Genomic DNA, 568459 nt, shown 5'->3' with positions numbered 1-568459 from the left:
CACCGGCACAAGAAGCCCCAGAGCCCCGGATTACAAAGCCGTTAGCCATCATTGTGCTTAGAGATTTAAAATAAAAGGATTTAAATCCTGAATGAAAAATTCCCACTTTTTTTTTTTTATTCGCCCAATTGCTCTGTTTTTGCCAGAGTCAGGCCGTTGCAGTGGTCGGAGCTGGCTGCACTTTTGCACCATCTATGCAGAGGGAAAAAGCGATGTCTGCCAAGGAGGAGCAGGGAAGAAGAGCGATTCTGACCTCCTGTGATGCCCATGAATTGTCGGATGTTCTGAACCTTCTCTGATGCTTGCACAGGGCACTGGGGCCCCTCGTTCGGCACCCAGGTCACGGGAGGGCACTGGTTTTGTGATGGGAGTTTCATCACATGGGATGGAGCCTCTGCAGCCCCAGCTGGGCTGGGAACAGGCAGCCCAGGCTGGGCAGGGACGGCCGGGGGCTTCTCCTTCCCCATTATCCAAAATCCAGCCTTGCCCTTCTGCTGGTCCCCAGGGCTTAACTATCTTTGCAGCTCTCCTGACGGAGACATGATACTTTGGAGAACCCAGACAAATGGGGCTGTGGGACCAGCCTGCAGGAGATCTCTGAGACAACCAGTGTAACAGGATATTCTGAAGAACCGGATCATTTTATGACCATTAATAACATTTGCAGCTACTGAATGTTATCCCATTTTACAGGAATAGCAATAGACCTGATGCTGCAGGGCTGAGGTTGGCTGGAGCAGTTGAGGGGGGACCCTCTTGCTCCCCATGTTGTAACAGTGGGTATGTAGCCAGGTACAGCCTGGCTGACCTCCTCCTTGGACGCGGGAGTCGCTGGGGACACAACACACACTATGTGAACCAAAGGATGCTGCCAGAAAACCGGGCTTGCGCAGAGCAGGGCTCTGCTGCGCAGTGAGAAAGGCTGCTAAGCCTCCAGGTCTTCTCCTTACATGTTAAAGGGGAGGGGGTGTAATGGTGTGCAGTCAAATTCACTTGCTGCTAGCGGAATTAAAGATATGCTCCCTCGGCTAGTTCTGTCAAACCCTCTTGTCTGTCCGTATATATATATCTCCAGCTCTATACACATACACACCGTTCATCACACCAGAATCCAAGTGACCTGGAGTAGCACAGTACAAACACTGTAGATCCTATGTAAACAGAGGTTATATATATTTTCCTCATTTATTTCTTGCCGACAGAAAAGCGGCCTCTTTCACAAGGAAAAATAAACCAACACAATGGCAATCCTGAGTTCAGCAAGTGTTTCCTAGCAGATTTTAACCATGTTAAGTTAGGTGGTTGTAAACAGACTGACAGCACGCCTCCCAACCTTTGAAATTCCTCGCAGTCAGTTTCCTGTCTCAAATTCACACCATCGCTTTTCCACCAGGGCCTTAAATTAATGCCCGGCTGGGGTGCATAATTACCAGCTCCCTAATGGTCCAAAACATCCTGAAGGGCTGAAGTTTTCTTTTTGATTTGTGGCTCCGAGTCGGAGTTGTAATTACCAAATTGATTTTAAATGCAGGCTCCGTTGACAGACTATTGGCAAACGACATCTCGGAGTCTTCAGCCATTCATAAAAAAAGAAGAGGAAGCCCTTGATGAATATACCTTGATCTGCAGCTGCTGTTTATTTAATACAATTTATGGGCAATGGTATTAGGTTTTATCAGGGAGCTGCAGCTTTGGAAACACTGCTTTGGCAGGAGCGGTTGAGCTGAAAAGTTGGGTCATAGCTGTGAGCTGCCGGAATCGCTTTTTCACATGAAGACCCCTCTCCTCTGCTCGGCTTGGCGTGGCTCAGCTCGGCTCTCCCCCCTCGCCGGCTCTGCTCCGCAGCTTGGACATCATGGCTCGCTCCGGGCAGCGGGAGGGGGCTCTTGGGCTGCCCGACCACAAACAGGTAGATGAGCGGCTTCCAAAAAACTGAATAAATACAGAGGCAGCACATTTTCCGGGTGCTGATGCAATGCTGGCAGGTGGCCTAAACGTCAGTCACCGTCGGCTCCCACCACGCTAAGACCCCGGGACCTGCTGAGCGATCCCACCTCCGCGCCTGGCACCCACCGCTTCCCTCTGCGGAGCCAGCGGGGCAGCGCCGGGCGAGGGGTTAACCCCTGCCTCCACCAGCACCCCGTCTGCACCGCCGCTCCCCTTGGCCAGGTGGGACAGGGCAGCGCTGGTCCTTTCCTCCCAGTCCCTCTTCTGCTGCCCAGTTGACCGGTTCTCCTGGGTGCAGGTTATCGGGTTCTCCCTGGATTTTTCAATACGCAGCACAGTGGGGCCCTGGCCTCCTAAGGAGGTTTCCTGGGGTGATCTTCTCCCTCTGATGAGGGTTTGCTGCTGTAGTGCCCTCTTCTCTGTGGTCTGCAAGAAAGGTGATGAACCACGGACAGGAGGAACTGGAGTCTTCGGGGTTTGGGAGGAAAACTACAGAGCTGGGATGGGAGGGGAAGGGAAAGGTGTCATGGTCTGTTTGGATCTCTCAAATTTACAGGACAACATACTCTGTGATTTAAACTTTATTTCATGAGCTCGTTAAGAAATACAGTAAACAAACACGACAAACAGGGGCTCAATCCCCTATTGCCCAGACTAGTCTATCATGTGAATTCACCTATTCAACATTCAAGTCATAAGGTTTCATAACGTGTAACCCGTAACTCTTAGTACTGTGTACCTATGAGCAAAAGGAAAGAATTAGTTACCCAGCCGAGGGTGAGGGGGCTCCTCCTTCCTCCTCCCCTGTGTCACACTGGGAAGCATAAAAGCCTGAGCAGTCCGGCTGCTGTTGGGTCTGCTTCAAAAGCTTTTTGGGTGAGCTGATGTTTTACACCCTCCAGCTTGGAGGTTTGGTCTATACCATTTCCATAAGTTAGTGGATTCTGAGGAAAGTGCCAGACAAAAGATAATGGCTGCCGGAGACACGGCAGTGATCACGGCTGCGTCGTGGCCCTTTAGCTCTTCCTGGCCACCTGTCCTGCCTACGCGGTGCTCTCGCTTTGACCTAGTGATGCTGGTCCCAGCATACCTCAGGCCTTAGCAGGAGCTGGGTTAGCCAAAGTCTAAGCAGGAGCCGAGCGAACAGTCACAAAGGGTCAGCAAACCCAGTAGGGAAGAGACCCAGCTGCCCTGCGTGAGAAGGTAAGAGTGACAGAAGCCTCTGGAGCATCGCTGTCATCTGCTCTGCTGCCCAAGAGAGGTGGCAGGCAGAGAGCGGGAGCTGTGAGGTTGCATGGGAGAACCGTGGGGCACAGTCCCAAAGTCGTGTCAGGAGAGCAAGAGCTGTCCAGTTAATGCTATATAAACATAGTGCTTGCACAGCCCTCCCCTCCTTTCCAACACGAAGACTGCAACCATCCTGCCATGAACGTACCGAGCTCTGCAGAGGCTGCGAGTTCCCCAGCGCTTAGGACCAGCTCTTTAGCACTGGGGTCATTCAGATGCTGAGTGCATGTTCAGGCGGAGCTGAGCCAGAAGCGTTTGCTCCCTCCGTTTAGCAGCGCTGTTCAAGGAAATGGTATTTCCTGGGATCCAGACAACTTTCTACAGTGGCTCCATTTTTTATTTCAGAGAATCTCGTTTTGGTTGCCCACCTGCAGAAGGGTTGACAGAGTTTATCTCGCCTTCAGTCAGCACTGGAAGCTGCTGATTAAAGCAGAAAATATGAAGGGTCTTAAAACTTAAGGTGCATCCCAGCTATCAGCTGCTCCCTTCCCTCTCTTGAGTTGGGAGGATGGATGACTCTGACGGCATCCCCCCAGCCTGAGATATTGGGTATCTCCCAGGGTCATTCGCGGGGCAGAGCCAAACAACTCGAACCCAGAGCGGGGTGAACTTAAGTCGGGGATGAGTTGCCCCGAGAACCGAGGCACCGCAGTGGGTAGGAGCGAAGGGTTAACAGGACAGCGATGGCTCTTTGGGAGCAGAGGCTGAGGATGAGTGTGTCTGTGGGAGGGGGATGTCAGCTGTGTGCAATCGCTCCCCGGGACGGGATGATCTCAGGGAAAGGGAATCCGGGAATCCACAAGCAGCCCCAGGAGGGAGATGCAGCGAAGGCAGGGAGAGGGCAAAATGAGGTGGCACCCAGGTGAGATCTGGGAAGTTTGGGTCCTGTTCTGATTTTTTTCCATGCCAGTGTCCCCAGGAGGGGCAGGCAGCGGGTCCGCCTGCCTGCAGTGCTGGGCAGCCGGGGAGGCAGAGGTGTTTGCAGACAAGTGGGTGTCCCTGGGGTCAGAAAGGCCCAGAGAAAGGTGTGGGAGAGGCTGGCTGATAGGAAAGCAAATAGTTTGGCTGCCTCCACTGAAGAGTACCTGGTCTGTTTTGTTTCTTAGATTCGTGATGAAGGATAAGGATTTAGGAGAAAGGGAGGGAGAGCTGCAGTTAATCCACTGATTAACCCGAGGAGAGATACGCAGGCTCTAAGTCAAAGCAGAAGGGCAAGAGAGAAGAGTCAGTACCACCAACCCAAACAACACCAGAGCACGGGGGTGGCTCAGCTCCAGCAAGGTTTAAAAGCAGAGATGAAGGCTGTAGGGCAACCACAGGGCAAGGTTAGAAACACCACGGAAAGCCAGAGCAGCTGGGGGCAACATGAGAGAGCAGAGACAAAAAGGGGAGCAGGGTGCGAGTTCCCGGAGGGAAATACCAGGGATATGCTGGCATTTTGTCCACTGCAGGGGGGTGGTTGGCTGAGAAGTTGTGGCTGAGGACCCTGACCAGAGGGATGCTAAACCCTTCTGTGAAGATGCTGGGCTGGATGGCAATGACATCTGCGGGACTCCCGATCTCATAGCAATAGGGGTAGAGCAAATCCCCAACTCTGCAAATACAAATGATTTGGGATGGATTTGGAACCAGATCTGAACTTTGGGGATTGGACCCGACGCACAGAGGGATGAGAGGCTGTGGGAGATAACGGCGTATCCAGTTTCACGGGATCTGGCACAGCTCAGGCTGTGTAAAGCCACAGAGTGTGATTTGGGATCGGCATTGCTGTGAGCAAAGTTCTCTCCTTCCTTTTAGAGCTCAGGTCTGGCAATCCCGTAAACGCCGTGGGAGCAGCCTAACGCTACAGCTGGGCGGCGGAACGGGTCCCCTGCAGAGATGGCTTTTCGCATGCCACGGCTATGAGTATATGGGCTGAGAACATGGGGCAGGATCGAGCAGTGGGACAGATCCGGCACCAAGGCATGGCGCAGGGGTGTCTCCACGCAGGCAGGCTGCTGTGCACCCTGGGGCTGGGCTTCCCGAGCTGCCGCTGGTCCTCGGTGGGCAGCCCTCCGGTTGTCACTGCGTGGCCACCAGCTCGCTGAGTGTCCTGGGTGCATCCTGCCAAAATCCACCTGCTCCGTAGCCGCGTGGGACAGATCTGCTGGCATTCCCCAAAGCGATTGGTGGCAGCAGTGTCCCTGCAGTCCCTCCAGAGCCTAGCTCAGATGTTGACGCTCATGTCATTAAATATGTGTCTGGACAGAGAAAAAAGAACATGCAAAGAAACCCACCCTAAATCAACTCGTCCTCTCTGTGGCTAAAGCTCTTCTCCTGCTATTGTGTTGCTCGATTTAATTGCTAGCACATTGCTGTCCAGTATGCAGAGACGTGTGCGAGATGCGTGCCTGCGTGCTGCGGTCAGCGCTGTGCGGCATCGCCAGGGCTGCACGGGGCTGTAGGTATTTGCAGGGTTCACGCGTTGCCTTCGCGTGTGCCTCCGTGCACCGTGTGTGTGCTGTTGTGTGTATTTCGTGTGCGCGCACACACATGTTTCTGCTTTGGTCGCTATCATTACAATGTATTTACCACTGTGCATTTCACGAATATGCTATTTATACTCCAATAGAGTGTGTCATGCTTTGCATTAGTCCGGCCAAATTACAACTTCAAAGTTCTCAAATTCGGCGGGGGCTCCGTGTCTCTCCCCGGCAGAGGGGCAGGCACAGGTCTGAAAGGTTTCTTATTTATTTTGTTCGGTATGAAGTTGAGGAACCACTTTCCATCTGGAACCATGTGGAATTTTTGCATTTGAGATATTTAACCTGACTTTAATTTGAGTCGAAACGTCTGATATTTCTGATAGTAATACCATGCCGGGGGTGCGGAGGGGGTGGAGGGGGAGGACCGAAGACAGCCCCCCTTCCCTCCACAGAGGCACTCCAGCCGGTCCCTGTTAAGCGATTCCTGGCATGCGAGCACGCGGCAGACAGTAATGGAGAGCCTAATCAGATCTGGGGAGCTCCGAAATCGCTGGAGCGGTGGCAGAGTAAGTGGGTGTCCATGAGAAACCCAATAGTTCTCAATTCATTTTCCTCCTGGCCACCATCCATCCCAGGGCTGTGGTTGCCTTCCCCGGCCGGCCGGCCGGCCGCCCCCCCCCGCAGCGCTGCCCTCGCCCCCCACACGTGCTGCTCTGAGTGGGGTGGGCTCTGCTGGGTGACTGCCACTGGCAGAGGCTGACAAAGGCTGACAAGTCCTTTTTTTACCCCCTTTTTCTTTTTTTTTTTTTTTTTTCTGAAAAGCCAGTGAAGTGCCTCTCCAATACATTATTTAAATCAGGAGAAAATGAGGCATTTGCCATTTATACCTCATTGGGTTCATTAAAAGGCGACTGCATTTATGCCGTGCCCATGATTTACCTCACTGCTCCTTTAAAAATACTGGGCAGAGGGGGACCCAGATCTGAGATGCTGGGAAAGGCTGCGCAGGCCTTCCCAGGTGGGCTTTCTCTAATCAAACATCAGGGCAGAAAGAAGAGAGAGATGCAAAGCTTACGTTTGGAGGCCACCCCCAGCAAGGGCAAGCCCGTGCCGATGCCAGCCCTGCGATGGGGACTGCAAAGGTCCAGCAGCCGCGTGGAGTTGGGTTTCAGCCTCACAAGGGTTAACCAGCAGTAGTCAGGAAAATAATTGCAAAATCTAAAATTAAAGCTCCCCTGCACCCTGGCCCCTTCTTTAAACTTCGATAATGTCTTTTAAGAAAATGTTACTTAAAGGAACATTATATTATTGCAAATCAGATTTCCTGACTCTGGTGCAGATGTGGCGAACGACTCAGTAATTTCACTGCAGATCCTGAGATAAGGTCTGACCTTTAACCCGCCGCTCCGCAGCAGGGTTTGGATGTCACAGGTATTAAGGAACTTTCCCTCCTGCCACAGATGGACCCCGACTGACTGGCGATGGGGAGGGAGGCTCGGCCATCCCAGAGCACAGGATACAGATGGAGAGGGGCCAGAACTGACATAGCAAACCGGAGGGACATTGCGTGGGTGATGGAGGAGGTGGGGGCAGCAGGTCGGGACCAGACACAGACCAAAGGCTGGGATGGAGCTCCAGCGGTGGGGAAGAGCCTCCAGCCTGCAAAGCAGGAGTTCATAGAGCTGCTTCCTGGCTCAGGCATTAAAAACTAGCTGGGTTGCTATAATCTGTATTAGATTTAAACTGTGCAATAAATGTTTCAGTTTATTGATGCCAGACTGCAGCCAATTACAGCTGAAGTCACCAATGGATTAGTGCATGATGAGAGACCAAATGGCTTGGGGAGGGAGCCTGGGGGGTGGTGGGGAGCTGGTCAGGGCACACACCAGCATCCCAACTCCCGGGTCGTCAAGCCTTTCCTAAATAGAAAACTGGCCCTGAAAAATAAAGCTGGTGATGGTGTTTCAGTCCCCCCCACACACTGCAAAGCCCTCAGGCCCTTCTGCTGAGTGTGTCTGCTCCAGAGGTGCTGGACAGACGAAGCATGGGGTGCGCAGGGCTGTGTCCGCCCCAGAAGGGTGGCTGTGTCCCAGGAGAAGGGTGGCCAGCTGTGTCCCTCTCCCTTGGCCCTACCCTGAGGGTGCCAGTGGGGTAGGAGCGGGGCAGGAGAGGCGTGCTGGAGGCATCTGCCTGGGCTCTGCGTCTCCATCAGCCAGTTACTTCATCCGTTGCGTGGTACCCCTCGGCAATTTGGCTTCGCAAGCATGAAATCCAGAGCGCCGGGGTTTCTGCCCTTTTCCTGTCTCATCTTTCCCTTTTTCAGTCGTGCTCTGTTCTGTCCCATCCCTCCTTCGCCATTGTTTTCGGCTGCTTTCCCCTCCGCCCGGATGGCACCGTCCCTTTGCAGCGCCGCCGGGACCCGGGCTCCTCTGGCCAGCAGATGTTCCGGGCAGGTAGGAGGTCTGGGGCTGGTTTGCTGACAAGCCGGGACCACACATCAGGGCTGACTCCTCGCTGCTTCCGTGCGGGAAGGGCAGCCTCTCTGCCATGTGTTGCCTCTGCACTTGCCAAGGACAGCCTGCCTTGGCCGGGGGCCTGACGAGCCACCGCAGGATTGCGGCCACCCTAAACCCCAGCGAGTTCAGCACTCAGATGTATTGCCGGTGCAAAAAACCAATAAAAAAAAACCCCACCCAAATCCTGTCTCTCTGCAAAACAAAGATGCAAGAGAAGATGAAAGGCCCCCTCGCTGGAGGCAGATCCAAAGCCTCGCTCCCTGGAGCAGCAGGGTCCCTGCCGGGTGATGTCCTGGTGGGATGCTCAGAGGTCAAAAGTCCAGAGTCCAAAGCAGGGAGCAGCACCACAGGCAAACCCTTACCCCTTCCCAGCTCCATAAAAGTCGGAAGCGGTCTGCTGGTCGCTGTGCAGCAGTGAGTGGTAGGCAGAAGCCCAGAAGATACAGCCCGTGGGGCAAACTCCTCTCTGGCTGGGATGAGTGCCAGGCTCGTCGCATCCCAGGGGAGTTTTCTTTGCTCCCCATTGTGCCGCGCTGGACCTCGAATGCCCGCGCACGCTGCTGAGCCTGGCAAGATGTCGGCTGGAATAGGAAGTTAGTGTCGAAGCCAGAAGGATGCAAAAAAAAAAGTGCATTTCCAGGGCCCCTGCCATGGGAGGATTAGAGTAAAACCCACGGATTTCTCAATATTTTCCTGACCCAAAGTGCTGAGTTTGTTTTGCTGTGATTTATGGGATCCTGTTACTCGCTCTTTGTGAATAGCGAGACAGTCACTGGGGATTTATTAAAACATTCACAAGTCCCAAAACTCTGTCAGATTTTTGCATGAGTAATAATTTGCCTGAAAATTTGGAGGTGAAGGCAAGTTACTTGCTACTCCTCGTTCATTACCCTGGCCGCTGGGAACACTCCCAGCATCCAGGCAGGGAGCCGGCAGGAGGGCACGTGCCTTGGCCAGCCAGCCCTGCGCGAGGAGCAGCAGAAAGCCAGAGCCAACACTTTGCAAGCAACCCGGAGGCTGAGCGTTTCTCCTCCCAGCTATTCGGTGTATGGGACTATCGGGTCCACTAGAAGGAAATCAAGTTCAGGCAACAAACATTTCACGTCTCCTGAATGGCACCTCTCTCGCTATTAACAGCGTGCATCTTCCACGGATGCCCAGCTCCATCTAGCATCAGAGTTGACCCACAGCTTATTTTCCACCACCTTAAGCTCCAAATAAACACCGAACAGACCTACATTAAAATAACATTAAGAAACAATCCAAACCATCAGGGGAAGGAAATTCCTTTTTTTTCTTTTTTAATTCAGATGGAGCTTTTTTTGGTCTGAGTCCTGGCAAACAAACAGCTGAGATCAGTTCCCAATTAGGTGCTTTTGGCCTCTCCAAGCGATGAGAAATGACCTAGCTGATTTCAGTCATTTCCCTGAGCCCCTTACAGAAAAGCTCTTGCAAACTCGGAGGCTGGGGCTGAGAGCTGACGTGCTGAATTTCTCTTTGCTGCCACTGCCGCCCGCCTGGCAATGACAAGCCTGAGCCCCCCCCCTTGTCCCACACCCCAGCAGGCCCTTCCAAAACCCTGCCAGCAACCCGAGGCTGGGCTCCCCGATCCCCAACCAGCTGGGATCAATGGGGCTTTGGGGCTGAGTGGGACCAGTCTGAGCATCAGAGACCTCCAAGGAGGGTCCACCAGCTGCGGGGAGTCGCTGGCAGCCGCTTTCCCCCTCCATCGGCAGCATACCAGGCTCCTTGTGCAGAGATGTTAATATCAAATAGTCACTTATTGGTTTTAAAGAGACTCTTACGGTTTTTCTTCCTCCAGGAAAAAGACACTTAGCATTGTCCTCATTAAATCTTACCTGGGGTAAAGATAGCATCCACCAGAGAAGCCCCCGTCTCTTGTGTTCTTACTCCCATTCTGCTCCACGTTACTAAACGCAGTTGCTTTTAAATATCTGCCACAGAAGTGACTGCCTTCTTGTGATGGCTAGATCGACCCCCACGAAAAGCAATTTGGAAAGCAACTGGAGGAAAGGTGCTTGAGAAACGAGGATGCGACAGCTTTCGCGCATGCTGACTCACTAACAGTGTGTAAGCACTCTTCAAAGGGCTGAAAAGGCTGCCCACAGCAGACAGTCCCCACCGGCGAGCTGTGCCAGGGAATTCTGTAAGCGTATCACAAATTCCTATTGGAAAAACAGGCCAAAGAAAGGCAACAAAATAAATAATCGCTCTCGCCCGAACGGCAGCAGAAGAGGCAGTAAAACGAAATGAAAGCACTGAGCAAAGCTGTTGTGTCTAACAGGAATCCTGACCCCTGATCTCAGCTCCCCTCTTTTATGTTTTTCTGACTTCAGCACTATTGTGGGCAGATGCCTTTGAATATGATTTATTTGTTTGTCTTGGCATCCAAACAAGGAGTCCTGAGACCAGAAAAGACGATCAAGAGCCCACTTCCGAGTTCTCCTTCCCTTTCAGCCCGCGCACACACACTGCCCTGTGTGCTCTCGCAGAGGCTTTGTTACGCCAGTCAGCGGGGAAAGAAGCATGCAACAGTCGATCGTCTTAAAACAATACACTTCGCTGGCCCGTGGCCCGAAGGGTTGGACTCTATTACTCCAGCTGTCAGGGAAATGGGGCCGGATTCAGGCGAGGAAAGCACCTCCGTCCAAACCCATCGATACATGCATCACAACAAGGGCATCGAGGGGCTGCTTGCTAAATTCCTCTCTTGAGACCCCAGATCGTGCTGTCCATGCATGCAGGGGCAAAGTCCGCTGCTCTCCAGGGAGCCAGGCTGAAATCAAATCCTCACCCCTAGCAAGCGGGGCGAGGAGGGATGCAGGGTTTGGCCCAACGATGCTATCAGAAACGACTCCAGCAGCTTTTTGGTGCGGTTCCAAAAGTCTTTGTTTTTCCCAGCTTTTTGCTGTTGGATTGCAGAGGATGATATAAAGCCAGAGCCAACTATCTACCAGAATGAAACAGTTTCACAAATTGTAAGGCCAAAGGGACCATTAGATTACGCAGTCCAACCTTCTGTACGAGACAGGCCAGCTCTACTCTGTCTCATTAGTGCCTTAATGCTTGCTATTGCTGCAACTGCTTCCTTCTGCTGATAGCTTCTTTCTCTCTCCAGCCCTCTTCCAGACACCGCAGTTCTCACTGTCAGCTGGGTCCAAGACTGAGGAGAAATAAAGTCACCTCAGGCAAAAAGAAGCTTTCAGCTCCGAGGCTTTACAGCATAACAGCTTCAGGTTCACAGCGCTCTGCTGTGTGTCTTTCTTCCACCCTCCATGTGTTTCTCATGGTCAACACGGGGTCCAGGGTTGATAACTGGAGTGGAGACGGGCTCTGCGGGAGATGTCCCTTGGGAATATGTGGGCCTGATGTGCTGAATACCGGCAGGAGGTTTATGTCCATTTAACCCTTGATTGCAAGGCAGGCTCATCTTCAACTTCATCTCATCCTTCATCTGCATAACAATCTACGCTGGACCAGCTCTCAGATGCCATTCCCATTCGGAAAGCGTGGGTCCTTGTGTGTCTGAGGTCCAGAGGGGACAGAGTAGTGTCCTGCTGTTCTTGGTGAGTCTGCTGCCCTGTAGAAACAGCTCCAAGCACAGCACAGAGGTCACCAAATATTCCCCCATCTTCTGGCTCCCAGGAGACAAAGGATGAAAGCCCATGGAGGCTCTCCTGCAGGGACAGCTAGTGTCCCTGCCCTGAAACCCTGCCCACAAGCTGTGATGGGAACACGCTCACCCGAGTCCTGAGCACACCCTTGCTACCTGCCTGGCTCCCCGCTCTTTGGGCTGCAAACCCCGTCCCAAAGCACGGCGGCTGTAAGTGCAAACCTCACCACCACCAGCTGATGCTTTCTGGAAGCTGTGTCACGTAGTTGGGAAATGTATATTTATTTCTCTTCCTCCCTCCATAGTGTCCCCTCTCAGCTCAGGAACGTGACGCTGAATTTTCTGCCTAGAATATGCTGCTCTGTTTGAACAGGTTTTTCTATTCCCCAATCACTCACCATCTCTACTGCACGAGATTTATTGACTTTTATTTATTTATTTTGACTTAGTCATTTTTCATTTGGGACAGAGCAATGTGCCGAGTGAAGACAGCCTGGGAAGCCCTCTGCGTGAGTCACGGCCTTAAGCCTTTGAGCTGCTTTGTTTCCTTTGGTTTAATCTCTTGACTGCAGTAAACACACTGGACAAAGCTCTGCTTGTTCGGGGATGGCCAGGGCTGGTGCTTCAGGAGGTCAGATGACAGGGTCCGGCCGTGGGTGGGAAGAAGGAGAGCAGAGCGTTTCTGCGTCGGTGGCTCAGGCTCCTCTTCCACCGTCTCCAGAGATCATCATACCCTGGTGACGCTGAGACCCTGCTCCTTTTGCGGCTCTTCTGGCACTGTTGGACAAGTTGAGGCTTGGGACATCAGGAATTCATGCTCCCAAGCCGTATACCAGGGCGCTCATTCACAGCCCATATGGGAAACATGAATTTTGGCTCCTTGAGTCGCAGTAGCTCTCCCAGTCTGTTCCTCCAGCTCCAAGTCATGCGTTTCCTTTCACGCTTGAGTACCACCGGCAGAGACTGCTGCTGAAGAGGGCTGCTGAGTGGCTCATGGGGAGGCTGCGGGGCTCGCCGGGGGCCAGGACACTTCCCTGTCATTTCTCTTCACTGGGGGGCAGCCGGCTGGTGCACGATGATGCGGTCGGAGCTGAACCCGCAGCTCCTGGGTGCTGGGTGTGCAGGGGCTGTTGTACACCATTGCTCCAGCTCGCGGCGAGTGTGCCAGCCCCTTGCAAATGCCTCCAGCCAGCGCTTTCCCTCTCCCTTCTGTCAGCGCAGCTGGCGGTGGGGCTCTTCCAAAATGGTTGGCTGCTGGTAAGGAAGTCGGGCTGGAAGAGCCTGCTCCAGATGTGCACAGCTGTGTGCACGTTACCGCCGCTCCTTCGGCAGCGCCGGCCTCGCCGTATGCCAGGCTGCGCCGGGAAGCGGGGGGAGCCGGCGGAGGGGACGGAGTCCGCATCTGTCAGGCCGTGGTGTCACCTCGTTACACGTGGCGGGGCCGTCGGGACAGGAGCTACCGTCGGTCGGCAGTGCCTGCCAAAGCAGGCACGTCCCCAGCGCGTCCCCCTGGGCTTTCGCCCTGCCTAGTTCTGACTAAGTCCAGCGAGTGGGACTTCCAGTATTTCCTTTGGCAGAGGAGCCTCCAGCCTAATTATCTCACTCTTACGTCATTTTTGTTTGTCTAAGCTAAGATTTCCCTGACTCGTTCTCACCCTAATGCTTCTGGTTTTGCTCTGCATCTTTGTGTGTGACCGTTCTCCCTCTGTCAGACACCTGTAGGTACCAGGAACCCTCCTGTTGCCTCCCCTCTGCCCCGGTGTGTTCACAAGAATTAAGGGGTTTGTGCACTTACCGGATCCCTGACCCTGCAAGGATTATGCTGCCATACGTGTTTCAAGTCTAATGCTCCAAGCAAGCTTAGCTATTAATTCCCACACAAACCAGGATTACACTGGGAAGCAGCACCCTTGCTGGGGACCAGGAGCATTAACACAACGTGCCTGTTGCAGACAGCTCCTCTGGAGCAGCCGTCCTGGTATGCTCCTGTGGAGCATCTCTGAGGGCCGGATTCTGCAGGGTGGGGAGTCATCTGGATGCGCTTTATTGCCCCAGCAAACGCAGCACTCATCTGCAGGTCCCTCCAGACCCCTGCTCTCTCTGCAACATCTCCCGTAGCAGCTTTCCAGCGCGCTGGGGAAGGAGCCCATGCCCGGGACACGCTCCCCCTGCCACACACAGGAATGCAGGTTAGATACCTGTATCAGAGGAACAAATGACAGTGATGTTTTTCTCTCCTTGCTTCAAATTGCTCCCAACAGAAGGGTCCCACTAATAAAGCGTGGAAGACGTTGCCCGTATCTTCTCCTGAAAATTGGCTTAACGAGAGCAAAGCTGGGAAAGCTAAACCAGGAAAGCAAAGCCGGGGGACCCCCCAGTGCGGATGCGGTGCATGGGGCTGGGCACGAGTGGGCGCGGAGGAAGGACACAGTCATCCTCCCCTCATGGAAAACAACCCTGGGAGTAACTTCTGGTCTTCAGCCTGTGCCGAAGCATGGGGCGGAGGAGCGATGGACCAGGGCAGTCCAAGCCGCTTCCTGTGGCTTTTCCTTGGCCGCAGCTTTGATCTATTTTTAACGAAAACTGCTGAAACGCAGGGAATCGGGTCGCTGGCCGTGCGCGGCGCTTGGCAGCGGCCAGGTGATGGGAGGCCAAGGGGGACCAGGGCTTGGCCAGGCTCCTCCAGCCACCAAAGGCAGTGGCAGGCAGGGATGCGACCCCCCCCCCATCCCCTCCTGCAAGCCCTCCTGCTCCTGCCAAGGAGGGAGGGGACCAGGTGGGGAAGGGGAAGAAGCAGCGAAGAGCTCTAAGTCATCCCCTTGGCCAGCCGGAGACCATTGCTTCAATGTTTTTTTTGTTTGTTTGTTTTAATCGCATTAGGGAAGGATGCGTTTGTTTTTTCATCTCCGGTTGTTATGTCCCTCGGGGCCCCCTCGCTACAGCTCCTTTGTTTGTGAGCAGAAAATACTTCCACAGCCGAAGCCTGGCCGAGAAATCCTGGAACAGGTTGTAAATCTCCGAGGCCGGCCGATTGACACACACCTGCTGGCTGCTGGTATGCAGCTGGGGAGAGCGGGAAAGGGGAAACTTGTTGGTTTTTTCTTCTTTTTAATAAAACTAGCATGATTCTCATTCAGATTTTCAAAAGAAATTGTGTTATTGAAAACTGGGAGGTAGTGGCAACCATCGGCGATGGTTTTCCCACCTCTTCAAAGACCAGAAGCCTGGGCTGTGTCCCGTTTTACCCTGTGGGTAGACAGCAAAAACTGGATGAAATAACAGAGGTTAGGGATGATGTTCCTCATGGGAATTGGGGCTGTGGGACCAGGAGGGGCTGTCCGAGTGGTGGGATCCCCATCCCAGGACGTGAGTAGGAGGAAGCCCAGGGGATGCTGTGGGGAGGGATCAGCCCAGTGTGAGCAGCGGGTTGTTGGATAAGTGGGAGCAGGTGAAGACTAATGGGACCACAGCAGAGGAAAATAAACTTCACAGCAGTGGCCTGTCTGTGGGATAGGACTTTGGGGCGGGTTTTAGTTGAGTGGTTGTTTGTGACCATCCCAAACAAAAGGAAAATGGTGTTTGTTCTTTTTTTTTTAATTGTGTGGGGAGAAAACCCTAATACAGCAATAGCAATGGGTTTCAAACAAAAGATTTTTATTTAATTGGCATCTTTCTGCCACAGGAAAGGAAAAGAAATCTGTGCCGAATTGCAGACTCTAATAAAAGCCTCGTTTTTGGGAGTGATTCATTAACTTTACTGGGAGCGCGTTTAAAAAATAATTTAAGAAAGAAAAGAAAAAAGGACTAAGATTTCCTGTGCCTGCCTGTAATATTAAACCTGCTTAAGCTACAAGGAGAGGCCTGTGGATGTAATTGCACGTTTCCAAAAGCCTGCGTCCGCACAGCCGGCTCCAAATGGCCTCTGAAGCTGCAGCGGTTTCCCCAGCTGCAGAAGGGGCAGGAAAGGGGGGAAAAAAAATCTGATGGGCAGGCATTTCTGTCCCTTTTTATTTTCCCAGTGTGTGTAAGACGCAGAGTCATTCCTTTGCCCGCCTCCCTCTTTCCTGGATTCAGATTAAAACAAGCAAATGGCCACAACCCCATATGGTCAGTGGTCCCGGCACATAAGCTGCTTATTCAAGCTGAAGTTGCTTTTCCTCAAGCACTGCAAACCAGGGCTTCTGCGGTTCAGGGGTTTGCTAGGCATCCCCAGCAAATATTAGTGAGGGTAAAACAATTAGGCAATCTCTGATGTGATGGTGTTAGGTCTCCGGTCCCTGAAATGTGGGGCATGGGAAGGGCAGGCGCCAGCCCAGCCCTGCCATTGCCCGGCCGTCGTGGAGGTTTCTGCCCGGGCAGGGCACGCCGTGGAGCTGGGCGATCTCCTTTCAATGGAGGAGGAATTTTTCAACAAAGCGGGGCTTTTTTTTGTTGTTGTTGAAAAACGCTGATGCGTGGAAATCAAAACCTTTTGTGGAAACATAATAATTTCAGCGAAAATTTAGTTAGTGCGGATTTCCTCGAGTTCAGGACGGAATTTCTCGTCTAAAAGGAGTGAGAGTGGCTCCAAAGCCCTGCTCTGCCCAATTCTCAGCGTCTCCAGCTGACGCTGTCACGGTCGTCCCCGCCGTGGCCCAGTGCGGAGGGACGAGCCACGTGGCAGTGTGTCCGTGCAGGAGGCTCAGAGCCAAGTCTGTGCTCATCAGCCTCAAAGCGGGGGGCTCCGGAGCCGGGGGAGGCGAAACGGGAGCCAGGCAAAGGCAACGGCTCCTCTCCAAGGCAGGAGTGTGGGCAGGGCTGCGGGAGGGGACGGGCTCAGCACCCCTCTGTGCTGTGTCTACATTTTCCTACTTCCACTTGAATGAACAATTGCACTCGGCTGAATCACGGGAGGGGAAAAAAGAAGCCGCTGACACCCTGTAGTTAGCAATGAGAAAGCTAAATATAGCTCTTACTATGGGTTGTGTGATAGAGAAAGGAAAAAAAATGAGTAGGCATGATGCTCAGTCACTTCTGTTAATCTGATTACGCCCAAAAAGATTAAAGGAACATTATCCATTTCCCCGTGCTCTCCCTCCTCCTGGGACGCTTTGCAGGGGTCTGCACCAATCCTGTCAGTACCCCAGCATCCAGGTCAGGTCCTCGCTTTGGGGTGTCCCGCCTGCCTGGGTTCTGCTCCAAGAGCCTTCACCTCCCACAGTGTTTCCCCCATGGCGTCCCAGTCTCAGATCCTCCTCCCGCTGCTCTCACCCCTAAAATACAATAGGTTCCTCCTATGATGCCGCCAGTCCTGGGTTCATTCTTCCCTACTATCCCCTCTCCACTCTGTGTCCCCACCTGGTCCTGCCCGTCCCCAAATCCAGCTCCTGTCCCCTCCTGCAGCCAGCGCCATCCTAAGAGGTGGGAAAGGATGGAGTGGGCTCCATGGGAAGGGAGATACCCTTGGCTGAGCCGTAAACTGTGATTATTTTTTTTTCAGAGGCACTTCAAGTCAATCAAATTTGGGGCAGATTTCCACAGAAAAAGCAAAAGGCATATCTCTGCAACCAGAGCTGCTTCTTGGAAAATGCTGAGCATCTGTTCCATGTCATGGGAGAGCAAGAACTTCTCAATAAGATAAAATAAATATAATTGGAAATTGAGTTGGTTTCTTTTTTTTTTTTTACTAGCAATACATGGTGTTTTTCTGTACCCATGTTCTCAGAAATGGCTGTGCCGTGTGGAGTGGATTGTTTCCTCAGCTTCTGCCTCAGGCAGATACCAAACATGGGAAATTTCAGCCCAATTGATTCAAGTCTGGCAAAGCTCTGCACGAGTGACTGCAGAGCCTCCTGATGGGAAGTGTCAGGCAAACTTAATCATGAGCGGTGGTACCACAGAAAAGATTGTGCTCTAAACCCTGGAAAGTTGGCACAGCAGCACAGCGTGCTCACTCTCTCTTTCACATTTAGATATTGCAGAATTTGTGTTTTTTCGCTGCATTGTTCCACTCCTTTTTTTTTTTCTTTTTCTTTCTTTTTTCCCCCCAGTTTCTGGCTCTTGCGGCTGCTTGGCTGGAGTGAAGCATGCCAAGGTTTGGATGACAAATCGTCTTGTAGCATCTGCTAGGAACTGATAAGACAGGAGCCTGATAAGCCTAATGTGCTGCTCCTGCTGGACAGTGGAAAGATGCCTATGTCTGGGGATGGGGGACTCTTTCCCCCCACTGAATCCAGAAGCCGTCGCATCCCAGGGATCGAGGCTGGGCTCCAGCCAAGCGCCCCAAATTGGAAAATCAGGCCGAGGGTTTGGGAGCCTTGGGCAGCCTCTGCCTTTGAGTGTGGTGTTTTCTTTCCAGGCTGTTGACTATTTCACGAGGTTAAACACATATGTAAAAGCAAACCACAACCCCAACTAGTCATTCTGCCTTGAATAAGTGTCTGCAGTTTTTTGGAAGAGATAACAATGCTGTCTTTGTTTCCTCCTTGCTTCCCTCCCTCCCTACCTCGCTTTTTTTCATTCCCTCTCTCCTAGCATGTAAACCATGATAGCAACAATATTTCATTCCACAAATAGTCTGGGAAATGGGGCCGAGCACGTGGGTAGGGTGATGGGAAGACAAATACCAGTTTGAACCAGAGAGACAGGAAAGTCTGCTGAGCACAAGATGCCATCACTCCCCCGTCCGTCTCCAAAGCATGACACGAGCTGGTGTGGTCTCTGTGTGTGAAGGCATAAGGACAGCCACTAAATAGCGTATTTTACTCTCCGAGGTCTTGTTTTACAGGGAATGTCACCACACTGTCTGCCTAGCTTTTGTCTCTCCCTATTTTCAACTGAAAGATCGATCTGGCATAAAATAATGGCAGTCTGGTAGAGCAACTCCCTCTGAATTCTGTGGGCAAAGCTCTCCTCTGAGCCCAGCTGTTGCCCATAATAATAATTGTTTCTTAGAAAGGGCTCTGCATTGCTTGAACGGGGTCCAGTGTTTTCCCTTGATGATAAAACTCAGTGGGCTGCATTGTCTGCGGTGCCTCGGGGTCGGCGTGGGAGCGGGGAGGGGGCTGACCAGCCATCGCCAGCCCAAGAAATTGCGGTTGTGCAACAAGGATTGGGAGCACATAAAAAATGATGTCCAACTGGAAACCTCAGACGCATATGAGCCTTCCCAAAGAGCTATTGCTCTTGGGAACTAATACAGTATTGCATTCCTCTGTATGAGCAATTGCGTACCAGCCAGTTGCATAGACATGGTAGTCTGGAAGTCTGGACCAGCTCCGACACGGGGTACATGACCTGTTCGGGCTCTCCTAACTAATGTGGAGGTGATGCTCCGATTGTTACCCACAGGCAGAGAGGAGGACATGAGCTGGACCACACCTACGCTTGGTTATGACCACGCTGATGCTCACCGAACCCTTCCGCCAGACCACCTTCTGCACAGGGTGAAGACCCGCTGTGCAGTGTTAAAAACAACCTGGCACCCTTCAGCATCTTCAGTGACTCTGGCTAGTTCAAACCTGGGCTTTGGGCACGCAGGGTGGCCCTCTCACCGTAGCACCTCCAAAATTACACTTTGGCTCTCCAATGCAGACATCTAGCTAGCATATATTTTAAGAATAGATGATACTTGTACTAACATATACTACTGGATAAAATATCAACTAGTTTAGCAAGGAACAGGATTGTAGAGTGAGCACAGTACGGAAACACTTCATGTTGCTACAAGGGGTCCCTCACCATCCCTAGAGCCATGCTGGGAAGAGTCAGTCTAGAATTCACCAAGTTTATACTTAATCCAGAGCTGAACTAACCCAGAGCCAGGGGTTTCAAAGGCTGTGTCTTGGTTCACATTTAAATCTCTTTTATATAAAAGTGGGACACTTGTCTTTGCTCTGTAGGGTAACAGTGTCATGGGGACCTAGCAAGGGCATGAAAGGAAATGTGAAAGGCTGGATGCTGTGACTGGAGGCACACAGATAGATTTTGGTCTATACCCTGATCCAAAAGGAAGATCGAACCCTGATGGAGAAGTATCCTGGACAAAAGATCTGTTATCATCAAACGAAAATTTCAGTAAACTGAGAGCTGTGACTTTGGTCTGAAATAAATCAATCAATTCCTGAAATTAACACCGATATTTCAATATGTCTCATTTAATGCAATTTTTGAAATGTATCATGCCCCTTCCTTTGGAGGTCAGGCTTAATCATTAACCACTCACTTTAAATATGTTGCTGTGCGCTCAGCCTTGAAGCTTACCGTTTGCTAAATGCATGTTGGCCGTGCCAATAAAGTCTCCCATGGAGCCCATCGACGGGACTGCCCGGTCCTCAGCTGCTGTCGGGGGTCTAGATTCCTCTGGTATCAGACCTCAGGCTGAAGGGAAAATGCTCTGGCCGAAGCCATGGGAGATGAGGTGTTGACAGAGGAACGTTACGAGAGGCGTGGGGGACCTCAACACCCTCTGGCAGAGTGTGAACAAAATTGGGCCAGAGATTTTTCAAACAAACAGTCCACCACGCAAGCCGTACCCTGCCGCAGCATCCACCCTCTCCTCCGGCCAGCGCAGCTGATCCCGCTGGATCCTGGAGCTGCACCGGAGCAGCTCGCTCCTTGCCACACATTTGTCCTCCTTGGCATCCCCCTGGTCTGCAGTGTGAATTATGCTGAAGTTGTTTTCTTGGTTCACGCTCTCAATTTTATGTGACAGAAAAATAGTTAATTTTTTATATATATTTTGTGTACTTGTTTTATTGGTACTTATTAACATGCTCTGGTATCACCGAAATTAAGCTTTTGCCTGTAGCTAGACCAAAGTATTTTCCCTTTTTAAAATGAACTTTTAGTTCAAGATGAAAGAATTTTGTAGGAATTTTTATTTCACTGGAAATTTTAGCTTTTTATGGAAATCCAGAATAAATATTGGTATTGCCTGCAGACTGAAAGATCTACTTTCTGGTCAGATCTAGCATATCTGTTCCCATACAGAATAATATTCCCATGCTACTGACCAGCAGCATCGTGGTCAGATCTAATGCATAAATACATTAAAATAGCTACAGAATGAACCAAAATGACCTGAGTTTATGTGGCAAATATACAGCACAAAAATAAATAGATCCGCCATACATTTTAACTACAGGAAAGCAATCTGAGCACGACCATACTGGTTTAATTTCTCTCATGTATTTAAAAGCTAGCCTGCTTCGGAGGGTCCCTTTGGTGTGACATAGAGGCAGGCTGAGGCATTGGGGCATACACACGATGTCAGGGATGCTCTGGAGTGGCTGGAGCGGGGACTGCTGTACCACCACCTGGGGGGGGGTCGCTGGGACCCCCAGAAGAGGCAGGGCGCCCGACGAGGGGTCGAGGAAGAGGAAGATGCTCAGGGAGCTTGGGGAGGAGAAGGGGGAGCAAAGGGGCATCACGAACACAGAGGCGGAAAGCGGACTAGGTCCAGACTAGCAGCTAGTGCGAGGGTCTGTGCTCGCTGGCGGTGCCTGCAAAGGGGCAGGGGCGTTAATCCGACACCCAGAGATGTGTCTGATATTTTATTTATTAGAAAAGAACCTTTTTCCATTCCCCGCTTCCCTGAAAAAATAAAGCAAGAGAAAAAAAAAAAAAAAACCAAACCTCTTAGGCTCATTAAAGGCAAATGTTCCCAGTTAGGAAAAACTGAGGTTTTTTCACCCGCTGCTTATAAGAAACAGCAGACAGCTGGGTTCTCTGCATCCCCATCCCCTCCTCCCCTCCCGGCACCCCGTCGGCATGCCGCACACCCACCACCCCGCAGCTCCGTCAAGCACGATGGCAAGAGGATGCACACCAGTTTGGCTGTTTCGACGTGTTCAGGCTGTGGTACCTACGAAGGTCCTGGCAGAGGAGGATGCTGAGGCCTCTCAGCATCCTCTTTGTCTTGCGATGCTCTGAGTTACTGAGTAACAGGGGGACGGAGGGGCTGCCCCATCGCGCACATCTCCCACGGACCCTTGGCCGACACAGGGCAGAGCTGGGAAGTAGCAGCGGTTGCTCTGCAGAACGGCCGTGTCCCACCGCAGGGAAGGGCAGGATGATGCAGGGACCCAAGTATTTGGCCGGCTGTCCTCACATTTCAAAACATCGACCCCTGCGGAAAGCCTGGCCCTCTCGGGGGCTGAACTGATTTGCAACATCTCAAGCTGAAAAAATGTCAGTGCTCTCTTTGGGACATAGGAGGAAAAGCAGAATGAAATAGTGACTTAAAAGCTTCCCGGCCTGGAGGAGCCCAGCCGGGCTCCCCTTCTCCAGGCGGCAGGATGGGAACGGGATGCTGAGCTAACCTGCAGCTCAGGGGTGAGCCCGTGAGGGTTTGGTGGGACAGCAGCATCCTTTGTGCAGCCTCCAGCCACCTCCCAAAGTCCCCAAGAACTGAAACTGTGCAGTGAATAGAAATGGGAGCTCGCAGGGAGCAAGACCAGTACTGGGAGAGAGAAATTACGAGATCCCAGTTGGCAAAGGACAAAAGTGGTCACAGATGAGATCTGAGCTGAGAAAGGGGTTGAGGGGGAAAGAAGCCTTTTGGAAAGGTCCCCCACGAGCAGTCGGGGGGAGCAGGACACAGCCAGGGAGAGGGGCGAGCCGGGGAGGCGGATGGGCGGGTGGAAAGGAAAAGCTCTGGGGCCATTTAAAAGAAATCTACCTCCATGGGACATGAAAATAAGCTTTGTTTTAAAAAGCAAACAAGCAAACACATGTTCAGCCCAGCTAAATACAAACTCTCAAGTTATTATTTATTATTTCTACTAAGGCAACATTCAGGGACTTCTTTAAAATTGAAAGCGTTCCCTGTGTTCAGCTTTGTAGCAATATGGAGCAAGAGACAGCCCTTTAGCAGGAGATCAGACACAACAAATAAGAGTAATGAGAAAGAATGAAGGGTGGGAAGACAAAGGAAACAATAATAAGGCTGTGTATTTGCTCTTGCCAGCTATGTACACATCAAGAAGGGCTTGAACGCTCAATGGTTTAGCAGCTTTTAAACTTTTCTGTAAACCCAGCTTTGAGCAAGAATAAAGTGGAAATAAATAAAAACACTTCAATTAATAGAGCTGTACCACTCCCCTCCTTAATGTTTCTATCCAAGTGCTCTTTGCAAGCAAGAACATTTCTGCTGTGTGCTTCATACTTGCATACTAATGCAGCAGTGCTGTGAAATCAAGAGCTCACACCACCTCCGATTTAACATTAAAGTGTGATTACGGTCAGGAAAGTGATTCTGCAAGGGGAAAAGACATACTATCATCGCTGTAACAGCTCCTGGTTCCACATTGCTTCCTCCTCAGCGGCTGGTGGGTGAAAATGTGCTCTGCTTACAACTTGGAAGACGATTTCCCTGTCTGCTGCCTGTCCCCGGCTCAGGTTGATGACTGAGAATCAAGGTGGTTCCTTGCTCCCCTTCCTACGCCATCCCACCGCCAAGGGGACAAAGATTTGGGGGGGACAACCCAAGCTGGCCACAGGCGATGCAGGAACCGATTGCCTCCGTGCCGGCTACTCCGCATCCCCCTCGAGCCCAGGGGGAGACAACAGGGAGCCACAATGCCAAGGGGGGGTCCGTGCAGTTGCTTTTCTGGCCATGAAGACACTCTGTGCAATCCCATTATCACCTGGACACACAAGCCACGGGCTTTTGATGAACTATCAGTAATTAACAGCGAATTGTTCTGCTGTCCCAGGTTACAGGGTGAGAGTCAGAGCAAAGGGGGGGGATGCAAGGGGAGCCGAGGTGGTGTTGTCTTGCCTTTCCACCAGCACAGCAAAACCTCCTGCTTTTAGCACTCTTCTAGTTTTCTCTGCACCTATAGCAAAGCTCCCAATGAAGCCAAGCAGACATTTCTTTTCAAAGAAAAAAAAAAAATCCCTGTGATATTATTATTTGTTATTTACCTTGCGCTTCAGGGTTGATGAGTGCTGTACAAAACTCAGGGGAAGAAATATTTCTTCCAGGTAAACATCCGACCCTGCTGAAGTCAAAACAGTTTTTACTACCGACTTCAGAGGAGCTAGGTTCTCACTCAGTGTCTTCTCAGTCTGCTTCACACCAAGCAAGAATCTTCAGGCACTTTGAAGGGGTCAGGCTCCTGCTGGGACAGGTATTTTTCTCACTGGGAAGCAACCTGAACTGCTGTCTCTCGCTCACAGTTTTGCCTATGGTTGTTTTTCAGGAAAGAAGAAAGGAGAGAGCTTCCATGCATGGTGGGTGGCACAAGGAAAAGGTTTAAGGGGAAGGAGAGCAGTAACGAGAGAGGAGCACGGGGCAGAGCGGGATGGGGAGTGTGCGGAGGTGAAGGCAGGCCGGAGAAGTACAGACGGTGAGGACCAGGCTGGAGACCTGAGCACGATGGGGAAAGTGAGAGGAAATCAGACATTCAGCACATGGCCCGTGAAGACCTGCGTATGTTCTCAGTAGACTGAAATTTTGCCTATGGTACTGGCTTTTCCTTCTTATCAGTGACCTACCCGTCCATAAAGGCACTTTTTGCCTTTCTTCTCCCAGAAGCAGGAGGTATGCACTACCTCAGCCTTTTTTCCAGAGCTCACCCACATTACCTGGGCATCGTCTCTGACTCAGACCCTGGTTCAGGTCTGTGCATCCAGCATACCTTTGCGTCTCACTTCATAACTCCAAGGTATGACCTTGCCTGTCCATCCGCAGCTGAGGCTTCCAGGCTGTTATCTTTTCATGACTTGTTTCTTGACACATCCTTTTCTCAAGCCTTAACAAATGGGAGGGTAGTCTGCTAATATCCATCCAGAAGGCTGTTACCAAGATAATTTTTCTGGCCCTTCACTGGGACTGCAGCCAACCATAGCTTTCCTTTTCCTCACTGGATCACTTTTCCTTTTCCAACTCCCCCCCCCTGCACCCCCATCACTCTCTCAGACAGAAGTGCAGGGTCAGCTCTGCCTCTTCCAACCTGTGATAACCAGCTTTTATCATTCACTACCTACATTTGCAAACGACCCTGTATTTCTTCATCTTCCCTCAGATGGAGAAGGTTCCCAGAGATTATCAGATAGTGCTTCTTCAAGTCCCTCCTCTGCTGCACCAGCTATACAAAACATGGGTGCAGATATCCCTGACTGCTGCCTGGCCCAGAGATCAATGCTCTCTCCTTGCTTCTTTTCTTTCTATCCAACTATGCCCTCCTGCCTCGTATTTAGAGTGGAATAATCTGGAGGTATCAGCCATCTTTTGCTTTGGGCAGCCCCCGGGTCAATGTCGTCCCGGTGCGTGATGTAGCTGCGTGCTATGATAAAGCAGATGATAACAACAATAATAACTGATATGACATTTTGGGCAACTGCAGGGAAATTACAGTGCTTTGGATAAATGTGAGGGTTTGGTTTTTGGATAATGTCCTCTTAGACAGCAGAACAGGCAGTCAGAAATGTCACCCACACTGTACAGCGAGAGCAGGCTGTTAAGCAGTCACAACTTTGGTGATATTTATTTGGTAAACGTGACCGTGTGAGTTCTGTTGCCCAGTTCAGCATCTCCGCGGTGGCTTAGTTTTACACCTCGTAGTGCTGCGTGACAGTGACCGGCCCATGTCAGAGCTCCGTGCAAACGCCGGGTGACAGTCTCATGCGGGAGGGCCACAGCATTGAAGCAGAAAGCAGAGCCTTTCCCCGCGGTCGCCGTGCCTGGGAGCAGCTCCTGTGTGCCCACAGCTCTGCACGGTGTGGAGGAGAGGTACCGGTTCTCCATCGGCATCTCCAGGCAAAGGCAATTAAACAGCAGAGCAGAGCACATCTGGCAGGTGCAGGCACAGCAGGACGGTGTTTTGCCGAGGAGATTGTTTATGCTGATTTGGGAACCTGCGCGAGCCCGTCAGGGCTGACAGGACAGTTTGCTGGAAATGCGGCTTTACACCCATGTAGTGTAGCTTTCTCCCATGCCTTTCCTCAGGCTTTATCCCAAACGTAGTGTTTCAAAGGGCAGCAGGGACAGTGCAGATATCCCCTGGAGGGTATCCTGCTGCTCTATAGTTTCTGAAGTTTTCTTGTATCTAAATTTTTTTCTGTTATCAAATTATTTCCCTTAAAGTGGTTTGGCATCTGTCTGCTCCTGCTGCGACCAGTGTTTCCACATGCTCACAGAAGGACCGGCTGCCCTTTGACTCTGCTGACACCCCACGCTTGTCCTCATTAATCAAAGGAAGACTTGATTAAACAGGATTAGCGATAGCACTGAAAAATTGAGAATAGGAAGCCTGATGTGTAAATGGAGCCATAAAAACTCAGCACACACAAACATGCATACAGAGAGCAGCCTCACCCCGAGATCCTCAGGCTGGAGAAATGCTCATGTAAATCAATAGGAAAGCTGTGGGAATTAGCACAATAAACTGCAGGGCAGAGCCTGCTGCTCTCCCTCAGCTTGCGTAGCACCTTGTTCTTTGAGCCACCCCATTGATTTCACTGGGGCTCTCCATGGAGCAAGTCATTGCTAAGTATGAATAATTGGTCTGGCACGCAGCCCTCAGGGCATGGGTGATGGATGAACTTTAACTTTCACAAGTAAGATGAGACCCAGACTGGCTGAAATGAGAAAGGTGCTGACTTTCCTCCCTCACCTGGAATTGAAATGGAAATGAAACTATTTTCAAGATAATACAGCCAACTTCATTCTCATTTTTGCTACACATTCTGCGTCTGCACAGTGCATGCACTCTGCACACATTTCAGGCATCTGCCTCATGGGAAACATTCCCAATTATCTGCTCTCTCTGCCTGCCCCATTCCTCACAATATGACTCATTCAGACATTTGCAAAAGCTGTTCCCAGAGGAAGTCAGAGCATTTTCAGTGGGATGCTTTTCTCCCACCCCCCCCCCCCCCCCAGTTGTAGGACTGGGTAGAGCTCCTGGGTCTTTAGATCTACTGCCTTGGCAGCATGCAACCCTGCAACATGTGTTAAATTAGAGGGGTCTGCAGAGCATCTACTTCACCCACCACCACCACCAGCTGAAGGTGCCTTTCCATGTCCCTGGAGGAAACAAAACCTCTGTGTAAAAGTTCAAAAGTAAAGGATCAAACCCAAGGAGAAGTCAGAAAGCACTGGGGGTATCGGCAGCGTTCACGGGCCTCTGTGACACCCCATGGGAGCACGCCAGGTCCCTCAGCCAGAGCATCATGTTCTGGCTTTGTCATTGAGCAACAAGATCATTGAATGTCTTATAATATGCTGGAGTTTATTACATGGTAAAGCTGAGCGAAACACTTTAGCCTCATTGAAGCAAAATATTTAGAGAAGGCTTTTCAGTGTTTATAGCAGGAGTTTGGAATTTTTATTTCATTGGAAATTTGGAGCTGCTAACACTGTTGCTCAAATATGGGATGAAAGAAAACTCTGAAACAGTGATATTTTTGGCTGAATGGGAATTCTGTATTGCAGCCAGCTCTAATAGTCTTGTCTTATTTTCCTCCAAACAGAAGATAAATGAGAAATCTTTTAACTTTCCCAAAGAAAGCTAGAACAAAATTTCTAGCCTAAGTTTTCAGAGCCTGAGGTTGTGGAAAGAGAAGTCTCTCTTCAGTTGACTTCCAAAAATTTGCAGTGATTGAAGTGATGCTGCAGGTGATCTGTCGCTCACCCGTTACTGCTCCGGGTGATACTTTCAGAGCATATCCCAGCCTTAATGAGAGAAAGAAGCAGGTCTGAGGGCAGCTCTGCAGGAGTTTGCATGCGCATGTATGTGAATGTACTCAATGAAGTAAATGATGACATGTAGCCATTAGGGCTGGTTACAAAGTGCACGGGTTTCTCCTTCCTTCCCCCTGCTCCCGCCTTGAAAAGAAAGATGTACTGGGAAAAGCTTACTCATGGCAATAGTTTAATTTAGAAATGCAGCCCATGGGAGCTGCAGTCTGAACACGCCAGCCATCCCATTCAGCGTAGGAGCTGAGGTGTCTCGTACAGCTGCTTTGCCGTGACAAAGTCTCCCTTTCTGACAGGTGGGGACGGGGTTGCTCTGTGGGACTCCTGGCTCCAAGGTCACTGCTGGACAACCTGGAAATGTCAATGTTTTCCATGCTAGGCTGCTGCTTCTGAGGAAATGATCTATCAGACACTGTTTTAGAAGCATTATGAGGTTCGCCTGATTAAGAATAACTTTACTTGTAGGAATATACCCATTGGCTCGAGCCCTTGCACGTGCTTGTATTTTTTTTTTTTTTTTTTTTTTAGCCTTAGAAGACTTCATTTATTTTCAAATTTCCCTTACCACATCTCTTCTCTGCTGGTTTCTAGCAATTGCCTGGACTTAATAATTTCAAGAGTTTTATTGAAACGATGTGGAAAACTCTACTGAGCTGCAAAGGCAGCAGGAGAGATGGGTGCTCCCTCCGGGTGGGTCTGGCACAGGGGCCAGCGCCGGGTGCAGGGCTGCTGCCAGGTCTAAGCTGTCCTGCAGCTGCTCCTCCAGATGTGACCCAGCCCTCTGGGTGTCAGGGACCGGGCAACTGCGAAAGATGTCAGCAAGAAAGAACATTTCCCTTCCCCTCAGCTGCGGCACTGCTACGAGTGCTGTTAGATGCTGGAAATGCATGTGAACGCAGGTGGAAGGACGGAGGCAAAGCCGTGAACTGCAGTTAGAGGTTCTGTCTTATTCCAGGTGTGGCAGGAAGATGGAAGGGTTCCTCTTCTCCCTCCAAGGAAATAATGATCCCAACGAGCTCATGTGTGTCCTCGTTTTGGAAAGTTCCTACCGCGATGCACGTCGCCGTAAATAGCAAAGGCCCGAGCTCAGCTCCTTCGTCTCAGTAGGCTGTTGAATCAATACTCCATTCCCCAAGTTAATGCAGTCAGCAGCTCAATTAAGGGAAAACCCCGTGGGAATGGGAATAAGTATGGGGTTTGGTGGAGTGAACAGCAGGTCCCTAGTAACCTGGCTCACAGAGCAATCAAACACAGGTCGTTGTGCCTGGAAAGCGCTCACGGAGGCAGGTGTCTTCATGGGACCCATCAGCACCCCAGCTCCCGAGGAAATTGGTTCTGGGAATGGCCGGGTGAGCACTGCAGCAGGTTCCCAAGCTTGGGGAAGGCTCTGGGTGTTGCAGCGATGAAAGGGGTGGGGAGGGACGTGGGAGCCCCTCCACTTTGGAATAATGTAGCTCTGAAAAATCTCCAGCTAAAACATGGACAATTTTGTTGGTGTTGTGCATGTTGTCCACAGAGCATTTTGTGTTTCCATGTTCCTGCTGGATGGGTTGACAGAATAAAAATGAAGCAGATTAATACAATCAAAGTAAAGAGGAAGATTTCTGTCTCTGGACTAGGACCATGAAAAGGGGTGGGAGGAGGACAGAGAGATGATTTACAATAAGCAGGATCCCCCCCATTCCTTTCTCTAATGAGCTTTCACAATTAGCTTGAGGTGATTTTGTAAAATTCATGTTGATTGTGCATGTCTCAGTTTCTTCATCCTTCTGTAAGGACACGAGGAAAGGACAACACTGGAGAGATCCGTATCTCATGCTGTAACCTGGAGTCAAATGGCCAGTCTGAATTCAGCAGTGATTTGTCTGAGAGACATACAACAAACAGAAGTAAATAAAGTGTGCAAGGGAAACAAACTCTTCTTCATGACATGGAAAGAGAGGAATGTGATAAGTTATTCTGTTCTTTGATAATGCCTTGGCTAAGCTGGCAGTTAGAATCAAGAACACCATTTCTCTAATCCAGATGGCTAATAAACGTGGATTGCTTTTCTAAAACCACTTGACAAAATACAATTACTGGTGGTTGCAGAGCTTCCTATGAGAGAAGCCAGTCTGGGTGCAGACTCTGTTCTTGCTGAAAATGCCATAGGGCTGAGTGGAGATGCTGTGATTCCTGGGTCCAACCCCAGGGAAGGAGCCAAGGGGTTTTCCTACACTAATCTTTTGTTGGGCACTTGAGGAGGTCTTCTCCTGCATGGTTCCTGCACTTGCATCCTGCTGCTTAGCGTGAAATGCTGCTGATGATCCAGGTCACTAGTCTCAGCATCCGATGGCCACCACTCCCCAAGCTGGGATTTTTTTTTCTGGTGTTCCTTGGACATGAGAGCAGTCGGGTGCCTCCCAGCAGTGAGGCTCAGCCCAGCTCAGCTGCAGTGGGAAACCCTCCAGCACCAGCTGGGAAGGGCAAGTGGTGGGTGCATGGGGTGGACTGCAGAGCTAGATCCCACTTTGAGGTTTCGTTCCAGTCTTACACAGTAAACAGTTTTGAGGTTAAAAAGCGTACTTTTGCTTACTTCTCCATTTTGGCACATCTGCTACTCACTAAAGCTTTTTTTTTTTTTTTTTGGCTCCAAAAGTGGTAGTTTTAGAGATATTTAAGCAGGTCAGCAATGGGGTTTTTTTCTGAAAAAAAATTAAACCGTGGGTGAGACAAATTAAAAAAGGCTGAGAGAAGTGACGGGGCTTGAGGACACCCCTTCTATCACCAGATGAGGGTGTCCAGGTGCAGGATGGATCAGAATTCACATTTGAGGCTCTCCCCTTTTCAGGACGGCTCACCCCATCCTTACACTTGCCCTGCGACATTTGTAAGTGTGATCCTATAGAATCCAATGTCCTCCAATAGGGGAAATTATGACGGGTGAATTTTCCTTGACTTACCCTGGTGGAAAGTAAAACGGAGGTGAGTCCATAGTCAGGAGCACTTTCCAATTTGTGCTCAAGGTAGAGACAAAGTTCTCTATGCTCACACTTTAAAGCCTGAGTTCCATCTCCAGGCTCGTCTCTCAAAGCCTCCGCCAGCCAAAGGAATGCTCTCTGGTAGCTTTCTAGGTCGAACAGTTATTTTGTTAGAGGAAACACTTAAAACTAAAACTTTGCAGAATTTCCCCTGAGGTTATGGTGTTTGTTTAGGCTTCTCCAACCAAAGAATCTCAATCACTAGAAACTGCAAACCTCCCACACACATTCATCCCTCTCACGTCGCAGGCACAGGCCGTTTTAAAAGTTTATATAGCAAACAACAACACAAGAGGAGCTGCTCCCTCCATAGATCATAACCTCCAAGGGAAAGCAGAGGAAGACGATGCCGTCCAGCCTGATGTGCTGGCTCTGGGAGCCAGAGCGGAGGCGAGGAAGAGGAGCAGGGTCTGAGCTACCCAGCGTGGAGAGCCCCGTGCCGGGAAGGGGCAGGGGAGCGGGCAGAGGGGGGACCTCGGAGCTGCTGCCCAGCCCCTCGGCAAGCGAAGCATCTCCGGGAGGAGGGCGAGCTGCCTGGGGGAGGCATCTGTGGGAGGGGGTTACCGGTGGGTCAGGAGGATTATGAGGGGCAGGGGATGAGTGAGAGTGCAGGAGGGCAGCGCGGGCCGTGTCTTCCTCCCGTTGACAAATGCAAAACATTAACTCTGACCTCATACTTTTTCCATCTAAAAATAACACATTATCAGTGCAATGATGACTACAGTGAACCACAATTTATCACGCCAAAGGCAAAGTTGAGGATGTGCATTTGAAGGTGACAAGGGTCAACTTTGGACCATGCTCAGTGATTGTCTGTAAGTTATAAAAGAGCTTTTTGGGGACAGAGAGCTCTGAGGATGGTGTCTGAACCTGGATATTGGCCGAGAGAAGGTTGCCTCGATTTTGAACCCACTAGATGTGTAATGGTTGTGCCAATGCATTTTGCTCTTGGGTGTCCTTAATGCCAATCAAACCTTGTGCCAGGTTCTCCACCGGCATCTGCTGGAGGTGTTCCTTCAAAATCAGGAGAAAGCACCAGTCTACACCAGCTGAACAGTGACCCCACATTTCTACAGAAGTTTTTGCATTTCAGTAACTGTTGGCCTGCTTGACCTGCTGACCTCTTCAGGGATGCCACTTCTCAGGCTTATACTCTTGGAGCACTTATCTTGCTGTTGATCTGCTTGCCCTTGCAGAGCTGCGTCTTTGCTGTTGGGATACCAGAGTTCTGGGTAGGAAGGACTGGAGGCAAGTCAGAGCTAGGAAAGCAATCAATTGTTAGTTAATGGAGTTACGGTAAAGATGTTATCCAAAACCACCGTGGCTGCCTAATTATTCATAACATCCCTCTGGAGATTCTCCTTTTGGCAAACTGTGAATCTGCTGCTTTGTTGCCATAATAATAGCAGTTTCAGGGCTTTAAATGAGAGGGTACAAATTACCATGCAGCCACTGACAATATGGCAACTACCGAGCATTGGATTACATGGTAATTTCCATGCAATATCCAGGTTATTACATAGTAAGTGCCATGTCATTACAGGCTAAATGAATGATTATCACCACTGCTTGACAAATTCACCTGACAAATTTTGCTTCCTTTTCAGTCTATGGGATGTCTGCAGGCAGAATGCTGTTTCCATGAAAGCATGGTACAGGCATGTTTGGAATGGTCTCTTCTGTCCCTGGATTTCCCCAGGTCCCACCTGGGCTGCGTCCATTAACAGCGTTGGATTGGATGGGACAAACATATAAGGCTGTGAACCCTGGCTCTGTGTGTGCATGTGTGGGTATATATGTGTGTCTTTCAGACACAAAACGTTGGTAGGAGACCTTAGGATTTTTTTAATATCCATGCCAGTGAAAGCAGCTTGAAAGTTCCCCAAAAGGGAGCTGAAATGCTCAAGTAGAGCTGGAGGAACTATTTAAAACTTTTGAGCTAATACTAGCAGAAAATTATTTACAGTCTTCTCTCAGCTTTATCATTTGTGTCTTGAATATTACAAAGAAAGTACGCCCCAGCTCTTCTGTACATGAACTGTGAAATAACTCAAACTGGTGAATGACAGTTGCTTACTTTATATAACCTAAGGCCACTTAAAACTGCCACAGATCTGATCCACAGTTTTCTGACATCTTTAAATTGACTTGCATTAGGCTTGATGGGGCCTTATGGATTTAAGGAAAGGTTACACACTCGTGCAGAACAAGAATTTGGCCATTCAAATACCTCAGGTCTTCTGAATGCCCTCGATCTTTCTACAGAAGGATCTACAGAAATCTGTATCTGATCTATAGATCTTTCTATAGAATGATCAGGACCAGACTTATGATGTTTGATGGATGTTAGATACACCCGGCATGAATATCACAGGGAGGGATGTTCAGCCGTAGGCAATCAGCATCACTTCCCAAATTCAGAGTTTTACACTGGAGAATAAACAACCAAACAACAAATGAAAAGATTCAGGGGAGGGCTATGACACAAGTGAAAAATGTTTTTCATCCTTTCCCCAGTAAAATAACTGAAATGGTCTTAGAAGCAGCCCAAACAGTGACAATTTCAGCCCAGAAGAGACATGCTGCAGAACACTGCGCGAGTGAACGGCTGCGAGGCAGGAGGTTAAACCAGCAACCGCTCCAGCCCCGCGGCAGTGCCACCAGCAGACCCCCGCATTGCGTCCCCACCACTGGTGGTGGCCTCCGCTCCCTGCTGCATGGCCGCTGCAAGGAGATCTTCAAGCTTAACTTTATAATAACACCTAGCTAGTTTAAATACTTCTTAATCACCCTCTCTGGCAGCTAAGTACTCACCATTTTTTCAGCCTTTCCTTGGACTCTGCTGAGCCCGGTGCTCGGTGTTGGCCCTTTCCCGGTGCAACTACCTCGCTCTTCCACTGTGCTGACCAGAAATGAGCACTTACAGTGTGAGCACAGTCCCGTCAAGTCCTTTAAGCCATAACACTTCTCTGGGCTTCGGACGTTAGAGCCTCCATATTGCTGTATTTTTTGCATTTGAAATGCACTGGTGTCCTCCTGGACACTCAAATGCCAGATGGGTCCGAAGCTCCACGTCTCCTCCTGTGCCCTCTTAATGTGTTTCCTTCCTCTGTTGTGCTCGTGCTAAGAATTGACAATCTAGATTAAATGGTGCAAATATTTGTCTAATATCTCTTCCTCAGGCAGACCTGAGAGATGAAAAGGGATCTCTCTTTGATATTTCAAAATTTCCCATGTGCATATAGCACTGCATTTCACACATGGATCACAGGCCTAACAGGTTTCTTAGCAGGACACTTGTATTTCCATTATGACCACTGTTCAGCCACTTACATGGAAAACTGCTTTGTTTTGGTCCTGCAAAACACAGCTCCAGAGGCTTTGGAAACCTCTTTCTGTCCTGCACAACAAGAGATATGAATGTTCAACACTGTATAGTTATTCCTGGGTAATTAGCTCTGTGTTTTTCCTCTCCACCACTAGCGAGGATGGTATCATAAGATTATCATCAGCCTCTTGACATGATGATAATTATCCTTCAGTAACTTTAAAGATAATCATAATCCATGAGGACAAGTAATTTTCCTGAGTCTTTCACTGGTATTTGCAAAGCTCGTAGCTGGCTGGAAGTGGACAAGGTGGCTGACTCGCACGGAGGGGCTGTGCACCAAGCGCCCAGCCCGAGCCCTGGCGGTGATGGGCACACCAGGCTGGTCGGGAGAAAACACAACACGCGAGGGCTAGGAGCTGCTGAGCTGGTGAAAGGGCAAAGGATGGTCATCACTCCTCCCCTTGCCCGCAAAGTAAGGAGTCCCCAGTCCCTCTCCAAAGCAATGAGTAATGCCCATCCTGAGAGTCTTTCTAATAATTGCAATGAACAGAATTGCTGCCCGGGGTGGGCCATCGGCTCTGGAAGCATCCCAGGGCAGGCTCTGACGCCGTCAGCTCCCCCGGCCGCCAGAAGCCACGGGCTCTTTCTCATTTAGAGCCCTGTTAGTGAAGATGCTGCTGCAGCTGCTCAGAGGGAGAATTAGGCTTCATCAGGCAGCGCTGACATTTAGCATCAAATCCCCCCTCCCATTCTTCTGTGTGAATTTCCTTGATCGCCTTTCAAAGCGAGAAATAAATGGTACATTAGAGAGAAGGAGAGAGAGATGAGCTTTATTAGCTGTTTATGGAAGAAATTAAAATTGTTCATTAGTAACCACGGCACCAACAGTGCCCCTCCTCCCGACTCCGTCCTCGGGGCCCAGCCAGCGTTGCTGGCAGAGCCCCGATGGTTCCCTGGGGACCACTCGCCTCGTATTTATTTGGGCTGGCACCTGCCTGACGCCTCCCTGCCCTTCTGCAGATGGGCACCTGGGGGACTACGGGCAAAATGTCACCGCCTCACTCCTAACGGGAAGCATCTTTTTCCTTCCCACAGCCTGAATCACTCAGCCTGCTGGCAGGCAGCTTGGCATTACCGCCGGCAGGTCCGGGGTGGTTTGCCGTGCTGCAGAGCATCTGGGGCCTGAGATGCTTTGCTGAAGAGGATTTGAGAGCCAAGCAAGCGGGTGGCGGGACGGAGATGACCCGGTGGCCGTGCACGCCAGCCGTGCCGTTACGGGGTGTCCCACGCCAGCCGAAACAGTCTTTGGGCTCGGGCAGTGTGTCAGCATGGCAGAGGGCTGGCTCTTCTCCTCTAACTGCTGTCACCTTCTGGGCAGTCAGTTGTTTCCATGCTACGATTTTATGCTGAAAATTGTTCTAACAGAAGGGCTTGCTAAGAGATTTTTGGGGCTGCATGGAGCAGGCTAAGCAGGCTCTGCCCATGCCAGCCAGCCAGTGCATGGCATTGTGGCCAGCCTGGCATCCTCCTCCTCCTCCTCCTCCTCTTCCTCCTCCTCCTCCTGCTTCTCCTGCTCCTCCGTGCATCACTCCGTGCCCTTCCCACCGGCTCGGCCGTGCTCTAGCCACAGATCTGTCTCTCCTGGCTGGGACGTGACCCCACCGTACCGGGGCCGGGGGGAAGGGGGGAGCCCCGCTGCGCCGAGCCGGTGGCACGGGGGGCAGGCGGGAGGAAGCGAGGCCGGGAGGACTTCAAAGGCTCTGTATCTCTTCACACAGCTGCCATAAAAAACAATCCAGGTTTCCGCTCCCGAGTCCCAAGTTGCCCTCGCAAGGGACATCTCTCAGGGCAAACGGATAAATCTTTCATCTCCTCAGTCTGGGTTTTATTAAATGCCTCGCACATATATGTAAAATACAGAATGCTGATAAATACCGGCTCGTTACAGGGAGAGGCAGATAGAGATTAACTCACTGTACTAACTGAAAGCCTATTCCTTCCATTAAGCTCGAGAGCTCTGAGATGTGCAGAGATACCAAAAGGCTCGTCCAGATGGCACAGCCTGGGAGACCGCCGAGTCTGCCTTCAAGGTGGCATTGGGAAGGGTGCCGCCTCCTCTCGCACCCTCGTGGGCTCCAGGATTGGTGCAGCAGAAGCTTTGCAAAGCTCAGGATGATGAAAAGGCCATTTCACCTTGCTGCGGGGAGCAGGGGAGTCCTGCTCGAAAGCAAACACCTGTGGGCAGCATCCACAGTTTGGGTAAGTGAAGGTAGAAGGGCTCTGCATCACCTCACCCACGGCATCTGCGCAACGGGGGGCTTCATTAACAGCCCGGCTTCCCATCACCCCCAGTAAAGCTGTATTGATATTACTGGAGGATCCCTGGGAATATAGCGAGGATTTGGGTGAAAATCATGTCTCCTCACACAAAAACCAGGCACAACTATTTTGACCGTCAAGCCTGTGAAAGAGGAACTGGGTATGTGGGGAACATGAGACTTGCCGATCAGAGGGAAGGTGCCTGATGTTTAATTTCACCCAAGCTGTAGGACTTGCAGTCACTCGCTGGGGAAATTCAAGTCCCACTGAAAAGGCTAAATGAACTCTCTTGTTTAATCAACAGCAGCACAGGCTGGGGACAAACAGGCTCGACAGAGTCTTCAGATCTATAAAACTGGGCAGCAAGAATACAGAAGTAGCCTTTTCTCCATATCTGTGATGGAGGAAGACAAGAAGTCATGGGCTGAAGCTGTAGCAAAGGAGATTTGGGCTCACAACGAGCAAAACTTTCTCCAGACTGGGAAGGTGACTCCACACCAGGGCAGTGGTGGAGGCTCCATCCCGACAGTCTCCAGGAGCAGTTTGGACAGACATTGAGGGCTGAGATGGGGACAGCCCATCCTGCTGCATGCCTGAGGCTGGACCCAGCAAATTTAGAAAAGAGTTGCCCCAAGACATGAGATAAAATAAAAATAGGAACAAGAAGCCCAAGAATGAACTTAAAATGCCCTTTGGGGTAGCCAAGTGCTCAGGGCTTTTCTAATCAGTAACCTATCCATTCCCCTAACCTCTGCAGTTGCAACAAACACTTCTAAACAGACAGATTTTCCATTAAGCCTGGAAGAAATGGCAAGCTGCCTTAATGAATGTCAAAGTTAATACCACGTTTGTTATAGACTGAGACTGCAATGTGATGGTTTTATAAACCCATTCCTTCATTACTGTTATCAATATTATTCTTAGTTGATTCCCGTCTGCAAGCCAGATTCATATCCAGGCAGATAGCCTTTGTCTGTGGCTACTTTGCATGGGAGCTGGCTGCCTGAGGATCTGTAAGCCATCCTGTACCAGTGCATTTTAAAAACAGTAAAAAAGGGAATAAAATAAAATAAATAAGGCAGGTTGAGCACATAAAGCGTATGTCTGAGTGAGTGCTTAGTGCGAAGCATCAATGAAACGGCTGGGACTCTGATTGAAACCAGACTCAGGAAAGAAGGGCTGTAAACGTTTTTTCACTGCCTGTCCTAAGAAATTTATGTCTCACCCACTCCATCATATCCTTCAGGGCTGCCTTTTTCGCAGCTGTCTTCAGAGACCATCCGCTGAGCCCCCTTATGAAGTCCACTCCATGATGTCACCCAGAACAATAACTCACTCACCTCCCAGCATTGTGCTCTGCAGAGAGGTACCCTATAAATAACGGGCCAAGGATGGGGGGATGCCTGCAAGCAGCCCTTCTCAAGGAAAACTTTCCTGACATCGGAAGGGAAGAGAGAGAAAGTATGCACGTGTGGCAGGGTGGGGGGACCCGAAGTGGGCTTTGTTAGTAAATGAATGCAAAACCACAACTGCACAAAGCAAATGGGGCAGAAAAATCACTGACATTATTTCTAGCAGAACCTGCTCAGGAGAGTCGGAGTTAAGCCCCAGCTGCCTGGATATCCATTATACCTACCAGGGCTCGCTGCGTCCTCTGAAGAAATCAGAACCGTCTGCAAGAGCGCGCACGGGCTCTCTGCTCCCCCAGCCCAGAAGGTCATTAGCTGCGTGTGATTAAAATGACTCAGCAACTGGGATGAGTTCTTCCTTCAGTAGCACCCAATTGGTCATGACTAAAATTTGCTCTGACTTACGGGGTTTTCTTGGGGCCCACATCCTGGTCAAGTTGCTGCTCACCCATCAAATTTCTAGAGAGCAGGTGTCCACATCAGAGAGCGCAAGGCCCCATCGAAGGCACATATCCCCATAGTTGTGAAGCTGAGCATAATTGTTTCATTCTGTCTGATAACATGTGGTTTTGTGATATTTATAATACAGCGCTATTAAAAGGGGAAAAAAGAGATCAACTCAAAATCCCTCCACCGCAGTTGGCTCTAATTGTCCCTGTCCCACCACTTCCCCCTTTCCCAGTCCTGCTTGCGGGCTGTTTTGGCAACAAAGCAAAAGCCTGAATGAGCTGTTGAGATGAAGTTTATCCTTCAGTGAGATGGCCCCTCGTGGGACGACTAAGTGCTCTCGGATTTGCCTGGGAAGCTTGGACTGCTGTTACCTGGGACTGCATCTGCTTAGGAGCAGAGACAGAGGAGTGCCACCTCCCTGGCACACCGTCACTGCTGTCGGTGGAGCCACACCAAAGGTAAATAATGACCCTTCCCTTGCATCCCGCAGCGATTTCATCAATTAATGCCACTAGTAGACTGAAGTCAACTGGGATCGTTCTGGCATCTGGAAAACGTACAAACTGAGAAGAAAGGACTGTTCTCACATCTCTTGCATTTCTTCTGTTCCACTCGTGGATTTGCAGGGTTTGGATTTGTGGTCCCAGGACACTTGTTGAACCACAGAAGTCCCCTCCCCACGATGACTGTTGCCAGGAAAGCAAACAAACAAAAAGAAACCAACAGCATCTGGGGGACAGCCACGATACTGAACTGCACATGGTCAGAATAAAAACAGCTCTGGAGGGCAAGAGCAGATACTCTGTGCTCTGCAATGTGGGCCATGGGTCCCAGTGCCTGGAGCAGTGCCACACGTAGGGTTTGTGACATCGAAATATCCTCGGGGACTAGAAATGCTGGTCAGCCATTTCCCAATGGCTGGGCATCTGGCAGAGTATGGGATTTCATGGTGCATGTCTGGGGAGTTGGTACTGAGCTAGAATTTACTGCCCCATCTCTCCTCTCCTCTCCTCTCCTCTCCTCTCCTCTCCTCTCCTCTCCTCTCCTCTCCTCTCCTCTCCTCTCCAGATACAGAAGTGGGGTGATGGTACCTTTTGTCCTTTCTTTCCTCCCGAACTGAAATTAAAAACAACAAAAAAAGCCCACCATGACAGGAATATCTGAAAGCCGAAGCATGCAGGGTGGCAGGACACGTCCTTGGTAAGTTCAAGGCACCTGATGGACAGACCTTTCTCCCACACCAAAGAACACCTGTGAAAAGGGCTTTTCTGCCTGTCCCCAAACTCCCCCAGCCTTTTCAGGCAGTTAACCCTCTTCCTCCTCTTTTTAAATTCTAAGTCGCATTCAAAGCCCTCAAAACCACTCCAGCAAACAGCTTCTCCGCACAGAAATTATCTGTGTGATGGAGAGGAGGTCCGTTGCCATGGCACCGCAGCAGCCCCGCTCCTTCGCCAGGCGGCTCCCGGGGGACTTCACCCCTCGGTACCCGGGCAGGGGCACAGGACCCCCCGCCGGGGAGGGACCCCCCCCCGGGGTCCCTGGGGGCTGCACCACCAAGGGATGCCAGCAGCCTCTCCCTCCGGGTAAATGCCCACGGTTCCTCACCAGCCCTGCTGCCGCTTACAATAACAAGGCACCGGCAGCATTTGTGCCTGGAAAGAAGCGCTTCTTCCTCTCCCGTGGAGCGTGAGGGGTCCCTGTCGAGGAGCACGGGGCAGAGATGTGGGCCCACCTCCGGCTGTTATCTCCCAGCCTTCGCACTCTCCCTTTCACCCCCTCCCTCGCTCGCCGCATCCCTCCCATGCGTACCGGCTCCTCTCGCGGTGGCTGCCTCCCATACTGGGATAATGACTTAAACATTGCCATGGCATTTCGTATTTCTGTCTGCAGCACTTCTGGGGTTTCTTGTTCTCGTCGCGTCCTCGCGCCGCTGGGAGGGCTTCTCAGCACAAATCTGCATTATTTCGCCCCTCTGTGACACAATGGAGACAATGTTATTAAAAAAAATGATAATAAAAGGAAGGGAAGTGGCTCGTGTTTAACCTTTTGCAGGCAGCAGGGTGAGACTGGGCTCGCCGTTGTCAGGGGGACAGGAGCAGAGCTGCCTGCATGCCCGCGCCGGCTGCCCGCGCCGGGCTGCCCGCCGGAGCTGTCAGCTCCCATTATGGCCCTGAATGGAGGCGGTCGTCCTCCTGCACAAGGCGGCTTTATTCCTTTGGATGGGAACCAGAAGAAGTGGGAGAATGAGACACTGCGTGCGGTCAAATCCCCCGGCTGTGATGTTTCGGTGTATAGTTTTACAGGCAACCAACTCTCGGTGAAGGGGGTAGGGACCCTCTCTTCGGGAACCGCTCTTCCTTCGTCACGGGCACTTCTTGGGGTAGGAGCGACAGACATTTTGTCACCTGGTCACTGCTGTTGCATGACTCAGTACGCAGGAATTAGAGCATGTAGTGGTCCGGTTTCCACCCAGCCATTCTTGGATCTGAGTGTTGGTGATGGATCCGGCCCCTCCATTGTACCCTGTTGGATAGCACAACGTGATACCTGCCGGACTGTGTTACTGGGGGCTGCAGAGCATGCTGCAATGTGCTTTTGGCATGTCTCTGAGTATGTCTCATTTTATAGGGCTTGTGGTATCGGTTGTCGAGGAGTTCGTGCCTAACATCAGGAAAACGCTTCCTGGCAGCTGTGCCGCAGTTTGGAGTTTGCAACCTGAACGGGGGGGGAACCATCGCGGGGCCACAGGGACTGTCCCCGTGTCGGGGATGGGCAGGAGAAGAGCTGCCTGCGGATACTACCTACAGGAACAAGCAGGGGAGCAACGTGCGAGTGCAAAGCCCTGCAAGTAGCAGAGTATTGTCAGATCAAAATACCATCAGGTGATCTACGGCTGACCAAGGAGTGATGGAAAACTCTTCCCAAACTATGCTTTAATTTTTCTTTTTCTGGAGAATTTTGGAAACATCTGTGCCTGACTCTCATATTACTCTTATTTTGGTATCATCTTTGACTGCAGTTCCACAGGAGTTATTGTGATTCCTTTCCCTTCACCCCAGAATATATTGTGTATCCATGTCATTACCTTCCCAGTAGTTCACACTTTATTTCTTTCTGAACTCTTGGATAAATACCATCCAGTCTTGGTGATTTACTACACTTTCTCCAGTTGCTCCCTGATTTCCTCCTTAGAGACTTCCCTCACAGTTAAGGTCACATTCTGATTTCCTATACACAATGCCTTTGAAATGGAAATGTTTCCCCTCATTGTCTTCTACAGCAAAGATCAAAACGAAAAATGCGCTTCTCCCAGCTTTTCCACCCTCCATAATTGTCCTCCTCTCCCCAGAGACCAAATACATGCCACAATCACACAAGCAGCTTCTTGCAAGTCCTGAAACACATTTCCAGGCCTGTTCTGGCATGTCTCGGTCTGTTCTGTTATACCATTGCTTCCACCGGTGGCTTTCCAATCCATTAAGAACTTGCTTTCTGATCCATTAAGAAGTTTTCCATCTTCTTTTACAGGGGGATTTTGTGTAATGCTAGCTAGCACAGACTCTATTCCCATGTCCAGAATGGATTCCTCTTCTTTTTTCCTTTATGCCTGACTCACCTACATGCACAAGCCAGGTGGGTCCCATCCACATGTCCAACTGACATGCCCAGATTTGGAGGGCAGATGCTCATGTTCAGCCCACTAGACCAGAATTGTCTCCAGGAGGTTGTCAAGTCTCTCCGTTGCTCACAGAGGACATGTTGGGAGAGGAGGCTCTTCTCTGAGATGCTCGGCACCCCCAGCATTGCTGGGTTGGCTGCGGGCTGGGTGCCTCAGCCTCGAACCCTTCATCTGCAGCTCGGTTCTCGTCTCGTGCCAGGTCTGTGCCAGCAGAGCGCCACTGAATGTAATTTCCTGATGTTCTGCTCATTAACAGTTGCCCACAAAGACTGAAAAGTCTCAGATGTGTGTCCAATCTGTTGGTTTGGGTAGGGTGATCAGAAGGGACCAAAAGGACTTGTGACTATCTTGAAACGTTTTTAGAAGTTTGCCCAGTTCACCAATATTTTGGAACAATAACCTTCCTTAAGACTTCAAGCCATGCCTCCACAAATTGGGTTTAAAAAAAAACCCCAAAACTGTGATGGATAGCATTTGCTCTGTGCTGGGGGGGATAGGATTTCTGCTGGAGCTTAGCTAACAGAGGGTGTGGTATATGTACTGGGTTATTTTAGCTGTAGCGTGTTTTTCTCTGTGCCCTTTTTCACAGTCTCTCCTGCAACAGGGACTCTGTAGCCTTTGATCCTTTAGACAAACTTTCAAATCCATAATGTTCAAGTGGGTTTGAAATTAGGCGGAAAGAGTTTGTTCATCCCAAGGAATCACTGAAATGGATTAATAAGAGCTCCTTGTGTTACACTGGGAATCCTAAGAAACAACCAAGAAACAACCATATCCAAAAGAAAATGAGAATTATTAGATAAAATAATGCACTTTGACATACCTCACTTTTGCATGTCATCACAGGGCAGCGTCTGTCAAAGGGCAGTCTCTGTTTCTCATTAAATTTGTCGCTGGCATTGCTCGTCACTGGTATCACCCATCAGGAGACCATTACAAAGACCCAGTGCCTCTTACTTTTTTATTAGTAACGGACAGGGAGAAAATTGGTGGCACAGAATTGACACAAATCATTAAGAGTGTCTGATAATTCTTCAGGTCAGAAAGCCCAGCTGTGGCTCAGCAGGTTTCCCAGATCTATTTCCCTGTTTTACAGTTGTCATTGTCCTGTGAAACCTCAACTTCTGCAACGCTGCTCAGCCTAAAACCTCACAGCCGCCTCTCTTCTTTCTGCGGGCAGCCACGCTGGGAGGTTTCGCCCTGTAGCCACAGGGAGCCTCAGATCAACCCTACCTCTGCCTTCCCACCTAGTGAAGTCTTCAGGGTCCACTGGTGGGAACGGGGAAGAGACCGTGGGTGGCTTTCTCTGGTGACCCCGATGCTCTCACTGCTGGGAAAGAAAGGGAGCAGCCCCTCGTCTGCTTGGCTGTGGTCAAAGGCCGCACTTGATAGTCACTGGAAAAGATCTCTGCTCGCGCTCTTCAACGGTGTTTTAGTGGAAAATAAGGAAAATCTAGGCAGGACAAGCGTTCATGCGTTGGGTGGCTTCCAGCTCCTTCTCGAGACAGATGAAGCCATGACAAACACAGAGCTATGGAGGCACCTGAACCCCTGACTCTTACTGAGGGATGGTTGGTTCATTTGCATTTTCCCTTTTCCCAGATAATGGGGGTCATTCATCTATGGAGGAGGCGGAGCACACTCAGCTCTCTGCAATGGTTCTTGGAGGAGCTTCTTCCTCCCCAGGCTCCACAGCGAGAGTTTTAATTGAGAGGTGAGCTGGTGGGGAGCAATCCTCACCTCTGGATGGCAGCGTCAGGTCACAGCATGGACAAGGTACAGACATGTCCATGCAACAGAAATGCCACCATGCAATCAGCCACCTACCCCTTCCCACCCTGCGGCATGACTGCTGTGTACACTTACTTTCTGCAAGTGTTCCACATCTATTTTCTGGATTTATTTGCCAGTCAGCATAAAAGAAGGATGCTTGGCAGGTCCTCTCCATTCGGTATAGCCTTCCATATAAAACAGGAAGGAACAACCAGCAGCACTAAGGGCATATATATTGTTCATTAAGATATCTGAGCCTGAACACAGTTTGCAAGCCGTGAGCTCAGCCAGCTGTGGGGGACTGTTTGGCAGAACAGTGGGAGCCAAGAAAACACCTCTACGGCAAGCTCCTGGAGTACAGCTTGCCAAAATAATATCACTTGATGGACCTTAGAGGTCACTCCAGTACTTCTGCCCCGTAATGACATCGATATGCTTTGCAGTTTGCGAAGCACCTTCTCAGGGTTAAGTGGTGGATATTCCCAATGCCGCTCCTTCCTGTCACAGCCAGGCAAGGATGCTCTTTCAGCCACAAGCTGGGGAGGTTGTACCTCATCAGCGACTCCCCGTGCTTGAAGCAGTAGCTTGCCAGGAAGGAAAGACGATGGTAAACCACGGAGGTGCTGACTCTGGAAGTCCCTGCCAGAGGCCAGTCCTGCTGCCTTGTAGCCCCACAGCTGCAGTGCTTTATGGCAGAAGGGGAAGATTTTCAAGCCTTTCCTCAAAACACCCCTACACAAATTTAGACGAATGTAATTTAAAAATGAAAATAATTTCATATTGAAAAGTCGGAGGCTTTCTGTTGGAGAAAATATTAAAATTAAATGTCTCTAGTTCTGTTCAATTGTTTTTCCTTTAGGGGCAAGGCAGTTTGAAATAAAGAAAAAAATTACACAAATAAATAGTTTTTTTCAAATCTGGATTTTGCACCTCTCATAAACTGCTGGTGGATATATTTTGGCCAACTGATTTCTACAATATCCGTTAATAAGTTGTGGCCCATGCCTCTAAAACAGTATTTACCTGCTGCATGCAATTAATACTAAGGAAGCAGCAACCATGATGCTTCTGGCCATTGGGTGTTGGGGAAAACAAGAAAAAAGTATGGAAATGCAGAGTTTATAACCCACCTAACCTACCCATTGGTTGCCCTTTCAGCATCCAGCATGGCTTTTGTGTTCTCAGTGTTTTCTCTGTTTAAATACATTCCTCAGCTCCCACTCTGGTCTGCTGATGTACTTTGTCTGGTTGATATTTCTCTGGGGTTGCTTTTCCATTGTTATTTATTCAGGGCCAAGAGGCAGAATGCATTAAAGCCACCAGGGTGCCAGTGATATTTTAGTCTCTTGGAGTAATTCTTCTCCAAATTGTTACACATTCACTCCCTCTTCATTCATTTCGGCCACTTCTGTGGATTTTCCCGGGGGTGGGAGGGGAAGGCAGAGGGTCTGGTTTGACTTTCTAGCTGGTGGGGTTCACGTGCCATGAGCGTTGCCTTTGCACGTACGGGAGAGCGGGTCGGATGGGGAATAGGTGTGCAATGGTGCTCACACATAGGGCTGTACAGGGAAGTGGGAAAAGCCGGCTCTGCGGAGGGCTGCCGGGGGGGTGGTCTTGCTCACCATCAACCACCCTCAGATCCAGGCAGCATCCACTGTCCTGCTAGCCCTCGGGACCGCCTGCTCCCGCAGCAGGGTCCCTGCGGGCAGCGGGGCAGCCCCCGCACACCGAGTCCCGGTGGCTCGGTGCTCCCTCCCCTCACCAGTGCTTCGGGGCTCCGCGCTGGCACGCCTGCCAAAGCACAGCTCCGATCTAAAATAAGCATCGACAAGCCAGGCCCTGCCCTTGTGGTGGGGGAGATTTTCATTCCCATTTGTTCTGCTTTCAGTATACTCTGCAGATGCTCAGCTTTAATGAGGGAGAGTTGGGGTTTTTTCCTTCCCCCCCCCCCCCCCCCCAATAAAGTGCTAAATTTAGATGCCTGGCATTTTCCACTGAAAATAATCTCAGGGGCCTGGCTGTTACGCAGCTCCCTGGTGCCCGGGGCTCAGACGATGGGAGCTCTCCATCAGCCCATGGCTGCATGGGCAGCACCGGCTGCTGACCCCCCCCCGCCCCGAGACCTCCGCCGCAGGCAGCTCTGCCATGGCATCTCACCTTGAAGCTCTTCCCCAGGTTTAAATCCCACAGGTCAGGACAAAAGCCCTGGCCACAACCACACTCGCTGCAGCTACCCTATCCCAGTAAAGGGATGAAATCCCAAATCTAGCTTAAGCCTAAATATTTGCCGGGGGTTGACAGTCCAAGCACCATTCCTGGAGCCCGTGCTCCTCCTGGCTGGACAGACGGATGCACGCTCATTAGATCGGCTCCTGGCTGAGGTTACGGCCACGAGCTGACAGCTCATGCATCTGCCTGGTGCTGGTTTTCTGGCGGGTTGGAAATGCCCAAGTAATCCAGCTGGGGTCACTGTGTCCTCTTACCCTGTCATCTGAACAGTGGTAACCCCAAGACACCATCAAAAGTCTCCCCCAGACCCCAGTGCCAGCGGTCCATATCACAGCGCTTAGTGCCAGCCTTCTGCACGATGGGAGGTAGGTTTTCTCGATGGCAGATGGGTGCAGCCACGTTGACAGGGTCTTCTGCAGGCTCTCCATCCTGAGATCACCCTTTTTTTTGCTGCTGCTGTCGATGCCTCTGCCTTTCTTGCCCTTTGGAGGCTCCCTCGCATGAGGGTCCCCGCCACCCACCTTGGTCCAGTTCCAGCTGCGGCATCAGGGGAAAAAATAATTGCTGATGTGAACCATAAGGCAGGGAGACATCTGAGCAAAGGCAGTGGGAAACCACACCATGGGCCTCCCCCTCTGCCCTGGGATCCTTCTCAGTGTCCAGCAGAGCTGCTCTCCTGGCGCTCTCTTTCCCCAGAGAGCATGGTTTCTCCTCTCCGCTGAGAGCTGCTTTCATCTTTGCTTTTAGAGCACAAATACCTCGTCCCCATTAAGGCTTTATTGCGTGCATGCTGGTGATGCAGCAAGCAGCGCCTGTGAACTTGGGTGAACCCCATGCGGGGTCCAAAGTGGGACACGGGGACACTTGTGCCAGCCAGGTTGCAGAGCCGAGAGCTCTCCCCAGCAGCCCAAGCACAGGCAGGTTTAAAAAAGACATTTTCAACAAGAAATGAAGTCCACAGAGCTCATGCAATGCAACATGTTCCTGACTGGAGTAATTTAGCATCACAGACGCTTCCCAGCCAGCCATAGTTTGTACCAGCACACACGACGACTGCGTGTGGGTTGCAGCATACTCTTCAGGTGACATCTTGGTGTGATTACAGGCGGCACTGGCCATGCCTGGAGGCTCCAGAAAGGGGAACGGGGTTGCTGCAGTCACCAAAGGATGAGGGACTTGCTTAGGGGCAAGAGAAGGGTCCACCAGACCCCAAAGCAGCGCGGTCCTCTCCTCCTCGCCTGCCCCAGCTCTCCAGCATGAAGTTAATAACAGCGGCCGCCTCTACTATTGTGTTCCTACCAAAAACGTCAGGGTCTCGGGGCAACTTAATATTTATTCCTGGCTTTTGCCCCTCTGCTTTCCCCGGAGCTGGTGATATATGAACAGTCCCGCGTTTCCATTCCTTGAAGCTGCTCTGTCAGTCTGGTTCACGCCCCCCGTACTCAGGGCTCGCTGGCTACCCTGGGACTTTCTCAGGGTCACAGGGCTACCTTTGGATTTCCTGGATTGTCTGAATTCCTCTTGCAAAGTTGCTACATTTCTTAAATTCTATTTTTGGATTAATGAACATTTGGTAACAATACGAAGCCTGTTTGTAGCCAGTGGGGTGACCCTCCTAATGTATTCCCCATGCCTTCTCTTCCCTGCGGGCCAAATTCCTCCCCAGGAAAGCCCTGGAGCCTTTCCCGAGTTTACCCCAGGAATGAAATCAGCTCCACGTCTGCCATAGCAAATTTTCTCTCGGTCCACAGGCACTTTCTGTTCTCCCCACCTGCCCGAGAGGGAGAAAGGAAGGAGGGAAAGCAGATAGAGGCAGAGCTGCAGACGTGAAGTGTGAGAAAGGCAACAGGGAAGAGGAAACATGAGCACCGCATCAGGAAATTCTTCCGAGCAGACCGAGGTGTCAGACTGAGGGATTGCCTTCACGGGAACGGGGAACATGCCCGCATCTTTGGGGGAGAAAAGGGAGATTCAGGTTAGAGCAGACCAAAGCCCACCAGGTCCCGCACTGGCTGTGAGCAGCCGGACTGGGATGAGCATCCTTTTGTTCCCCTCTGTGGAGTAAAGGAGGATCCACACGTTTCAGCTCATTTTTCCATGGTGTGGAGCCAGAGCAGGACTCTGGCCATCTCCAGCTACCTGGTCCCACCATGTTTCCCAAGTCCCAGGAAGCCAGAGATCTCTTGCAGCCACCCCGACCCGTCGCGGCTTCCCAGAGAGGGTTTTCCTGCCAAAGGGGTGGGAAGTCCATAAAACATCCCAAGCTATCCGCACAGAGAGGGTGCCACGGCTGCTCCGGCGGTTCCCGAGCGGATCCCCTCTGCGTGCGTCTGTGCTGAGGCTGCATTTCCAGCCACCGCAGGGTCCCCACCAGCTGACACCGTGCAGGAGGAGTAGCTAGTGGTTTGATGCAAAACAGGGGAGAAAAAGTCCCCAGTGACTTTTTTGCCAGCTTCATCCCCAAATAATTCTGCAGAGAGAATTTTTGTGTAATTGGATTAAGTGTGGGGAATTTGTCCTTGTTGACAGATTGCACAGGCACCGAACCAAAATCATGGGGGTTTTCCACTTAATTTTCTTCCTTTCTTTTGTTGGAAAAAATATGCAAATAGTAATTCAGGTTTTCAGCCAAAACAGATTTATAAAACCCTGATCCAGAGGATGAATTGTTCCCCATTAGTCCCACAAAAGCCACTGAAAACCCTTTTTTCCTCTAGTTTCATTTTATGGGCGTGAGTAACTTCTACATGGCCTTTTTTCTGAAAGGGTAACGTTTTTTTAACAGCAACCCGTGTTTAAGGTAACCGAAGCCGCAGAAGATTCCAGTGATATATACACTCTAAAAAGGAAGGGCTATTAAAGAGATAAGATATTTGGAGAACATACTCTCTGCAGCGCTAAATAGCGGAGGAGGGAGATAACTTGGGAACTCTGGTAAAGCCACCAAACATTATGTGAATAAAACTGTTAGAAGAATCAATTTTCCTTACTGCAGAGATTGTGTTTTCCTGAGTGTGATGTTTATACATTGGCTCCTTTCCCACAACACAGACACATTAAACTCTCATGCAGGGCCCCATCCAGCGCTCACTGCAGTGGCTGGAGAGGCTCAGGGCGAGTTCGGAGCAGGAGCAGACTTGTTTAAAACTTGCCATCCTACGCCGTGCACATGGGTCTCACCGGTCCCACGAAATGCATCCCACCCAGCGGCCGCAGCACCCGCAAAGGCACTGCCAACTCATCACACAGATGAGCCAGTGCCATGGAGCCAGTGTTTGCTGCCCGAGCCGAGCCCTGCACGGCTTTCCCCTGCAAAGAGGGCTTTGCAGTGCAGTCAGGTCGTACAGCAAAGCCGGCAGCTTGCACAGCATGCCAGGACATCCAGAGCTGCCTCTGTCCCGACAACTAATAGCCTTAAGTGTGCAGAGCCAGCTTTAATGACAGTTATTTACAGAGTTATATGGGCCATATCCAGCGCTCTTGGATCAGCCCCCAATCTCATAATGAGATTACCAAGTTTATTTTAGTTGAGAAAGACACCAATAAAAAGGATTTAAAAATCCCTCGGAGTCTAGCCGTACCCCAGAGCGCCCAGTCAGTGGGAGAGCTCCTAAAACTTCTCAGTTTGTTTTCCTTTCGGAGGAGAGCCGAGGCCGCTGCCTCCTGCATTTCTGTGCATTAGCAGCGTCTTCCCAGGTTGACCCCATGTATTATGGATGCGCTAAAATCTTCATGTTCTGAATGGAAACTGCATTATTCATAGCTCTGCTTATAGTTTGTCTTTAAAAGCCCTGCAGCCTTTTAATGAAATGCTCCGATTTTAACATCAGCTAAGACCAGATATTTTTGTTTAAATTTTTTAAAAGTAATCTCTGTGGATTTTTCTCCCACGTTCTCCCCCTCTCTTTGAAGGCTCAAGGCCACTCGGAAGACAGGATGGTGTTGATGGAGGACAGAAGCAGATGAAAAGGTGTGAGGGTTTGGGGAGCGATGGGACCTGCAGCCACGTGCCGAGGCCCCCGCGCCGCTTCCAGCCCCACACGTGGCATCGGAGGTGCTAAACCCCCTCCAGCTGACCGTGGGGAGCAGGATGCTACGTGGAGCATCAGCTCATTGATGCAGCCAGCAAATGCACCGGGCGCACGCCGTTAAGCCTGTTCCAGCCTTGGGCAACCGTAGCTTCTCCCAGGACGGTTTGGTTTGAGTTGCACCAAGGTTTTCTTGCAATTTTCATATAAAAAGGGAAGGGGGGAAGATGGAAAGAGTGACACTGCTTAGGTGTTGTTGGGTAGAGTGATTAAGTACAGAAGGTGTAGGCAATAAGTGGTGGCTGAGACAGAGGGGTGTGGGGACACCACAGACGGTCACCTCCACCGAACAGCCTAAAGCACAGCCATCTCCTAAGGCTGGAATGAGACGGAGCAGAGCCGGTCTGGAGGCAGGGAGGGAGCCCCAAAGGCTCTGCCTTGGGGTGCAGGAGCACAGCACGGAGCAGATGCAGCACCCGCGTGGGCACAACCCCAGCCCTGTCCGTGGGGCTGCCTCTGCCTCCACCTGCAGTGAATTTGGCCTAATGACTTAAACACAGATCCTGTTTCCATGCAAACATCCCAAGTGTTCTGTCCCTGGTGGCGGGGAAACTCCTTAAATCAAAGCCGAGCAATCCGATAGCCGGGTCCGCAGCTATGCACTTTATTGATCACATCTGGGCTGCCGGGCTCCGCCGGGGCTGGGACGGGGCTGTGGCAAACTGCGGGCTGGATCCCCAGGGACACATTTCTTCCCTCCCCGCTGCTCCATAGCCCTGGCCCTGTACAGCCCCTAATGCTGAGTCCTGGAAGGAGAGAGAAGAAATGCAGCAAGTCTCTGACAGCGCGAGCCTTTCTGTGCATAATACCATGGATTCCTTTTGTTTCTCAAGTTCCCATGAGTTTCTAAGAACATTGAATGTGGTTATTATTGTTTTGGTATGGTTTTGTACTAATTCCTTGTTACCTCTGAGAGTTGGGTATAGAAAGGTTTGAAAAAAGCAAGAGATTTGAGGAATTTCCCTTCCTCTCCCCTCCAAATGTGATTAAACACAAATCTCCCCTCCCCTCGGTGCAGGGCTGCGACGTGCCGCGGCGGTGGCTGGCAGCGCGGCGCCGGGGTGGCCGGCCGGGCTCGCGGGTCTGCGCTGCGGCTGAGCAGCTTCCCACGATCCCGGGCTCATTCCCGAGCTGTTCCTGGTAACTCCTGGCCGTTAATGGCGTGGGATGTGCCAGCAATGGCAGGGTCCCACGCGGCTGTCCCGCCGCACCGTCTGCCGTGGTTCGGTTGCTGTCTGGGATGGAGCATCGTGAGTGGCGTTGCACCTCTCCACCTGGGTTTCAATTACTTGAGAAGAAGGTTTTCGAGGCGATTAAAGGTTCCACAGCTTATGGCCACCGGCGGCTTGCCGGCACTCACCTTGGGAGGGTGGCAGGGAAAGGCAGGACGGGGGTCTTGGGGGGGAAAAGCAGGGGACAAGCTGCAGTTCGCCTGGCCGAGCAAAGGCAGCGTGGTCCGTGCCGGCACTGATGGCTCTCCCCAAACGCCGGGGCCGCATGCGGCTACAGCGCTGGCAGGACGATGCCGCGGTGCCCTGCAGCCTGGAGGCTGCTCGGCACATCCCGGCAATGCCCCGGGATGCGGGGCAGCCCCGGCTCGGGCGCGAGTCCCCGCGGGGCTGGGCAGGACGCTTGCACCGTCGCTTCTGCTGGGACCTCTTGTGCTCCCGCGCCCTCCCTCTCCGCCTGTCAAGGGCCTCTGGTGAGAAGGCCCCTCGGGGAGGCGGCAGTCATGTCCCATTTTGGAGGCAGGTTTCTTCCCGTCACATTGTTTTGTCTGTAAGCAGGTCACCTCTTGTTTCCATAATATCACATTTCCAGGACAGCGCTGCCCGCAGACCTGCCATTCATGCTCGATTGGAGAGCCGTTGTTGCCTGCAAAGAGCGTGGATATAAGTGATGTCTTAATTCATTGCACATTCTTAAATAAAGGAGAGAGAAAGAAAAGGAGCGGCTCAAGGTCAACACTCGTTGCTGAGTGAGATTTCTTCAGCAGATTGTCTAAAATAGCCTGGAAAAAATAAATAAAAGCAAAGTGATGGACACATTATATTGAGGTAATAGGGGGGTGAAGATGAAAGGAGAAGTATCAGCTTGACTGCTAGCTTGGTGTGAGAATAAAACCCTTGCAAAAATATTCTCAATTGGTATTTTAATGGCTGACCTGAATGCTTAAAAAAAAAAATAATTGCTGACTTGATCATTGCAGATGCTGACGCCATTTGTGCATGGCTAAAGCTGGAGGAATCCTTCAAAAAAAATATTTAATGAATAAAACTCTCAAATTCTTGCTGGAGCTGACCAAATTCATTTAAAGTCAAAAGAAAGATTCTCCATGGCTTCCTTGAGCATTGGATCAGGCCCCCTGAAAGCATTTAGGAGGCTTCTATTTTGCTTTGTGTTTCACAAATTCTCCCTTGAGTACTTTGAGGGGGTTGTTAACTGGACGTTTTGGTGGAAGATGAACTTTGCAGATTGCTGGTGCGATACATTTGACCAGAAATGCTCTCCAGAACTTGTCAGTTAATCCCAAATTGCTCCCACTTCCCACTTTGTAGGAAAATACTCCCTTTGGTGGCCAAAATAATGGCATGAGACTGTGATGACCAAAGCACAAAGGGAGGCAAGTCACAGATATCACTAAAGGGACTAATTTGCAAGCTGGTTGTAATATAACAACATAAAGCAGCAGAACAATCTCAAGAAATTAAGTAATGACTGAGAATCCCCAAGAGCTTTTGTAGATGCCTCCTATGTGAAGTATAGGGCCATATTCATGAAGTCATCTACAGACTGTGCTTTCCTACTTGCAAATACAGCAACCCACGTGCTGGCAGACATTTATGCTGTTTTTAATGAGATGTAATTATTTTGTTTCTTTAAAATAAGCATTTGAACAAAAGATATACTAAAGAAATGGCAAAACATTGCTGGGATGGGATGGAGTTATTCCAGTAGAAATTGCAAATCCACAGCTGACCGCCTTTGAAAAGCTAACGGGAAGCGCGGCATTACTTGATGGAGTTCGATTACCCGTTTCCAAAGCGCTGGGTCTGTTTTTTCCAGGTGTGAGCGAAGCAGACCTGGGGGGATGCAGAAGATACCAGACATCCCTCGCAGCATCCTCAGGAGATGGCTTCCCCGGCTGGAGGAGAGGAGAGGAGGGGTGGGAGCCTCCTGCCCGTGTCCGCAGCTGGACATCTTGGAGCATGTCCCCTCGTTTGCTGCTCTGGTTCGTTGTTTCCAGTAAGACAGCGAGAGCACAGGTAACGAATGTGTGTTACATTCAGGATGTCATGTCATAAACAGTGTCAAAAACAATTCCCAGAGCGCCTGTGTGACAAACATTAAACATTAGCTGGGCGTTCGTACTCTGATGTGACACAGCAGAGAAAACGGAGTCGCCTGGAGAGAGCGAGGAACCAGACTGCTAGGAGAGACAGATAATGCAATTGCCCTATTTTTGTCCAAAACATGACTTTCTGGTCAAACAGAAAATACTGCTGAAAAAAAAGATGAGTTAAAATGTAGGCGGATGCCTCGGAGGGTATTTCATGAACACAGTGATTACAACCGTGCTGACAGCTTCCTGGCATGGAGAGCTGCCGAAATTGATAACACTTTCAGTGGCAGGGCACGAGAAATGCTGTTACGTACACAGGAGCTTCTGACCATTAAATACCACGGAAAGCAAGCGTCTAAGTGTCCTTCGACAGCAGGACGAGCCAGAGATAAGTGGGCTGGGAAGAGCGCTGAACGCATGCCATGCCTTGGCAAGGTAAATTATGGAGCACTTCTCATACATGAGCAACACCGCAGGAGAATCATTACAGTGGCAAGAACTCAAAAGTTAGGAAGACGGACTGAAGTTGTCTTTTATGTAAGATCCTCTCTTCCCCACCCTCCTTGCAGGCATACAGTAAGTCCTAAGCTGTAATAACAGGATCACACAGGTCGCGGGGGGGGTTTATGCAACGTCTCTCGTTCAGGGCAGGGCACGCACGCAGCTCCACTGACAAGCTGCTGTTTCCCACTTTGGCTTGTCAGTGCTCATGGGTGGATGTATTTACTGCATTCCAGTAAAGCAACAGCAACACCTAAACCTGCTCTGAAGCTGTGTTTAGTCACTCCTCCCTGGGCTTTCCTCTGGTGCCTGTTCCTGCCCTTCCACTGCCTTCGCTTCTGTGAAGCATGATTATTTCCACAACCGATGTGAGTGCCTGCCAGCGCTCCCACTTGCTTACCGAGAGCTGAAGCGCAGATATCACAAGATTAAAAGAATCGGCAATTTTGAGTGCCCAATTTGAGGCAGCTGATTTTTTTGATGGTACTTGGCCTTTTATATAATACTGTCTATGTTCAAAGCACAGCTCCTGACGGCTTCCTTTGGAGCCACGAATGTTTAGCGCTTCTGAAATCAGCTCCCGTGATCTCAGATTTGAATATCCAAGAAATAAGGCGCATGTGCAATGCTATGTGCACCAGTGAAAATCATGGCTGGGGAGATCAGCTGGCATAGTGGTCTGAGCTGTGGACAGGTCCCCAAAGGAGTGCTCAAGTGCCTGAATCCCAAGCCCGTCCTTCCTTTTCCTGCCTCACAACCTCCATCCTGATCAGGATACAGCATTTTAATGACAAAGACACAGCCAATTTTGATGGGTGAGGTGCAAGCTGTCATTGCTCGAGGCTCAGCATGTGGCCAAGCTCGGTGGTGTTTTCCAGGCAGGAGGACATGAAGGGCACATCCCAGGCACAAAGACGCCCTCCCACTTTTGAAGCTCCTGCTGTAAAGAGACCTGATGAAGAACAAGAGCATTGTAAAGAAACGGTTGCCAGAATTCAGCATATTTTTTCACGAGCTTCATTCTTGGGAACAGATTAACCATTTTGGCTGAAGCTCCCCAGAATGATTTAGCTTGAGGCAGACACCGGCATGGAAAATTTCATCTCAAACAATTAAAGTTTGGCAAAGCCGTGAGCAACTGAAAACATAGTCTTGTCATGTGTGGAACAGGATAAGCTCAGTAACCAGCACTGCACCCAGTGCCCCATTTACTCATCTATTTCTGTAATTATTTGCTTAATCACAGAACACTTTTAATACTGTAAGCATAATTAATGCATTATTAAGAGCCGTGCAGGCCATAAACCTCCTCGTGTCATAAGCAGAATAATTTGCATTTGCACACATTTTTTCATCCAAAGATCTTAAAGCACTTTCCTGAAGTAGACATCATTAACCCCAGGTTACAGATGGTGAAACTGAGACAGAGTGAATGTAAAGCCAATTGCCTCTTTCATTGCTAATGTCCTTGTCTGGCAGATCGCTCAGACGGGGCATCATGTACCAGAATACACAATCGGCGGGTCCTGCTGCCATGGGGGGTCTCCGGCGTGTGCTGAGCTGAACCGACACCTCTCCATGGATGTTCACCTTTCGCTCTGGCTCATAGTTATCCCCACCATGGGAGAGTGACAGTTGGTCTCGCCCTGACCAAGGCTTCGGAAGGAGAGATAAAAGGTTGGCACTGAGGTCGCAGGGCAAGAGCAGAGATGCTGTGTCCGGAGAGATGCCCACAGCCTGTGCGGCTGGATGGAGCTCTGCTGTCCCAGTGTCGTGCCCGGGGATGGGACTTGGGCAGACGGAGGGGTGGGCAGTGCTGGAGGTCTGCAGTCTCCATCCACGCAGATGGCTGAGCGTAGCACCTTAGGAGCCCCCAGGCTCACCAGTTCAGCAGGAATTTCAGAGGCGAGATTAAAATATTTTGGTTTGGATTGGAATTTACTTCCATTTACATTTCTTTTGGGACTGTTTGTGAGAGCAAAGCCATTAGGCACTGGCTGTTCCTGAGTATTAGACAAAACGCGTTCCTCGCTCCGTGCGTCCTCTCAGCTTCCTGGGACTGAGCAGCTGACATGGGCTGCAGGTGAGTCTGGGTCTGGCACAAGGAAACCAGGGATCTGGAAGGACAAACAGGTTATTCTCTTTGCTCCTTTTCTGCCCCACCTCCCAAATTATAGAGCAGCTTAATGGGCCTCTTTCCTTTCCTTTCCCAGAGGGAGAGGAGCGGTGGAGGGACAGAGATGTTGTCAGTCCAGTTTGCTCCAGGAAGCCTCCAGAGGTGGGAGGTTCCCAGGACTGGAGCAGAGTGATCCTGAAACTCAAACCTGTGCAGCATCCCCCCAAGCATCCCTGGTATTCCTGTACTGAGGGAGCAGGGACAACCGGCTAACTTCCCTCCGGAACTTGGGCTACAGGCAGCTGGTGCTTGGCACTCGCCTCCGTCCTTCCCAGGCTCTGGATGCCTTGCCAATGGATAACAGAGGATGGACTCACTTCATTTCTGTTTACGCAGGTGCTAGTTTGAAGAGCAAATGTTATTGTTTATAAAATACTTTGCGATTCATTTCCTGAAAGAGCAGCAGACCAGTGCAACGTGGCAAAGCTGTCCCGGCGCTGACGCTCAGCGAAGCGCCTGCTGCCCCGTCCTCAGCACGTCACCCCTGCAAGCCCTGCTGTCCCCAAAGGGCTGTGGATGGACCCAGCTGCAGAAGGAGATGAGCAAGACTCGCCCGGGCCCTGCCTTAAAAAACCTGCTGGAGGGGAGGGCGGTTTTCCTTCTCGAGTAACATTTTAGGTCTTTCTAGCTGGAGACAGCCCAGACTGCCTGGAAACAGGAGAGCAAGAGAAATCGTCAGCTGCTCTCAGCGTGTCTGCTGTGACACCCTGGGGGGCTCAGCTTTGCCCTGCACTCCAGTTTTAGGCTATTCCCCACAGTATTTATGCAAAGGGGAAGTGGAGAGGCAGGAGGGGAGGATGTCCCCGGGCTGCAGCATCGCCGCTTGCCCCGTGCCTGCATCTCCATGCTGCGCTGCGAGCTGTCTCAGGGTCGAGTTGTCTCCCTCAATCTGTCTGGTTTTGATCAGGCTTTCCGTCCCAGAGCTGAGAGACTTCCCCCGATGACAGTTTCGTCAAAACGATTACATTTCGACACAAATCCTTGGTTTTGACAGCTCAACATTTTCTGACAAAAACCAAAACAAAACAAGGCGCTCTTGGAAATTTCTCAACCAGCTGCAGCGTAATGTTGATGAGATTGTACATATTTGGGTGAGAAAAGGAATGGGAAACAACCGTAAGCTTTCCTAGTTTGGTTCCCGAGGATTGTATTTCAAAGCGTGCGACAGACCTGACAAACCCTGGGCCCTCGCAAACAAGGCACGCTGGGTGAAATACAGCTGCCATCCGTCACGTTAACGCTGCACGGGAACCGCTTTGGACAGGAGGCAAAGAAAATTACAGTCGCAAGAATTTAGGGAGGAAAATAATCGGTTCTTTTCACTGGAGCTTGCTGAGGAGGTTTGCCGCGGAAAGAGCGACAGGGCTCCGGTTACTCGGTGCAGCCAGGAGGTACCGACCAGACCAGCGTGTTTCCATCAGCTCACCCATCACTGGTGCCAACACGCAGTTTAATAGTAATTGGCTAAGAAGTATCAGCTATTCAAACCCGTCTTGCCTTTTAATATTTTTCCTGTGTAACAGCAACCTGCTTGCCTGAAATTTTAAGGTCCTTCAAGGCTGAGCTGTGTCGACTCCACTTTTCTGACAGTCAGGTCCCTCCTCTGCACTTTTCTTGCCATTTCTTCAGCTCCTCTACTCGTGCCTCCTGCACCCTTGGTCTGGAAAAACAGAGTAGACTGAAAAAAAACCCCAAACCTGTTAGTGTGTTAGGGATGGAGTTGGTTTTCTGTTTCATAAGTTGCATTGCAAAGAGAAAGAAATTTTTAAAATTAATTTTCTGTATGTTATTTTAGTTAAAAAAAAAAAAAGATAGTGTTGATAAAAACAAAACTGTCTTTGGCTTTTTTTTTTTTTTTTAAATAAGCCCCAAAATATTTATCAAGTCTGCCTGTTTACCTAGACAGCCACCAGGATGAGCAGAAGAGGCAGCGCTCCCTGGGGAAGTGCATAGGAAGCACTTTCCCAGCGGAGGAAGGCTGGGACAAGGTGCTGCCGAGGCCAGAGGCTCACAGGAGCGGTGGCTGGGGGTGCCCAGCCCCAGGGATGGATGCTTCTTCCAGGGATGCACCCTGGAGCACAGCACGGGGGGTTGGGGGGGGGGATTATGATAGGTAGAAATACTTGGGCATTGAATGCAACAGCAGAAAGAAATATGAGAATGTAGGAAAAGACAGTGGCTCCCTTTGGGGGAAGATGCCTGAGCTTTTCCATTCCCATTTCCAGCAAAAGAAGACTGGAAAAACTGGCCAGGACAAATCCATATATACAGTGTGGGGTTTTGCCCTTCTCTCCGAGAGGCCCTTTGACCGGGGAGGGCCAGAGGTGAAATCTCAGCACACTTGCTGGGTGGGACGTGAAGGGTTTGTGGTGGGGTCTGGGCTACCACATTCTCCAGCCCTTCATGAGCCCCAGGGCCAGAACAAGGTGTGGAGGAGGAAAGGCAGGCACTGCCGATGCCGGTGGGGTGGGAGCTTAAGGGGGGGCACAGCTGGCCAGGGCAGGGGTTCAGACTCAGCCCTTAACCCCACTGTTGCTTCCTTGTCCCAGGCTGATCCTCTGCAGTGGGTGCTCACGGGCTGCTCTGGGAGAAGAAGAAGATCGCTGTCCGACCTTAAAAGGAGCAATGATTTAAGAGGGAGAAGATGCTGGAAGGAAGCATTAACCCAGCCATGCTCTTGGGTGCTTGCTTTGGAGCTTGTAGGAGAGCCTAGGACCAGTTCACCCATCCCTGCGGTGGCAGAGTGAGGTTTGAGGTGTGCACGGGGCCAGCCCGGTGTCTCCATGCAGCTCTCCAGCAAAATTGCTCAGCCTGAGCAGGTCCAAGGAGCAGGTGAAAGGAAAACAGGGCTGCACACAAGGATTTCTAGCCATTCAGAAATGCCTGGATTTGCCATGCTTTCTGTGGGAGTTCGGGACAGGGAAACATGTATGGATGGGGAGGCATCCACCTGGCACTCCATCCATGCTCCCATTTCCAGTGTTTTGCTGAATCGGGACGACCACAGAGAGGAAGGGCAGACAGACAAAGCCAGCCTCGGCTGTGGAGCCACGGTACCTGCACTGGGGAAAATCTGTGCCCGGTGCTCCCCTCTGAGCCCCGCTGCTCCTCCTGCCCAGCGGTTTCTGTAAGGGCAGCACTGACAGCCCAGCTCTGCGCTCCGGTGTGACTCGGCTCCTTGGCACTGAAGAACTGGAGCAGGAGGGAGAGGCTTGATGTTAATTGAGAGTGATGTCTTTGAGATATGAGAATTTGAAAAATGAGACCTTAAACATGGCTGTGCCAGCTATTAGGGAGACTGCTAAGAGATGGAGGAGGGGGTGAAGGACTTTTCCTTTTTGAAAAAGTCTTCTTGGTTCCACTGGATAATCCAAATTTACAAAACAGCTGAGTTTTAAAATGCTGCAATAATCCACTCATTAGCCCTCACTGCGAACCAGTGCCTCTGGGTATTTTAAGTGAAAGGTGGGATGGGTGGTTTTGGAGATAATTGCTGCACACCCTTGAACCCCTTAGGAGGTGGCAGACTCTCTAATTTTGGTGAATTCCTCTGGGTGCACAGGCAGCTGCCCAGCAGGAGGGCCATGCTGTGCCATGCCATGCTGTGCCATGCCGTGCCATGCCTGCAGCATGACTCACAGCAAGGCATCTGAGCTCCATGCAGAAATTCTGCTCGGCTGTGCACCAGCCCTTCATGCCAGGCATCAATGCCTACCTGAGGAATTGCAGGGTTGGGATACGGGAGTCAACAGAGCACCTGAAGAGGCATTTCTGGCATCAGCTGTAGAAACAAAGAGAAGTCTCGGGCCTGGGAAGAGTGCAGAGCTCCTGGCTGGAAGGTAATACAGAGAAATGATGCAAGCCAGAACTGAGCTTCTTGCCATGTGTGCCAGGCTGAAATCAGCCCCTTCTGAAATAGCCAGCAGAAAGCATACCCTTGAGCAGGTCCGAGGTCCCGGAGGTGTTGAGCTCCCAGACAACCCCTCAGCCCCTTGGCTCCAGTGCCGGAGCTGTGTGCACAGGAGGGCACTGGGACACTGGCAGAGCCGTCCCTCTGGAGCCCTGAGCAGGGACATCGGTTTGCAAGGCACCAAGGCAAAAGCAAGCAGATTGTGAACTGAGGGTGGCAGTCTGCTGGCAGAAGCTTCCCCAAACCAAAATATTTTCATGAAATATTTCAGTTTCAATGAACTGGCATTTTCCTTCCAAGCACATCCCCACCCCAGCATTAGCTGGAGGAGTCCAGCACTGGGAGCAAGCCCAAAGCCCGGCAGGCCTCTGTCATGTCCCAGTTTCTCAGGGCAACGACTCAGGTTTGCCGATTCCCAGGTCAGGATTAAGGTGAAACGACACCAGGGATCCTTTAACTCACAAACTCAACTTTTATTCCCTCACAACAAGAATTGGCATGCTCACCACAAGAACTGGTAGGCTCACAACAAAAGTTGGCATGAAACTACGTCAGTAAATGTGTTGTAACGTGCTAACCGTACGTCACCAAACATGTACTACAGGCCTTGCTTATTTGGGGATCAGTTTGGGGAAGACAATAAGGAGATCCCTCCCGTTGGGTCAGGAGGTTCAGAGCAGACCCCCTCGCTTTCCAGACTCCTTCTCAGAGAGGAGCCCAGGGGTGGCTGGATCCGCTCCCAGTCCCAGACTCGGGCAGCGGTTTATGTCTAAAGGGGTGAGGTGTAGGGATTACGGAGAGAGAAGCAAGAGAGAAGAGAAGAGAAGAGAAGAGAAGAGAAGAGAAGAGAAGAGAAGAGAGGTGAGAAAGAGAAGAGAAGAGAAGACAAAGAGAAAGAAGAGAGAAAGAGAGGAGAGAAGAGAAGAGAAGAGAAGAGAAGAGAAGAGAAGAGAAGAGAAGAAGAGAAGAGAAGAGAAGAGAAGAGAAGAGAAGAGAAGAGAAGAGAAGAGAAAGAGAAAAGCTGTCACCGGCCCTGGGTCCAGCGTTGGTCCGGTCAGCCGAGGGGTCCCGTTCCGGTGGGCTTGCACCCGTGGGGCTTCAGTTCGTGTCCTTTATCACCCCGGCCCCTCCTTCGGGCGGGCACTCGAACTCATTAGGCTAACTAGGTGTCATGAGCGGCTTGTGAGCCTTTGGGAAATGGGTCCGTGGGCTTGGGGGTCGTTTGGGCAGTAACTTGCCCTTCCCTGCAGACGTGATCTTTGGCCGTAGCCGGTGAGCTGCCCTGCTCAGCACATCAGACCAGCGTTATCAGAGCAGGGAGCTGCGCACCCTCCGGCACGGGCTCCCCCGCCCGTTGCTGATGGGTGCTGATCGGCTGCTCTTCACCCGGGGTGCCTTGCTGGGCAGCGTTCCTTGTTATGCAGAGTTCGTCGTTCAGCAGAAGTTGCCCCACCACAGTGTTGGAGACATTAACTCTTGCAGTCCCTCACACCACCCCGTGCTCAAAGATTGTCTATATAATATTCTCCATCTCCCAAGCTGATGATTTAGATGTAAAGAAAGGGGAGAGAGAAAAAAGGAGAGAGATAACATATAAAACTTCACTTAATGGACAGAAGAGCTCTGGAGAGAAAGGAGGGAAGGGATGGCACGGGTAATCGTACAGTGAACAATTGCAAGGGCAAGCATTAAGAACAAAAAATCCACATAACAACATGAGTCCAATGCTAACAAGTCATTTTCCCCACCCCATGAGTCCCAAGGATGTTAGGAGGGAGGTCAGCAAGGATCCTCTATTAAACCCGTCTCTTGGTTGCATCACTTGGAAAAGTTCTCCAGTCTTGTCTGTAACTTCTCTCATCTTTTGCGCTTCTTCTAAGGAGGTAGTTGAGTTGTATATGGTGAGATAGCATTCTCCGTCCGTGAGATTTAACATCTCATATACCCCATGTTCTTTTAACAACAACATCACAAGATTCAAGGTTTCCTCCTCAGGGAAGAAGGTAAATCTTTGAATAGTCAGAGGGAGGGGTTTTGTGGGTTTGTTTTGGGGTGGTTTTTATTGGTTTTTTGTTTTTTTTTTTTCCCCATACCCCCCCCCCCCCCAAACCACCCTCACTCACACGCGGGGCTGAGCCCAGGTCCTGCAGCCCCAGCCAGCACTCAGACCTCTCGCCAGGGGCAGGAATGTGTGACCAACAGATTTTAAACTGTGCAGAAGTCAAGCTTCTGACAAAAGCGTCTGTCTGCTCCCAGAATTACCCACAAATAGTTTGATTTCCCAAGCCCTTTAAACTGTGATATTCTAATAACGTTTCCAGGGGACAATTTCATACACACAAAAGACACTGGCAGGCCCAGCTGCCCCTTACTGCTTGCAAGTAATTCCTTTACTGAAGGATTTTTTCTTTCTTTCTGAGCAGCATTTAGAGCAGTGTTCGTCCTGCGGTGCTGCAGCACCAGCCGAGCGCCGTCGCATACAATCAGCCAGAAGAAGTGAACCTGATTGCAAACTCAATGCCAAACTGACCATCGAGGCTGAAACGCATCCCCCCCCCCGCTTCCTCCCTGGATCCCCCCCCACCCCGAGCAGCAGAACAAAGAGGGAAAACACAAGAAGATTTCTTTAAAAAGCTGTTTCCATTTTCCACAGCATTGTTCAGTGGGTATGAAGCTAAGCTATTTCCCCTGGGGTTTAGCCCAGCCTAAAAACAGGCACATCATCTTTTACCATAACTGGATGTGCCTGCAGAGCCCACGGCATGGCAGCGTCCCCAGCACATGAAATCAGGGGGCTTTTCGAAAGCACGTGGATTGTCCCTTGTCCGGGATGGTCCCAAATTTGCTTTTGAGCAGTGTGCTTAACCATCGTGGCAGGAGGAAGCCCCCAGCATCGAGCTGCCGGCCAGGCTGCAGTGGAGCTGTGGGGCAGAGGGGTCTCAGGCAGGGTCCGCAGCTGACAAAGGCAGGCAAGCACAGGCTTATTTTAAGCAAAGATTTAAAGGCCATTGAAAATGTTAATGCATCCTTTCAGTTTGGTGCTGAGTGGCAGCCCCGGCTCCAGCCGGCACGCTCTCTCCTGAGTTCGCAAAGCCTTGTGCCTACATGGGTGACACTGCCTACGAGTCCTTCAAAATGTCACAGTTCTGGCGTCTTTCCTGCACTTCTGTTCTTTCCAGCTGCTCCCCAGTGAGGAGAAGGGAAAACCCATTCAGTTACCCCTGAACACATCCCTCCTTGATGTCTCCATCCTCCCATTAGCTCGGTACCCCCTGCGACGCCCAGCGCCGTCAGGAACGGTGTTGCCTTTTGCTCCCTTTCATCCGTTCTGCGACATTCACACGTTGCCATAAGGGGCAGGAAAGGATTTCCATTTTGAAGGATGCCGATGAGACCCTGGGGACTTGCCATTAAAAGGAAGATGAGGAACAAGGGGAGAAGAAAAATGATGAGCCCAGCCATCTCAGCTCTTTCTTTTCCCTTTCCCCCGCAAGTCAGAAGTCCCTAATTGGCCTGAGCTCTGTGGGTGCCTCAGGGCCCCCCCGCAGACCACCGACCCTGCACAGCCCGACGGGACCCCACCACCCGCCCCAGTGCATCGGTCGTGCTCATCTCCCTCCCTGCTCCCAACAGAGACGTTTGTTTCTGCAAAGATGTGACAGAAAAAGGTGGAATAAATAATTGTAAAGATCTGAAAAATGTTTTTGTGGTGGGAAATACGTTCAGGGGAGGGGTGAAAAAATAAATAAGAGGGAAAGGTTTTGAACTGATGAAGAAAACAGGGTCTCGTCAGAGCGTCCCGGAGAGACCCTGTTTCCCATTAATGGAGAAAGCAAATTGGAGGCTAATTGCTGGATTTGTAGAGGGTTTTTTATGTTGTATGAAACAGGATCTGTGTTATGATTCATGCGTTCTGTGCACCAAGCAAGCAACTTCAGGAGACAAGCTGCTTTAGCAATCAAGCGTCACCAGGGTTGCTAATGACAATGATTTCTGAGGCGGTGCATTGCCTGGGCACCAGAAGCGTGCTGGAGGCTGGGTGGGAAGGGGGCCGGCCAGCTCCACCTCCCCATTGCTGGAGAAGGACCTCGTCCCACGGCCACGGGTGTGAGCCCACCCAATGCTAGGCTGGAGCACCTGATAGTCCCGCAGCTTCCCTCGGTGCCTCCAGCCCCTCGCCCCGGTTCTCCCTGCACAGCTTTCTGCCCTTTTGCCCCAGCGCTTTTTTGCCACCCTGCAGGTTAGGTTTTCTGGGGGGGCAGGATACTCATGGACTTGTCACCCAAAGTTGACCGAATCTCTTCACCGCTGGAGGGGATGAGGGGGCTTGGCAGGGGGTGCCAGAGGTGAGATTGTCAGAGGTAGGATTGCCTCCTCTGCTGCTGCCTTGTGGGAGGCGTCTCCATAGGGACAGCGATGGAGAGGAGAGGGGACACGGGGCTCGGAGGAGCGGCACGGCTTGGGGAAGGGGCACGATGGCGTATTTACTGCTCCTTCTGTTTGAAGACAGAGAGAGAGAAAGAATTAAAGGAATATGAAGGGCAGAAGGGGATGAAGACAGGCGAGGTGTTTTCCACTTGCCTGATGGCTGAGCTGAATTCATTTTGAGAGGCTGCAGAACATCTCATACATAAACAGCTCATGAGAAGCGGACCCCAGTGCCTGGTGGCTCTGGGGGGCTATTGCTTCAGCATCACGATTGCAGATGGTCGTCTTCAAGTCCTGGTGGGAGTCAGACCATCATGATGGGGAAAGCATTTCAGAGCCTGCGTTTTGCACGCTTGGTGCCCCATGTTTTCCAGCTGGGAAACTGATGAGCAAATTTCAAGGTTCCTGAAAGTGAGACCCAGCTGAGCATCGGTCAGCGGGTGTCCTGCAGGCTCCCCCCGCAAGGCCACCGAGATTTCATGCCCAGGGAGTCATTCCTATCCCTCGCTCATCCTCAACCCTCCAGCCACCCGCTGCTGTCGGGTCCCAGCGGGAGCACCGGGACCGGGAAGCTCACCCCACTGCAAGAGGGCATGGTGAGGCACACACAGTGCTGGTGCTGTGGGTGCTGGAGCTGAGCACCTCCGCAGCTATTGAGGGAAAAGCAGCAGTGTCGCACTCTGAGTCTGGCATGTAGCTTTGCTACATAGTAACAGGAAAATATTTTATGCATCAAAAATAATATTTTGGCAAGATCCTTCACACGCACTTGTAAGTGCTTATCTCCATGCGGGAAGCTGGATGTTATTGGCCTTTGGACTCGGATGGTTTTTGTTCTTTGTACAAGGCCCAATCTGATGTAGGTGCTGCTGCAAAGGAAAAATAAATACTAAAACATGAATAAATACCCTGTTGTCTGCTGCACCCACCAAAGTGTTTCTGTTCTTAAAATAATTGTATATGTGTTAAATGCCGACTAATTAATGTGCACATATTTAGGGGAGGATTAACAGCAATGTAATCAATGCAGATCTATTATGGCTAATTACGTATGTGTATCTATTACATACCTCCTAATCTTCTATAAATATGGTTTTTATAATCACTTCGTTAGCAGGTATCTAAAGTAATGCAAAGAATTTGCAATACAAGTTAGATCCTGGCTCCGTTCCAGCTCAGGTAATTACACCCTGGTCTCACTCAATCCCTCTGCAGCTTCCCCTGGGAATATATTTATTTTTAACTTCCTACCTCAAAATGTCTAATAGCGTCACTGAAAACGGTGTGCCATGTTGCACCCCAAAGGGCACTGTGGCATCGCAGCAGAGGGTGGCATGAGGGATCTCTCTGGAGTGAACCTCAGAACATGCTGTGTATGTTTAGTCCATCAAAGATTGAGATTAGGTTATTATTAGTCTCCACAGAATATCAGTAACAGCTTTCTAGTCTGGGGAAAAGACGCTGTTAAGTAATGAGGAGGATCTGAGAGGCTTGTTGGATGAAATCTATCAATCTGTCTGTCTGGGCTCGTACACCACACTCATCGCGGCACTCCGCAGCCACTGCTTTCCTCCAGGGACCGATGCTCAAATCCTGCTCACGTTACAGCTCGCGCTGGGTCTGATCCACCCCGACATCACAGCCGCGCTTAGAGGCGAGGTTTTGATGCACTGGGACCCCGATGAAAGCCCAGGTCCGGGAGATGCTGGGTTGCCCAGCCATGGAGCTGCGGGAAGGCTGCGGGCAGGGGCAGCGGGAGCCCTGCAGAGCCCGGCAGGACTCACGGGTCCGGGCTGGGAGGAGGAAGACCACGGCCCGGCAGCAGGAAGGCTGGCAGCTGGGTGGGGAGCGGTTCCTGTCCACGTCTGCCCAAGCTGCCGTGCTGCCTCTGGGTTTTGCAAGCACCAATCTCCGTTGGCTTTTTTTTTTTTCCTTTTTTTTTAAGCAATGACCTTGGGAAGAGCATGCTGGGGTGAGATCTGTCACGCACGGCAAACGGTAAAGAGGTGGCAGCTGCATAAACGTCAGGCTGTCCGGAGGGCTCAGGAAGCAAAAAACAACATACATGTTTCACCACAAGTCCAATTACACTGGGGTTAAGTTTGGCACTTCAGTAGTCAAAACATCTTTCAAATGTCTCCTCAGGCTGGAAAACCCCCTCCAATAGCCACAGAAAGGAGGAAGCGTAACCCAATCTGCTGCTCCATATTATTCAGCGTTCAACCATGTAATGGAGATTAATCACTTCTTCCTGTGATGCCCAGAAATACCTTTCATGTCTGGAGCACTCTTCCCCATTCCGAGAGACTTGAACTTTGATACTTGCAGGGCAATGGAAATGGAGGAGGAGAGGGCAAGGTGGGGATCCATCAGCCAGGCAGGCACCAGCACATGCATCAAGCAAAGCAAGTGCTTGCCAAGTGTCCTGGGCTGGTCTACACGGTAAGCACTGCTTATGCAAGTGCCTGGAGGAAGCAGCTTCTCTGCCTCCATCCCATCGTGTTGTGCTTCATCATCCCAGAGGTCCATGTAGTGACAGAGACAAATTATTTACCGGCTAATTGGCAAGCCCATCTCCTGTGAGCTTTCCAGGTTCTGCAGTAGCACCAAACCAGGCATGAACCATCCCTGCATGCTCCTGCACAGGGGAGAGCACGTTCTGCTCTCTGGCTTCCACGGGGCAGCTCTGGGAAGGTGAGGAATCCTCTCAGATGCAGGAGGTAAATATCTCCTTCTATCAGTAGTGTGAGCAAAGCACTGCACTGCAGACATGTAGGTTTTCTCTTACAATTCTCTAGGATTTAGTTACATTGATGTTCAATAGCCTGAAAAGCTGCGGTGGTTTCCCAGCACCGAAGAGGTGGGAAACTCCCTTTAGTCTTCATAAGAAAAGTATGTGTGACCTTGCTTACTTTCTCCTTCGTGCTGCTATCTGTTGGGGCTGATGGTTTTGAAGCACGCCCAGCAAAAAGGGGCAGAAAAGAAAGGTGCCCAGACCCAGGCAGTCTGGGTTGGGTGTTAAGAACATACGAACCATACGGATGGTGTCACCGCAGGGACACGGTGCACATCCCAGGACATGGGACTGGTGAAAGCAACCCGGTTGGGGTGAGGAGCCGAGGTGTGATGGTGAGAGGAGCCTGGGTTCCTGTGCAAAAAAGGGTTATGGAGGTGCTGGGATGTGCAGCGGGTTGTGCTGCCGGCACAGGCATGCGTGCAAGCTTTGCTTTTCCATTTTAACCTAAAGACCCTAAAATATTGTGTTCCAGCTGACAACTAATAAAAGCTGTCGTGTCCTGTATCACAGCAAACATCTGCCAGCGGTATGGCTCCCAGTGGGATAAAAGCTCCAACAGGAGTTCAAGGTCTTTTTTGGAGCTTGCTGAAAGAGAGCAGAGGGAGAAGCAGGAGTGCGTAAGTCAGGGCTTTGCCTCCGAACAGAGGTGCTCCTCAGCTCCTCTCAGCCAACCACGTAGGAAGAGCAGCTTCGGATGAAGACGGGTCAGACCCCAGAGAGACTGTCCAAAGGTCAGCAGCATCCCAACCGTGGGAGATGTGGGACACCCGCTGCCTGGGTAACTTGAGAAGGAGTTAGCTAAGCTGTTGTAAGACACAGATTTAACGGCATTTCTTCCCCTGCATTAGGTAGGCCGCTATATGTTTATTGGTTCTGCTCTCAGGACGGGATAAGCTTGCACTTTACCGGAGCTTGCACAGAGCCTCAGAGCCCCTTCTTGGCATCGGCAGTGCTCGGCCTTTCATGTGCTTTAAAGCTGAGCATATGCATGTTTATACGAGTAGAGCCTCGGCAGACAAGCACTGTAAGTGATGGGAGTGAGGGAGCTGCTCGGAGCTGTGCCCTTGCATTTTATAAATAAACACCAGCGAAGCAAACCACCGCCCGTCGCTCCGCCTGCTCTTGCGGATGGCCATACCGGAGCGTGCGGGACAGTCGTGGGGCAGGAGCACTGGGGAAAGGCGGTTGTGAGAGGAGGGCTGGAGGTCGGGCAGCACGCTGTGCTGTGCACGCTGCGGCTGTGGTGCTCCGCACGGGTCGGGATGCTGCAGCCCACGGAGGTGGCACGCTGGCTCTGTTCTGCTCCCGGAGGACTCGCACGGGGCTGCACGACCACCGGCGCAACCCAGACGGCACAGCTCCCGATGCGGTGTTGGGCGGCAGCTGCCACGGAGAAAAATACACAGTACCAGGCGAACAAGGGAAACCCAAACAAAAGCAGTGTGTGGCAGCATGGCAACTGTGTGTGAAGGAAATGAGTAAAGACCCTACAGGACTCACTAATGGCTTCCACCGTGTGCCTCTGTCTCTTACGAGGTCTTCACTGTGCTAGTTTGGACACATCCCATATCCCACAGACCCTCATTATCCTACTTGTGTTCACCGCAGTTCGCCATAAATATTTTATGAGCATCCTCTTTGCAAGCCTTTCGTTTGGATTTGCCCAGTGAAACCGTCTGCATGGAAAGGAGAAGAGAAGAGAGGGGAAATGAATAACAAGAATGATCATGGAAAAGAGGGGGGGGGAGCGGAGGGAAAAGAAACCTCTATCTTTCCTCGATAACTAGGTTGTCTTGCTTCTGCTGTCATCTGGTAATGGGAGAGCAGCTGCGTCCCTTAACCAGGGGATCCTTGCAGAGGGCTTGTTTTCAGGAGTGCTGCTCAGCTGCCTCTCGCATTGCACAGGGGGACAGACCCCAGCCACGCCACGTCGTCCCAGAGCAGGAGAAGAGGAGAGCAAGGAGAGGACACACAGCCCCAGCATCTTCTCTGCTCCCTCACAAGAGACACATCCACCTGCTGTGCTGTACACGGCTGTGAGGTTTTCTGGCCAAGAGCTGCTTCACAGACCCCAAGTAGCCTTGGCAGATGATTTAAGCACACCTAATATTGCACACGCCAGCCTAAGCGTGAGCCCCCTGCCAAGCAGGGCTCCCTGCACACAGCATCCTCCGCAGCCCGGCCCGGGGCAGGGGTTCACCCTGGTCCTTCCCCAGGCCAGCGTGCAGGCGGGGACATCCCTCACCGGTGCAATCTGCTCCTCCGCCTGGCTCGGGCACACGTGCCGTGGCCCTGGTTTGCCTTCGGGAGCTGCCCTCCCTCCTCTCCCATCGCTGGGTGCTGCGGCCCCGGCCAAGGGCTTTCTCTGCTGCGGTTTCCGAGGCGCAGTCCGAGCCCTTTCCACCACTGCCTCCGCCAAGGGAGAGCCTCCTGCAGCATGCCTATCCTTCTACTTCACGAGCTTCAAGCCAGGGCTGGCTGGGAAGCAAGAATTCCATTTAGAGGAAAAAAAAACCCTGAGGTTTGGAAATTGGTTTTCATCATCATTTCAAAGAGAGAGCGAACCGTTGATGACTACAAGCCAGAAAGGGAGCCGCTGGCACCGCTCTCCCCAGCTGCTCGTGGCCGTGGCCGTGCACGCCGCCGTGGGGTACGAGCCCTGCGGCCGGTCCTGCGTCTCCGGCAGATGTAGGACCTGGGGCAGATCTCGAACCGTTCCTGGGCTCTCTCCAGAGTGCTTCCGTTATGGACCCCATCAATCTTCTCAGCTGAAGTGCTGTCCAACGCGATAACATTCCTGTCCTGCTGGAGAAGCTGTATTGCAAATTCCTCATCGGCTGAAGCATCTCCCAGAAAGGGGCGAGCTGGGGTTGAGAGTCGGGAGGGGGGGACGAGGGGCGATGGGGGGGCTGGACCTGCCCCATCGGACCAGACCGGTGGTTCTCTGCATCCACAGCCTCAAGCCCAAGAGGGCTTGAGGGTCACTGCGGCCCCTCTGTAACTGAAAGATGTCTCTAGTGAAGGAGGTAAATGCAATAGGTGTCTTCCAGAAAAATAATGTTATCTAGGACCCTTAGCAGAACCTGCTTCCCTCCTATGGCCATGGAACCCACACACCCTCGAAGGCTTGTAAAGAGATGTTTATTTCCTAGATTTTTCCTTTATAAGATGCTTTTTGAGGTATGTGTTTAATGAACAAGGAGTTGGACTTCCACCCTTTCCTTTGCAAAAATACAGAGCTTGCCGTTGGGGATTTTTTCCTGCTGAGGTACATTCCTAAATAAATAAATAAAGCAGTTAAATAATTTCCTGTCTAATTGGTAAGAGGATGAAATAAGTGACCTAATCAGCCTTTTCTGTCTCTAATTTCTGCCTTACTCTGACGTTACTTGCCCCAGCTTGATAGTACAGTAAGCCCAGTGTGTGTGGTGGAGTTATTCCCATTTACACCAGAGCAATTGCGGGAAGTGTCAGGCTCGTAGGCTCTAAGCTTTCCTCAGCTCATTTTAATTCTATCAAACCTTACCTGGAGCCGCAGACACCATAAAGCGTTTCTGTGCATCCCTGTTCTCCCTGTACAGTTGTCAGGAAGCAGGCCAGCCTGGATTCTTGTAAAGATGCCCGCACCAAGCTAAAAAAGTACCAGACTACCCAAAACAAAACTTGTCTCCTGTGACCCACCGCAGCCAATGCTGGCTGCCAAAGCACGTGGTCAGCGTCCGATCCCAGCTGGCACAAGGAAAACCGCTCCAAGATTTATTTGTTACTGAGACAGATGAAAAATTACTAACACCCTCCTAAGGGCTGGGTTGGGTCCCATCACCTGCCCAGTCTCAGCAAGCAGAAGCAGAACCAGAATTAGACTTCATCACTGCTAGGGAGGAATTTGGTGTTTCACAACAACCCGCTCCCTTGTGCCATCACCCCCACAACCACTGAAGGGCTGCGCCTTTACTGTACACTTTTTGTAACTTAAAACTATCTCTCCATGCCATAGAAAGATGGTCTCATCTCTTCCCATAGATGAGTTTCTCGCTCCTCTGCCTCTCTCTGTTGGATTAGTTCCCTGAAATTTATCACCTGTTTTCCTTTCCTCAATCCCATCTTCCTAATTACACATTCCTCTACCTTTCTAAATCATTCTCCTCCCTTCTGCTTGCTGACACCCTTTAAACTAGTTGAGGGTCAATGACATGACACTTCTCCCTTGCTTTTCTGCCTCCACCACCCCAACATGCATAGGTTGCAGTCTTCAGACTTTCCCCGTGGTGTGTTCTCCACTATGAAACTGATTTTTCCCTCCTGGTTTCATGGCTGATCGTCCCAGCACCCAGCTGACAGGCACGAACCAGAAAAGCCATGAGGCGAATTGCTTATTCACACAGAGCAGAGGTTTCCCAGCAAGGGGGACAGCAGTCATGCTGAGATGTCTGCAGACAATCTCCACAGGCGAGAACATCTGCCAAACCATCCAGATGGTCATCCTCTTCCTCCTCTTCCTCTCCAGCCCTCCTCATGCAATGCTCCTTGGGCTTTCTGCTTTCCCTCTACCTGTCCTCTCTCCCTCATGCTCAACAGCCAAATTCTTCTGCATCGGCTTGTTTTTTTGCAGTGTGTGACCAGGGTCCTGGTTGAACCCAGGCAGGTCTGGCTCCCAGGGGAAGGCACGCAGCGAGGGCTCTGTGCTGGGGAAGGACGTGTGCTCCACCACCGCTGCAGGCTGCGCTGCCTGGGTTGCAGCCCCCAGTGAAATTTGTCAAATTAATCTAGTCTGGACATTGCTAACTTCTGCATCCTCCCCCCACCAACGCCTTTCCCTCTTTCGGTGCCTCGTGCCATGACTCCCCCAGACGGCTGGCTTATCTACATGCCATTTATTATGCGTCTTGCATCCACAGTCTGTTTGTTGCTGCATGAGACAGGAAAATAAAGCCAGTTCTGGCCTCCAGGGACCCTGTGCTCTGAAAGGAGAGATACACAGCGGCAAGAGATGCTGGGGACTCAGGAACAGTGGTAACTCGGGACTTTTTAGCCATGGTTTACCTTACCAGCTCATTTCCTATGGATATCACAGATGGAATAAGAGTGGGAGCAACTGGCGTGAGCCAGTGGATGCAGAGGAGGGTGTCTGCGAGGGGCAGCACGGGAAAGCCGGTCCGTCAGCTGCCCTGGGCCACGCTCATGGTGCCTGCACAACCATGGACAGGTCCAAGAGGCCCTTCTCTGATCCACACCAGAGATTAAAGGCTATGCTATTTATTTTTTGCCAATGGTATAGCAAGGCTAGCACAAGAAGAAGCTGCTGTGAAAGCTCCCCCACCTCAGCCCAGGACGTGCACCTCTGTGCATGGGTCCGTGTGAGGTGCTGGGTGCTGGAGATGTGGCAGCGAGCCCTTGCTGAGCGGCTGCTGCTTGAGGGGGGTTCAGAGGGGAGGATCGGGTTTTCCCCCAGACTGGGAGCTCACTCGTCATCCAGCTGCATGACTGTGCTGTCGAGGTGCACCAACACAGCTGAGGGCTCCGGGAAAGGCTGAGCCAGGGGCACATCTCGGGGCTGACGTGCCCCGACTCCAAAAGCCGCATCCTCGAGGCACCAGTGCGAGATGCCCAGGCAGGAGCCACGCAGGATACCTCAGGCGCTGGACTTCTGGTTGGAGATCAAACTGTCCCAGTGCCTTTCCTGCAACTGCGTCTCCCACCCCTTGGCTGCGGGGGTCCGTGGGGACATGGTGACATTTGGCTGCAGAGGTAGGAGAGAGCTGCTGCTGCGGGAGAGGAGCAGCGGGGATCACTCCCCCAGCCCCACGGTCTGCACCGGCAGGAGCACAGCGAGCTCTCTGGAGAGCCCATACGTGCATTTTCTCAGCTAGACCCATCTTCCCACTGCGGCATGGGTCCCCGCGCAGCCCCACCGCTCTGCAGAAGCATCTCTCGCCCGAGGTGACGTGGTGGCACGTTCCCGCTGTGGCATTTCCCTCCGCTGCCGAGGAGGGGCTGGACGCGCTCCCTGCCGCTGCTGACTTGCTTGTGAGCTTCTGTCTCTCACGAAGATGAATTTCAGAGGAGGGACCATTCATCACGCATTATACCTATATTTATTTTGGTTTGGTCTTTAAGCATTTTTGCTTTTGACAATTTGCTTTGTGCTCGGCAGAGATGAGCGGGGGGGATGAAAGCGCGGGGCCAGGCTGAGGGACCCATCCGTCATGCCGCACGGCACCAGCGCGGCCTCGCAAGGTGCAGGGGCAGGAGGAAGGCTGGCGAGCTGGGACCAGGTTGTTCTTGCCAGGACCGAAGGTGAACAGACCTGCTGACTCCTCTTTAGCACTTCCATCCCACTTTTAGTATTTCCTCCGAGGGATAAAGGCCTAGGGCAGCTTTTAGTATTATCCTTAATAGGAGAAATTTAAGACTAAGGATGGGTGCAAACTGGAAAACAAATTCCCAAAAAATAGGGCAGGCCACAAAGACAAAACAAGCAAGTGACATTTTCTCTTCTCTGAGAAGTTCACATTTTTTCAGTGAAAACAAAATTAAAACAAACAAGTTTTGAGGCTTTTGTTTGTTCGGTTTTTGTTATGGCTTTTGTGTGCGCCTGAATGCGCGTGTGCGTATGTGCATGCGTGGAATCTCTCGCTCCAGCTTTTTTCCCAAGGGAAGCCAAAGTAGGGAAATAAAACCTAAAGTGTTTTTTTATCATTGCTGTTCAGAAACTAAACAATTTCAGCTATGCAAGGATCCTTACAGAAGAAGGTAATTGAGATCACAAAGGCTTTTTCATCACACAGGCATTTTGATGAATATTTTTTGATCCACCAGTTTTAAGTACTTTATTTTTAAATTTTTTTTTGCTATATATGGCAAAAAAGTTTCCCCCTGACCAGAGTTCTATGGTACCCGTTCCCTCCTGCCCAGCCGTTCCCCCGATGACCGGGGATGTGCTAACCCAGGTGACTTGGGTTCAGCTTGTGCCACAGCCCCGCATCAGGGAGGATGCCACCGATTAAAGTGGCATCATGTGGCTTGCGATCCGTCTGCCGGAGGAGAGAAAAAGAAAGCGAGCTTGGCCAAAAAGTGTAAATAAACAATGACATATGGTTCGCGGGACCCAGGCAGGGAAACCTCTAATCAGCTTCTATTTAACAAATTGCCTAACTAACACTATGAGCTCATGCCTCAGAGACATGGTAACCGGCCCAGCCCCTCAAGGCCGATCCAGGCACTAATAAAAGCACAAAAAAGGCCTGAGAGCCTTCGCAGATCCTGGCGGCACCGCGCTCCGGGGACCTCGTGGGTGCCCACCCCGGCACCGCTCCCTCCTGCGGGGTGCTTCTTCCAACCCCCCTGCTCTCTTTGTGGCCGTATTCAGCCCAATCCAGAAGCCAATCTGGCTGAAAATGGATGCGTGGGCGTTAATTTTCTCGCCTGTCCCGGGGCTGGCTCACCCCGCTGCCCCGAGCTATGCGGGATGGGAGCGGGGCTCCTCGGCAGCGGGAGGCAGGGGCAGAAGCAGCACCCTAATCCCTCCATGCCACCCTGCTCCCGACACTTTTTTTTATGTATCCTGCTTATCCCTGGGACCAGAGCCGCAGGCTGGCCACAGGACGCGGGGAGAGATAAGGCTCTTCTCACGTTACCCGAAGCTGCCTTTCCGCCACTTAATAGCATTAATTATGACTTATTCTAATATAAAAGAAACCCTTCAGAAAGTTTCCCCTCCTTTGCCTCTATCCCCATGTCCATTACGGGGACCCCCCCACCCCTCCCAGCTCCCCTTCCATAAGCCCACGGGACTTCCCAGTTTTCAGCAATATGAGATACAGGAGTTTCTTTGAAAATGCTGCACGCTGGCAACTTTCCCACCTAAGTTTCAAATCTCACTGGATAATATTCTCCATATTCCTTTATGGAAACCAGAAATTCTGGCTTTTCTGTGTGCTCGACATGGCGTCGCTCACCGACTTGCAGCATCCATGGGCTTAAAAGGGAGCCGGGCGAAGGCAGCTTCGTCAGCGGGCGCAGTCCTCGTTAGCAGCCATCGAATAAAGATGTGGGCTGCAACGCTGAGTGAAACTTTTCTGACAAGAAGTTTGTTTGCTAAAAAGTGCAGTTGCAGGTCAACCGAGACAATCCACTAAATGGCAATGATATTGTACCCCAAAAAAAGAAAAAAAAAATCAGATAAAATCAGCAAGGTTGAAACATTTTGTTATGATGGTTTTCCAGGGAAGCTTTCTGAATTTTTTTGTTTTGCTCTGAAACCATGTTTTCAGCAAAATTTGCCTATGTTTAATTCAGACCCACTTAAGAAGCTTAAAAAAAGGAAAGCTTGCAAAAGCAAACGGACTGTTTGTTTTACGATTGAACAAAACATTTTAGTTGACTTGAAACAGGTTTTGGAGGGGGAATTTTTTATTTTGTTTTTCATTTTGATGAGTGCAAGCTTGTTTTTTGTCAATGTCTCCAAAGTTTCCTATTACCCCTGTGGAAAGATGGGCTGCCGAGGGCTGTTAAAGCCACATGCCTCAGCGCTGGGATGGTTATTAAAATCATATAGTCCCTAGAATGGCCATGTGCCTGCAAATAATCAGACGAGTTCTCCAGCTCTCAGGAATTTCCAGCCTAAGTAATAGGGGATTATCCTGAAAGGGCACGGTGCTGGGAAGGGCTCTGTTGGGGCAGGAGGGGAACATTCTGAGGCCATCCAGTTCTGGGGTCCTTGCAGAGAGGACTTCTTGAAAAACCATAGTTGCAAACGTGATGAAAACAGGTTTTTCTCCTGGGATACCAGTATGGGAAAAACACAAATGTGATCTAACCCGGAGCTGCTGGCTGCACCCATGAGCATCTCCCCGAAGATACGGGAGCACGGCGCATCCACCCTGCGAGCAGGTGGGAGAAAGGGGCCGCTTACATTTCCATATAATTTATAAACAGGCCATGCATCCGTGCGTCCGTAGAAATAACTGGGTCTGATGCTCTCACGCATGGCGGGCAAGGGCAGGCAGGGAAGCTATCCCGGAGGGAAAGCCATTGCTCTGAGTATCACGGGAGGGGAGCAGGGCTGAGCACGGGGGCAGCAAGAGGGTAACGTGCCCCGAAATGTGAATGCAGCCCCAGGGCTGGCTCCAGCAGGGCTGGCTCCAGCAGGGCTGGATGAGGGCTGTCCCACCCCAGGGACAGGGACCAGCTGGAGGGAAGGGAAGTGCATAGCACAGAAAAGGACAATAAAGAGCCCTTAAACCCCTTCAAACCATCACAACTCGAGTCTGACTTGCGCAGAACCTGCTTTGCAGCAGCCAAAATGGCAGCTCGGACTGGAATGATCCTGCCCCAGGCCAGAAGGTGTAAAGCAGCCCTGGGGAAAGAGGGACGCAGCCCCGAGGTGGGACTGGTGCTGGGGCCGAGGTGCCCGTCAAACAGGTGCGTGCAAAGCGAATGTCAACTCAGCTAAATGGAAATGTTCCCTCCCAGCCCTCTGAAGTGTAACTGCCAGGCTTCCCGCTGCTCTTAATCTATATCACATTGAGTAGCTAAATATATTCACAGTGTAATACAGCAGGGCCTTACTAATCTGCCCTTCATCATTTGGACACACAAAAATGGCTCTCTCTGCATCTCAGCACAGGTTTAATAGCAGAGCCATCACACTGAAGGTCTCCTATTACCAAGACTTCATCGTTTTGGCAAGGGTGACTAGAGCGTGCTCAAGAGGACATTACAGAGGATGCACATTAGTAATTGAAACTAAACTGCAGTTGTCAAAATGAATGAGCGACGTGTGTTTCCTGCTGTCCTAACCTTGCCCTTTTCTGATTGCGTTTGTTTGGGAAACAAATTGCATTTGTTAATTTGCAAAACAATTCTCCCAGTCATTAGTGTGACTCAGGTCCTAATCCCGGGGGTATTTTCATTGCAGGAACTTGAATCCCCATCCCGGGCTGTGCGGGCTCTGTCCGGGTGGGATCGGGGCTGTTTGGGGAGCGGTGCCGAGAGACCTCCTTGGGCTGGGTCTTCTGAGTCACTCTGGGGACAGCGTTCCTGTCCTCCTTCGTGGGAAACCACAGGACGCCCATCAGCCCCGGAGCGATTTCGCCTGTATCCCTGCTATAAAAGAGATGCGCTGCAGGCTCTGACAGCTGTCTCTGACCCCCACACCAAAAGATAACCGACTTTAGCCAGCAAATCTGGGCGAGAAATGTTCTTTGTGGAGGCTGGCCGTAGGCTGGGAGCCCACCTTTGGCGCTTGCCTTGTGAGCAGAGCCCTGCCAGCCCTGCTACCACATTCCCGGGGGAAAAGGGGAGCCGGGGCCCCGCAGTGCCTGCGGGCTGGCTCAAGTCGGGGGGGAGTGGGTAGCCAAGTTGCTGCGTTGTGCTCGGCCACCCTTAGCCAGCCAGCCCCGTCTCCCACTCCCTGTGTCTGCATTAGCATTCCCCAAATCCTTTTCATGCAGTGAATCTGATAAGGGGTCTGCCTGTATTGGATTTTTTTTTTTTTCCCCTTTGACACATAACCCAGCTGGCTGGGTGGCAGTTCAGGGAGGAATCAAACGTTCAGGAACAAATGAGTAAATCAAGTTACCATTTTACATCTCTTTAAGTTGTTTCCCTCTAAGAGCTCCCCAGATTTTATCTCAGGTAGCTTAATTCGAACAGGATAGCGAGGGCTCCTCGGAGTTTGGCTGGCTTACCAAGGGAAGGGCAGCCCCCACCAGGTAGAAGCAAGCTTTGCTCAGCAAAGCTAGCAGAAAGGACGGGGAAAGGCAAGGATAATTTATTGCATCTTGTGGGAAGGTCCAGTAAACAGCCAGGAGTCTCCGAGTCCCGAGGCTGCGGAGGAGACAGCCCGGGAGCAGTTCCAGGCCAGCCTGCTGCGCGGAGGGGAGCCGAGACCCTGCGAGGAGGGGGCAGCCGCCTTTCGGGGGGAGCCTCGCCGCCCCGCAGCAATCGCGTGCGTGCAGGTGGCCGGTTTGCACGCTCACCATCACCGGCTTCTTCCATGCACCCCGCAGTGCCCTCCCTGCCAGCAGATTTTGCTGAAGACTTTTGTTCCCCCGTCTCCGGAGTTCAGAGAGGCCAAAGGGTAACTTCCCCAGGTTTCACCTTACTCAGCTCAATCTCAGACTTTGTTGTTCCCTGGGACCAGCTATTTCTAACCCACAAAGTCATAATGCCTGGGGATTCGTGCCTTGAAAGTAGAAGCTGCTCACCCAGGCAAGAGCTGGGCGATTGCCGCCACTAAATAAGCACCTGTGGGCATGTGGCCACTCTTGGTGTCTTGTCCCAGGCTGCTCCATGCCTGCTACGACCTCAGGTGAAGCTCACATCATTTCCCCTGGGCTGTGAATCCTGTGACTATTCCCTTCATCCCAGGACCAGGAGGTCTGCTTGCACACTCTTGTCTGAGTGTGCAGAAAGACATCCCCCTCCTGTGGGCAGACATGCCCATTCCAGACGGGCATCTCTATACTGGGAGAACTGGGCAGCTGCTGCTGTTGAGCTTTGCCATTTTCTTCTCCTGAAGTCCTTCTGTACAGAAATTCACCGAGATTTCCCTAATCTGAGAGATAATAACCTGAGGAATTTCTAGTCAGGCTTCATTGGCCATGGCATTTCACTGCTCTTTCAAAAATCCCTGATGTCTTCCTACCCCAAAACACAGCAGAAACAAAAAACAAATCAATCCACATAACAACAGCATGATCAGCTTTTCTCCAGCCTGGGAGAGGGGGAGAGAGAAAGGGAGGAGAGGAGAGGAGAGATGGGGTGATAGGGAGAGAAGGGAGAGAAAGTGCAGGGATGAGGAGGGGCAGCATTTATGGACTCATTGGAAACCATCAATCACTGTTAGTGCAATAGGCTATTTAGAGCTGGTGAGTATTAAATTCCAGCAGAATTTGATGAATAACAGGAGGAAAAACATTCCCACTGTAGAAGAATAAAAACAAGAGTTCCCTCTTCCCCCATGCCGCAACCCCAAGCCAAACATCCCCAACCTGCGAGGAAGCGCCCTGGGAAAGGCTGCGCCCGAGCAAGGGGCCACGGAGGAGCCTCGGCGAAAGTGCCAGCAGATAGTGGGGGGCAGCAGGGGGGTGCGGGGCCAGAGCAATCGTAATGGGAACCTTAAGGACCTCGTTTTCACAACCCAAACCTCAATCCGGGACGGGAAGGATGGGGGATGGCTCATTTTGCCTTAATTATCACCCAGCCCCTTGCTAATTATTAGCAGCTGGAGTGAGTCTGCTCAGATAAGATAAGGCTCCAGGGTCCTGTAAGCTGTGTATCCTTTGGGGGCTCAGAGGTGTTCCTCCTGTCTGTGGGCCTCCCGATGCTGAACCTGGCATCTCCCTGCCTGTAACATGGCTGTAAGCGCAGGTCGGGGCTGCCTGCCTGCCTGCCTCTGCTCTGAAGGTCCAGACCCCAAAAGCACAGACCTTGGTGCTTTCCACTGTGTGATGGAGACTGGCATTTGTTGCATCCCTGCCGTCGCTCACCAAAAGCAGTCAGCGACAGCATCTCTCCTTAATTAGACAGGCTGGTAATGAGAGCTGAGGGCCCTAGAGGCTCGTCTGACATCACCAGGTAGTGCTGTCAAGCAGGCACAGAAAAATGCACTGAGATTCAGCCAGCACATCCCTGGAATTAAGGAATTTGTCCTAAAAATGCATGGGCTGATGCTTTCTCTTTGGTGTCTCTCAATAATGGAGAGTGATGGGAAGGAGGAAAGAGAGGCATCTTAAACTAGGCTAATTCAGAAAACATCAAATAATTGCAATGGGGGCATTTGGTTTTATGATGAAGAATTAATTTGGCATGAGCATAAATGTGAAAGGGAAAGGCTGGTACAGCTCAGGTGACCTTTTCCTGGAGCCATGCGGGTTGTCGCAATGATGAATGGGACACCTGAGCGCTGGCACGAACAGGCATCACCTGAAGGTCACCTGGGTTTGCTAAACAAGAGGACGGCTGCCCTTCAGAGTGAGAGCCCGGATCCCCAAGCTGCCACAGGACAGGGGACTGAGGCACACCCATATCTGGGTGTAGGCTAGAACAGGCCGTTTTGGAGCTGGCCAGAACCCCTCTGGCCCCATTTATTAACTCCCTTCTCCCAGCAGACAGGCAGAGAGCAGCTACGCGCTGGTCCACTTGGGTAGACAACCCAAACTGAAGGTCTGGAGAGCGTGTCCGTGGTCATTCCCTAGTGTCGCTGAGTGCCAGGCTCTGATCCACACCCCCTCCTGCCTCCAGAGATGCAGATGCTCCTGCGGGAATGGGATGGCCAACGCAGAGGGTCTCCTTGAAGGCACCGTTCCACCAAGGCACGGCGAGCGGGCGCGGGACTCCGGCACGGCACCCGCCTCGCGGCTGGAGCGGCGGTGGCGTGGTGAGAGGCTGGAAGCGGGGGTCCCCGCGGGGTCTGGGTGCTGCGTCCCGCCGGGGCACGCAGGCGGCATGCGGAGCGTGTCCCTGCCATGTGGCAGCCGGCCCAAGGACCGCTCCGATGGGAGAATGACTCACAGGGACTCCGCTGCGGGTGTGTTTCCTATTAGGGCCGTTAAAGTCTCCACAATTAGGAATGTAACTCAACCAGAGTGTGAATCCTTAATAGGAAACATCCCCCAGATGCGCATGAGAGGGCCCCGAGGAAGATGCCAGCCCTCGGAAAGGGCTCTGGGGTTTGTGTGCGAGAGCCGCCGGGATGGCTCCCACATGAGGCGGCATCAAAGGGGGAGGCTGCAGTCCCGGGGTCTCCTTGGCCACTTCTGCCAACTTTGATCAGGGTTTGTCTTCTGACTCCAAAACATTTTTTTCACACTTGTTTCCCAAGTGTGAAGAGCCTGAAGCCATGTTGGAAACTCTGAGACAATTTCGGATTCCTTTGCAACAAAGCCAAGGCCAGGACAATAGGACTTTGATGTTATTGACATATTGGTTCAGAGTTTCCTTGTTTCCATTTCCCAGCATTAGGACAGAGCATAGGGCTGCTTCTTTGCTCTGTTTAATTAGTTAATGTTTGTACAGTGCTTGGAGAATATAAAGTGCTCAGTAAGTGGAAAGCATTATCCTTATTATTATGCCTTCCCATATTCACCGGCTGCATTTGGTGGAGCTGCAAAAGCTTTAAAAGAAAAAAAATAAGGTCAAGCGAGTTTAGTTTATTTTATTTAAATGTAAAATAAAATTTTAGTGCTGAGCAGGGTAATGGACTGGCGGACCTGGGGAGGGAAGGGCTCTGTTTACCACCAGAGCAGGGACAGCCTAGACTGTGCCAAACTGAGTCTCCTTGACGTTGTCCCACGCTGCCCCATCCCTGTGTGCCTCAAGTCTGGCCTGCACAAACCCTCCACGGAGGCAGAAGAACCCAGTTCAGCTCTTGGCCTCCCTGCTGAAAACTGCTACCAATGGAGTTAATTGGTGCCAGTCATTCAGGATGCTCATTTATCATGTGGACATCTGTCAGCTATGGATGGGACTGCTTCCATGCAGAGGCCACCATGCCACCGCCGGGCAGAGCTGGGCTGGAAACCGGTGTGCATGGTCCAAACATTTGCCACATCCACCAGCCAACTCCCTGCGGTGCTGCCGGGTCCCCAGAGCCCCACAGCTCACACCCCATGTGCCGGAGCAGCCAGCCCACGGCGCAGCATCCCTTACAGCGGCAGAGACCAGGAAAACATCCCAGTCTTGCTGTTGTTTATCTGTTTCTCATTGTTGGGTGGTAAGGTGCTGTAAGAGGTCCTCGAGGATGTTCTGAGGAGGTGGGAATGGGAAACCTCCTGTATAGCGAGCAATGCCAAGGCAGTGCCCCAGCCCCACAGCCCGCAGCAAGGCTGGGGGATGCTCCCGCCGAGGACAGGTCCACTTGTGAGCAGGGCCCCAGCAGCCCCTTTGGGGTTGTCTGGGTCTCGTTGGGGTGGTTGTTCCCTTTTTCTTTCCCTTGAGTGAGGTTTACCCTCATTGTGATTCCTCTCCTTGCTGGCGATAAAACGTTTGACGAGCTGCGCTAAAGGCCCAGACTTCAGCAGCCCACACCAACCCTCCCGCCCCAGTCTCTCCCCCGCCAAATATGTTTGTATTTTTAACATTTTAGGCAACAATCTTAAACCAAAACAGATGTGACAATGAATATTTATCTGCAGCATCTCAGTATGGGATTTTCTCTTAAACTCGATAAAATAAACTGCTCATGATACAGAACAACATTTCTCCTAATATACAATACACAAGGGGCAGGAGGGGAATTAGCAGATGAACTCGGCGTTAAAGCCATTTAAAATCAAAAGAGCAGCAACATTTACATGCGAGGAGAACAGTTGGCTGCTTTCAGTGAGATCCTGGCGTGTTTTTTTTTTAATTCCTTGAGGCATGCAAACGCTATGCAGAAAGGTTATTGCGAATGCCGAGCAGGGCAGATAAGAAGGGGTCTCTCCCTGCAGCTGGGGAGGACGCAAGAGCAGCCCCTCCGTTCCTGAGCGGAGCGGGGCACGGCTCGCTGCGGGGCGGCAGGAACAGCCAGCGAGATAAGGAGCAGGGGAAGGAGGGGAAGGGAGAAGGCAAGCATGGCTCGAGTGACAAGGAGGTTGCCATGTCTGAGTCCCAGCCTTGTGTCCTTCCCGCAGGCTGTGCCGGCATTGCTTTCCCCATTCCTCTTGGGGCAAGCCAGCTTCATCCGTGCTGACTTCATTTGGGTTTATTTCCATTCGTCAGGCAAGTGGGACCCAGGGCGGAGCGTTCCCACCCACGCCGTTTCTGCGGTTGAGGGGTGTTGGATTTTACCTTGCTGGGACTGATGCCCATGGGGTGCTCCAGGCTCCCTGGCCCGGGACCTCTGGGCTTCCAGGGGGGAACGTGCCTTTGCCCGGCTCTTCGGCAGCTCCCTCTGGACCGGAGAGTGGGATGCTGTGGGGTCCCTCAGGCCCAGGGGCTGATTGAGCTCCTGTCCCACGGGGTAGCTGGATCCCAGCACGGCACAGCAGCACAGGACCAAGTCCTCTGCTCGGTCTGGCACTGTGAGCCCCTTCTCCCCTACTCTGCTCTTCCTCAGGGTCTTATGCCAAGGCCTTGGTTTTGGGGCTCAAAGTGATGAGTGAATAAAAAGTACTCAAAGCTACGGGATGAAAGCTGGCAGCTCGTCCCGCCGCCATGCTGGACCCAGTGGACGCTGCAGGGCAGTAGAGCCATGCTGGAGGCAGCATGTTCTCCCCCAGGAGCTGGGGGGGGGCATTTCCAACCTTGACAGGTTTTGCTCAAAGAGCCAGGCACGTTTCTCCAACCTGCTGTCTCTGACGCAAATCCAGAACAATATGCGGATTAAAAATAACAACAACAACAAAAAAGCTCAACTACCAAGACAAAGCATTCCAGCGCACACGTACCTCTCCCCTGAGGACAGAGCAAGGGAGCAGGCGGCACATGGCAGACGTGAGTCCAGATGCCTGGTGCATGGGTGGGAGGCTGCGAGGGGGCAGGAGGAGGATCCTGAGGGTCGGTCCCATCCTGCGTCTAGAGCTGAGAGGCCGACAAAGCACCTTGTGCTCATTTGCTCCTCCACCACTCTGCAAAGGGAGCAATTCAGTGTGACCGGGGAGAGTTGTGCGGTGGTGGTCGCCCTTTGCAATCAGTGCCCAGGTGAACCAAGCCAGTGACCACAGCACCATGCGCTGTAACGTCTTGTTCCTCTTCGGCTTGGGACCATCTTCCCTCCCAGAAAGGGATGTGTGTCTCTGGGAGGCACCTAGCACACTCCTGAGGGACCCCTAAATAATAAGTCAAAAAGACAAGGTCTCCTTTGGTCTGCAGATACCGCAAATAGGAGCCAGAAAAACTGCTGACTGAAAGAGCTCAGCAGCTTCCCAAGGAGAGAGAGGAATGACCATAGCTGGTGTCAGAAATGGGATGTGGACTGTTTGAGCCCAGGAGGGACCACGTTTCTTGTGCTGGGAGAGCAAAGCACAGGCCAGCCTCACACAGGAGATGCTGCCGGTCACCAGCACGTGCCCTTGGGCCAGCACGGGGAACAGAGGGGCTTGCAGAGTCCCTGTGCTTTTAAAGCAAAGCATGGAGAGGGTCCCAGAGCCCTGCCTGATCCCCCTGCCCAGCTTGCTCACGGTCCTGTTGCTCCCAGCGAGCGCTGGGCTCTCAGCCCGCCCTGCCAGCTCCTACCCAGCATACACCGCTCTACCGTGCACAAATGCATTCATCCATTGCGCTTCGGACCCAGAGCTTGGCCAGGTCTGGGTTCCCCACGTGCTTTCCTGGGGTGCGGAGGAGAAAGGGTTTGATTTCCCGAGCTGTGCCAAGGCAGCGCTGCGGGGAGCAGCGTGACGTTACCAGCCCACGAGCTGTCCAGCATCCCGAGATAAGTTTGTTTCATTCCCCAAACTATATAAAAGTTGCCTGATGTTATGCTGTAGCCGCATAGCATTCCTTTGTAAGGAAATAAAGTGTCAGTGCCACAGCTGTGAAATATATGCACAGCTCGCTCTGATTCAGTAGCATGCACTGGGCAGAGAGAAGCGGTGGGTTCCTGTTTAGGTTTTCGGTTACTGTGTTTGTAAAATATTTATTTTTCTTGGTGTTTCTATCCTAGCCTTTTTAGAATCTAAATATTTGGACGATGGAGGAGCTGTGGCCGGATCCAGTGCGCTGGCCATGGCGTTGCTCTGCTCGCTGAATTGCGGCGTGTGTCAGGCATGCTGATGGTCTCCCCTGCACCCGCCTTCCAGCCAGCCCTTTGCTTTTTGCCTAAAGATCAGACAGTATTTAAATGCAGTCTCCAGGGGTGGAGAGGGTGGTATGAGGCATTGAAAGGCCTGGTAGAAGGAAAAAAAAAAAAGAAAAAAGAAAAAAAAGCAAGGCAGCAGTGTATAAATGAATAAATAATAGTAATAAAAAAGATCATTGGGAAGCAGAGACATTCTTTATGGTGCATTAATGTGTTTTCTCAGCTGCTCTCTTGACTCTCCACCAGCTCTCACAGTTCCTGTCCTCGGGACACTTTCGGCAGCGAGCGGTGGGCGCAGGAAGGTTTGTGCTCGCTGCTCTGCTCTCCCACCTCCCACTGCCCCCGGGAGCTCCCCTTTCACGCCGCTTGCACTGCGGAGGTCAGCTCTTGTGGGGAAGCCAGACCATCCACCTCACTCTTTCCCCATGGCCTTCATGCCCACCAGCGTCTTGTGGGACTTGGCTCTTTGGGAGAACCTGTCACTTGCACCAGAAAGGTCCTTCGGGTGGGAAATGCCAGCAGCAACATGGTGCATTTTGGCTCCTCAGAGTCCCTCCTGGCTCTGCCCCCTCCCTCCCTCCCGCAGGTTCCCCGAGCGGACTCTTTCTTCCTCCCCCCATCGTCGTCAGCTTCGTGGGGAATGGATTCAGCCCAGATGCGCATGGTGGGACATCAGTCGTACAAGGACCCGGTTCTTATCTGTCTGCTGACAGCACTGTCATCACGCTGTGATGAGTGACGTGGATGCGGTCCCACCGGCTCCCAGCATTGATCACGGGGCGTTGCTGCTGCTATAGAAACACCCAAGTTCTTACATTCACCTGCTTTTTTCTTTCCCTCTTTTCTTTTTCCCTTTAGACCCTCAAAACCGCTTCTGAATTCCCTTACATTTTAAACCAAGAGCCAATGGGCTCTTCACCGCAGTTATGTTCCTGCCAAGGCACAATGTCCTGTCGCTGTGATGAGGTGCGATCATACATTCCCACCTTACGGAGGGGAAACTCCTGAGAAACCTGCTTTCTGGGGGCAAGCCCTCTCCTGTTAATGATGGGGCAGCAGAATTCATCTGTGTTTGCAATGCTCTGTGAGCCTATCAGCTGCTCCAGCAAAGCAAGACAAAGCACTCCGGTGATTTTATTTTGCTGGCTGCTCATCACCCATCTGCTTATTTTCTTGAGATTTACTTCTGCTAACCCACTTTGACACCTGCAACTCCGCTGATGAATTGACTTAAAAGCTAAGCTAACTTTGCAAAACTCTTTTATGCATGACTGTGGGGAGAGCAGATGGTTCTCACTTCAGCGTGGCTGCTAGGTCCCACATCAGGAGGGCAGAATCCTTCTCATTTCTCGTTTGCAAAGCAGAGACACCCACATGGAAAACCAGTGTGTCCTCAAGTCACAGGGGCCAGACATGTCCAGCTGCATCATGATAGATGGACACTCATGGAGCATCCAGCAAATCTTTGCCAGGCTCCCTGCCCTCAGTGCGCTCAGTTGAGGTGGCTTTTTTTGTGTCTGTTGCTCTGGCCAGTCTTCCGTGAACATTCTGCGAATGAAATCAGCTCAGTGTAAGAACCAAGGAGACATTTATTAATGGGATTTGAGCTGAAATTCAACCCTTTCTCAAAAAAAAATATATATATTCCTTCAAACCAAAAAATTCTAAACAAACCTCACTTGAGAGTCATTTAATACCATGTCAGCTTCCCTTCCCACTGCTCCTGAGCTCCGAGAGCTGGTGAGATGAGCCGTGTCCCTGTATGCAGGTCTCCAGCCACCCAGCAGGTCGGGGTCCCGCACTCCTTCGCCCGCTTGGAAAGGTGCAAACAAAACCTGAAGTGCAGATGTCAGACCTGCTGACCCAGAAAGATCATTCTGAAGCCCAGCTTTGTCTCAAGCCTTGGTCGAATGCCAAAACAGGTCATTTCCCAGGTCTCCCTTCCACTGCCTCTGTTGTGATTCTCTCTTCCCACCCGGAGCAGCCCAGCAGCCACGGGATGGCTGCTGCCTCCCGCCCAGCGCGGCTGGGGTTCAGAGGCACACAAAGGAGGTCCTGGGGATGGTTGGTCTGGGCGAGCGGCACCGATGGTGATGGACATCAAAGCAGAACAGACTTTCCAGCTTTGAGACTTGTAAAAGCTAGGCTGTCTTAGCTGTCGGTGTTTCTCCTGCCCTACAGTTCATGAGTGACCGTCCAGCTGCGCCTCTTCTCTGTGTGTGCTGAGCTGGAGAGTGTCCCAAAGGGCTCCCGAGCCTCACCGATCTCTCCAGGCAATTTTGGCATGACCGCTCAGAGAGAATCGCCCTCGCACAACCTCACCGCCCTGCTCGGTGCATCGGTTTCCTCATCTCTAAAGCAGGGCTGACTTCAGTCATCTACTGATGACTCAGTCGCTATGGTTTAGGGAGCTGCTGAACGATGACACATGCAAAATGCTTCGCCTGAATGTGCTTTCTGTAGTAAATCCCCGTTCTCAGGCCTCTGCTACCACTGAGACAGCAAAGAAAAGCACCCAGCAGGATGGGTTTCCAGGAACCCCAACCATCTCCAGGTTCCTCTGCAGCTTTGCATCTCCTTTCCTGCCTGTTGCCTGTTCTTCCCACTGGTCCAGTACTGTAAATAAATGGGGGGATAAAGGGGGGAAATCTCCCCCCCCAGCCCTATGATTTCTTACACCTTCAACAAATGCATGTGGAAGGAGCCCTCTGAAACCTAAATTTTGGTCTGGGGGGAAATAATTTTCCTTCTTTCTTTCCTGACATCACTGAAGAGGGGTGGGAGACTCCTGCATGCAGGAGGAGCACTCTGGGGCACGCACTGCTCAGGCAGGTCTGGCTGGCACAAGGGGGGACACAACTCTGCACCCCCGGAGCATCGACCAGGGCTGTTCCCTGTCCCAATGGGCTTCCAGCAGCCCTGCTGTGCCAGCCCGTCCCTCTGGCTGGCTGGCAAAGGGCTCTCCAGCCAGCTCCCGTTCTCCCTGCTGCTGTCACCACCCGCTTGGGGAGCAAACCAGTCGCTTCCCCACATTGCTTGAGTTGCTTACAGCAGCTGGGGTTTGGCTTGGGCAGAAAACCCTTATGAAGAACTGAAGGGTGGAGATCTAGTCTGCATGGACTTTATCCTGACTGAAAATGAAGTACCCATAATGATGAAACACTAGGTCCATCCTTCCTCCCTTCCGCTTTGCCCGGCTTCTCTCCTGGAAAGGAGAAGGGAAGCAGAAGGGAAGGGAAGGAAAAAGGGAAGTAAGGGAGAGGAAGAAGGGAAAAGGGAAGGGGAAAGGGAAGGGCAGGAAGGGAAAGGGAAGGAAAGAGGAAGAAGGGAAAGGGAAGGAAAAGGGAAAAGGGAAGGAGGGGGGAGGGAAAGGGAGGGGCAAGAAGGAAGGGAAGGAAAAAGGGAGAAAGGAAAGGAAAGGGAAAAGGAAAGGAAAACTTGCTCCCTTTCTCGTCCCTTCCCCTCCCGCCCCCCCCCGCGGGCTCACCGCCTGCTCTCCTTAGGCGAGATCTACCCCTAGCGGCAGCGCGGCGGCAGGGCCCCCCCCAGTCCCGCCCGGACCCCCCCGGGATCGCCGGGCGCCGCGGGGGATGCGCGGCCAGCGCTTCCATCGCACGAAGCAGCAGCGGCCGAGGGGGTTACGGAGGAGAAAACCCCCGGGGAATCCCCCCAGCCTGGGGGGGGGGCATGAGCCGCCCCCCGACCCCGGCCCTGCCCGGACGCTCCGCTCCGCCCGACGTTCTCGCAGCGCACGGCGGGGGGGGGGCACCGGGGGGGAGATGTCAGGCTGCAGGAGCTGCTGGTGAATGAAACCTGAGGGGAAAGCAGCCGGCTGCTAAATTTTTTTGCTTTTCCCAAGGGCAGAGAGCCACCCCGGGGCTTTCACCCCGCGAGCGACTTCCAGCTACGAAGATGCATCTTCAAAGCACCCACCCTCGGGGACCCCCCCACCCCGGCCCTGGGAAGGCAGAGCGGGGGCTGACGGCCTCCGTGTTTCCCTGCAATGTTCGTGCGGAGCTCCCGAAGACCTTCAGCTGGAGGTGTGCGTGACACCGGGGACTGGCTCTCCAGAACGGGAGCTGGTCAGAGCTACCCGTTGCCCACAACACGGTAATTCAAGCAGCTTCTGGGGCTGGAGCTTCACCCCATCCCACTGTGTCCCCATGCTGGGACTGCTGGGGATGCCAGCAGAGACGGGACTGGAAGCCAAGGCCTCGGGCAGAGTCAGCCACAGCAAAACGAAGAGGGAATAACCACGCAGTAACACACAGCTAATATGCCAGAAATTTCCTGTTTCAGCTGCGCTGCTCAGAGTTTCACCCTGACCCCAGCCAGCGGGGAAGCCTGGCCCCAGGCTCACAGGCAGCAGCCCCCCCCGACCAGCTCCCCGGCACAGCCTGTGCTCCTGCAGCGGCCCTGGGAACGGGGTCCTGCCGGCTGCAGGGCATCCTCGCTGGAGACTGAAGGGAGAAAGGAGAGGGAGGGAAGGGGCAAGGAGAGGGAGATGGAAACAGAAAGAAGACTTAAAAAACCCTGCTTTAAATGATGGAAAATACCCCAGCGGTGTTTGCTTTCAAGCCTTATTTTGCTATGCAGGAGCTTGAAAGGCATCTAACTCCCAAGCCCTTGTAGAGCAAGCATAGATTTCACATTATAAAATATAAATAACCTGGGTTTGCTGCTTGGCTTGGCCCAAGCCATTGCAATCTCTTCAGTTTTCTCTCTGCAGTGATTTGTTACAAACAGCCTGTAATACACAACTTAATAAACCTGAACTTCAGAAGAAGTGAGGTGAGGCCCCAGGTCCCAGGTGCTCGGTCAGCAGGGAAGGAGGGGATGGGAAATAACGGGGAGCAGCTGCACACACCAATCCACCTCCCCTCCTCATTCCCGCCTGCAGAAGGGCTGCGCAGAGGCACTGCTGAGGCTTTGATGGGTGATGCCAGGGCAGCAGAGGTGCTGGGAGCAATCACCAGCACCCAGGCACGTGGCCCGGGAGGGAAACGCTCAACAGGTTTTGTAGTTTTGTGCATTTTGGGCTGAGTGATTTCTCCACCCTGAGCCCTCGCAGGAGGAAGCGCGTTATCTGTTGGTCGATGTTCATCTGTTTCATGGTGCTTCAGTTCCCCAGCGAAGGAGCAGGAGCGGTGTCACGTAACCTGTTACGCAGCACGTGCTCGTGGACGTCTGTGTTTGGGACCAGGACCGGAGCAAAGCGCAGATTGCAAGGACCAAGTTGCAGTGAGTCAGACTGGGGCCGGATTTCCCAGCCGACCCTCCTGCAATGGCTGCTGCCCAAAACACCCGGCCTTTTACCCGTTAGGTTTCCACAAACGTGCGCAGCATGTCACGCTTCAGGTCTCTACCCACAATTCGGAGACACTGTAAGAAGATGTCCGGTAAGAGAAGAAGGAAAGGTAGCTGTGATCCTGGGCTCAACCGAGAGAGCAGGGCACAGGAGATGCTCGGGGCCGCTGTGTGCAGTGTGGTCACACCACCCACACCAGTTGCTGTCCCAGACTGGGCCAGCCTGGCCTCGCAGCTCCCCACAGCCTCCTGTCTGGGACACTCTTCTGTCTCTGTTAGCAGTAAGCTGCAAGAAGTACTAAAAAGCTCTTAAAGGAAGTATTATGGGAAGCCCTTAAAGTCTGTTTTATCTTAACCCCATAGGTTAGTGGTTGGCTTATGTCCTGGAGCAGGAGGGCCGCGCACAGGAGGTGTTTATTCCTGCCTAGTGCCACTGTGGCTTTCTCATTATTTATAGAAATGTCCAGTGCTTTTCTGGGCTAAAATAGACCAGTCTGGCCTAGGCACGTTCTCTGAAACCCCAACTGCTTCTGTGCCTGCCCAGAGCCTCGGCGTAGTGTACAGAGGTTCCAAAGCAGTGATGGCTCCCGCGTGGTGCAGACCGGGCTGTCCCGAGTGGGCATTGGTGCCAGCGCTCCAGCCCACTGCGCAGGATGCGGCACAGCAGCATCTCAGCCACGGTCCTGGGTATTTCCCTGCCCGTGACTTTTCCCCGTGCCATCTCAGTGCCCAAAGCTCACGTCCCTGTGCCGGCAGGAGCCCGTGTCTCTGCCGGTGGAGAGCCGTGGCCACACGCCTCCGTGGCAGCTTTCGCCTGCCCGGCCCCTTTGTGCAGATTCCAGTGCAGGGCACCAGGCTGCATAATGCAGACCTGTCAGGATCTTGTAATAGCTGAGTGTTAGGGCCAAGCACAATGCAGAGATTTAAAAAAAAAAAAAAAAAAAAAGAAAGAAAAAGAATCCACCAGCACAAACAAAAAACCCAAAGCCCAATAGCAGAGATGCCTGTGCCCCTGGAGCAGCCCAAGGAACAGTCCGTACTGCTGAGCGGGGGTAGCGAGAGTCACCACAAAATAGGACAAGCAGAAACACAGTTACTATATTGGGAACTCAGCTGGAAGCTTTCTTTCCATTTTTTTGAGAGTCCAGGTTTCCTAAAGCATCATCTTAAAGCACCAAGAGCCCTGCAGGGCACCAGGCTGCCCGGGCCGTGCAGCGGTTCCCATCCCGCCGCATCGGCACCTCGCGGCATCGTCCCAGGAGGGCTGCAGCGCCGAAGGGAGCGCAGCAAAGCCACCGCTGCCAGCTGGTGCTCGATGGCTGGCGCTGCCTGCGCGGGAGCGTCGGCCCTCGGGATAGCAAGTGAAGAGATCCAAAAAGCTGCCTGTGCGTCCTCTGAGGTCCGGCAGCCCTGACAGAGGGAAGAGAAATGAGCTCAGAAGAAGAAAGTCTGGGCTTTCCTTTCACCACGGGGACAAAGGAAGGTAGGGATGTTGTGACAGAGCAAATACAGCCTGTTCATCGCCTGGGCTGATGCACTTGGGCACGCTGCCATGCAAAGACACCCCGTTGCTGCTGCTCCCAGAGCTCACGGGCTTTCTGCTATGGGCCTGGGGGGGGGCTGGCACAGGCATCCCCCAGCCCCTGCACACCCTTCGGCACAAAGCCGGGGTAAGGCCCCAGTCAGCGAGCCCTCCCCTGGCCCTGAGCGGTGCTGGGGGGAAGGGACGGACCTGCACAAGGAGCAGGAAGAGGATGAAGACATTAGAAGTGCTTTGGGGGAAAAGGAGGGAAGGACAAAGAGAAGCTGAGAAAAGGCTGTCCCCTGATGCATTTCAATAGAAAACAGTCTTGTCTTTTTTTTTTTTTTCTAGACCCTGTTTTCCATTTCAAATCAGCCCTGACACTTTGGTTACTTTTTTTTTTTTTTTTTTTTTTTTAGTAAGCCAGGTTTGGACTTTAAAATCCAGTCATCTGAGTGCCACAACCGATTTCAAACAAAAACAACACCTGAGGAGAAGGAAGCCCCCCCAGTGCCTCAGTGCCCATTAGGGCAGGCGGCAGGGGACCCACTGGAGGACACCCAGCCGCCTGCCTCACCCACCACCAGCATAGATGTACAAGCCCCAGGAGAGACATGCGGCTCAGGGCTCCTCTCCACAGCCTCCACCCTCTTGCTGAAGGCCTTGGGGTGGAACAAATCCCATTGGGGACCACTGCTGTAGAGCCGGGTAGGCGAAGGGTGCGGGCAAGCAGCAACAGACTTGGGGTGCCTTCAGCCTCCCTCGCTCTTCCTGGCTCCCACCTGGCCCCGGGCAGCAGAGCTGCTGGAGCAAACCCGCTCTCTGGGGTGCTGCCAGGGGATTTCCAGCTCCTCCCGCCTGACCCCAGCGCAGAGTCCCCTTGGCGATGTTGGGAGAGCTTCCCAAAATCTCGCCCGAGGAGCCCTTCCCCGCTGGCAGCCCCGCTCAGCCCGGGGCTGGCAGCAGTGCAGCCAGCCTCTGCCTGTTCTCCATCCCCAAACCCACGCTGAGCTCTCGCCCCTCCATCCCCGAGAGGCTGGGAGCGTGGGGGAAGGCAGATGGAGAGAAGATCTGGAAGAGGAGGCATCTTGAAGGAAGAAAGTAACAACCAGGAACACTGAGAAAGGGATGAGATGTGACAGAAAAGTTGGCCTGAGGGAAATAACGGGAGCTAAAAATAACCGTCCAAAGGCTGCAATGGGAGAGAGAAGGAAAAGTGCCGATCCGAAGGAGAAATGGGGTTACACTGCAGTCTTCCCCCGTGCGCGCTCCTGCTGAGCCCCCCAGCTTTGGCAGGGAGCCCCAGCGATCCCGGAGGGGAGAGGGCTGGAGGGGGCCGTGGCAGAGACCTCCCATACGCTTTCGCAGCTGGACCGTGGGCCGTGGGCCAGTCGGCTCCCCAGGGGCAGGGGCAGGCAGCATCCTGCGGGGACGGGGCTGATGCCTGCAGAGCTCCCTGCCCGCCCCAGCCGTGCGTGCCTGCGAGCCCATCGCCTTGATTACATCTCTCTGTTTCCTTCCTGACTTGAGCACAGAAAGCCTCTTTGCCATTCATTTACCCAGGGACTTCATTGGTATTTAATAAACTCGATTAAGCAAGCGCCTTAATTTGCTTTTGTAATGAAAACATAATTGTTTCTGCAGTTACAATGCAGGGACTCTCCACTGCAGGTGGTGGGTGCTAGGGAGCAGGATAATAAAACACAGAAGAGCCCAGAACTCAGGAAGTTATTTGTTCTCCCCCTTAGGAAATAAACATGTTATCACCTCGCCGGGGCACGGCTGGTACCGGGGAAGAGCAGGGAAGGAAAAGCCACTGTTGTGCCATGGAGAGGTGGGCTGGCTGCCTGATTTAGGGCAATCCTGCTCCCCTCGTCCTGGTCACTCGTGCCGTCTCGCGTTCAGTCCCTCCTCACAAAAACATGCAACGACAGAGCGTGGGTAATTTTTCAAATTCACTCACCTTGCAGCTCCATCAGGCGTCCCGTGTAGGATGCGTGCATCCCATGCTCTGTGATCCCATGTAGGGATGCAGGTGTGATAAAACAGGGGCACACCTCTGAGCCTTCTCAGGCATAAATGCACATCAATGCACACACATGCAAGCCAGGCTGTGGATAGTTTGCAATTCTGTGCATGCATGCACACATAACCCTTAGCACTCAACTGTCTCAAAAGGAGCTGTGCACATCAGCACCCAGGAACATGTCTCGCAGTAGCCTTGATGCAAATAAATGGGAAAAGAAGTTACTCTGCAAACAGTGAGTGTAAAGGCAAACCCCCAAACTGAGAAACAAATTATCATCTGCATGGTTTGTATGTCATATGACGTCTCTATAGAGACCAAACAGAAAAAAGACCTGCTCATTATATACACTTTACGTTGAGATTATTTCTCATGATTGATGATTTAGAAAATACTGCAACCACTGCAAGCAGGGGTGAGCAGTGCAGAGGTCACTGTGGCCAGGAGCTGGGGAAGACCGGAGCCTGTTTGTGCTCTCTGAGGAAGACTATGGGGAAGAAGGACCCTGCATTTGCGCTGAACAGCAGCATGACTTGTGCAGAGAGGAAAAACGGGAGCGAGGAAGAGACAGATGGTCCCATTTTGTATGAAAAGGCAGAGAGGGAAGATGTAACTTGGGAATCTCCCCAGAACAAACCATCTGCGAGGTGTAAGGCCTGTGTTGCTGCTGGTATAGCAAGGTAGCCAAAATACTGAAGCAGCAAAGGATGCTGTGCTTGGTATGAAGCAGAACTGCATTTCATTCCCTTTATTTGTGACTTGGAGGTCACAGGTAGCGTAAGCAAGAATTTAATCCTTTTTATTTTTTTCTGCAATAATAGGTTTGTGTTTTTCATTACCCCTGTCTGACACTAACCAGGATCTCTGGGAACTCTTGTGAGCCCGAGGCAATTCCCTCCCCAGATTTAAGGAACCCAAATAAATAGGTGTTGTGGACAAATGCTTTAAAATACTAGGAACTTTAAAATACTAGGAACTAGGGACTGGTCTGGAAACCTCGTGAGCCAGACTGTGTTTCGCACTGAAGCTCCAGTGATCCATTTAGGAGCTGCTGGCATCGAGTGCAAAGTCCGGCGGAGCACTCAGCCCCCAGCATCCTCCCCTTCCCGGCAGGAGCAGCTGCTGGAGGAAAGTCCTGTCCCATCCCGTCCTGTCCAAGGCTCCGGATAGCTGTCACGGTCCATTGGCCACTGTGGGAAGTGAGGTCTGGGATGAGGTAAGCTCTTGGGTTATCTTCTCTAGACAGTTCGTAACTCTGGAGATTTCATTCCCTCTGGGAAGGACGTAGCAGCTTCCATCCCTTCTGCAGTACGAGGCTGACCCAGCACCTCTCGGGGAGGGATCGCCCGTCATGGGTCTTTCCACCTCCAAGTGCATCACAGGCCAGCGATGTCCCCATGCCTGGGCACGCTGGATTGTCAGCACAGCATTCGTGCCCCAACCCCAGGCTGTCCCCGTCTCGCACGGGGAACTGCGGGTGAGAGAGGGCGAACGAGAGCGTCCGTCCTCCTGCGGCAACCTTCCTGCTGCGGGCTCCGCTGCTTCAAAGGCATCCTCCCCGCAGATGGTTTCCAACGCTGACAGATAAACAGGGGCATAAATCTGGGCAGGGTCACGGTCTAATTGAGAGCCCACCCATGCACAGGAATGCAAGATACGGCGAAGGCAGAGGGAAGGGACCAGCTGATAACACGGTGGCTGGCTTGCTGTGGGTAATGCCCAGTTATTTGATGTCACCGCTGTTTCATTAATCAAGCTGTAAATCAGACGAGCCCCGGCACTCATTCGGCTGGGTGAGATGCCCCAGTGCCGCTACACCAGACTGCTGGGGTTTGCTGAACAGTCCTCGGCTCTGTCCCTCTGTGGCAGGCTGGGGAGAACGAGCTGGCAGCTCCCTGCACCCGTGCAGACTCCAGCAGGACAAAGCTGCAAAGGCGCAATCAAGGCAGGGATCTTTTCTTTTTTTGGAGGGGGTGGACAGGAGACAGAACGAAAGAAGGCTAAAAAATAAAAGAGACCGCCCCTATAAATCACTAATATTAAAACAGCATGAAAGGGCTGGTGTCTTCAGACACAAATAAGCCCTGGGTGGGAGCGCAGGAGGCATTGCTGGCCCAGCCATTCAACTCTGCAAATATACATCAGGTCTTCCTGACACATCGTTATTAGCTTTCCTACGCTGAATTGCACAGGGATAAACTTGGGGCTGGGAGAAAAACCGCAGAGATTATTGTCAGCCCTAGCACTGCCACGCGCTGTGCTTTTTCTCCTTCCCCCCCCTCCGCCTTTTTCAACCAGGAACACAAAGGAAATTCATGGCATTTCTATGGCTAATACCGCAGGAAGCGTTGGTGGGCTTGAAAGAGGAGAAAGAATTAGAGGGCTCATCCAGACAGTGGGATGTGGGGGGCGAATGAGAGCGGGGGGGAGCAGAGAGGGAGGGCGTAAGAGGAGGCTGAGAGCAGCTGATCTCAGTAAAATGATAGTTTGATGCATTGGTCGGGGGAAAAAAAGAAACTTCAATAAAACAAATTGAATTTAAATCCTTCGGTAAAGCTGGTTCCCAGCGAGTAAGCGCGGGGAATGGACGGCTTATGTTACACTTGTACACCCATGTGGCCTCTTGCTGCAGTTTGCTAACGAGGGTGTGGGGGGGCTGGTACTGCTGCCCGAGGCTGGTGGGGTTGAGGGGCAGCGAGGGGCCGGCAGTCACCCCATTTCACATCCACGCTCGCATGCTCTGGATCAGCGCAAGTCCCCCTGCATCTTCCTCACATGTCGCAGGAATCCCAAAATGCTGCCAGGCAGTCGATCCTTCCCTCTTGCCCCTGCAGCTCCTGCCCAAACCCTCAAAACTCTGGGTCCCCCCCACCCCCGTTTCAGTTCATCCCAAGTCCAGGACCCCCTGGGCCATTTTGCAAGCAGCCCCTTGCAGAAGCCCCGCTCTCGCTCTGCCTGGCTTTGTTGGCTTCAATAGAGCAGCTCACCCTCCCAGTGCAGGAAAGATAAAAGCAAACCCTTGGGAAGGGGAACTGGGCTCGGAGGGTGCCCCCTCCGGAGCAGCCGCCCATCTCAGAGCCATCTCGGAGGAGCCGTCCTCCTTGGGATGTCTCTGTGGTCCTGCCCGGGCACCGGTGCCATCCCCGCCCCAGGCTGCCCATCAGCTCCAATTACGTGATGATCCGTGGAGGTCAATGGACTAAGAGGAGGATCCACCATGCTCGTTTTCACTTGCCATAAACAGGGTTTGATGTCAGGTCTCCGGAGAGGTGAAAGCCTCCCGCCTTAACTCCCCTGCTGCCAAGTTAACTGCCCATAACATTAAAGATACAATCAGCAATAAAGCCTAAAAATAGCCCAAAGCAATTGTCAGCAGTGTAAATAAAGATTGGTGAGTGTTGTGGAGCGGGGATAAATGCAGAAGATTCATGGTCCATCTCTCTCGCATGGGCAGATGATCGTGCCTACGGGGGGGTTATCTAGGAGCATCTGCGACTTCTGCGAGCTGTCCAGAGACCTGGGCTCTGCCTGCCCCCTGGGAAGGCATGAGGTGGCATTTCTACAGCCCTTCACAGTTTCGGTGAATAATCAGGCAATTCTTGTAAGTAATAGCTTATCTAAGAATGGCTCCAAACCGGGTCTGGGCCCATGCAAACGCTAAGTAATCTCTGGCAGGTAATCTCCCTCACCGCCTCCAAGCACTTTTTGCAGGGAGCATTTCCCTGGGCAGCAGGGTGAGAGCATGCAGCTTAAGCTCCTGGTAGGAAGGATTAAAGATCTGAGTCAAGACTACCCTTAGCGGATTGCCCCGGTGAGAGGTTGGTTTGTAGTCTGCATCCACTTGCTGCGCTTTCCTATTTAATGAGACAAATCGATCTGCTGTCACAGCACCTCCCGCCCAGGGTGGGGAAAGGGCTCTGGGACAAAGTCCCGCTGGTTGCAGCCAGTTGCACAGGATCCTGCCTAAAACAGGAGAGGGTGGGTAGGCTGGCAGCGGCGGGGGGAGACGGCTGTGCAGATGCGATGGGCAAAGAGAGCCGCGCGCGCTGCGCCTGCGAGCAGCGATGCTGAAGCACCGGGTCAGGAGCGAAGGACACAGGGCAGAGCTGGATGGGGAGCAGAAATGGGCCGGGGCAGAAAGGGAGGCTGCAGGGGCGGGGGGCAAAGCTGCACAGCACAAGGGAGCCCGACGGGGCTCTCGTGTGCCCCAGGCTGGTGGGGTGGGCAGCTCTGACCCCATTGCTATGTGAGGCTCGGGTCTCCTTCCCGGACCCACCAGGCCTCCACCACGCTGGAAGCACCCACCTTTCAGGGTGGGTGTTTATTCAAGCAGGAGGGACCCCTGTGTCCTTTGAAGCCAGCCCCCGGGAGCGAGCATGCAGCACCCCTCTCCTCTCTCTGGGGCTGCCGGAGCTGCCGGATTGTCATGGCACGGGGAGAAATCTGGAAGCTATTGCGCCGGTGCGTCTCTCCAGCGGGAACGCCGTGCCCAGTTCATTTCCTTTAAGGAAACACAACCCGAGGGGATAATTAGAGCTTCTTTGCGTACACAATCCCATATTGTTTATCCAACACAAATTAAAAAACGTGGTCCTCAGGAACACGGAGCTGGGGAGATAAAGAAGCGATCGGCTCCCAGACGGGTTTCATTACTGCCCCGACACACCGGGCCCCTGAAACCGCTTTGTGTTTCAGGACAATGGCAGGAAAGCCAGGACCTTCGGAGCAGGAGCGGGCTCCAGAGGTACACCCGGGGTGCTGTAAATAAATACACAGTGGAAAATCAGATGAATCTTTGCACCAGCATCCATCTCTCTGCCATGCTTTTGTGCCTCTTGTTTCATGCGTTTGGGTCTTGGGTACACACAAACCATGTGAAAGCCTTGTTGGAGATGAGAAATCTCTGAGGACTTTGCTGCAGCTTGGGCGGTGCTGAGGGCCAGGCTAACGGGGTGTTTTGTGCTCACCCCCCTGCTCTCCGGTGGGCAGGAGCAGAGGGTCCCCTCCAGGCGTGGTGGCTCTCCCAGCACCAGCTGTTAACGGGGAGCTTCGATGGATCCCAGAGATGTGGAGGGAGGTGAAGGCGGGGTAGGGAAAGGCCGTGGACCCCCATCCTCGGAGCCCCCAGAGCCGCAGCCACAGCTCAATTACAGCAGGTCTCGCTCCATCGTTGTGCTGCGGGCAGGCTGAATGGGGAAAAAATGCCATCTGGGGTCTCACTTGAAAGAGGTTTTACAAGCAAGGGGATTTTATTACAAGAAGTCTAGTAATGGTGTGATTTCTGCGTCAGTCTGTGGTGGAAGGGTAGGGGTTGGGAGCAGGGATGCCCTCCGAAGCCGTCGTGGCACAGAGCATATCCCTGGGGACTGCTCCTGCTGCCAGACCCCTGGGCAGAGCCACCAAACACCCCGCTGAGGGCACCGGAGAAAATCCTTTGCCCCCGCTTGAAATCTGCTCCTACAAGATCCATCCCAGAGGCGCGCGCAGGCTGGATTTGAACGCTTTGCCCTGCAGTAAAACAATGGGAATGTGAGCGACCAAAACATCTGGGGACACGTGGGAAGATGCCAGCGGCATCCCCCAGCGCCCACGGACCACTCTGTGGGGCTCAGAGGAATCTGCCCCGGGGATCTGGAAAGGGGCCATGGGCACTGCCTGATTGCAGGGCGCCGGGCCCTCGCCCCAAACCCGAGAGCACATGGCAGCGGTGGCATCCTGTTTTAATCACCCCTTCTCCCCGCTCGAAGCCGGAGCTCATTATGGGCAACGCTGTTTGTTTGTTTTGTTAATCGACACCAAGAGGCCCCGTCTGGGCTTGCGCTGCTCAGCCTTGCTCTTCCAAGCCCCATCTCCGAGCCCCGACAGCACGTAATTCGAAGCGAATTTTCCAGTGTGGTTTCTGTGGCCTGGGAATGTATTTCAGGATCCTCATTTGGAGACCTCGATCAAAACCCTGCCATCGCCCTCCTTGCTCTCCATCGCTTCTCCCCCCATGCTGCCTGCAACCGAACCGCTCTCCTTGGGCCAGCTTCACACACCGTCCCCTTGCAAGCACCCCCTGGGACCGTGTTACTGGGAGGAGGATGGAGGGCACTCGCCGGGTGACACTGAGCATCCCTGGCCACATCTGGGATGAGCACCTGCAGGAGGTGCCAACCAGAGCCAGGCTGCTGCTCACCTTCACAGCAGCCCCTGCTCTGACGAGGTGAAAAAAGGCTTCTTCAGAGTACAACGCAAAACCCACATCTCACCTACCACAGTGATTCATTTGTTAAAATTACCTGTGGATCAATGCTGAGAGCAACAGCTGGGTACCAGCAAACCTTGCAGCAGTTATCATCCAGAGATCTCCTGTAGGCATCAGTGGAGAAGCCACTTTTAAGGCTGTCCTGCTGGTCATTTTGCTGCCTTCTTTGGGGCACACTGGACCCATCTGAGCTCCGTTGATGAAGCAACACAGACAAACCAGAAAACAACGTGCTGCAGTCAAAGAGCGGCAGCCAAAGCAGAGCTCTTTGGCGGGGGCGATGCGCTGTGCAGGCAGGGACACCGGCAGGGACTCCTCTCCCCTGGGGAAGTTGTCACACTGGCAGCCGAGAGTGGATGTGACAAGAAGCCAGTGTAAAGCCACAGCTAGCATTTGCCCCGTAAGCCAGCAAAGAGAAGCTGGATTGCTCCCATCTCCATCCTCCCCTTTCTACCCCCATAACACCTCCCGCCTTTTGCTGGCACAAACGTTTTTTAGCCAAGCAATGAACAGATCTGGCTGGGAAAAGCCGCATTTTAAACAAAAGCCACCGCTGCTTCTTTTGACTGGTTTCTGCTGGCTCCAAACGTGCACCAAGTGGCAGGCTGGTCCTCCTGGCCGTGCTTCATACAGTCCTGCTCTCCTCCACATGTGGATGCTGTGGGAAGAAAAATAAAAGCCAACGAAACCTATCAGGTGACAAAACCTTTTTGGAGGATAAGAATGGAAAGAAAAGGCTTTTCTCAGCCTCCCCTCGGCCTCGCTCCACACACACGGCCAAGGGAGCATCTGTCCTGCTCCGTGTGATTTAGCAAGTGAGATGGGAAAAACAAACATGCCACATGAAGGAGGGAAAGCCGTTGGCGTGTTTAGCATTCCCTCCTTCCTAATAACCTTGGGAGGAAACAGAGACACAGGTAAAGGGGCACAGGGGTCTTGGGCTGGCCACTAACCCATCCACCAGTGACCACAGCTGGCTTGCAACAGAGAGGTGCCACAGCCCAAGGATGGTTGTGCCCTGGCCCTGAATGCAATCCTCCCTATCAGGTGAGGAAGAGGATGAAACTCGGCACAGGGCGTTCAGAGACCCCAACACGCCCTTCCATTTTCTCCTAAGGCTCCATACAGCTTGGCTCCCCCTTCCTGCTCTCTGAGCTCAGGGAACATATGTCTAGCAGATTTTTATTAGCTGTGTAGCCTTCCCTTGCTCGCTTTCCGTCTCTCTTTTTTTCTTCTCCCTGCTTGCTTGACAGAATTTAGATTAGACAAAACATGAGATCATTTCTGCTTGCAAAAAAAGGAAACAGAAGAAAAGAAGAAATTGCCTCTCTTCTGCACCCCCTTCCTACCCCACCACATCATCTCCACCTACCCCAGCCCCATCCCTCTCCCCCAGCCAGCAGCTTTTTGACTTTCCAGACGTGATGAAGACCCACAGCAGACCTGCTGCTCACCACCACCTCATCCTCAAACCATCCCTCTCCCTGCGCCCGATGGAGCTGTTTGCTCTCGCCTCCCTGCTGCGGGCCAGCCCAGATGGCTTCACGCTCCACGTTGCACGGAGCCAGCTTGGCCAGACTGCGGCATCCTCCCTGAGGTCCTGTCCTGCCAGGGCAGAGGCTTTGCGAGGGTGCCTGGCAGTTGTACCTCAGGGCTCTGGTGGTCTCAGGCAGCACTGCACCTTCCTGCCATAAGCTGAAGGTTTCCCCATCCTCGCTTCTCCCCACCCTCCTCCAGGAGTGCTGGCTTCCAGTGAAATGGGAGCAAGAGCTGAACCGGGGCATGCTGGATGGGGCTTTGATGCAGCAAAAGCCCCTTGGTGTTCATGGGGCGAAGGTGGGAGCCTGCTGCCCACCTGGAGGGTCTCCTGCTCCAGAGAGCCCCTGGCACAGCGCTGGTTGCCCCTGCCCTCTGCCAAGCTTCGCCCTTTCCCCGGGAAAAGCCGTGGGGACCGGGTTCTGCCGTGGCTTCGTGTTTCTTCCTCACTGCTGCTCCCCTCTCCACAGAGGAATCTGCAGCTAGTTTTATGGACACCCAGAGGAGCTGGAAAAATGATCTAACATTGCCCAGGGACTTGCAGAAATGGAGGGAGGTGTGAGAGAGGGGGAGGAAGGCAGCTCTGTAGCCACGAGCCATGCGGGCAGCTGGGAGGTGGGAGGATTTTCCCCTGTTCCCTGGTTTCCAGAGAAACTTGCCTCTGGGTAGAGAAGAGGAGGTCCCAGCCTCCAGTTAGCATCAGAGCCCAAATGCTTGGGAATACCGAGATCATGGTATCATGGATAGGCTGTCTCCATCCCTGTGAGCCCTCTGTGCTTTCCCCAGATGGGTCCCCCCCCATATTTCTAGACCCAGGGCACCACATCCTCTTTAAACCCTCCAGCCCTGTTCACACCTCCCAGGGCATGCACCCCATCCAATGTGAGGGCAAAGAAAGGCAAAGAAATCCAGCCTGACTTCCTTCCTTCCTTCCTTCCTTCTTTCCTTCCTCTTTCCCTCCCTCCCCACAGCTGAGCACAGCACCTCTGCCTGCCCCGCTGCCTCCAGAGTGCATGGGAAGGTGCCGTTCCCTTTAACTGAGAAAACACCTATTTCAGCCCGTAAATGCATCCAGCAGCTGAGGCTGGTACTCTGCCTGCTTCCAGCAGCTTTTGCCTGCCAGTCTCAGGAGTGGTATCCTCTTGCAACTAGCAAGGCTATAACATTTCATCTCAAGTCCCTAATAAAGACAAGACAATGGCTGCATTTTGTCTTCAGCGGCATCAGGAGCTCTTTGCAGCATTAAGCAACACGATGGGGAGCCACGGGTTGGCAGGGCTGTGCCAGTCAGATTTGGTTATTGAGAGATCCCGTTCTTGGCAAGCCGGCCGGCCGCTCAGCGTGTGCCGCTATGCCGGGGCTCAGCAGGGATGAGCCGGTGCTGAGCCCCAGCCCCTGTGCCGGGGGATGCCGAGAGGAGCCGAGGGGCGAGAGGAGCGATGTCCGGGGTATGCAAGGACATCAGCTACATGCTCCAGCCCCAAAGGGGCCAGGAGGCTCCTGTTACTGCCCTTTTCCAGTGCTGGTCATGGTCGTGACAGCACACACACATGCTCACACACACACACACACACACACACACACACACACACACACACAAATTGCATTCTCTAAGCCCGCGGGTAACCAGGAGAAGCATGCTTGCATCCCTGGGCACAGCAAAGGATGCATCTGTGTATCTCACAGGCTCTCTTTTGTTTCTCTCCCATTTCCTTTCCTCTCCCTGACCTTCCTCTTGGACAGGACACCTGTATGACTAACTGGAATTTAATGAAGACAATTGAATAAATAAACACCAGCCCAGATTGTAGCACTGACATCAGGCTATAACATGACTGTGCCTCCCAAGCACTGGACGATGTCCGGGGGTGGCTCTGAGGACCGCGTCCGAACGCCGTGCCTCCTCCGGAAGAAGGAAAAAGCGCTGCAGGATTATTAATTGAGAAGCTCACAAACTTAGCAGCCCTGAAGTTTGCTGAGAAACATCTGACTCGCTTGTGGGTCCTATTTCCAGCACAGGTGACCTCAGAAAGAGGAAACCCAACGGTTGGCCCAGCCTGCAATAACACTCCTGAGGAAGCAGGGAGGCCCGGTTTGGGTTAAAAGATTTTATTTAATAACATCACAATGACAACACAAGAGTTTAGAAGTCAAGGCTAACCTAAAAACAATTTGAAAGAAATCTTAACTTGCAACTCATGAGGTGGAACAAGGATAATGGAGTTTCTTTTCTTGCCTTTCAGGATGTTTTGGGTAAACCTTGCTCCTGTTTCTCAAGCTTTCTTTCCTTGTGGCCATGAGGATGTTTTTAAATGAAAGCCTTCATTTCAGGACCCTGCTTTGCCCAGGACCTGGAGCTTTAAGAAACAAAGCAAAACCTGTGAAGTATCTCAAGACATTACATGAACGCAGTTCTGACTGTCCTTTGGATCTCCTTCTTCTGGAGAAGAAGAGCCTAGTGGCTCCACGTACCGTTCATGAGGTGACACATCAACTCTGGGCAAGAAGAGGCTGCACTAGACCTCTAATTCCCTTCCAAAATCCCCCACATGCTGAGAAATATCCTCACCCCAAGGACGAAGCTGTCCCGAGTCCCAGCGGAGCGGGTGGGACGTGCAGCTCAGGTTGCACGTGGAGGCACAGCTCGATGAGTTATGTCCCATCATGATGTCACAGCACGGAGAAATGCCAAGAGACTGGTACATCATCTCACCAATATAGCAGCGTGAGCTGTTCACGACAAGAGCAGAACATCTTGAATCCTGAGGTTTTCAATATGTTCCAGTTCTTTGGAAGCCCAGTAAAATGTCATCTGCTCGCTTGCAATGCAGTGGGACATTGCTGAATGGAAGCCAGCCCCAGCCCTGGTGAAAGCTGGTAGATCCATCCCACAGCTGATGTTTGGGAGGATGTTGCAGCAATGGTAGGTGTTTTGTGAAAAGGCAGCATGTGTTGACATGTTGGCTTGGTGGAAAAGGAGAAGCAATCCCAACAATTTTCAAAGCACCAGATCCAGCTGGAAGAAAACTGCAGCACCCCACCAGAGGAGTGCCCCCCTTCCCACTGCCGCAGCGGGACCGTGGCCTGGCCTCCATTCTGGCCTTGGGATCTTCCTATGGAGAGGCAGCGGAGGGTGGTGAGGAGCTCCCACCAGCCCAACTCCCCAGGAGCCACAGGGAAGCACAGGCGTGTGCAGAGAACACCCCAAGCTTTTTACTGGGCTATTTTACATCCTCCTCCTTCCTGCTGGGCTCCTGTGCCTCGGCATACACTGCTGGAAGGAAAAGAAAAAAATCCTCTCCTGCCCAAAAGAGCACGACAAACTCAGCCCGTTGTGGTGTTGTGGCCCACCCCTCCTACAACCCAGAGCCCAGTTCCCCCACGTATATCTCCTGGAGGCTTTGCTCCTTTGCAGAGCCTTGAAATCTACTTATTCCTGGCTGCTCATGTCCCTTTACCCCGTGTTTGCTGGCCAGGCACCCATCCTGCCCTGTACCCACATCCACCCACATGGCCCCCACACTCCAGCCCCCGTGTTTTTGGGGCGGGGGGGCCCCCGCGCAGCCCGGCAAGCTCCGGAGGCGCTCTCAGCGGCACACAAGTCTCCTATTATAGCTTATTAGAGGGCTATTATAGACTCACTCATTTAGAGAATTACTCATTTTTTAGGCCTTTCAGGAACTTTAATGAGTTGTTTTAAACACATGCAGCAGATGTGGCCTTGGGATGAGCTCCTTTGAAACCCTCCCTCCCCCAGCCCGTCAGGCGGCAGCAAGCACACAGCCGGGACCCGTCCCTGCTCCGGCGGGAGCGGGGCTGGGGGTCCCTCTGCGGCAGTCCTTGTCCTCGCCGTGCCCCAGCATCTCCAGCCCACCTCCGCACCCACTGCTCCTGCTGCAAAACTGGACACCGCAAACCAGCCCGACGCTGGCTCTCTGCTTGCTATCTCACCGTTTTGATGGATGGAGGACTCCCAGAGGATGCAGAAGAGGGGGAAAACACAGGGAAAATAGAAAGGGAGGGGAGGAAGGGTGTGTTGGGGCTGCTTGGGGTCTGCCTATGGGACCTTCTTTTAGGAAGGGAAACAAGTGTCCATTGGCGTGTCAGGATCAACCATCAAACACTGCTCCAGAAAAGCCAGGAAGGCTCAAAAGCAGCCGGCAGTTTGGCGTGCCAGTTGGCTGATGATAGGTGCAAAAAACTCACATGGCTGCTTATTCCCACCCCTCTCCCTTCCCAACCTCACCCCTTCCCAAAGCCACCACAAAGGATTAAGTTGTAATTTGCTGAGCTGGTGGATGATGCAAGGCGCTGCCCCGTGAGAAAAGCAGCCTCCGAGAACATGCAGATACTCAGCCCTGGTCTCTGCCTCCTCCCAGAAATCTCCTCGGAGGTTTTTGTTCCTTTTTTCTCTTTTGGATATTCAACAATGTATTCGCAAAACCTGGACCAAATTATAGCCCATTACCCAATCCAGCTCGTTCCAAATCCCCTGCATTACTGCAATCAATAAAGGGGAAGCCAGCTCATATCACAGCTGAGACCATGAGCCAAGTGTGCCGTTCCCAGCCCTGCTACAGGTTCCCTCTTACACACGCAGACTCACTCCTGTTCCCTTGTGCAGTGCAGGACGGCTCATTTCTGCCAACCCACAGGCTGGAGAAATCAGGATGGAGTTTAACAAGGAAAAAAAATAAAGGAGAAGAAGGGAAAGGAGAAGGAAAAAGGAAACCAAAGGCTTTGGGCGTGGGGGAAATCTTCAGGCCGTGCTGGAATGTAGATTCTAATTAGTATTTATTTAAACACCCCCAGATTACAGGTTATACATGCAAACAGAGTGCATATGCAGGAGGTGATCCCTGAAGAGAAGGCGGCAGCAGCGGCGGGGATGGGGAAGCAGCCTCCCTCCTGCTGCACCTAACAGCGGGGGACAGGACGGAGGACGGCGGCAGAGCCCCCCTGCCCCGGCTGGGGACAGGCTCTGCCCCGCACCATCCTGCCCGGCATGACGGCTTCCCTCGCCAAGGACCACCACTGAAGCCTTGCCGGGGCCTGAAGACATCAGCCGCTTGCAAAGACAACCACATGCAACTGTTGACCGTCACTTGTTTCCTTTTTTTTTTTTTTTTTTTTTTTTTTTTTTTTTTTACCTGCCACTGTAACACTGCTAGAACTAAGGAAATGTTTAATCACGCCTACCAGCTCTGCTGCAAGAGGGAATTTCGGGAGATAAAACTTAAGGACCAAACCAGAACTGCAAAGAGTGCTGAGGTCTTTCAGGACTGCCAGGAACGAAGGTGTCAGTTTAAATTGCATTGACAAGAAGTTGCCTTCGGTGCTTCCCTGCTGAACCTGCTTTGGTTCAAATGCAAGTCAGCAAGCGTGGAAGTGGCTGATTAATAGAGTTAAGTGTTTCCATCTATCCGAGGGAGCTGGAGCTTTACCTGCAGTAGCTGCCGTGCAGTGTGGTCACTGACAGCACCAGTACGGGAACTGCAATGCCTGGGCAGACGCAGGAGTTAAATAATCCCCCAGAAGCGATCCCCTGCCGCAGACGATGGGAGGAGGTTAGCTTATGGGGCAGGGTGGAGAGGCACCGTGCAAGTGAGCCAGCTGCGGCTGAGCTGGGAAAGAAATCAATCTCTTTCTGCGATTGCAGCACACTTTGTCTTTGCACTGAGTTGCCGTGACCTGGCAAAGTATGAGAATAAAAGAGTGAGCTCGGGTGGGTGCCCGCTCGGGTGGGTGCCCGACTCCTTGCACAGGGCTCCCATGGGCAGCCAGCAGCTCTGCTGTGGGCTGGGGTGCTGCAGCCGGGGGAAAGCAAGCGGAAAGGCAAGTGTTTTGCAGCAAATCTCATTTTCTGAAGAGCTCTGCTTCACCTGGTTTTGTGGCCTTCAGGTTAAGTAACAGCAGCAGTGCAGGCTTGGCCAGTCAGCGCTAAAAATACATGCCCCATTAACCCAGTTACACACCCAGCAGTGAGAGGGAGCAGCAATTTGCCTCAATTCCCCTCAGCAGCAATGCTCCCCCGTCCCCCCCTGCTCCCCCTCCCCAGAAGCACTCGCACAGAAAATGCACAGCGCTCTGGGATGTCTGCCAGGAAAACATCATAAAATGTAAACCAAAGCTTGCTCCCTAAAAGCACAGCTTAGCCCAGTTTCTCTTACATTTCCTTTTCTGCGCTTTCACTTGTTTTTTCTCCCTACAAGCTGCAGCAAACTGCTCCTTTGGCATTTTTTAAGCTCTCGGAGTTGGAGCTGTAGAGTCTGATGGGGATTTGTCCGGCGTGCCCATCACCGGGCCTCGGGGCACGAGGGAGGAGACGGAGACCTCCGAGGCTGCAGGGCTTCGAAACGTGACCTGCGATGGAGTGGTTTCTCCCGACAGCCGGCACGTCCTGGCTGCTGCCCCAGCACTGCACATGGCGAGCCGGGAAAAGAAATGGTTTCCAGGAGGGGAACCATCTCCCTTCTCCTGCATCCCGCTTGTGCACCCACTTGTGCATTTTTTAGAGCCCCTGCTCCTTTTCAACCACCACAGCTTGTCAGACCTCATCAAGGGAGACAAAGAGGCAGTGGAGAGTTGTAAGGAGAGCCGAAGGGCACTGGGATCATGCCGGGAGGGAGCCAGCTGCGGAGGGGCACACGCATGCCCGGGCTGCACCGCCATGTCTGGAACGAAGCACTGCTAAATTTCATTCAGGTTATTTTACGTACCTTGCTCCATTGGGGATATAGAATAGATTAGAATAGAATAGAATAGAATAGAATAGAATAGAATAGAATAGAATATTTTCAGTCGGAAGGGACCTACCATGGTCATCTAGTCCAACTACCTAGGAAATATGAAATGCTCAGTTGATTAGCAGCGTTTTCCTTTGGCTCATGGGAGCCAAGTTCAAGTTCCCAACAAGCGCAAGGGAAAAAAGTCTGCGGGTATTTTTTCTTCCTTTCCCTTCTCGCGGAGCTGGCAGCTCTCCTGCCTCTCTTATCTTTCGCCGAACAGAGCCCCGAATGATTTTTTTCCAGCATAAGAGTTGCAGCTGGAGGCCTATGTGTAAATAATAAATGCATAAACAGCAAAGGAGGAAAGCGTGAGGCCATGGAAGAAGCCTCCCCATAATTGAAAAGATGCTGTTCAGCGGATGGGAGGGGAGAGCATCATTTTAAGTAGAATACAAATAGAGAGAGTAATACAAATATCTAAAGTGGCCTCATCATTTGCTTATCCTGGGGAATGAAATTCACCTCGTGAGGCTCACTGCTGAACACAGAAATCATTTGCCTTCTGCGTAAGACCATCGCACAGTTTCTGTATGCGTTGGGGGATCGCTCTGCTTGTCCCAGAAGTCTCGGGTATTGTCTACAGCCGGTACATGGGCCCTGATTTGTGACTATGGCTCCAGTTCAGAAGAGCCTTTGTTTTCTTGCTGTCGCTTCCAGGAGTTGAGGCTTTCAGTGGAAGTGGGGAGTCTTATTTTATATCAATGACTGCAAAGATATCTTCCTTTCTTAATGCAATAAACTAATAAAAGTTGACAATAGCATCTGTTCCCAGGGTTTAATCTGCATATAGATCAGCAATGTGGTGATTCCAGCAGGAAGAAACAAGATTTTGATGAAAGAAGATAAGATGGAAAAAATACCATCCGGAAAATAGAGGAAGGAAAGGTTGAGGCCATGACAGTAATGGGAGATTTAAAAAATTACATACTCTAAATCAGATTGATCTGGGATCATACCTGGGCTCTCTGCCCATCGCATGGGACACAAAGAGTTTACTCACGTGCTGTTCGGAGGGGGGGTCCCAGCACTGCACTGTGCCTGCCTCCAGTCTTCTTTAACCTTTGCTCCCCAGTTATATCCCCTGCGTGAATGCTGAGCGAGGGGGAAGACAGTCTGGTTTATACTGGCTCCAGCTTCGGATTTTTTCTCCTTCTGAGCAGCAAGTTCAGGGTGAGGTGTGATATCGGACAGCTTGTCAAGGACTTGGGACTTGACACTAAAAAATGGCTGGTTCAAGTGCTGCTGTGAAGGAAGGAGAAGCAGCGGGCAGAGGCAGGAGAGCTCTGCACCAGAAACTGAGAAAGACAGTACCTATGGGTGCTGAAAGATATGGAGCAGCTTTATATCTTAGCGTCTATATCTTAGATAGTCTCTTTGCACCAGGCAATCTTGTGAGATGTTTCTGTACTTCTGATTTCATCCCAGAATGGTTTGGATCCCTAGAAAGGCAGGGTAGAAATTTTCTCAGGAAGCATTTTCTGCAAATCATTGCTGTGGGGATGGTGCACTGCATGAATGCTTGGGGTTAGTCGAGCTTGTTGGCCTATTGTGCACACACACACACCTTGGCCTCCCAGGAGGGTTCAGTGTGATGAGACAAGTGCTGGGAATAACACGTTGCTGCAGCTGGTGGGACCTATAGGAGTATCTGGGAACAGCAGCATGCTTTAGCCAGAATCTCAGTGAAGTTGGGAAGCCTTGCAGTAAGGTAGACTGGCTGATCAAAGTAGTCCTTCCTGCCTGGTAAGACCCATGACTATCTTTCCGAAAAGCTGTCACAGATCTTTAAACCCATTTCAACAGCGTCTTCTGCCATGCAGGACTGAGCCTCCAGCAGTGCTGCCTCCCAGCCAAGAGTCTGAGACCAAGTTTTGATATGAGACCTGGACCTGTTCCTGAGTACGCAAGGCAGCAGAGGGACTGCCAGGCTCTTCAGTTTGGCAGAGCAGAAAGTGTTTGCAGTGATAAAATACCATTCTCTCGGAGAAGTCCCTCCCCATCCTTCTCTTCTCGTGCAGGGCCCTGATCTCCTTCTGCTTCTTTTGCTCCAGAGTTTCTCTGGGCAACCTGTGTCTGGATAAATGCTCTTTTTAGGACCAAGTAGTCCCAGGTGATGCTGATGCTCCTGCTGTGGTTTCTGCATCAGTTACAGCCCTCGCAGTTGTCCCCTGGGCTCGGGGGCAGGAAAGCTCCTGGGGGGCCACGGGGAGAGGGTGGGGGGTGGCTGGAGATGGGCTGGGGCGGAGTGGTCCGGGAAGGAAGGAGCTGGTGTCCATGTGCCAGCCGGCGCTGCATCCCTGCCTGTGGTCCTAGGGAGCTGCCCGGAGTCACGCTGCCCACCTTGGCTTCCCAGCCACCCTCCCCTGACATCAGAAACGTGCCCCCGAGGCCGATTACATCATCGCACAGAGGAAATGACCTCATAGGGAGGACAGCAGCAGAAACTGAGACGCCAGGTGATGGCTTCAGAAATATTGCGGTCATTTTCATGCAAATGTCCTCTGTGGTAAAGAAGGAGGGGCGAGAGGAAAGCACAGAGAAAACTGATGTGTTGGCAGAATTGTTTCTATACAGAATATTTTTCAAAGACTTCAATAAGGCAACAGCAGCATTTGAAAAAGGGAGTATGAACAAAGAAAACACAGCTGCATCTTCATTCATGAAAGGAAAGAGGTTGGGTATGTGGCTATCAATCTCGGCTGGGCGTGGGGTGAAACATCAGGGACAGATTGGGGCAGATAATGTACGTATTTTCCTGCAAATATTTGACAGTTCAGATTAGTTTGCTTTAGCTGCTTCTTCCCCCTTTTGTGTTCCCACTCCACAAACATTAGCACTATCAACTTTTACTGGCAAGAGTGCTCTCAGTGGGAGATTTCAACAGCTGATTCATTGAGGATTTGCAGGAAACAGAATTTTAAAGAGAAATTTGCATTGTAAGTGCTTTTCACGTTCAGCTAATCAAGGCGCACAAACAATACCATGAGACTTTTATGGCCCAATTACAGCATAGCTCAAATATTGGCGATGGAGCCAAGGGTTAGAAATTCTCCAGCAGACGTTCACCCGATAGATGGGAGCCACAGATGCCTTGAGCCGATGCGGCGGGGCGTGTTCCCGGGGCTGGCTGGGCTCGGAGGGCTCGGGGGGGCTGTATCAGGGATGGAGCTGGCTGACGGGGTGCACGCTGCCAAGAAGAGGAGCACAAAGAAGTCTCAAAGTGCTGTGAGTCGGAGTTCATTCCCATCCTATAAGCAGATAGCGCCGTGGCAGAGGCTGTAGAAATGCTGACAGCCAGGCTTGGAGAAATGCTGACTAGAGACAAGGCAAAAATTTTCAGAGAAGCATCCAGCAGTTCAGATGACTATCTTGAATGCTTTTGATCTTGAACTCACTCTGAAACTATTGCACAGAAGTTCTCCCATGACGTTTGCACCCCATGGTGATTTTTGTTGGATTTGCAGACCCCAAGAATTGTTCCCGGCTTTCCCAGCTCAATGTTTTCATTTCTCATTCTGGCCAAAACCTGGAGGAACAAAGAGGCCTGGGGGAAGAATATTAAACAGGATCTACAGACTTCTAAAAACGTCCTCGAGTGGAGGTTCGTGACCTAAGCAATGGCTCAAGTTAAGGCCTGGGGAGGAAGTTATGAGTCTGACTGTAACTTTCTATCCTTTTTCCTTTACTTTCTGGTTTGCATCACCATTTGGGAAAAAGCCTATAATATTTTGCATTTAGTATTTCTGGGATAACATCTTGGGTTTACACCACGTACTGCTCCGGTGCAATGGGGCACAGCCCGATATAAGCAGGACATGAACCCTGCCGTGATGAGAGCGTTGTGCGAGCCAGGTGTGCAGTTCCTGTTTGTTCTCCCAAGTCTTTCTTAAATCCTCTGTTTTTCTGCTCCTACTGCACTTTGTCTTCCTTTATTCGCCCAAAACTTTTCTTCTTTGGAGCTATTTAAGACCGAGTTCCAAGGGGTCTGTACCATTTCTTTCAATTAACCTTCATATCAAAGAGACTGCACTGTGTTCAGCAAGTGTTTTTGGAGTAAACGCTAAAAAAACCACAATCCTGATTTTTCTTTCTTTTCTGTTATGCCTGGTGGCATCAACACATGCCCGTCACAGCTCTTTCATTCCTAGAGCAGCTCCATCTCTAACACGTACTTCTTTTTTTATTTATTTATTTTAATTTTATTGTGCAGCCACTTATGTTTTTCTGCCTCCTTGTTCAGATTTCTTCAAAATATTTTCTCTTTCTAACTTCCTACCCAATGGCAGCAGGAGCCGGTTTGTGCTCAGGGGAAACTATTGAATTCTTGTCCGTTACTCTGAAAGCAGTGTGCTCTCTTTGAAGCTGCAACAGAAATTCTGGTAGAAACTATGAAATATTTTCTTCTCCAAGCGAATTTAGTGCTGTGGTTTTTAACTCCCACGCAACAACAAAAAGCCCACCCCTCAAGTCCCTCTTGGATGGGGAGGAGCCCAGGGACCTGCAATGGGAGGGATGCAGCGGTATATGAAGTCAGCATCAGAGGAGAGCGATGGAAGCGGGGAATGTCCAGGAGCAAGTCCCAGAAAACATCCATTGCTGCGAGGAACCCTCAGGTCTTTTATTTCTTTTTTTTTTTTTTTTTAAGAAAAATGGCAGAAAGAGAAGCTGCTGAGCACTTTGGGAAACCTGGCCACAGCTATGAATCTTCAATAACCAGGTTTAGTTCCTAACCATGGAAATCAAGCGCTGCGCATCCCAAACCTGACCAAAGGACCTTGGTTCCTGTGTCTTGCTTATGGAGGCCATCAAGAGGCAGCAGTGACTTTGTGATGGAGGTCCTACTGAGTTAGAAAATCGATAGAGATCATCCATACAAATCAATTCTCAGAGCTGATAAGTTGCATGCAAAATAATTTCAGATCATGTCAGAAACCCCGTATTTAGGTCGTTCTTCCTCCATCTTTCTGTAGCAGAGGAAGCCACGGCTGCAGGAGGTGGCCCAGGAGCCCCAGAAAGTGCCTGACTGACCCTCACCGGGGACCCGCAAGGGGAGGGTGTCCCCAGGGACGCGGGGCTCTGCTGCGAGGTGGCTCCCACCGCCTGTGCCCAGACCATGCCGGCTCCCGCCGCGAAAACAGGAGCCCTTTTCACTTGTGGTGCTTATTCACAGGGAGCATCCTGCGCGGGGCCAAATAGCCCTAATTATATCTCTTCAAAGGCCTGGGTCTCTGGGCAATTTACTGTGGCAAAATTTTTGGTGTCTTTAATTAAAAGTTTCAAAAAGTTGGGCCTGTTGGGTCAAAGGAATTCTCTGTTGCTCTGGCCCATCGTCTGCTTGGAAATTGTTTACCTGGGCATATTTTTCCCCCTTTTAATTAAAGCTGAATTTAAACACAGGTTATTTGAAAGTGGAGATAATGACTATAAAAACCCATTTGCATTTTCATGCTTTACGGCTGACCAATGCACCCTCTGCGGAGGGCGGGAGCCCGCTCTGTGTCGAGTCGCAGGGGCAGCTCCGGACCGACGGGGCAGGGGGACGGACACCGTGTCCCCTTCGGCTCCTGTCCCCTCCTGGTCCCACAGCAGCTGCTCACTCTGGGGATGTGGTGCTCGGAGGAGGAGGCTGGCGTTCTCGCTGCTCCTACAGAACATTTCTGTATGGGCTATAGGCAGAGCCTAATGCAGAGCGAGCCCTCCAGTACTTAAAGGCACACGACAGCATAGGCATGCATAAAGATTTCTAACTTTGCTCATCTGTTGGAGAGGCAGAGTTGATGGTCCTTCTCTTTGATAACATTTGTGCTTAGACCCAGACGGTGCCCAAGAAACTGTTGGTATCCTAGTGAAAAAAAGGAAAAGGAAAAGGAAGAGGAAAAGGAAAGGGAAAAGGAAAGGGAAAGGGAAAGGGAAAGGAAAAGGAAAAGGAAAAGGAAAGGGGAAAGGGAAAGGGAAAGGGAAAAGAAAAGGAAAAGGAAAAGGAAAAGGAAAAGGAAAAGGAAAAGAAGGAAAAGATAGAAGGTCCCTGATAAGGTACTCGGGCCCAAACAGACGTAAAAATGGCAAGCTTTGAAATAGGCTTTTGCTAGCATGTGTGGGACGGTGGCAAGAAGCCACAACGTGCCTTCCTTGCCTGCCCGGGTCTGATCCCTGGGCGGTGCTGGGTGCTGTCCCCAGCCGAGCACCACGGGCATCTCCAGCCATGGGGCTACACGGTCCTGGTGCCACGAGCAGCCGCGTGAGCCCGGGGTCTTGGTGCGGGGAAAAGGCCTCTCAGTTCTCCTTACAAACAAATACAGCTATTTGTGAATCCACCCCTGCGTTCTGCTAATGATCTGGGATCTCAGGCAGCTTTGTAAAAGTAATTACTTTATTTGGGGTAAAAGGCACATGTGAAAAAAATCCTACAAGCAGAGAAAGCGTTTCCGTTGCACTCGCGGAGCATCTCCCCGAATGCAGAACACATCGGCGGCTGCTTTTATTTGCAGTTCTGATCCTGGCGCTTGTGGGAATTAATGGCTGTAGGTTTTGAAATGCAATTATAGGCTTTGCAGTGGTAATTTTGTTTTTATTTCCCACTGCGTTTGCTGTTGCTCTGCAGAGAGGAGAGGCTTTAGTTAAAACTCATGTAACACAAGCATACCTACAATTTGTTTGCTTTTTCTAGAAACTCTTTTCTTTCCCTTTGTGGACTGCTGGTCCATGGGATGTTTTCTTCTGTCTCAACACAAATAAATGTCCGGGTCCGCGATGGTTGGGACTGGTAATAGGATACAGAAGCTTTCACCTCGAGGTCATTTGCTTAAATCCAAGGCAACTCAGTCAAGACCAAAGGCTGTTGCCGTCTGACGGCTCATCAAAATGCTTTGGGTGGCTAAGCCACGCTCACCACGGACGGGGGCTGGCTTTTCACATAACCCCCCAGCAGCTTCCCCTAGATCTGAGCGATGCTTCGGAGCACCCAGCAGCGGCGGGGGCTGAAGCCTGGCTTCGCCCGCTGCCTGCGGCTGGCCACGGAATTATCCTTCTCTAGGAAGTGGATCGAGTTGTTTGATTTTTGGACAAGATTAATCAAAACCAAAACTGTCTGGGAGAACATACTGGTTTCAGCACTTTTCCCAGTTAGTTTACTTGCTCCTTTGTACCACTTGAAAATAAACTTTTTATTTACAATTTCTCACAAACCTGTCCTGGAGAAAAACAGAAAGAGCACCAAAAATGCTAGGAAAACCCAGAATGTTATGATGAAACAGAACTAAAAGGCTGCCATTCCTGAATGGCTTAAAAATCCATTGAGATGGTTTCTTTTGAGAAATCGAAGAAACAGTTGTTTCAGGTCCAAGAAACAGTTTGGGAACTATTAGGTCCAAACTTTGTGGTTGGTTAAGATTTCTACTTTTTCATCCTGCTTAAGGATAGGAAATATCTTCAACATTTTCCTCAAAATGTGATTGCAGTTAAGTAACCCTTGCCTGCTCAGTTTGGCATCTGCTACAGTGAGAGTATTTGGTGATCAGCATCAACTGGTGCCTTCAGTGCAACTAGACCAAGACCTGCAGTCCAACAGCAACAGTCCTTGTATACGACTAACATGGCACCAGCTCAAAAGAGTCATCAGAAATAGATGTTGGAGCAGATCACAAGCTGAGAGCTGCAAGCTCAGGGGTTTTGCTTATATTCAGGCAAAGGCTTAGCGTGTCCCGTCACTCAGAGCCTGTATCGCTTTCCACCACGATGTTTCTGCAACGGTTCTCACGGTCTCACTCACTCAGCAAAAATCAGGGCTGCTGGAGAGGTGCCGCAGGAAAGCCCTGCACGCACAGGGACCCCATGTAACCCGTCCCCCCACCCCGCACACCTCTCTTCTCCGACCCGGGAGAGTGGTGGCCCCGTTCCCACACCTGGCCGGTGTTTCCCCTGCTGTCCCCCCCTTGTTAACTTGCCATGTTAACTGCTGGCCAGGCTTTCTGCAGCACCCCACCGACTGGCAGGTACTTTGTGCTGGATTAATCATGCATTACCCAAGCAGTAATTTGTGATGGTATTGAACATGTCACAGCCCGGGGAGGCATTGAGAGCACAGCAACTTCATTATGTGTCTCCCCGGGTCGAGCGACATAGGCTGAATGGGAAAACATCTCCCTCGGTGAGTGCCGCTGCTCCCCTCACCCAGGTGGAGACCCAGGAGACAGAGGGAGCACGACAAGGCTCCAACAGGATGGACTCAGCAATAAAAGTTAATGCTTGCCTTAAAAGAAGAGCCTGAGCTTTTTTTAATTAAATAATTTTTTATTTTTTTTTAAATTCAGCCATTTTTATCTTTCCTTCTTTCAAGTGCCAGGCAGCCCCTGAGGTCCCTTCAGGTTTGGAGAAAGCCAAGAAAAAAACCCACCAGGAAAAGAGGAGACTGGGAGGAGAGAGAATGAGGCAGTTCTAAGAGCCCAGTGGGGCAGACAGGGCTCTGCGGCTCCCTTCCACGCTCAGAGGATGCTCAAGTGCTGTGTGCTCTGCGAAAAGCTCCTCATCCAAAGTTCCCAGCACGTGGCTCATTAAACAGAGCCTGCCGTGTCCTCCCCTTAAGACCTACACAAAACACAGCGGTTAGGAAAAGTCTACACCTTTGCGGGAGCGGAGGAGGACGTAAGCCCAGGTACCCCCGTACCTAATTCCGAGCAGTTCAGAGGCACACAGGCGTGGAGAGGCGATGGGCTGGCTCTGCCCCAGGCTGCGGGTGGATGCGTGGCAATCCCACGTGCACCTCACACCTCTCGACGAGGGAGTGGTGCTATGCCAGCATTCAAGCTAAATGCCAGAGGAATGAATTAGGGAAAAGTGCATCCTTGGGAGACTGAGACAGGGAAAAACACAACTTCTTTGCACCTGATAAGACATTGTAGCATTCATGGGGATAACTAGAGCGGAGCCGTCTTCAGCTACTTGCAGGGAAGTGCGGACAGAGGAACATCCTCCGCACGGCTGTGGACTGACATTCCTTCTCAGCGAGGTTTCAAACTGATCACTCATTCTGTCTGATCCCAACAAGCTCTTATCTTGGCCAGTCAGTATAGAGTATTCATCATCAAGACAATACCAACAAGATGATAATATTCAGTTTTTATGCACTAGAAAACTGTAAAAACATCCATTACCTTGCACAGAACCTTGTAGTACCTTCCTGCAAGGCCTTCTCCATGCTCAGCCTGAGCTGCTGCATGTCTGCGAGCTTGGGGGTAGAGGGTGCGATCCCCACTGAGGGGTACACGGAGCATGAGTGTGAATGCATGAGGTCCCCTGCGGCACCTTTAAGCATTAGTAAAAAGAATATATATCTACGGAAAGTGGCAGCAACACATATCAAGTTGCAACATGTAACAATGGGTTACAACATGCAACAGATTTATATTTGTGTATATATATATAAAAAATATATATAAAATTAAATATGTATTTATTTTTTTATCTAATGCTTAAACACTGAGGAGATGGTGTGCCTGTGCTCTAGCCCTTGGTGGAGATTTCACAGGCTACGCCAAGGGCACAGAGACCCACACGTGGCCATTTAGGGTGGGAGTGAGAAGGTGCTGAAGAGATGGGAGCAACTTTACAAGGTCATGGCCTCTTGTGTCCCACCTCACAGCTACTAAATAGTCTTGTCTTGTTAGTACTGTCTTGATAATGAAAAGCCAATATTATCCTTGTTTTGTACACCTCTGCTCTCTTAAGCATGCCACATGGGCTGACATGTCTACTGCAAAATTCCCTCCTGGGATGCCCAGGTGAGGAGCACAGCAGCCACGGTGGCCCCGGGGGACGTCTGTGGTCCCTCGTGGGGGGACATCTGTGGTCCCTCCTGGGGGGACGGGGGCTCCGCACTGGGGTCCGTGAGGGACCTGGTTCTTAGTTAGAGGGTAGAAACAATCAATACACATTTCTGCAGCCGGTGCGTTGCCCTCAACTGGTGGGTTTTTAAGGTTCAAAGGCCCTTTCTTTTCTCCTCTGCTGCTTAAAATAACAGGGTCAATGTATACACACTCCTCATAATAATGATAATGGGGGCTGCTGGAGAAACGCAGCCTCCAGATGAACTCAAGACACAGACAATCAACTGGAACTCAGGGGTAATTTTGGTTTCTGATCAATCTAAAATCATTTTGACCCAAGGTATAATTTAGAATGTTCCTACCTCAGTTATTATAGCCCCAGGGCACTCTTGGTTGTTTTCACGCATTCGCCCGCTTGTTCTCTCTCTCTCTGCTTATAAGATCCAAGGAACGGTTTAATGAAAAATGAGTGTGTGGCTGGAGGGGTCAATGGTTAGTCATTTTGGATCCTTTAAAAAAAAATTGGTTAGGATTTGGTTGTGTTCTTTTAAACAGGGGGTTTCACACTGGACCAGACTTGCGGAAAGAGAAAAGCATTTATTCACCAGTCAGCTCTTCTGGCCGCCTTCTTTCCTTGCTGTGTTTTGCTCTCTTTTTGTCTCCCCAAAAGCATCGTGCCCTGGCACCTTAGCCAGGGCATCTCCTGGGGGTGTCCCAAGGCTGTGGTCCCCGTGGGCAAAGGAGCTGCAACCTTTTATAAGAAATAACCAAATCCCTGGGGTCTTGCCGAAGGACCAGCTGCTCCCCCTTTTCCTCTCCTACCCCAGCCAGTCCTGCCTTACTGGGGAGCCTTTCTCCAGGCGGGAAGGCACAGCGTGGTGGGAAATGGGAAGAAAAGGTAAAACAAGGATGTGGCTAACAGAAGCCAATAAAAAATGAATCAGCACAAAGCAAGCGGGCAGGCTGGCGCTGGAAGGGATGGTGGATGCTTGGTGGAGGCACAGAGGGTTTAAGGATGTCAGAGTGAGCAGTTGGCAGGATAATTATTGCAGGCGGAAAACAAAAGAGAGTGACAATTTTCCTGTGGATGGATTCAGCCCTCATGCTTCTTAATTCCCGTTGAACAAAGAGCTATAATTGTTCTCAATAGCGAGGAGGGGAAGAACCTAATTTCCAATGTGAGTCAGAGAAGCTTTCAAGCAGAGGGTGGGTGGAAACTATTTATAAAGGACCATTAGGGAAAATCAGATTTCTACGCACAGTAAACAGAACACAGAAAAAAAGCTATTTATATTTGAGTCTGGAAAGCATGTCCCATGCAGCACAATGTAACAACGGCCACAGTGCAGACCCTGAATGCTAACACTGAGGGTTTACTCCTTGGCGTCGCTGAAGGTTATGGTGTATTTCTGTCCTTTGGCGGAGCTGGCAGAACAATGCCTTCTTCCTAGGCACATGCTTCAGACAGGCAAACAAATGAAATGTGAATTTGCTCCATCCTTTCTGTTTTGCCTTTAGAGAAAAAAAAAAATAATTGAACAATTGGTTTCGTTTGGCCAAAAAAATTGTGGAAAGCAAATACCAAAATGATGTGCCAAAGTAATTGCGGGAGATGAGCTCCCAGTTTGCTCAACACTTGTTTGCACAGGTAAACTTGCATCCTTCTGCAGTCAGCATTCATGCGATATTTACAATTCTTTATTCCCAACATAGAAAAAACACTCTACAAATAAATTCTACTAATGCTGAGAATAGTTAGACCCCAGCCATTGGGTTGTGAGAGGAGAAGGTTGCAACACACGCAGAACGTTTTCCTGGTAATTGCCTGATTCCCTGGACATGCAAGTTAAAAGCATTTTACTCAAGTTGCAAGAGCCCTGTAGCAAAAGGGAATCTGCTCAAGGCAAGGCGGAGGGTCCTGGCTGTGACTCCAAGACAAGGTAAGCACTGCTTTTGCCATCAGAAGACACATGAGATGGTGCCTGCAGCCCCAGGGAGGTTCCCCAGACCTGCACGCTCAGCGGGGCACGAGCAGACTTTCCTCGGAAGAAATTCTAATTCTGGCGCAGAGCAAAGCTGTCGGGGTTGTGCTTCGGGGCAGGGCACTGCGAGTCGCAGACCTGGACCACGGCTGCAGCGGGGAGCTCTCTGCTCCTTCGGGGCCATGCTGCAGCTGATGGCCAAGCGTCAAAGTGGCAACCAGACTTTCCAGAGGCAGCAGAACAGGGCAATGGGAGTCACAGCAATACCGCAGGAGCCTTGGCTCCTCCAGATATTCCCTTCTAACACAAAAGGTGCCTTCCAGTGTGTGGGAAGTACATCAAACCCGGGATATTTATCTGTGACGTGACTCCACCAAGTCTCGCTAAGCCATGTGTGCACATTTCTGGGCTGGAAAAGGAATATATCACTGCGTAACATCTTAACTAGAAAGCAAAATGTAAGCAAGAAAAATCCTTATGTCACACATGAGCAATGTGGCCTTCCTCCTCCCCATGTCTCAAAGCAGGAATTGTCTCCCTGAGCCTAAATCCAGGCTGAGCAAGGTCTCAAGGCTTGGCTAGGATAACTAGGACATGAAATAATCTAAGTGATAATCTTCTGATTAGTGCTAGCTAAGTGTAATCTGTTAAGTATCAACTTAACAGATACCTGGCACTTTTCCTCCGTTACTTTTGGAGCACTAACCAACTGGTTTAGTGGATTTATTCCTATTCTATGGGTTAGCAAATGGAAATCAGTGAGCAAAAGTGACCACAGTTATCCCACGAGCCTGTCCCCATGCTGAGGGCTGTGTTTGCCTGCAGCCCTGTCCTTCGTTCTGCCTTTTCCTTCGTTAATGTTTATGACTAGATGATATGGACTCTGTTTGTGGAGCAAAACCCAGCTAATGGGATGTCTGCCTTCACCACGGAGCTTGTGCTCCCCAGGCTTGGACCATGAAGGAGAGCTGTTCCCTATGTGATGTACTTTATGTGCATGCAGACCTGATTTATATCTCTTCCAACAAGCTGTTCTCTGCTATCATGAGCCAACAGGACCCATAGGGTGTTACAAGACATATTACATGCAGCCAAGAGCTTTAATCCCCCTGGGGGAGTGATTACAAACAACTACACACGTCCCAGAGTTGCTTAATCACTGTTAAGAAATTTCTTTATAATCTGAGTAAATTACTTTAATTACTTGCAACTACCAATTAGCGTTTGAATGCTTCCACTGAGAAGTTTGCAGGCATTAATCTGCTCCCTTGGAATGTTAAATCACCGGCTGGAAGATGGCTTTCGTCTATGCAGCAGGCAGCAATCTGCCAGGCCAGAGTGGAGGCAGCCAGCCCTTACCCAACATGCCCCTCTGCAGCTGCCTGGCCTGGGCTTTTATTTATTTAGTAGCTTGAAAGGAGAGTTCAGTCCTTCAGTGAGTTTTAGCAGCTGGATAAAATTGCCCGATCCTGGGAAAGGGAGGTCCCTCTTTAACCCCGCAGTGGGTGCGCAGGGTCTCCCTCCCAGAGGCAGGGTCAGCCCCCCCACAGACCCAGGCAAAACATACGGTCCAAAAAACTCCCTACCTGGGAGCCTACATACGCAGATGCACCAAATAGCCTCTTCACTCGCCTACCTGTATTTGCAGACGCAGTTCATTTCCTAATCAACAGAGCTCCAGACACGTGTTTGCTCAAACATTGTGTGCTGGATGGGGCAGGGGTTTGCTAACTACCCAGTTCGAGCCGAACTTAATCTTCAGATGTGAATGCCAATGAGGTCTGGACAAGCATGGCTCCATTTCTCATTTTCCCACTAGTTCTGACTTAACAGTAACTCTCAAACCTTGAAAACTTACCACCAAGGTCTGAACTTGCTTTTCTGGCTGCTTTCTAGTCTTTGCTGGCATGGATCGGATTCAAACCACTTTTTTTCTTTGATATTTAGGCCCAGGGTGGCTGCACTCGTCTTCTTTCTCTTTGCTCATCATTAGGAGTGTGCTGGTGTGAGGAGTCTGGGCATGAAACCAAAATGCCCTCGCCTGCACTCCTGACGGTGGAGAGCCAGAGCAGCTGCCGCAGCAGCGGGAGGCAGGTTCACCAGGCAGGGATGCTGTGCAGAGCAGCGGTCCCAAGCAGAGCCCGTGCCTTTGTGTTAGCTCAACGTCGAGTCAGGATAGTCAGGACCAAGGCTTACTAGCGCCAGGATACTTTTTAGCAGTGGGGAGGAGAGGTCGAGAGAAAGGGAGGCTGCAGCACTGCCAGAATTGAGGAAGAGTATCAAGAAGAAAAGACTTCAAGTTAGGAAAGTGCTGCAAAGTCAGAGGGAAGGGCAGCAGGAGAGAAGACGGGCACAAACTCTGTTTTCCTTCACCTTCTCCTGGATCGTGCTCTCTTCTGGAAGATGTCTCTCCGATTTCCACTGAAATCGATGAGAACAGGTTCTCCTCACAGTGGAAAACCCACTAAGTCAAATATGTGTTAGCTGGGAGACCCCAAGTGCAGTGCCTGCACCTTGACCTGGGATGTGCAAATCCTGTTGCCGGCTGGGTGTAAATTTAATTTTGTATAAAGCGCCAGAGGTCCTGATAATTGCATAAATGCAATATCTGCGATACTGGTACCCACTAGCCTTGGTACTAAGACAGTGTTTTGGTTTCTCCTGTCTGCAAGCACCCGACACTGGAAGGAAACATGTAGGTCCATGGGAACCGACAAAGGCTGATTTCCTGCAGTTTGGGATTCTGTCATCCTTTTTTTTTTGAGATTGGCCAATACCTTCCAAAATTACTGGGGAAAGAAACAGGATGGGAGGCAGTAGATGATATCATGGCAGAGAGCATGATTGCCTAAGCCTTCTTTTCATGGGAACCCAGGCTAAAAACTGGAGTTCAGAGCCTAGAGTAGGGGACTGGGAATCAAAACTGTGTTTTTTCTCTTCTTCCATCTAGCATGATTCATGGTATGCTTTGAAGACAATATTCATGCTTATGCATTTCAGTTTCTCCACATATAAACTAGCATGCTGTCTCCCCACTTTATGAGCCATTTTAAGCTCTCATATTGGAACTAGCACCACCAAAGCTGCAGGCTTTGACCACTTGCGTAGCCCATCACAAGCACTCCTTTTCTGTAGAGATCAGCTTCTGTTTAGGGACACGAATTCTTTTTTTTCCTTTACAGAGACATGCATACACATATGTCCCAAATGTATGCATTTCATAGGTGATAAATAAATAAGCATCACCAGCCCCGAATAGGGAGAGTTGTTTTGCTTGTTTGGATTTAAATAAGGCTTTGCAGGAGCGATCCGTCTTGCGAGGACTTCATGAAAATCCCTTTCTGAGCCAAATCAATTGAACAGCAAGTGTCTGTTCAGCTTGCAAGGCATTTAAATGCTGGCTGGGACTACATCCCCGAACTGCCGTCAAGGCTGTGCAGGCAGGACTGGTCCTGCCTGTGGAGGGCAGCGAGCCAGCCGGTGCTGCTGAGGCCAGGGGCAGTGGGTCGCCCACCCAGCTGCACCTTCTGCCCAGCCCCACCTTTGCCTCACTGGTCCCTACTGGAGCCACTGTCATCCTCCCCCTGCAAACCCTGCTTGGGGTTTTCCCCTCCTTTGCTGCCAGAGACACGTGGAAAATGTCTTGTGGTTGACGAGGTGAAGATTTTTCTGTGCAGATTATAAGGTCAGGAAGGTTCTTTCCAGGCCCTGGAGGCCCTGAGTTGTTGCAGGAGGGTTTTTTCCTCACCTCCAAAGCGTAGTCATCCATCATCCAGCTCTGTGGGCACCTTGCTTAGCACCCCAGAGGCATTTCTCACCCAAGTGCCAATTCGGTGTTCTGGGCACAGGTGAAGACCTGAGGATGCATCCCACCGCGTCACCTACAAGTCACCGAGCACAGGGCTCCAGACGCTTCGGCACGCTTGGACGAGGCACTTACATTTGTCCCTGCTGGGCAGCAGTGCCAGCCTGTGTCTGGGGAAAACAGCTGTGTGCCGTGTTGATGAACACTTCCCTTGGCGGTGCAGGAAGGTTTAGATTGCCAGCCAATTCCAGGTCACTAAAACCAGGGAAGTTTACAATCAAATTGTAGGAAATGGAAGGCAATGACTGAAGTAATAGCACATACAAATGGAAACCTAGATTAAGTCCCTAGAGCCTTCTTTGCAACTGGGAAGAATGAATTCTTTTTTTTTTTCTTTTCTTTCTTTCTTGTTCTTTGAAGGAGACAACCAGTTATTTTGTGAAATTCAGGTGGGAGCAGTAGTGGTTAAAAGTATGTTAGTGTAAAAAGCAGTCCAACCCTGCTTCCTAACATCCTCACTAGATCACAGCTGGGACGCTGTCTGTGCCTATGGCTTCCACTCCTCCAGACCAGGCACCCCGCTACTTACCAAGTCATTATTGCTTAAATGTACAGATAAAGGTGATGGTGAGCCCCAACCCATTTCACTCATAGCCTACACTAAGGCCACCATGTTCTTCCATCCCAATCCAACAGCCCTCCTAGCTCCCTAACAGCCTGCATAGGAGAAAGGACTGTTTGTAAAATAATAAAATAAGTGGGGAACCTAATGCAGGATGTATGGATGTGCGAAAGCCAAGTAGATTATACTGGAGTGCCTAAATGAGATGTATTATAATCCCCTATTTGCAGACAAAGCTCTGCGGCCGGGAGCTCAGCAGCTGGCAGAAGTGCGAGGAAGCAGCTGCCAGGGTGGAGGAGCTGAGACGGCAGATCCAGCTCTCCTTCCCCCCCACAGCATCCCCGGCCTCCTGCTCATGGAACAGGGTGTGCAAAGCGGGTGGGAAGAGCTATTACCTGATTACACAGGTCCCCTGCCTTCACCTCCATACCCCGAGCACTGAAAAGCAAACAGGAGATAGACTCGCTCTCGCCCGTGCCGGTGGCCAGGCTGGGGATGCAGCGTCTGGATGCTGGAGGAGCGCTGTGGGAAGAGGGGTCCCTTGCTGTTCAGGGGCTCCTTATCCCATCACTGCTTCACTCCTCTGCCTGTACCCACCATCATCCTGCTGGTTAAGGGCTGGGGCAGCTACTGTGGGTCATGCAAAGGGGCAAATGTGAAGCAGCAGCATCTGAGAAATCCATTTCTTGCTCTCTGTCCAGGGGAGGGTTGAGACCGGACAGTACCGCTCCCCAAAAACAGGCAGGCAGATCCCAAAACAGACCCACAATCCTCATTTCCACTCACGAGCCTGCGCAATCCCCACAGCAGACCCGCAAGGCTAGCAGTGCGTGGCTGACGGGCATTTCAAATGCTGCATGGAAGAGGACTTTTCCATGACACGTGACAAGTCCATCCTCCCTGCCACCGCTGTATGGTGCATCTTCCCGCACTGGAGCTTCCTTTGCTTTTGGTCTGTGTGCCAGAGCCCTCTGCTCCTCTTCATGACTCTCAAATCCATATCACTTGGAAAATGATATTCTTATTTCTTCAAATATACCCCTCAGGGTAGATGTCAACTTCATATCAGCTTATGAAGCAGTGGATATAAGCATGGAGGCACACACCATCACATACTGTCTGTCTCCCTGATACATGTACATACACACACAGAGCTAAATTTACCCTTAGTGTATTCCCGGGAAAGGCTGACACATCTCAGACGCTATCAAGTATAATGCCCCTGCATGCCCAGACAGCACACGCACACACGTGCGTGTACATATAACACAGGCTTGTGCATTTCTGGATCAAAACGTGTGTGTGTGGGGGACAGAGTCAAACTGCCTGCCAGCCACTGGAAAACTTACTGCAAGTGTCAAGCATCAATCTGGAGGAGCTGGGGAAAAGGAGGTCTGTCCCCATGTCCACAGGACTGCCGGGGAGTTAGGAGGAGACCTGTCTTCCAAAGTGAAACATTAGCTTTAGGAGGTAAAAGAAGGATGGGGAGACTGTTCTCTTTCAAATGCAGCCTGGGAGCTGTCAATACTCTGCCCCTGGCCATTTGGGAGCAGCCTCGGGTACCCCAGGGATGTGCCCCCTCCTGCCCCAGCTGGGGACGGGACACCTCACACCTCATGGCCTTGGCACAGAGCGTCCCTGCAGCATCCCCAGTGGGGACATCTCAGTGAAACACAGACCCAGTGAGCATGGGCTCCCGGAGAAAAGGAATCACCAGGGAGGGGGCAGTGATGCCATGGAGCTTTGCCGTTCCCATGTCCCACCGGTGCTGCTGTCTGCACAGGCTGACCACGGTCCACATGTCCTGGGGAACCACGTTCATCCTGCAACAGCTGAACATGGCTGATGAGGTGTAAATCCAACTGCCAATGCTCCCCCTGACCTGACTGGGCCCAAATGCTGATGCTCTTGGAGCATCATTTGAAAGGACTAGTTCTCTTCCCTTCCACATCAGGCTCTACCAGGGGCATGAGGACTCTATCAGAGTTCTTACCGTACATACTGCAACAAGCACAACTCTCCATAAATGATGGAGTCACTTGCTTACACAGTTATTTCCCATGGCACTGATACTGTCTTGGTTGTTCCCAACTTTGCGGGAAGCCCTCAGCAGCTTTTCTGCCCAAGCACTTGCTTGGCTAAAGAAACTTCCCTTACATCGACGTCTGCCCCGCTGCAGCGAGGGGGACCTGAGAGGCATCAGCAGGCGAGAAGCTATTTGTGTGCTGGTGTGGTGGCTGCTTACTCACTCCAACTCAAAGTTACGGTCTCCTGGTTTTGTAAGAGGTCCTGCCACAATATGGTCCACGGCACCAGCAAGCCACGGCTTAGTTAGGCAGAGGCTGAGCTGGTCTTCCCGGCAAGGGTGAGGTGCGGCACAGGCTTCACAGCTCTCTCCCAGGTTGTGTTTATCCGTTGTGATACTTTCACATGAGAAACAAATAAAGGCTGATGATATCTCCTGGAAGAAAAAAAACAAGGTTACTCCCCTGACCTGATTAATGCAAATAAACTGAATGGAGTCCTGTCGCCCGGGGCTTGCAAATTTAATATCTGTTAAACTGATTCATTTCATGCTGTTTTAGCCTCTCGCCCTGTGACTGCAATTACCTCTGACGGTCTCACTGGGCAGTCGGTGCCTGCTTCCCCCCATGCCTCACGTGATGCAGTTTGGGTTGGTTCTGTTTGTTTGGTTGTTTTGATATTTTTCTTCTTGTGGTTTAATTTCCTTTGAGTTTATTAATTATGGCTGGGGGGCGGGGGCCAGGAATGTTTAGCTAATGCTTCCTTTTTGCATAGTGTGGCACTTCAGCCCTGTAATTCCCCCTTTATTGGATGCCCCGGGACAGGTCAGGGGGAGCGGATCCAGCCCCGGCTGCAGGGAGACCAGGGGTGGGAACCTCTTTTTTCCCTTTCCTGCCTGTGAGCCCTGCGCCCATCTCCCTGCATCGCTCCCACCGTCTTGCCCTGTGTTTCCTGCTGTCTTCACTCGCACGAAGCAACTGCTTTGCGGGAGGCTCAGGAAACGTGTCTCAAATGGTTTAATCAGAGCATCAGGTTGGTGTGCCTCGGGCTGGGTCCCTGGAGAAAGCAGGCGCAGCCGCACAGATCCCCCAAGCCTGGGTGAGCCGAGAGATGCTCTGGATCCAGCACTAGGTGCTACCAGCATGACCCTACTCAGGGCATGGAGCAGATTTTTATTCAAACCCCACCTGCAACAATTAGGACCTGCATTCATAAATCATTTGCACGGCGAAAGTCTTGTGAAAGCAACAGGTTGGGTTGTTTTGTGGAGACAGGGTTTCTTCCCCCTGTCTCCCAAGAGCCACCAAGATGAGCTCTTCAGGAGCTCTCAGCCTGCAGCTCAGCTGCCCAGGCTGCTGCAGAAAACCCCAGCCTAATGTCTTTTAGTTTCTCAGGCTGATGTGCCACAGGCTCACCCCAGCCTGGCAGCTGATGGCACAGTCCGGGGGTGCCTGGAGGGGCAGGAGCCAGAGCCATGGAGGTTAAAAGCAGAGACCTCCCAAAGGGAGAAGGCGCGAGAGCGAATGTGCTGCGAGTATAAAAGATAAATGAGGCTAAGGACGTCAGCCGGGTTTCGCTTCACTTTTGATCTAATTCAACAGTGAGAGAGCACTCAATGAAATTAAAAGGGAAGCCACTTCAGGCAGACGATGGACCTGGTATTTTAACAATACATAGGAAGTTCACCATTGCAGGATATTGTTTAATCAAAGACTTTGTTGAAACGAATAAGGACGAGCTGCTCCGATGACAAACATCGCCCGCAGTGAGATGTTTAGCCAAGGTATAAAAGTGACATGAGCTCTCGGTGCCCTTCATGTGCCTGCTCCCCGCGGGGGCACGGGACGGAGAAGGCATTGCCCATCATGTGTGGGATGGCACAGGGACCTGGAGCTGGGGACAGAGTTGCTCTGCCTGGACAGCCTTGGGGGGGGAAGGTGAGTTCAATGCTCAGGATCACTGGTGCTTTTCGGAGCTGTCTCACTCCCCAGGAGAAGAAAGATGACCAGATAGGCTCCACTTCTTTCTTTCCACCCCTAGGAAGTGTTTAGGCTGCAAACGTACAGATAAAAGCCAAAATGCCAAGTGCCCTCTCTACAGGCTGGAAAGCCATAATGCAAAGAAAAGGGATTAATTTATCTCCTTAAACAAACAATAACAACCTAATTGCCAAGCCACTGTCACAGTGGCCTCATTCAGGGTGCTGGAGATCAGCAGCACTGGATTTCCCCCAAACCTCCAGTCATTCTGTTTGCTCTTCTCTCTTGCTACAGGGCTGGGACGCTCCTCACCGCACACAGCCTCCCCGGGGACCTCGCACCTCCGCAGCGAGGATGGCCAGGGAGCGAAGCTCTGCTCTGTGTTGCAAGAGAAGGCTCTCAAGTGCAGATCTGAGCTGTGATGAGGGGAAAGAGAGTAACCTGTGGGCTTCGCTCCTTCCTCCGGTTTTTGGAGGTGCCATTTGCAGCAACACAGGAGTGTGGTGGGAGACCCTTCTTAGCCAGCATAGAGAGCAGTGGACGGCTCAAGACCTCATACGCCCCATTCATAACATGTGCCAAAGCTCCAAAGCCTGTCTTGGCCGCTGCTGCTGCCTGTGTTGGCTGGGAAAAGATCTCCCAAGCAGCTAGCTTGAGCTGCACCCTGCAACCCTGCGCTGCACCCTGCACCCCTGCGCTGCACCCTGCGACCCTGTGCTGCAACCTGTCCCCCTGGGCTGCACCCTGCAACTCTGTGCTGCAACCTGCACCCCTGCGCTGCAACCCGCACCCCTGCGCTGCAACCCTGCACCCTGCACAGGCAAGTCCAGGTCCGAGGCCCAGCCGGGTGCTGGTGCCCTCCTGGGACGCTGGTGCTGTGACAGGCCGGAGTTGCAGAGGGGAGGTTGCAACCCCTTCACCTGGGCTGTACCTGCACCGAGGATAAACAGAGGGCTTCCGTCTCCGCAGCTGTCAGCCCGCCTTTCAGCAGCGCAAAATTCATTTAAAAGAGAATAAAAGCACGGCTATGAATGGCCCTTTATAATTCATGAACAGGACCACGAACGAAGGCTTGCACTCTTTCTGTTTGCTTACATCTTACTTCAAGTTCAGAGCTGTCAGGGGAAGTGAGAAGAGAAGAGATGCTGACTTCCCGAGCATGCACACACACACGCGAGCGTGCTCACACACCCTTCAGTTTATTTTGCATTTCTTGTTTAGTTTGAGGCACTGGAGCTGCCAATCTCAGTGTGTTTTTAGTGCCTCTGTGCTAAGTCTGTCATGATGCCTTAATGGCTGTATCACCTTGTGAAGCTCTCAGACATCCTTAGCTCCTTTCATCAGCGGTGGGAAACCTGCCAGCCTCTGACAGGTTCTTCCAAACAAATCACAGTGCGACTTAAAACGGGAGATGTGACCAGCGATTTGGCAAGCCGCCACGCGCCCGCGGCGCGCGCATCTCGGCGCAATCCTTCCAGCAGTGCCCGGCTTCGGCCGGGACGGTGTTGGCCCGTGCCACAGGCTCTGCGCTCATCCCCGCGTGGGACAAAGCGTTTTTGGCCCAGGCTCCTGCCTGCCTGCCTTTGCAAGGCAGCTGTGCTCAGGGAAACCAGACCGCTGTGCTCTGCAGCACCCCGAACTGCCCATCCCGTGGGGCTGCCAGGCCAGCACCGGTACCCGGCTATCCCGGCATGGTTGTGCCGGAGCCCCCAGTCCCTGCTGCAGCACTCTGCTTCTCTGCAGTCCTGCACTACAAAGGGCTTCCGAGGTGTTTCTCCAAGCTGATTTGGGCGCTTGGGATTGCCTACCGTCAATCCCAAGAGACTGGGCTCTCCAGAGCAGGTTTTTTTTGCTTTTTCTGAGCAGCCTGCATCACCGGCTGCGTGCGCCTTGAAACCGCATCTTGGGGCTGGGGCTGGAGCGGCCGCTGCAGCTCGTGCGCTGTGCTCAAAGCAGGTCTGCATCGCTTTGGGCTCGAACCACTGGCAGCATCCTGGGCCGGTTACAGCCTCCCCGCCAACACCGATCCCGCTGCAAGAGACTGGCCTGGGGATAGGATCTGCGGCGAGCCGAATGGAGTGTTTCTGGAAACAGTAAAGGACATGGTATTTCATCATCTCGGGGCCTAGACTGTCTCTCCTGCACCAACAAGGGAACTATTTGTGTGGTTCAAAGACTTATTCATTCTGTTGTGTCTTTTTTTTTCCAAACCACCCACTTCAAGTTTTGGGTGAAGGTTCAATTTCATTTTTCTTATTCCCAGCTCATTTGCCCATCCCTAAAACAAACATATTAGAGCAAGCATGTGGGGGAGAGGGTATATTAATCAAACCAGAGGGTAGGTGAACTTAACGCAAACACAGAATGACAATGCACCGTGTATTTGCATAATCCAGTGAGAAAGCTTTCTTGCTGAAAAGCCAAAGCTACTGGCATAGAAAAGTATAGGTCTGAACAGGAACTCCGGTCCTGAACAGTTACAGACATTGGGGGTAATAAATCAGGGATCTGGGTAAAAACGTAGCGGTTCCAGCATGCTTTCCAAACTTTGCATTTCATTTGCTTTGATAGAGGGCCCTATCCTGTGTGCTTTGAAGTTAATGGCCAAGCTGCCTTTGACTGCAGCAGAAACAAGCCCAGGCCTGAAGAACAGGTGCTCAAGTCGGAGTCGCAGTGGAGACTAAACTCATCAGCAATCAACGTTGGCTTTATGCAAATGCTTCCAAATGAGGAGAATTGTCTTGCCAGCTGATACAACCAGAACAAAGCCCCAAGCACCAGTAGAGGGTAACATATGCAATTTCAGGGCTAAGAAGTCCAGGGAGAGATTTAATAGCAGTTGGCATTTTACAAAGAAAATAGCTATTTCTGCAAAGGGATGATTAGAGGTATATATTAAAGCGTGAGGTTTTTGAGGAGTGCACTGGCTGGCGTTCCCCACTTCTAGGTGACCTTGGTCAAGTTGTTTCACCTTGCTGTTGCTTGGTTTTCTGCTGAGCTGCTTCCTCAGTGGGATAATTTTCCCTGCTCCACAGATGTGATGTGGCTGCATTTGTTGATATTTCTGAATAGTTTGACATCCCCTAATGGAATATCTAGAGGAAGGGAAGGAATGTAAAGATCCAACTGGGATCCTGCCCTGGCAGGAGATGCAGAGGTGGCAAGGACCTTTAAGGGCTGAGTTGCCACCTGCACCAGTTGCCTGCTGGGGTGAGGAGGACGCAGGTAGTGTCAAGGAGGGAGCAGCGAGAGCCATTAGGAGGTCTCAGAAACATGGCCTGTGTTGAAAGATTTGAGTCTCTTTAGAGAGGATAGATTTGAGAGGAGATGAGATGGTGGTCTTCAAATACGTAAAAGGATGCTGAAGAAGAGAGGGAGTGAATCGTTCTATCCATTATGGACCTGGAAATAATGGGCTTAAATGACAGCAAGGGAAAATCAGGGTAGAAACTGGGAAAGCCAAAAAGGCTAGCAAAGCACAGAGACGCCTGCCTGGGGACGTGGAGGAGCTGCCGCTCGGGAGGGCTTCACCCCGTGCTCCTCGGGCGGGAGAGAGCAGAGCCGGCTCAGCGAGGCTTTCCAGCCCGGCTCCACCTCAAACCAAGAACAACCACGAAGCAGCAATTAGACCATGCGCTGACCACCAGCTCCACAGCCGCCGGAGCGGCTCGGCCGAGGACTGCGGGGGGCACAGAGCCGTGGGGATGGCAGGCAGTGCAGGGGGGGAGGCTCTGCCTGCGCGTTGGATGGGTGAAACCGGTGTGACCTGAGCCCCGTTCCCAGCACTTGCTGGTTTCTGCATGCGAACCAAAGGCGCTGCTCACACGAGTAAGCCCGAGCACATGCCTAAGCACTTCCAGCGCTGGAGGTATCTGTCCGGCCGGCACATGGTAAAGCACAAGTGGGTAATACCATATGTTTCCTTCCCCTGCAATTTTATGGCTGAAGGTATTTGATCAGACCAGTTATGCACTAACCATCTGTCCCTTGCACAAATACAGCTGATTCTTGTTATAACTCTCTGATGGCAAATGCCCTTCTCCGGCGCGCTCCAGGAACATGCTCAGGTTAACTGCGTTTCAGCCATTTCGGAAAATGCATCTCTTTTTAAGAGCTGGTGCTGTCAAGCATTCGCGTGAATGGCAGCCGATGTCTGCGCTGATTACAGTGGGAGGATATTTAAAGCCCATTCTGCAAATCAGTGCCTTGGATACTAATATAAGTAACTTTAAAAAAATAGAAAGAAAGGAAAGCTAGGAGATAAAAACCCCATCATTTACATTTCTAAGGAATATGAAATTGTGCTTTTGAAAAAAAGCAATTTGTAAACTTTAGATAGCAGCAAATTCCTTGTTTTTTGGATACAATACCAGCTTTGCATATGCACTGAAAGAAAGAGGGAGAGAAAATAACCCTGAAGCATCCTGCCCACTGCATTAGCTTTTAAAATAAAACCCATTTATATATAAATGTTGGCTTTTTTCCCAGTCTCTGTAGAAAAGCTTTTCTATATTAAATGCTACAATGAATTAAATTAACCATAATGATTTCTTTGTGAATGGAAACCCTTTTTCCTGTGTGACATGTTTTTGATCTTTTTTTTTCCTAGTTACAACAACCCATACTCCTATCAAGTTGAGGATTTTGTTTGTTCTGCTATTTGCACAATGCAATACAATTATTATTTGCACTTCTTGTTCTTAAGAAAAATAAAGCACAGCTATTCTGTGCGCTATCTCTCAGTGCAGAGGGGCGGGAGCCCTTTGCCAGACCCACTCTCACCTGCCGGCAGCAGGGTCGCAACAGCCCTGTTAGTTCCCGTGTTCAGATGCCAAGAACAAGCAGGAGGAAATTGCCTCCTCTTTGCTCCCCCTCTGCACCCCCAACAGCCGAGCCAACAGCCGAAATCATTCACCTGTGACTCATGGCCACTCCTTCCCCTGTATTTGCCATGAAGGGCTTCAGCATAGTTCAATTTTTTTTATTTGTTTGGGGTTTTTTTTCCTGCCCTGTTGGCTTCGGTGGCATTTGGCCGTGCTCTCCCCGGGCATCTGGGGCTGCTTTGCTGCAGGCTTGCCCATGCACACGGCTGCTGGGTGCTGCAGGGTGCAGAATCAGGCTCCTGGCAGCTGGGGGGGTCCCCAGGACCGATGGCCGGGCGGTTGCTGCTGAGCAGAGAGCTCTTGCTGGGGGGAGGCAGCCTGCACGTCGCTGGAAAGGAAAATTAGGTCACATTTCTGGTTTGAAGAGTCTGGATGGCGTCCCATTTATTTTGGATTTCTCCTAACAAGTGACTAGCTTCTATTTTCTTCCCACCTCCTTGTCTTTTTTTTTTTTAAAGCATTTCTCCCTTCACCTATCTCTTTTTCCTCAAAAACAGAAGCAGGGGGCGGCGGGGACAAACCTAAGGAAAGCTTGAAAAGCGCACTGCTTTCTGTGCTCAGCTTGGGTCGATGCAGGCAGAGCTTTTGCTTGGCTCCAGGGCTGCGACCAGCCTTGTCTGTCTCCTGGGGCTGCTCTGTTGCAATTGTGAAGAGACCTTCAAAAATCAGTTACAGCAGCAGGAAAAAAAAGGAAAAAAAAAATCCCTTACACGTCTGTCTGTCCATTCGCCCTGGTAAAAGTCATCTTGTTGCCCTCTCTAGCAAAACTGCTGTGTTACCAAAGTCAGCTAATGAGCCCTAGTCTCCCTGGTTGAAGCGTAGCTGCAGTGTTGGAAGCCTGAAATCTCAAACAGCGACGCCTTAACGACGTTGGGAGTTGGGCACGTTTGGCTGGACGCTGGGCTCCCCAGCAGCCCAGGCATCTTACGGTGTGAGAGATCTGTCCTGCTGCTGCTTCTGAGCATCCTCGGGCTGCGCCGAGCCGAGCCGAGCCGAGCCGAACTGAGCCGTGTGGGCAGGGGCAGACCCAGGGACACCCGAGCCATCCCACTCTGTTGTTGAAGAGATCTGCAGATGGCAAAGGGCGCAGGGTCTCTCGGCTTTGACCAGGGAAGCCTGAAGCCACTGTTAAATTGTTCCCTATTGTCCAAGGCAGCCTATGGCACAGTTTGTCCCTGATTCGTTTGGGAAACGATTCCAGTTCAACAAGAATCATAGGAAGGATTTTTTTAATTTTTTTTTTTTCCCTGACATTCATTCCTAATTTGCTTTTGCTGGATTTAATTTCACCAGTCCATTCCAAGCCCCTTGAGCAACCCCTCTCTTTTCTCACTTCGTGTCATCAGATGTTCTTGGGCAACTGCGAAACCCTTGTCCCTCCACCCGCCCGCAGAGGCTCTTCCCAGCCAGGAGACCTCCAGGGCAGCTACATCTCCCTGCAGCTCAGCACAGCCAATGGCTCGGTACCCAATAAATCAAACCCTGGATTACAAATTAAGCAAAAACAGTCAAAGATGGAGGTATTTAAATTTTTTTGTTGTTTGTGAACTGGCGCTTGCTGCAGAAGCCCATCTTACTGAGCAAAGACAGAAGAAATTGGTTTCAGAGGTGTTGCCACCTCCATGCATGTTACATGTGCACGATGCCCCTTTCTCTGCAGAAACGTGAGCTGGAACGTCTGATATGTCATTGCAAAATCTGTGTTTCCTAGGTAATATTTTATCTCTCATCTCAGTGATCAGCATAATGAACATTTTTGTTCCTGCATAAATAGCACCTGAAAGAAACTCCATTTAGTAGAGAATTACCAAATTGAGGGAAAATGCCTGATACTGAGAATCCCCTTAGGACTTTCCCTCAGGATGGGGATTGGCCAACATTCCTGAAAGGACAGGCTTTCCAGCTCTTGCAGGAGTAATAAGGTAATTGGGGAATGAGTAAGAAATGGTTGCATCAGTTCCTTGGGGGAGCTGTGGATTGCATAGATGGGAATATTTTCAGTTTAGGGTCAGAATTTCTGCTGCCATTCACAAAGTCTGCGTGAACGTTCAGAAGCGAGTACAGCTTGTCCCTCAGAGAGGAGGGAAATAAATACTCCTGGATTTGAAATATGTTTAAAGGAGGGTTAGGTTTGACATTACTGAAATTATTTCTCACCTCGCTGCCAGAGGAGGGATGAGTCTGGGACGCTGGAAGGAAAAGACAGTCAGAGAGGGAGGCTGCTGACTGTGGTTCCCCAGAGCAGCCTGTTCTGACGGTTGTATCTCTAGAGGACCATTGCAGAGTTCATTGTTTCACCATTTTTCTCCCCATGTGTGACCTGGTGCTCACCGGCTCATCCCCTGGTTACACGGGGGAGCTGGCTCGAAGCTGCCGGTTGGCTTGTGCTCATCTTGCAGGAGCAGCTGCACGTAAAGCAAAAGGACACAGACAGACAGACAGACATACCACCTCCCCCACCCCCGCCATAGGGTCATTTCAGTGTAGTGCAGGTTACAGCAAGGGTATTTCACCCTTCTGCAGAGTAAAGGATGTCCAAGGCACCAGGAGTAAAAAGCTCAACCTTATTGCAATCGCTAGTGGTAGGCAAATGCAGGCAGAAAAGTGAAGGATCTTGTCGTGGCTCACCAAATGAGACAAAGCCAGAAGATTCTTGCCACTCGGAATGTGACAAGGACAACGTTGAACCCAGCTCAGGCTTCTGCCAGCCTCCATTGTTAAACTGCCAGGGTACAATATCCAAGAGATTTCTGCAGCTTCCCAAATCCACTCACTTCCCAGCTAACCCAAGAGAAATGGGTCCCTGCCGAAATTTGGCATCAGGGCTGAAAAAAAACCTGTGGTATTGTGATTATTTGCTATGAGACTGTGGCACTGCACTGTCCTCAGAGCTTTAATTTAGATGATTTAGGGTTCTTTTATTTAGTTTTAGCCCATTTACAATTGTAAAGAGGCTGTGAACCAAGACGCTGGTCTCTGCACTTATTGACAGAGCTGATCAATTGCCGACTTCTGGGGGTATGATGTGGTTAGGCAGGAAAAAAACATCTTTTTTCCCTCCTAATTAGGTGCTTCATTTGGCTCTGCAGGCACACGTGTTTTTGGTGGCAGGGGTGACATTTTCAGCTCACCAGGGCGATGGCAGGGGAAGCAGAGCATGCCGAGACCTGGGGAAGGCACAGAATTGGAAAAAAAACCACATTTCCATACCACTCCAAACGTATTAATCTAAGATGCTATTTAACCGGAGCCTCGTGCTGGCAAGGAACCCTGCCGAAGCCTCCTTGCGTTAGCAGCAGCCAGTGTTTCACCTGATTTCTGGCACAGAAAGCACCAGGAGCCTGGACACTAACTAACATGGTGGTGTCGGAGAAGGCGGTGGAGGTGGTGGGAGCTGGCCGGCTGGGGCTCCTGCTCCCCTTGCTAAGGGGGAGCCAAGGGGGGAAAATCAGGAGAGGAGGCAGGTAGGGACTGGGCTGGGAAGATGAAAGCGCAGAGAAGGGGTGGAGAGCTCCAGCGTGTGCTGGGACCTGACCTGGAAACAGGCAGGGAGGAATCTGTGCATCAGCAAACAGGCAAAAATAATCCTGCACCTAAGGAACGCCTGAGCAGCAAGAACGCAATGGAAGATTAGAGGCAAAAATACCAACACAAGCAAGTCAGTTCCATTATTCTCCCCTCCAGACTATCTTACCATTGCCTGTGCGTCTTTAATTAATTCAGCTGCTTTTAAAAGTAGGAGCTAGAGATCTCCTCATCCATCAGTCTGTGCGAGCAGCGTTGCAGGCTGAAGCCGGCAGAGCCAGGCAGCCCGGCAGGTGAGCTGCGGCGCGGGCAGCTCTGGACGGCTCTTCTGCTGTGCATCTGCTTGGCTGGGCTGCTCGTCTGACCCACGGCTCTGTGCCCCAAGGGGCTGTGGGAGAGCCGGGGCGATGCTTGGCCACCACTGCTGGGGCTGAGATGGGGGTCCAGGGCCTTCGGGTACCTCTGAAACGCTGGTGTCAGCTTCTGACCCGCGGTGCACACTTGCAATAGTTTTCTTTGTGCCTTTCTCTGCTGGATTTTAAATATGAGGTGTACATCTAAGTACTGACATCCTTACCATTGCTAGTTAGAGCAACCAGAGTCTTTCTCCCATTCGGACAGACTTTAGGGATCTGTTTTAATCTGTTCTGTAATTCCACCTCCCACGCAAGCAGACCCAGAGCTCCTGGTGCTTTTACCAAGTGAGCCCACTGAGCTGGTTCTCCAGGCATGCCCTGCGCAGCGGAAAGAGGGACTCACATCCCAGTGAGAATGCACGGATTGCAGCCTGGGCAGGAGGCATGCAGAGGGAAATCCACTTCTTTGGAGTTGGGATCAGGATGTACAAGAGTCGGAATCCGTCTGCAATTCCCTGTCTAACCGAACATGGACCTAGCAATGGCTTTAGCTTTGGGAATTAGAATATCTTCAGAAAAAGTTGTAAGGCCCTCAGCCAGGACCTCAGAGGAAGATTTCAGTCCAGCAGGAGTTCGTTACAGCACGGCAGGCTCCGTGACGGAGCCCTGTCATCCAAATGCACAAAGGAATGTGTTTGTAGAGCAACCAGGTATCACGCTGCTGCCCGTGCTACATGTGGGGACACTGCTAATCCCTTCCAGCCCCAGCCCCGTGAAAACTTAGAGACCTGATTTCAACCAGGGGTGGAATAACTTGGGGCAAGGATGCTGTCCTGAGGGTATGGACATCTGAGCCTCCCAGAAGCCAACTGCTCAAGGGCTGAGCTTACAGCATGGCTTTCCAAGGTCATCCTCCTTTGGGAACTGGCTGCTTGAAGGCTGTGCTCTGTAAATGGAGGGACACGGTGGGAAGCTGGAGGCTCTGCTGTCTTCAGCCATCGCAAAGTAAGCCATCCTTGCAGGTAAAATTCAGTGTCTATGACCCACTATGGCACAGTTAGAAAAGTTAGCATTGCAAAGTGTTAGAGTCAGCAGAGCCGAAGTGTTATCTGTCTTGTGCTGAAATCTCCCTGGCGATTATTCTGGCTTTATGCAATAACAGAAGCTTTTTGCTAAGTAGTACCAAATGCACCAGAATCTCACAGCCCCACTGCAGACTGCCATCAGCCCGGGCTTCTGGCACCCGCCGGGGAAATGCATGGGGTCAAGGCAAGGGGAGCACTATCATCCCCCCAACTGCGATCCGGTGGTGAGATACGCTAAAAGGTAGCACACAAGAAGCTGCTGGTGTTGTTGTTCTTGGTTTCCTCTGTTTTTTTTCTTACCATCTTCCAGATGCTGCAGAATCCCCAGATGCAGCCACAACAAAGATCTTGCATTTTTAACTTTAAAAAACATAATTGGGTAACTGAGAATAATGACTAAACAATGCAATAAATCATGTCTACACCTGGCCTGGAAATGGGGGGAGGGCAGTTCAGGGAGAAGTGTTTCTTCCCTCATTAATGAACAGAGCTGAAACATCGACACAAAACGCTCCCAGAGTCAGCAAATCTGTTCCAGCCTCCACCAGCGAGCCCTCGCAGGTCTGTGTGCTCTGGCCCCAGGGACCCGGGGACAGGAGTCACCGTCCCCAGGGCTGGGGCTGAACCGCCGGGGCGAGAGGGGACTTGTGGTGCTAAACCCTAAAGCCTTCCCTCTGGCCTGGGCGGAATGGCAAACTTAAATAGAAATGTCACCGCTTTAATGGCTGAAGACATTTTTATGTCCCGGTAATAATTTTTGACTGCGCGGTGCCACTCACCTTTTCTGCTGTATAAACACAGTAAATAACCGTTGCTACACACAAACCGCAGTAATTATCTGGGACAGGAAACTGCGATAACTGCGCTGAAGTTGTTAATGTTCATTTTATTTGCTCATTTATACAGCTAGCAAGACCTGCAAACCTGCCCCCAGCACAGAAATCCCCCGTCAGCTAAAGGAGCGGGTGCGGAGGTGACGGACCGTGGCTCTGCCAGGACTGGAGGGCAGAGAAGCACAGGGGAATGCCAGTTTTTCCCTCTCTGTCCTTGTCGTGTTCCCACGGCTGGGCTGGGGTCTCAGCAGCCCACCCCTCACCGCGCCTCTGCCGGTGTGCAGGGCAGAAGGAAGGATTTTTTTGTTTGTTTTTTTCTTCCCAGCAGCTTTCAAAAGGAGATGGAGGGAGGGAGGGTGGCAGATGCTTCTGCCGCCAGACTTAGTGCTGCTTCTGGCTGATAAAGTCCCAGACTGAGCAGCTCCAAACAGAGAACGACACAAATGGTATCAGCACTGTAGTTTTCTTTTTCTCCTAAATATGACTTTTGGCTTTTACACACAGAGCATGTGATGGGAGAGGGGAGGGAGGTGAGAGCCAGAGGCAGGTCAGGACGGGACAAGCGAGGAGAGCTGTGACACCCTTGTCATGCTCAGAGCTTGCCCTCCATCCCATCAAGGGGAAGGGGTGGGAACGATGGTGCAGCACGAGGGAAGATGGCTTGCACGGGTCATCTGTGCAGGACACTGCGTGACAGCCCATGTGCGCTTCTCCGAAGAGACATCCGTATGGCCAGGCTCTGGACCAGGCTTGCTCAGATGCTCTGGCGATATATCCTTCCGAGCTTGTAGGTTTATCTGCTAGTTCAAAGCGAGATGCTTATCTGTTTGAGGCTCTTGAAGTTGACAGGTGCTCTTATCTCTGCTGCTCTGAGTGCTGCAAAGGCTGGGGAGTTTGTGGCATAAATGCCAGGAAAAAGTTATGGGTTTGGGAGCCTAAGCCTGAGGTGGCTTTCGAGGTCTTTATCTCTCATTCTTCCTTGTTCAACCCTGTCAGCCCAGAGCCTTTGAGGAACTCATGGCCTTTTCTGTGTTATACAGGCATGGGCCCTTTTTCCAGCAGCCTTTGCCCACCATGGAACATACTCACCCATGCCACAGCTGGGGCAGGAAGACGGTCCATGGGCACATGAAGTCCGTAAGGTGATTGGCATTGTAAGGCCAATTAGACATGACTAAAAAAACTGCAATGAAAGCTCGAAGTTTGGCTGATGCTCACTTAAAGGCCCCTTCATCCACCCTTACAATTAAATATTTTGTTCTTTGTCAGCTCTGATCTTAGCCTAAGCTCTCCAACTTCTGTGGCTTTGTCTCCTGACCTTCTCCATCCTCATGTGAACAGCAAAGGGTGCTCAAGAGGCTGAGTGCATGTGCCCACGTGCAATTCCTGAAAGCTTATAACAGCGTTGATGAGAGAGTTTTCTCCTTGGCCTGCCATTAATCGTCAGGAAATAAATACCTTTATGGCCCCTGTAATTATGGCCTAAATACAACTGAGAGAAAATTTCTATCATTAAACATATCCTCAAAGACATCATGCCTCCACCTGCTTCCCTTAAAACACCACTTTCCCAGACTTTATCCAAGCAGCAGATGCAGAAGCAACTTTCCAAGACACAAGCGTCACCTCTAACCTCAAAAAAGTTGAAATTTTCCTGGTTCCTCAGCAGAGCTTTGCCCCATTAAATCTGCCTCATACCTCTGTGTTACCCCGAAGCATCCTCCGTGTCGGGGCAGGCTGCCCTACCCATCCGCCCGGAGCGACCTGGGCACCCATGTGTCCTCCACCTTTGCAGCCGGGATTCTCGGAGCTTGGAGGAGGAAGCGTCTTAATGGCACGTCTCCAAACATCATGGTCTCGCCCAGCTTCCCAGCTGTAGGAAGAAGAGATGCCGCTTCACCGACCCGCAGAGCAGTGAGAGCCATGGCTAATTCGACATTTTCTGAAGTGGCTTGAGACCCTTCGGCAACGGCACTCTCGGAGAGCAACTTGTTGCTGTATCTATTGTATTTATAAGCTTGTTAGTTGATTAACCACACTTGAATGCTGGCAGACCGATTGTTTCGCTGAGTGGCTTCAATAAGAGTCTGGAACAATAAGATGCACACAGACAAAGGTTTTAATGGATAATTAATTGTTCCAGCGTGTAAAGTTTCTGTGCAAAGATCCTGGTGAATCAGAGTTTCCGATTTCCACCCCCTTTACAATACGACTAAACAGTAACACAGAAATCATGGACTGGATCGGAATTTTTTTTAAAAGAGAGGGCCAGAAATGGTCTGGATGCGGGGAGTGGGGTGCAAGGAAACAGGGGACAGTGGCAGCAGCAGCACAAGTCTGGGGGGGGTGGGTTGTCATTGCCAGGAGTGGAAGAACATTTTGCAACGCTTGTCTCCCCTGAATCTTTACACCCCATTAGTTCGTTCTCCCACCTCCAGCTTCCTATTTGCAGTAATACCCAGAACGGCCGAAGTGGCACTTTTCGGCTCTGAAACCTGAGTTGTGAGTACAGGATGGTGGTAACAGAGAATTTATCAGTGCCTTGGGACAGGTTGGGTGTAACGCCAGACCTTCCAGCGTTTATGGTTTTTGGAGGGCTCCTGCCAGTGTCTCCTGGACAGTCTCAGCAGCCAATTGCTTGGGAGAAGGGGGTTAATGGCTGTGGGCAGAGGAACATGGTTTGGTCTGGGTTTTTCTTGCCCTCCTCCCTGCCTTGCTATCACTCTGTGGGATGATTTGAGATTTCTCTGCACACCTCCCCAGGGATGGCCAGAGTGAAGGCAAGCCCACAAGCTCCCGGGCATGTTTGCTCTCTGCCTGGTAAGCCTGCAGATATTGTGTGGGATTTACCTCCCGGGGGTGGGATGGGGCCACTGGCTCCCACCGGCTGCAGAAGCGGGGAAGCTGTAACCAGCCATACATTGAGCTCGTGGGATGAGTTTGCCACAGAGTAATTTTCTTCATGCTCTTCAGTGATAAAAAAGGAAAGGTAGCAAAGCAGGCGAAGCAGCGCGCCTGCGGACGGCCACGCGTCCACTGCGGAGGCTCTAATCCCTGCCTGGGAACGGGCTCCTCGCAGAAGGTGGGAGCTGATATCACGGCATCTTCTGAAGTGGTTGGAGTCGGTGCTGGGAATGTGATTGACCCCATAAGCTCATTTGGTGCGGGGCATCCTGGTGCGTGCCACTGCAGCTCTGTAATCACCTCCTAATCCAAAAGCAGGCTCAGGGCATCTTGCACGCTCGGAGAAGGTGCCTCTTCAAGGAAGTTTAATAAAGCAAAATGAAAGAGAAGGGACAGCCGGGGCTGCACATCCCTGCAGAGGACGTGCTGCCAGCCGTCATAAAGCGCCAGAGGGAACGGCCACCTTTGCCGTCCCGCTGAGCTGCCCTGGCACCACAGGGCTCGTCACCGGCGCTGCCTGCGAGGACCTGGCACAGGAGCATCCCCGCACCGGCAGATCTGCAGGGATAGAAAAGAAACTGTCTTCCCCACCAGCATGGGAACTGCATGCTGCCATGAGATGGGCGGACTGAAGACACATACAAACCACACTCACGTATGCTTAATACGCCAAGATGCCTGCCTCATGTTCACGTCCACACAGCCCTGATCTTCACACTGAAATTTCTGCCTGTTTCTCTCCGTTTGCTAGGTGCATTTTGACACCTGGCAAAGGCACACCGCGAGCCCCAGTACATCCAGGCAGCACACTCGCATGCGCAGATGCGTAGCCCCCAAGTGACTGGTGCACATGCACATGCTCACACATACATTAACGGCAGACACATGCTAAGCACACACACACACACGCATATTAATCACTATTCTCTGTCTGTCTCCCCCTCTCTCTTTTCTAAGCTGTGCTTAAAGCCAGAGAGATTAGCTGATCACAGCCAAATGCATGGTACAAAGCAGACTTCAATGGAGTCCGAGTATAATGGTAGATTACATTAGAGAGAACAGACAGACGTGTCCTTGTCATCCCAGGTTAATATGACTATAGATTAATGCTGTAGCTGTTGATTGTTATGGAAATCCCCCCATTTAGCTCGTTCCTAAAGCATTGACAGTTCTAGCCTTGAATTCGGAGCAGGGGTGGAACTTGTTAATGGATTTCATTTTCCTGCAGGAAGCCAAAGCATTTAAAGGGAGAGGGAGAGCATATTTGCTGACTTTCTGGAAGTATTCCAGTGTGCATTGAGTCAGCGTGGACATTTAATCCCTTGTTCAGATGCAAAGCAATGCAAAGAGCCATGTTGGTCTTGCCTCTCTAGGAAAAAGGAGGAATTTAGGCTCTGGGAAGTAAACGTTCATGGGGTTGTTTCCTCTTAAAACCTCTCCTGACCTGGGTACCGAATGTCTCGGGCACATCCCCGCTCCCCATACGCAGACACGCATGTCACCGCACCTGCAGCAGGGATGGTTCTGCCAAGGTTGGTTGATTGATGCCAACTCGGGGACTGTAGCTGCTGCCATTCCTCTGCTTTGTTGTCAACTTGTAGTTGCCGTGTTTGTTTGCTTGCTCTCCCCTGGCTGGGTGGGAAGGCTCCACGTCCCAGCAGTGCGGCTCAGCCGTGCCGCTCTCTCCCTTTATAGCGTTCCTCCTCTTTCATTGCTTTGTCACTGTCCCCATGAGCAATAGGAAAATATCCAACTGCTCCTGAGCAAACCCAGAATCTCTCCATACATCCCTACCCTGATGAATTATTTAGGTTTCAAATGGTGACTCGTGGGGCAGCGGACACACACTCTCCAAAACGCTGAGCGAAGAAGGGCTCTGACACCAGCATGCAGAGAGCAGAGGGATTGCTGGGGCACAGCCACCTTGAATTAAGGTTTGCTTTACAGATATTTCTGTTATGTTTAATACCAGTGTCATATCCTCCTTCCCCTCCCTGCTCCCTCTCACTAGGAGGGATAATTAGTCCTTGCAAGATTGTCCAAGGAGCAGAAAGTTGCTCTTTGACACTTTCAGCATTCACTTTCAGCTTGACACTTTTTCACTTTTTACTGCCTGCTGGAGAAGTTCAGTGAAATTTCATCACCAACCAAAAGGTCGCTGTTTCCTGCAGTAAGTGATGAAATCCCACCATCTCCCCCTGCCCCATTTTGCAGCAGCAAAACAAACAAAATAGAAATGAAGCCAGAAGAAGCGCCATGGTTTTTTTCACAGTGCAGGTGGTCATTTTCAGAGCTGACACTCACATTTTAATACAGCCCTTGGGGAGGGGTCAGAGCAGCGATAGGAGGTGGCTTTGAGTCCCCAGCAGCAAAAAAAAATACGGGGGTTCTCGCCACTTACTGAAATACTCCATCTTCTAGGGGAGCCTGCTGTAAATTGGAATTTTCAGAAGCAAGGACCATGTTTTACAGCAATTTTATACATTCCCAGCATACAGGATGCCTGATCTTGACGGGAGCTTTGGGATGCTACTGTAGCACACGCGGTGCATAGTAATAGTGCTAATGAATTCCCCCTTCCCTAATTGGTCCCGGTCCCGGGGGTTACATGTACTCACTGTCCCAAGCCCCGCTCAGTGCTGTCAAACTGGCTCTTCCCTGTGAACCCTGGTTGCCTCTGCCCCACGGCCGGGGGGGGGGGGGGGGGGGGTGTTGCTGTGGAGATGCCTTGGGGGGTCCCACACTTTGGAGCCTGACTTCAGGTGGAGGAATAAGCAGCAGGAACAGCAGATGAGAGTCTGCAGAAACAAAGCTGCCCTTCTCATGCAAATGTCTCTGGTGGTGGACGGGGAATGTAAGGGAGGGAAACATAGGGGCTCCTATAGCCGATAGAGATGCGGCATTGTTTCTAATTAATTAGCATGTTTTTCAAAGCTTTCCACGAGGCATCAGCAGCTTTTTAAGGGTGCTTTGCCAAAGAGCATTTAAATGGAAATCCCCCTGAGATACAGTATATTCTTTGCAGGGTCTCACTGGAAGGTAGATTCTTCCCAGGGGAAACCAGCCCCTAGCTCCTTGTTTAATTTGTGGGTTTATTTGGATCTCGGATCTGGGGGATTATCGTGTACTCCAGCGTGGGGCCGGCGTTCCCGACTGGCAGCCGCTCTGCAGCCCCAGGTCCTCCTCCTGCGGGGATGCAGGATGGGTCGCTGCTGCTCGCTTCCACCCACCCATACCCACATGCTGCCACCCGCCGGGTGACTCCCCTGCGTGGGTGCGGACACGCAGTGACCTTCCAGTGGAGAAAAAGTGCTCCTGCCCTTGTTGCAAAATGCTCGTGCCGCAGGTTTGTCTCTCTAAAACGTGTGGTGTTGTCATCTACTGATGTCCCTCAGACCTCCTCAGTGATTCATTGGGGCTGCAATGCATCAGTGTCCTGAAAGCAAATCTGTTTGAAACTGCAAGTTATAAGAGCATCGCTCTCCCAGGCTCATCTTCTCCCCACAGTGACCCAGACAGAGCAAACACCAAGAGAGGAGATGCGGTGGCTGCGCAATTTGGCCCACGCACGCAGATTGAAGGAGCTCTTGCTCTGGGCGCTGGGTGGATGGACGCGTTTGTCACCTGCTCTCTTTAATTTGCCTCTGATCACTCTGACAGGAAAGGTGTGAAATCAGCCGAGGTGGAAAGAGAGGTCCCAGCTGAGTCTGGAGCGGCACAGCACGACCGTCACGGTGTGAGTAGCAGCAGCAGCACTGTCCCAGCAGTGGCTGAAGAGAGCCCAGGGGACAGTGCGAGGCGCCGGGTGGCTGCGGGTTAGCTGGGCGTTAGCTGGGAGTTAGCGTGCCTTTGCAATTCGGCAGGTTAGCCACGAGGACATTTCCTGAAGATTTACAGGCTGAAGCCACCCACCAGCATTTGACAGTCCAAGTTATCAAAACCAGGTCCCTAAATCAGCGTTTGGAGACACAAATAAAGTAGTCTGATGGTCAGAAGCGATGAGGACCCTGCAGCACCACCCCACCACTCCTCGATCCAAATGCAGATTCCTTCCCATACGCAGCTCAGAAAAGTGTGGACAGTGACTATAGGTCTTGGTGCTCATCTCAGAGATGGCCAGGCTGGGTGCTCTTTCACTAGATTAAGATCGTTCTGGAGTCTGACTTTGCCCTTGCCACTTTCTTTTCCAACCATGTGGCAATTCAAATGTTCCTTTCCAAAAAAGATTACAACTTTCCAAGCTGAAGGTCTCAATGACATGCCTGAAACCAAATTGCTGTATCTGACTCAAACACGCACATTTTCCTATACAAAGGAAGTTGCAATTTTGCTACTTTCACCAAGGACAAGGAATTTCATATTGGTTTATTGTGCAGGCATGCGTTTGTGAGATTTTCATGGCCCTGTGATTTATGCCGGGGCCTGAGTTATAACTCACATTTCTGTTTAAAAGCTAAACACTCTAATAGTGGTGGCTATTACTGTCATCACGTACCAGCCGCACTTCTGAGATTCAATCTAGCCAAAGCTGGCCTACGTGATATTATCTGTGTATTTGTCTGCCTGATGGAGCTGCCTTTATTTTTTCTCTTTCATATATTGCTGTCTCAAGGACTGTTTTCCAAGCAACAATTCATGTCTCCTTCAGTCATCAGTGAAAACAATCAAGCTCAATTTTATTTTTGGCAGAAATCAAATGCTAAATGAGATCTCAGAATCATAAACAAGAGTGATGTAGACAAATCAGAAGGAATTCAGAGAAGAACAGCATAGATGATTAAGGGGCAGGAGGGACTGGCTGATGGGGAAAGATTAAAATAAGTAAATACTTACAGCTAGGCTAAGAGAAGACTAATGGGGAACTTAATAGCTGTCTAGGAATATCCGAAGGGTGTAAACACTGAAGAGGAAGAAATATTGTTCAGAATGGACCAAAAGCAGTGGAGCTAAGAATAAGGGTGATGAAACTCAACAAAGAGAAATTCAGCCTCAACACTGGCATAGATTTTCTCTATCTCTGCAGCTATGCAGTGCCACGGACTTTCCCAAGGAAAGTGGGATAAACACTGTTGCTCCAGTTCTTTGAGCCTGCAGAGGAGAACATCCCTTAAATAAATAATTGGCACTGGAACATTTTCAGCTTTATGCTATCTTTCCTCGTAACTAGCCAAGATGAATGAATAATCCATGATGGATAGCTTACTCAAAGAATTTTGCCACTGACATTGCTCACAGTTTGCTGGTGAATGGATCACACCCTCCTTCAATTCATCTAATACTTCAGGTTACCCGACTCATTTTTTTTTGGTGAGCGGTTTTACTCTGCGGACTGAGTGCCCGCAGTGAGCTGCGAGTGCTCAGTGTGCAGCCCCGGGAGCCGTGCTGGACAGCGGCGGTGGGTCCTGTAAATCATCCTCCTGCTCCAAATTCGGGTGAACACAACTCCTCTGATCAGGAGGGCTGGAAGGAGGCCACCGGAGGTTTGACTCTGTTGGGAAGAGAATCGTTTAGGGAAGGAGAGTAAATGAGCAGAAACAGAGTATTTTACAAAGTGAAAGACCTTTTCCTTCTGGGTGAGCCTGACCTTACCGAGCAAGGGGCGGGGGGGAAACAAAACAACCAAAGGTACTGGCTAAACAAGCTGAATTGCTTCATTGCTCTCAGCGTTTGCAGAAAGACACATGGTTCTTGCTTTGGGGGTATGGCGATATCCTGCTCTGACTCGTGCAAATGGGCTCCGGTGAGCAGTCTGGTACTCTGTCCTCCTTTGTTCGGAGGTCACACGCCACCTACACGGTCTGCATGTGATGGCCCCTCATTTTCCAAGTCATTGGAAGCGAATAATTGGATGTCAGCACACTTTCCATCCCTAGCTCTGTAATGGGCTCTTGGGTCCTTCTCTGGCTTGCTTGCTCAGTTCTCTATGAGGACTCTGGAACCTTGGAGAAATACTGTATCTGAGCTCAATTAATCAGCATCCCATAAAAGTACTGACTGCTTTGATTGCATAGTAGAACATGCAAGGTGGATAAAAGTAATTGTAATAGCAAGAGGTGGAGAAACATGACTGGCCCACAGATGTGTTAGGGCCCAAGGCACTGCCCAGCCGCTGCCTCCAGCAGGGTTTCTTCTTTCTAAATGCTCTTTTCCTGGTGCAGAACACACCAGCAGCAACAGGAAACAAATCTGGACAGAGCAGATTATAGTTTAAATTCGGCTACAGTCCCACAGATTTTTCCTCTCAGGCTTTGGTTAGTATAGCTAATTAAACTGCAGGCACATGAGCTGGTGAACAATTAATGCATGCTATCTAAGCGCAGCCGAGAAGCAGCGCTCCCTCCGCAACACGCAGCCCTCTTTGGGGTGAGTCTGACGCTGTCGGGAACGTCTCAGCAACACCACAAAACGATTTGGGATAGGAAATGAAGAAGAACCTGTTGTCCTATGGCAGGATGGAGGATGCAACATATTGCCATGGACTCCTGTATGACCAAAGTGGTCATAAAATCAGCTTTAACTCTGAAAAATGGTGCTGTGGCTGCTCGGCAGCCTCTGCTGCCCTGGCAGGCACTGGCTCGATAGTGAGTCAGGAGATGGACAGCCACCCAGTGTCATCAGCAATACCTCTTCAGTGCTCGTGTCCCTCTGAGCACCGACCCCGCTGGCCCTGGAGCTGAGCTGGGCAGGCTGGTGGGATCAGGCAGCCTGGCTGGTGTGCAGGACACCCCACGTCTCTCTGAACTGGTACCCATGGCTGATCCCAGCTCCCTCCTCCCCACACATTCCCCTTCATCCCACTTTGCTCTTCTGCTCCTTCTCCTCTTCAGAGAAAGAGAAAAGCAGAGGGCAGGGGGAAGGCAGGGTTTTAAACACAAGCCAGCAGGAATAGCTTTGAGCTAGGCACTAAAACATCCAGGAGAAACGCTTGTCTAGGGCTTTTCACTAGACCATTTCAAAGGAAATCGTAAGTTGCTGAGCTGTGGAAAGGCACCGCTTTGGAGAGGACAGGTCGTGATCTACTCTCCCGAACGCAGCTGTAAATCTGGAGCACCATGTCTGAAGTGAATGTAGTTCATTGGGATTTACCGCAGCGTGACAGTGAGCAGGACACTGCCCTGGCGCTCGCTGAACTAAACCCGCAAGGTCAACCTGCTCTGGGCAAAACCGGAGAATTTTCAGCAAAGCTGCCAGCAGTAGAAGCACTGATATCCTCAGAAAAAGGAAAATTCCCCTGTCCTCTGCCCCTACAATGCCTCCCCCAGGACCCAGGGAAGCAGAGGGGAGGTTTATCTTTCAAAGGAAAGCTAGTCCTGGCCCCAGCTCGCATTGTGTCAGGAGCTCCTGGATTTCGGGTCTGAGTGGGGATGTTCAGTCCATTGGCAAAGTGACAGCTGTTTGGATTATTTAAGAATTTGGAAACGGGCTGGTTACCTGGCACCGCTGGTCAGCAGACAGCCAAAAACTCTTTGTCAAATAAACACCAGCCAGGATCCATCTGGAGTCCCGCTAAGATGTACAGAGACCTTCTGGACCAGTTGCTCCAGACAATAACACAGGCAGGTCCCTGGCCTGCCTCTCCTCCAAGCCCTGCCATCTGCTCCAGGCTGGGATGCCGTAAGCCTCTCCGTGGGCTTTGCAAAGAAGCTTCTTTGCCCCACTTCACACCCCTGAGCCATCCCTTCCCTTTCCTTTCTCCCACCAGCTTTACCCTTGCTGGTGCCAGGGTGGCCAGGTTTGAACTTCAGCATCTGTTGCTCTTTCCCTGCCTGCACGGGAGATCCTACACCACTGCTTTTCTGTCCTACCATGAAAGAAGAAAAAGGAGAGTTGCTCCTTCTTGTCGACTGAATCCAGTCCCCCTGTCACTCAGTTTTCTTCCCCGAGTCAGGAACCAAACTGAAGACCCAGGAACTGGAGACCACGAGCCGCCGCTGTGGGCATCGCCGATCCTGGTCCCACGCATCCTGGTGCAGGTCCCAGCCTGCCCCTAATGCCTGGGTGATCCCTCCTGACCTCCAGGCATCCGTGATGACTCGCACATTTTTCTGTGTAAACACAAGTCGGCCACAGCTGCTCGCTTCAGCCTGGGCTCTTTGCCACGTGTCGCGCCGGTGCTGCGTGGGGATGCCGCCGAGCACGGACCTCCCCCCGTGCCTATCCCAGGTGAAGGTTGTCCCGAGCAGATGCAGCTGTACGGTGTGTGCCAGGTCCCCCGAGGCCCACCACGCTCTTTCTGCTCCCCGAGTGGATGAGCTGAAACTGTTCAGGGCAAAGAATAACAAACAAAGAGTGATGAAAATTAAAACTGCCAGCCCGTGTTTTGGCCAAATAAACACTGGCGTAACGACGAATGGAACGGGTGGGAATCACGGATCTTCTCAAGGAGGAGCACGCGGTGCCTGTGGAGCTGCACCGGCAGTGCGGGAGCCGGCCCTGCGGCCCCGGCTCTGCTCCAGGGGAGGGCTGCCTCTGCCTGGGGGGTGCAGGGAGGCACATCAGCCCCACAGGCAGTGCCAAGGGGACAGCCACAGGGTCTGTCGCCTGTACCGCTGTGGGGACACCCATGTGCCCACTGCGATGCTGCTCCAGCCACGGACATGGCGCTGGGAACGCAAAGCTGTTTTCTCAATGGTACAGGGCACTGCAGAGCCGTGCCAGGGGTGCAAGAGCAGAGACTGGTGCTGCTGGTAGACCAGAAGCAGATACTGCCTTTCCTTTACCATTCAGGAACGTTTTTTTTTTTCTTTTTTTCTTTTTTCATGATAAATGGTTTTGTGCTGGAAGCAAGTTAGTTTTTATGAAGAAACAAATCACCATAAAGGTTCTCCTGTAGAGCCCCTGATTCCCTCTGACCCTATTTAAATAGGAGGATGAGAAGAGGACACCTCAGGATGGTCCTGCTCCTTTCATCTGTGCTGGTGGGGAAGGTTGCCTTTTTGCTCCTCAGTCATCTCCCTGCCCTAGCAGTGGTCCTGGAGAGACGCAGTTACCCCCCCTCTGACCCTAAAAAAAGACACAAGAAGCCCTGGGAGCCACAGGAGTGCTGAAGCACCCAACACATTGGTGAGACTTGAAATGACAGCCTTTCCTCTCCGCCTGTTATTCCCCCGGCTCCGGGTGGTGCTGCCGCTGGGAATCCAGCTCCTGCGCTTGGGATGCGGCGGCACGGGATGCTCCAAGCTGTCCCGTCCCCTGGCCTCTCTCGTGCCCACAGAGGTGACAGCCCCTCCGTCACCTTTGCTTGAGCCCCAAAGCCAGCGGGGTGTCCCGGGGTGGGAAGGAGGGCTCCAGCGCTGCAAGTCCTGCCGCAGGCTCGGCCAGGCTGCTCGGCATGGAAACCCAGAACAACACAAATAGGAACCACATTGGGGATTAGTGGGAGAGATAATAACAACAGACGGGGCCTGGCCTGGCCTTGATTACTGCAAAATCACAGCAATCGCTGCTGTTTATAATTCCGGCAGAAGCCATTCTTTTTTTATTGTATTTTCTTCTTGATTGTGTTTTGGGTTTTTACCCCCGTATTGTGGAGTAAAAGGGACCTTGACGTGTAGTTTAGGATCAAATCTAGACCTGGGAGGGAATCACCATAATCTGATTACACGGGAATGTCCCCCAGATCTGAAGCAAGTAATTGCTTTAATTACACTTGACCTGTCCTAAAACTTTATTCGTTTATTTTTATTAAGCAAACAGAAATATTTCAGTCTAATATTTCTTGGATAGTTATTAGTGAGATTAGGGCCTTAGTCCTGCTGTTGCAGCAGGAGCGTCTCATAGCAGAGGGCACTTTAGATAATCCATCCTTAGGTATGGCAGTAATTTCTCCCGGGCAGTACCCACCAGCGGACAATTTGGGCAATAAAATCAGCAGGGTGATATCTGAGCCACCGGCAGAAAACACATTTACTCTAGCTGGGTGTGAGAGCTTATGGGGTAAGTTGTGCCCAAGGATGGCTCTGCACGGCTGCAGCAGGCTCGAGTCTGGGCCACGCTGTCGTGCACAGATGCTGCGAGAAGCGGCTGCAGACACTTCCCAGCCCTCTGCCTTGTGCATCTGGCTTTCCCTCTACGCTACCTTCTGCACATCTGCATGTGCTCGTGTTTCCAGGCTCTTCTGAGGAAACACTAACCATCACTCGGGGAATCTGGTGATTTCTCAAAGGAGCTAAAAACTCTCCAAGCAATTAAGACAACTCCCGGACAAGCTGGTGCTCACTGCAGAGAGCACCTTGGGGGCAGGCGCCGGTCAAGTGGCTCCGCACGGGGCAGGCTCGGCCGTCTGCTGCGCTGCGGGATGGCGGGCACCGATGCTCGGCGATCCACTGAAGGCTCTTTTATTTGGCGAGCTGGCAGAGAGCCCGCAGCGAAGGCTGGGGATGCCAGCTGGGCTGGTAATCCCTAATGCAGCTGTGGCACTTGCGAACATACCGAAGTGTCACGAGATGGTGAGGGTAGGGGGGCGTTCCTTCATTTTAGTTGCAGGGTGGTTGTCTTCATATAAAAGTAGAAATAATGAGTGCGGTCCTTCTGGAAGAAACAGCCGTTACCTGTGCATGGGGATCAGGCTGAAAAAAAAGGTCCCTCTGCTTTCTGCGCAGGAGTTCAGCCTAAGAAACAGAACCTTTCCTCATTGCCTCTCCAACCATCCCTTTTGTCCATCTCAATCTATTTTGGTTTTCTGTTCGCTCGTCTCCACGTTCTTCCCCCCTCCCTGCCTGTCAAATTTCGCTCTCCCTCCATACCTGGAAAGACTGAATTAGAGGGTTTTGAAAACCACTTTGAAAGACAGCCATCACCCATTGTTTTTCCAATGGCATATGGTGATAATAACAGTGCAGCAGCCCCAGACCTCCTGGCTTCAATTACTTTACAGGATCAGCTAATCCCAGTTAAAATTACCTATGTAACTGAAGAATAATTGTAAACCAGGCTCTCTCCTGGACGCTGGTTTTCTGAAAAATCGTTGCTGAGTTGCTCCCTGTGCCAAGGCTGCAGAGGGATCAGTGGATGAGTAACAGGCTCTGGGAGATGCTGTCCGAGAAGATTGGTGTCTTTTTCTTTTCAAAGCAAACACCAAACAGATGGCCACTTTCTTCCCTATGGCTCTATGGAGTGGACATGATTGAAGTGACGGAGGGAAGAGGAGACGTTTCACAAGTTTGTTTGCCTGGGTAGAGCTCCAAGGATTGAACTTCTCCCAGGATTGTTCCAGCTTGACAGACCCGTCATGAGGAGGCTGATGCAGAGGTTTGCTCAGGAGAGCTCTGCCGGTGCGATCCTGCCGTAAGGAGGCTCGGAGCAGTGTCCCCAGGGCAGGCGTGCCACCCGCGCCGGTCCAACGGGACAAAACCAGAGCAGAGCCCCAAGACCAAGTAAAGACCACGTGAGGCTTCAGGTAGGATGGGGTATTGGTTTTGTCCACCATCAATTTTATCTCCCTTTGTTGTTCTCAGCCATGACAGAAACGGGGGAAGAAATTATTTGAAACTTATAAATATGTAAAGACAGCCCATTTCTGTACATGACATGACGGGGACTGGGTCCAGCACCCCCAGGAGCTCTCTTCTCTCGACCGAGTCTCCCTGGGCTTTCTACCCACTTTGCAGTCTCAGGACATCTCTCTGGTACTTCCACTGAGCAAATCTGCCCATTACCATGACAAGACATGATTCTTCTTTAGATGGCAGATAAACCTCTCCTGAACCGCAGAGCTGTGTTCCGGTTTGATTGCTTTTACCCTTATAGTAACTTCCATGACAGTTTCTGCAAATTGTTCCTTTTAAATCTAAAATTTCCTGGATTTAACCCAGCTCTCGACAAGGTCACCTCCTCACCACCCATCCCTACTGCCAGCCTTGCCCTGGCATTTGGCATCCTGCATTATTTCACCACCTGCCTCTGATGAGCAAATGTATTTTCCCTGGCAGTTTTGTGGTAGGCCGTGATGAAGGATCAGGCAGACGCTGATGGCTCAAAGACTCAATAAACTTTATTAACTCCTTGACAGGCCTAACACACTCCTTGCAAAACTCCGTTATAGCCCCAGGTTTCAGGCGTTGCTTGGTGCGTCCTGCAGAAAGCTCCGGTCCTGACATTGTTTGGCAAAACTTGTCAACAACTGCAGATCAGATCTCAAAAAAAAAAAAAAAAAAAAGAGTCAGGTATATTCCAAGAGATATCATCTGTTCAGGTACCGCCAAGAATAGCACACGTTTAATGCATTTAATCCTAAGCACCACGCATAATTCTTCCAGCCTGCTGTGGCAGATGCTCGCCACTCCTGAGCAGCAAGCTGCGGTGGGGCTGTGTCACCGCTGCGATGCAGATACCATCAAAGCAGTTCTGGCTGCCCTCCGGCCTCCCAGCCCAATGACTGCGAACATCTCGACATGCTTGAGCGTGCTTCTGTATGGATGGCTATGTTGTTAAGCCAGAAAATCAGCTCTGCCAACCAGTTCTTGTAGCAAGGGCAGGGCAGCAAAATTTGAGACTGTTCTTAAGTGCAGTGACTAGCAGCAGAGCCCCGCCAGCAGCATCCCCCCCAGGTCTGCCTTCCCTCTGGGGCTCCGTTTTGCAGTCTGGGGTCTCTGGAGCATCAGCAGTGCCACGTGTCCTTGGGGCATCACAGCACGCGTTGGTGTCCAGTCTCCTTCTCCAGGGAAGAGTTTGCACGGTGTTAAAACTGCTCTGAAATGAGTCCCGCTGCTGATGCAGGGGATGTTTTCAGGGCTGGATCCTGGGTTTGCTCAGCAAGTGGCATCCAGTCCCTTTGTCACAAATGTTGCAATGCAAGAGGAAAGCATCCCTGCCCCACTGCCCATGGACTTGCTGTGTGTATGAGATGCACACTTCTCCCTCCCAAGACAGGGGTTTGTCAGTGCAGGGGAGGGGGGAGAGGAGGACTGCCTAAGCAATTTACCTAATTAAAACAAGAGTTATCTCTAAATAGCATATGCACACTCAAAATGTAAAGAGCGGCAATACAATGTACAGCCTCTAATTGCACTGCATTTTAAATAAAGGTTTGTATTGTCTGGAGTTAGTCGAATACTTTCGCAAAGAAAGATAAAAATGGGAAAATAGTGGCATGATCAATGTTGCTATTTGGTCCTCCTCAAATTGTTTTTCTTCTGTAAGTGTAGCCCAGCATTTCTGTTACCATTATTACTCTCCCCTATTTTTCAGTCTGGTTTATGAAAGCTATTGATCTATCAGATGCTTGAAGATCCAGCTTCCCTGGCTGGGATGTCTCATCTGAGGCCATTATAGACTCTGCACACTGCAGTGGCTGAGGATCAATACAGTCCTAGGCGCACTCACACGCTAGCCGAAGTGTAACTTAATTGATATGTTGGTTAGGAGATACTCAGGGATACTCGCAGGGCGACCGGTGTATCTGAGGGAAGGGAGAGCGCGTGTCCACTGGTTTGAATTGCTTTGCAAAGTGCAATTCTGACAGCCAGCATCCGGTTCTTAGCTGCTAGACTTGCCTTAATGGTATTTGATTTGCCTCTTACCAGCAGATAAATAATTGTATAAGGCCAGGAGCTTGCTCAGAGGAAGGATGAGGGGGAAGGCAGAGTAATTTTCTGATTTCCAGGCACAAACTTGTGATGTTCTGGGAGAGGAGTGAGGCCGTGTCTGTGCTGGGGATGGTCTGCCGTCAGCCTGCCAACCTGATCTTTTTTCTCAGCACCCATCACCGAGTAACTAGGATGTGCAGGTAATTGTAGGGGGGGCAGAGGGGATTTAGAAGATTTTCATAAGTTATACGGGATGGATTTATGTGAGTTTATTTTAAACACAAACCCCGGTGTGTTTTAGCTAATTCTGGGCTGTGCTTTCAGGTCTGAACAAGCTGCAGCCAGTGCAGGCTCTCCGGAGGGAGGGAAAGATGGCTTTGAGCCATGTTTGCCTTGCAGTTAGCATGGGGGGCCTGGGGTAGGACTTAGGTTGGTCCTAATCCCACGGATCAGAATAACCCCGGGAGGATTGCTGCTGGGGTCCCTGGAGAGCTGGCCATCTCCCACCCCCAGCCACACACTCTCCCCGCGCAGGAACACCTCTTGTCTCCGAGTGAGGCCAAATCCGTAGCACTCAGAGCTTTTACAGTGTAGGGGCTGTGTCTCCACCTGGTCAGGGTCAGGTCCCCGTCTTCATGCAGAAATTATTTTGTACAGGTGGAATAATTTGTCAAGAGATGGCATACGGCTCCTCTCCAAGTCCTGGACCACTCTTGCACAGATGAGCAGCTCTTCTCTCTTCCTTGGCTGTCTTCTGGTCTTCAGGACTCTCTGAGGTTTTTACAGCCATTTCTTGTGAACATCTCTGTATTTTAAGTTGAAAAAATAAATGACTTATGCACTGTCCCTTCCTGCCATCAGCAAGGCACATGGTCTTGGCCAGGACTTTGGAACAAACAAAGCAAGACTTACCTAGAAAATACATCTCAGGTTTTCGTTTGATCTCTCTGCACTGGGACACAAGACTGTGAGGTGCTTTATTTCAGATAGAGATTGATAGCCCAATCTGAGTCCGGTGAGTAGCGAAGTGGATGGCAATCTACTTTCATTTTGGAATTAATATTAATTCCAAGCCGATGAGGCCAAGCAAGCCACACACTGCAGTTATTTGCACAGTAGATTGAAGGCTCGGTGACATGGAGACATTGCTGAGCTTTAATTCCCGCTGCTGCTGCTGCCCTGGAAGAAGACATTGCCACTGGTGGGTCAAACAGAGGCAAGATAAATCTATGGCTTTGTCACCCTTTTGGTATCTGGGAGAGCTGACTGGCACTTTGGGAAGGACAGGGAGAAAGGGATTGCTTTACCTGGAAGAGATATTAAGAGCTCAGAAAGGCAGGAACCTTCCCCCACCCCAGGATTTAGGAAGCTGGTAGCATTTCAAACATAAATGGTCTGCAGGGCCGTGTCGGTGCTCAGGGGAGCGTGGTATAAATACGAAGGCAGAGAGCTGGAATAACTTACCAAGACCTCTGTAGCTCCTCACTGGCACAGAGGAGCTAATGCGTTTTTTGCCTGTGGACTGGCAATACTCTATTCACTGTTGGGGATTTCTAATGGGGTCCCCCTCAGTTCTGCTCCCAGCCTTTCAGACTAGCGCTGTCCTTTTGTTTGCAGAAAAAGACAAGTGGCTCTGGAGAGAATGCACATTTGTAAGGATTTTTATCGTCCTATTGTGTGTGTTCAGGGAGCCAGCAGGAAAAGTTGAAGAGTTTATGGAATTGTTTTCAAGAGGATGTATGCCAAGTGGTGGCACCATATTCAGTCTCTCTGCCTGAAGGAAAGGGGAGGTGGGTCAAGGCAGGGACCTCTCTCATCCCTTCTACAGAAGTCATTTGAGATCCCAGTGGGTTTAGGGGGAGGGAGAAAAGGACAGACCTATCTTCATTGTAGATTGGCTTGGTAGCTACATCTTCGCTGGTACAGGCAAGCAGCGATATTAGCACACTCACTAGCAAACAGATAGACAAAGGAGAAGAGAGCTTGGGAAGCTCCCAGGTATATCTCCTTCAGCTCTAGGAGCTCACAGCACGTGGAGCTCTGCACGACAAGTATGCCAAATGAATTTCTTTTTCTCTCCTCCACTTGCGCACATAACACATATATTTCAGGTGTGCAGGTGACTCCAGAGGCTCCTGGGGCTGGGACACCGGGCTGTGCCCACGGGCACGGGGCACTTGGCTATGCAGGCAGCTGCAGCAGCGGGGCTGTGCTGCCAGGCTGCACAGGCACGGGCTGCCGTGATGGTGGAGTTGGCTTTGGGTTGTTTCTTTCAAATATCCTCAGTTTTGGGATGCTAAATGAGAATATTCAAAGCCAAACCAAAGGTCTAATGTATTTTTGGCTTCAGCAGAAATAATTATCCCCTGTTCAGCCCGGCTTCTGAAGTCAGTAGCTTGTAACAGCTGCTGGAGGAATTAGTTCCAAATGCGGGAAGCTGTATGGGCAGAGGATGGAGATTTTGCTCACCCAAACCACAATGCTATCCACCCGCAAAAGGAGCAAGAGGAACCTCTTTGCACAGAGAGGGTGTCCTGGCGTGGGATGGAGTTGGCAGCACCCCAGGTCAGAAGCATCTATTAGCAGGGCCTGAACCAACGTCAGGCAGGGACTGGGCTAATTCTCCTCTCTGAAACCTTGCTGGGTGCCTGCCCAAAATCCCTACCTTAGATAATCTGAAACGAATGTTAGACTTTATCCACAAATAAAAGAGCATACTTGCAGAAAGCCTAATCTGATTTCATTATAAAAAAGGGGGGGAAGTGGGGATGGACTGCCCTTGCAGGAGAGCACCATGACCCGTGCAGGTCACCACACAGAGCATCACGAAGGGTGATGCCGATGCACACGGGGGTAGGCAGACCCTGGAATGAGCCCCCCAGCCGAGGGGCAGAAGCAGTGCCCCATGGCTGGTGTGTGTGCCCAGGCAGAGCCGGCCCCTGCAGCCTGGCTGCTACAGCCAGCATTAGATATTTACACGGCTCAGGGACCGACCACAGTCCCAGATATTTTTTATTCTATGTTTTGAATTACATCACCAAAATTGAAAGCTGTTCAGAGGCAATTTTCAGTCTGAAACCAAGCAGAATTATTCTATTAAACAGGTTACTATGAATAATTCAATCATACTGCAGAGGTGAAGGTGGCATCTATTATAAATATCAGACGGGTTTTGCTAAAGGGGCGAAAGTTTGAGCTATGATGGGAGATGAGTGCCCAGAGTGCCCGACCCGGGGCCACTGCTGGTGTCGGGGGCAAAATGTTTTCCCTAAACTGCTTGTAGAGGTCAAAGTCCTATGGCACCTACAGCAGCCGATCATCCTCCATCTCTGTCCTCTTGCCCTCCCACCGCTGCCCAGGGCAGCAGAGCTGGCGAGGAGCGCATCCCCATCCACCCCTGGCAAAGCAGTCAGACTTGGCCAGCCCGAGAGAACCTTCTTTCACAAGGTGGCAATTAAAATTTTATGCTCTGAGTTTTCCCTGAATGATTTTAAAACGTCTTTTCTGATGACTTCCTAGTAGCAAGTCGAGTAAATTAGAATCTGAGTGCAATCAACATCCTTAATTCAGACACCAGCCCGGGGTCCATGGGGGAGGCTGCGTCTGAGCAAGCTCTGCCTGCCTAAGAAGGTCAAGGGCTGGGCGTCCTCAGAGGCTTTGTCCTTGGAGTATTGTCAGGGAGGAAAAGAAACACCAGAAAGTAGGACACAGTCCCCCAAGTAGCACAAAAATCCCGCCCTGCTCAGCAAACTTTACTTCTTTCCCTCATCTGTATGTTTTCTGTCACATCTTAGGAGATGTGACTTTGATGATATATGAATAAAGGAGCATCAGCCAGCAACTGTAACAAAACCAGCCCGCTCCCGGGGAGCAGGGGAGAGGAGCGATGCTCATCACCAGGCGGAGGAGCCAGGGGTGGTGTCAGGTCATTCCGGCCGGTGGTCGGCCCCGGCAGCGGTCTGGCATCGAGAGCTGGTTCCTCGAGGCTGCTCGGTCTCCTCCTCCGCCACAGCACGCCCTGACAGTGCCCGCTGCTCCGGGTGGCTCCGTGCTCCTGTGTCCACCTGCAATACCCGGTGACGTTTCTTGCGTGGGAAGGTATATATGGGGGCTATCAGTCTCCAGGTCCTCCGCACTAACCCTGTGCGCTGCAGTGAGAGACCGGGCAGGATCCAGGTCCTGGATTTTTGGGCAGAGGAGCAAATCAGTCTATTCAACCACCCATGCTTCACCTCGGTGTGAGTCTGTGCAGTGCTCAGCTGGGGCTCAGGAGACACCAAGGACCTGGAGAAGCACTCATTCCTGGGCACAGGACCAGCAGAAGACAGAAGCTGCGGCATGTGCCACGTCTCCACGTGCACACAAGGACATGCCCTGTCTGCCGGCGCTGCGGAGGCTCCATCCCGGCGTCTTTGCAAACGCGAAGCAGTTGTGAAAGTCCCCGGAGCACAGCTCCGAGGAGAAACCTTTGGACGGAGACAATCCCGTTACACGGGGAGAGGGGTGGGAGAGTTTTTCTTTCCAATTAAAAGCTCAGCAGCTCTGATACGCTGCAGCTGCAGAGAAGCGGGGTTGTTTCCCCCTTCCCTGGTGTGCGCAGGCAGGGCTGGGATGGGCCCAGCCTTTAATAAATTTCAGTGAACACAGCGCACAGAGGTCAGGCCGGTGGCTGCCAGCAGCCTGTGCTCCTCAAAATGGCTTCACACGCCTTGTTGGTAAAACTCAGCTTTGCAACCTGCACCGCTGTGCGATAACAGGGATGGGACCCCCCCATGGCAGCTGTGCTGCCCGGGAAGGTGCCAGCGACCACGGGCAGCGGCGGTGGGTGATGTCCAGGAGCTGCCTCGAGCTACCGGCCAGGCTGGGCGTTTTCCTGCAGAGGAGTGAGCCGACCCGGAGGAAGGAGTTGGATCCTGGCACAAGGGTAGCGCGGGGTTCCCCGGGGAGGAGGAGCTCGGCCATCCTAGGGTGGTGGGCAACAGGCACATGGATGGGAGAGGCAATGTGGTGGGTACCACGGCTGGGGCTGTTCCATCTCCTGCGGTCCCCTCTGCTGAATGAAAGCTGGTTTTGTTTCACCTCCCGCCCCAGAGCCGGAGGTGTGTAAACAGGAAGAGTCGCTCCCTGCGCACCAGGAGCGAGGGGAAAAAATGAGGTGTTGAAAAGATGACAACCGGCTCTGCCGAGGAGTTTACCTGGTCAGGGAGGTGGGGAGCGGGGGGAGACAGGGAGACCGGGGAGGTGAGGGATGGGGAAGGTGGAGGGGCTGCAGGAGAAGAGGAGAAGCTTGGAAAATTTTATCTTTTATTTCGGGAGCAGAAAAAATTCTCCATCACTTCCTGGCATCAAAGGTTTTTCACTTTCTTCCACCTTGAAAAAATAAAGCCAGGACCGTCTGCCTGATGAGAGATGGAGGGGCAGTGGCGGAGCCGGGGCAGGCAGGAGGATGGGCAGGATGTAGCATATGAAAAGCGCTCTATGCAGCTCAACTCTCCTGTGGGCAATAAGGGCTGTTGAAAAGCCCAGAAAGAAGCTTTATCATGGAGTGTTTATCGCTGAGGTAATTTCTGCCCTTCCCCACTTCCAGCCTCCTCTTCCCTCCTCTGCTTGCAGACCAGGCTCAGGGTTTCCTGATGAGAGAACCTGCCAAGTCCCAGGTCCTCCCGGTGTCCCCACAGCCCAGGTATCCTGTGGGTGCCTGTTTTGGGGACAGCCACACTTGAGACACCACGCCATCAGCAGAGCAGCCAGTCAAGGCAGGCACCTCTGAAGCTCTCCACTCTGCACCACTGTCGCATGGTGTTCATGCAAAGCTCTTTTTCTCCAAGGGCCATTGGAGAAAACTGACATTTGGTGGCAGGATAAGATCCCTCCATCCTTCAAAACAAGTCCCCACCATCGTCATGCAATAGTCCAAGGAGGATTTATGTTCTGCCGCTGCTCCCTGGAGATGGATGCCCCACCACATTTCTTTTCCACCCACCCGTGGCTTAAGAGCAGCTGTCCAAGACTGGGTGGCGTTAGGGGACAGCCAGCTCCTGGTGACATTGCTGAGATACACGTTGTTACCACCTGGTGGCACCAGAAAAAGTTGTCAGAGGAAGAACTAATTAATACCAGTTGCAGCCTTTGGCTTGGGAATTTCTATGCAGTTTTTAGAATCGCTGTGGTTCGATGTGTGGTTGTTAAACACCGAGTCATGTTTTATAGCTGGAGGGTTAATGTTTGTGGGCTTCAGCCTCACAGCAGGGGATGGGTTTAGGCTCAGGCTGGGTTTAGGCTCAGGCTGCACAGTAAAATAAAAGGCGGGGGGGGGGGGGTGCTCTGCCTGCAGAGCTCAACCCCCTGCACCCCCCGGCAGCTCTCCCCACCGGTGCTGGCATGGCCATGGCACCATGTCTTCCCTGGGATGCAGGGTGACTGCTCAAGAGCAGGGCTCACTGCCTGTGTGATGGCAGGCAGGTGATCCTGTGGGATCCTAAATCCTTTAGACTAATCCCAAATCTGCCATGCTTGGGCCGATTTGTCCTTCCTCGTTTGGGCAAGGCAGGAGGGAGGACCGGGGATGGCCGTTCGGACCAGCTGCATCCCGATGCTTGTCAGCAGGAGAGCTTCGGGGCAGGGATGGGGTGGTGGGTGGGAAAAAACAGCAGAAATTCTTCTCCAGCCAGGAGGGAGGCTTCAACGCCACAGCCCCCAGGGGTAGGACCTCCAGGAGAAGAGGCCGAGTCCCTGCGGGGGCTGAGCTCGCCAGTTGTTGACAGCAGCTGGCTCTCAGGGAGCCTCGAAGCGACCCTAAAACTGTCCAAACAAACCCCGATCTCACAGCTTTTCTGGCCAATGTATAATCTATCACTGGGTCTGCTTTATTGCAGGCGGGGAAGGGTTGAGCATTGCAGGAACTTCACACAGCCGTGGTGTTCCCCTTCCTCCCAGGAGCAGCGGTGGCCATGGCGATGTGGAGGGGGCTCGAGCTCCCCCCATGTCACAGCATCACACCAACACCCTCATCCGTCCCTGCAAAAGCCCTTCTTCATCCTCTGGGAACAGCACGGACAAGCACCCATGTGGGCCGAGGGGAGATGGTGGGACAGTGTCTGACAGACCCAAGTGGAGAAGACAGTGTCCTGCTCCGACCTGTGGGAGCAGGGTCTTAAAACAGACTGAGAAGCTGCACGGGAGCTGGACCCTTGTCTGTACTGTGAGCATCACCAGTATCCCCAGCCATCACCCCCTCCGCTGGTGTCTTCCCACCCTGTAAACGCCCTCTGCCTTCCAAGCAGCCTTGCTTCCCTCCTCGCTGTGCGTTGCAAGAAGATCGCCCCAGTTTGCAGGACACCTCTCCAGCTTTCTCACCAGCAGCTTTCCCCTTCCAGAGCCATAAGGTGACCCATGGGCGAGGGCTGCTGCCAAAGGTGATGGAGGCTGCAGGGATGGACCAGGGCACTGGGTCTCGGCTGGGTTGTCTCTGCGCCACGTCCCACCCAGCCCTGTGCAAGGCTGCAGGAGCCTCCCACGTCCTTCCTTTCCCTGTGATATTGCTAAGAAGGAGGTAAATTGAAGGCAGGACATCTGACGAAAGAGACTTTAATTGCTTCAGGTTTCATTCAAAAAACACAGCTTAAATAAAGGGGAGGGGGAGGTAGCAGCTCTTGATAGCTGGAGAGATTTATGTATCTCAGCTGCTCCCGATCAGCCCCAGTCACCTCCAGCTCCCCACTGCATGTTTTCCACCCTTCCAGGGTTGCCCCGTGTGTTGAAATGTTTGGGTGTCTCCAGAGGACTGAGTCTTGGCCCCCATTAATCCCCCCTCGCTAACCCGACAACAGGGAGGAAATTGGCTTCAATTAAATGTGTAAGGTCTCGTTTCCATTTGAAGTGCAGAGCAGCACAAGAGACTGCTCTGGGGAGGTCTGGAGAATAACCAGATAAAACTGGGCCCCAAAATCTTAAAACTGGGGAATTGCAAACTAGAGACTAGTCTAAGCCCATGGAGCAGCCTAGTTTCTCCTCTGTCTCCCTTAGGAAAGTGCCCACGTTTCCAAAGCAGTGCCTGAGCAATGAACAACACAGCAGGGAGGGAAAGCGATGAAAAGATGCTAGAAGGACCAATGTTTTGGCACCATCGTGAGCCCAGGGCAGGGCCACACTGTGAAGGTCCTTTGCAGAAGCGTCCATTCCCAACAGCATTAGGCTAAGCATCCCCTAATCTGCTTCAGCCACCGTCCAAGGGAAGATAAACCTCCTCTGCTTGGGGTTGGGCAAAACTTGAGTTTGGGCTCATTTCGTTCAAGGATGTGGAGATGATACCTGGGCACAGACACCTCCAGAGAGGGGGAGTGAAGCACCCAGGTCCCTCTCTGCCTCGGATGGGTCTCCCAGCCTGCGCAGCATCCTTGCAGGGTGTGTGGGTATGTGCAGAGCTGCTCTGCTGCCCCTCTCCTTTACACCTGGCAGTTGCCAAGTGCAGAGAAGGTTTCATCCAGCCTGGAGATACCCAATACGTGCTTGCTGAAATGAGATCTATAAGCACCCAGCCACATTTTCTGCATCTTCTGGCGCACTGTGGGAATAACAGATCACCAGCTACTGCCTGTCATCCATCCTGCTTATTTCCTGTGCAGGACCTGATTTATGCCTGCATCTCTTTCCTTTATGCCATCAGTGCATGCTGATAGATGGCCCCTCTCTCTGCTCTTGCTGTCCCCTTGTGCTACATCAAACCATTAATTCTTTGCCAATGTAAACCTGTCTCGCCTTCAAGACTTTAATTTTGCAAAAGCATAAACACCTTATAATCTGTCTTTATCTTGCTAGCTGGCTCCAGAGCTTTCCCTCCCCTTCCGTTGGCCATAGGTTATCTGGGGTGACAATGCAGCCACAGAGGTGCGAACAGCAGCAGCAAACACAGCCAGTGGGGCTGCCCCAGTTTCAGTGGCATGTGTCAGCTGGGAGGAAGAGTCACTCACCATCCTCATCGTTCCTCTGAAGCACAAAACAGCCTGTGCAAATTCCTGGAGAGATGTGGGAGGTTCAGCCAGGCCCAATAAGCCATTAAATCCAAGCGTCAAGTGCTTGGCAGGCCAGTAAGTGGTCTAAGCCCAGCTTCCAGGTCTCTGAATAATGCCCAGACCTTCTGTGCAGGGAGAGTTTTCATCCTGAACAAATCCTGGCATTTCTTGGGTATTTAGTCCTCATGAAAGACTGAAAATGGAGCCGTGTGATGACCTGGGAACCGGACACTTGCTCACTGCCCCATACTCCCTTTTGCTCTGCTCATAGCCTGGCTTGCACTAGAGGTGTCGAGCTCATGAACAGGTCTATGGGTGGGAGCTGGGACATCTGCGGGTAGGACTCATGCTCGCTGCTTGGAGGTACTTCAGGTTACGTGCAAGTGCCCCAAGGTTCCCTCCAGCAGTGGCAGCTTTACCTTGGCCAGAAAGAAAAAGAAAACTCCAATGACATTGCAAAAGGAAGCTGTGTACGTCCTGGGGCTGCACCAAGAGACGTGTCTGTCGCTGCCCTGCCGTATGCTGACGAATGCGTTTGTTCCAGAAGGAGGGACGTCACGAGGCAGTGTCCAGGCTGCAGCAGCCGACGTCCCTGAGCAAGCCCCAGAGCAGAGCTCAGACCTGCACAGCCCAGAGGGACCGGCAGTGCGGCGGGCAGGGCATGCTTGCCCAGCAGGCCGGCCAGGTCCATTGCTGACCACTGCCAGCACCGCCCAGCCTCTGCTGAGTCTCCAGTGAGTCCCTGCAGCGTTTTGTCCTTCCTTCCCTAACTTTCCTCTTTCCCCTTTTTGATTCTTATTTCAGTCATTTGTCCTGATCTTTGGCAATTCCTACAGCATATAAAAATATGTGCCATTTCTCCCTTTGGGGAATGACGTGAATTCAGTTCCATGGCTGTAATCCATTTAGTGCCAGGTTATTAAAATGAAGATATCTTTCAGCACTACAGACCTGTTAATCAGGGGAATGGCTTCAGAGGGCTTTTGTGGGCTCTGTTAATTTGTGCTGCATTGAGCCACGTAGAGCTGAGAGGAGCATTAGGGACGGGAGTGAAGGGAATAAATCAATAAAGTGGATTGAAGAGTGCTCGGCTGGCTTGCTATTCTGCGGCTGCTGTGTTCTGACTTAAACGTTTTACATCCATCACAGCCTGCAGATGTAACTCTGGTTTGCAGGCAACAGGTTTTGTCCTTATCAGTTCAGTGTGTGCTGTGCAGGTTTATCAGCATCTGGAGCAGCCCTGCACGGTGGCCCCTGCCTCGTCCAGCAGCCCAAGCTCCATCCCATCACCCATCCAGTCTGGTGGGGTCTTCTCCAGGGGCTTCGCTCAGCAAAGCGGACAGAAAGTGCAGCTTGAAGCAGCGGCTGCAGGGCGCTGGGAGGGGACCGAGGCACCTTCCACTCTATGGTTGCTGCCTATTTGATGTGCAAACTGAAACGTTGCTGCAGAAGGCTGACAGGTAATTTATATCGTATCGAGCCTCTTATCCCATCTAGGTCCTTATGCCGTGTCTGGGGGCTCTGAGCACTCGCCTGGTGCCCACGGGTGTCCCACTTACCCCCTCCTGCTTTCTCAGCCCTTCTCTGCCCAGCTTGCAGGATGCTCACTGCTGATCTTCCTGCCCAGAAACAGCCTTTTGCTCTGTTCTGGCAGAAACGGCTGAGACCAGGCAATGGGCGAGCATGGCACTCCATAACAGTCTGCACATGAATATGAAAATCTGTGTTTCTGCCCGCTTCATCCAAACCGGGCACCCGTGCCAGAGCTTGCTCTCCCTTCCAGCCGCTTGGAGAGCATCTCCGTAAGGAGCAGCTCCCGAGATGCTGTGAGGGACTGCAAGAGTTAATGTCTCCAACACTGTGGTGGGGCAACTTCTGCTGAACGACGAACTCTGCATAACAAGGAACGCTGCCCAGCAAGGCACCCCGGGTGAAGAGCAGCCGATCAGCACCCATCAGCAACGGGCGGGGGAGCCCGTGCCGGAGGGTGCGCAGCTCCCTGCTCTGATAACGCTGGTCTGATGTGCTGAGCAGGGCAGCTCACCGGCTACGGCCAAAGATCACGTCTGCAGGGAAGGGCAAGTTACTGCCCAAACGACCCCCAAGCCCACGGACCCATTTCCCAAAGGCTCACAAGCCGCTCATGACACCTAGTTAGCCTAATGAGTTCGAGTGCCCGCCCGAAGGAGGGGCCGGGGTGATAAAGGACACGAACTGAAGCCCCACGGGTGCAAGCCCACCGGAACGGGACCCCTCGGCTGACCGGACCAACGCTGGACCCAGGGCCGGTGACAGCTTTCTCTTCTCTTCGCTTCGCTTTGCTTCGCTTCTCTTCTCTCTCGCTTCTCTCTCCGTAATCCCTACACCTCACCCCTTTAGACATAAACCGCTGCCCGAGTCTGGGACTGGGAGCGGATCCAGCCGCCCCTGGGCTCCTCTCTGAGAAGGAGTCTGGAAAGCGAGGGGGTCTGCTCTGAACCTCCTGACCCAACGGGAGGGATCTCCTTATTGTCTTCCCCAAACTGATCCCCAAATAAGCAAGGCCTGTAGTACATGTTTGGTGACGTACGGTTAGCACGTTACACAGTTTACTGACGTAGTTTCATGCCAACTTTTGTTGTGAGCCTACCAGTTCTTGTGGTGAGCATGCCAATTCTTGTTGTGAGGGAATAAAAGTTGAGTTTGTGAGTTAAAGGATCCCTGGTGTCATTTCACCTTAATCCTGACCTGGGAATCGGCAAACCTGAGTCATTGTCCTGAGAAATTGGGACATGACAGATGGGGAGATGAGGTCTGTGAGATTTCTGCTGCTTCTGCTCAGCTGTGGAGAGTGTAAAGGGAGAACTTGGGTCCTCCCTTATTTCTGCTTGGCATGGCTCACCTGCTAGTAGAGAAAGCATTGAGTGCACGCTCTGGGGGAAGCACTATTGCCCTGAGAAAGGAGAAGACAAACTCACACCTTTTCTCTGCAGTGCCCCGTCACAGGTTGGGGTTGCCCACAGCAGGCCCGCCATGCCCACAGCCGGGCTGTTTCTCTGTGAAAGCATCCTGCAGAGAAATGTAGCCATGTGGTGCCATGTGGTACAATGCTGTCAGCCCTATGGATGTCCTGGGAAGAAAAGTCCCTGCTGCCACGTTCCTTCTGGGCAGCTGCTCCCGGCAAGCATCTGTGATGTAAGCACACGGAGGGAGCAGTAATTCAAAATAATCATTTATAATTAGCATTGCTCCCCCTCCTAGCCTGTGCCAACAGGTTGACTTTTAGAAATTTGTAACTTCTACTAATTGGGATTTTCCTTTTACAGTAATGGCATTCTGGCAAACAAAAATGCATCATGCTACCTCCGCATTGCCTGTCTCCTCGTGCTTCCAGCAGGAGAGTCTCCAGAGCTGTTGCAAATACAACGGGATTAAGTGAAAACCCTCTTTGCAGAAGTACAGTTAGTGTTCTTGCCTTTTGGCATGTCTGATCACTTGTGGTTAATTTGGAGTGCATGTCATTCTCTGTCCTCCTTTTGGCTAAGAGGGAGCTCTTGCTTCTGAAGGAAATCTTGCATTTTCATTGGATTTAATTCTTTAGGAAAAGAAATCATTCATGTCTCCTGACTTTGAAACCTGGAAGTCTTATCATCTTGCTATTAATAACGTTCTTTTTTGCTGAAATGTTACAGAACAAGCAGCTTTTAAGTCTTTGCGATGGTCAGACAATGGGAAGATGGCATCAGCTCCATGCCTGTGAGTGGCTTCAGGGGAATTTTAAGGGAGTTAGATGCTGGAAGTTAAGCACCAAAGAGATGGATTAGTATTGTTATCAACTTAATAGTGCTGCTTAGAATAAAATGTCATATAGAGTTATGACCTGCCTTGAGTAGTGGAGTTTGGGTTTTCCTACACAGAGGCGAGATGGGGAGTGAAAGCACCATGATTAGGTGCAGAAAAGCCAGGTAGTTGTTGGGACCCCAGCACAAGCACAGGTGACACGAAGTGATCAAGCAGGAGAAAAAAACTGGTTGGCTTTAGGGATTGTGTAATGCCCAGAGAACTAACCCCTAAAATTGCATGCTCCATTGATACCTGCTGGAGTTTGCAAGTCTCAAAGTTTTGCAACAGTAATCTATAATTAACAATCTCATTTTCCTAAAATGTGCTCACTGGCACTCGCTCACACTGACAACAACTGGAAAATGCATTTGCGGTGCCCAGACTGAGCTGGCTGAGCTGCAGCACTCCAAAATCGTATTATGAGGCTTTCCCCAGTGCAACAAATCTCTCAGCTTTCAGACCCAAAAATCTCCAGGTTATCTTTACCTCTTTAACCTCAAACTTTGAAGCAAAAATACCGCAGCTGGAGAACATGACTGAGAGAGTTTAGGCTGGAAAGTCAGCCTGCCAAGGAATTTGAAAGGTGCACCAGCTGGGCTTACATGGAGAAGTCAGCTCTTGCTGTTACCAGCAAGGCACCAGGACCAATCTCACAAGAAGTTAAATAAGTGAATAGCCCAGAAATCCTCCCTCTCCCCTAGCAGTTCGACATAAGGACAGATTATTTACCATATAGAATATATGGGTAGCTTGGGGAGTAACGGGCTGCTTAAGCGCCTCTTATCAAGCACAGTTTGGCCTCACACCTGCTCCTGGTATCTCACCAAACATTGCACTGGCTGCCCAGTGCCCTCGGTTGTGGACAAACAGATAGAAATGAAAAGTTTTGGTGGTCTTACTGGGAATGAGTTGACTGATGCTCGCTGTGAGTTTAGAGGGCAAGTTTTAACCTTTTGGACACAAATGACGCCACTGGCTGTTGCCTTGCCCTGGGCTGCAGCAGCGGGAATTTTGCCCATCTCTGCCAGGCTGTGAGAGCTGGCATAGCCCCTCGTGGGGCTGAAACCCAGTTGTCTCTAGGACCAAACCTTGCTGTGGGCAACCCAGGAATGTCCCCAGTGGGAGGGAACATGGGGAAGTGCTGGTTTGGGGGGGCCAGGGCTGCAGGTCGGGTCCTCCTGGGGGGTCCAGTTTTGTTCTCACTTTAAGGATGTGATGGGCGAACCTCTGAAATTTGATTTGGGGTTTTAAGCAGTGAAGAAAGCTTGTGGTGCCTTTGGAAAAGACATCAATAGCTGGCATGCCTGCAGCCCTGCCCTCTGCCTCCCTCCCCCCGGCCACAAGAGAGGGAAGGTACAAGCATGAGGAGCTGGAACTGAGGTTGTGGAAAATGCTCTTTGTCAGAGGAGGAGAAGAGATTTTCATGCATTCTGTGTACATTCCTTCTGGGCTGGCTCTTGCTTTGTATTTAAAAATCTCCTGGTGACTCTCTTTTTCTGTACTCTGCCTTTCAGCTTTGTGGGCTTTTTCCTTTTTTTTTTCTTTTTCTTTTTTTTTCCCTCCAGGTCGGTTGATCTCGCTTGGTTTTGGTCTCTCCCCTGCCCACCCCTCCACAGCTGCTCCTCGTGCTCTCTGACGTGCCGGCATTGCCGTTAGCTATTTCAGAGACAGCGGCTGGCTATGGCTTTCAGGTGCAGTGCTCCACCCTGCTCACCTAAGAAAAGGAGATGCCTTTGCCTATGAGCAATAACACACGCTCCAGACCCAACAGGAGAGTGGAGAAATCTCTTCATTCCTGTGGATGTGTTGCGAATCCTTAATGCCCATGCTCGGGCACGGAGCAGCAACCTGGGCTGGGTGGTCGAGTACCAGGAAATGTCCTGGCTGTGGATGCAGAGACAAGGTTGGATGGCATACAGGGCTGGAGTGATGCTGATGAGGCCGTGTAACAGGTCAGTGATGGAAAAGCAAACTGAACATAGTCTTTAAGCACAAGGTTAAACTACCTCCTCTGCAATGATAAATCTTCTTTGTCCCAGCTGTGGGACCCCAGGGGCTCTTCCTTGCGACTTTTTTGATGGGCAGGTGGGAATCCCATGCAGTTTGCTTCCTACCTCATTCTGAATTCAGTCTGGCAAATATTTTGAAATTAAGAGCTGTCATGGAATATTTAAAAAAAAAAAAAAAAAGAAAGAAAAAATTAAAAAAAAAAAAATCAACAACCTCCATTTTGGCCAGGTTACCAAAAAGTTTGTTTGTTTCTTCCAAAGAAAACTTGTTTCGTTCTTCCAAAGAAAACTTAAAGGGATATAATGTCTTCCTGCAGAAAGGCCTGTTTTCAGTGAAGTGGTGTTGGGAAGATGATATAAAACCTTGTTCACATACTCTATTTGAGTAAGGGGCAGGGGGGAACCACAAAAACACTAGAGACCTAAATGTTTCTGTCAGGGAATCACTAGAGACCATAAGGCAGCCTGGAGATGGTTCAGGGCTTCAGCTTCTATCATCCTTCTGACCCCAAGATGTTTCTTGCTCTTCCCCATTCCCTCTGTCCCAGCACAGTCTCAGTACTGGGTTTACTGGCAGGATTCAGACCTGTGTGATGTCCGTACCACCAGAAAAAGATGCCTTAATCTCTCCAGTACATCTTCCACTTCATTTACCACATCGCTGCAGGAGTCCCGCATTCAGGGCTCTCTTTGAGGATGTTTGCAGCATGGCTCGTGTCTCCTATGGTGTACCTCACTGAGGAACGCCATTGCTTCCCAGTCTGTGGGTAAAGAAGAAAATGTTGGGTTTCCCTTCCCCTCATAGGATTTTTTAGACTTGTCTTGTGGGCCCTTGACTCAGCTTCATCCATCCAAACCCTGCGCTTTTTTTTTTTTTTTTTAAAGCAAACTCTCTTCGTATATATGATAAATGCCACCCAAGACTTGGCCATTCTCTTCATGCCATTCACCAGACCGTAACACCAGGCTTGAGCTGCAAAATCCTCTCTGGGTGGTGGCAACCTAGAATTAGCCATGATGTATTAGAGTCTCCAAAGAGAGATACTGAAAGATAAGTTGCTCAAGAGGTTTAAAAAATGAACTGTGAGGATTCAGGGTAAAGAACAAGCCAGTGTCTGCCAGAAGGGAGGCAAAACCCGGGCTGGTTTTAAGAAAGCCCTCTTCACTCAGCCTTTTGCTTCAGCAACGTTAGTCTTAATGTCTGCACAGCGCTGAAAGGAAATTTTGATCAATTTGTGTCTCTTTTATGGCTGCACATAGTGCACTTAATTTGTAGGTCTTATGCAAATAGCAGCCACTGTTTATTTGTTTTTAAATCCTTATCAGCAGTGATGTATTGTTTGTTTTTAAACAAAGGCAGGCAAGTGTTTGAGTGATATTTCTCACTAATTGGAACTTATTGTGTGGGACAGAGCAGAAAGGGAGTTTGCCTTTTAGCGGAGACCATATGTAAGAGTGCTCTCGTTTTAATAAAACTGAATGCTGCTCACTGCCAGCTCCTAATCTGAAAAAGCAAAGTAAATATTTCAGCATTTAACAGCCTTTTTCCCATGCTTCAGAGCTTTGAGGGGGAGAATACATTTTCATAATTGTACTTCATAACAATGCATTTGAATATATTTGGGGCAAAAACAGAAAAGTGGGCTCTGGGAGAGGCACAGGGCTGACGTGCCGCGCGGGGGCTGAGGGAGCGTGCCGGGGGGTGAACGGCTCCTGCGCCGGTGCCTCCCTGCACCGCTGCTCTCCCTGCAGCTGCGGGGCTGCAGCTCCTCGCCGTCACTCCTCTCCTTCTTGCAGGCTTGTTCCTGGGACCGCGTGGGCCCGTAGGCAGCTCTGCTGCCTCCAGAGATGAACGGATAGGAGGAGCGCAGAGCAGAATGAAGATGCTCGTCCCTGCGGATGCCACTGCCGTGCACGGCTCTGTGCCGTGCAGGGCGGATCCGTCCCGGCGCCGGTTGCGCAGCCCCGTGATGCCAGGGGTGCGAGGCAGCCCCAGCTCTCCGCAGCTCCAGCACTGCTTCACTGGCACAGTGCTCGGTCCTCGTCCCCAAATCAGCGTCGCCCCGGGAGGCAGGTACGTGGGGACCCACCGGCTGGCTCCTGGGGAGCGGACCACCCGTGGGGTTTTAGTTACAGGCAGACACTCAGCCTGGGAGACAACTCGTGGTCAAAGAGGACACAGTCATCTCTTGCCAGCGCAAGCATCCAGTTCCCAACAGGCGATACGGTCTCACAGCCTGTTTACAGCCCGAGGCAGAGCGCAAATCCAAACCCTCACCCAGCTCCCTGTTTTGGGAATGCCACAGTAAAAAAAACCTAAACTAATAGGAAAGGAGGGTGGGTCAATGCATGCCTGCACCTTAGAGTGATTTGAAGAATTACTCCTTGCCAGGATGCGATGTGACGTTTTGCAAGAGGGAGGATTGCGTGTCCCCTCCTCAGGGAAAGCTTTGAGATGCTGCATGAGAAACGAATGTGCAGAAGGTGTTGCTGATGAACAGTGGGGAGGAAGGTGGAGGGGGAGTTAGCACCCGGGTGTCTGCGGGTGACCTCAGACACTGGTCTCCATCACAAATGGAGAGATTATCAAGTCAGAGTCCACCACAGCAAGATGATAATGTTTCCAGGGCATGGACTGCAAAGTCCTCGATGTGAGGACAAGTCACAGGAATGAAAAGCCCTGCAGCATGCAAGGGCAATCTGCTGTCTCTGTGTCTGGAATGGGAGGGACCTTGACAGGGCTTGAGCTGGGTAAGGTGACCTGCTTGCCTTCAGGACATTCCTGCAGCAGAAACATTACCTGAAGTCAGAAATGTTCAACCCCTCCCCTCCGCTCGGTGTCACATTTTTAGGGGCTTGCTCAGAAGCCTGATTGCTCCTGCTGTCCTAGGGAACAGCAAGAGCCCCGAGGTCATCTCTATCGGGAGTCTTGTGGTTGAGGTAGATCCCCTTTCCTGCAGGTATCATCTCGGCTGGTTCTCCCTGGGCTGCTGGGACTGTGACTATCTCTAGACCTCAAACCATTTTTTTACTGCAGAAAACTTGATTCTAAAGTTATTTTTTCCAGTCAACATAGCTGGGCCCAGTTCTATTAACTTGTAGGCCTTTTGTGAAGCTCATTAGATGTCCGGGGTCTTTCCCTTAAACTTTGAGGCCAAGGGAATAGTCTCGTTAAATAAGATGGCATAATTTCAGCAGAGAAGTTTTGCAGTTCATGCCAATTAACAAATTCAATGATGCTTTTAGCTTTTCTTTTTTGGTAGCCCAGAGACAGTGGGACAGGCATACACTGTGGAGGCTTGTATGCATTTAGAAAGGGCTGGTTAATAACTAGAATAGCTGCTTCGATATTGGAAAGATTTTGAAGACCCAGGAAAGCTCTGAATGCAGAGGAGTATGGGTATGATGGAGGACACCCTGCAGAGAAAAAGGGAGTGCTGGCCTGCAGGATATCCTGGGATGGGGAAGACTGGCTGTCTGATGGCCTCTGTTGGAAATTATCATAAAATCTTTAAAGCAAATAAAGTTCCCTTAAACTGAAAAGGTATTATTTGAATGCTCTCTGAAAGAAGAGGTTTGAACAGCATGATCTATTCTGTCTCCGAAATGTCAGGAAACATTTATACAGCTGCTCAGTTGGCATTAAAATCTAGGTCTTCTGCAGGAACATGGCAAACAGCTCCAGGTCACTGGGATAAGTCCAAGACCTCAGGCAAGAGCTGGCTGGGGATCGCTGGCATTCGGCAGCTGCAGCAGGAGTGTCAGCCCAGCTCCTCCAGAGCGGATGACCCCATGGCCACAGGCAATGCCGTGCAGCCATCGCTCCTGATACTAGCAGAAGAGCCCAGGCTGGAAACCAGTTTCCCTGCAGTATGCTAAGGACTGCTTCCTGAAATACCATGTCCAGCACAGTAAGTACTGAAAAGGATGGAGAAAAGAAACAAAAGGAGAGGGAGGTGCCGATATGGGCAGAGATATCCCCCTTTCCCTTGGCTGTGAGAGTGGGAGAGGAGCTCCCTGATGAGCACACAGCCTCTCCTGATGGTGGGAGTCGGGAAAACACCAACCAGTCATTTTCAGAGGGCTGGTTACATTGGCAGAAGAGTTGATGCTCTTTGTCTGCTGATTATCTCCTCTCTCCACTTGTCCTCTTCCTTGCAGGCTGTCTCGCCTTCCTTCTCCCTCACTGCCCCCTCCTCTCCCTCCTTCATGTCCCGAGAGGCTGAACCACGCTGCAGACAGGCGCAGACTCCTCGCTACCTCCTCTGCCTTGTGCTGTGCTCCGCCACCCAAGCAGCTCTGCTCCGATGCCCAGAGGCAGCGGCAGGCACCGCTGCCATCTCGGTAACCACCAAGAGGAGATGGGAAGGTAATGGGACATGAGATGGGAGAGTGATGGGACACGCTTATGTCTTCCGACCCCTCGGGATCTGCCCTGGGCGCTCACTAACAGCCTGCTGTCCGATGTAAGCACCAGAGTCTTCCTTCAGACTGAGTGCTAAAAGTCTGTGGCTTTGGGTGAATATACTGTCTTTGATCCTTTCTCAAGGCTGCGGTTCCCTGTTTACACAGACAACCACAGCTCTTTGTATCCGTGCTCATTAACTCTTCTGAAGCATTTTCTGATCACCAAGATAAGACTCCCAGTGTCTGAGCAGGGGCCGAGCCCACAACTCCGTGTTTCCGATCCTGCCCCGACAGATCCCTCTGAGCATCTCACCAGTGATTTGGGTATGTTGATGGTGGCAGCTGTCCCAGACAAACCCACGGGGGGATGGATCTCTCCTCCCCGGGCAAGCATGCCTTTTGTTCCCCAGAAGGCAAACGTAGGAGGAGACCCACCTCATGCAGGCTGCGCAACGGTGAGCCACAGGCGAGAGCCCCATGGGCAGCGCTCCATGGAGGACATGCCTCAGTTACTCTGCTTCTCCTTCACGTGCATTAGGGGGTTTTGGGCGTTTTGGTGTTGCTTTTTTTTTTTTTTTTTGCTTGCTTTTATCCTCCTAGCCTTTCTGGCAGGCTTTTGAACATACATAATGACTTGGAAGGTGCAGCAAAGGTTCTGGCATCCGTAGAGTACGGCGGGAGCAGAGCCAAGACGCGGGGCCGCACAGTGGTTTCATCCCATTTGCAAACTATAAGGCTGCCTTTGAGCAGAGGGGGGCAGTGCGAAAGAACATGTGCTAAACATCATGTTGGGAAGCTTAGCGCATTAAGGGGAACAGCGTGCTGGCTACGGACAAATGGAAATGGTTTGCGATTTGTTATAGGAAAAGGGGAGGCAAGGAGCAGTCTCTTTTGATTTAGGGTTTAGTGAACAGCTCTGGCAGGGCAGGTAGGATGGTCTTTTCTAGGTGTTTTAGCCAAGCAAGTGTCAGAATGGCATAAATCAGTTTTACCCATGTCTGTCAGCCCTTTGAGAGGAACTCCTTGGTATCTGAGAGCTCACGCACAAAGAGGAGTATAGACACAAGGTAAGGAGATGGAAAGAGAGTCCTCTGGAAAATAAAAACCCAGACAGCAACCTGCAGCATGTGCTTCAAGCCTGGGCTCTAAAAAACTTCCCTCAGCCACCTGGGATGGCACACAGATGAGCTGCTCCTGCTCAGCACTGCTATGTCCTTAATGATCTCACATGCAAGTGGTAGGTGTCTCCAACAGCTCCAGAGCAAATGAAAGACCAACTTGTTAGGCATTAATTTACCCATAGTGTTTGCATAGTTCCCTTCCTGCCACAACAGAGGCCATGACATTTGATGTCGTGTGGTGGACCTTGGTTGACCAGGCTGCTCTCAAAACCAAAATACCTGCAAGACTGAAAGACTTAATCCGTCATCGTGCTACTTGGGATGGTGGTACGGACGGAAGAGTGAACTTCAGAGCTGGAGTTGTGGGTGCTGACTGATGGGGTCGGTTGGGTCAGGTTCCCTGGGATTTGGGAGGAAGGTTCAAAGCTGCGGTTAAAAACTGAAATCTCCCCTTCAAAGGAATTCCTATCTGTCCCTTACTTTCTCCACCCCAAGCCTGCAGGAGACCGTTCAGTCAATGCTGGGACAGTGGGCAAGAGTCTGATGACAGCTGCAGCCAGACGAGAAACCCCAAGGTCCTGCAGAAACAGAAGTGCCTTTCCAGACCTTTTTAAACTCTGAGCATCCACAAAAATGAAATGCCCAGGTGTCAGTTTTGGGAAAGAAAAAGGATCAAAGCAGCAGAAGGAAAGCTGAGAGTCTTTCAGCAAATGGAGAAGGGATGCTTGCACTACCAGGTGGAGGGCAAGCATAAGCACAGAAAGCTGCCTCGCACAGCTCTTGCTGCGAACCGCAGCTCCTGTGCAGCCTTGCCTCGGAACATCTTCTGAGCCGGGCAGAAGGACCGGCGCTGGGACTCTGGGCTGTGGTGCGCTGGACAAACCCCTGCTGTTTCCCACCTGAGTGACAAAGAAGCTGGTATGAAAGCACCAAGCATGCATGGGCTCAAAGCCCCTTCCAGCTGCCCCAGAGCCCAACTGCACATTGGAGGATCTGGATCTAGGGCTGGACTTGGCTCCCCTTTTCCTGGCCCCGTAGATCTCCCCAGTGGTGCTCCACATCACGGTGCACAGAGGAGGGGTCTTTGATGGCATCTCAGTGGCTGAGATGTTTCTCTGCTGCCACATGCTAAAGCAGTAGCAGGCCCCACACTGATGCTGCATCACTGGGGGCTGGAGAGATGCTTTTCCTGGTGCTTGTACTCCACCCCAGCACATGAAGGAGGGGAGGTAACAACTACCTGTGAAACAAAGACTGTTGCTCCCACTATTTTTGTGGTACCCAGCACAATGGCTCGCCAACCTGCTTTGCAGCGCTACACATATAAATGTTTAATAACGAATAACACAACACTGGCTGGGTGGTGACATACATCAAACCGCAAGGCATGCACCAGACTGTTCCTGAGCAGGGAAAAGCTTCTTCCCTCTGCATCACTTACAGCTTTAATGGATATAGCAAATAAGTCACACCTGACAAGTATAAAAATGGCATTTTCCCTCTGTGATCTCACTGGGAGGCCAGAGACAGCAGTTCTGACATCACAGCTAATGAAATCAATTTTCCTTTGCAAGGAGGACCTGGTGCTGCCCCACGTGCTGGGCTGTGTAATGGGAGTCCCAGTCAAACATAGGCAGTGGGACATGGCTGAAGGTGCAGGCCAGCCTTGCTTTACCTCCTTTCCACCAGCAGCTCAAACACTCTGCTCCACCACTCCCCCCCTTCTTTTTTCCATTTGTTTGTTCATTCCTTCTTTATTCTCTGCAATTGTCCTTAATGGAAACAGCATCTCAGCAGAAGTCACCCTGCAGGAAAGCTATAGCACAGAGGGATTTTTGTAGATGGCTTTAATAAAAACATTGAAGGTCTGTTGTTGTTATAGTGCTGTGTGATCCATTAAGTCTATTAAATACAACAGAGGAAAACTGTGAAAAAAGCCAGAGGAGGCCACGATGTCACAAAAAACAAATGAGCTGGGGCTGCTTTCCTGGTCTTCTCCAGTTTGATGGTACCACCGCTCTGCCCTGTGCTTCGCTGGCCATGCCAGTGGAGCATGGACCTGCATTTTCTTGCCCTTCATTTGCCACATGTGCAGGTGTGTGTGTATTTGGGTTCCCATAAATGTGTAGTTTCTAGATATTAAATCCAGAGGATATTAAAGCTGAGGGCCCCAGGAGATCTGCTCTTCCCTGCTGTATACAGATTCCTCTACAGCACATGTGTGCTGGGTAATTGTTAGCTTGTGTGCGTGCACAGGTGTCTCTGGGTATACGTATGCTCATGGTTTTGGGTGGCCCACATCAGAAACAGGGACCGGCTGTGCTCTCTCCTCCCCATAAAACACTCATCAGCTGCAGACAGAGATGGACCTGACGATACGTGTTCCTCCTCTGCCTGCCAAAGCTCAGGTCTGACTGCAGGCTTCAACCTGGAGCCTAAATTAGGCTGAAATCTAGCCTTAAGCTCAAGGACAGACTTTCCATCCTGCTCAGTGCAAAGTGGCCATAAAGAGTTGGAAGGACAATGGGCACAGAGGGAAGTTTCCATTGCTGGGGAGTTGGCTGCACAGTGTGAAATGCCTTCTGCAGCAAGGAGAGGCGCAAAGTGCAGCCAGGAAAGGGATGGCTGAAAGCAGACGGTGGAGTCACGGTGTGGGATCTCCAGGGTGCGGCACAGAGAGCTCCTGCTCTCCCCCACCACCCCAGGCACATCGCCGCTGCAAAACACTCCTCAAATGCGAAGGCTGGACCTCCCTGAGTTCTGGAGGTTTGATGTGTCCTCCGGCAAAGCCATGGGCATCACCACCAAACCTCGCTTGACAATTGCAGTGATGAACGACTGTCTGGAAAGTGCTTGGAGATCCTCTGGTGGAAGAGTATATGGATTACATTTGTATTTAGCTCTTTATCTTTGCATGTTTTTGTGCATCCTGGCTAGATCTTGCTCTGATCTAAGCCTTTATTCATAGAGAAGGGGTTTAGCGAAGGCCAAAGATGGGAAGCAGGGAAGCAGGGAAACTGGAGGTGCGTATTGTGCTGTTCACCCACACAGCAGGTAGGAGAAGGTGCTTGCAGGTACATGAAGGACTGAAATATCCCCAATTGCTTTAGCACGTAGCCATCGTGTGTGCAGCCAGCCCACAGCCTGGGAAAATGATCTGGAGGCAGATTGCTCCACGAGCCCAAGGCAAACAGGGGGGCTGGCTGGATCCAGCCCCCCGTGGAAAACAAGCCCGGGCCCCCGGCAGCTTCGGGGAGCGCCAGCAGCGGGCAGGCATTCCAGCAATTCCCTGCGCAAACAACACGGGATAATCCATCTATTCTGTTTATTTGCACAAGATAATTTTTTTGTTGACATTCGAGAACCTTTTTCCTCTATTCCCCCTTCCCTGATGTTGCTATAAAATGTTAACCCCCTGGTCTCACAGCACCACACCAGAGCCCTCCGAGTGTCAAGCCAGGAAAGCCGATGGGACCCGGACAGGCAGCATCCAGGAGCCGCTGCAGATGCGGCCACGCTGCCTTTTGAGTCTGGGTATGGTGAGCAGGGAGACCTGCCGCTGCCGCGTCCCCAGCCGGGCACAGGTCTTGGCCACCCTCGCCCACCTGCGGCATCCCGTCCTCTCCGCAGGGATGCCCTGGCCCCATTGCTGCTCTCCTCCGGGCCACTGCCCGGCTTGCACGGTGCTCGCCCACTCCCTTCTCCCCTGCAGCTGCCTGCCCTCCCTGCAAAAGACCTTTTGTTGATAATATGGCTGTTAGACAAAAATACGGGGCCTGACCAAAGTGCATCTAGAGCAGCGTGATGTTCCCAGGCACAGCCAGATGTGGTTTCTCAAGGAAGAGCACAAGGAATAAGTCATGTATAGAGTGACTTTATCCCTTGTGTATCCTCCCACGTTCTGCCAGGCCATGGTTTATACTTCTGGAGTTGCCTAATAACCTCTCTTGGACCTGCCTTCAAAGGAGGCATCTAATCCCTTCTGGAAACCTTTTAATACCTTTGGCTACTACACTACTTCGTGGCAATGAATTACTATGTGACTGGCCAGTCCTTTCTCATTGTCAGGCTTTCTGGCCATTTACGGTCCATGATGACTTAAGAAGGGTATGCAGACTTTAAATAGAACCCCCAAAACTGTTATCCCCGTGCACCCACCGCTCCAGTCACCAGCTATTGGAACTATATTCAGTGGCTGTGGCACTCGGGAAGCTATAGACAATATTCGGGAACAAAGCAGCAGAGAATGTCTCCGTATGCAGGCTCCAGCATAGAAACAATTTGTAATTCTTCTGCTGTTATTGTCCTGGCACACAAGGGAAACATCACTTTCCCAGGAAGTTGTGCCACAATGTATTCACAAATATCAACTTGGGCTTTTCAAGTAAGGAGAAATAAAAGTAAATATTTCAAAACAATGGATGCTCAAAACCTGCAATGCAAGCTTGGAAGCCTACTAATCAGACTGTGATTTTATACCCAAACACAAGGAATTAGTCAAAGGTACCCTTCTCGTGTTTATTGGTTGTGCCTCTTGCTTGTTTTTCTCCTTAGGAGGGTGTTTTTAGCAGCCATGCTTTCGTCGGTACAGCAACAGGCCATGAGACATCGGGATGTGCGGCATGACTGGCTGGTGTTAGCGTGAGACATTCGTTGAGAATCCAAACTGATTCACTTCCTGACTTCTCAGGGCTTCAGCTCTTAATCACAGCGTTAAATAGATGTCAGTGTTTTTATTTGAACACGGCACAGAAAGCTTTCCTCTCTCTCCAGGCCTGGCTGCATGATAGCTGCAGACAGACACATCACTCACTGTATGAGTACTTCAAGGAAATGTTGGCCAGTCTATTTTTACTCAGTAAATTGAAAGGCTGGAGTGTCTAATTTTGTGCTAAATATACCCCGGAGCGGAGCCCGGGGCCGAAGGGGCAGGTTTGGGCAGCCCGCAATGCTGCAGCCGGAGCACCGGCTCTGCTCCCACGGGAGCGCAGCGTCCCCGGAGGGTCGTCAGCTCCTCCGGCCACCCCAGCCCCGCGGACTGCTCCGAGGAGCCCATGTACAACAGCAATGACCGCAAAGCAGAAAAAAACCCAACAAAAATTCCAGATCAGTCTCCAGGAATCAGCCCCACGTAGCCCCTGAAAACCCATTTTCAGTAGAAATATTGCTATTTCCTGTTCCTTTTTGAAGTTACCTGCAGAGCATGTATGGCTGCTTGGCTGGGTCTTAATCCTCAGATTAGGACCTTTTAAACTACAAGGGTTTTTTTTCTTTTCCTTAAGCTCACTGCAGTGGACAAAATGCAGGTGTCTGCACCGTTCTGACTCAAAGCTAACTCAAGCAGGAGACTTCCTTTACTGCAAAAGAGTGTTGCCAGAATTGGGTCTGGATAAAGAAGTCTGGTCTTGGAATAACAATATTCACAGCGATAGACTGCATTATATAATGTACTATAATAAAAGATATTACAGTATTACCAAGAGACAGGAATGCAGAGGGAAGGAAGGAACAGACGTGACAATGATAAATCAATCTGGAGAAGAAATACCAAATGCAATATATTCTTTGCCTCCTTTTGTTTGAGAGACTGATAGATGTTTCCAGGTTCAAATAATAGAGCTCACAGGAACACACTTCTGCTCCTACTCTCCTACTTACCCATTAAGCTGATTTTATTAAACCACTCAGTAAACAATCATTGCAATGCATCTTTCCAATTTCCCCCCAACATGTCTCTGGCAGCTGTTATACAGATGTCCACTGCTGTGGAACAGGAGTGGCTGCACTTATAGGTAAGATAATTCATCTTAAAATTGCTCCTGATGAAGATAATGCAGGACTTAAGGAAGCTGATAATAAAATTGGTTCTAAAGATAGTCAATTAGGGAGCAAATGGCAAAAGAGGCGAAAAGAGACGGCGTCTCCCTGGCGTGGGCAGCCGAGAGGCTGCAGTCTGGCTGGGCTGGAGCAGGCAGCAGGGCTGGGGTGCAAACCTCCCCCCGCAGCAGACACCCCCGAACTACAGAGCGGTGCTTTCTGCAACCGAGGAAGAGAAAACTCTGCCTGTCTTGGAGACTGTTTTACTGCCATGGTTATAAGGTAATTTAACTTTTGAGGCCTCTGTTCAGCAAGGGGCTTAATCATCCGTCTAATTTCAAACACTTAAGTAAGTCCATTGACTTCAATGATTTTCTTCAAAGGAACAACCCAGATATTTAAAGAGGCAAGCCCTGCTGAATCAGGACCTTGGCTCTCTTCCCAAGTCTTTTCAGCTGGTCTTCAAATTGACCAATCGCTTTTATGTAGGACTTTTTTTTTATATCTTTGATGCTGTTAATTTACTTTTCTTACGACTTTTAACCAGAGGGAACAAGAGGACTGCAATATTTTTTTTTAAACTGTGGAAATTAGGAGGAAAAAATGGTGACCTGTGACTTCATCAAAAGGTATTAGGTTGCCATTTCTCATAACATCTCCCGGAGTTTCACTTCATCTGTCACGCTGTTCTGGCCAGGCATTGTAACATCAGCACTAAGGAAAACGATGGGATAACTACCAGTGGTTGGAACTGCTATTTTAAGTAACATTAATCCAGCATTACTAAAGTATTCCAGGTGGATTTGGGGCTTCCTCGCACTGTTTTAGGGTGCAGCCCAACGCACGGTGCGCAGTGGGGCTGGTGGGTCCGGTGGGAGGCTGCAAGCTGCCCTGCTCCTGCCGACGGCTCGGCATGGGCAGCGCTGCCCGCTGCCTGCCTGCTGCCTGCCCGCTGCCTGCCCGTCCCTCGGCTGTCCCTCCTCCGTCATACAAATGGGCATTTCGGGGACAGCTGATGGATGGCAGCCTGGCTCAGACAATGAAGGCAAGTTAACACAGACAGCCCTCATTTCTGTGATGGTCCTTGACCCCTGAAGGCTCTGGTGAGTAATTGCGATTAACAGGCTTTGGCTTTTCTTCTTCCTTATTTATCTTTACCAAAAAAAACAACAATTCTTTCCTCCTTTTTTTTTAATGAGCCAGGGGAAAATATGAAAGATTGCTGTGGCACCTTGCAGCTGGTCCCCAGCCGTGGTCAGTTCAGCAAGACAAGGAGCCAGAGCCCAGAGAAGCAGGTCCCTGCTGCCTGCGTGGGCTGTGCTACATGGTGGTACCCGCCAGCCGAGCATCCCCCCTGCACGGCCGGGGAGGGGAGCCGCGGCAGGACAGGCAAAGAGATGGGCCAGGGACCTGTGCCTCATGGATGTCGGGTGCTTGCAGCGAGCGGGAACACTTCCCACACCTCCCCAAACACCTCGACTCACCTAGGAGGATGCTCCTCCAGCTTTTCTCCTTCTCTCACGGGAGGAGAGCAAGCCCTGCAGGGACTGGTGCCCCGGGACCCCTTCCCTCTGGCTCATGCAGTGCAGTCTCCTACCACCCTCCCTTCTCCTCTCTGCTCTTTTCTCTTTCTCTCCTTCTATTTCTGTTTCCACCATGACATCCCCTCCCTGTCACCTCTACGCATGCCCCCTCCCTCCCTTTTTTATCTCTGGATACCAAAGAAGATTAGACTTTCTTTAATTACATATCTGTTTGTTGGTGGTGTCTCCAAGCTTTGCCTAAAAGCCGTGTTGGCTCAGATGTTATTGCGTGCAGGCTTTCTGCTTGGTTACACTTGTTTATTACTCGTTCATTAGCTTTTTTACATTGCTGGAGATCTGAGCCACTCACATGGCAAAGGAGGCTCGAAGTGACAGCAGTAAAAGCCTCTGCTAGTGAGATTATAGCTGCTTGCTGGCTCGGATGGGAGAGATGGAGAGGGCAAGGGGAGAGCACTGCCTTTGTGCTCAGCTGAAAGGCCCCTGTCAGTGTGCGTCAGGCAGCCTCCTGGAAAAAAGGAACTTTCCAAAACCCCATGAGAACTGGTTAAATTAACCCTTTCCCTGGTGGCCACCCCCCAAGAGGCTGCAGGCAGAGGCAGGGGAGCTGCCTGCACCCAGTCCTGGGCCCCACGATGGGTGGTACGTGTGCCTTCATGCTTGTTCTCAGCGCAAACCCTCTCCTCCCCATGATGAATAGGCTTATTTTTTTCACATCAGGACAGAAATTTCAAAATCTTGCAATAAGTAGATGATTATCAGTCCACCATCAAAACAGCTCCGCCTTGTCCTTATGGCATTAATTCCCCAAGCTCACTGTATGTACGTGCAGGGCACCCAGCACCGCAGACCCCTCTGCACAGACCCAGTGGCCCATCTGATCCGCATCTCTGCAGCCACCCAATATGGTCCCTTCATTCTTTTCTGCCCTCGTTCCTCCAAGAGCCTGTGGGAGAGGAGCGGTGAGGGGATGCTGAGCCTTGCCCCACGCGTGGTCAGGTGCTTGCTGCAGCTCCAAACAGTGGCAGTGGACAGCAACGGAGCATGTTTCTATTAAAACCAAATTCTATTTAATTGCAGAGGAATCCTGAAATAATGGAGCAGAGGAAACTAGGTGGTGAAGAGGCCAAATGGTCCTAATCGGCTGCTCCGCAGCAGATTGTACAAGCTACCTGTGGCCAGCCCAAGGACGGCCAGCTGCTGTGCAGAGCAATAGCACCCACTGGAGAAATGCACCCCTGCCTCGGCATCCCCCAGGGTTCCCCGCTGAGCACAGCCATGGAAAGGCAATGCTCGTCTCTGAAGGTTGCACTCCTCTGACTTGCACCCGGGGCGTGCTGCAGTGGTGTAATTCGTTAGGGCGGTCGCTGTGTTTGCAGGCAGCTCCAGCGGTCCTGTAGACACAGGGAGGGAAGATCCCAGACATCCCGGGTAGCGTTGCAATCACCCAGAGCCCTGTTCCTGGGAAAGGGGCTCATTGCTACCATGGCAGGGGTGTTTACACTTAACACTGACAGATGAGGCTGGGCTGTGACTGTTTATACAGCATCTCCGAGAGGCAACCAGAAGGCCCCCGCAAGCTCCTGGCGAGCGCTCACCTCTCCGCTCCCAGCCAGACTTCTCGGCTCAGAGCTCGTGACGGGGCTGGTGGTGCCCTCCAAACGCCTCCCTGGCTCATCCCTCCCCATCAAACACCGCGGGCAGCATCACTGGGGGACTGTCAGATGTCACCGCTGCCTGCAAAGTCCTCAGTAACCATCACCTGAGGTACCTCCAAACCCCTGGGGTCCACATGGGGCAGAAAGCCCTGGCAGGTGGGGAACAACCTGGACCCTACCATCAGCTCCCCCAAAGGGCTGTCCCCGCAGAGCCGGTCAGGCATGAGCATCACCATGGGCTGGAGCAGGAGGACATTGATCCCCATGGCCAGCAGCCCTGCCAACAGCCTGGGGAGGGAGCGCAGGCGATGGCTCAGGGGACATGCCTGCAGCTGGGACTCTTGGCATGAGGGGTGATAAATCCCAGCAGAAGCAACGGGCCCTGTGCTTTGAGCAGGTCCCATGCGGTGTGGTGTGGTGTGGCGTGGCATGGTCCCACGTGGCGTGGTGTGTGACATAGGATGGCATGGCATGGTCCCACATGCTGTGGCACAGCATGGTCCCCCGAGGCATGGCATGGTGCCCCATGGAGTGGCATGGCATGGTGTGCCACGGTGCCATAACCAAGCCGCGGTGCAGGCAGGAGCAGCTCTTGGGGCGATGGGCTCCCTGCTCACTGCCAGCCCTGAGCCCCCCCGATGCAGCAGAGGCTCCTGCAAGGCTGACTGCCATGGCAGACACTACTGTCACACACATCTAGTGCCCATCCCCGTGACAAGCCCTCTGCAAAAAGCCACACGAACTGGCAGGCTTCTCCGTGCCCACCTCGGCAGCCAAGGACCTTTCCCTTCAGTAAAAGAGAAGAAAGGTGCCAGGAGCGCACGACGACAGGCCCTGACATTTTGTTTCCCGAAGAAGTGTTTTGCCCAGCGTCCTGCCCTTCCCCAGCAGCAGCAGCAGCTCTAATGAACGCACCCACTAATGGGCTGGAAGGGTTTTAATTGCTTCCCCACCACCCCCGCTGCCAGAGCCGGCGCTCCGGGGCACACGCGTGAGAAAGGTTTCCTTTCACAATTTGCATTGTTCCGAAGGAAGCACATTTTTTCCCAACTCCTAATGAATATTGCAAATTCCAAGGGCTTGAGGAGATGAATCCTGCCAGGCCGGATCGCGCTCTGCAGAAACACTTTGTCACTAGCTGTTCTCATCATGTGCTCTTTAAAAGCCTGATAAAGTCTAACTCATGATTATGGACAGCTAATGTCTTCAAAGCCCGCACCGACAGAGTCTCCGGTTTCAGGTCATGGAAATGCCACTGTCACTTCAATGTCTGAATGTCCCAAACACGTTGTCAATAGGGATGTGAAATGCCCTGAGTCAAGGGAAAAGGAGACAAAGGGAGCGGGGCGGTCAGCTGCTCCCCAGCGCGCAGCCGGCCAAGCCTTCCCTGGCTGCACTGGCGCTCACCTTCCCGGCCCCCAAACTGGGAAAGCTTAGCAGATCGCGCGGGCACCCGCTGCTCAGCCTTACCCAAAAAAAGGGAAAGAAAAACCCCTTAGCTGTGCAGCACAGGCGCGTGTGGCTCCACCAAAGGACGGGGAGACGTCCCAGCGCTGCTTCTCCCTCGACGGTATTTCTGTGTGTGCTGGTGCCTGTGCACAGGCGTGTGCACGTGGGCTGTCGGCACGCACCCGGCATGCCGCTGCAATGCTCTAGCATTTGGAAATTTTTCTGTGCTCTGGTCTGTGCAGTGACAGTCAGAAGTCAGGGTGATGGGCAGTGTCCCGGGAAGCTGTTTAATCTGCGCGGGCACGGGCACGCTAATTGCATGGGTGGGATATGAACATAAACACAGTAGTGTAGTAGTAACAACCATACATTTAGAACTGGAAGAACAACTTCTGGCCGAGTTAGCATGATTTTAAGGAAAGCCGAAATGGAGCTGGCAGTGCATTGGAGTCCTGTTAAATTAATCACTAGCTGACTTTGCTGCCTCTTTTTTAGCTGAGCTAAATAATAATATCGCTTCATTTCCAGCGGTAAGACTTTTCTCTCAAGAGAAGGGATGCGAAGGAAGAAGCCTGTTGCTCCTCACAGAAAGGTCAGGATTTACATGACCGGAGCGGGGCTGTCCCGGGGTCGCTGTCGGCCGGCAGAGCGCAAGCCCTGCTGATGAAAAGGGACCGGGGTGGCATTTTCCCCGGGAGCGGTCGCTTGTGCAGGCGTGTGTGGAAGTGGGGAAGGAAGGAGGGCTGGCTGCAAACGGAGAGCACTGGGCAGGGCAAGGCTGGGACCGGCCACGGTGGGAAGCACCACGGTCTCGGCATCCCCGCGGTGCCTGTACTGGGACAGACGCGCCCGTCTCTGCACCGGGCCATTTAGATAATGCTGGTAGCACCTGGGTAATTTTTACCGGCAGCACTAAGTTAATACTTTTCTCTTTCATAGAGTCAAGACATCACATTTTATGACAAATCATTGTAATATTTGCTGTGAGCATAACCTTTGTTGTACTAATTTAAAATACAATGTATTTGCAAATACCAACTGAGCATTAAAGTACATGGTAACACACTTCACGTGGTTGGAGGATGCTCGTATGTTGCCACTGATATTTACTAGTAATGTCTACAAATATTTAAACAAGTAAGTCAAACTTTGGCCCAGTGAACCAAAATGTTTTGCCATTGCCGAAAGAAACATGGAAGAAGACACAAACTGCTGAGGGTGAGCATCTCTGCATATGGGGGAGGGCAGGGAAGCAAATCTGAAATATTTACTGCTATTATTCACTAGGAACAATCATCTCCACCACGCTGGCAGGAGCAAGGAACCAAATCCTCCCCGAGTGTCGGTGGAAGGGCAGGCTCGGGGAACCGCCGTGGAGAGCGGCAGAAAGTCCATCTGTGTCTGCGTGCAGCTGGTTGGCTTCCGCCGGGTCCTCTCACTTTGCCCCTTCTTTTTTTAGAATTGGCACAATAATTTTCTTCTACGCCTTCCTCTGTATTTTAATCACTTTTACCATCAGGCGCTTCTTGGATAATTTGCACTTTTCAATCTCGTTGCTGTGCGCATTCCCCCAGCAGCCTTTCGGGCTCTGAAGAAAACAAACACTAAGATTAAAGCTCATTTTTAATCTCGGGTATTTTTGGTAGTGCTTTTGCACTGCCGTTTCTTATTTCTCCTATCCATTTCGTGGTAATCGCATCTCAGATAGTTTAAATGCTTTCATTTTGCAAATGCTCTCCCAGGGAAACAGGAGACAGACAAGTTGTTTGAAAACCCTCAGCATTATTCACTTCCCGGTTTTATTTAATTTTTTTTGTTTTGTTTTAAAACTGTCAGTGCAAAATCAACTGCAAAGGAAAGTAGCTATAGTGGTGAGGAGTAAATAATTCTAAAGAAAAAAAAATTCCAAATTTTTCAATACAACAGAGCAAGAGTGATCTTTTCCATTTCCAGGGCCACACTGGGCAGAGCGGGTGACGCCTGCATACCCCCAGCCTGTCAGGGGAAAATGCTGAAGCAGCAGCGTGTCTTGACACGCGTAGCGAGCAGCAAGTCTGCATTGTTTTTATACAAAAGGAAAATATTTCACGTGAAAAACAGTTCCCAGAAGGAAATTTTTAGGCAGTTTCTGTTTGCAAGGACATGCTGGGCACTGCGGCCATGGCCTTTCCAGAGAGCTGCAGGCACAGGACCCCCAGCAGCAGGGCAAAGCAGGTCCTTAACGTAGATTTATTTGACCATCTGAAAACATTTCTTTGAGGCATTCTAATTTTTGTGGGGGGAGATTCACAGCAAAATCCTTCATTTCAATTCTAAAACAATCAGGAATTACAGGAATACAACAAAAATATTGGTTTCCCGGTTTGTTTGGGGTTTTTTAATTATTAAAAGAAAAAAGTAGACAAACAGTGATAACTGTACACAGCCTCATACAATAAAAGTGCTTCAAGTCAACTCCCTTTGACTGAAATTAAACCAGAGACAGTTCGGTTTGTACAGCGGTAGGCACACAGAAAGGCAGCGCTGGAGCTGTTCGGTTGGAAAAGAGTCCACGCAGGTTCCCAGCATCAGGGGCGTCTCCGCCTGATCCCATGTTTGTCACAGGAAATAGTTTTGTATTTTTGTTCACCGCTTGTGCTTGCATTAAGTGGCCAAGAGCACAAAGGGATCCCACTTTGATCATAAAAAAGTCCTTGACATCCTTCCATTGCCTGGCAGACCACGGTGCCGCTTTCTGCGAGGCTGCAGCAGCACTGGAGCAAATATGAATAACAATAGTTGTTATTATCATTATTATTGGAAGTGGCAACTAAATGCAAAGAGCATGTATTTGTTTTGCTGTGCTCGGCATCACTATTTATAGTGGTCTGGAGACGGATGGGTGAGAAAAGCAACTTCATTTTAGCGATAGCTGACATCCACGGAGTTTCACCGTCACGGCGTGGAGATGCTGCGTTGGTGCCTTCCACAGCATCCTCGGCAGCAGAGCCTCCCACAGCCGCTCCCGAGTCCTCCGGGGGGGCACAGAGCCCCCCCGGCCCCCCCGAAGCCCCTCGCTGCACGGCGCCGGGCTGCTCCTTTAAGCAGTAAGTAGGTCAGCGGCGGGGGTCCCGGTCCCCACGCTGACATGATCGACGGCGATGAGGTCGCTTTCGCGCTGCTCCGCTCCCGCCGCGCGCTTGTCAGGAGCCATCGCTTCCGAGCCAGGGGCCACGAGCCCCGCGCCGGCCCCGTGCCCCCTGCCCATGGGGGTGCCGGGGCCCCCGGGGAGCGGGGCGATGGGCTGGGTGGATGCAGGGTGCTGTCCCCTCGCCGGCACGGAGGGTGCGTTACCAAACCCACCGCTCGCGGGGGTAAATCGAGCCCTTTGCTCGTCTCCTCGGCCGGCAGCATCGCTTCTCCGGTGGGGTGGTTGCCAACCATTCATCCGCTGCTTCATCTCATTATCGCTCCTGCTCGGCCAGGGACGTGTTCTGGGTGGGAGTATTTGGGTCAGTGGGTTTCGCAAGTGTTTCCTAGAGATGGCCAGGCACGTATTTAGCATTTGGCGTTCGGCGTGGGACTGGCCGCCCGGCCCCGCGCCCGGCTTTCTGCATCCTCCCAGCTCCGGAGGCTGCAGTGGGGTCTCAGGGAGCCCTCGTGCACCCGGGGAGCGGGTGGGGAGAGGCCTGCGGGAGACAGACAGAGCTGGGATGTTTGTAGTCTCCTCCTGTTTTCTTTTGCACAAGGCTGAATATTTTATCTGGCTGTGTGCATCGTCCCTGAACTTAAAAATAGCTGGGTTCCTTCCTGGTGGAGTGGAGCAGTTTGCTTTTCCTAGATTTATCATGCAGATTTCTCATTCCCCTCACACCCAGTAATTGCTCCTGGAGACAGAAGGGCGAGGGGAGGGTTTCGTGCGCGGATTTGCCTGTCCCTGCACACATGCACGCCGTCAAGCCCCAATGCACTCCTCCATGCCGACACCACCACATCTGCGCAAACACGCGACTGCTGACGCAGTGGGTTTTGGCATGTAAATGTTTGCCATCTTGGCTCGGTTCAGTTCGTGAAGCTGCTCCGGTCTGACGGGGTGCTCAGCGCGTGGCACTGACGGGGACGGTGGGTCTCAGTCCTGTTCTTTAATAAACGGGCACCGCCGTGAGTAACCCTGCTGTGAGTAAGTCCAATGGACTGGCACAGCCGGGTTGTTAATGGGACACACCGCTCCGCATTCATAGAGTGGAGAAAGGTGCAACACTTTGCTGTTAAAAATAAATGGAGTTTTGGAGATGTCTCCTGAAGTTTGCTTGATTCTCCTGATATATCCCATTCTCCTTGACTTGCAAATCAGGCCAGGATTTCAGGAGAATAATCCTCCAACTGACATTTCCAGGAGTCATCTGTATCGCGACCCTTCTCTGAGTGTTTCTCTTGCTGTCACCAAGAAGCAGAGGGACTGAACTCCTCCCAGCCGCAGCTGCAGCACTTCGGGTCGGGGACCTGTGCTGATTATTTAAAGCATGCTGGAGCATCTCCCTGCCCAGGAGCAGCCGGGGAGTGGTGGGCTTCTCCCCCCCCGCCCATTAGATAGCTTGCACTGCCGCGCGACACTGCCTCAGGACAGCACTCGCCCTAATTGCTCAGCCCTGGAAGGAGTTTCGGCTTTGCAGACAGATTAAGTTTGAGTCTTGGAGCTGCGGGCCAGGCTGGCTGTTTGAAGAAAGTAGGATGCAATTTCTCTGTTTTCTCTCCTCTCTTGGGGAGGTCGCTGCCATCTGCTAGAGCCATCCGTGGTGATCTCGCCCAGAGGGACAGTGAATAACAAGCCCAGACGGACTTACAGACACAAAATCTCCTTTTCCTGCTTCTGTGCAAGTGTTAGGGACAGTCACAGAATAGGGAGGAGGGGACACACCTGAGCTCAGGCGGGGGAGCAGAGCTGTCTCCAGCAGCTCCATCCTTGGATTGACTCCCCTCATCCCTCGCCTCCTGGCTCTGGACAGAGGCTGCGTTCGAGTCGGGGTGAGTGAGGAGCAGCAGCCATTAGTCCAGAGCGGATGACACTGGTACGTGCGTGCGGCTCTCTGCAGCATTTATGCTCCAGCAGCATTTATGGGACCATCTCGCCGGAAAAAGTCAGTGAAGGCAGTGGAGCAGTTTGCAGTCTGGAAGCCAGCTTTTCTGCAGCGCGTGGGGTGAAGGGGTGTTTGGTACCACACGGTCAGGTGCAACCCAGCACCATTTTCACCTGTGCGCTGTGAAAGCTGTTTCTAGAGCTGGTAATGCAGAGTGTGAGCAAACCGGCTGTGCTGTTGTGGCTGCTTTGCAGCCTGGCCCAGCCCCACCGCCTCGCAGGCAGTCGTGCCTGTGTCGCACACACTGTGCTCACTCTCCAGCGCTGCAGCTGCGGCGAGACAGAGATGGGTAAGGACGTGTTGATGGAAGCCCTCGTGAGAACCCACATGCAATGCCATCCTGGTAACTGAAAGCGGCATCTGCCAGACTCAGTAACCCTCTTGCTGGCCGCACCTCGCAGTCACTGCCAGAACTGCTCTGACATTCGTTGCCCCAGCTTCTATTCTAAAGGAGTATGTTCTTCTAGCAGTGTGAAAGCCCTCTCCTGAGCTAGAAACGATGGGAAGCCTCGTCTGTAGAGGTGCCTGCACAGGAAGACTGCCCCCTTTCCCTGGAAGCTCTGAGGTCCTGCCATGTCCCATGCACGGCTGCCCTCCGTGCCCCAGAGGGGACAGCAGGATGGAGCTGGCTGTGCTGGGAAGAGCTGTGCAACAGCAGAGCCGCTTTCCTAGCTGGTGCCAGGACATCATGTGAAGTGAAACAAGTTGTCCGTGTCCCCTTGCTAAGCCCACACCTGCACCTCCTGGGCACGTCTTCCTTGACCCAAATGCAGAATTTTTCCCTGCCTATATCGCCTCCGGAGCAGCAGCCCCAGCCTGGGAGTGGAGGGGCACAGGGTGCTTTACCTCGGCAGGGACAGCAGCGGGTCTGGCCCTGTCTTCAGAGCCTCAGAGACCTAAAACTCAAGCCCGTCCCCTCCCCTTTTCTACTCCCTGTGAAGTTTTTGCTCTCGCGCTGCTGAGTGCTAAATACACGCGAACCTGGGCCCCACTTGTTTACAGGCTGGTGTGACCGGCTTCCAGAGTGTGTTTATAGACAGATCCTTGTACGTGCTGCATGTCGGTGAACTTTTCCCTCCCCCTGACTCTCCCATCCTCCCCCCCCCCACGTCTCTCCACCATACGGACACAGCTGAGCAGCTACTAGATATTCAGAGCCGTGAAGGTTGATAAACAAAAGTGAGATAGGACATGGCACCAGAAAGACCTCAGCTAATGGAATTTTTAAGCTACTTAATTTGGGGGCTTGTCAACCTTGACAGCAACCCTTTAATAAATGATGTGTTGTAATTCCCACCGAGTTCACTAGGTGTGGGGACCGGTGCTCCGCGGAGGGGAATCCAGCCGGCTGGAGACCCCGGCACACACGGGAGCAAACTCTGCCCGGGGGACGATGCTGAGCGGGGACTCCTGGGGTGCGGCGGGGACGATGCTGAGCCGCACCTCTCCCAGTGCCCCCCCCCACTGCGAGGGGGACGGGGATGGGGGGGAACACTGCTATAGCCCGGTGTGTGGCAGGGGCGGCCTTGACGAAGCGCCCGTCTGCGCAGCCTTTGGCAACGCTTTGGGAGCGCAAAGCGGCGGCAGCGGAGAGCCCGGAGCCGCCCCGCCGCAGAGCTGGAGCCAGCGCTGCCCCCGCCGCCCCCCCCGGGAGCTGGCCCGGCCGCTGTCAGCTCCCGCCCGCCCGGAGCCCACCGGCCACGGACCCCACGGAGCCGCGTCCCCCGGCCCACGGGCTCGCTCGGGGGTGCGGGAGGGGGGGCGACGGGGGGAGGGCGGTAAATCCTCTCCCACACACCCCCCCTCCGTGCTTTCCTCCGAACCCCCCCCCCCGGTGGCAGCCCTCCGTGCCAAGGAGTGCGAGTGCCATCCAGTGTCTGCCGGCGGGCAGCGGCCCCCGCCCCGCGGCGCGGCCCCGGGCCCCGAGCGGGACACAGCCCCGGTTGGGGGGGGGTCTGTAAGCCCATCTGCCGCTCGCTGGGGCTGGGGAAAAGGCAGGAACGCGGCTCCGGGCTTCCCTTGAGTCAGGCGTGTGCACGGAGTCCTGGGCAGGGGTCCAGGCAGGGCGGAGGGGGGGGGATTCACCCACCTCTGTCTCTGGGGTGGCCCCCAGCCCCCGGAGGATGCGGGCCCGCAGTGTCCCCACAGAGCCCAGCTAAACCAAGGGGCCAGCAAGCAAGCCCCCAGCCTCTGGTGTCCCCTAAAAGGTGCTACGGCCATCACCAGGGTGTCAGGGCTGCCCCGGCAGGGAGCCAGCAGCAGGGGTGCTGGAGGAGGCTGTGGGCAGACCCCCCCCACCAACACGGGAGGATGAAGGAGCAGACCCGCACCCCGTGCGACATGGAGAGGTGTCCCCTCCCTCGGCCATGCAGCCGAGCCCGCTGCCAGCGGGAACGGGAGGGACACGGCTTGGTGGGGGGCACTGGGGTGAGACCCTGCTCCGGGGGCAGTGTCCTGGGAGGAAACGAGGCTCCGGTTTTTCTGGAGCTGGAGGCTTTGCTGCTGGCAAGATGCAGGCAGGGCACATGCTTAGCTGAACGCATTTAGCAGAGGATTTAATGGGTTCTGGCCCATTCCTCATCATCTCGTCAGGGCACATGCTTCCAGCAAGTGACTGAAAATTAGCTTCAGAGTTGCTCTAATCCACATCCTGGCTGCACCCAGCCCTGGAAGCCCTTCCCCTCTCTCATGCCTGGATCAACAGCCTGCATGCTACCTTAGCACTGCGAGGCGGACTCGGACTCACATCTGTCACGCACAAACCTGCCCAACCTCAGCGCTGCGGCCTCGCTGGACCAGGCTGGGCTGAAGGAGACAAGCGGTGGCACAGTGTGGTCATGCCGTGACACCCATCACCTCCCAACCCCGTCAGCTTCTTTAGAGGTCTTGCTCTTTTTTGGGGTCCTAAAGGCCATCTTCCCTTCTGCCCCATGGGGAATGACCCAGAACAGCTCGGTTTAACGAACATGAAGCGATAAGGAGTAAAGCTGAAAGCAGGAGGTCCTGCAAACCCGCTGGGCATTCCCCATGGGTTTCCTGGAGGGGGGGAGAGATGCTGTGGCAGCATTTTGGGCAGAAAGCAGCGATGGGGTAGAAAACAGTACTTGCCCCTTGCAAAGAGCGGCCACAAGCACCGCCTCAGACGGAATGCAGAGACGAACCTTGGACCCCTGACGATTTGGAAATGGCAGCAGAAGCCAGGGCTCCGCATGCGCTGAAGCCGCTGAGCCTGGTGGAGAAGCGAGGCGTTAGGAAGAAAGTATCCAGACTGGGAAAGAGCCAGATGGCAGCGGTGGCGGGGAAGCAGATGGGAGATGTAAAACAGCCTGTGCATCTGAGAGCACCGAGCCCCATGGTCCTCCGTCTGCGTGGAGGGACACCCTGCAGCCCCGAGAGCCGGGGACATGGAGCTGCCAAGGGCCACGGGGCCAGCAAGGAACCTGCCCTGGGGCTGGCAAGGCAGCAGCACCCAGCTCGGGCTCTGTGGGTCCCCTGCCCATAGCTCCAGGCTCCTTCTAGCACATCCACCTCCAGCAGCCATCCCGCTCTGCCATGCCCTTCTGCCGTCCTTGGAAAGCCTCTTCCCATCCCCTTCCACAGCAGCTTCGGGAGAGAGGGCAAATGCTGCTGCACAGAGCTGCAGGGACACGCAGCAAGCACAGCATCCGAAACCATCCTCCAGTGCCAGCAGCCCCGTCGCGCAGGGCCCCAGACCTGGCTGCTGGCCATGGCACTGTGCTCGCACGGGCAACGTCTGCAGGGGACAGCATTGCCACTGCTGCCCCTGGCTCCCCCTGACCCCCCCCATGCGGCGGGGTCCCATGTGTGGCCAAGCGCACAGATCGATGCCCAGAGGGCTGAGCTAAGACATTGGGGAAAGAGCCCGGCTCTTTGAGAGTCCACGTGCACAGAGGTGGTGGTAGGAGAAATACAAACAGGAGGCCTGGCAGAGGGAGGGGATAGACCCAACGAGGTGGTATAAAGCATTTAACTACTAGGACTTGCAAAGAATTGGCCCTGTCCCACCAAAACTCAGCCATCACCTTGCTGGATGGGCTGGAAAAGGGTCTTCTATATCCTTGGGAATGATACCCTATACCCTAACCCTTGGGCTGCAGGATGCAAAGCTGCCAACTTCTCGTGGGTTGTTCTGTGCCTCTAGCCCCGAAGCAAAAATGTCTCCAACTAGAAGCATTCAGCAAAATTAGCTGAAAATCCTGACTAGGTGTGAGACGGCTGAAATCACATTTTAAAGCAAATTTCTCATTTCCCAAATCTCTCTTGCCTGCCTCTAGAAACGTGTGGAGGAGGCCCCCGGTCTTGTGGGAAGAGGGGAGTTGATGAAGAGCCAGAGGACCGGGTGGGATCAGGAGCACCGGGACCCGCGCCGGGCTGGGCCCGGGGCTGTGGGGCTTGGGCTGCCGGGCCAGATGGCTCCAAACGCCGCAGGGTCACGCCGCGCTGTGGTAGATCCTGCCCGGAGCTGAAACGGCCAGCTGAGCCGAACACTGAATTGCACTCTCTGGAGCTTTATAGCCAGCAAAATTAATTTTTTAAAAGTCCCTCTATGATCTCTGGTATCTAGTGTTTGGCTGAGAAGTCAGATGGTCTCCAGCCACCCGGCCCCGCGTCCAGATGGCAGGGAAAGGCAGGGGAAACCAGAGCCTGCTCCAGCCGGGAAGGACGGGGGTGACGGGGCCACGATTACCAGTGTGTGCTGGGAAGCCGTGCGAGAACATGAGCGGAGCAGGACAAGCGATGGTGGGGATGGACCTGAAACGCTTTGAGGGCAAACAGCTTGGACAGCCCAGAGGCTGACGTGCCGCTCGGCTCCTTTGCTTTTGAGCTGTCTGGAAAGGGACAGGCTCAGATAAAAGCCCGGGCGGGCACCTGGACCAGGCAGGACAGTAAAAACCGGTGCATCAAGTCACAGCCCTCATTACCTCTGATTTCCCATGGAGCAGATAGAAGTAGGGAGCTGCAGGCCACGCTGAGCCCCAGCAAACTCATTTCATATAAACCACCGCAGGAGAGCGGGGTGCAGGTGGACCTGCTCATTGGGAAGGGGCTGCTTAACACCGCAGTGCTCCTTGTGCTGGAGGTGTGAGACCAGGCAGGGCATTGGCACCTGCCCGTTGGGAAAAGGGGGAAGGCATCGGTCCGGGCTCCCCCATCCCCTGCGCAGGGGCTGCACATCCCAGCCTGCCTGCAACGCCTTCTGAATTTAACCTGGCTCCTGCACAGCCCAACCGAGAGCGTGCTGAGCCTCCTGGTGAGCCCCCATCCCGGTCACACCGCCCTGCATGGCAGGAACAGGCAGCAAACCTGGTCGGAGCAGGAAATTTGGGATCTGGCATTTTGCTGCCCAGGCTGGGGTACTGCCTGCTGACCCAGCGGAGAGGAAGATGCTGCTGGATGAGGGATGCTGCAGCGTGCAGGGACCCCGCGGGGCCGGGAAGAGCAGCCGTGGGCGAGCTCCCACAGAAGGGAAACACTAGCACTGCGCTCTTAAAAGAAATCCAAACCCCTGGTTACCAGTCGCCTCCAGCACCCAGTTAGGCATTTGCAAATACTTGGGACCAGCGTGGCTTAATTATCATTTCTCTTATTTCTGAGGCACAGGCACCTGGACTGCACATCGCGCATCCACAGGCTCCTCTCTGGTGTTTTCTTTGGGAGCCTCAGTCCCCGGGTGTTTGCTTTGCAATCTGCAGCAGCTTTTCTCCTCTTCCTGCTGTTTGACATAAACTTTCTGGAGATGCCAGATGGACATTGCTCATCTTGCAGGAAGGAAAGTGTGCGTGTGCTTTGGTGACGTGCCGGGCTCCTCTCTTCTGCAGGGGCAACGGGGGGCTTTGCTGGCTCAGCCCGGGCACGGGTCCGTCCACGGCCTTCCCGTGGTTGCCCGGACGGATGGCAGGCTCGCTGGGAAATGCCAACCTCTGCTTTCCCAGCCACAGTGGGTCAGAGCGCCGGGGGAAGCAAAACTTCACCAGTCCAAGCAATTACTCAGGATTTTATCATTCGAAACTAAAAACAGACCCTATAAATAACCAGGATCTCTGCCTTAATAGCTGCGTTTCAGCGTATTTTTAATTATCATTTTATGAATGGGTGCATTAGAGTATATTTAAATACCAACTTAGCCATGCTGTTAATGAGGCAGGATTGTTATAGGCCAGGTCTGGCTAGATATTACGTTGGTATATACATGTGCTTCGACATCACATTTAAAAATTAGCTATTTCAAGCGTAAAATTATAATTGGTTTGTCTAATAAAAGGATAAATAAATATCTATTTAACTTCATTACTGTCAAAGGCAGGAGGCTTTTCTCCATTGTCTCCTTAGGGTTTTATGGCAGAAAAGCTAATTAGCTGTAATTGGGTGGATCCGAGGCGAATGAGGCAGGCGCAGCAGCGGTGCTGGCTGGGAATGGGGCACCGGTGCCTTTCCCGGACTGGTGCCCCCATCTCTGCGGGGACAGCCACCCCACCAGCCCCCCGGACAGGCTCTGCCCCTGCACCCAGCTCAGGGCATTTTGCTGGGCAGGTGCCCGTGCAGCGAGGCAGGACCACGCACTCGTTTGCAAGGTCACTTTGGGGTCCACGCGTGGTCTTTTGCGTTTTGATGGTCCCTCTGCCAAATATCCTTCCATTGTGCCTTGGCCTGAGATGGACACTGGGATCCCAAATGCTGGCCAGGACCTCCTGTCTCAGCCAGGGCTTGTTCACCCCCGGTTTGGGAGAAATCCTGCTCAACGGCCAGCGTGCACGTCCCACACCTTCACCTGCCGGCAGCCCTCTGACAGCCTTGTCGGAGCGGCCCTGAAGAGCCCCTCCTGGCCACAGAGCGGGAGAAGGAGACCCTGCCCAGCTCGCCCCATTGCCGCTTGCTGGAGACAGACCTGATCGGGGCAGGGATGCTTCTGGCTGCAAGGGAGGATTTCAACGCCTGCCCCGTTTCCTCTGCAGGATCTAGGGCACAAAGCCTAAAGCCTCTCTCCACGCCCATGCCCTGGCAAAAGCAGGTTTTTGCGCAGCCTGGTCTACCCCTTTGCAGCTGCAGGAGGGCCTGGGGGGGGTCTCGCTGCCCCCTGCTCCAGGCACCCCCCCGCTCTAGCCCCTCGCTCCGGCTGATGACAGCCACCCGCCCGCTGATAAAGGTGCCAGCCAAGACCCCGTCAGCCAGTAGAAGGGATTCAAATGTCCTTTTTGGGCAGCTCCTGACCCAAAGGAGGAGTTGCCATCGGCCCTAATAAAACCCCACGCAGACCAGGCTGACCTGCTGAGCCCGGCTGGGTTGCAACCCTGTCTGATCCTTTGCTGCTTCTGCTCCTGCTCCTTTGGCTTCCCCTCTCCTGCACAGCTCACAGCCCAGCAACCTCCCTCCTGGCCCTCAGGAGATGGAAGAGAGCCTTGTCGGATGGCAGAGGACTGTTGTATACAGCAATGCCTCTGTGCATGTGTATAAATTTCCTTTGCATATGTTATTTGACATGAGGAGGGAGAGAGAGAAGCAGGCCTGACACCCGTAGCAAATAACCAAGCTGCCAACAAAATCTTTCCTTTTTTTTTTTATAAGAAAGGGAGAAAGATGGAATGTTAATAATTGCACAGCCGCCCCTAATGATAAACGCCAGGCTGGGGGGACCACGCCTGTGCGGGGGGGGCATTAGCATGGAGGACGTTGTCTGGGTTTTGCTTATCAGTTCTGCTTGTTGAGCGTGTTCCAGGGATGGAAGAAACGCCAACAGACAGCGTGGAAAATTAATTTTTAATGCCTTTTATTAGTGCTTAAGCCATTCTGAGAGGATGAAATAATCCCTGTTTAGGTGGAGTGGCAAAGGTCTTGGAGGGCTGTCAGGAGGCTGAGTCATTCCACTTGCCAAAATTATCCAAATACATCTTCCCAATCCTCCGCAGAGGCTGCAAACCTTGGGAGCCCAATCCCCTGCACACCCTGAGGTCCTGCGGCAGCATGGCCATTCGAAACAGGCAGAAAGTTTTCCTCCCGTGGAAGCGAGCAAAGAGCCTCGTCTCTCTCCTTCCCACCCTCTGTCGCGGCGTGCCACCGCTGCCACCGCCCAGCATGGTGACAAGCAGTGGCATCGGGCACGCAGGAGCGGTGATGCAGACCCCGCCGGGAGCGGGTGCAATGCCCCTGAGCGATCCTTGCAGGCGGGATGAATCCGGACCCTCCTCGCAACGAGCACTGGCTCCTGCATCCTCGCTAGCACTGAAAGCTGAACAGAAGGGCCAGAGCCGTCCCCAGGACTGCAGGTCCACTCCCCTCCGGAGCGCAGACGGACAGGGCTGGGAAATTGCTGCCATATGTCCAGTCCCCAGCAGCCCCAGGGCAGGCGGTGACAGGGAGGGGACCCCGTCCCCATCCAACACTGCCAGCACCATCACTGCTGCCGGTGCGTTGGAAAAGCGGCTCTGTGTCAGGATGGTGCCAGAGAAACAAACCCTGCCAGCGTTTCTCCATTCACCAGGCACTGGTGAGAGCCTCTTAATGGGGAAGGAAAACAAATACGTCAAGGCTCAAGGAAGGGAAGGTTTTGAAGGGGAGCAGGGCGAGCCGGCAGTGGGCAGTCTGGCTGTTAAAAATAGGTTCATCTGCCTGGGGCCAGCACTCACTGGGTGATCTCGGTGATACCATCTGGCTTCACGCTCATTACAGCATCCTCATTAGCACGGCGGGTACCTGTCAGGGCCAGGATCCGGAGGGGACGGCCATGCTCAGCTCTCCCAGGCAGAGCCAGCAGCCACAGCCGGGTGTGCAGACCATCCCCTCGCAGGGGTCCCGCCAGCTCCGCAGGGTGTCCTCGTCACCGTGAGCATCCAGCCAGGGAGCAAGGCAGCTGGACCGGAGAGCAGCTCCACGCCGGAGATGAGTTCAGCTCACAAATGTACCAACCTCTCCTGCCTGAGCTGAAAGTCCCTGCGTACACTGCTTGCCTGAGGCTGAACTTCCATAGGAAAATTTCAGCCATTTCCCAGGGTGTGCGGGAAACTTTTTTTTCTTCCACGATAAAAATTATCGTATCAGTTCCCCAAGGAATTAATATGCCTCACACTTGAGAGCTGAAGACTGCCCTGGCAGAAGGCTGCTCGGGTGTCAGAGATGCGATCCTGCGGGAAGGCCAGCATGGGTTCGGGTAATTAAAACCTGTATCATGACACACGCTCACAAGAGGGCCAAGTGAGACCTGTACAAATGACCCCTTTTGTTCTTGTAATGTATTCTTTCCTGCCATCTACTTGCCTTTCACTGCATGTATTAAGCACTAGTAATATATTCTCTGCCCACTTCTAATGAATTTTATCTCTGTGCATGCATATGTATATATATATATATATCTCACACACACATGCAGGCGTATCTCTATATAACGTACATGTGTGGATATATTACATACTTGCCCCAATGCCTGAGTGATCCACCTGAAGCAGAAGAGGATCCAGCTGCGCCAGCTCGGCAGCCACCACAGGGCTGATGTCCCAGGGGCGATGCTCCACGCCTGCTCCCCGCCTGCCCATCCCCACATCTCTGGGTGCTACATTAGAGTAAGAGCAATGTGCATGCCCACCTCTGAGCTGCCCACCTTCCCCGGCACCTCCTGGGCTTGGACATTCGCCCCAGGATGCCGGAGGAGGTGGAGGTCTCTCCCCAGGAGGAAGGAAGCTCTGAAGAGCCTCTTCACATGATGAATTTTAACATTTCTTACCATATCCAGCCCAAGCGCAAATCCCTTCAAAGCACCAGCCCAGCGCAGCAGAACTAATTTGAAATGTCACCAAGGTCAAGCCCGGCTTCCCCAGCCATTAACCTGCCTCTCAAGCTACACACTTCGTATTTATTTACATAGTCACATATTTATTTAAGCCTCAGATCCCAGACATAGGAAGGGACGCGGGGTCTGCAGAGAGGAAGAAGCTCTCTGCTTGCAGGGCCCCGAGCTGGTGCTGCCGTGGGCAGCTCTTCCAAACAGCCCCACGTACAGAGGGCGATGGGGAGGATGAGGAGGGGGATCTTCAGAGAATTGGTTGTTCCACCCCAGCTTTTCTGGTTGTGCTTTTCTTCAATTTGTTCCTGTCCAGAAACAGAAAGCACAGCTTTTCCTCTCCAGGCAGATCTTTCACAGGCATAAATCAGTGTAAATTTACGATAGTCAGCAATGCTGATTTACAGGAGCTTTGAGCCCCCCTGTATTTTTCAGCCTTTGCTTCTGCTCCCAAACAGACGAGAAAGTGCGGGGACCGGGGGAATGTTCCTGCAGGTGCATTTGCTGCCCAAGTTTGGTCATTTCCCCATTTTGTGTCCCGCTTCTCAGCCACCCTGATGGACCATGGGACTTGGAGAACATCTGGACCCAGACTCCACCTGATCTCGGTTCCTGTCCCCCTCATCACTGTCCTTGGCATTACTGCAGCTTTGTGCTACCTGCAGATAAAATCAGAATTCTTTTTCCTCTGCTCACTGTTGCTCTGCCCCTCAAAGGTCTCATGCCAGCCTCTCGCATCCTCTGCTCCCCAGGGATACGGGCCCAGCTTCTCCCCTGGACCAGCCCCACTGGCGTGGGTGGAGACAGCCTGACCTGCACTGCGGGACAAAGCACAGGCACTGCCAGTACATGCACCATCGTAAGCTGTTTCATGGGAGAAGAACCTCCTGAGAGCACCAGTATCTTTCTAAATGCTTTTCCGTCGGGATATGCCAATTAGGAGATTAAAACCTCCTGCTGAGACATGCCTGGGACCAGCTGGGACTGTTTATGTGTGAGTGGGTGCAGAGTGGGTCTCTGGGAAAAGGGAGACCCAGACAGATGCTGGGGTTGCTGCACAGGAGGAAGGCTGGGGCTGGGAAGGTCTGGCTAAGCCAGCCTGGGCAAGACTAGCACATCTTTAACCCCGAGCTGCGGTGCGGGGGGATCGGCATAGTACCAAGGCTGCTTCCCCTTCACCCTGCCAAGCTCCGGCTTGTGTCCAGCAGGTGCTGTGCTGGGGAGGAGGTGGGCTTTCCACCAGTTATTCCCCCTGTCCTGTTAACCCCTGGAGCCTCAGGGGGTTGGGCAGGCTGGGGGAGTGCTTCCGTGGAGGGGACTGTCTCCCCATCTTCCTTCCTGCTGGGCAGTAGCTTGTGTCCATTGTGAAACACAGCCTGACCTTTTTTTTTTTTATTTCTGTTCTCGTTGCTCACTTGCACGTCTAATTCAAGGCTGTGGAGCTGGCTAGCCTGTGGTTTAAAAAAAAATTTTTTTTTAAAGCCCTGGCAGGGAATTAAAGGAGTTTGTAGTAACTTGAAATTAGCAGGATGATCTGAGACAGATGGTTGTGAACAAGGGAAGAGGAACTTACTTGCTGTGTCTCCTCTCTGCTGTTGTTTAGAAGATATGAATTTGATGCTTTTTTTTTCTTAAAAGCAGGCACCTCTATGTTAGAATAATGAAAACCCATTGCCCTTTTATGATATTCCAACATCTTCTTTTCTTGCTTTCTTCCTCTTCCAGTGGGCCCCACTCCTAAGCCATGGGGCCACCAGCATGGGTGGGCATGGTGCCGGCTCCCACGGGCTCAGCTCCTCTGCTGTGCCTGGCACTGTGTCCCCAGTGTTTGCTTGCTGTCCTCCCCGGGCGCTCCAGGTGACATGGTGAATTTGTGGCCAGCTCTGCTGCCAGCAAAGCTTTGGCTTTGCTTGTGGGCAGGAGGGTGCAGCTCCCACGGGAGGTTTGTTTCTTTGCTGAGTTAGTAACAGCAGCATGTGCAAGGAATGAAAGGGGAAAAAAAAGCAATGAAAAGTGGGGCAATTCTCCTATTTCCAAGCTGATCCCTCTGGTGCAGTCAGAGGGAGGATGGGTGGAAGGATCCTTATCAGGGGTGCAGACGCTCTGTCTTTGGCGGCAGCAGCAGCTTTGGGAGTTTTGTGCCCGGAGGGGTGCACCGGCTGCACAGAGCATCTTCCTCTTCGCAGGCTATGTCAGTCCGCCTTTCAAGGGTGCCCTGTAATCATAACCTGGCTTCAGAAAAGTACAGAGCTGGAGAGAGGAGGGAAGTGTGAGGCTCTTAACGAGGTTAACCCGCTGCTCCTCTTAAAGGAGGCTGTGACAGGGCAGGTGGAGAGGAGCCTGGAGCGTCCGTGACAGCGGGGAGAGGGATATCAAACCCTACCAGAAGAAAAGACATGACAAAAGGTTTTGAGGAAAAAAGCTTCTTGTCAGCAAGCTGTCAGTGGGCGAGATTAAAGAGCACCTGCCACGTTCCCCAAAGGTTGTGTTACCACTCTCGGAGGTGAGGCAGGAGGGAGCCATGCGGCAGGGCTGGAAATAGCCTCGCTCGCCGGCCACGTGCTGGGGCTGAAGCAGTGATGCTCTTCCCTGCAAACCCGGCGATGCCTTTCTGCAAACCAGGCCTGTGCTCCCTGTGTCCTGCTCTGCTTGTGCCACCTCCTCCGTGCTTTAAAGCTCCCTCTCATTTGGGTTTTGCAACCCTGAGCTCCGGCCTCACAGCATGCCAGTGCTGTGGGGTGGGCTTGAAAGGATGCACCAGCTCACAGCCAGCCAGGAGGGTCCTGTACAGAGAAACCTCCAGTTTTGGACACTATAAATTGCTGTGGGGCTCGGCCCCAGAGGTGGGAAACTGGTGTGGCAGCCGGGATCCCCTCCTCAGCACCCCTGTTCTCAGATGTGTGTTGCACCACTTGGCTGGCTTGCTCTGTAGTACGGGGTTTGTGCAAAAGGCACGGCTGCCCATGTGTGTCGGTGTCCGTGGGAGTTTTACCCATTACTTCATAACATCAGATGCTCCGGAGTGTCCAGAAAGGTCATGCCTTAGAGATCCTCCCCAGCTGTGTGCAAATTCAGCCTGACATCATCATCGGGACAGCTGCTGGGCTCAGGCTGCCTCTGCCTCGGCTTTTCCAGCTGCTCAGAGGGAAATGTTTCCTGAGGGGGGAGAGAGCATCCTCTCCCCCCGTGTTATGGCTAGCAGGGTGCGGGGGGAGGCGGATGGGAGGCACGGCACAGAGCAGATCTGCAGTGCTGCAACACCGCTCAGATATGCTCCAGGGGTTGGATGCTCCGGTGGGAGCGTGGTGCAGACGGGTCTGAGCTGCCATGCTGGTAACGCTGCATGTTATTAAGTAAACAGGGGCTGGAGCGGACCCAGGGTCACTGGCTGGAAATGTGCAGAAGATAATCCAAAAAGGCAACTGCCTGTCAGCCACTCAGGTGTTAGCAGAAGTTAATGAGAGTCTCGGTGTCTGATCTCTTGCAATCAATTCCACTTCCTATCACTCTGCGAGAGGTGAATATCCATGCTGCTGTGATGTTGTTAACTCTGGGTGACGTGCTCGCTTTCAGCTTTGATGCCAAAGGAAATTGCTGGATAACATTGCTGTGCTGCTCGAGGCAGGGCTAGGGGAGTGAGATTATTCTCCTGGATGGCCCAGCTCAAAGGGAAGGTTTCTATCTGAGGTACAATCACCTAAGAAAACGGCTCCCTCTCCTTCCACAAAATCAAATTGCCCCTTGGTTAGGAGAAAATGTGCCAAGCGATCAGGGAAGATGGATGCAGCGAGGAGCATGTGTGGTGGGGGGATGCAGTGAACTGACGGCTTGTTTACTAAAAGCAGGAGACCTGCCAGTTTTTCTTCTCCAAGTGCAGGCTTGTTTACAGAGCTCTAATGCAGGGAGAGGGATCCTTGAACCCGTGCTCTGCAGCTGCTGCCCTGGCACCATCAAGGCTGTGCAGGCTGAGTACCCAGTGCCAGGCAGGATGCTCCTGCCTGGATAAGGAGCTGCTGGGGCGGGTGGGACCTTTGCTGGGGGCACTGAAGCCTGTAGAAATCTTCCCTCGTGGAGGAAGGAGCAGGACAAGGAAAGACAAATCCCGAAGTTTGCTCTTTGATTATCTTCCATGACTAAAACTCTGGGATGGATTTTTGTTGCTCAGCATCAGTTATTCCTTCCCCAGCCTTGAAATGGGACCCGCAGGCGCTGTGATGAAGGCACTGTGTCACATTTAGTTCCTATCGCCTGCTGTCAAAGATGGACCCGGCGAGTTAAATTCCTGCAAGTTTCTGTAAAGCCACGGAGGGGTCACTTTACCTTGCTGCTCGATGGCGTAGAGCCGGGAAGCGGAGCGAGGGAAAGAGCAAGGCACCGGCACAACACGCTAAGGAACAAGCGAGCCCAGCACAACCAAACCTGCCAGGCGGGGAGGGATGGGGATGACGCTCCTCGCTGCGAGCTCTATGCAAATGTGACGAGCGGAGGAGATGTGCAACATCGCACCCGGCTGCGGGTTCCTTCTGAAATGCAAATCCCGACAAGGGGCCCGTCGGCGCTGACAGCAGCAGTGGCGTCTGCCGGTACAAGACAGCCGTTCTGTACACAAACCAGCACCGATTTGCTGCTGGTTACGGCTGCGGGTGACACTTGTCCCTTTGATCTGCGGAGGGAAGAGCAGGCTGGCAGGTCCTGGAGCCCGGCTCTGCCCGGCCCACCGCCCCGACAGGGCGGCGAGGGGCTGCCTGGGTGGCAGGGGAGGGCGGGCAGAGACCCTGAAGAGCTGGGGGGAACGTGTCTGTGGGAATCGGCCGCTCTTGGGGCCTCACTGCAACGTAAAACTCGTGCTCTGAAAGAAACGGAGGGTTGGTGTCCCATCCCCAGCCAGTCCTATTCCCCAAGTCTTTGTCTTCCGACCCCGTCAGGTTTTAGCTATGCTTTTTTGAGCAAAGTATTTTTACTTCAGCCTTTGAGATCTATCCTTCCTGGAAAACTAGTGGAAGAGAGAAGCCTCTTCTGAAGGTGGGTGACGGGGACATGTTTGTGCCAGGGGTGTTTAACCCTTCACTGGGGGGGTCTCGAGGAGCCAGCGGTGGAGGACTCCTCCCCACCTCTAAGGTGAGCAAAGGCATCTCCCCTCTTCACCCGGAGACGCCGAGCTCTGGAGGAGGGAGCACCCCAGGGCTGTCCCCGGTGCCAGGGACAGCGGTAGGCACGGCCGAGCCTGCTCCTGCCTGGGGTCGGATGGGAGAGGACCGACCGCTGGTGTCTGACACTGGCCGGGGGTCCTGCTGGGTTTGCCCCTCAGCTTTCACTGGGAGGGGGCTGCGGCGGGGAGATGCTACAGGTGGGGCTGGGCGGTGGAGGGGGGACTCCGAAAGGTGCCTTAAATCTCCTCTTGTGTTATTCACAGCTCAGATGGCATCGGAAGCAATTACCGTGGCCATGAATGCTGCTTTGTTTTTCACTTTGAAAGGTAAAATCCCTGTCTCTAGAGCCAGAGATCTCAAAGATAGCGGGAGTGTTGACTTTGCTCCCAATGGGAACAAGCTATTCTCCAAATAGCTTCGCAAACAATGATGACAGACAATCTTGACCGTTCCCAGGAGCTTAGTGCGGGTTCTCACTTACCCTTACGCATCTGGTGACAGCAGCAAAGATGTCGTACAGGCAAGAAGGGAAGAAGCGTGGCTTTGCTGCCTGCCCTGCCTTTGGGGCTCTGGGGTCCCCAGCTGCCTGGGTGGGAGGCACGCTGCATGGTGGGGGGTGAGGCTGCAGCCCAGGTCTGATGTGCTGGGACAGAGGGACTATAGCATCCGAAGCAGCCTGTGACAGTCTCCGGCTTGGACATAATGTCTGCACCTCCTTGGCCTCAGCTTCAGATGCTCACTTGGGGCCTGCTCTGGATCAGTCTGAAGACAGTGCTAATTTGCTATTGCAATTTCTTTCATGAAGAATAAATTCCCCTGAAACAGTCTTTCAGGTAATAGAGTTCTCAAGGAGGTGAGACGGTCAGAGGGAAAGGTGCCCCTCCATGAAGTGGATCACGGAGGGGGCTTGCTTCACCCCTTATCATATCACATTTGAGAGAGATTTAAAAAAAGAAAAAAAAAATTAGTTCAGGTAGAAACTAGGGCTGCAGCCTCAGGAGGCCCAGGAGGGGAGCGGGGCTGAGCCTGACCCCCGCGGGTCGGCCTCTGCCAGGGCTCTCCAGCCCAGGGGCTCACCTGCGGTCTCTACCAGAGGCACCAGGGATGCTGTCCCTGCACACGGCGGGGGGGATGCTGTCCTCTGCCAACTACTGCTGCTCTGTAACAGCCCCTCTGCATTGGCGGGTGCCTGGGTGTTGGTCAGTGCCAGGGATGGGGCAAAACCGATAGAGGTGCAAAGGTTGGACTTGCAGGATTTTCACTGACCTGTGACCAAAAAAAAGCATTTCAATTATAGTCTGCACTTCTCCCCTCCTGGCAGCCCAGCCCAGCTCAGGACCAGCCATCAGAGGTTTGGGCAGATGCTGTGGTCACAGGCCAAAGCATCTTCGTTAGGTGCCCCCAGCCAGGCTTGTCCGTGATGGCTCCAGACAGGGGCCTCGGAGGAGCTCAGAGCTCAAGTCTGGGTTTCTCCCAGTTGGGGGGGGGGGGGGGGAGCAGTCCCAGGGGATGTGGGAACTGCTGCATTTTGATGCTTTCAGAAACCTGTTCTTGCAAATCCAGCTCTGTGCAACAGGGGACACAGAGGGGGTGACCGGTGCGACTGCTGGGGCTGCGGTGGCAGAAAGCACCTGTCTGTGAAGCGGAGCAGGAGGAAGAAGCTGCTGCGCAGCCTGAGCCTTCTGCTGCTTTAAGTGATGCTTCTGATGTCCTCGCTTTCTCACTGCCTGAAACCTGTTTGTCTATTAGGCCGTTGCCCTTCCTCCCACCCTCCTGCCCGAGGAAGAACAGGTCAGGCTGCTCCGAGTCTTGCATCTCTGCTGTTTTGCTGAGAGGAGTAAAGGGGCAGGGGAATTACTGGGTTTGTGCGCAGCCTCCGCGCAGCCTAAGACTTTCTGCTTTGCTTTGCTTTGCTTTACCCTGCAGGGTCTTGTTCCTCTCATAAGTGCATGTACTTCTCGTAAGGTGCCTTGTGGCCTCAGGGCATGTGTGCTCTCATGTCTCATGTTGCTGTGGTCTCCTTGAATGAGAGCAGTGAGGTTCGGGTTTGAGATACACGGCAATGAGCTTCATCTTGCACTCGCTGCTGCAAAGGAGTCGGTCCCAGGGGTTCCTGCAGCTCCCCCCCAGCCCCGCCTTGGTTCGTGCGGTGTAAGTGGCTGCAAAATCCTCTTCTCTTTACAAGCACTTGCACACTTGCTCTGCAGAGCCCCGACTGCCTCCCAGCACCCTGCGATCAGCCCTGGATGGCCCCAAATCACTTGCTCTTGCTCGCTGAGTGGTTTAATGGAAATTCAGCCAAGATCATTTTTCTGTGGCCACAGGGTACACGGTACTACCTTAGATGGCACATTTAGTTTCTGCAGGATCCAGCGAAGCCAAACAGCCCTCTGTCAGCTTTAGGAATTTATGAGACCTTTTCATGCCTTGGGGAGCCCAGGGCCACGCTAACACAAGAGCAAGGGCCAGCGGATATAAATTACCATGAGCTCCACTGGCTCCATCTTACCAGCAGAGAAACCAGCCCCTTGGCTTTGCGCTCTTCTCACTGGCCACAAATGAGCAGCGTGCGGGTCCCTTCAGCACTGGTTCTGTTTTGGGCCCATACTGGGCTAGAAAGAAAGTCTGGGAAGTGTGCAAGTGTGGAAAAATCTCTATCTATATACGTGAGATATATAGATACATATGTGTGTGCGTGTTTATAAAAATGTTTAGCAGAAGCCAATACTTGATCCAGCACAACCTCCAAGTGTTAATCATAATAAATAGGAAAGGGAAATAATTGCTGTCAATAAGGAGGGAGGTGTTGCTGTGCCGGTGGGGTGCAAGGTGGCGAGTGGCTGAGCCCTGTGCTTGAGCCCCCTCCTCTCCGCTCCCTCCCCAGCCCAAAGCTCTCCAGGGCTGCCCCGCTGCTGCTTTTGCAGCTCTTGCAGGGACAGCAGCCCCCAGCCCACATTTGGCCCCCTGCCCCACTGCTGCCTCCCATCACCCGTGGGCTGGAGCACCGGCAGTGGGTAGTTGTGCCCGTGGGCAGGGAGCTGCCACTGCCCGCTGCCTGCCAGCCCTCCTTGTCCCCACGGCAGCCGGGGGAAGCATGACCAAGCACTGCCAGAGAGGGCTTAACCATCTCAGTAATTACACCGGCTCCCCAAAGACCACGGCCTCTTGAACTATAGCCGTTACCCGATGATTCGTAAAGACTCTTCGGGGACTCGGAGAGGACCGTTCAGCCATAATTACCCTGGCTGCCTGCCACCGCCGGCCCGCCATCGGGTGCCAGGGGACCGCACGGCATCGTTCCAATTAAGCGACGGGAAAGCGCGCGGTGTTTGCTGTGCTCCCCGCGTGAGATGGGGAGGGAAACGCAGCGCCGGCCAAGCCCCGGCTTGGCCGTGCCGTGGGGAGAGGGGGACCTGGGGGGGTGGACGCACAGTTTCGTTAGCGGGGAATAGGCACAAGGCGTTTTATGACTAGCGCCTATTCCCCGCTAACGAAACGCAAAGAGCACCTTTCACTTTTTCCCATTTTGGACCCATAAAACAGGCGCTGACAGAATTATTTGGCAGGGTGCAGGCAGCAGCCTGGGGCTGAGTAGGTGGCCCCGCGATGCCGGGCTGTCCTGCCTCGTGTCCCGCACGGCTCCCATGGCCCTGCAGCAACCCTGGTTATGGGAGCATAGAGCAGAGGAGTGGGAAGAAAGGGTGCCTTGCTCTGCGATGGAGGGATGTGTAATTTTATCACACATTACAGCATTTTGCCCTGGCAGCTTGTCACCAGCCAGGCTGTTAAAATTCCCTTGAAAAATGAGGGATCCATGGCAAATTACTGATTATAGGACAGTGTCGTGGTTTAACCCCAGTCGACAACTAAGCGCCACCCAGCCACTTGCTCTACTCCCTGCCGGTGGGATGGGGAAGAGAATTGGAAGGGTAAAAGTGAGAACATAGCCCCATACTAGCTACTATGAAAAAAATTAACTCTATGCCAGCCAAAACCAGCACAGATAAGAAAGGTAATCTGGCTATGCGTGATTGATCGCTTTGATACTCTAGAAAAGCCCGGTGAGAGATGTAGAGATAGTGCCATGTCGTATTAACCGTACAGACAGCAGCACCAGCATGCAGTGATGAGGGTATTCGGAGGCAGCAGCAAGACAGACAGAGCGAGCACAGTGCATCTGAGTGATAGCAGACGGCTGCATAGAGAGGCTACATCACCTACATGACGAGAGGACAGATGGGAGCTGGTAGTTTTTAAGGGAGCTCCGGGAGTCCTCCTTACATTTGTGTTTGGAGCGTGAATCATGCAGCAAGCTTGCCGGTTGCTGCATCCCACTCTGCCAAGCTGCTCAGGTTGTCCTCGGTCCTTCTGCTTGGGAAGGGGACAGGGACAGGGAGGCTTTGACCGCCTGTGCCACGGCTTGCGGATGCTCAAGCCCCAGCTGCCAGCAGGAGCTGTACGTTGGTCCTACCCCCTCCCCAGTGCTGCATTGTGGAGAGAGCAAGAACAGGGGATGGGAGGGCAGGAGCTGCAGGGATTGCAATGCTTTACCTGGCTGTTACATTACATCCCTCCCAACATCAAGAAAGGGCATCAACCAGACAGCCAAAGGAAACGGCATCAAAAGGAAGAGTGGGTCTCTTGGAGATGTTAAAATAAGTCAGGAATAAAAGGCACTTGTGGAAATTCAGTGTGCCGTTTCATATATTTGACCACACCAATTCTTAACAAAAGAAAACCCAGGCTCATTACATAGAAACATCAAACCAGCCAAGATAATTATCTCTAATTAGTGCTAATTTAAAAGTGAGGTCTGTTCTATAGCTGGATTGTTGCATATTTCATTAGTTCATTAGATGCTGAGCAGACAACGCAGATAAGAGAATTAGTTCATTGGGATGATATAAATTTCATCCTCCCTTCACCAGAAACAGCTTGGGGGTCCATCTTCACAACACAAATGATGTGCTGGGCAACATAGCCCAAACAAACCGACCCAGATGACTCAGTGGTTCATCCTCTGGGGAAAGTTCACTGAATACTGTATTAACTTTGCAGAAATAAAAAAAAAAAAAAAAAAGAGGGAGAGAAACAAGCATTTTGTCAGTCAATGTTATTATCTCACTGTCTCTGCAAATATCAGTCAATTAATTCCAGGTCTCTTTCCGTGCCTGGATGGGGAAGAAAAATGCCGTGCACTTCAGATTCACCCCCGTGAAAGTGAAAAGTCACCAAAGCGGGGAGCGAGCTCCAGCTGAGGATGTGCCTCGGGCTGCCGTCCATCCTCCCGCAGGCAGCGGGGAGGGGGCAGAGCTGCACCCCTTCGGCGAGCCCGGCCGTGCCCACTGGCGGTGTGGAGTGCACCTCCTGTGGGATTTTGTCTGTAGGGGCCAGCAGAGGATTTTCCCCTTCTCAGGGCATGCCGGCCACCTAACTGCCTCCACTGCCCGGCAGGCTCTGCAGAGCTCAGCTTCACTGGAGATGACTGATGCAGGGGCTGGTCCCACACTGGGGACCGTGCTGGGCAGGTACCAAGACCCTGGCCTGGCCTCGTCATGGGAAGAAGACTTTGACACACATGGGTGACCCTCCAGGTTCTGCACACCCGAGGTCTGGATGAAACGGGGTGACAAGCATCGGTCCTGTCTTGCTCCAGGTGATCCAAGTCTACCTGCTCTGGCCCTTTGGGTTTCATTCCCATGACCAGTCTTCTTCATCCCCTTTTCCACCTCTTGCCAGGCTGGTTTGCTCCAAAGGAGGTCCTTCCTCTGGCCACCACTAAACCGCAGCCTTCAGCCGTGCCTCTCACCCTGCTGGGAAGCATCCCAGTGCCAGGCAGGGTCTCTCCCCGCAGAAAGGGGATGGGCAGCCGTGAGCCCGGCTCTGCGGGTTCACTTCATCTCCAGCTCCACTCCCCGAGCCAGGGCTTGGCAGCTAATTCTGTTACTGGGGAAACAAACAGCTGGTTTGGGAAATGTTGGGTTTTCAAATGTCCGCTCAGGCTTGCTGCAGAGCTGGGTGCCGTGGCACTTGCAGGCAGCCCGGAGGGGCAATTCTGAGTGATACGTGCAATGATACCAAAAAAGGACCACGTAACAATGGAGATTTCTAACTCAATAGAGCTGTGCCTCATACAGATCAGTGGCATTGTCTTTTGTAATAAACATAAATGCCAACTATTCCCTGAAGAGCATCTGGAGGAGACGGTGCTGTGATGCTGATGTGTCGCACATCTTTCCCTAGCAGCTTCTCATGCAGAAGCCCCTGGATCAACTCTCACATTCTTGAACCATTTACCGCCTGCCACAATCCTGCCTGGCCCAGGGAAGCTGTGACTTATGAGATGAAGAGCAAAAATTGGCACTTAAGTGATGATGTGTGAGCAGGAATAAAGCATTTGACTTTCAGATCCACTTCAAGATTGCAGGAAAATAACCCTTTCCGCTTGTAAACTATACATGGGCGAGGATCCTTGCGAGACAATAAAATACCCCTTCTCTTCACACTGCAGGTTTTTAATCAGATTAACCTGACTTTATGAAGCTTTCAGCTGCAACTGCCGGTGGAGTGAGGGCCCAGCTCAATGCAAGATATTGTCAAGCAAAAGGCAGGGGAACTTTTAATCCTCAAGAAGTTACTGAGCAGGAATACAGTAATTGAAGAAAGTTACTGCAGGTGTTTGAAGCTATAATTAATCTCTGAGAAAGAGAGGAAAGCTTCAAGTTCTTTGAAGGAGCAAACTTTGGAGCTTTAAAGCATTTCAGAAGAGTAAATTGAAGGGGGATGATATATGCAAAGGAAGAAACGCTGCCACAAAGTGCAGTTACAGGTGGTAGGTTTGGGAAATCTGGAGAGAAGAGAAGCTGGGGCCGGGGGGGACAGTGGGAAATCCCTCCTGGTACCCTGGAGTGAAGGAACCCAGGAAACGAGTACAGTGATGGGAAGGCGTGGTAATGACTCCACAGGGGGCAGGAGGCTAATTGAATCATCCAAAAGTGCCATTTATCAGCATGTTCCAGGAGTCGGACCCAAATCCCAGCTTTGATTAGCTGTGAGGCTCCTGAGGCCAAAATATTGTTTATTCTCAGAAGTGCCGCTGGAGAGGCCGGACATGGCTAAATGAGTACACACAAGACAGGCAACAGGAGACAGCATGTGTGTCACTGAAAACAGCATCAGAAGAGACCAGGTACAGTACCCAGAAGAATCAATTAGTTAATGGCTGCCATTACAGACAGACAAGAATTGTGGAGATTTAATGAACAGTAATTTAACTTATTGATTAATCAGAAAGCATTCCATTCTTGCTAGTGCTTGCCTTATTAAGCAGGCATCTCCTTCCTGACTGGTCCCTGCTCTCCCTCACTGCCGACTGGTGCAAAGAGCAGGAATTTGGGGAGCAGGAGCTCAGGGAACTGGCACAGTGACAGTCATTTGCCTGAGCATCCTCTCAGTCGCATTCACACAACACTGTCCCGAGGGCTGCCTTGTTCCTTCTGCCTCTGAGTTTCCCCATCCTCCCCAACAGATTACCCAGAAAACTGCTGCCTTCTATGTAGGGGTCTCCTTTACAGCACTGCCTGCTCTCACATGGGGTCTTGCCTTCACCCTCCTGTCTAGGAGCCTTCCAGCAGCTGATAGGCAAAGCTCTGCATGTGCTCCCTCATCTTCACCCTATGAGAAGATTCACATGTACAAAAGCACTTGATTTCATATAATTTCATATAACCCTGGCCGAAGGAAGGGACACCAGGTACAAGCTGGGGAAAGAAGCTGCTCCACAACTCATTCCTCCTTCCCTCCTACCATCCTCTAACTGATGGGCTCCCACCCCCACAGGACACAGTCCTGCCCAGCGGGTCGACAACTAAGCCGGTAGCAGAGCCCAGGACTTGGGCCTCTGATGTCTGCAACCCTAATATAAAAAAGACAACCTCAAAGATCATTCGAGATATGGATCTGGTTGATGCTCTGCCCTACCCACAGCTCCATGTCTCCCCGGTCCCCATGCCACTGTTCTTCATCCAGGTGCTTCTGCTCCCCCCGGGGTATGGTATGGGCCCCCTTTCTGCCCCCCATTATCCCTCACTCTGTGTCTCCATCAGCTGTCACCAGAAGTAATGTTTAGATTTCATGCTCAATATTCTTGATGCAAGTCAAACATCAAAACCTCAGCAGGGTGCCTGGGAAAATCTAAGTGAGAATATCAGAGGAATCTGTTTCTACAAAGCAAAAGAAATCAACAAAGGCTGTGTTTGGGGATTTTTTTTTTTCATCCTGGACCATACATACAAATAATAAGTTTAGACTTGTTTTTTTTTTATTATTATCACCCTTTCTGATATCAATCTCTCCTTTTCATTATAATAAATATTGATTTGTGCTGTTAGAAAACAACTTCTCTTATCTGCTGCTTATCTTTCCGCAGGCGCGGCAGTGGGGACGTGGACAGCAGGATTCATCATCCCCAGGAACAACCGTTCTGCTCATCCCCACCACCCCTCCACCAGCACTGGAGGGCCACAGAGCCAGGTTAAGTTATATGTTGGGTTCATCTGTATGGAGCTGGGCAGCTGGATCACAGCTGTGATCCTCTGTATCTGGAGGAATGGTTAAAATAGTCCCCCGAAGTATTCCTTCTTTCCTTCACTCTCCTGCCATAAGGCAGGACAAACACCTTTACACACTGCTGATGACAGTTTTTCTTGTTGATGAACATTTTCCTACTCCAAGGCATCTTTGGGGTAATGGCTTCGTTCCTTCGGTGTGTCTGTATAGTTCCCAGCGCAGCTCTTGTGCCACGTTAATTATCTTCCACATGGAACTTGTTTTGTGCCAGCAGAAATGTACTCAGGGTAGTATAAGAAGTGAAATAAAAATGGCTCCTTTCCCCAAAAGAGCTCTCTGGTTATACAAGATGGATCAGCAAAACCCAGAGCAGAGGGAAGGATAACACCATGGGCTGGTTTGTAAAGTCAGCCCTCTGTGAGCATCCCAGCAGTAGTTCAGCTGTAACATGGGTGTAGATTTGGAAAAGGGGACAGTTGGGAGACCCCAGAGAAAAGAGCATCAGCTGGGAAAAAGCACCAAGCAGCTGGGAGGAGGAAGAGGGGGAGGAGGGGACGGAGGCAGTCAGAGCTGCGTATCCCTGAGCACTGGGCTCAATCTGCAGCCAGGAGGAACCTGTGCCCTGCTCCCGTGGGAGAGCCATGGCACTGCTGCTCGGTCATCACCGTCCCGCCATCCCCAAAGCAACGCACCCGCAGAGCTGGTTCTAACGTGGGACACTGCAGACGAGGACCCCCATCACCAGGAGGGGGGACGTGAGGGTCCACGCTTCTGCCCAGGCAAAGCCCTGCTGGGCTGGGGGTGCTGATGCAGAAAATGCAATTCCAGCCCCGCAAATCCCTGCACTGCCTTTGCTGGAGGCTGGGGAAGAGGAAGAGCAAAGAGGGGGTTTTGGCAGTCCAAAGATTTCCAGTCTTTGCTTGGCATGAGAAAAGCATTTACCCTCGTATGTCACTACTTCCAGACTTAACCATGAGTACAGCCAACATCATTTTCGTGAGATGTCAACAAGATCTACATGAATAAAGTATAACAATGTTTTCTTCAAATCCAGGGAGTCCTTTTTAAAGCCAGAGCCTCAGTTCAGAGCACCTGCCAGCCTCAGAGCAAACCACAGGCAATTTCTGCTGGGGAAAAAACCAACAACCCTACTTGTTTCCTTACCTATCTTTGCCCTTAGGAACTCTCAGGCTACACCTGAGCCGGGGGGGGGCAGGGAGGGAGGGATAACAATTGTGTTGCATTTTTAAAAAGTGATTTTTATCAAAAAGCTTTTATTTATCAGCTTTATTAAAGTGCCATCTCCCAGAGTCATGGGGTCATGAGTTAATCTCAGCTTCAATTAACTAAAACTACATGTTTCTCGGAGCTGAGAAGATAGCCGAAATGAGGAGAACCCAGCAATGTTTTCTGTTTCCCAGGCCCCTCTTTGGGGGAGGCTTGCTTTGGAGACCTTGCAGCTCATGGTACAAAGTTAGGCAATTGGCTTTAGCTCCCAAGAAAGCTTTCGGCTGCTGTTCTGGGTGCGGGTTCGTGCTTGCCCCTGCGGTACCCAGCCGAGGGCATCGCCCTGTCCCCCGGCTCAGGGCAGCGGCCGCAGGAGGAGCTCCCAGCAGCCTGGGCAGAGTGGATCAGGGTGTTAACGAAGTTAGTTGGAGAAGTTTTTTCCCCCTGAAAGGAACCCTCTGCCGATGCATCCGAACAGGCATCCCGGCAGGGAAGGCAGCCCCGTCCCGGGGCCCCCCGAGCCCAACCCCTCGCCTCCCGGGCCGGCGCGGGAGCAGGATTTGTAAGCTGTTGACACGGACATCCTGCGTAGGCGATGGAGGCTTTTCTATCGGAGAACAGACACCTCCAGCAGACGCTTTCACTAACAGATTTATTATTGCTGGTGAGGAAAACGAAACCATGTGGAGCCGGTGTGCAGAGCCCAGGAAAGAAGCTTGCCACTTGGAGGCAGACGGGAATTTCCTGAAAGGTGAATATGGCAGAGCATTAAAAGACAAATAAATAAAAAAGCCCTGCTTTATTCCTCTGTCTCAGCTGTGCTTCGACTTGCCCCAAAGCCCAGATAATAAAGGAGCCTAAGAACTGCCATAAAGGGCCAGACCAGAGCTCCACTTAGCCTAAACGCCTATTCCTCCCAACGCCCGCTACCAGATGCTGCAGGAAAGGCCCAAGACGTCCCATAAAGAACATTGATGGGGCAACCTGCACAGATGAGATATTTCTACCCAGCTCCAGGGAGTCGGAGGATGCTTTAGGAGCTGAGGCGGGAAGGTTTATCACCCCCATATTTTTCTCCTGTTTGCCTACCCGGCAGTAATACGAGTGTTCCTGGTGAATCCATAGCACAACTATTCATGAGGGCCGTTACGGTTTTTTATCTCTGAAGCGTTCTAGCCTGCAAGCCGCAGAGAGGCAGGATCTCACCTTGGCTCACCTCCCTGCAGCAAAATGGGAGCCAAAATCCCAGCGGGTCCCTGGCCAAAGAAGCCCCCATCCTGCCGAGCCCCCATCCTGCCGAACCCCCCAGGCAATGCCATCAGCCAGCCAGGGCACAGCTGCGGGCATGCCCTGTGCCCGGGTCTGAGCCTTGCAAACAGACGCTGGCTTGGCAAAGAGGAGAGCTGCCTCGTGAATTCCCCATAGTGACAGTGTTTTTCCTGTGCATATTTCTCCCTGTGATCATCTCTGCTCCCACTGCCTCTTCCCTGCCTGCCACATTGAGCCCAGATGTCTCCTTTAAAGGGGAACTGCAAAGTTTTGTTTAAAATAACACTATTTAAAAAAAAAACAACCCTTCCAAGATCCCCAGCAATTAATCAACTCTACGTGCAGGCTCCAAACTTGCAAACACATTCGAAAGCAAACTACTTGAAGTTTAGTTTCCCCCACGCTCACCTGCCAAGCCCCAGCATTACGATTTCGGGTATTCCCTGCCAGAAGCTGATTGTGCCTCACTGAAAGCAGTGAGTCAGACCCGTGTCCTAGCCCAGGCAAGGCTCCAAGTAGATGCAGAGGGAGGATTGCAAGGCGGGGGCTAGTCTGGTCCTGCATTCCTTCGGCACGGAGCTTTAGAGGCTTAATTGAGAAAACGGGGAGAGCTGAACATTGGGAGTGGCATAACCAGAGCCCTGCTTGCAAATTCCCGCTGTGCTTGACTCCAGGATGAATTTTAGGTCCAAACAATGAGAATTGGGTCTTTTTCCCCTATGCATCCCTAAGTCTGAAGAGAAGTGGCGAAGGCAGGAGGGGGATCAGCAAGCTGGTCTGCAGTCACCAGTCAGCTCATGATTCTACTCTTGTCCTACCATTACTCTGATGGCTTCCACCAAGCAGCCCCTGTCTGCCAAGGGACTGCTCTGCCTCTGCCTCTCATGTGTCCTCCCTAACACCAGCCCCGCACACACCGTGACCGTGGGAGACAGCAGAGACCTGCGGCTCCGTGGTGCCCAGGTGCTGCAGGGCTGCCCCGGCATGCCGGTAGGCAAGAGGCACTTTGCTCCTCATCCTCGTCCCCAAGGGTGAAGGCCCAGGCTCACCGGCTGCAGCCCCATCTCAGCCTAGGATGGCTTCTCAAGCCCTGAATCTCTAAACAGCTCCCCTCCTCCCCTGACCTGCTCCCCACCCCCCCGCCCTAAGTTTTAATTTATCAGGAGAATTATTAAAACAGCCATTTCTCAGCTGTCTAACGTTTCAAACCCTGCTCTCATTCATCTGATAAATATTTACAGAGCTTGACATTGTCTTCAGTTCATTCCCTTCTGCGCCAAACAATTCCAAACACTCGCTTCCCTTCTCCTGTGGCTCGAGGAGCGGGGCTGCCCGCCCCGCCATGGCCAGACCCATGTCCCCCCCCCCCATCCTTCCTCAGGGGCATGAGGATGCCTGCCCGGAATCTCCGCCCGGGAGCACGGGCTCCCTGTGTCCGTGCCGGCCCCGCGGCAGCCTGGCTGGTGAGCCCCATGGGGCAGAGACCTGCCCGTCCCGCCTGCCCTAGCACAAGGAAACCAAAATCATCCCTTCGCCTTTTAGGAGGGGATGTCGTATCCTTGCTCCGCTGCAGCCTGTCAGTCGCCTCAGCAGTGCTAGAGAAGCCAGGATAAACTGGTGGGAGTGTTTCTTGAGCAAGTCTATTTTTGTCTAAACACAGGATTTCATGAGAAGTGAGCACTCTTGTGGAGGCACATTGATTTTGATGCTATTTTCAACAGGTTAGGTCAAGGACTCTGCGGTCACCTCCTAACAGAGAGAGGGAGGCAGATGCTCACAAATCAAAATCCCAATTCTTCTGATTTGGAAATGGATGTTTCAACACCATCCCATTCTGCAAGGCCTTACAGGAGGTCAGATTTTGTTTCCAGCAGAAAAAACAATCAATTTCAAGCTCTTGAAATTGTTGAGAAGCAGAATTGCCATCCCCTGCCAGTTTGATCATAACATAATAATTTCTTTCCACGTATTTTTCGGGTTAGCGAGAAGAAGTCTCTTCTGCTGCTGCTTCTCAAAACATTTTCACAGGGCCACATCATGGGTGGGAAGTGCTGAGTGGTCGCTCAAGGAGCCTGAGGTCCCCAACAAGGGGAACATCTCTTTCAAGCTGCACAATGGATTTCTGGGGCAGGTCCAAAAGTCCTCCAAGAATCCTACCAAAGCAATCAGCTAGTTTTAAAAAATGCACTCATTGTTTAGCAAGGGGGTTTTGGTGTTTTTCTTGCAAGCCAGTTTGCTGAAATTCCACTCCTTTCATTCCTGGGACTGTGCAGTGAGGTCTCTGCAAAATTAGCAACAAATCTTTTCCGGCACTGACAAATGGCCGTGCCAGCCTGGAACTGTACCGGGGCTGGGAGCTGCCCAGCTGCCAGCGGAATACCTGCTCTGAGCAGGGGGCCAGCCCAGGCAGGAGGCAGCACCCAGGCTCCGGGCTGGGCACCTCGCAGGCATCGTCCCGTGCCCTGTGTGCGTGCGAGACCAGGGGACAGAGCACAGAAGCGGAGGAAGAGGTACTTCATCGGACACACTCTCCTCTGCAAAGGTTTACTGGGGCTAGCTGGCCAGCGCAGCCGTCCTGCTGCACGCTGAACCCATGCAGCTGTCTTCAGAAGCACGGCCATCAGCTCACCCATAGGATTCACCATCAGCTCATCCATAGGATTTCCCAACCATACACCAATGCTCTTTCCAGTGGGTTAGGGAAAAAAGGAGAAGGAGAAGGGAAAGGGAAAGGGAAAGGGAAAGAGGGAAAGGGAAAGGAAAGGGAAAGGGAAAGGGAAAGGGAAAGGGAAAGGGGGAAAGGGAAAGGAAAGGGAAAAGAAAAGGAAGAGGAAGATGAAAAGGAAAAGGAAAAGGAAAAAAGGAAAAAAAAGGAGAGACCACCTTCTTTGACCTTCTCTTTTCCCACATGCATCTACCCAAAAGTCAGTCAAGATCTGCAGCAGCAGCAAGGTTGTGACAGCTGGTGCGTGAGACAAAGTGCCTACAGAGGGGCATTTATGTGCGACTGTTTTTTAAAATGCTGGAGGGCTTCAGGAGTTTGTGTTTCACTGACCAGCCGAAAGAACTGCAGTTCAAAACTCTTGAGTGCACTGGGGGTCTTGCCTGCATTGCTCCAAGGGGGTCTCCCAGCTGAGCACAGGACAGGGCTCTTGGACTACATTTTCCAGACTTCTGAACGGGAAGTTGGGCTGGATTTTTTTCCAGGCATTCATGCATGGTGAATTGTTAGCAGCAAACCTTACATTCACTGCCTTCCCTTACAATAACTAAATAAATGCCACATGCCGGCAGTTCCCCACAGCCTGGGCATGACGTGTGTGTTCGTTACAGATTAGCTGGTACTTCTAAGTCACTGAAAGATGGGGAATGTCGAGGAAACCAATGACGTTTCACCCAGTTTCAGGAACGTGTTCTGTTAGTAGAAAAGCAAAATATTTTTCACAGGAAAGGATTTCCATTTTGGGGTCAGCCTTAGCTGTGCCCTTTTCCGGGGGAAGGCTGGTGCGGGGCACCCAGAAGCCCCCCGTGCTCCCCCAATGCGGGGCTGTTTTCAGCTCTTGTACCCCCACCTGCTCTCCCTCTCAGGGTCTGCTGCCTTTCATCCCACAGACAATTTTTCTAGCTGAATTCAAAATCCCCCCCCAATCATTCCTCCCCCTGCCACCCCCCCTGGCCCAGCCTGTCCCCCCACCCCTGCCTGCGGGACCCCAGCACCCGGCCAGCCAGGAGGAGCCCATCTACAGGGAGCGGGGGCTCATCTGGGGCCAGCAGTGGGAAAATTAAAAATTAAACATATTTGTGACCAGGAGCGGAGTTCTGACCTTATAATAAGGGGATTAGAGACATTTCCCGGCAGACACTGGGGGGCTAGGGGTGTTCAGCAGGGCAGCACTGCCCTCCTGCTGCACGGCCCCCTCCACCCAAGGGCTGCCTGCCTTGCAGGGTTGGGGTCGGGTTTATTGCTCTTAGAGAAACACAGGTTTGCTTTTAACGAGGCATTGTAGAGAGCCCCGGCACACTGCCTGGCATGGCCCCACGCCTGCTGGGGGGGGCTTCACACTGCAGTGACTCTCGGGGGGAGATTCCCTTGCCTGCTCAGAGATGCTGATGTGAGGCTGAGTGTCCACGAGCACGCAGCACCCTCCGGGTGTCCCAGCCCGGGACCCCCAGTCACCAACCGCACTGTCTGCCGCGCAGAGAACGTAAGTGTGGAGCTAATGCCCCTCCATCGCCTTGACCTGCATTCCTGCCTTGTCACCATCCCTCTCTCTCCGTCCCCAGTATCTCCAGCACACCTAGCACTCAGCTGTGATATGACACGGTGCTAAAAGGATGTCTGTTGAAATGTGGCTTGGACGAGAAAGGTAAACCCATATATCAGTGTATCATCAGCCTTTTCACCTGCCTGGCAAGGTCAAAGCTTCACCAACAGCCCATTCATTAGCATTGCTCCTCTCCGTCTGTCCGGTATTATCCTGGGGTTTGCTCTTTTTTCCCTCTCAGAGCCCATTTTCTGCAGGGCACAGGGTTTTCATACCTTCATGGGTACTTTTGCCACCCAATATCTGCTTACTTCTGCAGGTGAGGGAGAAGGCAAGAGATGCTGGAGGATTCATTCATTAGACACCATGCAGAAGCCAAAACCCACTAGGTTTATCTGGCCAGCTCCGAGGAGCAAAATGTGACTTGGCTGAGCCCAGCCAGGCCCCCGAGGAGCCCCACGGGGTCTCGGGGCTGAGTCCCCGCTTCGCAGCCCCCGGCCCCGGCCAGCTCTCTCCTGGGAGGTTTGCCCAAACCTGCCCCTTTAGCTGCCAATGTCTCCTGCAGGCTTCACTCCGTGGCATGTTGTCCAACACCAGCTCCTGTCATTCTCCCGCTGTAATTAACTTCAGATAACATACATAACCCACTCACTTACACTTACATCCCTCACACTTATATCTATCTGCTCGAAAGGCTTGCTTAGCCATGTGATTGACATCTAACAAGACAACTGTGGAAACAAAGCCATCAATTGACACATACAGTTTTTAACTGCACAAGGGTATTTGCAGCACTAAAGTGATGTCTCATTACTCTGCTGTAGTGATCTTGTTAAATGCCAATTTAAACCCTGATCACAAAAGAGTGGAGCACAAGATTCCAGCCCGAGGAGTGATATATTGTAGGAAAGAGAAATCTGCAGTCTGCCCTGTAGTCCTTCACTGCAATGCCATGGAGAGAAATGAAAAAGGCCTTTTTATCTTCTCACCTACCCTCCATGGGCCAATACAGGCCTGTGCATTAACCTCCAGGGCTTCCTCCAGTCTAAATTTAAATGGCTCAGGGTTTCCATCACTCCCTTTAGGATACTGTTCTGAAGTCTATGGAGCTGCTCTGCTCTATGAAGTTTCCCTGGGAGTCAGCCTAAATACTTAATTTCTTCCCCCTTTGTCCTAATTAGAGCTAGCAAAATAATGAGAACATTATTTACAAATTATTCAAAGCTAAGATTTGCACACAGAAATTCTGTGCAGATGGAGCATGTTTGTGGGGAGCACGTGTGTGCCATGCACAATATGTATGACAATCGCATCGATATATTATTCAGCTGGCCCTGTTCAAGTTCACTCCCCGAGGACCTTCCCAAACCCTTCGGTGCTTACACCCTTCCAACCCTTAGACAAACCCTTCAGACACGCCTGTTCAGCCCTCCGGAGGCTTGCACATCAGCTTGCGCATGGTGTCCCCACGGGGCTGATGCTCCAGGGAACCATCCCAGCCAGCCGCAGGACACACAAGCTCCTTTTCCACGCCCCAAGCACAGGTCTTGTTCGGAGCTGGTCTGTCCCGGCGTGTGTCTGGAGCGCTGTCCCCTCTGCTCCTGGTCCCCCGATGCTCATCCCGGCCGTGCTCCCCCAGAGAGGAAGGGTCCCTGCCTGCCTGGGAGCCCACCACGACACCTCACAGCAGCAGACTGCTGGTGAAGGCAGAGCTGTAACGCTGCAGAGAGCAGCGCGTCTGTCTAGAGGGTAATTTTGTCCCTGTCATGGAAACATGCCTTCGGAAGAGGACGAAGCAGGATATGAACACATTGCAATCCACCATGTGCTGCCCTTGAGTGGAGAGTGTCTATGGAGACTTTGGTTATAAGCCCCTCTTTCAAAGGGTTTTATTACATACTTAGTCATAAAACTTTGCCTGGGGCTGACTTGGCAAACGAGGCCTCGGCCCGGAAGCCAAACCCTTTTCATTTTTTAATAACATTTCATGAAAATCCATTTGGCCCTTTGTAACTCGGACAGGTGGGAAAACAATAGAGCTTTCTATTTCCAGCCCCTCTCGCCGGCCGGGCCGCTCGCCCAGCGGGCTGCAGGCTGCTCCGCGTGTGCAGGGATCCCCGGTGCAGCCACAGGCGATGATGTTACCGTGCTGGCTCCAGCGACAAGGACCGTTTTGGCACAGCCCCCCCCCCGTTATTAAGGAGTATGTGAGAGCTGAACACCGCATCCCAGTCCCCATGTCAGCCTGCTGGGAGGTTGGGGTTTTTTTATTCGACTCTAGAGCTGAGTGCATGGGGCAGGATGGCTGTTGCCAGCCCACGCTGCCCAGGCGCTTCCCACACCCCCTCGCCTCAGGACCGGAGCTCCTGGCACCTCCAGCACCCACAAAGCCCCGTGCCTCTGCACTGCCCCGTGCTCGTCCCCTGGCTGGGTACCCACATTTTCCCCCTGAGCCCTTCCCTCCAAGCCACAGTCTGGACAGTCACAGTAAACATCACCCTAGAGTCACCGTCACTAAAGCATGAGGTGCTGCCAGCACAGTCGGGAGCCTGTTCTAGGCAGAGAGGTAAAACCCGAGCCCTCACTTATGGCACCTTCCCCTCCCTTGACAGAAGTTCCCATCTGTAACAGGGTCAGCGGCTCAGAAAAGCTGTCGCAGCGGTGAGGGGCTCTCTTGGCCCAGTGAAAGCCAAGCTCTTTGCTGGAGCATCCATGCAACCAGCTTTCTGCAACCAACACTCACCCTTCCCAGAGCTTTTGTTCAGTCCTCACCCTCCCATAGCCTCCTTTCCCAGACACCCTTCTCTTCCCCCAGTCCAGCCTTCAGCCAGCTCCTGGATGTGGGCAGGGTGCCCTGGGCTGTGCTCGCCTCCACCCTGCCTCTGCTTGAAATGCATCGCAGGCTGCAAATCCCTGAATCCCTGTCCCCATCCTGACACCTCCCACCTGGGCACCGAGTCCCCCCCACTCCCCACGCCGCCGGCTGGGTCACCCGAGGATTGAGCTGCCCCAGGGAAGCAATGGAGGGAGAGACCTGCAGCTGCCGGCAGGCTGACATAAAGTTCAAAGACGTGTTAGATGGGTCTCTTGGCAACCAGCTCTATTTTTACAGCTTGTACATTAATGCTACCAAAGTTTAAACAATTGCAAGGGACCAGCAGCTTTGAAGGGAAAGAACACGTCAGGTTTAGTGCAGCCAGCGTGTGCTGAGCCCTGCACGGGGGGATTTCCCGAAAGCCTGGGCACACAAGCCCACGGCGGGACGGTGCAGTGCGGTGGGGTCCCTCGCTGTCGCAGGGAGAGCCGGCGAGGTGGGCACAGCGTGGGGACCAGGGGACAGCCAGTGTGACCAGGCAGGGCTCCAGCACGGAGAGAAGGGCAGTGCCTGCTGCCTGCACCCCGGGGAAAAGAGATGCAGCATCCGTACGTGTGTGCCTGGGGAGAGGGACCCGAGGGTCCTGGAGTGCCTGCACGCCGTGTGCCGTGGGCTCGGTGGCATGCCAAGGAGCAGCCCTGTGCTGAAGAAGGAGCCTACAGTGACCCTGGAGGGGCAGAGGGGATAAGCCCCCCATCACCAGCTGCCACGATGCTCTGCCTGTGTCTCCTTTAGTGCTTGCAAAATGCTGTCGCTCGAGCGCCGTGCTTTAGAGGGCTGTAGGGGCAGTTTAATACCAGATCTGTGTTTGAAAGGTTGGAGTTATGAGTCTGTCAGCATTTCCATTACAGGGCCTGATTAATTTGGGGGGTACGGGGGTAGGGTTAGCAGTTGTCATTCCAGATGTGAATTTTTGTTTTAATTCCTCTAAAAAAAAGGGGGGGGGGGTTTAAATCCTTTAACTTTGTGTTTTCCCTTTCAAAGGAAAGAAAATATGTGCCGTCTGGGTCTGTTTTGTTTTTGCTACAGAGCTCCAAATGCTGTTTGCCAGATTCACGGCCATAAGTGCTTTCATTTGAACCGGGTTCGCTCTCTGTCCTTCTTTATAGGATCACCCCGATTTCAGCCTGGGGATCCTAACCAGCATACCAGGGGATCTGCCTGAAAATAGCCCAGGCTCATGGGAAGGAGCTGCTCAGGCCTCCCGCTGCTGGTAGCAGCAGTGCGATGCTGCAGCAGAGCAGTGGGTACATTTTCCCAGATAATTACTTGTGACAGAAGGATGTCAGGTTTGGGGATCCCCATCAGCACCACGGCCCAGCTATGCTATGAGCAGAGAGCAGGGTCAGTCTTTTGCAGCGTTCAGTATCGGATGCCTCAGCAAGAGCACAGCAAGTTCCGCGTCAAAGGCTCTGGTCTTTGCTGAGCAGCACTTTGCCAGCATACCTGGCTCTCTGGCCCCACCAGGCAGCAGAGATGGGCTCAGGAGGCTGCGGTGGCCAAATGGTCGAGGCAAAACTAAATAAACTAAAACTCTGTGCTAGGAGAATGTTGAAATGTACCAGCTTTAGCATTTCTGAAAAGCAAATTTCCAGCACACCATATTCAAGATAAAAACAGAAGCTTAAACAATGGAGTTTTCCTCCACCACAGAAATGCAGGTTTCCCCTTCTTCATGCTCAGAGCATCTGTGCCTCTTCTCTGGTGGGCGGCGGGTGTTCCCATCGCCCCTGCAAGCCGCTAATTCCCTTGTGACTTCTGCTGTACTCCCCATCTCACTCATGCAGCAAGTTCCTCACGTTAATTCTGTCCTATATAGGCAGCATTTTCTGTTAGCATTTATGTCTCTCATCTCATCCTCCTAAATGCTCCCTGGACACCTTTCCCTTGTTTTTACATCACAAGAAAAGATAGGGATTGGTACACCTAATTTAAATATTTCTATTCTCTGAAGCACCCTCGACATGGTACATCTGTGCCACGTTCCCCCTTACTGAGCAAACCGGGGGGGGGGGGGGGGGATTGTACACATCCACCGAGGAATGGGTCTTGTCAGGTAAAACCTAAAACTCGGGAGGACAGCTCAGCTCATGCCCAAGCCCAGTGAAGGGGGACTTCAAACAGATAAACATTTTCCTGAAAACCAGAGGAAATTCCCCAGCTGCCCTGTTCTACTGGTGTGCGCTATCACCATCCGAGCAAAGCACTGGAGGCCTCATTGCGTAGTTACTCAAGCAAACTTGTCCCTTTATGGATTTTGCTGGGAATAAACCCTGTCCCAAGGAAGGGAAGGGACTGAGCGGCACCTGGCAAGGTCCGTTCCATTCCTGTTCCTCCCTCCCCAGGACGTGCCTTCCCCACGGGACGCCTCGGTTTGCCTCCATGTGCCATCTGTGAGAGCTGATAGCATCCTTCTGCTTTCCCATTAGCCTCCCCCTAAAAGATACAGGTAAAATCATATTTCTATCCTGCCCACTGTTCTTAAGCAAGTCTAATTTATTAACCGCTGTTCTGTTACTTTATTGGGAGGTCTTGTTAGTTTTCATGATTTAATCATTTCAAGGACCTTAATATTCGATGGAAGCAGTGTGAGAGAGAGGTGAGAACGTTCACTCTGACAATAAAGCAAAGGCAGAGCTTTTTGCACACCTGGGAAAAGGGGTCTAAACCCTGTGGTGGGTGGGTTTGCTCCACGCGGCTCCATTCTCTGTGGCTCTCGTGCACGTCCGATCCTGCTCCCCAGCCACGTGCTGGAGCGCGACTCGGAGAAAGGATCCCAGCTGCCGTCCCTCCCCGCTGCTGCAGCTTTGAAAGGTAATTAAGAGGTGATGGACTCAGGATACAAGAAATCGGCACAGAGCTCTGCAAAGATAAAAACAAAAGCACCAGGATCTGCTGCAGCTGCTTGGTGAGATGCGGAGGGGGCTGTGCAATGGCGAATTTCCTTTTATTGCCATCTTTTCACTTGAAAATCTGCCTGGCAGCTTTTCAGCTCTTTGCAGAGAGACCGTTGTTGTTGCTACCGCTGCTGCTGTTGTTGCTGCCAGGAAAAGACTTGCAAATAATCTTCCCATTAAAGCTCACTTGGTATCAAACTTGGTATCAGCATTTTTCAGCAAGGGCTTGTGCGGGGGCTGAAGGAGCTGGGCGTCAGGCGTCGAGTGGCTGCATCTGTGCCGCACAGACCGGCATTGTCGGCGCTGCCCGGGCTGGCAGGGATGCCGGGGAGCTGGCAGGCGAGCCCGACGCCAGCCAGCCCGCCAGCGCTCGCTTTCCTTGTTCCACTCTCCCACTGCTCAAGCCCTTCTTGAGACCTTGGCAATGTAACCTGTTCTCTCTGCGGGGAGGGAGGAGGGGTGAGGCTGGCATCCCCCACCGAGTGCCCACCGAGTGCCCCATGACTTTCCCTGGTGTGGGGCACATGGGTATCTTTTACTGGGACTCCTTCGTGAGGATCCCAGTGACAGGGATTTTCCTGTTCACTACTTAAGCAAAGGCTGCGCTCTGATTTCCAGAGCTTCTCTGTAATTGAGCTTATTTTCTTCAAGCACCAAGTCTCCAGGCTTTTCTAACCAAGCCACCCCTTGCATCCTGCCACAGGCTGAGCTTTTCTTTCGTCTCGCAGCCTTCGGCAGAGGCAATGCAGCAGACAAACTGCATCCCAGGTGAGGCTCTCAGGGCTGCACCAGACAAATATACCTCTCCGGGAGCTGTCAGGAGGGAAGCAGGGGAAGTCTCGGATCCGAGCTCTGCAAACCAGCCATGGCTCTGCCTCCTCTTTAACCTGCCTCTATGCCGGGGTGAATAGAGGAGTCCATAGGTAAGTCAGAGCTGGAAAACCCAAGGTATCCCAAGGGAGAAAAAATCAGCCAGAGATAATAGTAACCAAGACTAGAAAGGAAGAGAAAAGAGGTGAGGACGGCACATGTAGAGCTGTCTGCTGGATGATCAAGGGCTGGATGGGGAATGGCTGAGACCCTCTGAGGTGGATGGGCTGAGCAGCCAAGAGGTCTTCTCCTGCCCTGCCTCTCGCTGCCAGGGTGGGAGCAGCAGGGCTGAATCAGATAAAACAGAGTTCCTGCTGTCCTGCATAAAACTTGCCTAACAGCAATTAAAATTATTTTTTTTTAAACTTTAAAGAAAACAGCTGGAGAGGCCCAGGCATCACAGCAGCCTTCCCTGTTCTTCTGCACAGGGTGGGGAGTGAGAGTGGCTGCCAGCGGTCCCTAAAACTTTTCTATCTGTAGGGGCCTGTTTAATAAATAGCTACAAAAATACAAAAATGTAATGGCACTAATAGGTGTGCAATTATGTGGGTAGCTATCTGCATTCCTAAAAAACCCCTGCATAGTAATACCAAGTCAAGACCTATGTAGTCACATCCATCCCACAAGCAGTTTCTGTGCTCGTGGGGATCCTCCTGTATGTCCAGCAAAGCCTCCAGGCCACCAGCCCCTCACATCCCACGTGAGCTCCTGCCCTGTTCACATTTGACACAACCGATTGACTTTCTTCCCAAGAAAATTCATGCTTCCTTATTAGGAGCAATAGATTAATTGCTGACATAAAGAAAAACTGCAGGAAAAACGCAGTTAAAGAATCAAAGTATGATCAAGGGAAAGGAAACCATTTCCAAACACAGGGTATCTTTGGCAGGGATCTGACACTGCCCCTCACGTTGAAGGCTGCGCCTTTGCCTCTATTTACTGAAAGTCCCAGGAGCGGCCGGCCTCGGGGAGGCTGTTTTCCAGAAATGACTGCTGATGGATGGGGAGCTGCCGGAGGGCAGGGAGGAGGGAGAGGAAAGCTCACCCTGCCACCCAGCCCTGGGTTGGGGCACGACTGTGCTTGAGCGTGCCTGCGCCCATGCCTGCGAGCTGCTGTGCTGCTGGGGCTGTCCCCCCACCTCGCTCCGGTCCTTGGTCCTTGGTCCCAGCCCTGATCCCCGGTCCCTGGTGCAGAGCACTCATCTGAGCTGCTCACCATGCAGACGCTCAGCAGCCCGTACCCAGACGCCCCAGCTCTGCTCCCTTTCAATTGCAAAAGCAATTCGCAGGGTGGTTTTCACAGCTTTTAAAAAATAATTCCCTTAGTCTCTATTATTTTATACAATTTAGGAGCCTAACCATGGGAATGAAATGGCCCTGGTACCCATCCTCCCTGAGCACCACGCCTCCCAGCCAGTGCTGGCAGGACGTGGTTATAGCTAATGCCATGATCCATATGTGCCTGGAAGAGAGTTTTAGCGGAGAAGTGGGGATGGCTCTCAGGATTGGCCTGGGGAGCACAGGGAGGTGAGCCCTGTGAGGGCTGGGGTGAAGGATGTTTGCTCTTCGCTGGGAAAATTAATACCTGAGCTCTTTGTGGAAGAGCAGGGATGTGAGCAGGCAGCTGCCTCACTTTTGGGGCCAGCCGCAAAGAAAAGCAGGTAAAGATTTGGCTGGACACGGAGGGCTGCCAGAACTTCACTGTCCTCCATCAACCCCAGGACCAAGTCACGAGCACAGACCCACATGAGATTTTCTGATCAGGGCTTGGAAAATCCAGCTGGAAGGTGGTGCTGGGCGCAGGGACAGCCCGCTGCGCTGGTGGCTGCAGCTCTCACGGCATGGAGCAAGGCGCTGGTCCGGGCACAGGCTTAGTCAGGTTTTATGGCACTTTTTTTCCCAGGCAAATACCGCAGGGGACCGGAGCAAGAAGGGCACTCCCCGTGCGCTACCACAGCACCCAGAGTTCAGAGCAAAGGCTTGAATTTGCAAATGAGGTCATGTCGGGAGGAAGGTGCCGGGACGATGGGCAGGCAAGGAGAGGGGCAAGTCTCGGGGGCAGCTCCGGCACACTGGAGCTGTTAATCCCAGCTTTACAGAGCTGAGCTTACACACAGAGGTGACAGAGCCCTAGATAGAAAATGAAATTTCCGACACCCGCCACACATTTTTTCCACAGCTTTTGTGAATTTTCCCATCTTTCTCTCCTTTTTTTCTGCTGTTTTTCCCTGCTTTTGCTGGCCAGGCCTGGAGTGTGGGGAACAGATGTAGGTGGGAAAGGGTAAAGGGGAGGGGGCTTCTGTGTGCAGATGAAATTAGTCATGGAAACGCAGACAGCATGTGCATTCGCACGTCAGCCTGAAATAAGTGTGTGTTTTTATGTTTCCCAAATGAGGTTGGGAAGTGGACAAGTAATTGTTTCAGGATTTGGTTTTAGTTAATTAATTTTTTTTTTTTCCTGGCATATTCTCACAATGTGGGAAGCTGGAGCAGCCAGGCAGGTGAGAGGATGCTCAGCGAAGACCAGCACCCCAGCCCAGGATGGGAGAAACCCCACGCCAGGGTCTTCTGCAAGCCCATCTCTCATTCCTCCTCCATCGCTGTGGTCCCCACGGGATGGGCAGGACGGGACAGGTCCCTCTGCCATCCCCTGCTGCCCCGCTCTGCTGGCACCGCAGCGATGCCCCTGGGAGTGTGGTGTGTCCTGGTGTGAGAAGGACCATCTGTCACCCCCTCCTCCCCCCAGGGATGTAGTTGTGACTTCCCCAGAGAAGCACCATTAATTAGCGGGCAGCCCTCACTGTCATGGAGCTGCCCGCTGTGGGCAGTGCAGGGATGAGGAGGAGACATCCAGTGAGGGAGAGAAAACGGGTCATTTTTCAAAGTGATGAATGGGAGGAAAAGAAAGTGGAAAGGAGGACAAGGGGAAGAGAAGGGAGCTGATTTCCAGATAAAGTTTTCAGGACACTTAAATAAACATCTCAGCCAGCGGAGCAACGGGCGAGGGGCGGCGGGAGGGACGTGTGTGAGCTGGGCAATGCTGGAAGCATTTCAGCAGGACACTTCAAATAAACAGCATTTAAAAAAACACGCGTGCTCTCCATCCTAGAGGTTTTCCGCCGAGATTCCCCTTCTGCAATTCCCACCCTGTCTCCAGCTCGGCCCGAAGCTTGCAAGCATTTCCAGTCCCACTTTGCCCCCTCAGCAAAGGGGGGTCCCAGGACAGGGGGACCCTCGCCACGGCTGTGGGGTCCCTCCCCTCTCCCAGCCCTCCTCCCCGGTGTGGGGAAGAGCGGCTGTGGGTCCCTGGGGCCCTTCGTCCCTGGCAGAGGAGCGGAGGAGGCAGAGCCATCCCGTCCCGTCACACCCCGCTGCGTGCTGCCGCCTCTTCTTCTTCCTTTCAAGAACAAAAGAGCAAAGGGGGAGAGTTGAAATTGCCGAGCCATTAAAAACAAAAATGAAAGCCCATCAATGAATTAATACGGCATTAAATGTTAATAATTAGGGGATCGTAAACATTTATGGGAACAGATTAAAGCCAAGTTCTGCTCCATTAAATTGCTCACGTGGCCTCTGCTTTCCACCCACCTCAAGGGAGGAAGAGAGAAAACGGGAGAGGAGGTTTGCTCATGAAGGGCTCTTGCTCCCTCCAGTCACATCTCCTGCCCTCGAGGTGCTCGGTGCTCCGGGAGTCCCCGGGAACATCCCTGCGAGTGGGGACAGCAGTTCCCACACACGATGCTCTTAGGCGGGATTAGCTCCGAGGGGCAGAGCCTGTATCCACCGAGAGCCCGGCAGCTCCCGCGGCGAGCACGCCGGGATGCATCAGTCGCTCCCTGCCACGGCACTGGGGAAACTCACGTTGGAAATGGCGTGTTTTGGGCGTCCGAGCTCAATGCCAGGATTAATCGTCCACACTGAGCCCAGTGATCCTTTTTATTTATTTGGGTTATTTAGGAAGTATTTGAAGTCAGGTGACCTGAGATGATGCGGTTAAACGTGCCAAACGCAGGCAGAGCATCTCCTGGACACCTCAGCCGCATTTTCATATGTGCCCGTCTGTTGTGGCTGCCTGTTGGGGTCAATCACCTCGCCGAGAAAACCTTGTTAGAAATACACAGCGAACCGTAAAACCTTGCACCACAAGAACACAGCAATATTTATAAAATCCTCTTTTTTCATTAGTTAAGCCTATAGCGGGGTGGCTGGCGACATTTTTCCAGAGGAGACAAGTTACTTGAGGGGAAATCCTGCCCGCATTTCTCCTCTCTTGTGTTTGCAGCATCCCTGTCCCCACTTTGCAGAAGCGGGGGTCTGGCCGTGGTGCACCCTGGCCCGGCTGGCTTTGGCCCGGCAGCATGGGAAGGTTTATGGCAGCCCTGGGAGCGCAGCCCAGGCGAGCTGTTATGCTGGGCGCAAGCAACGGGTGGAGGCTGTGTTTTTTCTACCCCACAGAGAATAAATAAATGTTTTATTTTTATCATTTAAGTCATTGTTTCTTGGGAAAAAGTGTCTGGTTTTTTCAGTGAGGATATTCTTAACAAGCATTTTTTTTCTAACCAGTTTTTTTTAAATGCCAAACCTTTTCTGAAAATATGGTTTTTTCAAGCACTTTCTTTCATTTACCAAAAAAAAACCACTGAAATTTTTGCAACAACAAAAAAAAAAATCCTTTTTCAGTAGAATACCTTTTGAATAAAAAAATGTAAGTAGATCTTAGGTCTCTGCTTGGGATGCCTGGCCCTGAGCCTGCCTGCCTCAGACCTGATTTACCTACTCACTGCTGAGTGCTTCTACAAAAATAACCATTTTTTTCAAGCTTGTGTTGGGATCACAGGAGGAACGTGAGGAATCTGTCAGGCATCCCTGCGCTGCTGGGAACACTTTGCAGTGATTCTCCCTCGTCGCAGCGCTGCCAGAGCCAGCGCCTGGGAAGCAGCGAGCGCATCCGTGGCTCCGTGATGGTTCGGTGGGAGCAGGGCAGATCTGCCTGGATCCCCGGCCATGGGGAAGCAGCTGGGGAAGGAGGAAGGTTCCCCACACCGACGCAGCTGGAAACCGTCCTGTTCTGGGGCCACAGGAAGCCGCCTCCAAGCTGGGTGGGATGCAGGAGCGCCGCAGCACCGTGGCAACCCCGGCACGGGGAGCCGGCCGCTGGGCTGATGGAGATGGGTGGCTGGTGGCCCTTTCATGGGAGCCGGGTCCTGCCCTCGGCACCGCTGCCCACCCCACGGCACTGACACCCTCCTGGCAGGCAGGGGATGGGAGCGGGCGGCCGGACCAGCCTTTTGCTTTATCTCTCGGGAAAAGCCCTATCTGCAGCTTGCATCGCTCGCCGAGGGCAGCCCAGAACAATGCGGGTCTGTACAATGGTGGGCAGGCAGGCAGCAGGCAGGGAACACACATGGGCCCCACGGAGGCCCCGCAGCCCATCCCGGTGGGATCGTGTTGTTGTTGGCTGCCCCGCATGGCTCCGGCCGTGCCGCAGGCTGGGGCTGGGGGTCCGCGGTGGCGGGGGCCCTTTGCAATCGAAAGCTTCCTGCTGGGGACCCTTCAAGGGCAGCCCTTGTAGCAGATCTAATTATACAAACAATTTTGTTCTGCTTCTCCAAATAAACACAGCGAGGTCTGCGGGACACGGCACGATGGGAAATTAGAAACGAGAACGCTTGCTAATGGGCTCCTTAGCTGCAGGGGTAAACAGATTATTTGAAAAGGCCCCGGCCGCCCCTCCAACAGATCCACTCGCTCCTCTCCCCTCTTTCCTCCCCACCTCCTCTCTCTCCCCCCCCCTGCCGCACCAAATATTAACAAAGCTTGCAATTTAATCAAATCTCTGAACTGTGAAAGGAGACTTCTGTAGATTCGATTTCAAGGTTTTTCCCTGTTAAGATTTGCATTGAGAAAATTAGATTAAAATCCTGCATGTAAAAGGAAAGAGTCGGGGGCCGGGGAGGGGCAGGAACAGGCATGGAGGGGAACCAGGGGAGGGGGAGAGGGGGCGAAGAGGGGCCCCAAAGTCTGGCTGTCAGCGGGCTGAGTCGAGAGGTGCCTGGCTATAGTGTGAGACGGGGGACCCCCTTCCCTCCCCAATACCCAAAGACCAGGGCTGGGCTGGGACCCCCCCTGCTGCATGTCCCCCCCCCATCTGAGAGCTGCTCCAGATCAGGACCCGGGGGCGAGGAGCCTGCTTCCTCCACACACACACACCCCCCGCCTCTTGCAGACAAGTGGCTTATTTCAGGCTGGGAATGGGTGACACCAGGATGTCTCCACTGGTATCAGACTGGTGCTTTGGGCGTGAGGAAACACGTGTAGCATCAGCCAGCAAGCCCTGGGGACACCCGAAACTCAGAGGATGAGGAAGGTGTGGGAGCTGGAGCAGGGCTCGTCGGCCGGTGAAAGGGGAGAATCGTGTCCCGGCGCAGCGGGATGCTCTCCCCCGGCGGCAGCTGCTGCTGGTGTTTGAGTCGAGTTCTCCGGCGCAAATGCGCGCCTTGGGACTTGCCAGCGCTACTGGATCCTCGTGCCCGGGATGTTGTGGCTGAGCTGGGGAGAGCCCGGTGCAATCCCGCAGCGGTCCCGGCTCGCGCAGGTTGTCCGCAGCCCTCCCGTCGTGTACACACACAAATGGGGTCTATCAACACCCCGTCACCAGAGGAAATCGAATTCGAGCCAGAGTCCCTCGATGGCGGCTTGGCAGGAACACGCTGTTGGCCGGGACTTTGTTTTCATTACTACTCCATGTAATTTATAATTGTATCAAAACGGAAGAACTAATTGCAGTTGCCGTCCTGCTCTGTGCCTGCCTGCTGCCCGTCCCGGTCCCTGGCAGTGGTGGGATGCAGGAGGGCTCCTCCCGTGCCAGGGTGTGGGATGGAGCATCGTGGCCAGGGCAGGGCCGGGGGGTCTCCAGGCTCTCCTGCCCGCCGGGGTCAGACACGCTCCGGGATCTGGGGGTCACACAGCACTTGAGCTGCTAATGAAACCTCTGGGATGGGAAATTATTCTGTTGGAGTACAAGTTTTTCTCAGCCAACTACACCAGTTCTGCCCTTTCTGCATTTGTTTTTGTCACACTGAGATCTTGAAACTACATTTTCTTTTTTCCAGATTAAGAACCTCCCTTTGACATTTCAACAATGAAATGTGTCAATTTTTCTTTCCAAAATCCCTCGCTTTTGAAACACCCTTCAATCCTACTTTTTAAAAACTAATGCTCCAGAACAAAACAAATATTTCCCTGCAAGTGAAATGTAACATTTCATTAAACCTGGATCAATTCCTGTTTCACTTTTTGATTCCCTAAGACCGAGTCTTTTCCAGCGGCAGCTCTCACTGAGGCCCTCCCTGAAACATCCCAGTGTGGGGAAGCTCCAGGGAGCAAAAGATATTTGGCATCTCAGCGACCGTTGGCTTCCTATGCAAGAGCCTGGATGCACACTGGGAAGCCAAACCCTGAGCATCTAGGTTTGCTGTTGAAAGATGAAGTTGCGCACTAAAATCGCAGATCTGTGCTCGTGCGATTGAAGTGGGACCCCAGCTCGGGGTTCCTGATGCACCATCTGCGACGACAGCATCTCAGCGGGGTGCCCACCTCCCGCGCTCATCTGGGCAGACCAGCGGGCAGGTTTGGCTGTGCAACGGGACTCACTGAAATGCAGAGCAAACACTGAGCTCTGCTCCCTGTCTCCAGGTGAGACGAGCATCGGCACACGGCCAGCGCCAGGGGAGGCACGGCAGTGGCTCAGCGCTGGGACAATGATGCAGGCGCAGATTTGGTAGGAGCTGGGACCCGCTGGCCTGCCTCCCGCTCACCGTGTTTAAAGTTTTAAACCTCTTGTCACATTAATTCTTTTTTTTTGCCTCGCTTCTTGGCCTTTATTGCAGCTAGCGCATCTTCTCTCATCAATTTTGCAGAGCCTGGGATTACACCGGCAATGCCTTTCGGCTGCCACACCGATGTCACACCCGAGCTGGTCAGCAGCGACTCTCACTGATGGTGGCACCTTCCAACCCGCAGCTTCCCCAGTGAGAGCTGAGCCAAAGGAGGTGCTCCCTGGGGAAAGAGGAGCCAAGGGAACAATGCTCCCCAAAAACTGCAGGGCAGCATCTTTGATTAGGGGACCAGCCTTTCTCCTCCACCACCCAGGGCACCAAATCCACCGTTTCCAGCTTGCAGACCCCCTCACTCCTGTGTCTGTCTGCAGTCACCCCCCCCAGGTCTGCCCCCATCACCTCTCCATGCAGGAGATGCTGCCGGTCCCAGGGCTGTTACACCTCCTGGCTGGAGATGCGGGTCCCTCTGTGACAGCCCACGGAGGGAGAGCTCCCAGTTGCTCTCCCCTCATGTCCTGGCAGGGCAGGGGACAGCCCCGCAGCTCTAGCTACCCAGTCGGTGCCAGGGTCCCTTGTCGCGTCCCCCAGGCCCAGGTGCTGGCTGGAGGGAAGCGGAGATTGGGTACCACCACCCTGGCACCTTCCCTCCTCCCTGCATCGCCCGGGGTCATTCTCGCTGCCCAGAAGGATGGTTTCTGGTCTCATCTGCTGTCCCACAGCAAACCACTGCCTGAAAGCAGCTGGGGGAGGCGCGGGGCTTTCCGGATGCACGTGCGAGCAAAATTCAGTGTGAAAAAAAAAAAAAAAAAGGGCTGAGAGAGGGAAAGAGGAGCTGTTAAAGGAAACCCAATCTGCCGACCACACCAGGGCGGGCGGCTGGACCCGTCTGCATCTGGGGCTATTGAATCACGGAGCTAAGTGGTTTCCTCTCCACCTCACCGGGGAGCAGCTTTTATGTTCCACTGAAAAGGTATCCTGCTCAAACAAGCAGGGACATAATGGGGAGAGCATCCATTAAACAGAAGGAAACGAGGGCATGTTAAACATGAAATATTCATGGGGGCTCTTGCCAGCTTGTTAATGCATTTGTGTTTGCAAAATACCTCTGGCTCGGGAGCAGGGGAGGGAGGGCTGCGCGGCAGGTCGGAGGGACCCTGGGCATGGTGTGGGCAGGAGGAATCTGCGGAGAGGGAGGTTGGAGAGAGGACAAAGGCAATTTGTGCCTGGTAGGAGAATGGTTTGTTCATGAAAGACCTGCTCAGTGTTGCAGAGGTAAATAAGGGCAGCTAGCAGCCTCTGCTTGGCGCATCCCAGCCCCATCGCTGGCACCTCTGGTGTTGGGCTGCCCTGTGCCCAGAACGAGCACCAGGCTCTGAGGGGCTCGGGCACTGCCTCCGCTTCCACGGCGTTTCGTGGACAGCAGTGTCCCAGGCTCCGCTGGTCTATGCTTCCCTAAGTCCCTGCTGGGAGAACAGCCTGCCACAAAGGCTTTCGAGCATTTCTCCAGCTTCATATTACAGAGACCTCATTGCTTCTACAAAACTCACTTCCATATATTTACTGGGACATTATGAGATAGCATCAATAATTAAAAATAAACTACAATTGTCAAAATGGGCGAACAAAGTGCATCTGGTGATGAATTACCCTGGCTATGCAAAACAGTATTTGCTCCGTTGGTTGCTAAGCCATAGATTTCATTAACTCACAACGGGTCTCCCAGTCATTTAGTGCAAATTAAGGAAGCTCTATTGTATTATTCCTATTATTATTATTATTATCATTATTATTATTATTACTACTACTACTATTATTATTATTTTGTAACACAGTCTCCTGGGTGAGTGTCTCTAGCAAGAGCTGCATTCATTCATCTCAAATGATGAGCTGGTCAAAGGCAGCAGGGTGCCGTCAGGAGCTGGGAAGGGTCCCAGCAGTGCCAGCTCTGGGATGTCTCTGAGCACTGAGGGAGACACTGGGTTGTGAATCTGCCTCTTCCCAGCTTGGGCAGAGTTTCCAGGGCACAGGCGACAGCTGTACATCCTTTCATTGCTCCTTCCATTGCCATCCCTCCAACCCATCTTTCGAGGAAGGGTTTTACTCTCCAGCCAAGAATAGATAGATCATGTCGCAGCACTAAGGGCACACATTTTCAGTATTAAACTGGGACCAGAACGGCCGGTGCTGGCACTCAGCAAAGCTGATCTCAGCTCTCCCGGAGGGCTCTGTCTGCTGGGCATGTCCCTGTCATGCCAGGCTGCCCACCCCTCTTTTCACCCGATTTTGGTGACAGTGTTTGGGGCCAAGCAAGTCCCCAGTGTCTCTGCTGTGGGGAGAGGAGCTGGTGGGGGGGTACATGGGAGGAGGGACCTGAAGGGGCAATTCATGCAGAACAGAGTAATCGGATGGAGTGCCAACAGACGAGAAGGACAGAAGAAAGAGAGCACGTTTTAATGAAGAACAGTTTTTAATGATTGCTATTTTTCACTCTTAATTAATGAAATCAGGCTTGGGACAGACAAGCAGGAGCGAGGCAGAAAGAAAGATTAAAGCGGCTTTGTTGCAGGCGTTACTGGAATTGGCTAGTGTCTCGCAGCCCAGCGGTGAAGGGGAAGCAATATCCGATGGACCTGGGCCTAGAGGAGCATTTTGCAGCGGAAAAAATCAGCATGTAATAGAGCTGTAAAAGTGTTGTTTGTGCCTTTGTAAAAATCTCTCACTTGGAGGAAGAGGCCAGGGAGGGAGAGGGTCTCACTGAGGAGCAGGGAGGCTGGAGGCTCCCCTGGCTAAAGCCAAGGACTGGCAGACAAAGAGGTGGAGATATTGCCTAGCACGGTGACAAATTCTTCATAAGTATGAACTTTTCAAACCTCAAGTCCCGGGGAAATGGGACCAAAGTGCAAAGGGGAAAATGTTGATACGGATCAGGTTTATGCTGTGCAAATACATTCTTACATCGGTGTTTGGGAAATGCAATCACAGACTTGGCCAAGGAGGAATTAACAGCAGGTTCAAAGGCAGCTCGGGCTGAATATTTTATCAGAATTTGTCTACTTCTGTAATGCCTGCCTGACTTATCCTGTGGCTTTTGCCTTCTAGCCCTCTGCTAGTGAGCAGTCCATCAGAGCTCAATGCCACGCACGAGAAGCATTTCCCAGGCTTGTACTGCTGTTCATTCTGCCAAAACCTAACTGGAAAAAAACCCAGAGTGATGGAAATGGCCTGTGGGCTCCCAAGGGGCCGAGACCGTTCCCTCTCCCGGCAGGGGATGCTGGGTGGTCCAGCCATGCTACAGTCCCAGCTGGCTGCGGTGCTTGCAGGGACCCAAAATCCAGCCCTGGGCATCTCCAGGAGAGCTGAGGGCTCTTTGGGAAACCAAGCCTCAATCGCTTCTTGTGAGCTTGCCATTTCTTCAAACATAGCCGCATGCTTGGCTCAACACATAGTTCTAGGCTATTAATCCGTCTCCCCGTTGCAAACCTCCCAGGACTTTGTTTTCTAAAGGGGAAGCTAGTTGATTATTTCAAATTGATGTTCAGGGTCATCAGCCAAGCTCCTTCCCGCAGACAGTAACTCCAGCCAGCTCCCTGCTCGCTCCGTGATCTCAAACCCCATCAGCAGGATGGGCTCACGTTTAGAGCTTTGACATCACCAGCATGGTTTATCCCTACCCTCCACGATCTGTGTAGCTCCCCACAGTAAAAATGAAGTTTGCTGGAACATTTATTTAGAATTTCTCTTCCTTTTTGATTCCCATTTTCAGTTCAATGAACTCTAAGTAAATGGGCCACAGGCGCCCGGCAGCCCCTGACCTGCAGCGCTGGCAAGCGCAGCCCCTGCACCCTGCTCTGCTCTGCTGCAGCTCACCTCTTCTTGCACAAGTTCATCCCAAGGAAAAAGTAAGTTCAGCAATTTCAACATGTTTGTGGGATTTGCTTTGGCTTTTCCTTATTCTTCATGGGAAAGAGAGGGAGATGAAACACTCTTTCCCCATGTTTTTAAGAGAATCAATTCATTTTTTTCCAGTTGAAATGGTCATGTGGTTTGCTCTCCCCTCTATTTTATTTTATCCTTCAAATTATAACAATAATAATAAAATTCAGAAGGAACTTCTTGCTTGCTGTGGGAACAATGTTCCAGCTGTGCCCAAAAAACACACGACACAAACACCTCCTTAGCCGCTGCCCCCGTCATCAGCCGTTTGGAGAAGACCCAGGCTGAAAGGCATTCATTGCAGCAGGGAAGCGGGCAGCCGAGCTGCAGCAGCAGCAGGCATAGCAGGAAGGGATGGCTCTCCATGCACCCCGAAACCAGGGCAGCCCTGGCCAGGAGAGAGCTGCTCACAGGTCCCTGTGTTTCAGCAGTGCCGGGGACTTGCCTGCCCTGCCAAAAGCAGGGACAAGCTGTCCCCGATATTAAGGGTCTTAGTGGAAGCGAAAAAATCTTCCCTTCAAACGCTTTGCCAGCTCCAGAGGGAAGCACCTGGGCTGGGACCTGCCGTCGCAGGGGCTGTTCGAGCAGGAGGTAACCACACACTGCGGCCAGATGTGAATCTGCTCTAATTATCTCCGGCTCATTAACACCAGGGCAAAGGCAGGGAGGCTTCTCTGGCAAACAGTGCTGCATCGGGACCTCACTGCAAGGCTTTGCCTCTCTGGATGTCCCTTGTCCTTCCTGAGTTGTGCCTCTCTGGGCACCTCCAGCCCTGGGGCTCTCCTCTGCCACAGCAGCTCGTTTGCTGCAGGCAGAGGTGAGGACCAGGACCGGGAGGGACGGAGGAGCGGGACATCCTCCGTGTCCAAGAGGAATGATGATGCTGCAGCAGGACAAGCCTCCGGGCCATCCCCCACACTCGAGCCCCTGCGTGATCCTCGTGTGCACTCTCATGGGCTGGAGACCTCCTAGCAATCCAATGTCCCCATCCAGCCCTGAGACATGTCCCAGGCCCTCCCCTGCGAGAGGCACCATCCTGAAACCTGGGGTGTCCAGACCCCCATGGCAGGACCTCAGATGGGGGTTCACCAGGGAGAGCAGGTCCAGATGTGCCCTCACAGCTCACCCCAGTCCCACCCAGGTCCAGCTATTTACTGCAGGGTTTATACTTTCTTCTTTTCCTTCTTTTTCTTTTCTTCCACTGGTATTAAAAGCCTAAAAATAGCCGTGCTTCCCATCTCAGCTGGTAATGTAAAACCAGGTTAACATAGCTGCGCCGGGGAACAGCAGCCATCTCGTTTGCTCTGAAATCAAATTTATTAAGGCATTAGTCTCTTTCTCTCTTTTTCCCCCCTCTCTCCCCTCCCCACAGTAAGCACAGGTTTTCACGCAGCCATGGCTGCCACATTGCTCTGAGCGGAGAGCAGAGGAGGGGAATGTCAGGGTGACGGGGCTGCAGTTGGAGCAAGGGGCAGCCACTGCTGGGGGCTCGGCACCGTCCCCCCACGGGGACCCTCGGCCACGGGAGAACCCAGCCTCTTCCCTGGCACCCACACGATGCCCGATCAGCACAGCCTGTGCTGTTTGTCTGCCCGGGATGGAGAGCTCTGTGCCCAGCCTACCCCCGAATAACTAACTGCCCCAGCCCTGCCCTGGTGGGATCGCATGTGGGGGCAGCTCAGCTCTCAGGAAAAGCAACGCAACTCGTCTGCTGAGGGCTAACAGCCACCGGGAATTTGCCGAGAGGATGCCCTGCATGTAGGCGCAGCTTCAGATAAATTAACGCGAGCGTCAGGCAGCTGGCTGAAGCCAGCACAAGGGGCTCAAAGGCAGGAGGGAGCAGGAGTGGGCATGGGGAAGGGGGGGACGGGTGATGTCTTTGTGGCAGGACCACTAATGGCAGCACAGCACAGCACAGCCTCCTTGCTGGTAGCTGGGGCCAGCCCGGCGGAGCCTGCAGCTCTGGCAGAGCCTGTCCCTTGGCTGCCGGGACCAACCTGTGGGCAAGGGGATGGATGGAAACGGGTGGGCTCCCTCGGGCGGCAGCGGGGAAGGGGCGAGCGGCGGTGCCTGGCCGGAGCAGCCGTGCTGCCGGCAGCTTGGCCCCTCGGCAGAGCCATGGGGTCCTGCCAGCCTCGTCTCCGGGTGCGAGGGAGGAGGAAACGGCTTAAAATCAAGCTACCCTCAGGCTGGGCAGAGGCAGAAGGCAGCTGGACCTTCCAACAGATGGAAGAGGCCGCAAACAAAACTTGCTGAGCGCTCCGACCGCAGGTCATTACAGACCAGTGGGATCCTTTATAAATAATGAACCAATATTGATTGCCTTTGCCAGTAAACACAGAGTGACCTTTATTAAAAATACACGAAAAACGCACTTAGGGAAACTCGCCGACTTCTTGCTACAGACAGATTTACACAAAAAGCTGATTTGTCCCACAACAGCCGGAAATGTGGTAAATGAGGCAGGCAAGGGGAGCAAGCCGCCGGCACAGCGGGCGCTGCATCCCGCTGCCCGCTGCCCGCTCCTGCCCTGCAGCTGCAGACCGGGGCTGACCACACCATCGCTCAGCAGAGCTGCCTGCCTGGGGACGCACCGCCATCCCGTCTGGCACCCCAGGGGAGAGAGTGTAGGTCTCTGCCCCGCAGAAAGCCACAGGACATGAGATATTGGGCCCTGATGCAGTTATTGGGGATGGGAGAGAGCTCGGCAGAGGAGGAGGCAAGATGAGACTTTAAACTCCACCTCAGGGCACATCTCCCTATAACCCACTCAGGCACTTTTGATGTAGTGGTTTGGAGCTGGCCCTTGGACTCTGTAATTTGCTTTAAATTGCCCACTCAGCACCCAGCACCACGCTTGCTGAACGCCGAGAGCTGGACACGGCTCCCTCGGCCGGGGGCGGTGGAAGTGGCTCAAGGCACTGTGTAAATCTGGGAATTTGCCTCGGAGCTGCCCTCTGTTTGTCTGATCTCTTGGGGCTTTTGCAACAATTAATTATCTGCTATACAATAGAAAGATCATTCCTCCTGGCCAAGGTTAAATATCCCAGTGCTGCAAAATAGCATTCATGTTAGCTCGAAATAAATCTCGCTTATTCCCTAGGCAATGCTGCTGCTTCTGATTCTTTGTCCATAGATTAAAGAAATGGGCAACAGCACAGCTCCAGACACTGGAAGGGAGATTAAGAGCTCCTCACCCCTCAGCCACCACTTGAGCTGTGAATTACCGCTTGGACCCCTCCTGTTGGCAAATTGCTCATGACCCCACGGTGGTTTTTGCCTGCGTGTGATTCGGTCTGCAGCCGTTCAGAAACCTCAGGGCTGGCAAGCTTTGCGGCCGGTGGCCTTCGAGCGCTGGGTGTTGGGGCTGTGTGGCTGGGGATGCAGATGCAGATGCTGGGAAGACCCCGGCACGGAGGAGAAGGGGCTGATGGAGCCCCGAATGGCTCGGGCTGTCTTTTGTCAGCAGGGGAACGATCCTGACACCGAGATGAAATAAGCCTCTGAGGTCTAGAGGCTGCACAAAGAAAAACAAGTAGAAATGGCAGTAGATACTCAGATCCCCAGCCTTAAAAGCATCTGGTTCTCTTCCCAAAGGAGAGGAGGAATCAGACATGTTCGCTGTCTACTAGATGCTACATCCCGTTTGCTCTCTCACACGGTAATTGCCTGCAAATACAAAGCAACTGGGAGATATTTCTCTCTTTGATAGTCATTTACACACAGCACTTTTCCACATGGGAATGTGCCCGCGTGTGCACAAGTACAGGCATTGCCACCAATAAAAGCATTTCGAGCAAAACGTCTGCTTGAAGAAGCACATGTGGGACCCTGCGCAGCGGCAGGAAAAGCACATCCCAGTCCGGACGCAGGGATCTTGCTGCAGGACTGGCCCAGCTCTGGTTATGGGGGTCTCACCAGCCAGAGCAGGGACACAAACCAGCCTCCACCGGTCCTTCCCACGCTGTTACATGAGGGACCGCAGCCCCCCCACCCGAGGGGAGAGCCATGGGGACCGCGCTGCCCATGCTGAGCACCCGGCTCAGGCTTTCACGGGACTGGTATGCAGGCTGCTGCCCCACACTGCTTATGCCTTCCCACCACGAAAGCCAACACTCTGGGTTCTGTCCCTGTGCTGGAGGAGCCAGTTCCATTAACCCCCTCTGGACTTGGCCCGGCACTCTTTTTGGGTGGTCTTCCACTCGGGCATCTCCTGGGCCCCCCCTGTCCGGACATGTGGGCTCCCCTGGAGCCAAGCAAGAGCAAGAGAAAGTCTCTCTCCTTCCCCTCTGATCTCAGGGAGGACCTGCAAAGTGTGCAGGGTGCTCTGGCAGAGGTTGCTGGGGAGCGGTCTGGGCTGCTCCAGGGTATGTATGATGCTAAAAAGCCAGCGTGGACCAGGGCCAAGCGAACAAAGGTTTTGTTAATTGGAGTGCATGTGGGTAAGTAGCATTGATCACTCAAGTTACTTATGGCTTTTGAACAAAATGCTCCTGGAGCAAATGTGTCTGGCTGCTTAATTGATTTGGGATTTTACTTTATTTTTTCCCTCCACGGTTTTTAGAGAGGCACAGCTAGGTGCTGAGCTTCAAGCATCTGCACTGTGTGCCTTACAGGTTTTTCATATCAGAGCATCCCATTTCTCGTTCTCATTTCCACCTCTCTTATCACCCCCTAGCTCCAAGGAAGAGATGTGCAAGCAAAAGCCAGTCTGGTAGCATGTTTTGTCCCCAGATAAACTGTCTGACTCACCTGGAAGGGTAGCAGATCCTCAACACCCCCTACCTCAGTCACATATTCCAGCTGAGCTGAGGCACAGAGCAGAGCAGCCTTCCTCAGCATCACCCTTTGACCACCGCTATTTTATAATTAATGTTGGCACTAACCAAACAACATGGCAACACAAGAGCTACGTGCTGGAGCGTGCTCCGGGGCCAGGCTGTGCTGAGTCCTGGTGTCCAGCCAGGACCCGGTAGTTGACTGCATTTTCCCTGGGAGGCTGGAGTGGAGGAGGTTTTCCCCAAGCTCTCAGCGGTCCATCAGCCTGACAAGCATCGCAGCATCCTCCATTACCGCTGCACACGAGGGGCCACTCCAGACCATGCTCGTAACCCAGCCCCGCAGTCCTGTCGGCAGCAAAACCCATTGCACGGCCAATAAATATTTCATGCCAGCAAACCGGCTCTGCTCGCTGCCACAGCCTGGGGTACCAGGAGAGCCCCAGAAGGGCAGAAGCACCCTCATGGATGGGACAGAGCTCCTCCGGCTGCCTCGCCACCCTGCCCTGCTGCCCATCCCTGCCAGCACTGTCAGCTTCGTGCTCGCTCACGCTTGCTCATCCCTGCGTGACCCTCCCTGCGAGGGCAGCTCTGCCTGGAGCCAGAGCAGCGGCCAGCGAGCTGTCTGCTCCCCGCAGGAGGCTCGTGCTGTTACCCTGGAGAAGCCGCTTAGCCCTCTGGATGAGGATGTTATTGCACCAAATCAAAAAGGTCAGGGTCTGCAGCAGCTTGTCTCGCAGTCTGCTGTAGCGAGGCACTGCCTAATCCAGGCTGCCCTAAGGACAGCCCTGTGCTCAGCGAGATGCTGAAAACACGGGTTTGGAGAGGGGCCATGCTTCTTGTCTCATGCTCCAGGTAACCTTCAAGTAGCTCTTTCTTTTAATCCGATCACCAAAAAGATGCATTAGCTAAAGGCCAGGGTTGACTCCAGGTCTGAACAGGGCTTTTTTCTTTATATGCACTCCTGTATTGCTGATGATGGTAAGAAGCCAGATGTTTCTAACCAGCCAGTATCTTGGGACATCTTCCCCGGAGAGGCAGGGAGTCCACAAAATCCTCAAGTGGATATGAAATTTAATTAATTTATAAGTGGAAACACATGGCACCACCACCTGAGGGAGCAGAGGTCTGCAGCTGATCCAGGAGTCCCAGGCCACCGCTCCTGCCCCAGGGCATCCTCGGGAGGTCCCAGCATCCCGGCTCGGGAGCGGGACTGGAGAGCGGGGACCCATCCCACAAACAGACCTGCAAGTTTCCCTCGCTTTTTTTTTAATTCTTTTTTGTAGACATCAGAGGGAAGATGGTTTTAAGGGTTTGTGGAGTTCTTCATATACAAAAATACAAACCAAAAGGTAAATAGGCACGTGGTTTTAATGATCAATCACTCATTCAATTTGCACATGTTTTTCTACCCAACAGGGTAAGGAGAGCTGATCTTAATAAATATGTAACAAAATGATCAGTCTGTTCCCAAAACAGCTCAGGCCCTCAGGTACGTGGGGCCGTGTTTGACTCTTCACCTCCATGACCTGCACTGTATTGGGATTTAAAATTGGGATGACGGAGGGATGATATTTGCATTTTGAGAAAATTTCCCAACTTCACAAGTTGATTGTCCTCAACTTCCTGCAGAACTCTCTTGACAGAGTGGCACTGATGGAAGAAAAAAAAAACCCTTTTTCTCTAGAACCCTCAAAATGTTCCATTTTGGAGCAGTCAAAGCAGATTATGAAAGAAAACAGACTCTCCAATCACAGCCCAGGCAGGAAGGCTGGAAACAAGCGGATGCGAGCATGAAATGTGATGTGCAGCGGGATGAGATAAACTCCCTATCTTGTTTTGGCCCATTATAGCATATTATTCATCAAAACACTTTGTTGAAATCAGCTAGCTCCGGGTTTTGTTAATTTTCTCTGTTTCAAAAAAATCAGACTTTGGGGAAAAAAGTGCCAAAAATAGATTTTTAACTAGCTGCAGCCAAATGGTCCTTGAGTTTAGCCTGTCATCCTGGGTTATTACTGCACTTATATCCCTGTGATAATTTGGGAACGGTTTCTCTGAGCTGAGAGGGGAGGGCTGTGGCGGGGCGGGTAACACGCTGCCTTGTTAAAACATTCAGGATATTTCCCTGGATGGCAAGAAGCAGCCAGGATTAAGTCCTTATCCCGAATATGCCTGGGTGAATTCTTTGCACGGACAGAGATGACCTGTGTCCCCCGCAGGAGAGGGGTCCCTCGCCCCGGCCTGAAGCTGCCGGAGAGAAATGAATAAACAAACATTAGCGAGCAAACCTCGGGTGGCTGTGCATTCTGAGTTTTCTTCCTTCAGCAAAGTGGAGATGCCTTCCTGGTGAAACCTGCCCGTGGTGAGGGAGGGCAGGGAGCGGGCTGGGGTCCCGGCCCCGGCAGCCCCCAGCCCCGTGGGTCCCCCCCTGCACCCCCGCAGCCTCTCCCAACCATTTCAATGTGCAATCAGGGGGCAGAGGAACGAGAGCGCGATGCTTGAAGGCACCGTTGATTTTCAAGTATCAGTCGCAGGCTTGTTTTGTTTGGGTAAGTTGGATGCTCGCTCGAGTTTCTTAGCAACCCTAATGGGCTGATGCTTTCCATTCCCGGGAATTGCACATGGCAAATTAAGCCTCGGCGTTTCCATCAGACCGTCCTTCGCACACCCGCCTGGGCAGGCAAGCGGCACGGCTCCTGCTTTGCCACGGTGGGGTGCATGGGGTGGGTACCCCGGGAATGGCGTGGGACGCTCCGCCTGTCCCGGTGCTGGGGCCAGAAACACCGACGGTCCTCAGCAGTGACTTGTAGGGTCCCCCTGCCATCCCCCCAGTCCGTATGTCCTACTCCTTCTGCTACGTCCAAGCTTGGCCTCCCTGGAGCAAGGACAACCGGGCACTGATGTGCTTTATTTCTCACATTTATTTATTTAAGTTTTATAAATCAAAGCCACTTTTGCTGCTGTTCATATTTCTTTGGAGGAGCCTCAGAGCAAGGAAGGGCAGCTTAGCAGCACCCTAAAGCAGCTTAGTTTTTTTTACACCACAGTGGAGCAGGAAAAGACGGTCAGTGAAGGATTGTAAATTGAGCCAACTAAAGGAATCATTGAGATTATAAAGGACAGGCCATGCTCATCTTGGTGCAGCTCTGAACTTCAGAGGGTTTATACAAAATCACATATTGCCTTTGTATAATTTAACACCCTTTAAGTAATATTACGAAACACAAGCACCACCCTTCAAGGAATATTAAGAAATAAAAGCATGTATGTTCTGCCATCTCCGATGGTTGGGGTTTCACTCTTCTCCCCTTTAGGACAGTGACTCCAGGCCAGCTGGTTTCACGTTTCATTTTTTATTATTTTTGTTGTCCATTTCTCCTCTCTACTAAGGTCAGTCAAATCTCTGCAAAACAAGCACCAAGAGATGATCTTTAAAGCGTGGGGAGACTCACTCTCCACCAAAGACTGCTCTGTGCCCTGCGCAGGGCATTAAAGGGGATTCTGTCATGGCTGGAAAGTTTTATCCAGTTGCCCACCTCCCTCCATCCCCGGGGGAAAAGGAGCCACCTCAGGGACCCCAGCAAAGCCCTCTGGACACCCTGAGCCCTGACCAAGCTCCTCAAGGCTCAGTCCCAAGGCCAGATTTGTGAAACTCAAGAACAAATCATGTCTTTTCCGTTAAGACTTTCCAGCACCACCACCAAGTGTGCTGCAACATATGCGATCTGGTGAAAGTCATTAAGCCTCCGTGATGAACCGCTAATGTCCCTCGTTAGCTCACTAGCGCTTAGTCACTCCACTGATTTCAAAGGGCCCAAAATCTCCCGGCTTTGCGGCATCACCGACAGAAATCCATTTCTGCCTTTTTGTGCTCTCTCAGCCCAGGGATGCTCTGATGCCAACCGTGTCCCTAGGTGCCACCACAATGGAGATAAGTATTTCCAGGCTTAATACAGCGGGTTTGGTTACTTTTACTCATGAACTCATTGCAGACCCGTTTCAGTTGTGACCTTCGGGATAAGGGCTTCCATGGAGGATGTGGGCTGCGGCTGCCCTGTGACGGTGACGATTTTGGCTGATTTGCTGTGACCCTCAGCCATTCCCAATTACAGGAACCACAGCTGCCAGCCAAGCCTGGACTTGGGGCAGATCAGGACTTTCAGGCTGAAGCCTTTCCTGCCCGGTGGGTCAAGGGGAGCTGGACTAGTGCCTGCCAGCTTGTGGGCATCAGGCTGAGGCTGAGCCCTGGGCACGCTGGCATTTCCCTGCACCCGCACCACCAAGGAAAGGAGATGCCAGCCCCAACCTCAACAAATAAGGCATCTGGAGAGGTGTAAGAGGAAAGGACCAACTGGAACATTAGAGGGAAAAGGGCAAGCTAACGGGTAAAAGTGTGGTGGGCAGGACTTCATGGGAGCCTTGCGGGCTCTAAGCCAGCCCCTCCAGATCTTGGCAATGCCTTGATCCACCTTTTTTGGAAACATATGTGTACGTGTTGTGAGCGTGGGCAAGGCTGTGGCGAGGGAACGCGGCCAGCCTGCATCTTTTCTGTCATCTTCTCCTGCTCCCCTCACAGCGTCGGGCAGCTCCCGAGGGCCGCTGGACGTGACGAACCGGCTGAAGCAGCGACTGCGGGATGAAGCCGGCGATCTGGTTTCAATAAAATCAGCAGATTGTTTCATGGCTGGATGGGAAAGTTGTGAGGCTCCAGGATTTGCTCCTCTGGCAGCTGGATCCTGTTTGTCCATTGCCGTCTCCCTGGACTGCAGCTCCCACCCCACCACTCTGGAACAGACTTCCTGGAGAGGTGGTCGATGCCCCAAGCTTGTCAGTGTTTAAAAGGCATTTGGACAATGCCCTTATAACATGCTTCAACTTTTGGTCAGCCCTGAAGTGATCAGGCAGCTGGACTAGATGAGCATTGTAGGTCACTTCCAAATATTCTATTCTATTCTATTCTATTCTATTCTATTCTATTCTATTCTATTCTATTCTATTCTCTGGTGGTTGTGCTGGTCAGAGCACGGTGCCTGCTGTGGGACCCAGTGCACCAACCTCCTGTGGGGATGCAAGACAAGAGTGTAAAGCAGAAAATAATAGTCTGGTCTGAGAGATGAATGCTTCTGCTGATTAACACCTTTCTCACTCTTTGGAAAGACAGGAAGGTTGGGTGGATGAGAGGGTTTCCAGGGAGAACTGGGCTTCTTGGGCTGCAGAGTGCCTCTGGCTTGTGGTGCATCACCCTCTTAGGGCATCCAGCTGACCCAGCGAGAGCACTGGCAAGTCCTCTGCCCCTGCCTGCTTCTGAGGAGGGCACCTCCTGTGCAGCACTGCAGTGATAAGTGATGGAGAGGGCTGGACTTCGGGATGAACTCTACTGTCATCTCCAAAAGCGTAGCTGCCCCCGAGCTTGGGGTGTCTGTGGAGTGCAGGAAGCAGAGATACAGGAGCATCTCCTGGCTGCGACTCAGCAAAGCACTTCAGTGTGCAGCTTTGATGGGGACATTAAGCATATGGTTAAAGCTGAGCCTGCGCTCCAAGGCGCTGCTCAGCCGGGGACCCAGAGTTAGTTCAGACAGAGGCAGCTGAACGCTTTGAAATATTGGGCAGTTTTCTAGGTTACATTTAGCCTTTCTCTGTACCTTTAAATTCCAACAGCAATGTGCCTTCTAAGGAAAAAAACAAGCCTTTAAAGCAGTAAACAGCTGTTTTCCCTCTTTCTATATAAGAGCAATCTTAAAAAACACTAAAAAATTTAACAACCTTATTTTTTTTCAAAGGTTTTTTTTTGGTGAAGCAAGGCCATTTCAGGGGTCTGTCAAGCATACTCGGTAACAGCGTGACATATCCAGTAACGGCATCACCAATAACCAGCTTGGCCTTCCTCCCTAGCTTGGCTTTATTACAGTCCCTAAACTGGCCCAATAGGAATTTCTGCTCTGTATTTAAATGAACTTGCAGGCAGTAAAGGAGCATGTATAAAGAAAGGGGTGAGTATTATGTCAGTTTTGTGTATTGTAACCCCTTTACTTACAGCCCCTATATCTTCTAAATTCTGGCAGGGGCAGAAGCACTAACTTACTCACTCCCACTGTCTCCATCCCCAAAGTGTGCAGTTAATCCCAAATCCAAGGCTGCAATATCAGCTTTCTGTTCTAGCCAGGACAGAAAAAAAAACAGAGCAGGACAGACCAGCTGCATTTAGCGCCCTATCAGCTAAATTTCAATGAAATCATTTTGATGAATTGTTTAGGAAGGGAAAAAAGCCCCATTAACTGTACATTTGCTGTTAATTAATAGTCTGCTTTTTTTTCTCCTCTTCGGCACAGCACTTCCGAGCTGTTTCGCACTCCGCTGTGAGCACAGCATCTTTGATAGGCACAGCAGCAGTGGGTGCCGGGCGGATGGGTGATCCGGACAGGCATGAGCTGCAACAAGGGAGCAAGCTGCATCAGTATGACACCAGGGAGGATGAATTCTCCGAGCTCCATGCCCTGCTCCAGAGAGACAATGCCGAAGCCATGCCAATGCATGAGAAGTGGTAAAAGCTAATGGCCCCATTCTGCTCCCAGAGCTGCTCCTGCTCTGGACCGCTGTGGGTCCATGGGCAGCACCCGTGGGCGGCTGTGCAGTGTCAGCAGGGCAGGAGAGGCGTTCCTCAGCTCCTTGGTTTTATTATTTTTAATAAATTCTCTTTTCGTGTATTTATTTTCTGTACATATCTTGTAAATATCTCTGGAATGTTATTGGAGAGGAATGTTGGCCAATATCCCCTGCAAAACAGATGCCTGATCTGCTGTGGGGGACTCTGATGGGATCAGGGCAGCCCTGCACGCCTCGGGGGTGGTGGGTGCCCACAGGTCCTGGCCAAGGCTTAAAACCAGTAGCAAACACACACAGTAGGCAACTGCAACAAAGGAAAAGTCTTGGTAAATAATTTTCATTCATAGTCACTATGTCAATGTGCCCACAGGACATTTCAGGAGCCACCACACAGGAGAGGAGGGAGCAGTTGCATGGCAGAGCATCCGCCTGGCTCCCACCCGGCCCCTCTTGCAGCAAGGCACGACATCCCCCCGTCCTCGGCGCTTGTCAGCGCAGGCAGCCCGTGAGCAAAGAGCTTCATCGTCTGTTTTAGACCGGCTCCTGTGCTCTCTGGGCTGTAGGCTGTATTTCACAGCTTCTGTAGGAAGCCCTTACAGTTTTGAAGCCCAGAAGCTGAGGGCCCTCTGATGGAGAAGCTCTTACCTGATATGATTCCTTGGGCTGCCCAGCTTTATTTGAGTTAAGATGTCCTTCCCGCATTGAGACCTTCCAGGCTAAGTCACCCTGGGAAGAAAACGTAAAATACCTGGATGGTGCTGAGGCTGGGTAGTCAGTCCTGACCAGCCTTGCAGCTCTGTTCAAAACTCTTCCTGTGATTCTCCGAGTTTTCCGTATTTAATTTTCTGGGTGGGTTTTTTTTCCTGTATTTAATCCAGAAACTTTCATTCAAACTCAATTTTAATTTAGGAGGAACCAAAGGCTGTAAACATGGTTTCTTCCAACCCAATTGCATCACCTGGACTCAGCCCTGCTAAGAAGAGGAGAGAAAACCTCAGGAACAGGGATTGTGTTTTACTAATTGCTTTACCTGCTTGTGGGAGAGTGCAACGCCAGCTCCAGCACCGCCAGAGCAGGGCACCTGGCGACAGAAAGGAACAGATACCTAACGGTAGAAGTAAGTGCTTGTGAGCCTACAAGTTTCTCTTCTTCTTTGCCAGCTGTGCTGACTCTTCCAACAAGTGAGATCAGCCACGGACCTTGTCTCACGCCTGTCCTCTGCTGCAACACGGGCTCTGAAATTTGCTGCTTGACACGGCAGCCCCACCACGGGTGGATTTAGGCTGTTTGTCCCCTCTGACAGGCAGCTGCCCAACCCTGTGGGAGAGCAGCCCCGCAGAGCTCGCTGCCTGTAACCCTTCAGCTCCAGGTACGGGGGCCAAGGAACCTTCACCCCCCCTCCTGCACTACATGCTATTCCCTTGGCCACTGAACTCCCCCGGCACAGCACCTGCACCCCGTTCAGTGGCACCCGCTGTCTGAGAGGGTCTGACTCTTGGTGGACCATTTCTTCTCAGACGTGTCCACCCATCACCCTGGCCCAGGACCAGGGGGGCCACGGGATGCAGGATGCTCGGAGCCATCCGTCTCCGCAGGCGCTGCCGGGTCCGGCACAGCAAAACCAGAGCGAAGCAGGGAAAGAGCAAAAGCCGAGCTGGGGCCAGGGGCTGTGCTCTGCTCCGGGGAGAGGTACAAAGGCGATGGGTGCTCCCCGGGTCCCATCCTCCAAGGCTTTAGCAAAACAGAGAGCGGGAGGGAGTGGTGCGCAGGCACGGGCGGGTTGGAGGCAGATCGCTCACCTTCAGCGGTGACTTTCCATTCTTTCAAGTGTTTGGGTTTCCTGCAAATAAGCTCTGGATTTCCTGGGGCTTTTTTATTCTTCTCAAACTACTGTGGCCTCCAGCTTGTGCTGGCAGATCCCTGTGCCTGCACAAAATACCACTGCTGTCAGCCAGATCTCCAAGCCTGTGCAGGAATCATTACAGGTTTGGGTCTAAAAGCTTCCTTGGGGGATTTCTTGCCCTTAATTTTTGACGTGCACACTCAGCGTAGGCTTTACCTTGGGGAAGCATCTTCTCTGGGTACCCCATAGCAGCAGTGAGCCCTGGTCCTGGCAGGCAAGAGGGGGTGCACCCCCCCGCTTTCGGTCTCTGGACCGGGAGGCATCAGTGCAATGAGCTGCTACAAAACCCGGGCTCTGCGTCCGTCCCTCTGAGTCACCACCTCAGCCCAGAGGAAGAAGCTAATCTGAGTCTTTGTACTAAGACCGAGTCATTCACTGCAGTGCTACATGCTTAATTATCCTGACTAGAAAGAAGAGCCCTAGTAACATTTGGTCCAAATTAATGATGGTTTGTTTTGAAATGCAAATAGTTTTTAATCAGAGGGGGAAAGGTGGAAATAGACACTACTTAGTTTCTACATTTGAATTTTTTTAATGAAGCCATGCATCTGTGTTTTTTTTAAAATATATATTTCTTTTAATATGGAGAATAACTTTTGTGTGGGCTGAATTAGCTCTAAATGAAAGCAAACAAGGCATAATTAGAAACCGGTTCACTTTTTTTCTTCTGTTCCTTTTCCTCTGTAACGGCAGCATTATAAGAAGGTGTGCATCTGGGAGGGGAGGGAAAGCACCCCAGCCGAGAGCGTGCCCATCTGTGGGGGGGCCTGGCTGTGAGGCTGGCGCAGAGCAGGACAGAGAGGTGCTGCAAAGCACAGTTTGAAGCGGGAGCTGGGCAAACGCCGGGACTCATCCCAGCTGCTTTGGGGATCCCGGAAGAGCAGGATACGGCCCCTCTCCCTACTGCCAGCCCTGCCAGCGGCTGTGTCACTGCGTGCCCCGGTCCCCGCACCCAGTCACCCCTGACCGCTGGAAGCTGCTTCTGCCAAGTGGAAGGAGAGGGGCTGGTTTCCAAAGGCAGCTCCATGTGCGAATCTGGGAAGCTCCCATTTGGGAAGTGCATGAGTTTCTCATTTAATATGGTACCATGCTGCATTCTTTCTCTATAAAGAGACCTCATTTAACTTTAGGCGTGTTTATACATCTAATTAAAAATTGGTCATATTTAATTGATTGCATATATCATTACTGCTGCCTCATTGCATCCACGAGCATGGTCTAGCAGCAGTCACAGAGCTGCTTCCCCACGCTGCGGCGCAGGCACAGAAACACTGCTAGGTCCCAGCCAGTTTCTCTCTGCTTTATCCCCATTTTGTTAGCAGTGTCCAAAAGCTGTCCGGCATTCCCTGCTTCTCGGAGCTCCCACCGCCCGGCTGCTGTGACGGCCGTGCCGCTGCAGCCGCTGTCTGGGGAGCGTCTGGGCAGAGCGGGAAGGGAAGCGCTTTGCCAGGCGCTCTGTGGCTTCCCTCCAGCACGATAGTGCACACACAAAATACCACTCTGGGCTGGTGGTTTCCAAATCCCTTGGGGCTCGGGAGGAAAAAGCCGTTTTCAAGGTAAGGCAGAAGGTGGAGAGCCCTCTCCCGTGTTCCCACCACCACTGCACCTCGCCCCACGCTGAGCAGGGTGCTGGGGTGGGTCAGGACTGTGGCTCTCTGCCTGTTCTCCCCATCACCCTGTGCTTGATGCCCCGCACGGTCCCCTCCTCCTCCAAGCCCCATGGCAAGGGACACATGGGCTCCTTGGGGTGGGGGTCTGTTCTGCCGCAGGAACAAGGGGGAGCACGTGTGGACAGCAGAGAGCATCGCTGGGGGACAGCCACCTCGCCGGCCATCAGCAGAGAGCCCAAGCCTTGCGTGGCACATGCACAGCCGTCTCTGCCCGCCCCGCCGTCCTCATACCCCCGGCACCGAGCACCGCGGCTGCCCCGGCTTGCTGCCTTGGTGGAGGGCGGCTGCTGCGGCAGCGATGGGGCACTGCTCGTCCTCCTGCCTGTCACACCTCTCCCGGGTAATTGAATCAAATTGTCAGCAAAGAGGGGATGATGATTCAGCTCCCACCAAAGGCTAGACTATTACCTAGCAGCTTAATAATGAAAACTGTCATCATTCCTGCAATAAGGAAAGATAAATAAGTTATTAAATGCAAGAGCCTGCCACCCTCCCCGGGCAGGGCACCACGCCAGACGAATATTAACTTCTGGCCACAGCCTATCTGTTCGGGGAACGGAGAGGAATACCCTGAGCACTCAGAGAAAGAGCTCTTTCTCCTCCAGCTGGCTTTGAAAGGGCTTCTGCTTGCTTTGTGCTGCTGCTGTGTGCTTGGGAAACCAAGAGCCACCGCTCCCTGCTCCTCCTCAAAGGCTGAAAGATAAATACAGTCCCAGAAAGGGAGACAAGCGAGGAAGACTGAGTCTGAGGAGGGGCCAGAGTGGGATCTGAAGAGGCACATTATTCACACAGGTGTGATGAGCCCTGATCTGGAGCAAGGAGTGCATTAACCTGAGCTTTACTGAGCAGCTTTGGTGGGACCTTCTGCTGCAAGACAACCAAGGAGTGACCAATACAGCCTCACCTGTGGGCAACTGCCGCGGGTGGTGCCGCGCAGTGGAGGGGCTGGTTCGGCATCCACCCATGCTGGAGCCAGCTCAGCTCAGCAGCCAAAACTGCTTTCCTCTCCCTGATGGCCCCTGCCGAGCTCACCTGATTGTGGCTCAACTTTAGTGCCTGTCTATATGTTACAAAATGAAAGGCATGTCTGATGTGGAGAGAAAAAGGTCAGAAACAGGAAAGAAAGGAGGAAAGGAGAAGTGGCCTTTCTTGCCCAGCTGTACTTTACTGGGAGAAAGTCCATGAGCCGTTACATGACCCGCCAGGAATTGGAGGGAGCGAGCCCTGGTACCGCTCTGGCTGCAGCTATGCGCTGTGGAGACCCGTAGGTGCTGTTCTGCAGAGCTAGCCATAACAAATGACCTTCATAACACCTTCCCTCTAAAATTCTCCAACTTTCCCACTAATAAACAATGTGGTTGTCTAGGCAGTCCTATCGTTTTATCTAAAAATTGCTCCTTCCTTCCCTGCTGAACAGTCAAAGCATCTTCCACTGAGCCTACAGCGATACATTCTCCTCTCCTGCCTTCTTCTGGGGGTGAGGTCCTTTCCCGGCCTTCACCCCCTCCCACTTCCTGAGCTGTGACCCCTTCCCCATTGCTGTTAGCTCCTAGGGGATTAAAAAGAAAAAAATTTGCTGATGTGGCACCTCTCTCTCTCTCTCTGGGCTACCTCGGTGCCATTTTTAGCCTCAGCACAGCCCCTGGAACCATTTTTTTTAATCACTGTGTTTACATGCACCTTCTGGAGGCTGCTAAAGTGTCCTGACAAGCCTCTGAAATCAAAGGCTTGGAGCTGCTCCAGGGGCAGGGACCAAAAAGAAACCATCACCTGGGCTCCCGCCGGGATTGCCCGGGAAGGGCTGCAGGAACACGCCTGGCGCAGGCGGGTGGGCTCTGGTCCATGCAACCCGCAGCTCCCGCCCGCCTTCCCACCCAACCACCCACGGTGGCACAGGTCCTGACACGCCACGCTCCATTCCCACCCCGGCAGCCTGAGCCCACAGACGCCATCAGAGACCACAGGCAAATTTCCACGCTTGGCCAAAAAAGAATCCATAAAGTTAGCGAACATCTTAAGAATTAAGCATCTAATGAGCCCCATCCTGAAGCCAAGGGCTTGGTTCCAGTTTGGCACTGGCTCCGTACCGTGCCCTTCCCATAACGGCAGACGGCTCTGCTTGGCTTGTCCGCTGAATCCCATAACACCCTCTCGGTGCCTTCTCTGAGGGAGATGGGCTGGGAAGACAGAGGAGGTCCTGGGACGCTGCTACCGGTTAGATGGCAAATGAAGGCACGAGGACACTGGGGAGGAGTGGGGAAGACATGACCTGAGTCCTCACGCTCTGTATTATCTCAGCAGACCCCCTTGCTCTTCAACTCCCCAAACCATTTTGCTCCCTGGATATCCGTTTTCAGGTCTTGTGCAATCGATGGCTTATGTTCCCTCACCCCATCACTTGCGAGAAGGGGTAGCTCTCTGGGGACGGTAATTCACCTGCACCCTCAGGCTAAAGCTAAGGGCTTGTCCATGTTGCAAACACCTTTGTGGCGTGCATCCTCGCTGCTGCAGGGCCAGGCCAGCCCCTTTCACAAACGCAGCAGCAGTGAAACCTGCAGGCAGCTCGGAGGGGACCCGACAGCCAGGCTGAAGGCCATTTGTCGGAAAGCTTCATACCTCCACACTTTTCATGCTATTAACAATGCAGCATCCAGCAAGTGGATGAAAAAGACCTCGGATATACTTGGTCTTGCAGCAGGAGGGGACAACCTCTTCCCAACCCGCAGCGTGGGGATTTCCCTCGCGCGTCCGCCCTGAGCAAAGCTAACCAGGGCGGTACCTCTGCTTCAGCCGCCCCTCCTTCCCCCATCAGCCTGCTTTTGGTGTACTGCACCCTGACTCATCCCTCTTGCAGATGTCTAGGCGCTTCACCCCACCGCTCACCCGCTCCGCGCTGGGCCAGACCCCAGTCCCAGGGTACCTGCCCGCCTTGGGCTGCTCCTCTGGAGACTCCTTTCCTACAGCCTTCCTTCTGCTGGCCAGCCTTCCGCCGTTCCCTGCCCTCTACTGCTCTCCTGCCGGCCATAAAAATATATAGAATATAGAACATTATTTTATGACGTACTATAAAAAAAAAAATAATCCTGGAACTACAAGGCACGTGCCAAACCTCAGCAGCACATGCAGGAATGCCTTTGTTCCAGCTGTTGCTGGATTGCCTGAGCTCTTCCCAGCATAGTTTGAAGGCTTTTCAGGACAGGAACCTTGTTTTCTTATTTTTTTTTCTGGCATCAGGCAGCAGCAGCAGTCATGGCTATACGTAGTCAGTGATACCATCCGTCCTATACACACAGCCTGTTTGTGTCCTGTCTCCTGAATCGCTGCCCAGGACTCCCCAGATCAGAGGCACACGTGGAGTTTGAAGTGTGGGTATGGGCTGACCCTGAAAGTGTGAGGAGTGCCATGGGGCAGAGACCTCCCATTTCTCACAGAGGATGCTGCCTACATTTATTGCTCCTTAGATCTTGTCCCTTCCTCCTGTAAGAGCCCTCTCCCTCCTTCCCCGGGGCTGAGCCTCCCTGCACCCACCGAGAGCCGGCGGCACGGAGCCCCTGGGTGCAACGCAACCCTCGGCTCTTTCTAGGGTTTCACTGAGGCGCTGGCTCCTGCGCGGCCACTTTGGGGAACCGGTGAGCAGAGAACCATCTGTGTTTCTTCTCAGGGCTCATGCCAGACCCATAAATCACCGGGGGATGCCGTCGCGCACCGGCACCCGTGCCCCAAGGTGCCAGCCCTCGCCCCGAGGTGCCAGCCCCTGGTCCTCCTTTCCCTTCCCCTCCTGGGCTGGTGAAACTTTCTTGTAAAACCTGCAAACCAAGCTCCATAAAACTCCCGATTCATTCTGCAGATATTTCCTGCGCTGGGGCTTTCAGCAGCATCTGCTGGTTTGAAGTACACTTTTTATTCGTCCTGGGGGCACCATTACTTTCTGCTTTAGCAGTTTTGCCTGCTCTGTAGTCTCTGCCAGGCTCCATCCACGGAAGAGAAAATTGGTGAAAGAATAATAATTATGATTGTTATAAATATATATTTCATTGCGGTGGCCCTTTGTGCATGTGTTCATCACTGATGAGGAGACCAGAGGGGAGAGCGGGTGACGCTCAGCTCCGAACAGGCTCCTGATGGCAGATGCTGTGTCCACCGGTGGGCAGGTGGGCAGCTTCCTTCCTCCTCCTCCTCCTCCTCCTCCCGCAGCACCCACCAGGACACCCCCCCCCTCCTCCTCTGGTGGGTCAGAGGGGCCAGAAGAGCTGGACATGGCCAGAGGCGTGTGCCTGGGGGGGGATGCCCTGGGGCAGGCTGGAGCCGCTTCCAAGCTCGTCCATCCGTTGGGATGGTGGGTGAGGAGAGAGCAGCTGAGTTGAGAACACTGGGGAAAAAAACTTGCAAAGTAGGGCATGGGGAAAAAGTGCATAGTCATGTCTTCTGGACTCTGCCTCAGTTTCTCGATAGATGTCTGCTCTCTTCCAACTGAGTGGAGATACAAAGGACCAATAATTTCATCTGTAAATGATTCGCATCAGCAACCAGCAACCAATTTCTCCTCTCGTCAGGGAATTATCTGAACAGGGATTTTTTGAGAGAGCATAGGGGATCTTTCCCCTGCTCTTAGAAGGAAGTCTTTTTCCCTTCTTTCACCAGCCGGGGATGATCACCTTCTCTCCATGTCCTCAACTACACAGCCCCTGCAGACTGAGGATGCTCCCCGGGTCAGTGTCCTGGCCCCTCGCTGCCACTCAACCTTCTCCCCTTTCATTTCCTGCTGCAGAAAGTTTCAGGTATTTCCTGTAGCCACTTTAAATTTCCTTGAGGGTTTCTTCATTTCACCCTCAGTGGGATGGCCTGAAAGCAAGGCAGTAGGAGTCGTGCAGAATGTGGTACATGGGAAGAGTTTGTACTAATCAGCATTTCTTGGCTAATTTTTCCACTGGCCTTTCCACTCTGAGCAGCCCTCCCCTCCTCGCAGATCAGACTAGATAATTATATATGGTCCCTCCTGGTTTTGAAAATCGGTGAATGCAATTCCATCTGCAAGTGAGTCTAATATTACCGCTGTCAGATCATCCCCGCTCCTAGACTGCAGCTCCTGCCAGAGACTGTCCGTACCACGGCAGCTGCCACTGGGGCTTCATCGGAACATACAGAGAGAATGAGCCCGTGGTGAATACTTTTAACTATAGATGGAAATTCATCTCTGAGGTACTTACTCTTCCGCAAACTCATTTGCCATAACTCCTCCAGAGGACCTGGAGCAGGTTGCTGTGGTTTGCCTTTGCAGCAAAACAGGGAAGAGGTGGGAGAAAACCCACACACGTGCATTTTACCCTAATCCGCTCCTACCCCACAGGAGCACACAAACTGCTCTCTGCTCCCACAGGGGCCCCACGCCACAGCTGTAGGGAAGCCCGGCCGCAGAGCACCCTAACCCGGCCAGCAGCATCCCCTGAAGGCCCGGCAGTGCAGGCTGGGCAGCTGCCAGGCACCCTTTCTGGCAGGCACTGGTGGTGAGGAGGGGAAGGGATGATGCCAGAGTGAAACGAGGTGTCTGACAGATGCCAAAGCCAGTTTTGGAGACTGGAGCTGCCACAGCTGGGATACGAAGGCAGAGGAGCCTGAGTCTAGCTGGGATCTGCTGTAAAACACATGCCCTTTGGTTTCAGTGCCTTGAGGAGCAGCCATGGGCTTGGATCCTTGGGCATTAACAAAACTTTTGAGATGTATTTAAACTCCTGTGTTGGGAGATCGTCCGGAGCTGATGACAGCCCGTCACGCAACGCCCACGTCTCTTGCACGAGCCCCACACACAGTGCCTTGGGGAGATGCCAGCAAGCTGCTCCTCCTCCGGTGCAGGAGCAGGCTCCCCTGGAGCTGCCGCTGCCCTGGGCCCCGGCGTGCTCCCCGCCGGGCACTTGCTAACACAGGCTGTCCCCTTCAGAGCTGGCTGCTGCTCCCTCCTGTGCCTGACCCCATCTCAGGGACTCACACCGGGGTTAGAGGCTCACGCTCGGTCAGCTCATGCTGAGTGGGTTCGGCAGCTCCCCTGAGCCACCTCTGAAGCCAGGCCAGATGCTCCTGCGAGCTGGGCAATGAGTCATCGAGCAGCAGCAGAGCGGAGTCTCTTTCTGTCTCTCCAGCCCTACATATTGCAGCCCAGGAAGGCAGGAAAAAAAAGATAAAAATACATCAACAACCAGAGCTTGTGCAAACATAGCACTAGCTGCAAAATCTAGGATTTGTTTTTCCTTATCTGCTGTAAGATCGGTCATAATCTCTGCTGGGAGCCTCCTCCCAGTTTGGTCAGAGGAGGCAGACCTTTCCTGACCCACCGTGGGGTCACTGGCTCCCTCCCCGCCTCCCATGCTGCTCTGGTGCATGTATCCCAGAGAGGGGAGCCAGCTCGCTGCAAAGCCAGAGCATCCTGCTGTGGCCATCTCTGCACCATGCTTGCCAAAAGAGCCTTCCCAAACACCCTGATATCTGTCTCCAAATGTAAACAGACATTTCCATGGAAAACCCACAGCTCAGCTCAAACAGCAGGTCAGGGATGTTTGCCGAAAGCCTGTTTTCTGAGCCCAGAGAGAACCCATGCAGCCCAAGGGGTCTCAGTTTCCCTTGTTTGCACACAAGGAAGCTGTTTCTTATGGTAATTTGTGCTTCAATAAACGTGAAATAAAATTCATTCTGCCCTTTCCCAGCTGGCGTCATCACCATTTCCCTCTGTTTATCACATCATAACCATTGCCCCGGCAACCACAGCGCGTCCCAGGCGGGGATACTGGCTGCAGGTGGGGTGAGCGCCGGTCCTGCACCCTGAAACAAAGATCCCACTTTCACACAAGTGTCTCCAGTGGCACAGATGGGAGGGAGGGAGGCTGGGGAACAAATACGAGATGGGAGAAAACGGCTTCGGAAGAGGATGCTCTCAGCAGCAGCAGCCGCCGACCCCAGGCAGCACCTACGAGCTTGAGCTCTGGAGGTGTCTGCCCTGGCGAACCTGCAGACTTGGGCATCCCCACAGCCTAGCTCCAGCTCCGGGAAGGAGCCAAACAGAAAAACCAGCTCAGGAGGGAGGAAGTTTGGGAGCAGTTTGGTGATCTGGTCCTGGTGCGAGCTCAATTCTGCATCCAATCCTGTTTGCCCACCTCGCTGGGGCCGAACCTCACTCTGTGCCTCCCCCCTGCCCCATCAAGTACTGAGTTCATCCCTTCGAAACCACAGTCAGGAGTCCATCTTCAGCGGGTTTCTTTTCCCCTTTAACCCCGTATCGATTTGATTTCAGCACTCGCTTTACAAATGAGGTCATTACTCTCTGGTGAGCCCCCAAAACCCTCCTGCGGAGCGGCGCGGCACAGCCCGCAGATCTCCCTCTTCTCCATCCTCTCCTGCTGAGTTGCAGAAGAGCCTGGATCTCGGTAAGGAGGAGATTCCCCGCAGGACAGCCCGGCGCGGCGCCGGCCGGGCCTCCCGCGGTCTCCGCCTGCCCCCCCGCGGCAGCAGCCGGGACCCACGCCTGGACCCGCGCCGGGACCCACACCCGGACCAGCGCCTGGACAGGACCCACGCGGGACCCACGCCCGGACCCACGCCGGGACCCACGCCCGGACCCACGCCGGGACCCACGCCCGCCCGGCGGGCAGGTGGCCTCTGCCCGTCGCCGCATCCCAGGCAGCGGAGGGGTGCGAGCCCCCATCCCCACGCTGCAGCGGCGGCCGGGGGGACCCTCAGGAGCCGCACAGGCAGGGAGGGCGTCGGGGTCGTTCCCTGCTTTCGATCGCTTTGCATCCCCGAGTTTTAACGGCATTAAAGCCTCAGGTGGGCAAGTGGTTCCCGTGTCCTGGCTAGCCAGCCTGCGGGGATTCTGAAGATTTTGCCCCTGGGCAGTGGCAAAAGCGGGTGCCTGCCTCAACGAGGTGGGGGCGAGGAGCTGAGTGGGTACACACCGGCTGCTTAACTCCGTCACGGGGGAAATACCGGGATGCGTTCTCCCAACAGCTTGTAAGCAGTGAGAAGGTAAAGAGGCAAGGAAAGCAGTCAACATGGCTTTCTCAAGAACAAATTGTGTCAAACCAATCTAGTGTTTCTTTTTGTGATGGAGCAACAGCCTTATGGATGAAGAGAAGCAGGAGCTGTCCTATATTTTGTCTTTAGTGCCTTTTGATGTTGTCTCTCATGGCACGCTCATAAGCAAGGGAGAGAAGAACTGAAATGATTATGAACTGGGTGCTCCCTGCCCAAAACCTGCACTAATGGAGAAGTTACCCAGTGTTTGCTATCAGGCTCTGAGCGTGCACAGAGCAGCGTTTCAGAAGGGCTGGCTCTGGGCTCATGCATTCATTAATGGCTTGGTTGATAGAATGAGAGCCTGCCTATTTATTTTGCATATGTGATGGAGCAAGAAGGACACAGGAATAGGATTTGAATTTGAAATGATTTTGAGAAATAGGAGAAATAGTCTTGGGGGACAAGTGAAGCACAGTTCAACAGGAGTAGATGAGAAGTTCTGCCCTTAAGAATAATCAAGTGCACAGAAACAGGAGGAGGGCTGACCGGCAAGGCAGGCTCTGAGAATTGCAGTGGACCTCACGCTGAGCCTGAGCCCACCATGCCACACTGAGAGAGAAAGTCAAACGTTGCCTGAGGTGCCTAGACAGCAGCAGCATTTTTGAGACACGTGGAGTATAGGCTCTCCTCCACTTTGCCCTGGAGATATGTCAGGAAGAGCAGTTTGGGGTATAGCAATTTGAGAAAGATGGGGGAGAAGGCCAGAGAAGGATGAGAAGGATCAGAAGGAAATGCTGAACAACTGGGGAGATTTACGCAAGAGAGAAGACTGGAGCAGGGACATAATCATCTTCAAAGACATAAGCTTTGGGGCTCATACCAACCCAGCATCAATCCAGGTCCTTTACTTTCAGCTATTCATGTCAATGTGGATGAGATGGGTCCTACCTGCATTGAGAACGGAACCTTCCGGAGGCCTCCAGAGCTGGCCTCAGCCAGGCTTGGCCCTGCAGGCAATTGTCATCTCTCCCTGCCCCACACTCTGAGAAGCCTGTGGGCACCACAGCCCCACTGCCACGTGCCCAGGAAGGACACAAAGACTGGTCCAGCAGCCAAGGGAGGGGTTTCAATGCCGTGGTCCCCAGGGGACCCTTGTGCAAGGCTCTCAGCTGGCACAGTCAGCGAATGAAGATTAAAGAGCCAAGAAAAGTTGCTTTGCCTCTTATCAAAGAGCTGTTGCTCTCCCCTCCGCTTGCAATGACTCATACTCTGCTAGAGCACTTTCCCCAGCCTCATCTGGGACATATTACAGCCTTGGACCCCACTCCGTTTCCTTACAGATGTGGATTCTCCTGGAATGTCTGCCTCTTCCTCCTCCTCTCTAGTGTTTCTGCTTCTCAGGTGTCCCCCTGCCCAGCTAACAAAGCATTCCCCTAGGCAGGGCTCCCCTTGGCTTGTGCCCAGCTCCCAGGAGCCCCTCGTAATACGTGCCCTGGAGCCAGCACTGGCTCTGCCAGCGGTCATCGTGTCCCTTCCCTGGACATTTCCCCAGGGGGACTCCCCAGGCGTGAGTTTGCACCCCGCGGCGGGGAAAGGTGGGTGGGAGCAGGCTGGGTCACACTGTCAGCCCTCCTGGAAGCTGCTCCTGCAAGGAGAGGGGTCATGGCTGTACCTGGAAGTGGGCGTTCATCCCACGAACAGCAGAGCTGGAGTGGGAAGCCAAACCGTCCTGCAAGAGTGAGAAGCAGCCAGGAGACAGTCTGGGATGTGACAAGCCTCAGCCACCATAGGCATGAAAAGAGAGAGACTTTTTGCCACGAGGTGTGATGCTCAGGTACATGAGAGGTGAGGGACCACCTGCGGCCCCACCTGGAGGTGAGCAGGGAACTAACCCTCCCTGCAGTGAGCACCCACTGCACTCATTTCTGCTTTGGCAAAGCAGCCCAACCATCTGGAAAGAGGATGCTCCCCAAAGGGTCCCCCTTTTTCCGAAGCCAAAGAGGCCTGTCCGTGCCTGTTCCTGCCCACTGGTCCCAGCTCTGCCTGCGTGGGTTTTGCCGGGGGTTTCTGAGCCATCGTCCTCTCCTGGGTCAGTTTAATTCTGACCTGCAGAGGGGATGGAGGAAGACATTCAAATTCAAGGTAGTGAGCACAGATTCATTGGATCTTCATTACGAGCTGCCAGCTGACATTTCAGAGGGGGTGATCACATACCCCTCTGTTTAGTAAGGTTTAATTTAACTGTCTCAGAAGCCCATATGTCTTTCAGTGCCTGGGACAGTGGTGACTCAAGGAGGCAGCAGAGCTAAATCAGATGCCAAATACTGATTCCTCTGCACATCCCCAGGGACTGACAACTGGAGTTACTCTCATCATCTCTCTTCCCGCATGCAGCCCCCGGAGAAGGTGCACGCTCCTTCAGCTAACAGTGAAGACAGCAAAAGGACAAATGCTTTCATTTCCAAGCCTATGGATTTTCTGTTCAGGTATTTTGGGAATGCGCTGCATTAAGGGAATGTGTTTTGTTCGTCTCCGTAATGGGACATAGCTGTTCGCTGTTGTAACAGGTGTTGCATTGTGCCCCTGCTTTACCGCCTGTCACGGATGGCTGGATCGACTCCTCCACATCCCCTGCCCAGGGCATCTTTCAGGGAGGTATGTTTGTGCTTTGAGAACCTCAGAGGAAAAATGCGTGAAAGATTGCATTTATTGTTCCTCATGCTCTCTCACTTACACCAGGCAAGCTTGGAGACTGAATGGGTTGGCCAGAAACTTGGGACATATGATAAAAGCATTTTCTTTCTAGATAGGACACATCTTCATGGGAACGAGTCCGGTATTAATAAACTGTCAACTAGCAGCCAAGTTTGTTGTGTTAACTCAAAAGTAATGAGGTCGCTGTGAATCACTGGGCGTCTGGGACGCGGGGGTAGAAACCAGCCTGGAAAATACTAGATTAGGCCAAAACCTGGAACTGAACCTTTTTTTTTTCTTTATGGCTGAAACTATTTAACAGTTTATATTCTTCACATTAGTTTTCCATTTCAAGCTTCCAAGAAAATGGGAGGGAAAACCCCAGGTACCGCAGAAACCATCCCAGCCCAGGGGGGATGCAGGAGCTGGAGGGAGGGGGGGGCTCGGGCAGCTCTGGCCTCTGCCCCCCACCCCGGCAAAGCTCCCCAAGGAGGGCGGTCAATGCCCTGCCCCAGCTCTGCAGGGACCTGTCCCCAAATCGCCGGTGGCTGGGGCTTTGCATGATGCTGCAGTGCCGGAGGACCTGAGCTGGGGAGGGAGGGGGGGTTGTGAGCTCTGCTGTCCTGCCTGATCTTGGCCTGATCTTGGACAGCAGGAGGAGGAGGAGGCTGGGGCTGAGGCCACCTTCCCGTTCTCCCCAGCCGCTCACCTCTCCAGCAGCAGTTCCCAAAGGCTTTTTGTTCCTCGAGGGGCACTCGGTGGGCAGGCCGCTCACAAAATGTGGGAAAAACTGCCATTTGCAAAAGTTTTCCAGGTTACAGGTGTCTGGGGACTTTGGGGAAATAGCTCAGTGGCGGGGTGACATCCGAGTCAGACGAGTTCTCACAGAGAAAGGGAGCTGTGGTGGGAAAAAACCCTTCTCCCCAGCTTTGCATATTCATTTATTATGATTAACAGGCTAATCCAGTGCCCCTCCCTGCACTCTGACAACCTCAATACCCATCTGCACTTTGAATTACCTTTTTGCCTGCAAAGTCTGGCTCTTCAGACCACCCACAGTATTGCCAACAACTCCTTCTTATCCCCCTGCCCTTACTGTCTCCCAGGGAGCTCCCTCCCTTCGCACATCACCCTGGGGTGCCAAATTCGTCTGGGAGCAAAACCCCAGCTCCAGACGCTCCCATGCTTTGGGGGAGCTCATCCTCAAATCCAGACAACCCAGCCTGAGCTTCTCTCTGCTTTTTTGTCTCCACGTAGTTGTGCCCCTGCCACACTCTTCCTCAGTTCTTCTTCCCATGCTCGCTTTCTGGCAGGTTTTCCTCATCTTCCTTGTCCAACCACCCCAGACTTCTCTTCCTCAGCCCCTGCAGATGTGCAAGAGCATCTCTGTGTGCACAGGCACGCCAGGCAAGGTGGCATCTCATCTTCCTCCCTCCCTCCCTGTGGGGAAGCCACCTCTGGCCCCTCAGCACTGGCATCAAGCCCTGTTCCTCCCGAAGGCAAGTGCAGGTCCCTGACCTTCTTCTGCACTGATCCTGGTCCCAGGAGGTCTGCTCCCTGTGCTGGCACTGCCACGAGCTCTAAAATATCACCTGCTTGGCTCTCTTCTCACCTTTATCCAAACACGTAGGGGTGTGACTACACTTTCCCTTAGGTGGTCACACACACATACCCCCCGCCACATGCATGTAGCTGTGATATCAGCGGCAGCCACACATCACGCCGGCACTGCCCAGACCCAGCAGAAGCCTGCAGCCAGCAGCATCCCAAGGGGCTGGTTAAAGCTCACCAAGGTTGCTGGAAAGGCATTGCCCCGCTGCCCTCAAGCCTCAGGAACACCCCCTCTTTGCTTCAGAAATGGTCTCTGATAATCCCAGAGCAGTGGAGGTTAATCCATCTTCTTGGGGGTGAAAACTGAAACAGGAGAAGGAATATATAAGCTCTTCCAAATTGTGAGACCCAGCAAACCCATTGGATCAAGGATTCAGAAATGCCCCACTCGGACTATAGATGTTTTATTCAGCACTAATTTGCAAGTCTTTGCATTCAAGACGATACTGAAATTACTCTAGTTTCCAACAATGGTAAAACCAGGGCTTACGCAGACCTGGAGGAAGCTCATCTGCTTCCCCACCAGCTTGGCTCCCACGGCATTTCTCAGAAGAACGGAGAACAATTCTGCAAAGAATGAGCTGAAAAGTGACATATTCACCCTCCTTTGTTTTCACTTCCATCAGCTGAAATCTTCCTCTTCTCTAATTCCTGAAAGGCTCTCATTGTAATTAACTTCGCAGGAACATGTGAGCGACACGATGCTGAGAGTTCCTCAGCAGCTGAGGCAGCCGAGCAGATAAATCTGCAGGAAGCCGAGACTGTGCTTTAGCAATACCCGTCCTCAGGGCTCCCGTCCGCCTGGCACGAGCCCGGGCATGGAGCGATGCTGCTGCTCCCTTCTCACCCACGTCCCCCCGCTTGGATGGAGCTGGGCCCATCACAGCCACAGCCCCCGAGGCACCTGCCCGGACCCCAGAGCCCGGAGGGTCCGTGCCCCCGGCAGCCCCAGCCAGGGCCCTCAGCTGCACCAGCTGCCACTGCTCCCCCCGTCCCTGGGGTGTTGTTCATTGCAGGTACACTTTTTATTGGATTTCGTTAAATTAAACATATGATCCCATATTATCTGACCCAGCTCTGAAATCTCCCAGGCACAAGTAAGCTCTGCTGTCTCAGCTTTTCATTTACATGTTTATTTACTGCCTTTCAGATCACCCAGTTTGCACTGTGCAGCCTCTGATGAATAAATAACCAGTGCCCTTGTAGGCCAGATTGATTAAATGTATTTAATTAATGAGCCCAGCTCCCCTTGAGGACTCTCCCAACTAAAATCCTGAAACCAGCCTTTTGTATATGACAGCACCAGGACCCATTGATTTGCAGCAATACGAAAGAGGAATAATTTAGTAACTTCACTGATGCCATAACAAGGACATCCCCGAGGATGGGGAAAGGCTGCTGAGGGTTTGGGTCACAGGCGGTCCACGCGTGGCTTGCTCCCCCTCACCACTCGGCCACGCGATGCCTGAGAATGTCTTTATTGCTGGTGGCTGAAAGAGCAATTGCCCTCCGAGGGAAAAAATAATCTGCTGCAGTTCAGAAGGTGCTTACTCCTTTGCTCGGGTCAATAAACAGCGGTTCAGGGGAACAGGCAGGGCAGGGATACTGTGTGAAAGAAGTACAGAGACATTGCTGGAAGCCAGGGGAGATGTGCTGGAGGAAGGGTCGCAGTCCATCCAAAACCACCACAGGAAAAGGCATGGAGGAAAGACTTCAACGTGGGCTCACCATCAGAATCGTGCAAAGCGGGGTGTGCCAGGAGGGAGCTACTGAGCCGCGCGTGCAAATGAAGCGGTGTGAAGGTGCCTGGGAACGGAGGGGAAGGGGAACCGCAGGGCAGCCCCAGCCCCGCTGCAGGGACGACACGGGGGTGGCAGCAGGGACTTCACCTCCCGCGCACAGCTTGTCCAGCACGGAGCTCTCTCCTCCCATGGCACGTGTCTGCACCCACATATGCTGTCTCCCCCAAAGGGGAAAGCCCAGCCTGGTGCAGATCAACACGGCTCCCTGGGATCTGCAGGCCGAGCTCGAAGGATAACCGCTTTCCAGGCAGCAGGCAGGGAAGGCGGCTGGTGCCCCAGATGTCAGACCTGAGGACCCGTGGCCCCAGCGTGAGCAGAAAGCCCAGAGACGAGCACTGCACAGAGCTGCGGTTCAGGCGGAGGCAGCACTAATTTCAAGGGCAAGGGGGTTTATGGAGACGGTGCTGCCTGCGGTTGGAGCGATGAGGCAGCCTCCTGCCCAGCCCCGGGGCTCCAGGCAGGGAGGCAGGCAGCAGGCAGGATGACAAAACGGGTGCCAGGAGGGGTTCTGGCCCTGCGCTTTCTCGCTGAGAGATGCCTGACCTGCAAAGGCTCACGAGCAGCCTTTCCAAAATCCGCCGCTGAATCTTCTGCCCTAATTCTCCATTAGCAAATGCGATGACAGGCAGATGTTAAGAGCTCCCCCGGGCTGCTCCTCACCAGGCAGGTTGCTGAGACATCACGATCCAGGGCTCAAAACCTGCTCTGAGCAGCCCTGCGCACAGACCCGCAGCGATTTGTACCTGGGGACAGGAGTTGCTGAGCTGTCCCTCCCGCGGGAGGCTGCACCCAGCTGCTGGGGACCGCAGGGCTGCAGTGGGCTGAGGGGCCGGGGGGCCGCAGGGGATGCTGCAAGCCAGGGTGGTGGGGCTTTGCCGGGGGTGCATGACATTATCCCAAGAGGAGACAGCTGGGGTTGTTCCTCACCAAGGTCAAACCCGGAGTTTTGCAGGAGAGGGGAAGCTGGGGCAGGAGTGAGGAGCCCATGCTGGGCTCAGCGGGAGAGCTGCCCAGCGCCAGCCTAAGCAGCCGTGTGCTGAGGACCACGTAGCTAGAGGGGACGGACCAGCTTCTGCCCGCAGACGTGCAGCCAGGGTGTTCAAGCAAGCTGCCTCCCCGCTCCCCAGCTTTCCCTGTTCGAAGGCAGATGGCGGGCCCCGCCAGCACCTCACCCTGCCGCAGACCTCGCCCTGCCAGGCTCAGCGGCATCCGAGAGAAGATGCCGCATGGGTTTATTAATTAGTCCATTAAATTATTGCTGAAGCTAATTGAGACCCACACGTTCCCCCTCCAGCTCCCTCCCCACCGGCCGGCAGCTCGAGCAGGACCTCGCGGCATTACAAAGGATCGGTAGCGTGCAGATAATTAGCTGCCGTCGGGAGCATCCAACGCCAAGCATGCCGCGTGTCCTCCGTGCCGCCTGACACCGACATCTGCCAGGCTCATCTCGGTGACGATCATCAGGTTTTAATTAGTCTCAAACACGATTCCTGTCACAAACACTCTGCTGGGGGTTGTTTGTTTTAATTTGATCAGGGACAGGCAAAGAGAGGGGGAAGAAGGCAGGTAATTAAATTTGACTAAAAATCTTGGAATGCCATTAAAGCGGATGTCCTCATTTGCATAATCCGCTACCCGCAGCGCCCAAAAACTTCCTTCCACCGGCTGATTTTGACCATTCCCCCCCCCCGAAGAGGGTCCCGCCGCCCCTAGGTGGCACTGCCCGCCCGCGGAAACCCGCGCGGGGACCCGCGGAGCGCGGGCACGGCCCGGCCCGGCCGAGGGGAATGGGGACACGCGGGGGGGGGGGGGGGGGGGGGGGGGGAGAAAATGTAAAAAAAAAAAAAAAAAAAATCCTGGCTTGCTTTTAGCAAGTTGAGGGCTGGAGGTGGAGTGGTTAAAATACCACCACCTGGGTTAAGTGGTTAAAATACCGACACCTGGGTTAAGTGGTTAAAATACCAACACCTGGGTTAAGTGGTTAAAATATCACCGCCTAGGTTACTTCTCTTCTGGAGCCTGCTGAGGATGAGTGCTCCAAAGCAAAATGCCTACCTGAAGGGTTCAGGACCAGTCTGGTGCGGATGCTTGAGCCCTGTCTGAGGAGCCCCTCGGTGCTGGGTCGTGCTGTGGGCAAGACACCAGAGGCAGAGCGACAAGGCTGGGTGGCTTGCCAGCAGAGTAAGGGCAGCTGGCTGTGACTCCAGATCCCAGGCCTCGAGAAGGGGTTTTGGTCCCCAGCACAAGACCAGCAAAGTGGCAGGTGGGTGTAAGATTTGACTGGGCATTTCTCTCTTCAGCCCTCCCTTTGTGTGGCCTTAAACAGCTCCTTTTGTCTTTTGGTGTTTCTGTTTCCCTACTTGTATCTCCCTGTTTAACATGGAGAAAATACTGCTCCTAATTTCCCTGCTTGGCTGTCCATAAAGCAATTATCTGATAATTATTTCTGTTCATTGGCAAGTTAGTTCTAATGATGTTTGCTAAACATTTGATTATTATTGCAAACACTGCTTTTGCATGTGGAGTCAGGGCTGTGATTGCTAGAGGCGGTTTCTGGGAGAAGGAGGTTTTACAGGCAGGTGCTTTGTTTTATAGAGATATTGCAGTCAGAGCTAGAATTTGTGATGCTGTTAGGTTTTCCGGTTATACAGATAAAATAATTAAGGTGATAAGCTTACACCAGGTAACAAACAGGGGTTTAATGATTGGTAGAATTAGCCAGTAAAAATCCTGGACAGTTTTGGGAAGAAACACAGAGAGGAGGAGAGAATGGGGTGTTGGGGGAGCAGAGGCACGGAGGGATGTCTCCTGGGATGTATGTTTACAGCCAAGCAAAACCCTCTGGCTGTTTAAAGCAGGTGTATCTGCCCCAGTCCCCCCCAAACCCATCAGTAGTAGATGCCGGACACAAGCCAGGGTGATGTTGTGGAGCCAGCCTTTGCAAGCACCCGGTGCCTGCTGAGGGCTGCTGCTCCCCAGCCAAGCTCCAGCCAGCCTCTCGCAGAGCACATCCCTCCACTGTGGCCAGGAAGAGGAGATCCAGAAAGGACCACAGTGGCTGGGGGAGCTGGCTCAGCCTGACCCCGGCTCACCCAGCCCAGGCACCAGGATCTCAAGTGGAACAGCTCAAAGCAGCCCCTTCTGCCAAAGTCGGCAGTTTTGGACATTTCTTGGAAGCGATTGATTCACCTCCCACCACAGCTATCCTTTTTCAAGCCCTTGAGACCATTGTACAGTGCTTGAGAAGTGCTATTAAAGGCCTTTCTGGATGATTTTCTGTAATCAGGGCCTTATACCAAGAGCCCCGGGGCATCAGAGGAGAGGGATCCCCCCTATAGCACACAGTGCTTTCCTACAGAGGATTTGCCCCTTGCTCTTAGCTGTCTAAAGGCACACAAGCTTTTGTCACGTTGCTCCCTCTTGCTGCAGGAGCCGTGATGGCAAGAAGAGTCCAGGAGAAATAGCAGAGTGGGTTAGAGTGTAAAACGCCCAGGCATTTGCTGAGAATAATGAAGAGAAAACTGAAGAGTTGCTTCATTTCAGCCTCCAGCTGGGCTCTAGGGGAAGGAGAAAATGTCGGTTAGAGGCATGTAGCTACCCAAGTGGCATCAGCTCTTATTTGGCTGAGAGATAGAGCCTGTCCTCAAATCATTTGGCATTGCCCCTTCCCCACAAGTTTGGTGGGAATAAAACCTTGGAATGAAGGAAGGAGAGAAACAATGGGGAGGTAGAGCTCCTAAGTGCTGGGAAAGCCAAGGGGTTATCAGTACCAGTCCAGGTGCTGGCAGAGCAGAAGAGGCTCTTGCCATACAAATACTGTACAAAAAGAGGACTAAAGAGAGACAGAGCAGGATAAAAAGGTTGAGCTATTACAGGAGCAGCGGAGGAGAAGAAAGTAAGTGATGTGGGCAAAATGTAGGAGGCTTTTAGCAGCTGAGGATGGTTTGAATGAGGCTGCACTGGCTGCAGATGTTGTAAAGGATGCAATGGAAGGGCATCATGACTGTGCTTTGCAGCATGTGCAAGAATAGAAGGAAGCTGAAATGCCAGCTGGTCTCCAGAGGCAGGAGAACCTGAGGAGGAATTGCCTCTTCTAGTGGCACTGTGGAAACTGGGCCTTTTCCTCTGGTATGATAAAACTGCCAGTGCCACAGATGAAAGATGGGGCTCACACCAGCAGCATGTTAGGAGCTCCCCATCTGACAGTTGTTATGGCAGCACATGTTACCTTTATGAGGTGACATGGTGGTGTTCCTTTCTTAATAAAGGAATGGATTGCATTTATCATGGGCCCCAGCAGAAATAGGATATCATAAAAATGAATTGCACTTGCGAGCAGGGTAGCATCTGTCATTACTATGGATGTGCCTTGGGAGCTCCCTCGGAAAGAGTCCCAGCTCTGACTGCAGCAGTCACACACACTGAGTATGGACCAGCCGAGGGTACTAGGAGGATGTAATTCTCTTTTATGCCTTCTGCAACAATAGCATGGGATCGGCAGGACTTTGTCCTCCTAGTTAAAAAAAACATGGGACTAATGACATGTTGGCTGTCACTAAAAGAAGAGCTGGAGCATCCTCTGAGCACCTTTTCCCCAGCTGGCATGCTGCTGTTTTCTGTACTGCCATGTGGCTGAAGCATGAAATATTTGCAACATGGCTGGAAAAAAAATGGGCATCATCCAAAAGACATTGCTGTTGCTATTCCCCCACCCTCTCGATATTCAGCTTATATTGGGGGTTGTTTATCTTCTTGCAGCTTTCCTTTGATCATACAGTTATGGGGCTCCTACTGAGCTGTGTTCCCTTCCCTGCTCTGCTGGCATTTTCCCCTGGTGAGCCACCGAAGCACTGGCACCTCCTTGCAGTGCCGCAAAGTAGGTATGATAAGCACAGGACTGGGAAGTGGTATTTGCATAGCACTTTAAATCTTTCAATTAAAAGCAACCCAGTTGTTCGCTTTCTCCCTGGTCTCAGGACCTCTCTGCCGTGACACTCACATGTCATGATCTGTCCTTATCCATGCAAAGTTCAGGAGTCTCGGTATGCCCAAAGGAGCCAAGGGCACAGATGTCCAAGGATGCACTTTAATACAGTATGCATCAGAGCCCCAGGAATTTTAAGATAAATCCATAGCTTTGCAAGGCAAGTCCAGACCTGCAGGGGTAAAGCTATTGGGGTGGGAAGGACGGCTTTTCAGTGTCTAAAGGACCATCCAGTAGCAAGAGGAAAGTTGTGCTAGTTCCCCAGTAAAGCCCAGAACCAGTTTAATCCTTGTACAGACCTGGTGGCCTTCAGGGAGCCAGTTCTCCTGGACCTGAAAATCTGGTTTTCCCTGCTGCAGTGACTCCCAAACATCCCCCTGCAAGGTACTTGGCAGGTTGTATCTCTCAAGATGCCTAAAGCGATGGAGGGTATGAACCCTAAAAAGCAGCACAGCTCACTATTGATGTCAAAAATCCAACATCAGAAGAAGGTTTTGTGATCAGACTTTTTGTCTGCTTTAAGGTTGGGTATTTCACATGATTTCAGCATGATGACTGGAAAGCAAAGGCCCCAGTGTTTTCATGTGACTTATTCTGCAATGATCTGCAAAATTAAGCAGCGTGTAAGTTTGCAGAATATGGAAGAAACTGCCAAGTGTGCCATCTTAAACAACTTTAGATATTTGTTCCACTCCTCCTTCCCAAAGGTTGCACAGCCCAGAGCAGCTACAGGCTGTTTCACCTGTGCCTGGGTTGGTCACTGGTGAAACTGGTTCTGTTCCTTCCTCAGTGTTTAAACCATAAATGAGTGGAGTAATTATTTCACTTCAATATTTATGGCCTCGTTGCCTGCAACCATGTTTCTGCCCAGCTCTGGGAACTGTGAGTGCTGGTCCGACGGTGGTGGGTTCATGTGCTTCCTCCCTGGCTCTTATGGCCTGGGCATGGTGGGTGGTAATGTTGGTAAAAGCTCATAGAAGATCAGCGGTCAGCTGCTTTACAATGCAAATGCTAACTCAAGTAAAGCTAATGTTTCTCTTTAGCTTCAGCCATGTGTTTCCCTTTATGAATTCTTATTTCTTTGGGGAGTCCAACTTTTACAATGGTTCTGTTTTCTACTTACCAATTCCCTCTCGGCAGCTGTCCTGCTAAGGTAATGTTATGCTTTCATGGGGACTGCCCCACAGCAGGGGCAATCTCGGTGGCAGTGGAGACCAACCTCGACCTGGCTGCCCCTCTGACCGGCAGTCTCTGTGCGGAGCAGTCCGGCAAGCCCTGCAGCATCCCCTCAGGTGTGTGTGACTGCGCTGGCACAGATGCTGCCTGGCACGGGGTGCAGGGATGGTGTGTTAGCATGCATTAAAATGAGAACTACGTGGTAAGAGGTGTAGTGGACTACCATGCGCTAGCATTTACCCTATTTCACAGGGCATGTGTAGACAGCAGCCTTTGTGCAGCAAGGAAATGTTCTTCGGTCCTGTTTTGGAGTGGTACTAGCTAAAATTTTGATCAGTGTTGGGGGTTTTCAACCTCAAATGGCTTTTCAGCCCACAGAATGAAATTAGCAGCAGTGAAGCACGGCCACATCCGTAGCGAGCACACAAACCGCAGAGGGAGGAAGTGCTCAGCTGAGAGTGCAGAGGAGAAGAAGCAGGCAGAGCATTTCTCCCCAGCTGGAGCTGACACCCCACCTAACCTCTTTACACCACCAATGTTGGAGTTTATTAAAGACCATGAGTCAGCCAAACCTTCAGTATGAATCTCATTAAGCAGTAGAGCACTAACATGCCCTTGCTCCTAAGAAAGACTTTGTGTCCTACTTCTTCCAGTTCCCAGGTCCTTCCCCTTCCAGCAGGGACCTGTCTGACTTCACTTGCCTCCAGGTTTTGGTCCAATTTGTGCAATCTCTTTCCAGCATGATAAAAAGCGATAATGCACAGGAGAAGTGTGGAGCAACATGAAACTCCCCAGGGATTCACACATGGAGGGCAACAGCTTCTTGCTGGCCCTGCTGCATCCCCAGCAATGCCAGGATGTGGCTCTGCTGCGGCAGCAGGGGAAGTCAGGGTAAGGATGGTGCGAGCAAGGTCTGGCTCATGCTGTGGCTCAGGGAGCTTTTGCTCAGCCCAGACTGGTTTCCCTGCAAACACTGCAGCATTGGTATAGTCCTCGTGGTGTTTGCTAATGCAATATTTCTGTCCCTTACCTGTGAAGTAGTGTGGTAGGGAAAAGCACTTCTGATGTGGAAAGTGGCTTCCCAGGGCAAAACACAACCCTGGTGCTGACAGTGAGCTATCGCAAGGTCTGGGCTTTGCCCCACCAGCCCCTGTGCTGTGGGAGTTGGCACCAGACCCTCAGTCTCTGCAGCATCACAGCTTTGGAGAGAAAACCCCTCAGAGCTGTGCGGGAGCAAGAGGCCAAGCCTCAGCAGCAGCACAAAGTTCAACACTGCTGTTTGTAGCAGAGCCCTCCTTTCCGAAATGCAGCCCTGTTTGCCTCCTTGAGAACCTTTGGGGCATTCCTCACAGTCCCCTGGGTCTGGGATCAAGCCAGCCCTCTTCAGAAGTCCAGCTCCTGGGTGGACTTGGGAACTGTTTCCTGGGGCTGGAGACCTCTGCTCTGTTGCTCTCATAGTGTCATCTCAGCCTTTCTCCTCTGGACTTCAGTCTCCCCACCCGCAAAGTGCGAGACAGGATTTGCTTCTTGCCCAGCCATGGAAAAATGAGGTTTAAATGAGCCTTTGTCATTGCTCCTTGGCCCCAGCCAGAAAGGGCTGCTGATGGGAAAGGTGCTGTAATTCCCAGTCACTCTGCAGCAGGCAGTGATGCCTTGGGCTCTGGCTTACAGGGGATGCTCTCCGGTGGTGATGCAGCTTTCAGTCACTAGCGAGGACTGGAAGAAATTGTCTTCTCCCTTGTCCAAGGAGGAAACACCTGCCCAGCTTATGTGCACACCTCCCTTGGCACCTCCAGGAATATTATCTGTTGTTGATAGGAAAAGGGACAGAGCTGAAGTGGTGCAAGCTGCCCAAATCCCTGTGGGGCATCTGCCCAGTTGTGCAGGGGACCTCACCAGGAGAGAGGCAGCAGAGACAGAGTCTGCTTTTCCTGTAGCTCTGTGGAGCAGCAATGGGGGCAATAGTGCTGCTCCTCAGCCTGGGGAGGACTTGGCAGGTTAAGGTGAGGCTGCTGTGGGAGCCCAGGCTGCTGGGCTGGATGAGACCCCTCCCTTTGGTCCAGAAGCTGCCGGCAGGAAGGGAAGGGCAGCTTCACATCTCTGCACATTAACTTGCTGCTCCACTCCCATTTCTTATCTGTACTTTCAAAGATTATAAGGAAGAAGAAAATGGGGGGGGGGGATCTAAATCTCACCACAAAACCCACTTTCCGCTCCTCTTGGTGTTTTTTATTTTCATGACAGTTTTTTCAAAGCAGTGCGGCCTCCAAGTTTGGGGAACGGGGACTGCAGCAGCAGCAGCAGCAGCAGCTGGTGGTGGTAGCCAGGCAAGGCGAATCCAGATATGCCTGCTGGAGGACAGGCCATGTACAGGAAGGAAAGTCCAGGGCACTGTGTCTTTTTTAGGGCAGGAGGGAGCAGGGTTTATTTACAGGTGAATCAGAGCAACTGCAGGTTGGAGTATTTCATCACAGACCAGCTTTGCAGAGAAAGGAGAGGTGTTCTCCCTGCTGCCCCTGTACCCAGGGGCTATTGGATGCTGCCTCCAATTCTCCCTTTGCAGTTTCATATGAAGCCATTAATTTCCACTTCTCTGACACAAAGTTGTTTCTGGGAGCTGTTAACTGGTCCATATTAGAGAAGCAGACAAGGTGATGTGTGTGTAGATAGACTGTCCAGGGGGAAGATTGTGTACAAATGTGTGCATTGTTAATCATTACTGTGTTTTCCTATAGTTCAGCAGGGAAAAGTTTCTCCTGCCCGTTTGCTTGTTACTTGGCAGGCGCTCAAACCTATGACCTTCTTTCTCCCTGTCCTCTTCTGCCAGCTAATAAATGAATTTTTTGGAGGAAGGTGTTTTCAAGTTCACTACCTCTAGCTCCTCTTAGCTGTTAATACAGCTGATAATGGGATTGAACTTTGCCCACGTTCCTTTTTTACCTTTCAAAGCACCAGTTAAAGTTGTATTTTCTCCTATTTGCCCTCTTCTCCATCTCCTTTCTGCCTGGAGGATTAAATCTGAGGACAGAAGAGGAATGCAGAGACCTGACGAGGTGCCTCCCTGCTGGGAGCTGCAGATGGATAATCTGTGTTTTTAAGTGGGCTGATCCCTTTTGAGTCCTGCTGCCTGCTGGGACCACTTGCTATCCTACGGGATGTGTGGCAAGCCCTTCTCCAAGCCGGGTGCAGGGAGCCCAGCCGAAGAGGAGCCGTCCCCATCAAGGGTGTCAATGCAGCACTGGTGGGGCAGGGAGTGCTGCGTAAGTTCACAGCACTTTCTCTTATTCATAAATGAACATGTTTACCAAAAAAATTCTGCCACCCCAGGGTCAGGCAGTAAAGATGCCTGCATTTCCTTCTTGTCCTTGAACCAGATGATGTCTGTTCAGCAGGGATGCTGAAACCATCGTGTCTGTTGATGTCATTGCTGCACTGGGCGGGTGGCACAGGCTTCGCCCAGTGAAACGCAGAGAGGATTTAATCAGGACTGAAATGCGCACTTCCAACATCTTGCCTGGCTGCAGATGTTGTCCTGGTCTGATTAATCCTTTGTGTCTCACCAGCACTGCCCCATTCCTGCAGGTTTTTTGGTCCATCTGAAGTCAGTTGTGCAGAAGGGCTGTCAGCTTGGGATGCTGCTGCGGAGGGTCCATCCTCCGCCTCCTCCGAAGACGGGAGCGGAGCCTGAGCCTGTGCCTGTGCCCGGCTGGTGAGGCCTTGGTAGGAGAGGGAAGGTCAGAGACGCTGGGCAGCACCAGACATTACACCCACAGACCAAGGGTGTTTCAAAGCCTGCTCTGTGTTTGGCTCTGAAGATTCAGAGCTTTGCCTGGAGCCACCTGTGGTTCGGGCCCAAGGCTGTTGCCGGCTCCAGTGTGCTCAGGTTGGGATGGGAGGGGAAACCTGCCTGCCCCTTCGGCAGGGGGGTGAGGATGGGCAGATGGGTGGGAAGAGGCTGCTGGCTTAGGGAAAGATGGATCAGCTTCACATCTGCTTCGTCTGCCTCAGCCCTGTCCTCTGGAGGCAATTTCTCCAGCTGATGAGTATATTTCTGTATTATAACACCGAACCACAGCTGTTCTGCTGAGCTCAGCATCCTGCTTCCCAGGCTGGGAGCAAGGCAGCAGGCTGTGACTGTTGTTAGATGGATGAACAAACCCAGTAATGGCCCCAGACTAACAATTTCATCCAAGCAACCAAGTCTCACAGCAGCCAGATCGGCTGCGGTGACAAAGGCAGATGCTGCCCATAGCTGCCCACGTGTCCCCGTTGCAGGAGGGGCCCGTGTCTGCGGGGTGGTGGAGGGGGCTGGGGAAGAGGCGAGTGGGTGGCGAGCAGCATTGGTGCGAGAGCAGCCGCCCCATCCCACCAGGCAGTGATGCCACTGGGGCTGCATTTGTGGCCAGGAGGGACATGCTGCATGCCCTGGCACAACGCAAATAGAAGAGCACTTTTTCTATATGTACACCCAGGTGTATGAACTGCATCCTCTTTCATGCTGCTGTACCCTAGGTTACTTCACTGATTAGTTCATCCCCATTAGGTGCTCCCTAAGAAATGCCAATAAACCGCCTTTCCTCCAGCTATTCCCAGGTCCCATCATGGAGATAAAATCCAGTTCCAGTGGCCCTGCAACATGGGGAGCATGCAGATGGTGAAATTCAGCAGATGTATGTATAAATTTGGAATACAGTGGGGTACTGTGGCGGTGGTGGGGCCATGACTCCCCAGAACTTTGTCTCTGCTCTCAGCTGCCCACTCGTTGCTTGGTCAGGGATATTTACCAGGAACAAGTGACTTACAGGCTTTCTGCTTGGAAAAGAGAACTTGCCTATATGCCAGTGGAGGGGTTATCTTTGTCTGAAGGAGCGGGAGGTTTTTAGGAGTGAGGAAGAGACCACAAGCCTCGGGGCAGCCTTTCCCCTGCCCTTCCCTCGCCTTTGAACTGCCCTGCATGACAGGACAGAAAATGGAGGGCAAAAGCTGCGAGCGGGGAGCCTGGCAATGGGCTATCAGCTGGCAGTGACATTGCAAAGAGAGAAAATGTCCCCTAGCAAGATCCAGCAGCTGTTTCCCTACACCCCTTGCACATGGCTACCTCGCACAGAGAAGGAGAGAGGGCAGCAGGGATTTCCATCGTGTCAGGTCTTTGCTATAAGGACCGTAGTGTTTGCATGCTGGGCTGCAATTCCACTTTATCGCATCTCACAAAAGGCTATTCCAAGACCAATGCTTTATAGCAGTGCAGATATAAATAATATTAACCAGTGCAATATGATCATGCCTTGTCCAAAGCCTCCGGCCGGGATGCTGCATAACACTGCCCAGCTGGCGAGCGGCCGCAGCTGCAAACCCGTGTCTCCCACCCGAGCAGCCGCCTTAGTCCGAGCGTGGCTCCAGGGGAGGAAGGGAGTGGAGGAGGACTGAGAGAAGACAAGGAAACTGAGGTCATCTTCACCTGCTGTTCTCCTTATTTGTTAGGCACGTTATTTTGTTCCTGTTCTGTTGCGGGGGGAACAGGGATACGAATTAAATCCATCTTTTTTGTGGCTCGCCTGCTGTCCCGTTTGCCACCGCTTCCCACCCCAGGGGCGTGACCCAGCTCTTCTCCCTGCAGGGACCCGCACTCCTGCTGGGAGGAATGCATCCTGAGTGGCTATTAATTGTGGTTGTGGATTTAAAATTGATACTTTGTTTCAACTTCGGCTGTCGCTTTCTGTCGCTTTCATACCAAGAGGTGAAATTTGGGAACTGACTTACTCAGCTGCATCCCTTGAAGAACATGTGGCCTTTAGGATCCGTGGAGGTCCCAGAGCCAGCTGCAGGATGCTCCTCCTGGTCCTTGGCTGCGCTTTGCGATGGACTTATCCCACCTTTGACACAAAGTCCGCGTCTGCATCGCCACAATCCAGATCTTGGCAACCAACCGAGCACTGACTCAGTTACCCAGTAATTTCAAACATGTAAACATCTGCTCCAGAGCGGAAAAATTAATGACTTTCTGGTTCATCCACTGAGCAGAAAAGCTTGGGCTCGTGGTTCTGAGTGTCAACTTTTTAAACAACTTCCCATCAGAAACGTTTTGCTTCTAATTGCCTGGGATGGACACATGTGTTAGCCAGCACAGCGAGCAGGGAGTAAACACGGAGAAGAGCGCAGAAAGGCACTGGCTGCTGTTGTTGGCACATGCCCTTCAGGAAGCTCATGGCAGAGCACTGATCATCTTCCATGTGTGATTACTGAGCACGCAGGACAGCTATGGTTTGGCCAGCACACTGGCAAGAGAAGGTCTAAGCAGAGCGTGAAGCCTTCCCACAGGAACGTCACTGCCTTTTCCCTCGGGCACGTTTTCCAGCGCATCCTCCACCTGAGGACGGGCCCCTGCTCGACTGGCTCACCAGAAGAGGAGGGAGGGTGGCCAACTGGCTGGCGGCAGTCAGTGACAGCTGGTGACACTGGACAGCTCTCGGCTTTCCAACATCCTGCAACTTGTGGAATCCCTACGGATGCTGTTGTGTTGTACCTGCCTGCCTAGGAGCAGCCATGTGAAGGGAAGGTGCCTTACTTCCAAGCTCCAAAATGTTCCCAAACCTCCACCTTACACTGAAATCAAGGGGGGGTATGTTTGCCCAAATGATCACAGAAACACCTCCAGATGTCAGTCCCATCAGGCCTGTGATCCCAGCTCCATGTCTCACTAACTTCTGGACTAGAATAGAATGAAGCAAAGGTGTATGACCTATTCAAGCATCTTTCTGGGTACTCCTGCATGCCAGTTCCCACACTGCCTTCGGGGACGCGCAGGCAGGCAATGGCTGCCCACACCTGGCCAAGAGCACTGCTGGGGGAGCAGGGCATTGCACACGCTGCTGATGTCAACCCGCTCAATGCCCGTGGGAGAGCAGAGCCGGTCCGTGATGTGCAGCTCATGGCCTCAGACACAGGCAGAGACTCACCTCAAATGGAGGGGAAAAAAGCACCAGAGAAGTCAGGCCTGAGACAACACCAAGGGATTTAGCATGAGGAATTGTCCCCATGGAAAACAAAGTAAAGGGGAAAAGCTGGCTTGATTTGCTCAAAAGTAACATTATCCCAGGAGATGGCAAGGACAGCTCCGTCAGGGAAGGCGCTGTGCAGGAGCGAAGGCTGCCTGGCAGATGACTGTGGAGCTCTGCAAAGAGGCTACGCTTTTAAAATCCTGGAATATAAATCTGTGCTACGCAATTGTACAAGTCCTCTCTGAGCCCCTTGGGGCTCTGTATCTTAATGTATTGCTGGGCTTCACAGCCCAGAGATTTAATGCGTGTGGGGAGGTGTCCAACACCCATACATCATCTGGGTAGCTGGTGGGAGGTGTGTCCCCAAGAGCTGGATGAAGATTGCTGCCAAAGGGCGGGATTTTTTGGCCCATTAACAAAGCTCACGTTAAGAAATAAAGACTTGGTGTAAAGATGCTGACAGCCTGCAGGAACATGGGGAAGAAAGCTGAAAGGCTCTGAGAGTGCAGGAGGTTGGTCAAGAACCAGAGCAAAGAACAGGCCGTGGAGATACCCTGGAGAGGTGCAAGAATAGCAAGTTGAATGAAGAGCAATGAAATGTGGGGTGTATGTAAGAGAAGATGGGTGCCCCTCTGCTCCTGCTGGGCTTCCTGAAGGGAGGAGGCTCCGCTGTTGGGTTGGAAGCAGTATGGGATGTGAAGGGGAATGCCTTTCTGCACCAGCTGGAACCCCATAAGTCACGTCCTCGCTCCCGTTCCTGATGGAGCATCTCCAGCCAGGTCCAGCTTCAGAGCAAAGTCCTGACCCTGCACCTTTGCACCTTTGCAAAAGTTTGCTACCCAGATCTCCCTGTTTTGCCCACAAGCCACCCAAAATCCCAGCCCAGACCTCTATGTGGTGACGAGATTCCTGAAGGCAGGTTTTTTCAGCTCAGGCCCATCATTTGCTGCTGGGGTTTATAACTTTTAGTTCTGTGGTGTGCACACACTTTCACATGGGGACCTGGGACAGGGGCTCCTGAAAACTCTGCAGAAGAAAAAGTGTCAGTCCCTGAAACGCACTTTAATTTGAGAGCTTTGATTTCTTTTTTTTTTTTTTTTTTTTTTTTTTTTTTTTTTTTTTTTTACCCCTGGCTGCAGGTTCAAAGTCTGTGCAATCACTGTCATCTGGCACCTTGGCATCCAGCAGCAAATGCCCGAGTTTGAACATTAGGGCAGAAAAGTGGGTTTGTCTCCTGACACCGAGCCCCTGTCCAGCCCTCGAGACCAAAGTGAGTGCTTTAAACTGCAGCAGTGGAATGGCAAAGCCTCTGCAGAGGGTCTAAGATTTGTGTGCATAGAACTTTTTTCCAACAGCTTCTTTCCTTCTGTGATAAAATGAAATATTTTGCCTTTTCCATTTCCTCTTCCCCCACCAGCCTCACCCTCTCTGGCTTTTAGCTTCAAAGTTCCCTTAGATCTTAAATAATTCTGATTTAGAGCCACAAATACTTTGTCATGCTCTTCTGGAAGCTGTTCCCTGCTTCCTTGTGCCACGACCACTGTAGGGCCAGCTCATGACGGGGGAGAAGGCTGCTTTTCTGGGACCCTGTTTCCTTCAACACGGAGGGAAGGGCCGTCAGTACCGATGACAAGCAGGAACAGGGATAGAAACAGTTGTTGCGTTGTTTTAGAAGCATCAACAAGAATTTTGGTACTTTATTGACAAGCTTTAAATGTGTTAGTATGAGTGTGCAAATAAAAGGTGGGATTAAATGGCATACATATCGCCCACACTTACGTCTTCAGGTTGAGGAGAGGTGGGACAGTAGGTCCTGTGACCTGAGTAAAGATTTGCTTTCCAGCAGCAGGGGAGGGGTTAAATTTTTACACATTTTCTGGACCAGGAACAAGCCTTTGGAAATGCCGGGGAAAGGAGACTCCAAGGAGACCTGCACTTACGGTGCAATGGGCTGGGAGCTGAGCACGCAGGGCAATGCTGTGGCAGGGGTTTGCTCTCCAGCTGGGACCCCTTCTCCTCCCTCCCACTCCGCAGCTATGAAACACTGATTACTCTCCCTCCTCCTCAGGGCTAGGCTGAATTTGAGCCCAAGAAGCTACTCCATCCACGGGACTCCCCTTCCTGTGCTTCCTACCATCCTGGTCCATGGGGTTTCCATACAGCGTGAGGAGCTGAGGATGGGCTGCACCCATGGCCAGCAGCCTGCAAAGGGGCAGCTGTGCCACCACTCGTCCCTGGCCACTTCAGAGCCACCGATGGCACAGCCAGGCTGCCTGGGGGCAGCCCCCGCAGCAGGAGGGAGGACCTGTGCCCAGGTGGGCTGCACAGCACCCCTCTCCATCCTCCTCTCTGCTCCTGGGACAGGGGCAGGGTGAGCACGGAGGGGCCTGGGAGGGGTGTGGGAGGCAAAGGGGTGGGGAGGGAGTCCCAGACAGCACAGGGATGGGGACAGAGGGAGCATGGCATCAGGGGGGAGAGAGGGAGGCCCCTACCCACAGCCCTCTGCAGCCCACCTGGACCCCAGCCCACAAAGTCTGAGTTACCCTGATGTGCGCTCAGGTGAAGGCTCAGGGGTGGTGACTGCCTTGTGGCCATCGGGGCTGTGCCCCTGTGCTGGGATGGGGCAGAGATCCCTGTGGATGCCACTGCTGGGTGATGTCCATGGGGCCACCAGACATGGGTGGGTGCAGGTACTGACTGCAGATCCAGCAGAGAATCATCTCGGGGAGGAAGCAGTCTTCCTCCTCTTTCTCCTCCACCTCCTCCTCCTTCTCCTCCTTTCACTCCTCCTCCTCCTCCTCCCCCTCCTCCTCCTCCTCCCCAGGCTGGCCCTGGGCTCCCCTGGGGCACACACCTCAGGGTCCCCCACGGGCTGGTGGCCCAGCCCAGCCCCACGCTGCCCCTGGGGTGGAAAGTGCTGGCACAGGGCTGCACCCTCCTGGTTGAAGGACTGGATTCATTACCTCCTCTTCTTCCTTCCTTGCCACACAGATCCCCTCGCTGGATTTAACGCGCAGAGTCCCGCACAGGCTGCGAGAGGCTGCAGATGCACCTGGCTGCTGTGCACCAGCACCTTCCCCGGGCCGGCGATGGCCGCACAGCGTGTGACTTCCCAGGGACCAGTGACAACCTGTAGCATCCTCAGTGCTGGTGCGTGTGCTCCCGGGAGATATCGGTGCATTCGTGTACGTTAGCAGGAGAGGACCCGCAGCATCTCCACGTTCTCCTTCCCTCCTCCCTCTGCCACCTAGGAGGTTTCCAAGGCTTTCGGGGCTGGAGACTGCCGTGCCAGCGGCTGCTGACATGAGGCTGCTCCTGATCATTCTGCCATCGCTTCTCTACGCTGCTACAAGTAAGTGGCTGTCTTTGCAGGTCACAGCATCCAAAGTGGGGAAGAAAACAGGCCATTTGACTGGGGCATTGGGGGTGGGGGTGTTGTGGAAAATTTTGTAGTGGGATTTCCATATAGATACTGCCACATGGCACAGGGAAGCTGGCTGCCTGAAAAGAGCCGTGCACCGCCAAGAAAGTGCTGTCCTGTGAGGAGAGTTCGTGTGCCTGGTAATGCAGCTCTGTACTGCTTACTGTTCGCTTTTTCTGGGAATCCGTGTTGCCTGTTAAGCCAGAGGTAGCTGCAAATTGCAATTCTGCCTTTTATTCAAGAGAAGAGAGAGCGGGTGTGGGAGAGGAGCAGGAGCAGATGCAGCCGCTGCGCCGATGTTACGGTCTGAAAGGGGAGGGAGTGGTGGACAAAAACCAGATTGAAAAGCGACACTTCTTGCTGGAAGTTAGGAAGGGGGACAGTGGAAAGGCAGGAGCTCTGCACTATTTCCATTTGAGTCTGATTTGTTGTGGTTTACTTTTGTGGATGGCAATGCAAACTGTTCGCTCCCTGCTTGCCCTGTAGGAGAGATGGAGGGGGTTAAGCCTTTCCCTCCAATCAAACAGTTAATTGTTTGTCTCCTTTCCAGCGGTTTGCTTTAGGTGCAGCTCGGTATGGGAAATGTAAGGGGAATTGTGTGCAGTGCACCACGAGAAGGGGGTTGCAGTCCTGGGGGGGGGGTGGCGGGGATGCACCGCATTGTGGAGAACCTGGGTGCTAGAGACGAATGGGATGGGCGATGCATCACCCCAGACCACGTCCTGCGGCTCCGGGACTTTGCTGGCAGAACTTACATGGTTTCTTTGCAGACAGAGGCAATGCGGACCAAAGGCGTGTTTCATTCAGCCTGTTAGTTTCTAGAGAATTTGGTCATGGCTGTTTTCTTGGCAATGTGTGGGCTTCGTTTACAATCCTGGGTGGCCCTCGTGAAAAGTTGAGGCAGATGCTGAGGTTAATCCTGACTACATTTGGCTGCCTTTGCTGGTTGTGCTTCCTTCTGTGGCCCTGCAGAGCTGGGGCAGGAAGGTCCCCGCTGCGGCACAGTGCCCATGCCCACCCCGTCCCACCTCTGCCAGGGAAGGTCAGTTTAGCTAACAGGCTGCATTGTCTGAAAATCACCTGTGTTCTCAGCGTTTTACCTTGCCTGAAACACACACCTTTCCTCTGTTTTGTTTTTTGTTTTGTTTTGTTTTTTTCATTTTCTCCTCTCCTGTCTCAGGTTGTTTCTCTGATATTTGTCCTGCACAATCCCTGGTTTCTCTAGCCCTGAGTGGGGGGTAATGCAGAACGAGGTCCTATGGGGGTGGCTGAAAAGCATCAGTTTGGCTGGGAATCTGGGGCATTGTTCCTGAAAAAATATAAACACAGATAGCTTCTATATAAAAATATATGTATGTATAAACTCTTCTCTCTTAGTGTTTACATGGCTCTATATGCAGATACACTGTCTGCAATAGGAACCTAGAGGCCCTAGAAAGGTTCTTGTGGCCTTCTGTGGGTCCTACATAAATTCAGACTAAGAAAACAGCCAGAAACGTGTGTGACATGACAGTAGGCAACAGGGAGCCTCCCTGGATAACTAGAAATGGAATGAAGACAGGAAAAAAAATCCCCCTGGAGGGACCCAAGCTCAAGTCTCAGGGCTGGGGTCAGATCTGCTTCCATTTGCAGGACTTGGAGAGGTTAAGGGACATGCTTCCCTCTGCAGGGCTGCAAGAGAGCAAAACCCAGGGGTCCTGCACCATCCCGGCCCCCTCAGTTTGTGTTTTCTTACTCTTTCATCACCCAAAACACTGTCTTAAGGAGACAAGTTTTTCCTAACAAGCCCAGCCCCTTGCCGGCTGCTGCCTCTGCTGCCTGCAAGGGCAGGACCCGACGGCACCTCCAAAATCTCATTTCTCCTGCCAGCACTCCAGCTTCTTTTAAGAGGTTTCCCATTTGGACAATTTGCAGCGAGACGCTCTTAATTGCCCTTAAGCTTTGTCCACATTTTAATTCACTGGTTAGGGGTTTATCTTGCTGGGATCTTGCGGAGCTGTGCCAAAGCTCAGCTCCCTGCCAGCGTGAGCAGGGATGGGCCAGCTGAGATAGCAACCGAGGGGGCATGAGGACCACCGTGGGCACGCTTAAAAATATGCACGCAAGAAAGAGCATTAAATAGTTTAGCAAACTTGCTTCTTGGCAGGTCGGCTTGACCCTGGTGCATGGTCCTCCAGGCAGGCTGAAGGCTGTCTTCAGGAGCGCTTAGGGATCTCTTTGCACTGGCTGCAGCATGGCAGGAGCTGCCCCTGCACCTAATGCAAACCATTGTCAGTGTGTTTTGCATGTGGGATGCTGCGCGGGAGTCAGCTGGTCCCCGTGCACATGATCGTGGGGGTCCTGAGCAAATACCAGCTCCCCTGCAGTAGCAGGAGCCCTCCCAGCATTGCACCCGTGGGCTGTGGCAGGGTCCTGTGCAGCGCTCAGTGCTTACTGCGAGCACCCATGGGAAGGTCTCATGTTGAGGAGCAGCTTCCAGCTTCTCATGGGTACTTCACACTGATATACAGTGCAGGCTGGAACTGTTTTGACACAGACATCATTTTATTTAGTTTTTCGCACATGCTTTTATTATTGGGTGTGATCTGCCAGCATGAGGTATTTTTAATAAACATGATAAAACTCTTTTATTGAAGTGTTAACACTCAACACTTCTAATAGAAATAAACTTACACTTAAACTTGGCTGAAATTTTTATTGTATTTGCCGCCTTAAAGAAACAGGTGCTTAGGAAAAATCAAAAGGAGCCGTCACTCATGATGAGTTTGCCTTTGTCCATCTTGCAACACGTGAAATTGTTAGAGCAATTGCTTGCGCATGGCCTCTATGAGATATCCACGTACCAGAGCTTTCCATTGGTTTTTATCCCCTCCTTGGATGGACATCCTTGCTCAGCTGCCAATTCAGACCCGACCAGTGACCAGTCTCGACCTGCTGGCAGAGAGATTAACTCCATGGGCACCAGCCCCGCTCCTTGTAAAGCCTTTTCTGTACGCTGCTGCGGTGCTGGTTTTAGTGTAAAAAAACCCAAGTCTTGCAACATTAATTCCCCTTCCAGCTCAGTTATAACAGGTAGAAGTGTAAAAGGTGGATTTGCCTTTTTCCCCACCTGCCCTGGTGTTCGGCAGCAGCCCAGCCCTGTTCAGTCTGACCAGCTGGGAAGACATGGCGTGAGTCACGCCGTTGCCGGAGGAGGCGCCTCCGAGTGAGGTGTTATTCCAGGTACCAGCTTCATTCCAGGTGAATCATTTCATGCTGATGGTGACGCTTCTGTTGCTTCCCAGCAGGATGGAGGTTGGTGCCTAGAAAGCCCTATTCATTTTGGAGCAATGCAAGCAGAGAAGGCCATGCATGGGGTCATGCACAGCTGGTAGAGACTTGCCCCACATGTCTGCAGGAGCCTGTGCCAGGGAGCAGTGTTGGCTGGCTCCATCCAAGGGCACTGCCTACCCTTTTCTCATTCTCCCTGTTATAGTTCTGTAACAGCCCCTTGTTCCAAAGCTGATGTAATCTGGAGAGCACCAGCCCTCACTGTACCCCTCTGAGCTTTGGGTGGACCAAAATTTGCTCTTTACCGGTAAGACACTGTGGTGCTAAGCGACTGCCTATCATCATGCAGGAGATCTCTGTCTGTGTCTATCCTCTTGGAGATGTTTGGCTTCATAAAGCAGAATCGTGCCCAAAAGTATTTAAAGTCACTGAGACTCTGCACTAACGGGAGGTCTTGGACGAGGCTGTCCAGTAATGAGCCGTCCCTGGGCAAATTCCCTGGGAAATGCCACTGGAGCAGGAGCAGGAGCTGCCTGCACCGCTCACCAGAGAGAAATGGCCAAGTGCTGGCTCGTGTCTTCCTTCTTTTAGATATATGTGACATTGGCATGGCATTTGCAGGCTGGGAAGAGACCTCCAGCACAGCCAGCGGTGACTTGTCTGTCACAGCCTGGGCTTGTGTTTGTTGTGTTATCAGAAGAAAATAGATGTTCTTGCTCCCAGCTAAAGAAACAAAAGATCATGCATAAATGAATTTTCAGTGATAAATCTTTGCAACATTTAATAGCAGATATGCTTTTTAACGTCCCAGGCAGACAGTAATTTGTTTGACAGTTGTTACATATTTCAGTGTTCTGCAGTAGCACATGCCATACCCCTGTAGGTTTAGACATGTCTAATACAGAAGTATAGCCACAAGCATTTATGAAAATCTAAAGTTACCTCTTGGTTTGCAAAAAGACCAGTCAAAGGCAGGCACTTCCAAAACAGAGGTCTCTGGAAGCCCAATGTACTATGCAAGTTGTACCAAGGCTACAACCCAGAGTTTTTACTTTGGTGTAAAGGTGACAGTGCGGAGCCCCCGGCACAGGAGCTCCCTGGAGGGTTGGGTCAGCCCAAGGGGTCCCCAGCCGGGGAGGGAGAGCTGCCCCCCACCAGCTCCTGCGCCCGGGCAGGCGGCTCCCCAGGCAAGGCAACGGTTCAGTCTTCAAAACCTTATAGGAACGGGGTTTCCCTTCATGCCCCAGGCTGCCCCGTGGCTGGGACATGGGGTCCCGGCCAATTCAAGGTGGGAGACAAAGAGGAGCAATGGTGTGGGTGTGTTAAAAATGTCACCTGGACCTGCTTTGTGGCTTCAAGTGGACAGAGATCCTTTCCAGAGGTGCTTGGGATAGCTCCAGTTTTCAGGAAAGATTTATGGAGCCACAATAGACTCTGTTTCAAATCTCTTTGAATCATGGTGATTAAATCCATCAGGTTTTGCATGGATTTGGAGTCCTTGTTTTCCCCAGAACAAATGCCCCAGATGCGTCAGTAAATCCTGGGGCAGGCTTGCGGGACTCCTGGCCGGTCAGAGATGTCCGGGCAGAGATGTCCGGGCAGGGATTCAGGCAGTGCACACTGTTTGCGTCTAGCTCAGCCAGCTATTGCAGAATGTGGGGATATTTCTAGTCTAATGGAAAACTTCCTCAGGTCCAGGCATAACCTATTTGTGGGAAAACTCCACTCGTGTGGACTAGGCATGCACGGTTCGGCTGCCAGGCTGGCCAGGGAGGACCATGTCTGTGCGATGCTGCCTGCTGGGGCATTGTCAGTCCCCACCAGTCACCCCTAAATCCTATCCATTCCCACATCATGTCACAGTTCTTGCTGATGGGATGGTTACAGGGGTGTGTATGAGTGAGGCAAAGTGCTTTTAATTATAGCATGCATCGTTAGCCATTAATAGCCTGGCAGTTGGAGAAAATCCTGAGCAACAAGCTGGGTCCCCTTCCCAGCTGTGTTTCCCTGTGCCTGATGGCTGCCACTTCCCAGGGCCCTGATCAAAGTGGGCTGTGGAAACGTTTAGCTGGATCTGGAGCATGCCTCTGCCGTGGATAATTGCAGAATATTAATGAACAGGGCCCTGCAGCTGGCTGTCTTTGATGGCTCTGATGGAAAGGGCTCAGCAAAGGGAGAGCTGGAGCTGCCAGGACAGCTTTGCACCCCAGGACGGGGGACAAGTGTGGCCAAGGAGGGATGGGGTGGCTGGTTTGTTGGGGGTCTCCATTTCCATGAGCTCCTCAGCAGAACTGCCTCTGCCCAGATCTCCTGGCTTCAAGGCAGCATTTTGGCAGCTAAAAGTGCTCAAGAAACAGGGGTTTGGGTCATTCTTTTCCCCTGGGGCATGCTCCTGCCTCCTCGGTGGTCTCCAGGACCCCATCATCTCACGCTTGCTGTGGCTGGAGCACGGTCTCACTGGGTACCGGTGTGGCGATGCTGGTCCTCGTCAGCAGTGCAGGCACTCTTCAGCCCCCCAGCCCCGCTCTGCCCTGAAAGTATCGGAGCTGGGCACGAAGCAGGATGTGGCCCCAGGAGCTCAGCACCCCAAAGGCAACAGCGCAGCATCTGCAAGGGGTCCAGGGGTGGGGGGCTGCTGCCCCAGCACTGAGCACCTTGTTTTCCTTGGGCAGAGCCTCCTCTGATCCGCTCCTGGAGGGATGGACACGCTTGTCCCTTGGGACAGTTTCCCTGCGGCAACCTCTCCATCTGCCTGCCCCAGGCCCTGCACTGCAACAGGGAGGATGACTGCGACAACGGAGCTGACGAGGAGAACTGCGGTAAGCAGCAAGCCCCTCACAAAGAGGGATGCCCTCAGAGTGAGTAACTCCCAGACCTGGGAACACCAGGATCTGGGACCACAAGTGCTTCAGAGCAGAGCTTGCTCTTCCCCTGGGAGCAATGACAGCATGAGGAACCCTGGATCTGCTTCAGCATCCAGCTACTTCCCTGACTCTTGCATTTTCATCTCAGCACAGTGGCTGTGTGCGCGCCCCAGGGAGGAGCTCATCCCTCAGGGATTTTCCCAGGCTGGGGTGTAGGAAAACCCTTGTTGCTATGAGGCTGGGGCAGTTATTTCTGGGCCGTGGTGGAAAGGCAGAGGAGCAGAGGGGCTCTGCACTGTCAGTAAGGAGATGTGGGGTTGACTGACTTAAAGACACAAAATGAGTTCCTTTTTTTGCACAATACGTAGTGCCATCGTAGAGCTCTTTGTTCAGGGGTGCTGAGTCCAGAAGTGCAAATGAGGTATAGACTGGACAAATTCATACCATCTGGGAGCTGATTAAATGAGTGGCTTGGATGCAGCACCTGACTTAGGGTGTCCCTAAAGCAGGCTAGGTGGGATGCTAGAAATAGAAGAAAGAAAATTTTATTGTGACTGTGTTTGGAGACATGCCACGGGGCTGGATGAATCTCTGCTCTGCCCGGTACAGCTGCGGGGCTGGAGCCACGCCTCAGGCTTCGTGCGATCCAGCACCCTCTCCCAAGGCTGCCGGGGTTTTGCTCCACACCGATGTCCGTGCGCAGCAGCCGGTGCCTCTAACGGTGGTCCCCGCTCTCTGCCCTGCAGTGGATGACAGCGGCTGGCTGCAGATCTTGGGCAACATGCGGGCTACAAGGAGCAGCAGCAGGACAGCGGAGGAAGATGAGGGTGATGCCTGCTGTAAGCTGTCCTCCCCGTGGCCGGGCATCCTTCTTCCCCACCCCGCGGGTCTCCCCAGCCCCACACGGACCCCCTGTGCCCTCCCCTCAGCACATTCCTCTGCTTGCCCACAGGGCTGGAGCCCTTCCCGGAGCGATGCCGGTGCTGGGGAAGGGCTGTAGACTGCACGGAGCGGGACCTCACCACTGTCCCCTGGGTGTCCTCCAACGTCACCAGAATGTGAGTAGCAGTGGGTGCATGCAACCCTCTCCCCCGGGAGAGGCACGAGTGGGGCACATGCTGCTACCCGGCAGAAAAACAAGCTTAAAGGGAAGGAAATAAAATCCCTGGCTTTTACTTGTCCTTGGATCCAAAGAACCCTTGCCGTGCCAACAGACCCCCTCTCTGCTGAGCTTCAGCTGCTTACTGCAACCCTCACACAACAGCACTGAGCTGGAAGCAGGGAACGGCCGGATCCTTCCCTGGGGCGAGGACTGGGGAGCCTGCCTTCACTGCTAAGCCTCCGACCAAGATGTGTGGGGTCAGAGACTGTCGGCAAGGTTGAGGCCGGGGGTGCTTTTGTACACACAAAGCAAGGGCTAGGAAGGGAGGATAGTGTGGAAAAACTCATCTGCAGCAAATAATGCTTGTAGATTGGGATAGGCAGTTAGCAATGTAGCATTAATGAAGAGCAGCTGCCTTGCATTTTGTCTCAATTGCACAGGAAGAGGAGGGTCTAGTCTTCACTGTTCTCCTTGATAAAGGTCTCTTCTCTGTCCTAGTCTGCTGGTCCTGGGTTTGATTTTTTTTCTTTTTGTTTTCCTGCCAGGGACCTGAAGAAAAATAAAATCCATTCTCTGCTGGACAGTCAGTTTTCCAGGTACAAGAATCTGCAGAAGCTGTGAGTATTGCTGCCTTTATCCTGTTCTCTGGCTTGTTTGTGGTAAAAGGGGAGAGTAGTGGATGCACAGGTCAGCAGTGGCCCTGTGTAGAGGAACAAGCATGTGCACTTGTGGGGACAGCTTTGCTTGGGACAACGCACCCTGATGGGCACTGCATTTGTCCAGACAGCAGCTTTTTTTCAGCTCCTGGAGCCTGTGGTGCCCACTAAAGTCAGCAGGCACCTGCTAGGGGCATTGTGAGCTCCTGACATACTGTCCCCACCAGTGGGCAAGCAGGTCGTGGAGCAGCGCCCGTGTTAGCTGATAACTGCCCCGAGTGCGTGGTGGTGTGAGATGTCTCCTGAGTTGTCCTGCTCTGGAGAGCTGGGACCCTTTGGTCGCTCAGCCCATCACCTTTCTCAGCTGCTGCACTGGGGAGTTCACGGAGGGAGCCTGCGGAGTGGAGAAGAGGGTTGTTTGCTGTTGTGGGTGAGATGGCAGCTTTGGATGGCAATAACCACGTGAAGCAGCTCATAACAGCCGCTTGTGACCGTCGGGCATCTGTACTTTCAGCTTCCTTCCCTTTGCATGGAGTAAATGAGGCAGAGAGGGAAAACAGCCTCTCCAGGGTTACTTGAGACAAGGAGCCCGCGGAGGAGCTGGGGCTGCAGCCTGGACCTCTGTCCCCCAGCAGTACTGGGGACAGCCGGCCCGTGAACACTGAGCAGGCAGCAGCCAGCCCTGCGAGCCGTGTGCCTGGTGTCTGGCAGACGTGGGCACATCCCACGGACCCTGAGAATCCCTTAGAAAACATACTTCTTCAGTCTCTTTTCTGTTCTCTTGTTTTAAATAGGTTTTTGCAAAACAACAAAATCAGGTTGATCTTACCCAAAGCCTTTGCTGGACTTTCTCAGCTTAAAATGTTGTGAGTAAAGGCGTCTGTGTTACGGGGCCCTGGGGAGGGGAGCCCTGGGATGGATGCAGTCCTCTGCTCCTCTTGGCATGAAGTCTTGCAGTACAGCCAGCTCAAGGTCAGGTTTTGAGCCCTTTTTCTTGCTCCTGCAAGAGTCTGTATCAAGCATGCTTTAAGCTGGAGTTGCATGTATTTTGGGCGAACGTGGGACAGAGCAGAGGCATTTCCCCTCCTGCAAACACAGCTGTTCCCATCCCCGTGTTTTCCAGCCTGAGCTGAGATCCTGTGCTCGAGCCACTAAGGGAGATGGTGCCGGGGCACCCGAAGCCAGGGGCCACAGGCAGCTCGGGAAGAACAGCTTTAGCAAAAGCAGATTTAATTGGCAGCGGTGTCTGAGGATCACTCTCCTCCTCTGCGCTGGTTCCAGGTTCCTCAGCCACAACAGGATCACACAGCTGAAGCCCCAGGTTTTTGAGGATCTGCATCGCCTTGAGTGGCTGTGAGTTCCTCCTCTGGTCCCAGAAGATGTGACTGATCCTGACTTTTCCTCGCATTTACTGTAATTTCTTTTCCTTGATGGGGAGAAGAAAAGCAGGCACCATGGTTTCAGGGTGTGTGTGGCAGCATGCCCGCAGTGCCAACGGGTGCAATGCCTGGCTGGGTGTCCACCTCCCCACCTTCCCCCCAGCCCTGTGGACCGGGACACAATTGGCCTCAGCTGCAGCTCTTTTATGAAACTCCTATTTGAGTTTCCCTCCCCTGTTACTGAGGCCAGGCTTAGTATGGACTGGACGTGGTCTTGTCCAAAATCTCATTGTGGCTGGCTGGTCCCCACGGGGGCTCGCCATGCTGTGCTCCATTTGCCGGTCCAGAACAGCCGTGGCAGTGGCACGGTGCGGTGATGGGCTTCGTGCAGGCAGAGACAGCCTCAGCTCCCGGGCTGGAGCACCAGAGGTTTGTATGTAAAAGGCTTGAAGTGCACTGTTAAACATGGAGAGTTGCAGCTCCATCACCTTGAAAAATGCATACCTGAATTGAAAGTACAGCTAATACCCTTCTCTTCTGTTTATCCTCAAAAGCTCTGTTTGATCTGGGCCCATGTGGTGTGTGGTTTTACACACAGAGCTCATAAAGGCATTGCTACAGAGGAGAAACCAAAAGAGCCACTTTATAATGTGGCTTGTTCCCCTTTTGCGTTTGCAGGAGCAACTCAGGCAGGTCTGTCACCCCCCAGGCTTCCCTCCTCTTACTTGCTGTGGACCAGCCTAGTTGTGCCTCAAATCAAAGAGGGAAAACAGAGGATGAGCAGCTCGCAAAGGGTGGTCTGTGGTGCAAACAAGTCAGAGGACTTTTGAGAAGCCAAGCATGGCCCTGAATTCCCTGAACAGTTTCTAATTTATCTTTATTTCACAGCAGAAGAGAGGAAAAATCCAACAGACTCTGACTGTGAAGGAATCCAGGCTCTGCAGCTGGATCTAACACTTCAGCCAGGGCTGCCTGGGCAGGATTCAAAGGCGGGGGGGGAGGCTTCAGAGGGGGGGAAGCCCCCCACCTGGGGATGTGTGTCCATGGATGCCTGCAGGGGAGAAGGGACAGAGACCCTCCTGCCGGCGCAGCACGAGTGGTCAATGCAGGGGCTTCACCTACTGAGAGAGTCCCGATGCCTCCTCGTCCTCTCCAGGTCTGCCCTCTCACTTCTCCCCTTCTCCTTCCAGGATGCTGGACAACAACAGGATTGCGCAGGTCATCCCCGCGACGTTTGCAGGGCTGAAGTCGCTGTATTTCATGTAAGTAGGGGCAGGGGCAGCTCTCCTGAGGGGTTTGGGGAGACCCTGCTCGGTGGGTGTCTGCCTTGTACCTCCTGCACTCCTCCTTCAGGCAGCTTCTGGCCTTTTTGGGGGCAAGTCAAGGATGCTGTGGCTTCCTCACCCTCCCCAGGGCATGAGGGGTAATGGTACAAGGGAGATGTCTGTCTCGGTCCCATTTCCAGGAGCTGGCAGGGGAAACCAGCAGGCTTTGCTGGTGTTGTTGCTCCTCTGTGCCATCTCCTGCTCTCAGCATGCCCTAATTAAAACTAGTATTAATTGCTTTTGCTTGGGACAGGAAGGTCCTTGGGGAGTTTGGCCTGAGCAGAGCCTCAGCACTTACTGATGAGCAAGGTGGGTAGCAGTGCCTGCAGTTTGCGTTGCTGACTGCTTTCCTTGAATTGGCAACTGCAGACAGGATCTGGTGCTTTCCCAAAGTACTGCCCCTCTGCTGGGTGTCTTCACGCCAGATTACTTTGAGCCAAGAGGTTTTTAAGATCCTGCCATTTCCAAGATGGAAATACAGGATAACAAATTTGCTTTAACCACCATAAAAACAATTTTGCAATTGCTGTAAGATGATTTTAACACCTTCTCTGTAGTCCAGAATATAGATGGTGGCAGCCTGGAGTCAGCCTTAGGGGAAAAGTTTTGGCTGTTACAGTGGAAAAAACACGTACATGTGTGTGAGAGTGCACCGATGCACATATATACTCACATACATCTGATCACATTTTAAGCTGTATTCCCTGGGCGTACACCTGCAAGGAGAGTGCTTCAGCTGTGGCTGCTGGTCCAGTCTCACACTGTCTCTGCTGGAGATGTAACTGCTGGAGTTGGCTGTAAAAGCCTGAAAGTTGGTTTTTGGGGTGTGCAGGACTCGGGTAACTGCTGTGGCTATGCCTGGTGACTGGGGAGCCGTGGGCGTAGGTGGATGGAGGGCAGCCAGGGCTGGCAGTGGGCTTGGGGAAGAGGGGCTGTGACCCCAGGATTTTGTTCCTCTGCAAAACCTGGGTAGCACTCGGTGTCCACAGATCTGTCCCTGGAGGAGAAGCCATGCAGGCTGTGGTGGGACAGAGTTCCCTTCAGCCACATGTTCCCACGTTGCCAGCAGCAGTACCATGCTGCTCTGCTCGGTAACGTACTCTGTTTATCCTTCTGCATATTTTTTTTTTTTTTTTTTTTTTTTTTTTTTTAGCAAATCAAATAAACTAAAACTGCGGTCACAAAATGTGCAGTGAGGAACGTTATGCACACAGGCATGTGCAAAGGCGCTGGGAAAAACACCAGCGGGAGTTCAGGCTATAAATTTGCCTTTACTGGCTGTCACTCCAGGGTCACTTGCTGTTGCTTTTATGCACCATTCTCCTGCTGATGTGCCCGTCACAGCTCACTGGAGAGCATCTCCCACAGCCGCTAAATGTGCCCTGTATCGTTACCTCTACTTCTTTCCCAAAGAAGGTGAATGAAGTTCTGTGCTGCCATTAACAGCCACGTGTACTGGGCCTTTGCCTGGGGCGGCAGCGGCTGAACTTGCTCTGGTTTCACGTGGCCGTGGCTGCTCTGCTGGGGTGCACGGGAGCTGGTGCAGCCGCAGTCACGCTGCTCCGGGCTGGCTGCACCATGGGCCCTGGGTATCCGTGTGAGCAGCTGGTACAGTGCAGCTTTCCCTCCGGGTGAGGCCACGGACCAGCAGAAAGCCCTTTTGAAATACCGCGTGGTCCAGGAGCAGCAGCAGGACCGCATCCATGCATAGGGTTGCGTCCCAGGCAGATGTACGGTGCTGTGACCTTGTTTTTCCTTATTGCCTCCTGACCAGGGACATGCTGAACAACTCTCTGACTCAAATACCCAACACCTCCCTCTGCGCAGAGATGCCGAAGCTCAGCTGGCTGTGAGTACCCTGCCTGCCGGCAGTGAGGCTGGGCTGCCTGCAAGGTAGGCAGGGGCTGCTGCAGGCACTGCTCCTTCTTCCCGGCCGGGCTCCTGGAGCACAGAAGGGACAGAAAGGGCTGGAAGCATCCCGCAGCAGATGGGGATAGGGGCAAGCAGGAGGTGGGATCATGCTGGGCAGCACCCAAGCATGGTGGGGATGGAGGGGAGGGCCTGGGGAGGTGAGGGGATGGCAGCCACAATTGCCTTTCTGCAGGGAGCTGGAAGGGAATGGGATCCAGGCGGTGCACAGGGCTGTCTTCCACGAGTGCTGGGACTTCACAGTGCTGTGAGTACCTCGGGGGTCCGGTCATGGCCCCCGCTTGCTGGTGCAGACCCCATCCCATTGTGGGCACATGGAGGGAGGAGGGTGGATAGGCAGCACTCGGCTGGGCCCCCAATTTCCCGCTGCTCTGGGCTAGATAAGGGGCTGCTGTCTCGTGTTTGATGGTTTCAGCCCACATTTGTACACAGCTTCGACGGTGCAGTCAGCTTCATGAATTTTGTAGGGACTTGATTAGGGGCTCTGTGCTGGAGGATGGCCAGCTCTAGGTTGGGGAGCTGGTGGGCTTGCCCCAGTGCCCTGTCACCAGCCCATGGGGGCTGCCCAAATCAAATGGGGACATTGTCAGGTAGGAGATAGTGGCAGGTCATGGCATGGAAAAAGCTTCCTATAGTGTGGAAATACCAGAGCTTGCAGCCAGCCCAGACCCTTCTGCTGGTATCCAAATCCCCTAAAAATATCCTTGAGGAAGGCCATAAAGCTTGTGAGCTGGCGCTCCGCATGTCAAACAGCATCTGTTTCTTCCCCTTGTGCGTGGAGCCAGCTCCTGCCCCACTCCCTCCTGGCCCCAGGGCTGAGCTCTTACCCAGGTGCTGACAAAGGCAGAGGATTCACATTGATTATGCACAAGCCTCTCCCAGGGTATACTTTTCCTGCCCATGATGGTCCTCTATCTCCCAAAGAGATCTGTGCAGTCCCTGGAGCCCCAGGAGGTAAGGATAGAAAAGCTGTGTGTGGTACAGATATTATCCAGGAGCACAAGGCTGCCAGCTGCCACAGGGTGGTGGCAGGAGAGCAGAAGTGGGATGGGGAGCCAAGCCATCCTCCCAGGGGGTCGGCGATCATGGTTACCCTGAGCACTGGGAATGCCCCTGCCCTGTGCCAATGCCGCTGGATCGGAGTAAGCAAATAAATCGAGAGCTTATCAGGCCCCTGGAGAAGCCCAGATAGGCATTAAATCCCCCAAATGTACACCACTACAGTTCTTCCTCCAGTGAGAGCTGCTCACAGCCTCCTGTGACGGGCGGGCGAGCTGCTGTCCTGCTGCCCATCTTTTCTTCGGCAGCAGAGCCCGCTGGCTTTGATCAGCAGCGTGTTTCCCAGGGCTGTTGTGGCAGTGCCATGGAAATGTCCATACGGGCAAGATGGATGGCGTAAACACGCTTTGCTGGTGACACCAGCATGGGAGACGGCTTTGCGAGCAGATGCAGCAGTTGAGACGGGGGCTCGTGTGTGGGCTCTGTGGGGTGAGCCGTCCTGGCTGGACTACCCCATCCTGCCCAGCCACGCCATGAGCCACGTTACAGTGGGCTGCCCTGGTCAGGGTCTGAGCCCAGCTGCTCGATGTGAGCCCCTGCCAAGGAGCCATCCTTGGGTCGTGGCACTCACGGGGTCTCCCAGTGCCTTCAAGCATGTGCCGTCCCGCAGGGCTCTGCTCCCGCTGCTCTGAAACAGTTTGTGTTTCTCAGTGCACCATTCTGGGTTTTTATTTCTGAGCACTTTAACCAGCTCTGCTCATCTTGCACACTTCTGACGGGCTCCTCTCTGAGCTGTGGGCTTGTGCGAGATGATGCCTCCCACCTGTGAGCTGGGCTCTGGCTTAGACCTTCCCCACAACAGTGGAGCATTTGGCTGTGCTGGCCCGTGAGGTGCTGGAGGTGACAGTGGCGGCTTGGTAAATTTGGGAGGGATGCGACAGGGCTGGGTGCACCCCATGGGTGATCCCTGTGCACGACCAGCACCCCCAGCTGCTCGCAGCCAGTCCGGAGGTCGGACGATGCTCCCAAAGGGTGTGTGGGGCTGTGCCGTACCCATGCGCTTTCTCCTCTTCCTTCTTTTCCAGGACCCTGCGCAGAAACAAGCTCAAGTGGATCCAAGATGGGACATTTTCCAGGCTGAACAGACTGGTGGAGCTGTAAGTTTCCAGCCATTGCCTGTCCCGACCCCCCTGTCTCCTGCAGGCAGGGGTTGTGCTGGGGGCAGGTGTGGGAACTCTGCCTCCTGCCCAGGGTACCTCACTGCTCAGCACCCCCGGGTGCAAGGCTTGGTGCCCTCAACCACTTCTCAAACACCGCTCTCCTTCCTGCAGCTACCTGTCATCCAACAGACTAGACCAGCTCCCCTCCTCTCTATTTATATGGCCTGGCTGAGCTCCAGCATCTGTGAGTAGCAGGGCTGCACTGCCCTGGGGGGGCCCTGCCCCCCCCCCCCCCCCCCCCCCCCCCCCCCCCCCCCCCGCAAGTGATGGGGAGTCCTGCAGGACCCCTGCACCCCTGCATCGTGGTGGGTAGATGTCCTTGCTGCACGGTCTGTTTGCCCACCAGAGCCCCGGTGGCCACAGCAGGACGTGGTCCTTCCCGCGGGTCTCCCCGCAGCATGGTGCCATCGCAGACGCTCTGCTACGGGGCTGTGGACCCATCCCAGGGGGAATGGGGAGTGCTGGGAAAAGCCATAGAAAGACATGCCTTTGCCCTCGCTTCCAGCTACTCTGATAGCTTCCAGGTGGGAAAAATACCAAAGGCTCATCTCTTTTCAGGAATATTTCCTACAACCCCTTGAAAAAGATCCTCCCCAGCCAGTTTGAGAGCCTGCCCCAGCTATGGTCTCTGTGAGTCCCGCAACATCCCCATCCCTACAGCGCTGGCTCTGCCTGCAGCAGCCCCAAACCCAGCCCGGGGCAGCTCACAGCATCCCCTGCACTGATTTCCTTTTGCAGGAGCTTGGAAGGGCTGGAGATCCCCAACGTCCACAACCTGACCTTCCAGAAGCTGACTAATCTCTCCCACATGTAAGTGGGGGGAGTGGGTGGTGGCTGCTGTGATGGCACTGTGCCCGGGGGGGTTGTTGGGGTGCAGGGAGGGAAACTGATTCACTCCTACACCCGTGAGCAAGTTATTTCAGCCCACTGGAAGCCCTGAGCATGATGGTACTGCTTAAATCCCCATGGGTCTCTCCCACCCCTCTCTCTAGGAGGGTCTCTCCTACCTGGGGCTTATTTAGAGCAAGGGGAGGATTTTGCCCATGCACAGGGAGCAGTTTGCAGAGCCAGCACATGCCCCATCCTGGTGCATGTGCGACACAAAAAGTGATCTGTAATTCTGAAGGTGCACTTCGCATAGGGAATGTGGGGCAAGGTAGCCTGTCAGCCAAGGCATGCACCTGTGCTAAGCTGTGCGCTGAAAGCTGCGGTTAAGTAAAGCCATTAGAGGCCCTTTTCCTTGGGTCTGAGATAATGACCCAAGAACCCCAGAGATATGCAGATAGACAGGCTGGACAGGTATCGCACACAGGGCAGAAACAGGACTGTGCAGCCAGCTGTGAGTGCTTCGGCTTCTCTTTGGAAGGAGAAAAAAAAAAAAGATTAGTTTTTTCCAGATGCACATTTTAAAGTACCTGTAATGAAAGACAACTGTACATCTTCGTTTCCTTAATTGGTCTGTTTGCACTATAAATATGGTACATTTTCTACCTGACTTGCTAATAAGCAATCATTTTCTCTCCTTTTATCTATAATTAAGCAGCAATAAGCCTCACATTGCAGTTTTTTAGTTGTTTTCTAATGTAGAATTTTGCTAAGCTTATATGGGTTGGCTTTTATAAGGCTTGAAAAGATTAATCTGAAATAATATGCAGGGGAAAAAATGTGAATACCTGTTAATGGAACTAGAAGGATTTGAATAATGGATTGATTTTTAAATGTTAGTTTGTGAGAGTCATGGTTTGGAGGAAAACACTCTTGTTTTTATCAGCTGACAGATCTGAATAGCAGCAGATTTAAGAGTGTGGCTGTGGTATGTGATCCAAAAAGCACTGGGGTGCCTCCAGCCGGTTTTGCAAAGGCTTTGGGGTGTTGCTTATTTAGGGTCCAAAACCAGCTGCAGTACCGTGCAAACGGGGACCCCCCCTCGCCGTGTGGCCCCTGCAGATCCCGGCCCCGGGTGCTGCCGCAGGGAGGGCTGTGAGCTGGCATCGCCCTGTCCCTGCTCCCACCCTCTGTTGTTGCGGGCTCCTTCCTCCCCCTAACCTCCCCCTAACCTCCCCATCTCCCTTCCCCTGGTCTGTGTAAGCATCCAGGCTTTTGGCTAGTTGCGGGGTTCCTTCTCCACCCAGACAAGGATAAAAGGTAGCTGAGGGGCTGGAGGGAGCTGGTGCAGGCAGGCAGAGTGCAGGGCATGGGGCAGAGGGGCTGTGCATGCTGGACCATATTTGCTCCTGGTGCTGATGGCAGTTGGGAAACCTTCCTCCCCACTCCTTGACAGCTACTTCAAGAAGTTCCAGTACTGCAGCTACGCACCACACGTGCGCAGCTGCAAGCCCAACACGACGGCATCTCCTCCTTCGAGAACCTCCTCACCAACATCATCCTGTGTGTCTTCGTCTGGGTCATCGCCTGCCTCACTTGCTTCAGCAACCTCTTTGTCATCTGCATGCGGTCCTTCATCGTCACGGAGAACAGCCAGCACGCCATGGCCATCAAGTCCCTGTGCTGAGAGCTGGGTGGTGGAGGGGCAGGGACCAGCGGGAGTGGGGGGGAGTGCAGAGGGAACTGGGGCGGATGAGCTGCTCACCAGCACCTCCCAAGTGAGGAGCTGTCTAGCTGATGCCAGCCCTCCCCAGCACGGCCGGGGCCCGTTTGCTGCCGGATTTTACTTTGTGCTGATGTCAGATGTGTTTCTGGGCATCCTTCTGTGCCTGGAGCATCTTGGCCCCTGCCCTCAGGCCTGTGTTCACAGGCACCAGCAGGCAGCTCTTTTCAAAATACATACATATATATATATATGTACATAAAGCTGAAGGCTGCCCAGTTCTATGGTGGTTTTATGGCCATGGCGTTAATGCAAAGGGCTACATTTGCCCACTGGTGCTTTTTTCTCACTGTACCTTGTCTTCCCCACAGGTGCAGATGGCCTGATGGGCATCTAACTCTTTGTCATTGGAGCCTTTGACATCAAGTACTTGGGTGAATACAACAAGCATGCCCAGGGCTGGATGGGCAGCCTCTAGTGCCAGCTGGTGGGCAGCCTGGCCATGCTCTCCTCCGAGGTGTCAGTCCTGCTGCTAACCTACGTGACCCTGGAGAAATACTTCTCCATTGTTTTCCCATTCAGCCACCACAGAGCTGGCAAGAAGCAGACCATCTCGGTGCTAGCAGCCATCTGGCTTCTGGGCTTCTCCCTCAGCTTCATCCCCCTGTGGTGTAAGGAGACCTTCGGGAACTACTATGGGAGGAACGGGGTGTGCTTCCCGCTACAGTCCGACCTGGGCGAGCGGCCCCGTGCCCGGAGCCTCTCCATCACCATCTACCTGGGTAAGGCCACCTCGGGACCCGGGGATGGGGATGATGTGGGGCAGGATGGGCTTCCCTGGCGGGAGTGGGGCTGTTCAGCCCAGCCATCCCCTCCAGGGTGCCATGAGAGCCTGCACCACTTCTGTCAGCGGGATGTCTGACTTTACGGGGTGCTACCATCCCGCTGGGACCCTGTGAGATGGGGTGCCAGCTCTGCCCTCCATCCCAGGCTGGGGAGGGTCCCCGCTGCAGCCTGGTGCTGTGCCCAGCCTCGCCCCAGAGCTGGCCATGGGCATGGGCATCACTGCGCTAAGGCTGGACTCGGGACTAGCCGGGGCTGCTCTCTCTGCCCCCTCTAGCGATGAAAACAGGAGTAGTCCTGCTGCTGCCGGCCATGCTGATCCCAGCTCGAGAGGTTTGCACTTTGCTATGCTCAAAGCAAGATTTCTTCCTCACCAGGCTTGAATCTCACAGCCTTCATCACCATTGTCTTTGCCTACTCCGGCATGTTCTACTCCATCCACATCACTGCGTCTAAAACAGCGGAGAGAGGTGTCTGCTCACGGGAAGTCGCCATTGCAAAGCGGTTCTTCTTCATCGTCTTCACTGATGCTCTCTGCTGGATACCCATCTTCCACCTCAAGCTGCTCTCCCTGCTGCAGGTGGAAATACCAGGTGAACCCCCATTCCCCACAAGGCCCTGAAGCAGAGCCGGCTGCTGCCTGCCATGAGTCCCTGGGTTGGGGGCCCCTCGATGTAGGTCCTGCCGAGTTTGGAGCTCTCTTCACCCACACATGGGCTGCAAGAGGAGATGGACAGTGTTACTGGTTTCCCTGGGCCCCTGCCTCTCTCAAGGGAGCAGTAGTTACAAGCCCCCCATTTCAGCCTGTGAAGGGCATCACCCTGCTTTGTGGTGTGGGCTGGAGCGGGTGGGTTACCCCTGGGCAGGGGGCAGCCCCCTCTCAGCTGCTTAACATCGTGTCCTTGTTGGCACAGGCACCATCACCTCTTGGGTGGTCATCTTCATCCTGCCCATCAACAGCGCCCTGAATCCCATCCTCTACACCATCACCACCGCCTCCTTCCAGGAGCAGGTGAAGGGCTGTTTGCAGACCAAGCAGCTGGAGCTGCACGTGTCCCGCAAGAGCTTTACCCTGGTGACACTGCAGGCCAACAGCACTTGACCCTTCCCCGTGGCACAAGGATGCCCGTGGCTCCCCAGCCTGCCAGGCACTACCTCCAGCTCCACAGCCCCACAAGAAAGCGCATTGCTCAGCTCTGGGATGCTCCTGTGTTGGAGAATCACTAAGCATTAAGGTTTCCTCATCAGCCAGCAGATACCGTTAGTACTTTATTAATTACACGGATGGGAAGAGCAGCCCCGATCCAAGTCAAACAATCTGCTGCAGTTGCGTATGATACAAAACAAAAGTCCCTTAAATACAAAATACACGTCTTTTACGTGAGCATCACCTGGCGCTTAGCTCTACCGCCGGAGTTATATATTAATATTCCAACTGTACAAGTATTTATAGATAGAAAAAAAGAAATTTTAAAAAATATTAGGAGAAAAATCACTCCCCCAAATGTTAGTTATATTTTTATATATATATAAAATATATATATATATAAAAACACAGAATACAGGTTGAGTTGCCTTTTTTTCAGCAAAAGAGAGACAGCTAGGACGTGTTATGGCAAAACTGACACTGGGAATCGCTCCCACGTGTGGGTCGTGTTGCCTTCCAGTTGGAACGATGTCTGGTAACTTGGGTCCCTGCCTGAATGGAGAAACCAGGTCGGCTCCTGGGTGCTGTTAGCTACGGTGGACAGTTTCTCCACGGAGCAAAGGGAGGGATGGGAAGGGGAACGGATGTCTCTGCAGGGAGTAGCATTAGGGAGGCAGCTCTGCACCCAGGAGAAGCATGGGCTCTGCCACCTGTAGCCGCCCAAAGAGGGGCAAATCCAGGCCACCCCTCCCTGTCACCCCACCTTACTGCTGAGGCCAGGATGGGACTGAGCCTGGCCCAAGCTGCTGGCACGTGCTGGGCCCAGCTTGACCTACCGTGCTTTGCTAGCATTGTCCCCTTGTTCGTTGGCATGAGCGCAGCCCTTTGGTGTGCTTACACTGCCTTGGCCAAAGCTTTCAGCCCCAGAGTGCTGCAGCTGGTGCTGGTGAGGCTGCTCTGCCCTCCTCCCCTCTTTGGGGCAGTGTAGTGTGGACCCCAAGAGCAGCAAGGAATTGGGAGCTGCTGTGCTGGCTGTGTCCCTCCATCCTGCCTGTGGTGTCTCCTTGTAACTGCTCTGGGGAGGCAGTGCCCCTTCCTAGCTGGTAGCCAACTACAAGGGCAGCTGCTCTGGGGCTCTGGCCATCCTGCCCCCTCCAAATGACAGGTAAGCTAGTTTTGAGGGACAGGCTTGGCTTGGAATGCTGTCCATCCAGCTCCCACTGAAGCCTAGTGCACAAGAGAGGACTTTTTTTTTTAGCTAAGAGCAAGGCACAGGACTAGAGGGCTTTTTCTTCTCCTATGAAATTCAGCACCAAAGGTGCAATAGGTTCTTTCTGCCATGTGATAAGGGCTGGTGCTCGAGGCATACCTATCTATGTGTAGCCACCCTCCTCCCAGAACAGCAGCCTCTTCCACTAACAAACAGGTTCTCACAGTGACTCCCTGGCTGTTCCCCCGCAGGTGACACCGCACACACGATCCACCCCTCGCTGCCCATCCTTCACTTCCCGACACAGCGCTGCGACCTACGGACACGGCACTGTCCTCCCTGCTCACTTCTCCTATGCCTTCCTGCTTCGCTCCATGCACCTTCATCCCCATGGCTGCTCCTGGCTTGCACGGGGGGACCCAGCTCAACCTGGGCCAGCTGCTTCCCAGCCCTGCTCACAGGCTGCCTTCCTGGGGGTCACCCCCACAGCCCCTCTCTTTCCCTCTGCTCACCAACCCTTCCTGCAGAGACCATGGGCTGCACAGCTTCGCCTCCGCAGACAACCTGCTGTGCAGCACGCTTGAGCAAGAGGTGGCTGAAGCAGCAACCGGGACGGTGGGACAAGGACTGCCCAGCCCAGAGTAAAAGGATGCTTATAAATATGTGCCTGTGAGCGCGCCAGCCTCTGCCTCCCCCTTCATGGCCGGGTCCGAGAGCCCCAGCCCGGATCCACCGGCAAGTCCACGTCAGACAGGATAGAGCATCTTCCTGGCACCTCAGATCTTCGTCTCGGGGCCATTGGGAGTCAGGGCTGGGAAAGAGTCTCGGATCCTCGCCAGCTCCATGGCGCAGAGGTGGCCAAAGACCTTGTTGTACCACTCAGGAGACCGGCCCCTGGAGAAGGGAACAGGCAGGAGGAGGGTGAGAAGGCAGAAGAGCCCTGGCAAACACCAAGGAGCAGCATGTCACTTCTTGCTCGGGGCCAGGGACTCAGTGTAGCTCCAGCTATGATGGACTACGAGATGCTGAATGAGCACTACAGGAACATGCCTCCTCCACTCTCCACCGCAGACATGCAACAAAATGGGGGAATATCTGTGACCCGACCAGGCTTGCACCAGCCCAGAGTGACAACCAGCCTGCCCCTTGCATTAGCCTGCCCTTATACCACCCAACCCAGCACGGCTCGCCGCAGCAAGGAGAGTGCGAAGGCCATGCTTCAGAGCCATGGGGGACCCTGTGTTTTCTGCAGAAGCTCTAAGGGACTTGCTGCTGCACTCAGAGGAACCGCTAGCACTGCAAGACCAAGCTGGCGGCTCCTTTCCCAGTAACCATCTGACAGCTAAAACCTTGTCCCAGACCAGCACCCCCTTCCCTCCGGGGAGGCAGGCACCATACTGCGTGAGCTGCAACCCTGCCCGCGCTGCCAGGCCAGGCAAGCTCCTGCACCCCACCGCTACCTGCTGCTCCATCGACCTCCCCGGTGGCTGATGCAGCAGCACCAAGGGCTCCCCTCACCTGAGGTCAGCTCTGCAGATGTGGGTCACTTTGGAGCGGCCCATGGCGCTGGGCTCGATGAGGTACTGGGACGTCAGCACGATGGCTTTGACACCTCCCTCCACCGGCAGCTTGTCGTGCTCCACCGAGATGGAGATGAGCAGGCAGGCTCCCCGTGGCAGGTCCGTGCACCAGCGCCTGTGGGACAGAGCGGCCCCGCTCAGCTCCCGACCCTGCGTGCCCACTCGTGGGCAGCCCCTGCCCAGACCTCGGGGTCCACAGCGGGAGCGGGGAGCTGTGGGAGCCCGTACAGCCTGGGGAGGAGCAGCCAGGCAGACGGGATCCACCAAACCAAGACCAAACCCTCCCGCTCGAGTCTTTCCCTGCCCTCACCGGAGCACCACGCAGTCCCTGCGCGGGTGGGGTGCCATGCTGTCCGTGACGTAGTGGTAGACCTCCATGTTCTTGTCCAGGGCCTCCACCACTTTGCTCTGCAATAGGTCCTCGTCCCAGAGGTGACGCTCCCGAAGCACCCGGTGCAGCACCATGGCAGGAGGAGCCTCGACATCCGTGGAGACCTTCCACAAGCGCAGAGGGTGCCCGTCCCCAACCTGACGGGCCGAGGTAAGGGTCAGGCAGGCTGTCCTGCTGGACCCCCACAGTGCTAACTCCCCCTCCCCGAGCGGCTCTACCAGTGGCTCCCACTGCCATGGAGCAGCACCATCACAGCTGCTGGCTAGAGAGGAGATGGGGTGGGCACAGGCAGCCAGCTCCTCTGCTAACCACATGGTGGGCTCTCTGCCAGGACTGCTGGGCACAAAGCACCCTCCACCCCACAGCTGTCCATCTCTCAGCCCCCCACTCTGGCCAGGGAAGGGGTTGCTGATCTCTCCTGGCATAAGAGAACAAGCACAAAAGGGCTGCTAGGAGGTCAGCAGGTGCCTGTAGGACCTGCGGCTCCCAGCAGTCATCCCATATGCATTTCCCCATGTGACACCAAGTCCCGCTCCGCACAGTGGCATTTACCTTTTTGCAGGAGAGCTCCGTGTTTAAGGGTCCTGGCGTGCTCAGCCACCCCTTGAATTTCTCTGATGACTCTTTGAGCAGGTTCTGGACACTCTGCTCGAAGTAGGAGTGTAAATCCTTGTTTTCCCCCTGACACAGTAAGTCAGTCAGGGGATGGGGATACGCATCTGCTGCCATATAGGAGCTGCTCAGCTGCAGCAAGATGTCGTGGGAGACCTACAAGCCAAGAGCATACAGATCTTCAGAAAGCCAGAGGGATCCTACGTGGACTTTGTGAGTCATCCTGGGCAGCTAGAAAACAGTAATTCCTCATCTCACCAAGGAGGGGGGAGAATGGACACAGCCTCCCTGGACATATGTTCTGCAGCTTGTGACATGAGATGCAGTTGGGATTTGCTCCTGGGGCTGACTGACCAGTGGCAGCTGCCCCACTGAAGGATGGGATGCCCTTCTCTCACCCCACACTGATTCTGCAGGACCAGCACCCTGCCAGCAAGGTCGCATCTCCCGCTGGCAGCACCCTGGGAAGGCAACACTGGGCTGGACACACCGCAGCCACCCACCTGGAAGAGCTTCTTGCAGTCGGTGATCATGTGGGAGAGCCCCTGCGTCGCAGCCATGTTCTCGTTGAGGTCCTTCTGGTCAGGCTTCCCCATGGTGCCCCTCTTATGTATCACCCTGCGGGGTAGCAGGCATCGCTGGGACCAGGTGGGCATCCCACCCACCTCTAGCCCCCCATTGCTCTGCTTTGCGTTGCAGAGTGGGGGACCCCCATATTGCAAAGCAGAGCAACGGGAGGGCCGTGTGAGAGCACATGCATTCCCACTATGCCTTGCCCCAGTTCAGTGGCCTCCTCCCAGGATGGACAGGGAAGGGGCAATGGGGAGACAGGGGCTGCAGGAAGGCTGGGGAGGCCAGAGCTAGTCCGACCCTTACCTTGGCGAGGTGCTTTCCTTCTTGGACACGTTGAGGTGGAAGATGGAGGGGGCCAGGCACACAGCCAGGTTCCCGGCGGTCATCTGGTTCTCCTCCGCGGAGGCAATGTCGCTCAGGAAGTAGAGCAGGGTCTGCAGCACCTCCCGGTTCTCATCCGGCATGAGGATAACGGCCGCCTGCACCGCCTGCAGCCGCTGCTCCTTCGACACGACTGCGGGCACAGGGCGAAGCTGGTGGTCAGTGGGTCCATCCCCATGGGCCACCACCCATCTCCATCACCTCTGTCCAAATGAATGGAGAGATGCCTCCTCCCTGGGAGACCCCGACTTTCGTCCCCAACCCAGGACTTACACTGGTAGATCTGCAGGAAGGTGTCCGTCAGCTTGCTGGTGAAGATGGGCTCTGGCAGGTCACGGAAATACTGCTTCAGCAGGTCAGCCACATCATACGCCGACTGCCCGTCGTAGTTGACGTTGTCGGGGCTGGTTTCGTTCATGTGCCGGAGCGCCTGAATCCGGGACTTCACCCCCGACTTTCGGAAAATGCCAACCTGCAAGGGAAGAGCGGGTCAGTGCTCAAGCGCAGAGCGGGCACCGACCTGGCAGGTGTCTGGGAGGACTCCCACAGGACAGGCAAGGAAGCCCCTTCCCCAAAGCCCTCACTCCCCTGCAACCCAGAGGAAAACCCTGAGTGAGGGACGGCCAAGGAGCCACTGGTGGGTATGGAGCTCCTACGTGCCCTCCCCACTTCACCACGGCCAAGCGCCACGAGAGGTGAACAAAAAGCACCCCTGCAAGCTTGGGCTTTTTTTCCCCAAATCACAGTGCTGCTGCACAGCAGCAGGTTTGGAGCGGTCAGCGGTCGCAGCATCACCTGGTCCAGGCACTGGCTGCGGATGTAGCGCATTGCCTGCTGGATGCTCTGCGGCAGGGGCTGCCCCGTCCGCTTCACGTTGATGATGGGCGGCACCCCGAAGACCATCTTGTCCCTGTAGTCGGGGACTTTACTCCGCTTCATGAACTTGGGCACAGTCCTGTGGGGTGAGACAGACAGATGTCAGTGCAGCAACGGCTCCCTCAGCACCACCTCGCAGAGGGGAGCAGGACGCCAGGTAACACGCACATACACGCACTTCTGCCATGTTTTAAATATAAGCAAGGCAGCTTTCGAGCAGGAACTGCAGCACCTTTTATTAAGCTAAAATTCTTTAATACTTGGCTACAAAAGGAAACCACTGCTCTCTTCCTTTGCTGCAGTATTTTTAATGCTCCACAAATGCCTGCAGCCCTCCTGGATGCAGATGATGCTGGGGGAGCCCAGGCGTCAGCCCCCAGCTCACACTTGCAAGGATGCCCACAGCCACACAGAGCAAAACCAGCTTTTGTTTCAGCTTTTTCCCCTCCCTCTCCACCATCTTCATCCCAGGCTGCAGGACATGGGCTGGGAGGCAGTGCCTGGCACAGCACAGAGCTGCAGCCTGTGCCCACCATGGGGGCACCGTCCCAGATCCCCCTTCCCACCAGCTCACCAAGTCCAGGCTTGCTTGTGGGGCACAGAGTACTTCTCCATGATAGCCGTGAGACGGAGCAGGGAGCACTTCTGGAGCAGGTTGAGCTGGGCAGAGGACTGGCGGTTGATCTCCAGGGAGGCAGAGTTCAGGCTGGGCCGGTGCGAGTTCTGGAAACTGTGCCAACGCAGCTTTCTGCAGGGAAAGGCTGGCGGTGAGAGCTGGCGATGCCAGGGAATGGCCTTTCCTTGCTCCGTGGCACCCACTGCTTTGGGGGAAGGTGCAGGCACAGCAGCAACCGGGCTGAGCCCAGCAATCCCAAAGCCAGCCCCAGTGCCAGGAGTGCTGCTTCCTCGCCCTGGGTGCTCACAAACCCCCTGCAAGAGGGTGCCAGGGGGAGTGCAAAAGATGCTTTCTCTTGCCTCAAAGGACTGCTCCCCCACCAGGTTCCCCTGAAACAACCAGCATCATCTCCACTTGCACTTCAGGCTCACTGCGCCTGCCCCACCACCCAAGGGCTGTGCTGGGCTGCAGCCCTGCCAGGAGAACTGGGGAGAGCTCAGATGCTCAGGGTGACACATGCCTGCAGGACCACCAGGCAGAGCAATGCCACGGCAAAGGGGACATCTCCAACACCCGCTTTCTCAAGAACAAAAGGCACCCCAATGAGGTAGTGCTCTCTTGGGAGCCTGCTAAAACCCTTCCCAAGTCTGTGCTGCTCCAGGAAGGCTCCTGCCAGCTGCTCTGGTGCATCCCCCAGCCCAGAAGGGACATTCCCAGCTAACAAAAACCCCCACCCCTCTTTACCCCTCCATGCCTGCCTGCAGGCACATCACCCTCCAGCATCAGCCTAGCAGGAGCTAGAAAAGTCACAGAATTCAGCAACGGCCGGAGTTTTCTTAAGGAAAGCACAAGGGAGCACTAGCACACTGGAAGAAAGTGCCTCCTTCATTTAGACCTGTTATTAGTAAATGAAAAACCATTTAATTACGGGTCTGTGCAGGCAGAGAGGTCGCAGCCTGTACACGACAAGCAGCAGGGCTGGCAGTGGTGGCTTGCAGCCGCCAGAGCGCACCACCGACCCGCGCTGCACCCCACCGCACCACAGTGCTGGTCCATCAGCATCTCCCTCCCTCCACCCCGCTTCTGCGACGAGGGACAGGGCGATCATCAACCCAGGGCTCGCAGGGCACCAGCCAGCACCCCTCCAGCAACACCTCCGGTGCTGCTCCCCCTGAGCCATGGGCTGTGCACCCCTGCTGTGGAAGCACCCATGGGATGGGGGAACAGGTTTGCGGTGGTCCCCTGGCCGGCAGCACGCTGGCAGCTCCAGGACGGAGCCCTTCCCAGGCACGATGGAGGGGAGGACGACGCAGCCCCAGCCCCAGCTTACCTGCAGGGCCTGGTGAGCGATGCTCCCACCCCCGAGTCCCGGCGCTCCCGCATCTCGGTCTCTTCGGCCTCGTTGAGGGAGTTGCCCGTGCTGTCAAAGTCGCTAGCAGAGGTGCCGACATCTGACATGGACCGCTCTTCAAAGTGCAGGTTGGAGGGTTCCCCTCCCGAGTCCGACTCCTCCTCCTCCTCTTCCTCCTCCTCGCCCCCCTCCTCCCCAGCCAGGTCGGGGGAGATGGCTTTATACCAGAGCTCCACCTTCTGCTGCAGCCCCCACATGTGCTGCAGTATGTCGTCGAGGTTCTCGTAAGTCACCTCCCCATCCTTGCAGAAATCCTCGCTGCTGCCGAACTCCGGCACGTTGTCGTACACGCTGACCCGGCTGCCCAGGGAGCTGCAGGAGCCCCGCCGGGGGCGGCAGGCGAAGCCCCGCGGGGAGGACGAGCCCTCCACGCTGCTGCTGCTGCCGCCCCCGCCGCCTCCCACCAGCCCGACGGGTGCGTTCCCCGATTTCCAGTGGGTCAGGGAGCTGCTGCCCAAGGGACACAAGCTCTCGATGGAGAGGGATTTGGGGAAGGTGCCCGGCTTGTGGTCCCGGGGGATGTAGACCAAGCAGTCCCCCCGGCGCGCCTGCCGGTGCTGGCACTCTCCAGCAGCCCAGTCGCCCCCGCCTGTGACGGCCGTTTCATAGTCCTCCAGGTAGACTCCGCTGCGTTTTGGGTTAGAGCTCACCTTGCTCCCACCTGACCCTAGCAGGCGGTTAGTCCTGTACGATACCGAGAAGAAGTGTTTTTTGCCATGGAAAGAGGCGGATATCCCTCTTTTAGAGGAGTTGCCCTTGGTGGCTGCAAGGTCCCCGTTACTCTTCAGGGAGCCCCATCCTGGAGTGGCTGCAATGCTGCCGTGTGGGGCCACCTTCTCTTCTGGGCTGGCTTTCTCTTTGTCCTTCCTTCGGAGGGACTCGATCCTCTTCAGGAAGCTGCGAGACCGTCGCTTCTTCGGCTTCTCCTTGGAGCCCTCACTGCGGCTCGAGGGCTGCTCTGGCAAGGAGCGCTCACTCAAGCTGCGGCTGGAGGCGGCGATGGTGGCGGTGGCGGCACGGATGGGGGACGGGGGGTCGGGCGGCGCGGCCCCGATGCCCAGCGTGCCGCCAGTGCTGCCCGCGCTGTGCAGGGACGCGGCCTCTGGGTTGGTGCTGAGATCCGTGAGGACGCTCTCATGGCTGGACGCCAGCCGCATGGTGGAGCTCAGGACCTCAGAGCCCTGGGAGAGGACGTCGACCGACCCCACCCGGGACCACCTCTTGCTGTCCCTCTGAAAAGCCCACCGGTCACTGATGGCACACAGGTCTTCCTCCTCGGAGTCTTCATTCTGTGGGCGGTTGAAAACAGGGGACGATCAGTCGGTTGGAGCCACGGAGGGTCGGCGCGGCCCCTCACCCCGCTCCCCCCCAGGACAAGCACCCCAGAGGAGGGCACAGCCACCAGCACGGCCACAAGCAGGGAAGAAAGCGGCGTGCGCACCCCCTTAAACCAGCTCCGATCCCCTTCAGCAACAGAGGGCTCCAGGAGCCACCAGGCATCACTTAGCCATGCCCGAGGGCCATACTGCACCAGGGAAGGGAAGGTGCTGCTTCCAGGCTATCTCTGGATAGCTCACAGGCAGTCGGGACACCCCTGCGGAGCCTCCCCGCAAACCCCCAGCCACACACGGCAGCGCAGCGAGGGATGCGGGGCGGCATCCCTTCCCAAGCCAAAATAAGGGCAGTCAGAACAAGCAGAGATACACGCAGTAATGATTTCCATATGCTAAACACCAAGCTGGCGTGCATTTTAAATGTATTATTCATTAATGGAAATATAAAAGTTTTTGTTATTAACATGCCAATATTAATTGTTGTTTGTGCCACACAGGCTGGTTCCACCTGTCCCTCTGGGGTCAGGCTTCCTCCCGGAGACCTGCTGCCGGGGGGTCTCAGAGCCCGGCTCAGCAGAGACCCTGAGGGTGATGCTGCAGGTTGCAGGCACACAGCCCTGCGCAGACCACCATGGCTGTGCCAGCATGGGTGTAACAACTCCTGCGTTTTGACTGCCGCTGCCAGAGCCTCGGAGAGGTGCGGGGGCCCAGGGCGAACACAGGCGCCCGCTAATTCAGCCAGGCACCTCTGGGGCCGTGTCTGTCCTGGGAGATGGTGAAACAAACGGACAGCAGTGCTGGGTGCTGCTGCGTGCCCTGGGGCAGTTCTGGAGCAGGCCAGTGTTATTACTGAACACAGACCTGCTGCCCCAGCAGCACGCACACATTCCCCCGCGCCCCTCAGCACCTCTCCTGCCCTTGAACGCCCAGGACGTACCTGTTTACGCTGAAAGTGAACTTCCAGCTTCATGGAGGCACATGTGTTCAGGGTCATCAGCCTCCTGCAAGAAAATAAGAGAGGCTTTACCCCAGTCCTGGCCGCTGCTGAGGCGGCAGTGCTTGCTTTTTCTTTTTTTTTTTTTTTCCCATTTCTGTCTCAGAGCCCTTGTTGTGCACTGTCACCCAGCAGCTGTGGCTCCAGGGATCAGAGGGACACGCGGAGCCCGGCACAGCTCCAATCCTGCTCCCAGGGGAGCGCAGCCCCACAAGCTGCACCCCTGCCCGCAGAGCTCTGCAGGCACCCCACACCTCTGCCCCCAGCCCAGGCACCCAGTCACAGGAACCTTCAGCATCGCAGCCAAGGCATGAAACCGCTCGAGCGGCACAAGCCCTCGGTCGTGCACCAGCTAGGATTTTGCAAGCGTAGCCACCGGAGCGGCACTCTGCTCCCTCCGCGCAGGCACCGGGACGTCCCAGCCGTGCCTAAATGCCTGCAGCCACCCCAGCACCCCACGTTTGCTCTCCCACGACCGCAGCATCAAAGGATGCCGGGGCCACGCAGCTGCCGGCCACCTCGTTTGCCAGGCATCCCGGCTCCCTCCGTCTGCTGAGGGTTTGCCTTGGCCGTGAGCTGGCCCCACCGACGGCTGTGGGGGGCAGCCGTGCCCCCCACCCCGCTGCCTGCAGGAGAGCATCCCGGCCCCAAGGGCTGCCAGGGGCGTTTCTGCTATGTCTGAGGGCACATGCCAGGGCTTGGGGAGACCTGTTCCCTCGAGCACGGCTGCCAGGGACCCTTGGGGTAGGGCTGGCCCCCAGCCGAGACCTTCACCTTTCTCTAGCCTACAGCTTCAAGACCTGGGTTTTTTTCCTTTACACAAGTGAATGAATCTCCAGTTAATTCACTTTAATTAGCACCTTCATGAACGCTACTACAAGCACTTTTGTTCCAGCGTGCAAGTACCATGTCTGCACAGCCAAAAAACAAACCTCAGGGACACGTCACCAGAAATTTGACTAATGCCCCTCTTGCAAACCCACTGAAATCCCCTGACTGAGAGTGTCATCCTGCAGCAGGATTAAATGCATGAATCTGACAGAGGGAGCAAGATGGGAGCACACATGTGCTAGGAGGGAAGAGAACACATCCAGGGGATTCATTTTCTTGGAAGAGCTGCATTTTCCAGTGTCCTTCTAGACCTTTTTGTTAGGCAAACGCTGCACGGGGCCACCTCAGGGACCCCAGAGACAGCTTGGCAGGGCCAGGAACATTCCTGCCCTGCATGGCCCACCCAGCCGCACTGGGCAGGGATGACCTGCTCCGGGTTATTAGAGTAAAACAATATCAGAAGCTCCTGCAACCAGCCAGGCAATGACAAAAGGACCCCAAAGCTCAGACAGGGCAGGATGGTCAGAGACCTCTCGTTACCTCCCACCGCACTGCCACTACCGGATGGAAAAACCAGGAGCTCACCGGGCACCTGGGAAGCGGCACAGGGGATCCCCTCCTGCCCGGCACAGCAGCCTCTCTTGGGAAAACTAGTAAGTAACAGACCCTTTTCCCATCCCTTCTCTGTTCTGTTCGGCAGCAGCGTGCGTGGGAGGGACGGCGAGAGGCAGCGCTCGTTCCTCGGCGTGGAGTCAGCGCGGGGGCACGGGCGCGATGATGTGGCCCGACAGCCAAGGCAGGGCTGAGTCACCCGCAGCGCCAGGCGACACGCAGCCCGTCCGGACAGACAGACTGTCCAGAGGGACAGACGCTGGGGCGGGGGGGGTCCCTCCTTTTGGGTGTTAGCTCTTGCTCACACTGGCAGCACTGGGAGGGTTCTTCTCCCCAAAACACAGGCTGCCTCCCCTGCAGCAACACACCCGGCAGCACCTCCCGGAGCTATTTTCAGCCCTGCTGCTGCAAGGAGTAGCGTGTCCTGGTGGAAAATGTACGGCAGGGCCGCGTTGCCAGGCAGCGGGATGACTAACGTCACACGAAGCCAGCGAGCACTTGTGAACGCAGAGATCCTTGGTCAGAGCGGCCGACGGAGCGGTTGTTCCAGGGAAGAGGAGGGACCCACCAGCGCAGACTTCACCTGCGCAAAGCAAATCACGGTGCAAAGCAAACCGACAGCACCCAAACCCCTGCCGTGAGCACCCGCAGCTCCTAACGACCCGCACAAAGCGCTACACTGCACCACGCTGCTCAGCAAATCCCTCGCTGCGTGTTTTCTCTCTGTTTTCTCTCTTACGCAGGCAGCACGTGCCTGATGACTGAGTGAAACTCTGTCCGTGGACGCGATTTCGTCCACGGGGACTTTGACCTGAATCTGCCTTACACCAACAACCAAGCAAGACCCCTTCACTCTGATGCAAAGACATGGTTTCCAAACTCTGTTTTGTTCTCAGAGATGTTATGAAGCATCCTTGCAAAATAAAGCAACATAAAACACACCCTGGGCAGACATAGCTCCCTCCCCTGGGGACCACAGCTGGTGAGCAGCCACGCAGGGCAGCTGGCGGTGGAAGGGGAGAGCCTGGGCTGCGGGGACAGCAGAACCGGGTCTCTCTTTACACCTCTGCTCAGTTTGACAGTTCAGCTCTGACTAATCCATTTCTAATCGAGCTCTACGGGCCAGAGGTACACAAGCGTGAAATTAAAATGCAGCCCGAAAGTCACACAAAGACGAGAATTATTCCTGGGAAATGTTTCTGTTCTCCAGCAGCTCTGGATGTTCAAAGCAAAACCGCTGTTTCCCTGGCACCACCCAACAGCCAGCAACGCTTTCCGACTCAAAAGACTAACGCATCCCAAACCCCTCACTGCGGAGGGAGCGACAGCGCCCGAGCGGGCTCTGAGCCGCAGCCGGGGTGCAAGGCAGGCACCCCACAGCACCCACCGCCCCATCGGCCCCAGGACCACAGGCAGCTGCCCTGAGCCCTCGCTCAGGGTACGTCCTCACGCTGGCTCTGCTGCCTGCAGCCATGGAGGGCTGCAAGGGAGTGTTACCTGCACAGGGATTTGAGGGAGTCCTGGTCCAGGAAGCTGTGGTCCTTCTTCACAGCGCTGATGTCGAGAGGGAACAACGAGTCTGGGGAGGAAAGCGAGAGGAAAATCAGTGGTGGTTTCCGAGCCAGCTGCTCTATCAGGCACAAGGGCCAGCGGTGAGCGTGGGAGGAGGGAGATGCTGTGAGGAGCAAGAGGAGGAGAGATGTCGAGGATGGAGAGGTGGGGAAGCAGGAGAGCAGCAGAGGGGAAAGGCGTGGGAGGCTTCTAGGCCATGAGTACGAGTCGGAAGAAGCCGGGACGGCTAGGGCATCGCATTGCCACCAGGAGCTGCCACCCGTGACAGTGGGAGGGGAACCTACGGAGAGGGACGGTCCTGCCGAGCCGGCTGGGAGGCAGCTCTCTGTGGGCAGGACTTGACCCAGGCTCCTGGCAGCGGTTCCTCCCGAGGGACCACTTTTTGCCCACAGCTCCAGGAGGCAGCCAGCAAAGGGCAAGAGCAAGACACAGAGCGGGCTGGCATGGAGGGTCTGGGGATGCTCTGGTGCCATGGCAGTGAGCACAAGCCAAGTGCAGAGGTGGGAGGGATGAGTCAGGCAGAGAAGGGTGGAAACAAGCCCCACTGGGCTGGGAGTGGGAGGGCTTGCAGCAGCCCAGATGCTGGGAGGGGATCAGTGTCGTGCAGCAGATACCCCTCGCTTCACCTCCTCCTCAGACAGCTTCCCCCTTGCAGGACAAACAACCCGGTCACTGCACCAGGGACCTTGGTGTGCCCGGGACAGTTAAAGCCCATGGGAAAGGCTCCTGCTAGGCTGGGGTGCTGGGCTGGCTTTAGCACTTGGTGATGTGAGCTGATTCAGAAATAAACACCAGCCCTTCGCGGTGCTTTCACACGCCCACGCAGGTACCCTGCGCATCTCTGCTCCCAGCTGAGCACATCTGGAGCCCAGGCTGCCGTCTGCACGCACCACAGGGGGATAGGACCCCTCGGCACCTCGTGGTGGTTTTTGGAGAGCAGCCACCTCCCTGCCACTGCCCAAGAGACATCTTGGTGCCCCGTGAGGCAATACATTACACACGCATTGATCACTCATCAATGACTCCCTTCTCCCACGGATCCCCCAGGGCCAAGAAAGCCTCTCAGGTCCCCAGGGGAGAGCTAGGAGCTGCTAAGAGGTCGCCCAGGGGCAAGAAAGCTGTACCGGTATGGTGGTACAGTAGATCTAGCATCTCATTCAATCCTCTCCATGCCTCAAAGGCCATGGGTCAGGTCTCCGCAGGCAGATACGCTCATGGCGTCGGGGCAGTAGCTGGAGGAACACCCCAAGGCGGTATACACCCAGGGTCTTTGGGCAGTGCTCTTTCCAGGTAAGTTAGGTGAGGGTGGCGAGGTGCCCAAGGGCCTCCATCCAGTTCCCTGCTCATCTCTGTGCACTTGAAGACAGCTCTGCTGGGATCAGGTATGTAGGACCTGGACCATTAACCGCAAGTGTCTAAGCCCGGCTGTTAATGAAGCTATCGAGTGCAATTACCAAGGGGACACTGAGCCCTGCCAGCTGGGGAGAAAAACAGAATGAAACGCTCAGAGGATGTGGAAAGTTTTGCTCAGAGAGGCTGGAAAAAGGGTCAGTTTATTCACAGACTCCAGCACCCAGCACCCGCTCCTCGCCGCCCCGGGGCTGTAAGCACTACTGAGGGCCAACACCTGGGGCTGGGTCTCCCCTGCAGGAATCCGGCCATTCCTTGCACGTGGCCGTGCAAGGAGCCTGCCCCCTAAAATAGAAACCAGAGGCAAACAGGCAGCCTGTAAAGCCATCACCCGGGGGGCAAGAGCGTGGCTCCCGCGCACGTGTTGCGGGGGGCAGTGGAAGTGCCCAGCCGAACAATAGCCATCGCTGCAGCCTGCCGGAGACCCGGCTTCCCGCTATTGTCCCGGCCAGCCGGGGCCGGCTGCAGCCACCGCTCTTCGGCACTGGCCCCCCCGGCAGGGACCAGCGGTCCTGCCACGGGTTTGAAGTAAACACAGCTGAGCCGGAGGTGAGACCCACCACCAGAGCCACCCTGCAAACCGCCCGTGGGTGCATGGCAGAGGAGGTGGGAGCGGGTCCGTCGGGGGGGTCTGCCCATCCCCAGTGGCCCAGGAGCCATGCGGCACAAGGACCCGGTCTGCTCCGGGCACGGCTTGCTGCGTGCTCAGAAAGCGCAGACCTTGCTGCCAAATAGCGTATCGGGGCAGGGCAGGAGCTGCAGGACGTGTCAGCGGGGAGGGAGGGAGGAAATGCTCACTCTCCGCATTACCTACGTTGGCTGCCTCTGCACTCCCACCCACTGCAAACACTCACTGAGCTCCTTAAGAGCCGATGGCTCTCCAAAGCCTGCCTGCCCTTGGCCCGAGCAGCCGCCCCGGGGACTCCTCGCAGCCCTGCCTGAAGGGGAAAAGTTCAGGAATGCAGAAAAGTTAACAGCATGGCTGGCTCTCCGGCCACAGCCAAGTCTGAGGGCTTAAAGTTTTAACACACGATCATGTAATTAGTAAACAATCCTCTCCGTCCTCTTCCCAGAGCTTTGTGAGCTCTCCCTGCAGCCCCCCTTGGTATTTGATTGAGATACAGGATACAAGACCACGTACAGAGCAGGGACTGGGATCAGCAGGAGGAGGCAGCTCTCACCTTCGTAAAGCTGGGCATACTGAGGGAATCCCGCCGCTCGCAGCCAGTCACAAGCTTTCTTGGCTTCGATTTCTGAAAGAAAGCAAAGAACCAGCCTGAGCATCCCAGCCGGCAGCAGCGATGCTCCCCGCAGCAGCAGCCCGCTCCCCGCCAGCTCCCACGGCACCCGAGCCCGTGTTTCATGTGCACAAAGCGGAGGAAAAGACCGGCTGCAGGAACGGGAGCCGGGGAGCCCACGGGTGTGCTGGCGGGCAGCGATGCCCGCGCGCAGAGGGGCTCTCTGCCCAAGGGAGCAGAAACTGCTCGGCTTTAGCCTCTCCGCTAGCACAAGGCAAAGAGGAGGAGGTAACACAGGAGTGATAAGGCCGCAAGATGCAATCTTGACCTCCTGATGAACCATTTCATTTCTGAACCCACCAAACCAAATACAGTACTTTGCCAGCCAAGAGAGGAAGATCTTTATTTTTAATAATTAGTTCAGAGCTCATCAAAGCTTACGGACGGTCACTTGTGCAAACATCCTCCAGAAAAGCCTGCCAAAGAAACCTTTCCTTCTCCTTCCTCCTTCCCACCACCCCGGATCACCACACCTCTTCTTTCAAGCTGGCGTTCATTCTGGCAGGCACCAAAACCCTGATGGTTTTCTACACCCCCCTGCCTGGCCAGTTCCCATCCCTCACACGTGGTTCAGCTATCGCCTGGATGAGCCCATCCAACAACCAGCACTATTTTCTGGGAAATTTCTCAAATCTACAGAACTTGAGGAAAACCAGCCCAAAGCTCACACAGCCAAAGCAAGCTGCTGCCCAGTGTCAGCAGTCCATCGGTCTGCTGAGATTTATACTGCCGAGGGTGACAAACATTTGACCTCAAGTGTAGAAAATGCAATGGCAGTTTCAGGGTCTCGCCCGTCCCTCTGGAAGGCGCCACCCAGCACAGACTGGACTGACGCCGAATCCACCCAGAGCAGATTGCAGTGAAACACTCCAATTTAATCACCATCCATCAACAGCCTCAGCCGAGAGCTCTGGCTGCATTTCCAACTACAAAGATATAGAAGGGGAAAAAAAAAAAAAAAAAAAAAAAGCTCAAAACAAGCAGTTCAGTTAGGGACGGGCCCAAGCCAAAACCCTGGACCCAAATACTTCAGAAGTTTTGGGAAGAAGTTTTGGAATTAGCATCTGCATCTGGGTCCAAACTGTGCAGCTGTCCTTAACCATGCCGTGAACCCAGCCAAAATCTGGGGCTGACCCCTCCTGCCCTTGACAGAGCTCAAACCCAGTAACCCCAGCAGAGACCTCAGCCCTGGAGCTCGACTGGGTCAGCCCAGTCCCCACAGAGACTGCATTCCTCCCGTGCGCCCCGGCACCTCCGCAGGGGAAGGTGCCCCACGGCTGCGACTGTCCAGCCGGGAGGGGACCGAGACTCACGGTCCATGTGAGTGGTACTTGGTCATGACAGCTCCGGAGAGCAGAACCCTCCCGCATCCGCAGAGCAGGCAGGGTCCGAGGATGGGCATTTCCCACAGCCCCCTGGCCAATGGACCTGCCAGACCCCCCTCCTGCTTTGCTCCTCCGTCGCTGGCCATGGGGCCATGACGGCCAGAGGCTGCGGTTCAGGGTGCCCCCAGCCAAGAACAGAAACACCAACCTCCCAACCCGCTATTGCCCCACGACGTCCGGACCCCCCGCTGCCCCCAGGGAGGGATGGCTCCGGCATCTCCCCCCAGAGAGGACAGCGGAGGGAAGGGCAGCCAGGAGCAGAGCCGCGTGCCGAGCTTACCCCTGACGGCGGAGGGGCTGAACTGGTAGAAGAGCATGGCCGGGGTGCCGATCGGCACCGCTCCGCCGGCCGGGGGACGCGCGGGAGCCGGGGGACGCCCAGCGTGGCCACGGCCACCCCGCCGGGCTGGGGAGCAGCCGGGGGCCAGGGCTGCAGCCCGCAGCAGGATGCTCCTGCGCAGGACTGAGCTCGGCCGCCCATCGCCCCGGTGGAAACGAGGAGTCAGAGCACGACATTTCCTTCCTCTTCGCAGCCTCCTCCCGGCACAGGGGCTGGCGGGGAGGCGGGGGGAGAGGGCGAGCGTACCTCTCCTCGCCCCATTTTGGAGCCAGGTCCCAGGCATCGCCTGCTGCGGCGAGTCCTGCAACCCTGCCCGGAGCCCCACGCAGCAGGGAGCAAGCCCACCAAGGGCAGGGGGGCTCTGCCCACCCCAGGCATCAAAGCGCTGGCACAGAAAAGGTTTCCAAGTGTTCGTGTCCCGGACAGAGCCAGCAGCCAGCTTCCTCCTCCCGCCCGCCCTTCCCACAGACATGCTTTCCCAGGGAAGCGCAGGAAAGGACGGGCAGGCGAACGCTCCTGCCGAACACACGAGCGGGTGGTGAACTGCCCACGGGGGGCACGGCTGCGGTGGCAGCACCAGGGCCACGGCCGGACGGCGTGCTCGGGGTCACCCATTGCAACGCGTGTCGCCAGCCCTCCCCACCGCCTCCCCGGGAGCTTCACTGCCGGGGTAAGGTGACGGGGGTCCCAAAGCCCGCACCGGAGAGCCGGCAGCACAAGCGCCTGCCTGCAGCCTCTGCTGGAAATCCAGTCTGAGCCCCTGGGGATGCTGCCTGGAGACCCACCGCTGCCTCGAGCCGAGCAGAACAGCCACGAGCAGCAGCAATGGAGATGGGTTTCCAACAGGGCTGCATCTCCAGACATGCAGATTCTGTGACATCTAATAAAGGCTCGTCGCACACTACACCCACCCCTCAGCGGGGCCAGGAAGAGGGTCTCGTTGCCTCCTCTGCTCAGCAAATGATTTTCACAAGCTTGTAGCAACTTAATATCTTTGCAATCTGAAGTTTAAATGTGGCGGAAATGATCCCATTCGAATTGTATTGCGGGAGGAGCAGGCAGGCAGACACCGGCAGACAGGCACATAAACACGCACAGAGCCCGTGCTTCCCTAAGAAACAAGAGGATAAATCTCACAAAGCTGTCTTCCCACCACACGCCGAAGCCAACCTCGGAGGAGCCCAAACACACCTGGCACACGGGCACCCGCTGCCGCAGAGCCGGAGTCGCGCGTGCCAGCCACGCACCGGGGTGCTCGGCTCCCCCCCGGCACCTCACGGCTCCTCACCGAGGAATGAGCAGCAGATGAAGATGAGACACAAAAGATGGCATCGCTTCCACCCAGGGTCTGCGGCAGGGGAAGAGGGGCTGGCGGGTTCCTGGTCTTTTCAGCTGGGTTTCCTAAGAAGACTTGCGCAAGCCTTCTCCGTCTGCATGTCTGCATCACCGCGGCCGTCAGTACCACCACCAACCTGCCGGCCACCTTCACCCACATCTGACAGAGGAGCAAAGACACGCACACACACAAAGCTGCTAACCAGGTTCACGAATGCAGACAGGGAAGGTAGATGAGCGGCCCCGTCACGTCTCCTGCTTCAGAGGAAGCTCTCCACGTGAGATGAGCCCTCAGTAAGCACATGGACAGCCCCATGCAGGGAAACCAGCACCAACACACTCACTGGAAAATGCTCCCAGTGGTGCACAGCCCTTACGAGCCACCAGAGAATCCCCTCCAGTCAAAGCCTCTGCCCTTGTCCGGCAGCTCCTGAGGCTGGATGGTGTTTCCCAAGGAAAAGGCATCCACAGCCACTCTCCCCATCTCTTGTACCCAACAAGGGGCACACGCTGTGGCCCAAGTGCCACCGTGGTCCATCAGAAACACCCCGAGCGGGTCCGGTGGGGGCAGCTCCACCAGCTCGGCTGCTGCAAAGTGACAGGGGGATGGAGGGCTCTGTGGGTGGGTGTCCCCCACACACAGACTGGGAACCCAGATGCCCCAGCACCTCCCAGCACGCCAGGGCAAGGGGTGGAAAGCAAAAATGAAGAGAAGAGGCTCTCATTTTGCTAGTGAAAGTGGAAGAAAAGGATGAAAACCAACATGAAAATGGAAAAAAGGAACAAAATTCCCCCAGTCATCTTCCTGCACAGTCACTGCACCGTGGCACTTCCCTGGATGTAACCCGCCAGCAAGCAAGCGCCGAGATCTGCACCAGGTCCACGGTGGCTCCAACAGGAACGGCTCGTGGCCGTGGGATATTTGGAGCCTGACATTTCTCCCTCGAGTGCTTCTGGGGCTACAGCTACCCCACCCCTGACCTGGAAGAGGCACAGATGGGGAAAAGCCCGGGAGATGCAATAAAAGCTCTAAAACAAGCGAGCTGGAACACCGGAGGCAAACGTAATTACAGGCAGGAAAGCCACTTCCCAGAACCCCGGCTCTGCACTTTCGCTTTAAAAATCAAAAATAAAAAACGAGAAGTCACACCCCAGGATCCCAGCTTCTCACAGCAAGTTTCCAAATTCCCCATAAAAAGTCCCACACAGCCAATTAGTGTGTGAAGAGAAAACCACATCATAAAATTGCCCATACGTTACCTAATGGAAAGCCGTGAAACCAGCTGCCCGGCAGATGCGGGTGGGAGCCCCGAGCCTCTGGCTGTCACACTCCAGCGCTAGCAGGGGGAACACTTTTTTCTTTCCTTTTTGGTGTGTTTTCTTTCCATCCCGCCTTAAAATAAACTGTTGCCTACAACAGTGACTATGCAGAAGTGGAGCCCAGCTTCCCTTCCCAGTCTGCAAACAGAAGTACTTGCCTACTTTTTACAGAAATGACAGAAAATCCTGACACATCTCCCAAACCAGGGGTATGTGCCTTCACTGCTTGAAAAAGCAAGGAGCTGAAACAACAGTTTCCCATGGGAAATACGTATCCTACTGCTGCTGAAGGCGCTGGGGCCGGGGCATTGCCAGTGAAAGAAGAATGAACTCTGCCTGCAACGCCCAGCACTGTGCTCACAGAAATCAGTGTCACCTCTCTGAACAGGGCATCACTCAAACACATCCAAGGGCCAAATCCAGACCCCTCCGTGCTGACTGAAGGCACTTCTCCCTTTCAGCGTGCTTAGACGAGGTGTCCAGAGTAAGCCCCCGTGCTGCCTCCCACACTCTGCTGGGGCTGCACTCGCAGCTCATTGCGGGGCTCACTGCCCACGCCGACCTGGGCTTTCGGAGCAGGACAGGCATGCTGAGTTTTACGCAGCCACGGGCATCCCCCGTCCATGCGCGGTTTGGCACTCAGCACCGATAAATACCAGTTATCTGCTTCCAGCCCAGCCAGTTCCCAGCACCATCCAGCAAACTGCAGAGATTTCAAAGCCACCAGCATGGACAGGGCACACAGATAGGAATGAGAAACACGGCTGGACGCTCTCCCAGATGCAGCGGGTTTCCATAATTAACCTTCATGCAGTAAATAAGTCTCACAAGTTTTGGGAACTGCTCCTCGCTATGTCGCCAACGAGGAATTGTTCAAATGCCTCCACCACCTCCAGCCCCGAAATGCCCTGTCTGCTCCCAAGGGCATCGCTCCCCTGGGGACGGCACCACGCAGGGGGGTGATGGCACGGCAGGGGCACCGGCGGGTACCAGAGCCCACCACCATCCTGTTCATGTCCCGGACAGCTGCTGCATGGTCTAAGATGAACATGGGGAAAATTTGAGGGTAAAAACGATCCTAGAGGTAGCACAGAAGTTGCTGTCCGGTGTCTGCGTGGGTGTCAGTACCGGAGCACCAGCTGGTACAACCTGGGCAAGAAGCTCTCTGGCCACCTCCCTGCCCCATGGCGAGGAGACGGCAGGCGCTGGGTTTCTGGATCACCTCGTGCACCACCCTCAAACGTCACCCCAAGCTCCTCTGCTCCCAGCTGCCCTCCAGCCGCCGGCTGGGTGCCGTCCCTTCCTTCCCCATCGCCCCTGGGCAGTACCTGGCTTCGGCAGATGCTCACAGCCATCCTGCCCAGCGCCCTGTGCCCCGGCTGGCAGCAAGGCTGGAAACCGCAGCTGGGCAGCAGCTCCTCGGTTAGGACAGCGGAGAGGAAGGAAGGGCCCTGGGACGCCGGACAAACCACTGCTCTATTGTCAAAGCAAAGTTTCCAGGTAACAAAACAGGCTCCGCTCCGCGGGTGCCCCCCAGCCTGGGGCAGAGGTGGCTCCGTGCGGGGTTTGCCCGGAGCCTGCCCCAGGCAGCACTGCAGCAGCCATCCCAGCAGCGCTCCCCCCACCTTATCTCTGCCCCGCTCACATCTCGGCTCAGCTCCAGGGTTGCATGTAACCACGGTTATCAACTGGATGTGACAGCTTTGGTTTCCTCTCCTGCAAACGAGCCTAACCGTAGTCTCATGTCTGTTTTATTCTGTTCTAAAGAAAGTTAAAACATAGCCCTTTGCACCCAAAGCGAGTATAACCTTGTGCTCTGCAGTGCAGAAACGCGACTGTAAGACCACGGCCATGAGGAAGTCCAGGGCAATGCTAGAGCTTGGCTCTGCACCATGCCCAGCCAAAAAAACAGCTTCTCCCCTTGCAGGCTGGCACCTGAGACAAGAGCTGCGTCCGATCTGCACGGGGAACACCACCACTTCCACAAACATTACTTCGAGCAATTTAAATTTAAAGGTTTGCAGCCTTTGCTGTCTTTAAAAAGATTGCGAGATAGCACTGACGTAGCCACATCAGCCCCAAACGAACGAGGCTTCATCATACCTTTGCAAAATGCAAACACGTTTGTTACCTTTTTACTTTAGAAAGGGGAGAAAACTTCTCCTCTCCTTTCAGTATTCACTCCTCTGGGACAACAAAGCCTAACAGCCACCTCCAGAGAAGCCAATGTTCATCTTCTGCAGCAGCGAAGGGTCTCTTCCTCTCTTGGGGTGCTATTTTAGACCCAACAAGGCAGGGATGAAAAACCAACATCCATGCTCAAGAGGCATGGGGTGCACCAGCTGCTGGAGGGAAGAAACCAGCTGGGCTGGACACGCTGTCCACTGGACGTGGCTGCAGGACGCGGTGGGGTGGCAGAGACGGACCGAGCCAGGGTTCCCCCAGCGCCGCCACGACAGCTTTCCTTTGCAAGGCAGCGCTGCTCCCTGCCCCTCGCTCGTGGGCAGGAGGAAGGAGGACGCGGCCAGTCCCCTGGAGCTGGTGGCTGCTCCTCTCCGTGGTTTCAGGTCACACGCAGCATGGCAGACTGGACAAAGACAGATCTGTGTGCAAGCCAGGTGAGGCATTCACTATGAGGGCAGCCCACAGGACATTCTAGATGCCTGCTCCCCACAGGCATTTCCGCTCCTCAGAGTCTTGCAGCACCTTTGGCCACCTCAGGACACCTCCTCCTGGCCCTCGGCTTCAGACTGTCCCTGGGAGCACAGGTGCTGCGGTAGCTCAGGGGTTAAACGTCCTGCATTTGAGTGCTGCAGCTGCAGAGCAGATGTCTGGTGGGAACAAGGGGATGGAAAGGGCACCGATAGGAACAGAAACAAAGGGCCAGGAAGGTGAAGACCCTGATCCGTCCTCCTTGCCTCCTCCACCTGCATTTTTGCAGCTGCTCTGACCCCACAGGAACAACAGACAGGACAGGAACCCGTCCCCTCCTGCACCCCGGGGAGCGCAGCAGCAAGCCCCCCCTTGCGCGGGAGGAGGGAGCCCAGCAGGAACCTCGGTTTCCATGTCTGAAGAAGGCAATGGCAAAGCAAGCTCGGGGAGAGCGAGCCTCCGGCTCCAGCCCACCCTGTGCACCACCCTGAGAAGGTCCATCAGCGCCAGCACGGCCGACGGCTCACCTCTGCCCGGATCTAGACTTGGCTTGAAAGCTTACTGTCTTCTCTTGGGCACCCGCTACGTTATTCCTTTCCTGGGTTTCAGGCTGTTATTCACTCTGCTGAGCTGCCTGTATCTACACAAGTGCATGTCCACATGTGCTGGGGACAGGGAGAAGCTTCCCAGTGAAAATAAGAATTAGAAAGAAGGTGCTTGCATGGCTGAAGCACCCAGAGGGAACGAGTGATGCTGGTAAGAGTGACCGCACTGCAGCAGCGGTCTGCAGGTCACTACCCTTTACCAAGCAAAGAGCACCAAGACGCCCCAGTACAACCCCAAACAGCTGAAAGGGAAAGATGGCACCCATCTGTAGTGTGATGGATAGATGGATAGAAAGGTAGAGCTTTGCAGGTCCACCTGTGTTCCCCCTTCCACATATTCATGCTCCAACAGCCCCATGCCTGCAGCCAGCAAGCAACCGCTCACAGGGAAAGGGCAGCCTGCCCCATCCAAACGCAATTACTGTGTACACAAAGAGCATTGGATATATGTTGGCATACGTATACACATTTGTACTGTTCAGGTGGCTGTGGTGGCTGAGTGCTCTCATTTCTGCTATTGGAAACCCAGAAGAGAAGCAAGATGAAAACAGCTGCTCAAATGCTGAAGAAAATTAATACGTCTTCCCATCCTGTATCCCACCCTTTCTAAAACTGCACTGTTGTTTTCCTGTTGATCATCCCGTGGATCTCACATGCACTTTGTTTGGACTAACAGACGCTGTCCCTCCGAGGGCAGCCAGCGGTGCCAGAGCTCCCCACCTGACCGCTTTGGTAGTGCCGGGGCACGGCATCCATCAGCCGCTGCAGGTACCGGCCAAAACTGCACCGCCCCGATGAGGAGGGATCGCATCATGCATTTCTTTAGGTGGACGACAACAGGAGTCCATTTTTCAGCTGCTTGGAAGAGCGTTAGACCCAGCACCGACAAAATGACGCACCCATAGCCTACCCTCGCCTCCAGCACACTCTGAGGTCGAAGTCCAGAGAGCTGCATCCCGCTGCTGCTTTCACCACAGCACTCATACCGCATGCAGTGCGAGACCCAACACAAGCCATCACCGAAGGCCAAGGAAGGTCAAGGCAAAAGAAAACAACAGTAGTTTTGCTAAAGAGCCAGAATCAGCAACAGCTCCCGCCTTTGCAGAGTGCTCTCAGCTCCCTAACGCAGCATCTGCAGCTGATGCACATTCACCTCTCCAGTCAATGCAACCTGCTGCAGTTTCTCTCCTGTACTACTTGCTTAGGAGCGATCCTCAGCTCCTACTTTTAAATCCAGGCATTAAAAAATAATTACTTGCTTAATACGTGAGGGAATTCCCTCCTACTTCTATGCATTTATTTAGAATAAACACTAATGTGTGTTACCAGAGGAACCCCACGGAGCAGCATTCCCTCGTGGTCTTTCTGCAGCTTTGTCGTACAGAATTACAAACCCATCCAGTTCCCAGCTGAGGAATGCACAGGCTCCTATGGCCTTCGGTGGGAGTTCTGCAAGCCCCTGGGGATGGTGAGGCCAGAGCCAGAGCTGTCACATGCGGTCCGGTGGCCGCCCGAGCCGATGGCCAGGCATTGCCACAGCCCCAGTACAGAAATGCATCCTCGCAGGAAGAAATGGGCACTAATTTCTCAGCAGAGGCACAAAAGGTTGCTTTAGGGTTCTTCTCTTCCCTTTTTAAAGGCTGCAATATAAAAATTAGCCAGAATCAAGTATCTCTCCAGCTCTGTGCAATAATCTGCCTCCTTTTTCTGCCTCACCAATCCCCTACTGCAGACTCCAAAGCCTGAGTCCGAAGCCATCCCCGCTCCTGCTGCAGCGTGCCCTCGACCAGCAGCCCGCTGGCTTTTGCCGTGGCCAGACTCCATCTATCAAGTGGTCCCCACATCTGCTGCTGAAGCTGGTCCACAGGGAGCTGCGCAAGCAAAGGCGCTCGGCACTTCTGCACAGACGCCTCCACACGCTAATCGCTAAACTTCTGAAAGTCCCATCCCACATCAGAAAGATCTCTGCAAAATTCAGGTTTTTAACACCACGAAGTCCTGCACGTGCAGATGACCACAATACCATACCTCAGCCTGCAAACAGCACGCTTGAGGTTCAGTTACAGAATGGCCCTGCGGCTCTGCACAGCAGTCTCCTCCCCGACAGGGACATCTCCCTGCAGTCCTTCCGAAGAAAACTACAAATCGAGGTGTAAAATCAAAAAAAAAAGAAAAAAACCCAAAACCTAAGTTTCGAAAAGCAGCCAAGTAACATTTCTCATGTGAACGCAGGTCTGTGTACGCTGGGGCAGGACTTTCACCCTGCCCGCAGGATCTCTCCCATCTGGAGCATTAAGGGCTCGGTAAGAAGCCACAGCCCCTTTTGCTGCGCCCAGCATCGCCCGGGCATCGCTCACGGCTCAGCTGCCAGCAGCTCCTGGGGGGGCACTTCCCTCCCCACCCCGCAGCTCGCCCTTCGCAGCCCTGAAGCCCTCTCCCCCCTCCCCGTCCCCTCCTTTCCTCTTGCTTAAAACTGCTTTTAAGTAAATCGGCGTCAGCAGGCGATGCCACATCCCGCGGCATGGCTGGCACTGCCGCCACCGCCGCGGTCCCGGCCAACGCCGGCTGCCGCCCCAGCCACCTTTGCTGCCTGGCAGGAGGCGGGGGTCAGGCTCATGGAAAGGCATTTTGGCTTGGGCTCAGGAAACAACCGAAGGTTAGGAGGAGCCGGCATGCCGCGTGGCCACCACGCTTTCACCAGCTTGGTTGACTCTGTGAGAACTAAGCCCAAATATTAAAAAGGCTGCAGATCTATTGCACCTACTGCATCTTAGGCGGGGAGCAGAGGGGTTGAAAGAAAAGCCACACGCAGTGTGGCTGAAACCAGCCTGTGCTTTGTTGCATCCATTTCCCCTCTCCTTCCTATCACGCACAGCCGCACCCTCAACACTGGTGCCTTATTTCATCAGGGGTTCAGGGCTCACAACACACCTAACCGCAGCCCCTCTCCAGGCAGGCACACTCCCGTCAGGGCACAAGGTACAGATCATTTCAAGGGAAAAAAAAAAAAAAAAATTGTAAAGGAAAATCTGGTCTGTTTTTCAAGCACAGAAAAAAAAGAAAAGCTTAACAATAAAACAAATTATACCTCCTAACCCTGCCCTTACCCTACTGCATAAAAGCCAAAGCAAACTGACTTGCTGCAAAGGAAACACTGTTTTCAAGAAATCTCTCAGAAGAAAAAAGGTCATTTTACAGACTTTCCCGTCTGCCCCCCAAAACCGCGTTTGCTGGCTGAAACCTCCTAATACAAATACAAAGCTGGGACACGAGCAGACTCACCATGGCAGAAGCTGTTAATCCTGGCTTTGTTCATTGGAAACCGTGGATTAAATGCAGAAAAGAATATCAGCATGACCACTGGCCTCCTTGATCCCCCACCTCAGCCACCCCAGGACCATCCACTGGAGGCGAAAGCACTCCTGGCCAAAGACCTTCCCGCAGGCAGTCAACTGGAGATCTCCGATTTTTCCATGCAGGCCGGCGGTACCGAGCTAATAAAATCTGCCCTCATTGACCCTGCCCGCCCGGGCAGCCGTCTAATTTCTCGTTAGAAGCGAACAGGACATCCCCGGCCGTGCAAAGGGCTGAACTGTTCAAACAGCGGGGGTGGGAGCAGGCGGGGAGCGCGCGAGAAAGCCCGAGCGAGAGCGCACATGCACGCAGGCACGCTGCTTAACCGTTTCCAGCTCTCCGTAAGCCCTGCCCGAGCGGCGGGACGGGCTCGCTGCCCCCAGAGCAGCCGTTCCTGCGGCCGGGGGCGTTCCACGAGATGCCCCGGAGCAGGGACACCGAGGTGGCCTGTCCTGGCCGTGGCCGGGCACGGAATGCCCGTTCCAGCCAGGTGGGTTGCAGCTTTCAGTTGCAACCGGAAAAATTAGGTACTGAGATAATGCTCAAGCGTGACGCTTCCCACAGGGCTGCATTTTGCTTACACCGGGCTCTGGGAGCGGGACCGACCGACGCTGCTCTGCCGTAAGCCGGGAGGGAGGACAGCGATGGAGACCACCAAAACCCCGTTTCCCACCCCATCAGACATCGACTCATCAAACCACTGACCGTAAACCTCTGCTGAGGACTTCTCTCGGTCGGCTGTTTGCAAAGCGCGGGAGCTGCCAGCCGCTCGCAGCCAGGCAGGGCAGTGCGTGTGAACACAGCCTTTCCCGTGTGCAGGGGATGGGAGGGCTGGGAAAGCTGAAAGCAAAGACTGATCCATCATAAATTTCCCAGTCTCTCAAGATACCGAAGAGGACTAAAAGCTTTGGAAGAAGATGGTTCAGAGACGAGAACAGGAGCACCTGCTATCCAAGATATCTAGACTTAATTGCCTAATTTTCTACAGATTCACGGTCTGCGCTCAACCCATCAGTGCTTCGCCTTGCCCTGGGAGCGCTTCTTCCCTCCGTGCAGGCAGGAAGGACTCGCCTAACTTTTTCAGGCAGACCAAAGCTGAGGGAAACAGTGCAGTCCAAGTGAGAAGCTCTGGTTGACATGGGATTAGTCTCCGTAATGAAAAGCACATTCTCTGCAACTGCACTTCCCCAAGTCGGTGCTTTTGGCATAAATAGTTTACAGAACGAGCTGTGAGATCCCCTCGGTTGAGCAGGACCTGGCAGGGGAGATCCTAGGTCCAAAGCGCAGAAGGGGACAGTTGAGAGGAGCAGGCTGGTAAATACATCTGTGAGCAAACCTTGGAAAGGAGCGGGATGAAAACACCCGCACACGTGACAGCGAGGGCGTCCAGCTGACAACAGCGATCGCCTTGCAGATGGGGAGGCGTCTCAGTGGCCATCCAAGTTACCAGCGGCCATGTGTAAAATTTCCACCAACACGGGAGGAGTCAAAAGCCGCTTCCAAATGTGATCTCACATCCCAGCGATGCAGGGAAGTACCGGGCCTCAGAGACAGCAGGACTGCTGCCCTTCAGCTGCTTTAACGGAAGGTGCCTTGGCTGCTGCCCGGTCCAGCTTACAACACACACTCCGCTAAAGCTGCTCACGGATCCCACAAAGCTATTTTGACATAGCAGGTTAATGAAATCCCTGAACCGAGAGGTTTTGATCCTCTTGGGACTGAAAGCAAGCACTCTCCTTGCAAAGAGAGTATTGCTAATAGCCAGCAGCGGACTTACCCACCCGATAACCAGTAATAACCATATTTTACAGTGAAAAAGAGCTTTCTGTGCACACATGACAGCAGACACCAAACCCAGCTGACGCTGCAGGTGCACGCTGGAGATGCGGGATGGTGGTGGCCAAGGTCGGCTCTCCGCCGGGGACACGTGCCACCCACGCTCACGCCAGCACTGGGACGGGGTCCCAGCCGGGGCGAGGTGTGCAGGGAGGCACAGGTGGGTGCCACACACGCGTCCTGCCCGCTGCAACGCCCTCCCCCTTGACAAGGGGATTTGAGTCCAATTCTCCTCAGGAAAAGCCTCTTCCACCACTACCCCTGGCCGGTCCTTCCCGTCATTAATGCTACCGTGGCGCCACAGAAGGAAACCAGACCGTAATTTCCAGCTGCAGCGAAAGAGCAGCAGCTGCCTCCCGGGTCTCTAGTCAGCCAACATCTGTAGGTGGGAGAGAAGGGAGGAGAGAGCCTTTGCTGGCTCCAGAGCGATGGGAGAGGCAGCCAGGCATCCCCTCGTCCGGAGCAAACTGAAACGCTGCCCAGGAGAGGAGGCTGAGAGGGTCCCTGCACCTACAGCTCCTTCTGGAGCACAGAGAAGGTCCCAGTGCCACTGTCCCCTTCACCCGTGGGAGAAAGGGGGAGCTGGCACAGCCTATCCAAGGGGCTCCCTGCGTGTCCTGGGGAGCTGCTGCCCAGAGAAGCAAGGGAAGGGGGCCCCAGCGCCAGGAGAGAATACCTGGCATGGGGACCTGCGGGTTGGCTTGTTAGCTCATGCTTCTCCTTCTCCAGCTGGTCTTCTCTTGGTCTCTCTGAAGTCTGGCTGTAGGGTGACCGAAGGAGGGCTGACATGTTTACCAGACATACCCTGATGCAGCCCGTAACAAGCTGGATTAATTCAAGTCAAACTCCACTAGGTCACACCATGGGCTTCAACACCAGGTTATTTCTTTCTCGCCTTGTTTCTGATTCCCAGTGGGAAACACAATGGGTCTCTCATCCCTTACCAAGGGATACAGCATTGCAAAACATCCCACTCACCCCTCAGCTTGCTTCCTTACCCCCTGGTAGGCAAGACAGAAGAGGCCAGGGCTACAGGCAGGACACCAACCCAAGAACCACTCTGGTGGCTTCTGCCTTCTCCAAAGTTCTCCTCCAGACCACGCTGTCCAGGCGGGCTTCAGTGGCGATGAAAGCACAGCTAATGAGCCCATAATCATCACAAAGACATGGAGGTCAGAGTGAAACCTTAGGACAAGGGTGGAACCCGATAGCACGGACCTGAGGTTTACAGAGGTCACCTGAGTCAAACAGGAGTCCACGGCCCTTCCTCTCTCCTTTTTTCCCCTTTCTCCCCACTGGAAGGAGATGGTGTTGGGGCTGGAGTTGAAGCTCAAGGCTTCCTTTTCTTTATGAAGCGAACAGCAGCTGCTGGAGAGAGCAGGCCAACTGACTTTTGGAGAAGTAGCTTTAAAGGATGTCACAGTTTCGCAAAGAGACAAAGGAACATTTCAAAAAAATACAGAAGTCTCCTTGCCAGGAATGTGGGGAATGTCAGGGAATATTACAAAACAGGATGCAAAAGCTGGCCTCAAGCAATGTTATAGACTCATATGCTGGCCTGACAGTCAAGATGCTGAATCCCAATGGAAGACGAACTACGGGAATGGCAGACTCTGCTTACCTGGCTTGGTCCCATCTCTCTGTCACCCACCAGAGAAACCAGCACAGCCATCTCTGCCAGCCAGCCAGCCCTGCGCCCCTTTCCACGGACATGCCTACCCACAACCCAGACACAGTCCAAAACGTGGCCCTTTAAGTATAACATGGCATTTTCTGAGGAGCTGAAGCAAGCAAAGCCTCGTGGGACATGGCCAAAGAGCCTGTTCACATCACGGCAGAGGCATGAGCTGAGGATGCATGGAGGGAATGGGACTGGTCCGTAGCCAAAGGATAGTCCTGAAACCCAGACCTTTGCTTGTAAGCAATAGGAAACGCTTCTCGGAGATGGTTAAAATGACTCTCTTCTTCAGTTTTGTTAATTAACAAAGTACTTCCCAGCCTTCCAAGGAATTTACAGGCATAGGAGCTCACACACCCTTGCACAGCTATTCCAGCTCAAGGGAAGTTATGACGCTGAATGCATCAGAGTCAGTGCTGTGGCTGCAGACAGCAAGGTCAGAAGCAGAGGAAGACCTCCCCAAGGTCAGGCCAAGGAGAAGCCCATGGGTTAGAAGGCAGCAGAAGCCCTAATTCAACACACCAAGCATTTGCAGAAGCAGCATTAGAAAACAGAGGCCAGTTACTGGCAAAGCAGTGACTTTTGGCAGGAACGGGCATGTTTTTTCCAGCTTCCCTTCCATGTGAAAGCCCCTGCGTAAGTAAAAGAAGATTTGTCACAGCAAGACCTACTTGGGGTTTTCTTGCCCGGCTAAGTGTTGTCCCAACAGCACAATGGTCTCGCTGGTGCTCGCAGCCAGACACAGCGAGGAGGAGTCCGCTGCTAACGGGAGACAAATTCCCCTCCTGATGATGGGCTTATGTGCAGGGCTGATGAAGGCTCCAGCCCACGTCCAATGCTTTCTAGGGGTTATACTAGGAAAACTTTGCCCTGAAGACAGCCATACTGGAATATCCACCTGTGATCACACACGGAGGAAACTCTGCAACAAAACCTCTGCTGCAGCAGCCACGCACAGTGGGGCAGCCCCGCTCTGCCCATCGTTTTGGGGCAGGAGGACCAAAGCAAAGGCTGTCACGGTGCTCACTCGGGTCTCCTTGGCTAGTGGGAAACCAGCCAGGTAGAGCCCTCCGCAGGGCTCGAAGCTCGTACGACCGCGCATTGCAGGGTGAGGGACCTCGGCAGCATCGTCCCCGCACCTCAGAGGGGCTGCCCACCCTCGGAGGCCCCCAGGGCCGCCTCAGTCGCATGCTTAGGTGCTTTGCACGGCAGTATTTTACACATGTAAACTTCCCCAGCAGTTATCTCTGCATCCTTCAGAACAACGCTTTAAAATGTTTGTATCTTCTCAAGCAAGCGTTACTTTTCAGTCTCACTAGCGTGCGGCAATTCTCCTGTTGACGTTTTTGAGGAAACCTTTGCCTCAGAAAACTTCTACCTCAGAGCTGCAAGCTAACGTCATTTGTGGTAAATCAATCAGCTCACATCCTTCTAAAACTCATCCGTGTCTATTTTTATGAGTCACTGATTTTTGACTCTCGCGTGCATGTTTTCTGAAGGGACTCAAAGCCCTTAATTAACACTCGGCTTTCACAAGTGGTTAGAAAAATTCAGTGCTGAGATGCTTTGAAATGGCAGGCTGTGAAAATCTCTATTCCCGTCCTCTTGCAAAGGGCCAGCCCAGCATGCCGGCAGTCCTGGTCAACCTCAGCATCTTCAGGGGGCAAGCAGCACCAGCCCACCAGCCGCTCGCTATCTGGCCCCATCTGAGACAGCCTTTTTTTGTCCAAAAAAATGCAAGTTCCAGTGCCTGGATGCATGGATGCACAGCTGCTCGCCTGATGCTCGTCTGAGCGAGCTACAGCCACGTGCGCACGGCTGGGCACGCTCCGACACCCTGCCCAGCACGTTGGCTCACACGCGCAGACGCACACACGTGTGCGTGGCGATAGTGACCCGTGACCGCTGCACTGAAGGACTCGCTGCTCTTGCCTGCCGGCTGCTCACCAAGCGTTTCGTTCCTACCTGCCAACAACCTGCCTGCAGACCTGCGGAGGGTCACAGGGTACCTCCTGGCTAAGATCACTGAGCTGGACCGGAGGAGCTGATCTTTGCTCTCCACGACTTTCCAGAGTGTTTCCCGAGAGAGGTGTGGGATATGGCATCTCATCCCACTTCCACTGCAAAACTCCCCCGTGTCCATCCCCACTCCGGGCCCTGCGGGCTGGCATGGCAGAGGGATGCAGAGGACCGCTCAGCATGGGCGGATGGATGGGGCTTTCTCCGCAGTCCCTGCCCACACTCCTGGGAAGCAGCACATGCCATTCCTCCCGCCCTGCCCCTGCCGAGGGGGAGAGGGGTCGACCTGAGCAGAACCTCTTTCTGTCCTTTCATTTTCCTCCACGCAACCTACAGCTTCTCCCCTCACACTTTTTTTGCCCTGAGAAAGGTCTGAGGCATACCAAGTACTGCTTCAGGCTATCCATCAAAACAGCCCTGCTGAAGGTGGGATTGCTCCAGGTCTCAGTGCAGCCACCAGCCCACCCTGCCAGAGGATGCCATCCCAAAACAAGGGGGTAGGATTAGTGGTTGGTGTCCCGCTGACACAACCTTGACTGCTGGTTTACATCACCAGCATCATCAGACAGGTTGAACCGCACCTGCCGTGCCCATTTTCCCTTATTTGCTCTCCTCCTTCCCAAGCCCTGACTGCTGTTACTCTTTTCCCCTCTGGACAAGGAGCCATTACTGAATAAATTACACATGCCAACCGGCTGGGCCAGAGAGATAACAAGGCATCAACCAGGAGGCGTTCGCAGCCGTCCCGCGGCAGGCAGGACATCCCCCACCAGCTGCTGGCAGCTCTGCACCGCGGCAGGTCCATGGCACCGACCCACTGCGGTGGCCGTGCAGGCAGGAGCTCGCTGGCAGCCCGTGGTTCCTCCTGCCCACGGCCGGCACAGCCCGGCTCACGGCCAGCCCCAGGCAAAGCTGGAGATGGGGGAAAGGGGAGCAGCGTTAGAAAATGGGGAAAGTGCTGTCAAAGCCACTAGTGCATCATTCAATACCCCGATGGGCTTCGGAGCCTGGCCATGAAGCAAGAGTGCCTCAATAATGGGCAAAACACAGGCTTACGCAATGCGGAGTTATATTTATCCGTGCTATCTCCACGCTGCCAGGAGCCATTTACGAGCACAGCTCCTGTTCAAGGAGTGGCACGTACCACCAAAGAACAGGTAACCTCCCCAGGTGAAGCAGCTGGGCAGGTGACCGGCTCTGCCAGCGGAGCCAGAGAGAAGCCCAAGGACAGCCCGAGATCTCCGTGTTGATTTGCAGTAAAGGAGATTGGGATCTCAGAGGCTTCAGGTCCCAGTAGGCAGGACCCCATCCCGACCCAGGGCCGGGCACTCAGGGAGGGCTGGCCCTGCCAAGACAGATGCTCTTAATTCACCGTGTTTTCCTCCTCTCTATGGAGACAAAAGATAAAATGTCAGCGAACCTTACCAAATACTGATCATTGAGACTTCTGACCTCATTATCCTCTGCCTTCTCCGACAGCTGTGGCCAAAGAAATAGAGACACGAGACATGGGCTCCTTTCACAGGACCCTGCCTGGGGGACCTCAGTCCACCACCTCAAAATGAGAGATGCCACCCTGAAGCACAGCTCTGAAGGAGGAGATAAGAAGGGGCAGAGGCAGGGGCTGCCATCGCAGAGTGAAGGGCTAGCTAAGGCTTTGCATAGCTGAGAAGGGGGCAGGAAGGAAAAACGTCAAACCACAGAGCTCTGCCAAGTGCTTGGCGCTGCTTCCGGCAGCAGTTTTGCAAAACTTAATTAATGAGCAAACATCTGCGGCTTCACATCCCGTGAAGCACATTCACAAAAACATGCTCCATTCATGCAAAAAAATGAAATAAATTAATTAAAAAAAAAAAATCACTGCTGCTCAAGCAGGTGGGAAAGCTGTGGAGAACAAGAGCAGGAGAGGCAGGCATCGCCGGCGCGGGCTGCAGCGGCAGCAGGACAGCTGTGCCCGAGCTCCAGGGACAGCGTGACCCCCGGCACGGCTTCCTGCGCTGGAGGAAGAGGTCTGGGGCACACCCAGCTCCTCTCAAAACAGGCTCTACCGACAGAGAAAGGCAATCCACCGAAAATTCGCCTTCAGCCAAGTCCCCGTCTGCCTCCACCTCCCCGCTGCCCAGAATCCTTCAGCCACTCGCAGCCCGCTCGAGTTGCAGGCTACGTACCGCTTTCTTGCAAGTCCAAGGTCAGGGCTCGCAGCATCCGCGCACCCAGGGAATGGAGCACGAGGCACAACAGCTTCGGCTCACCAGCGAGCTCTGACTTTTCTCTTTCTTGGCCGCTTCTTCACTCCCACGCTACATGTCCTGCCGCCACCACAGGGATCTCTCCCAGCGTCTGTGGACTGATCAGGGAGGACAGGACAGGGATTGACGTGGGCACCTCACCCATCTCTTTGAACCTGCATGCCAGAGCAGGAGCGTGCTTTCCACCAGACACAAACACATCCTCACCCAAGCCCTTCAGCTGCAAGAGGACCCCCCCAGTAACTTCCCGGCTTCATCTCCATGTCACTCATGGTGGCGAGGCACCCAGAGGAGAGCAGCAGAAGAGCAGAGGACCATGCAGACCAGGATTTGCTCCCACCTGTGGCCAAGAGCAGACAGCCAGGGAGGAGCACCAGACCAGGACCTGCAGCTCCTCTTCCCCAAAACCTCTGCTGGGGCTCCACGGCACAGAGCTCCCAGGGCCACGGCAGCCCACGGAGAAACCAGATGGTCTGGGCAGACACCTCAGCCGCCTGGCACGCAGACCACCGTGCCACCCCACAACCAGGGAGTCTAAAATGGGAAGGACGAAAAGGCACGCCCCCCTCTCGTGGCAGATGTCCTCACTCTGGGGACCACGTCTCACACTTTCTCTAAAAATCAGAACTAATAGTGTACTTTAGAGAATTACTATACCCCACAGTGCAGGTTTGTTTTCATGATGGGGGTCTTGGAGGACAGCAAACATCGCAGCCGTACCAGCCGGGAGGGGGGGGGCAAGGCTGCCCTCCCCCCCAGCACCCACATCTGTGCTGCAAAGTGGAATTTCCAGCTTTTCACCACCACAACACAGATTCCACCCACCACCCGCCTTACCAGGCAGTAACGAGAAGTAAGATCAGCCTCCTGTTTCACCAATAAACACTTCTGTCATATTTGTAGCAGCTATTCAAGAAGCAGATCACTGTTTTCTTCAGTCACATTTCCTATTTAACTACCCGGTGAGAAAATTAATTCACACATTTTTGCTTTCTGGATCAAACGTTTAAAATCAGAGCAAAGTCAGCTGGCATTTTTCTGGCTACCGAAGAGAGAGGGTTTTGGTGTGAGTGCTTGCACGGCTACAAATCTGACTGAGAGCAGTCTGCAGGGTTTTTCGCCAGAGAAACTTAACAGATGCAAAACCCAAGGGGAAAAGAGACCAGGGCACAAACACAGCCAAAGCCAAATCCTTTTGCCTCTGACACAGGGACGGTTTTGGCATTACTCATGCTGCCCCAGATGAAGCTGGATGACCGGGACACGCTGAGCAAACACGGTGCGGCACACGCTTCTGAAGGCTCTTCTTCCTCCCACTCCTTTACAGTGGGTAATGTCGACTGTGGGCTCGATGGCTTTCCAGCAAACACAGCCTTAGGTCTCCGATTCCCAGTGATAACAAAACATCTTTAAACAAAAATCAATTCCGTTCTTCCCAATGCTTTCTATGTCACGTTTGGCAGAAATATCCTGCACCAGTGCAGGGAGCGCCTGGGGCTGCCGACACGAGCCCTGGCCAGGCTGCCCACCCAACACACCGCAGCCCCAGCTGGAGCACTGCCGCCCGGCAGCACCGCCGGCAGGCACCCAAGGGTGGTCTCCAAACCCTCTCTCTCTCTCCAGTGCCTACGAAAGATTTAAAAATTATGCGGCTTCTTTTCTGCTGGGAATAATCCTCATCACACTGATCATCACCACCTTATTTTATTTACCCTCTCTTCCCTGGTTCCTTGCTCTTTTGCAGTCTGGATGTCAACCATTAGACCAGCGGCTATCTTTCTACCTGGCCCAGCATAAGAGAATCCCAGGTTGCAACCAAAATTTGAAAGAGCGGTGCTGATACCAGTACCGTATTTTTTAACTGCTCTCTGCACTGTGTCTCGTGTCCATTTCAACAGCGGGCATCTGGTCACGCGCCCCACAGTCTGAATCCTGTTCAAACATACGGAATCCCAGGAGCAAGTATCAGCAAGGTGGCTATTTGGAGCACACACTTGGTGTGTGTTCGAGCAGAAACGGCACCAACTAGCCCCTCCACACAGGGTCTTGTTGGAAGAGCGGACACATACTGGGAAACCTGAGCATCCCTTGCTGGAGCAGCGGCCAACCGAGCCAGCACCCCAGCAGCAGCCTCACAGCAGGCACGCTGCCTTGTTCACCTGTGCAAAGAGGCAGCCTCCAGTGAGCCTCCCAAACATTTTCTGGAGGCTATCTACAGAATACCAGTGTTCCCAGTTCAGCCTTTTCACACCACCACATGGCCAGCAGCATTTCGTGGCTGGGACCACTACTCCTCGGGTTGCCAGAGCTGAGCGACACTACCAGTGGCCCCGGCAGAGACGGGGCCAGGAGCCAACACGAAACAATGGAAACCATTTACAGAGCAGGAAGCTGCATCTGCTGGATGAAACGCTATCTTCAAACAAGACGTGTTTGGATAACTCCAGTTTCATAACTCGCCTCTTCCGATGTTAGGAAATCACAGTAATAAAAAGAAAACAAAATGGGGGAGAAGGAACTTGGCATGGGGAACAATGGGAGAATTGCTTGAACCACGGTGCTGCCTCGGAGGTGAGCCCAGCCTGCTGCGTCTCACCCCCGGGGCAGCGGGGCTCCAGCTGCAGGCTCCAAGGACCTTGCACAGGAATTAAGGTCTAGTCAAGTATCAGTGGAAAAAGAGTTAAATCTGCACTACAGACATCAAGAGCACAGTAAATTTTGATGATCTTATATATTACCATATTTGCTTGATTGTTTTTGTTTTTAATCGAAATCAAAGCCACCTTGGGGGAGGGAATTAGACAGAGATCAGAATTTGGGGTCCAGCAGCACTTATCTTCATCATCTTAAAGGTAATGGAAGGGATGGTCTTAAAGGGTGGAAGAGGATGGCAAGTCACCTTTTCTTGGCATTGACCACTTCTTGGGCAAAGACAGACACCTATTTTCTGGCGTTAGCAGTGCTGAATTATGGTGTAGACCAACCTGCCTGCTCCATAAATTCCTGCTAATTCCATGCTAACCTGAAAACCCTACAGACATTAGAGAAGGACTTAACAGTGTCTTAGTAGGTCACTACTTAGCAAGGAGAAGCAATGAGAGGGAAGACAAACACAACAGCTCCTCAGCTCCAAGCCCAAGGCAGCTGCTCTCTGAGCCGGCACAATGTGAATTCCCATCAGAGCTACTGCCTGAGCAGCGAGGTCAGCTGAAATCCTTACTCCAAATCACACTCCCCGGCTAGGGGCAGCTTTATTTTCCAGAGTGCACAGTTCCTCTCCGACAGTTTTTGCAGACAAAGCAATAAACAGCCCTCACTCTCCATCACCCCGCGAGGCGGAGGGGAGCAGCCAGCCCGTCCTGGGTAGATCACCCCACGGTTTGGCCACACCACAGCGGCCAGCATGGCACGGCACAACACGGCACCCATGAGGACAGCCCGAAGCAGATAATCCCCCTGCACAGTAACTCCATTTTGCAGAGGAACACAGGGCAGCCGCTCAGCCACCTGCTCTGCATGGCCCCCCCCACGCTGGGCGCTGGCCCCCGGCTCCGAAACGCGCCGTGGGGACAAACCAGCCACAAGAACAACGCAGGGGGGATTGCAAAGGCAAGGCTTGGTAACGGGATTTTGTTCCTATTTTTAAACACTGAGGCTTTAATGTAAATCAGGGCTGGCTGCTCCACTGACAGCTTCACGCCGTCCTGTTTGCTCTGACCCGTCTGTGCAAACGGGTGTTTCGGGTGCTGCGGGCGGGAGTGCTGCTGGGGGCCGGGACACGGGGGACCCCGCTTCGACAGCCGGCCGGTCCTGTGGTCACTGCTCCCGCGGCTGCCACCTCGAACAATTTAGGACAAGGAGCCAAAAGCTGAGGTCACTCGGCTCTGGCCGCTGGACCCCTCCCCAGCACCCACCTCCTCTCCCCACCCGCCCCAGTCCAAATATAAACTTGCTTACAGGAAATGCCTTAAAGAAAAGGCACCTCCCTGAGTCCCGAAGAATGCCCAGAAAATAAACTGTCTCTGGACATGAAGGAAATGGCTTTTTTTTTTTTTTTTAAAAAAAAAAAATCACACTGCAAAGCAGCTTTAACCCTTTCAGTCCCTGCTGCAAACTCAGCTGCACCTGCATGCCTCAGGGTCTCAGGGTATTTCAAGGTGTCTGTGCTCCAGACTGGCGATGAGAGAGGAGCCACCTGGCAGAAGTCCCTGTGTCCTTGCAGCATCTCCAGGTCTTGAGCAAAAATGGTCCAAAATCCACAATCCAAACGCAAACTCTTTTTCTGATAAGGAAAGCACCAGACCCTCAAAACAGGCTCATAGCCTGGGACTTACTCTTAATTTTCCATGAACGCAGGCTCCATTCCCAAAGCCGCTGGGCAGAGGAGGAGCTCGCACAGTTGTTCGCATTACTGGAGGTCCTGCATCGGCCCACGCAGCTGGGGAGGCCGGGGGGCTGCACCTGCGCCTCCCCCTCCCCACCCCTTCTCCAAGAGCCCTCCCGCGGGGTGCATTAGTCCCGGGTCACCTACGAGGCTCCCTAAGGAAGTGTGCTGTGCCGTTCTGCAGCTAGAAATGCGGTTCCCGAGCTTCCCGCAGAGAGCAGGGACGGGGTCCCCACGTGCAAACTGCCATTAGAAAGCTGCAAAGAGAAAGGCAAAGCGGCATGGCCCCGGCCGGCCCCCAAACCCCCGGCAATACCGGCCCCCAAAGCCAACAGCTCCCACCCTGTGCAGGCATAGCACCGCGTCTGCTCCAGCTGGGCTGGGGAGCAAAGCGACATATGGGGGCTTCGGAAGTACAAACGCTGTTTTCATACCAACATCCCTACACAAAATACAAGAAAGAAAAAGAGAGAAGAAATCCAGGAAACCCAAGACACGGAGAGGCAGCTGTCTCAAAACAGTCGGTCAAGGAGGCTCCAAAGCAAACAGCCCGGGAGATCCCTCCGACCAACGCGCCAGCGCGGTGGCACGGGCACTGCCGTGGGCACGGGCACTGCCAGGGCTGCTGGAGAGGAACGGTAATGGGGCAGGACCAATAAGTAAAACTTGGTGGCAGGATTCGGTAGCGTCCCCCTGCATTCACAGGTCACAATCTACAGAGAAGGCAATTCTGTGATCTCTCTTCTACAGAGGAGAAAGCTGAGGCAAAGCCTCTCCTGAAGCAGTCAGGAGCAAAGCCAGGAGCACAGCCCAGCTCCCCGCATTTGCAAAAGTGCTTCCCTTGTCACCAGACCGCAACGCCTCCCTAAATGTGCCCCTTCAAAAATGTATACTCAGGGCTTTAAGTCTCAGATGCACAAAGTAGTTTGATACAATTCAGCTGCTGCTGCAAAATGCCTAAAATACTTGTTGCTTTTTGGTTTTTTTGAACAGCAGCAGCACTGGAAAAGTCGTGCTGCAGAGGTGTGTGCAGGCCCTGGGCGTGGGAAAGGAAAGCAGCGGGGTCAGCTTCCACTTGGCTGGAAAGCAAGTGTCCGCCCGGAGCACAAGTCAGGGGTTCAGCACGAGATCACGCCTGCCTCCTGAGAAGAGAGAGAATTTCTGTTCAGTCCATGATTTCTTGCCTCATGTATTGAGGCATCCAGCAATCCCTGCAGGAGGAGAGCCTGCATGAGCTGGCAGTCATCCTGGAGAGCGGTAACAAGTGCTTTGGAGAGCTCCATAGCAGAAGGATGCTTCTGCAATGGCCAAGCAGGGTCCAAGAGAGCAGGGTTGTTCTTCTGACTCTGCGGAGACAAGCTGTACAAGGAAATCCAGTGATCACGTAAGCATTTTGGTATCTCAAGCCTCTGGAGATGCCCACATGGAAGGTGTTAGGGAAGAGCAAATCATGCAGCAGACCCAGCAGATGTCCCGTCCGGCTGACGCTAGCAGTTTTGAGGACGGACCTCTCCAGCAGCTGAAGTCTGCAGCAATGTGAAGTGCACGGAGGCATGTACTGAGAGCGCAGCCGGGCAAACTGCGGGAGCCCCGAGCACTCCCGCTGCTGTACTGCGCCTGGTATACATTTTACAGGGACAATAAAAGCACCTCTAAACTTAAACGGTCTTCAGAGCAAAACTGCTGCATGTGCTTGTCACCGCTGCCAGCAGCAAGATGGCAGCTGGGGTTTCACCTCCCGCAGCCTTTGGGGACGGGGAGCCGCGGTGTCGGCCGAGAGCCCCGACTGCTGCCCGAGCAGGCGGCCGAGGGGATGCGGGATGCCGGCACTGCTGCCCCATCGCTACCTGCTTGGCCCCACGTCCCCGGCATCCCAGCACCCGCGCTGCCAGGCTGGCAGGGCACGTCCCGCACCTCGGCAGAGCAGCTCCAGCACCTCAACAGCAGGCACCCTCGCCGGCCATGGACTTCGTGCCACACTCGGATGCCTCTGCTACAGGACAGTAATTCCTCCTGGACTGGGGAGGAAACGATGCAACGTCCTACAGCGGCACTTGTAAATCATTTATTTGGACTTCAGCTTAATTTCTGCAGCCCTCTTGTCACACTACCAGCCCTGGATGGCCTACAGGATGGCCACAACACAACACTCATCCGTCCTCCTGACAGGATGAGGCCCTGGGAAGACAAACAGCAGACGCACAGGTACCTTCCTCTGTGATTCCCAGGTAGCCGCTGCCAAGCTGGCCTGTAGGCAGAGAAGATTTAGGCAGCACAGAAACTAATGAGGCCATATAACTGTCCAGCAAGAAACTTTCCCTGCTCCAAACTAGCAATAAAAGATCAGAATCAGAAGCATTTGTAATGCAAGATAAAAAGATTTGGAGATGGGCACGAGGATGCTGAATGAAACAAAAGGGAGGGGATACACCACTGCTAGGGACACGCTAGCTTTGCCATCGCCTGTCAAGCCAACGCTTATCCTCCCATCGGCCGGGAAGGGGTCCCTGGGCTAGAGGGGAATGGGAGGGGGCTGAGGGGACCCAGGCAGGGCAATGGGGCACCCCAGCACACGGCAGGTACTGACAACTTGTCTTCTTATATACACAATCTCAGGCGCACTTAAGTCCTTCAAGCCTTTTTTTTTTTTTTTTTTTTTTTTTTTTTAGAAGCCCATTATTTTTAGCTGGGGGAGAACCACTGCCTCCTAAATTCTTGCTGCTCCTGAGACACTACCATAGCTCCCAGGACTTTATCCCAGGAGAAACGATACAGAGTTCATGCCCAGCCCCAGCCATTAAGGCCGGTGCATGCCCATGTCCAGGAGGCTCATGCCAGTGGCTCTCACCAGGGCACAGCCTCCCCGGGAGGTTTGCTCAGGAAGGCATACAGCGGCTGCGGAGCAATTCTCTGTCTCGGAAAACGAAGCTGAAACGCCGGCCCTGACTGCCCAGCCGTCCTGCTCTTGCCCAATGACACTGATGAAACGAGGTCAAGTGCGCTCTGAGTCACGCTGAGCGTCACCGTCCCACAGCCTCGTGACACCTCTGCCTGCCACTGCTTGTGGCCATTTCCAGTTTCACTGGAAACTGGAGCAGCAGAGGGAATTGACCCCCAGCCGCCCCTCGCCAGCTGCCCCCTGAGCAAACCTCCGCCTGCAGCCCCAGGAACCGCTCCACCTCCCTCCCCAGCCTGACCCGCCACCCCCAAGCCCAGCTTTTAGCCCAGTGCTTGCAGCAAAGCCTCCTCGTCTTCAGTCTTTCCCTTTTTTTCTTCCTTTTTTCTTTAAACGCTCGCTTTCTTGTCCTCTCTGCCTGCGCTTCCTTCCCCAGCCCCAGGCTGAGCTACCAGCCACCCCACTCTGCAGACACGGGTCCCTGGTGGGAAGGCAAGGGGATGGGAGGGGGGCAAGCCCCCCAGCCCCTCTGCTTCGCTCCTGCACAGCCTGCAGTCGCATGGAAGAGGCGCGCAGCTCAGGGACGGATCCCTCCATGCTTGCAGATTTACTGCCCTGGCTCCACAAACGCCTGGTTTCCAGCTGGCAGCCTGCCGTGGGGCTGTCGGTTTGACCTCGTCCCCCCAAAACAGGCGGCAGCAGAGCGGCTGGAGCACCCGGCGAGGGGTGCGGCGGAAGCGTTTTGTTGCCATTCCTAGAAGGAATGGGGAGAGAGCACGACTCCTCTGTGCTGCACCACACAAAAGGGCATTCAGAAACTGAACTCGTGCCCTTGACGGCAGCGAAAATATTCTTGTAAAATTCACGGCGGGGGGAAGAGAGGGAGAATAGAAACCCCATGATGTACCTTTGCAAATAAATAGTACTTGAGCAGCGACACGCTTGCGGGTCAGAAGCACCTTCTCCCGCTGCCACCCGCATACGCCGGCACGGGCAGCGCTGGCAGCGTGGAGTCCTTAAATAGCAGCGTTAATCACTTCTGCCCCAGCGAGCTTTGAACACAGGCATCAAAGCCTGCTCCCAAAGGGCACAGCGAGCCCGTGACCGGCCCAGAAGGCGCAGGCTCTCTGCAGGCCCCGCGTGCACATGTTGCAGTCAGATGCTTTTCACTCCCAGATAAAGGGCAGGAAATCCCCCGGCACACCCGGGCTCCGGAGCGCTGGGCCCCTTGGGTTCATCGGCGTGCCATCCCGGGAGGAGCCGTCGAGCTCCTGCTCCCAATTAAGCAACGGGAGGCCCAAGCCTTGGCTGCGGGTTCCATGGAAATCCAGATGTTCACCCCGGGACCGCGCTGCCCTCCAGCCCGTGCCAGCAGCTGGCTGTCCCGGCAGTTATCCCGAGTGCCACGTCAGCCTAGGCACTCTCGTCACATTGGATAGACAGGGAGGGGAGCAAAGAAATGGCAGAGCACAAGCACACCCCGCTGAAGGCTCGTCCCCTCCTGCAGCACCCCGGGCTGTGACACTGCGTGCCTCCGTCTGTGTCCCCCCCGAGGTGGGCAGCCCGGCAGGGGCAGAGCCGGCGCTGGACAAGGCTGAGCAGAGACCCCTCGCTCTGCTGCTGAGGGGCTCGGTCCCCAGCTGCCGTACCTCCCCTCCCGCTCTCCCCACACACACAGGTCAGCGGACCCGAGGCTGACGTTACATCCATCCCGGTGACCGCCCCAAGCTCCCGCTGCCTTCCCTGCACCGAGCACAGCAATCGCAGTCGCAGCAGCGAGCGTTTTCCTGCCGCCTTAGCTCCCAAACCCTGCACGACTGCTAGACCCAGCTCAAAGAGACTCTGCTAGGGACCAGCCTGCTCCTCAGCGGCTGCATCTCACAGACACGAGGTGTGATGCCAAACCGCAGCCCGGCCCCACCTGGCCAGCCGGTTTTGGTAGCCCCAAGCTTCCCCTGACCAGCAGAAGCAATCCGTGACACAGACCAGGACGTCTCAGTGGGACCTGCGAGACAGACACTGGGGAAGCCACAGAAGGGGACGGCTGAGTGCGGCCATGGGACAGACAGCACAAGGAATTCAAGCTGGAAAAGTGCCTCCGTCCAGCGGGATACCAAACGGTTGAGCCCCCCCAGGGAAGGTCCCTCAAGCTGCCGCGCTTGTTAATGCCCGTTCCCAGCACCAGCCGTTAACGTTTCCTCTGCCTCTAACTGGCACTGGGTGACAAGTGCCCTTTTCTGATAAGGGATCCTTCAACTGGCTCGACAAACCGCTGCGCGCTGGGCGAGCGTGCCCACGTGGTGCGGGAACCCTGTCGATTATTAACTGAGCGGCAGAGGGAAGAGCAGCGGGCTGGCAAGACACCCGCCCGTGGGTGTCACAGCTGAGCAACCAGCGATGAGGGCTGGATGCCCCAGGACCCGGCGGGAGCCGCATCCCACAGGCTCGGGGTTGGCACCCAGGGTCACTCCGGGGGAGCACCAGGCAGCGGAGGGACGAGCACTGAGAGAGGCAGAGCGAGGCCAATGCAGCTCCACACTGCCGACAATCCCTCGTGTGGAACTGTGCAAGTAACGTGCCAAATTAATCGGGACAGACAATGAAAACCCGCAAGCCGTCGCTTCCTGCACCTAAAAAACAATGTCTTGCTGGAAACATTGGAAAAGACCCTGTCCCTTTAAATTTCTGCACCCGGCCCCGGCAGCCTGGAAAAGTTAATATAATTATCCGGAGGGTGACTTTCAGAAAGGCTCACACAAGAAGGGTTATTGTGGCTCAATCATTAACTGGGCGGGAGACCCCCGGCCTTGCTGGAATGTGGCCGCATGCTGCCGGACCTCTCCGGAGCACACGGGAGCTTGGCACAAAGGTTAACGGACCGCTCCTCCACCCGGGCCACCGGTCCCTGGGAAGGCTCCGGCCGCTTTCCAGCACAGCCTTTCTTCCAGCGCTAAATCCAACTGAACACCTCCTTCCCACTTCCCAGCGGGGCTGGAAGAGCATGCGGATAAAGGAAAATTGAAAAACGAGAAGACCCGACTTCCACACAGACGTCACTGCCACACATGCCTCAGCTCCCACCTCGGCTCACCCCGGGCAGTGCCGACAGCACCCGCGGTTTGGGGTGCTGCTACTCCAGGTAGCTCCTCTCGCCTCAGAGTGCCGCTGCTGCGGCAGGACCGGCACAGCCATGGCAGGCCTGGCAAGAGCAACGGCATCCCAGCCTTTGCAGCCCGCATGCTGCCCCTGAACGCCTTTTACACCCACAAAACCAGCTCAGCTTTCATCCCTGGGCTCTGGCAATACATTTCACCAAATCTGGTGGGCAGAAGGATAAAGCAGAGTCTCTGTTATCAGGCTGGCGGAGATGGAAGGAGATACCCGTGCTACGTGATGCACCGCTGGGCTGGGGAGATGAGCCCCGGAGCAGGGCAGAGGTCCCACTGTCCCACAGGACCCTCCCCAGCTCCCCACGCAGCCGGGGCCGCAGTGACCGTGCCGGGAGGTATTTCCTGCCTCCACAGCCTCGCTGCCGGCACTGCTGCCTATATTTGGAGGATTGAACTCCCACATACATCTGAACGCAAAAGCCCTTCCAAAACCATGCAACAGGCAAATGCAAGTCTGCAAACTCCTGCAACAGGCAAACTGTCTCGCGCTCTTCAAGGAACAAACAGTTTAAGGAAGGAGACTTGGTTGTCCTCTCTACTGGGGGACGATTTACCCTGTTCCCCAGGAGAGCAAAGCCGGGGCAGTGCCTGGCATCCAGCAGCTCTCCCCTCCTGCCTCCTGCCGCTGCTGCCAGGCCCCGCTGCCGCACAGAGGGACCAGGCAACCTGCCCTCAGCACCCCCCACAGCACCTGCAAGGCTCGGCGCCGGCCAACTTGTCGGCTTGCTCCTTCGCTGCAAAGTCACGCAGCAACCTCTGCTACGCCCTCAGGGAAAGGGCAACCTTTCTTTCCCCTACTCGACTTCAATTGACTTTGAGAACCTTCAAATCTTTTTGAAATTAGTACAAAAACCAAGGGGAAGTACTGAAGTGCCCTTAGGCATAACCATATTTTGTTCTCTTACGAAACTAAATTGCTGGCAGCCTGTCCCATACATACGCTCAGGTTTGGACATTTGAGGCAATGCAGACAAGGAATGCTTAACAGAAGCACGGTTGGATTTATTCAGTCGGTCTTTTATTAGAAAAGTACTTCTCAGAGGAAGCGCAAGTACACGAAGAGAATGTGAGCACCTCCTCAGAAGCAGGTTTGATACCTGTTCTGCACTGGGACTGGATGTTTTGTCACATAAGGAAATTATTGACAAGCTTTTGGCAGAAGGGTGGGAGCTAATTTTTTCCCTACAAGAACGGAGAGAGGCTGACAGGGTTTGAGCTGAGCCGTGCCCCCTGCCCGGCTCACAGCGAGGAGCAGACTCCACCAGCACACACGTGCGGAGAACAGCCAGGGCTGCAGCGCCTGCTCCAGCAGCACTGCTACCTCTCTTAACTGGGTTTCAGTTAAAATGTAAACAGAAGAAAAGCACATTCATTGATAAGAATTCAAGTATGCACATAGAAAAGAATGCAGACTTCTGCCAATAATATCACGATATGCGCTCTGACATCCTGGGACTATATGAGGGTCTTTAAAAGAAGAGGCTCCCCTGCAGCAAGGAGCCATTCCAAAACACAGACCACAAAACCAAATGCACAAAGAGCTGGTGTTTAAGTTAGCCACAATCAAACAGCCCCTGAAAAAACAGCCTCTCACCTTGGCAGCACGGTCTGACAGATTACTGCTAGTTCACAACGTGACAAACTGCGCACGCACAGCAAACCCATCCGTTTCTACCAAACCCAAAGGTCTCCAGAAGAGACGATCGACTGGAAACACATGCCCGTGGTGCCAAAAGCCAGAACGCAGAGTCCAGCCTCCCCCCGCTGTAGCGCAAGGACCCGATCCGAAGCCTCCTGACGTCAATGCAGTTTTTCCATGAACTCACTGACTCTCTGGATCAGATGGCAAATCTCTGCTTTTCCAGCCACCGGTTTAATCGTCAGTAATCCCAGGTAGAGGGTGGGTGAAGAGGAGCCCTGAGAAGATCTGAGGAGCCCAAAGCCCGCAGCCAGCCCATTTGCATCCCTCCGTTAGTTGAGCGATGGGTCTGCCGGCAGCGAACAGGTCAGCAGCCGCAGAAGGAGCCAGGGCAGCCTCACACGCCGAACCCTGGGACTCCCATGGAAGCAGCGGATTCTCACCCCACGCGCTGCTGTGACTCAGCCCGGGAATGACGGGGATCCAGTAACAGCTCGAGTATGTCAGGAAACGTGTACCAGCTCCGAGCTTCTCCTCCTCCCCGGCTACAGCACCAGCCACCTCGTACCGGCAGCGCGTCTAGCCGGACACACGGACACCCGGGGCCGAACAACCCACCGGGCAGCACCGTCCCGCTGCTGGAAGCGGCTCCATCTGCCAGCGCGGCCCGAGCAGCATCCTCCGGAGCTGCACGCAGCAGACTGCCGGACGCTATCTTCCGAAATTTGCCCCCTCCTCCCCCCCAACACACACACAAACACCCCCCGCACCCAACCGCAGGTTTCTGATTTACCTCCGGGCTGTGCCGCGCCCCCGTCAAAACCGCGCTTCCTCGGGGCGGGGGGGGGGGGGGGCGGCTGCCGAGTCCCGGCGAGGGGGAGGAGGAAGAGGAGGAAGGGGGGTGAGGGCGCAGGACCCCTCGGCCCCGGCGCCGCCGCGGGCTGGGGCTGCTGCCAGCCGCGGCTCCGGCTGTTGTCGGTGTGAGCGCGGCCGCCGCAGGTGCGGGGACCCGCCGGCTCCGCCCCGGGACCCGCCCGTTCCCCCCCCCCGGGACCCCCCCTCCCGCCGCTGCCGGCGGCCAGCTCCGGGCTGCGAGGCCGGAGGTCCCGAGGCCGTGCCCTGCACGCCAAACCGTGGAGCCGCACCGGCCGCAGCCTGAGCAAGGGGGCTGCCGCGACACGCGTGAAACCCGTCACGATCCCAGAGCCCGTCCGCGTCCCGCGCTGCCCCAGCACCCCGCTCCATTCAGCCATCGCCCGCCCTCCGCTTCCAGACAGGCAGCAGCAACTGCAGGGACTGGTCCGGCCCCGGCTTCGCATGCCGGACCGTGGGCTGGGGGCCCCACGGCTGGGACACCAAACAGCTGCAACCTCCCCACCGGGCTGAGCGCCCACGAGGGTCCCTCGGGCTGTTCCCCCTCAAAGAGGAGCCCCAGGACAGTTTCTGGAGAGATGCCCGGCTGTCCCTAGCTCTCCCTGCCCATCAAACCGAGCAGATGGCAAAAGCAGGGGTGCAAGCCGCAGCAAGTCGCCAAGAAGCTGCTCTCGTGGGACTTGTTTCCTAAAAATGCCCCTCACGCTGCAGGGGATTTTCTTACTCGGTAGTTACTCCTCCGACAGCACAGGGTGAGGAAGATCCTCTCCATGGCGCACACATCTCACAACCTGGCTCCTGGATCCCTGACCCGTGTCATGTCAGATGGGACCGGCCACAGACTATTCACAAGAAGGTGAAGGAGAAAATAGGGGATAGGGTCTAGAATAGAGGGCCTAAGAGGAAAAAACACTGTTTAAGGTGGACTTGAAGGAGGAATCTTTTTGTGAGAAATGGGAGGCATAAGGGTTGGAGGTCAGGAAGCACCAGCCTGAGCGTGGAAGGAGAAGCAGAGAGGAGGCAAAGCATGAGACAGAGGCGACGGGACACTGGGCAAGAGGCTTGATGGCGAACACACAGAGCACAGATGCAACGCAAGGAGAGCCAGGCAATGATTTGGCACAGGGAGGGCCAGAAAAACAGGAGAGACCAGGTACATTGCAGGGATGCCACAAACCAGCTTTTCTCTTGAAATTACCGGTTGGAGGGCTGCCCAAGCACCCAAACATGTGAGGATCGAGGAAAAAAACAGAGGCTTTTTTCCATTGTTTTCATAGTCTGAGAGGCTTTTGATGCACATCTTCCTTCCTTCCTTCCCGAGCCCCAAGCTCCTGACCCTCCTCCCACCAACCTCCCGACCGCCTCTGCTCCCCCACTGCAGCCCTGTACACCACAGCCCTTGCCTCTGGAGGGAAGGGGCTCTCAGCAACAGGCCACTCAATGAGGCCGTTGTTGACTTGAAAGTCTTCGTATAGCTTTGTGCGAGGGAGCCTCTCGCCAGCCAGGGACTGGGGGGGGGGGGGGGGGGGGGGGGGGCAAAGGAAGAGCAAGCAGTTGATGCCACCCCCATGGTCAGCCATGGCGAAGGGAGCGGCTCTTGGTCCGCACTGGTGGAGATCAGTGGAAGGTTAACTACAACAAGGAGCGATGGAGGCTGCAAACACCCCGCCACAGAACCACAATGGTCAGAAGGGGGTTCGGGGCACCAGAAACCCAGCCAAGCCCCGACCCCGCAGCAGCACCCCCAGCCAGCCCTCTGCCTTATGTTCACCATCCACAAAGTGCTGCTCTCCAGCTCCTGGGGAGGGTGACAAAAAGGGACGTCACCTGCAGCCGGATCTGCACGGGCTCGGACTGCTGCAGAGAGGCGCTTCTGCCCCGGGCTGGAGCAGAAGAGACGGCAAGTGAAACCTCAGGAAACACATGATGGGTGCAAAGCCTCGGGGTGCAGACCACCGAGCCAGCACCCCAGGGGATGGACAGCATGGATAGTGTATTCTGGGCACACAAGCAGGAAGGGGACAGAAAGACGTGGCACTGATCCCAGCGCACACAGCACAGCTGGATAAGGGCAGAGCTCACAACACTTTATACTGCCACGGGCTCACCTCTCACCCAGCACTGCGGTGGGTCAGAGCCAGGCACCATCGCCCAGGCGGCCCCAGTGGCATGGTGACGGCCAGTGGAAAAAGCGCTCGGCTCCGAGGAGGATTTCAAGCATTTTCCACTCATTTCCTCATGCAAAGCGGGAAGGGGGAGGGTGTGGGGGCAGAGAGGCAGGAAATCTCCCGGAGACGCTGAGCTATAAACTGGCGGCAAAGAGGGCAGGACCAAAGCGGCCGGTCCCACGCGGACCCCGCGCTTGGCCCGCTCACACCAGGAAAGCTGAGGCCACGCCGCCGGGGCGGATGCTGGGAGGAGCAGAAATCGCACATACCGCACACTCCCCCCGCGCCACCCCCATGAATGGGCCGCATTCACGCCCGGCGATATTAATAGTTCCCAGCGTATCGCCGAGGAATGGCGGAGCGCCTGCGGGCTCAGCTTCAGGCCGCCCCGCCGCCTGCACAAGGCGCCCAGTGTGCGCGTGTGCACACACGTGTGCTCACCCGGGCCGCCCAGCAAAGGGGTTAACGCTGCCTGTGACTAGCACGCCGGTGGAGGGGCTGCCAAGCAGAGGGATGAGGGATGGAACAGCTTGGAGCATGCTGCCCTCCCGGGCAGGACGGGGAGGAACTGGGGCTGCTGGCCAGAGCATGCCCCAGGGGGCTGGAGGTGCCCTGCCCGGTCCCTGGACAACCACCACCAGCAAGGGGAGAGGGGGTCTTTGGGGTGGTCCAAGGGGTGTCGCTGAGAAGGGACAGGAAAAAATCCAACAAAGGCCCTTTTGGGCTGGCTGGATGCTGAAAAAATGACAGGAAGGGTGAACAGGCTGGGGAGCTGCCGCCTCCTCCTCCTCCCCCCAGCAGGGAGGGTGGGGGCCACCCAGCTGCTCAGGACACCCAGACCTAAACCCGGGAAAGCTCCAGTAACAGGCTCAAAGGAATAACCTCAGCCTGGCCATTACAGGGGACTGTAAATAGGACCTCAGAAGAGCTGGGTGCACCGCAACGCACCCCGAGCTCGGCAGGCGGACAGGACTGAGTGACAGGAGCCACCTCAGCCGCAGGCGCCCAGGGAAAGCCGGGCTGAATCCTGACCCTACCTGGGAAGAGCAGCAGGCAGATGCAGCCCAGCCCAAGCCACAGACCTGAGGTCAAGGCATTTTTGAGCAAGCCGTTCGTGCTGCCCATGCTGCCTCCTCGCCTGCCAGCGCTCAAAACCCTTCCCTGCTCTGGGCAAGGTCCAGCGGGAAAATTGGCCAGGTCACACCGTGGCTACAGACGAAGGCTCGTTCTGAGGGACAGATTACACCAAGAGACACACGCCAAACACCTCTGCCGGGCCTGGGAGGCTCGGACAGTACCAATGCTGAGAAAGACCGATTATTTGGCATCCAGCTGGATCCGCAGATCCCCGGATCAAACGCTTCTCAGCACTGCGAGGACACGGCACCTCCAGGTGTGAAGGGCACACTAACACACACAGCCAACCAGGGTGGGGGGGCAAGGGGGTGCTTCCACCCCCTGGGGGGGCTTCCCCAGGCTCCAGCAGGAAACCCAAGCTCAGCTGCTATCAGCTTGCAAAGGCGCTCAGAGCCCCTCTCCGCTCTGCTTCAGCATCCCACCGGGTCACATCAGACCTGGGCGGGGGGGTCCCCTCACTAGTAAACACCTATTTTCAAGGAAGCATTCAGAGCCCCCGCACCGCCCCGGCCACCGGCTGCGCATCCTCCGGCCGGGACCCCCCCCCCCCCCCCCCGCTCCTGGCAGAGCCCCCGGCAGCGGAGCGGGAAAGGGCGCCCCCTGCTGGCCGCGGCCGGCAGCGCACCCCCCAACTACCCCCCCGCCCCCGTCAATCGGCAACAGCCCACAAACGGCAGAACCGGCAAAAAAAAAAAAGGGGGGGGGGGCGGGACGAGCCCACCGGGAAAGGATCCCTGCTCCAGGGGACCACCCACCGCGACAGGAAAACCCACGCACCCACAGCGGACACATCCTGAGCAGCCCCGAGACGGTCATTATCTGCTTCTCTTTTTCCGATGACCAAAATAAACGGGGGCGGGGGGGGAGGGTAACATTTTCTTTCAGGTGTATAAATAAAAACCGACCACAGAAACGAACAAACCAGAAGCGGGTGTCCTGGGGTAAATTTATTCACAAGCATATGCTCAGGGGACTCTTGCTCTGCCAATGCAAGCGTTACTCATGTTCCATATTTTTCCACCGCCGCAGACGGACAACGGGAGAAGCCCAGGACATTTTCACATGAACCCACTTCATCCGGGTCTATCCCCACCTCAGAGCTGGGCCCAGCCTGCGCTCGCTGCCCTCTCCCACCTTGGGGTCCCCAATTAATTTCTCTGTCTGGCAACCCAATGCAGAACATTTGTTCGCTTTTCTCAATCCCCAGCTGTAAAAGCAGCCACCCCCACCGCTGCCACCGCACCCCTTCGGACCTCCGGATCCCCAGTAAAACCCCACAAGGAGCCCCAGGCCCAGCAGAGCATCCCCAGCTCACCTGCAAGTGGCAAACCCACCCACGGGTCCTGCTGGGGGTCTCGCCACGGCAGCGCAGGCAGGTTTGTGCCCTTGCAGAGTGCCTGGATCCACACGGCAGCCACCTGTGCGGGGTACCGGGGCGTTATTCATAAATTGCCGTATACCTGATTTGGCATCAGGCATCCCACTGAAGGCCCTAATAACAGCAAGCAGGAGAGGAGCTGCCTGCTCCTCCCCTCCTGCCCACTTCAGGACCTCTCTGCAGCACAGATAACCCAGAAACCGCCTTTGCCCCATCCACCCAGCAGCCCCACTGCATCCCTCCCGCGAGGGGGTCAAGCTCAACCATGGGAAGCCAAGAAGGAGGAAGGGGAGGCACGTCCCAAGGGCCAGCCCTGGCTGCCCGCAGGACGGCTTCTGGGGCCGCAGAGATGCTCCATTGCCAGTCTCGGCACAGAGACTCAGCACCAGCGTGAAGCGAGCAAGCTGGCTCTGGCTCAGAGGAGGATGACTTCAATATCCCTGTTTACGGGAGGAAAATCAGTGGAAAGAAGTTAACTGGCACACACAGAATGGCAGATGGAGCCAGTGTCACCAGCTGCATGAGTACAGCAGGCAGGATGTCACCAATACTGAATTCCCCAGCTTCCAAGGGAGGAGGGCAAGAGGGAGGAAAAGAGAAACTCAGAGACATATGCACAACAGCATCATTCATGGGAGCTGATTTTGTGCAACAAGGGCCCTGTGTCTGGCCCAGAGCTCTAGGCAATTAAAACAGCAGCCACAGATCTCAGAGAAACAGCAGGAATTTATCTGAGGAATCCAGATTATGTGGCCACTGCTGAACCAGAGCAAAAAGCCTCCATCCTCTGGAAGGTAAACATGTTGGCAAGCAATGAGAACCAGCAACCAGCTCAATTACCCAACTGTTTCTGCTTCACCCACCCATGCCAGAGCCTCCTCCCATTACATCCAGGGGGGGTTACGGCTGCTGTCCTCTCTCTGTGCAAACAGTACCACCAAGGGGGTGGTGAACAACAACCAGGTCCCCACAGTCCACATGTGAACTCTCCCATAGCAGGCAGATAGAAGAGCAGCCTGGCAGAGGAGACGGCACCGTGTTTGCAATCAGAGGTCACAAGCGAAGCTAACTACTGCAGGTCTGCTACAGGGGAATGCAACAAACCAGAATGGTTTGCTGTTCCAGAGATAATGGTGGTGGTTTGCAAGTCTAAGAAAGCGGTTTTCCATTCTGGTCTGGCCTCAGGAAGCACGTACAGGGTTGACCAAGATATGTGAAAAGAGACAAGACGCTGATTAATCTCACAGAACTCTAGCTGGCAGGGCTGGCTCCTCGGAACAACTACAGACCCTCTGGGAGACCCTTGGAGAGGATTTGCGGCTGTGCTCCCGGCTCTCGTGCTCTCTCCCAAAACAACCTCCTGCCTCCTCTGTCCCCTGCCCTGCTGGGCTGACAGCCCTGGCTACAAGTCACCCCAGCATGCCAGCACCAAGGTGGGCAATGTCACCAGCATGGGGTCTGGCAGAGGGAGCTCTTTGGAAAACTCCATTTTCCCTTCATCTGCAACAAACTAAGCTGACCTCTCCATCCCTGAAGAATAACCTGGGTCCACCCAGCGCATTTTGGGCCTTTCCCGAAGGGATCATTTAACAGGAAGAGGAACGAGTCTCCAACACAAGTCTCAGGGCAGATACAAGATGTAATTCTTCACTGAGCATCGCAGCTGACTGAGAAGGAGAGCCACAGCAGTTCCTCTTTCACACAACCCAAAATAAATTGCATTCAAAATTGTTACCCTCCCACCGTTATCACAGTCATCTTTAAAAGTCGCATCAAACCAGTTTTAGCACTGGAGATCCAAATGAGGAAAAATGCCTTAAGCATTTTAACAGTCTTAATAAAAAGGCTGATACAAGCATCATTAAGACATTATCAAATCCAAAATAATACCTTTTGTTTTTCTGATTAAAAGTGTGGAGTTCTTTTCTGCTGACGGCCCTGCGGGCAGGTGATCTGCTTTACCAATCAGCTCAGGACAGACACCACTCAGCTTTGGGACCCTTGGCTCCTCACCCACCAGGAGATGGGCTCGGAGTGAAGCCCCCCGCCCTCCACCACTCCCAGCATCTCTGTTCTCCTCCAGTGTTTCCAGTAGCAACAACAGAGACCGGGGGCCACAGTAGCATTGGGACATCCCCACTCTCTAACGCCCTGAGCACACAGAATTACAGTCCCAGGTACGGAGCCGGCAAACAGAGCAGGGTTAGTACTTGCGATATCAAAGTGATGAGGCTCACAGCTCTACCTTACCCAAACATCCTTACGAGCCATTAGAAACACATTAAACCACAGCGGCACTGCAATCTTCCTCAGGGAACACCGGCAAACACGACCTGTCCCTCCTGCCATACCAGGACCACCCGCATCAGCCCACTTGGACACAGCGGGCAGCAGAGGCACCAGGCCAGAGCATCGCCAAATTTGCAAACAATTTTAGAGCAAAAAGAAAGCAAAGCCCCAGGCCCCCTCTCTGCCCATGTTTTCGGGCCGCACTCTGCCTTTTGCATCCCACCTGCGCTGCCTCTCATGAAGCCCACCTTCCAGCAGCAGCCCCGTCTCGGTGCCCCCTGCCCTTCCCATCGCTATCCGCATCCACCGCTATTCCCCAGGCCCCCCTGACCCCCGGGCAGTCGGGGGGGCTGGTCCCTCCCGCCCCTTCCCACAGGCTGAGCTGGGGGGGGGAGAGATTGCTGCGGCGGCGCTGGGGCTGTTTTCCCTAAGGAGACCCCGGGGCTCCCGCTGCCCGTCCTCGCCCACCGCCGGGGCCGGGGCAGAGCCGGCGGGGGGGGGGCTGCAGAGCGGCCCCGGTCCCTCCCGCCCCGCCACTCACCTGCCCGCCCGCGCCGGCCCCAGCCGCAGGGAGCCGCGGCGCGGCGGAGCCGCAGCCCCAGGGACCGCCCGGAGCCCCAGCGCGGCGGCCCGGTCCCGGTCCCGGTCCCGGTCCGGCGGCTGCCCATCGCGGCGCTCCGCGGCGGAAAGGGCGAGCGGCGGCGGCTCCTCCCCCGCCGGCGGCCGGTGAGCCCCGGGCCGGGCAGGGTCCGCGCACCGCCGCTGCCGGTCCGGCGGGCAGAGGGAAGGCCCGCTCGCTCCCTTTCCGCTTATTTCCTCCCACCACATCCCCGCCCCGCCGGAGACTCACAAGCCGTTCCTCCGGCGGAGGAAGCCGCCCGCCCCGGGGGAAAGGCTCCCGCTCTCGTCGTGCCCCCGGTCCCGCCCGGCGGCCCTTCTCCATCCCCGGAGCCGCATCTCCGGAACGCGCCGCTGAGTGACCCGGCGTCGGGCTCCAAGGGCTGCCCGGCAGCAGGGCCAGGTGTCGGTCAGGGTCAGGGGGGTGATGATCCAGGTGTTCCCCATTCCACCTGCAGCCACCTAAACCCGAGTCATCAACACGGCATCAGCGCACCTGGAACGCTCGCCCTGCCTCCGCTCCTGAGGGAGGGTTGGTATTCAAAGCGCTGCGGACGGTTCAGGCAGGATTCGGAGCCTCTTCATTAAGAAGAGAAGGAATTAGCGTGATCAGACTGGCCTGCGAACACCTCACACCTTTTTTTTTTTTTTTTTCTCCCATCTGACCTCTCAGGCTTTGAAAAGAAAACCACACGAGTATTACAAAGCACCCACAAAGGCCGTGTTTGCTTGCACAGCCCGGTGCCTCCTCCGTTTACAGCAAAGTTCCCTCCAGAAGTACAGGCGGGTTATTTCAGACAGGAAACATCACCTTTCTCTGCATTTTTAATGCAGCTTACATGTCAAAGCTCTTACCAAAGAAAAAGCGTCATACGGCCAAACCTTCCTGTCAGTTTTTGATGTATTTTCTCATTATAATTTCAGGGAAGTTAACCACACTCAAAACTTCCCTCTTGATCCTTTTGGTCTCATGCAAACTACCCAGAGGATCCAGATATAAATGTACTTTCTTGCCTGCAATTTCTTTCCAGTCTGTCTCAATTGCTCCTTGCTGCCATGGGAAAAACTTGGCGACATACTGGGCACGAGGCGGCCCAAGGGGCCTTTTCCCAGCTCCTTCTCTGCACTTCCCAAGCCGACAAAAGGAAAAACCCTCACTCTAACCCAGGCTCTTCCTTTCTGGCCTTCAAAGAAAATCACCCAATTCGTGATAGGAACCTGCTGTTCAGAGGGTGGAATCTGTGTTTTGTTAGCTACAGGAAACAGAAAAACTTCCAGACCCTGAAATTAAAGCCCCAGAAGGACAGAGGAGATGAGCTGGGGGATGGGGATCAGTTACTGCAGCAGTCGCTGGGTTTCAGAGTTACAGAAATTTTTATAGGCAGAAGGGGAACAAGGACAAGAAACGGCCTCCGTTCGTGGGCTGGAGGAGCCTCTTGCCTCTGACAGATAGTTTCCCCGCAATCATTTGTTGGAAAAACTGCAGTGTGGCCAAGTTGGTTTTGATATTCTTTTAAAGTATTTTTTCTCATTTGACGCTTTCGGCTTGTTTCTCAGGAGCCAGCCACGGCGGCACGAGCCCGCCTGGCCCTTTGGGGGGAGAGGGGGTGGAAAAGGGGGGGGCTGATCCAGCAGTCTGCATTTTTGCCTAAAGAGCAAAAAGGTGACACGAGAACAAACGAAAAGTGTTTCAAATTGCTGTAGGCCAAGATATTAACAGGAGTCCTTTGCATGCCCGTATCGCTGCCACGGCGGTTCCTGTTAATTAACCAAGGATGTAATTACATGCATGGCTCCATGGATTTATACGGGAGCCGCCTTCCCTGCAAGCAGGTCTCTGCGGGGCCGCAGAGAAGCAGCAGCATGAAGACAGCAGCTCCCGGAAAGCGTCTGAGAGTTGTGGAGACACCGATGGGGCTGGGCAGTGCCTAGCACAGCACTGAGACATGTGTTTTATTGAAAGAGAGCAGAAGGCATCTACCCATAAATACCCCCAGGCAGTGACCCACGGGGGACAGGCAGGGAATGTCAGAGCTTGCAACCTTGGCTCTGCCCAGAGGCTTTAGCACCAGCCTACCTTCTCAGGGAAATTAAACCAATATGGATAAATACATATCAAAGAGCTCAGCGGTTCAAAAATAACCTTGAGGGTTCACTGAGGAGGCTCAAAAGGAAACGCTGGGGATTGTGTCTCAAGTCTCAGGAGATGCTGTCTCCAGCTCCCGAGAAAACATCTGACGGAAAGAAGCATAAACTGTTTGTTTGCTCTGAAGCTGCCCTGGCAGGGTGATTTTTAGTGTGTAAATTCTTGTTTAGGAATTATCTTTTTACTTTGTTTAAACTTTTTTACTACTTGGAGCTAATCACAGAGCATTTTACGCTAGCCAGGCAGGGGATCAATTCCCAGTGATAGGTGAGCGCCCAGGAGTAAGGCCACAGAGGCTGTAACAGAAGGAAAATGAGAATATTTCGGAAACAACCCTCTTCCTTCATGAAAAATAACCAAACGAGTGGCAGAGCCCGTCTGAGCGTGGGTCGGGTGCCGCTGCTCTCAGGCCAGCACCAGCGGAGCTCTGGGTCGGGGCTGCCGCCCGCCCGGGCTCCCAGGGAGGGACCTGAAGTTACTTTGGGACCGAGGTCAGCATTTCAGCGTGATTCAACAGCTGAGCCTGAGACTGACCCCGCGGGTGGGCAGGGAAGAGGAAGGAGCAATGCAGAATCCTCTTCATCACATGTCACACCGAAAACACTAATAATCACATTCAGTTCGGCTTTTCTACTTCCTACCTCTTCGAACGGGATCCAGACCCCTGACCATATTTTCCACCACGTAACAGGCAGCGATTTCTCAGGGGGGTTCAGAAGTCCCCAGAAACAGGTCCCTGCAGCCATGGGTGGCATCCCACCACACCCCATGCCTTCAAGCTACGGGTCCCCTCCCTTGCATGGACGCTGCAGCCAGAGCGCGGCCCCGGTGCTGAGGGCAGCGGTGCCAGTCCCCGCACGGCCACCGCTCCCGGCATGGCCACGCACCCTCGTGGCGGCCACCCTGCAGCCTCCCCCCCCCCGGTCTCTCTCCCTTTCCACCGGTTCAGGCAATGACAGAAAAACAGATCCCAATCCCCGTCTTCTCCCCCAAAAACCAGGGCATCGAATGCACAGGCACACACCAGGCAAGGAACGAAGGGCTCATGCTCAGGCTACAAACCAACAGAACCAGCACAAGAGATTTTCATGTAAAGAGAGAAGAAGAATAACTCAGCTGTGACAACATATCAACAACAGCTAAATTTAGCGGGTTATTTTCGGAGATCCAGATGCTGGGTAAATACAACCTTATTATTTCATGCAGGGGCAAAAGTTCAGCAGAGTCCCTCGTGCTTCTTTTCTCTATTATTTCACCATGTCCAGCCACAGAAGGCCACTTTTGAAATACTGTAATATTGTCACTGCCTGGCTGCACTGAAAGAAGCTGTGAGCTCAGTCCCCATCCCTCAGCAGTTAGAGGAGGCCGCTGCTTAATGACATTTGCAGAGCATCCTACTTTTGGCGAGGCCTGATGCTGCTATCGGCAGGAATTTATTCGGAGGATGCAGTTTTCGCATGCATGGCTGGTGTTCGAGCCTTTCCTTTCTGCTTTGTCCAGAACAATACATGGGAAGCCAATGTCAGAGAGGAAGCGGAAGGTTAGGAAATCCATGGAAACCCGGCCCCGGCTGGGACTGCTCCAGCAGGACGGCTCGGCACTGCACAGCGGGCTCTGTGTCCCACACAGCCTGGAGTTGCCCACAGGAGGGGACCGCAGGGCAATGTGAGGTGGGGTCCTGCCGCTGGGCAGGGCGGTGGGACAGCAGGGACACGGGGCTACCCGCTCAGACCGCAGGGAAGGAGGGCTTGCCGCAGCATCAGGGGAGCAGGCACTCCCTTCCAGGTAGCACACTGCACAGTTTGGCCTGTTTTGTCTCAAAAATCAAAGTTCTGGGTTTTTTTTTCTTCAGTTAAATTGTCTGAGAGACAGGCTGTGACCCTGCCCGTGGAGGTGGGTTACTGGCAATGACTGTTCAGTGGCACAGGCATGGGAGATGCCCCACTGGGCTGGCAGCCGCTGCCAGGAGGAGACCAAGTGCCCCTGCTCCTGCTGAAACATTACCTCCAAGCGAGCAGATGAAATCCAAGTTGTTTTCCACCGTTACTGCTGAGGGAGCTGAGCAGGGCATACCCAGCTGTTTTAACGACAGCAGGAAGCAGCAGCAACTTCATACAGCTGGCGTTCAGGGAAGCGGCCGTGGCAGCACAGCCCCAGCTCCCAGCTGCTCACAGGCAGGAACGGGAGTTCCTGGGAGCTGGGAAGGGGTCCGGCTGCACCTCGGGAAGCGGCTCAGGGAGTTTGCCCGGTGTGGTGGGAGAGCGGCACTGCTGCAGGGGGGAATCAGGGGCAGGCTCCAGGAAGCAATGGAAGAGCCAGGAGAGGCACGTTCCCAACAGTTACCCAGATAAATGCAGAACCAACTCAACCCTGCCTCATGCCTTTATCTCAAGAGCTGAGGTCCTCTTGGCACCCACTCCAAAGACGTTAAAGAATCATCAGGGGAATGAATGGTGTCTCCCGAGAGCACTGTCTGAATGCTTCCTTAAGTGAACCCCATTTGTCAGAGCACCTTCTGGGGATGGTTAGCTAAGAGGACAGCACGTGACTGCATCGGTCTCTTCTCAGAGCTTTAAAAACCTCAGCAGAGCATACGAACTGATGGCAGGCTTGCTCCAAGTCCAGCATAATTCACGTGAAAGGGAGAGCTTCAACCGTGCTCCACTGGCTTTCACGTTGTGGGGCACCATGCCGCTGCAGATTGCAGGGACGCTGAGTAGCCTGCCATGGCTCCAGTCGATGCATCAAATCACAGGTGACAAATTCTTCGGTGTAAAACTGCGCAGCTGCTCGCGTACGTGAGGGCTCCGGCTCCTCCTGCCCTCAGACCCCTACGCAGGTGTGATGCCATGGTGGCCAAGCATCCCTCCAGCAGCGCGGAGCTTGTCAGGCTGGGAGGTGGACATGCGGCCAGGACGGTGTTGGCTGGGATTGTTGTGAATGTAGCTGAGCCTTTACCAAGGGACTTGGATTTTACAGGCAGTTCTAACCAAGGGGAAAAAACCTATAAAAATACTTCCAGAAAAAATCCCGCCACTGATGCGATCTGTAAGTCTTCCCTGCCCCATCCCTTGCACAGGGCTCTTTAACCCTTTTTAACAAGCTCTTGATATTCTCGTTGTTAATCTCTCCCGTGAAAAGACAAGAGAGACCACCCAGGATTACCTCTGGAGCTCCACTCACAAAGCACCTTTTGTTGCCCAGAGCTTTCCTGTGCTCCTGGCCTCTTGCGCCGGCCAGGCTCAGAGCTGCCCTAACCCTTATGTGGATGAAAAACGAGAGGCCGGGTCATTGCCTTCAAGTTAGGGGAACTGCTCGGAGATCCCCAGGCACATCCCGCAGGCTCCCTGCAAGGCGGCGTTTCCCGTTTCACAGCGCCGGAGGCTCCAGCCGGCAGCGTGGGCAGCACCGCTCCTCCCCGCCTTCACTGCCAAGAGCCATCATCTGTGGGACCTGTTTTGAGCTCTGTGCCGAAAGCAGAGGAGCCGACACAGGGCAGAGGAGCGCTCCAGGGTCCCTCCGCTTCAAGAGCTGCTGAGGGCTAGTGACCGCAAGCTGACCGTAGGACTGGGCCAGGTTTACTTCTGGAGGTGTTGCTGAGCAAAGAGCCTCCATTACACCAACCAGTGAAATTATAAAATGCAGGACCTCCACCCCTCTTGCCCACGAGCTGGGCCACGCTTGGCAGTGGGACTGTTTCTCCGGGGTGGAACACGAGGACAAAGCGAGATCCAGAGCATTTCTTCGCAGCCCACAAAGCAGCAGCCAGGACCAGCAACGGTCTTTCGGACAAGTTTGGCAGTAGGGCCCTGCAGCATTCTTAAAACGAGCCGCTAGCTGCATCCCATCCGAGAGCGCACAAACCCCGTCCGCATCCCTGGTGCCCAGCCCCGCCGGCACACGCCTCCTCCTCCTCCTCCCGCAGACCACCGCCAGCCTCCAGCCTCCTCAGCACCCGTGAGCCCCCCGTAGCAGGGTGGCCCCGACCCCCAGCCTCTCCCCCCACCTTTGCAGAGGGACGGTTGGGGTAGAAGCAGCCCGTGGACACGCGCACAATAACACAGATCAGCCTGGAGCTGCACCGCAATTCTCTCCTACCCAGCTGTCGCTGGTGAGACATCTCAATCATGCAAACCTGAGGGGACTCCAAGCCAGGGGAGACCCTCCTTCCTACGGCACGGCAGTTCCAAGGCTCTGGAGCTCCTAACGAGCTTATCTGCAGAGCATGAAGAGGTTCACCACAAAGAAGAGAGGAATTGAAAAGGAAACAGAAAGGAGCAGAGCCGCTGCTGGGCCGGGCGAATGGCTGACCACGTCGGCACAGCTACAGCAGCACACGCACGCCGGCGAGGGGGCTTGCGCCTCTCCGCAGGACTGCTGCGCGCACACAGCGGCTGGGATTTCACACCGCTAACTGGTAATTACTGCAATGTGCGGCCAAGCCGCGTTTGCAGCCAGGGTGGGGAAAAGATGGGGCAAAGGAGAGGCTGGGCACGTCTTGGGGGGGTCCCTCCTGCACTGCTGGGGCTCAGCGGGTGCCCTGGCTGGCACTGCCTCGCGCCAGTTGCCTTCGCTGCCCCTTTGAAAAATAACAGTTTGGAGAGAAAATCATACTGCTGGCAGAAGAAACCAGAAGCCCAGCAAGGGGACAGTCCTCCTCGTAATCCCTGCCCGCCCCGCAGCGAGAGGATTCCTGCCCTGAAAAACATTGTCACAGCTTACCTGCATCTTTTTTATCTTCCAGCAACGTGAAACACTGTGAAAAGAAAGAAAAAAGAACAGAAATCATTTTGTTATCTTTTTTATTTTCACATTCATGACTCCTACCACTTGCATTTGGGCTCAGTTCCCACTCCAGCCTCCTCTCTGCCAGGAGAGGAGCTAGGGCCAGCAGTACCTGCTCCAGCTCTGAGGGCAATCAGAGCTCTAGCAAAGGCTTGTCCCACTGGCTTCAAAACATCAGTGCCAAACATGGCCCAGAGCACTGGGCAAATGCAGCACACCCACTACCATGGATCCCTGCCTGCTGGAAGCCATCGGAGGAGAAGCAGCAGCCGGGACCAGGGGCTCTGCATCCCTGGGGTGGGCAAGGAGCTGGGGAGAGACGGAGGGCTGGAGTGACAGACCTTTCTGCCTGACAGCTTGAAAAGGACACTGCAAAATTGCCAGAGAGGGAACAGGTAGGCAGGCAAGGGCTGTCAGATCCACAGCAAGGGATCAAAACAGAGCTTAGGAGGACGCGGTCTCTTCCTCCGAGTGTGCAGGCCACAGTGCTCTGCACCGCAGGTGACACCCGTGAGCCACCCGCACACCACGCACCGTGCATCACACCCGGGTCCGCTCCCGTGCTGGAGCCGGGTCTGGCTCTGAACGGCAGTGGGGAAGCCTTGGTGGGGCAGACCCTCGCTCCAGCAGAGGAAGCACAGGTCTGGGGTCCCCCCGAACACGTCCCTCGGTACCTGTGCAGCTGCACAGATGGCAGTGGAGATGTCCACATTTTAATCCCATTAGCAGGTCTGGGAGCAGAGAGTACAATGGTGTCTGCAGGCACGGAAAGCCAACAATAAAGAAAGGAAAAAAAAAAACCAAAGCTGAAAGCAGGCTGGGCCTTCGCTCCCCAAGCCTCCCCACAGGCGCAGCACCCGGGGTGGGGAAGTGGCCACCAGCACCATGCACAGGGGCTGCACTCTGTGGGGACAAAGCCAAGGGAAATGGGATTTACAGATGGCAGAGCCTTGCCAGCACGCGGGAGACGACGGTGATTTGCACGGAGGTGGAGGAGCAGGAGGGTCCCGGTGCTGCTCGGGTCCCGAGGCAAGCGCGGAGCCCAGGGCCCTCCCCAGGCCCCTCTCCAGGCGCAGGCGAGCCCCCTCCAGTGCAGCCGCAGCCCTGCCGAGCGGGGCCAGAGGTGCCGGCAGGGCAGCGGGGATCGCTGCAGGAATGCAGCGCGCTGCTGAGCCGGCCTTTCCCACGGGCCACCCGGGACCCCTCTTCCTGCTGGGGCAGCGGGGCTGGGGATGACCCGGGGGGAGATGGGCTTAACCATCTCCCCGCTGCCGGGCGTCTCACGGCAGCGCCTGCCCGAGAGGTGCCCATCAGCGGGGCCGGGGTTATTGCTGCAACCCCACCGCGCGCCTGTGTTTGCAGTGGGGGGTCACCGGGCTCCTCCAGCTCATTTGGCGTTGCTGAATCGGTTCCCACTGGAGAGAAGTGCAGGGAGCCGCTGCTCCTGCTGTGTGCTTGGCTCTGTCCTCCTCAGGGAGAGCCTGTGCAGACGCCTGAGCCCCAATCTGTCAGTGTGTGGGCAACTGGAGAGCATCAGAGCTGAAAATATTTAGACAGAGAGATGATCACTGGGACCCCTGTCATGTCTGTTATCATAAGCTCTGCAACCACCAGCCCTGCAGCTGACACATGCGGTAGATGCCCACAGCATGGGGCAAGGTCTGGTGGGCGATGAGGTAGGGCTGTTCTCCATAGCAAGGGCAGGGAAAGCTGGTCCTTGTCCTCAGGCAGCTTTGGGGAGCCTCCTCTCCCCTGCCATCGTGTCTTGGCCCTAACACCTTCTTTTTCCCATGAAATCTCCCACCAGCCGCAGCTCCACCTCGTTTAACCTCGAAAGCTTTAATCCCACAGACAGAGCCCTGCTCATTTCTTCCCCTTCAAGAAATTCCTCTGCTGTTCATGTCAAGTAGCTGAGCAACACCAGCACGGGGAGGAAAATGGGAAACCAGGCTGAAGCAGGAGCTGCAGCCCCACACGAGGCCATTGGTGCTCACCGAGGGAAATCAGGAGGGTGGTGTCCTCCATCCATTCGGTTTCCCCCAAAGCCCACCCAGCCGCTCGGCCCTGGGAGCTGCTCTTGGCTCCGGCTGGGCAGAGCTGCTCCCCGGCTGCCCCTCTCCCAAAGCCTCGTGCTCCACAGGGACTTGTCCAGCACCTGTGGGACACAGGTGGGGATCAGCCAGGTCTCATTTGCTGGTGGGGAGTAGCTGCTGTGGAATTGAAGTGGAAATATGGGAACGGCAGTCTGCTGACAGAAGGAGGAGAGAGAAATGAAGCGTCCACCAGAATACGTTGTGTTGCTGCAAGCAGAGCAATGGGAAACTTAAAACCAGCAAAGGAAACCATGCAAAGAGCACAGCCACTCCTGAACTTGGGAAGAAGGCAGCTCTAACATCTACCAGGGAGACCCTTATCACCGTTCTGGGGTTTTGCGATGCCAAATTCAACAAGAGTCTCATGGGCTGAGCTAACGAGGAAGCGCAAAATGCAGAAACATCATTTTGGCCCTAGCCTCTGAGCATCGGGGAAGCTCCCATCCAGGCAGAGTCCCCCATCCCTCACTGCTGGGTCCCCGCTCCAAGAGAAGCACCTCTTTGCTTACACCTGAAACAGATTTTCTTTTTCCCTGTGGCAGATAGCTAGAGGTGGTGAGCCAAGGGACTCTCACCCTTGTTCTCCTTGAGCCCATCCCTTCTGAGTGTAAAGGCCACCTATCTCACGGCAAATAGTCAAATATCTTCTGGAGCCTCCGATTGCCTGGAGTTTCCCTTATTGCAGGCCCCTGGCCACGACACCTCTGTGTCCAGGGGTGACAGTGGGGGGGAAGAGCCCCAGAACCAAAGGACAAATTTACTCCCAGACCCGTGAATTACTTTAGCCCACGCTCAGTCCCCACGCAGCTCCAGGCATCCTGCAAAAGCATTTTCTAAGCAAGAAGGAGATAAAAAAATCAGGTTAATTTGTAAAACTGGAGGGTTCAGGTGGTGAAGTATCCTCAGACAGGGAGGGGGGCGGGGAATGTGTCGGGGTGGGGAGAAGCACCGCGTGCTGCCAGAGGAGCAGATGCAGCTGGGGGGGGGCCCGGGAGAGCGAAGGCAGGAGCCAGCCCACAGCTCCCAGCAGCTCGCCGTCTCCTCCCCACCACCCACACCAGTGGGGCCACCGGACCCTTCGTCAGGCTCAAGGTTATCAGCAGTCTGCCGGTTGCTTTCAACTTTGCTCAGGTCCGTGGGCACCGGGGAGCCCAGCGCGGGCCAGGCTGGAGCCCTTTGGGAGCTGTAGCTCTGCAAGGGGGAATGCAGGACCCGGTCCCTGCGTCCCTGTCGCCATGAGCACGATGGCAATGACAACACGCAGCTCACAGGGATGAGAAGGGTTAACAAGGACTTGCTAAGCTCTCTGGAGACAGCAGGGACAAGACAGCTACTAATATTATTAATGAATTTCACAAATGTCATTTTTAGACTCAACTATTTTAAGCTTTGCATTGAAACCCCGGGGGAACAGCGTGCATTCCACATCCATTTCACCAAGGCAGATCCACTCGCTTGACACAGCCTGGTGTACAGCACTGGTTGGAGAGAGATTTTACTGCTTTTTCCAATCTGAAGCTCCTGAAATCCATACTAACAATAACTCCAAAACCTACCCGGCACACCTACCACTGCACTGCACAGGCTGCGATACAATAAACCCAACACAACAAACGGGCAGAGAGGGAGACAGAGTTGCACATTATTAAGGCGACAGATGAGGAATTAAACCCAAACGAAAAATACCAGATGCCATGAGAACCACTGCTGCAGGAAATTAAAAACTCGGGGCCTCCGGTCTCGCTGTTCCTTTGTCATCCCGCTCACAGCCGCCCCGTCCCTCCAGGTCGGCAAAGCCAGACGCAGTCCCGCTGCTGCACCGGGAGCGACCCGAGCCTCCAGGCGAGCCCCAGTTTGCAGGGGTGCCCCCAGCCCAGCTCCCGGCTGCACCACCCAAGCCACGCATGGCAGGACCTGACTTGGCGTGTGCAGACCACGTCTGGGGGCTGGCAGGGTGCATGCACACACACAGAGCCCACCGACAACCGCATTATAACCACTGGTGCTGCATCCATACACGCATGCTGCCCGCGTTCGGCCGGGCGCAGCACCCTGCCTGCCGGCTCCGGGACGTGGGTACCATCGCTGAGGGGTAGTGGGCGACAACAGGGCACACTGACTGATGCATCCGCATGCGGCCCATCCAAAATTAACCTTTCACGCGCATGTGGGGTGCGGGCATGACATCCCTCCGGAGCAGGCGTCAGGCACCGTGCGCAAACCCCAGCCCCGCTAGAGACGCCTCCCCCACCGTCCCTTCCGGCAGCTTCTCCCGAAATTAGGAGGGTGTCGAAAGACAGACACCATTTAAATAGACCGTTCCTTACCTTGGCTCTTTTGAAGCAAGCCCAGAAAAAATCCAGCAATGGCATGATGGGCCGGGCAGGGGGGCCGGTGCGGAGCCCCCCTAGACCGCGGCGCTGCCCCCGGCCCTGGGGGGAGCCCACCCCGGCACCCCCATGGCTGCTGCCTGCGGCACACAGAGCTGGGCAGAGCCCCAGTGCGGGCAGGAGCTCGGCACAGGCAGGGAGGGAGGGAGGGAGGAGGCAGCGCTGCCTGCGGAGGCGGGCCAGCGATTCAAACCCTGCACCGTTATTCAGTTGGTTGCGAACAGGCTTGGACGACGATTGAAATTCCCTGAAGACTGAGAGTTTTAAGCAGCTCCAGGCTTTCCTTCCTGCCTCGAATGCACCGAGCAGCGCCAGTTCCCAGGCAGCGGGAAGGAGCGAAGGAAAAGAAACACCCCCAGAGGAGAAGAAATGGGAGTTTCGCTGTCAAAGGCACATGTAGGACGTTGGAAACCCAAACCCCAGACGGTTTAGGTTTTCACTCCAGCCCCTGCTCCAGCTCACCAGCAGCAGCCACAGATGCGCTCCAGAGGGCTCCCGATGCTGTCCCCTCCAAGGGCAGCGGGCACCGCGTGGCAAACCTGCAGGTCTGACCCCAGCAGGGAGAAAAACATCAGGGGGGGTGAAAAACACCCCCCCAGTCATCAGACGCGGCCTGGCCATTCACTCCAAGTCTATTCACAGCTCCTTACCTTCCTTCTGCTAACATTTGTGCAAGCTTAGCATTTGTTCACAAGAAGGACCATAATAAAAGGCAACACCACAAACTTTTGTGCAAGCCATCCGGTGCACGGGCCCCCAGGCAAGAAGTCTTCTTGCAGGCACATAAGCAAACCTCACCAGCTAGTGATTTACGAGATTATATCAGAAAAGCAACAGCAAGTTGATCAGCAGTGACACCCGGGCTGAGCCACACTCCCACAGGACACTTGGTGGATGCCCAGCGAGCCAGTAGCACTGCTCCTGCCCACTGCCCGCCCCAGGCATCCCCCCAGGGGACGATCCTGCCCACGCACAGCCCAGAGCCCATGCACGCTCGCGGGTAGCACGTCCTGGCCTGCAGGAGCGCGGTAGCTCTGCCCCAGGACAAGAGGCCATTTGTAGCGCGATACCCCAGCAGTTGGTGTGTGCGGCAGCTGAGCCCACTGCCAAATGTCAGTGAAGGCAGACGAGGACGCGGCGCTGGGCCCCCCTGAAGCAGGGCCAGTGCCTCAGCAGACCGCTCCTGCCTGTCCTGGGGCCACCTTCACTGCTTTTCCCTGCCTGTCACCAGTGCCCTTCAGACTGTCTGGCTTTGTGCATGCGGGGGGCACCGAAACAGCCTCAAGACGCTGGCGGAGGGGAAGACCATCAGGGAGAGGAACAGAGGAGCGAGCAAAGTGCGAGCAAGCCATGGTTGGCAGGAGCCAGCTCGGTGGCACTGCAAACACAGGACATCCCATGGTAGGTGGCAGCTCCTCCTGGTCACAGCCACCACCGCTGCTGAGCCGAAGGGGCCTGCTCGGATCCCAAATCTCCGTTACAGCAGGATCGGTGCCAGCCTTGCTGGTGCTCTCTGCGGTGAAGCAGAGATGGCGGTCACAGCTCCTGGGAAGCAGGAGTAGGGGAATAAGACAAGGGCAGGAGCACAGAAGATGCAGCAGAGCTGGAGAAGCTGCACCTGCCTGGCAAAGATGGCATCGGGCATCCCACAGACCTGATCCACACCCAGGCCACCCCCCCGGATCCACTGAACTGCTCCGGCGGCACCGGCATGGCCCCGGCGGCAGCACACGAGCGGCGTCAGCACCGGCGCCAGTTCCAGCTGCCTCCTTCCATCTCCCCCTTGCTCATTCCTCAGCGGCATTTTGGCATCACTCCCAGGCTTGGCACCGGCCACAGCTCCTCTGCCGTGTCCCCTGTGTTACTGGGCCAGCGCAGCAGGGCTGGGGGCACCAAGGCACAGCATAAGCTTTGTGTGGTGGCCTCTTTTCTCCTCCTTTAAATGCCCGGGGCTGGGAAGACAGCCTCACGTCTATGGGACACTTGCCCACGGTCACCTTTCCTAGCAAACGTTTTACCCGTATGAGGGGGCATGTAGGAGTTAAAGCCAGAAGCTGCTACCTGAGAGTCAGCCACCCTCCATTACCCACTTGCCTCAAGGGCCATAGTTTTTATTCTGAGGACTTACAAATAATTCCCTGCAATGGACAAAGGCAGCTGGGACAAGCGCCCATTTCCAGACATCCCCATCCAGCTCACTGGGTACCGCTGCCATAGCGTGGAAGCTGCCAGGGGACCCACCACCATGGCAGAGCTGCTGAACAGCATCGCCACCATGAGATCCTGCAAAAGGCCTTCCTGGCCATCGTCACTCCGGGCAGCTCTCACAGGAGGGACCGTCCCTGCAGGGACGGCGGCATTGACCGGCTCCTCGTCCCACCAGGGGCTTGCCTGTCCGCTCTGCTTCAGGGGGAGGACGGGCGACTGTCCGTTCCAGCTAGCACAGGCAGCACATCAGGCGGCAAACAGACATCTGCAAGGTAATCATGACAGACCGATGGAGATGGCTCTGTCCTGCCAAACCCAGGAAAGTCCTTGTGGAAACGGGCGCAGCCCTGCAGCTTTAACCCTAACTATACGAGCCCACCAGAAAGGCTCTGCCAGAGAAACGACCCCACAAGCACCTCACTTCACTGCTTGCTCTGGCGGCATTAAGTCCTTCTCCCATTTCCTCCAAAAGCAAAAAAAAAAACCAAGTTAGTGCAAATAGAAGAAAGCTGTCTCCTTCCCAGGGCCTGGGAGACAAACCACAGAGGCTTCTGCATACTTGTGTAGCTTCTTCCTTCCTATCCAGTCATCCCAAAAGCATTCAAGTAATTTTAAATCTAGAATCCTTGTTCAGCGTACCAGGATACTATCCTCGGTAAGAATAGGTCTTGGGGACTGGATCCCCTGTGAAGTGGCTGAAGCCTGTACACACCAAAGCGGGTGTTTCTGCCAAGTGATGCCAGGGCACGGGCTCCACTGCTGCATTCGTCTCTTCCCAACATTTCTAATGTACCTGCTCCACAGACTTCTACAGGAAAAACAAAAGCAATTTGTATTAATTCTCTCTCTCTATATATAGATGTATCACTATGACCTTCAGACTTATGTGAAAGCCCATTTTAAACTCGAGTTAATTTTAAAAGGCTAATTCTAAGGAAAACTCCACACTGTACAGGCTTGCTAAGAGTTTCCCACCCAGCAGATGCCCACGCTGCCCAGAGCTGGGACAGACACCGGGATGGCTCACTAATCAGACCCAGCACTGCGACAAACATCTTGCTTTCTCCGTAAGTCATAGGACAGGGCCAGTATTTTGGAGGACAGGTACAACCTCTTCTCACAGCAGATCATCACCCAGAGGATCCCATGTCGCCTCCGAACAGGCCTGAGGCCAGGAGCTATTCCTGTCCCATTGATGAGCTATTGCTGTCACGGCTGTTGCTCAGCAGCACCCAGGCACAGTATTAATAACAGCTAAAGGCTGGCAGCCTGCCAGGCAATATCCTTGCCGGCAAGAGAAGCCACCATCGCTGCTGGTACCACTCCCGAAGGCTGGCCCCACTTTTGCTGGAAAACATGGAGCATCTCAAGAGACGTGAGCAGGGGGCAAGCCGCGCCTGGCCAGCGAGCAGCCCCAGCGAGCCATTAGCATGCAGTGATTTTCCACTTGCTGCTGTGTGCAGGCATTTCCCTGAGGTCAGGAAGGGAGCAGCTACTGCAGAGCAGGCGTTTGCCCTATTAGCATAGCGGGAACAGTAACCCTTTTCTTTTAATAACGCTGAATTGCTGGGCGGGTGCTGACGGGGCAGGGCTGGCAGCGCCGGGCAGGGGCTGTGACACCGACACCGCGGCGGTGGCGAGAAGAAGGGGTGGAGAAGACGTGAAACCTGCTGCCCACGGGAAGTGTCACCAGGGAGGCTGCAGAGACCTTGCCTTTCCAAGGACAGGGCTGAACCCCTCCTGTGCTGGACCAGCCGCCCCGTGCCAGCACACGGCACCCCACGGCTGGGGCTCGGGCTGCGATGCCAGCCCCGGCACGGACCTCGGCGCTGGGCTCCAGCCGAGAGGCCAACGGTCTCTGCTGGGCTTGGTGCCCTGCTATTGAAGAGGCACCGGGCACCGCAGCAGCTGGACCACAAGAAGCCTGCTGAGATACGTGAGCATTGAAAAGCAGCAGAAGACATTCCCCAGCTTCCCGCTGTCCCACGGCCGCCCCGTACTGCCGGTGAGGCGGCGAGCTCCCTGCCCGCCTGCCACCACTGCCTTTCCCTTAAAAAGTTCGTCATTAAAAACAATGACAACATGCATGCTCCAGCCTCTGATGGAGCATTCGGGAACATGAGAAAACTGTTAAGATCCAGATTTTTTTTTTTTTTTTTTTTTTTTTTTTTTTTTTAACAGATGAGAGTCGAAACTCTGGTTTTCATTCTGAAAACAAGCCATTCAAAAAGAAGTCATGTTGTCTCTTGGACCAGGTACCTAATTTTGTCACTCATAAGGGGGCTCCTGGCCTGTGCTGCTCAACCAGACGTCACCAAACATCCCACTGGCGGTGGCCCCAGCTCATCCGCCCTGGGGAGCAGATCAGTCCCGCTTGGCAGAAAGCACCGTGCTGGAAGAGGTCACACAGCACCAGGAGGGATGCCGTGGGATGGCGATCAGTACGGGAAGTTTTGGCCAATGCAGGCTCGATTACGAAAGATCACCATCCAACGTGATCAGCCTTGACACACGCACGCATGCAAACAAAGAGCCATTTAACGATAAAGGAGAGTTACTTCCAGCAGGGCAGCTGCTGCTTCTACTTTGAGGAGCAACAGACAAGCTATGAATATGCCGCCTGGGCTGGTGCTGTGACCAGGACAAGGGGAAATGCCCGGCCTTTGCCTGCGGGGCACATGCCACTCACCTGGCAAACCAGCCCGTTCCTGGTGCTGCAGCCACTGCCCGTGCCCCGGGCACCCTGTGCGAGGGCTGGAGCAGGGCAAGCAGCTCGCCTGGTGGCCAGGACACATGCCTGGCCCCACTCCTGCCCGAGCGCACCGTGTCGGCGCCTTTGGGGATGTTTTCCTCCTCGTAAACGAGCCAGCATCAGCAGCATCGTGCTCGGCCGTAGCTCCTGCCGGGAGGCGTAAGCGGGGTCCCGGGGCACGGGCGGGAGGTGCTGGGGACGGGCACTGCCTGCGAGGGAGGATGCGGGCAGTCGCTCGGCTGCCGGGATGCCACGCGCTGCCGCAGGCTGCACGGGAGACCCAGCACCGGGGGAAAGCCTCCCTCTCTTGACGGACAATTAGGCAATTACTTAATCCCCACGTGCCAGCTCCTGCGGCAAAAGGAAACTTCACTCCGGTGAGCAGGGCAGCACCCCTGTAACCCTTCTGGGGCCAAAGGCGTAAATCCCCCATCCCACAGCAATAGAGCAGCCAGCTGGTCCCACGGGCATCCCCCCGGCAAGTCCCTTCCCAAAGGCCGAGACAGAGGAGTGGGATGTCACCCTCTGCCAGCACCTGTGGCACTTGCATCCTGCTAACACTTCACTCTCCAACGCCAATTATGTTTTTCCTTAGCCCAGACGCACACTGGACTCCCTCAGAAGACCCAAGGGCCCCTTGCCTTATCCATGGCTGCAAGAAGCCCCCCGCCCTCCCCAGTCCCCTCAAAGGTCCTGGCAAAGGCTGAATCTGTGCATTTCACTGCAAAGAATGGTCTGGTTTGTAAATACCAGTGCATGTATTTACAAATACTGATTTATTTAGTATACACACAAAAGCCAAATAAACTTTTCAGATGACTAGTCCTCACAGGCTCGCAAAACTCCCCAATTTCACTAAATAAGAGATGCCATCACCGAAAAAATTAGTCAAAGATGTTTTTGTGGAATTTCTGCTGCGCAAGGTGGGGTGTGCTCCTGCCCCAATTCACTGAGACTTCTACGGATCTATAAGCCCGCAGCTGTCAGCCAGAAAACTTGAAGACTTCAACAACAGGAGGTTTGCACCATTAAATTCTATTAACATAAAAACGTTAGCCTTGTTAACGAGCGTCCTGGCTCTCCCCCAAAGCTGGGTGCCCTCCCTCCCCGAGGCCAGCAGCCGCATGCCACCCAGGGCTCACCAGGACCCCCCACCTCTGTGCTCCCCAGGCTGCAGGTGAGGGCAGTGACACCACCAGCAAAAACCAACCTCCCGGACCCTGGCGGGTGAAGCAGAAATAACCGGGGGCCACAGCCATGGTGGACGTCCACCAGGAACACACTGAGCCAGGGCATCATGGAGGATCTGGGCGCCTGGCTCCATCCTTCCTCCCGCTCCTCCTTCTTCATCTACCCACGGTAGCTACTACCCACTGGGGACACTTGGTCTCAGCTTTTACACTATCGTTTCCAAATCCATGGGCTCGGCACACGAGCTCAGGTCATTCCTCACCACACGCCCCTCCCTCTGTCTGTATTTGAGGCTGACTGGTTTAAGTTTGGGATCTGGCAGTGCCCCGGGCTTGTGCTCAGCGTGGGGGAAGCGCGCTATTTACATGCATTTAAAAGAGCATGACTGATATGGTAACATTTTTGAGATACTATAGACAAGTTACACAAATTACAAATAGATCTGAGTGATACAGAAGGAAAATGGCTTTGAGACCTGTATACCTAACCAATTTTAACTCTATTTAGATTCAAGTACCTAAGAGTGTCTGGGAAGAGTCTACAAAGATTCCCATGCTAGACAGAACCCCAGCAGAAACACACTGCTATGCCGTAGTTTTCATATAGGCACCTTGGAAAGAAAACAAAATATAATACAGGCTGCATTTTTATGTGTAAACAAGTCGCATAAGCAGAATGCTCCCAGGCAGCTTTCCCTTCCCATGGGAATATTACTGAGCTGCTAGAGCCTGGCTGGGACATTAATCCTCTGCCCCCAAAGGCAGGCGCCAGACCAGCACAAGGAATTGCGAGCATCTCTTATTATTAGCAAGAGCAGGGAGGCTCCTGTGGCAAATGTATAGGAAAGCAAAGGGCTGTGCTATTAACAGTCACAGGACAGCCCAAGCCCTGGGGCACAGCCTGACTCCATCCCAGGGGCTGGATGGAGGGGGACAGTCCCGAGCACCCGTGCTCTCCGCACGAGCTCAGGCCCAGAAACGCAGCCAGTTTAGCAAGGGGCTGCCTGGGACCCCTTCCCCTTCACAGCCAGCCTCTCCTGCCTGCACCGGAACAGCAGCTGCAGGGCAGAAAAAGTAGATTAATCCCCCTCCTGCCAAAGCCAAACCCTGCCCTGCAGCAGGGCTGTCTGAGAGCAGCACAGGGAGGGTTGGCATCACACAAGGGGCACCAGCACACGCACACAGAGCCAGAGCTGGCTGGCTCCTACCGGTGCCCAGCTACCTGCCTCCGACAGCCAACACCCTCAGCAGCTAAAAAAAAATAATCACAGGCAACAGAGACACATCTGTTTTTCAGGCTTGCACAATTAAATGCCACTTAATACACTACATTTGACCTACTTGTATATTTTTGCACATAGTTCTAGCGACAGCTGTTGTCTGGGGAAGATCACAGCCCTAATTCTGGACGAGGTTTGGGATTAATTAACAAGACAGAGGAATCTCTGTCAGGTGCAGTGCTCTGCTCCCTGCAAGCAAGGGCAGGTCTTTGCAAGTTTAACCCCACATGACAAATTCACATGCAGCCTCTTCTCACTTGCGCAGGCTTGGACCATTCACGTACTAAGTCTTCCACACCCGAATTCAGAGGCAAACCCTGTCCAGCACAGCTTCTTGTGCAGAGAGCAGTGCCAGGAACAAAGCAGCTCTGCTCACGGGAGCCCGAAGTCAAATTCCCTGATGGCTCCAAGTACCAGGGCATGCATCCCCAGAGCAGGTGGGAGTACGAAGGTGACAGGACCCAAAGATTTCTGCAAGCCAGCCTGTGCCCTGTTTGGCTTACTGGGCTCTGCTGTCACGCTCCAGCACTCTGGGGGCTCTGGAGGATTGCCACCACGAGCCAAGGACTGTGCTCAACCCACTGCCTGGCCAAGCAAGTCTCCTTGCTAAGGTGCAGAAGACCACAGTGCAAAGCCCAGCAGCCAGGAGATGCTCCCAGGTTGTCCTCAAGAGCCCAGGTTTGGTGCTGTGGCTGCAAACCCGGCCAGAGCTGGGCCGATCTTGCAGGCACCCCAACAGCAGAACACACCAAAGCTGAGAGGGTGCCCAGGGCAGAAGCAGCTGGGTCCAGCAAGCACAGAGCAGGCGGCAGCATGCTGAAGGCATGGTGCTCTTCCCATACAGGAGCATCACAGAAGACATTTAAAACAAACCAGCATCAGGCACAGCCTCTCTTGGCACCGTTTCAGTAAAAATCGCTGCCACAATGATGCCCTTTCTTTAGGCCATTGACTGCATGAATAAGGAGAGACGCTTCTTGCTCGGGGACAGCCAGTGCCTGTCCCATGCCCACGGGCACCGCAGCCCCAGGGGTATTTCCAGGGCTGGACGGAAGCCACGCGCGCTGCTGCTAACCTTCTTTGGGGACGCCAGGAAAACTCAGAGGCAGCTTCAGAAAACCCTTTACACAAACCCTCACACACACAAAAGCATGATTATTTGACAGCAAATTCTTTTCTTCCCCCGGCCCCCTGCGGCCGCAGGGGCTGCCAGGCTCGTCCCAGCGAGAGCGTCCTGCCCTCGGCCCCACGCCAAAGGGCTGAGCTGGAGCGACGTGCCCTGGTTCCCCACTCCAAAGCTGATCAAGAGGTAGAAGAGGAAAAGTGAAGGAAGCAAAGACTAAACAAGCAGGATCTCTGTCCTGAGTGCTCAGAGCCTGAAGTGGCTGTGCTGCTCCGGGCAGAAAGCACTGAGCCCCACAGCCTGCATGGCTGCCTGCCTTTCTGCCAGCCAGGGAGAGGGCTCCAGGGGCCACAGCAACATGGACTTGTATCCTGGGTTCAAACCCACCTGCTTGGAAACATCCAAGCCCACCCAAACTTTCACAGTCAGGTTACAAGTCCCTTAAAGCACAAAGTCAGAACAAAAGCACCTTTCCTTTCCAAATTACAGAGACGCCTTGAGGCTGTTGAGCCTGAGAAGCCAGCAGCCTCTGCCCCATCTCTGCACTCACCCCAGTCCCTGTCCCAGGGCCCGTTTCCCCAGGACACATCCTGGCTGTGGGCTGGGTGCCAGACCAGGCTGTCCCCATGCCAAGTGCAGGGCTGCGCTGTCTCGGGATTCTGTCGCTGCTGCTGTGAAGAATTCAGAAGCCCTGAGAAAGAAAGAGGCAGCAACCCCATCCCAGCTCTCAGCCACATTTGTTTTGCTAAAGGACTGAATTATGGGGAGAGGCAGGTTTTAAATAAGTGCATGGCATAAATAATTGCACCATCTGTTTATGATTCTGAGACAGCAACACAAAATGCCAGAATAAGACTTGAAAAGAACCAGAAAACACAATCCAAGTGAAATCCAGCAGTTCTTGCTGAGCTCTGAAATTTACACCCTGCCTTTTTCTTGTAGAAAGCGATGAGCTCATCACAGACTCCTGCCTTGCATCAGGCAGCATCTGCAATGGCAGGAGAAGCACAGAGGAGCCCAGCAGCAGCTCCTCTCCTTCCTTCACACTGAGCAAAGTGCAGCGGGCAGAGGCAGCACCTGCCGGGAAGTCAAACACGGGGCATGGTCCAAGGGAGGGATTTCCCATCTCCTGGGTTGCATGGGAAAAAAGCCAAGCAAGCATCCCTGTCCTGCCAGGGAGGGAGTACGGACTGCTCCTCCAGACAGATTTTGTCAGGAGGCGACGGTCCCGCTCCCAGTGGGGAGCCCTGGTGTAAGCCCTCACTCACAGAGCCCTGCTGGCTCCTGTAAGAAGGCAGTTCAACATCTGCCTCAGGATAACAAGAAAACACTCATTTAGCCAGACCCAGCCGTCTGGTTCCCCACTCCCTCCTCAGAGGCAGAGGGAGCTTCAAAGAAAGAGCTGCCTGCCTGCGCAGGGCCGGACATGCTGCAGGTGGACCAGACCAAGAGCATCCCGGATCCCTATCAGCCCTTCACAGCCACGCCAACGGCAGCCCGCCGTCCCCCCAGCTCCCTCCAGCGAGCCGGCTGCCCTCGGCCTGAGCAGGCAGGAGAACACCCCAGTCTGGGACACCGGCTGCCCATCCTGCGCCCAGCCCACCTTCCACCCCAAACGCAGCCATCAACCGCTGCGCGGTGCCAGCACACGGCAAGGAACGATGACCAGCCCCAAAACACATTTGGGGGAAAGACAGGACATATGCTCTTGGCTCCTCAGCTTGATCCAGGTGTTTGGGGTTTGCAGGGAGAGGGTGGGCAGTTCCATGCGATCTGGATGCACCAGAGCTCCCAGGAACAAGCATGATCCAGCCAGAGCACTGGTGACACCCCAAGTACCTTCCTGAGCACAACCCAGATGCTTCAAGCACAAGGTACAAGCTTTGAGCCAGGAGATGCCATCAGGAAGACAACAGCAGTTGGTATATGTTAAGCTTCAGCCTGTGTGGGCTTAAGTAGCTTGTACGGACCCACGGGACCATGCAAGGGACCACAGCCTGGCACCCGTCAGCAGGTGGAGAAGCAGCTCTAGGTAGGGATCTGTTAATTTTAAATCTCATTACCCTGTACATTTTCCTTTGCAGCACCTGTCTTGCTGAAGCAAAGAATGAAGCAGGGCACATATGTATGTATACATACACACGCATATACTTACTTCAATGGCAGGAAAAAGTGCCAGGTGCTAAAGCAGCTCAGCCTGATTTTGGGAATTGCTTTTCTGGAGATGGTTTGGTCAGTCTAAGGGTGGCTCATACAAAGGCCACCATACCTGTGAAAACAATTGAGTGCCACACTGATCCCGGTGCCCGGTACAGCAGACCCAACGCAGGGCAGAGCAGCAGACATGCAGTCTCCTTCGGAAAACCAGGGAAAATTAACTCCCGTCCATACGCAAGGGAGGGGCGAGGCAGGACATGCAGCAGCTATCCTAACTGCCTGGCCATGGCTATAGCCACCTGACTCAGCGCAGGAGCAGACCCCTCTCACCAGAACCACATCAGAGGAAGACGTGCTCCTGCCCAACCATGAAACTGCGCAGGAGCAAAGGTGAAACAGGGCTGAGGCTGGGCAGGAAAACCGCACAGCACTCCATCCGCTGCCTGGGCAACGGCAGAGCAGTCCTAACATCAGCAACCACTCCAGCGGCTTCATGTAGCTTCAGTTACAAGAGAAACAAAACAGAGTTGTTTTGCATGGGAAAGCGAACCAGAAGGCCCAGCCTGATGTGCAGCAGGACCAGGAGCAGTCGGGCTGGAGCTGCCTGGAGCCCCGATGCCTGCTGCTTGCTTTGTGCTTGGCGAACAGCCGCAGGGACAAGGCTCGGCCGGTGGTTCTGTGTGCAGGCATGGCTGCCCTGCTCTAAGGGCTCCAGAGCCCATCAGCCCTTTGCAACCAAATTTAACGGGGAGCCAGAGGCCTCAAGGGTAATTATGTTTGTATGAGTTTCTTGTAAACAGAGGGACTTAAAAGGGGGGACAGAGATCTTACTGAGACCCCAAGAGACAGAAATGATGCACAAGGAGCACAAATACAACAGGTGAGGGAGCCCACCCAGGAGCCTGCTGGTCCACAGCCACAGCAGAAGCCTTGAGCAAAGCCCACGATCGACCAGACCCAAATGCGGAGGAAACCAGCCGGCGCAGACTCCCCAGGCCAGAGCTGCTTGTCCCAACGGCCTTTCCTGCAGGCCCCCAGGGACCCATTTTGCCCTCAGTCCCTTGATGTACTCCCTGCTCCCCTCAACCACCGCCCCAGGGTGAGCGGGAATTTGGTTCCTATTTGGGTAGAAACCCTGCAGGGCATGAGACTGTTAAAGGGTACAAAGTCAGCTTCATGCAGTGGATTTAAACTGCACTTCACTGGCCTGAAGCAGGAGTTAAGGGTAGAGAGAAGATGAAGACATTCGACATCAGCCAGGAGCACCCCAACCTCAGGACCAGCCAGGTGCCTGAAGGGTGCAGGTAATGGGGCACCCACAGTCACCGCGCTCTGAAATGCCTCGATTCTGGTTGTGAATATGCCTGAAAGACAGATACACTTACCAGCCAGTTGGGCCATGTCTTCATTTCCCCAGGAGACAGAGACAAGGCATTATCCTCATCTTCCTCCCAGTCTGGGATGTTGTGGTCTCTCCCCAGGTCTGCCCGGAGAACCTTGAGCTGCTGCACTGGATGTGCTTCACTCTGCTCGAGCACATACCCATGCTTTGTCTGAGAAAGTTCATCAAAGGCCAATGCTTCACCACTGCTGAAAAATTTACTCTTGCTTGGAGCATCCCCTCTGTGCCCTGCACAATTCTCCACGAGGCTGATAAACCTTGGATGGTGCCCCCAGGTTCTCCTGGGGAAAGATCCACCCAGAGAGCACAAGGAGTCATTGTCTATCGAAGCATAGTCAGGCTCATCCTCAGGACTGCGCTCGCTGCTTGTTGGACAGAAGAAGCCATAGACACCTTCCTCATCAACTGAAGAGCGCCAGGTCAGAAGCTCATCCCACTGGCCTGGAGATGGAGGTGGCTTTGCTCGGCATTCAACACTCCTTGCCTCCATTGTCCATGGACAGAAACCACCGCCCAATACAGGGAAAACTGGCAATGCAAAAACATATCTTAGCAAGAACCACCCAGAAGATGGCATTTATTTTGCCTTTCCTCATTTTCCTTTCCATTCCATTCGATTAGAAAGAGATGTAATGGTCCTTACTGCGGGTATGTCCATGCTTTACTCACTGGAGTGTGCAGACCCTGCACCACTTCTTTCTGAGGTTGCAGCAAGTTGTAAAGCTCAGCTAGCCTAACTTTCGGTCAGGTCAAGAGGTGCTTTAAAATACCTTGTATGCACTGGAACAACAGCAATTAGCAATAGCTGTCCATTCTGTAGCAGTTCCCTGTATGTTGTCCACTAACATACCTCCTTGCAAAAGAAGTTACCTGCACAATTGCACTGGGACCGCTGCTCAGCCTGTCCCCACTTTGGTTTTGTATTCTTCATTTCTCTCTTAAAATAGAGAGCTACTTTTACCCTTTTAGAGGGAGCTTGTGTTTCATGTTATGCTCTTCACACTGCCAGCAATGCAGCACTGGGGGAAGAGATGCGGTTTGCAAGGGTCTCTTTGAGACGTGTTTCACCCAGGTGCTGTCTGAAGGTTTGTTTCAAGCCAGTGCAGCACAGGAGATGCTGTCTCCGACCTCTCGGGAGGAGCTGGAGCCATGCCTTCTGCACATGCAGGGGTTCAGCCGGGACAGATGGCGATCGCTCTGTCCCCTCCCACCTGGGCACGGTGGCAGCACTAGGAAAGCTTGTACCCCCAAGCCACCAAACCTGCAGCGAGAACCGAGCATCAGGGCGGCAGCAGTGTGCCCGGCTGCTGCCCATCCACATCTGCCTCACTGTCCCTAAGGCTCTTATTGACATTCAGCTCCCCGGCTTTGGTCTACAGCACAAACAGCAGCTTGTCAGACACAAAAGGCTTAGGAAGCCAGATGTGCCAAGGTGCCAGGAACAGGGAGGCTGTAACACACTGAACAAAACCATCCCCATTCGCTTTCCTGTAAGAGCAAATGGCTTTGAACTCTGAAACGTAGGCAAGGTTCCCACCAAGAGGGTGGCAAGGTTCAAGGAAAATAACCAAGGTGGAAATAATGAAGCTATCCTTCCCACATCAGCAAGTACATTTTTCATAGCTTTTTATTCTCACTAGGATAGAGAATAAAATCTAGAGCAAACCCTGGAAACAAGGGTTTCCTTACTCCTGTTTCACAGGGACCCATCCCCACATGCAGCACGGGCCTTGCCCCCCTGGACAAGGCGACAGCAGAGCAATGCAGTGACCCTTACGTCTGTCAACACCAGCAGCCCCATATGTACGAGCTCCCTGGCTCACCGCACCTTCAGCTATGTTAGTTCCGACGAGATACCTGCTTTGCTCACTGCAGCATGCCCCGGCCAGCTCCCCTTGCTGCCTGCAGAAAGGCTCACCCCGCCACGCTCCCAGGGCAAGCGAGCACCCCAAAGAGCAAAACCTCTGCACGCACAGTCCGGGCTCACAGCCTTGCCTCTGGGCTGAGTATGAATGACATGAAGATTTAGCAGTCTCCGACTTGACTTCCAGCCTCTGCAGCCATTTCATCAGTCACCTGTCAAGAAAGCCAAAGGTCAGGAATCACGGGTTCACTGTGCCAGCAGTCAACAGGTTCACTGGATGAGTTATTCCATGATTTTACTGGGAAAGTCCTTCCTTTGACTGTTACCTGCACCATTCATTTGCCCTAACGTACAATCCAGCACACAGAATATTAGTCTTAAAAGATTAGTTTTGTGGGAAAAAAATGCTAAATTGAAGCTTTATCCAAATAAAGCGTAATTACTAACTGCTGAGTTGCATCCAGGAACACCTTCTTTTGAGCAGAAGAGTTGCATTTCTAGCACTGGTTCCCCGCAGGGTGCAGGAGGACCAGCAGCCAGACCCACTCTCCTGGAGAGCATCCCTGCCGCGGTTCAGAGCTGTCTGCACCAGAAGCTGCCACGGACAAAACCACGCTCCTGCCTGCCTGCAAGCGGGCTGCAGCTCCCCTCTGCTGCCATGAACCTATCCCCAGGCACATGGCAAGCACAGACCCCCCCAGCACCAGCGTCTCAAGAGAGGATTTCAGCTGTGTCTGCTCCTGCCAGCCTGGAGAGCCCAGGGATCCCGGCCCCACTGCTTTCCCATGGGAGGGTTCAGAGTGCAGCCTTTCAACTTTCCCCAGGTTGTGAGCTGGCCCTGTCTGAGAGCAAGGGCTTGTCTCTCTAGAGAGGAAAGCAAAACAAAACCCACCACCCTTCATTTCTGCACCGTGAATTTGCATTTCAGAACATTTGGACACATTAGTTGGAAGCGAAAAAACCCACAACAAAACAAAGAAACAAAATCTTAAACAATGTGTTGGTAAAACTGCAGCCTCCAGCTTCTGGGGGTGCAGAAGGTACCCCAGAGCTGCTGCTAAGGGACTTCACTTGCCACCCTGCGCTGCCTGGGCACTACTACCCGGTTGCGGCTGTCAAGCTGAGGGAGGTAGGATGTTCCAGCCCTGCTCAGCCCGGCTGCATCAAGTGCCTTTTGCTGGTGGAAGATCCCCCCCTTCCCTGCAGCAGAGCTGGGGTCTCCTCCTCCTTCCCGGGGCAGCCCAGCTGCACAGCACCCTGCAGGTGGGCTCAGCCTTCCCTGGCCAAGCAGGGTGGTCCAGGGGCGAGGGGCTTGGGCTGCCTCAGTTTTCCCCCTCTGCTGCAGTTTGCGTGTGAGGAGGAAGGTGCACAGTGCACCTGTATCCCCGCAGCACGGGAAGAGGGCAGGTCCCTCTTACGCCGGGACCTTTGGGCGTGAGAAAGCAAAGGTTGCTCCCTCCCAGCGGAGGGCTGGAAAAGGAACATGGGTGAGGGAGGGCAACATTTCAGATTATCTGATCGACTGAAGAGGTGTACTCAGAAGAGTCTGATTAACAAATGGGATTTTCTGACTTTAAATTACTTACAATTCTGAAAGATTACATTAAAGAGTGAAGTAATTTTGTCTATAGTAACCTTGCAAAAAAAGTTAATTTTGACAAACGTTAATGATACACAAACTTTCCAGAAAATAAACCCAAAACCCACAGAAAACACATCACTGTAGTCACCGGCAAATCTTAGTATTTTTAAGTCCCTCATTACTAGTCAGTCTGCACTTGTGTTTAAGTACTCTCTCCTTTTTGCTAAGTGTCCTCCCCCTTACACCAATGACAGGGAACTTCACGCAGACTATCAAAAGGAGGAGGAAGCAACAACCCATCTGCTCAGTAAGTGTCAGCAATGGACAACGTGCAAACTGCTGACAAACCAGGATGGTCTCAGACCAGTTCTTTCAGGTGCAACAATTTTGCTTCCAAGAGCAAAGCTAAACAGACTGCAAAACACCGCTTCTGCAAAAAGGTCAAGTTTTTTGACCCTTTTGTGACCCTTGATAACATCTCTTTTACTAATGTGCAAGGCAAGCTACTTAGATTACATTAGCATCACTCCAAAAGCAAGACTGTCTTAAAATTTGCTATGCACTTATGTAAGACCAATTTTAAAATGTTAAGCCTCTAGTAAGCCGTGACTCTGACTGTACAAAACCTTAAAATCTGCTCAGCTTTCCACCCACCAATAACTTGGGCAAGGGTTAAAGAAATTGCATTGAGCAATTGCTCCATGATATGCAGAAGTGCAAGAGGATGGTACGCTTCAGAGCATAAACACATTAATTGACTAATAGATGGAAATAATCCAGAAAGTCTTAATGATTTCCTATGCACAACTCTAAGTGAACTTACTCTAATTTGTATCTTGATCATTATCATCTTGGGGAGGATAAAAGACATGCTTAATCATTTCCCCACTGCCATAGTAAATAGGCTTTTTAAAAAAAATGCTCCTTGTTGAATGAAAGTAATCTTCTTGCTCAAAATTGCATAAATATTACAGAAAATGCAGAGACCCTATAGCATGAGTAGGTCAGGCACAACGGTACGAGCCTCCTCCCACGTCGTCGGTGACAGCCACGGTTGGAAGCTCAGAACTCACCTCCCCAAGGCTGCCTGCAAGCAGCCTCAACAGGACACAAAACAACAGGCTGCTGCATCCTAGCTCCCCTCCGATGGAACAGAAAAAACCAAGGGGAGAAAAAGAGAGAAAAAAGCCAAGCTCTGAGGGACTGCAAGGTCATGCCGCCCTCTTGTGACCACCGGGACATTTTGGCCTTCTCCAGCCCAACAACTGAGGGCCCTGGAGCACCCTTAGCCATGTCCCTGCTGCCACCTCCTTCATGAGAAGGCTCCTCAGCCAAGGTGCCAGGCTGGTGCAAGAGAGTCCCCGCTGTCACCCCACGGCACACTGCAAGGGCATGGATGTGCTTCAGGTGATTGCCTCAAATTCCAGTACTGGTCAGTGATGGTTTTTAATTGCCATCCACTTATTAGGCCACCTTCCTACCAAGTTTCTGCTCCCTCTTTACCCATGCCTTATTTAGTCCCTTCGTATTTTAATCACGGCACACTCAGTCCCAGTAAGCACCGCTTGGGCAGGCTTGTGTTAATTAGGGGGTTACCAAGACCTTCCTCCCCTAAAGCTGCAGGCAACAAGAGAGAGGGGCTGCCTGCATGAATACCAGTTTAAGGGTAAGCCAGCAGAGCTGTTCATTCCCCTTAGCAGAATCCAGGACCAGATGGGAGCACAGGGAAGCTTTAAGCACGAGCAAACTGATGTCATGGTCCAGCTTCGATGGGCTCTGGCACACGTGCCTGACGTGTCCTGCTCTGGGGTACGGAGCGCTCGGTGTTGGGCCAGGGAGAAGCGCTGGGCAGGGACTTGGGGAGGCTTCCACCCTTCCGTCCTGCTGCTGTTACCAACAGGCAGCTCCCCTTTGGTGTCTCGTCCTTGCAGAACCTCAGTGTGCCTTACTGGCCCATGGGCATCTCTCTCATGGACCTGTAACAAGAACTTCAGGGCTTTCTTTCCCTCCCCAGAACACAGAAGTGTTGCTCCCCTACAGCACCGCCCGGCATAGGACAACAAACGGCCCAGCATACACAGACCAAATGCTTGCTCTGGTCCTTGTCCCAAGATAACACTAGCACAACTGCCTAGGACATAAGAACATCAAATATTGTTGTGTATCTGCAATAGCAGCAATGTTCTTCTAGCAGAGGGAAAAGGATTTATACCTCAGCCTGGTGCTTCTACCAACATCTATTAACTCACTGATGCACAGAAACACAAATCAAATGTTTAAAAGCATTCCAGGCCATATAAAATGCCTTTTTATGTCCAAGTATTGGCAGGATCCCTTCGGAGTCCCTCCGAGCTTTAAGAGAGGCTCTGCCAGCCGAAGGTGCTGCCTCCCAGCCCCGCAGCCAGGCCCGGGGAGCTACTGCGGGACAGGCCATTCCTTACCACTAACCTGAAGTAAAGCCTGCACAGTACTTTTAAACCACACGTAAGATTGCCCAAATGCCTTTCAGTGTGTTTTAATTTATAAAGTTAAAACAAATAAATTCTTTTCCTTTTCATTGGTATTAAATAGATCAAAATTAAATTCAGATTCAAACACATACAACTTCAGCTGATAAACAGTATTAAAAAAATCTTAGTAGGAAAGAAAGCCCGGTTTACGCATCAGAAAATCATCCACTTTCTCTACAGAAAAGTTAAAACACTTCATTAAAGGCAAGACATCTGCTTTTCTCCTTCCCTCAGCCAGCTTTAAACAAGAAGGAAGAGACTTTTTCCCCTTAGAAAGCATGACAATTGAGTTATCACATACCTTTTCACAACAAATTAAAAATATATGTTGTGGTTATAAGGATTACTTACCTGCATGCATTTTTGGAGGAATGCATTCTCTAACTGGCTGAACAAGATGAAGTACCATTCAATGAACAGGCACTCTGAGCGCTCTCATGTAATACCATCATTTTAAAGGACTATAATCAACAGGAATTCTGGGCAGTCTGCAAATATCAAATAAGCTTGAGGTATTTCACTTGCCTAAACCTGAAATTTTTCAATCATGCTTTAATGTGCCTATATCTAGTTTGCTTTGGGAACCACCTGTTTGCTGAGGGGCAAGCCAATTCAATAAAAGCAGTGGCTCTACAGAACATCAAAGTTTGGCTGAGGAACAAATTCCAGTTTTGGCTTCTTAATTTTTTGAAGTCACATAAGACAGTTAATCTTCAATCAATCAATCTGATGCTCATTTCTACTGGTGCTCATCGCTTGCTCTTTCTGCCTTTCCAAGCAATTATATTCTACTCATAAGAAGGGCTATATTTTTCAATAGGTTTTCATCTTCAAGTTGAAAGGCCAAGCCACTCCTAGTAAAGCTCTTCCAAAGCCAATTATAAGATTGTAGTGGGAAAATTATTTTTTACAAGATATACTGTGTCCTTTTAAGCATATTGGCATCAAGCACATCTCACACGACAGAAAGCTGAGAGAGGCAAGGCAAATCAGGCAATGAGCTACAGCAACTAGAATTCCCGGCCGAGGACATTAACATCCTCTACTCTGCTAGAGGAAACGATTAAAAAAAACCTGCGTACATAAGACATGTAACTTTATTCAACTGGAGGCGTGAAAACTCAGAAAATCTAGTTCCCTACCTGCATCCTGCCAGCTAAAACCTTAGGGCAAGTGATATAAACCCAGCTAAAGATTTTACAGCTTTAGAAGATGATGGCTATCATACTAAATCCATACTAAAGGATTGCCATGAGTCAAAAACCAACCAACCAAAAAAAAAAAAAAAAAAAAAATCACACCTTCACCATACAACCAGTGTATTTCTGCCTATCATTTCAGATTAAAAACACTTCTCAACTAAAAACTTTGGTGACCAATTGAACAGTAGATCTAGTTAATATGAAAATAATTTTCTTCTCTCTTGTGTAAGTCAAGAGCAATGATACAGAACAAACCATCATGAGACTTATATCCAAGTCAAAAACAAGCAAGGAAAAAGCTGGGATTTTAATTCTTCTTAAAAATAATTTTCCTTCTTTTCAAGAACATACTGGATCAATTAAACGTTACTCCAATTATCTTTCAGATATAATATCAGCCTAAGTCACAAGACGCTTCAGAGATAGAATTCCAAGGATTTCTCTAAAAGCATGGTTAAATTCTTGTGCTGCAGTAGGAAAGAAAGATTTGGCTCAAAGAATCCCACTGTAGCCATCAATAGCATTACTATCTACTTCCCTTGAATATTTCTTTTCAGCTTCATAAAGCTAAACTAATGTTTAAATAAATGGAAAACTGTGCACTTAAAAGAAAAATCACATTCCATACTAGTAATAATTTAATGGAAGTTTAGAAATTCTCCTTTTCCATTTTATACCCATGTCTATGAAACACTACAGCGCCTCTTGCAGCACCTTAGAACAGCCCCGGACGGAGGTGTAAGGCAGGCAGCAAGAACAGCTTCACACATACTCACTGATAACAACCATTCTGCAGCAAAGCTGGGTCCCTGCCGAGAGCAACTGATTTTTCCTTCCCTCTTCTCCACACTCCCAGAAATGCAAAACGGTACTTCTAATCTGCATTTAGAAATTTCCATCTCAACTATCAAATACTTATAGTGTTTATAGCAGAAACTGCACTTTTATATATAAATATAAATTAGGCATATTTACACCTCAGCAGGACCCACGTACATCATTTTCAGGTCTATCTGCATTACTATAGCAAAAAGGAAATATGATGCTAATTTTCAGGAAAAGTAACATTTTAACAGCAGCTTTTTCACCCCCAGATGTTTCAAAGCTCTCCCCTTGGATTGCTTACTGAAAATAATGGACAACAAAAATAATTTCTGTACAGTTTTCAAAACACAATTCTCCAGGTCTCAATCCCTATGCTGAAATATAAATGACACACTTCTACACCTGTATATGGTTCTCCAGGCAAGGTACAAAAGTGCACCTACAGGGAATTGGAGAAGAAAGCCTCCTCCCCTTTTACAAAAAGTATTAAGCAAAAAAAACCCCCAAACAAACAAAAAAACCAAACCTATAGAAAAGTTTCTCACATCTCATAAGTACAAAGAAACAATATGCAAATTTGTACACATTTATGTTGAAACGCTGTCCATGTAAACAACCAAATGAAAAGTCACATACAAGCAGTTAAGACCGGAATTCATAACCTCCTTCACAGCAGCCACCACCTTCATCACGATTTAGTTTCCTTCCTCCAACCTGTTTTAAAATTTTTGGGGATAAGTCTTGGTGCAGTATGTTAGCACCCCAACATCTTGAGTATCAAAACCTCAACTTACTTCACACAAGCTTTTGTTCTGTTGTTTTGTTTTTGTTTGGTTTTTTTAACATATATATATACACACACTTTACTTGGTGCTCTCCAAACAATTTCCCATTCTCAGTATGCAGAGTGATAGCTAAGTCCCTGTTGCAAACCAGTTTTGACTGTTTCTCCAGGACTTTTAACTCTCTAATCTACCATCACATGAAAAGATTTGTAACTATCCAGTGTAAACACACTCCCTCTCAAGATACATGGATTAGTCAGTGTAACTATGGTGTTGAAGGCATTTGGCTGAAACACTCTTTCTTGACACACAAAGGGATGAAACAAATACACAACACATGTATATGAGCAAAGGCAGTTCCCGTCTGCCCAGCTCCAATTAACTGCAAAATGGACCCAACTTATTTTTTGCTGAAATCTAGTTTCAAAGTGAAAGCTCACAGTCCTATGATGCACTTTATATACATTTCACCACTCTGTAAGTGAATGAAAAAGGAGTTGAACACATTTCTTCCCTATCCAACACGGAACAGCAATGAAGTTCTATTATTTCATAAGGCATATTCATCTTCAGTGAGAATCCAAGCACAAGCAAGAATTCTGCCAAGTCGTGCGATCCTATAACTTCATCTTCATCTACCCAACGTCTTGAAATTCCAGGATCTCCCACTCTATTCCTTAGGTGGAAAAATCCCTGTCACAGCGGGCATTTTTTATTTAACGCAACTAAAGAGCCGGGCTAAATAAAAAAACCCCTCAGCAGCTGGACCTCTGTATCTTTCAAAAAGAGCGACACACAAACGACCAACTTTTGCAGTTCTCTGGCTTTATCCCATAACCTGCCTTTTTACAGTATCTATCTATATATAAATTAGAAAGAGATAAAGCCAATGATGAACTGCAGTGCTCATGAAAAAACTCCAGTCCATATTACACAGTCTCTTCTGATTGGAGATCACTGAGGTGTAAAGGTGAGAATCATCCAGCTGATAACAAAGTAGAAGAGGAAGATGGGGTACACAACAAGAGCTTTGCGGTTTGGAGGTTGACTGTCTGCCAGGAAAGCTGTAGATGCTGGTGAAAAAGAAAAATACTTGAAATGTGAGCAGCATAAAACTAAAAGTCTAAGATCCACTGCAGATATTAACAATTTTGAATTAGGATCTGCATTACAATTATGCTGAAAGAGAAAACAGAGTAATCCATTGCTCAATACCAATGGTCTATAATCACCAATTAAAACTTTATCATATAGAAAGATAAATCCTGATTAACATTCTGTAACAAGAGTCAGACTTACAGATTAAGAGCAGGAGAAATAATGCAAAGGCATCTGTATGAAATTAGCATTTTCTAATAGTATTTATAATACAGATCACAGCATAAAATACCCAGTAGTCTCACATGGGTTTTAATATTAAGTTATCATCCTTCTGCCGCAGGCAATTTGCATATGACCATGAAAATCAACAGGAGCACAGGCAGAGGCTGAATCTCTGCCAACACAAGGACTGGAAGAACTGTTTCTACAATACTTCAGCAGCCTAAGAAACACCTGAAACTACAATATCCATTGGCTTTACTCAACAGAATGCATGCAGATCTACCTCCTTAAGCATCATGCTACTCAGTGCGCACAACAGCGTTATAACACAAAAAGGTACTCACCTAACGTTGACCAACCAAACATAGCTACTACTACAATAAGACGTATAATGAAGCTGACAGTTCCAGAACCTGCCAGCAGTACCAGCCTGCACACCAGCATCGCTACTGTCAGTGGCAGGACACAGTAACCCAGAACGCACAGGCTCTGAAAAAAGGATCTGGAAAGGAGAGACATAAATGGGAAAGAAGTAGTCAAACCAAAGCATTGCAGAAACTCCATGCATGGGAGTATTTTAACTGCTACTAAATAAACCAGCACTCACATAGTTCCTCCAAGAAGCTTTGAGTTTAGTGTGATGACAACTGCACCAAACCAGATGATGACAAAGACCTCAGCAAACTGGGGCCCTCCATCGTCTTTACTATCTGCTGATCCACCCTGAAGCATCCTGTTGTAGGTAACAGATAAAAGGAGTCATTTGCAATCGATGATGGAGTTTTAATAGACTTGGAGTAGATGACAGAATAGGAATCCGAAACATTGGTCCCCAGTTAGGCTGCAGACTGATAATTTTTCATCTGCTTGCCTATTTTTAGTAGTATCCTCAATTTTGTACAAGAAAGGAAAATGGTTGTGGCTCAATTGAGGGGATTTCAGTCCATTTGTTTATTTGTCTTGAGGAGTCTGTAAGCATGTTGAGGAGAATAAAACCATAGACACCAGGCTAGGAGATGCAAATTGAAGTACCACAAGTTTGGTAACCTCTCAAAGCAGGCAGTGTAGTGCATGATAAAACACAAAAGCTTTAAGAAAAGCTTGTAGTAACTACAGGACACAAGCAACACAAAGCCTGGAAAAGTGAGCATGCATTGGTTTGAATATTTGAATTACACTGTCTACTTCTGCTAAAGCTTTGTCAACATTTTACTGAATGGTTTCTGTACATTGAGTACACAGGTGTGCCTCAATTAGCTGATAGATCTGACCAACGTTTCCACCCTACCCCAGGCAGATCTGCACACATATGCTCCAGTGGAGCACCAGAAACTCTTGGAAGCCACCATCATCTCCCACCTATGAACTACTACAACAGTCTCTCTTTTTCCACCTCCAGGATACATAGCACATACACTGCAGCTCTTAGACAAAGGTTTTGGCCTGCAAGTTAGGGTGAAAGTTGGCCAAACGCATTAGACTCAAGGGCAACATGAATCGGGATACCTTTCAGTAAAATCATTGTTAAGACAGGGGACTAGGAAGAGTTCACCCTTAAATCCTAAATGTAAAAACAGAAGGTCCTAATGGGCTTGAAGTGTCAGAAACAGCATATCAGAACACCCTCCCGCAAGCACCTCCCCATCCTGTTGCTGATGTCCTGTGCTGATGGGCTTCTTTTCACCTGTGGCTCCTAGCTAGGCAGGGTTCCTTGTTATGCAGAGTTCATCGTTAAGCAGAACTTGCCCCACCACAATGTTTGAGACATTAACTCTTTCAGTCTCTCACAATTTTATATGAAAATCTAAACAGGCAGTGCTTGCAGAAGACCAGAGAAGGATCAGATGAACTTGATCTCAACACATGTAGTCAGAAATTTTTAATTTCTCATTTCTCCACCGTAAAAGACTATAAAATCCCCAATCCACCCACTATAAGTACTTACAGCGCAAGAGAGACACAAAGCACCAAAGGGCCCCACAGATCCCCTGTAGGTAAAGGAAAAAATAAAATCATAAATATCATAGAAGGATGCTCTGTTTCATTTTCCCCTAGAGTAATAAAGGACTCTTTTCCAACTCCCAATGTATCATTTTGCATATTATACTTCCTTATAATTTTCTTACTTAGCATCTTATATGCCATATTCTATAATATAATCCATTCAAAGCCTGCCAGGTGCTAAAGCTACCTGCTGTACATATGCTGGCACATGTTCCACTTTTAAAGAGCTTTGGTAACACTCTGATTTTTCATGTTTGCTATTCAGCATTCTACAACAGAAAGAACATGGAACAGACAGTTCTGAATCCCTGTCCCACTGAACTCTTCCTTTTCCCATGTAGGCAAAGTCTGTTGGCAAAACATCCTTTCAAGATTTTGAAAATCTTCTTGTACGTACAGTCTCTCAGGAGCGCACTACTCTTCTTCGGATACATGACATGGACAAATTTCTTCCCAACGGCCTTCAGATCTCTCATCTGAAATAAAGAAGCAACACTTTATCCTTTCATAAAAATTACAGTTCACAACTAAAAGCAGTAAGAGAGAAGTAAAGGAGTATCGATGGTAAATCAAGGTAGGATCCAACCCAAAAATTTCTGTAGCATCTTCTGCAACAAACAACACCTACTTTTTCTACATTCCTTAACAACCACAATGTTTTATCCTTTAATAACACCCAATTAAGAACAACAATTTGTTTGCTCCTCTAGGAAAAGAAAATGAATGAAAAATCTTATTAGCTGGGACAGTTTTCTTCCAAGGTTTGTCTAAGGCCTTTACCCTTGCAAAGATTTTGAGATCATAGAGAAACTCTGGGGCCGTAATTCAGATATTTTTTGACCCACAAAAATTCATTTTACATAGCTAGTTCCAATGAAGTACAAGTCAAGCAAAAATACAGTTTTTGCATAGCAGTCTTCCAAAGATATTGGCAAAACACGTGTTTTACCATAGACAGGGGCACAGACTCACAATAGTGTCCCTAACAGGCTCATCCAATGTGGAGTAGTCTTCATCAGGAGAGCGAGATCCGACAGGAACAGTAATCTCCCCTTCCACTGGAATATCTTCAGATATTGACACATCTGCGAGACCTGCAAACTAAATGTTTTTTAAAACATTAAGAAAGAGAGAAACACAAGCCAGTTCATACTCACTTCAGATGTTTTTCAGCTGGGTTTAGGATGAAAACAGCTGCTTAGAATTCAAAGATACAACACTTAATAACACAGTCAACAACAGAGCCCAGCTGTTGCCTGCTTGATTTAAACAGCTCACAGTCTAAAGAGGTGAGTAGATAAGTATAAGCAAAGCATTTCCATTTTCTTCAGTAACTCCCGATAACCTGCTTTCTGTTCTCTGATAAGACAGCAACAACTAAAGGAAGTGTAAAGCTTGTTTGTGTGTTTCAAGTAGCGTAACACCTGATAGCTGTCCAACTGCACCAACGCGCCCGAGTACCCTGTCCTTCACGGGCTCCGTGGGGAAACAACTCGTAAGAACCGTACGGAGATCTATAGCCCGAACTCAAAGTCAAGGCTGTTGAGCGCCGAACGTCAACAAACCCGATTTCCTCCACCCAAGCGGAAAGCTAAAGCATTCGAGCTCCCACAGACGGGAGCAAACAGAAAACAGCCCGACCAGTTCTACAGTCAACTCCAGGGCAGCCGGGACAGGCGGCAAGCAGCAGGGAGGGAGCGGCAGGAGGCCGACGGCTCCCTCTCCCTGCCCTCCGCGCCAGCCGGCGGCCGCCATGGCCTCCCAGCCCCCCCGCTGCCGCCTGCTCCCCCCGCCCCTGAGCGGCAGCCTGCCCCAGCTTCGCCGACGGAGGAGCGAGAAGCCCGCGGCCCCCCGCGCTCAGGAGAGACCGGGGACTCCCGCCCGCTCCCACCGCCCCACTCACCAACGGCCCGCCGACGCCGCTCCCCTCCGCTGCCGCCATCTTGGCTGCCCAGGCGACGTGGAGCGAGCGCGCTGACGTCATCAAGGCGCGCGGCGGCCGCCGCCCGCGTCGCGCGCCGCCAGGGCGTCCGTGGCAACGCGGGCGGGCCGCCTCCCTCCCTCCCTCCCCGTTCCGCCCCGCCGGCAGGGGGCGCCCTCGGCCCCCAGGCCTCGCTGAGGTGAAATACCCCCCTCCGCGGCAGCGCGGGCCCGGCCCCGCTGCGGGGGACGGTGAGGGAGGCGGCGCCCGGCCGCCGGCCCGTCCCGGCTTCCCCCGGCCTACTGTAACGGGGCCGAAACTCGGAGCGTCGAAGGAGGCAACAGCCCCGAAGCGCGGTGCTGGAAATGAGCTGAAAACCGCCTTCTGATGGCCGCCGAGGGCGCTCGGAGGCCGATCCCTCTCCGCTGACCCGGGCTCCCCGTGGCAGAGGCAGGCCCGTCGCCCCCTCCTCCGGCCGGCCGGGGAGAAACCCGGGGACATTCGTGAACGTTAACGAAGCGGCCACCGGGGAGGTAATCGGCGCAGAGAGCCTCGGAGCTCACGGCCACCCGGCCTCCGGAGCGGAGCCCGAGCGGCGGCCAACAGTGATCAGCAGTTACCGGGGGGAACGGCGAGGGACCGGCCCGCCCCGGCGGCCGGGCGCTGCCGGCACAGCTGCGGTAACTCCGCCGCCGGTTTTGTCCACGGCACCCGCCTGACCGAGAGCGCCGGGGCGGTGGGAGGGGGGTTCGCCGGGGGTCCTGCCTGCCGAACTACAAGTCCCGGCAGCGGCGGGGGCGGCCGGAAGCGGGGGTCGCCTCCGCCGAGGGCGCGGTTCGCCGCGGGGCCGGCCCCGGGCGGGCAGCGGCGGAGGTTGGGGGGGGGACACGGACACCGGCGGGGCGGTGCAGGCCCCGCCCGAGGCTGCCGGGGGCGGTGCCCGCCGGGGCGGCGGCATGGCCGCGGCGCGGAGCGGCCGGGGCGGGGGGAAGGCGCCGTAGCCGCGCCCGGCAGCGGAGAGGAGCGTCCGCCGGGGAGCCATGGGGCACCCGCCGCTGGAGTTCAGCGACTGCTACCTGGACAGCCCCGACTTCCGAGAGCGGCTGAAGTGCTACGAGCAGGAGCTGGAGCGGACCAACAAGTTCATCAAGGAGGTGATCAAGGACGGCAACGCGCTCATCGCCGCCATACGGGGTGAGCGGGGCGGGGGCCTCCAGCCCTGGGCGGGAGCGGGAAGGGGCCGGGGGCCCGGGTCGTGCCCTTCGCCGCCGGTGCGGTGGCCCGGGGATAGGGTCTCTCCGAGGCTGCCCCGGCTGCGGCGGAGCAGCCGGTGCCTCTCTGCCCCGCGGCTGGACGGGATTTCTCCTTCTCGAACGCGTTTCTGGAAGCCCACCTTCGGCTTGGCTCCCACGGAGCCTCCTGTGCCCGCACCCCGTCACCGGCATCGCTCCGGGGTGGGCCGGCAGGCCACGGGCAGCGAGCTCCGGCTCCCGCCGCGCCTGGGCATCCGTCCGGAGCCGGCCCTGCGTGGGGACGGGTCGGACTCCCGTGGTCGGGGTGAGCCGGGCTGACAGCGCCGGCGTCGCAGGGCCAGCCGCTGCTGAGCCGGTTGAGCTCTCCCAGGCGCCGCCAGTTTCATTTGAGGAGAATAATTTACCGTTTAGGGAAGGTGCTCGATGATTTTGCTTCACCAAAGAACGGGTGGAGCCTGGCCGGGGCAGCACGGGTCGCCTCATCACCCAGCCAGGCTTCCCTGGGGTGGCCCGCTGTGAGAATGAGAGGGCTCCGACCAGAAATAGTCTTTAGTCCTTCTTTTGTCGTGGGTGTTTTATTGTTGTTTTTTAACGACGATGAGAATTTTTTCTGATCAAATGGCGATTTTGGTGTTGACTTTAAGGGAGTCACTTGTTCAGAAGTACTGAGACCATCAGAGTACCCCGACCAGGTTGTGTCATCCGAAACCATAAAGTCCTACGTGTTTAACGCTTTACTGACCTTCCGTCTGCTTAGAATTTTTTTTTTCCTCCCAGAGCTGTACATACACTTTCCCTGTGTCGTCGCTCATGTCTTCTCTGCTTTTATAAATGTGCATTAAAATATGGCCAAAAGTGTATGACGGCACAGCTGCTACGAGTGCTGCACTTGCGTCAGGCCAAGTGAAGACGAATAAATCAGTGGGGCAGGCTCTGATCATACACCGTTTTTCTTGCCAGCTGGTTGGGTTTTAGTTGGTATTAATAGGTTTAGCTGCTGCCCTTTTGTTAAGAATAATTCAGAGCTTCCTTGTTATCAAGGCCATGGCTGGAATACCCTGTGTTTGCCCATCTGGAAAACAGTGAAGACAAAAGCTAGTATGACTGAAACAGCAGACGTCACAGGGCTGTAAGACCCTAAAACGTACTACAGAAAAACCTCGAATCTCTGCTCAGTCTGGGGGCGGGGGGGGGAACCAAAATGAAAAACAAAGGGATTTTAACAAGCCTGCTTGTTAATGTAAATACTTTGCTTTTTCTTCATCGCTTTGGTCAAAACTGTTTCCCTTTTTAATGTTCGTAAATGCTAATGCTGCGCTCAGAGTAGGGATGTGAGGGGATTTTGCTGGGTCAGCAGACCCATCCCAGTGAGACTGGCCAAGGAGGAAGGGAAGAAGTAGAAGGAAACTGAGTACACCCAGACAGCACAGATAACCCCCCGCGGAACTGAGGAAACCCTAAATTTCTTGCCTGAAATGTTGTGGGGGTGGTTTTGTGCTATCTTCTTTTTTAAGAGTGCAGCTGAACCAGCAGGCAGAGGGGTGGCCTGGCAGAGCAGGCTGCTGGGCATGGCCGGGGAGGGTGCTGGGGCCGATACCCGCCTGGCCTTCGGTCGGCTCCTGGGGTCTCGCCCCCTCCCATTTAGTTAACAGACAGCTTTAGAAAAAATTCTAGGCCTTCCTCTCTGAATCTTGTCCCTATGGAACTGTGGATAGGAATTTGGGGCTACTTGCTGCCCATTGCCTAAAACACCTTGGGCTTATGGCTGGTAAATCCTGCTCCTCCGACCTGCTTGGTCGGTGACAGTGATGGCTGACGATTCATTTCTGCCCCTTGGCAGTGCTGTGGGATGGATCTGTCCCTCAGCAACTGGGAAGCAAAGGTGATGATAGTCTCACCAGGAGAGAGAGTGAGATTTCTTCGTCAAGGGTAGAGGGTTAATTACAATGATTGTTCTGATTGGACCTGTCTGTTATCTGTCCAGAGGTACTGTCCTCCGCCTTACCCTTTTAACGGGTTAGGCACCCTCTTGGTTAAACCTTTGGCCAAACTGTTCCAAGGCAGTGACTCGCTGCACTGAGTACAGACCTCTGGTGACTCTACAGATGTATATATTGTCTGCGTGTTTGCTGATTAATTAATGAATAAACTCCAACATGAAATTTAAAGCAAATCAATGCCCCGTTTTGCTCAGACTTGTAGAAACGTCAAACACCTGCTGTCTCCAGCTGGCCGGCTCTTCAGCCTGACATGGTGATGGAAACTGCCAAACAAAAGATTCGGGTGCAGCGCAGTCTGTCTGGTTACAAACACATGCATCCACGTGAATCACGCAAGTGCAGCGATGCTCATGCAGACTACGAAGAAAAGAAGTGCAGTTCCCCATTGCGGGAAAATAGGGTCTGCTGGGCTTTACGTGATCTGCTGTAAACACAGCCCACACAGACTTAAAAATCTGAGACTGCTCAAAGTTGTCTTTTATTTTCCGTTTGCCAAGTAATAGGGGAAGAAAAAGTGAGTGTGACTTTGCATGGAGTTCTGCAGGACCTTCAGTTTGTGTGCTGGGTGAGCTGGGTGGTTTTGAGGTGTCTGTGATATGAGGAGCACATATGTTGTTCTTTTCTCGGTTGCTGGAAGTGTTCTTGTTGAAAGTGTCTGGCCAGTTAAGGTTGTCTCAGCCTACCTGCTGGGTAGTAAAATATTAGAAGTGTTCTAGCAGAGTTTCTAGAAGCCAAAAAAGGAAAAAAAAACACTTGGTATCACTTTATTATGTCAGCAGCACAAGCTAGGCATCCAATGTCCAGTAAGTGCTACTTCAGTGACTTCTATTTGGAGATTTTTGGATGTCTTTTGACTTTTCTGTAGCCCTTTTACTGGTAGATTAATTCACTATAATCGTATTTGTAGCAAATTAATATGTGCACTTGAGTGCAAATTTTTTTAAACAAGTCATTAAAGAACCATGGAATTGTAAATGTGTAATATTAAATGCTTCCAGTGGCATGTGTCTAGCTGGTAGGTGCGCTGTTTTAATTAAATGGGTTGTTTGTTTTACAAATGCATGTACTCCCTTCCATTTCCCAGTTTTAAACCCATCCGCGGTGATCATCAGTGATGGCGAGTGGTGAATCACTGCGAGTGTGACCTGGCTGTGATGTACCGCGGGGAACAGTTTTAAGGCAGCCACGTCTTTACTCCAGACTTGTTTACTGGTGTTTATACCCAGCGGTCTTGAGGCTTGCTGTGTCCCGGGCCCTTCCTCAGAGGAGAATTCCTGTTGATCTGGATGAAGTGTCTTTTAATCGCCTTCCCTGAGTGATTCCCACGTGTGGCATGCACGTGCGGTGCAGGTGCCTGGCGCTTTCTCAAGGAGACAAGTGAAGGCTTGGGGGGATCCTGCTCATGGGTGCCCACCCGCTAATCCTTGAGAGGAGGAGAGGCAAGTCCCCACCACTTCCCATGGATGATGCCATGGCATGGAGTTCTGCTGGGGGTTGTCCCTGCCAAGGAGTCTGGCCACCAAGCCGAAACTGCTGCTCCTGATCTCCCAGATGGGGAGACAAGGGTAGTGGGGACCCGCGGTGGGGAGACATGGGCCTTGGGGAAGAAATTTATCCGCTTCCGAGCTTCCGCTCCTCTGCAGGAGTCTGCCGACTTCAGCTTCCCTTCACATTTGTAATGAGAAGCTGAACTTCTCTTCCCGTTCGTTCCCTTCCCTTCCTCATCCCAGGGAGAGGCTGGAGCTGCGGGGTAAGTGCTTTCCCAGGCAGCAGGGCTTCCCCGCCTCTTGCTCCTCTGCAGGGAGAAGCAGGAGGGAGTGCTCTGCCCGGCACAGTTGTTCAGGGGCCAGCACTGGAAACCATCCCTGGAAAGCCCTGCCTCTGTTGGGTCTGTGGTGGGGCAGAGCCAGGAGCAGCTCCTGCATGGGTTAGCTTGGGGTGGGGAGCGGGCTGAAGGAGGGCTTCCAGCAGCAGCCATGACTTGTGCTGCTCCAAAGCACGTGCATCAGAGGAGGCTTGTCTGGGGGCTGCAGAAAGCCGCTCCCCAGCTGCCTGAGCCCACACAAACGAATGGGAAGGCGTGTGCTCCGGGTGGTAGTCGCGCTGTCCTGCTCTGCGGAGGAGGGAGGCAGCAAGGGGGAACCTCAGCTCCCCTTGGTCTGCTGCGTGCCTCGGTTTCCCTTTCTGCAGAGCAGGTAGTGCTCTGGGGCTCTGTCTGAAGAGGGGGGCTGTTACCGAAATGAGGGGTGCACTCCAGTGCTTTAAACTCCCCTTGCCTCTCAAGGGATTAAGAGAAACTGGTTCCACCCCAACCCTCCTGACTCTGACATGTTACCAGCTGAAATAAATAAAGTACCATGGGTAAAGCCCTCCCGAGTGCCGTGCAGCTCCCCATGTCCTGATGTGGGTCCTTGTGCAATTACAGTCACACAGTTGCTGCCTTTAAGTGTGGTTTTTTTCTCTTGCTGACTGACAAACCCCCAACGGTTGACTATGTGTGGGACACCGTAAGATGACTAAGTACAAGGTTGCGCCAAATGAGAAATTAAACTGACTAAAGCAGAGAAAAATATTGTTAATTTGTAATAATCTTGGGCGTGAAAGTCAGTGATAGCAAATAAGTTACTTTGAGACAGAAATGTGAGTTATTTTTGTTGCAAAGTTGGCTGCATCCCTTCTTTTTCGTGCCAGGACTATGCAGAGTCGCTGGCAGTGCCAAGTGACGATGCTGGTCCCATACGTTGCGCTGGCAGTGCTGAAACCCGCCCGTGCCCTGGCTCTGGCCAGGGAGGGAGAGGGGTTGGGAGGTTAGCCTTCCTCCCCGGGGCTGGGGTGGCTGGCCAGCCTCTTCGCCTGCGTCGCGGTTCCTCGGCACTCCGTAAGCCAGGGCTGCTCCAGGGCTGCTTTGTTCGCCCCCGAAAGCCACGCTCGGTACTCCTCGCAGGCCCCCACGGAAACTGCAAGGTCTGCCTTGCTGGGAGCGTGCTGGGCTGGCGTCCGTCCGTCAAGCTGGCCGGGGCCCGGCGTGGGCACCGGGGAGCCAGCCCCAGCAGCAGCTTGTTTGCATCCCCGAGCTCGTAGCCCCATGCCGTGGTGGCCAGCACTGGCGTCACAGACAAGGCTCGCTGCGGGCTGCATGCTCGAGGCCACAAGCAAGGGCGTCAGAAGTAGGTGACTGTGTAGCATCATAGCTGTTGTAAGAATGGCTTCCTTGCAGCATTTTCTTTCTGTGGCTCAATAAGTTGTTTTTTTGGAATCTCTCCTGCTCGCTGCGCTCAGCTGTGTGTGTGGTAATGCAAAACCATCTATTTCCCCCTGGTCTTTGATCTTCTCTCGCAATTATATATCAAATGGAGTTTGAGAAATGTCAGGTTCAGGCTCTTTTTATTAATATACGAGTGCTGCGATGGTGTAAACTGTCCTTTGAAGCTGGAAGAGCTTTGAGTTCTCATGCAAATGTTGCATACATGGTTTTGAATTTGATTTCTGTACTGCATAAAGCTTTGCAGATTGCCTCTGACTTCACATGTCAATTAACCAGCCTCCCCAGGCAGTGCAAGCGTTTTATCCTGGAAGGGTAACATTATAAAGGAATGTGTAGAGGCGTCTATGCCGGCAAAGCACGCGGCACTCTGTAACAAAAGGGACTGGGTGGGCTTTTTCCGAGAATGGGGTTGAATGGGGGACCCAGGGAAGGTCCTGCCGTCATCCTCTTCCCTGCAGGTCCGGCACCGCAGCGCTACGTGTGGGGACTCGCTTGTTGGCTCGGGGGACTCTGCGGTCCTCAGCGTGGCAGACCTGTTCTTGACAAGTTTCTGTGCTGTAGTTGGAGGTGGTGCTTGAGGGTTTAGTGCTTTGGAGTATAGAAAGCAGAGTGTCGACAGAACGCAGTATTTCAGTGAGATTAAAGCAGCCCTGGAGTGGCCTGTGTGCCTGGTTCCTGGAGAAACCCCATGTGTTGGTTCATGTAAAGTCTATAGAGACAAAGGCTTGAATCTGTTATTACAGTATGTTACAGCCAGATACCGGTTTTTGCCTATGTCCGAACAAACCTAAAGCTCCTCTGGAAAAGGGGGAAGAGGAACGAGTCTGTCCCACACGTGCCTTTCTGCTGGTGCAGGAAAGGGTGCAGCTCTCCAGGCAAACATTAGCTCTGCGCTCCCGGCATTAAAAATATCCTGTCCCACAAAGACAGCTTAGTTGTGAGCCAGCATATGGCACATTAATGAAGATGTGCATAGAAATCGTCCGTGTGGATGCACAGAGGCCTTCTGTCTCATGGAAAGCCGCTTGTTAAACTGCCCAGTATAACCAGAGGAATCTGGAGTCCAAACAAGACTCGTGGTAGCTGTTTCTCTGATGCCACTGGCTAGGCAAGCGTGAAGAGGCTGCTCATGTGCCCGGGTCAGTAACACAGCTGCTGCTGAACGGATCTGACTTCTTAAAAATTGGTCTGTCCTCTTCTTTCTCCTCCAGTTGTATCCTTGCGCTTTCCTGATGCTGCGCCCCAGGAGCAGTCAGTACCTGAGCCTTGACTTGAATGGATGCAGGATCAGACCGTGTACCAGTAGGCACAGCCCTCAGGACAAAGAATTGGCCCAGGCTGGGTATAATCAGCTGAGCAATGTCTCGGTGGCCTCATTAGCTTGGCCAATCTCTTGCAAGTCCCTGCATTTGGAGACGGTGTTTTTCATTACACCAGCTTAGGGGGGACCTCAGTCTGGAGCTGCATTTGGAGCAAGCGACTGAACACGCCTGCCTGGAGCAGGGATGAGTTCAGCTGGGTATCAGCCCTGCTGCCTCATCAGTCACCTTCCAAATGAAGGATGTTGGGGAAAGCACCGCAGAGAGGAAACACAGACACAGATCTGTTGGTTGTCCCCTGAGGCTTTCCCAGTGAAGTGTCACTGAAGTCTTTTGTTTCACTGTGGACCTGGTTTTCCACCTGTGCTGGTGGCACTGGCAGGAGCTGCCTTGGGCTGACTCTTCAGAAGGCGATGGGTCACTGCTGCAGTGACAGCTTCCCCCTTTCTCCTGGAGTACATTACACCACAGCAGCTAGTGTTAAGCCGTTTCTGGACTTCAGCAGGGGAAAAATGACTTGCTGGAAAATACATCACTCTCCTCGAGCAGTAATGTATTCTCCTTGTACTTGTCTGCTCCTTGCTGGTCTTCTCCAACTTTCATCCAGTAAGGGCTCCAGCCTGGTCAGGCACTCACTGAAGCATGCAGCAAATTCCTTCCTTGCTTGCTTGGTTGCTGCAGCCACTGCTTTCCTGCAGTTATCCTAATTCTTACAGGAGGATTCTCAGAAGCACAAGTAGTTACTATTGGTAACTTTTAAAATTTTCTCATTACTTCTCAGGTCTGCTTGTCTGAAGAGACATCAGACCTATACCCAGCTTAAAAACAATCAGTTGCATTAGGGTGATGTTGTATAGGCCTAGACACCTCCTAGACCTAAACCAATTACACTCAGTAAGTTAAATACATTGAGGACATGCTAATTTGGCCAGGAACCAGGATCCTCTGCAAAAGAGAACCATGCAGTAATAGAATGAAAATGTCTTCTTAAGGATTTGGAGACCTACGTGCTCCTGAGTATCACTGTGCTACAGCGCTGCAGACTGCGGTTTGCACCATCTTATGGCAAAGCTGATAGTAGGAACACCTGGAAGCAGTTCACACAGACCTTGGGAGGCCTTGGGTAGATAAACTGTGTGTGTGTGTATCTGCACGTGGGAGAGACCACAATATTCTGCAGTACTGGTAACACACAATACCATTTACAGAAGCGGTTCTGGAAGTACTCTGGCATCATTGACCTAGTAGGATGTACGTAATGATATCCACCAAACGTGACTCCTTCCACTGAAAAAAAATCACATCACCTTTTTTTTCTCTATGGACCTGTGTCTCTGCCTTTGAGTGGGAGTTCAAATTCCCCGTCCCCTGCAGCAGCTCCGAAGCAATGCTCAACTTGCAAAAGAAGTTTCTGTGTCTGTACGTCAATGCAGTGGACTTCAGCTCGCGTGCTGCTGGTGCCGTTCTCCCTGGTGAGCATCCGCACTCTGCAGGCGTCCTCAGGACAAGTAGGAAGAGGGGAGTCTCTTTGCAGCCAGCAGACAATCAAGCAGCTCGTTTTCCTGGGCTGTAGGCACTGTGCACAGAATCTAGGGCCTCAAGTTGGTGCAAATCTAAAACAGACATGCTTTAACCAGAAACTAAAAAACAATAGGGGAAAAAAAAAAGAACAAAAAACCCTTCCAAAAAGCCAACCTTCCCCCAACCACCAAAGCCATATCTTCAGATGCAGGCAGGAAAAATGAGGAGCGTGCACAGTATCTGCCTACTGCGGTTGCAAGGCCTATCTTACTCCTTGTTTCAGGGCTCGTTGATGTGTGTTTGTTCGATTTTGCTCCAGGCTGGAGCAACTTGCTCGTCCTGCATGTTGGCGCTGTCGTGTTTACTTTGCCCTGTGGCTGACGTGCTGGGCTCGGCAGGAGGGCTGCGTGGCTGCACACTGGTGGCTCCATGGGCACAGGGAGTCCCCAGGCAGCCTCGCTCCCCTCCCCGCGGCTGCTGGCCCTGGGAGCCAGGTCTGCCCTCCCAGCTGGCTCGGTGGGAGACACCAACCTTCTCCCCAGGAACTGCTGGCTTCTGCTGATTACAGCCACTCCGTCCATGTCCTCGTCACCCGCACGAGGGGTGCCCAGGGCTTGGTTTGCTGATAGGAAGCCCAGGGCAGGAATAACGGCCGGGGTCCACTCCCACCCCTTGCCAGCCTCTGCTGCAGCAGCGCCGTGCGCCAGCCCTCTCCCTGCCAGCACAGGGGCTGGTGAATGGGCTGTGGACCAGCCCTGGTCCAGCTTAAAACAATACCAACACACAGTATTTTGTGATGGCTTTTTCCAGCCCGATCAGCGCCCCAATACGCTTCCCCAGAACTTGCCTGCCTACATTGGCACAAAGGGCTAGGGCAAGAGGTTAAGTCATTTTCATGCGTTTAAGTATATTGTTTCTTCTGCCATGGATGAGACATGCAGAGAGCTTTTCATCCATCTTCTGTTGGCTTTCCTGGCTCCTTCCCTGGGAGGATGTGGGTGTTATCCATGTTTTGTAATGTGTCTGACAGCTCACGGGCTTGCAGCAGCACTGCTGCTGACCAGAGTTTCCTCTTGAGTCACCGTGTGAAGACTCAGCTTTTCTGGCTTTTTTCTTGAGAAATTTTTGGAATATTTTATTTATTAATTCTGTTGGTAGCACACTGGTAACTACAGATGTGGCATCCCGCGTTTGCCCACAAGCTTTTCACGGGTGGCTTCTGTCCTGCTGTGTGCCAGCCTGGCTTCATGGAGTGGCAACGGTGGCCTCGCTCATTTGTGCCACGGCTTGCAGCCGGAAACCTCCCTGCGGCACGGTCCTGGCCGTGCTGCTCCTCGGCCCTGTGCCGCATTGTACCTGCCTAGAGAACATGGCTCTAGCACCGATCTCTGGCTGCCCAGCTGTGGATTCGGTCTGCAAGGAGGAGCTGAAGTGCAGAGGGGGGAGAGGGGCGAGAGCGTGCCGTGGATGCTGGGCTGCGGCATTGCTGAAGCGGTAACTGCACTGCCGAAGTAGTATCTTCGCTGCCGGGAAGCATTGCCCTTCAGCACTGGCTATCAGAAGTACAGGGTTTCTGTGCAGTTTGAAGAACTGTGAGGTTTATGGAAAAAAAGGACAAACTTCTCTCCTGCGAACAAGCAATGCTATTTTACAGATGTTGAACACACCAAAATGAAAGCTTCTTTGAAACTGCTGGTGAAATTCAGCAGGTGGCAGTTATTTTTCTTACTAAGCTTTAAACAAATCTTTCAAACATGTAAACCTTCTGTTTGAGCTTCTGATACGTATGAAGAAAAAAACTTTTGGAAATTTCTCATTTTTGTTTTGGTGATGGTGGACTTCTCTGTGTTGGCTTTTGTTTTGCCTTGCAGACTCCTCGCTGCTGTTGGCTGAGCTTCTCATTCAGGAGCAGCGATCCCCATGTCATGCTGGCTTTTCCTTTCTGGGGCACATTCAAACGCTGCCTTTGTGGCTGGTGTCCTTTTTTTGTCACCAAATTCTCCATGCAGGTGATTGTGCAGTCATGAGTTGTTCAAATGACAATAAGAGCAGCTGAATAGCCTGAGATAAAGTTTATAAATACAAGTAAAGCCTGGAATTCAGGTTGTGCTTTCTGCAGTCTGTTCTCTCTCCTTTTTTTTTATCCTGTTCCTCCAGCCCAGACTGATTATGAAGTGCTGAGCCTAGATATTTTTAAAACAAGAGTAACTTTATTAATCTTCCTAAACCCCGTAGCTGTGAAGATGGAGAACAAGGGACATGACCTATTCCTGTGCCATCAAATGATGAACTGGGGACCTGCAGGGCATCGGGGGACCCTCTGTGGCAGGGGCACAGAGCCAGACCCCCAGTCCTCATGGGATGTGGGGCTTGCAGAGGTGCCCAGAGGTGGGGTAGCTCTTCGCGAAGCCCACCTAATGGTGCTCCGCAGAGCGGGTGGGTTCCAGCTGTCCCGGTGCTGGTCGGGTTGAGGGTGCCCAGCGGGCTCCCGGGTGGTGCCGACTGGTGCGGGACCGGCCGTGTCTGTGCTGGCAGCGGCCCCCAGCCCTGGAGCAGGAGGGATGCGTGTTCCTCCCTGCACTGAACCACTTCAAATCACTCGTAAGCTGCTCGAGAGTCTTCCCCTTGTGCCGCGTGTGACTCATCTGGCCTCCTGCCTGGCCCTCTCTGCGCCCTTATCGAAGGAAACTCTGAAATCATCGCGTGCCGGGGGAGCGAGCCACTGGCTCCGCTCGCTCACTGAAGCCGCCTGCAAAAGCGCTTGGTTTTTACTTGCCTTGCCCCTGCCTGGGAAGGGTGGCTGCTGGAAAGCTGAAATGAGATGCATCTGATGGCTCTGCAGATCATAAGATATCTCTGTGGGGATTGCTAATGCTCTGCCCCGGATAAGAGTCTGTTGTTTTCGTGTTTGTTTTCCCTGTGTTCGTACTGCTTGTACAGCAGGGAGCCGCGGCTCTTGGAGCACACCCTCTCCTGCCGCTTACGCCAAAGCAGCTGTGCCAAAAGCTTGCTCGGCTGCTCTTGGAGCCGGAGAGCTCCGGGTGGCCTGAAGCGCCGCAAGGATTTCTGCAGCCCTGCCCCATCCTTGCTGACCAGCCGCTTTGCATGAGGTTCTCTTGATGCCCCCCGGGAGGTAGGCTGCTCAGTCTCTCCTCAACAGCTCACTCCTCCCGAGGGAGGAGAAAATTCAATGGCTTTCCACGGCTCAGCTTTTTGGTTTTCTTATTTTTCACGGAGTCTGTCCTTTATTCAACACCCATAAGCCCTGTCCCCAGGATTGCAGAAGGATGTTAGAAAAGGCGACTGGCCTCCATGAGATTGTGATATAAAACGGTACATAAATAGGTGCAGCAGACAGAGCCACCTGCTAACCTCACCCTACTTCCACCTGGCTGCCTGCTTGAATTACAGCCCTGGTCCCCACAGTGATGCCCAGCTGCCGTGCCCACGGCTCACTTGGCCCTGCTGTCCCCGCGCCTGTCGGCGTGCTCGGCGCGCTCTGCTGCAGGGGGCAGGTGGTCGCAGTTGGCAGCCTCTGCCTTTGAAGTTTGGAAGGAAAGCACCTGTGTGCCGCTGCCCGCTGAGCCCTCCCGTAACGGGTTTGGGAGCTGCTGACTGCCCCAGCACAGGAACGCCAACACCGCCTTTGTCTGCGACGCTGGTGCCTGCGGAGCCGGGCAGCGTTCCCCTCACGCTATGGCTCTCGGCAGGCTCACCTTCGTTCGCTTGAGTTTAGTACGCTCCAGGGCAGTGCTGAGCAATTCGCTGTTGTAGTGAGGGTTGGATTTAGATAGACACTAGGTGGTCTGAAATTCAGGCAGATGTAGTGGCAGCCAACAGCTGTGGTTGGGTTTTGGTCCATGGTGGACCAAAGGGCTGCAGCGGCGTTTCCTCCTTGGTCAATCTTCTCTGCATCTGCGACCCTTTGAGCATTTGCTCAAAAAGTAGTTATTCCTGTGGGAGCTCGTCTGAGTGACTGAACTGAGTCTTACATTGGAAGCATGCTGCGTGGCACTCATTTGTATCAGCGAGGTGCAGAGCCTGACCGTGGTCTGTGTCACCCCTGTCCTGGAGCTGGGCTGAGCACGGTGCTTGCAGGCATCGCTTCCTGGCACCCTTGGGTGCTGTGGTCAAGCGGTCTTTGTGAAACGTGTTTTCCTCTGCATCACCTTAACTCAATCAGAATACAAAAAATGGTAATTTCATAAATGGTCAGGCTTTGTCGGGAGCTGAATTGCCAACGAAGGAATTCCTGTTGTGAGAGTTTGGGGTGAAATAACGTACGAGACAGGCTGACTGCAGCTGCGCTGCCGGCAGAGGGGTGTTTGCCAGCCCCTTTGGTCTTGTGGGGCGGTGGGAGCTCTTCTTGAAGGCAACTTGTCTGTAAACCTCGGGTTCAAATTAATGGAGAAAACTTGGTCATTTCCCCCCTGATATACTGGATGGATGTCATGACATACATGATTGAGATAAATCATAGTTGTAGTACTTCTTAAGACGAATTTCAACACTTTTGCTGATTTCTAAGGCTGCTAATCTTTTTTTTAACTTCCATTTCGGTTATCCACATGTTCTGGGCTGTCTGCCTCCTGTCTTTTTCCAGTTTCGCTGAAGGAACTCCTCCAGCTTTGCAGGGCTGCGAGATCGGTTTGAAAGGCCAGAAAAATGCCGGAGGTGAAAAATTGTCCTTTGACAATTGTTCAGGCGTTCAAAGTGTAGTTTTACCTCTCGCTCATCACGAGGAGCATTAAGTGGAGTGCTGGTGCCAGCAATAGTTTTGTCATGCTGCTGTTTGTGGGGAGGGAGAGCGTGGGTATCCATGTGTGTGCTGTCCCTGCCTGGCTGGGCTGGACAGGAGGCTGTGCTGAAGGGTCCTGTGCTTCCCGGGAACTTAAGATCGTGGCTGTCCTGGTATTTCAGAAGAAAAAAATCATAAAAAATGAATCTGTACACTGTCCTTTATAAAAACATTAAAAACATGCCCTCAAGTGCATTTCTCCAGGAAACCAGTACAAGCCAGTGAGGGTCACTGGGAGCATGGCGTGTTCCTCATCTTTGCTTTAAAACGTGGCTTTGCTGTGTGCTTGTCTTCCTGATCAACGGTATCTATCACTATGAAGGTCTAGGGAAGAAAAGTTACACTGGATAATCAGTGTTCACTTAATGAGAGGAAGGGGAAGAGTGCATCATTCTCCCCAGAAGCTGTAACCTGCATCATTCACTCCCAGTTTTCTCCAAAACAGACCGATATACCCCAAAACTTTGTTGTCCTTCCAACCTCGCTTGCTTGCTCTTTGTTTTGGCTGTTTTTTTGAGCTGATACGTTGCCTAACTTCTAAGCTGTAGGTGAGGAGACCCACAGTCTCCTGCTCATGGCAGTCAGAAAAGCCTCTGTGCATTTAACTGCTTTGATCTTTGATCCAGCATAATAAGGCTTTCCAGCTTTTCTGAAGTGTGGTAGGTATGGTATAGCCAGTTTCTATCAGTCAATAAGGGAAAGAAGGCAAGCATAAGGAATATATGATAAATGTGAAGAATTGCTGTGTTGGGTGTTTTTTGGTTTTTGTTTTTGTTTTTTTTTTAATTAAACAGTAAATAAAGAAAATAAGCCTGTTGAGCAAGTTTGTGCACTTACCGCAAGGTTGCCTGGGCAAGGAGGAGAATTTATGAGAATAAAAAATTAGGTGTAGGACAGGAAACGGAGCGGGGAGGGGGAAGTGCAAGGGTGACATGTAAATTTAAGTAATAGTACAGAGGGCAGATAACCAGCTTGCAAAGCAAAAGACCACTAGGTAGGGAGAGTTACTGAAAAATGTATTTGTACTTGAACCACAGCCCTGCTCTTCTCCCTGGAGCCTGTGCTAGATCGACTGCGATAGTGAAATGGCTGTTCATAAAAGACTTGGTCAATAAAGGACTGATTAGAAAAGATAAATATATAACAGAAGTATTAGACATTCAGTAGATTCCTTTGCAAGAGATTTGTAAAGCACAGCTAAATATAGCAAGTTATTTTTAGAAGTTCATGCTAGCCATTTACTTCTGGCAAGTGGAAAACCCATGTCAGTGTGTGAAAAATGGCCTTTGTAAAATGTGTCAGTGTTTTTGAATCTCCACAGCATCCAGAAAGCCTTCAGGGGCACTCGCGAACAACTTGCCATGGGTTAACGCAGAACACTGTCTATGCTGTACTGGGCCATTTTTTCATTACCTAATGATAAGCATCTCTCCTTTATGGAGTAACAGGAGTGCTGTTTTCCTCACAAGATGCTTGTGTAGATTTGGAACTACCTAGAAGGCTGACCGGAAGGTTATTTTTTTCCCTCATCTGAAAAAATCAACATGTTTTTGTGTTTGAGCAGCTGTAGAGTATTTAGGAGTGTTCTGTGAGTCAGGACTCATTACTCACGTTCCTAAGGGCACATCTGGGCTCAGTCCGGGTAGCTTCATTGATTTCAGAGTTGAGGTATTTTGGTGGGACAATGTTTGGGGACTTCATGCAGTTAGTACATGCTGCATAAATACAACAGCTTGGAGCAGAATCCAGCCCCTCTACCAAACACTTTGTGTGGCGGCTTGTAAAGCTTTGCTGCAAGTACAGAGAATCCCCTGGAAGCAGTGGGTTGGGTACCACGTCCAGAGCCTCATCTCTGGGGTGGCAGCATGGATGAACTCAGTCTCCTTCATGATGCAACTCCCTGGGAAATTTTTCAGTGGGAGTTGGTAACAATGGGCACATTCTTCTCCCTTCAGGGATCACAGCCCTCTCTTTTGCATGCTGGAGGAAAAATGTTTTTTCTCATGTTCTGCATGTCCCATTGCACAGCTCTCCATGAGGAAGTAGAAAGTTTTCCGTAGTGACCAAGCATTGGGAAGAAGTTTATGTGCATCCTCAGCTGCTGTGCGTCAGGGTCTTGCAACATTTCCCTGAAAAAATGGATTTCCAGAGTTCAGATCCTAACCCTAAAATTTGTCCTTGGCTTAAAATGCTCTTATTTAAGTACAGAATGAACTTTTATTGTCTTTTGTTTGCTTATTTGAAAGAAAAAAAGTGTCTGGCTGGTTTTGATATTTCTGTTTTCAAGCTGGAGAAGAAGAAAGCAAAATACAAAAATGGAGCTCCTCCTTCACATTTGATCTGTTTATTTGCATTCCCATAGCTCAAAATCGTTTTGGGTTTTCCTTATGGATTGCTGAAGCTGTTGGTAAGCTGCTCTGTCCAGGGCACCTCCAGGCTGCAGTCTGTTGGTCGGGTGGATGCAGAAACTTAGGAGTGGCTTGTTCCCCCATGGTAGTCTCTGCTGGCTGCTCTTCGCCTAACTGCATGTGCATTGGCATAGGCAGGGAGATCAGTTGAAGTTGCTTCTTGCCTTCCAATGTGGGCAGAGGCATCCTGTCCCCTTTCTGGGGACAGAATAGGGATGCTGTAGCCCCATCTCAGTTCAGCTGTTCATGCCTCACTGTATCTACCCTCGGATGGAGTCAGGTTAAATTAAGGACTGCATTTGCTCTAGAAATGTCACTGGCTGATGATTGCCATAGCGATGAGGTGTGGGTTTTTTTATTTTATTTTATTTTTTTCTCCTTAGTTTGCAGTCCGATGCACAAGGAGCAGTGTGTGACTGAGGATTAGCCAAAGACCTGCTGAACCTGCTGTCTGTTTGGCCCCTGAGCTCCTGGAGGAGTGGCAATTCTCGCCAGGCTGTTTCCTACGGAGAACTAGAGATGGTGCTGGCTTTACCAACTGCTGCACAGCTAACAAATGTAATATAATTGGGTCAGCGAGGGGATATTTAGGTATGAATAACCTGTGTGAGGGTACTGGCAGTCTGGTCCTGGCAGATGTGAAGTGTATGCTCTGCAACTGCTCTTCTACACAGTAGGAGGTTTTTCAGTGTCTTTTAAAGTGTTTATTTCTAAAAATCATGCTGCTTTTTCCCTGCATCTCTGTTACACCTGACATCACATTATGTCCCTGTGGTGTTAAATGAGGCAGTCCAAGCACGGCCCTTCCTTTCTGGTGCACAGAGATCCTGGTGGTCCCTGTAGCTGTCACCAGTGGGTTGTCACTGACACTTCTATTTCCATGTATGCAGGGATGTGGTTTCCTCTCGGCAACAGAGGACCATTGCAGTCACACAGACAGAAAATTAGAGAAGTGCGACCCTCCTCTGAGGAGTACAAAGCTAATTAAAGATGTGCATCTGTGGCATCTCAAGTGTTGCAGACATCTCCAGCCACCTCCGCTTGTCCCCGTGGCAGTGTGAGTGGTGCATGGGGCTGCATCCCCTCACGGGGTCTGTCCTGCGGCGATGGTTTCCTTCTATTTTAAATTCTAAGCATTGGGGCGAAAAAAGCAGAACCGCAACCTGGTTTAGGGCTCCTGGTTGTAATCTATGATTTTTCAGAGGCCCATGGCTTTTTCAAAGATAGCAAAATTTTTTTCTTTGTGGTCTTTGGTTACCTATGGTTGCTGTGGAAGGTTGAAATGAGAATCCCCACTAGGTCTTTGCTCAGCAGGCTGTGGGGCACATCCTTCAATGGCTGCAGTCTCTGGGGTGTGTTTATGTGTGCATAAATACAACCAGAAAGCTCCCTGTGTACCTCCTAAGACTAGTGCGGCTGTAGCTGGCACTCCTTCCCTCCCTCCTGCCAGGCGCAGCTTGGCTGGGGTTGTTCTGTGCAGAGATGGGACTTTATTTTTACTAGAAGAGTAAATTATTGTGACTGCAAATTGTGAAAGTTGGCATCACTTACTGAACGCTGTAAGGAAGAGTCCTAGAGGATTCCTGATCGAATTCATTTTGGTGTGTTTCCATGGAAACGGGCTGAGCTGTACCAAGAGCAGGCAGGGTCCTTTGGGGCTGCCGGGCGGTGGTGAGACTTTGTGTGCTGTTTGCAGTGATATCCCTGGCTTGGAAGCACAGCGTTATTCCTTCAGCGGTGGTCCGGCTCTCCGCATGCATTCCTGGCGCTGTATGAGCAGGGCAGACCCTCTCTCCTGCCCACACCCTCTCCCTCCTGCCAGGCTTCGGGTGTGCAAAGAGAGGAGCGTTTGGTAGCTGTGCGTTGGTATCAGGAGGGAAAAGATTTCTGAGTGTCTGTTAAAACGAGGGAGAATATGGGCTTATCTATCCCAGCATGGAGATGTAGCCCCATTTTTCCACGCAGCTCCAGCTGCTGACCACGGTGGCCCCTTCCTTCTGCCGAGCCATTTTCCTGTGGCCGTGGCTCATCCCTTTCTCCCCGGCCCCCCCTGCCCTGCCCCATCCCCTGGTGTCACCATGCCACCCCTCGCGTGCCACCAAGGGAAGGGGCGACTTCTCGCCGAGTGTCTCTGAGCAGCGCATGGCGATGCTCTGCATCGGGCCCTGGTGCTGTCCTGGCTGCCAGACCCCGCAGGGACACAGCCCCTGGGGTGTGAGCATCTTCTGTTCCCTCGGGGGCTGGTGCCAGCAGGCACTGCTGCGGCAGGGTCGGCTGCCAGAGTCATCCCTCTGTTAATTTACCAATAAACACCCCATCATTATAGTAAGATCCATAATACCATAGCGGTACCCGATGCTGTCCATCCTGCATGTATATATAGGATTTGTCAGAAGCCGGTGTTCAGCCAAGGCTCTGTACGTGTATGAGGATGAGTCATGTTGGTCTGTAGGAGTCTGGTTTCCATTAAACGCTCCTCAGGAGCCACGCCAGGCGTTCACAGCACTGGCTCTCCCTCCAGCTTGTCCTCTCCTTTCCTAACCCTACATCTTCCACAGTTGTTTTTCTATGGTGGGGTCTGCGCATGGTGCCAGGCAGCGGCTCCAGCTACCACAGGGATGTCCTCGGTGGCTGTCACCTCAGCGTGGGACAGCGGGGATGGCTGTCTGCCTTCAGCTGCCATTAGCTCTGGGCAGCGGGCTGGCACATCAGGGTGAAGGCACATGGTCACTGCTTGCAGCCAGGGCTTCCTACACCCAACTTTGCTGAAGTTGAGGATGAGGATGGTTCCCCAAAATGAAAAAAAAATACCTTGTCCCAAGCAAAACCAAACAGCACTGGACTAATTAAGGGGCACTTTTCCCCCCCCCCACCACTGTTAAGCTAATGTGAGATGTGGTTTATAGCACGTCCACCTGGTTTTCCTTCAGCTATACAATTGGCAAATAAACTTTCAGGCCAGACAACGTTTTGAAAGGAAAATGTAACTTAAATCAGCTATACCGTTTCTTTTTTTCTGGTTAAAATATATTGCGTTTGGCTTTTTCAAACCCTACTCTGCTATTGCCTTACCCCCTGTTTCTATGAAAACCAAAAGGCAAGCAGCTCGCCAAGGACCATTTCTCCGACACTGGGGCTAAATGCCGTGCTGACACATGCGACGGAAAAACGGTGCATGCAAACCCTCCATCCCTGCCAGGCGCTGAGTGGGATTTGTGTGTGCAGCCGTGCTCCTGGCTCACAGGGACGCACGCAGACGGAGCTGGCCGGTGGCTCGTCGCCTTCCCCCGGCCAGCGCACGTGGAGGGGACGGGCAGATGCTGGCCGGGGGTGCGGGAGGGTGGGATGCGATGAGCCACCTCGGGTGCTGCTGGCTTTCTGAAGGGCTGCTCAGGGACCCGGCGCTGGGTCGGGGTGGGTGTTCAAATGGAGCGATTGAAGTTCACCCGCTAATAAACGTAGTCGAGGAGCCAGGAGGGGCTGGGTGGAAGCCATCAGCAGCGTCCAGGGACGATGACGAGGGTTTGCAGGGGGACAAAGATTCCCCTGAGCGACAACTGAATGAGAGCCTCCGGCCCCAGCCTGAAACGAACGCTGCAGGGACTGAGAGTGAATTATTTGCTGAGGTTTTCCATCAAATCAATGACATCATTCTGTGCTAGAGCTCACCCATTTACGCGCTCTCAGCCCCCCGGCAGCTGTGGTTAAATAGCAACATTCAGGCCTGAATCTGCCCATTCAGGAGCAAAGGTTTGACCCATCGGAGGAAACTGCTGAACGAGGCTTTTGAGGGGAAAGCAGGGACTGTCTGCGCTTTGAGGCCACGCTTCTCCCCGGGCTGGGGACCTGGCTGTCCCCGTGTGCCGTGGTTGCTCGGGGGCCTTGGGGAGGGCTGGGGGGCCCCAGGGCGCTCCTGGCCTAGGGACAGGAGAAGCAGAGCAGTCTGGGGACCTGCTGGGATCCCACGCGGGCCACTTGATTTCTTTTCCCAATGTCCAGTTCAGTGTCATCCAATTTTTCTCTCCCCTTCATAGCAGTGTTTCAGAAAACACCATGTTTGCCACCGTGGTGATAAGTTCTTATGTCACTGAGTCTGCAATGGAAAAGAACAAACAAAAATACACCCAGATTGCCGTTTCCCTCAGGCTAGAAATGCAGGGGGTAGCCTATACTGTGCAGACACAATTCCTCACTAATTCACACCTCATTTTTGGCTGTTATTTCCCCCTAGATTTTAACAGCTGATGCCAAAAAGTGATTGTGCATGTCTTATTTTTTTAAACAGACAAATCAAAAAAACCCACCCTTGTACACAGGGTTGCTCTGTTACAGCAATCTTTCCCCTGGTTTGGCAAAGCAGGGGTGTGTGAGCTGGCTCCGTGTTAACATCTGTGCTGTCACATCTTCCACACTTGCAGCTTCCCGAATTTCAGAAAGCGCCATCTCCAGTGCACCCCCAGGAAGGAGTCCAGCCTGGGACTGTGCCTATAGCTGGAGTCCAAAATTAGGGAAAATAGCAATGTAAATCAAAGTATAAAATTATTCCTTTGCCTTTGTTTTATTGTCTACATCCTATTCCCTGAAGTCAGGCAAGTTCAGCCTGTTTGTATCTCAGGTATTTGCTGTTGGAGAAAGGCTAACCCCCCCCCAAAAAGCATGTAACTTTATGCAGGAAGATGTGGTTGATGTGAGGCTGTCAAATCCATTGCACCTCCCTCTTGTGCTCTGCCAGCAGGAGAAGGACTTGGCTTCTCCTGTGGTGAAGTGTAACCTGTGGCTGTCACGGCTGTCACTAGGTGGGTGATTTTGGTGTTGGGGTCCCATCCCGGCTGCAGCTCCTCTGCCAGTGTCAGCAGACGCCTTCACAACAACAGAGCCACTGATGAAGCTGTGAAGCAGCCGCACAGGATGCAAAGACACAAAGGATCCTTTTGGCTAGAAACTTCTTTGGAAAGTCCAAAAATAATTTGGGCTGAGCTACCAACCACCATCAGGAAGTGTCTTTGCTTCAAGACTGAATGTTTTTTCACCAGTGGACCAGGAGTGGGTCCCAGGGCCATCTGCAGATGCTCTGACGAGCACAGCTTGAGCCCTCCGGCTCAATGCACTCAGCTGCAGCACTGTTGTACTTCTCTTAGGGCCTGTTTGTGCCTGTGACCCCCTAAAGAGGGGCAGTTATTTTGAGTTCTATCTTTTTCCCCACATTTATTTTCTGACTCTACAGATTTTTCTCCCATATAATGAAAAAATTCCTTTGAACAGTGACAAGCCTGTCTGACAGCCTCCATGCTCCAAGGACCCATGCCGATGCGTGCATGGCATTGGGGATATCTACTTCCCTGAAAATGTTCTTCTGGCGGTGATGAATGCTGCACTTGAAGCTGCATGTTTTCCTGCAGGGGAAATGTGTTGGTGTCTCTTCCTGTACATAGCAGGATGTGAGGCTATTGATCGGCCTCTTGTGTGATTCAGTGCATCCATTAATACTGCCGAAGCATTTTCAACAACACTGAGAAAGAAAAAGAAAACAAAACAAATGCTCTCTGCAGCTGCTAATGGTTATTAACTTTGCAACATTTTCTGAAGTGCTTAAATTCATGATGCCTGTGGATTTTTCGAATCACCTCACTATAGTTTTGTTCCATTCAGGCTAAATTTCTAAGACTTGCCACTTCTGTATAACAATTGCAAAAATACACAACCTTATTCCTCTGTCCTTTTCTAGGTTACTCATCGGCAGTACAGAAATTCTCCCAGACTTTGCAGTCCTTTCAGTTTGACTTTATTGGTGACACACTAACGGATGATGAGATTAATATTGGTAAGTTTTCTTCTTTTTGATGCAAACTTTCAGTTACTGAGAAAGTCTCTTCTTCTCTAGGAATTAGCCTGTGCTGATGTTTTTTAAACAGCATCAGGAGGCTGGTTCCTCAGATGCCAGTCAGCTATTCCATGGCGTATTTTACGAAGTTGAACTGTCACGGGTAGAGTTTCACATTCCCAATTCAGCGGATAATTTGCTAGGTTTTCCACGGCTCCAGCCCTGCTCCGTGCTGCCAGGCACTGGTGAGGACAGTGGCACAGTGCTGGCCTCCCAGCAAGTCCCGCTTCCCAGTGCCACAGTTGGAGTGGGAGCATGCGTGGTGTTGAGCATTGGCCACATCTCCTGATCCAGGTGGGTGCTGCTCCTAAAGCTGCCTTTGCTCCACTGAAAACGCCTTACAAAAACAAAGCTGGCCCACGCTGCCTTGAAAAAGGGACCAGGCTGCAAACTTCTGGGAAGAATGAATTGCTGGATGAGTTGTTGTATGGAAAATAATCACTAGTCTCTGCCTTCGCAGTAGGAGAGCCTGTGGCACGAGTGTCCTACTACTGCCCGCACATCTGTGTCAGGATTAGCAATCCTGAAGCTATTTTACGTCCCTGCCAGCCCACTGCAACTGTGCGGGTTACACAGCTGCCAGCTGCACCCAGGGAGCTAAACTGAATGGCCTAAATGCCCTAAACCCAGCGCTTTTCAAATTAATCCTGCTCTTGGCTTAGCTAGCGCTGTTGCATGCCAGTGCAGGGGTGTGGGTGCTGCGGTGGTGGCAAGGGTGGCAGCCGGCAGGAGGGGTGACAGATCTTCCAGCCCCTGAGGGTCTGACCCTGGCCCATGGGACAAAACCCTGGGGGGGGGCACCTGCCTGGGCTGAGGGGATGGGGCTGCCCGTGGTGGGGGGCACAGGGCATTAGCCAGGGGGCTAAGACAGGAAAAAAGAACAACAACAAAAAAATCTTGTCAGGCTGTTGTTGAAGAGTGGCTGCAAGTGTAACATTGCTGATGTCAGGTTTCTTGGCCATTGCTGAAAGGGGAAGGAAGTAAAGCCTGTTCTTTGGGTTGTTTTATTTAAAGCAATTTAAAGCAGATTGCAGCTTGCCCTTCAAAATCTGATTTCCTTTATGGAAAATCTCTAGGTGAAATCCACTGGAAATGAGTCAGCCTACAAATCTAATAGCAGCAGAGGTGCTATATTTCCAAACACATTTGAGTAAGGGAGGGGAAAACGTTGCCCTATAAATGCCCCTCCTGGGAGCAGAGGTATCTGAAGCAAACAGCCGCCCAAGGAGAGGGGTGTCCCTTGTCTCGGCTGGAAGGGACAAAGCTCTGATGTCCCGTGCCCCTGCGTTGCCTCTCCGCCTGCCTCCGTGCACTGGTTGCAGGAGGGGAGCAAAGCCTGCCAGCGGTGTGCCAGTGCGGCAGGGCTGTGGTGAGCTGGTGCAGTGAGCTGGTGCAGCGGAACCGCGGTGCTCGGCGGGTGAGGAAGACTGCTGGAAATGGCAGAGGTTGAATGGGGGGATCGTGGGTGGAGGGGAGCAAGAAGAAATCACAGCACATGTAGAACACTCCATGGTGAAATGAGTGCATCTCCCTACTTCTGTTTTTGTTGGGGAATATTTGTTTTGCTTTTTCAAGAAGAGATCCCTGGTTTCCCCTATGAAAAAGCCTGTGCTGTGTTCCTCCTCCTACATCAAACCCTGCAATGCCTGCTGGGGCTGAGCCACTTTGCAAGGCTCCCTTATTCCTGAAACAGCAGCAGGGCGTTGACATCTCTGTAGCAGCTTCCATCTCCTGCAAGGGTGCCAGAGATCTGTGTGGGAGCGTAGGAGCTCATTTGATCTGCAGGATATGGGAATGAATCAAAATATTCACAAGCACTTCTTATCGTACTTCAGGGAATGTGTTTGATCTGTAAATATAACTAATGGTACACTTCTTTATTTTTATGTAGGCAGACAGCAGGCTGACACCCCTGCATGTCAGGTGGTGGCTTTGAACACTGCAAGTGTGAGTCAGGACACAGACGCTGGGTTGATGTTCTCTGTTGTGAGCAGCGCTTTCCCCCGGGGATGTTGATAGTTACAGATGCACCCGCATTACAAAGCGGCTGTGGTCCCTCCACCAGTCACCCGTGCAGGACCTGAATCAGCAGCTCCTTCAGAGATGAACGGAGCAATGAAATCAGATGGCGTGTTCCTCCCTCCCAGGCACGGGAACCTGAAATCCTCTGTTTTTAAGCAGCTGATGTTCCTGGCATGATTCTGGCCTTGGCCGGCTGACTCACTCCCAGGCAGTTCCCAGGTGTGGCTTGGCAGGCAGTGGTTGCAGGCAGCCTCCCTGCTCTGCTCTGCAAGGGTTTTCAAGCATTGACCCAGGCCGGTAGCACGGGGTTCACCCTGGTGCTCCTGGACACTGCTGGTCTGGCAGCAGCGTGTAGCCTGAGCCACGTGTTTGTGGTGCAAGGACAAATTCAGTGGGTTGCTCTGCAACTGCAGCCAGGAAATGTGTGCCTGGACTCTTCCTGTAGAGCAAGAAGAAAAAACATCTAGTGAAAATTTTAGACACGGACATTTTCCCTGTAAGTTCAGGGCTGGATTCTCTTTCTCCCCGTGATAATTCCTGTCCTGGCTCAGGCTCCCGGTGTCTGTGCGCACTTCAGGTTTCACATCGTCCTGAGTAACCACAGTGAAAGTCAGCGTGTCGGCCCTGTGGTCGAGTGTAATAAACTATTAGGACATTGCATGTGCCGGGCTCTGAAGCCCTCACTCTGGAAGAGAACTCAGAAGTTACTGACTCATCAAGAAGGTTATGTTTTGATGATGCCAGCTGAGGGACTGTGTCACGAGGCTGTGGTTTTTCCTTTTTGTGTCTGTCTCAGCAACTGCAGAGTGAATCCTCTTTAACGCTAGGAGCTCGTACTCGCTGGTTATGCAGCAGCATTACAGCTGTTTTTTAGCAGAAAGACAGGTACTTCCCCTAAGGTACCCCCTGTGGATGGGGGGAGGGGGCCCTCAGCTTGCAGATAGAGCACAAATGCATCGTCTCCCCTTATCTGTGGGATGAGCTATTGCTATCAGCCTTGCGATACACCTGATTTGTTCCCTTGTGTGTTAGCCCTGCCAAGCCGGGCATGCCGGAGCTCTGGATGCTGCCCTACTCAAGAGCTCCGGTGTCAGCCGGGTGCTTCTGAGGTTCTTGGTTCATTCTCAGTCTTTAAATTGCTCAGCAGTGATCAAGTGCCTCCGTGTGCTTCACAGCAAGTGCGGTGTCTGAACTGCAAGCACAAGAACTCCTGTAGGTTTTACAAAGCAAGCTATTCTGTGCTTTACATATGGCAATGGAAGGGTGAGCGCAAGCCCTGCTGGACCTGTCCCCAGCACTGCTCCCAGCAGCTGGAAGGTGATGAGTGGCACTGTGGGAACCTTCCCCAGCTAACTCCCAGGTAGTTCCTAGGTACACTGGGGCAATCAGATTATTCCCCACAGGCGTTCAGCACACAGCCATGCTATATGCGTAGGCTGATGTTTGCTCAGCCTTGTCTTACAGCCTCCCGCAGAACCGACACTTTGGCAGTGCTCCTCATTTCAGTGCTATGAGTGCTCTTCTGGTGAGACAGGTTTTCTCGCTGCTACAAGTTCAGTCCCTTCTGTGTTCTGCTTTGGTGGGCAGAGAGAAGGGCTGAGTGTTCCGTCTTGGTGATAACCCTGTTGGTGTGGGGAGAGTCAACTACTCCTACCTAGTCTCTTTTTTTCCCCAGGCTAAATAAACCTTGTTTCAGTTTGTTGAAGGAAAGGTTTCTTATTTTTGTTGCAGCTGGACTTCAAGAAAAGTGCTGATCAATGAGATCTTTTTGTTTAACGTTTTGGGGAGTGGTGTCAATGTCTGTGACTGTTTCTACACCTGCTGCTTTTCCTCCGCAGGTACATGGACTTTGAGCTTCTTGTCGCTAAACATAATCTTTGTCATTCCAGGCTGTTTTCATTTTACAGACTTGTCTTGGCTCTAAGCACCTGCAGCTCTTCCCAGCTCAGGCAGAGGTGCCGGGCCTGTTCTGGTGCTGCCGGCAGCCGTCCAGGCAGGACAGGCAGCCCGGTCCTGTCTGCACCCCGCCGCTGTGGCAGAGCCCATCCCACTGTGGTCCCTGGTGCCAGCGGCTGCCCCTTCCCTGCTGCCTGCCCTACCGGCTTTGTAGTACAATTCCTAATGAAAGCTATTTAACGTTGTCTTCTCTTCCCAGGGCGTTATGTCCCTCGTTGCTCCAGGCAGGAGGCCCTCCTTTCCAGTGCGTAAATAAATACCCATCGTGGCCAGCCTTTACCAATGGCCTTGCCTCACTCAGTTTCTGCCCAAAGGGGCCACCTCTTCCCTGTTTTTTGGCAAGCCTTTAGACAGTGATGCTGGGGGTGCAGCCAGACTCGGGTACCCCAGTGTGTGTCCCGTGCTCCGGTGCCACGTCCTGGCTCCACTGACTAGTCTCTTCTTTACTTTACAGCTGAGTCCTTTAAGGAGTTTGCAGAGCTGCTTCATGAGGTAGAGCTGGAGAGGTCCATGATGGTAAGATGATCTGAACTCTGCTCTGGTAATTACTGTCTCGTCGCAATGTTTAAAGGCTAAATCATGGCCAAACAGCACCACGTACCTTGGTGTGAAGCTTCCCGTCAGAGGGAGGCTGGGACCACTGGGAATGTTGCGCTTTGTACCACGTCTGGTCCATGGTGCCATCGCCGTGGGCCCTGAGCAGCAAAGGGAAGGTGCTGGGCAGGGAGGGCGAGAGGTTGTCCCACACAATGTCCAAAACCTTTCCTGCATGCCAGGCAGTCATGGAGCCCCAGGATCCTGCAATCTGCAGCAGGTTTGCTTTGCAGAGCCAGGGGTGTCTGAGCTGGTAACAAGCTGGTTTTGTGGTGAAACAAAAGTGTTGAAGGATAAGAAGCAAGATGTATTTTTAGCTTTGTTTTTGCCAGCTGCAAGCATGCAGGTTCCCCTGTGCCCTTGCCCTTGCCAGCACAGCTCCCGCAGGGCAATGCGCTGCCTTCCGTCTCCCGCTGCGTTGTGCCCTCTGCCTCTCCAGAGCTCCTCCAGAGCGAATGTTGGCTTCCCGTTTCACTCCTAATTCCAGGAAAAACACGAAGGTTAGGCTCAGTAGAGAGCTTTTACAGCATGCCAGGAATGTGCTGCTTGGCTTTGCTTTCCTCTGCCTCGTGCAGCAGTGAGAGCTCGTGCCAGGCTGCTGTCCGGGCCAGCGCTGCAGGGGTGGCTGCGCCGGCGGGACGCCACCGTCGGCTCTGCGGGTCTGCAGGCAGGCAGGGAACGGGAAGAAAATAGTAAGAGGCTGGAGGAAGGCAGTAAGATATTTATTAATTACATCCCAGGTACAATGGCTCCTTTGGCAGTGGGTAATTGGGTGGAAGGGGTCATTTCAGGGATCATGGATGCTTTTAGGGATGCTGTCCAACTTTTCTAAGAAATCTTTTTTTTGCCCTCCACTTGTAGGAGCAGTCCTTTACAGTAGCTCACTCGGAAGGTTTCATACTCTCACCAAGTTGATCAGCTTTAAATTACCTGAAAGGGCTGTGGCAGTGTAGTGTTGTATCCCCTTCTCTTCGCCTCTCCCTTCCCTGGAGCTTGGGAGAGAGCCTGTCACAGTAGAAGTGGGGACGGGAAGAGATGGCAGGTCGTGTCCCAGTGCCAGGGTGGAGCTGGAGCCAGTGATACAAACTGGGGTGAGTTTGCCTGTGGATTCATGGAGAGGGAGCGCAGAGCATGTCCCAGGAAAGCATCTTTCAGACACTGACAGGACTGGAAGAGACATGGGCAGACTCTCCTTTTCCCCTGGCTGTTATTCTCTCACTGTGACAGACAACCTGCTGTCATTCCTCTTTTGGCTGGATCTCAGGAAAAGGAAAGTCCGTCATTTATTTGAGAGCTGTGTTGTTAGAGCCATCAAGCCCAGTGCTGTCTGTGGTGAGAAATGCCAGACCATGAGAAAGCCACGGCAGGGAGCCAGCCCCAGCCTGCCCCAGCCCTGCCTTCTGCTTGTGTGAGCTTGGGGCCTTCATCACGCCTTCTCTGAGAAGCAGCTCCTGCCCATCGTGGCCTTGCTGAGCTGTTATGGGTTGTTTAGCTTTGGAAAACAGCTCGTTTCAGGACTGAGGCAGCCGCTTTCTGACAGTGCACTCACCAGCATGAGCATCTGCTGCTTTCACCGGGAGATGCTAGTGACTTGACACGTCCCTGCCTCTGGGATCTTACCCATCACAGCTTTGCATTAAAGACAAGAGCAGGTGCTGTCATGGAAAGCAGGGCTAGTGCAGCGGCGTGCCTGGGCGGCAGGAGGGAGTGCGGCTGGGTTGTCCGGAGCAGAGGAGCTGGCAGCAGTGGCAGAGGGGAAGCAGCTGCAGCAGCATGTCTTCTCTGCTCCCTTCCCTCCCGTTAGAGCAGGCAGGGCAGCTCGCTGCAGGCAGGGACCCAGCTGAGCTGACAAGTAAGTAGCAGCCTCTAGTGTGCTTTGAGAATATATATGGTTCTGATTTGTGCTTCTCGGAGAGATAAACAAACAGCCTTGCCTCCTGGGGCTGCTTCTAGTGAGGGCTCACCCAGCAGCCAGCATACTTTGAACATCAGTTCTCTCAGCCCTTCCCATGTCCAACAGGGACAGCAGTTCTCTTAAAATGGGATGGGTGGCAGGTGCTGCCACAGATGGGATTGTCCTGCCTGAGCGCAGCCTGTGGCACAGGGACCACGCATGCTGTGCTTCCCTGGGGCTCGCTCCCTCCAGCGTGCCAGCGACACAGCGCAGGACTGAGCCGGGCAGCTGGGTCTGTGCAGGGAAAGCAGGCCCGTGATGGTCTGTCTTAGCTTTATTCTGAGGCTGGAGAGGCCAGCAGGAGCAAAGCCTGCCTTGGCACAGACGGGACCGCGGGGGAACTGGTGTCCCAGAGGGCTGCTGCTCCGGCAGGCTGGTGCCTGGGGTTTGATGGGAGTAACGCAACGTTTTAGGCAGAGGGCAATGGCTCAGCGCGCAGCCGTGCAGGGAAGGTGGCAGGCTGGAGAAAACCCAGCTGTCATCTACAGGATGTCCCTGAAGCCTCGTGTGCCGTGATTGGGGTTTTCCGTGTATTACAGATGGGGAAAAGTGGGTACGGATGGGTTAAGTGACTTCACCTACAGACAGAGAACAAGTCTGCAGTCAGAGACATTAAAATCTAAGAGTTCTTGGCTTCTAGCCCTGTTCAGCCTCTATTTAAGAGAAAATTAATCTGTGTCCTGTAATTAAACTGTTTCTTTCTTTGTGCTGTAGGTACAGAATGCTAGTGATTTGCTGATCAAACCTTTGGAAAACTTTCGGAAGGAGCAAATAGGGTTCACCAAGGTAAGGCTTGTTTGTTTGTTTTTTTTAAATTTAAACAGATTTGTTTTCTATTACTATGTTTGAATTCAATTTTTTTTCTCCTGTTTTTTTTGTTGTTGATTTTAGAAAGTAGACAATTATACTATGTTTCGACTTCATGCTTTCAGAAACTTCCCCGTTTAATGCTGGCTTTCAGCTGCTGGTGCGAGACAGACTGTGCTGTGACTTTTAGTCTGATTTTTCAATCATAAGAGGCTCCAAAACCTTTTCCTGAATTCTTTGGGTTCTCTTCTGGCCTAATTCCAGCACTGTCTCCATCCTGAGCAAGGAGTGCTTGTTTCGACTGGTGATCAGGAGATACTCCTTGCTTCTTTCTCTCTTCTCCCCTTTGTTCATTCAGTGCTATTGAAAATAAAATACTTTCTTGGGATAAGCATGTGTTGGAGCAGGAGGGAGAGAGTACAGCAGAGGCTGGCAGTCAGAATTTGATTATAGTCATAGGGCTTTTGTTATGAAATATTTAAATAAAGCATCTAATGAGTCTTTCAGATGGACCAAACTTTTAAAGAAACAAACTATAAAAAGCAAATCCTGCACATGTTGAGCAGAAAAGATTATTTTTCCCTTGTCTGCTATCAAGAAGTCCTGGTTCCACATTACTCGGCGGCAGCTTGAAATGGGGCTGGCTCTGAACCAGCTCAGAAATGGAGATGTTTTGGAGAACACTTGGGGCTTGGATTCAGCCCAGCCCATCTGGAGTCTTTGACGTTTAATAAATACAGGATTTGAGAAAAGATACTTGATCACCATCCTGCCCTTCAGAATCCCCCTGCACAACTGTGTGTGTAGAACACCTCTCTGAGAAGCCGCAGCAGCGTGAGCATGGTGAAGGTGGCAGCCATGGCCGTTGGTCTCGCGCTGGCGAACCTGTCTGCGCTTCCTCGCCAGGCGCAGGGGGGAAAGCCTCCTCGACGGTGGGTTTTGCAGCAGGCCTTTGTGTTATGAGCACATGGACGTGCCCAGGGCTGAGAGAAAACTCCCTCCTGATTTATCTGTCTGCATTACCAATAGGGCCAGCACATATTTAGAAGAGAGTCGTGGGGACAAGGTCAAGTTTTATTTTCTCCTCTGTGTTTATGGAACACTTAAGTCAAGAGGGCAACGGTCTGCAAATGTTAAGGTGACAGTATTAAAGTGTCCTTCAGGTCGTTTTCTTCTCTGGCAGCCCTTAAGGTATGTAAGGATTGCTTTGTCTACAGCCCGGAGCACTCTCTGCTCCAAGAGCCGTGCCACCTCCCGCCTGCAGCTCACCTACCCTGCCTCCTGCTCCAGAGCTGGCTGGTGCCCGGCTAGCAGGCACGTGTCTCGACACGGTTGGTGCCGTAGCCCCACAGCGGGGGGCTCCGCGCACTGACACGGGTTCACCTGGCAGCTTACAGCCCTTCCTCAGTCCTTGCTGACGGGGCAGGGTGCTCCGGGTGGAGGCGTCGGGCAGTGACTGTGGCGGGATGCAGTTCAGAAGCAGTTAAGAGAGGTGGCAGAGGGTAGGGTTTCGTTGCAAGTGGCTTGGAGGTCTCTGTGGTTTGGCTTTGTTTTTTGTTTCTTATGAGGAACACGAACTGCACAGGTTTCGGGGGAACCTCGGTGAGAAGAGGGCTCTGCCGTGGCTCGGCAGAAGTGCTCGCACGCAGGAGCTTGCAGGGGAGTGCTTTGCACCCCGCTGCGTTTGCAGGTGCACGCACGCTGACAGGGGATGCACAGGGAGGTAATGCTTTCTCCAACACTGCCCTGCAGTCTTGAGTGGGTGCGAGTTTCAGAGGGAGCCCCAGCCTGCTCCAGACCCTTGCCCTCATCTCCATTGCTTTCCTGACAGGAGCCTGTGCTACACCACTGGCCCGGGTCCCACTGGGCTGTGTTCTCTGGGTATTGCCTCGGGCACAAAGCCTTCCTTCACTTGCCAGCCTGCAGAGCTCCTCTGGGTCATTCACATCGCTCAGCAGAAGGCGTGAAATACAAATGAGGACTCCTCACAATGGTGCTCTGTCAGCGAGGGGTCCCTCTCCATTTCTGCTGTGCCTCCACTGACGGGCATCACCCGAGTAGATCCTTCCTGATTTACACCAGGGGGAGAGAGGCCGGGGCCAGGCTGTGGAGCAGACCGGAGACATGACACAGAGAATTTGTGCCCTCTGCTTCGTTTCCCATATTTTGGCAGAGTAGCCTTCTGTGAGATGTTTTCTGTTCTCTTTGCAAGATGCTGAAGCCAGATAGGAAGAGCCTTTGAATTGGGTCTTTGTGATGACTCTGGCTGGAGAGCAGCCAGTCAGTCTGACTAAGACATCTGAGTCTGCATTAACCCGTTTTCCCAGGGATGAATGGAGTCTCCTCGGTCAGATGGTGTGCTCCCACACAGGGGAGCCCCCAGGGTGTCACCAGGACCCGCCGCAGCTGCCCCCTCCAGCCACCTTCCCCTGCTAGCTGAAGACCTGTGGGGTCGTTGCTCTTCCCGTGACTTATTGGTAAATGTTTGTATGTGTAAACATCAAGAATAAAAGCAGAGGATCTGGGATCCCCTGAGCTGACCCATTTCTCAGCCTTGGCCCTGGCACCTTACTCTGCTCGAAAGCTAAAGAGCCAGTGGGAGTTCATGGCTGGGGGTGCAGCACTGATTTGGTGAGCGTGTAAAGCTCACAAAACCAGCATAGTCAAGACTGCTGCGAGCGCTAGGAAGGGCACGGATGGTACCAGGGAGGCGCAGGCATTGCTTAAGGGAGAGAGTGCTTAAGGGGGTGGTCTGTTTTTTCATTTCACATTAGATGATATTCATGGAGGCTAGACTGCGTGCTCAGTCCACACAGGCTATGAACTTCGTGGGTTTTGTGCCGTGTGCCATCTCTGTTTGGCAGAAGCTATCTGAGTGCCAGGTGTGCCTGGTGAAGCCGGGCCTGACTGAGGTTTGAAAACGAGCAGAGTAGCATGTGGGGTGGTGGAGTTCTTGATTAGCAGGGGAAGGAGGAGTAATTAGAGGGATGTGTTCACCACAAATGGGAATGCGAAGCAGGATGGTAGGACTGGTGGTGGCCTGAAGCCCCGAATGAGCACGGTGTTACTTAGCGCATGTTCCTCTTGGTCCACAGAGCTGTGTGGCAGAGTGATGCATGTGTTCTGCAGCAGATGCAGCTCTGCAACAGCCCAAGGAAAGCCCCTCCTTACCTTCTCGCAGGACAGACCCCCTCGGTGCGACGGGGCTAGGGCTGAGCTCAGGGTGCTGCTGCAGGGACCTTGCACACAGGGGGTGCCTGTCCCTCCCTCCCTGCCAGGAGCCTCCCAGCAAAGCCCTTGGCTTTCAGCTCACACACTGTGGGTGAGCTCTGTTCTGGGGTTGGCGTACTTTCGTTAAGAGCCTTGCTGCAGTCATTAAGTTTAGGAGGATTTGAATAGAAAAAGTTTCATTCCAATTCCACTTGGAAGGAGACAGCTTATTTAAAAAAAAAAAAAAAAAACCCAAAACAAAAATGAAAACACAAAGCAAAACAAAAAAGTCAGAGGGGAAAAACTTGTTTGGACTCATTGTAAGCTGCGAGAGGAATGTTTACTATGCTCTGGGATGCTGAATAAATGCAGTGTTTTTCAAAAAGTCCTTACATAGGAGATAACATGTATTCCTAAAAGCACTTAGTTAATTCTGATATTAATATTTCATTCATAATAATTTTAAAAGAAAGGGAGGACAGTGACTTCTATTTGCTTTCATCTCTGTGGGAGCAAGATCTAAGAAGCATTTGAGAGAACACAGTGGATGAAGGGAAAAGACCAGGTTAAACTGAGTGGTTTTATAGAAATGCTCTTTCTACACCCTTCAACAGCATTTTACTTTCTAGAAATTATCTTTTTTTCTATTAGCTGCTGATGCATCATAAAAGTTAGTTAAAGTCAGGCACGAAGTATTTTTTTCCATATGAACGTATTTCTCTTTTTCCCATTTCTTCCCTCCGCCATTTGCCAATGAGGCTGCAAGCTGAAGGAGAACCTGCCACCCATCTCGCGCCTTCACCTCCTCTCCAGCAGCAGCTTGCAATTTCCCCAAACTCTTTGGGGGTTTGAGTTTGTTTAGTGCTGTCTTCTTTATCAAGTGATGGTGAGCACATCACCGTTTGTGTTCATTACTGGGCATCCATGTTGTGAGCGCAGTAGCTCTGCTGTGATTTCAGCAGGATTATTGTTGCGTTCATCAAAATGGGACATACTGAGGCAGGAAATGCAGCAGAAGCAGATCCATTTAATATTTACAGGCTTTCAACTTCCAGTGTTTCCCAGGCTCTGCTCAGAGCCATGTTGCAGCTTTGCTCTGAGGAGGTGGCAGGGACGGGGATGTGTGGGCAGGGGCAGGCAGGGGGGAGCCCAGGAGCACCTGGCGTCAGCTGCGCACCCATCTCCCATTCGTGGCCGGCTGCATGTCCTGCCGGGTGCTGATCGTCCACCCGAACCCCTGCAGGTGTGTTCAAAGGTAGAGGCTCCCGGCAGGCAAAGTGTGTTTCATTTTGTTTTGTTTTTCTTTAAGAAGAAGAGAAGTAGCCATGTGAGCTGGGCTCCTCGCTTGCAGCTCACTCTGCCTCTTGTAGGATGGGAATTTCAGAGGATCCTAATTAGCAACTAATGGTTAAGGGAGAGTTGTGGCAAGTCTGTTTGCCCCTCTCTCCCCTCAGTCCTCGGCTGCTCCATCTCTCACTCAGGCTGGAACTGAGCGGCTGCTGAGGGGCTTCGTCTTTGATCCACTCCTGGCAGCGGCAGCCAGTGTGCAGGGCAGGACCCTGTGCATGTGGAGCTAGCCAGAGCCGCTGGTGGATCGACCGCTGGACTGAACAGCCTGGGCTTTTTTGAGGACTTCTGTTAATTTCTCATTAAAGCAGCATCTGCTGAAGCCTAGAGAGTGAAGCTTTCGAAGAGCACCCTCCTCCACTGCTGCACGACTGCCTGCATTCAGGTGAAACCAGCTGTTTCTCTTGGTGAGCAAATAAATGAAACTTGGGTGGCTTCTTGGTCTTGGCAAATCTTAATAGGAAGGTAATGCTGTCCTTTGCTGAATATTCATGAGGAACTAATTTGCGTTCATCTTTCCAGATTGTGCTTCAGTCTGGGTGGTTTTTTTTGTGTTGTTTTTTGTCTTGGCTTGCTCTGTTCAGCAGCCAACAAGCTGTTAGAAGCCTTGGCTTGACAATCGGGAGGGATTTGTAGTTCATCCTTCTGCTTTTCAGTTATATGTTAATTAGCCAGAGGGAAACGATTGGCAAGCCCCCTTTTAGTGGCCAAAAATGCTGTTCTGCGCTGCGCTCCTTTCCGCACAGCAGCAGTTCTCTTGCAGGAGCGAGCTGTGCTCCGCACGCTGGTGTCCATCTCGGCCGTCATTCCCGGTCCCCTCAATCCCTGGGGAGAGCTTGGCGTTGCGCACCCCGAGCGTGGCTGCGTGCCCCTGCCCACCCACGGACGCTGGCAGAGGAGGAGGCACTCCCTGAAGGAGTTCTGTCTGGCCTCCAAGCTCCTGCTGCAGAAAAAGCTCTTCCGTTGCTCCCCCAGGCTTTTTCTTTCTTTTCACCAATCTTTTCCACTGCAGAGATGACCCTCTGCCACAGGACGGGCCATGACTTCCCGCGGGACACTGCCCATGTGAGCAGGTGGCAGAGCTGCTGCATGGGTTGCAGTTCGTGGTCTCCCTGTGGCTGCAGGCTTGTGTTCTTGTGGCCGTCTGCACAGGCACCGTGGCCACCCACAGCTCGTGGTCTCCCCCCATGGGCTCATATTCCTGTGGCCATCTGCACGGGCACCACGGCCACCCGCAGCCTGTGGTCTCCCCATGGGTTTGTGGTCCTGTGACTGTCTGCATGGGCACCACGTCTACCCACAGCAACATCACCTCTCCTGGGGGTGAGATGCTCCCAGGGCTGCCGCATCCAAAGGCACGTCCCCCTGCCCTGCCTGGCAGTGCTTCCCTGCCTGCAGGCTCTGCTGTGCCCGGCCGGGGCAGCAGCAAGCTGCGGTGGGCAGCGGCTCCCTGCTCCCTCACCCTGCGCTTTCCCGCAGCTCCTGGGGCAGACGAGCAGCTGCCCAGCCTGCGAGCGATGGCGAAGGGTGGGAGAGGTTGGTCCCTGCTCTGGGCTGGAGCATGGCTGCAGTCCCTCGTGGCCACTCCACCGGGGTGGGGACGGCTGAGTCACCCTATGCGTGCCGCTCGCCGGCGTGGAGAGGCGGGACAGGACGCCTGGAACAGTGCCTCGAGCACAGGAGCACGCTTCAGCCCTTCTGCTGCTGCACCCTCAGCTGCTCGCCTCCCGGTCCCCTAGAGAGTGGGGCTGGCACTGTCCCTTGCTGTGTTGAGAGACCACCTTTGCGTGCCACCTTCGTGGGGATAGCTGGGCTCTTGTTGGTTGGATTTGGAGCTAGCTTTTCTTCACCGGGGGATTTTGGGGACCTGCTGCTGGTGTAGCCATCCTCTCTGAGATGCAAGAAGATGCACAGCAGAGGTGTAAGCTGCAGACGTGCAGCACTGCATCGGCTGCCGGTGCTCTTGGTGCAGCTGTGTTTCACTGGTGCTTCTGCGGCCTTGGGGTTTGGTGACTCCTCGTTACAGAAATGAAAACAAGCCTAGGTTTCTGGCTGCGTTAGACATGGCATCTAATGGCACAGACAGACAATCCAGAAGTGTGACCTTACAGACATGGTAATTGCTGCTTTGCAAACGCTTTTCCTTCTCTGGGTTTGGATTTACTTATCAGGGGTGTTAGTCACGAGGGTGGTGTTTTGTTTTCACAGTTCTTCCTGGCATTGGCTCTGCAGCTGCAGTGCTGCTTAAATTAGATTTCACTCTTAGAGGACTCTCTGCTCCTCTGGATTTTATACGGATCTCTTTTCATTCTGAGGCATGAATTTGCTAACACGGAGTTACAGTATCCCTGATATTGCATAGGATGATACCAGAAGATACACTTCACTTCAGGGGTCTTGTAGTTACAGGGTCTCTGTAGGGCAGTAGGTGTAATTACTGGGGTAAAAAGATTTGCTGGTCTAAGCTTGCCCTACTCCACACAGTTAAATATAAGCAGGGATATTCGAGGTGGTGCCTCTGTGCTTTTCCATAGTAATTGTCCTTTCACAATAGCAATGTGGAGGGATTAGAGAAACAGGACTCTCTTGTGGGGTGAGAAATCCTTTTTGTAGGAAGACAACTGGCAGTAACGCTTGTCCACCCTTTGTCTGAGGTGCCTCTAAGGAACTGGTGTCCACCAACATGAGCCTGGGTGCTGATGGCAAGCTGCTCCTCCAGCAAAGGCTGAGATGGCTATTACCAGTAGATCTGACCTAGCTGTTGAATGTGAGTGCCTTTGCCTTTCTCTGACAGATGCTACCCATGATGGGTAACCTGGGGAGCTGTGCAAGCTTCATGTGCTCCCATAAACAACCTACGAGTGTTTCCCTGTGTGTGCCCACCAGAAAATAACCTTTCTTCTTCCAGAGGCAATGTGGCAGTAGCCACCATGAGCAAGGGGCTGAGAAGAAAGCAGACCGTTAGATGGGGGCTAACTGCTGTGCCATAGTACCGGTTTTGGGAGCCCCCAGGCATCCTGCTGTGTAGGACATCCCATTAGACAGACTGAATAGTCCATGCAAGTGGAATGGGGAAGCAAAACTTCATGGCAGGAGAACTGACTAAAGAAAGAGAAAGGACTTTATTTAGGAAATGCAGCTTCAAACTTTGCAGTCACTGCTGAATTCATGAGGAAAATAACTAATAGCCCCCAGTCTGGCAGAGCCCATCTGCTCTGTTTTGTGGTGGCATTGGTGTGTGTTTGTGTATTCGTGAACTTCTGAATGGGGGCAAGAGAATAGGATTTCAGGGCTTTTAGGAGATAATTGTTGAAAGATACAAGTAATTCCACAGGAGGCTGGGATTTCCTAACTCTGCTTTCCACTTTCTTGAGCTTTCAAAGTTAGACAGAGGATTTGGGCATCCTATACATACCCTCTGGTATGTATACCCTAGTCCTCAGCTGCTTGGACCTGGCATTGAGGCTGTTGCCAGGCTGGCATTTCCTTATTTTAGCAATTTCACTGCCTCTCAGCAATCACTGATGGCTCCATCTGATGTGGGTATTTGTCAACCTGGCTTCTACTTGTTTCTTGATTGCCACAGTCCTCTGTGGTTTCACAGTCATTGTAAGGCATAAGCAAACTACCTGGTCCTCAGCTTAGCTCCTCCCTGTGTTCTCTCTGGGTTCTGTTCTTAAATGTTTCTTTTTGCTCTTCTTCTAGACATTTACCCTTTCAGGTTTGCCAGTGCAAACAGCTCTTTGTTGTAGTGGTGCCTTCACAAAGTCTTTTTTTTCTTAACAAATCAGTCCACACTTTGTGTTTGCATGCCTGTGGTAGGCATGTTTGAGACGTACAATAGGTCAGTAAGAACCAGACCATCTGCAGGGGACCTCCAAGAGGTGAAGTCTTCACATTGTGCATTGTAAAACGGCTATGTCTCAGGCAGCGTTCCCCCGGGCCGTATTTGGGCTGGGTGCTATGCAGTAAAACTTGTGTAAGTTTGGACTGCAAGGTTTGTGATCTCTCTTTCCACCACTGCTAATAAAGAGATGATGACTTCCCTCCCACGTATCGCCCCTTCCAGTCTTCTGCTTTCGTTCTGATACTTCTCAGAAACACACGATAAAAGCTTCAAAACACAAAATTGCCAAGCTCCTAACAGATCTTTTCTTATCCTGGACGTGTCTTTGACATTAATGTATTTGCCCAGTTGTTTCTGAACTATGTGAACAGCACATTAGAAAATGGTGAATAGGTTTTTGATGTCTCAAGTTTACTTGATATTGAAGAGATTGAGAGGGGGAACAATACCTCGTCGGTGAGGCTTTTGCCACAATGCTAACATGACAAAATACTTCAAGTGCCTGTGCCACAAAGTATTGCCAGAGCTTGGTCTTGAGGTGTAACTAAACCCAGTGTAGGCAACGGACTGTGAAAGCAGAGCAAATGGTAAGTGGCCTCCTCTTCTGGCTGGGTCAACCAGAATTTTTCCATGGGAGTACTGAATTGCACAAAAGATCTTGGCATTGTTGCATGTTCTTATCTGGAAAATGCCAATAACTGGTTCTGCTTCAACTCTGTCATCTACAGGAAAGAAAGAAAAAGTTTGAGAAGGATGGTGAGAAGTTTTATTCTATGCTGGATCGCCATTTGCATTTGTCTTCCAAAAAGAAGGAATCCCAATTACAGGAGGTGTGTATGGAGTTTTCTTCAGAGTTGGGTCCAGAAGCAACACCACCAGCTATGCTGGATCTTAAAAAAGGGGGGGGAAATCATCCCTTTCAGTAACCAGTTGAAATTGATAAGCAATTAAATCTGCCTAAAGCCTAGATTCTTTGGGTGAGATCAGGGAAATCGAGATCATAGTTCTCCTTATTGTGTTGAACAGTAGTAGTGGCTTGATGCATTGTCATCGCTTGTTCTCACCCTTATAGTATAGGACAGTGACCAGTTATACTGGCACAGCTGGGGATTGGCCGCTCTTCCACCTGGCTTGGGGAACTGATCTGGCTGAAAAATAGCTGGTTAATGTTATTTTTGCCAGCATAGTTTCCTGCCTAGCTCCTGGTGTTTGCAGGGGTGGTTGTGGCAGCAGGCCCACGGTGGCGGTGAGCAGCAGGCAGAGGAGGGGAGATGCCCCTTCCAGCTGATGCTGCTGCCAAACATGTTGCAACAAGAAAGGAAAGCCCTGGCTGTTCCAGCCCACATCAGAGTAGCTGGATCAAATCTGTCAAACCAGTTGTCAGATCACCCTACAAGCATCTTTGCAAGGCAAAATTTGCATAAGCGATGGTATCACGGCATGCCACGTTGTCCTACCTGGTGCTGCAGCTCTGGAATTGCTGGTTTCAGGTCACAGCTGGAGTCAGGCAAGAGGATTATGACAGTGGCCCTGTCCTCACTGGTGCAGGGCTACAGGTGGAGAAGGAGCTTATGCTAAAATAACAAATACATTTCAGGAAAGCCTTCTCCTTGCAGAATAGGGTGAGGTTCTGGATCCGTAAATGAAAGGGAGCCAGAAAAGGGCAGACCTGAGACGAATGGTCAGTGTTCCAGTCTTCTGGTTCTGTGCAAAGTGTGCAAAACATGGGCTGGACACCTTTGGCTGGCTTTTTCTTAAGTGAGGACAGAACGATTTATGGGCTGACAGACAAATGCTAGTCAAATATTGTCAAGCTAGATGTGATGTATTTTCTTTTTCCACTTCTCGCTCTTTCTTCCAGGCTGACCTTCAGGTTGACAAAGAGAGACACAATTTCTTTGAGTCCTCCCTCGAGTATGTGTACCAGATCCAGGAGGTGCAAGAAAGCAAGAAATTCAGTATTGTTGAACCGGTAGGAGCTTCCTTTTCTTTCAGGCCTTGTTGTTTGATGCTCAGATATGATGACTGGCTGACAGTCAGAGGAAGGGATGAGTTACCAGGTTGGATTCAGTCCTGGGGAGTCTTGTGATAGAGCAGGAGTTAACCTTGCACACTTGGATTGCAGCAGCTTAATAGCCTTAGTGGTGTTTGCTGGAACACTGTGAAGCCACGGACTTGTTTCTCATGTCTGTAAGTCGATCTTGAGGAACCGGCTGGACGCTGTAGATAGCTAGAGGTCTTGTTTTGAATTATCTTGGACACTTTGTGTTTAGTAAGCGTTAGTTGTCTTCAGAGGGAGAGAGTTGTTATCTGGTCCGCTTGCCTGTCATGGCACGAGCTGCAGTCGTACCAGTACAGGGACCCTGCCCTGGGTGGGTGGCTCTGCCCTAGCGCCGGATGCGGTTGAGCGTGGGATCATGTAGGTCTCGTGGACAAGCAATCTGCAGATCCACTCTTGTTGTCCCAGCAGGGTCTTTCATTTCGGGTGTGTTGTATTAAGACAGATGTGTGGGTGGTAGACCTGGGCTTTAGGGACATTGTGGTGGATAAGTCATACTAAGACTTGCATCACTCCAAAACTGTGAGGAAAAAAAAAATAATTTGTATATGTAATTTCTGAAACCCCGCTTCCTATCTATCTTTCCTCTGATTAGAAATATAGAAGAGAAGTTTAATCTGTGTCTTTTCCCTCCTTTGCAGGTGCTGGCTTTTCTCCACAGCCTCTTTACTTACAACAACCTGACAGTTGAGCTCACACAGGATTTCCTCCCTTACAAACAGCAGCTTCAGCTCAGCCTGCAAAATGTGAGTTCCTGCCCAACTGAAGTATTTTTTGCATGTGACTTCTGTTCTCATTTGTATTTAAACGCCTCTGGTGGCAATGCTTTTCCATGCAAAACAAACTGTCCATGTTTGCATTGTGGGAGGTACAGATAAAGTTATTTCCTTCTCGGTTCACGTGTATTTTCTCCTATCCTGCACAAGAGAATCTGCAGGTGCTATTACAGTGTTTTTCTCTCCCTAGAAGGGGCTATTGCAATTGTATCATTTAACCTTGTGCATAAACAAGCTGAGAATTTCTTCCAATTTCATGAGATCGAAATTGTACACGTCTTCTAATAAGGCCCCCAATCTTGATCTTAATGGTATCAGCTTACTACATGCTTTGGTAAGCTCTTCTGCTGGCTAAGTTTACATGGAGTAAAATATCTGTGTCCCATTTCTTTTATTCTCAGTCTTTCATGGCTGGCCCTCGTTTCCGTGGAACAACAGCCATAAATCTGTGCCAAGCTGAGTTTGCTGCTGGCACATTAATTGGTCTAACTGGTGTTCTATAAAAATGCCTTGATTTTGTACCCTGTGTTGACGTGACTCTTTAAAAATTATTTCATGCCAAGCCGTGTAGCATGATCTTTTGAGGAATCAATGCCTTAGTTTTGTAGGAGAACACACCTGTTACCTAAACAATGGTGTGAAGAGGAGTTCAAGTGCTTCCTTCTGCTCCACCTAGCCTTAAAATGTGCTAAGTTTCTTTTATTGAAAGAACAGGTGTCCTCCCAGTCATGACTCGTCAGCACCGTTGCCATGCACGGTATGTTAAACCTTGTCTTTTCAATCATCTTTAAGTGCCCAATGTTCTTATGGCTGGAGTTTTCCTGTGAGTTTGTGGAGTGGCTTCTGCATTTTGTACGTTGGGGACCCATTTGTTTCTGCCAGAGCACCTAAAATTTCACCAGGAATACCTGAAGCTCGCTCTTCACTCATGTTCAAATGTGCTTCTTTTTGTTTTCTCTCAACAGACAAGGAATCATTTTTCCAGCACGCGGGAGGAGCTGGAAGACCTGAAGAAGAGGATGAAGGAAGCCCCTCTAACCTGCAAGCTACCTGGGCAGCCAACCATTGAGGGCTATCTCTACACTCAGGAGAAATGTAATGGCTTTTATATGCATTAAAGAACGTGTGAGCCTGGGCTGCCCTGCTTATAGCCCTGCGGCGTGGGCTGCGCTCAGCTCCCATGGCTAGGCCAGCTTTAGCTGCGGCACTGCTGTGGGCTGTGCTGCACGGGGTGTCACCGCCTGCCAGTGCCTGGGGAATCACTGGCAACTTTAGCTGCCAGCTTTCTCAGTGGTGGCACAGAGCTTTCTCCGGGTTACATGAGCCGTGTAAGCAAGGAGCTAATTGCCCTGCGCTCAAATTAGATGAGATTTATTACTCCTTCATAGCACTGGAGAGACCGGAGCTCTGGCAGATTGCACCTTGGCTGCGTTTTATCAGAACAAATCTGGTGTCCTGCCCAGCTTCCCTCTTGCAGCATCTCCGAGGGCATCTGAGCTCAGCTGAAGTGTTAACCAGCAATGAGAGTTAAGCTGCTGAGAGTGAAACTTGTTGTGATTCTGTGCAGAATCAAATCAAACCAAATTCAGTCTTTTACAAATACTCACTGTAGCTTTCCATGGCCACGCAAGCATGAATACTCAGGGGACAAAAGCCTGTACGCAGAGCTGCGGCCTCTGAGTCTACAGACAACTTTGTGAGCAGTTAATTTTTGGATTTTGCGTACAAATGTATTTATAGATGTATTTGTATGTATGTTTATCCTGCTTTTAAAAGAAAACACATAGTAATTTTAGACCACAAATGTTGCACATTCCTGCATGCCAATGACTGTTTGCTGCCTCTATTTATGTTTCCCCTATAAATCGAGTATGAAGAGAGTTGTTCCTCCTGACACTGCAACTTAAAAAAAAATTACAGAAAAAATATCAGTTGAAGTATTTCATATAAAGGGGTTCAGGTAAGACAACAAAGAAAAGTGACAATAAATCTAGTGTGATATAAATAGGAACTTTAGAGTGTTTTAAAGATGCTGTTGTCTTTACTGCCAAGTTTTCCTCAACAGGAAAAAATAGTGGTGTCTGTGTGAAACAAGCATTCAAGACACGTAGGATCCTGCCAGTGTAGGTCTTGGCTGGACTTGGCCAAACCAGCTTGGCTTGCCACCAAAGTCCCACAAACGCCCTTTCACCAGCAGTGTTTTGGAAGGGCGCTGGAGGCGGCTGCTGCCCTGCGCTCCTCTCCTCCTCCTGCTCCTCCTGGCTCTCACCAGGGAGGTGTCCCTGTGGGGCTGGCACTGTCCATCCCCAGAGAAACGCGGACAAGTGGGAAACGCCAGCCATGCCTTGCCGGCTGCATCCAGCTACGGTGCCGTCTCTGACACCAGCTTCCCATGTGTTTCTACAGGGGCGCTGGGCATCTCCTGGGTGAAATATTACTGCCAGTATGAAAAAGAGGCAAAAACCTTACGGATGACCCCCATGGACCAGAAGCCTGGAGCTAAGCAAGTAAGTTGGTTTCTCGGAGGGATGTCTGCAAACATTGACCCAGCCATCAGGTCTCACCTTCAATCCACCCACGTCATCTCTTTCTGTAAGCAAATAGACGTACAAGTGCCACATCCAGGGCAGTAGAGGCCAGCCCTGCTGTCAGGAGCAGTTGTCTGGCAGCACCAGTCCTTAAGACATGCTGGCAGTGGGCTGGTCCTAGTGCTGTGGCTGCAGCTGTGGAAGGGCTCCTGGCCACGGAGCGGAGGGGTGGGTTTCATGTCCCCTCCCTGCCTGGCCACACAGGCGGGTGGTTTGGTGCTACCTGAAAGAAGCACCTCTGTGAAGAGAAGTTTCACCTCCCTCTCGCCCAAATGACCTGAAGCCCTGCAGGGTTTGGCAGTGGAGACAGGGGTTCGTGTAACATAAGCATTATTCAGACAGTGGTGACTTGCGAGTTTGGTCTAGTGTGGAATTTCTGCCTTTCTACACAAGCTAATTTTTATATTTATCCATGCAAATGCGTGGTGAACCTGCAACCTGGTTTGCACATAGCCCTCTGGCAGTGATTGCAACTGCTTGAATTACTCAAGTTATTAGATGAGTGCTTCCAAAAGCAGTATTTCTCTGCCTTTGCATGTTCACACAGTCACTGGTTTTTGATTTTGAATTCTGTTCTCAAAACTGATTACGTGTGGGTGGGACCGGTGTTAGAAGAGGAGGAGAGGGCAGTGGTTGTAGCTCTGAACTGGAATAAGGCAACAATTTGGGGAACTGCTTCTTTCACAAAATGTTTTTTACCAGTGTGTCTGGGAGTTCCCTGCAGTTCCTCAGAGTGACAGAGGAGGGGTAGGATGCAGGCGTGGATGACAGAGTACAGCAAGTGCGTCCAGCTGAGTCCACCCGCCCTCCTCTGCCATGGAGCGATGTCCCCCGGGGACTTCCCAGTCAGGCGTGCTGTTCTCCAGTTCGTGATCTCATGGTCTGTTCTTTTGCAGCCCTCTGCACACTGCAGCAATAAAATAAAATGTATTTTTTGGAAGCCCTTGGCAGAGACCTTGGCAAAGTAACGTCCAAACTATTGACTGGAGAGATCTATTTTCATTTCTGCTGTAAACATGTCTAGTAAGGCCAATTAATGCAGGTAGGGGCTTGCAAAAATGTAAATTAGTCCCCTTCCCAAACTCTTGCGCTCTGGTAGTCTGCACCTTCAGGTCACAGCTGGCCACACAACCTCAAATGCCACAATTACAAGCAGTGCTCTTAAAAACCCCAAACAACCAGCACACACACAAAACACAGCCAGAAGATTATCATCACGGAGTGTAAGCCGGATGTAATCCTGGAGGAGGCTGTCCTTTCTGCTGGGCTGTCCTGGATCTGCTTCTGTCAGAGGCCTTGCGGATGCAGTGGCAGTGACAGTCAAGGTGATTAACGCGTTCCAGGCTTGCATGCTCAACCCTAGGGTCTGGTTGGTTGTGAGGTCTCCTGTATGTCTCTTCAGAGTTCCTCCAAAGTTGTGGAGATCTCCCAATCACATTACAAATTGACTGTGCTGTGGAGTACAGGGGCATGAATGCAAAGGGCCAGAGCTCAGCCCTGCAGTGCTGGCCTCTCTTCAGAGTGCATCTACTCTAGATTTGGTCAGTTAACGTTCCTTTTCTACAAGGTATTTTGTGTAAAGCTGTTTGGACCATGAATGCTATGGATGATCGGTAGTGCTGATCAGCCCTGATAAAAATTAGGACCCAGCTGTGTCAGATAACAGACAAGCATGGTCCTGGCCTCAGAGACCAAGTGACTGCCTCATGAAGTTTGTTTATAGCAGCGTTCCTACTCTGCGGAGGCATATTGCTTGTGGCTGAGATATTTAGCACTTGTTTGCGGGGTAGTGCCATGAAGTCTAGAACATTTTGTGGCTGAGAGAGGAAGCCTGGCTCACAAAGCCTTTGATCTCTGTCTTTGTTGAGAGTGGGAAGGACTGTCTGTGCTCCTGGTACCAATGCCATCAGATTGGCAGGGCATGCACTGGGACCCTGGTGCTCTATGGGCAGTGACCTGCTGGGCTGCAGCCTAAGGGTGCTGAGGAACCCGAAATCCTCTCCTGTGTTTCTTTCCTCTAACCTTGGCTTTCGTATTCTCTCCTAGGGTACCTTAGACCTGACACTGAAATCATGTGTAAGGAGAAAGACTGACTCTATAGACAAAAGGTTTTGTTTTGACATTGAAACTAATGAAAGGTGAGATGCTTAGTATTCAAATGGCCTCCAAACCCTGCAAACCTGGATGAAATTGCTCTTTGCTTTTTATTAAAAACAACTTTTGCTTCATTTCCCTGCCTGTCCCTGGGTGAACTCTGCTCAGGTCTGGGACCATCACACTGCAAGCACTCTCGGAAGCCAATCGAAGGCTGTGGATGGAAGCCATGGACGGGAAGGAGCCGGTAAGTGTTCAAGGAGCTGCTGCCCAGCTGTAAATATGCTGCCTAGCAGTGTCCTCTGCTGGCAGATCCTGGGGAAGACCAGTGACACAGCCGCTGGCGAGTTCCTTTTTGCAGCTGTCACCTTGCTGCTGTTCAGCGAGGTGTACCCATAATTCAGGCATCGGTTGAGCCACTGCACATCTGAAATGGGGCTTAATGCTGTTCGGCTCGTGGCACAGCTTGCAATGGGGATTTTGTTTTCCCCCTTTAAAGCTCTGGTATGTGCCCTAGTTGTGCCAGACTGCCTAAGGACTGTGGCCTTACTGGGTCTGGAATGCTCCATATTTCTGTTGCTCACAAATTGCTCTCCAATCTGCGGGAGGTGTTTTTTTTGTCTGTCCCTGCTCTGAGCAGCATTTGGAAAGTCTGGCCCATGGGAGCAGCCACCCTGCACCAGTGTTCACACGCCTTTCTGTGCCTGCTGGTGTTCCCTTCCTTCAGTCTAAGCAAAGCACAGACTCCTGCATTTTACTGAATTTCCTCTAAATGGACAGCATGATGTATATTGCGGGAAAACCCATTTCTGGCAGCTCCCCTTGCCTTTGGAGAGCTGCCTTTCCCTCGGTGGACTTGGTGAAGAGGGTTGGCAGTGAGTGCACTTGCTGACCTGCTCAGGGCTGTGTGGCTGCTGATGCGGAGGTGGGACGTGGGAGCAGGAAGGTGGGACATGGGCATCCGCCACAGCACTTTTCCCCTACTTGTTTAAACGAGAGGACATGGGATAGTGTGGAGAGGGTCAGTGTGCTTGCGCTGGACAGCCAGTCACTTAGGGTATGCCTGGGGCTTACTTGGTTTACATGATGTGTTATTATGTATAAAGGATTTTTTATTTTCTATCAAGAATGATACCTGCTGTTTATTATTAATTAAAAAATACAAAATTTATTTTTGTATGGGATGAAGGACTGTCTTGACACTTCAATTTTTAAGAGCAAGCAAACAAAGAAAAAAACCACAACCCCTGTGTGCCAGACTGTCCAGCTGCCATTTTTACAGGGCACCTAGAGGACAAAGTTTCCTGTTCAGTTTTTAGGAGACCTCTTTCCTAGAAATAGGTGCTCCAGTGAAATGTAGGAAGTCGGCAAAAGCTCGTTTATTGTGTAGATAATGGTATCTTGCTTAATTATAAAATGACGTTTCTTTGAGACATTGTCATACTGTTTGTGATTGGCTTTGGGTGATTTATAGGATGCTGCATTTTCTTTGGAAAATAAATATCGAATCACGTTGTGTTATGTTTTTGTTTCTTCCTTCTCCATTCCCTCCCTTTTTCCAGATCTACCACAGTCCCATCACGAAACAGGAAGAAAGTGAGTAATTTCTGCTGCTGTTCCTCTGAGCTGTTGAAGCTGTCTGGAGGTTGGGCAGTATATTTCCTTGCAGATACACTCATCGTCGATCTCTGCTGAATAGGCTGTGTATTCCCTCTGTGGCAGCAGTGTAACTTCTTTCCTTTTCATCACAGTGTCTGATACTGAGGCCAGATAAGAATGAGTTGCAAATGGTAAAAGTTATCAATTGCAATGTGCAGTTTTTATTTAGCCAGAACTAGCAGGATGTGAAGTTCAATTTGCACCTCTAAACCTCAAAATAACAGAGAGGAAAAAAAGATCAGTGAGAGATTTTGAAGACATTTCCCTTTGCAAAGATTGTAATAGGAAAATAGAGGTGGCATTTAGTTCCCCGGAGCTCCCATCCCACCACCTTGTCCTGTGTCTCCCCTTTCACAAGTGGAGAAACAGCCTGGGGCAGGCTGCTGCCCCTTTGCCTTTCCCTTTTTACAGCCCATTACTCAGCAGTGGCTGAGCGTGCTGCTATGGAAAGCGCTGAGGCTTCATTAGCTGAGTGGAAACTTGCATTCTGTATCTTAGAGCTTACTTTTATGAGCACTTTAATTAGCTGACTTTAATGAGCATAGAGGTAGCATCAACAGAGGCGTAAGCATGAAACCTGTTGTTTGACTGTGTTCGCATTACACGCCTGGAAAGAATGCGACTCAGTGTTTCACAAAAGTAAATACACTCTATTTTTAATAGATTAGAGCTAGAAAGACTTCAAGTCATATTATACGATCTGTGCTTAATGGTGTCTTTACTCATTCCTGTGTTAGAGCTAAGATATATCCGACCTTTTCGTCACTGTTGCTCAGAGAAAAGAGAATCATTATAAACAACTTGCTGAAAATACAGTGATTTCATAGGATTCACCAACATGGCCTGTGTTGTGACTGGAGTTGGTCCAGATGTGTCTTGTGGCTGTTTTTTCAAGCAGCATGTTGGTTTAAGTTAAAAAAAAAAACAACCCAAAAAAACGAACAACTCCCCCCGTGACCCCCCCCCCCCCCGCACACCCCCCCCCCCAAAAAAACCCAAAAAAACCAACACAAACCAAACCAAACCAAACCCAACAACAGCATGGTCATTTAGGAGAAATTCAATATAAATGTTTGCACTGAACAGAAAGATATTTTGCTTTATAACTTGGACAATCCTTCCAGATATCCCAGAAAAAATAGCAGAAGTAGTGGTGTGATTACAGAAGTTGAAATATGTGTATAGAAAAAAATCCTGACTTTCTACCTGCTTCATGATGTCTGCAAGACAGGCACAGAGATAGGCAGTGGTTAATTGGCTGGAACAAAAACTGTGTTCTGCTTTACTCAGCGTATCAAGCAGTATTGTTTTTGCTTTTTAATCTAGTCAAGTAGATAAGCAGAAATTATGTGATCCTATGATGTGGAAAAGCCTTAACTGCAGATCTTGCAGTGCTCTGGAAACAATTAATCAACTCCTTATCAGACACAAATTCACATATGGCAGGACTCTGATTTACACTTTTATTATTAAAGACAGAAAGTGGGGAGGGAGCAATGCTGTAACTCAAAATAGACTCAAGGAAAAAGGGAGAACATATGGAACTAATAATTCCTTGTCAGGATTTAAAGAATGCCTGTGTTTTCATGGAGGGATGTAGACGATGCAGATGCATGTGTGAACCCAGCTGTGCGCTGGGGCACTGCAGCTTAGTGTGCTGAGCAGGGTCCGGGTATGGGGCCTTCCCAGTAGTTTTCCATGGGGAGCCGCGTGCTGGTGCTCAGGCAGCTAACCCTTCTTCCCTTGTTTGAAACAGTGGAACTGAACGAGGTCGGCTTCAAGTTTGTACGCAAGTGCATCAATGCAGTGGAAACAAAAGGTAAGGTGCCCACCCTGGCATCAGGAGGTGCCGCCATGCTGGCGTTGCTTCCTGTGGCCTTGAATTATATTTTATTTTCTGCAGTATAGTGTTGTTAGTCAATGAAACGAGACTTTGACTTTTAACTGAAGAACACATGTCAGAGGAGCAGAAATCCTGCATGGTCCAGATGTTATACCAAATCAGTTAGGATTGAATTTCCATCTTTATGCTGTTTTCATTCATCGGTTTCTCATCTTTGACTCTGAGAAAACTCGTTGTTAGGCAGAAGGAGAACAGCTCTGGAAGTCTCTCTGTACTTGGGGGACAGGCAGGGGTTAACTGGGGTATAGGGTTATTCAGACCCATTTTGTTAAAAGCAGCAGGACTGGAGCAGGCTGATGGATGATAGCTCACCCTCTGGTCTTTCGTGAAACGCCCAGCCTGTACCAGTGTACGTTGCTAGCGTGGGCTATAGGATGAAGATAAATCGCTCCAGAACATCTGGATCGCCTGGCTGCCGCAGGGAAAGGTGGCTGGTTTCATATCCAGAGCCTTTGGGGGATGTGGCCAGCCCAGCCCTGCTGAAGTGGGGAGGAGCAGGGTAATGAGACCCTCCTCACGCAGCCAGGCAAGTACAGCAGTTCTGTCTTTCCTAACATCGGCTAATATTTTCGAAGAATCTGCTGAAACGCGTTTGCCTTCTGTGACAATTTGAACAAATTCGTATTAAAGCAGCACCGTTTCCAGAAATGGCGTCTTTAGGCAGGTAGGGCTTTGCCAGCTCGAGCACGTATTCCACGCGCTGGCTGTGCTTGCCTGACCGTGGCACGATCCCGGCAGAAGGTACGTGTCCCGGCTGTGCTGGTGGCCGTGCCCGCCGTGGGCGAGCGGAGCTCCTGCCCTCTGCCAGCAGAGCCGGCCGCTGGCAGCAGCAGCAGCAGCCCCTTTGCTGCGGGGCAGCCCGGGGTGCGGGGGGACAGAGTCCGGGTGGTTCCTGGGGCAGAAGCGTTTCGGCGGAGCCAGCACCCCGATAGCTGGGAGAGGAGTTCCACTAGATGGGGCTTTTGGACTTCCCTCCAGCTGGGGAAGCCCCTTGGCTAATGCTCTTTGGCTTTCTCCTGCTTAGGGATTACTACAGAGGGCGTCTACCGCACTGTTGGCAGCAATATTCAGGTGCAGAAGTTGCTGAATGCCTTTTTTGGTAAGAATTAATTATTCTGTGCAACTAGATTGTCCTGTTTTTATATTGCTTAAGAGGGACAGAGAGGATCGGGTTTCACAGTGAGAAATGTCCAGCATGGTTTTTGGTCCCTGTGGCCCCTCCGAGGCACATCTTCCCCTTCTTTTCTGGGCTTTTTTCTGCAACCCGCTCTAGTGCCTCTCCCTTTAAACTGCATTTATTTATTGGTGGTGCAACCTGCATTTTACGTTAAGTGACATAAAGCAAGGCAGTGACCCTGCAGCAGCGGGGACAAGCCTTCTCCCATTGTGTGCTAAAAATATCCAGGCATTTTGGAGTCATGTGCTGGGGACACGTTCCTGCCACAGGCCCGGAGTGCAGGATGTTGGCCAAGGAGAGACGAGCCCTCGCCCTCTCCTCTGCTGCCTGCGCAGCCGGCAGCTCCCAGCCTGGGGCCGCAGAAGCTCCTGGTTGAGCCGCGGCAGCAGCGGAGGGCTGTGGACAGCGGGGCTGCTCGCACAGTCGGGCACATGTGGCATGGGTTTGCCAGCATCACCCGACAGTGGAGCAACAGCAAGAATTATTGCTTACCCAACCATCATGACTCCTTTCCTTTGGTAACAGCCTGTGTCCCCGTTCTTATTTAGGCAGTGCAAATGAGAACCAGACCTGAACAAGCTCCGGGGGACCCTTTTCCTCGGTGGGGTATCATGGAGAGCTATACTGGGAAGGTGGCCTCTGCAGAGAGGCCGATACTCTGGTTTAAGGTTTTCACCTGGAAGGACTGGGATACCTCACTGTATGCAATGTATATGTTAATAAGTCAATGTATGCATTTCTGCTGTAAGCCTTTCTGTGCACTGAATCTTGTGTTTCGTACAAGCATGGGAATTGGTGGGTGGTCTTTATATGAGAAATGGTTAAACTCCCTGCAGCAGGTTGTGGGGCTCAGCAGCGTTGCTCCCAGGCTGGGACCTGGCTGAGGCGATTGTGCCCCTGCCCCATGGCACGCATGGGCAGGGGCAGGCTGTGAGCCCCGTAGGTGAGCCCCGAGGGTTGGTCTCCCACATGCCCAAAGGCTGAGCCGTTCTCACCGTCCCTGCCCGAGGGGCTGGAGCATGGGGTAGGAGGTACGTTTACGTTGATACCTGCGTGCCTCGGCCTTACACCAGCTCCCTGTGCAGACATCTGATATTAATGTAGTATTTGCAGGCTCTTAATGTTGTTTTTTACTATTGTTTACTATTGCTTTTACTATTGTTTATTAAAACAGTTGGTTTGTGCTGACATACAGCTGTACCCAATTCCCACGGAGCCACAACTTCAGACAGCTGTCTGGTTACGCTTGCATGATGACTAATTACTTAGGCTAAGTTTCTATTGCTTCTTGATTCTCACCCTCCCTGTGAGTAGCTCTGTGGTTTTCTCCTCTGAACCCCACCAGTGAGTGGCTTTTCATTTTATTTATATGCATTGGTCTGGTTGACCACTTGCCACCCCACTGTGTATGAACTCATGATGGAAAGTCCAACAACACAGAAATAACTGCTGCAGAAGGATTTCATCCTGAACTTCAGTAAGAAGATAGATTTGTTTGTTTGTTTGTTTTGTCTCTAGTCCTGTTCCTTTTTTAAAATAAATCATGCAGTTTATTTCTTTAGTCCAGCTGCCCCCCATCCTCCAACCATGTCCTTTACTTCATCGTACTGCAGAAGTGATGTGGTTGTTCAGTGAGGGTAGGCAGGAGCAAAGTGTACTTCCATGCTGCTGTGCCACCTCCTCTGAGCTCCCTCCTCTCTGTGCAGCAAGAGGGAATGTTCCCAGAATAGCCTTCGGGGAGTAGCTGCGAAGGAGGGATTGGAGCTGGACACTTAGATTACTTTGGATATCAGAAAGCTTGTCTTGGATCTGTTGAAATGTGTCGTTTCTGCCAGTCTTGGCTATGCTGGGAAAAAACAAACTATAGAGAATATGCTCTCACTAACTTTTCACCACTGCTTACATGTTACCTTCTGCTTCTTCCTTTGTCCCTAGTTAGCACTGCTCCTCAGCTTTTCTAAAATACTGATGCTGGTACTGTTCTGCTTTTCCCAACCATGAGAATCAGGAGCTTTCCTCATGTGCTGCTGTAGCTTTGTTCATCTCGAGAGGATACCCTCCCCGAGAGTGTGCTAGCTATTAACAACCTCAAATGGGCCTTATTGTAAAGCCATTTTGTTCTTCCTTCAGATCCAAAATGTCCAGGGGATGTGGATCTCCAAAGCGGCGATTGGGACATCAAGACGATTACCAGCTCACTGAAGTTTTATCTCAGGTAGCACTGCAGATCCCACCTGCCCCAACTGGGCAAAGGAGCTCGGGGCTGATCCAGGTGAAAAGCAGATTGAACTGCCAGATGTTAACAGCTGGCTGTTGGAAAGGGCAAAGAAGTGACAAAGGCTTTGGGAAGATGAATGGATTTTTAAATTTTGTATCATTTTTTGAGAAATATACCTGTTGTAGAAACCCCATATCCCATGGGGAAAGATGTTTAAATAATACTGGCTGGGGGGAGATGCCACCGGGAACCGGTGGTACTGGAGGGCGAGCAGGTTTGCCTGTCAGTCCTTCAAGATCAGTCATGAGTGGGTTGTGCTGCCCTGCCAGAGCTTAGTTTTCTTTCTGGTTATTGCAGGAACCTGTCTGAACCCGTCATGACCTACAAGCTCCACAAAGAGTTGGTCCTGGCTGCCAGTAAGTCCTTCAGCTGCCTTGCTGATGGTCCCTAGCCCTGCCCTCCCCAACCAGTGGACATCAAAATCACTTGACAGAGCTCTGCCAGCCCAACACCGGGGTGTCCAGCTGCTTCCCCCTGTAGAAAGAGCAGTGAACCTCTCTTTTGAGTGCTTAATTGTGCAAGGGAGGTGGTGGTGTTTCTTCCCTTCCTTCCTTTGCTATTGCAGTACTCTTCCTCTAACAGGGTTTCATGCTCTCAGAGGGTCTGGAGACCCAGGGGATGTCAACTAACCTGAAATCAGCACAAGTGTCCTAGAAGAATTGTTTCTCGATACTATTAATATATCTATTTTAAAACCTGTGAGGGAATGGGATGTGCTGTTGCCATGCAGATAGATAGGTGCTTCCTTTAGGTCATGAAATTTGTTCTGGGATGTTGAATCCAAAGTGTCTACCAATACATGAAAGACATTTTTCTGCTGTAGCTCTTGGGACGAAGCCACAGCCAGTATTAACAGAGATTAGCCAAGTAACATGGGTATACTGACAGGGCATCGCCTGTGCTAAACTGGCCAGTCCTCGGCTGTCTTGTTATGGCCATTTCAAATAAGCCATAACAGTTCTGAACTGGCTGCATCCTCAGAGCGTGTTAAGAGCCAGCATGCTGAGATGGAGACTACATGTATACAAGGAGTTGGTCATGTCCCTCAGCATGAGAGTACTGGCATTTGGAAATTTTTGGCACACTCAGAAACACTTTGGATTAAAGCATCCTTAACACCCCCATGCCTCCTTGAAGTCAATGGGAGGGTAGGAGAGTGCCTGCCTGTCCTATGTTTGGACCTCTAGAGAATTAATAACACTTGTTCTTTCTTGGAAATGAAAATTTTCCACCACCTTCAGATTGTGCTCAAGCCCAAGATTTACTAGTTTCAGAACTGGTTAAACCAATGATGGCTGGGTATGTGCAAAATCGTAATCCCTCCCCTACCCTCTCTCAGAAACTTGCACCATTAAGCTTCCCAGCTACCAAGATCCCACCCTATTCTTTTCACACTGAGTATTTTATTGTTTCTTGATTATTTATGCTTCTAAGGGTGACCTCTTTGGGTCAGGGATTCAATTTTTTTTCCCCGCAGGACATTTCACCATGTGGTTCAGTGTTACAGCTATCTGGGCTGATAAGATACCCAGCAGAGAGGCTGTGTGTTCCCCAGGTGTGCTGGTGTGCAGGGCAAGGGTGCGAAGGGGAATACCCGGCCATGCCCAGCCTGTTTCCCCAGCCATGCTCAGAGGCAGAGTGTGACCCTCAGCTCCCTTTCAAGCTTCATTTCTCCCTCTTTCCACTTCATTTTGTTTCTCACAATGATTACCCTGTTGCTACGTAATCTCACTTTCTTTCTGCTTCCCTTCGCCAGGTTTGGCCAGCCAGCCCTATGTTGCAGAAGGAACAGCTCCCACAGATTTTCTTTGGTTTTATCTTTCTCTTATGTATTTACTTTGAAAGTGGTGGGCACAAGCTTTTCTTTGTGTTACTTCTTTGCAGAATCTGAGAACCTGGATTACAGGCTGGGAGCCATTCACGCGCTCGTCTATAAACTACCTGACAAGAACAGAGAGATGTTAGAGCTCCTCATACAACACCTCGTCAAGTAAGCAGACATTTTTCTCTAAAGCCAAAGTAAGGGGAATAATGGAGTCAGCAGAACAAGTCTTTTTTTGTGGCAGGTTTGCAAAATTGTATCCACCACAGTCCCCCTAGGAATTTACGTTTGGACTGCACAAATGGTATGATTATCCTCGCTACCCACTGCATTAAGTGATGCTTCTCTTTCTAATTGCCACTTTCATCCCCTTTCTGACAAGTACCAAGCAGGAAATAATTTTAAAATTAAAATACCCTCTGACAGCAGAGCTATAAATTGTCACCTCTCACTCCAGTTAAAAAGAACATTAGGTCTGGGGTTTGGGAATGGCTGTAGGACCTGTGCCCATGGGCTGAACGTGAAGCATGCTTTGGTTTTATGTCCTGCTCTATGGATTCAATGTCCTGAGCCCTTAGAGCAGCACGGAGGCTTGAGTGTGTCAGTCTCTGTTCTCATACAGGCATGTTGGATGCTTGGTGGCACTGAGCCATGCTGCTTCCACCGGTGAGCCACTGAAAGTCTGTTACTTGATGATAATAGAACCAGCACTGTATTGGGAAATGGGTATTTTCCTGCCTCCTTGTCACACCTAATGTGAAGGCTCAGTGTGGAAGCTCTGCCCTCTCCACCCCAGGGAGGAGCAGGGGCACAGCGGGGAGAGAGGCTTGTGGTGAGTCATGGTGAAGCTCAAAAGCAAGGGAGCAATCTGTGTGCAGGTCAGAAAGGACCAGGGCTTGCAGAAGCAATGGCTTTTGTATGACAGGGCTTGCTTTGGGCTTGCTTTGGACCTTTGGAGGAGTCGTTTTCAAAACTGGACTGTTTCAGAAATAAGCAGGGCTGATCTGGGATTGTCATGTCCTGATACTCAAGGCAAGTGCTTGGCCACCAGTGCCATGCCCTCTCTTTGGGGCAAGGAGGGCTGGCTGGGGGATCCTGCCTGCTATCCGGTTCCAGCCTTTCACGCACATGTTTGTGTGGTTTTTAGAAACCTTTCTGCATGAGTGGCAGAGCTGAGTGACTGGTGTGCAGTCCGATGAAGCTAACACTGTACTTGTGATCACTGTGTTTATTCCTTAAAGTGCTTATGCTTAAATTCTGTTTCCTCTCCCCTTCATGCTGACGGAAACCCCTTTAACACCAGAGCTACAGGGCAAACCCAGAGTTAATTACGTGTCAGCATCAGAGTCTCTCTCCTCTGGTCTGCTTTTGCAAACAAGTAGTGCCCACCTAGGTGGTTAGTATTTCAGTCAACAGTTGGTGCTGCTCCGCACGCTTGCACGGTCCTCCAAAGCTTGAAGGCTGCTGGACAGAGAGCGCCCTGTTCTGTGAAAATGGTGGTTCTTTCAGAAAGAAGATGCTATGTAGAGATTTACTTAAAACCTCCAAAGTGTGCTCCCTGCATTCGGTCCTCCTCCTTCAGGGAGAGGAAAAATTAAAGCCCAAAGTCAGTTCTGGATAAATAGGGTATTCCAATTGACATGATTCATTTTGCGTATGTATTGCGCAGATGACTTTTGATTGCAGGGTTAAAAAAGGAGCTAGGAGTGGGAAGGGATCAAATAAAAATGCCGCCAGCGTGTAGCTCTCCCAAACAGTTGTCCCAGCCAAACGTGCATGTCATGGCTAGAGGCATGTTTTATCTCTGGTAGGGTTGGGAAACAAATTCTGCTGAAACAAAATGAAGAAAATTGAATGACTGATTCTAACTGTATCCTTTTCCATTGCTTGGAATAAGATCTGTTTGAAAAAAAACAAACCAAACCAAAACTTATTCCTTTTTTCCCTCCTCTCCACAGCATATGTGAGCACAGCCGAGAGAATCTGATGTCACCGTCTAACATGGGAGTGATATTTGGACCTACCCTCATGCGAGCACAGGAGGACACCGTGGCAGCGATGATGAACATCAAGTTCCAAAACATAGTAGTTGAGATCCTCATCGAGCACTTTGGGAAGGTACAGGTGGCAGCCCTGGGAGTGCCTCCATGCAGCTCCTGGCTGCTCCATCATGTTTGTGCAAACTGTTGCTGTGGCAACGATGTAGAGCTCTGGCTCCTTTTTCTGGAGTCTCCTTAGGGACTGGGTTTTTTTAATACAATATACTGTTCTGAAATGCTTCAGAAGGAAACAAAAAGTGTAGCAGATATGTTCCTCACTGTTGCCTTTAGCTAGTTCTGAAGGAAAGCCTGCATCCAGGGATTTTTGCTTTTCTGTTTAAATAAGAGGAATTTTTATTGGAAAAAAACCTATTCTACGCCTGGACCTTACACTTTCCTTAGCTGAAGACAGGAGCTAGACCAGAGTATAACAGGTTTCAAGAGGCACAGTCCAAGATGAGACACTATACAACTATTAATACAGGGGAAAAAAACCCAAAGCAGACAAGTATTGAAGGGTTGATGAAAATAATTCAGCTGTGCATACGATCTGTTCAGATCCAAGTGTGGGCAAGTCTGGGGAGGGGAGCTGCTGCCTGGGGTGGAGCTGTCAGAGAAGACTTCAGCAGGCGGCCGGTGCCCGTTGTGTTGGGGCAGTGCTCTGCACAGGGCAGTGCACCCTGGCGAGGGCTCGAGCAGTGTTTGGCTTTCATGGGATCTTTGCTGAATATTTTTGTCCAAGAGCATTGTCTAAATGCACAGCCTGGATTAGTCTGCTGTGGTGGGTGCTGAAGATTCACATGTAGACAACAGCTTTTTGTCGTGTGGTGTTTTGTCTCCTGATGGAAAGCAGAATATTCCACTGTCTTCTGTATTAGTGCTTTCTCCACGTGATCCCTGATATAATGGCTTAGGGTTCTCAGGGTGGCTGGAGGATGATAGAGCCATATGTTGATATTTAAAAACTCGAGCAGCATTTGCATTCAGATCAGCACACCAGGAACCAGACTGCTTTCCTGATAACAGCGCTGGGTCCGAAGGATTGAGTTTGGTCCTTCATCTTTTCATAATACTTTACATTACAAAGTGTCCAAACAATCTCTTATGTCTTAGAGGAGGGGAAAGTTTGAAGGCATCCTTTAAAGGATGTTGCTTGCTCTAGGGAGGGTGGGGTAGCGCTCCCAGTAGACAGGGCAGCACTCTTGTGGAAGTGAAGGTCCCTTTTTGGGAAAGGAAGAGGAGGACGAAGCTGAAAGAGCAGGGTTCTTGCAAAAGTGGATGTGGAGTTGGAGCAACCAAACGGGGACCAGATGGGTGGTGTGGGAGTCAGTTGTGGTGCTGAGGATTGAAACCAGAGAAACGAGATGAAAGAGTTCAGAGAGATTTTTGAGTACCCACACAAGAAGCTCATGAAAATCACATGCCAGTTTCTTTGTAGGTCTCTGCAAATGCTTTAATAAGTTCCTGCAGCAAAACAGTGAATCGTTTGTGTGTTAGGATCCTCGCACAACTTGCTCCAGAACTGAGCCTCTGTCCTCCCCTCTTGTACAGCCTGCAGTACAGACTGAGTCAATACACGATTTACACTGCCACCTCTAAGAGCTGGAATTAAAACTTTAATTAAGCCACACATCCCTTTGCTTGCTTTTAATTTCTTCAGCGATAAGGTTAAGTTAGTAACATTTATTAGATTGAGCTTGTAAGTTCAGCATCAGAGTTGAAAGTCTCTTCAGCTCAGACATGAGCAAACACTTTAAATGAGTCTAGAAGAGGAGAGGCATATGATTTATATGGTGCAGCATGAAGACTCTAAGGACAAAGTAACTATTCATGAAGTCTTTGTGGGTAATTACTGTTTCCACAGCTTATATTTCAATGCCATGGTTAAATTAATTAAGTTGATCACTCTGGAAACACCTTCTTCACTGTACAAACCTTCTAAATATGAGTGTCTGTCAATATCTTTGTACCTTCAGGTTGTTTAACTTGGATTTTCATTTAGAAGGCAGAAGCAAAGCAGAGGCTGCACCCACATCTTAAAAAGAGTAGTTTGCCATGGGTTTTAGCATGGTTTTCAGATGTTGAAAAGCATCTCGTGAAAACAGCATTCAGTGGTACCTGTATAAGCATCCATGGGGAACTTAACACCTCTTTTTCTTTAAAAAATAATATTGGATTCTTGTCAATATATAGGATTGAGGTTGATGTTTCCAAACAATTGCCCTGCTGCAGTTAATTCTTTGCTATTTTAATAATACATGAGCTGCTGCTTTTATATCACGGGCTGTTAATGTCATAGCAAATTCCTCTGAATCCAGGTAGGGGGACGCACTGGACCTTGTATTCTGGAGTGGGGAAAATGTACTGCCCCTGCAAAGGGCAGAGCCCCTGTTGGCATTAAGCATCAGCAGCCATGCTGTGTCACCGAATCGGGAGAGAAAAGCAGCTGCAATGACCAGATTGGGGTTTGGAGCTGGTCTGGGTCTTTGCCCTGAATGTGTTATTCCTCCCCTCTTTGTGCAGAGTAGGGCAGACTAAGTCAGGAACAAAGCCGGAGTGCCAGCGCACGGTATTTATACTGAGCCTGCTGAGTGAAAGCCTGGGCAGACTAGGTTGGGTGCAGTTCAGGTCCGACCTTGCCCCTGCGCTGCCCAGGTAAGGGAGGTGTGGGGAGCCCAGCTGCCGGTGCCCACCCTCACCGTGGTACATGCTACCTAGTCTTTGGGATCAAGAAGGTTAAAGTGGGGGCATGTTTTTCTCTCTCATCCCCCTTCTTGATTTCCCAGAACTGCTCTTTGGCTGGGAGAAGAAGGAATATGCTTTTGGTTTGAATTACGAAAACGGCGTACTTAATCAAATCAGAATGTTAAATTTCTTCTTTTAAAAATTTTTCTGGGTGACACAATAGAATTGTTCTTCCATAACAAAGCGTGCACTGAGGGAGCGGAAACCCTCCTCATCGGTGGGTCTGGCACCAGCTCTTGTCCTCTGGACTTGAGCCGTCTCCTGCTGACAGCCAGGAAGGGACCAGGACTGGCAGCGCAGCCTCGAGTCTCGGCAACTTGTGCTACCCCGTCTGCTGTAACTTACTCTTTAAAGCCTGATATAAATTCAATTAATATCCATGGGAAAAACACAAAAGCAGTGGGTTTGGTCCTTAATGTGGTGTTTCAGATCTTCAAGAGTCCGCCCGGAAGCTTAATTCTTTTTCAGCTTTTAAAAAAAGCACTGACATAAGTAAGAACCTCTACATTAAACCCAACCAATTAGGTGACATATGACCAGTGAGAAAAGGAGATAAAACCCCTAGCAGCATTGTTTTTATGCCAGTATTTCATCCAAGATAATTTCACAGAGCCACATACTTCCTTGTAAGCCAAGAGCTGAAGGGTTTTTTAGTGTTAAATCTAAAACAACGTGGTGGTTTGTTTGGGTGCTTTCTGTAGATTGTATCACCCCGCTGGTGTGGAAAACTTGATGTTTCTCAGAAACTGTCAGCTTCAAAACTTCCTTAATCTGCTCCAGGATAATTTGTTTCTACACATTTTGTATTTGTGATTTTGCTGCGTTAATTAGTTTAGCACTGCAGTTGCTGCAGTGGGTGTGCAAGGTGCAAAGCATGTCTGTAGGAAAGCCCAGGGCAGGATGCGTGTGTAGACCCATAACTAAAGCATCAGCCCTGCTCCAGCCCCTCTCTAGCCCCGGCAGCCCGGGCTTTCCCAAGTGCTACTGACCCTTGAGAGGGGCTGGTGCGCACCGTCTGTCCCTCTCCGGAGAGGCTGGAGGAGCTGGGGTCACAGGGCTGGAGCAAACGGCTGCAAGGCTGTCATGGGCCGTGGCTGGTCGGAGTGGTTTGGAGCAGCCCTGGCTTTTCCAGCCCTCCTGGGTCAGTCAGAGGTGACTCGGGCCACAGACGGGTTCTGTGCCTGCTGGAGAGCAGAGAGGAGCAGGGCAGCCCTTGGCAAAGGCAGCAGGCAGCCGCTTGCCATGCAGGAGCTGGGTCTGTGCTCCTGGCATGGCTCAACCTCCGAACTCCCTACTCTGCTGCGAGGTGCCTTTTAATGACACCAGGTTAACGAGGCGAGCCTCTGGGGATGTCATTCAACCTGGTGGGATGGAAGGGTCATCTAAATGTGTCTGTCTTTACAGATCTACTCCGGCCCTCCAGAAGACACCACTGCCCCCCCAGTGCCTCCTCCCAGGGTGGCTGCCCGGCGACACAAACCCATCACCATTTCCAAACGTCCTCTGAGGGAAAGACCCGTCTTCTTCGGTGCTTCTGTGGAAGAAAGTGGAGGTCAGTCTAGCTGTTCACTGATGCCTTACCTGCCTCTCACCCCTCCTGTTTCTTGTAACACCTTTCCAGGAGCAATGGAGATAACAATAGCGGGACTGCACTTCTCAGGCCATGAACACAGCAGACAGCGAGGTCTGTTGTTCAGTGAGAAAGGAAAGGAAAAAAATACTCGCACATAGGTTGCATCACCTCACAACTCAAACTCCATGGGGATTTCTTTTTTCTATTACTTGCAGCGTTCTCCGTTAGTTAAACTAAGACTTGTTCTTGCATATGAGAAGCCCAGTGGAAAGGTTTTGCAGCTTCAGAGGCAAAAATGTGAGGTGCTGGAGACACAACTGAGGAGCAGAGTTGGTGGGATGGGAGCGAGTGTGCCCGAGCTGGGGCTGGCTGTGTGCTGCTGGAGTCTTGTCCCACCAGAGCGCATCAGTCCCAGAGGGTCTGCAGGGCTGGCTCAGCTGCTGGCGATTTTACATCCAGAGCAAGAACACTGAAGCACTTTTTCAGGACCGAATGATAGTATTTTCTAGACCAAGTACAGCTCTGCTGTTAAATTCATTTGACTGTATGGAAATGGTAAGGCCTTTACTATCAAGTTGAAGGGCACATCAATTTAAAGTCATGTTTCTCTTTGCACCCGATTTGCTGTAATTGTCATTGAAAGCTGTGTCCTAGATCACATCGTCACCAAAGAGATGAAAAGTCTTTTTCTCTGGTACAGTTTTCAGAGCTTTGATGATGTTTTAGGCTTAATACTACAAGTGTGCTTTTTGGCACTGGCAAAACATGACTGATTCAAATTGCTCTTTAAAATCACAAGACTGCTCATGTAGTTGGAGATGGCCTTGCATTTAAATGTTTCTCCAAACTGGGAGCAGAAGCATTAGCGTTTGGCTGCACCAAGGCTGCAGGGTGCAATCAGTTTCATAGCCGTGCTTCTGCATCATGTGCCTGGGCCTCTAGCACGGCAAGAGGGATGAGACAAATGATTTTTGGAGGGACGTAAAAGCACGGTACACAACTTCTCATGAGCAAGAGTACTGGAAATTTAAAAGAAACCCGTGAGTATATTCTGTTTATATTCAGCGTTGCTTCAGTTTTCTTTATTCCTCAGCATTTGTGTGAGCCACTCACTATTTGTGTTTTGCTCAGGGTGAGGGTCTGTCGATCCCCCACCGCAAGCATGCTTGTCCCTCGGTACCGCAGGAGCCGCGCAGCGCTGGGGGAGAGCTCTGCTCTGCCGCGGGGCAGAGACCACCGCGCCTCTGCGCTGCTTCCTAACCTGATGGCTGTCTGTCCCCTTGGCTCCGCAGCAGACCGGCACGGCCAGACCCCCAACGGCAGCGGCAGCGTCGGCGTCGGCGTGGAAGCCCCCAAGCCGCTGCACCGCAGCCGCCTGCCCGCGCCACGGCCGGGGGGGGACGAGCCGGGGCGTCCCCCCGCCGAGGGCCGGCCCGACCCGCGTGCTGAGGCGGAGGTGGGGAAGATGGTGGCCAGGCTGCAGGATGGAGGAGTGAAGCCGGCCGGCAAGGCTGCCAACGGGGTGGTGGCCAGCCCTGCCCTGAGGACCTCCACGCTCCAGGCCAGGAGACCGGCTCCCCGGCCAGGGATCTACGGCAGAGAGGGTGAGCGTGCGCCCGGAGCCATGGCTCGCGCCGGGGTCCTGGCCGAAGCAAGGCAGAAGGAATGCTGGTCTCCCAGGGAAAGCTCGAGGTGCCCGAGCCAGCCCTCCTGGCCGCGCATTGTGCGCCGGGACAGCCGGAGCGGGTGGTGGGCTTCTCGCCTCGAGTCTTCTTGGTGTAGCTCAGCAAGAGGGGCTGGGAGACCAGAACAGCTTGAGGTCCGGGCACGAGGGTTTGATCAGGCCTTGGCCTCCTGAGTTGTCCTGGATTATTTCAGACAGTGGGTACTTTCGGTCTGTTGCTTACCGGGGGTGCGTCTGCTCTGCCGGGTTTCGGAGCAGCCTGCAGAGCCTGGTGCCGGTGCCACCGCTCCCTGCTGAGCCAGGCAGGTGCCACCGGTGTTCAGATGAAGCAGGCTTTCCGTGCAGTAGCTGAGCCTCTGCTTGTGCTGAGCTGAACCTAGCTCAGTGGACTCGTAAAATTCAGGCTTGAGTAGCGATATAAAGGCCATTAAACTCGAAGCAATTTGTACCCGGTCTAACCAGCTGTAAGCACTCTGGATTGTCAGTGCTCTCCTCAGCAGAGACGAGGAAAATGGCAAAAGTCACTTCCAGATTTTAATTTCTGATGGATTTATCTGTTAGGCTCCCTGTGACACAGCTTCTGGCTTACTGAGTCTTTACTGGGAACGTTTATTTCAACAGTTCATCCGTTGGTGTTAAATATAAATAATGATTGTTATTTGTATTCTAATAAGCTTTATACAGAAATTTATTACAGGTAGAAATAATTAGTTTGGGGCCAGATCTGAGCTGGCATTGTCCGTTTCAGTGGAGGAAGGCAGGTAGACGTTTGTGTATCTGCGTGTCTGTAGACATTCTCCCCTGCAACACCAGGGAGCCATTTGCAGGACAGTACACTTTGCTGTAATTGTGGGTATTTGGTGCTGAGTTTTATAAAATACTCAGGACAATGGCCATAATAAAAGATGTATTGCTTTCTGCAATTTGCCAGCTTTTCATGTGCGCTTTCCAGTGCTTTTCAGATGCTGTCATAGCCTGACAGCTTCACAGTCCTGTAATTAGAAAATAAAAACTGGGCTGTGTTCTTGACAAATGACCCCCATGTGCAATGGAGAGAAAGAAGAAAGGCCCAGCTGGGTAGCACAAACATTAAATTCATCTGACTGACACTACTGGCTTAATTTAAATTTGTCACAAAAATGGTAGGTGGAAATCTGCTTTTGGAAGAGTAAGATAGCTTTAAAGTCGGCTTATACATCAACTGCATTTAGTGCTTCCAAGTTTTGTGGTTTTGCATTATCACACATAGTGTGCTGACAGCATGTCCTGGAGCCACAGCGTAATAAAACTGGCTGTGTTGATCCTTGAATGTATAGGTAGAAGAACACTGAAGTAGCTGTGTTGATACTTGCAAATCAGTGCTAGAATGCTGTATTGAGCTTTTAATGCACACAGTTTGGGGGTAATTTTGAAAAACCGGAGAAACCAAGAAGTGTAGGCTGAAGGATTAGGAAACAGGCCTTTTACTGAGAAATTCAAGTTTTACAGCTTGCCAAGGAGAAAATTAGGATCAGAATTTACAAATGCCAAGTATGGAAGAGAGTTGGTTAAGGACTGGTGTTTGAGCAAGTACACCAGGGTATAATAAGGTTCAGTAACTAAGAGGTTGACAAAGCCTTGGTTAAGTAGTTGCAGCAATTATTTTTCTTACCAAATAGAAAAACATCGTTGACTTATTTCTAATCAGAAACAGGACTCTCTAGCAGGGGAAATATCTAAATCAGAAGGGCAGGAACCCAGCCCTTGAGATGGTTTTGTGCCATATAAATGGCCAGAGGAGAAGATCACAAGGATTGCTGTCCTGCAGAAATGCACACTGGAGGGAAGGTGTGGGGTCACCAGGGGCGTCAGGTAAAGTCTGACACTTATTCCTTACTTGCTTAACCCTTGAAAGTGTTCAAGGGTTAAGTGAATAATGAGGCTGACTGGATCTTGGGAAAGAAAAGCAGCCAAGGCAGAAACTCCTGTGAGCAGAGCAGAAAGCTGGGGGAGAGGACAGGTCGTGCCACTGTTCAAGACAAAAACTTGGAGAAGCAGCAGCCCTGGACTTCAGGGATCACCAATTTGTGCTATTCTTCTAGCTTTTGAAGAGCAGCACTGCACAGGTTTTGTTTAAGAAAACTTGTTCCCAGGCAATATCATCTTTGCAATCAGCAACTGTATCAAGTTTGTCATCACAGGGTCCAGCATCAGCCCCTCTTTCTAGTGCCAGGAAGGCTGTGCTGGGACAGGCAGAACGGGAACTGCCTTTTCCTGGGACTCTTTCCCTAAATTCTGGCTATTGGCCACTGTCAGAGAGAGGATGTTGCGGCAGACAGACAGAACTAAGCCCACTAACTTGTTTAATGCCTCTTCATAAATATCTAGCCCTCTAGCCAAGCTTCGTACTCAGTGTTTGTAATCTTCAACCTTGCAGGCGAGTGCGACGGTGTCCCTAAGGCACGATCCCATGGTGATAAGCCTGTGATAACGCGTCCCCCTGTGAGACCTCCGGACCCACCGTGCCGCACTGCTGTCCCTCCGAGGCTGGAGCATAGGCCAGATCTGATAGCAGGAACAGCAGAAGAGATGCCTTCATCTGTGTAAGTCAGCAGCTGTCGGTGAGCATGCAGTACCTGGGGTGAGCAGCTCAGCCTGAGGCAGCTGTCAGCACCCGGGGGCTTGGGGAGCATGTGGGGGGACGAGGTCAGCCTGGGTGGTGGGAGTAGGAGCTGGTGTCACCTACTGGGAATTTTGGAGGAGGAGGAAGAGAAATACCACGTTGGTTTCCAGCGCTGGTGGCATACAATGGCAGGAGCCCGTGGACATCCCCTTCGACACCGGTGCAAGCATGGGTTTGAACATCATGTTGAAAAGCTGCGCAGAGGGCACGGCCTGGGAGAGCAGCGTGGCCATAGCAAAGGCAAACGCGCACAGGAAAAACAAAGCTCTGAACCTTCTCAAGCACAGCCCTGGGGCTAAGCCTTGTCCCATCACCTTCTCTGCTATTTCTCCTGTCAGCGAAGCTGGAGAGCCCCTCCCTGCCTGGCTCTGAGCAAGCCTCTCAAATGAGACACTTCCCGGGGAAGGACAAGATCCAGCTTGGATCTCTCTTAAGGCAATTGGATGGAGTTCAGTTTCAGCATCAGGTTTCTTTCAGATTTTAATGAGACAGAAACCCTGCTGGCTTCAATGGGAATTAAAGAAAAGAAAAAAGGGTGACTAAATACAGGGATCTCAGCCCAGCAGCCAGGACCAGTCGGTGGGAAGGCTGTAGCCCGGGTGCTGCCGCAGAGCTCGCTGCTGCTGCGCACCCAGCAAAGATGCGCGTTCTGTTCCCCTGCCATCAGAGCGGGGCAGCACCCCAAGTCTGCGCTAACACCCCTCACCTCGTGCTCTGCCACCGCGCCGCAGCCCTGGGGTGTGCGGGGGCCACCCCCCTGGGCCTCGCTCTGCCCGCGGCGACACGAGGTGCAAAAGCATTTGTCGTGAACTGAAGTGCCTCTGCCGTGGAAGCCACGCAGCCCGCGAGTGACGATCTCCGGCAGCGGTCCTGGGGGAAGCACCTGCCGTGGGAGAGCTCCCGAGTTCGCGCTGCACTGGCCCCTGCTCTCTGCGGACAGCCCCCAGTAAAGCCGCGTTATGCAGCTGATCCAAGTCCTGCATGTTCATTCCTTAGTCCAGCAAAGGTGCTGTGAGGTTCAGCTCCACACCTGCAGGGCAGGAACAGGCCTTGCCTTTGCTGTCCTAAATGGCTTGTTAGAACTTTTCTGTTCTATGAGGACAGTTGGAAGCTAAATATGAAGCACATAAAAACTGAAAGAGAGGCCCTAAAAAGTGATGGATGCAGGTTTATAAACCAGTATGTAGGATTATAAGCAAGAGTGTGGAAATAAGCAGTGTGGCGAAAAGCGATTAAGGCTGCCTGGCCAGGGTGGTGTGAAGGCAGAGGGGAATGGAGCTGGCAGCATGAGGAGCGTGGCTGCTGCCTCGGCAGAAAAGACATCATTAGAAGGTGATTGTCTTCAGTGTCTGCTAATGCTACTGCTCTTTTCCCTGGCACAGATGAGATCTCATTAGCAAATTGCCTTATCGGATAACTGGAGTAACCTGTCTTGTTCTCTTTGCAGGGTGGCCTCTAGGACAAAGTTCTTTGAGACAGCTTCCCGAAGAACAAGCAAGTAAGCCTGGCACTGGGAAGTTGGCATGTTAATAAAAGCAGCCCTGCTGCATAGGGTGCTCCCTCTGAGGCAGAGCGAGTCAACTCAGGAAGCCCCAGGCCTGACCTTCTTGCCTTTCATACTCATGGGCAGAAGATGGGTCTCAGCTAAAATGCTGGAACTAAACAGAGAGCACAAAGTGTAAAATGTGACTCCAGATACAGACTTGATAAGTTAAATGTAAATATGCTAAGTAATAAACGTATCTATGGATTCCTTTTATCACGCGTGTATCTAAGTCAACATAGTGCACGTTGTACTTAGTTCTCAGCACTTGCGAAGAGCAGAGGTAGGATCGTGGGAGAGACGAGGAGGGCTGATTAGATCACAGCAGCTGATCAGAGATGTGAGACCAGAGAGTGGATGGTCCTACACACAATGTATGTGCAGGCATAGCTCCACCACAGAGAGGTACAGTGTGATGGAGTGATAGCTTGGGCACTGAAGCCTTCAGGCTAGGCTGGGGATGGCAGGGCTTTGAATTGCAAGCATTGTGCTTTGTGGCAGCAGATTTCATTTGTAATAATATCTGCTCATAGAAGCTTCAGCTTCTTCCTGCTTTTAAAGATCACCAACCTCTGCCAAAAGTGTGAGCAGGTTTGCACGTAAGTGATAAATGTTGTCTGTTAGTGTTGACAGTGAGTTCTCTTGTTATATTGAAAAATATATCCCTGACCTGACTGTTACCCAGCCCTCTGTTTAGGTTTGTGGATCTGAGTTTGAGCTTGCTTATTGCATTAATTTTTTTTCCTGTTTTCTTCTACTTCCTTATATACAGTTCTTCATCACCACAAGGCAGGATCCCAGGTGATGAGAGCTGAGGCTAAAGGTACGTGTTTATGACAATAAATGAAATAATAAACCAAAAGCACACGTGTAACATAAACTCAGCATTCATGGGGTGGTGGGAGTCCAGTGGAGGCAATGGGAATCTCAAAAGAAAGATGAGGAGAAATGTCCTTCCTGTAGGAGACCCTTGCAGAAGGACAGATAATGACTAGAGGTGGGGTGTGCTCTTCGCTGGGGTGGTAGTATGGCAGGGCAGAGTAAATCAGCCTGCTCTGCCCTTCCTGAGCCTCCTCACTGCAGCGCTCAGGGTAAACGTGAGCGCTCTGCAAACGGCGATGCTGAGGTCTGGGCTTGCTTTGGTTGTGGTTTTGCCATCACTGACAGATTTATACTGCTGCATAGAACGTGCTTGTTTTCTTCTTCCAGACTTTATAAGCACCTCAGCCCAACTAGACCCAGGAGATTTTCTGTGCTTGTGAAACGGACGTGTCACAGCTAAGACTTTTCCAGTTCTGGTGCCCCTGGAGAGCAGCTATCTTACCGGACGATAATTTCAGAGCACGCTGTCGTAAGTGGCTCAAGAAGTTAGAAGAGAGGGAGATAACGATGGGGAGAAGACCCTACCCACACATTTGTGTTGAACTGTTCCCAGTCCTTCCGCCACTCCTCTCTGCGCAGGCTGTGGAGGATGCTCGTGTGTGCCCTTGCAGGTGACCAGCAGCATTTGCAGGGCTGGGTGAGCACCGACGAGCTGTGGAAGGGACCGCAGGGGATGGGAGTGGCCATTTATCTGCTCACTTTTTGGTAAATGCGCCTTGGCAAGGGTGACCTTGGACAGACATTGGAGTCAGAACGCAAGGGGCTGACTCCCCGTGCTTGGATGCAAGGGTAGAATGACTGGAGTTTGGGTTGCCCCCCCTTGCCATGAGAAGCTCCTTCCTTTATGTTATGTTTTCCTTGCTCAGTAAGCTATAGTGTGTTTTTCAGTGTGTAGAAGAGCAGTGTATGTTACTGGAAACGCTGCTTGTGCTAAGGCAGGCAGGACAGGAATTGGTGGGACCATCATGCTTAGCTCTGCAGGACATCTCTTCATCTCCTCCATGGCATCAGCATGCCCCTGTCCTGGGAAACCACGCTGGCAGACGCGGCTGTGCCAGGGAGCTTTGCCTGAGCGGGGCTGCAGACCCTGCCTGTGGGTCAGCTTTCTGGGCAGCACCAGTCGGGTCAGCAGCCTCCGAGAGCACCACTGGGAGAAGGAAGCGGCAGGCGTTCCTCCTCCTCCTTCTCCTCCTCCTCCTCCTGTGTGAGCCACTGTCCCACCAGATCCGCTCCCTCAGGCCCACCAAGTCTCTGTCCCAGGGTTGTTCTGGTGGGCCAGCACAGAGGTGGCGAGGAACTGAAACTCGATGAGTATGGGTCAACCCGTTTTTCTGAGAGGCGCACAGTTTCTTGTTTGCTTGTTACATTAATTTCCAATCCAAGAGATGTCCAGTCTCTTTTCCTCAGCAGCAGCCGTGTAGATGATGCCCTTTGGTCTGGAAGGTTTCTCCTAACCAGGACCACCACTAGTACCCCTGTTAACAGTAGAGGCTTATTGTGGTTCCAGCTGACACCAGGGCTCAGTTCCTGAGCTGTAGTGTTTGCCTGTAAATAGGCAATGAGTGGCTTCCCTGCTTCCTCTCACCAGCTCAAAGGCGGCTTCCATGTTTTGAATGATTTTCCTTGGGTGCTGGGAGCATTCCCAAACCAGTGGCCAAACATCCCCATTAGCTGCTTCCTGGGTGCTCCATCCTCTCGAGCGCGCTTTGCCTCCTGCCTGGCGCAGGTTTGCCGGTGGGATGCTGCCACGGTCCTTCCCGTGCTGTCTGCTGATGCTTGCCTTGTGTGTGCATCTAGCGCCTGTCTGCTTTATTGCTGAATGTAATTCTGGCATTCACTGGACACACACGTGTCGTGTCAATGGTGCTTCTGCTCCCTCGGGCTTTGGCAGTGCCCCAGCTGCTTGCTCCTGTACTCCTGCTTTGAACAGTGGCACATAAAAGTGGCTTTAAAAAAAAAAAAGCGATATCAATGCCTAGACTGTATTACACACGCTGGCATCTCAGGGCTTTTCAAAGCTACAGTGAGCCCTTCCTGCTGCACCCTCTTGTGAGTGGCTGGGAGGTGTGAGCAGCACCAAAACAGAGCGCATTGTGTTTTTCCGATCAGGTATCTGAGAGAGCAGGTCAGACGGAGCTGTGAGCCAGCAAGGTGCCCTGACCAGCCCAGAACGGCTGTGGTGGCTGGGAAGCCTCTCCAGCAGCCCGGCCGCGGAGCCCCAGTCTCCTGCTGCGGACAGGCACTGGTGCTCGAGCCTGCCCTTTGGTGGCTTTGTCATCCTCTTGGGGTGGCTGTCCCAGAGGACAGAGCTAGGATCTGTGGGAAGAAAGAAATACGAGGGAGTTTGGTTTTAAGTCTGACATTGTAAACAATGGAGGGAAGCAGCTTACTAGAAACGTATTTCATTGTGTCCTTTTAAAGTAATTTCTCACGTGTGTGTGCTGGTTTTTCCTCCTCCGTGCGTGCAGCCGAACACTGGGGACCAGCGGTGGAGCGGTGGTAGGGTTGTTCAGCTGTGCTGGTGGAGGCCTGTGGGGCACAATCCCTGCTGCCAGTGCCACAGGAGCAAAACAGCTGGGAACGCGGGATTTGCCCTGTGCAGCCTGGCAGAGCCCGCAGACATCAGCCATCAGAGCCATTTTGTCATGTAAAAGCGTAGATTACTTCAAGTGTTTATAAAGTTTCCATGAAGTAAAAAAAAAAAAAAAAAAAGTCCCAAGTATGCTTTTTTCCTCCTTTAAGCAATGCCCCAGTGTTGCCTACGCTGCAGCCATCCTCAGCTCTGCAGATCCCACTGCTTGGGTCCCGCAGGCACCCCGGAGATGCAGCCGACCCTCGATGCGCGTGGCCAGGGCACACGAGCATGGCTCGGGGCAGTGGGTTTGCACAGGGGTGGGTTGAGCATGGACCCCCTTGTTCTGCCTGTTACAGAGAGGCATGTTTGGTAGTATGTGGTTTTAAAATGTTTTCCCATTTTTAACTTCAGCTGCCTGGTTCTTGTTCAGCTGCCTCTGTCAGCATAAACACCTTTCTACTTATTTATGATTACTGCAGACACAGCACTGGCTTCTTTCCATCTATCTGACATCTTTTTCCCCTCCTCACATCTGTTTTCCCATCCCTCTCAACTCTGATGTTGATGTGCACTACCATTTGCTTTTCAGGCGTCTTGCTTTATTTAACAAAAAGATCTCTCACAGGAGAAAACAGCTTTGTCTCTTAAATGGGAGTCTTGCAACCTGGTTTTGAGCCTGAATTTATGGAGAAGTGCCCGACCGAGGTGACCACACAGGAGCTGGCAGCAGTGTGTGAGGTACCAGGAGAGGGAGGGTGCTGCTGGGGTAAGCATGGGGTGGGCGAGCTGTCCCTGCCGCTTGGCAGCCTGCACGCTTTGCTTCCCTGCCCCAAGAGGAGATGCAGCCAATTTCCACATTTCCTAAATACACCACTCACTCCTTTGTTGAGTGATACTTTTTAAAATTTTTTTTTTAACCTAATAACATGTGGCTGGAAAAGGCTGCAGCTGAGGAACTCCTCTGGCGGTTTGAGATGAATGAATTCAGCTCTAGTGTCTGAGAGTCTTCAGCTGAACGATGGGGAGCTTTCTCATCTACACCCTTTTTCAGGCCTCTAATTGCCATATTCTTCTCAGCATCCTTGCTGCAATTACTTTGTACCATCCTAGCCTTAGTTCAAGGGCGCTGAGCTTTGCAGCATGCACTCCAGGTTGGCAGGCTTGGAGCAGGTCTGTGCCTTGCCCCGGCTCCAGGCCCCCGAGCAAGCGCCCGGGTGGGCACCGTCCTGGCCGAGCATGGTCCTGCCTTCCCGGTCCCCGTTCAGCATCGCCGCACGGGGCCTGAGACCCCGCTTACAGCGGCAGGAGCGGTCCCCAGCAGCAGCATCCAGCGCTCCATGGCTCCCCTGAGGGGCAGCTGGGCATGGGGTGCCTGCCCCCCCACCAGCACCCCCAAAGCACTGCGTCTTTCTTCCAGCCCCAGGAATACCCAGTGCCCTTTAAGCCCCTGCACCGTCCGCCATAAGGGAGCAGGAATGGAAAAGGAGTCCCCAAAGCACCTTTGCCACAGCAGGATTTATTGCAGCTCTGTGCATTTTGACAGTCTTGGCCTTTCTTCTCTTACCAAAGAAGAAAATCACTCTCCTGGCAGGGAGCGTGAGTGAAATGCTGATTTCTTCATAGCTGGGCTCTGTCGTTAGCAGTAGGCCAGCACTGGCCGAATCGCACAGTTCAAGCATGGGGGGCTCATGGCACATAACGTGCAATGTTTCCTTTGCTCCCTTTTTGTTTTTCCCCATCTCTTCAGCTGGAAAGACTAATCCTAATAATGTAAACTGGCAAGAGCCAGCAGTCCTGATCAAATACTACAGCGCGCGACAGGCCGGGGAGCCTGGCTGAGACCCTTCCTCAGCTCCTCCAGCCCAACGTGCAGCTCATTGCAGCCTGAGTGCTTGCGGGGCTCAGGGGCTGAAACCGCTCCCTCGCAAGGGCTCGGATCAAATCTGTAATTTGGAGAGCTCAGCACATAGGCGGGTGCTCAAGCCAGGGGCCATCGGTTTTGATTAACCCCCCCCCCCCCAAGCAAGAATACGGACTGCACAATCTCATTTCTTTCGTGATTAGAAACCTTCTCCTGTTTTTCATCCCGGGAATATTTGGGGCTGTTATTGCTGAGTTACCTTCGGGGTACTGAAGGACAGGGTGGAGGTTTGTCAGCAATAATTTGGGGTGGGAAATGGTGATAGTGAGATGGGAACTGCTTACCAGGACTGCAGTCACCGGGCACTGCTGCAGCAGCCAGGAGACCAGGGTCGGGGCCGTGTGCTGGGAGCGGTGTGGGATGCAGGGAAAGGCTGGATAAAGTGTGTGGGGGTGGGTGGGCTTGGGACCGGCCCCCGTCTGCCCTCCCATCACCAGGCAAGCTGCTTTGTCCAGGTCTCGCTGCGTTTGCAGTCCTGACCTGCACCCAAAGGGTCCGGCTGCAGCCGCAGCTGCCGCTGCGGGTACCCTGGGGCTGGCAGAAAATCTCGCTGCATTTTCATCCGGAGTCGCCTGGGCTCCGGGCTTGCTGGTAAAAACACAAAATGCTTCAATCTTGGAACTAACTAAAGATCCTTGTTAAATCTAGAAAAAATGACCGGCAGCATTGCGGAGCAGCGGCCACCCCTCGCGGGGCTGGCAGCGGGCACAGCCCCATGCGTGGCATCCCCCGCCGGGTGCCTGCTGGGGGGCACGTCCCACCCTGCTCCTGTGCCCGGGAGCATCCCCTGCCTGGGATGGACACAGGGTCGCAATGCCCAGGTAGCACTGGGCAGTAGCTTGAGGGTTGGGGTTTTTTTTTTCTTTTTCCCTGGCTCTTTGTTTCTCTGTAGTTTCGTTTGGGGGCTGTAATTTTTCCAGGGATGGATGCCTTCAAAACAACAGTGTTTCAGTGAAAGAAACTGTTTTCTTTTTCTATTAGCCCTTGTAGTAAATGATTACAGACTGGAAGGAGCACTAAGGTGCTATCCCAACAATTCTGGTGTCCCAACCCGCAGGTGCATGGTTTGCTTTCTTAAGGAAAACGTTTTGATTTCATCTGAGCAAGAAAAATATTTTCCAGCATAAGTAAAACCTTGTAGTTTTTTATACAGAGAAAAGATATCAAAACAAGAAGTTTCAAAGCTTGAGACTGGGCCTCAGGGAGGAATTCCCAGAGGAAGGATTTGGAGAGGTTAAAGGCACACTTCAGTAGACACATCTATATGATAAATTTAGAATTGAAATGTACTTAGTGGAGCACTGACATCTTAAATTTATGTGCTGCACAGAGATCCATAAAGGCATAGGAATCCACCCACGCAGGACTTCTTGCTAGATCAGAGTCTTAGTTTTAAACTCCATAATTCTCTCTGGCCCAACTCGCTGCACAATTAACCAGCTGAATGCTCTGATTTAGGACCAGCTTTCTACACCAGACATTTTCTTGGCAACTGTCAGCAGCATTACTTGGCCTATACATCCATAAATCAAGAGTCAGGCCAGCAAAAAAAAAAATCCTGCCATGGGCTTAAAAATTCAGGAGGCGCTTTGAATTATTTCTTTACTTTCCTTATATTTTTGGAAGTTTATGGAAGAAGTGCTTTCACAGCCTCTGTCAGGATCTGTGAGAGCTCCTAAAAAGCAGAAGTTCTGAAGATTCTTGAAATCATATATAAAGGGTTGCTATTCCCATGGAGGCTTAGAGAAACGTACCCCTTCACCCCCCCCAGCACGTTGCCCCCCAGGACTTCTGTCCTCCTGCAGGTCCAGCATCCTCTGCTCTTTGCATCCTTTGTGTCCTGCACACCCTGGTCCCTCCCCGGTGCCTCTGCCCCGCGGGCTCATCCCGGCACCGTGCCGCCGGGCCATGGCCCTGCGGTCGCTCTGCTCCAGCGGGGACGGGATGCGGGGCACGCAGGTCCCTGCTCGCCCTCTCGTTGGCGTCTACCTGCCGGCGGCGGTGGGAGGCTGCGGCAATTTTGGGCAAGGAGCAAACCCCAGAGTTGGCTGACGTTCCTCGTGTCAAGAGCACACGAGTCGGCGTGACCGCGCTGAGGTCTGTGGCTGCTGGACGAGCTGCCGGAGCCCAGCACACATGGAGGGCAGGGTAGCTCCCGGTGCCTCTCCCAGCTGCGTGTGCCCTGCTTTGCTCAAGTCGGGCGGGATGCAGGAGGTGCCGAGTGTGCTGAGATGGGAACTTCAACAGTAGCGAGAAACAGGCAACCGCCGTCATCAAACAACTGAGTTGCTGGCGGCTCTAGCATCCCTCCAGTGAAGCAGCAATGCCTTCTCCGTGCGCGGTGCTCCTCGCCCAGCCCATCACATACTTCCGATACAGAAGGGAACCTCCTGAGGGGCCCCTGCCCCTTCCCAGCTGCTCCCTGGGCAGGGATGGGGTGAGCTGCAGGGGTGGTCAGAGAAAGGGCAGGTAAAGAAGAAGGGCTGGGGGCCAGAGCCTGGGTGTCCCCCCTGAGTAGCCAGCCTGGGGACTGCTGCAGCCGGACTGGGCAGGTCACGCGTCTCCTCATCAGAGACAGCTATGCGGGCGAACCTGATGACTTTGCCCCAGCTCAGCAATGCATGCCAACGATATGTGCTGCCAGCCTCGTTATTCGTCTCCACGCTTTTCTTGACAGTAAGGATGATTTCTGTGTGAGGCTGGTGTGTGCACACATGCAAAAAAAAAACCAACCCCAAAAACCACACCCCAAACACCTTGTACCAAAGGCTTGGCATGGACAGCATATTGCTGCACTCCTGTGCTGGCTGTAAGCTGCTCTCCTATTAAAACCTGCGCCTTAAAGCACTTCATGGTGCTCCCACAGGGATTCGGGCTGGGCTGAGCAGACTGCTGACCTCGGCACGAGAGGAGCAGTGAGCTGCAAGAGCCCATCGCTGCCTTCACCAGGGCCTCGGGGAGGGCTCTGCACCAGCGCTGAACACAGCCCGGGTACTGGAGGGGGGTCAGTGGGATAGCGGTGGCCAAGCTCTCTCTGAGGGCTCCAGGTGAAGCCTGGAGTTTTAATTAGTCTGTCTTGGAGGGAGTTGCAAAAACTTGTTATGCAAATTAGAGAAACTAAACTGCATTTAAAGGACTTTCATAGTAATTAATTAATTTGCTCAATACCAGGCCCCGCATGATCTCAGGCACACCATCCCACTCAGCTTCTCACAGCTGGAGTCCTTTACCACCCAGGGTTTGTATAAACAGTGGTCTCGGGCCATTGTCTGCAATTGCTTTAAGTAGTCCATAGGCAGTTTTAGACCCATGGCGAGCTAGTGTTCTGGTGGGTCCAGGTCCTGTTTCTGTTCTTTGACTGGGAGAAATAAGTGCTGTTAGATATCGTCGGTCACGGAACAGTTCGACAGCCAGGTTCTGAACACTTAATATGATGCAGAGGCACCGCCAGCCTGCCAGCACGGCTCAGCACCCACATCGCTCATCCAGCCACGGAGCTGAGCCCACCTTGGCGAAGGTGATGGAGGAGCTGCCCGGGCCACCGGGGACAGGAGACGGTGACCACAGCTGCAGGAGGAGCGGGGAGCCCCCGCCAACGTGGGGCTTCGGCAGCAGGTGGGTGTCCCATGGGGGACGCTGGCCAAGCAGGGCGCTGGGGGTCCCCGCAGTTGGGGTGGGTTTGGGCCGTGCTCTGACTGAGGTCCATCCACACCTGAAATAATCCAGCGTGCAGAGCATCTCCCTCCACCGGCTCATTCTGGTGCAGCCTTAGAGGGTGAGTGCAGCCCATACCCTGACCCAGCTGAAGGCATGCAGGGAGATGGTTGCCAGTGCAGCTGTCAGCGTGTGCAGAGCTCCCAGGGCCTCTGAGGAGGTCAACCGCTGTTGAAGGGTGTCTTAAAAGCAACTCAGTATCATTTTAGGAAATGGAACAATTTTTCTGTTTTAAAAATTTCCCACTGGCTGTTCTAAGGATCTTTAAAGCAAACTCCTTTAAAGCACAGAGCCATTTTAGGGCTGCTTGGCATGAGATGTTTTCAGGAAAAAAAAAAAAAAAGCAAGATTGATTCCTCACTTGGTTTCTGCTGTTCGAGCCCATCCTGCAGCAGACAGGTCCCCGGCCAGGCACAGCCTGCTGCGCCCCATGTGCCCTGAGCAGCCCCGCTCGCTCGGCTGACGGGCTCTTTCAGAAAAGGTCCCACTGCATTTGTTACCGCAAAGGTCCAGAAAGGGCACCCAGCAGTCTGCCTGGGACAGGGGCTATTTGCTAACTGGGCCAGGAGGGTTAGGGCCAGGAATCTGCAGAGACCAATCCTCTGCAGACACTCAGACTAATTTCCTTGCTGTTCTCATGCAGGCAAATACTGTGCAAGCCACGCAAGGCTGGAGCCCATTAAGAGGACAGAGGCCAGTGTAAGATCAGGAGATGCATACCCAGGTGAAGGACTGGGTCCGTCACCCCATGACATGTTGGACCGGCGGCTCCTCAGTGTCCCAGGGGACGTTGGTGGCCAAGTAAAAGTCTGACAGGGGACACTGGGGCTAACATGTTGACAGGTATCTGAGATGGCACCGCAGCCCGTGAACAGCGGTGGATTTTTCTGTTGATTAAGGGTGTATTTTGAAAATAACACATTTTTAACTGTGACTCAAATGGAGGGATGGGACCAGATTCTCTGCAGATGACTAAACATGACGCTACTCCACATGGGCAACGCTTTTTGTACGGCTAAGTACACTGTGCTTTCAGCTTGTGGGGTATTGGTACATGTACCGCTGCTGTGCAATTATACACTAGACATTGCCAGCTATTTGTGGACGGATGAGGTATTATTTTTTTTTTTTTCCAAGCTCTTTGGTTTGTCTCGCAGTGAATAAAATCTTGACCCTGTGCAGTATTCACATCTGTGCCTTGAATTAAAAAGTGGGCTGATAAGCAGTCTTTTTTATTACATGGAGAGCACAGGTCAATTTTATAAAGAAGTTCTAGCAGAATGGATTTACAACTGCTCATAAAGATACTGAAAACAACAACAACAGGAGGAGGACACTGGCCTTTATTAGCTCCTTGCTTTGAGAAATACATTAATCAAATTAAATTCAGTTTAAAAGACCCAAAGAGGCATATATGAAAGGATTAGTCAATTGATGTGTAAATGAATTAACAGTTGAGACATGTGATTAGTAGCAAAATCTGACTGTGAAAAATAGCCTATGAATGACCAAACATACAGCCTCATCCACTGAGAAATGACCCACTGATTCCTGGCATCTTCAATAGCTAATATTCATCACACCAGATAACATTTTTCATGCACATAACTGAAACAAAAGCCAAACACACGCACAGAGCAGTGTTCCAACAAACGAGATTCTGCCTTTATTGTACTTAGAACAACAACAGCTTTTAAGATTACAAAAAGAGCTGAACACCAAGTGTGAAGGTCTGCCCTGTGGCACAGCACAGGCCAAGTGCTTGCATGGGACCCAAGCATGGACTAAAACAGTCAAAAAGTGAAATTTTGATTTCCCCTAACGTAGTGGGATTGGTTTTGTCTTTATCCTGGAGGCCAGACAGGCTCCTCTTTTTGATTACGAGAACAGACATCCTTCAGCCCCATACAGTGACTTCTAAGTCATGGTCGTCTCCTGCGCATCCTCCACCGCATCTCACCGGCCAAGGCAGCGGATATCACTGCTCTCCAGTCTCGATGATGTCATAACATTGTAGGTCTCCATTTTCCTTATTCAATTGTATTCAGTTCCAATTTAAAAAAAAAGAGCAGTGGCAACAATCCAACTAACATTCTTCTCTAGAAGCAGAATTTGGCCTCAGATGCTATTAATTTGGGCAAAATACTGCCATTTCTGACAGGTGACTGAAAAACACCACAATGTTGCAACTGCAATACAATTGCAACCGTAATAAAATGCTATGTGTATGCTTCGACCTCACTGCACATCTTGCAGAGGATAAAGGTTCGCAATGCAGCAGCAAAGTCCCACCGAGCCAGGGCAAAGGCTTTCTCCATGTTGCGCATAGCCCTTGCCTTGGACCCAGACCTAGGGAAATAACCACACTATTGTACCTGAAAGTCTTTCTGCCCATTCTGTAGGCTACTTGTTCTTTTCCTTTTGGTAATCCTGCAGTGTTTGTTTGATGACTTTAGTCAGCTATGGTGAAACAAGCAATTGTAGAGACATTATGCTTTGTTACTTTCATGACGATAGCTGTGGGCTGGGAGTCCTCCCCAGGCAAAAAGGCACCAGCAATGAGCTTTTTGGCTTATTACAAAGAAAATAAAGTATTATCAATATAGAGAACTCTTTTTATTACAGAAACATGTTAACAAATAAAAACTGCATTAAATTGCCACAGAACACAAAATACCTGGCACAGAGAGCAGCTTACTATAAATTTGCTGTGGTTTTATGTGTGGTGCAGATATTTACTTTTTGAATCACAAGTGCAGGTTCCCCTGCCATTTTAAAAGGGAATGAGCAAAAGTCCCTCCATGTTGCCTTTCGAGCAGGCAGGCAAGTGCAGGAGGGCTGAGCCTGTGCCCTTCTCCTCCAGAGCCACGCCGTCCCCCCACGAACGGCCTGGAGCATCCCGTCTGCAGCCAGGCTGCCGGGCCGTGCCCAGAGACTGCGGCAGGTTTCCATCCCCGGTCCCAGCTGCGCGGCGCTGGTAACTGCTCCTGCCACCCCACCACACGGGCATCTCGCCCATCCGCCAGTTTCCAGGTGCTCTGTCATTTGATAGCAGGCACCAGGACACGATGGTGCAGAGCGCGACTTGGCCAGTCGTTATGGTACAAGAAAGGATTTCTGTGCCTCTAAAAGTCTACTTTGAAACAGTTAGAAAACAGCTACCGCTTTAGAATTCCAGGATTCTGCCCCGAAGTGCAAGGACACTTTGTGCAGTCAAAGAGGGCAAAGATAAAGAACACACTGTCGTCCCCCAAGTGCAAATACTATCCCTGTCTAACCAGAATCAGCTACAAGAAAGCTGGAGAAGCAGATACCGACACCAGACTGTGCCAGTGTACGCTCCATTCATGCCATGAAAGGATGGACCTTTGAACACTGGGCAGTACCTAACCAGAAAAAATTATCAAATTAGAAGTTTCCATTAATATTGGCACATACTGACTCATCTCCTGAAGAACATTTAGTTGCAATCCTGCTCCCTTCTCAAAGCATACCCAGTTGGAGAGAGTGCACACACGAGTTGCACACATCTGGCAGATGATACATAGGCAGCATCCCCTTCTAAACCATTTTTCATTTGTACTATGCTCCCACCAGCAAATCAGAGTATACAAATCCCTATTAAGTTTGATTTCTTCCCAATCTCCCAGCAGAAAAGTACCCAGCAGGATACCTCCACTCTCATTAACTAATGAAAACTTCACTGACGTGAGCTTGGGCAAAATATAAAGCTCTCCAAAGGAACTATTCAGACTGCTCATAATCATCCTCCTCTTGATGACAGAGATGAGGGTATTACTCACCCAGCTGTTCATTGTACTCTTCTGCTAATAGCCAGAAAATGTTCAAGAACAGAGGAATGCACCAGTAGGATTTTTTTACTGGTTCATTTGCAAATATTATTAGATCATATCGACACTTAAAATGCTTGCAGCCCCCTAAAATAGGAAAAGCTACTGAGAACACTGTCCTGTTGGCTGGGATTCAGGAAGGTTATCTAGGGATTCTGTTGTCACCTACGTGAAGGGATTTCAGGAGGAAAAGCATGACCAGAGCCATATCTAGCAGGGGAGGAAAACCCATTACAAACAGCTGTAAAGAAAGATCTTCCCCTTCGATAGTTTTGGTTTTTTTTCCCTACCCCTTCCCTTAATGAAAATCCCATAGCATGATTGAAAAGTATCAGGAAAATTGTTTGGTTTACTGAGCGTTTGCAAAGAACACAGACGTACCATGAAGGCATTTGCATGAAGAGCTGACGGTGATGCTCAGCTCGTGAACGGTCCAAGCAGCAATGTTTTCTGCACCATATATATGTGGCAATCAATTGGCCTAAACCTTATTCCCTTCACATTAAAGGCCTCTGACAAACACAAGTAGCTGGTATTATGCAGGGGGAACACAGCACGGTGTGCTGCACAGGTCCGATCAGGTTCACTTCTCTAGACTCCGGCATTTGCTTCGCACTTGTGGCATCGCGGTGCCGGAGGACCACACCAGCGCTCTGGGTGGGCACAGCTCCGCCACAAACTCTGCTCCGTACTGCAGCGGCGAAACCACCGCCCGCCAGAGAACTGCGTGCGGCAAGGCACGGACTTGCTGTTTGCCTGCGCCAGCTCGAGGACCCCTGGTAGACATCTGTCGGTAAAGCTGGACCGCATCGCAGCCCCTGATGAGGAGTATAACCCTGGCAAGAGCCTGTATGTGCTGCACTCGCCAACACACCCGGCCAGGTCTGACCGGGCGGTTTTGGTGGGCTCACAGCTGTGCGGGAAGCGGGGGAACTGAAATACCGCGGGGAACACAGGCTTGGCCTCTTTGTGGGAAGCGGAGCCCAGCAAATAAACAAATCTGAATACGGGTGTCAGGTGGACCTGCGTTCCCTTCTCAACTTGAGGTATGAAATGGAGTCAAGGCAACGCTTATACCTGACAAACCAAGCCTGCTTTTCTCAGATATTCCCGACTGCTGGAAGTCACCAGCAGCTGCAGACCGAACAGACTGTACCATTTGCTGGCCATGGACTCGTTAGCGAGGGCACGTTTATCCGTCCTTGTGGCGGAGCCACAGACTGTGCCACCACCACGACACGTGGGGCTGCTAGGGACAGGCGGCACGTGCGGGACCATGTCCCCCCCAGGCTGCAATCAACTACTGCAATTAGCAGGAGCCGTGCACACCGCTTGGAAGGGCATAAAGTCTCTTCGTCATTTCCTTTACAAGACCCTGAAGCACCACGGCAGCACCAGCCGGTTACCACAGCCACTTCCCAAAGGACAGGATTAACAGCAGGAGCCCCGTGGCCTCGCAGGTCCTGGCCCCGCTGCTTTGCTCCCGGGACGCTCGTCTGCTGGCATCAGAAAGAATAGTTGGCATCAACAGCAAATAAGTAGTGTAGCTGGAAACCCGGGCTCTGCGGACACCCAGCAGGAGCAGAGCCAGTGAGGGGCTGGGCAGGGGGCTTCAGGTGCCCACAGGAGGAGGGGAGACCATGAGGTCTGAGGACATCAGGCACTTGCGGAGGTGGGTAGGGCTGTTGGAGGAGCAGCAGCTGTCAAGGACAGAAATGTGACTGCTGAGCGCCCGGGCATCTGCGGGGCAGATGGAGATCCAGCTTGACCAGCCATAGGAAAAACATCACAGGTGGAAAACAGCAGCCATCCGCCATCTTTGGGGATTTCCGAAGGTCATCTTCCTCTCCAGCCCTTCTGCTGACAACCTCATAACGCTCCATCAGCTAATATTAACGCTCGTCCATGCTGCTGCGCAGGCAGGTCTGCGGGGCCGCAGATGGCAGCGGCGTGCTGTCCGGAGTAGACCCCGCAATGGCTGCTCGGCAGCTTTCTGACCGAGCAGCAGGTCCTGTAAATTCATCAGGCTGCAAATTCATCTCACCCCCGCAACTCTTCGGTGTTTCTCTACTGCAATATTTTAACTCTTCTGCTTCCCAGCACCATAATGCAAATAAGAAGTCCCAAAGGAGGCCAGTAAAGTAACCCACACCCAAACTTATAGGTTCAACCTGCTTGTTGTCTTGTTCTGTTTTTAAAAAAAAACCCAAACCCAACAACTGCTGGCATTTCCTCCAATCTCCCGTGGCCCTGGGCCACTAAAAGTCACTGTGGAAAATAGACAAATGAGAGAGTGTAGATACGGTGCCACAGCCACTGTGCCACAGTTCCCTGCCCCAGCACAGCGAGCCAGCCAAATCTAGGCAGAAGCCATGGCAGGTAGTTCGGTACCTCAGGAAAAATAGAAATCTCAGGAATCCCAGCAGGTAGTCATTTGTTACTGTCCATCTTCTTGGCACACCGCCTCTGTAAAGGGGATTCCTCAAGGCACTGCAGTGCAGTAGTGCAGAAATAACAGGCAGGAGATGGCTGAAATGGGGGTGGCAGAGCTGGGAGGTCCCTCCAGAAGATCACTGTGCATGGAAGTAGATTGGCCTGACTTTTCCAGACAGGATCTTGGGAACCTGCACAGAGATGATCTCAGCCATCATTTCAGGGTAGTCCACGCTCACCATATGTGCCTTAATTAAAAGGTCAAATGTAAACTGATGCAGATCCTTGGCAATCTGGGGAAGGAAGAAAGTTTGTTAAACGAGAAGTTCCCAGTCAGCAATTTCTCTGGGAAGATACCGAGCAGATGTTAGCAGGCACAGCAGGTCAGGGCTGGACCTTGCTACAGTGGGACCTGCTTTGCTCTGGCTATCCACTGCCATGCTAGCAGTTATCAGATGGCAGGTACGCACCCCGAAGATGAGCAAGGGAACTACCCAGCCTGGGAGCACGTAGCGTATTTTGCCATCATCCTTCACACTCAGACATTACTGAGTCCGACAAAAACTGAGATGTATAAAAATGGCACTTTCTTACTCCTACAGAAACTTGTCTTACTGTGTGCAGATGCTGCTGACTTCACTTATTAAGAATTACTTTTTGCTTGTAGACATGTAACTGTATGGGCATGGAGTTGAGCCCCAGGAAAGGTCTAGCTCATGTTTCACCAGCACAACTTTAAGTCACAAATAGAGAATTTGTTTTCACTGCTGTAATCAGAGAAGATTCACCAGGGACACTGAGATTTTGAGCTGTTCTCCTAGGCTGAAAATGGAAAAGTGTCATCTACAAAGAGCTTTTCATTGCTAAAAAAGGAAGCCCATAAACCCAAGCACAAGAGTGGTTATTGCAGGGAGTGACAGGCACAGATAACTTTCACTCCCTCAGCAGAGTTAGTGTCTCTCTTCTCTGTCACTTAATCTGGAGCACACTGCAATACTGTCCCTGCAAAGGTGTGCCAAGAGTTAAAAAAAAAAAAAACCACAAAGAATCACAGAATCGTCGAACAGCCCAGGTTGGAAGGGAGCTCAAAAGGTCACCCGGTCCAACCTTCCCTGGGAAAGGGAGGCTGGATGTGACTATCTAGCACCCTGTCCAACCGCATCTTGAAAACCTCCAGTGATGGGGACTACCTCAACCCTGGGGAGGTTGCTCCAGTGAATGATCGTTCTCACTGTAAAAAGTTTCTTTCTTATGTGTATAGATAGACATTTCACTGTCCTCTCTTACAGGATGCACGGAGTCCAGGACCTTGGTGAGCTGGTAAAATCGCCGAGAGCAGGAGGTAGGGTTCTTCCTCTTGCAAGCGATGATGCGGTCAAGTTCCTTAATGTAATTCATTCGAAGTTCATCAAAGAGCTTCTGGTTCTTCAGGCCATCCACTGGAACTGGATGGAACACGGGAAGGAAACAGTAAGAGTTGCCCAGAGAGTGGAGAGAATAAAAGAGCAAGAGGAAGGCTGAAGAAGTGGTCAGTGCAGACCTAAGACGAAAGATCTGTCCACCAGCTCTGCTTTTGCTACGGCCCTCATACTGGTCAGCTTGTTGGACTACTGCTAATCCAAGGACCCTTGTTAAGCACTTGTTAAAAAAGAGACGCAATATAACAAATTGCAGCACTATTTTCCTGCTCAGCAGCTGATGCTCAGAGGTCCCCATGATGACAGCAGTTAGGCTGAGGAGCAACCTCCTGCAGGAGCTGCATGGGAGAAACACTGCAACATGCGGAGGTGGGGTGGGCTAGCTGCAGGGGGGCTGGGTGGTGGCACCCTTATGCTTGGTAGCTCGTCGTCTCTGAGCAGCTCTGATTGAAGCAGAGAGGAGAACATCCACAGCCATCCCTTGGGAAGTATGAGTACATGCACATGCACAGGGAAAGCACCGGATACCTCTAGGGCGATACAGCATATAGCAAGCGGAGATCTGTTGAGGAAAGGATGTGAGTACTTACTTATACTGAAGAAGAGTAGAGCCTTCATACAGAGAAACTCCTGGGGTGTGATCTGAAGCCACCCGAACTCCTGAGAGAGGTGCCGCATCCTGACACATTGGCTGTACATTCTGGATTTGTGCATCCGGTACCTGGCAGGGCAGAATGTGCAACGCGTGACAAGGAGATCAAAGCATTGCCTGTGTGATGTGTGTGGGAGGTCACACTCTGTCTGACCTGGCAATCCCAGCCTCACCTGGCACATCCCTGCTGCCAAGAATCTGAGCCCTGTCTCGGGGGATGCTGGCACCAACAGGCCTGCATGCAGGAGAGGAACGTTTTCCAAAATGCCCGTGTGTAATCCTCTTCGTCTGGAAATGGAGGACTACCTGGGATTTGCAGAGTTCGTTTGACCCTCTGCCTTCCTGGAAAATGACTGCAATGACTCACCAAATGTGGCTACCCACAAGGGATACGAAGCTAAGCTCGGAGCTCTCAGAGAGAGGGTGTGGTTTTGCTTGCTGCTGTGCTTAGTTATTGTTTTTAAGCAATTCTACCTTAGTGCCAGCAAACCCTCCCCAGCTCTAAGTTGATGGTACATCAGAGAGAACCCATCAGAAACTTACAATATACGTTTGTTTCAGTTCCTGCTCGCTCCAGCTGACCAAGCAAGCTGAAAACAGGAACTCAAATCCTCAGAAAAAAGGCAGGTCTGTATGGACCGGCCCCTCACACCCAGCACCAGCGCTTGCTGCTGCTCTGATGGAAATTGAACCCAAGGCAAGGTTGAGGGAAAGGGAAGAAGGACCAGAAGAGACATTGCAATTCTCCTTATTGCTCCTGGAGATCACTGCAGAGCAATTAGAGGGGAAAAGCAGGGCCCTCCTCTGCTTTGTTGGTCAGCTCTGGAAGCACAATTCCTCAAGCTGCACATTTCATAAGCAGACGGGAAAGCAAATTCCTTGTCTTGTTCTCATTTCTCACCTAGTCTGACCCAGACAAAGCACAATATTAGATTGTTGTTATTTTGCACTTACTCATTGAAGACCAAATCTGGAGCGAAGTAAAGCATTCTGGAATTGACGTTGGTGAAAGATCTCCAGCCCATAGCAAAAACCATAAGGCCCATCCAAGAGTACTGGATTATTGACATCTGGTCATCCACATGCAGATTGCGAAATCCTATTAAAAAATGAGAGAGGGATATTACAGATTAATATTGGGTTCCTGCAGTTACCAGGACTGGTTTCATGCAGACTCCAGTTCTCCTGCAGCATTCCTGTTATGACAAGGTGGTCCACAGCCTAACCTCAGCTCGTCCCGGGACACACACACACAGAGCCGGGTGACACGACTGTGGTGTCAGCAGCCGGGTGCTCACACCCTGATGGGTCATCAGAAACAGCCACAGCACAAAACTGCAACTGGAAGGGGAGAAAGGGGATCCCTGGACACACGGAGGGAATAAAGACCAGGTGAAAAACACAAGCAGCAAAGTGTTTTAAAGGAAGGCAGTGACAAGTGGCAATAAATGACATCTTCCCCTTAAGAGTCTCAAAGATCTTCACAAATTGCATTTGAAGGCTTTGCAAGACCCAGTGAGGTGGGCAAGCATCACTCTGCAACAGACTGGGCAAAAAAGATACAGCAGGATGGGATTCAGTGACCTCCTGAAGTCCCGCAGGGTAATACCTCCAACTACGGGGTGCTGAACCAGTCCAGCTGCCCCAGCACCAGGCTCGCCCTGCCACGGCCCTCATTTCTGGCACTAATTAGACACCCAGACCCGCTGAGTCTTACTGTGCCATATGCTCTGCAGTCATGGCATAAACCCCAAGGTCTCCGCTCCAGAGCATTCACAATTACCACGTGTGACAGTATGTCAAAAGTAAGTGAAACAAACAGCCCATGAGGATTTGTTTGCTTTGTGCTGCTAACAGAAATAAATCAACCGAAGGGGAGCGGGAGTCCCAGCGGCAATGCGATTAACCAGACCACATTCTCCAGGCACTGAGGCAGAAACAAGCCCTCATTAACCAATTACCTCCTTTGGTGCAATTCTGGCACTCAAGGAAATAAGACGAAAAACTTCCTTTACTTTCAACCCGTTAGGACTTCACCAAATTTAAGTAAATGGATTTTAATGTGTAATGCTCAGAGCCAGCAAATAACCCCGAGGCCTCATCACACGGTTAACAGACTGAATACGCAAAGCATTTATCTAATGAGTATGAAAATGAATATGAAAACCTCTGCTGAATCGCAAGCTAAACAAAAATATCAATTAAATTCAAATTAGTATTCCCAGATGGTGGTTCACAGTTAAATCCCAGGCATGTTTACAACACACGCACAAACATCACCTCCAACACTGTACTTTTTTCCAGATACTTGTAAGTAGTCAGATGTAATCTGGTTTCAAGAAAGTCATATGTTATTTCAATCAAATATTAAAGCAATTCTAACACCTCCAGTGTATAATTATAATCCATTGAGGCGAGCATCTGTCTCCTGCTTGGGAAGCTGTCAACTGCAAATGAGCATAAGTCATGCTTTATTGCTGATTAAACTTGCTTTACGTTTGTACATTTTCCTTTCAGTCGGCATGTCACCAGATTAAAAAAACGAAGCCTGCACACAAGTAGCATCCTACTGAACCTGAATAGGTGATTTCTTGGCTACCAGCTGAACACAAACCTTCTGGCAGCCAGAGTGAAACTCGTTAAAAGCACACGAGTATAAACAAGGCATCTGGGCAACTCAAGGACTTCAGAAAATCAGCCATACTCATCTCTAGGACATGTCTAAGTCAGATTTTCCTATTTAATTACAGTACCGCATGCTATAAAAAGACTTTCTATTTATCCAGTAAATTTGGTCAGAGATGAATTCACTGCTTAGTAAAATCTAAGCCACTCATGGTGACTGCTTCCTTGAATTTCCTCCTGCTCTATACTTGCCACAGTTCTCTTTCCTTGCCTAGACTTTCTGAAAAGATTGGAAAAATTTGAGTTACTTGAAGAGGAGCTGTGCTGCTGGCCCCTGTAGTTGAGACTTTGCAGTGAGTAGGCAGTGAGATGGTGCAGGGAATGCTCCCACACCGGCACCGAGTGATGACAATGAACATTTCATCGGTCTGCTACACACTCATCCCCCCTGCAAATTGGCTGGTTCTTTCCCCTTTTTAAATTGCTCTTTGAAGGAAAAACGTATCTTGTCCTCTGAGGGAATTAGCAGACAACGCTCTATTAAAAAACAGAGCAAACACGAAAGAGCAGATCAAATTGAAAACTGATGGCCAAAACTTCTTCTGTAGTTTGAAGGACACTCTGGAGAAGGCTTAGCACAGCTCTCCCGCCAGGACAGCAAGGACACACAGGCCAGCGTGTTCAGGCGAAGGAGCTCCCCAGGAAAGACGCTCTTAACCACACAGACAAGAAAATCCTGTGAATACAAATGTATTTATGATGGCAGATGCTCTGTCTTCAGAAGAGATGCAAGAACTTCCCAACGAGAAGTTGGGCCCAAGATGTGCTGTAGGGCCAGAAATGCACTGCAAGCCAAGGCATGATGGAGAGGATGAGGTGGGGAAGGAAGAAGGCAAACCGGAGATCTCCGACATTTGGCTTCCCTCGTGCCTATATTCTGGGAGCGAGGCCCATAAATCCTACCAACAAAGAGGAAACCTAGACTCTGTACGTGACTTGGAGACAGAAAACATACCTGTGAACAGCAAACTCTGTGAAATTTAACCCTAATTCTCACAAGTGATCCATCCCCCTCTTGCTGGTTCAGCATCAATGGGATGAAGCCATTGGAAGCACCAACATCTATGGCAGAACCTCCTCCTTCTGCTCGCCCCATCGTGATGCTGCAAGTGCTGCCTCTGCCCCTGCAAACCAGCACCAAAGCTGCCTCCACAGGCGGCAGTTCTCATCTAGGACTGGCTTCCCCTTAACCAATCAGTATCACCTTTCCAGCACATCTGTGAAAGTATTTGTTGCACCTAATCTTTGCTATGAAGAAGGATTTTGGTGCACTTGCTCATTACCTTGCAATTATGTTCACTAAAAAAAAAAAAAAAAATATTTGTGCAAGCTTTATCAGTGTTAAGGAAAGGTATTTGAACGCAACAGTTTTGTTGTTACAGGTCTTAAAGTTTGCTTTCTGCTTGTCTGCAAAAACAAGTTCTAGAAACACAGTGGCCAACTTTTCTAAAAGGAATCACTGCTTCCAGTTTCTAAGCTGAAATGCCTTGAAACAAAACTGATTTTCAGAAACCAGATACCTATCATTTTCTGTAAACCTCCCTGCTCCAGGCATCTTAGATGATATATGGCTAAAATCACTGTAGAAGAAAATAAATACAAACCTAATGGCACAACATATTGTTAAATTTTTAGTATTGGCATAGTTTGAAGAGACGCAAATGAAGATACCTTCTACAGAAAGAAATCATAGCAAAAGTAAAATTAAACGTACTGATGACTTGAAAAAGATCAATGCATAACCTTTTTCTAGTGAATAATCTTACAGCAGCATAGTTTGGAAATAAATTCTTCATCTTCTCTCTTGATGCACTCCTGTCCCAGAATGATATCTTCCTAAGAGATCAGCAACTGAACACCTCACATGTTACCAGAAAGTAACACCTCTAATATGAACAAATACTCATTTTGTATCTGGAAATTTTATTGTCCAGAGAATGGAAAAAAGATGCACAATTAATTGTATCCTTACAGTTAAAGGGTGAGTTAGATACATTGTAAGGCAGTATATTTGAAACAGAAAAGCAAGCAAGCAAGCCATGGCCCGCAACACCCATAAAGCCCTAACTAATGGCAAGTACACAGAGATTTTGCAATAGCTCTAATAAATAGGTCCATCTCCCATGATACCAGGTGGAGTACTTCACCTGATCACGTGTGCCGAGTTGCTAAAAAGGCGAAGGGTGTTCATCTGCCTTACCGGCAGCAGAGCCGCAGCCTGCCCGTGCCCTTCTACTGCTCTGCCGTGAGGCAGCCTTTCCCCATACGCTTGCAGTCCGGTTATTTTTATTAGGCCGGTTTCCTAACAGCTTTGGGAATGAACTGAAGACTTTTCATTGGCTGCCAGATAAAATTATCTTTAAACTAATGTGTTTGAGTGCTGATCCAAATTAACTGTAACACCTTTATTGAATTTATGTATATGGAAAAGGAAAAATACATACTCCTTCCACTTACCTTGAAGTGGACAGGTTTTATGGATTTAATCAGATTTTTTAATTTTGTGTTTCAGCAGCTTTCCTGGCAAGCTGTGGTTATTTAATCTTTCCTTTCCAGGGAAACCAGTTTGATCCTATCTTCTCCTCTGCAGGATGTCAATTGCATAGGGTCTAAAGGGCCATACATCACATTTTCTCCGCTAGACAGAGGCTGATACTGCTACTGCAGGCAAGCAGGATTCAGAAATGCTCCTACTTGATGCAGCCTTGTTTCTAGGATATCACTGAAACCTCGCTGGAAGAAGTGCAGCAACACCTTGCTGCACATTAATCACTCTTGCTATACAGGTGATGTTCAATGCAGGATGCAAGGTTAATCACCTATTAACCAATATTAATCTATTGCCAGTATTATCAGGCTGAGGCTACCTCTATTACAGGTGCAAGTTCCCCCTCCTCCCACCAGCAGCAGTCACTGGAAAGTAACACCTTTGCCCTTTTACATTAAGATATATAAGATATATATCTTAACTGACAGGCAGGGCTGCTTACACTTAGTTAAGCCAAAGCTTGTGCCAGATGTGCTTCGTTAATGGGGAAAGGGGAAGAGGGGATGACATTTCCACCCTGCCTGTGGACCTGCTGAGGACCACACAGCACTTCCAGCAGGCAGTTGACGCCTGCTGCTGGGCTGCGTTGCGGGGCAGGCGACAGAGCGAGGTTTGCCTGCTCCGCACCAGAAACACCGGCCGAGACGTGCTGCTTCAGCCGTCAGCCTTGGGCACTGTTCCTACTCACCGCTGAGGCAGGCTGCGCTGCCACGATGCAGGGGCCGGTCAAGCCCTCTGGTCTGCTCCCGTTGCACCTCGCCAGCAACGGCATTCATTAAACAGCCTCTACTCTCCCAACAGACCGTCTGAAGATCTTTCTGTTTTGATAAAAACAACTGCATCCCGCTGTTTTAAATTGCTTGGGGTTTGTTTCCATTACTTCTCCCCCTGCATGCATTCGCCCACACTGCCCCTCTCCTGAGCCCACCAGGCGCCAGGCTGCCTAGCCAACCTGCAGACCTGGGAACTAAAAACACCTCTGGCTATGGGGTAGGATTCTGCAAATTTACCCAAAAAGTGAGGCAGCCACAGCGCGCGCAGGGAAGGGCAGTGCCTGGGCACAGCTGCCCACCCCTGGAGCCGGCGCTGCCAGCTGCGCCTGGCCCTCGCCCGGCTCCCAGGAAGCACCAGCGCCGGAGCAGGCAGAACCCAGCAGGGGGTGAGATCCACCTCGCAGCGGCAGCTGGACTGCTGCTCGAGCGAAGGAGCTGCATAACCACCACCTGGAGCACCAGAACAGCAACAGTGCTGTGGTTGTTTATTCCTTCCCTGGAAAATATCAGGAGAATGACTAAGTGGCGAAGTTGTGGTTATTACTGTTGAACTCCAGTGTTGGCACATGTCAGGGAACTGCTGGAGAAAGACGGGGAAAACACACTGGCTTTGCCTCTTGCTCCAGGCACAGTGATGCTAATGGTCAGGCCAGCACCAGCTCCGCAGCCGGTGGGATGGGGAGGGCAGCCAGGCAGCATCCCACCACAGCCGCCCAGGAAGAAGAGCTGGGCTCCATAAGGGATCCCCTGGCCTGCGGAGGGGGTGGAGGTTCTACTGAAACTGCCCAGAGAGCACTGACTGCTCAGCTGTAAAAAGATGAGAATTAATTCTGCCCAGATGCCATTGCTGGCACAGCAGGCGCCGGCCCCAGGAGGCAGCGGTGCAGCAGCTGGCACCGCCATGCCACCATGCACCACGGGGTCGGAGATCAGGCGCAGTATGGCAGAGTAAAAGCCTTTGATATGGGGGTGGTTACAATGAAAAATGTTTTTCAAAGCACTCTCCCTTTCCATTAGCACTACCGCAGCTTTACAACCTCAGCCCCCGGATTGCCGGTCCGGTTTCATGGTGTCTCTGTGTACTTTTCTGAAGAAATCTTGATGTCTGATGTAGATAAGCCAGAAGAGAAAGCATGATTTGTCCCTGGTTTCACAAGCTAGGTGAACCTTTTCTGACTCCATAATATAAGAAATAAAATGGGCTACTCTGCATTTAAGCATATTCATACTAACAGCCCTCCTGGACCTACCAGTTAGGCTACTTCAAGGAGGATTGCTAAATTTCTGGGAACATCAAACATCTAACTACAGTTCACCACCAGGTTTTAGCACATAGTGGCAAACTTACTTTGCCTCAGTTTCCTCCTTTGGTCATATCACCCTGCACATAAAGAGTTGGATCCCTGCTTTCTGTGGCATTTCCTGAGGAACAGGCCCAGGGTGAGGATAGCAGCTTGGTGCTGTCCCCACACCCCAGTCTCAGGGATGCTAGAAAGTGAACTGGATCCTTCTGCATCCAGAGTGATCTCAGCCTTCTGTAATTTCAGCTGGCATTCAGTTGGCAGGATTACGACATGCAACAGGCAGCACGTTACAGCCTGGTAACCTCTATGCTCAGAACCAAAGAGTGTATTCAATGAAACACATATATCACTAGGATGTGTTCATTTACAGCACCTGATAACTATTACCATTTGGAAACTTCCGGACCCTAATGTACTCCCGTACCACAACTCTGAATGCATCATAAATATATTCCAGCAGCCTGTCACACAAGAGCAACCTGACTGCCAGGAAAAAGCCCTTTGTGATTTTGTATCTCTCTTTTGCTATTTTACAATTAATTGGATTGTGAAATACAAAAATAGTGAGGAAGGACCTCTCCCAGCTCTCAAGCCTCAGCTCCTTTCAGCCCAGCTTCCCCCATCTTACTTTCACATCATGAAGTGGCACACTTCTGATCCACCTGGGGAATTTATCCTTTTCACCACTTCATGCGGGTTATGGGACGGGGCTAATACCTGTTTAGAGAGGGCGTCTGCAGGTCTGGTGGACACAGGTCTGCAAGTGGAGCAAAAACCCTGCAGGGAGAGCGGGAAGAGAGCAAGACCCTGAAGCCCTGACCCGCAATAGCCCTTCCCACACGGGGAAGCAGACGCATGCATGGCGACACAATACTGTGTGCCAGGGGCTACCAGCAGGGACAGACCCAAAAGCACAAGTTTCAACATACTTTGTCACTCCCTAGTCACCCAAAGGAGACAAACCCCATGCTGCTGCAGCCTGCTTTACGGAGATATTACAGACAGGTGCCCCAGGAAGATGCTCCCCCAAGGAACTGTGTGATGGTGGGACACGGGCTGCAGACCACCTCCTTTGAACCCACCCCAGGTAATGCAAGCAGGGGGCTTTAGGGACGTGCCAGGGAAGGTACCGGATTTGTTAGGTTTTTAGCTCACCTGGCAAGGCCTTTGCCCATTTGACCACGTAGACCAGCTGCCTCTCCCCAAGCTCATTCAGGCTGGTCAGCAGGTTGGAGAAGGAGTCCGGCTGGCTGTTGTCGTGGCCGGCACACACGACACCAGGCTCGATGGCCTCCAGGACGTTGAGGAAGATGGGCTGGCACTCATACCCATCAATGCGTGTCATCACCATCTTGGGAGCTTGCTCCTCAGTGGGGCTGGATGAGCTGGCTGCCTCTAAGTCATCTTGTGTCTTCAGGTTACCCAGCTTCTTCAGTTTGCGGGCTGTGGAAATGACACATTTTAGTGTGATGCCTAAAAATAAAAAAAAAAGCTTGAGGTTTCTTGGCCTCCAGCTCCATCACTTATATTTACAAGGAAAGGGAAACTGATGGCCAGCAGCAGCTAGTCCTTCAGGGCACACTGCCCAAAGAGTGCCTTGGCATCACAGACCTCACGTAAAGACAAAAGGGAGCACACACTGCACAAGGAAATCCATTTGCTCGTTAATCTTATATGGAAAAGAACAAGCATCATTTACATCCCCAGCTGTGACCGGGTCTCACATTAACTCCCACTGAGAAACGGAGAAGAACTGGGGAAAAGAGGGAAGAGGTGACTCGATTCAAACAACTACTCACATGCAATTAAAAAGGGAAGAAACACAAACAAACAAACTCAGCAGACGGTCACGTTCCAGGGAAAAAAGCCTTTGCACTCAGATGCTCAAGGGGGATTGTTCCATCCCAGGCCACAGTGGAACCGGGGTGCAACCGAGAGAAATACCTTCTCCCTGCCCGGGGCTCCTGCAACCCCTGCTGCCCTCTGACCAAGCTCTCCCAGATGGGTCACTAGTCTACAAATACATTATGGAAAATACATTTTAAAAGCTAGTAGGTGGTTCCACAGCTGTCTCCCTGGAGCCTCCCCAGCGAGCCAACCAACGAGGAGAAGACTCGAGCAGGGGTGGCCTTGGTCTGCCAGCCAGCTTCAAGAGCAACATCAGCAGAGTGGGCTTGTGGGGCTGGGACTGCAGCAGCCCACGACTGTGCCCATGTCACCATGACCAAGTGTCCCTCCTGTGCAGCTGGATCTTAATTACAGATGCTAGTCTGCTAGCAAGATACACCAGGAGCTTCAGATGTGTGACTTCAGAATTCTTGGAGAGTCAGTGTTCACCCAATGTGGTACATATATAAGGGTGTTCAGCACAACACAGGTTGGCAGGCTACTGCAGATAGGAACAGCTTTCACCCCTTACCAGCTCCAAAAACCCCTTATTAATTAGAGAAAAAAAGCTGATTGTTTAATTCAAGTGGCGAACATAACATCAAACCAATTGTCCTTGGGGTTTTGGCTCCTTCATTACATGATACTTATCTCAAATTTCCTTTCAGCTGTAATTAGAAAAATAAGCAGCGAAACATAAAAATGTCAAGTTAAAGTGCAGCTCTGTAAATCAATTAAAAACGTTGATCTTTTAAGTAATGTACTTTGGATGATCTACTGTATGAGCAATTAAGACAGGCTGCTCTGTAAAAAAGGAGGAGAAAGCAGTGATAAAAATAAAAGAAAGCAACAGGAAAACAGGGCTGCAGTGCAGTGTGACATCCTTTGGCCATCGTCTGCTCGGGTGACACACCAGCCAGAGCATCGAGCCTCCCCTCTCCCAGCCCTCCAGAAGTTTCAGGCAGCACAGGCAGCACCAGGATCCGGCAGACCCCAACACTCTCTTCTTGAACCCCTGGCAAGCCAATCCCCCGGGAGAGGTATGGCACCGCTCTTGCTGGGAGCTGCACTGGGGTTTTGCTCTCAACAAGCAGCACAGAAGGAGAGGCATGCAGAACGCTGCTCCCGCGTTTCCAATGTTGTTAATTCGGGAAGGAGGCACTGGGGCTGACTCCACCTGAGGCAAAAACCATGTCTCATGATTGTGCTTAGCACTTGACCTTTCGAGACAGAGTGCTGCTAGGAAAAAAAAGCTCCCTGGCTTAAAAGAAGAAATAAAACCCGAACCGTATCTTCCAAAGATAAATAATCAGTGCCCATCAGGTCCTATGCGTAACTGGAACCAAACCCACACTGTGTAAAACACACACACGGTTTGGTTTAAATGTTACATTTTTTTTCTTAAAATTGAATTATGTAGTACTGAAAGATATTGAGTGAAGTAAGAAGAGAGCAAGCAACCAACCATGCTGGCTGTGAGACTGCAGCCGTAAACCAAAGCCCTCCGTGTCAGAGAGCAGTGAAGGTGGATAACCGCTCTTATCAGAGGAGCCTTACGTTTGTGCTTTCCCAGAGCAGTTGTTCCACAGATCACTAAAATACTGATGTTACTAGATGAAGAAAAGCTTCAGAGGTAGAGTAGCTTATATTCAGTCACCTGTGCAAAAACCCTTTTTCGTGGCAGATCGTACTCAGCAGCTACCGGAAACAAAAACAGAAATAAAAAAAAATAGAAATTAAAGACATCTGCTATGATTTTTTTCTAGAATGAGCTAAGCTAGGCAGAAGTCTGCACTGCACTTCTCCAAACCAAGGTGGGATGAACCCCAGCATGTGTGACTGAAAACAGGCAGTCTACCGGCTTGGCTGTCAGCAGGGACAATAGCACTGGGGAAGCCTCGAAATGCAGCTGCTGGCACAGCAATGCCTGAGTCACACCCGCAGTGTGCCTGCAATTCGGCTTGGGGTTAATTGAGAAAATACTGTACGTATTTGAAACACAGCTTAAAGGACATAATTATATGGCATCACGATCGAATATTTGCCAGCGCAAGAATCCCTAGGGAGCACACTGTACAGCAATTATAGGAGTGACACACATTAAGCAACTTAACCTGCCCACCCTCCCGCCAGGCGTTCCTGAAGCTGGTGAAGGAGCGCTCTGGGCTCCAGCACTGATTTTCCATGAGTGCTGGACGTGGGGAAGTTCTGGGGACCTGGAAAAAAACTGCTTTTGCACTAGCAATGACAGAAATCCTGCCAGCCCCAGGCACTGCACGCTGATTTCAGCTGCAGGCGAAATGACGGAGAAGCTGAAACAGGACTTGACTTATATCCTGTTCTTTCAATTTTTTATTAACATCAACATGTGGCTTGTCAAAACCAGATCTTGTCAAGCTATCAATCTTTTCTGGCATGATAATTTTAGTTGGTAATTATAATAGTACTGGTCTAGCAGACATGTTTAAGAGATCTGAGTCAGCCTGGCCCACAAAAGTTAAAAAAACTCAAACAACATAAAATTAGATGGTACTGCTGAATTATTTTAAATCACCCAGCTGATACATCTCAAAAGTAATTATAAATGTTGAAACAACATCAGACAGGTTTATTTCTTATGAGGGTTGTTCATGGCCCTTTGATAGTGATGTCTACATTCATTCCAAAAAGAAAATCAGCTTTCTACTAAAAAAGTCTGTATGACAATGCATAAATGGGAAAACACTAACGAACATTAAGGACTGAGTACATTTCACTGTAAGTAGATATATAGAGCAACTGAAAAAGTGAGCCATGTTCAATGAATGTCAAACTCCATCCTCACCAGCCTGAACTCGCACGAAAAGCTGATGGACAAACACAGAGGCCTGAGCTGGCAGGATAGTTCAGTGGACACAGGACTAATAGGATCCTGTGGCATGTGAAGGAGGAAAACACTGGCTGGGAGAGCATCTTACCACCACCTTTAAGCACTGATGCTGCTGACACTGGGAAACTGTTATTAAACATTCACCGTACGAGGGAGGTGTCCGCAGACTGCAGAAACCATAAGAATAGTAAAGACTAGAAACACTCCCTGGAGTAAGGAAGTAAAGAATTTTACCTAGGTGGCTATGCAGAAGGCTAGAGGGTTATTAAGTTACAGCCAACAAATACCCACAGCAGGGACAGAAATTCAATAAAAGTTTTTTTCAATCTAGCATGAAAAGCCGTAACAAAGATCCAGTTGCTGGAAATCATGAACAAACAAGATGAAAAATAAGGTACATCTATCACAACACTGAACATAACTAACTACTGCAACTGCATGGCAAAAAATGTGTTAAGATTCTCCACTGCTGGAAATGCTTACATCAATATCAAACGCTTTTATAAGACATGAGCTCTATTTTATCCACAGAAACTGGACCTGAATTAGGACTAAATAAAGGTATACCTCAAGCCTTGAGCTTTCACAGGCTACTGGCAGTTACTACACTAGTCTTCTAGCCCTGCCATCAATGAAATGAACTGAATTTTACATGTTTGGGAAGTTTTGCCACAAAACAGGACGCACACAGAGCGCAGCCACTAGGCTGAAGGTTCACAGCAGACGTCCCATAGCACAGGCAGGCTGCCAGCTCCGGCCGAGGGCAGAGGCGCTTGGTTCTCACAACGGGAACAGCCTATGGGACCTCACATGCCACAACTAAACTGCACTGGCAGCAAACGAACAGGAGGTGCCTTAAATCCAGAGCTCTGCAGTTCAGCAGGAGTTGTGCTGGCTGAGTGATGTGCAGGGTCCCGACTGGAGCAGGACAGAGGGGTCAGGATGCCCATGCGTGCATGGGGGCTGGCAGGATCCGTGCAGCCGTGTGTGCAGCGGCACGCTTCCCGTGCACGGGGGCTGGCAGGATCCCTGCAGCTGCGCAGGCACCTGTGCTTGCAGTAGGAATTGGTGCTGTGGGAGAAGGAGGACAGTGCACCAGCAGAACTGAGCACATGAAACCAGCATTATCACTTTTTTTTCTTTTTTTTCTCTTCTTTCTTTTCCCTCTCTTTGGCTTTACAGTGTTGATCAGGAGAGAAGATTCTGTTTAATGGATTTCAGCTTGCAGGTCAGAGTGATCTCAATCGATAATGAAGTGCTACAACATATTGCCTTTCTGTGCCAAAGCAGACTCCTAAATAAGGTATTCAGTGTGTCACCTCCTCCTCCCATTAAACATACTGAGAGCTGCAGGTCTGCTGGTCACAGGCGGCTCTATTATACCCTACAAATGACTGGTAATTAACAAGCAGTTAAAAACAACTGTTTGGAGCTTGGAAGCATTTTCAAATGATCTGCCTCTCTACTGTGGGAGAAATAACTGTGGACAAACTCATAGCGTGCATGTTTTTAACAATTGCCTTTAAACCGACACTCAAAACAAATGTAAAACAGACCAGGCAGAACAGGTCAGGGTGACCCAAAGAGCTTAAGAAAAAAAAAGGCGGGGGGGGGGGGACAACTATCAGTATTAGCATTAATTTTGTCAGTGTGTCCTGCAGAAGAAGGTTACACTGATGTATGTCTTCTCTTGCTTAAGGAAACTTCACCAGAAAAAAGCACTTAAAAATAAGAGCATGCTTGTTTTGGATGGCATTATGAAGCCCTTCTGCTGGCTGTGGATCGGGGAGCTGGGTTTGGCTCCTCATCCCTGTCCCCCAGCTTGGGAGCCCAACAATCCATAGGCAGGATAATGGCAGCGGCCCGGTCCCGACCCCCCCAAGCGGACAAGGGAAGGGTCCCAGAGGAGTCTCCCTGCTTCCCCGGGAAGCCACGGCTACGAACAGCCACCAGCGGCCATGAAAATTACTGTCCTCAGGACAAGGCGGCGCATGGGCACTCACAGCGCTGGGCCAGGCTCCTGTGCCCTCGCTCCCTCCCAGCGGGGCTGGATGACTGGGGCTGGGCGCAGAACTGGTGAAGCAGATACTGGGGAACTGAGATGGAGATAGCTGTCTGGTAACTTCGGCAAGCAAACTGCCTGCTTGGTCACATCAGGTAGATTGGGCACCTCCCTGGTGCTCCGAAATCATGGTGTGCCTTTGCACATGCCCATACACATCGTTCCCAAAGCGCTGCAGCAGCAGCAGCCTGCCGTTTGCTGACAGCTCGCCTGCGACGGAGGGGGAGCCTAAGTGAAGAGCGGTCAGAGCCAGCTCACGGGACTGATGTTGCGAGGTTTTAGGACTGCATTACCTTTTGGGACGTTTGTTTTTTCTGCTTGCTACTGGGAGGAAAGAAGCGAGCTGCACGTCTCTGCATCCCCCCTGCCAAGAGCTGTGTCTCCACCACTCAGATTTACTACCTGCTGCTGCAAAAGCAGAGGGGAGAGGCTGACTGCTGCCCTGCCGACTGGACATGTTTGTTGGTACCTGAGCTGTAACGACTGTTCTGGGGACAAATAAAATTAAAACCACTGCTCCTTGATGAGCAATAAAGCAGAACCATTTTGGTAGCAAGTTCTTCAACACAACATTCCAGCAGCCCAGCAGCTCCAGGAGGCTCTGCCCATCCCAGCAATGGTGGAAGTATTTAAACTCAAATGTTGGCACATCTAACTAGCCAGGGCTCCCCCACTTCCCTCTGCACTATGCCTGATGCTGCTAGTGCCTTTCCTTTCCATATCACCTGTGACTCCCCTCCGCTTTGCTGTCAGGGGCCTTTTCATCGTGGGTCAGGTCCATCAGCCCCGTTTTTCAGGGTATTTTCTTCCTCACTCTCATGTCAAATGAACTTAAAGATGAGCCACCCAGTGATGTACATTGTAGCTCTAGATTTTGAGCACAAAACCTCAGACTTTGGATACGGGCACTCTGTCACATTTTGGCAGAGCTACAGGTTTTGGAACAGAGACAAACTGTAACAAGGATCTTTACCAGTGATACAGGAGCAACTTCCATTCAGCAAAGAAAAATACTGGGGCTGTAATTTGTAAAGAAAAATGCCCCTTTCTGCCTGGGAAATATCATATTAAAATGGGAGTGCTCTGTTCAAAGAGGCTTTGGTGTGAGTGAGAATCCAGCTAACCTGGGTGTTTACATTCTTTCAGATTAACAAGGTTTTAAATTAAGGAAAGGAATATTTCATGAAACTCAAACAAAATTTTAATGAAATTCACAGTTTTGGTATTAGAAACCTGCAAGTGTTTCCTGAAGCTCATTACGCTCCATCAGCCTCATTTTTTCAGCCATTTACTGACTAGAAATACACCAAGTATGTTTGTTATCTGCAGGACTAGCCCAGCTGCCCCAGCCCATCGCAAGGACCCAGGGGACATTATCCAGACAGTACCTCCGAGAGTCATCCCAGCTTCGTAGCACTTCCGCAGGCGGCAGGACGGGCAGTTTTTCCTTCTGAACTTGTCAATGGTGCAGTCATTCCGGCTGGCACAGAGGTATTTCTGTTTACCTACAAACATCAGAGAAAACAGCAGATGGGTGGTGGGTACCGATCAGGCCAGGTTTACAAGGAGAAATGGACTTACACTTTCTCAGTATCACCAGGGTCACCGACATCGTGAGAAGAGAGAGGAGAGGAGAGGACAGAAGAGAGAAGACAGAGGAGAGAGAGGAGAGAGGAGAGAGGACAGAGAGAAGAGGGGAGAGGAGGGAGAGAAGAGGACCGTATCACTGCTGGTTTCCCAGTTCAACCCCCAGCGGAAGATTTATGTTGGAAGTTGGTATCTTTTGGTAAAACAGCACAGTTCTTCCTCTGCTGCTACAGGAGTGGTTCATTGCCAGATATCACACTTTGTACGAGAGCTGGCTACCCAAAACACAGACACTGGTCAGTGCTGTTTCGCCATACTTAGCCCCCCTTCTCTGCCTGCCCTCCCCACTGCCAGGCAGCACTGCTCCTCTTTACAGGCACATGGCAGAGGCTTTCAGACCAAGATGTCCAAGGAGGAAAATCACTCTGCACTGTGCAGCACAGCAGAGGTAGTCAATAAACAGCAGTTAAAAAGTAATGAAATATGCATAATTTGGTTCTCATTCTTTAAATGGCATATATCTGTTGCTTCACTTTTTGCTCTGATGAGCTGTTTTTCTCCCAGAACATCTTCAAAATGCAGCCTGATCCTCCTGCCACGGCACTTACCCCCAGTTTGCTGAATATAGTCCCCAGACAGTGGCCTTCCCTCTACAACCAAAACTCTCTTTACAGTGCTTTTGGGGGCTGACTTATTTTTTGTGCCACCCATTAATGCTAATTGTTGTCTGCAGGTTACAGACACTGGGGTTGGGGAACTGACAGCATGGGGAGCTGCTGCCCCACAGGCTCTGCTGCCGTGGGTCTCATGCCAGGCTGGCACCAGTCACCCTGTCCCCTGGGCTGTACTCACAGCCAGCCAGGAGGAAACTGGGATCAGCAATTCCCTTTTAGGGAGACCCTGCGCAGCATCAGGTTTAGGGGGGCTTGCAGAAAATTCAGAAGTTACTTATTGTCAGACTAACCGGTATCTTAGACTCACCTTTCCACTTGTTCAGAGAGCAGCCCTTACAGCTCCAGATTTCAGCTTTTTTTTTTTTACTGCCTCATTTGCTAGACATGCCAAGAATGAACTATCCTTCCTGACTCATCACTTGTTTTCTTGTCAAGTCTAAACACGTTTACTGAATCAGGATTTATCTGTTCTTCATACCATTCCAAACTAAACCATTCTCAGTAAATAATAGAGCCATGCACCTCACAGACTCTGCATAAGTAGCCTACATGGGAAATCAGTCTACATCCAGTTTAACCTTTATTTATCATCCTGCAAGTGTTTGCTTTCTATATTCTTATAGGAAGAGCCCTTGGAGTCATCAGAGATCCATTAAAAGGACAAGGTTGGAATCTAACCACTTAAGGTACCGTTTTGACAAGAGATGCACCAATTTTGGTGCACTGATTTAACAAACTCCCCACCTCCCATGCACACATCCGCAACTTCTGAAGCTATTGCAATCAGAAAAAGCGTCACATTTTTAGCAACCCAGTATCATAGACCTCACTGGCACCGTCTGTTGCTTGCCCATTGCCCTTCCCAGCTCCAGAGAGCAGCTTTGTTTCCTGCGCCCTGGGGAGCAAGGAGCCCACAGAAGGTCCCACCGCTCCTTCCCGGCACTGGCCACCAGCAGTGCATGGCTGCAGCTTCGCTGGCACGACCGGTTGCCAGCTGCAAAATCCCACCTGCAGCCTCTCATCACAGGCTTGCAGAAAAGTCATTATAAGGCTCAATGTATAATCAACTCCTCCTCACACTGCGTGCGCACAGGGCTACGCCAAAGGGCTGCAAAAATACCATATGTTTGGACTTAGAATTGTCCCCATTAAAAGCTGATCATTACACCACTGCCAGTGCCTTAGCTGTTAAGACTGGAGACATAATGGGGCAAGAGTGCATTACCTGCAGCACATGGTACCTTGCTAAATCCTTTTTACACCGTTCTCATCGATGCCTCTTCTCACCCCCCTCCCCTTGCTCATTACCAGTGTTAAGGACACTTAGAGAAGCCTCAGAAGCAGCGATTACATCAAATCCCAGAGAACACAAGCACCATCCTCCCTTTCAACAGTTCATTGAGGAGGGTGAGTAATAAACAACTTCAGCTGAAACTGGGTTACTTGGAGTTATTTTTGTGCTATGGGAAACGAGTGCTGAGGTCATACTCTCTCCACGCGACCTCTTTACATGCATATATCAAACAAGAATGGACGCCCTACCTTCTCAGGCATGGGCATGGAGAGCTGTAAGGTGATTCTGCTCTCCTTCCCCTCCAGCTGCACTGCAGGATTCCTGTCTTGTGACAACGTCTGACACTGAGATGCTCCAGAGCCAATCAAAACTACCATGAGAATAAAATGGCTGGCCTTGGGACTACCAGGAAGGCTCAAGCCCAGCCCACGGGGCCAACTCAGTTTCTCTGGCCGAGGCCATCGGGCTGCCATGAGCAGTGCTGCCCCAGGAGCATCAGCAACCCTCCTGCTCTCCCCTCACCCTTCGGCTCCTGCTCCTTCCCTATCTTACCTCCCTAGTCTAAACTACAGCACTTTTGCAACAATAATAGCTCAAAATCTTTAAGAAGGTCAAGCCTCTCCTGTGAATGGCTTTAGCAAGGGAACACGGCACAGTCACTGCCCGAGCCCCCCAAGGACGCTCCAGGGTCAGGCACAGCTCTATCTAAATTCCCCTGCCAAGGGGAGGAACATCCACCAGCCCCAGCCCCCTTATCTCCCCCAAGCTCTGGGCAGCATCCCGATGTGCAGGCTCATCCCCCATCCCACTCTGTCCCCCCAGGCACCCACGGGCACCCACAGGAGGGGAGCAGGGGGACGGAGGAGATTTGGGAACGGGGTTCAAGCCTTGCTCAATGAGGCAGCCGTGCTGGTTCCCATCAGCTCTTCAGCAGCATCCACCACCTCTCGCACTGCTGGGAAGCGACACAGAGAGGGAGCAATCTGCAACCAGCTGAGACCAGGCAGGGTGCCTCAGCACCTGCCTGCCCTCCTGGATCACCGGGCACAAAATGGGCACATTAGAAGGGTCTCTACAACAACTTTACCTCCCTGCTGATGGGCTCTGATAAATGCAAGCTTTTAATTTGCAGTCAAAAACTCACCCTACAGTCATGGTACAGTGATTTTGCTAAAACAGCAAGGGCCTGCTTCCTGGTTCACAAAATAAACTCTTTGGGGCAGGAACCAGTTTTCTGTTAACTATACATGCATAGTCTGGCACTGTTTATTTTAAGCTGTCAGCCATTAACAAAAAGGGAAACAAATGGTCATGCAATGGCTATTCATGAGTCTGCTTTTGCTCAGCATGAGAATAAGCTACTTGCTCATCTTGTCCTACTTCCAGGGACGTAGAGATTCCCCTTTTAATTACTGGAGAAACTCGGTGCCCTCATCACTGCTATCCCCAGCTGTGGACACAGTTTACGAATAGAACCCATGACCTGGGAGAGGGACCACACTGTGTCACTACCCCAGCGAAGCCAACCGTCCTAAACGCCTGCACTCGTCCCCTCAACCATGGAGAACCGCGACGGCCGGGACGCTCACCGCCTCCAGCATGGACTGACACACCGCCGGACCAAGCATCTCTGGTGAATATGCCAGCAATAGCAGCTCCTCTGCTCCGTCTGCACCGGTGTACACCACCCCTTCTCTCCAAGCTGGGAGCATGCACTACTTGACACGGACATGAACAGCTGCGTCACCTCAGCACAGCACAGGCGTACAGAGAAGGTGCCACTGGCTGTAAAAGCCCAGAGAACAAGGAAGGGTGGCTGGGATACAGACGGGTTCCATCTGTCTTAAGTAACTTCTCATATACAGAGACCTGGTTTTAATTTCAGGATAATTTACTCTCTTCGATTAAGAACAAGCTGAGATTTGCAATCAGCTGTTCTTTACTTAAACATAAATGCACTGTTTTTTCTTTTATTGAGTTTAACACTGGAATTATTTTTTTTCTCCTTTTCTTCCCTGCAAACAACAGAGATGCTTTCTTGTGTTCTCCAAAGCAGAGGCTCTTGCTTTGCAAACCTGTAAGTACATGTCTGAACGTTAAAGATACTCTCCCTTTTTTACGCAGCAGTCCTGCTCTTTGCAAAGCCAATCACCCAGACTGTCTTTACAACAGGGATGTTGGCAAGGTGTCAGCCTCAGATAATCTCCCAGTTGACGACACCGCAGATGTATGCCCAGAGAAGACCCCTCTCCTTCCCTGACTATCCAGATACTGTTTGACATGTATGTAGGTGAGAAGTGAAGTTACAAAGGTACTCAGCACCCCTCTGCTATGTCAAACCAGCACAGGAACCCCAGGAGATCAGTCTATGCAACTGAGGCTCTTGCAGACTGCTGCAGTTCCCCCCTTCAATGCACACCACGAATACACTGCTGTACCACTGCCCCCTTTGCTGGGAACACCCCCGCCGGCTCAGGCTCCCTCCTGTGCCACCTCATGCCAGGTGGAAAGATGCTTCTGTCATCACCAAGTTCTCCTGCTCATCACCTGGGACTGCAATGAACATCATGAGCAGAGGGGAAGAGCAGTTCCCCAGTCTCGACTAAAAATATTTATGGAGAAAGATTAGTTGCTCAATTGAGAGAAATTATTTAACTAAAAGCCTATTGCCACATGAGTTGTTGTGCCTAGAGTAGCTTTCTCTTCCAGAAAGCAAAGTAATCTATGCAAAAGTCTGGAGTAAGATTTACAATTGTGAATGTGAAAACCCATTAAATGCCTTTTGGAAGAGAGATATATCCTTGCATTTCAGGGCACAAACCAAATTCTAACGGTTGGGGGATAAGGCCAAGCTTTCTGAGAACGCGAATCCCCCAGGGTTTCATGTAACCACAGGGTCTCTAGTGCTCTTCTGTAAAAGCTCTGGTCCCCTTCGCTGTCACCAGCTGGGCTATGGCAAGAGCTGAGCCTGCGGGTTTGGTGCTGGGACCACTCTGAAGTTCCCACTTTATGCCCCCATTAGAAACAATCAAAGAGGGCACAGCTATGAAGCTCTCAGAACCAACACTAAGCCACTATTAATAAACTACCTTTGCAAAGTCATTTTCTTAATAGTCACCTGTATTTACCAGCAGACTAAAGAAAACAAAAGGAAAGCATCCAGCCCCAGTGACACAGCACAGGCTTCAGCACTGGCTCCAGTTCTTTCCTGGGGCAGTGACTTCAGCAGCATGCGGCGGCTGGGAAGGCAGTCTGGCTCTGTGGGAAGAGCAAAGGGAAAGCTCTCTGGGGAACCAGAAAGGATGGTCTGCAAGTGAAAACATTAGCTAGCCAGAGAAATGCAAGCATGGAAGTTACAGATGTTGGCAAAAATGAGGCTGGCCATCTTGCAAGTGAGGAAGTCCACATCATGGCTGAAGAATCTGCAGGGTGCATTTAGAGCTGGCCTATATATAACCTGGACATCTTGAGAGTGTCTATAAATCAAGACAGCTGACAGAAAGGGATCAGGAGAATATTTATGTCTTTTCTGTTAACTCATCCAGCATCTTTCTGGGAGAACTGGTTGGACTTGAGCTTGCAAAAAAAACTCAAATCTGTCAAACATTTTATCAAAGCAGGAGTGATCTGCTCTACTGGAAACCACATGAATACCTCAGTGTGTTTCAAAAGGGAAGAGGAATCAATGTCGTAACTTTTTTTTTTTTTTTAAATCTTCCCTTTCTAATCCCTTAGAAGGCACTGTATGTCTATAAAACCTTCTTAAATATCCTAAAATTACTGCCAGGTAAGCTCATTATTATATTAGGCAAAGAATATGATAAAAGAAAAACTACGTGTCTAGCTATTCTCCATTCCCTCTGAGGTGATCTGTTTGTGCTGCTTTTCAGTTCCCAGTCCATTGCTTCTCCTACCCAACAGAGGCTGCTGGCTTACAACAGTAACATGAAGGTAACGGAGGCAGAAGAAAAGGTTTCTTTTCTCATTGGGAAAGCTTTCTGATCTGCTGTTGTAAAAAGTCTCCAACGGTGACATAAGGTTTTCAGAGATGCATTTGATGGACTTTAAAGCATGAGAACACACTGAAATATCAGCTTTCAATATTGCTCCTCCACTTTAAGAAGGAAAGGTCTGGCTGGAAAATCACCAAGTGTTAGGATAGAAATCACCACGTACCACTACCCTGCGTTCAATATTTATAAAGGAGTCTGATTTATTGTCTCTTTCCCAAAATAAAGACTCTATCCATGTACCTCAGGGTAATATAAGATGAAACCTCACACTCAGGCAGGTCCCCACACACTGCTGCTGCTCCTCACTGCAGACGCACTTCGCTCCACGGTCTCATCTAGGGGAAAGGCAAAGGGCTGCTGCTGCCCAATCCTACCACAACCAAACATTTCTAACCCTCTGCAATACCTCGAGGCTTAAAAACTAAGAAGGGGGCATAAATACCATTTAAATTACTGATGCAACACAAGCGGGAGAGGGAACACCACCAAAGCATATGATCGAGAGCAGCACAAGCAGCCCAGGCTGCCTCCTCTCCCTCAGCAGGCATCTTGCAGCCCTCATCCACACGCCCGCTGCCACACCGGACAAAGCCCACCCTGGTGTAAAAGGAGGAGCACTGCTCGGGGACTTGCCAACTGACAAGGGGTATTTCACCGGCAGTTTCTCTGACAGAGAGAGCCAAGACTCCACTTACTATAAATCAACAATAACTTGCTGACTTAAACAAGCATCTGTTATTTACTCTGGCGGCACAAGCCAATCCATTTGGTCTTACACAGAATTGGTGTATAGCAAAGAGACATAACTTTAAATGACTCACTTTGGAAAAATATGCCAAGCTTATTATCTATTAGTATTATTTGACTGTCCTATTAGAGCAACAGGATGCTGTTGTCCTCTATGGCACAGCCCTGATTCTTTCCTGAACCAGTGCTGTCAAGTTCACTCCTGGCACGCATGATGAATGAGGGAAGATGCAACTCTGAAAACATGCAGGATAATGCTAGAATTAATCTAGAAGCAGTGCTCTGACAATGGCAGGTGAGCACCCATCAGTTTGGGACCTCCACTCGACAGAGGGGTGATGTAAGGCACAGGAGGGGAAGGTCACAGCAAGACAAGCCAGAGACTGAAGCCTCCATCCCCATCGCTGGTTGCCAGCTGGGAACCGCAGTGCCTCCCTCTCCCAGGGATGCCATGGCCTGTAACACTGCCTGCCAACGGTGTGCCAGTGCACCGAATAAATTACGTTAGCACTGAGGAAGAATGATGATTTGTATTGGTTCATCACTCCAGAAAACAAGTTAGATGTGCGATTTACAGGCACATTACGTTACCGGACAGTTAGGCTTCCACAATAGCGACTGTCACTCTGCTGCCAGGGAATCATGACTCTAACTGCAGTTAGAAACCAGACATTGGTGACCCACAGCCCAAGGAAACAGCTGCGCTAGGTCCTTCTATGTGTTAATTACCAAGGAAAGATGGTGCAAAGACTATGGACATGAAGAATTTGCTTTCTCAAGAGCTGGGGAGAAGGATCATGGACACCAAGGTCAGAGCATGGCTCTTGACGGACAGACAGTTCTGCCATTTTGCAGGTATTGAGAGAAGTGACCCTCTGAAAGGCATATAAGAGAGGAAAAGCATTCCCTAAATTTGGAGTTCTGGGTCTGAGATCGCAGGAGGGCTGATGGGAACTTACAGCACCCTTGGGAATCAACAGGAGAAGCAGGAACTGACTGCTCCTGGGTCTCACTAGGTCACTAAGATAATCAGGCATTGAAAAGGATTGTGTTTTGGCAAACTGGTCTGGCTACTTTTTGAGGGCAATCTGTAATGTGGAATGACAAACATAGGACAAAGAAATCAATTTATCCTTGAATTTTCTCCTTTACTAGTTTAAGAGACCTTAGAAACCCACCACACTTTGTCCCCACCACTCCTGCCTCAGTTCCCTTGGCTTGGCAGGCTCCCCAAAGCAAGGCTGCTTAACCTCTTTCAACAGGAGGAAAACATACCATGACGCTGCAAATGCCTCCAGCACTTGCATGTTAACGACTTGACTGCTGATGAGAGAACTTGTGTCAGTAGCATTTGACTCTCTACTTTGAGGCTACTTTGGTAGAGAAAGCCAATACTTGGAGGTGAGAGTGATGTTCCCTCCTCTCTCTGTATGCATTACCTTCAGCTGCCCGTTTGAAGAAGACTTTGCAGCTACCACAAGTGAGGGCTCCATAGTGGCACCCAGATGCTTCATCTCCACAAATCAGGCAAGTCTTTTGAGGTGGAAAGTAATAGTCAATGGGCAAGACATGTTCATGGCCAGTCTCCAACCTGCAGCGAAAAACAGAAAGAACAAGGGAAAGGGTCAGCAAATGAGGTTAGGATGAGCTATGGGTGAGCGCAGCGGATTGGGGTTTGGGAGAATGTTCATGGCAAAACCCAAAATTTCAGTGATGGGACAACCCAAGCACTGATCAGAAAGGAGGCAAGCAACGACTAAGCCAAACCTCGCTCTGACCACGCAGAAGACCATGCTGGGGTGCCCCTCCTGACATTGCCCCTAGGTACAACATGTGACAAAGTACAGGCATGGTGACAGCACAGCCTAGAAAGAGAAGACAACTGGGACCGGCTGTTGCAGATTTCATGTAATTTGGCTTCAACAGTGAGGCTTGTACATCAAAAAAGGACTCTGCATGCTCATTAAGCTACGTGATCCCACTCCATTAAGGTCACTGTTGTCACTTCACTACAGATTAATTTATCCTTTTGATTCTTAATTTAGACAAATTAATTTTTCCTAAGCTACCAAACTCCCTTAAGCTACTCTTTTCTTCTTGCTTTTTTGTCTTGCTTGTTTTCTACCTATTCCCTCTTTCAATACCCAGCAATGGCTGGACTGCACCTTCTTCCAGGATGCCTCTGGTGAAAACATAAAGCATTTGCTGTAAACGTGTCCCAGCGGACTCCTGTCTATACCCATGCCATGACTAAAGGCACCGACCCTGCGTCTCCCAGTCACATGGAGTACAATGGGATAGAGCCATCAACGGCCCCATGGGCAGAGCACGGTGCCGCCAACCACTGAAGGGTGAAAACAAACCTCAGAGCCAAAAATAAAAGTTTCAGGGTCTGCCATATAATAACTATGATTAAATGCTGGAAGTGGGCCATTGTGGATTACAGAACTTCACATTTTCCACTTGCCAGCTCAGTATTCCAAAAGACCCATTTTGGGTTTTCACTCTGGGTAGCTGGAACCAAGGATGGGGACGGAAATCAGCTGTTAGCATGGGCAGAGCATGGACTCCAGTGAAGACCTGGGGCCATCTTTGACTGTTGCTGCTTTCCCCAATCCCCAGTTTTGACATAACCTCTTCCAAGTTCTGCTGGGGAAGCACAAAGAGCCTCCTGCAGCCCCGGCACAACCCAAGCAGGTGCCAAGGACACTGAGAGGACTGCGGCGGTGCAGTGCCAGGGTGCTCAGGAGGCAGAGCTCCACACCTCCACCCCTCCCCAGCCAGCACAGCCTGCAGCTCCCATGGTGCTGCAAATGTGGGACCGGGTCCCCGCGAGCCACGACCCTGGGGGAGGACTTCACCCGCCAGTGCCACGCTGCCTGCGTGTGCCAGGCTGACGTAGTGCCAACCAGCTGCCTTAACCGTGGCACTGAGACGCTCCGAGAGCCAGCCCTCCTCTCCGACTGCGTATTCGTCATGCTTCCCTCCATCCGCATGCCCAAATCCTTTCCTCTTGGCTAGCACCCATCCTGCCTCCTCCCTCCTGACACACACACTGCCACATGCTTGTTTGATCAGATCTATGGAGAAGCTGCTTTTTCAGAAGGCACGGCAGCAGAAGAGGCACTTATCAGAATCACAAGTCAATGCATGTCCAGGCAGTATGGGGAACAATAGCATTTTAAGTTATTTGCTAAAACTCGCTTTTTGTCAAAACACTGGATGAGGCAATTAGCTTCTAACAGTCAGTAGGTCACCGCAACTTTTTGGTCAAAAGGAGATCTGCTTTTGGTTTCTGGTATTGTTTGAATGCTTGCAGGTGAGCTCTTAGAAATCAAATTATATTAAGAGCAAATGTGACAATGCTGGGACTTCTGGAAAAAATCTTTATACTCAGAAAATCCCCATTTGGGACCACAGTATGAATAAACACAAAATAGCCCTGGGAGAGATGGCAGCCGGAACCCATACAGTGAATCTTCTGAAAAGTCTTGCAACTTTTAGAAAAAGGGGTCAAACACCAACACAGACCCCAAGGCAAGGGAACGCTGTCCTGCTTCTCAGCCCCTCTGCCCCAAACTGCTGCCCGTGGCCAGCACCTCTCTACATCCTGCATGTCCACAGGCAGCTCTGCCCCTCCAGGTATGACACAAGCAAGGGGACATCTCACACACCCAAAGAGCATCTGGCAACATCGAGGTTTAATTAAGGAAAGATACACCTGTTGTCTGTGCTAATCACCAGCTTTTCCACTGGGGTTTCCATCTCTGTGGTAAGTTATAATGTACGGCACCGCTGCGCTGCACTTGCCGGGCTGAGACTGCAACAGGCACCAGGGCAGGCGGTCCCACGCAGTCCCCCACCTCTCCCATCCCTCTCCCCCATCTCGTTTCACCACTCCCAAAACATAGGGAGAGCCTGCAACCTGTGCGCCCACAAGCAGCAGTCCCAGGGACATCAGGACTTAAAACTACCTATAGTGCAACAGCTTAAAGAGCAATCACTCTTATGGAGAGCTGTGGCAAGGACAACGATGCACTCGCATAGGGGCAGCTGCCTGGTTATCATCTTTTGCTCAGTTATTTTAATTCTGGTAATAGGAGTAGCTTCTTTAGTCCAGACTATCCATTCCGTTTTGTTTTGCTTCCCAAACTGAGGAGAGAGAGGTTTTAAATGAGAAAAAGTGTTTCCTCAAGGGCCGATGAGAAACCAGTATTTGACTGGTTTAAAGCATACCATAGGCTGAAAAATACTTTCCGGTGCAGATAGGACTTAAGGGACTGTTGCTGTTGTTATGTGAACAACTAGCTGGGATGCTTAATTTCAACCAAAAACTAACTCTGTCACCAGACTACTGGTGCAGTTTGCCTTTCACACAGGTCTTTTCAAAGCCCCTCACACCTTGAGAATAAGGCATGAAATGGGACAATTATTGCCAAGATCAAAACCCAGGCTCGCCTCTGTCCTCTGATCTTGCTGTCAGTTGTGTCCTTCAAGAATGCTGCTATCTTCTATTCCTCATATAAGAGCTACGCAGATCCTACCTGAATTGTAGGTTAATAACTGGAGCAGCAATTTTATCCCCTTTTCTTAAGGCAAGAAACATTTTGAGTGATTCCTCATCTTTTTAGCAGCAGCAATCAGAATCAGTGACTCATCTGTAGATGCTGCTCAACCATCCTTCCCTGACAATCTCCATTTCCAAGGCTTTTCTTGAATTACTGATTAAACAGAGGAGATGCAGTCGGCTGCACCATATCTGGCATAGTTAAGTCCTGATGCAATAAACACCTCCCTGTCTCGCCCTCCCCAGGATCCTGCCCGTCCTCCTGGTGCAATCCTGCTGTCCCGTCCTCAGCAGGGCCCAGGGCACCCCCCGCTTCCCCCCGTGCCATGTCTGCACAACCGCCCTACGCTACACAGCCTTGGCACTCAGTTTGAGGTGCTACAGTAGAGCAGACACTACTAAGAAAAAACCACCAGCAAATATAAAAGCTTTGCTAAAAATGCCTTATTTATCCAGCAATTTTTTAGATTCCAGCAGTCCCGGACCTTTCCTCTAATGACCTGTTACCTTTTTTCTCCTCTCTATGCAATCAGAAATCTGAAAAGGGCTAATTTATCTTTTTCCATAAGGCCTTCCATACTGTGCTTTCCGTGTTCTTTGCACCATGTATTTCAGATAGGAAATGAGCAAAAGTGACTCTCACAGTAGCAGCTGTTTTGATGACAGAAGCAGGACCCCCAGAAGACCATGGAGTATTTTTGAGGCATAATTATTTAAAGCTGCAAAGTAGGTTAGCAATTAAGGATTGAGTGGCTTTTTAAACAGCTTTTTAAATAGCTGTTTCTGCATGAGAAGAGTTGTTTAAGTACAAATATACCTTCACGCACATGTGTGTCTAGTGTACCTATACATGTGCATCTACCTAGGAAGGGTGCTGAGCAGAGCGGCCCAGAGCTGCTCAGGCTCTCCCTGCAAACCCCTGTGTGCTCGGCCAATCTTGCCCCCAGCTGCCCACTTACGGATGGAAGTCAGAGGGAGCTGGCAGACACTCAAGGTTAATCCTGGCTGTGAGACAGGCTCCTCCCGGGTGTAACACTCTTGTCTCCAGGGTTGGCACAGGGCAGCATTCAGCCCCTGCATCCCATCGTGTCGGGAGACTGATGTTGCAGCAGCTGGGGAGAGGCTCAGCTGCAGGCTGAGCCCTGCAGCACCAACGCGATTGCCAACTCACTTCTGCACCTTTACTACTGGCAGCCACTGTCCAGAGCAGAAGGATTTGCCCTTGATTTTAAAAAGACGCCAATTTGCCTTTTCTTTTTTATTTTTAGAGGGAAAATTGTAAGAAAAACATAACTGAAAACATCAGCAACTCAGAGTGAGCTGTGATAATGGTACCCTTAACGGTCTATTTTCCAGTTTCCAAGAGACCTTTTAAGGGCGTTCTCAAAATATGTAGGTAATGACACAGCAATGAGCCAAAAAGATGGCTTACGGAGGCTGCAGGGGCGTGTGGACTGGCAGCTTTCTGGGCAGAGCCCCTGACACCCACCTGCACAGGCGTCCCAGCGACCAGCAGCATTTGCAGCTCCTTCACCCTTGCACAAGGGACTGGAGGGGTGGCTCAGCAGCTCACGATGGGCTGCTTAAAAGCTTTCCTCCAAGAGGAAGTTTTTACTCTTTCGGTACCTGCTGATTGCAACCATCCCACAGAGACACAGGAATACTGAGGTCTGACAAAAACAAGCACCAAGTGAGTTGTGGAGGGCTCCAGAATACGTGACTGTAGTTTGCACAATATATGGCAAGTGTCACACTGCCTCAGAACTCCAAAGCAGGGAGATAGCGCGGCGCGGGCAGACACAACTGGTGCAGCAGTGACGTCGGGCAGAGATTCCAGCTCTGGCGCACGGCTTGAAGGCCAAGGTCAGGGCTGCTCACAAAGGAGCTTGGTGGTTTTCAGGGGAGAGAAAAAACAACCTCGCTATCTCTCTTATGGCTACAGGAAGAATTTTACTGTTGTTTCAGAAGGGTTCTTTAAGGAAATGGAGAGTATACTGAGCTCCTGCCACATGCAAATATTTCTGTAGAGTAGGAACTATAATTTTGCAATGCAAGCACTTGTTTGTCAATAGTTAATTTCACAACACACCCAGAAAACCAAGGGCAATCACAGATAAGAGAATGTCAACCACTTCTAATAACCCACAAAGAAAGCTTCCATCTCAGCAACAGACAGCACATGCTACCCAAAAGGAGCCAAGGCACAACCGCCCCCCACTGCCCGGAACTTCTGACTCCGAAGACAGACAATGAAAAAGTATGTTTGCTGCTTTATCTGCATGGTTTCTGCAGTCCACGCCTACCACCTCGAATAAGATTAATTCATTAAGCAATTCACCATGCTAATATAACACGATGCATATTCCTTACACTCCCTCTGTTTTCCATCAGTTTGACATAACTGAACAAACACAATTTCCACCTCCTTCACTCTTAAATTTGACAGCTGCAGCAGAATAACCCACCAGACTGAAGTGAAACATTGCAGTGTTGCTCTCTGCACGGCTGTGCCCTGACCACTGGCATAACCTCCTTGTGGCATCAGCTCACTGTGTCAACTGCTCAGTGTCAGCGTTTGCACCAGCAGGCTTGGAACTCGCTCCAAGATTTAGCTGCCTTGTCCAGAAACACATCTGCTAAAGCACAATGCAGTGGATTTGCAAACACAGGGACTCAGCTGGACTGGCCTTTGGAGAATCCCTAACTGGGATTTGCCTGCCCACCCACGGCGGCTGCCATGCACCCATGCTTATCCCGCCCGACCAGCCATCAGCTGGGAATCCCCAAGCAGAGCGCTTTTGTTCCCACGCCTTGCCCTTTGGGCAAAGTGGCTGGTGGTTTTGCACCTTTACAATGCTATATCTAAACACCTGCCTGGCCATAATGCTCGAGAAGATGCTGAGCCATGAACTGAATAAGCACTTGCACACAAACTTGGATGACACAGAATACTGTCCAGTCATTTCTGAGGTACTGCGATGTTATCAGGAGTAAATGTTGCCTTTAAAATGTCATCGTCTGTGTGTGATATCTTTAAACACAATATTAAAAGTAACAGGCTTCCTGTCAATGGAGTTGCGTGGCTCATGCCTGGACAAAGGTCTATGACTCACACCGAGGTGCAAGACCCACGATTAGCTGAGAGCACGACTGTTCATTTTAGGCACAAGTCTCATGTCCTCTTGCACACTCCTGTTTCACTGCCGCTGGCTACAGCCAGAGCTGAACTGAATCTTCAATCCACAGTCACTAAGTTGCACTGATTCAGACAATAAGGCCTGCATGGAAACTTTAAAGCATTCCATCTGTTAAAACGCATTGGGCAGTTTAATCTATAAACATGCAGCCTTGTATATTGAATTTATTTTCTTTTTTCTAAATAGTCTTGAATATGTTTCTAAACTGACCATTTCTTGTTTTCCTGTATAACTGCTGGAGGCAGAGAGGCAAGACAGCATCTCTGAGAGAGCAGAGCATGGTGCACAGTGTGAACAGGGACAACACATATGGGAACTTGATCTTCACTGGATTTAAATAAACATTAGCAGATGACAATGGGTTTTCCAAACATCCCTGGCAGTGAGGGCAGACAGAACTAGCACACCCTCAGGAGAAGGTCGTCCTACCAACAGCTCCCAGGAGCAGCAGCGTGGGGCTCTCCAGCAGAGATGGCAGCAGCTCAGAGGCTGCCTCCCAGCCCAGGGGGCACAAATAACTTCAGCAAGCACAGCTGCACAAATCCATTTGCAAATCTCCCAAATTAAATTCTCTTTTTCCTTTTCGAATACTCTATTTACTTATTTTGACAGTTTATTTTTCACACGCTGGGTGCCAGCTGCAGCTGAAACCCCACCTCTACCAGCCCAGGCCCAGGCAAGTCCATGGCTCTTTCCTTTGGTGCACAAGAAGGCTGCTCCAGCCTGGAGCTGCACCGAAACCAGCTGCTGTTTGCCCCATGGGGCGGCCTCTGTCCCAGCACCCAGGGGACAGTCCCAAACAGCCACCCTGGCCAGCCAAGCCACTGCACACCCACTGACGGGGTGGACGGCAGAGGCCATGTCATAACCCAAACCACTGGGGAGTCTCCTGTTTTTAATGACCATCATTGGCTCTCACCTTCCAGTCATCCCTAAGAAAGAAGCAGAAAATGAGGTTAAAAAGGTGACAGGAGGCAGGCATGCTATACCTGAAATGCAAAGCCTGGGCAAAGCCATCTGCAGCCTCTGTATCACACAGGTGGCCTCTGCGGTAGGCAGCTGCCTGCATTTTGGGTACAGTACTGAACCCAAAACTTCTGCCTCAAAACCTGATCTCCAGCCAGTGAGCTCGGGGAGCAGCTTAAATAAATCAGCTCAGAGAAAATGAAACACTTGATTTCCCCAGACAGAGAAGGTATCTATGAAAAGAGACAGCATAAACGTATTGCAAGGTTATTTAAGATGGGAACTCATCTGATTATGAAGCATCAAGGGGACAAAAAGCAAAACAGGAGTAATGCAAGCAAGCTTCAGCCCTGACGAGCACCCCTGAGGTCATCAGCGCTGTACACCATATCGTCCTGGTGACTGCAGAGTCACCTGGAGCCTCCAAGGACAAGACCTTGGTGTCCTTGGTGCACAGACAGCCCTACTTATTTCCCAAGGAAACAGTCTGTCCTGACTAATATCTTTTAAGTTAGTTTAACCCACACCATAATCTTCCATTCTTAAATCCATCTCCTCTGCTGACAAAATGTGCCTATAAAGAAAATCACAAATCATGAGATACTCTTGATCCATATATTTCATGCTCCAAGAGACACTGCCATCATGCCAGATAGGGAGGACTGGCTTACAGTCCCCTAGAAAGCATCCTGGCCGTTACCATACTTGGCAGGGTACTGCAGGCTTGTAGGACAACGTACTAACAGTCTGCTTTTATAGGAAGACATTTAGCTTTCCCTCTTCGAAAACTAAGTGCAGCGATACTTATTAAACACTCAGGAAGAGATGATGCAAGTTCCTTGGCGGCTTTTCACAACAGTCTGTTTTAAGTGCAAATCTCCAGACGTAACAAAATGTCTCCCTGCCTGAGCCAGATCCAATCCCCCCGGCCAGGGCCACCCCTCGGCAGCCTACGTGTGCTGCGGCTGGGAAGGGGGACTGGAGGCTGCCGGACCCGCGCCAGCTTCTCACGCCCCGAACAGTGCTGGTGCAGCGCTCCAGGGGCAGGAGGGGTTCTGACAGCAGGAATCCCCATCCTCTCCCAGGGCTTGCCGGGCTCACGCGACCACGGAGATCGATGTGGGGCAGAAGACCAAAGCTACTCTCTCCACATGCCCTTCACATGCAGATTAATGTTCCTTTTGTTTTCGTAGGACACGGATCTCAATGCCAGCACTGCATTTATAAATTAGACAAGTAGTCCCTGCTCCGGCTCACAAAGCCTTTGTAGAACAATACCTGCTCCGAGACTTTTCTTTTCACTGGCAGGGTATAGGGACAAGGGGAGGCTTGCAAAGAGGCCGGGTGGTCGGCCAGCACACACAGACCCGTGTCCGGTGATGGGGCGCAGCCAGAGCACCTCATGTGAACTGGCCATTTGGTCCCCAAGGTATGTCCACAAATCACTTGGCCAACCAACAAAGTGCGGTCGTGTCTCAAACTGAAAAGAGCAGCTGCTGGAGAGAGAGACGATAGGGTCCGCACGGCGCTGGCAGGATGGGGGGACTGATGTCAGTGCCACATGCAGACGCCCTGCTCACGAATCGTGCTGCCTCTTTCCGAGAGCTGGGCTGACCCCTCCAGCTGTCCCTTGGCAGGGAGCAGAGGAGGATGCCTGCTGGAATGGGGCTTCCCTCGTGGTCCCCCCAGGACCTTCAGCTAACTCCACAGAATCTGATAAGGGACTGCAGAATGAAAACCAAGGTGGACTGATTTAAATCATTGTCATATAGAACTTCAAATGTAATCAGAATTTAGCTTGGCACCAAGTATCCCTCTACGTAAATAATCGATTTTCATCTTTTCTACATCTGTCTTTTGCAGTGATTTTCCCTGAAGAATGCAATCAGTAATGTTCCCTATCTTCACATTTTCTCTTTGCAATGTGCAGAATGTGTTCATTTTAAATAGGGCCATGTTGATGCCTCTGCAGAGGATGTGACAGTTCGTTAGCAAGAGCCTTCTCCTGTTTAACAAATACGCTTTTTTTTTTTTTTGAAGCAATTACACAGTTTGTCATGACTTTTGATTTTCCACTCTACAACTCAGAAAATGGTGTATGACACATTTCTTATTTATTAGATGCTGGGTTAATATTTTATTTGTGATATGTGTCAAGTTGCATTCAAGTGGATCCATAAAGTCAATGGAAATGTGAACATTTTAAATTGCTCTTCTGGTAAGTCAGAATTAAACTTATCAAAGCAGAGTGCATTTCAAATCAATTGACTACTAAAGCCAAGCTAGGCTTATTTGTGAGCTGCAGACTCTGCTGACTGGCCCTTTTCTAAGGGATCTCCAAGACTTAATAGTCATTGGATACCACTATCCCATGCCTCGTTCTCTACACAGGTTGAAAGAAAACCTCCCACATTTCTGGCTTTTTCAACTCCAAGTAGGTCTCAGTTTTGAATGACTAGCCTTTGAACTGAACTGGCTGAATAAATTGGATTTTCTCTACTTTCCAGAGCTTGTTTAGCAATGCAGCAAATTCCTGGTGCTGATGTGCAGACTGCTGCTGGGAGCCTGACCTCCTCTGAGATGCCAGAAAAACCCATGAACCACCCACCATTATATTTTACTGACCTCCCGTGAGTTTCACAGACTCTAGTAAACACAGGCTTCCACATTCTTCTGCGATGAGAAAGTGGGAATATGGCTCCACACCTTGCCCCACTTGCAACATGCCCTTAACAGCATTTCTCTTTCTTACGGACAGTGAACTGCCCCATCAGCTCTGCAGCTGGAGATAGCATCTGCCTCTGTGCCTGCGGGAACTCGTGGAAACCCGTTTGATAATCCCACTCCCCGGTTATTCTGCCAAAGAACAAGTCAGTGCACAGAGGGGCTGCAGACTGGAGCCCTCCCCGCCACACTCGAACCCCAGACCACCAATACAACTTCCATAATGGGAATGCTCCCAGCCAGATTGCTGAGAGATGACAGGATTAAATCCCAAACTCGGATATTTAAAACACATAATATTTTCCCCACTTAATTTGGCAGTGGAATTATTGCTAAGGAAACTGGTGTCATAATGTCTGCATTTTTATGTCTCTGTTGGATGGATGAAGCATGAGTTGAAAACAGGCAGATGGCAGACAGTGGAGGAATCCAGCATGGAAAAATGAGAAGACCACAAATACCACTTCTATTGGAGGCACCCGACTGGGGAGGCACACCACACGAGCGAGACCTGCTAGCATGGGCAGCAAAGCAAAAGTCGGCATCGCTGCCCTTCAGAGGACCGCTGGTCCGGGCTCTCCCGCCTCCCTGCTGCCAGGTGGGCCAGCACCCTCCTCCTTCTCCCAGCAAAGCATGGCAGCCCTGGGGACGGATGGGGAAGAGAGGAAGGAACAGAAACATCCATCTCAGGGAGCAGCCCTCGCCTCCCACCCTGGCCCCAGAGCATCCCCTCTCACAGAAGTGGGATGCCGAGACTCGCCGCAGTGGCTGTGCGTTGCCAGCTGTGCCAGCTCCTGCGCCGTGTCCCACTCCCGGCACAGCTGTGGGCGGCTGCCGAGAGCCTGCGGTGGGCTTCTTGGGCTGGCTGAGGTAGGAACTTCAGCTGGTCTCATAACTTCCTGGCAGAATTGGTTTATTTTTAGGCATGTTTATACCAAGACTAAACCTTTGCAGAGACACAGCTGCAGGGGCATAAAAATGCTTTTCCTTATTATGTCTGGAAACGGATATAAGCTATATCTGCAAAATTTCTCTTCAGCTCTGCTGGCAAATCACTTGTTTCCTAGAGGAAACTTACGAAACTTTCACAACTTGCGCAATATCATCTCCCCATGCCCTCAAAGCAGATCATGCTTTGAATCATCTCATAAAGAGCAAACACGCAAATTATAGCTAAAGCTTCATATATCCATGGTCTTCCTGGCACTCTTAGCCCTGATCTCAGCAACGGAGGCAACGCAGAGGCATATTCCTCAGCATCCCGCAGCAACCGGCTAACGTCCAGCCAGGTCCTCCTGTCCGTGGCCTTGCCTTTCCTGGCAGCTGCCGTAGGGCCGTGCATGCCCGTGGCACACATCTGCCCATGCCTGCTGGCTGCAGCAGGACCGCGGCACCTCCGCAAGGCCGGGCTGGCAGCGATGAGCAGCGAGCGGCACTGGTACGAGCCCCGGTGGCACGCTCAGTGAACCCAAGGCATCCCAGCCTGGCACAGCCCTGGGAAACGGTGCCTTGATGCCGGTACGTTCCTTTAGTGATATAAGGCACGGACAGCCAGACCTGTCGTTTTGGGGGCTGAAAGCATTTCTTGCGAAGTACAGAGGGCAGAACCCTGCAACAGCAGCAATCCGCTGATCCCAGGGGATCAACATGCTTGGGAAGTACCCCCATAACCAGACAGGCACTGAAATCTGCAGACACGCCAGCCCTGCCAGGCAGCAATGTCCTGAGAGAGCTGAGGTGCTTTTGCAATCATTTATGAGCCCAGCACTCTGCCTGCTTCACCTCTGCCTTGCTCTTCTGAGCAGGCGAAGAATGAAAGCAGCTAGGAATCATTTTCTTTTAAGCCCGCCTGCAAACCAAAACACAGATGCCACATCTAATTTTAGGCCTCCTAGCCTTGAGAGTGTTCTTTTAATTCTCTTTTAAGCGAGCAGCGAGATAGTCATCTCAGGACAAAGCCGCTGAAGCAGCCGAGCACCCACCTTGACCCCAACTCTTGGAAAGCTGGAGGGTGCGCGGGGGCAGAGCCCCATCCTCTCCTCTGGCCGTGAGGGCATGGCTCTGCCTGGCTACCCATGCAGCCGGGAGCAAACGGATCACTGCTGATCCCAGGGCATCCCCACAGGACACACGGACCCCCCTCCGTTAACTGGGCAGGCACGCCGAGGGACCAGCTTGCCGCCCTGCTAACCTCAGGCTGCCATCTTATCCCTGCTGGGACGTGGGCAACTGTTCCAACTCAGGCCATAATTCAAGTGTTTAAGCGCCAACGTGCCAAAGCAGAGGGTGAGCTGAACAAAGAGAGAACCACTGCCCCCCACGTCCCTCTTAGCTGCCATTCTCAGCACAGCTACGGCGGGAAGATGCTCCATCCCGCAGGCGCTCCGGCACTGTCCCACTCTGCTCCCCCTTCAAAGGCACCCTCGGAAATGGCCAAGAACCAAGGACCTGGCATTTGGCACAGGCTGTGCTATAAACAAGAAAGGGGAAAAAAAAAAATCCCTGTGCTGCTATTGTTTTTCTCACCACTTAAAGATGTTCCTGGGGACTCAGGAGCAGATCGGGAAGTAACGGATTTCTTTGCAAGCAGAAGATCATATTATCAGGGAAAGACTTTCCTCTCTCGACCACAGGGGACGCATAAAAACAAAGCAAATAACTGAAAACCAGAAAGCTAAATCCATGTGAACAGGCTGAGTTAACTGGGATGACCCCACATGTTCTGAAGCGTACGAGCACGCACAGGGACAAAGCCCAGAGCCAGCCGAGGAGGGAACGTGGTCCCCGTGGGACCCACGGCTCCAGGCTTCGGACCTGAGCCAGACACGTGCCACCCAGACCTGCCCCGCTAAATGGAGCTGGCACTTCCAGACAGAGGGAGAAGGGACAGGCGGGGACCTGGAGGGTTAGTTCTCAACTTTGTGCCTGAGCAGTGACAAGAAGAGGTGCCAGTTTCGTGCCAGCCCCCACGATGTCCCCGCGCAGAGGCTCACAGAGCCCCATCCAGCCGGGGGGGGCCCGTGACGGGCGCTCCTTCCCACAGACAGTATGGTGCAAAGCGGCCGTTTATCCACGTCTCCTCCACAGACAGTGTCTGCAGATGGATCGCTGCAGGCACTGGGGCAAGGGATGGAAATGTTATTTATACAAAAACCATGTGTTGTGTCCGTGGGTAGAAGACGACGCATGCCCACAAATGCACACACACACGACCCAAGAAAAAAAGGTACATCATCTGAACAACATTTTCATGCAGTATTTCATTTTCCAGTTAATGCACCTAATTGCCACCCAGATGAAAGCAATTAACCTGATCTGCACACACATTACTTTTCTCCTTTTCTTTTACAAGAGGAAAGAGGAGCTGCCGAGATAGCCCATCCAAACCCTCCCCAACAGCACGTCAGAAAATGTGTGGACACTGCTGCTGCCCACTCCAGATAGGCAGGGAGGGGGAGGAGGCAGGAGCCTTCGCTAGGAAATTACTGATACAAAAACTTGTGCCTGGACTCTGTTCTCAGCACACGGGCCAAGGTCAAAGTATTTTTTCTGCCACTTCCAACCAGCAAAGAAGCTAATGCAGCTAAAATATGTAACATCAGTCAAACTGCTGAAGGGTTGGTGAGAAAGCACCAGAAAAAGAAGTAAAGTATCATCTTGGGAAAGAAAAGAAGCAGCCCTCTAAGGCCGTCCCCAACCACTGAGAACACGGGGGAGAGGAAGCAAAGGCCCCGATATTCCCACCTCGTCCCAGGAACTGAACATGTCCCAGTGACTCCATAAAATGTGTTTTAGGAAATCTGCAGCCTCCCCTCTGGCATTGGTGGGGATTGCACCTGATGGCAGCAATGCCAGGAACACCCAGCGGGACACTGGTCTGGCAGCACAGGTGAAGATGCTGTCGCAATGCAGGATTTACCTCGAGGCTCTTCCCAAAGCTGCTAGCTGCAGCCAACCCCAGTTTCTAGTCCCCACAGGAGCACACTGGTGCAGAGGGAGAGGGCACCCACCAACCTGCACCCACCCATCCCCAGACAAGCTGTCGGCGCATTGGACCCCCCAGGCTCAGGCAAGAACTTAACCCTGAGCTTTGCAGGTGGTGCTGGCACCCCAGATCAGGCGGCCAGCATCCAGGGACATCCCTCCCAGCGCTGCCTGTCCCAGACACCTGGCTACAGACATTAAATGAGTTAAAAATAAATCGTTACAACTATGGCCATGCACAGCGAGCAAGCAGTGTCCGGGACACTGCCCGGCACGCTGAAGTGACTCTCCACACTCTGCACAGCATGACCAGGGCTCTGCCAGCCCAGGCACACAGCAAGTGTGTCCTGGAGGCAGTCCAGCTCTCCATGGTGCAGACCCGCCGAAGTCCACTACAGTTACGTACAGTAAATGTGCCTGGCTGCTCTCCCTGGCTAACTCACAGGCCAGCTGCCCACAGCACTCCCTCGCTCTCGCAGCAAAGGACGCCCCGTAGAAACACTATTGGTGTCCCAGTATTGGTGGTTCTGCACTGACTTTCTAAGCCTTATTTAAGACATATCTTTTGCTTCCAGAGCTGTTTTGGAAGTGGCAGCCACCTTGCCTGCAATCTCAAGGACCTCAGCGTGGTCCATGGCATCACACAGCCCCTCGGCAGCCCCACGCCCCAATCAGCGTGATGGAGGCACCCAACCAGCCGCTCCAGCAGAAACACAGGCTTATCTACTGCTCTTCACTGGGGATTGTTATTTATTTATTACGGTGTTCTCCATTCCACTTTTTGATTGCACAGAAAAGTCACTGGGAGACCTGCAGAGAGCTCGGAGTATAATTCACGTTGTGCAGATACCCGAGACACCCGGAGCAGGGCAGCATCCAATTCCCGCCGCAGTGGGACAGGTACCCACTGCCTGGGGAAAGGGCATCAGCTACAAATACCTGTAGAGCTGGGCTGTATTCTTAAGATGATTGCTACTTCTGCAAAATCACTTAATCTGTGGTCTGTGTCCCAACAAATCACTCTTACTGTTTCTGAGGACGTGTCAGCATTTGACTTTGTTTGTTCTGACTATTTAAAAAGGCCTCCCCAGATGGGGGGGCTGGGGAGTTTCAAACCACAGAGGAGCGTGGGTGACCTTGCTCTTTCTGGCTTCTGCTCAGATTGCATTAAACAGGAAAAAAGCAGCAGCAAGAGAGCAGCCTGGGCCAAGCCTGCCCTCCCTGCCCGTCCCATCTCTCTCTGCCCGCTGCGGACACAGGCACCCAGGGAGTGCGGAGGCTCCCACCTGGGTCCCCCGAGGTGAGGTGCTGTGCTCCCATAACCCCTCTCCTGCAAACACAGTCCCGGTGCCTGGGAGCTGGATGGGGTCAGACAACCCCAAGGACAGTACTCAGGTCTGCTAAAGTAAATGGGACTATTGACAGGGCGTAAAGTCCAGTGCACAGGTACGCTTCTGCAGGACTCTCCCAAAACTGAGCACAAAACCCAGTGCGGCCCCCCACAAGCCCAGCTCCGATGACTGCCAGGGCCCACAGCCGTTCATACGCTCTGAGGGACTGCTGCCAAAGCCAAACAGCTCCCGACAAACCTCATCCTCCCTCATCTACAGGAAAGGAGTAATACCTATTTTGCACGGTTGCCTGGAGGCTAAATGAACTGCTGCTCATAAGTGCTTCAGAAGAAAAGTGCCATAGAAGCACAAAGTACTATTACTGGCAGTATTTTTATTACTGTTAGAGGATACATTGAACTGCACTTAAAAATACCCGTGAGAAGAATCGGGGTTGTAATCATTATTTTTAAAGCAGAATAAAACACAAACCCATGTTGCAACAACTGCCAACACGGCCTGTACAGGCACCTTGCCCAGGTGAGTGAGGCATCTCACCACCCGAGTGATGCAGGGCTACCGGGCTCTCCCGGGGCGGCTCCTTCTTCCCTTTGCCCCACATCCAGAGCTGGCAGAAGGATGAAACTGTAGCTGGACATGGATGAGTAGCACAGGCAGATCAGCAGAGAAGACAGAGGCAGCAGTAGATATGGTGAAAGGGAATATGGATGAAGAACCTCCATCACAAGTCTTTGCCATGACAACTGGGTCAGTTCTTTTTTATTTTAATGATCTCACTCATACCACTACTATTGTTAAAAAATAAAGCCAGTTCTCATCTACACAGCATGCAGCGACTATCGATACCAGGGCCTCTAGCCTGTCTGAGTTAAAATCCCAAAGTGACCAAACTGCTTTCTTCCACCACAGGAAAACAAACACAGCCTGGCTTCTCTGAGGCATTCAGCCTCAAACGCCAGGTGAGGGCTGGACGAGATCACTCCTACTCAAAAGCCAGGAATGCTCATCCACACAGATGCAGCCAGGTCCCTCTGTATCGCATACCCAAACCACAGATAATTGCCAATTACCCTCCACAGACCCCTAAAGCATTCCAGAGGTCCCCAGGGACCTCTGGGCCGTAAAATGACCTTTTTTTTCCCCCTTCCCCGGCATCAATCCTGTCTTGCATTCCGTAAATCCCAAGCCTTGAAACACCTCCCTCCCAAAAGACAAATGTTTTCACTCAGTCAAGAGCACAGCTCACCTGCCTAACCAAACTCCAGCTTGCCTGGCTGGCAGCTTCCTCAAGGTCCAGATTTAACTCGCTCTGCACGAACTGCAAGCAGAGGATGAATGCCTCCCACAGCCTCAGTGCTTGGGATTTCCACTGGGACCACAGGAAATCACGGGGATGCTTCGCTGTCAGCACGAGTGCAGTAATGGATGAGGCTCCCTGCCTCGCTCACCAGCAAAGCCCTCGGTCAGCAGGGCACCGCTGCTCTCAGTAGCGCTGTCAGCCATGCAGAGACACGTCAACTTCTTCCACAGGCTCTTTTTTCTCAAAGCAGAATTTATGCTTTCTGCTACACAGCACAAATCTGAAGTTCACAAGACAACTTCTTTTACAGGCTTTAGCTTTTTCAAGCAAATACTTTAAAAATCACACCTAATTTCCTACCCCTGGATCCCAAAACTCCTTCCAAAGGAAGGCTCACCACTCTGCAACCACAGCCTGTGAAACTGAGGGCTCTGGACATCCAAGCTGGGGCTCCTGTCACCCTACTCATGTAGGTGCTAACTCGAAACTGTGAGTGATGGGGCCACTGGAAGTGTATCATTCTCACCCTTAAGGATGTACACAAAATTTAAGATTTGCTTCTCACTCCCCAAAATAAATGAGCATTTTTATTCAGCTTTCTGCCATATGACCCATCTCTGCAAAAGATCTGAACGACAAGGGACCTACAAGAAAATGAATATGCTTTTGTGTACCAGGTAAAAGTTCTTTGTATCCTCCTACTGTCCGTATTCAATGCCAAATCCTAAGTTACTCTTTGTATTAATTAATTTAAAACTCTTATGCAGAGCAAAACAAGCTTCCACAAGGACCCGTACATGTGCCGATACCTGATGCAGGGGGGTATCTCCTGCACTGCCTACACCCCCGAAGCCCATACCCAGTTCCATCGCTGAGGGAGTGCGCTGCAGGACACTGCAGCCGTCAGGGCTCCCCAGGGCTGCAGAAGAGAAGCGGTGATGGTAGGTGCACGTGCAACACAGGGCTCCATACGGTATGGCACAAGCGCAGCATCTGGCATCCACACCCAAACGCCACTGAGCAGTGTGCCAGGCCCAGTACAGACTGAGGGACCAACCCTTCAGGCTGGCTGGTCCGCCCTTGCCCTTGGCAGCCAAGGATGAGAAGGAAAGGAAGCGGGACCCAGACGTGGTAGCGCTCCCACCTGAGGCAAGCAGTAGCAGGGCAGGGCAGGGACGCCCCACGGGTGAACGCGGGATCCCAGTGTCGGTGCAGCAGCATCCTCAGCAGCCGGCGGCGTGACCGCTCAGCGCTTACCGCATCCTACCAGTGTACGGAAGGTAACTTCTTCAAAGAACACTAACAAGATCCAGACAGCGGTCCTGTGGCTTTTCCCCACTCATCACCTGCTGGACCATGAAGCCTGGGCTGTAGGGAAGGATTCTGAGCAGGTTACCCATCCCTCTAAGTCCATGCTGCTATGCAGGTTTCCCACGCAGAAGATTTGTAGTGGCCAGAAAGAATCTTCCAGGTATTCCTTGCTGGTATCTGTGCCAGCCCGTGCAGCAGGAGGAGAAGATCCAGCTGAAGCAGAGATTCACAAAGACACTGCCAGCTGTCCTCTGCCGCCACGGCTGTGCCCCGCAGACGCCAGTAAGGTGCACCCTGGAGCTACCTCTTGACCCCTGCTAGCAATGAGAAGCTGCAATACCGCAGTTTGGTTTGCAATCCAACAACTGTGAAAACGGGCAGCAGAGACAGCATGGCATGCCTGCACTGACCAGGTATTAAAAGATGACATGCCTGTATCTGCCTCTTCATTGTTTACCAGGCATAAACGCTCCACTAAAATGGGAGACAGGACATCTGCCTCTTGTGCATACTGTCTCCTGGCTCTCTTGAGGAAAAGGAAGAGCTGGAAAGAATCTGGTACCCACACAGAAAACTTCGCCATTGCTGCATTCCTATGAATATGGTGTAGAAATGGGTTCATCCAAGGTGAGAGGAGATCCATCACTTCTGGCAAATGCTCACATCTTACCTAACAATAATAACAAAGGAAGGTGCCCATGTCCTCCGTGTCACGACACCAATTTGACATGGTGTCAAAGAGAAGCCTCTTCCAAGCTGACACACGTCACTTGGTCTGTCTGAGTTGACTTTGTGGTGTTTGCTTTTTGTCAGCTTCTGGTGCAGATGTCCCTTTTGCAGAAAACATTCTTCAAGGCAGCAGCAACACTGTGGGAAACCATAAGAAAAGCTGAGGAGCAAATGGGCACGGCTGCCTGAAGTTCCCTCTCTCATTGTCTCAAGAGAGGTGGTGTCCCCCCAAATTGTGCTGATATCGAAGTCATGAAGATGCTGCATCTGCTACACGTGTACTGTGGCAGAGACCTGGAATTCTACAGCTGCCTATGCAGTATTTTCAAAAAAAGATAATTCACTTCAAATTACAAAAAATACTGAAATCAACTGAACAAGAGGAAAAGACCATGTCTCATAAGCCCTTCAGGCAGCTAGGTTCATCTGATGCTTCTTGCTTAGCATTGCCTTCTGACTTACGATGCCGTGACAATGCCGTGCCGGTTTTTTCCACTTGCAAATGTGTTCAAGACAGCTAACATCCTGAAAATGGTACAGAGGAATGCAGAGGGAATGGAGCAAAACAGGCATAGTTGGTATCTCTCAAGGCACGTAGATCATCTTGCAACATACCAAACATTAAAATCCTCCTTTAAAAACTAAGGTGTATGCAGAGGTATAAGGCTTATCAGGCTATTACGTCAAGATTTCTGTGAGCTTTAACGGCAAAGGAGGGTTTTGAGGAATTGCGTGACGAGGGGCACAAGCTGCTCCGGACCTTTATAAATAAACAGCTGCAATGGAGAGTGTTCCCAGATTACACTCACGAGTTACTGCGCACCAGCTGAGCTGCATCCTGCTTGCCCAGTGCAGTTGCAGAGGAGGCTCCACTCTCCCAGCCTGCCCTGGCTGGGGTGGATGCTGCCCGCCAGCTGCCTCAGGGGATGGCTGCAGGCAGGCGGGCTGAGCACCATGCAGCGGGGACAGGGTCCCAGCCAACACCGCAGCCCCACAGGCTGCAACGATCTCATGGGCATGACGCTCCCAGGCCTCTTGCTGAACATCTGTGCATGGGGGAACTTAATTTTTTCCATATATTTCCAATGTTTAACTGTCAGAGTCATACAACTGCTGCACAGACCGTTGGTATCTACCAGAGCAGCTCAGAGAAACAAATGGGTTTTACTGGAAGTAGTAGAAAGTCTCCCACAGCATAGTTTTCTTTCAGTAAATGCTCATTTGATAAGTTTAAAACGTTCCACGGGATGATAAAGTAATATGATTTTTTTCTTTTATATTTAACTTTGTAATTTTAGCCTACAATCACAAGCAGCAAGTATCCATTTCAAACTAAACAGCCTACTGAAGCAGCCCAGTGAACAGCCACCAGCAAGCATGCCAAGTACAGACTGACAGCCAATTGGAATAACAATTGCCAATACAGAAATGGCAAATTAGGACTGCCATTTTAAAATCAGCAATTTATAAAGTATGAATGAAGCTCAGTGCTAAGACAAAAATGTAATTAATATGAATGACAGAAAAATATAAAGAACTGAACTACTACTCTCTATTACAAATTATTTTCAACTCTGTGAAATGGAACTGCTTTCATCATACCAAAACAAAATGGTCCCATGTGACTAAAAAAATTTCCAATGTTTTGGGAAGTTTGGGGATTTCTTCCTCCAATAAATGGCAACAACTCCAGCTTTCCTCCCAGTTCAGAAGCACACTTTTTCTTCCCCACCATGCACAGACTCTGACTTCTGATCAGCTCCAGCTTTCACTGTGCTTTTTCCTTGAACTGCCCATCTGAAATTTGCTCTCGAAGTACTGCATGCCGTCTCTTTCATTCACCTGAGAGATGCAATGCAAAGATGCCACCCTGGCATGGACACAGAGCAAACTGTTGTCTCCTGCCTGGAGCTAAGCATGGCCTTGGAGGGTCCTCGGAGCGGAGGTGAGGGGAGTTGCGCATCGTCCGGAGGGGCTGCCCTGGTGGCGGATGGCATTCAGCATTCACTGCCTCGCTACAGTGTTTCTGCTTTAATTCTTGCGGGGATTGTCCCACACCTTCCTTGGTCTGAAGCAAGGGGCGGAGGCAGAGACTTCCAGGAATCAGCTGCACCATGCCGCAGGGACACGCCAGCAGCAGCGGCACGCTCCTGACACAAGCGCCCACAAACCTGCTAGAGGCTCCCGGCCTCCTCGGCACAGCACAAGCCCCTGCCCCATGCCAATACCTTCTACGCTGCGATGCCCACAGGTGCTTTCAGCAGCGTGGTGACACATCGGCACCAAGCGCAGCCGCAGCCACCGGCAGCAGCACCGTCCTCCCGCTCGGTGTGCGGCAGCAGCCCCAGGGTACGCGTGTCCTGATGGAGGGGCTGATCCTGCCACGGGGCTGATGCCCGTCCCTGTGGCCTCCCAAGAAGGAAACATGGGTGGAAAGGCACAGCTGTGCAACCGGCGCAGTTTTCTTTCAGATATGGTAATACGCAAAGCTACAGGTTCCTACCCGGGCTGCAAACCATGCTTTATCTCTCATTCACAATCAGTATATTGAAATACATTGCCTTTTGACCTCAGAAAAAGAACCAAATCACTACCGATTTTTAACTAGCTCTCTGGCTGGAATGAAGTTCTCGGAACAGGAAAACCAATGGGCTATACTATAGACTGGCTGCAAGAAGTAATGCAAAGGACAGCTATCATCTGCAGAACAAATAAATATCAGTGAATACCGTAAACAGCAGAGAAAACATAAAAGCTGTGCAAGTAGGAGAATAGCTGTTGTGGGCAAATCCTTTACAGCTTCCTGCCCTGAAGTCCTTGGTAATACAGGACAGAGTACACAAAATGCCTGTATAACTCAAACTCATCAATGCTCTTTTTATACATTATTTCTTTGGTGAAATTTTCTGAATTCTCAGCCACTGTTTTCTACACCAAATGTCATGTAGAGCTTATCCTGTCATTGCAACCAGCACTTAAGAGAAAGCTGGGGAGGGAAAGGTAATCACTGTTGCCATGAAGCATGAGACTTTGGAACCAGTTTCCAGAGGGTATAAGAGCTCAAAAATTCAAGACATGTGGAGAAGAGGATGGGACAGCACAGAAGAGGGTGGGGAAAAGTCTGCCCTTGAACAGTTTTATAATGAATGGGTGAAAAGGCAAAGAGATGTTTTGTGTCGTAACAGTGGACAGGCAGGTCCCACACACACACACCATGCATGTATGCCCTCCATAGCCCATCCCTTAACAAGGTGACACATCGCTCCTTCCCAGTGGTAAAGCGAGAGCTGGAGAGTGGGAGAGTCAGCGCGAGAGGAAAGGGAGGGAGGGACAGAGAAAGGAGGGAGGGGAAAAGGAGAGCATTTTATGATACGTGGTATATGCTATGGAAATACTAAGAAACCCCAGAACCAAAATCAATTGAGTGGAAGGAGCAAGTGGGAACATAAAGAATACCGGAAATGGTTATTCTTCCTTCATTCATCACCAGAGACATAAATCCCAATTTAATGGCAAAGGAAAGGGCTGTGCCAGTCCCTCGGACAGAGCTTTCGCCACCTCCAGCACTATACTCAGGCCACTGCACTGGCAAGCACAAACCTGGGTGAGGATGGAGAGTACCAATGCTACTTTAATGCCCATGGGCTGAGCCAGTGTGTTAACACAAGGACCATGATCCTTCCAGTCTGGAGTGTTTTCTGGGCAGTTTCAAAAGAAAACAGCCAGTCTCTCCGTGTGTTATGCCATCAGGACCCAGGCTCCAGACCCAGATTTCAGTGTGCACCCAGCGCCAAGTCAAACAGCCCATCTTTGGAAAGGACCACTTGCTGCTCTCACACCACTGCGGGCTGAGTCTAGGCAACTAGCTGTGGAAAAGGATAATCTCATTTATCAATTTAAATGAAAACTAACTCATGGGAAATACTATATAAATCAGCACCCTCAAAATGAAATGAAAACAAGTCAACTAGCTAAGCATGGAAGAAAATGAATGAGCTTTGGCTTGCATGTCACAGTTCTTCAGATAGCAACTCTCAGGAGCAAGAGAAAGGAGCCACCACTGCTGTGCTCCCAGTACAGCTGTGGGGAAGCCAGCAGTGCCCATCCCTGCAGCTTTCCCTGGTCACAAAGAGTTCGCTGCACCCACTGCTATTCTGCAAGAATAAGGCTTGAGCAGAACTTGAACATCCTGGCTACTCCTGTTATCTATCCTCAGTGTATCACTTGTTTCACAACCTTAACTCAAGCCGTGACAGACGAGCATCTTATCATAGCCTGGTAGCGTGCCAATTCATGTATAAAGGAGTCCCGAGTTCTCTAAACCAGACACAGCACTGGTGCAGGACTGTCGTTTTATTCTGTGTTTAAAACAGCCTTCTCGTGCCTCTCAGTAGGGACAAGAATTGAAAGGTGATGAGGAAGAATTTTTTTTAATGCTTTCTCTTCTCCTTTTATCAGGAACCTTCAAAAACCTTTAGCACATCGCTGACTTTCCCAGCCACCTGAGGTTTGCCATCCATGGATCTGTACCAGCACCTGCGGACCATGAGTACGAATTACAAAGCTGGCCAGAGGGACAGGTTTCAGAAACAGCATTCCTCCACGCAGGGCTTGCCTTCAAAAGAAATATTTACATAATATCGCTGTTCACCTGACCAGAAAGGTCATACTGACAACAACAGACAGGATGGTCATCCCCTTCCCAAGGGCTTCTGAGTCCCGCCAGTGAAGAGCTGAGGGTCCCCCAGCCTTCCCTGGGGAAGGGGATGCCCGAGCAGCCCCCAGGCAGGTGCAGGGCAGCTGGGTACGGCTGGGAGCCAGGGCGGCCCAGAGAATGGCCTCCTGCCTCGTGTCATCTCCTAGTGTAATAACCCGCCCTTGATCTTTTTATCAGAATCTTATCTCCTCCTTCAATAGGTAGAAATTATTACAGGCATTATCTGTAAGCAGTGTCACAATTACATAGCTGGCCACAAAAAGATTATATAGCCATTATGCCAGGTGATGCATAAACACATGGCACTCACCCAAACTGATTACAACCGAACTGAAAAAGGAATCTGCAGGTAGGTGTGACCAGCAAACACAGGGATACCAAACAGATAGCAGTAGTAATAGCAAATGCCACTTAAAACACATCTGAAACTACATGGACAGCTAGATTCTTCTGAGCCAATTACGCCTTAAATTCGTTTATCACCTTTGTTTCCATTGCTTCAGTAATAGTTCCTTCTTTGATTCCATTTTAGCTTAAACCAAATAGGTTTACACCACTTACCCAGTGCTGTCTTTTGGTCTTACAAGTCAGTTTGATGCCATAACTTTGGATTTATTCTATCAATGCTGCATCTCACTCTTAAAACAGGTTATTTAGTCATCTCAAAGACTGCTGGTAATAATTATGCAATAACGAGCACAAAGATAAACAGCTACAAGTCCACAGTGTAACAAGAGCTTGGATTAATTGCTAATTATATGTAAGCATTACTGGCACAATCACGTACACCATATCAAAAGCTTTAAATTAAAACAAATCATGTTACTGCCTACTTTGTTTCCTACGTAATGTTTCAGTGCCTCTAAACCCAGACAAATCCCCTGCTCTGCACAAGCAAAGGTGGGGGGCAGCAGTTACGGACCTGCACGGGTCCCAGCAGCCGTCCCACCCTGCGCCCGGAGACCACCGACGACGCCACGAAATGGCGAGCGGGGCACCTGCCAAGGGGGCACCTTAACTTGGTCCCATCAGATCTGTTGGCTTCCGAGGCAACCCCCAGTGGCTGACAGCATCTGTTTTACGAGCTGTGCGTGCTGTATCCCAGACCGAGGTGGAAGCCAGCACCCGATTTTCCAATAACAATCCCTCAAGCAGTCCAGCACCGCTCTCTCAAGGCTTTAGAGGTAAACTCTTCTACTCAGAACCCCAAAACCCCAACTGATAGTAGTTTACATAAAGGGAAAATGCAAACAATTCCCCCCAAATATTAAGAAACTGTTCATGTTTTAGTGTCATATATTGGCGGGGGTGTTTAACTTAAAAAACACCTACCTGTGCCTGACCCAGACTGCACCAGGGCAGAGCTGGGGTTTTGAAGAGAAGTTCACCTTGGAGGGAAGGGACGCAATCCTGCTAGCACAAAGCAGGGCCATTCAAAATGAGAAAGGACTAGGAGCAACACACCTTAAAATGCTCCTTATTCTTCAAAGAAGATTGGGCTGCGTCTGCAGCTGCTGCTGACAGCACTGCAACAGCACAGGCACCTGAAGCACGGATCTCCTTACACTGGGAAAGCTGCAGGGAGCCCGTGGAAGTGCCCACCACCACTTTCAAAGAAAGTGCTGTAGACCACATTTCCTGAGGCTAAGAGGGTAAAGCTTTCTGTGCAATGCCATGTAGGGCAGGAACTTACACCTAGCACTAGATGCTAGCACGGGAGGACGGGTCCAAAGCAGACCATCCTTTGGTAAGGGAACTTTATAGTAAAGTGTTTGAGCTCCCATGACCCTTTCCTCGCAGGCGCTGCTGCCTGGGAAGCTGGTACACGAGCCACTGCCCTTGGCTCCAGCTGCCGCAGAGGCTGCTCATTGCACTGGCACTGCTGCATACCCAGGAGAAAATTAAAAGCCACGGCAATGGACAGGCAGCACACTGTAAAGTTAATGGAGACTTTGCTAGGATGAAATATAAACCTGGCAGCAATTAACATGTACAGCTTTAGCCAGACCACAAAGGAGCGTTCTGCTTTCCTTGCAGCATTTTAAAACTGCATCCGAACACAGAGAGGGGTACAAACACTGCCAGTCCATTACACCCTTGCAGCAGCTGTGCAATGCTGTATGAGCACAGAGTTCAAAGGACAAGATAATGGCATTTTAAAAGCTCTCTGTGCTAGCTCCAACCCCACTGACCCCTGCAGAAGTCTGCCAGCGGGAGCCCAGGCCCCCTCAGAGACGCTGTGCCAGGGGGAGCGGGGACATGGATGCCGTCAGCTGAACAGAGCCACAAGGAAGAGGATACACATTTCCCCCAGGAATAAGGGAGACGTCATTTATCTCTAAGGCAAGACTCAGGCAAAATTTACCTGCTGCCCAGGTCCGGCCCACACCACTGCCTGCTGACCACCGCGTAAGCCCAAACCTCTTTTCCTTAACGCAATATTCCCTATCTGTGCATGGTTCTATTGCATGGGCTTTGCCGGCAAACAAACCATCACAAGGCTGAGCCTTCTGCTATCAAAAACCTGCATCACCCATTGACAGCATTTGGACGGTTGAACTTGTCCGACTTTATTCACCCCTGCTCACTCTGTGCTGATTTCCGCAGAGATTTACCCAGACCCCAGAGAAAGACAGACAGGGTACGCTCAACTCCTGCCACCGGTACAACACTCACAGCTGGACTCATTTTGACCTGTCCTTACTTTTACCCCCTTTTTTTTTTGCCAAGCCCTCAACTTCTTTGTAAAATCCCCAAGTAAATTACTGTGCGGAAGATAATTACTACACTGCCCAAATAAAGCTGCGAGCACTTTAAAGCAACAAAACAAGCACAGAAGCACAAGCAGTTGCCCTGTGCTAATTTAAAGGGAAAATCTAATTGTTCATTTTAATCTTTGCTCCCACCAGAGTTCCATGGGGCGAGCATGTGGATGTGAAGCTCCAACAATGCGACCCCAAGCTGAGGCCATACCAACCACTTGTGGATGGGGCTACCTCCGAGCTGGCAGAAAAATCCTTTCATGGTCACATTCTCACTCCCGTTTCTATCAGCTGCAGCAATTCTCTTGCACAGCAATGCATTTTGCCATGATGAAAGGTGACGATGCAGTATGCCCACTGGTTTAGATGGTGTATACCTATTTTACAGAGACTTAATCTTTTTTGAAGTTAATTCACTAGAAGAAATTACTTTTGATCGAATCCTTCTCAAACAAACCTTTCCTTCTCTGCCGTACTCCTAAACACTCTTGTATCTCTACTTTAAAACACATTTTCTATTCCTCCTCTGCCATATTCCTAACTACTCTCGTATCTCTACTTTAAAACACATTTTCTATCTGTACTTAAAACAAGATCTTCAAAGCACATGCAGTATTTCTCTGCCTATACATTCAGCAGTTTCCGCCTGTTCTGCACAGCTCATTCCCCGTTCATCTAGCTCACGGCAGAGCAAGGCGCAGGGAGAATTTTAACTCGATCTCAAGATCAGTCCGTGATTCAAGCGCAGCATCGGGAATCCCGCAGCAGCCGACAGAACAGCTGCGTAACGAAAAGACATAAATGCCATCAACCTTCAGGGGACGGTGGCGAAGTCCGGGAGTTCAACGCAGTATTTCTGGCACAATCTTGCCTAGTAAGTCACAAGTGACAGCGTTTCGGTAAAAGGGAAGGGTCCGACAGCGGAGAGGTCAATCAAGCCGGAGGCAGCCAGGGCAAAGGCGGGCTGGACCCGCGGCGTCCGCCGAGGCAGCTGCGGGACGCAGCGGGGGGTCGGGGGGGGGGGGCTCGTTGTGGGACGCGAGGTGCGGGGTGCCTGCGGGATGCCGGCGGGACGCCGGCGGGACGCGGGATGCCTGCGGGATGCCGGCGGGACGCGGGTACTCACCGGACGTCGCCGTAGGCGCCGGCGTAGCCCTCAGTCCAGGGCCCCAGCTCGCTCTTGATGCAGGCGGCGGGGGCGGCGAAGGGCGCCCGGCCCGCCGGGTACCAGGCGTCGGCGGGGAAGTCGGCGGTCTCGGCGGCCGGGACGCGCCCGCAGCCGAAGGGCCCGGCGGGCGGCTCGGGGCAGGGCCCGCAGAGCTGCCCCTCCTCGGCGAAGAAGGCGGGCCAGGGGGCCGCGGGGCCCGGCGGGGCCGTCTCGGGGCCGAAGCGGCACGGGGCGCCCCAGCCGCCGCCAGCCGCCGGCACCGGCGGCCCCTCCAGCTTGACGCGGGCGGGCGGCGGCGCCAGGCTGAAGCCGGGGGGCGGCCGCGCCGCAGGCCCCGGCGAGCCGCGGTAGAGCCCCAGCCCGGCGGGCGCGTCGACGGCCAGGGCGGCCTCGGCGCCCGCGAAGGCGGCCGGGGCGGGCGGCGGCTCCGGCGGGTCCCCGCCGGCCGGACGCGGGGCGCGGGGCGGCCCGGCGGGCAGCGCGAACATGCAGTCCTCGCGGGGCAGCGGCTCCCCCGGCGCCTCCGGCGCCTCCAGGGCCAGGCCCATGGAGGCGGACACGGCCCTGCAGAGCTGCTTGGCGCTGTCGCCCAGCGGGTCCTCCTTGGGCGCCGGCTCGGCCTCGGGCGGCGGCGGCAGCGCGCCCGCCTCGCACAGCAGCTCCCGCAGCTCGCCGGCGCAGGGGAAGGGCGAGCCCATGGCGGGGCCGCCCGCCGGCAGCGCCTTCCCCGCGCCGCGGGGCTCCCGGGGCGGCAGGCGGCCGGGCGAGCCCGGCGGCGGGCGGGCGCCGGGCGGGCAGGGCGCGCACGCCGGCGGCTGCGGGCTGGCGGCCGGCTCCTCCCGCGGCGCCTGGAAAGCCTCGCAGACGCTCTGGAAGAAGGTCTGAAAAGCCCCGCGGAAGGTCCTGCCCCCCGCCCGCGGGTAGACGCGGCCGACCCCCAGCTGCACCTCCATGCCCGCCGAGCGCGGGGCTGCGGAGAAGGCAGCGGCAGGCGGGGCGGGGGCGGAGAGCCCCGGCAGCCGCTCCCTGGCCGGCCGGCCGCCCGCCGTGCCGGCTAGCGGCGGCGCTGGCCCGCGGCGCTCATCGCCGCCGGGGCGGCGGGCGGGGATGCTCGGGGCGCGCAACAGGCAGGAAAAGTTGGAGCCGGGGCGGCGGGCTAAGGCGCGGCTGCCGCGGGCGGCTGCCTGCGGTCCGTGTAAGCGGCGGGGCGAGCGGCAGCGGGGAAAGGAGGCGCGGCGGGGGAGACCGCCCCGCGCCGCCGGCGCGGCCCAGGGCCCCTGCAATGATTAATCCGGTGACCCGCCGCGGAAGGAAGCGGCGCCCGCCCTGCCCTCGGCTCGGCTCCCCCTCCGCCGGCGGCGGAGGCTGGGCTGGGCGGCGGGGGCGGCGAGCGAGCGGAGCCCCGCGGGGCGGCCCCGGAGCAGCGCGGGCCGCGGAGCGGCGCCGCTGCCGCTGGCTCTCGCCGCAATTTCTGGGCTCGGCCCCCGCGGGCGGAGCGGAGCGGAGCGGGACGGGACGGGAGAGGACAGGACAGGACCGGCCCGGCCCGCCGGATGACAGCGCCCGCCACCGCGGCCTCTGGGCGAGCGCCGGGCCCGCCTCCCCGCGCCCCGGCCGGGCGGGGCGGAGCGGGGCGGAGCGGGGGCGCGGCTGCGGCTGGCCCCGTTCCCCTCCTGCCGGCGGGCCCGGTTGCGGAGGAAGCGGGGTCGCGCAAGCCCCGCCGCCTGCCCGGCGCGGCTCTGCTCGGCCGTGCCTTCCTCGCCGGCTCGCAGCCGGCGGAGCGCACACTGCTGGGCGGAATCCGGCAGGAAAAGCGCTCCTTCTCCTTCTGCGCTGGCGTGGCCGGCGCTCAGCAGCTTTTGTCTGGCGCCGCGCCCGCGCACCCTTCACCCCTACCCGGGGGAACCAGCCGCCCGCTCCCAACCGAGCGGGAGCGTCTGCTCCCCCCTTCCTCCGCTCCGCGTCGTGCAGGAATCCCCGCTCGCCAACCCGCAAGGGACAGCAGGTCGGTGCAGCTTGTGCGCACCGCCGCTCCGGTCACGCACAGGTTGCAAAAGACCATGCAGCTCGCAGACATCTTTCGTGTAGGACCTACCACAAACAAGACTTGAGCTCCCCTTACCGGTCCTGTAATAATAGTCCTAAAGCAACTTCCTACGGCAGGCACCGCTCCCAGGCAAGCCGGTAATGAAATCATACTCATTTGAGATACGTTAAAAGAAGCCTGTTAATTTCAACCCCTTTGGAGACAAAGGGGAAAAAGTAATAATTTTTTGCAAATGGAGACGTGGAGCCGGTCGGGAAAACAAAGAATCACATCCAGCGTTTTAAAAGCATTTTTACAAGCCGTAGAAGATAAAAATAAATAACTAAGCACAGCTAAGCAAAATTTGGCAGTGTCCTCTGTGCTGCCTGAGTGGCCAGAGAATCCCACCTCCCGTCAGCAAAGTAGCCGGGGAAGGCAAAGGGTTGGCACGCGAGGTGGGGATGGCATCGCTGCCCGCCCCACGGAGCTCACCACTGGCTGGTACCGGTGGGGCAGGGGGGCAGCGGGCAGGGGGGCAGCGGGCAGGGGCTGCCGCCACTGGGGCAGTGGTGGGCCCAGGCCTGTGCCCAGCTCTTCTGGGCTGTAGGTGAGGAAGACCATTTACGGAGAAACCTTGTAGGCTTTCAGTATGGGTGAAACACCAAGCTGGTTTTTAACGACGAGTAATAAAGCCCCTAAAATAATAAAGAAGCACAGCTGAAACCTGAAAAGGTAAAAATGGAGGGAGATACTATGAAATACATGCAGAGTGCCTCTTTAAAGACTTGTAGGTCTCAGCGGTCCCACACGCGTCACTGGAGACGGGCCCGGCTGAAGCTCGGGGGGAGCTCCCTCTCTGCCGGTGGCCCAGGAGCCCCAGTCCTGCAGTAACAACGAGCAGCAGCTCCACGTGTGAGGAGAGGGAACATGATGGGAGAGGATCAGAGAGGTGTTTCGGAGGGACGCAAAGAAACCCATAGAGACAAGGAGGACGTTTATGTGGCCAAGTGTTAACCACGTTACAAATTGTTCTTTGCATACCCACGCAGGGAAAAGCCTGTGTGTAGGATGCCTTTTCGTGGGGTAGGCTTGCAGGAGAAGTGCCTCCTGCAGAAGTAAGGTTGTGTGCATCGCTTTTCAAAAAGCTGATATAAAGCCTTAATTGGATTTTCTGAAAGGTTAGTACCATTAGTTCAAAGAACCCCTTTTTTGTTTTCTTTCTTGGACACAGATGAATGTACGAACTCACTCATCCTACCAGCTATGCAGTAATAATGATGGCCCAGCTTTACTGCAAAGCTGCTCTGCACTTCAGAAACAATGGCAAAAACCTAGAGGTGCAAACCCAGGATTCACAACTGAATCTCATTATGGTATCCCGTGAAAATGATGAAAAAAAAACCCCAAACCCATCCCAGAAAATTAGCTGTTGCCACAAATCCGTGCAGATACCTGCCAAGTGGATGTGGAATCCAGTGTCTTTGCTCTTTCAGCCTCCAATAGTTGTCAAGCCTCTGGAGTAAAACATACGGAATCTGGAAAACATCAAGGGGAGTATTTTCATGATTAGCATCAAGAAACATATTGGAAAAAAGCTGAGGATTGGAGATGTAGTGTAATACCACCTCAGAAACAGATGGCTTTGTGTTTTAAACAAAAAGTGGGCTATTCACATGCACGATTCTGACAAGCCACGTCAGAGCTCTGTTTGACGCCACTGTTCCCACCAAGGAAGAAATGTCCTCTGTTTGTACGCACTGAAAACACCACGAGCTGTGAAGACCTCAGTACAAGTTAGACTTTTTGTGTTCAAATAGCCTTTTCTGACTGGGATCGGATATATGTGGGCCTTTGTGTGCATCTCCTGGCTCTGTGTCTCTTGGGCTGGTACTTGTCCTGCTGCTCCCTGTGTTCTCCTGGCATCTCCTGCCTTTGCAACATCTGCAGGTGCATGGATTTTCCCACCATCTGAAATATGCTGCCAGGGTCCGTGAGATACTAATCACAACAGACAGGCATAAAGAAAGACTGCAAAATGGTTTAGGTTCTTCTCAGTTTACAGAGTCAACACTTTAGTTTTGACTGATTGTCTGTGTGGTTAAGATGCATTATTTTAGAAGCAATTTTGTATTAGATCTTCACATAAATTTGAAGAAGCTGGTCATTTTTCTTTTCTTTGTTCTTCCTTTTTTTTTTTTTTTTTTTAAATGTATTACCTGAAAAGGCATCTTGTGAGCCTTTTGTTTTCCTGGTGTTCACATGTTTCTTTTAAAAATTATTAAATGCTAATGGATTTTCTGGGTGCATATGTGTATGGCTGCATATGCTATTTTTTAAAGGCTTCATGTATTTTAATCTTTATACTCAGCTGACGAAGAAAAATCTGTACCGCTAATGTACAGAGAGTGTTTTACTTGCAGTTACTATCTTAAAATATTAAAATGTAACTTTCTTTAGTGCTTCAAAGTTCTTTTACTGGTTTCATTAAAGCGGAGTTAAATCCTTTCCATAAAACCACTTTCTACAGTTTACAAGGCAACCACAATCTCAGCTTACATCTTAAATTCTGAGAGCTATGTTTTAACACAGTAAAACAGGCATCGTTTATGGAAAGACGAGGCAAAACCTACGCAAATGTATATTTTTTCTGCATGCAAGCTAAGCTGTAGTTTTGATTATCAAATTAGTGAAAAATGAGCAGCAGCATGAACCTACGCATGCTTCAGAAAAGTGCTTTTGTCTTAAAAGAGTCTGTGCTTTTCTTTAGAACGAAGTGGAAGAACGTGTTACGGGTTGTTTGCTTGGACCTTATGCGTGGCTGTCAGTGCTAAGGTATTCATGCATTTGATTGCATTTTATTGCTAAAGCGTTAAGGCAGGCTGAAAGTATTTTGTTTCACTTTACTGTCTTGCAAATACTGAAGCATTCTTTTCTAATGTTCCAGTGCTGTTTGGTTTTATTCATTAAATCTGAGTGGAAGGATTATAATGTATTGTTTTCTGTTACGTAAAATAACATTAAAATCAGTAGTTGGGGTGGATGTCCAATCTAAAAGTACTGCAGTTTAAATCAGATAAATATGTTCAGAGAGATGCACAGACATATTGACTGTTTTGGTAGAGCAAAGCTAAGTGTCGCCTGTCCGGTGGCACCATCCCCACACTGGGCCGAGCTCTGCTGTGGCTCCTCGGGGGCCACCAGCACAGGGCCCTGCCCCTCTCTGCCATCTCCCCACAGGCACTTTTCTAACTGGGTAATGCATCATTTAGATGGAAAACTAGCCACAAGTGAAAACAGGTATTTTTTCACAAACCAGTTTCCTCCAAACTGAAGTACGTGTGGCTTTTATTATCAAATAGTGACTCAAAGAAAAATCCAGAATGATGGGCTTATCTGAATATTTGGTAGCATATATTCCTTCAGGTTATCACGGCTTCGTGCTGGGAGGAGGAGGGGGAAGGAGGGGGGGGCAGCGCAGCAGGAGGAAGGCATTGCTTACCCACCTTACTCCTGGCAGCTCAGGGAGCTGGCAGCATCTTCTGTGCGTGCTAGGTGAACAGGCTGGGAGAAGCTGTGTGCCTGCGGCGTCCAGCACAGCCCCGCTGCCAGCGGCACTGCTGAAGGTCTCAGCCGGCCCCAGGTGCTTCTGCAAGGCTCTTCTCTCAGTTTCTGGCATTGTAAAGATCGGCTGCCTCAGTTTTCTTCTCTGTTTGGTCAGAAGGAGGCACAGCTGTTAGCCTGTTTTGTTATTCTACGTATGCGAGTGGCATATCGGCACAGTAATACCTAGTATTCAGAGAGATGTGAATTTGTACGGGGGCAGGGAGTGATGAGATACAAATGAAGGAGGCATTTCAAAAATAAAATACATAAAGTGCAAAAAAATGATTTTAAGAGAAGCCTTTTCCTTTATTTTATGAGTGGTTTACTGATGTAAACCAAGTGCATGTTGATTTTTTTTTTTAAATCAAGACCCTAGATTCATGTCCGAACTTAATATAGTATATAAAAATAAGCTAAATTAAACACAAAAACATCATATTATTCTCTGTATTTGGTCCCAGGATCATAGAGAAATTTTTGTCATTTGCCTGGTGGAAGTCACTACTTGAGCACCTAAAATTAAAGTTTACTGAAAAGTTAACAGTCATTTCCAAGTGTCTTATTAAGGGTCAGAGGGAATTTTTCATTTTAGTTTGTTCAACTAGTCCAGTTCAATAACTCATGCGTGCAAAGCTGGGCAAGGCAGGAAAACCCTTCTGTTTCTATCCTGTGGTCAAAATGGGATATGAATGGATGAGATCTACTACTTCTGAAGTCAGGAAGGAGACAGGGACCATGTGCAGTCGATGCAATGCATTACATGTGGATAGCAATTTATTTATCTAATAAAATACTTTTTTTTGCATTTAAATAACAACGTTTTTACATACTCAGAATTTAATAGCATTTTCTTTAACCGTAAAAAACAATCTTAAAATTCTGCATGTATGTTTTAACTGTTTTTAAATGCAGCTTGATACAGCACACAAATAAAAGGGATAATCACACTATAATTAAGAAATATTTAATTCCCTCTTTTTTAATGTAATAAATGTTAAGAAAAATCTGAAAAAAATAATGCTGAACAAGATACTGTTCAATGTTTGCAGTTTGTGTCTCTTATCTAAATAGAGAATTAAAACTCTTGATATTGATTAACCTTCTGCTAGCCTGACCTTTACAGCAGAACACAAGTTATTTAGATAACCAACGAGTTGTATGTATATTGAATAGAAAATAAAAAGCAACTGGATGAAGTAACCGTGTGCTTAGCTGTAAAAAAAGTTGCAGGTTTACATGTTTGTTTGGGTGTTTGGGATGGGAAGAGCATTAGTGTGGTGGACTGTCTACACTTGCATGAACTGCAACACAGAATAGACATTTAATAAAGGAACTCATTTATAAAACCTTAAAGATATTTTTCTCTCTTCTCTTAATTAAAAAAAATCAGTTTGCATGCATTTTATTATTTCAGCTGTAGGTATCTTACAAGCAGTTTCTCCATTAAAAATATTTAAAAAGAATACATTCTTCTTGCCTTGAAGTTAGGCACATCTTAAAGATATCCAAGAAAATGGAAGCAAACTGTTACTTCATTTGCTTCATGTTAAAAACCTTTATGGTTACCGTACAGCTAGATTTGTTAAATTTGTGCCATAGAGACCAAGCATGTAATAGGAATCTCTTTGGCTACAAGGCAGTGTACCCCTTACAGGGCTAAAATGAAAAAGGATTTCACATAAGCAATTTCTCATTACTGATGTCAGATTAACAGAAAGTTTGCCCAAACAGAATACATGAAAATTTGACATAAAGACCTCCGCGACTGTAAAACCAGCTCCATGTTCACTATATTGTATTCCTATAGCTTCGGTTTTGGTCCTTATACAAGCTTGTTTACCAGTAAAATGTCTAACATTTGCTTTCTAATGAGCCTCATACAAGACCAAATCATTGATGTTTTAATTTATTGTAAACGATGTTAAAATATTTATTTATCACACAGATACGGCAAAAAGTAGTATGAGGGATCTTAGTTAACATTTGACCTAATAAGCTTTGATTTTTCCTTCCCAAGGCCCTCTAGCTTTTTAGCAATTTTTTTTAGCTCATTGTTTTACCTTTCCTAAGGATGCTGCTACCTCTTGTCAGCCATCAGGTTGCATTTTCTGCCCGTACACTGGTGCCTCTTTGGTTTCCAGCTGCAGATGGCTCTTCTTATTAGGAATCAGCTGGCGAAAGGAGCAAGAGCAGATCCTGCAAGAATAAAATGTCAATCTATAAAATATAAATTTTTTTTAGTGTACCATCACTTCCTGACTGGTCCTTCCCCTTCAGAGGGAGATGGCATCGCCTGGGCTCCGGCACTGCCAGAGGGACAGGCAGGACTTCCAGCGACACATTGTCCCTTCGCTTCCCCGAGAAAGGGCAGCGTTTGCTTCCAGTGCCTTGGATGGAAACCCAAGTGCATCTTCCTTCACTGCCAGAGCTGCTTGTGCATAAAGACACAGGCGGAAGGGATTAAATATCTACTTCTATTCCAAGCTTTTAAGCATGCTTTATCCAAACCACCCGTGCATTTCCAGTGTCATGGTGGTTCACAGCAACGTGTGCTGTACAGGGTTGGCCTCCAGCACTATAGAGCCCCTGGGAGAAGTCAGGGGAGCCGCCGGAATTATTCTGAAGCTCAGATTTGCTAGTCTCTCCCCTTCTGCTAAGAACCCACCCAAGCACTCCCCATGTCCTCCAGCCTCCTGCCACACCACCCCCTCTCCAAGTAAGGGCCTCCTTCCCTCCTCTTCCTCCCAGCACTCTGCCTCCCATGAAAAAGAAGTAAGCAAACAACTTCTCTCTTTCCATTTTCATGCTTCTATTTAGTGCTACCCACCTCAAGACGACAGTTAAAATTGAGAAAAATTAACTACATTAAATCCAAAAGTGTGACAGTTTTTATACTAATACTGTACCTTACTGCCCTTTAGAACACCAGTCATACTCACATCTTAATGACTGACCTCACTTGCCCATGGAAGGTGCTTTAAAAAGAAAATGTTGGATATTAGCCAGAAAAATACGTTACTGACAGTAAGACAAAACCCATCACGGTGTTGGTAACACCACTCCGGCCATTACCTAAGCCTTTCCTACGTTCTTTCTATAGCTTGTTTCTGTGTTACTGATGCCAGAGGGGCTTTTCACATTGTCTTCAATAACAGCTACAGGCTCACAAAGTTAAAAGTTTGACTCTTCCAGCCCTTATGAGCATTTACCATTTTGAATCCTTACAAAAAAAATTCAGTTCCCAAAATACTGCTTTTCGTTACGCTACCTAAAATGCTTTAGCTGTTCTCTCACCCACAGCACCCCTCAGAAGCCTTGGCAGGGCCACACGGTCATCGTCTGGGGGAGTGGGCCAGAGGAAGGAGGGGGAAAATTGCCAGTAGCGAGGTGGGCAGACAGGGGGATTCTTACCCCGTGGGGACAAACGCCAGTCAGACCTGATTACCTGCTACTTCTGTTTGGTGCGACAGGAAAAAAGTTTCTGCAGAGACTTAATTTTATTCATCTGGAACATACACCTTCTCTTGAAAGTCACGAGGAGGTAATTCTTCAAGGAGGCTTTCCCTGGCAAGCAGCTGAATTAGATCAGGAGTTTTGTAACAGGTGAAAATGCTCTCTGGAGACATTATACAATTGCTCATCCCTAGAAAGATTAAGGAGGCATTGACTTTTCAGAATGGGAGGAAAAGAACAGCACAGGGGTTTCTTGTAGTAGCTTGGTACATGCTTGTCAGTTGTGGCAGTGGAAATGATTGCACCAGAAGATTATAGATACGTGGGTAAGGTACAGTTTGCAACTGAGATGCAAGCTTTGCAAACTTAAAACAGATTCTCATCCTTGCACAGTATTTTAGCTGGCTGAGAGAATTGCCTTAAAGTTAAAATTAAACACCGTCACAAGGAAATGCCAGTTAACACCAGCCTATAAAAGACAGTATGTGCTGAGAGCTGGGCCTGGCCTCCACTGATTCAAGGGGGGTTCTCAGTATTTATATATGTAATCATATACAGAGCTAACTATATGCTGCAATTGCTTCCATAATAAAATCCTTTGGGATGCCTTTTCTAATTGTATTAACTAGGAATCTTTATCTTATTAGCCTTTCCCTTTTGTATGACTTAAACATGTTAGAGTATGATTTGGCAGCAGTCTTAGTACGTGGGTAGGTGAGAGTTAGAGTCTGAGTATCTTACACTGTGGGAACTTACTCCAAGGAGATGATTGCAGCGCTATTCGGTGCAACCCCGTATATTAGAATCTGGCTCAAAATGCTCCGTGCTCTGTAGATACAATAGGATGACAGCTATAAATACTCTTCAGGCTGTGCTAAAGGACAACAAACAGTAAATTGAGGATGGTTAGTTATTCTTGAATGCAACTGTCACAGACAGTTTATTCTGCCACTCTGACCACAGACAGAAACTTTTATTATATGGAATTTTCAGTTTCTTTCTACTATGAAGTCACACATCTTCGGCGAGCTGATTGTGCCTGTCTACAGCATAGAAAAATGCTTTTAAAACTTTTAAACTAACTGCAATAAATTTGTTCAAACATTGTCTGTACATTTTCTATTTCAGCTTAAGGACTGAAATCAGCATTCCTGTTAGAATATTTTAGATGCTATCATCAAGATTTTGGGAACCAAAAAATTACAGTACTCATCTCATTTCAAAGCATTTAGGCCCTGGTACAGCAAATAGTACTCATATGCTGTTAACTTTAGGCAAAATAATTGTTATGTTCAAGTCTATAAGGCCTCTGTGCTTAAAATTTAGCATGTGTCCACCATGCTTTATTGGATAAGGGCCTTGCACAATGAGGGAAAACTTATTACCTTCTGTGAAAAGATTTTTCTGTATTTCAGTGACTTGCGGTGGGGCTTGCCATAGCAGAAAACAATAGAAAAAAGGTGTGACAGGCATTTGCTGTTTGGGGTACAAGTAACACAAACAGCGTGCAGCGCTGACTTGTTTGGTCTTAAATTGAGTCCTTCTGTATGGGAGCTCTGTCCCGGTCTTACTCGTGTATTCACCTGCTGAGCTCAGGATTCATCCCCCTAACCAACACCTACCCACTGAAGCCAATGGTGCTGTTGAAATGTGGAGAGCTCTTTGGTCGAGGACAATTATTGGGCACTGGTTCAAGACTGTGACTATTTAAAAACATAATTCTGCAGTTCTGCAGGGAAACTTGGACATGCCAGCTCAGAAGGGGTCTGAAGAAGAGCTTGCAAATAATTCGTCTTCCCCTGCAACTGCCCTTGCCCCTCCATCCGAGCAGTTCAAAAAACAAGATTCAACTCTCCACAACTTTTGCTCTGTGTAATTGGCAACACTCCAATTTGAGCAGTGGGCTGGGTGCAGATTTGAACAGGGGGGTAAGAGTGTTCAGTCAAAAGCAACGGAGAAATTAGGAAAATAGGTACCATACCATGGTGCAGGCTTCCCCTATGCTCACCCTTATACTCTCCAGGGGTCAGGTCTCCTTGATAGAAAGCAAGTTCATTCCCATGGCCACAGTCAGTGTTCTGCCTTTCACTGAAATTGCCAGCTAGAGCTATTGGAAAAATATTAAAAAAAAAAAAAGAAAAAAAAAGAAAAAAAAGGATCAATTCTAATGAACACGGTAGTTTCATTAACATTTACAGCTTATTAATACTCTGAAACACTGATCTGCCAGGAAGAATTTCAAATTAGTGTCAGCCAATCAGTGCTATTTCCTGAGATATCACTCCTGGGAGGAACTGGATGGGAATTCCCACCTTCTTTCACAGAACCACCTTTGCTGTCCCCTCTATGCCCCCTGGATACATTGGATATCTCCTTTTGCTGTCACTCTTTTTGGGGGGCTCTTCCCTCTCTCCTGCAGGGAGCAGGTGGCCAGGCAGTGGAGAACTGGGATGGCTCTGCCACGGAGGCAGCTGACTGGAGCAGCCAGTAGGGCCAGAATATGCATTTAACACCTGGCCCAGGGAAGGGGAGCACAAGGGGAGCAGGGAAGGAAGGAGATAAATTGTAGCTCTGCATCACAGGGCAGTCTGCCCCACATTCGGGATCCCTAGCATGCTCGGTTCCTCCCAAACTTATCAGCATTCAACAAAGTCAGTGGAGAGATCAGTACTGACTTCTGCATGCAGGATGGGTGCTGTCACACCTTGCTTCACCCTCCCCATTCAGGGTTCAGTTTGCTCAGCAGGATGCAGGGAGTTTTCAGATTTCAGGTAACCTCTGACTTACATCAGGGAGACATACACTACAGTTATAAAAGCAAAGCATTTTGAGTGTATTCCTAAAATGTGAAGGAAAAATCAGTGGAAATACAGAGGGGTTCAGATCTGTAGCCTTTAGAAATTTCATCTCTTTGATCAAATAGGTAGAAAACTGTCAGACATCTCTGCTTTTCCCATTCCTGCGGCTTCCCCATTTGGGAGCACCAAAATGCCTTACAAACTTTTTAAAATTGAACCTCAATGCAGATTGGGAAGAGGGAGGTGGTGGTACCACTAATTGTCCCAGTTTCCCACCCCAGGAAATGTGAGGTGGCTGTGCAGCAGCATGACCTGGTGGCGATCAGACAGTGAGTCAGTGGCAGGCCTGGGAACAGCACTCACAGCTTTTTTTTCTCTTTCTTGTGCTCTGACTCCAAGCTTTTTCCACATATGGCTAGTTGCAAATCAGTCATGGTTAGAAAAGTTATCCAGGTTGGATGGGACTTTGAGCAACCTGGTCTAGTGGAAGGCATCCCTGCCCATGGCAAGGGGGTTGGAACTAGATGATCTTTAAGGTCCCTTCCAAGCCAAACCGTTCTATGATTCTATTTCATATTTCTTCTCCCTCAGTCAGTCCCAGAGACAGCTTGCTCGATAAACAGAGCAGGATTCTTCCGACTGACAGGACTACCAGGTCAAAGAAGGATAAAAAACAATCCAGCTTTCTTCTCTCCCATATTCCCCAACCCTCACTGAGAGTGAAGGAAAGCAGGGCTCAAAAGCCTGCCTTTCTCTAGCTGCGTTGGCCTCTCTGCTTTCCAGAAGGCAGAGGCAGCAGACAAAATATCCTGAGAGAACAGTATGAAAAAGAGGTTGTTCCATGGCCCTCCTGCTTTAGGCATCATGCAATATTTTGGAGATAACCTATTCTCAACTTGAATTTGATAAGGCTTTGAATTTTTTCTTCCCATTCTCTTGACAGCATGTATTGAGGTAAATTGTATCTATTTGTAAATACTTTTTTAAAGGGTGAATTTTAAAGTCCCATATAGATATTTAAAAGGGACCTTGACCATAGGCTTAGGTTTGATCTGTGGATGTCACTGAGAGCTTTGTCTTTCGGTTCAGAGAAAGTCAACTTAAATGCATGAGAAGCTAAAAAAAAAAAAAAAAGATGATGGCCTTGATTCTGCATTACTGAACACGCACTTTTTCTGACTTCATCACAAGCAGAATGAGATCTGATTAGGGGCAGGGGGAGATGCTGCAGAGACCTGATCCAGCAAAACACTTCAGCACGTTTTCATCTTTAAGTGTATAAATAGTCCCACTGAAATCTAGGAAATACTTACGTACTTAACGTTAAGTATTCGCTTAAGTGCTTTGCTGGATCAGTACCAAAATGATTATTTACAAAGTGCTGTCAAATACATCAGACAGCAAGAAAATACTTTTTTCTGATAAAATCCTTTGGCTCAGAATATCCTATGTGACTGCTCAGAATTGCAGCAAATAACATTTTTCAGATAGATAGGGGACATTCCATTAAAAACTTTCTCTCTACACTCAAAATTAACAGCTGTTCCTTTGTTTTGTTTCCTGAAAAAAATTCAACACCAGGTGATCTTTAAGAGCACGAATCTACAGCCATTGAGAGCTTAAATGTTATCCTACTCCTGTGGAGCTTGTCAGGAGCAGAATCAATACTTTTTCACCATTAATCTCTAGTAAAATAAGGCCGATAGCACACAGTTCAACAGTTTTGCTTCCACTCATTTGAGGCAAGTTGCAGGCATAATCCATTAGCCAATTGCTTACAGTATTATCTTGATTGTACTACTTCTTTTGTGCTATCCCAGCTACAAAGTGATTAACCTATTTATGCTATAGCTGCAGAAGACCTGCTTTATTAATATCCCATAAATGTTGAAATAATGAAGTCCTTTCCAACCACAGTAGCCTGAATGGCAAAATTAAGAAGCATTCTTGTGGTACATTTGAAATAATGGCAAATATTCAAAAAGAATCTAGAGCACAAATGGCATCCTGCTCTCTGCCTAAGGCAGAGGCAGCTTGAACAGCCAAAGGCACTTCCAGCCTTGGTGTGAGTGCTTGCGCATGTGTGTAGTTGAACTTGTTACTGTTCTCACCTAATTATGACAGGAAACCAAGGATTCAGTGGCAATGAAGGCCATGTTATTCGGGAGAAAGAAACATGCAAGTAGGTAAGAGAGATCTTATTTGTACCTCTTCCAGATGCTGTCGCTGAGGGAACCACAATGTGAGCTGATGGGTTATTAGGATCCAGAGAGCTGGTACAGCAGACAGCCTCCGAGACCTCCAACCAGTCAGCACCTACAGACGGTAACAAGGCAGAAATCTGTAGGAAACCAGGCTTCATTACCCCTACCACCCACAGCTTTTCCTCATTATTTGACTGAGTCTGTTATTCTTAGATTGCCTAGTGCTACACAGAAGTAGCACATTTGTTAAAATTTTAAATATTTTGGCCATTTGTGTCAAACCTGGACTGCTAACTTTGCCTTGTCACATAGACGTGTGAGTTTGTGTGGGCGGGTTAAGAGGCTTTAAAAATTGTCTTTGCAGATGGGTGCAGAAAGTGTTTTCACTTTCCTCTATTTTAATTCTGAACGGTAAGAATGTCTTACATCTCTTCTTGCTCAATATGTTGCATCCTTCTGATTTAGGATCACAGGTTGCTTAACTCTCCCCTGTACCTCTCCTTGATGTCTAACACTCATGCTGCTTTTACCCAGGAAAGCCCAAACCTCACATGCTCCTGGGAGAGCAATTGCCTGGCTCCTTGCTGCTGCCTTCAGTTTTGATCATGTCTATGGCAGAGATTAGTGAGAGTATCCTGCTCTGTCCATCAGTCACCCTGCATGCCTTGTCCCAGCAAGGGGGCGGAATTGATTGAGCATCATTACCTCTCAAGAAGAAAGCACTTAGGAGAAGATGAGTTTGATCAATTCAAGGCATGCGGCAAGATCTGCCGGCCGGTCCCTGCCCAGGAGTGGCATCAGGCCAGCGCCAGGTTGCTCAGCAACCAGCCGCATCCTTGCACAGAAAGCAGCAGACCTGCACAGTGGCTTTCAAATGCCTTTGTTCACACGTTTTGAAACAAATCTTGCTTTAAATACAGGACTAAGCAGATGTCTTAGATAATATTTCTGGAATAGTTACAATCACCTGAAATGTTATTCTTCTCTTTGCCCAAATTCATCCCTGTCACCTCCAAAGAATCACTAACGTATCCTCCTTCTCTCACAAATTGGAGACAGATTTTCAGAACAGCCTGTTCATGCACCTTAATGAAATGACTGAAGTGCTTGGTCCATTTAATCAAAGGCAATCATTACAGTGCTGAGAACTTTAAGAAACTTCATTCCTAATGAAACACACATTTGTACCATTTATCATGTCTTACACAATTGCATTTTGGGCAGAGTTTGAAGTTCCTCAGGAGCTGGGGAAGTAATACATGGGGTTGTGACTTCTAAGTTCCTATATGAAATCTGGTCCAAGGCAGCACTGCTCACAGATCCATTTTCTCAGTGTACAGCTGGGAGAAGCCTGGGATAAGGCCACTTCCATTGCTGGACAGGGATGACCACCTAGGGTGAGATACCAGAGGCTGATGGAGATTCATTGATTCCACTGAAGTCCATGGGTGCTTTGCTGCTGCCTTCAGCAGGCCAGCGTTTCATCCAGGCTTAAATACACAGTTGATGTTAGGTTGTTGCTGCTTGTTTGAATACTCTGAGGATCTCAAGGAAGCATCAGAACATTTTCCTTTATCTGAAGTTTCTAACGTTACTGGTCTTTATCTCATCTTAGCAGGCACAGCTTTTCCTCAGTACGTCTCGGAGGTTGTTTTAAGTTCTTATTTCCAACACTGGTGTTTAAAGACCCTGTAACATATCTAAAGAATATCATAGAGGAAAGATGCATCATGGCTCATCTAAGAGTGTGATTGAGGGGATTAGGTTGTGTCGTTTGTAGTATGAGCTGCTGTGGGAAGGAATTTGCCCACTGGCAACTTCAGTAAAACTACGTATCTCTATCACGTTGTTACAGTATAGGTCACAAAAACTCTGATGCAATGTCCTAGAGGTGTAAGACTTTGCACAATTTACTTCATAAGCATATTTTCACTGCTAATTGGACACTGAGGAGGAGTCCATTCTTTCATCAGGTAAAGACACTGTGTGACTGAAGTAGTTTAACGCATCCTAGATCTTTATTAAAACTTGAGGCAGTGTGATACTTACTCCTGCACTAACATATTTTGCCTTTCCTGAAACTCTGAATAGCAGCACACACAGACTGGAGCACTGGAAGCAAAACCCAGCTCAGGACAGAGCTGATCACTGCTCCAGGCGGCTGGAATGTTTCTAAGGAGGAGTGGCGACTGAGGACAGCTATACAGATCCACTATCACAGAGCTTGCTGATAACACAACCGTTAGACAGCAAGAGACTGTAAATCTCCCAAATGCTACGACACTGTATTTAAGCTGCATGTAAGCAGAGCTGATTTTTCAGATTTTTTCCCTTTAGTCTTCTTATCCATCCTTCTTTGTGAAAAATCTTTTCCCAGGCAATTTGTGATCCAGACATCGGTAAGCCAGAGACCAAATGTGCAAATGCAAACTCCTCGATTGTTAAATCTATCTATGCACACTGCACCGAGATAACCTGCATCACTCCCATGCCAGTTTTTAAGCCATTTCTCTTCAATCTTGAGTTCTCTCTAGAGTGTCCCCATCTACTGTCTTTTCTGAGCTCCTTGCCTCCCTTAACTGAGCACAGAGCTTTTCCTACAGAGCATTGGATGAGCTGGTATGAAAAGCACCCTTTGTCCCTTACAGAGCAAGGCAAGCTTGTGAAATGGATAGTTTTTGTCTCTTCTCTTCTGCACCATAAGTGGCTCCTTTGCTGACTAATACACACCCTGGGGCACTGACCTGGAGGCAGATGCAAGGAGGCTGGAGGAGCTGAGCAGCCGCAACTGTATTCCACACTGCAGACCATGCAGCATCCTGGAATAACAGGCAAGGTGGATCAGATGTGTCCTTAGGCTTGCCCTGGTCAGGTAAATCCAGGCCTGGCTGGTGTGTACTGCTTATGTGCACTTTCTGAGGAACTGCTCTGACTCTCTGGAATAAGGAAGAAGCATGCTTGTGTAATAAATTAAAAGGAAAACTAGAATAGTGCAACCCCAAGGGAGACAGTAGAGATGAAAAGTATTTGGCAAGGGAACCTCACTTAGATGACTTGGAAAAGAAAGCCATAAATAGCAAAATAGTTGTAACACACAGGTGTGAAGGGTTGTCTCACCCTCTCCACCTTTCATTTTTTTACAGCTACTAAGTGCAACGATGGGAAAAAAGCCCGCTAGTCTGCAGGAGAGCTATTTGCACACAGCACTGACACATCTGGGCAATAGCTATGTCAACTGTTTCTCACCCCACCCCACCTATTCTGAAGGGACATCCCACTGAGAGTGACATGACAGCGAAGACCACCACAGCTGGTCCAAATGCAGCTTCTTTGTGTGGAAAGTGAAAATGATGGTGGTTGTTTATTAGACCCACTTGTAATGATGAGTTAGTGGTGGTGTATCTGTTCACCATAAAAAGTACTTACAGTCGTGTGTCTCCACTGACCAGGACTGGATGGACAGCATCCCAGTGGAGACCTCAGGTTTCACCTGCAGACTGGACAGAAAAAAAGCATGTTGTGTTCATGTACAAATGGGAACTGTCTCTGGGTCAACCACTGCACTGATGCCGTAGCAATTGCTTGCTGTAAGTAACAACCTCCTTGAAGTTCCTATTGGTCTCAAGTCTTTTTTAAATTTTCTGTAGCGTAAGAAATACCAGAATGCTGCAGGGTAATGTGTTTCTCATGGATTGAGGCTCTACATCCTAAAGATTGTAACTGAATTCTTCTCATGCTGCACAGCAAATTGTGCAGTCTATAACGTAGGTATTCTGAGGTGATACTGCATAGAAAGAATGAAGAAATTTAAGGATGGTAAAGATCAGTGAGGTGGAGGTATAGATAGATTGTCATAAAAAGATGTAATACATTTTGTCCTGCTAATAATAATACACTATTGACTTAAAATCGCTATACGGGTAGTATAGAGTCTCCAAAGTGTCTCCAGTGAATCAAAATAAAGAAACCTTTTGGTGCAGGAATCTGAAGTGACTAGGACAGATGTAGCACAACATCTTACCCTTAACAGAGGTGAGAATAATTTAAAGAAAACTCTGAGAGGCTGGATGGGTTTATGTTCACCAAGTGTTCTTTTGCAGTACAAAAGTAACCTGCTGGTAAAACAGGTTTGCAGTGATTTGCCTCCTATGGCCCTTCAATTAGTATTGAAAAGTTTTGGCTTATAGTACAAAATGATGTTAGTGACATCATTACAGGGCAGTAAATCCTGGCATAAGGAGGCAACAGAGAATTCAAGCCTTTCTGCATCCTGAGCAGTATTTCTAGAATACTGCTCCCATGGGGAGAGATATGTTGTGTTTATTTCTTAGGCTTTATCTTTGCTGCTCCAATTCCAGCCTTAACAGCATACATAGATGTGTGCACGCGCACACACACAAGCGTGCGCTGGAGTTCTTTCAGCCCATGTGAATGACAAGAACCCAGAAAATGAAGGAGATGTATCCATGCGTATGCATTACAGGAGACAGCTGGATCAGACAAAGCGCTTTGTTTCTAGGTTTCTGTTTATCAGTAAATCTCATACTGTCTGTACAGAATATGTCTAAATCTGGAGACTCAGTAGCACTTTCCAACTCTTGGGTCTAGCTGCCCAGTTTAGCAATGTCTTAAGCCCACAGCAGGACAAGGCTGGTGCATGCAGTGCCCTACTGCCAGCATCCTTTTGCCCTGGAAAGGCAGCTTGGGTGCAGGAGCCAGGTGGGTTCCTGCTCCGAACAATAAGAAAACTGCAATGCCAGGCACTGTAGGGCACACCTGCCTTGTAATGCACCAAGCAACCAACATAGCAAGAACCATACAATTAGCAGGACTGTACAATCAATACTTGCTCTGATATATGGTTGAGTAGTATCTTACTATGCTTTAAAATGTTATGAAATCTCAGGAAAGGCTTTAACAGTTAAAACCAGCATTCTCAAGTTCAAGTCTTCAATGCTAGGTTTGCATTTGAATGGCCACAGTCTTGTCCCATACTGGGAATGGAGGTAAGGAAAGCTGTTACTGGTTACCACCCTTCTCTTACCCTTTGGTGGACTGAACAGAGAACAGAAATGCTACAAAGTGGAGTGTTGGTCTGTGCCCTGCTCAGCCAATGACTGACATGTATTGACTTTAAAATTTTACATAGCTGTACCTGGAACCATATTGCCCAAAGCCTTCTTTTTAGACATGATTATTGTTCATCATGTGATGTTCTGGATACTTTCATAAACTGTTGTTGCAAGTTCATTTGGGGAGTCTTTTTGTGCTTGCAAATTATCGGCAGATGTCTCATTTTTCTGAAACGTCAAGAAACTGGCAGCTTTACTAATAAAATAAAAAAAAGAAAGAACATTGCTGCTGTAGTTACTGTAGCTCCCTATTAAACAAGAAAAGTCTTCAGTACTTGCATATATTTGTATTCTGTTGTTTTTCAATTTTTCCCCTAAGGAATCCGGCCTTTTGATATCAAGCCCTATTCTGAAAGCAGAGACTAGAAGTGCCATCTCTGTCCAGTCAGGTTTTGAAATCCTGACCTATCCTCGCTGTAGAGAGACTTCACTAGCCTAGTGTCCACCCCTCTCCAGAAAGCGTTGCTCGTTAGCAGATTTGTTCTATAATTGCCATCCTTGTGACCAGCCAGCTGCCGGTTTGCAATTCCCCTCCCCTGTAGATACTGCAAGCTGCTGTCTTTTTACTGAGTGAAGGGAAGCTTCATGGTATTGTTTCTTGTGCCTTTACATCGAGCACCAGATTCCATTCCTGGTGTCTGGTCTCCTCTCCTTCCCCTGAAGCTGGGAACATTTGCTGTGGTTAGCTGGAAGGGTGGCGGGGAAGCTGTGTCTTTGTAGCTCTGCTAGTTCCTGCAGAGCAACACTTTGCTTATTTTGATGAATTTTGTTTCATGTTTTTTATTCCATCTAGACACAGTTGTAATCCTTCAAAAATGAACTGATGCAGTATCATGTTCTAACCTACACAGAGTAGCCTGAAATACTAACTTTCTGGTCTTGTTTGTGCCAAACAAGGAACTGTCAATGAGCCACAGAGAATATAAAACTGTTGTTATATAATCTTCCTTGCAGCAGTTCAGCCCAGGCATGTAATGAAGCTGGTCCAGCATATCAACACACACTTGAAATTTCTTTCAAGCTGGTACATTCTGTGATCCCTTGAAGCACGTACTCTACAGCGTCCATCAGTTTTGCTGAAAGCAAAGCCTTTTGGATGTGTTACAAATGTGAAGCTAGCTATATGGATTTAGAAGAGCTGTCTTGCTGGAGGATGAATATTGTGTTTGTAAATCTGCAGCAGAAAGCTAGGCAAAACATCCATGTTATAGAAAACACAGTTTAAAAGGACAATAGATTTCCCTTGCATGAGAATCTCTGTCAGTTGTCTGACAACTTTGTTTATACTATTTTCTGGGACGCCAAGAGTTTCAACCAATTATTTAGTGCTTCCTTCCTCTTTACTAGTGCTGCTCGCATCAGCTCCTCGGGGCATCTGTTTTCCTGCTCGATTAGACAAAATCCTATTTGGTATTAACAAAATAAAGTAAAGTAGAAACAAACCAAATGAGTAGTCTATTTTAAATTCATTGCCACTATTCAGGTCCTGCCTCACAACTGATCTTTGAGTACCTTAAATCTGTACTGTCTGCTGAACATGATCTGAACTGAGTTGGTCATCACATGGTAGTAAAAAAAAACAAACCCAAAATGTTCTCAGCCTTTTCAGCCTGGGAGAAACAAGTTTAGAAGAAATGCAAAAAGTGGATGTCCCAAAGATGACAGTAAAGCCAAACCCCTTGATGTCCACGACTTTACCACAAGAAAAGGGAAAGGGAAATGGCTGTACAATTTTTGGCGGCCAAAGAACTGAGAGATAAACTAGAAGGCTGCTCTCCTTTTTTCTTTTAGTGGTGGTTAGTCCTTCTTTTCCCTTTTTTGATCTTCCTAGGTCTGTAAGAGGACTGCAATAGGACTGTAATACCTCGATGGCCTCAATGCCTTCAGGACATTGTGCTTTTTATAAAACAAGACAGTTCTGCATAGTTATCCTGGTGCAAGCAGTCCAGCTGCTGTCCTTGTACTCTGCACTGCACTCACGTGTGTCAGATGCTTTTGTCTCACAGGCACAGAAGTGTAATCATCCTGCTGTGTATCCAATGGAACTCTTAAGATTCTCCAGCCCTAAAATTTAGTTGTCATAAAACTGGACTTGAGTGCAATGAGAAAAGTGATCTGAACAAACAAGAATGAGGCTGGTTTATGTATAAATAATCCTGTTTGTTAGACCTGGAAATACAAACACATCTAGTATTAGATCAATAAGATGCATGACAAACAACAAAAAAATTGGAATTGGCCATTTTTACTCTCCAGTGTAACTGATATGCAAAGAGGCAACAAAGGCCGGGAAGGGAACTCTGAGAATGAGATTTCTGCACATCTTTGAGCCTCCACAATCTTTTGGGCTCTGAGGTTTGTGTAAAGCCCAAACCATCTGTACTTTTTGGTCGAATCTAGCCAGGCCTGAAGAATCAGAGACCTGATCCAAAGAAGGAGGAATCAGAGTGTGTAACAGTGCTGCAGATAAGTTTTAAGTCTTATCCGTATCTTCTTGGGAAAAAGATTTAAGAGCTCAGAAAAACTATGATCTGAAAGGAATCACACTTTCATCAGTGCAAGAGCAAATATTTAAAGTCCTGTTGAAAAATCTCAGTGTGTCTCAAAGGTATTGAGTGGGCCAATGCAGTATTTCCAATTCATCTTTTTCCCTGCAAAGAAAGTCTCTTTTCAACAAACTATCTGCTCTTGTTACAGATCTCAGTAACGACACTGCAAACCCATATTAGCTGTCGGTTGGGTAACATGGGACATGTTGCCTCCATGCTGTCTTATCTGTCTATCTGCAAGAAGGTGCCAGGTCCTGCCTCATGTTTACTGACTGATTGCTGCCTTCATTGTGTTGACTAATTTGGCAAAGTGAAATACAACTCCTTATCCAGCTCTATCTTCCCCTCAGCCATGCAAGAACGTTTTGCATGCAATCAGTTTCAGGGAATGCTTCCAGTCATTTTTAAGGGTGAAACCTTACTGATTTTGGATGAAATTGTAAATTTTGAGAGGAAAATGGGGGACCAACGGCTGCAGACATTACAATATAATAGTAAATAAAACAAAAAAAAGTTGATGAAAGAATCACAAACACCCAACAGAGAAAAGACACTTTCCATGTCAGCTCTGCCCTTTCTTAGAATGGTTAGGGTGTTGCTATCTTGAAAGAACTGTCTTTTCAAGTAGAAAGAAAATTCCTTTTCCTCTGTGTAATGCCACTGGCATAAAAGACAGACTTCCCTCTATAAAGTTCCCCAGTCCCTCTGCCTCTGTCAACAACTCTTCCCCTGGAACCAAACTCTGGTAACAGTCAAGCTGGAAGACATGAGCACTTTCTATGGCAAAGCATCATGTCCTGGCCAACATCCACTTGCTCTGTAAAACAGGAGGGTCCAAGGATGTGCAAGAATTCTTCTCAAAACTAGAGTCACTCTTGCATTTAGGTCCATGGGTGTCTAATTTAATAGCTTTCTGTTTTGAACTCAGGTATCTTGCACCTGACCTGTCCATGGTCTTGGGTGTCTAATTTAATAGCTTTCTGTTTTGAACTCAGGTATCTTGCACACTTCAGTGACGCACTGACCGGACAATCCATCGCGGTGCTGACTGCTCATGCAGTACTGAGCTGCCTGACTTCCTCCTCTCTTGACAAAAACAGCTCCTTTACTTTCTTTACAGCTGCAAAAGGTACTGGCAGTGCTGCTGGTATTTGCTTCTTGCATCTGAGCAGGTGAAGGGAGAAAAAGGGCAAAAACTTGGTCTCTGTGACTGCTTCCTACATTTGTTCCTCATTTGGACAATATGTTGCGAATGGCTCGTTTCCTGTGATTCCTGTCACTAGATCTACTTCAAATGTTGTGGTGGCTAATGAGGCTAATAAGGCTTTTACCCTCACCAGAAGAATGAGGAAACATAGTAATTATAAATTAACTCAAAAATAAAAAATCCTTTAAACAGGCTGCCAGCCAACAGGTAGGTAGACAGGTAGCTTGTAGATGTAGACAGGTAAATAGATAGACAGACAGGTAGGTGAACAGACAGATCTACAGACAGATAAGATTTTAGCATCTAGGGTCTTCCCACCCTTTTCTATAAAGCAGTCCGAGACATGGATAGAAAAATGCTAGTATAGAGATTATTTCAGCAGATGGGTCTTGAATCTGCAGCTACACATGCTGGAGTGGAAGTTTCTCCCCAGATTTCTAGCCACTGAGCTAATGTAATGTGTATTTAGGCATATGACTCTAGGCACATAATGTATTGGAAATAATGGCCTGTTTTCCTTGAGATTTTCGGAACTACACTGTTCTAAAGATACAATTTCTCGTGAAACAAAAAAGAGTTCTTTAACTTTTGCAGAATTTAAATGAAATGTATCTTGAAATAAGTATCAGTTTACTCTTAGTCTAATTAAGTTATTGGGGTATAGCTGACAGAAGAATTTATTGTACTCTGATTTTTTTAATTTTTAAAAAGAAATAAAGGCAGGTTAGAAATAGGTTTGTCTCAGTCAAATCCATTAATTTATGTAAGCTCTTCTGTCTGCCTATTCAAAGTCTATAAAGATGATTTTGCATGAAAGTTGTTTAAAGATACATTATGAATACCTGGAATACAACTCTAGTGCAGAAAATAATTATGATTTTAGGATGAACAAGTAGGAAGACTTTTAATTTCCTCATAAATTGCCAGCCTGTGTAGGCTGGTAACAACAGGGAATGAGCAGGCAACGCTGAGCTGTGATTGCAGTGGCTGCTAGAACTTCACGTCCAGAACCTGGCCGTGTCTCCTTTACAGCCGTTCATACCCAGCTCTGCCCGTTTGACAGAGCTGACCATGCCCAACACAGGACCCCACCCTGCTGTCTCAGAATCATTCATTCTGAAAATGGCATATTAATACCTAATACGTGATGCCTTAACCTTCATTTTAATTTAGCCTTGTGCTGAGGTCTTATGCCAGAATTTGCATGTGTTTTAAAGCCTCAGTTTTGTTCACTGCCACTTTATATTTTTGTTTATACTGTCTTTTACACATCCAATCACTTTTGTTTCTGCTGCTGTGGCTGGAGAACGTTACACAGTGTTCCTTGTTCAGTCCATCTCACAGTCACAACATGTGGGAGCTGTTCAACAGTCAGTGTGCAGCCATGGTGAAGAAATAAGGGCAAAATCCATTTTTGTAGATTGTGTTCCACAAAAACACCCCCAAACCTGTCCATTTGTGTTCCCTGAGAGAGAAGTGTTGAAAAGTCACATTTGAGCTGATCTCATAAAGCCTTCTGGAAGAAAGATCTGCTATTGCGACAACCCTGTGGGAAAGGCAAAGGTGCTTATTAAATATAATCATAATTAAGGAGTTGGGTTTAAAGCAAGATCGCCTCTTAAGGCACGCAGGTTAGAGACAACATCCAAAGTAAAGCAAAATGGTCTCTGACTCTCTCCAGTGTTTTGACATAATTACAAATCACCTGTGAGAGCCATGGACCCTGGCGGGCTCTCCTCTGCCACTACATGATTCAGAAATGGACTTTGTCAGAACGGCATTTCAGCACCAATCCAATGCATGTCTGTGAGTGTGCGCGCTCAGGCCAGTACTCTTTAAGTCACTACAATCAACTTGCATTGTTGGAGAAAAGAAATTTGAGTATGATGTAGGTGGGAAATGTAAAAGAATAGGACTTTTCTATTTCTTCCACCCTCTGATCTCAATCGAGGATCAAGTACACGTCTTAGGCTAAACAGGATCTGAGCAACTTCTTGTTTCAGAAAAATTCCAGGAAGGGTTTGCCTAAACTAGCTGAGGAGCTCCTTCTGTCCCCTGAGGGACAGATAATTTCTGGTGAGAGTTCAAGCAGCTAAAAGAGATTACCAGCTTGCTAATGGTAATTCAGAAAAAGCCAGCTTATATAATGCAACAAGATGGGATTTCTGATGTCTTGAAAAATCAGTTTAGACTATAATTACAAGGAGGAAATTAGTGAACTTCAAGGCTCTAGGAATACAAGTTCAAGAACTATTAATAGCATCATGTAGTTTTGGTACTTAACAAATAATAATTAAAATCATCTACAGCCAAGCAGATATTTTTAAAAGACATTCACAAAAAAAATCTGAAGCTTTTCTAGGGTTTGATATAACAAAAGAATTTATATAACCAACATTTTAATCAAAATCAACAAGAACTATGGGGATTTTTAGCTTGCTAAGAATAGTTATTTCACTAATATTTTCTGGGCCAATATTGATTACAAAGGGGACAAAAAAGGACATATTTTTCAAAAGTTGAGGATTTCCTCCCCCATTTCTTAATAAAAGCTACTTTCCTTTGTGTGAAAGATTTCAATAAGAAGAAAAGTAATCACCACAGTTGCTTCAGCAATGGTCATAATGGGTATAATTTATTTAGAGTTAGTACTTAAATATTTATTTATTTATTGCATAAATTATGCATAAACCTAGGACATAAGCATCTGAGGTTCAGAACAGATATTCTTCACAGTTACAAGTTTGCTGAGAGCAGCTCCTTTCTCAGCTTTTACACCAGGCAATGAACTGCTTCCAAACTTCCTGACGGCTCTTGCCTGAGCTAGCGCTTGAATCTGCAAAGCTGTGGCAGCTTTCAACAGCTGGGAAGACACAAGGAAAACATCCACATGTGGACAGGATCTCAGATTCACTCTGAATAAACTGACACCACTGTGTTCCACGTCCTTGCCAAATCGTGTGGCTGTGATTCCTCCTCAGCCTTAAGCTTCTTCATATGGCTCTTCCAGTGGCTCAGCATGACTACAGTATTTGTCCTGTGCCATCGTGTATAAAGACAGTTTCACTGTCTAGTTTGTTTTCTTTTTCACCTGAACTTCTATTCAGTGATTTTTTCTGAGGACCACTAGATTGATGTCAATCTTATTTTCATCTTCCATGCTTCCCCAAGGCATAATTAAGCTCATTCACCACTGTTCAGTTTAAATCTAGATTCAAGTTATCAGGCAGTGGTTGCACAGTATCCTTGAGAGTCCATTTGGTAATTACCCATCAAACTTAAGAATTAATGTTGTCAATGTTGGAAGCGATTGTTCTAATGCTGTCACTCTTTGGCAGCCTCATGACCTACAGAGGGATGGTGTTCAGAAACTGGAAATTGAGTTGGTTTTCTATACTATTCCCCTTCCTTTCTTGTATCTGAACCATTCCTGTTGCTCCCACTGTATTTGCAACAAATACTTCATACTTTCTCAGCTGTGGTTTGATCTGTGGCCTTTTGTAAATTTTCTTATCAGGTGTATCTCTTAGCACCTTTCACATGCAGAGCACTATGAAAATAAACCCTAATTGACCTGCAAAACTTCCTTGTAAGGTTGGTGAGCTTTCTGATCCTTCATCTACCCATGATGAAGTTCTCTGTTTTCTCAAGCTCATAAAAAAATCAATGTCAGAATGAAGGTTAAAACTCAGAAGCCCTTAGCTCCCGTTCCTGGGATCTGACCTCGCTCCTCTCACAGAAAACCTCTCCATTCAGTTTACAACTGGCACATTGCATGATCCATTCCTGCCCACATCAACAACTACCGGGAGACTGTAACCCCTTCCTGTTCCCACTCCATCAAGGAAAAGGCTGCAGGTATTCAGCAATGCTGGGTACAGACTATTCCTGCCTGCGAAGGTGGGAGTTTTCCCCAAATGTCAGAGGGAGCTTTTCAGCTTAGTATGAAATGTCCTTGTTGAATTTTACGTGCTCTGGAGTGGGCATCTCTTATTTGCACTAAGAGTCAGTATAATTACCCTCCCTGTAAACAAAGAGTTTAATACACTGAGGGGAATTTACTTAACTTGGGCCATGGCAGATTTATAGTTTTTAAATGGAATGCCAGAAGGTTGTTGGCACTTAGGGAGTCCTGGTTTGTTATTTCATAATCACATATTTATGGTTCCCACAGCATATTGTTTTTGTCTTGCCGTTCATTTATTGCAGGTCTATTAAGCTGTCACTGCTTAGCTTCCAGGCACTGTACTGTAATTCTATACATCGCTGTTATTGTACTTTCATTCTTCTGGGACTGTTTTGATGGAGATTAGTATCAGTGCCGTGGAGAATATATAAGGAGCATGTTCTGCCCTATGAAGCAGGCACAGAAAAAGTGAAGATTGTGAATGAGCTATTGTCTGAGGAACACACTCCTTACAAGAAGGATTAATTATCAGCAAGCCCAGGTGTTGGCTCTTTGAGTGTACTTGCTGATGAACAGGATCCCATGTATCAGGACCCACCCGCACAGTCACTTACTATTCCTGTTGGCAATTTTAGCAGAGAAACCAGGGTTAAAGCAGGTCATTGATATTTAGCTCCCCTGGGAAAAAAAAAAACCAACCCCCCCCAAAGACCCCCCAAAAACCCCACTTGGAAACCTTTGTGTGTTACTTGTCTAGGCCAGGATTTTGCAGCTTGTTCTTGTCCTTCATTCTTCTTCTAATGGGCACTCACATTCACTCACATTCTTCACTCAGTTTCAGAAAAGTAGCTGCCTGGTTGTTCCTGTGAAGATAAAGGTAAACCAGAGTCCCATGCGGGGCTGCTTGCTGCATGCGGAAACACCTATTTGACAGTGGAGCTAAATGCTTTGCTTAATAAAAGGTTATGTGTGTGTAATGATGAAACAGAAAGACATGAAGCCGGGAGTGCTTCCAGTGGCAGCTCTCAACGTGGGCAGAGGCGACGTGTTGATGGCACCATCTCCTGACAGGTGAGTGCAGTCAAGGTCACCGGGAAACATGCTGCAGTGACCATGTGGCTCCTGAAATGCTCATGAGGCTCCCTTTGACTCCAAGGCAGGAGCTGCTAGTAAGAAGGGTGGTGAAGCAACTGATTGTTTGCCTTTTGGCATCTGGACCTGGCCCTGAGCACACGGTTTCCAGACTGGTGAACTGAACACTGGATGTGTTGTAGGGCCCTTGAGGGGAGTGAGCAGACCCTCACATCTGCTGACAGCTGGCCTCGCATGCAGAAACTTCACGGGCCTTCTTACCCAGCACTGCCAACACATATCCAGACCCACTCTTTTACCTTCTCCAGCTCTTTTTAGGTCTTTCAGTCCAAACTTGCAAACCTCAGCTGGTTTAGTTTTTTTCTGCTGCTAATTTACCTCTCCCTGCCCTGCATTCCTTCTCTCTCTCCATTTCTAGCAAGGTCTGGGGTGTCTGTGAAGCTTTGCCAGAACACCCAACCCCAGAACAGAGTAATTTCAGACTGCCACCAGCCCATGATCTGGGCAAGCATTTTTGTCCACACCCCGCCTCCGTGATCTGCCCTTCCCAATCACTACAGCAAGCCCAGTCCAATGGCTGAGCACCAGCCAGTCTCTGTCAGTTCCCAATGTAATTCTCTCCTCATGAGCTCATTGCTCATCAGATCCTAGGTATCTACCTGCCTATATGGAAGTGAATCTCCCCCCCCTCTCCTTCCACTAGAGTGTTTCTGCTGCCTTCTATCCCCTTCTGTAAATGCTCTAACTCCTCCAGTCCCCCCTCCAAGGGCTGTCTGGGTCCACTGCTCTCCCGATCTCATTTTGTATTACTCCCTTCTTGCACCAGGCATGCCCTCGGCTTTAGGCACTTTGCCAGCCAGTTAACTGTCCTCCTGTAGCTTTTCTCTTGCTTGTCCATACCTGAAATCTCTTAGACTACTGAGGCAGTCTCCTGCTACTTCCAGTCCTTTTTCACAACAGATGTACACACTTGTATCTACATATTTATACACTTATAGATACATAAGTTTACCAATAGTGATTAAATATATTAGCATTATTTTTCTTAGAATTAGACCCCATTGATACTGTCTTAAAGTGCCTATGTAGAAACTGGGAGAGTCTGATATGTGTGTGCCCTGTGAATCAGGTGTTCTCCAATACATATTGCGAGAGAGGTTAGACCCTTAAAATATCCAAATTGAAATTTTAAACAGCTATCTTCTGTTCTCTCCTTTAAATGTCTATAATGCATAGTCATGGCAGCTCTCTTCTGCATAAGCATATTTTTTTTTCAAACTAAAGTGAGGAGGAAGTTCAGCTCTTTGACCAGTGTGAACACATTTCAGTATTTGATTTGTGCCTTCTCCAAAATCAATATAATCCATTTTTGCTAGAAATTCAAACAATCAGTTGTGCTCTCAGTCTGAGCATTAGGACAATTTGATGATAAGATTGATAGACAGTTGCACGGAGGAAGTCTATGGGCTACAGTCTGCCACTGGACTATCAAGATGAACCAGGCACAACCTGGTAGGCAACTTCCCTCCGTGGTAGCTCATAATTTCATAATTATTTATATCTGGAATGCTGCTAATATCACAGATATCTGCTATAGCCAGCCCAGAAAATACTAATTTGATGAAGAGTATGGATGCCATGAGAATTTTTCATTTGGAAAAGTCAGCCTTGAGACCTGGTCTTGGTGCATTGCCATACCAATGACAATCCATGATGCTTTCCTTCTGGAATACCACTTTAGAATAAATAAGTGCCTCTTTGTCACAAAGCATTTCCAATCCATCTTTAGTAAAATAGAAGGGAAAGGGAGAATGTGTTCATACACATTGGTTTTTCCTAGCTCTACTGTGGCTTCCAGATGCTCCTTTCACTCCAGGGGAGAACTACATACTAAGGGACTCTCCAAGATATCACCTGACATGAAGTTGTTACCACAAAGACAATTACAACCTTCTGCTGCAAACCTTCCAGTTTCCACATTGCAACGTATTCCCTTACCCAGTCTGGTCTAATTGTGGTCTGACTCTACTTGTGTTACTTAATTCGTTCCCCGCTATTGGCTAGGCCACAGCACACAGTATTATCATTCCCATTTCTGGTGCCAGAGGTCTCCACAACAGCTAGAAGCAATATTGTAGACAGACTCTGACTGAGCATCTAGGCTAGAGCTTGCTTCAGATAACATAGCTACCAGACTCCCAACAGGTCTCTGCAATGCAAATTGTAAATTTTTAGGGCTTATCCAATGGCTCTGTTGGGGCAATTTTACTTTGGAGCAGTACGGAAGGGACATGCCTTACTCTACGGCAGTGCCCCTGCCAGATTTGACCTGAAAAGCCCACTTTTCAAGTCAATGCTCTGCACTGTGCTGAGGTTGCTAAGTTTCCTGGGTCACCAAAGGAATCAATCCAGATGCCAAGAGATGAAGGTGGACTCAGTCACCGGGGACAAAGAAGTCTGAAAGAACAGCGAGGAACTGCTGATGCCTCATGCCCTTCACAGTTTTTTCTGAATAATCTACCACCTGCTTACTAGTGACTTTCTGGTATTTAACAGCTAATTTCCCAAACCCATTTCTGAAGCAGAATTTCTGTTTGTGTGGGGGCTTCAAATCACCTGATAAAATGGTGCTGAGACCATACAGGACTTATCTTTGCCCCCAGACTGTCACTAGGAGTCTGTGAAGAAAATATGTGCCACAATTCCTATAAGTTACCAGGTGGCTTTCAAGCTCGCCAGCTTGCCAGTGCTGCTCAGCTTCAGACGTAAATACTCCCAAGGCTTCTGTGACAACAGGGACATACAGACAGTGCAGCAGGCATGAGCCCATGCCCTGCTCCGTGCTCTGCCTGCTCCCTGCACTGGACCAGCATCACAACACCAACCTCACACCTGCAGTGAGCGTTCCCTGCAGGGGCTGCAGGAAGTGTGGGCTACCTGAGGTCATTCCTGAACAACTGAGAGTATTTTTTGGAAGATTAGGTACCGAGTTTGACCCTAGCAATGTGGGGGTTCTCTAAAGGAGGTTACAAAATACAGCTTGATTTAAGGGGGTTGAATCGCACAAAGTCTTTCAGTAAACGACACCCTGTCTGAGCCATTATCTTACATCACGCTCTGAAGAAGCACAGGAAATTCAAAGCAGCCCAAGTCAGCATGAGGATTTTAGAGCAGTTATAATGGTTGACCTTTAAGTAGAGAGTGATGTTCAGCCATAGTTACAACAGAGCTGTTACTCTGCTCTAATAAAATCCCTTTGCTACAGAAAAGAGCACCATGCTCTGCGGTCCTGCTCTGGCTCCTGCCAACAGCAGGGATTGAACTCAGTGTGTGACTGGGGTTCAGCGAACTCTGCACTTCTGCCTCATCTGCTTACTGCTTTTGAAGTCAAGGCTGCTTCTTTGAGCTCAGGCTAAATTGGATATATTACTTTTTTGGAGGAGGATTAGAGCTCTACTGTGCTACCCAGAAGTTAGGGAATTAGGTGAAATGAGGTGAATTTGTAAACAGCTGGTATTTTAAGGGGCCTTAAAGAGGTGGTCTTATCTCAAAGGCAATTCTAGTTCAGGAACTATCTCAAATTCAGGCTGCCAAGGTGCAACTGCTCTTCAGTGAGGACAGTGTTGAGGGCAGAGCTCGGGAGTAAGCTGCACTACCCACAGATGGCCCTGTAGATCCCTACACTGCACCTGTTCTGGAGACAGACAGGGGCTGCGATTGTCTGAGATTGATACTCCAGCGCATTTTATCAGCCTTAAATGAATTAAAACTACAAACAAAGAATTCATCCTTCCAATAGAGTTTTTTTCTTTACTTCTCCTCTTTTTCTTTAGTAATAAGAAATTCAGCTGATGCATTGAAAAGCCTTGTCCAAATTTCAAATTATTTCAGAAACTTTTTAAAGACAAGATCTTGTGCTGTGGAGTAGTTGAAGTTTTGCAGATGACTCATTCCCGCTCAGGGAAGCATCTGGAGAGTGCTCTTTTGTTTTTCTCTTTAATACCTCCATCCGTTCTTTAGAAAAAACAATTTTGAAGTTAATGGATAACCTAGAACTCTACAGCTCTTCAGTCAAGTTTAAAAAGCAAACATACCAAAAGAAACCCAAAATTTCCACTTTTGTTTTGTACCCAAAATATAAAAAAAAAAAGCAAAGCACTTCATTATGGTTTGAATTCAGCAGCCAACTTACAGACATACATGTTCACAAGGACAAACAGACATTTCTGAGCCTGTTTGTGATCTGATGTGAGCAACTCATAGAGCCCCCCATGCTTAGTGAATCTATGGCAGTAATGGATTGTAACTGTTGCAAAGTAGAATAACAAAAGGCATATAATGAAACTTTGGAAGTCATTTGGACCATTTTAAAAATGGAGAATGGACCAAAAATAGCAGAAAATAGAGCAGGAGAAGTCTGTGTTTTATTCAATTGTTGCTTAAGAGAATTCCTAAACAGCACGGGAACCAGGGCCAGAATTCAGGGCCCCACATATTCAGCTATGTTCCTGTCCTTGAGATAATCAACACATTTTGTTTTCTCTGCAAATCTTGCATTAATTTCTAGGAAAAGAAGAGGAATCAATAGGAATGGTGGAAGCTGTTCCTTTCTGCATATAACGAGCAAGGTTAGTCTATAAGCATTGTGGATGTGGTCCTCTCTTACAGGTTTGGATGCCCCCAGGTCAGAAAATAATTACAAGTATAATAATAGTAATAAAGCTAATAATAGTGGAATAAGGGAAGTGTAATAGCTGCCCTGCCTGGAACAAGTATTTTCACTAAGATGACATGTTAGCCAGCAGAACTAACACCACAGTCAGCACTTCAAAAATCGACATAGATGCTATTTGATTTGTAGTTCTTCAGTGCTTAAGCTTCTTGGGCTGGGTCAGTTTGTCTTGCCCAGAACCAGACTCACACATGTCCAAAGGAACTTTCAGATCAAATGAGGCACCTTCCTAGTTAGAGGGGTGCTCAGAGAGGTGAAACTTTTCTTCCCATTATACTGCAGTATCTGCATTATGCATCTAGTACCTGCCAGTATTTTGATTGGGATTGAAGTGAGTGACCCAGGTCCACAGATGGAGGCAGAGGCAGAGCTAGGAGAGCACTCAGGTGTGCTCAGCTTCCCAAATGCTGCTACATAAGGTACACTTCACAACTTGCTATATGTGACGAGTTGCTTAGGGCTTTTTAGTTGTCATCCAGCAGATAGCATGAAGATTAACTCTTATTATTCCAGCTCCTTTCTCTGTCTGGCTTCTAGTTTCTTTCTGGTGTGAACACAGGAACTGGTCTCTGTGTGTGTGTGTAAAAGATAACAATCCATTCAGATACTTACAAAAGGTTTAAAACTGTTTCTTTGTGCTTAAAAAATGAATAGATGCAATTGAAATTCTGCTCAAGAATCCAGCTAAATAGAGGAAATAGTGAATATTGTGTTTGTATGAAGGGAGGTTAACAAATAACTGAGAGTGCTTAGCAATTACTGATTTGAATTTTCAGCATTTTGAGATTTTATCCGCTCTGGAGGTTTCTCTGTGAGGTCTGGACTTTCTAGAGAGACTTTTCTGTGCCAGCAAATCAGCATTACTGGTGCCGCACACTGTCCCTGGCCCTTACCATACTGAGATCAGGATCTTCTCTGTCTGTCATCAATGGATGGGAAGTTTTTCCCAGGTATTTCTAGCATTAAGGCAAAGCATTCCTTACTAAATGCTGGGTCAGTTCTGGGCTCTCATTAGACGGGCTTGGCCTCATCCCAGCCCTCCCTTCAGTGCCTAGGTCAGCTCTAGTCTCTGGCTGGGCTGGCTGCAGTTCTTCTGGCAGGTGGTTAGCCCTGTCCAGCCTCATTACAAGCTGAATGTGCTTCAGCTCCTTTCCAGCTCCAAATACTGCTGCTCTTGCCTTGGCCTTTTACAAAAGCAGCCCATCATCCAACCCAGAGGGTACCCCGGGAGTGCTCCCATGACCCCCTTCTTACCTCTTCTTTCTTCTTCGTCAGCTAAAGCAGTTTGAGTTTGCAAAGCCAGTGCTGAGGTCACTCCTGATTTTGTGGTGGCTAGCTGATGTGATTTGTTACTGCAATCAACTCACAAGTTCCTGTAGCGCTGTTACACAAACAGCTTGTTTGTATGAACAGCAGTCCTCACATATCACAGGTATATGCCCAGTATGATCCAGTAATCACTGAAGAACAGATATAAGAAAAGCACCTGGGATACAGTGCTTCTCATTAGCAAGGAATGTTCTCCAAACCATCTTGCCTGCTTACTGGGGGTTCTGTCTTTCCTTCCACACTAACACATAGGCTCATAGTTGTGCAGGCTTTATGTGCTTTCCATCTGCATGGAATTTGCTGGACTTTTATCTGCTAGCAAATTTACTAGGAATAACTTTTGCACAATTAACACCAAATGCAGTTCTAGATTTGGAAGAACATGACCAATTTTGAGGTTCAGTAATCATGGTGCATTTGGAAACAGGGGACACACTGAAGTCTATGTTGTTACAACAGAGAATTGATAATGTAACATGATGGAGGCAGCAAGTACTTCTGCATGACACAGGACCTACAGGGGTGATTCTTACAGTGCCTTCCACTGCACACAGTCTGTTCACCTGAAGCAATATCTAATTTCTGAATGCATGCTTTTTTTTTCATTTACTTGATCATCCCAGAAACCTTTCAAGATTTTCTAATGAGAAAATTTATTACTTACATAGCACAAGCTTAAGTTTTGTTTGAAATATAAACTCCTTTGAAAATATCATAGAAAGTAACAATCTGTTGTGCAAAGCTGCACATAACATAAAGAACACTTCATGGAAAAAACTCAGGTAATCCTGAGTATCACGTGCATTCTTCTGTCCAGAGAGGTTTTGATGTTCAATTTACAATGGAAAGCAAGAAGATTTAAATAAGCTCTAAAACAAATATTTTGTTCACAGCCTTCTGCAACCTTGATGCTGAGGCTGGTAGCTGGATGGGACAGGGCCAGACTGATCTGTCTCAGCCTAAGTAATGACACACAGATGTTTCAGAAAGGCATGCTTCCTGGCAAGCACCAGTAATTCTATAGAGCTTAGATGTCAAGAAGCATTCAGGGAAGAACAGCTGCCAGGCTGCTTGTAAATAACTGATTTCTTTTTAAATATAATGGCAAATAAAAGTTATTTTTAGTGCTGGTAGAAAGTATGAGTTCATTGGCACTACCCAGCTGACCAGTAGAAACAGTGGCAGCAGAGGTGGAGCAGAACTGCCTTCTTTAAGGCTTCCCTGCAAAAGTGCCAAGCCCAGATCTAAAGGGACAATTGGTAACAAGGCAATTGACCACTGCCAGAGATTTCACCACAGCTTCCCAACTGCAAGTTCTTTACTGGGGCAAACAGGTACCAGCTCTAACACTGCTGAACACAGTCT

General features: G+C 51.7%; 5 protein-coding genes and 3 long non-coding RNA genes across 19 annotated transcripts in view; 4 read left to right on the top strand and 4 right to left on the bottom strand.

Moving 5' to 3' along the window:
* Positions 1-10512, bottom strand: part of LOC115333460 — an 18941-nt gene extending 8429 nt beyond the window's left edge. Inside the window, exon 1 of the long non-coding RNA XR_003920807.2 lies at positions 10075-10512. This is a non-coding gene — a long non-coding RNA (uncharacterized LOC115333460). The remainder of the gene's footprint in view (positions 1-10074) is intronic.
* Positions 10513-172199: 161687 nt separating this feature from the next.
* LOC115333934 lies at positions 172200-177722 on the top strand. The gene is made up of 3 exons (XR_003920959.1): positions 172200-172400; positions 173991-174237; positions 174488-177722. It is a non-coding gene; the product is annotated as an uncharacterized LOC115333934 (long non-coding RNA).
* Positions 177723-207982: 30260 nt separating this feature from the next.
* On the top strand, positions 207983-215292 carry LOC115333938. Its single transcript, XR_003920961.1, has 2 exons — positions 207983-208070; positions 214805-215292. It is a non-coding gene; the product is annotated as an uncharacterized LOC115333938 (long non-coding RNA).
* Positions 215293-285219: 69927 nt separating this feature from the next.
* LOC115333658 (relaxin receptor 1-like) lies at positions 285220-305389 on the top strand. Its single transcript, XM_029996924.1, is given in 20 exon segments — positions 285220-285693; positions 291705-291851; positions 292643-292735; positions 292849-292954; positions 293544-293615; positions 294449-294520; positions 294936-295007; positions 296224-296295; positions 298133-298207; positions 298463-298534; positions 300372-300443; positions 300618-300663; positions 300665-300690; positions 301065-301136; positions 301245-301316; positions 302788-302846; positions 302849-303016; positions 303426-303836; positions 304275-304490; positions 304812-305389. Coding segments are annotated over 20 exon segments (2160 nt in total). The 5' UTR covers positions 285220-285644; the 3' UTR covers positions 305000-305389.
* STARD8 (StAR related lipid transfer domain containing 8) lies at positions 305154-395675 on the bottom strand. Of its 10 annotated transcripts, none has more exons than XM_041119095.1 (17): positions 395633-395675; positions 385454-385672; positions 383580-384124; positions 366939-366972; positions 320629-320700; positions 317963-318044; positions 314966-315029; positions 312614-313983; positions 311242-311415; positions 310587-310746; positions 310065-310263; positions 309714-309924; positions 309341-309455; positions 308778-308993; positions 308145-308362; positions 307773-307949; positions 305154-307148 (listed from the first exon to the last, which is right to left on the bottom strand). In XM_041119095.1, the coding sequence occupies exons 3-17, from the start codon at positions 384084-384086 to the stop codon at positions 307031-307033; spliced, it is 3717 nt and encodes a 1238-aa protein (XP_040975029.1). In that variant the 5' UTR covers positions 384087-384124; positions 385454-385672; positions 395633-395675; the 3' UTR covers positions 305154-307030. The 10 variants fall into 10 exon arrangements, with proteins under 10 accessions (XP_040975029.1, XP_029852772.1, XP_040975030.1 ...); XM_029996912.2 differs by lacking the exon at positions 395633-395675 and adding an exon at positions 386125-391142; XM_041119096.1 differs by lacking the exon at positions 395633-395675 and adding an exon at positions 388116-391142.
* YIPF6 (Yip1 domain family member 6) lies at positions 392152-397703 on the bottom strand. The gene is made up of 7 exons (XM_029996923.2): positions 397595-397703; positions 396664-396792; positions 396089-396167; positions 395633-395675; positions 394295-394420; positions 394032-394189; positions 392152-393437 (listed from the first exon to the last, which is right to left on the bottom strand). The coding sequence occupies exons 1-7, from the start codon at positions 397673-397675 to the stop codon at positions 393319-393321; spliced, it is 735 nt and encodes a 244-aa protein (XP_029852783.1). The 5' UTR covers positions 397676-397703; the 3' UTR covers positions 392152-393318.
* An 841-nt stretch (positions 397704-398544) lies between these two features.
* On the top strand, positions 398545-467713 carry OPHN1 (oligophrenin 1). Of its 3 annotated transcripts, none has more exons than XM_041119097.1 (24): positions 398545-398806; positions 419902-419997; positions 424490-424551; positions 427298-427369; positions 436523-436624; positions 437656-437766; positions 438495-438599; positions 439595-439724; positions 441036-441136; positions 443264-443355; positions 443480-443558; positions 444874-444907; positions 446727-446789; positions 447898-447972; positions 450181-450265; positions 450626-450684; positions 452213-452318; positions 454109-454268; positions 458339-458486; positions 459803-460111; positions 462608-462773; positions 464301-464351; positions 465169-465219; positions 465606-467713. In XM_041119097.1, the coding sequence occupies exons 1-23, from the start codon at positions 398653-398655 to the stop codon at positions 465209-465211; spliced, it is 2403 nt and encodes an 800-aa protein (XP_040975031.1). In that variant the 5' UTR covers positions 398545-398652; the 3' UTR covers positions 465212-465219; positions 465606-467713. The 3 variants fall into 3 exon arrangements, with proteins under 3 accessions (XP_040975031.1, XP_040975032.1, XP_029852781.1); XM_029996921.2 differs by having other exon boundaries at positions 398546-398806; positions 459800-460111; XM_041119098.1 differs by lacking the exon at positions 436523-436624 and having other exon boundaries at positions 459800-460111.
* A 7103-nt stretch (positions 467714-474816) lies between these two features.
* On the bottom strand, positions 474817-534067 carry AR (androgen receptor). Its single transcript, XM_029996922.2, has 8 exons — positions 533021-534067; positions 505725-505876; positions 497359-497475; positions 490308-490595; positions 482797-482941; positions 481781-481911; positions 481060-481217; positions 474817-480065 (listed from the first exon to the last, which is right to left on the bottom strand). The coding sequence occupies exons 1-8, from the start codon at positions 534013-534015 to the stop codon at positions 479910-479912; spliced, it is 2142 nt and encodes a 713-aa protein (XP_029852782.1). The 5' UTR covers positions 534016-534067; the 3' UTR covers positions 474817-479909.
* Positions 534068-568459: the final 34392 nt, after the last annotated feature.

The sequence above is a fragment of the Aquila chrysaetos genome, chromosome 21 (genome assembly GCF_900496995.4).
Source record: "Aquila chrysaetos chrysaetos chromosome 21, bAquChr1.4, whole genome shotgun sequence".
NCBI classification, from domain to species: domain Eukaryota; kingdom Metazoa; phylum Chordata; class Aves; order Accipitriformes; family Accipitridae; genus Aquila; species Aquila chrysaetos.
The sequence above is the reverse complement of the archived record's forward strand: the minus strand, read 5'-3'. Positions and strand labels throughout refer to the sequence as shown.

What these genes read in the sequence shown, in the direction of transcription:
- AR (XM_029996922.2), bottom strand. Translation starts at nt 534,015, where the DNA reads ATGGAGGTGCAGCTGGGGGTCGGCCGCGTCTACCCGCGGGCGGGGGGC. An exon ending in CTTCAAACGGGCAGCTGAAG is followed by an intron (nt 497,476 to 505,724) that starts GTAATGCATACA and finishes TGATGTTTGTAG; the next exon opens with GTAAACAGAAATACCTCTGT. An exon ending in AGCTGGGATGACTCTCGGAG is followed by an intron (nt 490,596 to 497,358) that starts GTACTGTCTGGA and finishes TCATTTCCACAG; the next exon opens with CCCGCAAACTGAAGAAGCTG.
- YIPF6 (XM_029996923.2), bottom strand. Translation starts at nt 397,675, where the DNA reads ATGACGTCAGCGCGCTCGCTCCACGTCGCCTGGGCAGCCAAGATGGCG. An exon ending in AGCCTGTTAGGGACACTATT is followed by an intron (nt 396,168 to 396,663) that starts GTGAGTCTGTGC and finishes TCTTTATTTCAG; the next exon opens with ATGAGAGATCTGAAGGCCGT. An exon ending in TAGTGCGCTCCTGAGAGACT is followed by an intron (nt 395,676 to 396,088) that starts GTACGTACAAGA and finishes CTTTACCTACAG; the next exon opens with GGGATCTGTGGGGCCCTTTG.
- OPHN1 (XM_029996921.2), top strand. Translation starts at nt 398,653, where the DNA reads ATGGGGCACCCGCCGCTGGAGTTCAGCGACTGCTACCTGGACAGCCCC. An exon ending in GACATTGAAACTAATGAAAG is followed by an intron (nt 443,356 to 443,479) that starts GTGAGATGCTTA and finishes AACTCTGCTCAG; the next exon opens with GTCTGGGACCATCACACTGC. An exon ending in CCATGGACGGGAAGGAGCCG is followed by an intron (nt 443,559 to 444,873) that starts GTAAGTGTTCAA and finishes CCCTTTTTCCAG; the next exon opens with ATCTACCACAGTCCCATCAC.
- STARD8 (XM_029996910.2), bottom strand. Translation starts at nt 384,173, where the DNA reads ATGCCATCTTCTGGGTGGTTCTTGCTAAGATATGTTTTTGCATTGCCA. An exon ending in AGACATGGCCCAACTGGCTG is followed by an intron (nt 366,973 to 383,579) that starts GTAAGTGTATCT and finishes TTCTTTTCACAG; the next exon opens with TGTTTCACGTTGCTGGAAGA. An exon ending in CTTCCTGCAGATCTACCAGT is followed by an intron (nt 309,925 to 310,064) that starts GTAAGTCCTGGG and finishes CTGTGCCCGCAG; the next exon opens with TCGTGTCGAAGGAGCAGCGG.